Source organism: Neovison vison, chromosome 4 (assembly GCF_020171115.1).
Source record: "Neovison vison isolate M4711 chromosome 4, ASM_NN_V1, whole genome shotgun sequence".
Taxonomy (NCBI): domain Eukaryota; kingdom Metazoa; phylum Chordata; class Mammalia; order Carnivora; family Mustelidae; genus Neogale; species Neogale vison.
The window spans coordinates 140,308,542-140,885,257 of NC_058094.1; the positions used below are offsets into that span (position 1 = coordinate 140,308,542).

Consider the following 576,716-nt stretch of genomic DNA (forward strand, 5'->3'; position numbering starts at 1 on the left):
AAACTTTAATTTTTTATGGACTTCGAAATTTGAATTTCATGTTATTGCACGTGTTCCAAAGCATACTTTATTTTCTTAACCACTAAAAAATGTAAAAGGCATTCTTAGCCCACAGACGTACGGAAACAGCCGACGGGCCGTATTTGCCGTAAGGCTGCAGATGGTCATCTGGTATGTACACAACGTCAGAATTCGAAAAATGTTAAGTGTAAAGTGTGGGACCTTCTGCAGGACATCCGCGGTAATGTAATGTTACAGGCCACCTTCCAATACGATGACACAAGCGGTAGCTGCGGTGGCCATGCCCAGAAATGGAGAAAGCAAGCGGGCTGAGCAGAGTGGTACGAGCGCCGCCCCACGCGGCTCGCCACCCTCTCGGCCACGGGTAACGCACGCCCAGCTCCGCGGATTGGACTGCACGCAGACAGGGTCCTCCCAGACGGAGGTGGCAGCCCGCGGGCAAACACACAGAGGAAAGCAACCCCCTCCAGGCCCCACCCCGACGCACCACCCCGGACGCAAACGGCGCGTGCACGCACGCACGTCTCCCGCCCCTCGCTCACTCGGACTCTATTGCGCATGTCTGGGAAAGGGAGCGGCGCTTGACCGGGAGGCCCTGGCCGGAGCCGGGCAGAGGGCCTCCCCCGGGCCGGGCGGGTAGGCACGGCCCGCGTGTGCGTCACTTCCGCTGGGGCGGGACGGAGCTGTGGGGGTGGTGCCTCGACCGCGGCTCTCCTGTTTGTGTTGCTAGCTCAGCTGATGCGGGTCGGCCAGAGTGGACGTCAGTGCGGTCCGGAGGCGCGTCGCCGCTGCCGCCCATATAGTTGCGGCCTGCATTCCGGTGAGTGGCGGCTGCGGGGGACAGAGGCGGGACGATAGGTTAGGGAAGAGGGCAGCCTGGCCTCCCCGGGCACTTGTGTGTGGCCCTTCTCTTTCCTCGAAGGGCACTTGCAGAGGAAGAGGGCGGGGAGCCGCCGGGCTTCGAGGAGGTCCCGGGACCAAGGTTCCAAGAGGCATCCGGGCACCGGAAGGAGCCGCGGACCTGGGGCTGATTGGTGCGCGGTGTCCGCCCCCGCCATCCGCCGCCTCGGGTTCTGCTGGCCTGGCCCGGCTCACTGTTTTGGTTTTCCTCGTCCCGCCCTGCGCTTTCTGGCCCACCCCCGCAGCTCCCAGCCTGGTTGCCCCGGTCGTTTTGGCTGCGCCCGCGCTAGAGGGTTCTCTCGCAGTTCCCTGCTGACTGTCAGAACGCTTCCCTCTTCTGCACCGTCCTCCACCGTCGGCGCACGGGCGCATTCCGCCGCGTGTTCGAGTGGCCAGCGGTTTCTTTTTAACCCTGCGCGCGTCTGGCTCCCTCCCTCCCTCCGCTGCTGTTGCAGGTTCAGGTGTGTGCTTTTTCAGAGATGAAGCGGTGTGAATCGTTGTGTGGCCGTGCTCCCCGTCATTGTCATTTCTGTCATCGTGCTGGGTGGAACCTGCTGCCTACGCCTAATACAGTAACTTGAAAGTGCTGACTTCTTGGGGAAACCAAAGTGTCCATACGGGACTGTCTTCTTTATAATGGGGTTTTATCTCCAGTAACATCTGCATCTGGTTCTTGCATATAGTCCTTGTTGCTGAGATTTCAACTGACAAAAGTATGCTTCATCGTGTTGAGGGACTGCTGTTAAAACAGTGAAATCGTAAGCATTTTTAAATCCGAGAGTTCAAAAAAAAAGTGTATTAAACTGTGAGCCGAGAATTGATGTCTTTTATGGAGGCAGTTGTTTGAAGCCCATTGTAGTTAATTTGTTAAGTTGCGCCATTTACTTGTACTTTAATTATAAGAATATGTTCTTCATAATTTGTTACCAAACTTTTTCTCAATGTTGATCTTACTTTCCTATTTCTTAGATCTATGTTAAAGTCTAGAGAGAATGTCTTTATAGTGAAGTTGAGGGAGAAGATCAGTTGACTGGTGTATTTACTTGCATCACTTGCTAAGCGGATAAAAGTACAGCTTGTACTGAGTTGTTCTTTTGCTCAGTAATGACAAAGGAATTGCACCTAAGGGTACATATTGCTTCACTTGTGGAACACATTTGTGAAAAGGTCAGAGTTAGAACTCCTAGCCTTGGACACCTTTCTGTCATAGAACTCTTAGCCTTGGACACCTTTCTGTCATTTCATGTCTTAGTTATAATCTTTCTTTCCCATGTTACATATCTTAACTTTGTTCATTATCGAGTTCTTTTTAGAACTTGCTGTTGTATTGGTTTCCATGACCCTGATTTTTTCAGGATATCTTTTCACCTGTGCTTTTTTGTTTCTGGAAAGACTTCTTCCTAACTCTTGATGTCAGTCAGGGGTCTGCCCTTGTTCTTCTTTCTAAAGAAAGCAGAGTTTCAAAATTCAAATCTAAATACTTTAGTAGGTCCATGACTCTTGAAATGTTACGGAAAATATAGTGTGTGTGTGTGTGTGTGTGTATGCAAATAATCATTTCTCAAGGAAGAGGATCTGTGGTCCCCCAGTTCTCAGGAATTATTTACTATAAACTTTTTTCCCCCCCTGGTAAATCCAGTCTTATATTTTCAGTTGTCACTGTGCTGGTATCTCCAGACTTAAACCACAGCCTGTGTTTCTATAGTACATTTCCATTTGAATATCCCATGTTACCTCATCCAAGAGATTTTTCTTTCATATTAAATTGGTCCCCTTCCAGTCATCTCATTTTCACAAGTGGTATTCTCTATGTATCTCTGAGTAAAAACACTTGAGTTGTTTTGAAATCTTCTCCTCACCCCATTCTTCCCTGTGACCAAGTCCTGTGTTTCGCTGTTTCCCCACTTTCAAAGTGGGGCTCAAAGTAATCCTTTCTCTAGTACAGTACCAGTGCCTTAATTCAAACCCTTGTCACTTTATGCCTGCATTATTGGAATAACTTAGGGAAGTCCTGTGTAGATTTATTCTTTTATCCTCAGCCAAGCCTCCAGCTAGCAGTTCCCTTATTTTCCTCCAGTTAAAACACAGTTCTATTCCCTAGAAGTTGGTCTATACCTCCCTATTCTATTTATTTTTCCAGTGTACTTATACTACTCTATAAGTTGGTACCCTAGTCTTCACTGCTCTTTTCTCAGTAGGTGATGGCACCTGCCACTTGACATTCTTCTTTATCTTTTTGCAGTCTAACCTACTCCAGCAGAATTTACTCTCAAAATTTTTATCTGCATTTACCAGTGTTGTGATTTGGAAACAGCTAAACTAAGCTTGTTGATTTTGTTGGTAGTTCCGTGTTTATTGATTTTTACAATTACCATTGTAGTTTATAAGAGGGGTATTAAAATATTGTCATGAAATTGTCTGGTCTTTCCATAATTCCTCTTTTTTTTTTTTGCTTTATATACTGTATCTCAGTGTCTTGTTAGGTGTATTCATAATTGGTTATGAGAGTTATGTCATTGGAAAGAAACAATACAGACCCATTACTTGTATAGCTCTGTCTTCTGCTTGACTGTTGGGCCCATTTTTCCAGCATTTTTCCTGTTTACTTACCTTCAACCACCTGGTGGTTCTTTTAGTCTTGAGTAGACAGAGCTCATTACTGTCTCCAGCACTTTCATTGCTTTTTCCTTTGCCTTGAATGCTTTTTTCCCAGATTTTAATGATTTGCTTCGTTACTTATTTGAGGTCTCCAGTAAAATGTCAGCTCAGTTCTTCTCTTGATCATGTCAAGTAAAATACCCCATTTGCCCTGAGTTTTGGAAATATCCTTTCATGGTAGTTTGTTGTTGTTTAAAGACTTACTTATTTGTGAGAGAGAGAGCACAAGCTTGACCACACAGGCGTGAGAGAAAGGAGGAGAGAGAATCTCAAGTAGACTCCAAGCTCACTGCGCGGCCAGAGATGGGACTGTTGCATACCCTGACACTTAGACTTGAGAGCTGAAACCAACAGTCAGAAGCCTGATGGACTGAGCCACCCAAGTTCCCCCTTTAATGGTACTTTTAGTTGATTCTACTGAAACTCCTTGGGGTTCACCAGCTCTGACTAGTTTTCATTTGCTTGGGGTCTGTGCACCATTCAAGCAATGTGACTGAAAAAGATCTCAGGCTTGTGATTTCTCAACTATGGATTTACCACTATTGGGGTTTTTTTTTAACTGTAATAAAAACCAAGTATTATAACATTTACCATCTTTACCATGTTTAAGTATGTGGTTCAGTGGCATTAAGTGCATTCGCATTGTTCTAAAACATCTCCAGTACTTTTTCATCTTGGGGAACTGAAGCTGTGCCCATTAAACACCCCTTTTGTTCCATTCCCCTGTTTCTAGAAATCATCATTCTGCTTTCTATAGCAGTGACTTTGAATCCTCTAGATACTTTGTGTAAGTGGAATCACACAGTATTCGTCCTTTTGTGACTGGCTTATTTTACTTAAAATAATATCCTCAAGAGTTCATCCCTGTTCTAACATGTGACAGGTTTTCCATCCTTTTAAAGGCTGAATAATATTCCTTTGTAGGTAAATACATTTTGTTTATCTGAGTTAAAATGATTGGATCATTTCATAATCTCAAACTGTTAGTGAAAAATGGTCTGTCTGTGATGGTTAGTCCTAAGGGCTATGTTTGCTTTACAGTGTCTTGCCATTTTATCATCTATGACTAGCACAGAACCTAGCATAAAAAAGGCCTTCAAAAAATACTTGTGAAATAAATAAAAGGCTACTAGAGTTAAAGACTAAACACACTAAAATGGAGATAATCAGTATTGCATTGACAGAATACATGAATGAGAATCAAAAAGAAAACCAATTCAAACCTCCTACCAAAAAAAAAAAGAAAAGTCATCACTTGAAATAAGAAAAGTACCACCAATGAATGGCATCAGTTATGGGTAAACCATTTACCTTTCCTTAGTCTCTTCAATGAGTTTCTTCCTTTCAACCTTTCACCCTTCCCTATGGACTACAACTTACTTGAGACAACTGAACTCTTTTCATTGTCAGTTTCCTCTCCTAGGATCAAAGCTACTATCCTGGGTTTTTTAGAGAACACTTCTGTTTTGTCTTCCCCATAGAGAAAATATAGAACTCTCGACCCACAGAAAAAAAAAAAAAAAAAACAAAAAAACCCCAACATTTGAGTTGTTTCCACCACTGGTATTGTGTGCTGCTATGAACACAAATGTGCAGATGCCTCTTTGAGACCCTGCTTTCAATTCCTTTGGATATATACCCAGAAGTAGGGTTGCTAGATCCTATGGTATTTCTATTTTTAATATTTTTGAGGAACCACAATACTATTTTCTGCAGCAGCTGCTCCATTTTACAGTCCCAACAACGGTGCACAAGGGTTCTAACTTCTCCATATCTCTGCAAACACTTGTTATTTTCTGTTTGTTTTTAATCACAGCCTTCCTAATGAGTCTGGAGTGATATCTCATTTGGTTTTGATTTGCATTTTTCTGATGATTCAGTGATGTTGAGCATCTTTTCATATGCTTGTTGGCCATTTGTATATCCTCTCTGGAGAAATTTCTACTCAAGTTCTTTGCCAGTTTTTTTTTTTTTTAAAGATTTTATTTATTTATTTGATAGAGAGAGATCACAAGTAGACAGAGAGGCAGGCAGAGAGAGAGATAGAGGGAAGCAGGCTCCCCACCGAGCAGAAAGCCCGATGCGGGACTCGATCCTAGGACCCTGAGATCATGACCTGAGCCGAAGGCAGCAGCTTAACCCACTGAGCCACCCAGGTGCCCCGCCAGTCGGGCAATTTGATTTTTTTGTTGTTGACTTGTAGGAGTCCATTACTAATTTTGAGCATGGCTTTTTATTCACAGGTACTTTAATTGTATTTTATTAAGTATTTCTGGTTTGGGGATTGTGGGGCTTTTATGTTAATTCAACTTACTCATTGGCCATAAATGCTGGATATCAGAAAAGCTGGGAAGGTAGATATGTTGATTTCTTTTCTCTCTGTCTCTCTGTAAAATTGGAATTTTGAAATCATATGTATACATGCGATTTACAAAGCTTTTAGTTCAGACTGCAGTCTGAACATTCACAGTAGGTTCTGGGTTTCTGTCTTTCTCAGTCTTGTCTGTTCATTCTGTCAGAGATCTGCCGAATCCTCTTTCTAGTTTCACTCCTTTACTTAAAATACTTCATTGACAGTTTGATCTTTAATTTCCTTGGCAAGATTTGTAAGAGCCTTCATAATCTGACCCCCAAAACTTTGCAATATCATCTACCTGCCCCTCATTATTCTCATTACTCTTTCTAGGTCCTGGAGCGAAACTAGACTGCTTGCAATTTTTGTTCATATTGTTTATGCTTTCTTAAATGCTTTTTTTGTCTTTGTATTTTTTTGTATTTAAAATTCTCTCCTGTTCTCAGCTTTCTACTTAATGAGTTCCTTTTTAACTTTGTCCAGTTTTTAGTGTCTTTTTATTATTTTTTGAACTTAGTTGGATATTGGCTCTGACCATTCTCGTGGCACTGTGAAAATGTTCTAAACCATTTGCTTTTTTTCTTTTTTTCTGTCTGCTTTTTCTAATTACAAAGGTAATATTTGCTCGTTGTAAAAAATACAGATAATACAAAAGGAAAAAGAAAAAGTCCGTCTTCTTGTTCTCTTTTGATCCCACTCCTTGGTTCACAAGAATAAACAAACTAGTGCTTACCCTTTCGGAATCTGCGTATGTGTGCGTGCGCGTGCATGTACCACATGTGGACAGCCTCACATTTAAACTGCATGTGTAGGTTTTTCTGTCTTTCATTACCTAATGCCTTTGTATCTCCACACGTGTATAGCGTATGTATTATAGCCACTGGCCTTTTTTACTGTAGTGTATATGAAGGATGGGCAGATCATCTAGTTTCTTTAACTGCTGCAGAATACTATATGGTAACCCATTCTGCAGTTTATATATGCCATAGTTTATTGAGCCATTCCTTTCTAGAAGACCTTTAGAGTTGTTTTTCATTGTTTTATTATTTCAGTCAATGCATTAGGGAATGTGTATATATACTTCTGCACTCTTATAAAGTATTTCTGTAGGATTCTTAATAGAGTTTTAATAGTGAAATTGCTGATCAAAAAATATGTGCCTTTAAGATTGTGATAGATAGTATTTAAGATTTCATTGGATATTGTCAGATAGCCCTATGTGTCCCATTTCTCCAGCCTATTATTAATACTGAATATTATCAGCCATTTACATTACCACCTATTGTAAAAACAAAACATGTTGTTGTTGTTTTTTTTAAGATTTTATTTATTTATTCCACAGACAGAGATCACAGTTAGGCAGAGAGGCAGGCAGAGAGAGAGGAAGGGAAGCAGGCTCCCTGCTGAGCAGAGAGCCGGATTCGGGGCTTGATCCCAGGACTCTGGGATCATGACCTGAGCCAAAGGCAGAGGCTTTAACCCACTGAGCCACACAGGTGCCCCAAAACAAAACATGTTTTAATTAGTATTTTTCTTTGATGTGGTGAAGGGTATTTTCATAATTTTACTGTCTGTATTTCTTCTTCTTCTACATTAACTGGCCTGTTAATATCCTTTGTCTATTTTTCTGTCAGCTGAATCTTTCTTTTTTTAATTGCATTCATCTTACATTGTGGTTATGAACCCCTTGTCTGTTAGATGTGGCACATAGCTTCTTGTAGTCAGACCTTTAATTTAATAAACACAACTAGATAGTGAAATGTTTTTTTGCATGGCTATCTGTAGCCTTAGACTGAAAGTTCCTTCATATTGTGTCTGTCTTTGTGGTTTCAGCATCTGGTACCATGTCCATGTAGGTTAAATATTCTATAAATGGTTTGCAATGAACAAGATGGTGTAAGACTTGACGCTACAAAGACTTCAAAGTCTGGTGTCACATAAACTAGTCCAGACTTTGACAGAGAAGAAAAACAGCATAGTATCTAAATTGCATATTCAGTTATGTGTTGTAGGAAAACTTATATATTTGGTAGCTTTCCTAAATTAGTTCTCATGAAACATCCTACTACTCACTTTCTTTTTTCATTAAATTCTGTACTGGAGAATGAATTGTCTTCTGTGAGCTTAAAAGGGATATAATGCAGTATCTCTAATGGAAATACATTATTCTGTCTTCTTTTGAGACAAGCTGCTGAGTTTATTTCAAGTAGAAAAGTATTTTATCTTAAACCCAGTTTCAATTTTACCTTGTATCCTAATTTTTTTTTTCTTGCTATTTCAGGTAAGACCATGAATTATGGCATTTCTTAAATGAAGCATTCAGGAATGAAGTGAAAATCCTAACATATAGAAAATAAATGATTTTTAAGTTATGTCTATTAATTTGACTATAGATATATATTATATTTACCTCCTTAGTAATGCAAGAAGTCTTTGTGGGAAGCAGAGAAGCAAGCAGCTGCATTTCTTATACTCACCTAAACATTACTGGAGGATAAGCCACGCCAGTCTACAAAGAGGTTTTCATACAAGCAAAATAAGATGTAAATTGACCAAAAGTGATGCCCATTCTTGGAGTAAGCACTGTTACTCTCCAGGCAACCATGGTTTACATATTGGAATTTTGAAACTTAGCACTTCTACTCCCAAGGGACTTACGAAAGTGAGCATTCGTATGTCCCGTATTAAAAGTACTTTGAACTCTGTTTCAAAGGCTGTTTTTGGCACTCAGAATGAAATGATCTCACGTTTAGCTCAATTTAAGCCAAGTTCTCGAATATTAAGAAAAGTATCAGATAGTGGTTGGTTAAAACAGACAGGCATTAAACAAGCCATCAAATCTCTGAAAAAATACAGCGACAAATCAGTAGAAAAGAGTTCTTTCTCTGAAAGTCATAGTGTAGGTAAAGATGAAGATATAGGTAAACAAAGTCTTTTTCGTTACACAAGTAGTTTAACCACAAGATTTGGAGAGTCATTCTACTTTTTATCAAATCATATTAATTCATACTTCAAACGTGAGGAAAGAATGTCTCAAAAAAAGGAAAAGAAACATTTCCAGGACAAACTTGAAGATAAAAAGGTCGAAGAAGAGAAATCGAGCTCTCCAGATCCTGGCATCCTGACTGATAAGCAAGATTCAGAATCTTCTTTATATTCTGTGGACAAGTCTGCAGGTGCCAGTGGGACTCCTGAGGCTCTTCCAGTTTCTACTAAACAGAGTATTGCTAACTTTCTTTCTCGTCCCACCGAAGGTGTCCAAGCTTTAGTAGGTGGTTATATTGGTGGACTTGTCCCTAAATTAAAGTATGATTCAAAGAGTCAGCCAGAAGAGAAGGAAGAGGCTGTTAAAGCTGAGCAGCCTGTCAGCAAAGACAAAAATGGAGAGGAGAAAAAGCGGTTATCTCTTCAGCGAGAAAAGGCAAGTCGTTATCAGTGTTGCTTGATGTTTTAACTTTTGTCAAATGCGTGAATTCCATTTCCCTATGGGACCAAAGAAACCTTAATCATGTGTTGGTATTACTAGAGAAGTTTCACATTCTAATCATATATATTTTAATATGTCTTTGTAGATTATTGCAAGAGTGAGTATTGATAACAGAACCCGGGCGTTAGTTCAGGCGTTGAGAAGAACAACTGACCCGAAGCTCTGCATTAACAGGGTTGAAGAACTGACTTTTCATCTTCTAGAATTTCCTGAAGGAAAAGGAGTGGCTGTCAAGGTAATTCTAATTTATTTAATCTGGTTTTGTCTTGGAAAATACTAACGCACTTTCTGAAATGGAGAAGGCAGTACCTTTCATTTTAAAAATTTAACTATTTTTAGGTTTTTATTATATATATGATGTGTCATAGAGTCAGTAATTGGCCCACTTATTCTATTACATATATTATGCTTAAATATTCTCTTACTCTGTGATGATAAATTATGCTGTTGGTCCTACTGTTTATTGAGATTAAATGTTTTAAAAGAGAAAATAAATCTCAGTGTGTTCACTGAATTGCAAAATAGTTGCCAAATTTTTTTTACATGTGTTTATACTATATAGCTACTCTTTTAAGATGGGAGATGTAATTCATAAGTAAAACCATAGGTAATTTTTATTTCTTGATCTTTTTGTATTTGCAAGTCAACATTTTAATGATCTTAATGATAATTGGATTAATAATTATATTAATAAAATGATTAGCTTTTCTTCACCTCGATTTTTCACATATAAAATAGTGAAGGTAATTTAGACCCATTTAAACAGACTATTTTCGGAGAAATACTATAAAATATGAATGATGTGCTTGAGTCTCTTTCCATTGCACTGCTGATTATTTGTAATATTTAATCACCAGTTTACAAATATATAATGAACAGACATTGTTAACATTTGTTTAGAGATCTGTTAATGCTTGTTTTTAACTCGCCACTCAAAAAAGTCTAAGTTAACTTAGTTCATATTCCATTTTTTGACAACCATTTAGCTGAAGAGTTACCTCAGTCCTTATATAAGGTAGCCTCTTATAGTTTCATATTATATAATTCATATGTTATAAAGCTAAACTTCAGAATTTCATGTTCATGGAACTGGGGATTATCTTTCATGGCTATTTAATCTCTTATCTAAAAGATAGATTTTCCAAAGGTAGATAGCTTTTAAGTCCATTTACTATTTCAGGGATATACTGAAGCAAAGATCTAAAATAGACTTGCATACTTTAAAGAACTTTAAAAAAATGTTTTATTGAAGTACAGTACAACCTGCAGTTATTGGAATCAAGTTCAGTGAATTTTTCACAAACTAAAGGCATCCATGTAACTGGCACTCAGATAAAGAAGAGAATTTACCAGGACTTCACAAGCCTTCCTTGTGCCCCCTTCAATCGCAGTTTCCCCAAATTACTTTAGATTAGTTTAAGGGTTTTTTGGTACCTTATATAAACTATTGTGATTGGGTTTTTTCATTCATCTTGTTGGTAGTAATCGCTCTCATTGTTGTGAGAGGTTGTAGAACATTCATTCTTGTTGCTTTCATATTCCATGGTGTGAATGTATCACAACTTACTTATTGTACTGCTGATGAATTGTTTGGTACTTTTCAGTTTTAGTCTATCATGAATAGTCATGCTATTAGAAACTTTGAGGGCTCTTTTATTTTGCATTACTGATCTCACATCTAAGGACCCTTCAATACCAAGGAGTAGTGTGTTGTAGGAATGTGTATTCTGATCAAGTATGATTGAAAATCTGCATAGTCTGTAAAAAGTTCTTAACCACTTCCCTAAATAAGAAGCATCTCAAAAAGAATGAACTGGATAAATTAAGACATGTTCATATGCACAGTCTCATGTGAACTTTCCCAATGAAGTTTTAATTATTCAAAAGAACTGAGCTTTTGAAAAATGCTAGAATTGTTTGTTTTAAAACATTTATATTAATTTTACTTTTTTGTATATCATATTTATGGTGGCCAAATGAGAGCGAATTGTCTTTGGTAGATTAGTTTCCGTGTGTGTGTGTGTGTGTGTGTGTGTGTTTGTGTATTTGTGTATTTGATGTGCTGTATTCATGGCAGCCACATCTAGGAAGTTGCCCTTTTTGGTTTCTTCATTGTTGGTGAAGGCATTCTCCTTTTTTTAATATTTTTTTTTATTACAAAATTATTTGTAATTTTTTAAATATTTTATTAATTTTTTAATTATTTTTTAAATAAAAAAGTAACTTTTTATTATTTAAAAAAGGGGCGGCATAAACTTTGTAAAAAATTTTTTTAAAATAAAAACAAAAATAAGAAAATAAGAATAACATATTTATTTCTATTACCCAGAGATTATCACTGTAAATGTATTAGTGTCTGTTTGTATTAGATTAAGCTGAGTTAAACTCTAATAAACAATATCAAAACCTCAGTGACTTAACACAACAGAGGCTTATTTGTCCCCTGTGCAAAGTCACCTGGGCACTGGGTGACTCTTCAGGACAGTGACCCTCTGTGAGGTGGCTACTTTGATCTTGTTCTTGTATGTTTCCATACGTGTCCTCCATGATCTCACTCTAGCAGAGTGGGAGTATTTCAGCACAAAGTGCCACAGGTTTCTTTTACTCATGAGTTATTTATCCTGCCCAAGTACTGCCTTCCTGTGCCTGTGTCTGTTGGCCATCTGGATGTCTTCTTTGCAGAAATGTCTGTTCATGTCCTCTGCCCATTTCTTGATTGGATTATTTGTTCTTTGGGTGTTGAGTTTGCTAAATTCTTTATAGATTTTGGACACTAACCCTTTATCTGATATGTTGTTTGCAAATATCTTCTCCCATTCTGTCAGTTGTCTTTTGGTTTTGTTAACTGTTTCCTTTGCTGTGCAAAAGCTTTTGATCTTGATGAAATCCCAGTAATTCATTTTTGCCCTTGCTTCCCTTGCCTTTGGCGATGTTCCTAGGAAGATGTTGCTGCTCCTGAGGTCGAAGAGGTTGCTGCTTGTGTTCTCCTCAAGGATGACTTTGTGAATTTTTATGGGGCTTCATCCTCATTGATGTTATTTGATGTATTCCTTGTTTCTTTGTATTTGCTGAATACTGGAATATAAACATAAAGACTTGGTTAAGTTAAACTTTTTGTTAGAGCACATTGTATATGTTGCCATGTGTCTCATCTTCCATCATACCAGAACACGTACAACTGGTTGAAGAACCAGTGTTGACCACTGGATTAGGGAGATGACAATCTGATCTTCTCATTGGACATTTAGGCTAGAATCATAATCCCATCAGCCATTAACCTAATCCAGAACTAGTCATTTCATTAGGGTTGCAAAATGATAAATTTCTAATTCTGCCACTCCTGCACTGTAATTGACATTCGTCTGTAAAAGTAGAGCTTTCCTTTACTAGCTAGAGCTATTTGGTTACTCTCAAAGAGCAGTTTTAAAGGATAAGCAAGAAAAATGCTTAGTTTCCTTCTACTTAGTCACCAATTTTCAAAGTAAAGAGATGCTTTAAAGCTGCCCCATTGGTGACAGGAAATTTTTGGCATTTCTTAAAACTGTCATTATGGACTCCCTAGGTTTTCACAAATTGTATTTTGATAATTTTTTTCCTCCCTTCTCTCTTTTTTTGAAAGCTGAATTCAACTCAGCTTTGCTTGGTAGGGGACCCAAGTTCATTCATATAACTTTAACTTCTTACAAAAGTATCATGGGCAGAAAAGTGTATGTAAGCATACAGCTCCATGAATCTTCAAAAATTGAAAACATCTGTATAACCCTCATCTCTTTATGCCCCATTCCAGTCACTGTCTCCAAAAAGATTGACCATTAACTGATTTTTAGCACTCTAGGTTAGTTGTGCCTTTCTCTGCACGTTCTATATGTTTTTTTCACTTGACATTATTTGTGAGAACCTTCAAGGTGGAGTATGGTTATGAAACATTTACATTGTGATGGATTCTGTGGTATAAATATAGGACCATGTATCCATTTTACTGCTGATGGACATTGGGATAGCTTCCAGTCTGGGAGTCTGGAATAGTGCTTCCGGGATGTATCTTTTGGGAAACACAGGTCTTTATTTCTTTGGGAGGGTATATCCAAGAGTAGTGGTCTTGGTTATGAAGTATGCCTATTTTCATCTCTAGTAGATTCTGCCAAATAGTTTTGCAAAGTGTTTATACCAATTTATACTTCCCCCAAAATTGTATCGATCTTCTGGTGGTTCTACTTCTTCTCCAACACTTTATTGTTTTTATTTTAGCTATTGTGTTGGATGTTTAGTGATACTGAATTGTGGTTTTAGTTTGCATTTCTCTGGTAACTGGGAAGTTTAGCATCTTTTCCAGTGCTTATTGGCCATTTTTGTGCTTACCTTGTGTGAAGTGCCTTTTCTACGTCTTACTCATTTTTCCTTTGGGGTTGACTAGCTTTTTCTTACTGACTTGAAGAATTTCTTTATATATTATAGAAGTTTTTTATATATGGCATATATTACATATTATATATAATAGTAATATACAATAACTGTGTATTTTTTGTAAATGTATTTTCCCACTCTTGGAGTTACCTTTTTACTCTGCTGGCCTTCTGTCTGAACCAGTCCCAGTTTTTCAGTCTTCTGTTTCTTCCCCAAATAAGCAAAAGCCTCAAGGGAAGACAAGCTATAGTTTATGAGATCACTTCTTTTTTAAAAGAATTCATCTTTTGGGGCACCTGGGTGGCTCAGTTGGTTAAGCCGCTGCCTTCGGCTCGGGTCATGATCTCAGGGTCCTGGGATCGAGTCCCGCGTGGGCTCTCTGCTCAGCGGGGAGCCTGCTTCCTCCTCTCTCTCTCTCTCTCTCTCTCTGCCTGCCTCTCTACCTACTTGTGATCTCTCTCTGTCAAATAAATAAATAAAATCTTTAAAAAAAAAAAAGAATTCATCTTTTATTTATTTATTGGAGAAAGAGAGTTCTGCACGTGCATGTGCCCACCAGCAGGAGGGAGAAGCAGACTCTCTACTGAATAGGGGGCCTGAGATGGGGCTTGATCCCAGGACCTTGGGGTCTTGACCTGTGCCAAAGGCAGACACTTAACTGACTGAGCCACCCAAGCGTCCTGAGCTCACTTCTTAGCACTTCTGGATAGCACTTCTCTCTCCAGATTCTTACCCCTCCTGTTCTCATTGCTTCAGGAGCCCTCTGATGCTTTTGAACAGATGGAACTTCTTTTGTCTTTTATCAAAGTATTCTAGTTCTTGGAAAGAGACTGTTCTAACCAGAAATGGAAATTTATATTCCCATACCCACCGTTGTTCAGACTTTTCTTGTAGGACCTTGAAGCTCAACATTAGCCAGGGCAAAAAAGCAACTGAAAAAGAATTTAGAACAATATTACTTCACATTGATTTATCATAAAAAAGAAACAAAATGAGTGATACATTTAGATTATTTTTTAAATTTATTTAAGGAAGATTACGTAGCACAAGTTTAGTTGCTAGTCTCAGATTCCCTTAAGCCTGGCCTTCTGACTGGATAAGGTGCGTTTGTGCACAGAACCTAGAGAATCTCTGATAAACTCAGTGTAGAACCCTAGAAGTTAAGCTCTTGCCTCTGGTCACCAATATGAAATTAAACACATAGAATCTCAGAGTCCTAGTTTTGTTTAAACAAATTACTTAAATGTATGGGGCACCTGGGTGGCTCAGTGGGTTAAGCCGCTGCCTTTGGCTCAGGTCATGATCTCAGGGTCCTGGGATCGAGTCCCGCATCGGGCTCTCTGCTCAGCAGGGAGCCTGCTTCCCTCTCTATCTCTCTGCATGCTTCTCCATTTACTTGTGATTTCTCTCTGTCAAATAAATAAATAAAATCTTTAAAAAAAAATTACTTAAATGTAATGAATTTGGATTATTTATTGTAATGGTCAGCTTTTGCTTTCTGCCTTAGTTATAGGTATTGACATTTGTTTATATTTCACTATGAGCTACCCTTACATCCTATATTCACAAGATGGTTTATTTTTTTTTAAAAGATTATTTATTTATTTATTTATTTGACAGAGAGAGATCACAAGTAGATAGAGAGGCAGGCAGAGAGAGAGCGAGAGAGGGAGGGAAGCAGGCTCCCTGCTGAGCAGAGAGCCCGATGTGGGACTCGATCCCAGGACCCTAAGATCATGACCCGAGCCGAAGGCAGCGGCTTAACCCACTGAGCCACCCAGGCGCCCTATTTTTTTTTTTTAATAACAAGTTTAATTTCCAGTAATTACTATGAAGAAGTTTATCTCTAGGATTTGGAGAAAATAGTTTATACAATTTATAATGTTAATCTTTTGTTGTAGCAGTTAATACTTTGTAAATTTCTGTTAAGCAAACTATATATTTTCTAATTCTTAAGCATTGTATCTTCTAAAGAAAATATTTGTACTGAGGTTAATTATTAACCTACATATTAGAAGAAATATATTTTAAATATTAATTAACATTAATATGTTAAAAAGTAATGTCATTTAAGATTATTAAGAAAGTAATAAACCCTGGCACTGTGATTATATGTGGTGTACATATGTTGGTTAAAAATCATACAGTTGCACTCTTCATTTGACAAAAGCAATAAAATACTTTTTTCTCAATACAGGAAAAAATTATTCCATATTTATTAAGATTGAGACAAATTAAGGATGAAACTCTTCAGGCTGCAGTTAGAGAAATTTTGGCCTTAATTGGCTATGTGGATCCTGTGAAAGGAAGAGGAATCCGAATTCTTACAATTGATGGTGGAGGAACAAGGTAAAGCTAGAAAAATGATTTTTTAAATCCTATAGATCCACTTCAGCCAGAAATTTTTTTATAACTGATTCTGTGTAAGTATAGTAGCTATATCATTGTAAAACCAGATGTTTAAAATAAAATATGAAATAGTTCTTCTTAATTTATTACTTTATCCATTTGAGAGCTTCTTTTTTTTTTAAATTTCATTTAGAGTGAGCATGAGTGGGGGGAGGGGCACTGAGGAAAGAGGAGGGAGACAATCTCAAGCAGAAGCCATGCTCGGTGTGGAGCCAGATATGGGGGCTCGTTCCCAGGACCCTGAGATCATGACCTGAGGCAAAATAGAGTCAGCTGCTTAACCAGCTGAGCCACACAGGTGCCCCAAGGGCTTCTTTAGCATATACCTGAATTTGCTTTTATTTTAATTTGACCTAGTATTTATTTCAGTTTGGTCTCTTCAGACCTTCTTGTTAGTTTAGGACAGTATATCAACCATGACTTAGAAAATCTTGGCAATGTTTTGTAACATTAGCTTTCTTTAATTATTTATCTTACTGATATTTATCAGTCAGCTAGTCACTTAATAAAGAGATTGCTATAAAAGGAGTCTATCAATAAGTCCCCATGTCCCCCACTCACCATCAGTGAGTCCCCACGTCCTCAGCTGCAGATGCCAGTCTGGTGCCACACTAGAGATATTTAGTGTATTCTTAGCTCAGAAGGAGATAATTTCACCATCGGACTCCGTTCTTGCTGCTGGCAGCTCATCTGTGCTTCTTCTGATTAGTTTGTTGAGTTCCTCTTACTGCTTGTTGGTTAGATCCTTTGGTGTTAGCCTCCCCAACCCCAACACCAGATATTCTAGCTTGGATTCAGGTTTCCTGCATCTCTGCTCTCATCTCTGAAATTGATAGTACATGCCCTGCCTGTTGTTCTTTGATTACTTTATCTCTCTGATTACATTCTTTGATACACCTGCTTTTCCAATTACTATCTTGTATGTCCAAGTACTACGCTTATTGTTTTGTTAAATTCTGAGCTCCTGTATGTCAGCCAGATTCTTTTCATTTTGACACCAGCATTAGTAGCAGTGTGAGTGATGAGGGAAAAAGCTATTTAATCATCTAGGCGGAGGACAATAAAATAATACCTTCAGCCGTGGGGAGCAGGAGGGAAGAAAAATATGGAAGAAAACTTTGAAGAAAAGGGGAATTGAATATAGAAGGAGATCGAGAGCACCCCTAAATGGAGACCCCATGGATGCCTGAGGCAGAACTGCAGGGAAATGGGAGGAGGTGATTGGTATTGAGAAAGACAGTTCTGTTTTTGAACATGCTGAATAGGAGGCTTCACATAGCAGTATAAAAGTGCTAATTCGGCAAATGAAGATTGAGTTGATTGAGAAAAGAAAAGTTTCAGAATAATTTTTGGATGTTTCTTACAGAAGTGAAGTAACTGAAGAAGGTGAACATCATTCATACGATATATGAAGTGGTAATGAATTAGAATCATTCTAGTTTATAGAATTGGTTAAAAGTGATGGGAAGTAAGGAGAGTGGGAGTTCAGTGAGTAAGCAATTTCACTGAGGAGCAGGAAGAAGCCAGTCCTCTCTGCCATTAAGATCGGGACAGATGGAAAAGTTGGTATCATTCATTAAGTCAACTGTTCTTAACACTGATTTGGATCCAGGAATCAGTAAGCAAAACAGACAAAATCTAAGTCTTCATGGTACTAGCATTCCAGAGGAGGAAAGAGAACAAATAGAAAAGCAAAAATGTATTATTGAATAGTAAGGGGTGCTATGAAGAAAAATAGCAAAGTGGCAAAGAGTAAGTGCTATTTTAGAGAATGATCATGATTATTTTAGAGCATGATCATGATTATGACTTTTTTTTTCATTTTAAAAAAATACTGAGATACCGACTTGGTGTATTAGTTTCAGGTATACAACACAATGATTTGATACCTGTTTATTTTGTAGAATGATCACAATAAGTCTAGTTAACATCCATCACCACACAGAGTTAATAACTTTTTTTCTGGAGTTGAGAAAATTTGAGATTAACTATTTCAGTAACTTTCAAGTATGCAGTACAGTATTATTAACTATGTTAGCACGTTGTACCTTATATCCCCTGGACTTATTTATTGTATAACTGGATGTTTGTACCTTCTGATCTCTTCACCCATTTTGTCGACCCCTCCCACCCCTTTTGGCAACCACCTGTGACTGTGACTTCTTTTTGAGTAGAATTCTGAATTCAGAACAGTCAGGAACATTCAGATATCTATTTAGAGTGACAAATATGTTGAAAAGAGCTTTGGGACCAGTAAATACTTGATTTAAGAGAATAGGAGTTTTGTTAGTCATCCAAGGAGGAAATTGGAGTGAAGACATTTGGGAAGATACAGAGGTGGGTTAGGATGAAGGGAGGTGTAGATTAGCAGTTCTCCATTGGAGGTGATTTTGCTATCTAGAGGACATAGTTCAGTGTCTGGAGGCATTCTTGGTGGTTGGAGCTGGGGGACTGCCACTTTGTGTTTAGTGAGAAGAGGGCAATTAATGCTGAAACCCTACATTGCACAGGATGGCCCTACAGCAAAGAGTTTTCCAGCCCTAAATGTCCCTCTTGCTAAGCTGAGAAACCTTGCTTGAGGGGAACTTGAGAATGCAGCCAGGATGGTTAAGTTTGTGCTGAGAGGAGTAAGGGACAAGGGCTTGGGAGAAAAAGAACCCATACCTTTTATTGCTTTTTTTTTTTTTTTTTAAGATTTTATTTATTTATTTGACAGAGATCACAAGGAGGCAGAGAGGCAGGCAAAGAGAAAGGGGGAAGCAGGCTCCTTTCTGAGCAGAGAGCCCAATGCGGGGCTCTATCCCAGGACCCTGAGATCATGACCTGAGCCAAAGGCAGAGGCCTAACCCACTGAGCCACCCAGGCGCCCCACTTCTATTGCTTTTGTGTATGAAAGCCCCGTACAGTGTTAGGCAGAGAGAATCAATCTGTCAAGTGTATTTATTTCTAAATATGACGTGAATTGATTTGTAAATACAGCATTTTAAAATAGTTTTCTACCTGATTATACAAGTAAAACTTGGAGGAGAAAAAAAAGAAATATAAAGAAAAGCAAACCAAAAAATTACAGCTCACAATTAACAGATTTTTTAATATTTTGACTTACTTCTTCAGATGTTTTTTTTCTTGCATGAGTATATATGTGCATGTTTTATTTCTTTCTTATAAGATAATGGAGGTCACATTGTTAAGTATATTTATCCGGCATTATCTCTAATTCTTCATGTCTCACTTTGATTTCATAGTCTATCTCTTTGATAGGCCATCTCATCATCTTTTACTGCCTCTCTTCAAACCCACATTACTTCTTAAAATTAAAAAAAAAATCAGTGTTTTTGGTTTCCTACTTTAATATTAGAGTATTTTCTGGTGATTTCCTTTTAGCAGTATCAAAGCACACTTTGACACTCTAGGTTGTATTTGGTGATGCCTAACTATAGCCAGGACCCTTCTGCCCCACATCTTGTATTGGGTTTAGACCGTTTCATTGTTTCTGTATATTCTTCTAGCATTAAGAATTGTCCACACATTACACACATCCTGAATTGGCATATACCTCCTGGCCTCTCTTCATTTTCCACATTCATCATTAAGCTCTTTTCTGCCTTTGGCTAGGATCCAAAAGTGAGCAAAGTCAGCTGCATAAAGTAATACTAATGGCGGGGCATTGTCTTGAAGTTGTTGAAAGTTTTAAAAGATGAATAATTAAAAGCTTGAAAGTATGACTAGTGAAATGCAAAAAACAAAAATGTGTGGAAGCATAGGCAGCCAACTTATACTGCAGAGAGAAGAAACTAATACACGGTGTTCCAGAACTGGTGAGTGCAGGTTTTAAGTATTTTCCACAGTCTAGGGTGTTTAAAAGAATATCTTATGTTCTCATCTTTACAGTCATGTTCAGAGAGATACTACTATAAAATAAAATTTGCTGCTGTGACACAGGTTTTATTCCATTATTTAGCTACTGGAGTTTTGAAAGTGATCTTAAAAACAGGCCATTTTTACTGACATTAATTTATATTATCAGTTTCTCTGTTAGCATATAAGCTAGAAAAGCAACTTGTGGGTGTGTTTTATTCAAGACTTAATTTCCTTGAAACGGGAATTTTCATTTTTCCTTTTTTTCTGTAGGGGTGTGGTTGCCCTTCAGACACTGCGAAAATTGGTTGAACTTACTCAGAAGCCAGTTCATCAGCTCTTTGATTACATCTGTGGTGTGAGCACGGGTAATTATTGTTAAACAGAAGCCCTGTGTCCCTGCCATGTACATTTAAAATGATGGTCATTCTCTGAAGTAATGGGTATTTTATGTTTTGTTGAAGAATAATCCTTTGATTGGCCTAATGAATTTTATAAAATATTTGTGATAATAAGTTACCATTCAGAGGTGGTGTGTGTTTGTTGTTCTGTTTTGTTTTGTTTTTGCAAGAGAGGTCGGGGCTTGTGCAAGTAGGGGTGAGGGACAGAGGGACAATCTTAAGCAGGCTTCCTGCTCAGCATGGAGCCTGAGGCAAGGCTTCACCCTTTTGACCCTGAGTTTAGGACCTGAACCTCACCAGGAATTGGGCGCTTAATATTCTGAGCCACCCAGGTGCCCAGGAAATTGCTTCTTATATTATTTCTTACTTAATTTTTTAAAGCCAGAATTTAAATCGGTAAATGCGAGAATCTGTGTGTTTAACATAATTTTTTGAAGATTTTATTTATTTATTTGACAGAGAATACAAGCAGTGGGAATGGGAGAAGGAGAAGCAGGCTTCCCATTGAGCAGGGAGCCCGCTGTGGAACTCGATCCCAGGATGGTGGGATCATGACCCAAGCCAAAGGCAGACACTTAATAACTGTACCACCCAGGCACCCCATCTGCTTATCTTTATAGTAGCTCTACTTAAAAGGCAGTTAGTTTTTTGGCAAGTTATTTCTTGTGTTAATTAGGGATTTTCTGGAAATTGAAAAAAGTAATTTATATTATAAATTAGTAATTCCGTTCAATTTATCTTAAAACCTAAGCTGTTTTCTTTTACTAGAATAAGACTGAGTATAATAAAATACATACAATATTTAAAATACATTACAATAATGAGTTCCTGTTTTTCCTTTGTGGGTAATCTCAGAGTAAGCCCTGATGCTGTATAGATCTTTGCCCCCCTCCCCTCATCGGCAAAGCTTTCTCCCCTACATTTCTCCTTAGTTCAGGGTTACACCATTAAGGTACACTAGGTGGCAGTGTGTCCTACCAAGTGTAGCCGGGATATGAAATCAGCTATTTAAAAGGCTATCCCAGAGACCAAATTTCTTTAATTATTTTAGTTCCGCAGACCAACTCAAAGGAGTAGTTATTTTAGTGAATTGGTAAGTTTTCAAATATACTGTATTCTGTGACTAAAACTAAGGAATTTATTAATGTTAGAAATAACGTCATTGACCATGGTATCTAAACTATGTGTTACTTAGTTTGACCTGGGTGGCTCAGTGGGTTAGGGCCTCTGCCTTCGGCTCGGGTCGTGATCCCAGGGTCCTGGGATCGAGCCCCGCATTGGGCTCTCTGCTCGGCGGGGAGCCTGCTTCCTCCTCTCTCTCTGCTGGCCTGTCTGCCTACTTGTGATCTTGTCTGTCAAATAAATGAATAAAATCTTTAAAAAAAAAAAAAAAATCCTATATCTTAAAAATTAATCCTGATCATCATTGGTTAACATTTATTTAGTCCTTATTGAGGCCAGTTAAAGCCCTTTATGTGTGTTCCCTATATAAGAACATTATAAATTTTTAGTTATTATCTTTATTTTAGAGATGAAAAAATTGGGCTCTTAGAGGTTACATAGTTGGTCCCCAGGTGGCACAGATCAAGAGCTAGAATTTTAACCAGGTCTGTGACTCGGAAAGTCTTACGAGTACTCTAATGTCGACACTGGTAAAAACCAAGCATTCCTTCTTTCAGGTGCTATATTAGCATTCATGTTGGGATTGTTTCATATGCCTTTGGATGAATGTGAGGAACTTTACCGAAAATTAGGATCTGATGTGTTTTCACAAAATGTCATTGTTGGAACAGTCAAAATGAGCTGGAGCCATGCTTTTTATGACAGTCAAACATGGGAAAATATTCTTAAGTAAGTTACTAGTTTTTTTTTTAATGTTTGATTCTATAAATAATATATGCATATTATTTGAAAAATGACAAAAAATTAGAAATAATATTAAATTATTGATCTCAGTAATTAGAGTTGACCATTGTTAATATTTTGGAGTATAATTCCAGTCATTATTTATTTTTAAGTTCATGTGTGAGATTTGCACGTAGAAATTGCAATTACCTTTTTAAAAAATTGAGACCGTATTATACATAGACAGGTACCTGTTGTTTTTACTTAATGTATTAGTCTCTTTCAGGTCATTAACAGATATTCTTCTAAAATGTTAATGATTTTTAAACATTGTTTCCAGAATACTGTGAATACTCGCTTTCCAAAAATACATATTGAAACCTTTAAAATTACCCACAGTCTTATTCAGAGCTGTGGACTTTGCAATTGTATATTCTTCTAGTCTTTTTCTAGACATTTTCATACATACCTTTTTTAAAGATTTAGAAAGTATTTTACATTGATATTTATGAAATACAATAAAGGGTAGATCATTGCCTAATTTGTACATACTACTGGTATGTGAAATTCACTAATACTCTGTTTGAGAATCATGAATATTGTTTGACAAAAAGTCCCTGGAAACATGGTTATTTCTTATTGAGGCAAGTTGGTAAAAAAAAAAAAAAAAAGTAGTCCTTATATCCAGTACAGGGGAAAATACACATTTTTAAAAAGATTTTATTTATTTATTTGACAGAGATCACAAGTAGGCAGAGAAGCAGACAGAGAGAGAGAGAGAGAGAGAGAGGAGAAAGCAGGCTCCCCTCTGAGCAGAGAGCCTGATGTGGGACTCGATCCCAGGACTCTGAGATCATGACCTGAGCCAAAGGCAGAGGCTTAACCCACTGAGCCACCCAGGCACCCAAAGATACATACTTTTAAGTCAGGAAAAAAATCTGCTCTGGAACAAAACTCCCTTATAATGGAATTGTGGAAATTGCTGCCCAAGGACGAGATCTGTAATGTTGCAGTTAATTCAGAGCCCAGCGCCATGATTTAAAAAGCATTTTGTAGGAGTGACAATTGGCTCTGTATTGCTAGAGCAAGTTTAAAGTCTAAATGTCCTGATGTGGTTTTTTTATTACTCTGTTACTAGTCTACATACTTCTGTAGTTTTATCTCAACACAGCTCCTTTATCCCTTAGGAGGACCCTGGAAACAGTGGTGTATTCTGCCTCAGTGCCTTTCTTTACTCCTCAGATAGGGTTGAATGTGTTGCCTTGTCAAATTTTGGTGTCCTTCTCAAGCTGCACCTCAACTCTCTATTGCTTTATGTGCATTAATTGTACTATCAGGCACCTGGAGGAGATTTTTATATTTCTTTTTTGTCGTTCATAGTACTTTGAACAAAATCCTGAGCAAACAGTATTTGAATATTTTATGTTCCCCAATGTTAGGAGACAGTCATTTTGATGTACTTTAATTTTCCTCTTTTAATAAAGGGATAGAATGGGATCCTCATTAATGATTGAAACAGCAAGAAATCCTACGTGCCCTAAGGTAAGTTTGGAGTCTTAAATACAATCCTAACTTGGAATTGAAGGTCAGGTGAAAGCACTTACTCTAGGAAATACATTTCTTAGGAGCCTCTTTTAATAGATTTTATTGATTCCTTACTTTTTGGCCTATTTTATGAAGATGTAAGATGTGGTCATTTGACCTCTTCCTAAATCCAGTAAAAGTATAACTAAAGTTTAAGAACATGGAAGACTAGGACTAAAACCAAAGAAGAATTATTTTATCATAAGGTTAATCAAATCCAGTGACACAAGAAAAACTACAGCTTTTCTTCCCCCAGACTTTTTTAAAAGAAATTTTATGTGCCTGTGAATATATTAGATTAACATATAAAAGGAATCCCAATTTTAAAAATGTTAATGCCACTAGAATTTGTCTTATATGGCTTCTCTTTTTATTTATTTTGTTTGAAACCCAGTAATCAAGAGTACTGCTTGAGTTCTGTGTTCCTTAATTAATACTTGTTACTTGATTAAAGAATAACATTTACAGACTTCAGAATCCCCAGTACCTTGTATTTATTCTTGGATGATAAGCTGTAACCTTGAAAGATCAAATACGGCTCCTTTTACTTCTCTTTCACTCTTGCTTGTTCAAATTTCATTCATTCTTTAAATATTAATTCTGAGCCCCATGGGTCAACACTGTGCCAGGCACTCTGGAGACCTTAGTAAATGCAGACATGGAGTTTAGAGTCCAGTAGGGCAAAGCAGGCATCTATCAGGTAATCACACAAACGAGATATAGTTTCGCTGAAATAAATGCTATGGAGTACAAAAACAGTTCTCTGAAAGCATATATTTACAGGGACAGGAGGGAAGGCTATTCTGAGGAAAGGAGGTTTGAGATCTCAGTGTGCAGGCCAAAGAGTAGGAGCAGTACTGGCAGAGGGAAGGACTGTGCGGGAGGAGGCAGGGAGAGGCACAGGAACTGAGAGCCCCAGGAGACCAGAGCCTGAGCATTCAAGGGCGGCATGCAAAATGGGACTGAAGTGGCAGGTGAATCAGACCAGCAGGGCCTTGGAGGCCGTGTTAATGAGATGCACACTTGGGAAAAGATCCCAGGATGTACTCTGTGGTGCTTGTTTGTTCCCCTGTATCTTGTTTGTTTCTCAGTCGTGGGAGTGGCCAGCTTTAAATAAAAGACTAGATAAATTAGGTGTAAGGGAACTTCAGCCCCCTCAAAGAGTAATTCACTCGTTATGAGTGGGTTTATCATGTTTTCCACATAATTCTTAATTCTGCCTGTCTATAGTCCAGTTTATAGAGAGACTCCCTGGATTTTGGTGTATGACCAGCTCTTACCATGGTGGCCTATTGACACTCTGATCACTCACAGGATCTGGGGATATCTCCTTTGGTTTATTAAACAGCAAAGCTGACAAGCCCCTGGCAGGGCTCAACACAGAACCCCAGTAACTTTGGCCTCCTCCATACCTTTCAGCTTCTTTAAGTTTATGTTGCAGGTCATTAACCAGTATAGCACATTTTACATTAATTCAGCTGACATCAATAAAGTCTGAGACCCAAGGTAGTCAATATTAGTTATTTTAATAAAAAATTACCCAGCAGCCAGTTATTAACTATGATAAGAAAGCCTCAGAGTTTGTTTGTTGTTAGATTTAGTTACTAAAGGCATAATGTTTTCAAAGAGAACAGAAGCAAAGACTAATTTGTAAATGATACTAGGAAAATATATTTTTATTCTTCTCTGAGTAGTTTGTATTCATTGCTACTACTCGTGGCATTGATTATTACGTAAAGATTTGCAAATGTATGTCTTCCTAATGTCTTTTTAAATGGCTACTCAAATCATGTAGTCAGTAATGTCTTCTATTATTGTTGTCTTACCGTCTGTTTCTCAGAATTGTCTCAGTCCTTATATCTACTGTCCTGTAAAGAAATACCTAGTTAAATCTCATTCCCTTTACTTAACATCCTATTTATGTTACATTTATCTTGATGGGTAGCTGTACATTGTTCACTCACACTACTAAACAATATTTAATTTTTTATAGATCCCAAATACTGCTGTTTACAATGGGTATTGTTCGCTTTTTATTTTACTAGGTAGCTGCAGTAAGTACTATAGTAAACAGAGGGATAACGCCAAAAGCTTTTGTGTTCAGAAACTATGGTCATTTTCCTGGAATCAACTCGCACTACTTGGGAGGCTGTCAGTATAAAATGTGGCAGGCCATTAGAGCCTCATCTGCTGCTCCAGGCTACTTTGCAGAGTATGCATTGGGAAATGATCTTCACCAGGTAAGTTGACTGTGACCTACCTTTTGAAAGTTTGTGATTAAAGAATCAGCAATCATTAAATGTCACAGAGGGATCAACTGAGACTTTCTTCTTGTTTACATGTGGCAAAAGATGTCCCATACAAAATGTTTTTATTTGTAGTTTTTCTTAAATTTTAACAAGCCCTCTGCAAAGATTATTTTTGTATTTTATATAATGTGATTCATATCTAACTATGATTTTATTGATGGAAAACATAGTAAGTAGGATTGGCTGTCCAAATGCAATAAAAATTAAAACACGGCCCTTGAAAACACAGAATGCAATCTCTTTGACAGTTGGGGTAGACATATTTTGAAGGAAATGATATAAGAAAATAATCACAGTAAACACTCATTAAGTTAGCTCTGTACTGGACACTTACACAGTCCTTTGTATGCATTGTCTCGTTTAATCATCACTGTTTACAAATCGGATAGAGTTACTCCCACTTTTACAAATGAGGTATTGGAGTCTTGAGAAAGGTTAAATAACTAGAATAGGATCATGGCTGCTAAGGGACAGGCTTGGGATGCTACCTATAATTATACTGCTTCTAAGTTTATGACTAAATGATATATAAAGTTGAGTATTATTTCTGGCAGTTTATTCCTTTTTTTGTTATGTACACTTATTTATCATAAAGTTTTCGTCGGTCAAGAGTGTACATTTTTATAGATGCTTAATTTTTATAATGCTATCCCACTTAAAATCAGCCTCATTCAGTATAGCTATTAACCTTAACTGTCCTCTATAGTCAGTGAGGTATTTGTGCTCTGTTTGGTATTTAAATATATGTTGAGAAGAAAACTATTTTGGCAAGGATTTTCAGATGTCATTCAAAAGCTCATACATAGATCTATATGAACTACATATCAATTATACACTTTACATGTGTCAGTATTGTAATAGCTAAAACACTTCCGTTACTTTTATTTTCTCCTATATTTTTTCTTGTATGTTAGACTTATTTTTAAATATTATGGGCAGCTATCCCATTTTTTCTATATTTCTAGAAGTAATATCATAATCTTTTTAGTCATGAGATTAACCTAGGTTTCCTTTTGTCTTTGGAGTCAGTTCAGACCATTTCTTACTTTGTCAGATCAGTCATTGTTCAATTATGTAAGGCACTTCCCCTTCTCGCCTTTCTCTTCTTTCTTCCACCTACTCAAGGCAGAAAGTGCTAGCTGTAGAGTTTTTCTGACCTAGATCTTAAGACTTACTGGTCAAATTAAAATTTTTATTTTAAAATGTACCTTGCTGTTTTTAACAAAAATTTCTGCATATTCTTACTCTTACCAGGATATAAATGGAGAAATAATTTAGACAGTGTATTCAAAATAGTAGTTAAAGATTTATAACATATTTTTGAGGTGGTTGTTGTGCTAAAGAATTGCAGTTATGCCAAGTATTAATGAAAGTCTCAAATGATAAGTTACTGTATTTTAAGACCATATGCTCCCAGACTTCAAAAGAAGTTAGTAATTTCATTTGCTTTGTTTTCTTTCTCTAAGTAGAAATATTTCTAAAGTTTAATTCAGTACATAATAACAAACCAAAGGGGACGCCTGGGTGGCTCAGTTGGTTGGACGACTGCCTTTGGCTCAGGTCATGATCCTGGATTCCCGGGATCGAGTTCCGCATCAGGCTCCCAGCTCCATGGGGAGTCTGCTTCTCTCTCTGACCTTCTCCTCGCTCATGCTCTCTCTCACTGTCTCTCTCTCAAATAAATAAATAAAATATTAAAAAAAAAAATAACAAACCAGGGCGCCTGGGTGGCTCAGTGGATTAAGCCGCTGCCTTCGGCTCAGGTCATGATCTCAGGGTCCTGGGATCGAGTCCCGCATCGGGCTCTCTGCTCAGCAGGGAGCCTACTTCCCTTTCTCACTCTGCCTGCCTCTCTGCCTACTTGTGATCTCTGTCTGTCAAATAAATAAATAAAATCTTTAAAAATAAATAAATAAATAAATAACAAACCAAAGAAATTCTGTGGGTTTTTTTCCATTTAATTTAAACTAGTGATAATTTTTTTTCATGCTTAGCCATTTTTGTATTGATGACCATAATCTCTGAGTTTAGGTTTGAGCTACAGATTAAAATAATTTACTATATAAAGTTTATGTAAAAGAATATACTTTTATGTAAATCAGGGACTTTGGGAAGATTTGTACGTCTAATTAATACTCACATGAAATCTAGATTCTAAGCAAACCTTATTTTTAAGAATATTTTTCTTACTGCATGTTCTCTTACAAACATGAAGAAGAAATAGGATATTTTTCTACTCACAAGACACTGTGAAAGATTGATTAGGATATTCTAACATATGAATGATGTTGATTGCTTAAACAAAAAAATATTGGAGTGAAATTCCTTTCCAGCCCTTCAGAAATTGTTAAGAAGTTTAAAACTAAAATATGGTACTTACTTATTATAATCCTCTTAAGCTCTTTGAATAATTATATTGAGTTATTTTGAGACTGATTTTTAAAATCTCTTTTTAACTGTCATGTCTGACATATGTTTTAACGTGAGTTACTTCACATTCTTTTGGAACCATGTAGAGCATAAATTTAGACTAATACTCTGAGCAGTTATTGAAAGCAGTGCCATAATTAAGAGGTGTGATAAGGTAGACGTGTAGATCTCATTTGCTTTTGCCTATAAAGAGAAGAACGTTATTACAGTATTTACCAGGTTTATTACATGTCCTAGAAAATTGTAAAGTGAGAAGAATTCTTTTTGAGTAGCTTTCCAGGTATTACTTCTTCCTCCCTGCCCAAGTAGCATCATGTTTATCTTGAAATAGTATGTTTTGCTCAAAATTAATCCTTCTTTCTCTTTTTAATAGTTTCATTGATATATAATTGATATACCAAAAACTGAGCATATTTGATAAGTTTGGACATATGCATGTCCCTTCTCTCTGATATTTTTTCTTCTCCACCTCCAAAAGTAAATCATTCATTCTCTGCCTTTGGAGAAAGGGCCTTATAAATTAATTTGTACTAAAGGTTTTGATGACAGATTCTCATCTATTATTTTTCCTAGGCCTTATTTACATTTTGAAAGGTTATATCCAGAAATCAGAAAACATTAACCTAAGAGGAATTACATTTCATATAAACGTTCCAGGTAAATAGTGTTTTCAGTAGAAAGAACCTGACTAGCACCTGGCAAATGATGCCTTTGCCAGGCCACAACTATTAATTTTTAGTATAGCTGGTCAAAAATGTAGTGACTGCTTGCTCAGTACCAGGCAGTGTTAACTGGGAGGAATATAAAGGTTTTAATAAGTGCCAGCTTATTTTTTGTGTTTCCTGGGTCCTATCCTCAAATAGCTAAAACTAGAAGAATATAAGCAGAGTTATATAATAAGATGATAAATTCAGTAATATGGAGGCTCCTTAAGGAGTTAAAAATAAAACTACTCTTTGACCCAGCAGTTGCACTACCAGGTATTTATCTAAAGGATACAAACAATGATCCAGAGGGGCACATTCATCCCAATATATATACCATCAGTGTCCACAATAGCCAAATACAGAAAGAGCCCAGAAGTCCATCAACAGGTGAATGGATAAAGAAAATGTAGTGTGTTTATGTGCGCACGCAGGCACACATACACACGATGGAATATTACTCAGCCATCAAAAAGAATGATTTCTCTTTTTTTAAAGATTTTATTTCTTTATTTGAGAGAGAGAAAGAGATTACAACTGGGCAGAGAGGCAGGCAGAGAGGGGAAGCAGACTCCCCACTGAGCAGAGAGCCTGATGTGGGGCTGGATCCCAGGACCCTGGGATCATGACCTGAGCTGAGAGTAGAGGCCTAACCCACTGAGCCACCCAGGCACCCCAGAAAGAATGACATCTTGCCATTTGCAACAACATGGATAGAATTAGAGGGTATTATGCTAAGTCAAACAAATTGGAGAAAGACAAAGACCATATGATTTCACTCGATATGGAATTTAAGAAACAAAACAGATGAACATAGGGGGAGGGAAGGAAAAATAAAATAAGATAAAGACAAAACATAAGAGATTCCTAACTATAGAGAACAAACTGAGGGTTGATTAAGGGGAGATGGGCAGGGAATGGGCTAACTGGGTGATGGGTATTAAGAAGGGCATTGGTGATGGGTGCTGAGTGTTGTATGAACTGATGAATCACTTAATTGTACCCCTGAACTTAATACTATACAATATGTGAACTAACGAATTTAAATAAAATCTTGAAAAAATAAATTCAGTAATGAAAATATGCATAGGGTTAAGAAGTAGTACAGAAGATGTGGCTTACTCTTTCAGGATTGGCTTTACAAAGACATTTCACACCAGTTGAGATCTAAAGAATGAACAGTTTGGTAGGATGGAAACAGGGTTAGGGTGATAAAAACATTTTGGAAATAAAGGCTATGGTTGTAAAACATTTTGAATGTAATTAATGCCACTGAATTGTGACCTTAAAAATGCTTTAAAGGACCGATTTTATGTTTTGTATATTTTACCATTATAAAAAAAAATTTTTTAAGAAGTCATAACTGGGATGAGAGGATTAGCAGAAGTTCACACTGTGCAAGAGATATTTTCTCTGGTAGGTATTCTATGATTTGAAATGATTAAATAAACATTAAAAGCAACCAAAAGTATCCAAATTTTAGGCTATTAATCACATGTATAATGTACTGCTGTTAAAACAGAATTCTGTGTATACCTCTGAGAGGTAAATAGCAAATTATTCAGTCAGTTCATTTTTTAAGTCTAGCAGTGGGCCTGGCAAAACCAAATACACACTAAGTGGATAGCGAATATGAACACCCGTGTGAAGGGAACATCACGGCCGTACCATTACACTGATGACTTCCTGATAGGAGAGGCCTGGACAGGAGTGGACTAAGTGGAAGGGAGCTCCAGGGACAGTGTGCCTCTCCACACACCAGAGTGAGCACCAAAAATCTTAACTTCCATACTTGATGGAAAGCAGTCAAGTTTAAGGAACAGGAATTTACTCCCATAGCTATTAACCATTGGAAACCTGACAGCTTTTTAACTTGGGAGTGATTTTACTATTCTCAATTCTTGGTAAACTTCTTTTGCCCTTATTTTCTCTTCCCTGTTTGACTTTGCTGATACTTCTTGATAGGCTTTTCTATAAAATAGTGTAGCAGTGTTCCATCTAAAATAGCAGGATGTCTGAATGTTATTATATAGAGTACAAGTATGGAATTTAAGATACAAGAGTTTTGGGTGTGTGGCTGGCTCAGTTAGGGGAACATGGGATTCTGGGTTCGAGCCCTGCATTGGATGCAGAGATTACTTAAAAGTAAAATGTTAAAAAAGATTTTTTTAATATGAAAGCTTTAAAAGTGGCAACTCTCTTGCTGAATTAGAAATTAAATGATACCTCTATTATGTGATGGGTATCATTCTAATGTCCTGTTAATTGAAAACAAAAGATAAAGTTGGAAGGATTAAATAAAATTAAATTAGAAGCCTTTAGAAAATAATTATTGCTACCTACATTCAAGGAATCCTAGTAGGGTTTTACATAGTTAAATAGTACAAATAGCCCATGTAAGACTTTAAACAGATACATAAAGATAACAGAATTTAAAAATAGTTTCTTTCAACTGGTGAATGATAAACTGATACATCCAAGTAATTAAATATTACTCAGCAATAAAAAGTAGTGAATTACTGGGCTGTCCCAATGACCTGGATGGATCTCAGAAGCATTATTCTAGGTGAAAGAAACCAAATTCAGAATACATACTGTATGGGGCGCCTGGGTGGCTCAGCGTGTTAAGCCGCTGCCTTCGGCTCAGGTCATGATCTCAGGGTCCTGGGATCGAGCCCCGCATCGGGCTCTCTGCTCAGCAGGGAGCCTGCTTCCTCCTCTCTCTCTGCCTGCCTCTCTGCCTACTTGTGATCTCTCTCTGTCAAATAAATAAATAAAATCTTTTTTAAAAAAATAAATAAATAAAAAGAATACATACTGTATGATTCCATGTATCTTGATAACAAGAGCTAATGTGTGACCTTAGGGAGTAGATAGAAGAATGGTTTTTGAAGATGACTTGTCGGTGGCAGGGAAGCTCAGAGATTTGAATGGCATTATTGAATGGAACAGAAAGACAGTGGAATTTTGAATGACATGGTTTTAGCCTCTATTGGTTTTCTGAGGAGAGTAGGCCTGGTACCTCTGAAAACACTAAAAAACAGCCCATGCTCCACTGTGATCATTTCCAGCAGATATAGTCTCAGTCTGTCTGCTTCAAGCTCAGCGCACAAGGATAGCAGTCTCTAAAGCCATAGTCACTGCCTGCTCTTCGGCCAGCCATTGAGTAGATGGACATTTAAGTTTTTAATGGATGAACTTCCTTTAGATTATATCTGCATTATAATGAATGCGATACTTTGAAATTGTATTGTTGATAAAGTTGCAGTTAAATTTGTTGAATTATCTGGTTATGTTTGACTTGTGAATGAAAAGCTAGTTTTAATTGTTTGGTAGAACCACAGTTGTTCTGTTAGATTTTATATAGAATCTATAGTAACCACTAAGCAAGGATAATATCTTTTAAAAATAACTTTGTTCATTTTAGTAGTTTTGAGAAGAATATCCAAAGCAGTCAAAGAAGTTAAAATAATTTCCATAATAGGAAAAGAGATCTTAATGAGGTCAGTGAGCTTTCACAGTACACTTTTTTTTGTCACAGTACACTTTTTTTAAGCTATAGCATATAAAAGAAATTCACTTTAAAGGAACTTCTTGTCTTCAAATCATTTTTTCAATTTACTACATTGTTAAGCTCTCCTTATGAGTACATTTCAGCCTGTTTAAAATACAATTTTTGCTTTCATATTTACAAAATAGAATTTTACTTTAAGAGTTCTGCACTATATTTTCTTGACTTATATTTTGCAGGATGGAGGTTTGCTTCTGAATAACCCTTCGGCACTAGCAATGCATGAGTGTAAGTGTCTTTGGCCCGACGTCCCATTGGAGTGCATAGTGTCCCTGGGCACTGGGCGTTATGAGAGTGATGTGAGGAACTCTGTGACATACACGAGCTTGAAGACCAAACTGTCTAATGTTATCAACAGTGCCACAGATACAGAAGGTCAGTCCGTCTATTTGCCACCTTAAAGCACTTTAACTTCCAGAGTTCAGTGTTTGGTAGCTTATGCTGATGCTACCTACAAAAGAATATGTTAGGCCTGTCTGGGGGGCTCAGGAAGCAGAGGGGAGCAAATCTTTTGTTGTTTTCATGTCTCCTCACTCATTTCTTCTAAGGGACCCCAGAACAGAGACTTTTCTTCCCTCTATGTGCTAGTACTCCCGTGCCTAGGTGTACACTTGGAGAAGTTTCTACAGCTGATTAGCATGAAGGTTCAGTTGGAGACTTACAATATACATCAGATCTTGTCTTTACCCTGCTCAGAGCCTCTAGGCTTCCCATCACATGCAGAACAAAATCCAAAAGCCTCATTCACTGAAATTTAGTAGGCCCCTAGCCTTTGAATACATCTCCTCCCCCATTCCTCATACGTGTCCCCGCTACCAGGTGGCCCTCGGTTTGTTCCAGAGTGAGGGCTGCTTAGGATCCACTCTCACACTGCTTAAAAGCAGCCCTCAAATAGATGGAATTGAATCCAGTTAACAGCATCCATTGTTAGAATAAAGTCAAGATTAAAAGGGATACAACAATCAGCACAGAAAAATACCAAAAATTCACAATGTTTGGTGTCCAGTACAAAATTACCAGGCATACAAAGAAGCAAGAAAAGACATCCTTCACCAGGAGAAAACCCAGTCAGTGGGAACAGACCTAGCTATGAAACAGATGATAGGCAATTAGCAAAGACATTACAGTAACTATTAAAAACATACTTTGCATGTTTACTGGGCTGGAGGAAGACTGGAATATGATAAGGAGAGAAATGAATGATACAAAAGAGGCCCAAATCAAACTTCTCGAGGTGAAAAATAACACTGTTTGAAATGAAAAATACAGCTGATAAGATTAACAGCAGTTCTGCATAAAAACTTGCAGAAAATAGAAGAAGGGTAAATACATCCCAGATCATTCTATCAGGCCAATATTACCCTGACACCAGAACCAGAGGAGAAAAAAAAATTATGAAATGCATAAAAATACCAATTCCCTATTAGTCTCCCCATGCTGAAATCCTTAAAATATACTAATAAATTGAATTCAGCAATCTAAAAGGAGAACAGAGTATAACCAAGTAGGATTCATCCCAAGAATACAGGATTGGCTTAACGTACTAAAAATTAATGAAATTTACGTGTTAATTTAAGACAAAAAATGAAAATTTTGTGACATCAATAGATGAAGAAAAGACATCTGACAGATGAAAACTCATAGTAAGTTAAGAACAGAAGGGAACTTCCTTAGCCCAACAGAGGGCGTCTATTCAAACAAACAAAACCCCTAGAACTGGCATCATATTTGATGATGAAAGACTGAAAACTTCCTGTGTTAAGATCAGAAGCAGAGTAATATGTGTCTCATCATTTCCAGTCAGCATTGTACTGGAGATTCTTTCCAGTATATCCAGTATAGCAAGGCACTGAAAGGAAATAAAAGGAAGCTAGATTAGAAAGGAAGTAAATATTTATAGATAACACCATTGTCTATGTTGACAATCTGTTAAAAGGCTCCTAGAGCTAACAAGTGAGTTCAGCAAAGTTGGAGAATACAAAGTCAGAAAACTCAGTTGTATTTCTGAATACTAGCAGCTGGAAATTAAAATTAAATATATACAGAGATAAATATCATTTACAATAGTACAAGAATGTTAAACACTTGAAGGAATTACTTGTTTTAAATTATATGCAAGACCTGACAGTAAAAACTGCAAAACATTCCTGGAAGAAATTAAAGAAGTTCTGAATAAATCAGTAGATATACCATGCTCATGAATTGGAAATCTAGTGGTGTTTTAGTGGCATACCGTGAATTGACCTGTAGACACCATGCAGTTACTGTAAAAATCCAGATAGCCTTTTTCTGGGGTAGAGATTTAACAAGGTGACTGTAAAGTTTATATGGATATGCAAAGGACCTGTAAGAACCAAAACAATTTTGAAAAAGAACAAAATTGGAGGATTTACACTTTCTAATCTCAAGACTATAAAACTGCAGTAAGCGAAGGACTGTGGTATTTGCATAAAGATAGACAGATAGATCAGTGCTGCATAATAGTACAGAAATTGAAGAACAAAATTGGAGGATTTACACTTTCTAATCTCAAGACTATAAAACTGCAGTAAGCGAAGGACTGTGGTATTTGCATAAAGATAGACAGATAGATCAGTGCTGCATAATAGTACAGAAATTGATCCATACATGTAAACTCAAAAGATTTTTGACAAGGTAACTGAGTGGGAAGGGATAGTCTTTCCAACCAATAGTACAGGGACAATGAGGTAACCATATTCAGAAAGTGAGCCTTGACTCTTCACACCATATACAAAAATTAATCTGAAATGGATCATAGACTTAAATAAAAGGGTTAAAACTGTTAAACTTCCAGAAGAGTACCCTGAGAAAATCTTAATGACTTGGGTTGGGTAAAGACTTTTTGGATAGAACACAAAAAGCATGAACCAAAAAAGAAAAAAATAGATAAATTAGACTTTACCAGGGTACAGATTTTGCTCTTCAGAAGACAGTCTTAGTCCATCAACAGATGAATGGATAAAGAAGATGTGGTATATATACACAATGGAATACTATGCATCCATCAAAAGAAATGAAATTTGCCATTTGCGATGACCTGGATGGAGCTAGAGGGTATTATGCTTAGCGAAATAAGTCAGTCGGAGAAAGACAACTATCATATGATCTCTCTAATATGAGGAAGTGGAGATGCAACATGGAGGGTTTGGGGGGTAAGAAAAGAATAAATGAAACAAGATGGGATCGGGAGGGAGACAAACCATAAGAGACTCTAAATGTCACAAAACAAACTGAGGGTGGCCGGGGGGAAGGGGATCAGGAGAAGGTGGTGGGGTTATGGACATCGGGGTGGGTATGTGCTATGGTGAGTTCTGTGAAATATGTAAACCTGGAGATTCACAGACTGTACCCCTGGGAATAAAAATACATTATATGTTTATTTAAAAAAATAAATTTAATTTTAAAAAAAAGACATTGAAATGAAAAGCTATAGGCCGAAATAAAATACTAGCAAAACATTTCTGATCTATTACCAGAACCAAATATATAAGCAGATTCAAACCATATAGAGAATGCCCACAATATTTATATAAGAAATACATAAATTCAGGGGCGCCTGGGTGGCTCAATGGGTTAAGGCCTTTGCCTTTGGCTCAGGTCATGATCCCGGGGTCCTGGGGTCGAGCCCCGCATCGGGCTTTGTGCTCCGCAGGGAGCCTGCTTCCCCCTCCCTCTCTCTGCCTGCCTCTCTGCCTACTTGTGATCTCTGTCTGTCAAATAAATAAAATCTTTAAATAAATAAATAAATTCACTTAAAAAATGGGCAAAATAATTTGAACAGACACTACATTGAAGAAGATATGCAGATGACTAAAAGGTACATAAAAGACTTCACACCATTAATCATTAGAAATGAAAAGTAAAACTACAAGGTAAAAAGTAAAACTACACATCCTCTAGAATGGCTAAAATTAAGGCTGACAATACCAAGTTTTGACAAAGATGTAGAACAGTGGGTCTCTGATATATTAATGGTTGGAATACAGAATGGTATGGCCATCTGGAAAACAATGTTGCAGTTCTTCAGAAGATTAACATATAACATTGTGTGCCAGCTATACTTCAGTTTAAAAAGAAAAAAGATAAACATGCTTTTACCATATGACCCAGCAGTCTCATTGCAAAGTATTCTCTCAAGAGAAGTGGAATCTTTTATCCACAGGAAGACTTCATGTAAATGCTTACAGCAGAATTATTCCTACGAGCTAAAAACTGAAGAGAACCAGAACTGGAAAGAACAACTTGTGGTGTGTCTGTGCAGTGGAATTCTACCCACCAATTAAAAGGGAAAGAGCTGTTGATACATAATATGACAGGGGTGAATTTCAAAAGAATATTGCTAAGTAAAAGAAGCTAGTCCCAGAAGAGCTAGCTATATACTTCTGATTCTTTTACATGAAATTCTAGAAAAGGCAAAGAGTACGAAGAGGAAGAAGTACAAAAGGCATGAAGGAACTTTTTTGGGGTGATAGAAATGTTCTGTCATAACTGGTGTGATTACACAAAGATACATGTTTCTCAGAACTTCTCAAATTATACACTTAAGATTGATGGATTTTGTATGCAAACTATATCTCAGTAAAGACGATGCCAAAAATCATAAAACAGTAAAAGGAAAGTTGCAAAGGGATTTCTGCAGTGGCTAACAGTATGACCAAAAACAGAGAAAAGAGAACAGAGGAGCTAGTAATCTAATTAGCAGAGTTACATGAATGATCTTGGGAGATGAATTTCATTTTGTAGTTATAGTCATTAGTATGGAATCCTTGGACCGACTGTTAATTGGCTGGCATGATGAAATAAAGCTTTGTAATTTGCCCTCAAAGAAGATAATTTTAAATAAGGATAAAATTAGATCATTGCAGAATAAATCAATTTTCTTATCTACCCTGTTCTCTCTCTCTTTGTTTCAACAGAAGTTCATGTAATGCTTGATGGTCTGTTACCTCCTGACACCTATTTTAGATTTAATCCTGTAATGTGTGAAAACATACCTCTGGATGAAAGCCGAAATGAAAAGCTCAATCAGCTGCAGCTGGAAGGATTGAAGTACATAGAAAGAAATGAAGAAAAAATGAAAAAACTTGCAAAAATACTAACTCAAGAAAAAACAACTCTGCAGAAAATCAATGATTGGATAAAACTAAAAACTGACATGTATGAAGGCCTTCCGTTCTTTTCAAAATTGTGATAAGGGTATGTATATATTTTCATAAGTGAGGGCCTGATCGGAAGATCAGTGAGTTCCGTAAGGAATTGGTGGGATTCAGCGTGAGTTGACTTAGAAATACTAGAGAATCCTGGAAAAGTACGTGCTTGGACCAGCTTGCATGGTACAGAGGGCATGCTGGGTTTCAGAATTCATACGGGAATTAGGTTTTTATGATGTGAATAACAGTGCTCTAGGAGTCTTTATTATTGTGCTAGTTGGTTTTAGTAAATACTGCTGTTCTATTGTTTGATATTTGAGAATTTATTAATATATGTGCCAAACAAGAACTATCATCGTCCTATACTTGGTATTTTTGCTTCAGTCACCATAATCATGTGGAATATATTTGATACTGATTTACTGTCAATGGGGAAAATCTAATTTCTTCTTAAATTTCCATCACTTAAATTTTCACAAGGTATAGTCTAGGATCCAGATGTTGACTTTTACTGGATTATCATATAAACAGATACATAAAAATAGAATTTTCTGTGTCAGAGGTCTTTTACATTTGAAATATGAAAGAATCAGATGAAGTTCTGTTCAAAATACATTTATTTCAGTCAGCATCATTTGGTTCACAAAGATAGGTGAAGCTCCAGTCAACCACTTTTCCCTCTGAAATTTCAAGATAATGCTGGGTGTTAACTTTTCTAGCTCTAGCATATCATTCACTGTTAAAAAATTAATTATTTGAATTTACTGAGAAGATCTCTCTATCATTAACAAAAATAAACTATTGAAATAATATACTGTTAAAAGGCTAATGTCGTTTTTAAAAATTTTTTTTACTGTTCATACAAAATGTAGCTTCCTATCTCATAAGCATTTGAATATACCTGCCAACAGTGTGCTTAGAAAAATAAGTTTTGTTTCATCTGATTAACTTCTTTATCCAGTTTGGATTTCATGGAGGTTGTATATATGCCAACCCAAATCATTGTTTATGTCAACCACATTCATCTTGCTTTGTTACCTATCTGCTATGTAAATCCTTACATCACGTATAGATTTGTCAAGGAAAATGAGAAAAGGTGAATGCCTTTTGTTTTGTACATACCAGCTAAAGCTAAACCCCACTGCTGGATGATTCCATTGCTTCTTCAGAACGTGAATTCATAGAGGCTGTGAGGCATGGTTCAGAGCACTGGGGGGAGCTGAGAGTCTGGATGCTAATCTGACCTCTGATGCAGAGTTCTCTGTGTGACCGGGAGGAGAGCGACAGCCTCTCTGGGCTTTGGGTATTTCGTTTATAAAATGAGAAAAGCTAGCTTGAAAATTTTATTTACTCTTTTATGGCAATCCAAGTTCTGCCGATGTACAAGCACAAGATGGGAAGAGATGTGAAAATCAGCGTTCAGTCTACCAGTGTTAAACTGGTAGAATATCTGCTCTTTTCAAAGAAGCAAAGAGGAAAAATCGTCTGTTTTAGAAATGTAGTAAATTCTCCAACTCATCAATTAGATTAAAAAATGGAATAAAAACTGTTTTGATGCTCAGGCCTTTCGGAGTGTCTGAAAATTCTTATTTCTGTGATAAAGGGTATGCTGGCCATGTTTCAGTTCTCTTCTCGCCGCAGATAGTATTCTTTATTAAAAATAGTACCTCCGATAGAGTTGTCCCTAGAGGCATATGGGCTGCATGGGATTTCCCCTGGAGCGGGGAGAAAGCACGGCCTGGGCTAAAATTACCCTATGAGCCTTTTCTCCTCCCACACACGTTTTACCCAAGAGAAAGTAGATGTCAGAGGAATCTTCTGAGAGGAAAGAAAGTCACAAAAAGCATGCAGTCTTGAGGGGAGGAAGGGACATCAATGATGGGGTAGATGGGTTCCCTCGGAGCTTCTTTGTTGGCTGCTACCAACAGTTACCTCCGCTTTCCCCTTCTAGGGAGCAGCTGATTACTGAAGCAGCCAGGATCCCAAAAGTTCGAGAGTTCGTTGGAAGCTCAAAGTTTTTACCAAACCTGCTGTGCTCTAGAAATAATTCTAGGCACAGTGTTGAATATTTCACAAGTGTCAGTGCTAATAATGTGACTAAAAGTAATGTGACTAAAAATACAGGTCTGTAAACTTCAAATGACATGGTTTTGACATAATGGAAGTAAATATGAAAATACCAGTGGTTTCTAAAGACTCTGTCAAAGAGTCCACAAATACTGTATAGTGTTATGCAACTAGAACTGCCTTTAAGAAAAGTACAAATGATTGGCGGTCAGAATGAGTACCCAGAAGTATTTTGCTTGTGATAAACCATTTTGAGCTCAATAAAAGTTGTGTGTATTTCACATATCGGCACCTGTCATAAGGTCAGTCTTCCCTAATGTTCTACCGCGAAGTTAACTCTCTGTCCTTGTTCTCGCTTGGCTGATCATTTCCTTCTGTTCTGAACAGTGCAGAATTGACAAGTGTACTCTGGCCACTAATGCTCTTCTAAGGTACATGGCATGGCACTTGAGTATGGCGCCATGTCCCCATCCCTGTTCCATCAGCTCTTGCCACAGTCTAACAAAAGGTGAACCCAGAACACCCAGCTCAGTGGTGTACCAGTGTTCAGTTATTCTTGTCCCCATTTGTACTTGAACCTCATTATCTGAAGAACTGTGTAATGCACCTGGAATAAGCCTCATTTTATAATGAAACCCGTACTTTCCACGCTCCCAAAGCAAAGTGGATTTCTTTCCAGAACAGAAGCAAAGAACACTTCTGAAAGACGAGCGCTTGCTGCGAAGTAGGTTATGGATTCTTCATTGCATTCTTTTTAAAGTAGGGTAAGTTCTTTATGAGAGAAAATTCTTGAAGGTAGATAAATGGCCACTTTAGATTCCTTCAAACCCTATAATTCTGTGGTAGTTTATAAAAATAAACTGGTCAAATAAGATACACGAAACAAGAAGTTAGGGTATTTTTATCTTCTTTGTTCATTTTATAAGATTTAACTGATGTCTTTAGCAAGCGGTTTATGCTTCTTGATAAACTTTTATATTTAAAACAGCTAGTTTTCATTCATGCCAATAGATATTTTTTCCTTTGTAACCATTTTATATATTTAAAATATGTTAATATGTGCCTTGAAAATGGATTTTTTTAAAGATTTTTTTTTTAATTTCTTTAACACAGAGCGAGAGATCACAAGTAGGCAGAGAGACAGGCAGAGAGGGGGAAGCAGGCTCTCCGCTGAGCAGAGAGCCCGATGTGGGGCTCGATCCCAGGACCCTGAGATCATGACATGAGCAGAAGGCAGAGGCTTAACCCACTGAGCCACCCAGGTGCCCCTGGATTTATTTTTTAAAATTGGATTGAAGCACCAACATTTATCCAATATCAATTTTATTACAACTAACTTTGACAAAGTTGATTTAATTGTGGTTCTGTTTTTACATTTAGGGAAATTTCAAAGCTCTGGAATTAGAGAAACATAGATGTGTTTTGTTCAGTATTTTCAGACCTATAGAGGAAACTTAAATACTGAATATTTTATGATTGCTAATAGCAAATACCTAGGAGTTATATGGCAACCATTACAATGAAAGCTCTATGTTCGTCATCTCAGTAGGCGTCATTCTATGCCTGTGAATCCTCATACTATCCTTGTACTACTAGTATTCCTGTTTTCCACCTAAGGAAATCAAGGCAGTTAGAGAGTTAAATAATAACAAAATAAAAAAATTATAAATATTTTTAAGTTCCTCTTTCTACTCTCCCAGTTATCCAGAGACATAAGTTACTCATTATACAGACCTATATTGACGGCCATCTTTATTCCACAATGGACTTTGCCCTTTACATCACCCATGTTTGAAGATCCAATTCTTATTTTACTTGATTGTCTCTTTTCCCTTTATTTCTTACAGTGTGTTGAAGTATAAATTTCATACCAGAAGTCACCCATTGTAACTGTACAACCCAGTAATTTTTAGTAGGTTTATACTAGTTATGTAACCATCACCATAATCCAATTCTAGGGCAGTTCCATCTTTACCTCCCTGCCCGAAAGTTTCCTCATGCTTGTTTAGTCATTCCCTGCCAGTTGAGAGTTACCATTTCTGGGTATTACATACACCTGGAATCGAGCAGCAGTAATCTTTTGACTTGGGCTTCTCTCACTTCTCGTGTTACTGAGATTTGTCCAGGTTGTGGCAAGTGTCAGTAGTTGGTGGCTCCTCACTGTTGAGTGGCAGTCCATTGTATGGCTGTACCACATTTGTTCATCCCTTCACAAGCTGATGACCATAGGAGCTATCTTCAGTATTTACCTGTGATGAGTAATGCGCCTCTGAAATTCACAGACAAACCTCCCTGAGGACGTACATATATTGTCATTTTTCATGAACTGATACCTGAAGTGTAATTGCTGCTGCTGTATGGTAAGTGTGTTTAACTTCTCAGGAAACAGCCAAGCAGTTCTCCAGAGTGTCTGGACACTTTACATCCACCATCAGCGCTGCAGGAGAGTTCAGTTTCTCCACACGTTTACCAGACCTGGGTGTTGTCTGTCTGTCTGATGACCACCATCTTAGGGGGTCGGTGGTGCTATTCCGTGGTGGTTTTAATGTGCAGTCTTCTAATGACTGTGGATGGCGAGCATCTTACAGGTGCCTACAAGCTATTTGAAGATCTTTGGTTAAAATGTTCAAATCTTTTGCCCATTTTTCGTTTGATTTATTTGCCGCCTCTTAGGGAATTGTAAGAATACTGTGTGTGTGTGTGTGTGTGTGTGTGTGTGTGTGTGTAGGGGCATCCAGTCGTCCCAACATCATTTTTTGGGAAAAAAAAAAAAATCCCCTCACCACTGAATTGCATCTGTACTTTTGTCAGAAATCTGTTATCTTACATTCGTGAGTCTGCTTCTGGCCTCCACGCTGTTCCATTAATCTGTGTGCTGTTCCTGTACCAGTACCTCACAGTTCTTATTACCGTAGACATATAATAAGTTTTGAAGGTGGAGTATAATTCTAACAATGTGTTCTTTTTGAAAATTATTTTGGCATTTTCGGTTCCTTTGCATTTCCTTATAAATTTTACTGTCAGCTTGTTTATACACACACACACACACACACACAAGAATGTGATAGGGACTACATTGACTATATAAAGTTGAGAGAACTGACATTTTACTATTGAGTCTTTGAGTGGTATTGGTCCTTTAAGGCATATGATGAACATGGACTCTCCGTTTATTTGGATATTCAAAACACTTTTTCTCAGCAATATTTTACAGTTTTCAGTATACAAATCTTGCAGTCCTTTTGTTAAATTTATTTCTAAGTATTTTATCCATTTTGATGCAATTGTGAATGGAACTGATTTTTCTTTTTAATTTCACTTTCTAATTGGTCCTAGTATATAGAAATAAATACATAGAGTGATTGCAATTCTGGTAACATGATTTTCCAGTTTGTGAATTATCAAACTAGTAATGCCACAATGACCTTGCCCATGAGATATGGTCAGGGTGTGGTAAATTGTGAAAAATAATTGCAATATTAATGGTCTTACTGGTAATGCATGATTGTGATAGTTCTGGGTTATTATCTTCGGACAGTGAACACCTATTTTAAAGTGTCTAATATTGGGGCGCCTGGGTGGCTCAGTGGGTTAAGCCCCTGCCTTCGGCTCAGGTCATGATCTCAGAGCCCTGGGATCGAGTCCCGCATCGGGCTCTCTGCTCAGCAGGGAGCCTGCTTCCCTCTCTCTCTGCCTGCCTCTCTGTCTACTTGTGATTTCTTTCTGTCAAATAAATAAATAAAATCTTTTTAAAAATAAATAAATAAAGTGTCTAATATTAATTGTGCAACAACATGTATATGGATTAAATATCACACATTATTACTGTATTATTTTGGCATAAAGGTATTTAGAGCTCTAGGAATTTTGTTGATTTAGAAAATGGCAGACCCTGGATTCTGGATGAGATGATATTTTATTGTTGGCAGGCACTGAGTTACTGAGTGACATTTCAGCATTTTATTTTATGTTATTTTTACCGAAAGCATTTTGAATTTATATCTGATTAAATGTGTTAATTGGCTTATAGTTCAATCTCAATCAGTAAATACATGAATTATAAGCTATTTTAGAGAAGAAAAGCATGTTAGATATGCAAAACATTTGTTTTTTAGATAAAGAATTCAGAAATAAGAGCGCACACTTTCCGTGTTTCCATATGTATTCATTGTGGATTCCTGAACTGAATTCATAATTAATGGAACAAAACATTTTGACATAGGCTAAGCAGTTGTGAACCATCAAGTGTAGAGTTCCTGAATTGTACAAATTTAAACAGTAGTCCATCACGAATTTAAGTATGGCATAAAATTGGGGTGCTCAGTTAAGTGTTAAGCATCAGATTCTTGATTTTGGCTCATGTGATCTCAGGGTCATGAGATCAAGCCCCACGTTGGGCTCTGCACTGTCTAAAAAGTAAATAAAATATGGCACAAAATAATAAACATGAATGCTTATGTCCTGTGAGTTTATTAAAATACACTCTAATTTTTTCTCTACCAGTTTACAGGACAACAAATAAGACATGTTTCTGGTGATAGAAAATTGCCATTTGCTTTATTTTTTTAGGTTTTTTTCTGAGACTGCCCTAATTTATCTTTGTTTCTTTCAATGAATATTGTTCTGACAGATTCTTGGTCCTTGTGAATGACCTCCGTTAAATGCATAGACTCCTACTTTTCTAACTTTATGCCTCATGGCTGGAACATTTGAGGGCTTGCTGACCAGGAACCGAGCTGAGCAAGTACACGTGTCAGCATGCTGTACCCTTCCAGTGAGCGTGTGAGGTGAAGATCATCATTATCCCTCCCTAAAATTGGCAACACATCACAGCTAGGAAGTAGGAGACCTAAGATGGCTCCATTTTTTTTTTTTTAACCACAACTCTCCAACCCTCTTTCCTAGAATGTCCTTTCCTGAAATGTTGCAGAGTGACTTCACACTCCCATTTACTAAACAGAATCTAACCTCTTGAGTTTAGTCAGTGAAGATGTGTGATCCCAACATCAAATCATGTGCACAGTTCTTGTAGCCTTGTTTATTACCACAGTGATTCTCTGCTAGGAGTGGGATTACCCATATCCCTGAAAATGTAAGGGAGTAAGGAGAGATTGTCTGGGGGACCATCAGCATTTGGTACCCCAGGAGTCAGAGATAGTGAATGTCATCCGGTAGATCCAGCCCACAGGAAAGACCCTCATAATGAACTCCCACCCAAAATACTAACATTGCTCCTTTCAGAAACCATGAGCTGCTTATCCACAAAACACAAATAAGGAATTTCTTCCACAAGAAATTGAGTATCTACTTGGACCAGAGTTAAGATGCCTACACCATTTGCAAAATGCCATTTTCAGTTTCTCCCAACAGGAATTCTTGTTGTGTTCATTGCTCCCTGTTCCTTTTTTTTGTTTTGTTTCGTTTTGTTTTGTTTTTGGCCAAGTTTAATTACAACTGAACTGTTCACTTAATCTCCACTTTTTTTGGACCAAAACTGTGGCAGTTGCTCATTTCAGAACTAGGAAATAGGAAGGAGGGAGGTCACATTAAAGCACAGTTTGTTCTGTTCCTGGCAGGAACTATCCACCACCCAAAAAGATTCACAGAGTACAGATGTCCTTGGACTAAACAGTTTGCATGCGCTGGTCCAAGGGTTTGATAAATGTGTCTCTCAGAAGTCACACTGATTGCCTTGTTCATTACAACCTTTATTCAGCTGAGGCAAGTGGGTTGAAATTCATCATACCCCACAGAGAGGTATTATTAGTTTGGGTAATTTGTTGAAAATAAAGCACTAACTGGAATGTTGACTTAATGATAAAAATCATTAACTAATTCAGATTAATTCCCCACCTCTGGACAATACAGAGTTAAGATATATTTTAAAGATTTCAGTCGGATTACTGTGAACAGGTTAATGGTCCAAAATGGTTGAGAGTTCCAGTAATAATTGTAGCTGACATTTATGGCCATCCAAAGACCAATATCATGAGCTTGTGAGGTCAGTGCTGTTTAGACTAGCATGAGATGATGTGATGGTGAAAAAAGTCTTCCATTTCTTTTTTTTTTTTTTTAATTTATTTATTTATTTGAGAGAGAGTGAGAGAGAGCATGAGAGGGGAAGAGGTCAGAGGGAGAAGCAGACTCCCCATGGAGCTGGGAGCCCGATGCGGGACCCGATCCCTGAACTCCAGGATCGTGACCTGAGCCGAAGGCAGTCGCTCAACCAACTGAGCCACCCAGGCGCCCCAAGTCTTCCATTTCTGGACTGCTGCTAAGTTCAGACTCTGTATCCTTCCCCGAAGAAAAGCAAATAACCTTCTCATTACCAACGGGAAATTAAAGATCATAGTGTGAACGTGGGTGATAGTCTTTTAAAAGTTACGTCTGAAATAAATGCTGTAATAGCCTTTCACATATTCTTTTTTTTTTTTAAGGATTTTTTATTTATTTATTTGACAGACAGAGATCACAAGTAGGCAGAGAGGCAGGCAGAGAGCGAGAGAGAGAGGAGGAAGCAGGCTCCCTGCTGAGCAGAGAGCCCGATGCGGGACTCGATCCTAGGATCCCGGGATCATGACCTGAGCGGAAGGCAGAGTCTTTAACCCACTGAGCCCCCAGGTGCCCCTCCTTTCACATATTCTAATCAAAGTCACATCACATTGAAATGCCTGCTTTGTATTATTTAAGCAATTTTCGAGGATCAAACCAAGATAAATGTACTATCTTATAGAAGAATAAAGTAGTATGACATTAACTACTTCGTAGCACTCTTTCTTTTATCATATACAACTAATGACAGTTTGTAAAAGACAACATGATTAACAGCGATCCCAAAGTCCATCCAATTATCTGAGAAGAAAGGAAGGCTATGTCATCTTAGTTTATGTTAATTACATCACATTGTATTCCCAACACACCTTGCTCCAAAATCGTATTTAATGCAGCATTTTAATTAAATTGCTTTTGAAAATAATTTAGGAAGAACTGTGAATGCAATTAAAAATAACCCACACCTTGACCAAACAGAACAGAGTACTAAAAAGAAAAAAAACAAAAATCACCAAATGTTCTATGCCAAGATACACAATCCTTGGGATTCATATAGGAATGAATTTTGCCAAAGAAAGTGTCTTATCATTCTTATGTTTTGTACAATTGGACCACATGTTTAAAAACAAAGGTTCTAGGGTAACAGCTGTTGTGCTTTTGTGTTTGAACATGCGTGAACAATCTCAAGAATTCTTAAAAGACTCGAGTTGAAAATGGTAGTTAAAACAAGTGTAACTCTACACCTCTCCTTGCCTTTTGAATTTGTTCTTAAAAACACAAGTTTCAAAAATAATACTGGAATTAAGAACCATTTAAAAATCTTTTTTTTTTTTCTGTGTCTCAATCATTAAAGCCACATTCTTGTAAATCACAGGTGCTGTTATTCTGCTAATATTGAATGCACCTTTGGTATCAGGCTTCAAATAATCCATACATATCTAAACATGCCCTTAGGCATCCTATTCCTGTTTTGAATTATGTGAAAAGTGCCCCTTGCTGACTCTCAAAAACTGTAGAAACATTGGTCATGTTAATGCAAATAATTGCCTATGTATGCATACAGAAGAAGGAAATTCATGCCTCAGAGGTTTTGATGAAGCTTGGATAGTATGGGATTTTGTAATACAGGCTTACTATCATTCTTATTTTGTGAGCCGGATAAAGGGCGATGTCCTGAACTTCAGACTTGGTGTCCCGTACGTTGGCAGTCATGTGCGGAAAAATGCACTCCGCCCCAGCTCATCACGAACAGGATCATCAGCTCACCTCCAGCTCTCTGTAGAATAATTTTCACAGCCAGAGTTATATTTTTTAAAAACAAGAATCATATATGCCCTGCAATCATTTGATAACATCTGCAGAAATCTGATCACATCTTAAAACATGTAAATAAAGCTCTGACGTGCATGAAAGAAAAAGGAAGAAATATTTTCATGGGTGACATAACTGAAATAACGTAGCTCTCTCTTTTTCTCAACTATATTATGTATTGCCGATTCAACTTACCATGTTGTTCTCTTACAAGGACCTTAATATTTTTCTTAAGTTAGGCTTAACCAAATTACCTGCCTTAAATCATTATGGGGAGTTGGGGGAAATGAAAAATGCTTTTTTTTTCCTAAGATTTTATTTATTTATTTGACAGAGAGAGATCACAAGTAGGCAGAGAAGCAGGCAGAGAGAGAGGAAGAAGCAGGCTCCCTGCTGAGCAGAGAGCCCAATGCGGGGTTCGATCCCAGGACTCTGGGATCATGACCTGAGCTGAAGGCAGAGGCTTTAACCCACTGAGCCACCCAGGCGCCCCATGAAAATGCTTTTGAAAGTACTTTCTGAGATAGTTTACTTTTAAAAGCTGAAAATGGGGCTGTTCCCTGTGCTGGTAGGTAGATTTGTGACTGGCATCATTTTTCCTCAGGGTGAGCGGGACCCTTTCCAGACAATAGAAAATCTCACAGATTACCAAGCCTGTCATTTCCTCTCACCTACAGCCTGAGGTAAACATTGCCTCATTGGCTAAGAATCTATACTCAGAAAACTATAAAGTACTCATGAAAGAAATTGAGGAAGACACAAAGAAATGGAAAAATGTTCCATGCTCCTGGATTGGAAGAATAAATATTGTGAAAATGTCTATGCTACCTAAAGCAATCTACACATTTAATGCAATTCCTATCAAAGTACCATCCATCTTTTTCAAAGAAATGGAACAAATAATTTTAAAATTTATATGGAACCAGAAAAGACCTCGAATAGCCAAAGGGATATTGAAAAACAAAGCCAAAGTTGGTGGCATCACAATTCCGGACTTCAAGCTTTATTACAAAGCTGTCATCATCAAGACAGCATGGTACTGGCACAAAAACAGACACATAGACCAATGGAATAGAATAGAGAGCCCAGAAATAGACCCTCAACTCTATGGTCAACTAATCTTCGACAAAGCAGGAAAGAATGTCCAATGGAAAAAAGACAGCCTCTTCAATAAATGGTGTTGGGAAAATTGGACAGCCACGTGCAGAAAAATGAAATTGGACCATTTCCTTACACCAAACACAAAAATAGATTCAAAATGGATTAAGGACCTCAATGTGAGAAAGGAATCCATCAAAATCCTTGAGGAGAACACAGGCAGCAACCTCTTCGACCTCAGCCGCAGCAACATCTTCCTAGGAACATCGCCAAAGGCAAGGGAAGCAAAGGCAAAAATGAACTTTTGGGATTTCATCAAAATCAAAAGCTTTTGCACAGCAAAGGAAACAGTTAACAAAACCAAAAGACAACTGACAGAATGGGAGAAGATATTTGCAAACGACATATCAGATAAAGGACTAGTGTCCAAAATCTATAAAGAACTTAACAAACTCAACACCCAAAGAACAAATAATCCAATCAAGAAATGGGCAGAGGACATGAACAGACGTTTCTGCAAAGAAGACATCCAGATGGCCAACAGACACATGAAAAAGTGCTCCATATCACTCGGCATCAGGGAAATACAAATCAAAACCACAATGAGATATCACCTCACACCAGTCAGAATGGCTAAAATCAACAAGTCAGGAAATGACAGATGCTGGCGAGGATGTGGAGAAAGGGGAACCCTCCTACACTGTTGGTGGGAATGCAAGCTGGTGCAACCACTCTGGAAAACGGCATGGAGGTTCCTCAAAATGTTGAAAATAGAACTGCCCTATGACCCAGCAATTGCACTACTGGGTATTTACCCTAAAGATACAAACGTAGTTATCCAAAGGGGCACGTGCACCCGAATGTTTATAGCAGCAATGTCCACAATAGCCAAACTATGGAAAGAACCTAGATGTCCATCAACAGATGAATGGATCAAGAAGATGTGGTATATATACACAATGGAATACTATGCAGCCATCAAAAGAAACGAAATCTTGCAATTTGCGACAACATGGATGGAACTAGAGCGTATCATGCTTAGCGAAATAAGTCAAGCGGAGAAAGACAACTATCATATGATCTCCCTGATATGAGGGAGTGGTGATGCAACATGGGGGCTTAAGTGGGTAGGAGAAGAATCCATGAAACAAGATGGGATAGGGAGGGAGACAAACCATAAGTGACTCTTAATCTCACGAAACAAACTGTGGGTTGCGGGGGGGAGGGGGGTTGGGAGAAGGGGGGTAGGGTTATGGACATTGTGGAGGGTATGTGCTTTTGGGTAAATTGGAAGGGGAGATGAACCATGAGAGACTATGGACTCTGAAAAACAATCTGAGGGGTTTGAAGTGGCGGGGGGGTGGGAGGTTGGGGTACCAGGTGGTGGGTATTATAGAGGGCACAGCTTGCATGGAGCACTGGGTGTGGTGAAAAAATAATGAATACTGTTTTTCTGAAAATAAATAAATTGGAAAAAAAAAAAACATTGCCTCATTGTCTGGAGTCTCGTCTCTTTACAGGGGCTCAAAAAAAAACCCTTCTGGGCACAAACAAAAAGACGTTTTGTTTGTTTGTTTGTTTGTTTGTTTGTTTAAATGTGAGCTTTTATCTACACCTTTCTGATCCGTATCTGCTCATTCTAAAACCATCTCTCTCTACCTCATCACTGTCCCCTAACCCGGAAAGAAGGCCGCCTACCTGCTTAAGGATACCTCTCACTTTAGCAAATTTATGGGTGACGAGCTCTGTACCTTCAATGAATTAGTAACTACAGTAACACATTTGTAAACATTTATTTATAGTTGCATACAGCATATATACATGTATATATATAGCATATAGCATATACACTTATATACTTCCCCCAAACACCTTCAAATAGAGTTCAAACCCACTGTCCTGTGGGTTTGGCAAGGCCAGCATTGTCACCCCACAAGGAATATATGAAAGGCACACGACCAACAAATCCAAAGGCTTGTATGACCTCACCCTGTTAAATATGCTGGTTTGAGGCAGTGGATTCCCAGCCCAAAATTTTTTCCACTGCTTTGAAAATAATGGCTGGGAGTGGGGAGATTAGATGCAATTAATAGGTTTTAGTTGTGGCGGTGACTTTTCGGAGTTTTTAGTTGTGGCGGTGACTTTTCCGAGTATCACGCATCCAAGAGTTGTATTTCTGTGAGATTTGCTTTTTCTGAAATGGGAACACTTCATCATCTAAATGACATTTGTTATGTGTCCTTTTGCATTGTTACCTCTCTTATATTTTTAAAAGATTTATTTATTTATTTATTATTTATTTATTTATTTATTTATTTTAGAGAAAGAGTGAGAGCACAGGGGTGGCAGGGAGAGGGGTGGGGGGGAGGGAGAGAATCCTCAAGCAGACTCCCTGCTGAGAGGGAGCCGGATGCAGGGTCGATTTCACCATCCTGAGATCATGACCTGAGCTGAAATCAGGAGTTGGACGCTTAACTGACTGAGCCACCCAGGCACCCCCGTTTAACTCTTAATGAGATTTCAGTATATTAAGGAATTTGTCCTAGAAGATTCTAGGAAGACCCGGATGTCAGAAAAAAAAATTACGGTGAGTGATATCCTACATACTTTGGAAGTATACCACTGGAATAAGATTGGTACAATGTCCAGATTTCCATCTAGTTTCTCTGAAGTCCCTGGCCCTAGCCCACGGGAGGTTTATAGGTTTTGCGTTAAGATGAAGGTATTTGTTTTATGCTCATATATATGTGTGTATATGGGCTCCATGCCCAGTGTGGAGCCCCATGCAGGGCTTGAACTCACAACACTTAGATCAAGACCTGAGCTGAGATCCAAGAGATCCCTAAGCGATGGAGCCACCCCATCACCCCATTGGGCACTCCAAGATGAAGGTCTTCACTGAAACTTAATTGGGTTCCTCATGAGGCCTTAGCCAAGTTCCTTAACCTCCATTTCCGTTTCCTCCCCTGAAAAATGCAGAGTGTTGTGAGCACTAAGAACAATGTAAGTCAAAGTGCCTGCATAAAGCAGGTGCTTAGTGGTTAACCGCTATTATTTTTGTGTTCTGGGAAATTAAGGTACATTAAATTGAACATTTTTTCTGAAATGCGTAGTTTTAACATCAAAGTGTGTGTTTCTCAAACACAATGTCATAGGTAGAAGTTATACAACACTCTTCCCCTCCAACCCTTGTAAGGATGTTGGAATCCCTTGATAGGACCTCTCTTTATTTTTATGCACTATCTTTTATTATTCTGCTAAATTGTATCATATGTTGCATTGCTCAACACGTTAATACTATTATACTTAGTATCGTACTTTGGGGATAAAAATGGAGGATATAAATGCTCTTATTGCTCATGAATTATCACATTGCCTGTGATTTGCTACCAAATTATTTTAAACTCTTGGTTTCAGCTCAGGTTGTGATCCCATGATCATGAGATCAAGTCCCCGGTCAGGCTCCATGCTCAACAAGGAGTCTGCTTCAGATTCTCCCTCTCCCTCTGCCCCTCCCCCTGCTCTCTCTTTCGCAAATAAATCACTAAATCTTTAAAAAAGAAAAACAAAGTAAAATAACAAAATAAAATAACAAGCTTGAAAACTGTAGACCCTACTTGTTTTATTTTTACCAAAAAAATATACTTTAAGATATTCAGCATGTTAGAGTTCCATTCGGTTGCAGTAATTAGTGACGGTGCAAATGAAACCACATAGCCTTGAAGAAATGCAGCATGGGCCTTCCTGGTGTTCCCATCTCAGATCCTGACCAGGGAATCTACTCCCTTCACGCAGAGACTATTCCTTCAAAACATGTAGAAGGAGTTTAGTCCAGCTTACAGGGCAGGAATTGTGGCAGGCAGGGAAGGAACAGTTTCCAGAGACTACATTGATTTTTGTTGTCCCAGGCCCGGAGGTTTTTTCCTCTGTACCTGAGGAAAGATGTTTTGTTTCATTTCTTGGTTTTTTTTTTTTTTTGTCCTTCCTTTGTACTTAATTTTTTTAAAGATTTTATTTACTTATATGAGAGCAAGAGAGAGAGCTCAGGCCAGGGGAGGAAGGGCAGAGGGAGAAGCAGACTCCCTGATGAGCAGAGATCCTCTCTCTTTTTAATTAATATATAATGTATTATTTTTGTTTCAGGGGTACATGTCTGTGATTCATCAGTCTTACACAATTCATAGCACTCACCATAGCAGCACCTATGTGAACCTCCTCAGTGTTCGTCACCCAGCCGCCCCATCTGTCCCACTCCCCTCCCGTCCAGCAATCCTCAGTTTGTTTCCTGAGACTGACAGTCTCTTACACTTTGTCTCCCTCTCTGGTTTCATCTTGTTTTATTTTTCCCTCCCTTCCCCTATAATCCTCTATCTTGTTTCTCAAATTCCTCATATCGAGATCATATGACAATTGTCTTTCTCTGATTGACTTATTTAGCTTACCATAATACCCTCTGGTTCCATTCATGTCTTTGCAAATGGCAAGATTTCGTTTTTGATGGCTGCATAATATTCCATTGAAAAAATATATATATATATATACCACATCTTCTTTATCCATTCATCTGCTTTTTAATCATTTACACATTTTCTATCACATAGAATTTGTATGCAGTTACACAGAAACATGCAGTGATGAACAAAGTATTCAGCATGTGTGGTTTCTTGTTTCTGCCTTTAGGTTTTTCCATTTCAAAATACCATGCATTTCCAAAGACAATCACTAGAGGACCGAATGTCCAGAGTTCTTTAGGCAAGCACCTAGTCTTTGCCTCACCAATGTGTGTCTCCCGAAAGTATAGGGTCAGATGATTGTGGTGAGTTCTATTTCGGGATAATCTTTCAAAGATCATCAGAATGCAGAGGCCCGTCTCACCTCAGGGCACACATTCATGGGACACATTGTCCCCAGGCTTCAGAGTAAGAACATGAACTGCCTTGGCTCTGAGTTTCAGTGCCAAGGGCAAGCAATGCCCAGGAGCCACTGTTTGGTCTAGGGCATGACAGGAAAGAAGGGAAGGAAAAGAAAAATGAGAAAAGAGACCAAGGTGTTTTTTTTTTTTTAATTGACTGACATTTAAAAAAATATTTAGTTCCACGATAGTTAACACACAGTGTTATATTAGTTTCAGGTGTACAATATAGTGAGTCACAGTTCCATGTATTACTCAGTGCTCATTAAGGTAAGTTTAACAATTCAGTTAAATTAATTCTAAGTTTAATTAATCCCCTTCACCTATTTCACCAATTGTCCCACACAACTCCCCTCTGGTAACCATGTGTTTGTCTTCTATAGTTAAGAGTTGGTTTCTTGTTTTTTCCGTTTGCTCTCGTTTCATTTCTTAAATTCTACATGTGAGTGAAATCATATGGTATTTGTCTTTCTTTCACTTATTTTGCTTAGTAATATACTCTCTAGCTCCAACTTGTTGCAAATGGCGAGAGTTCATTCTTTTTCATTGTTGAATAATATTCTACCCCCCCACCCCCCACCCCCCCCAACACACATATCTATCTCTCATCTTCCTTATCCATTCTTCAATCAGTGGACACTGGGGCTGATTTCATATCTTGGGTATTGTAAATAAGGCTGCTATAAACATAAATGTACATGTGTCCCTTTGAATTAGTGTTTTTGTATTCTTTGGGTAAATACCCAGTAATGGGATTACTGGATAGCTCTATTTTTATTTTTTTAAAAAGATTTTATTTATTTATTTGACAGACAGAAATCACAAGTAGGCAGAGAGGCAGGCAGAGAGAGAGAGGAGGAAGCAGGCTCCCTGCTGAGTAGAGAGTCTGACGTGGGGCTCGATCCCAGGACCCTGGGATCATGACCTGAGCCGAAGGCAGAGACTTTAACCCACTGAGCCACCCAGGTGCTCCTGGATAGTTCTATTTTTAACTTATTGAGGGACCTCCATACTGTTTTCCACAATGGTTGCACCAGTTTGCATTCCTGCCAACAGTGCAAGAGTGTTTCCCTTTCTCCACATCCTCACCAACACCTGATGTTTCTTGTATTCTTGATTTTAGCCATTCTGACAGGTGTGAGGTGATATCTCATCATAGTTTTGATTTGCATTTCCCTGATGGTTAAGTGGTAAAGAACATCTTTTTATATGTCTATTGTCCATCTGGGTATCTTCTTTGGAGAAATGTCTGTTCATGTCTTCTGCCTGTTTTTTAATTGGATTTTTTGGTTTTGGGTGTTGAGTCATATAAGTTCTTTACATATTTTGGGTATAAACTCTGTAGCAGACATGTCATTTGCAAATATTTTCTCTCATTCCATAGATTGCCTTTTAGTTTTGTTGATTGTTTCCTTCACTGTGTAGAAGCCCTTTATTTTGTTTTAGTCCCAAGAGTTTATTTTTGCTTTTGTTTTCCTTGCCTCAGGAGACATATCTAGAAAGACGTTGCTATGACCAATGTCAGAGAAATCACAGCCTGTGCTCTCTTGTGGGATTTTTATGGTTTCAGGTCCTTAATCCGTGTTGAGTTTATTTTTGTGTGTGGTGAAATAAAGTGGTCCAGTTTCATTCTTTTACATGTAGCTGTCCAGTTTTCCCAACACAGTTGTTGAAGAGACTGTCTTTTTCCCATTGCATATTCTTTCCTCCTTTGTCAAAGATTAATTGACCATATCATTGTGGGTTTATTTCTGGGTTTTCTATTCTGTTATGTGTCTATATTTGTGCCAGTACCATACTGTTTTGATTACTATAGCTTACAATATAACTTACTGCAGTTATAATATAACTCAAAGTCTAAAACTGTGATATCTGCTGTTTCTTTTTTTGTGTTGTTTTTTTTTTCAAGATCGTCTTGGCAATTCAAAATCTTTTGTGGTTCCATACAAGTGTTAGGATTGTTTGTTCTAGTTCTATGAAAAATGCTGGTCATATTTTGACAGAGATTACATTAAATGTGTAGACTGCTTCGGGTAATATAGACATTTTAACAATATTTGTTTTTCCAATACATAAGCGTGGAATGCCTTTCCATTTCTTTGTGTCCTCTTCAACTTCTTTCATCAGTGTTTTATATCTTTCATAGTATAGATCTCTCACCATGTTGGTCAAGTTTATTCCTAGGTATTTTATTGTTTTGGGTGCAATCGTAAATGGGATTGGTTCTTTAAATTTCTCTTTCTGCTGCTTCAATATTAGTGTATAGAAATGCAATAGATGTCTATATATTGATTTCGTATCCTGCAACCTTACTGAATTCATTTATCAGTTCTGGTAGGTTTTGGGTGGAGTCCTGAGGGTTTATATATATAGTATCATGTCATCTGCAAATAGTGAAAATTTTACTTCTTCCTTACTGCTTTGGAGAAGATACTGAGATTTCAAATAAAAATATTTATTGGAAAGATAATTCTGGTCAAACCTTATTAAACCTAATTTTAAAAATCCCTCATAATTCTGACACCTTAACATAACTTAGCATAGTGCATATGATCTTTCTCTTGTATGCTTTTTAGAGTTGCTGTAATAGTGCACATATCATTTTGTGCTCCACTATTTTCATTTAGAGTACTGCTTATAAATATGTTCCTCATTCCTCAGTCTTATTATATTTTAAACTCTAACATGATAGTTTCGTGTTGTGTTATACCCATAAGGTATAATATAAAGGTATAATATAAAGGTCCTCTAATTTTAGCAAGTGGAATGAAGCAGAGAGTGAAGTGATTTGATTTTAACCACCTCTTCCTATCTCCAAGAAACTCTTAGTAAATGAAAACAGCTCAAATAAAACAACAAAAAACAACAACAACAAGAAACCAACAGTCCCGGACAAGGAACCAACTGAATAATCAAAACTTTGAAAGGCAAAAACACATTTATCATTAAGTGCAGGTTTTGGCTGAAAACCCAGCAAGTTTTTCAAGCTAGGGAAGAACCACAGAAGGAAAGCACTTTCTGGACCTATATCAAATTAGTCAATTCAAGGGGTGCCTGGGTGGCTCAGATGGTTGAATGCTTGCCTTCAGTTTAGGTCATGATCTCAGGGTCTTGGGATTAAGCCCCAAAGAGAGCCCCACATAGGGCTTTCTGCTCAACAGGGTGCCTGCTTCCCCCTCTCTCTCTGCCTGCCTCTGCCTATTTGTGGTTTCTCTCTGTCAAGTCAATAAATAAAATCTTTTTAAAAATTAGTCAAATCAAGAAAATTTTATTGTACCAATAATTCTGCCTCTCTTCTCCTCTCCCCGACCATGAAAAAAAAAAAAATTAAGATTAGATCCACTTAAGCATGAACGATTACTAAACCAAAATCACTTAAATCCAGAAGTAACCTTATTATTCTAACAATATGGTTTTTAAAAAAAAATTTAGCCATTTTATCTTTTTTTTAAGATTTTATTTATTTATTTGACAGAGAGAGAGAGAAAGAGAGATCACAAGTAGGCAGAACAGCAGGCAGAGAGGGGGAAGGAGGCTCCCTGTTGAGCAAAACCTCCCCCCTACGCCCCCCAATATGGGGCTCCATTCCATGACCCTGAGATCATGACCTGAGCCAAAGGCAGAGACTTAACCCACTGAGCCACCCAGGTGCCCCTGACAATATGTTTTAATACACCACTATATCCAATACAGTAGAAATCGATTCTTTTAGGCTTTTCCCCAGTGAATGGGGGAACAGTGTTTGGAGAAAGAATATAATTGCAGGTATGCATAAACGTGTAAATAAGATATGTTCTGTCTTCCTATCTTGACAAAGATGCTGTCATAAAGATCTTGACATCCACATTTGAATTTAGAGTCCTTGTAATTCTGTGTCAGAATGTGGTAGCGAGAACAGCCCCAGACCCCACCCATCTCTAGCTTAGTCATAGACCTTCAAGGCCCTCAAGCAGACTTAGGTGAACATCCAATCCTTGTGGCCATGTTCTGTCCACACCATGGCATCAGCCACTTATCAGACTTGCAGGGCTTTTTTTTGTTGTTGTTACTGTTTTCCAGCTTTATGAAGATATTTTTGGCATATAACATCTTGTCTGTTTAAGGTGTACAATGAGATGTTTTGCTACATGCCATCTGTTGTGACATGATCACCATCCATATCCATCACTCCATACTGTTACTTTTTTTCATTGAGATGTAATTGACATGTAACATACTAGTTTAGGTGTATGATATAATGATTCAATATTTGCATATTGTGAAATGGTCACCACAGTAAGTCTAGTTAACATCCATCAAGACACATAGTTACAATTTGTTTTTTCCTTGTGATGACAACTTTTGAGATGTATACTCTTCAGCCATGCAATTTTGCCCAACAGCAGAGCAGTCCTCTGTTAGGAGCATGAAGAGGAGATCCTCGCAGGCCCTGATGAGATTCAGGGATCCTGGATCCCCAGATGTCATCCCCGTCCAGGGGAAGGATGGGATGACATGGGTACGGCTCGGTCAGAGCAAGGCCTTCTAAAGCATAAGGCCCAGAGCAGGGTGCTACTGAATGAGCTTACGTCCTGTGGATATCTGGTGTTTAAAAACATTAGAAGACCTTAAAGTGAAATTTAAATCAAGGCCTAAAAGAAAATATAAGTGGACACACAATGTGTCTATTACCTTACACCTTTTTTTCTTCCTGAAGAATTTCAACTGAAACACCAAATAAGAAAGCCTTTGGATCAACCATTCATTTAGACCCCAGAGGATCATTTCTGAAGACTTTTCATTTCTCTGCAGTGAATTTATCTTGATTGTATGTGTCACCTCTTACCTCTTAAGCCAGCAATGAAGGGCACATACCAAGAGTGTTTCTCAGTATCTCCGTTTTCCAGAGCAACAGTTTGCTGTCCCTAATGACCCCATGTACAATGGCTGATTGTACATTGACCTTGGCTGGTAGTCTGACATCCATTCCCCAGAACCTATGTATGTTCTTATAGATAGAAACTGACAGATGGAGAAGTTGGCTCCAAGGAACACACTTATTATGACTAAAAATGTTCCTCCTTTTTCCAAGTTGGTTCCCTAACCATGGGGGTGGGTTGAGCCAAGCAGAAGGTCCTAGTGACTCACAAGCTTCCAGAGAAGAAATCCACATATGGCAGCCACGAAGGTCACATTTTCCTCCAACTGCTGGAGCATTACATTCTTTAGATAGGTATAGGGAGACTGTGTTGCTAAGCACCAGGCAAAGGCTGGGTGGCACATCTCTTTCGACACGTGCCCAAGAGGCACTAGGCACTCACACAGAATTCTGTGGTGATGTGGCAGATGGTGAGGGATGGCATGACAGCCATTGGTATCTTACACCTGTGGAGACCGTCTACTGCTCACTGGGTCGGCGATGCATGAAACTGCACAACGTCTTCTTCATTGTGTTTCATCCATAACCGCACATTCTATTATTATCCACGGTGGGTAAGAGTCACCTGCTACGAGGCTGCAAGAAGTGTGGCCCAGCTGAGGCTGTGGCTGTCATCCAGGAGGAGGAAGGCACAGCTCTAGGTGGGCACAGTGGAGGGCAGACCCTGGGCTTGGGGTCTAAGGAGCTAAGCGAGGCTCTGGGGTGTGGGACCATCGGGGTTAACCTTGGACAAGTCATGCTGCCGTCTCATGTGTCTTCCACAGCTGCTTCTTTACCCAGACCACATCTGCAACTTATGCCAAGTACCATTTGTTCGTCGGGCCCTCTCCCGTCCAGAAAACAGTCATGATTTGTGTGGTCAGAGGTGAATTCAGACTTCTGAAATGCACTTGATAACAACCGTATCAGTGATGAATCGATAGCTTATTAACTAGAAACACTTATCGTCTCCCGGAGTGGATGAGTGCGGTCCTCTGGCTCAGGACCTCTCACTAGGCCTGGACCGGAGTTACCCCACAGCTCGATGGGGAGCACCTGGCTTCCACGTGCACTCACACTGGTGTGGCACAGCTCAGTTTGTCATAAGCTGTTGGCCAAAAGCCTCCCTCGGTTCCCTGCCTGTGGCCTCTCTCAGGCAGCTCACAACACAGAAGCTGGCTCCAGTTTCCCTCCCAGAGAGCAAGATCGCAGGAGAGAAGGAGCCTCAGTCTTTTTGTGACCTAATATCAGGAGTGACATCCCACTGCTTTTGCCATATTATGTTCATTAGAGGTGAGTCTCTAGTTGTCAACTGCACTCAAGGGAGGGGGCAACACAGGACTTGCATACAAGGAAGAGAGGATCCCCGGGCGCCATCTTAGAACCTGCCCACAGAAAGCAACTGTGCTTTCTGACCATATTGGATTATAGCACCCTTTCAAATAGAAGGGCTTTATAAATTGCCCAATTTACCACATCCCGGTTAGAACCCCAATGCGTGTTGCACAGCCACAGAATATGAAGACAAAGATGACACTGGTGCCAGACACTCTTGTAGCCAGCAACCTGGTTATCCTACCGCTAGTGTTCCATGCTTTCTTCCCTAGAGTGCGGCCAGCTGTCCTCTTGAGTTCTGCTCCAGGAGTCAGAGAAGTGGTCTTGGTTGTCCCTAGACTCATAAAATGACAAGGGTAGAAATGAGCACTCATTCTCTCTCAGCCTGACTTCTTCACGGCTCAGTGTGAAAACAAACCGGGGGGAAAATCCCTCCCAGATGCACAAAACTCTGTCCTGGCAGAGCTGGCCCCTGTTGGGTTCGAGGGAGCAGAACTTGAGGGTTAGGGCAGGCCTATGGCCGGCCTCCCCGGGCAGGCCTGAAGCCTGGAAGGAAAATTAGGATGGCAAATAAAAGGAGAGAAAGAGAAGAGTGAGAGAATTCTGAGGAAGAGAAGCAGGACTGCGGAGGGTGAAAAGGAGAAAGGCCAGATGCATGTTCACTGCTGGTACCACTGGGGGGCTCCGTGACTTTCTGTTGTCCCTGCTTCCATGCAGTGAAATTCGGAAGCATCCATCAACACAAACTTTTAGTGTGTTGTCGCTGAGAGGCTGCAGACAGTAGGGGCTAAGACCGGGACTCGGGGTTCAGGGTGCCCCCGCTCACGTCCCAGCTCTGCCCCTAGCCATGTGCCCTCTGCAGGTTACTGACCCCCTTCTTCATCTTCTAAAATCTCACTGCATGGGATGGCCATGGGATTAAGTGAGTTAATAAATGTAAAGTGCTTACAATAGTTTCAGGCAAATGGAAAATTCTATTACTTTCCAGCGGTGATGAAAAAGAGACATATTTTCAGCCCTTGCCCAGTTGGAGATTGGAGTGAAGTGGGGGACAGAGGGCAGCGTAAGGCTTAGGGGTGGACTCGGGGATGGCAGTTAAGGTAAGGAGGTGTGTTGTGCATATCCCTGGTAACATGAGGCCAAATCAGAATGCCTCATGCATCGCCAGGCAAACCGAATGGGTAGTCCTTTTGCCCACTCAAGCATCCTTCTAATCCTTTTTCACATCAGTCCTCTTTCCCCTCCTGCTTTTTTCGTTTCAGCTCCTCGTGCCGCAGCTGTTCCCTTCTCCCTGTCGCTCATCCTCCCAGGGGACTAATCCCCAGCAATGGAGGGCTGCAAGGCAGCTCAAGTAATACGCTGGAAATTAAAGCTATATGCTAGTTTCTGGGGCGTCTGGGTGGTTCAGCCCATTAAGCACCCGACTCTTGATTTCAGCTCAGGCTGTGATATCAGGGTTGTATGATCGAGCCCCGTGTCTGGCTCCAAGCTGGGTGTGGAATCAAGATTCTTTCTCTTCCTCTCCCTCTACCTCTCACCCACCTCATGCTCACCCCCCCAAAAAAAACCCCAACTATATACTAATTTTACACTATTACAAGCCATATGTCATACCAAAATTGTTTATTTTAATTTTTGATGTTGTTTCTCTGTTCCCATTTCCCTCAGAGCTGTTTTTGTCTTCTGTCTTTGTTTTTTTTTATTAATAGCGTGTACTCATTTGATAGACATCTGATCAAACAATTGCTTTTCAAACTAGAATCTGTTGAGTACCTGCTATATTCCAGACTCTGCAGTGTTTTAAACTGACCCTTATAATTCTGGGTCTTCAGTATTGTCCCTCTCCCTGTAGAGATAAGGGAAAGTGTATCTGGAGAAGTTGTCCCTTGCCTGAGCCTCCTCCCTGTACATATTCCTTCTAGAATCCTGAGTACCTCTGTGTTTTGCCCCCCACCCCCAACCCCGGAAGGTACCAGGACTGACCCAGACCTCACCAGGGCTGCTCAGTGTCTATGTCACCCTGGTGCACAGGGCTGAGGCCAGAAGGAAAAGAATGATTCCACACAGAAGTCGGGGTTGCTGTTAAAGGGTAGTTCCTTATGAGATTGTAACACAGGGGGACCCAGGTAGTCCTGCTTTTGTGCTCATGGGACAAATTGCTACACAAAACTAGGGCAAGAACCAAAGAGAACAGAGTGCCATTTTCCCACCTCACACTGCCCTGGAAAGGAATGTCAGCGGGAAATCAGTCTCATGGTGGCTGGGGTGAAGGGAACCCCTTGGGACATGAGGGCACAAGGCAGAGGTAGATGCCAGAAACCCCAGGACTCTCAGCAATTACTGGGGTCAGGAGGGGGTTAAGGGAACTTGAAGTCCTTTGCACAGGTGAGAATGATGAGTCAGTGAGAGTTGAATTATGAGGATTATCTGTGGTTCCATTTGTACTGGTAGGGAATAAGGTCACACAATTGTAAATTACAAACTGTCCTCTAGGAAGTGAAATTTTGTGTAGTCACACATGCAGACATAACAATGTGACAGGTACTTTTTTTTTAGATTTTATTTATTTATTTATTTATTTGAGAGAAAGAGAGAATGAGGGAGATAGAGAACACGAGAAGGGAGAGGACCAGAGGCAGAAGCATATTCCCTCCTGAGCCAGGAGCTCGACACAGGACTGGATCCCGGGACTTCAGGATCATGACCTGAGCCAAAGGCAGTTGCTTAACCAACTGAGCCACCCAGGCGCCCCATAACAGGTACTTTTACAGTAAAACACACGGGGACTCAGGAAAGACTTCACAGAAGTAACAACTGAGCAAGTCTCCTAGGGATGAATGAGAGTTTGCCAGGTGAAGAAAAGATGGAAGAGTATTCTAGATAGGGAGGAATCTTACGTTCAGGGCCTTAGAGTTTTGGCAATTCTTCTCATTAGATGATGGAGATGTAAGTTAGGTCAGATCATGAAGGAGCACGCCAGGAGATCTGGAATTTCATTTATAGGCAACAGAGAGCCAGGCCAAACTTTGACAAAAGGGTATCATAAAATCAGATTCTTTTTTCCTTTTCTTTCTCTTTTCTTTTCTTTCCTCTTCCTTCTTTTTCTTCTCATTTTTTTTTAAAGGCCTTTCTGAAGGAAATTTGGAGAATTCATTGAGAGGTGAAAAGACCCAGTGGCCAGAAGTGAGAATACTGTTTCAGGAACCATGCTTTCAAGGATAAGAGGTACTGTGGGGCTGAGCACATCTGGAGGCAGGAGGAGGAGAGGGTGGCAGAAGGGGAAAGAAAAGAAGGCTGCTCACCAGGGTGTGTGGTGCTGTGGGTTCAAGTGTCAAGTTCGAACTGAAGTTAGAGCCTTAAAGCCTCAGCAGAGGAGTGGGCAGGGACTGGAAGGATGCCCCGATGCCTTTTAGTTCCAGAATCTGAGCCCTAGCTCTGAGGCCTGGAGCCTGGGGGTGGGGAGCAGGGAAGAGGGGCTCCACCAATGTTTTCTTTCTCTCTCTCTTTCTTTTTTTAAAGATTTTTATTTATTTATTTGACAGAGAGAGACACAGAGGGAGAGGGAACGTGAGCAGGAGGAGTGGGAGAAGGAGGAGCAGGCCTGTGGCAGGGAGAGAGACATGGGGCCAGATCCCAGGATCCTGGGATCATGACCTGAGCTGAAGACAGATGCTTAAGGACTGAGCTACCCAGGCGCCCCACCAGCGGTGTTTTCTTGAATGGAACTAGAGAATGGAAGGAAATTCGGTTCTCCAGCAGAGCCCAGTGAGAGCTGGAACCCGCAGTAACGGGTCAGTTTGTGATACCTGGCGTTTGGGAGGAAGCTTCAGAGCTCAGGCCACAGACTGGGGATTACTGAGGATCCTGAGCGCCAAACTTAGGATCTTGTCACCACCTAGGACACAGTGTAGAGGGGCCTCCAGAACCTGGACTACGAACCCACAGTGTGTTTGCTAAAATACAACACATTTAGAAAACCCTAATTCTCTTTTTACCTTACAAATACCCCTCCAAAATGCTCTCAAATCTGGAAATAAGCAAATCTGAAGTTCTCTGGGACCAGAAGACCCAATTCCTACCGCGAATAGACAGCATCTACCTTACGCCGAAGGCTCCCTTTTGGGGGGCTGTTTGAAAGTAACAGCTGCAAAGTAAATAAATACAGATAAAAAATAAAAAATAAAAATGACCCTTCCCCCCCAAGCCCACCAATCTCACCCATCTAACTGGTGAGTTTCAAAGAAATTAAATGCTTTAAAAGAAGAAAGTGGAAAGGCCACAGACCTCGGATAGAAACCTAAGCCCTTGAGAGTCGCATTTTAAAACCTGCTGAACGTCTGGAACGTCTTTTGTAGCCAAATCCCTGCCACACTTGTCCCCGGAACGCTCCCGCCCTCCGCGTCCGCGACCCCGACAACCGCCGCGGAACACTCTCGCAGGGTGACGTGGGTCGGCGGCGGCGCGGAATCCCAGGTGAGGGGGCCACCCAGTCCCCGAGGCGCCGGCGGCCGGAGCCCATTCGCCGCCGCCGCCGCCGCAGGGGCGGGAGGGGCTGGGCCAGTCGGGGAAGGGCGGGGGACGCCGGGGAGGAGTGCGGGCGGGGGTAGGACGCGAAAGCTAGCTGCGAGGAGGAAGAGCGCGGCGCGGGGCGGGGGCGCAGGGGCGGGAGCGGCGGGGGCGCGCGCCGACGCGGGGCCAGCCCTGCTTCGCCCGGGTCGCGGACGGACGCGCGCCGCAGTCGGAGCCCCAGACGCGCGGCGCAGGGGACAGTGCGGGGCGGCGGGAGGCTACAGCTGTGTCGGGAACGGACGACTTCCGCGCTCCAGGGTTCCGGGGGCTCAGCAGCGGTGGGCGCGGCGGAAGAACGTGAGTAGCTCAGTGCGCGTCCGGCGGTGACACTCAGTCCTGCTCGGGGGCGACGGCTGGAGCGGAGGAGGGTGCGGGGGGTTGCTGTGTTGTCACTCGGACGTGGGTCCGGGGACCCGCAGAGCGCCCTCCCGGATGGCAGCCCCGCGCCACTCTCTCTGAGGCAGGGCGAACCTGGTCGCCAACTCCCTTCCTCCCCTCAGGCCTGGGACGCGCCCGCGGGCGCCAAGCTGGAGGAGGGGACCGGCGCCCGGGCGGGGGCACACTGAAATGCGGCTGCACTGGCCGGCGCGGGCGGGCCCTTCACCTTCGCCGGTCTGTGGCCAACTTCTGCATCCGCGCCCGCGTTTTCCGGCAAGCCCTGCCTGGGGTCCCTGGGTGGTCTGGGCCACCCTGGGCCTGGCTGCTGGGGCCCGGCACCGCGGGTTGCCGGGCAGGCACACGGAGGTCGCGAGGTGCCACGCCACGGTGCCGGCGGGACGAGGAGCGCAGGTGCCGGGCCGGCGCGCACCGGCGAGTGCGCGTCCGGGTCCCCGCGGACACATCTGGGCGTGGGCTTTGTTCGGATGTGCTCACACCTGCGCCGATCGCGGGTACTCGGGGCCGAGGCGACCTCCACTCTCGCCGCCCCGGGGGAGAACTCGGGGAATCAGGGGGAACGGGAGAGACGGCGAAGGTAGCAAGGAGGGGGTTTTCCGGGGGTTTTGTTGGCCCTACAGGTGCGGATCCCCGGGGTCCCGGCGCCCCGCCCAGCCTCCGGAGGCTGGGACTTGTTGGGGCTGGCCCACCGGGGTTTGGGGGCAGACCCAGAAGAGCCCTTTCCCTGTCCAGACTCCCAGGAGTGGGCTCTGGCAGCAGCTTGGCCTGGGGATGCTGTGCTGAGCGGGGAGTGATGCCGGCTTTGGAGCATCCATCTCGCCGCGAGCGCCATCTGCGCCGTGCGCCGCCCCCGGATCCCTCCTGGCCGCGCGGGTGGGCGCCGCCGAGTGTTGGTCCTCGGCCGCTCGCCGGCTCGGCCATTCCCGACCCTCAACTCCCCGCGCGCAGAGGGGACCCGGGGTGCCGCGGTCGTGTGGAGCCAGGGACTCGTCATCACTCCGGAGCGGTGTACCCTGGGCAGCGAGCTCGGCTGGAGGGTTCCTCGGGCCCGGGAGACTGGTGATTAGGCCGCTTCCCTTCGCTCCCGCTCGCCTCCCCTCTCCCCGGCTCCCGATCCTCGGCCGCATCCTCTGTCCCCTGCGCGCTCGGGGGCCGTCCCTGCGCAGCTGCGGGCGCGGAGGGAGGGTGCTAAGAGGTGGAGTCTCCTTCACTCCCCTCTCTTCTGCTTTCCGCGTCGCTGTTTGTCCTAAGAGGAAAGCGTTCTTTTCCTTTTCGGTCCCGCATGGTTAACGCGCAGAGGTGCGGGTCTGAGGGGCTGGGCCCTTCCTCGCCCCAGGCTCTGGCGGGGAAGAGAGATGGAGGCGAGCGTCATGGGGCGGGAGGCTTGCGTTCTGCACCAGGAGCTCCCCCTGGGGCTGTCAGGAACGCTGTAGCTATGGAATACAGACCTACGGAGACTGGACTGTTTGGTTGCGACCGCTTAAGGCTAACCATGCTCTTGTTTTTAAAATATTGTAATAATAGCTCAAGAAGTAAAGGAGAGCTTCCGGAGGTGCTGAAATGGATTTAGAACCTGGGTACTTTCCACGTTAATGGTAATGATAGTCAACATTTTTGAGTGCTTCAGGTGTACCAGGCAGTGTGCACAGCACACGTATCATCTTATTTAATTTCCACAGCATATTACCCTATTCTTAAAATTAGGAGGTGAGGTCTTGAGAGGTCAGGTAACTTTCCCGAGGCCACATAGCTAGGAAGTGGGGGAACAAGGGTTAGTTTTTGCCCCTACACTTTGCCATCAATGACTGTGAAAATTGGGCCTTTTGGAGGCTTTATCACATTAGAGCAAGCCTAAAACCACCAAGTGATCAGGGACATTATAAACCCATTCACTTCTGACCCCAGCAGACTTTACAATAGCTGGCGGTATTGTAACTCAGCAAATTGTATTGTGGAATAGTCTTTTATTGCCCTGGGTCATCCTCAAATTCCTTTACATGTTCTTTTATTCCTGTTAAGCTTCTAAGTGTTAGTCCAGCCAGATGCAGTCATTGGACTGTTTTTAGTGACCAGACTCCCCTGTGGTTACAGAGCCCAAGAGGTTCCTGGTACATCGCAATTCTTGAGAAAACTTTCTTTTCTTTCTTTCTTTTTTTTTTTTTAAGGAAAGGACAGCATTTCCATTTCGCAAGTGATTCTCATTGTCAGCACCCAGTCCCAAATCTCCTTTGTAGACTATTTTGAGTGCAGAAGATTTAGTCCTCAGATTGGATATTGAATTTGAATAGGACCCTACCATAAAATCTTAGGAAAGCATTCCCTATCCCGACTATATGACCGTGTGGTGCATTTACAAAGATTCTCCATACTAACTAATAAAACACGAGTTTGAACTAAAATAAAACCTATTCCTGGGATGGCTTTTAGAATGATTATAATTGACCAAATGCCAAAGTGAATTCACTGTGCCTTCTTAATCCTTCTGACTCATGGTCTTCCTTCAACCTGCTTTATACTTCATTACGGGAAAGTTGCAAAACATTTCACATCATCCAGGAATTTGAGAGCTGTAAGAGAACACTGTGTCTAAATGTTTCAGTTTCAAATTGAGTACAGTGGGGCTCGGAGAGGTCACCCAGCCACCTAATGCAGGGTAGTGAGGCAGGCCAGTATCCCGACATGACATCTTTTTGTTATTGCAGCAGTCACAGTAAATGAAAAGCAAGTCATCTTTAGCAATGGCACTTCCTGTGAGGCTGATGTGACAGTGATAAGGATAGCCAGGTATAAGTGCTTCAGAAGCATGAGAGAGGACTGAGAATGTGTATGCATGGGCTACAGAAAACTTGAGAATCATTTTGGGGTGCCCGGGCACCTGGGTGGCTCGGTCAGGTGAACATCAGATTCTTGGTTTCTGCTCAGGTCATGATCTAGGGTCCTGAGATCAGGCTCTGTGGCTCAGGGTGGAGTTGGCTTGAGATGCTCTCCCACCTGCCCCTCCCCAGCTTGCTCTCTCTCCCTCTCTCTCTCCAAAAATAATCGTTTCAAATCATGTTCTCATGTAGGTGGAGTTTTCCTTGTGTATTTAGAATTCCTTTGTGTAAATAGAATATGCAGATATCATATTGTATATATACAAAGGAGTTATTTAATGGAACCCCGCAGGAAGCTTTTCTGGTAAAGAGATTCATTCATTCATTCATTCATAAATATGTGCTCTGTGCGTGGCCTGCTGTCCTAGGTACCAGGAACTAGGAACCAGAGTTCCAGCCTTCAGGAAGAGTAATTCTAACTTTCTCATCTAGGGCTGCATACTTCTGCACACAGACTCTTTTTTCCCATATCATAAATGTACAGCTTGATGAACTTGTTCAAACCCAACACACCCATGTAACTGGTGCTCCAGTGAAGGAACAGAACATTATGAATGGCTGAGAAAGCCCCCTTGTGGTTCCTACCAGTCATAACCCTCTCCCTTGAGGGTCTGCCCTGAGACACCCATGCTTTATTTCCTGAGATTCTTGCCGGGAAATCAGAAGGATTTTGTTTAGTCAGCTTGGGCTTCCATAACAAAATTCCATAGACTGGGTAGCTTAATGAAGAGAAACGTGCTTTCTTCAAGTTCTGGAGTCTCTAGTTCTGAGATCAGCGTGTCAGCAGGGTCAGGTCGGGTGAGGGCTGTCTTCCTGGCTTCCACATGCCCGTCTTGTCTCTGTGCGCTCATACAGGCTTTCCCCGCTGGGTATGGACAGAGATCCTCTCTCTTCCTCTTCTTATAAGGCCACCGATCCCATTAGATTAGGACCCCACCCTTATTACCTCATTGAACCTTAATTACCACCTCCCTAAAGCCTCATCTCCAAATACAGTCCTATTAGGAGGTAGGTCTTGACGTATGAATTTCAGGCTCACAGTTCAATCCATACCAGTCCTGACTTGCTGCCCCTTTTGGCAGCCTTCAGAGTCTCACCCCCATTTCCAAAGAATGGTTTCTGTCTTGAGAAGTATGGTAACTGAAAACAACTTTAACTGGAATATAGAGCCCCCATAGAATTCTTCTCTAGGAAGGTTTATGTGTTCTTATCCAAAGACTGCTTTAGGTCAGCCTTCAGCTGCTGAGGTGAAGAGGAAGTGATTTGAAAATGATTAAAAATCACTAAATGCATTTAGATGTATTTTTCCCTTGTATGTTTCATGCTGCCCCACGTGAAGGAGCCTGGTACCTTTCTGCGTGGTGAGGACAGAGGACAGCTAGGGATGCTAGGGCCAAGAATCCAGTGGCTTATGGTTATTTAACCCTTCATCCACCCAGGGAAATTAGAGACCACTTGAACTTTAAAGAGTCTTTCTTGTCATCAGGGCTGATGTTCCTAAGTCTAGGAAAATGTGCCAAAATGAACTGCTGAATATTTATTTTTCCCCTCAAAATGGGAAGGACGGGGCTCTATGAGGAAAGTCTTGGAATGGTTCTGCCTCCAGTTGTAGCAACTATACATTGTTCAATATCATGTTGTTTTTGAATGGGGAAGCAAATGTCATAGCTATAGAAAATGTGAGTTTTGGGGGGCGCCTGGGTGGCTCAGTCAGTTAAGCATCTGACTTTGGCTCAGGTCAAGATCTCAGGGTCCCGAGATCAAGCCCCGCATTGGACTCCCTGCTTTGTGGGGAGCCTGCTTCTCCCTCTCCCTCTGCTCCTCCCCACCTCCTGCTTGTACTCTGTGTCTCTCTCTCCAAATAAATAAATAAATAAATAAATATTTTTAAAAAAGCAAATGTGATGTTTTTGCTAAGTTACATTTTTATTATGATAATACACATATCATAAAATTTATTGTTCTAACCATTTTTACCTATGTAGTTTAGTGGCATTAAATATGTCTAAATGTACTATAACCAGTCACCACTGTCCATCTCCAGAACTTTCGTCATCTTCCCAAACTGAAACTCTATACCCATTAAACAATAATTCCCTAATCCTTCTCCTCCCAACCCCTGGCAACGATCATTCTCTTTTCTTCGCTATGAAGCTGACCACACAAAGTGCCTCATATGAGTGGAATCACACAGTATCTATCCTTTTTGTGACTGGGTTATTTCACTTAGCATAATGTTTTCAAGGCTTATCCATGTGTCAGAATTGCCTTCCTTTTTAAAGCTGAATAATATTCTATTTATGTAATACCACTTTTTTTTTTTTAATTCATTCATCTGTTGGGCTGTTTCCAGTTTCTGGTTACTGTGAATAATGCTGTTATGAACATGGGCGTACAAATACCTTTTCAAGTCATTGCTTTCAACTCTTTGGGGTATATACCCAGAAGTGGGATTTCTGGGTCATAAGGTAATTGTCATAATTTTTTAAAAAGATTTTATTTATTTATTTGACAGGCAGAGATCACAAGTAGGCAGAGAGGCAAGCAGAGACAGAGAGGAGAAAGCAGGTTCCCCGCCAAGCAGAGAGCTCGATGAGGGGCTCGACCCCAGGACCCTGGCATCATGACCTGAGCTGAAGGCAGAGGCTTCAACCCACTGAGCCACCCAGGTGCCCTGATTGTCATAATTTTCTGAGACACCCCCATTCTGTTTTCCATAGCAGATGTACCATTTTACGTTCCCGAGTGCCCAGGGTTCCAATTTCTCCACATCTTCACCAACACTGATTTTTCTTGACAATAGCCATCCTAATGGGTGTAAAGAGTGATAGCCGTTACCCTTTAAATTTCTAAATTAATATTCTATGTATTATGAACAAGTAATTCACAAAATTTTCCAACTTATTTGTTTCATTTCTATTGACAGGAGATACATGGTTTTTAACAGGGAATCATTGACCCCATACTTTGTGCAAAGCATGATACAATTGCTACCGAGTATGTGTCATAGTCCAGGAGAAGCCAGCCCTGGTGACAGACATTCCTGTTAGTTTTTTTCAATGTCGAAATAGAGCATCTATGTCTATAGTGTGGTTGGGTGAAGTAATGTTGCTCTGAGGATAGATTAAATCTTTGTATGATTTTATTTTACTGAAAAAAAATAATCTTAGCCTTGGAACCCAGCTCAGGAGCAGATTTGCCTCAGATCTGGAAAGAGCTAGGAGTATCCTATTTAGGGATGTGCTGGAGTTACAATCTATATCTGCACCGGGCATTTCTCCCCACCACTGAATCTTCAAAGATGACAGTACAAACTCTCACTACCCAATTATAATTGCTTAGCTGAGCTAATAAAAAAGATGTGGTGTCAATTTAATTGACCTATTTTACTGGCCTGCAGGATTAGAATTTCAAATTAGAAAAAGGTAGTTTTTAGAAGTCTGGGGGAGGGTTTCCCTCATGTGACTAAAAAAACTAGTGACTGTAAGAAATGACAGTGGTAAAGGGGACGAGTCTGCAAATACCAGTGCTCAATCACGGCATGTACTGTCCAAATGGGTTGTAAGGTTTAAAAGCAGGAATGACAAGTAAATCTTGTGCTGTGTGGTCTCTGATTTGCTTGCGCAGTGCTGCATATTAAAGCACTGTTTAACTCACACCAGAATGAAAATAGTAGTTGCTATCAGACTGAAAGGATCCTTTCTAAAATTCTTTTTTTTAATTGACCTGTAATCGGCATATGGTCTGTTATTAGTTTCATGAGTACAACGTAGTGCTTTGGCATTTGTAGACATCTGAAAATCTTACTAAATGGTTCTAGGGCTGGAGAGGATAATCTAAATATATATATCATATGTATATTTTAATTTTATGATGCATGGTCTAATGGTTCAAAACCCACTGTAGCCAGAAAAACATATTCCCGAGGCAATCTGAGGGAATCCTGTAGGAGGTCTTCCACTGTGTAATATGCAATGAATTCGATTTATCTTTCTCAAGTGGGCTGAGAGCATTCAAAAAATTTGGTATATGTATTCAGTATGTAGTGATCTTTTCTCCAAATTTCAACTTTAAAGCAATTTCATGCCACTTTCCGATGACCTTGACATTTGAGTGGCATGATTTACAGCACACATTTTTGACCAACACTCCAAACTCACGTGAAACGATTAGCAGATTCTCTCCAAGGGAAGGGGAAAGGAAAAAGTCCTAGTTGCCAGTTCGTCATGCCTTAAGGTAAAAAGTGGGTGGTGGAAAGAGTTTCATCCCAGAGTTTTTGTGGCCTCGGAGGAAGGATGGCTTGTAACCGAGTGCTGCTGCCTTCCAAAGCCTGTGCGGCCTTTCAGTCCCTCACCTCAATAGAGAGCTAAAAGGACAAAAGTGAACAAAGGAGGCCTGTTTTGCCTGCCCCACTTGCTGGGCTGTTGTCTTGGCCCTTTTCAGTGAAGTGGGGGGAGCTGGGTCAAAGTTGAAGAACAGTGAAAAGGAATTCAAGCTTCATGTCGAAATTTGAATTATAGCTTTAGTTTGAGTGCCGAGTAGATGAGTTTGAATTGAAATTTTTGAAGCTGTGGAAGCTTCAGTGACAGATGGTGTTGGAACAACGTACATAGGGCTGGATGGCGCGTCCAAAAAGTGGAGTGCCCGAGCGGGGCACTCGGTAAACATCTAGTTAACGGACAAAAGTTTGAAGACTGTAGGAAGTGCAGTTGGATGCTGTACGCTGCATTGAGACACTGGACTGTCTGAATTCAGGGGAGGCCCCTGCGTCTGGCATACACTCAGATGCACTTGTCCCCCTCTAATTGCATTGCAAATACTCTCCTCACCGTTGTGCTGTGGTCCCCGCTGGTATCTACTGGAATAAATACAGAAATCCCCAGGCCACTCCCTGTGTAAAATCTCATTACAGTGTTTTGATATTGACTACAGATTGTTTGGATATAGGACAGGATAAGTCTGTTCTAAGTATTGACTAGCTGGGGTTCCCCCCCACCTCCGTATGAGTCGATTTCTGAAACATGTTGCGGGTTTGCTTCTAGTGAGGAGTCTGTCACTGTTGTATTTGCCACTGAAGTTTTTAATGGGGCACATATTCCCCCCATTCAGTTTCGTAGGCAGCATCCGATTTAAAGCATTTCAGGAAAAGGAGTTGGCTATGTGTAGAACAAGAATAATAAAATAGCTACTGGGAGGTCGTGATTACTGAGATGTAAGTGAAATACAAAATACTTTGGGGTAATTTGAAACACTTCCTGGTGTTCCATGAAGCCATAATTAGTAAAATTTTGCTTTGGCATGTTTGACTATTTAAATAACTTGAAGACATGGTTTTTTGTTCTGATGTTGGTAGTATGATGGCCAAAAGCCATTTTTTATAGACATGTAATGCCTTCAAATATTTCTGCTTTTAGAGAAATGACATTGACATGGCAACAATATAATAAATAGTAGCTACTGGGAGATAATTAATATAACATAAAAGCAAATTTATTTCAGAATTGTGTGTCTTAATTTATGTCACATGTTGTCTTTGACATAAATTGTGATACATAACTTCATATGTCACACAGATTTTTAAGGTAACTTGCCTTTTAATAGTTGGAATAGGGTTTTTCAAACTCCATGGCCATATGTTTCTAGTAACAGTTACCTCCATGCCAAATTAGAGTGAAAGGTAAAATATATCAAGGGTTGATTGCTGTCCTAGGACCGTGAGGGGACCCATTAAGCAGCAGGGAGCGAGTGAGGTCACGCAGATTCGTTTGTTGGAACCAGGGTTGAAAGAGTGGAGATCAGGGAGGGCGAGGGATTCAGACGGCAAGAAGGCTCAGGTGGGTAATGAGAATTGTGACATCCTGGAGAAGTGTTCTGTGGCACAAGGGGCAAGAGCGATTGTAAATAATGAGGTGAGAGTAAGGAACACCACCGTACAAGTAATAACTTAAAATCTGAAAGAAAGAGAAAGGGACGAGGAGAAAAATGTTTGTGGTAACTTCTTGGCCAATGGAGAGTAGTCTCCATGTCATAGCCTCCAATACAAAATACTTTAAAGAGATTTTTCTCATGGTACTTTAGGTCATTGGAGTCACTTGATATCATGAAATAGAAATAATTTATAAATTGCTCTGCAAAGAATGAAATATGATAATGCACATACACGGAAAACAAATGCAATGCACCGAGAAGAACTTCCTAAGAGTCAAAGCTAATAGTATTCCGGCATCTCAGTAAAATTCTTAGATCATCTCATCGCTCTGGCAAATTTGTCCCTTTAGATACAGATGGCGCCAACATGAGAAGACAAGGTATATAAAAATGGGAACTTGCCAGACACATTTGGGATGATCAAGCATGTTAAACAGGATTCTTCCCTTCACGCAAGGTCTCTGTAATGAGTGCGCTCCTACAAGGTAGCAGAGTTCGATTCGGGAACAGCTTTTCAGGGATATCAGCGTAGACAGATTGTTCTGTTGAAAGAGCACAGTGTCATTGACACCAAGTGAAACCCAATCAAATAAAGCTAAATAAAAATCCTAAAGAGGTGGACAGGTGGTAAATGAGGAAGGGTATCTCAATTGTATGAAAACACTTGCTATTTGCTCCAGGTAACAACGAGGGGCAGAGTTTCTCATGATAAGGAAAGCAGATAATGAAATAGTCATCCAGGTAGGAATGGCATTTTTGGCCTTGCTCACAATAGAATCCTGCCAGCTTTCCCCGGGCTTCTAACTGTGGAAATCCATATTCATTCTCTTCCATTAGGAGCCTGAGTTGCTCTTCTGCTTGTGCGTGGTGGTATGTATGTGAGCCCGTATTTGATGAATGAGCGCATGCAAGAATGAAGGCCCCAGTACGTGAATACTGCAAAACGTCGAGCGGATCTTTTGTTGGAAAAAATTGGGGAGTTTTGTCCTCGGTCTGATTTGAAGTTACAGACAAAGTCTAGACCATGGGAAATCAAACATTTATACTTTCAGGCCCGGATTCTGTATGATTGTCATTTGCTTCCTGGTTCTAAATTAGGCACTCGAGCAGGCAGGTGAAATCACGCCGTCCAGAAGGGTACCATTTTTCAAATTGCTGCCGTGGAGCCCTGAATGCCATCTCCATGACCCCGAAGAGTTGCTCTGTAAATTCTACCTTTGCTCGCGGCAGATGATTCCAGATTTGCACAGGCCTTTCGTTTTGCTTTAGGGTCTGAAGCCGGTGCTTGTCACTTCCCTCGGTAGGTCTCCGGTGGCTGCACACTGATGGAGTCCAGCACTTTCTCAGATTGCTTTCCCCCCTTCTGAATGTGAAGGAAGCAGGAGCGAGGCACCCAGGACTGAAGGGCTGGCGTGAGACTGGCTGGCGGCAGCCTGGGACAGCACCCACTTTCCTCTCCTTGCTGGTTGCCCTTGAATGTTCCCAGATGTGAATGGAGTGGCAGCGTGTTATTTCCCAACCAGTTAGTGGGTTCTCAAGTGGTTGGCGTCAAGGCGGTGGTGCCAGGTGTGAGAGACACGTAGAGAAAAATTGTGTGTGAAATGTGTAAGCATCCAAAATCTGAGAGCTTCCCGGCTGCTCGGCGCAGGTGAGGAGCCCGTGTACGGTCCGGCTTTGGAAAAGCTGCTTCAGTACTTTTCTCCCTTTAGAAAATCAAGACAAGCCAGAGTTTTGTTTTTGTTTGTTTGTTTTTACCATCAATGCTACCTCACAAGAAGGTGTTACTATGAAAAATCAAGATATAAATGAAAGTACTGAAGGGTATGTGGGTGGCTCAGTGGGTTAAACATCTGCCTTCATCTCAGGCCATGATCTCGGGGTCCTGGATTGAGTCCCGTGTGGGGCTCCCTGCTCAGCGGGGAGCCTGCTTCTGCCTCTCCCACTGCATGCTGCTCCCCTTGCTTGTGCTCCCTTTCTATCAAATAAATAAATACAGTCTTTAAAAAGAAATGAAAGTACTGAGAGAAGGATGGCATCAGTCTATTTCTTTAGAGAGAATGCAGCCACCCTGTTTTCACCATAATATTCTCTCCAACTGGCTTCAGAGATCTGTAGGTATCACACATCCCTAGCAGTAATGATGTCTGCTTGCTTTTGAAGGAATGAGGGGGTCTCACACTGCAATCTGTGAGGCCAATACCCTTTTTAATGCTGCACCGTGAGACTGTTTTCAAAAACCCCAAGCTACATTCTTAACCTTCACCAAATGGTGTATATGCAAAAGTCAGATTGAACCAATGTGATAAAAAAAAGGATGTAAATTTAGTCTTAATACTTTTTTCCAGTTGTAGTCAATATCATCCGTAGTCTTTTGAGATCTAATTGTGTTTTATTCCAAGCCATAGCCTATTCACAATTTTCAAAAGGACAGTCAGTAATCCTTTGTGTCAGCCATGACTAACTAGCAGCCTCACAAACCAATAAAGCATGAAACTGTTTTAATATATTAAATTCATCCAGCTCACACACGGCATATGCTTAGAGGTTTGATACAGAGAAACGCGTGCAACGAGGTTTGGGAGCAGGTCAGTGTGTGTATCATAGTCCGTATTTATTCTGTTCCTTTGTACCTCAGGGGACAGAGAGGTACTCTCAGCCACTATGGAAATCAGAATGAAAGTTGCTGAAAAAATTAAAAATAGAACTGCCATATGATCAAGCAGCCCCCTCTTTTCGGTCACAAAAATGTCATTTCGAGCAGTGCGGCGGCAGTTTTAAACAGGATACCCTTCTGGATTCAGTGACTTCACCAGCCTGCCTGAGTGCCTCATTTAAAACCAGGAAGCAGATGACAACCATGCAGAATCCAGGCACGAAATTATGAAAACAGGATCTCAGAGATGTATCTGCCCTTGTGTTCACTGCAGCATTAGTCACAGCAGCCAAGATGTGGAAACAACCCGTGTGTGCATTGACAGATGAATGGATGAAGAAGATGGTGGTGTACGTATGTACCACGGAATATTATTCAGCCCTGAGAAAGAAGGAGATCTTGCCATTTGTGACCACATGGGTGAACCTGGAGGGCATTCTACTCAGTGAAATAAGCCAGAGAGAGAAAGACAAATACTGCACAGCATCGCTTATAATGTGGAATCTAAAATAAAGTTGGGCTTGTAGAAACAGAGAGTAGAGAGGTGGTGGCCAAGGGCTGCAGGAAATAAGGAGAGCTTGGTACACATTTGTAGCTGTACGGTAAATAATGTCTGACATTTGATGTATATCGTTGGTGACTATTGTTGATAATACTGTATTGTATAATTAAAATTCATTAAGACAGTAGAATGTAAATGTTCATTCTTCCACAGTGTGTATGTATGTCAAATTGCGGCACATGTATTTAAATATCTTATACTTTTCTTTGCCAATTAGATCTCAATAAAGCTAAAAAATAGTAGTTATCTTTTAGAAGTTATTGATTTATTTTATTTTTATTTTTTAAAAAGATTTATTTATTTATTTTATTTATTTGAGAGGGAGAGAATCTCAAGCAGACTCCCTGCTGAGTGCAGAGCCCGTTCTCAGGGCTTGAACTCTCAGCCCTGAGATCATGACCTGAGTCAAAACCAAGAACTGGGTGCTTACCTGACTGAGCCACGTGGGTGCCCCAGTAGTAGTAGTTATCTTTGACTTGGGTATGGACACAGAGCTTTAGAAATGGGGATGTGTCGTGGGTTGAATTGTCTCTATTCAGCTATTGAAGTCCTAATCCCCAGTGCCTCTGAATACAACCTTATTTGGGGCTTTCCAGTTAAAAGGAGGTGGTTAGGGGCATGTGGGTGGCATAGTCATTAGGTGTCTCCCTTCAGCTCAGGTTGTGATTCCAGGGTGCTGGGATCGAGCCCCACATTGGGTTCCCTGCCCATCAGGAAGCCTGCTTCTCCCTCTCCCACTCCCCTTGCTCATGTTCCTGCTCTTGCTCTCTCTTTGTCAAATAAATAAATAAAATCTTAAAAAAAATTTTTTTTAAATGAGGTGGTTAGAGTGGCCATCATTGAGTATGGCTTGTGTCTTTATAGAAAGAGGAAGGCTGGATACAGGCCCAGTGGGCAACCTTCTGGAGAGGAAGGTGGAGATCTATAAGCCAAGAAACACCCGAATGGCCAGTGAACCACCAGGGGAGAGGCATGGAACAGGTGCTCCCTCATAGCCCTGGACAGGAGCTAACCCTGCCGACACCTTGATCTTGGACTTCCAGCCCCCCAGACTGTGAGACAATACATCTCTGTTGTTTCAGCTGCCTCATCTGTGGTCCGTTTTTATGACAGCCATAGAAAACCAATACGGAACGCAATAATAAGGTCTTGTTTCTGAGCCTGTCTCTTACAAAAAAAGAAAGGGTGAGCATAGAGCTTCCCACCACATCTCTATGTTTTTATGTCTGTGTCTATGGGTATATATACAGATATAGATATATGTATATCTGTATGTATATGTATATGTGTGTGTATATATACACACACGCAGATATAGATATAGCTGTGTATCTATCAGTGTCTACTCTGTGGACCAAAGGAGTATGTGTATATAAATCATTTAGAAAGTCTCTATACCTTGAATTAAAGCCCAGAAATACTGAGAGTGCTAGGAAGAGTATTTGTTTTATTAACTGGGCAGATGTATGAAGTTGATCATTTACTCAGTTGATTACTCTTTTTGGTTGTAGTCCAGCAGACTCCAACTTTGCTGTCCTCACACGGAACTAGCCGTGCCCATCCTGGGAGAAACAATGAGCTTTAGATCCATTTTATTATTTGGAACAGTGAGCCTAGATTTTATTACATTCAACTCACATTTAAAAATTTCCAACTGTGGGGTGCCTGGGTGGCTCAGTGGGTTAAGTCTTTGCCTTTGGCTCAGGTCATGATCCTCAGGTCCTGTGATCGATCCTCAGGTCCTGAGATCGAGTCCCGCATTGGGCTCTCTGCTCAGCAGGGAGCCTGCTTCCCCTCCTCTCTCTCTGCCTGCCTCTCTGCCTACTTGTGATCTCTCTCTCTGTGAAATAAATAAATAAAATCTTTAAAAAATTTTTTTTCAACTGCGGACAAGCAGAATACATACGTCTTTTGGGAAAGCCGTCACTGCCACAGAAAATGGAAAGGGGCTGTCCTCAGGTCATTGTCGAAGCCTAATTTCAGCTCCCCTTCCCCCCCGCCCCTCCTCCCGTCTCCTCCACACAGTCAGGACTGGGGCCAGTGATGAATATGCATGTGTCACACACCTGTGACCAAGAGAGCCTCCATCAAGAAACAGCAGAGTATCAGTTACTGGAAATGGATGACTCGTGGCAGCTGCTGTGTGTGACCCAGCGGGCTCCCTGCTCTGCGGTGACAGCTGCTCCCCACAGCCTACCATCACACCGCCTCAGCCACCTCCGTCCAAGAAAGGGGCCGAGCCTCCTGACCCTGAGCCCTTACTTCCTGGGCAGGCTGTGGCTGAGGTGCTAAGAGAAAGAGGTCTCTCCAAATTTTGGGAAATGAGATCACAATGACCTTACAGGCTTTTCTTTTAATAAATAATAATTCACATCATTTATTGGTTGGTTAACTATATGGAGCCCCTTTATGAATTATCTCATTTGATCTTCACAACAACCCTTTATGTCAGAGGCTAGCACATTTTAATTTTTTTAAAGGGCCAGGGAATAAATAATTTAGGCTTTGCAGGTTACTTCATCACTCCCCAGAGAGTCATAGACAATATATAAATGAATGACCATTTCCATGTTTTCATAGAGCTTTCTTTACAAAATAGGTAGTGTCCAGATTTGGTCTGGGATCATATTTGCCATCCCTTACTTTATGTTATTATACCCATTTTATAAGTAAGGAAATGGAGGCTTAAGTAATGGGTCAAAATAGCACCACTGTTAAATTGCACAACTGGGATTCTAACCCAAGACCCTGTCCCTTGTTCTTAAGCACTGTGAGCTACTATGTTGTCCTGCCATGAGAAATGACAAGGAATAGAATTTTAGTTTCCATGTGCTGTGAGTTATAGATTATGACCAAAAAAACTTCTTCTTCTTTTTTTTTTTAAGATTCTATTTATTCATTTGAGAGTGAGATCACAAGTAGGCAGGGAGGCAGGCAGAGAGAGAGAGAGAGAGTGTGGAGGAAGCAGGCTTCCCACCGAGCAGAGAGCCTGATGCGGGACTCGACCGCAGGACCCTGAGATCACGACCCGAGCCAAAGACAGAGACTAAGCCCACTGAGCCACCCAGGTGCCCAAAAAACTTCTAAGAGAGGCTTTTGTTTCCCGTAGAAATGATGGCTGGGAAGATCATCAGTCCAGTCCTGAAGATGCTGTTTAGTTAAAGGTAGATAGTTTAATCTACAGCACATTCAAGCAATGGGACCACATCCTTGAATAATTGAATAAAGCTTTTAAAATTCTCCAAGGGACCTGATGCTATGCCCATTTTCCTCAATAGTATTTCAGAAGAAAAAGTATTCTAATTAAAAAAATATTTATAAATTATTATTATTTTTTAAAGTTGCAGACCCATTGATGGCCTATGTGCCGGATAGTAAGATAGCAGGCATAATCCCAGGAAAGATTTTTATTTTCACAAAAACAAATTTGTTTTGTTTTTGTCAACAGAAGAGTTTCCTCCACATTTACTTTTTTAAAAAGATGTATTTATTTATTTGAGAGAGAGGACATGCATGTGTACATGCGTGTGTGAGTGAGGAAGGGGGCAGAGAGAGAGCATTTTCAAGCAGACTCCCCGCTGAGCACCAAGCCCAACGTGGGGCTCGATCTCATGACTCATGAGATCATGACCTGAGCTGCAATCAAGAGTTGGCTGCTCAACTGACTGAGCCACCCAGGTGCCCCTAGTTTCTTCCACATTTAATATAAAATCTTTGAATGAGAGTTCTAAGCAGTTCTTATTTTCCAGGACGGACATCTCCTTTTGTGTTTTATTTCCATGGTAACAGTTAAGTTTCTCCTTGAGAACAACAAACCTGCAAGATAACCATCTGGTTGACATTGCTGGGCACCCCCTTAGGGAATGTGCAAAGCATCATGGCGTGGAGACAGCCCCAGAAGTAGAATTACACAGGTTTGCTGTGTTTTGTGTTCAGCAAGTTCTTCTGTAAAGGCTGAAAGTTCTCAGAATAGACCAAAGTTAGGAAACATTTAGTTTTAGGCAACAGCTCAGCGCACACAAAATACCACGAGTGGCCAAACTTCAAAGACGTTCCCAGGACGCCATAAAGAGGTCCAGAACTCACAGTTCCTGACCTCTGGGTGAATGAAATTTTAGGAAGTAGGCAGCTGGCAAAATGGGGGCTTCATGTGACTAAACATTGTTGCTTGTACTTTGTTTGAGGGAAAATCAAAATGGAGCCACTCCCTGGTGGGGAAATCAGAGTAGAAACTCCTGTGGGGAGGTAACCCTACTCTCCCTTTGGAAATCTGAAGTCTTTGAATTTAAGTGAGCCTCTATTCATTACTAACAAAGCTGACAGAAGAATAAAACCCAACTAGGGAAAAACTGACTGCGTGTTTGTGTGATGTGGTTACTGTGAGTTAATTGGTGTAACAAATTACAAAGGGCATGGTCAACAACTTGGGAAAAAAACCTTTTCTGTTGACTCATTTCCTAGAAAAGATAGGCTTAGTTCAATTACTTTAAAAAATATAGCCCAAGTAAGAAATGGAATCATGGTACTACTGACAACTTTTGTTTTCCATGAAATTTATTTTTACATCTATATCAAAGTATAATTTTAATATTGCAAAGTCTACCCATGGTAATTATATAATTCAGCGATTTAAAAAAAATAAATTTATAAATTGTCAGTTGTAGGAAACAGATATCTAAGCTTGCCTCTAAGATTCTTTCTCCTGGATGCATACCCTGTGTAATACCCTCCCTAAATGTGAGTGGGACCTGTGAATATGATGGAATGGTACCCCCGTAATCAGGTTACATTATATGGCAAAGGTGAAGGGTTTTGTAGTTAAGGTCCCAAGCCATTCAATTATGAATTAATGGAAGGGGAGATTATGCTGGCTGGCCTGACATAGTCAGGCACAAGCCATTAAAAAGGGATAATTATAAGAAAGACACACTCCCACTGTCCTTGAAGAAGCTTCCATCCATCTTGTGAATTACTTATGGGAAAAGGGAGTGGTAGTCCTTCAACCACAAGGAACTGAAGGAGTTTGGAAAGGGCCCCAAGCTCCAGAGGAGAAAGCAGCCTGACCAGGACTTTGATAAACTCAGTTTCAGCCATACTCAGACTTCTGACCTGTGAGAAATTGTGAGATAATTAATATATGTTGGTTTAAGCCTCTAAGCTTGTGGTAATTTGTTGTGTAGCAGAGGAAGCTAATACAGAAACTGTTATCACAGTCATTTTGAACATTTTCATCATTCCCCCAAATTTCCTCTGGGGCCTTTTATAGTCAGGCTTCTACTCCAAGGCAACCACTAATCTGCTTTCTTTCTCAATAAATTTGCTTCTCCTGGACATTTTATGTCAATGGAATCATACAATAGGGATCTTTTGTGTCTGGCTTCATTCATTTAGTATATTTACTTTTCATTTAATGTATTTCATTTCATTTCATTAATCTAATATTTCATAATAATATATTTTATTTAACATATTTAGTATATTTTTAACAAAAATTTTATTTATTTATGTGAATAATTTATGTAATAAATAATAAATAAATAAATAATTCATGTAAATAAATTTTTTTATTTATATGAGACAGCATGAAAGGAGGAGCAGAGGGAGAGAGACAAGCAGTTAACTCTGTCCTGAGCCATGATTCAGTGCCTGATCTCAGACCCCAAGATCACAACCAGAGCTGAAACCAAGAGTCAGCTGCCCAACCGACTGAGCCAGCCGGGTGCCCCTAGTATAATGTTTTTGATGTTTGTCTGCATGGTAGCATGCTTTGGTGGCATTTCATTGTATGGAGATACCACTTGTGTTTATGTATTCTGCAGTGGTGGATATTTGGATTGTTTCCAATTTAGGATCAATTTAGGATGGTGACAAACAATGCTTATGTGAACATTAGCATCAAAGTCTTTGTATGTATGTTTTTATTTCTTTTGAGTACACACTTAGGCATGGAATTGCTGAGCTGCATGGTATATTTGTGTTTAACTTTTTAAGATACTGCTGAGTTCTTTTTTAGAATGGCTGATCATTTTACTTTCTGATCAGCAATGGATGAGGGTTCCCGTTTTTTCATAATCATCCCTGTCTTTTATTATGGCCATTCTAGAGGGTGTGTAGAGGTATTTTTTTGTGGTTCTACTTGCATATCCCTAATGATTATTAGTATTGAACATCTTCTCATGTGCTTATTAGCTATTGCTATGTCTTCTTTGATGAAATATCTAAGTGTTTTGCTAATTTTTTCAGTCATTTATCTTCTTATTGGTTTGTTAAAAAGAGTTTTCAGAAAATACGTATCTGAGAGAGACAGAGAGTGTGTCTTTTCAGTTTTTTAACGATGTCCTTTGAAGCACAAAAGTTTTTAATTTTGATGAAGTCTGATGAATTTGCTTTCTTGTTTGTTGTTTGTGCCCTTGGTGTCGTATCTAAGAATTCACTTCCTAATCTAAGGTCACAAAGATTTATTACTGTGCTTTCTTCGATGAGTTTTAGTGTTACAGCTTTTACATTTAGCTTTATGATCCATTGTGAATTAATGTTTGTGCATCGTATAACATATGGATCTAACGTCTTTATTCTGTTTTGTTTGCATATGGGTATCCAGTTGTCTTAGCTTCAATTGTTGAATGAATAAGTTGGCAAGTTTTTGACTATTATTTATCATATGCTTTTTTCCTGCCTCTTTTTTCCTCCTCTCCTCTCATTTTGGGACACGTCATCGTACTTAAGTTGCTTTGCTCGATGTTGTCCCACTAGTCTCCGAGACTCCACTTATACTTTTTTTTTATCCTTCTTTCTGTTCTTCAGATTGAATCATTTATATTGAGCTCATTTAAAGTTCACTCATTCTCTTCTGCTTTCTCAAATTTGCTATGAATGCCACTAGAGAAATTTTCACTTCCATTGCCATCACGTCTCCACCAAGTTTTTTTTTTTTTTAAGATTTTTTAAATTTATTCATTTGAGAGAGAGAGAGAGAGAACATGAGCAGGAGCAATGGTCAGTGGGAGAGGGAGAAGTAGATTCCTCACTGAGCAAGAGCCCAATGTGAGACTTGATCCCAGGACCTCAGGATCATAACTTGAGCTAAACTCAGATGCTTAACTGACTGAGCCACCCAGGTGCCCGGGTTTTGTTTTACTTAAATTTAGCCTGGTTTCTTGGGATTTGCTCATGTGTCTACATAGCTTAGAAGTCAGCCAATGATTGATCAAAAGTTATACTTAAACACCTCCAGTCAGTAAGAAGTTGCTGCTGATGGATTTAAATATGCCTGGGGAATGCATTCAAACTTCATACCACTTTTAAGTCTTCTGCCAGCTTTTATATTCTGCTGGATGCTTGCATGTCTACTGTGTGGGTGTGCAAGCTGCACTGGCCATGGCTGTGTGGGTGGTTTGGGCCGCTCTAGCCTCTGCTATGCATTTGCACAATTCTTATCAACCCAGTAAATGTGAAGAGCTTTTTCTAGCTCCCCTATGTCTGTTTCACCATCCAGTCCAGAATGGATCTGTGGGTGTAGGCTCTCACTCAAGTTCCCACACATTTTGACATCCACGCAGGCCCCCAGAGATGAAGAGCAACATTCTCTTCTGAAAATTACAGAAGAGTGACAGCTAGTCCTGTCACATTCTTAGCTTCTTTCCCCACAGAGAGAAGAGTCATTGGTCACTTCTAGCACTGCCATGGAAGTCCCAACCCCGAGATACAGGAGAGATGTTCAGTGAACTGCCACTCTGGGGATAAGAACTAAAGCCCAGAGAGGGGCTGGCCCGAGCTGCCAGAGCAGTTAGGTGGCAGAGCCAGTCATCTGGCTTCGGGTCAGCCTCCGTGCTGGGACAGTATTTTCACAGTATTTAACAGCAGGTCCAAATACTGGTGATAGGTACGCAGAATGATGACTTCAAGCCTCTGGAAGGTCTTTCCTCTCCAACAAAGAGCACATTCAGGGCTGGGTGCCTGTTTTTTCAGGAAAGTGGACTAATGAATTTGAGAAGGATTTTCAACAAAGGTTGGGACTGTCCAGTTCCCTGGATAGTCTAATTTAGGGAGAATTACAGTTGTCTCTGATACACTGACTAGACAGTCCATAAATGCGATTGAGTGAGGTTGCTCAGATGCTAATGCAATAAAACCTCCCAGCAGCTGATGTGGATTAGAACAGCAGGTCAAAGATCAAGTGCCAACATATAACTACACATCCGTCCTCCCCCAAATTACAGCATCAAATTTACCAGTCATCCTGTGTCCTGAGCAGCCTCTTGTATGCCTAAAGCCTAGGAAGTGGCATGTCTGGACTACCAGTGTAGAGCCTAGGAAAGCCCTGGGTGGACTTTAAGACTCTCAGGATCACGCAGCCAGCATCAGATGAACAGGCCTGTGGTTAGTGGACTCCGATCTGCTTCTCACTGAGTCTGGCTGCTCTGTAAGGGATGGTAGAGTCATAGGCCAAATGGATAGCCACTTTGTTTCTCAGACTTTACCCTGAATCACCTGGGGATCTTATGGAAATCCTTCCGATTTCATCGGGTCTAGTGTGGGACCTAAGATTCTGCATTTCTAATAAGCTCCCAGATGCCAATAACAATGTGGATGCCCAGGCCACGATTTGGATAGCAAGGCTCTCCACCCAGCTAGTGCCAGAGAGCCTAGAATTCCCTGTCTAAGAGCTGTAGGTCTAAGACCTGTATGGCTCTCCAAGGACTGACCGCTGCAGGCAGGCATATCCTTAGACCCAGGCGTAGCTGGGAGGTAGCTATGTGTGTGTGTTTGAGTGTGGCACAATGGGGTGGGCTTGGAAGACAAAGCTTGGATCTTCATCCTGGAACTCTATATGAAGGAGTATATAGCCCTTCGTGGTGCAGGGCTCAGATGGGGTGGGAAGGAAAGGGAACCCTTAATTTCCTCAGGAAAGATTTGGTTCAAATTCTTTTGTCATTCTTTTTCTTTTTATTATTTTCTCTCTGGACCTAAACACAAAATGAGCAGATTCCTTTTTTTCCATGCCACTATTGCAGTCCGAGAGAGCCCTTTTATCTTCTCTTCATTGTGCACATTAAATACTTGAATTATGCCAACAAATTTGCAACAGGTTTTTCATTCAGGTGTTTTGATAACTTCGAGAATCTTCTATTTTTCCAAGTAGCTGGTACAAAGATACGTCATATGCTCACTGTTCAATGGAAATTGATAGTTTTGTTCTTTCAGCTTTTTGAACAAGAAGAAGCATATCACTTGGCATTACTTAAAGGATTCTAATGTTATCCCTGATGATTTGATGGAAACAGCCAGTAAATGCCATTAGTTGCACTTTAATCCACATCAAGAGGATCAATACCATTAATCTTTTCTTCATTCCTTACTTTTAAGACTTTTTACATTTTTTTACAGTTTTAGGTTTACAATAAAACTGAGAGAAAAGTATGGAGATTCCCCAGATACGCCCCACCTCACATGCATATAACCTGTCCCACTACCCAGAGTGGTACATTTATTGCCAATGATGAACCCACTTGGACATATCCATAGTTCGTTTACCTTAGGGTTCACTCCGGCTGTTGTTCATTCTGTGGGTTTGGCTAAATGTGTAATGGCATTTGTACTGATCATTGTAATATACAGAGTATTTTCATTGCCCTAAAAATCCCCTCTGCTCTCCCTAGGCATCTCCAGCCCTGGCAATCCGGATCTTTTTACTGTCTCCATAGTTTTGTCTTTTCCAGAATGTCATGTAGTTGGAATCACAGAGTTTATGGCTTCTTCAGATTGGTTCCTGTCACTTAGTAATACATTTAAGTCTCCTCCATGTCTTCTGATGGTTGAAGCTCTTTCTTTTGAGGGCTGAATAGTATTCCATTGTCTGGATGGACCATAGTTTATTTATCCGTCACCCACTGAAGGACATCTGGGATGCTTTCCGAGGTTTGCAAATTATGAATCAAACTGCTGGATTGCTGGATTGTATGGTAAGAGTGTGTTTCTTATTCTTTTCCAAAGCTTGTGGAAAAGCTGACAGGACACACAGGACGAAGGCTAGTGGTTGAGATGGTGAATGTTCTGTAAAGACAGAACATGCAAAACAGTGTTCCAGACAACTCTGGCAGCCGAGGCCAGTGGTTGCCACTAGCATTCTGGATACCTTTCCGAGCAGGTCCTCCTCGTGTCTGTCTCCTACTCTCTCTTGCTTGGCATCTGCCCAGACTTGCAGCTGGCAGCTAATTCCCGAAATGCCAGGTTAGAGCCGTGCCAGGTGCGGAAAGCAGCTCGACTCACTGAAGCTAAGTTCCTTTGGCTGCCCCCTTGATTTGGTTCATGTGGCCCTGAAAAGATCCTTTTCAAACTAACATTTGGCATGTTACCTTGTCCAGATTTGGGTTATGCATTTTGTAAAAATGCTGTGAATTTGATGCTACTCTTGTACACGGTTCTTCTGACAGGGATTATGAATCGTGGCCAAAACTAAAGACGGGAGGCAATTGTGGAGGCGTTGCCGCAGCCTTTGGCCACAGTGCCGTGCAGGGTCTGAATTTGCCCGATGCTGTGTGTGTGTGTAACAAAGGGGCTGCTTATGTTGGCAGCCTGATCGGACCCTGTGGCAGTGGAAGTAGCCCAAGCCGGTGGAAAGAGCACTGGGCGAAGAGTCAGGAGGCTTTGGCTGGCGTCCAGTCTGCCATGAATAACAGGACCTTGGGCAAGTCAAGCATTTTCCCCATTGACGGAAACAAGGCTACCCTCTCTTCTCAGGATTATGACTGAGATAAAATGAGATAATAAGTCAAAGTGCCTTGAAAAAGTGAAAAATGCTGGCAAATATTTGCACTGCTTGTCTGTTCATTTAGCAAACACATATGCACTGGGCACACATTATCCCCAGGAGTACACTAGGAGACCCGGAGATGACCAGCAAGAGGGACCTCATGGGTTCTCAGTGTGGTGGTGAGCCACAAGGGTGAGCCTGTGAGGCCATCCTCAGGGTGCAGCATGGTTGGGTATGAGAGCTTCAGTGGCTCTGAAATGCTTTTGGAGAGCAGAAGGGGTCCTGGCTCACTCTGCCTAGGGTTGTTGTCGAATTCATTGCAGAGAGAACGGGTCCTGATTGGGCTCTTGCCAGAAGTTCACCCAACCGGAAAGGGCTGAGGGCATTTCAGGCATGAGAACCAGCATGTTCAAAGGCACAGAGGTATGAGGGTGCATATAGCTTTATCATCAGATTAAAATTGACCCAACAGATATTCACTGAGTACCTGTATGCCTCTAGGCACTGCCAGGAGCTGGGGAAACAACAGTGAATACAATGGCCTCAGTCCCTACATGCTTTTGAATTTGTTTGTTCATTGTATTAGTTTCTTATGGCTGCTTTCACAAATGAACACAACTAGGGGGCTTCAAACAACACAAAATTATTATCTTACAGTTCTGAAGATCAGAAGTCCTAAAATCAGGGCATCCACGGGGCTGCCTCCTTCTGGAGGCTTTAGAAGAAAATCATTTTCCTGCCTTTCCCCCCATCTAGAGGCTGCCTACATTCCTTGGCTCGTGGCCCTTCCTTCATCTTCAAAGCTACCACTGTAGCATCTTCAGATCTCGGTCTCTGAGTCTCCTGCTTGTGGTGACCTTGGGTCCACCTGGACAATCCAGGGTAATTTCCCCATCTTGGGATCTTGTTCAGTCGTATCTGCAGAATTCTTTTTGGCACACAAGGCAACATAGTCGTACGTTGCAGGGATTAGGCCCAGGACATCGTCTGGGGGCTGTTACTCAGCCCTCCACATTCATTCAGGAAATATGTTTTAGTTTCGCACTATTTGGAACTAGAGTTGAGTCTCGTGGACTTACATTCAAGTGTTCTAGATAATCAGTTGTGTTTGTTTGTGTCCGAGGCACCGAATAGATTGAAAAAGGTCTCTCGTCCCCAACACGTCCCAAGCTGATCTCCTGCTCTTCTCTCCACCCCAGACTTGCTTTGGTCCAGTCGGTCCTTCAGTTGCTGAAACCAGATCTTTGAAGCGACGCTTGTGTTCTTGCTGTCTTCCGTACTGCATGTGTAATCGGTCGGGAAATCCTGTTTGTTGTACCTTCGAAATAGATCCAGAATCCAGCTGCTCCTCAGCACCACCAGCCAGGCCTACCCGGGACCGAGCCGCTGTCTGCCTTACTCCAGGAGTCTCCTCCTCTTCTGTTTCCGTCTTACATGCTCCATTTTATTCTCAACACAGCAAACATGAGGATCTTTTTAAAGTAAAAATCAGATCAGGCGCCTCGGTGGCTTAGTTGGTTAAGCACCTGACTCTGGGTTTCCGCTCAGGTCACAATCTCAGGGTTAAGAGATGGAGCCCGTGGTGGGTTCTGTGCTCAGCAGGGAGTTAACTTGGGGTTCTCTCTCTCTCTCTCCCTCTGTCCTTCCCCCTCTCATCCTCTCTCAAATAAATAAATGAATTTTTTTTTTTTAGATTTTTTAATTTATTTATCGGAGGGGTGGGGAAGTACAAGCAGGGAGAGCAGCAGGGGAGGAGAAGCAGGCTTCCCACTGAGCAGGGAGCCCGACACAGGACTTAATCCCAGAGCCCTGGGATCATGACCTGAGCCGAAGGCAGACACTTAACCAACTGAGCCACCCAGATGTCCCAACCAACTGAGCCACCCAGATGTCCCCTAAGTAAATCTTTAAAAAAAAAAAAAAAAAAAGTAAAATAAAAGTCAGATCATGTCACTTCCGACAGCAATCCATTCCTCTCAGAGCCCAAGCAGGATACCCCAGGTGTCATTGCTCCTGCTCAGGCTTTTGCATTGCTCTGTCTTTGGTCTCTACCCCCACCCCCTCACTGGCTTGACACATCCACTTCCTCACCCCTGTTGCGACTTTGTGCAAATGTCGCCTTTTAATGAGACCAACCTGGTCACCTTATTTAATTTGCAGCTTCCCACCCCTCTCTTCTGGTTCACCTTAAATTGCTGTAGGTTTTTCATTTTCCATAGTACTTACCCTGTCTTAAATACTCATAATTTACTACCTACTTAATGTATCCACCAATAGAAATTTAAGCTTCATGAGTCTAGAGATGTTGCATCCCACGTGCTTCATAGCCAGTCCATATGAGGTTCCTAGTGAATATGTGTTGAATGAGTAAATGAAAAAAGTCACTGTGGAGGCCATCGAGGAACTTAACTATGTGCGGAAACATGGTAGGTGACTCTGAAACAACCCAACACCATCTCACATTGCTTGCAGTTTAAGTATTATGCTGTCTTTTGTTGGGAAAGTCATAAAAGGTCTACAATGAGGGGAAGTAAAAATGCACTCAGGAGTGTGTATTTGAAAAATAAACACTGGGTTAGAGAGGTGTGTCCGTGAGGTCCCTAGGTGGCTCAGCCAGTTAAGCGTCTGCCTTCAGCTGAGGTCATGATCTCAGAGTCCGGGATTGAGTCCCACATCGGGCTCCCTATTCAGCAGGAAGCCTGCTTCTCCCTCTCTCACCGCCTGCTGTCCCCCCTGCTTGTGTGTGCTCTCTTTCTAACAAATAAATAAAATCTTTTTTTTTTTTTTAAAGAGGAGCCTCCTTCTCATCAACAATCTGATCTTGTTTTACAATTTAAAATTAAGAAACTTAAATATCATTAACTAAGCACCCACAACAATGCATATTTCACTGGGCCCCTCCCTCTGAACAAAGCAAGGTTGCAGGAAGCCCCCAGATTTCCTCTTTACAGTCTAGGTTGTTTGATAATCCTCTCAGCCCTTTTACAAAAAGCAAAAGAAAAGTAAATTTTAGGTCAAAATGGCATGTCAACATTCCTATTTTCCTTCTTACTCTGGATCTTTGCCAAGAATCTTTATAAGAGAAAAAGGGAGGTGGGCAGGAGGTATCCTGCCAGCCTCTTGAGAAGGGTCTCTAGGCTTCTGCCCACCAAGAAAGGAGCTGAAACACAGGCACAGATGGAGTGAGGCGACCGAGAAAGCTCATGAGATATCTCGAAGTCTGAAGGGAAAACTGTGCTGTAGTATTTTTTCAAGCTTATTGAAGACCACGTCAGGTTATTTCCATTGGTATCAGGAAGGTTTCTGGAAAAGCTGTTTGTGTTTGGCATGTTGCACATTTGCCCACAGAGTGGGGGAGCCCCGCCAGAGCCTGTCACAGTGTATGACCATCACGCTGCTCGGCTCTGTTTCTGCTCCCATCCCTCTTGCCTCCTCCTCCTCCACCTCCCTTTGGCCCAAGGATCTCAGCGTCTTTTGATGTGCAGCCTTTGTGAGTTTGTTGGCAAGAATATGTAGCTCTTTGGCAAGCCAAAATGTCACATGTGCTCCCCTTAGGACAGTAGGTCTGTCCACATGCTTTCCCTCCTTATTAGGACATTAAAATATGTGTCACGGAAGGGGCGCCTGGGTGGCTCAGTCAGTTAAACGTCTGCCTTCAGCTCAGTTCATGGTCCGAGGGTCCTGGGATCGAGTCCAGCATCGGCTCCTTGCTCAGCCAGGAGTTGGCTTCTCCCTCCCCTGCCCTTGCATGCTCTCGATCTTTCTGTCTCAAGTAAATACATATAATCTTAAAAAACATATGTCGTGGGGAAAACAAAGAGGTCAAAAGTGCAGACGTGTATGTACTTTTATTAATATATTCAGGCAGAGTTTATGCAGGCTGCTTAACCAATTAATTTTTACAGTTTGAGGAATTTTTACAGTTTAGCAAAAATATATTTAAAGACTACTTTCCCTTTTCTCAATTGTGTGTAGAAAAGCTGTGAATGTTTTTTTTCATAAGTATAATAGATGGAGCTATTACTAATGTCAGCAAGACACCTGTAGATTTTATATTCTGTCTTTCCATTTCTATGAAATTTTAGAATGTTTTTCTTCTTGTTCTTTCTCTGGTTATAGCCATTCATCACGACCCCCATTTGTCATTAATGACCCAGGACCCCTTTTTATTAGATATACTTAAGAAGGTCATGGATCTTAGTTCAGGGGTAAAGGAGACATATTATTATCCTAATTTGCAGGTTGTAAGGCCACAGGGGAATCTTAAAATTTTATTAATGATAATCACCCAAATAAAATGAGATGCGGCAGTAAGATAGTTAAGAACAATAAATCTAGAGTAAGATCAGATTGTGCTTGGCAGGATTTCTCAAGCTCATTGTTTATTTTTAAAATAATAACTTTCATTGCCAGCTAATAATTTCTCTCTGGACAAAGAATTGGCAGGCTTTCTGTATTAGTGACCCTCTCTTGCTGTTGAGTAATGGATTCTAAGGTTCTGATCTCTTTTCTGGAGTTATTTATATAGATGCGGAAAATATGGTGGAATTCAGATATTTTGAGTGAAATGAGCCTGGTAATCATAAATTTCCCTGGAAGTTAAAATTGGTGGTACTTATAAGGAGCAATTCTCATAAAAAATTTCTCTCTAACTGATGAATTTGCCCTAAAGGACAGAATCAGTCCACACTGCAAGAAACTTGATTTAGACGTGAAATGTCAGGCCAAACAGCAGTTAAATGCAACACACATTTCCGGAACGCCTGTCACGAGCCAGGGGCATGTGCAAAATAACTTCCTTTACAACTTGCTTTTGTCGTTGCTTGCGTCTCAGTATTCTCCGCCGAGCGTATCTGATCCTCACGACAGCTTCAAGCAATGGGGTAACCAGTATCATCCCCACTTTGACAGATGGGAGAGGAAACTAAAACCAGGGACCGGCCAAGCCCAGATAGTGGCCGGGACTAGAATAAGCCAAGAAGCCTGTTCTTCTGGCTTCCTGACCTGTGTGTTCCCCAGTATTTTATGTGCATTTCCTCTCTTGCCAAGCGAGTTCACCGAAGCAGTCCTCCAAGTACGGTCCCAAGGCTAGAACCGTCAGCACCATCTGGGAACCTGTTAGACATGCACATTCTCGGGCTCCACCGAAGACCTATGGACTCAGAACCTGGTAGACGGGGCAGCCATCGGTGCTAAACTTTCCAGGTGATTCTGCTGTACACTCAAGTTTGAGAACCACTGACCTCAACAGAACATTCTTTGCCAGTGAAAACACGGGTGAGGCAGGTTATCTGTTAGTTATTCATTAGGGCTGCCTTATGGGAGGCACAGGGAGTGTTTGCATTCTAGGAACTCATTGAGATGGGGAGAGAGGACCTGCTCACCTGAAACAATTCCCCAGGCCTGTGCCGCTCATGAATTACGATCCGGCTGCTTGGTAGAGGTAGGCAGGCGTCCGTCTTCAGGGAAGGGGGTAATCCCCAGGGTGGCAGGATTGGAGAAGCCGTCTTGGGAGAAAAGGAAATGTTGACGGGCGCTGAGGTGCCCTGGGATTTGGAGCGAGCGAGTAGAGAGCAGGACTTCTAGACGAAAGGGGAGGCTGTGAGACAGTAAGGAATATTGGCTGGAGTTGAGCAGAGCTTTCGTGCTGGGACTGGAGAGAAGTAGACCGGATGCGTCAAATGGACCACACTGTGATAAACTTCCTTAGTCAAAATCTGGTATATTGGACACTGAGGAGCAATAATAGATTTTGAGGAGGTGACTGAGGGGCTTCGGTCCTACCCTGAATGAAGCTTCTGCTCAGAGAAAGGCCGATGGTGCAGGCTTCACCGTGTCAGAGGAAAACGGCCTTCCCGTATGGCATCATGCTGTTGAAAGCTTTATCAATTATAAACGTAGCTGATTAAATAATTATATAATTATTTTAAAAAAATATTTTATTTATTTATTTGACAGAGATCACAAGTAGGCAGAGAGGCCGACCGAGGGTGGTGGGGGCCGACTCCCCGCTGAGCAGAGAGCCAGATGTGGGGCTCGATCCCAGGGCCCTGGGATCATGACCTGGGCTGAAGGCAGAGACTTTAACCCACTGAGCCACACAGGTGCCCCTAAATAGTTATATAATTAAAGAGGAAAAAGCAGTCACTGTTTAAGGCCTCGGGCATCGCAGCGACTGTGATACTGTCCACTAGTGTCTTGGGGAAACAGGTGTACAGACATTCATAGGACAACGTAAAATAGGGAGTAGCTACATCGCTTCAGCTCGTAAGTGAACATAAAATTGGAAATGTGACCACATTCTGCCTCATATCTCGTCTGATGACAGAAACGTACCTATCTTGGGGCTCCTGGGGGGTGCTGTCAGTTAAGCATCCGAATCCCAATTTTGGCTTAAGTCAGGATCTTGGAGTCATGGGATCGAGCCCCATGTCAGGCTCTGCTCTGAGCAGGCATAGAGCCTGCCTAAGAGTCTCTCTCTCCCTCTGCTTCTCTCCACTGCTTATGCTCTTGCTCTCTCTCTTTAAAATAAAAAAAAAAAGAAGAAAAAAAAGAAAAAAATGCACACTTTCTTTAACTAGACAGACATAATCGTCTTCAGAGCCACCTGGAGACCTCCACCATACCTTCTTGAAGATCTGACTTCACTTTTTAACATAATTACTGATTAGTGGCATCCCCTTGTGGTAGACAACTTACCACTTACATCATCAGGAGGACAATTCACACCCCCTGATCTGGATCCTAGAGAACACTCGGGTATTAGCGACACTGCCAGAACCTGGAGCCTGGCTTTCCTCAGTCCTGCCGGGAGGTTGGGGCTTTTGTAGTAACCACATTGCTCCTGGAGCTCTGGTCCCATCTCCACACATTTCTGGGCCCGATTGTGCCCCGACTGTGCTCAGCGGCAACAGTTTCACCCGTCGGGGTGATGGGAGCAAAGTGTGATTTGCTAATATGGGTCTGTGGAGCCAGACAGGCTGATGTGACAATCCTGTGCCTTGGGGTGGCTACTCTTTTGTATTTTATTTTGTAGCCTCAGACTTTGATCTGATTATTAGGGGAGGGCGTATGTTTTAAATATATGTAAGAACTAGAAAATCTGGGGCAAGTACGTGAGGCAGTGAAGTTGCTGCCCTATGTTTCCATGTCTTGACAGACTCACTTAACAGATGGAGGGTATAATAAGTAAGTGTACTTATTATTACTTAATAGATTTAAACCCCAAAGCCTCCGAACCATCGCACATAAAACCTGCTGATTTAAGACTCTGTATGTGGGACGCTTGGCTGGCTCAGTGGGTTGAGCATCTGCCTTCAGCTCAGATCACAATCCCAGGGTCCTGAGATCAAGCCCCATGTCGGGCCCCCTGCTCAGTGGGGAGCCTGTTTCTCCTTCTCCCTGTGCGCCACCCCCCCACCTTGTGCGCTTTTTCTCTCTCTCAAATAAATAAATAAATAAATAAATTCTTTTAAAAATAATAGATTTGTGTCATATGTGTGTCATCTCTTCTAGGGTTAGAATGTCCATCTTGCAGAGTCATAGGAGAACAGTTTCAGAGGTTGGAGTTACACAATCCCCATACGTAGAGAGAGGAGCTAATGAGATATGGATTTGGAAAGATACATGCAATAAACATTGGGAAAACAAATCTTTACACTTTAATGTTTCATTTCTCAGAGTTATCTTCTACCATAAACACCATATTTTCTTGTGATCTAGGCTGGTGGTTTTTTTTTTTTTTAAAGATTTTATTTATTTATTTGACAGATCACAAATAGGCAGAGAGGCAGAGAGAGAGGGAAGCAGGCTCCCCGCTGAGCAGAGAGCCCAATGTGGGACTCGATCCCAGGACACTGAGATCATGACCTGAGCCGAAGGCAGCGGCTTAACCCACTGAGCCACCCAGGCGCCCCAGCCCCTGGTGGTTCTTAACCTTTTGGGTAATGATCATTTTTAGAATCTAGTGAAAGCTATGACCCTTCACTCCCAAAACTACTCAAGTGTACATCCTTGCAGAATATTTCCATGACGTTTGGAGGTGGTTCACGGGCTTCATCCAACTCAATTGTCTTAAGGCATTCGTGGAATATAATGTACCAGCTATATACCATCCTTGAGAGAATTGAGAAAATAGTCATGTAAATCATTTTCTATGTAGTGTAACTCTTGAAGGATTGAATTAGGTGGGACCCTGACTGAGAAAGGCTGTGGGTGAAACAAAACAAAATCCGAATACAGTGAAGTCATCCTGCTGCTCAAAACTAATGCACACGCTTGAGATTTAATAATTATACATTTCATATATGTAACTGGTGAAACACTAAATTCTACCCCAGACTGATAATATACTATAGGTTAACTAACTTGAATTTAAATACCATCCCCCCCAAATAATTATACGTTTCAGAGAAGGATCAATTTCCCACATGTCCTTTTTCCCCTGATATTTTTATGTTAGAATAAATTATGTTCAATTTCACTGTAATGACTATTTACTTTGCACTTTTCAGAACCATTGCACACTAGCTATAGATAATACTACCCTACATTCAATTTTTAGAATCTGGAATAACAGTGTAAACCCCACTGACAAAAGCTAAGAAGTTTGAAAATGATGTGTTTCAAGTACTAGGTAAAGGACCCCTTTCTGCTTCCCCACCTCCTTCTTTCTTGCCCGACAGGCTACCCATCCCTTCATTCAAATGAGTAGCAGACGCGCGGTAATTGTCAGTTTGAGATGCCAACCTTGCGTGCGTCTGACTGACTTCTTTCTCTCCAGAGCTTCTAGAAAGCCACAGCAAAGGCGGTTTTTTCCAGTACTTCCCTTTTTATCCGTGGACAGAATGGCTGCCGTTTGGGGGATTTTGCGGGCTGAAGAGGTGATTTCTAGCACATTCCCTTTTCACTGAGTGTCTGAAGCTCCATTCCGGGTAGGAAACTCCATGTGCCTTTACCCCAGTCAGCCAACACTGGGCTAAGTCGGGGTCCTAAGATTTGTAGCTGTGAAGAGGGAAGGCTTCTTTTCTTTGGTGTGAATGCACGAATCTTGGGGGTCAGTGGCCTTACAGAGGCAAGTGATTGCCTGGGGTGCTTTTGAGATTTGTTCTGTGGCTGCTCCTCTAGGAGAGGGGGGCCAGGCACGTGGATCGGTGGCCGATCAGGTGTGAGACTTGTGACACTGCTTCGCAAAAGAAAATTTGAAGGTCCATGGCACACAGGAAGGGGATTTTAACGCTCTGATGTCAACATGTGTCAATTACTTGGCTTTCCTGTGGCCAGTGTGCCTATCCTCTGGGGTTGCCCACCCTTGCCCCCTTAGACGAAGGGGTCCCAGGCCTCCCACGCTAGGAGCCTCTGCATATGACCCCTGTGTTCTTGGTGATGACCCTGAGGGGTCGAGAAAAGATTCACTTCTATTCCTGAAGACTGTGAAGCGTAGTGTGTTTCAGCAAAGATTTCCACCAAAAATAAGGTTCAGAGCTTAAAGTGGTGAGTCTGTTATGGGAGATAGTGATCCCATGGCTGAGGTGGCCCTCCATTTTGTTTTGAAGCGTTCTTGATCAAAATGTTCATGTTTGCCCTTTTGAAGTTCCCCTTTAAAGCAAGCTTGAAGCATAGAGTCCCTTTTGAAAATTTTATTTTTACCCCTTTTTAAATTATTATATTCTTATTTTTATCCTATCATGTGCTCGTAACTTCCTCATTTTTAAGTCTTTATTATCTTTCTTTCCTCTCTGGCCTTGGTGATTTTTTTACTCCTACTTTTTTGATTAAGAGATCCCTTCTGAGACTGTGGTCTTGCCTCAGCCTCCCTCCCTACCCTCTCCACCATGATTTTTTAAAAAGATTTTATTTATTTGAGAGAGAGAAAAAATGAACAGGAGGAAAGGCAGAGGGAGAGGGAGAAGTGGACTCCCCGTGGAGCAGGGAGTCCAATGCATGACTTGAACCCAGGACCCTGAGATCATGATCTGAGCTGAAGGCAGACCCTTAACCCACTGAGCCACCCAGGTGCCCCTCTCCACCATGATTTTTTCTCTCACTTTCTCTCCCTTCTTACTTTTCATCTTCCTTATGCTTTCATTTACTTCCCTCTCTGAGCCACTATAAATTCCTTTCTCCCCTCGGCTATTTCTGCCCCTAGTATTGCGTATGCTTGTAATTAGTTCATACATACAGCATATAAAGAATGACACAGGAAGCATCACTGTCTTCTCTGCCCAGCTGTGGAGCAGAACATCACGAATTTAACTGAATTCCTATCCCAGCTGTCTTCTCTCATTTCTACCCAGAGGTAACTACTGTCTTCTCTCCTATTTCATGTACTATTCTGACTGCCTGAGCCAAGAGGAAGGATGCTGTCGCCAGTGCTCAGCCTTTCTTCTCTCTGCTGCTGGAGGCTAAGCCCATGAGGTGGGACCTGAGGGGGCTGGGCGCTGGGAGGACGCCCACTGAATCCAGGGGAGAGGGTGGGTTGGGGCAGATGAAGGGGTAACTCTTTTACTGTGGAATGTGGCTGAGTTACTCCCTCTTTGAGCGTCCTGTTATATTCTGACCTCATGGACATATTTGAATAACAAAATGCTATGTGTTCAGTGAACTTTCGGGAAGCACCTTCTCAGTGACTCGCGCTATGAGTAGCAGGACTTTACGGGGCCGTGGATCCACTTCTGTTCTCCCCTCCCCATTGCCCTTTTCTTTTGGATAGAGAAACTCAATTTTCTTCAAAATGTATTTTTATGTCAAGGATTTTCTGTATCTTTCAATTTGTGTGCATTTGTGCCAAAGCTGGGTACTGTGTATTAATACACTCTGTTTCTCACTAGTTTTGAAATAGTTCACATACACAACAGAGCTTGGGCCAGAGGTTTGTCCTTGTGGGCCAGAACCCACCCTCAGCCACTTACTGGTCGGATGACCTTAAGTAAATTACTCCATTTCCTTCAGCCTTGGTCTTCTACTATGTAAAATTGGGTGTGATCATAGTATTACTTCTCAAAGCTGCTTGTGAAATGAGGTAACGCAGGTAACGTGTTTATAGCTGAGACCGGCCTGTAGCACTGAATAAATGTTAGCTGTGGTTTCACAAGGTTTTGAGCTTAGAAAATTAAGTTGAGATAAAATCTATTTGAAGCTTTTCATTGAGGATCGAACATAGAGTTTGAAGGCTGTGTGGCTGTGTGGTTGGAATGGCAGCTCAGAAAAGGGAGGCATAGAAGAAAGGTAGAGACATTCTCTGAAGCTAATAGGCACAGAAAGAACATTTTTCTGACCTAAGAACTTGTGAAGTGGCCCCCGGAGAAGGCTTTGTCTATGAAATGTCATGTTGCTGCAGAGGAGTTGGAACCTCCATTTCCCATACACCTGTTTCTATTGCTGGTCCGCTCAGTACGGCCTACCATACACATACCTCATTTTCTGTGGACGTTGGCCACCATTTTGTCTGTCAGATCTCTTTCCTCCTGATAGAAAGGATGGGATTATGTATGTCATTAACCTCCACAGGGCAGGTCAGAAGGCTCTGTAAACTCTTGAGATCCTAACAGTAGCTAAAACCACAGAGCTCTCAAAATGAGCTGTGCAGATTGATCAGGAAGCAAGCTGATTGAAGAGCAAAATGATTTACTCTGTCAGTGGTTACTACCCCATTGATTTTCCTCGAGTTGTGGATTGAATAGCTTCAGTCCCCAATCTGGAATGAAACCAAACTCTGCTTTCAGAACACAACACACCAGAATTGGGTTCGGGTATATTAACTTTGTGTTCGACATTTTTTTCCAGCAGTTTTATAGCTGAAATGATTATGCTGATTCTAACACCTTCGTGATAATGATTTTCCATTTACAAAATGCGTTCATACACTTTCTCAGTTCATCTTCAGAAATCTGGTGTTTGTAGGCTTTAATTACATTTCTCATTAAGAGAGATTTAGTTTTGAGCACTGGGTCTTGTATGCAACTGATGAATCAGTAAATTTGGTCTATGTAACAAATAATACACTATATGTTAATTGAATTGAAATAAAAAAGATTTAGTTTTTCTAATAAATTTCATGTGTTCTTCCTTTCTGTAGTCATTATGCAGGATCTGTGAAGGATTAAAATCCAGCAGGCAGATAATGGTGAAAAAATTTTTTTACATACTTCCTTGCTTGTCAATACTATTATAGTAATGGAAACAATTCACCAGAAAGTATTAGCATATTTTGCTGTTCATGGATAAATACTTGCTCACACTTGGAAATTGTTACAAAGTTTAATAATATTTATTTTCAAACCCTTTAAAAGTTAATATGTGTATTACAAATATGAATGTAATATATTATATATTACAAATATAATATATTTTAATATGTTATTATTATATATTATTATATATAAATACAATTTGTCTAATATGGAATACTTTCAAATATTTGAATATATGATCATGAAACACATGAACATTAAAAAATGACATATGATATTATGGGCAAGACCTTTAGTATGACATGTGAAGGTTGAGTTTGTTACTTAAACCAGAGCATGCCAGTATCTAGCTCACCTATTCACTCATAGTGTTGTAGCCATTCCACTCCATCTAACACAAGATTATGATTCTTTTATGTTGTTCAACACACACACATCTTTTTTTCTTAGCACATACCGTGAGATTGAAATCATAGCACTATTATAATGAATCCTTTTTTTTTAAGATTTTATTTATTTATTTGAGAGAGAGAGAGAGGGAGATTGATCATAAGTAGGGAGTGGCAGAGGGAGAGGGAGAAGCAGACCCCCTGCTGGGCAGGGATCCTGCCACGGGACACCATCCCAGGACCCTGGGATCATGACCTGAGCCTAAGGCAGACACTTCACCAGTGAGCCTCTCAGGCGCCCCTGTTGTCATGAATTCTTCTTCACTGTACATGTAGGGCTTCTTTTCTGTATGTGCTATTTTAGGTTATGTTGGGGGAATGGAGTTAGGTCTTTGCTTTCAAACAGTTGTGGTTTTCATTAACCCTTTGTTAATAGGTGCTTTTCTTTTACCAAAACGCTCTACTAAATTAAGAAGATACTTAGCATAGATAGTTTCTTCCTGTTGTGTACTCCCCAGATGCTCCCCTGTCATCCCCATCTCTTAGAGACCTGTAAGACAGTGTCATATAGTGGAAAGGATATAAGACTAAGAGTATGGAGACATGTAGGTTATCCAGGTAGTTATAATGTTTCTACTCTGGGCTGTGGAAGACTCAGTGAGACTAAAGAAAGGAGGTCAGTGGACTAAGGGGGGATAGGGACCTTGGGCACCTTAAAAAGCCAAGTCACAATATAAATTCACACAGAATAAGTGCAAAATAAGTTGTTAGGTGTAGGTACTATTGGAGGTAGGAAGGGTTTTGTGAATTGGGAGAACTGTTCATTCATATATATATATATATATATATATATATATATATATATATTTTTTTTTTTTTTTTAAGATAGCTGAGAAACTCCTCCAGTGTGGGACTTTAGGATTCCTTTAAAATACGTGGCCACAAGAAAGGTGGGTTTATACTTTAAATTTATTTTTTTATTTTTTATTTTTTTGACAGAGAGAGAAAGATCACAAGTAGGCAGAGAGGCAGGCAGAGAGAAGGCGGGGAAGCAGGCTCCCTGCTGAGCAGAGAGCCCGATGTGGGGCTCGATCCCAGGACGCTGAGATTATGACCTGAGCCGAAGGCAGAGGCTTAACCCACTGAGCCACCCAGGTGCCCCGTGGATTTATACTTAAAAATGGACAAGTCTTATATTCTAAGAGGCTTGAATTCATTCAAAACACACAGATTATATCTTCTTTTAGCAAAGGATTGCTCACTAATGGGGAATGTAGGAAAGCATAAGGAAGTGGAAATACATAGGGATGCTCACCAACTATGAAGTATCTGCGAAGATTTATTTTGTGTGTGTTCAGAAAGCAGAATCTCTGCAGCAGTGTCTACTGAAACAGGTATTTTTAAAGATTGATGGAGGAAGTAAATATTGACTAAAGCCGAAGAAAGATAAGGTCAATACATTTCAGGCCACTCCTGTTTTTCTTTCCCTCAGATTCCTCAATTTTGCACAGATGTTATAAAAGAACATGCCTTTTGTAGACCCAAGTGCCAACAAATTTAAATGTATGTAATATATATGAAATTGAAGCATTATGCAAATACTTCAATACCTTTTTGTTACTAACTGGAAGATGGTGTGTGATACATAAAAATAGAGAATGAAGTGAAGTTCATTCCCAGGCCCCAACTTCCCTTTCCTTCACTCTTCTTTTTTCTTCTCTGGGGCTCCGGAAGGGACTTGATACCACCGGGCATGACCCCAGGATCACAACCCGTTTGCAAGAAAGGATCCAACTTTAATCCATTAGCACAAAATTAAATCATTATTTATCTGCTCTGTTTTATTTTATTTATTTTTTTAAAAGATTTTATTTATTTATTTGACAGAGAGAGATCACAAGTAGGCAGAGAGGCAGGCAGAGAGAGAGAGAGGAGGAAGCAGGCTCCCTGCTGAGCAGAGAGCCTGATGCGGGACTCGATCCCAGGACTCTGAGATCATGACCTGAGCCGAAGGCAGCATCTTAACCCACTGAGCCACCCAGGCGCCCATTTATCTGCTCTGTTTTAGACTGTATCTCTAGTTTGGCAGTAAAAAGTTTTTGTCCTATCCAGAGACATTTCGGTGTTGACACAGGAGTTGGGTCCATGTAACTCTCTTAGGGGAAAGGGGTGTCTTTGAAGTGGAGGCTCCGGGGTGTACTCCCACTTCGCTGTCCTTGGCATGTCTTGTTTATCAGGGTCATATTTAATATAGGTCTCAAGAATCTCCTCTCAAACTCATAAAAAGATTAAATGCTGAGTGAGCTTACCTGGGAAGAGCAATGTTTGATAGACCCGATGTTCTATTTTATTTGATTTGGGTTTAGGGCATGAAAATCTAAAATCTCTTGCAAGTAGGTGAGTGAGCAAATAGTGAGGCAGAATTATCAACAATGTAAATCATATGTCTTCCTTGAAGTATGTGACCAGGAGGAGAAGTATGTTAAGGGGAGGAGGGTGTACAGGAGAAAATTGTGAATGTGAGCTGAGCAGGACTATGGAGAGAAGCAGCTAATTGGAGATTATCTGAAAATAAAACATCCCAGCACCCCCTGGGGAAATTAGCTGCCAGATGAGAAGCATATTGTGAGAACACAATGACTAACGTTATCTGGTAAGAACAGTTATGGGAGGACAGCAGTTCTTTTGCTGAAAAAAAAAAAGTGAAGCAATGGATAAAAGAAAAATCCATATGATAAGCACTAACCAGAATAGACACACTGCAGTTTTATTGAGTGAAACTAATTAAACATCCATAGATCCTATTAGTGCCTCTCAATATCAAAAGGGCTAGTTGGTCTTTTTAGAGGTTACGAGTAGGGAAGAATCGCTTCTGAAAAACTCTCAAAGTAATTTTCAAAAATCAGAGCAGAATTTTTTTTTAAAGATTTTGTTTATTTATTTGACAGAGAGAAAGAGATCACAAGTAGGCACAGAGGCAGGCAGAGAGAGAGGGGGAAGCAGGCTCCCTGCTGAGTAGGACGCTGGGATCATGACCTCAGCTGAAGGCAGGGGCTTAACCAACTGAGCCACCCAGGTGCCCCGAGCAGAATTTTTAAAATGATTTTTGTTTGCCACTCAGTTGCTGGAAAGTATTTGTGTCACAATCAGAAGACACTAGACTGATGGTTGAATAAGTTTTCATCCTGGAAAATAAGTTCGAGAAAGCCTACATGGTTATATACAAATGTTACTGTTACATTAAATATTTTTGATCACTGAAGTGGCACGTTATGGCGGCCCTGGAGCCAAACTGACTTTCCCACAATGTGGATACAACGTGAGGCCATTCTCCATGTCTCCCAGAGACTGCAACCATGCCAGTAGCTCTACCATCGCTCACACGGGGCCAGTGGGCTTCACACGGATTTCAGCAGAGACACAAAAGCATGGCCCTCTGGAAGCCACATCCATAGAAACTACACCTGGGACACACAAAACAAGAAACCACCTCCAAGTGATTGGGAGAGGTGGGCACTCCCCTCCTTGCGGACCCACAGATCTGCACTGCACGTCTTCGGTCTTCCCCAGAGTTCAAGGCTGGGGCAAGAGGACTCTCTGGCTTACGTTTCTGAATTAGAGTCTCTGTCACCACGCAAAAGGTTTCTGTGTTTCCATGAAGCGTATACTCCCAAAGCATATTTTGAGAAGAAAGACAAGCCAACTCACGGAACACCTGGGGATGAGCTTCTACAGGAACACCAGTGGCTGGTGGGACCTTGGAATGAGAGTTACAGTGAAGAGGACAGTGATGCGTGGGGCCCGTGCTGGTGCTCGGGCTTGAAGTGGTCCACCCCACAGCCTGAGCCACGACGACTGCCTTGGCCTGACCACCCCAGGGAAAGTCAGTTTGCCTCAAGGGCTGCCATAATATCAGAAAGACCGAGGGCGAGTGGCTGTTACCAGGTGTTTAACCAGCTACATACAGAAGCGTCACCTCTGCAAGTTGTAGAAGTTGTCAGGAAAGAATGACCAGAAAATGAGGTGCCCAGAGATGTTGAGGCCGAGGTCTGTATGTCTGAGTAAAAAAGGAAAAACAATTCTGTAAGTGACTGTGACAAAAACTCCCAGTTAATTGCTTTGCTAGACTATTTACTTCACTTGCCAGAAAATTCTTTTCTCCGGAGCAATTATAATAGGCTATTGTTGGCTGTTCGGTTAAAGTATCCCTAGAAGCACCAGTGTTGTTTGATCAAATTGTGCGAAGCATAATTGGCAGGGAGATTGGGAGGCGTTCAGTCAGTTTTTCTTTTTTTGTCTTTTCTAGAGAGAGGTTGTGCACATGGCAGGGTGGGGATGCAAAGGGAGAGAGAGAGAGAGGGAGAGAGAGTCTTAAGCAGGCTCCATGCTCAGCCCAGAGCCCAACGTGGGGCGTGATCTCATGTCCCGGAGATCGCGGCCTGAGAGGAAACCAAGATTTGGACGCTTAACGGACTGAGCCATCCAGGCGCCCGTCAGTTTTTCTTAAGGGAAGACGGAAAACTGAAATAAATGGCCAGTGGAAACAGTAGCAACATCTGAAATCGGATGTCTCCAAACTAGGAAACCTCCAGGGAGGATGCGTGTTGGTAATGTTGTCAGTTGATTGAGCAGAGATGTGAACAGCGTGGAGCTGGAATGGGAGGGGACTGTCATCAAGTTTCCTTTCCCTTTCACTGGTTTCATTCTGCTTTGTTGGAGGAGGTCCCAGGACTTCAGCGACATGGACGTGAAATTCAGATTTTGAAAAGCATATTACAAAAGCCCAAGATTTCCCTTCGAATATTAATCTATCTAGTTAAGAAAGACTTTATTATTATTTTTTCTTTCCCAGAGAGATAGGCAGTTGGATATAAAATGAAAGAAAGATGATCTCTCTGTGATTGCCTTCTGGCCAGAATGTGTGCCCTGCTGCCCTAGAAACATCTCTCTTATTGGAGAAAGAGCTCTGGTTTCTTCGCCACCTGCCTAAGGGTTAATATTTTCTTTTTGCCTCCAGAGTCAATTCCGTCTAGCACTGACAACCATGTCAACTTCAGTGGAATGTCTCCAAACATCTGGAAGGTACTGACTCAAATAGACACTATGGTACCATCACAGAAATGTGTTGTCTTTTCTGTGTCTCTGTCTTACTCCTAGAATTGTACTTGCAGTTTTACTTAAAGCAAACCTGTTATTTAAATCTCCAGTAGGGATCCTTGCTAGATGAAGATGAATATGTTGGTCATGCTGGTGTGGGGGCATGGGCTCACGTGAGCTGCCCGCCCCATTTGGTCAGGGAAGAGTCATTCTTCTGGGGCGCAGAAAACCAACGGAACGTTTCTGAAACGCTTGCGGTGTCTCAGAGGAAAAAAGGAGCTCCGTGGAAGAAGTATAGCCAGAGAAGTCCACTGCAAAAAACCCTGAGGGCAAGAAGAACCACATGAGAGAAACCACATGGAAGCCACAGAGCCCACTCATTTCCTTTTGATGGGCAGAAATTAGGATGTGGGACAACCATGCTATTAAGAAGCGTTTATTATCCCTTTTATCACATTTCTTTTGCATCGTGCCTCAAAGGTCTCAGTCAATTAGGGAGTCATTAAATAATATTCCTATTCCTTGCCACCCTCTCCACCCCTGCACCCCCACCCCCGCCCGCCCAAGTTTGCCCCAGTTGAGAGACATGGCACAAAACCAGGGAGATGGAGAAAGAAAAGCGAGATTTGTTACAGTCCGAGCTGATGGGAGAAGCGGTTAGATGTGCAGCCCCCAAGGGCTGCCGGGTATCCTCCCTCCTTTGGACATTCTCTCCTTCCTGGGCCCCCAGCAGACAGAGCCTGCCCAGCAAAGGCACCCTCTTTGCAGGCTGGGAGATCCATGAGGGAGGCAGGAAGGCTCGGTTTATCTCGCACACTCTCCTTGCTGACGACTCAGGCATGAAGGAGTGAGTGGGAGAGGCTGGAGAGGTTACGTGGACTTTATTGACCCTCCAGAGAGAATGAAAACTTCCTTTCTTCTGCGGAATTGTCCTTTACCCTCCAGACCTCCGTGCCATGCTTCCGCAGTCCTCGGCTCTGAACCCGGGGCTTGTCCTGCTTGTCCCACCAAACCCCTCTGCTGGACCAGACGCCGTCCCTGGTGTCCTCACCCTTCTGCACGACACGTCCCCTACCTCAGTATTCCCTCCTCCCTCCTCCCTCCTCCCTGGGATCAAATGCAGGGGAGATCTGTGGCTTTCCATCTTCTCTGTGAATACTTTCCGTATTTATCGTATGCCGTGTTCAAAGAGTACTATAAAATAGTTCCCATTTTCTAAACCTCTGTACAGTTTATCCCTTTATTCACTCCGGTTTTCCTCATCCTTCATTTCATCTTTTTCATCTATGGGTACACGTGTGGACATCTTGCCTCTCCAATTAGATTGCTGGGGACAGAATTGGTTGCTTCTGACTGTCTTTTGTCCCGGTCAAGGGGACTAGGCTAATGTACAGTGCAGTGTTTCTGTACATAGTGGGTATGTCCTGGCTTGAGCTCTCTAGCAAACAGACTCTGAGGCAGAACTCACATGGGGAGGTTTTAAGAGGAAGTACAATTCCAGAACAGCAATAGTGAGGGACTAGAGGAGGAAGATAATGAGCTACCACACTGCTCAGAGCTGCTCATGAAAACACAGCTCGTGAAGCTCTGTGACATGCATTGTCTTGCAGACAGGTCTCGGGAAGGCCTGTCCCTCACAAGAGTCTGTCACGGGAGGAGAGGCAAGGAATTGGCCTTTTGGCTCCTTCTTGTCTCCTGTCTCTCACTGGCCAAGGTTGCCCCACTGGGCTTTAATTCCTGCTTCCAGATTGTGTTACCCAGTCACTGTGGTCAGCCTGGGGGTCAGCCAGATCCTCTACCCCACAGCATGGTGTCCCCGGGAATCCTGAAGCAGTGGGAGGAGCCAGGACCTCCATAGTACCAGTTAAGGTGGACTGGGATGTCCGGGCTGCTGTAGCTCTTGGCACACTAATCACGACAGAGACTGAGCTAGAGCCATCACCCCTAGGGGGACTGAGACATGGGGCAGTGTGTTAGGAGACAAGAGGGAAGCAAGGGTAGGGACTTTACACAGAGCAAGCAGCCAGAGAAATGGTGTAGGGGAGAGGCAGACACATGTGGAAAAGCACATAAAGTGGGTTTAATATGGGCCCAATAAATAGATGTTAGTGTAAAAACTAAATATAATAAATGTTGAATGAATCTGTATTCACTTCTGCTGGCCTCCTATGTTTCTACCTTACTGGTATTATTGGGATAGACAAAGAGGGATTTAAGGCTTAACACAAACTTAAGAAAGTACTAAGGGATCAGAGTAGAGGAAAAATTTTTTTAAAAAAGTGTGAGATCAAGGGAATTTATCAAAGAAGTCTTCCTGGAGGAGGTGTTTGGAGTTGTCTTTTAAGGACTATAATTGTGAGGATTTGTAAAAAGAAGGGAGTTATCTGTCAAGGTCAGAATCTTAGAATCTAAACGAAATGCTAGGTTTGGGGGTAGATTTTAGACATCTATTATGATAGTTCAGCTTCATCACTTTTTAAAATAGATGTAACAACAATCTAGAAAATTGCTATTTCTACTTTGGCTCATAATCCAAATTTTGGCAAAACATAAAAGAGCCTTTTGCCTTTGAGATTAAAAAAATTAAAGTCGATGGTATCTAGTGTTGGCAAAGAAATGGAGAAACAATTTTCTTATACATTCTTGTAAGTATTTGAATACAGCCCTCTTGGAAGGCAGTCCTATATTTTTATCAAAATTTGAAATGCAAATTATTGACCTAGAAATTTAATTTTGGGGGAATTTATACATAAATGTAATTGTACATTTTTCATTGCAGTTTTGTTTCGAGTAGTTAAAATGAATTCAAATGAAGTATCTGTCTGCAGTGGAATGCTTAACAGAGGTGTATGGGGCGCATCATGTTATGTGTCTGTTACAAGAAATAGACCCATTTGTACTGGTGTGGAAGGATCTCAAGACACACTGAAAATGTTTTGTGGTAAAAGGGCATACATGGTATCAGCCCAGTGATATAAGAAACAACAAAGATCAAAACTAAAAAAAAAAAAAAAAAAAAAGAAAGAAAGAAAAAAAAAGAGAAAAAGAAATCCTGACCTAAGGATTGGGACATTTAACCTGTTTGCTTCTTTATGTATTCCCCTGCCTAATTTGGGGTGGGGAAACCCCTGCAAAGGTATCATCCTGCAAATAAGAACCAAAGTTCATCTCCCAGAAAAGGTCAGAGGAAATGTTCATGTTATGCTTAAAAGTAAAGAAGGAGAAAACAGAAAGATAATTGGGAAGAAAGCCATAGGTAGTTCTGTACCAATGACATTTCACAGAACTTAGGACGAGGAATTCTTTTTTATGTACTGAAGAAAAACAAATGCCAGCTGTTTAAAAAGGCCTTTTATAGGCGGAAGTGGTGGATAGTCAGAAAAGAGTATTAAAAATCAGAACATAATAATGTAACTCATTGTACAAGGAGAGATTTTTGAAAAATAGATGAATACTGAAAACAGTATAACATTTTGATTTTATTGTGTAGATTAACAAGTTTTACCCAGACAAGATGAAAAACTTCAGAAAACCTGTTTTGATGTAAGCAGGACAGTGCAAACGAGACATTTTTCTTTTCTTCCTGTAACTTAAATACCGACCCCAGGTAGAACTAGTATGTAGAAAAAAATCAGTTTCAAAGATCTGAGGACCCTCCTCTGCCCCTTCCCAGAGAGGAGATCAGATATGCAGCCCCTCCCCCCATGCTTGCTACAACAGGCTCACCCCCCACACCCCCCACACCCCTTGAGGTGACTTGTTCTTTCCTTGGACGACAGTTCTGCTGATTACAAACTTCTTAGTACTCTATTGAAGTAAAATCCACCTGGGGGGGAAGGTTTACCTCTAATACACTTTAGAATGAACTTTAAAAATTGATCAAGGCCTGGTCTCCACCCTGGACCAATTAAAGTCCCTGGGAATGGGGCCCAAGCATCAGCTTGTTTCTCCCAGTGCCCCAGGGGGTTGCCTGTGCAGTGAGGATTGCCAACCCTCCCACCTCTGGAAACCCATCAGATTTTTAAAGAGCACACTCTCGTGTTTCACCTTCGTCTCTTCTCCGAGAAAATTATCCTCCAGTCTTCATGTGAGATGGCATGTAATGTTTTAAAGGTCTGTATGATGGGTATCAGCTTGGGTTGAAATCACCCTTACTAAGGCTTTCTTTGTAATTGGGGGACACACAGTTGTAGTGACATGAATCATATTACAAGAACACAGACCAAAATTTGATCATGGACTGTTCAGTATGTACACATGGGCTTGCATTTTTATGTAAATACAATTAATAAAGTTCGTCAACTTGAACTATAGGGTCTATTTAGTTGTAGCAGGTGGACTAGAATGCAACGTAGGCCTACAGACGTGAGAGTTTCCTGAGTTTGGAATCTATGTAGTGAGCAGGTTCTTCTGAATCTGCTTGTATTTTTTTAAGTGTTTTTTAAAGCATTCTGCTTTTTGTAATGATTTATTGAATTTATTTAAAAGCTATTTATTTAAGAGAGAGAGCGCGCCCAAGCAGGGGAGCAGCAGGCCGAGGGAGAAGCAGGTTCTCCACTGAGCAGAAAGCCTGATGCGGGGCTCGATTCCAGGACCCTGGGATCATGACCCGAGCTGAAGGTAGACGCTTAGCGACTGCGCCACCCAGGCATCCCTTTTGTAATGATTAAAAACCAACCCAGAGCAGTGGCAGAAATAAGTCAAAGGTGGGACACATACGTGGCTTGATGTAGTGGGCATTCAGTCAACCAAATACAGTTTCTTTTAAAAAGAAAGCTATAACAATATAATTTTTTCTTTTGGTTTTAATCTAGGAATTTGTAACTAGGAATTATGATATGGGTACTGTAGAATCTCGGTTTCCTTCAGAAATCTATGCATATTATTTTATCTGGCGAGTATTCAGTTTCTGTGATTGGTGAGGATTGGTTTTGCCTGGGGAAATTGTGTTAAAGTTGAATTTCTCAGCACCATAGTTCTTATAAGGGTACACCTAAAACAATGTGTGTGTAATGTGTGTTCAGGGTAGGGGGCTAAGGCACTGTGCCCCCCTCCAGAGAATACCATGTTCCTGGACCCCTAGCTGGACACTGGGTTGAAGGTGGGGTGACCTGGTCCTCAGGCATGGTGCCTGGAGACTGGGGTGAGCTGAGGGATGGTGTCAGGTATGAAATGGAACTGAAGCATGGCCCAGGCATTGGATCTAAAGAGGCCAACAGCGGGTGTCTGATAGATGGGGAAATTTGGGGAGGAAGGGTCGAGGGGAGCCCAGGTTTTAGTTCCAGTGTAGCTGTCATAGGCTGTTAGTAGGAGGGAGCTACAAGGGCTGCTTATTGAGAGTGCGCTTACCTTTGTCCTGTAAGGGATATAACCTATTTCGTCTATTTCTCTTGAGGAAAAAAGTACAACATGGCTTCATTTAGCTGAAGTGGTGGCAGTGGTCAGCAGTCGGGAAATCCTGCCTTATCCCCGTCCACATTTCTTTTACTGCTCTGCACTTACCCACGCTGACTTTGCCCTCGACTTCCTGCCTGACTGTGTGCATTTGTGCGTCTCTGATGAAAGGGGTCATGTCCCTCCGCGGCAGTCTGCTACTCTTCTCCTGTGTCACCTGGCCATGTGTCCCACATCCTGCCTCACCCTGAGCTGCTCCCCAGACACGTCCCACCTCCTGCTCCTTGATGCAGAGCCTTCATTGACCCGATTTCCTTTTGGGGTGCATTGTGGGGACCGGAGGCGGCAAGGACCGAGACGGGCCATGCCCCGGACAGCCACAGTTCTGTCCCCCCTACGACACACCGTCATCCCAGTTACTGGCGGAGACCATTTCTTACTGAACGGTTCCATTTCTTTCTCTTCTAATCCCTTTGAGAGAGCTCAGCCTCGGAGAGCAATGAAACTCTAGGCTCCATGGCTTCTTTCCAGCTGGGCGCAGTTCTAAACTGCACTCAAAGCCAATACTAATTATGTTCAAAGTTTCTTATTAATAACAGAGTAAAGACATATGTGAGTGAATATTGAATATTAATTTTCTCTAATGAAAGGGCTTGGCTATTTCATTATGGATGTCGGCCATCCTGGTATCTATAGACGGAGCGGTGGCACAGAGCCTTAAATGTCAGGAGGGGATGATGGTGCCCTCTGGCAGGAAGCTTCCAATTTTCTGGGACAGCTTTTCCCACATTCTTGCTAAAAGCCTGTGGGTAGTTCAGTGGCTTGGCAAATAGAGCAAAACCTGCTGGATTTGAACCGCTCTCATAGAGAATCCATGATCGCACTCTGGGGCCGTAACAGGTTCATTTTTACATTTCCTGTGTTTAGCTGTTCTTAGATAAATACATGTTTAAACTAGCTTGTGAATTTGATTTAGTTTTAAATCCACTCAGGAGATTGCTGGGCTCATAAAAAGTTACCAGTTTCACGCATACACACGATTTACACTCTGCCTCGAGGAGCACCTCATACACCATAGTCTCTTAAGAGTTTGGTTCAGGAATTACTGCAAATTATTAAAGCCAGCCTCTGAATTTCCTTGCCGGGTAGCACTTTATTAAAAACCAGGTTTGTTATTGTTTGCACTTGAACATGATAAAATAACTTCTTTAAAAAGATTCTTACCAATTTCATATCAGTCACATCAATTTATAAGGTTTTTTTTTGCATTTTCAAAGTATAATTAAATCATTTTTTCTTTTTTTTATTGAAGTCTTTATCATACAGCCTTCTATTAGTTTCAGGTGTACAAGATAATGGTTCAATAATTCTATACAGTATTCAGTGCCCATCTGGATAAGTGCACTCTTCATCCCCAGTATATATTAGATCAGTGGTTCTCGACTTCACATGAAGAGCCTCACTCAAGACCCATTAAGTCAGAATCTCGGGTGGGGTGGGTTTTGGGCACTCGGGATGGGCTCTTAATTTTTTTTAACAGTTTTATTGAGGTAATTAACATACAACAAACTGCACATATTTAAAATGAACAGTCTGAGGAGTTTGGACTTATGCATTCCCCTGCGTCACCATCACTGTCATCAAGGCAATAACCACACCGTCTGTGGGCTCCCAAGTGCCAGCAGGGCTGAGATCGGATCACAGTAGACACCCAAAACCATGAGCTGCTTATAGCATATCATTTGTACTGTATTCTCATCTAATATTTAATAATGACAACTTCAATGGCAGGGGCGCCTGGGTGGCTCAGTGGGTTAAAGCCTCTGCCTTCGGCTCAGGTCATGATCTCTGGGTCCTGGGCTCGAGCCCTGCGTTGGGCTCTCTGCTCAGTGGGGAGCCTGCTTCCCCATCTCTGCCTGAAACAAAACAAAACAAAACAAAACAAAACCAACAACATCAATGGAAATAGTTAATTACAATTTCCCAGTGTATCCCATTGTCTCTTTTGAGACATAATATGACCCATTAAGACAATGAGGAACATTACTGTTTTTTATGTCAGGCTAATTGTGTTCTGCTCAAACTCTCCACCCCAGGAAGGACTGTCTCCACATATTACCTGGAGACTATGTTGGAGACTATGTGGATCCTGCTCTGATAAGTTCATTGGAAAGTTCAAGCTTTTCACAGTAATCTGGGCTTACGTGGTAGAGAACAGACTACCAAACTGGAGATGTATAGCCGGGGTGGGGCGGTGGGGGGCTGGGGGACAGGGCTGTGAAGGACCTGCCCCGAACCTGGTGAGAATGTGTGCTGGAGCTGCTCTGTCCAGGCACACAGCCTGAAGTCAACTGATCACCAGTTCCCAGTGAGGGAAATGGAACTTTGTAACTGAATAAGGCTCCACATATCAGCGGTATAAGAACTTAGCTGGCTGTGGTGTGCCTAGGTGGCTCAGTTGGTTAAGCATCCTGCTCTTGATTTCTACTCAGATCATGATCTCAGGGTTGTGAGATCAAGCCCAGCTTGGAGTCTGCTTGGGATTCTCTCTCCTTCTCTTTTGGCCCCTCCCCCTGCTTGTACTCCCCTTTTCTCTCTTAAGTAAATAAATATCTTTAAAAAAACAAGAGAGAGAACTTTACTGATTGTTTCCTAGCCAGTGCTAGTAAAATAGTGTATCTTTAGAAAATGATGTAGAAAAGCCAAATGGAATAGCATTAATTGTCCATACAAGGAAATTGGTTAAATGAATATGATTTATTCATATGGTAGACTATTACCCAGACACCAAAGTTGATTTTGTAAGATATTTAATGACTTGGGAAAATGTTTGTTTTGAGTTGTTAGGTGAACAGAGCAGGTTACTAAATAGTAGTTTAATTTATTACACCACTTCTGTTTTGAAAAATGTGTACAGACACACATCCATACAGAAAAAAATAAAACATGTGGAAGACATAAAGACCAAAACATTGACAATTTTTATTTCTGGTGGTTGGAGAAAACATTCTATTTTAATGTTTTTCTTTTAATTTTTTGGTACTTTCCATATTTTGAAAAATGAAAACACTTTTTTTTAATCATAAAAAAATAAATGCCACTAAAAATCAGCTGCACAAGATTCCCCAAATAAAAACTCAAACCCTGTCTAAAACAATCTAGTCAAAATGAAGTACAGAAATAAAAATCATTAGCATTCCGGCTTCGAGCTTGAAAGCGTTACCCAGTAGGCGCCCACTAAGTGCTTCTCGAGCGATTTGAATAATGACGGAGCTGCGCAAAATAAATAAACCCCCACTCGAGTTGGAACCGGCTCCGTTGCTTTTCAGAGTCATCAAAGCAAATTTGTTTTGTATATTCTATTAAACTGAAGTTCGAGGTTGCAAGGTGTTTGTATTACTGTTGAAGTATGTTGCATTTCATTTCATTTTGACGGACTCCCGCTGTGATTCAGCAAGAGGCCAGGGTGATACGCAAATTATCTGGTTTGCGTGGAGGGGCGGTTGCATTCGTTCTTGAAAACTCATTTCTGGGGAGTCTTCTCTCGGAAGTGGAGGAAGACCTGAAGTGCATCTACGCACCCCTCACGTTGTGGTAAAGTGGTTGAAGTCTGGTGTGGGCTCCGAGTCTGCGCGTGCGTCTCTTGCACCCAGCCCTCTGCCCTGCCCGGCCTGCGCTCTGCCCACCGCTGTTGCCACTCGCGGCTCCCCCCACCTCGCCCCTTCTCTGCCCTGCTTGGTGTCTTCTCATTCCTCTGTCTTCATTCATGCCCCTGCACTTTCATCGCCCCTGGTCTGAAACCACCCCTCATCTCTGCTGCCCTCCTAGCGTTACCACTCAGTTTTACCCCTTTCTTTTGCTGCCGGCGGCTCAGTGAGGTGGGCGGTTACTTATTGCCCAATCCCAGCCTGACATGCTTTCTCCCACCTCGAGATGCCCCCTGCAATTTATTGGCACTTCACAGCGAGCGTGTCGGTCACATGCTTCATCCGCTGCTAGGCCAGACCTGTTCTTGTCTTTGACACATTTCTCCCTCTACCTCTGAATTCCCAGGAAAACAGCAGGCCCTACAGGGACTGATTTCTAAGACTTTAGGGCATCTTCCAATTCAAGAATGTGGAAAGCTTTGTAGTGTGTTTGGCTTTTCCCATGGGACACATTGCCATTAAGTGCTCTGTGCTTTTTATTTATTTTTTGCATATATGTATCTTCTTCGACTTACAATGGGGTTACGTCCTGATGAACCTACTGTGAGTTGAAAATATTATAAGTCTAATATGCATTTAGTACACCTAACCTACCGAACATCACAGTTTAGCCTCTGGCTTACCTTGCTTGTGCTCAGAACGCTTACATTAGCCAACAGCTGGGTAAAATCATCCAGCACACCGCTGATTTGGTAATAAAATGTTGAATATCTCATGTAACTTATTGACTATTGTCCTGAAAGTGACAAACAGAATGGCGTGTGGGTACAGAATGAATGGTTCCCTGTGTGTGACTCACTGACCCCAGTGATCGCATGGCTGGCAGAGCTGGGGCTCGCTGTCTAGCATCAAGAGAGGATGGCCCAGTATATTGGTAGCCCGGGAAAAGATCTAATTCAAAATTTGAAGTCCATTTTCTACAGACTGCATATTGCGTTCATACCATCCTAAAGTCAAAAAATCCTAAGTGGAACCATCCTAAGTCAAGGACTGTACCTCATGTCTAAACTTAACTGGCTTTCCAACATTAACTGAAGTTTTGTCTCTCAGCGTCTTCCCCTCTTCACAAAGTTTTGGTTTATTTGTTTGTTCGTTCAGTAACAGCCCCAGAAACATAAGAGATATGCCATATGTCTGTTAGCCATTTGTATGTCTTCGTTGGAGAAGTGTCTGTTCATGTCTTCTGCCCATTTTTTGACATGATTATCTGTTTTTTGTGTGTTGAGTTTGAGTTCTTTATAGATCCTGGATATCAGCCCTTTGTCTGTACTGTCATTTGCAAATATCTTCTCCCATTCTGTGGGTTGTCTCTTTGTTTTGTTTAGCCATCAGGGAGATTCAAATCAAAACCACATTGAGATACCACCTTACACCAGTTAGAATGGCCAAAGTTAACAAAACAGTAAACAACACGTGTTGGAGAGGCTGTGGAGAAAGGGGAACCCTCTTACACTGTTGGGGGGAATGCAAGTTGGTGTAGCTACTTTGGAAAACAGTGTGGAGATTCCTTAAGAAATTAAAAATAGAGCTTTCCTATGAACCTGCAATTGCACTACTGGGTATTTACCCCAAAGATGCAGATGTAGTGAAAAGAGGGGCCATCTGTACCTCAATGTTCATAGCAGCAATGGCCACAGCTGCCAAACTGTGGAAAGAACCAAGATGCCCTTCAACGGATGAATGGATAAAGAAGATGTGGTCCATATACACTATGTAGTATTATGTCTCCATCAGAAAGGATGAATACCCAACTTTTGTAGCAACATGGACAGGACTGGAAGAGATTATGCTGAGTGAAATAAGTCAAGCAGAGACAGTCAATTATCATATGGTTTTGCTTATTTGTGGAGCATAAGGAATAACACGGAGGACATGGGGAGATGGAGAGAAGGGAGTTGGGGGAAATTGGAGGGGGAGATGGACCATGAGAGACTGTGGACTCTGAGGAACTAACTGAGGGTTTTGGAAGAGTGGGGAGTGGAAGGTTGGGTGAGCCTGGTGGTAGGTATTGTAGAGGGCACGGATTGCATGGAGCACTGGGTGTGGTGCCTAAATAATACATTCTGGAACACTGAAAAGAAATTAAAAAAATAAATAATTTTTTTTTTTTTAAAAAGTGGTATGCCGTAGCACCAAGTCAGACAGACCACATTCAAATCCCATCTCTGACATGGACAAGCTCTCTGACTTCGGGATGTATATGGTGCTTTAATATGCCCATGTAGAAAACCGGTATAATAATGGCCACTTTGTGGGATTACTGTGGGATTAAGTGAAGCTTTGTGTAGGAACTTCTTAGCCCCTCCTCTGGGCCATGAAAGCCTCTCACTGAATGCTGGAGCACATGTCCTTTCTTCCTGTCTCCCTCCTTTCATACCGGAAATTAGGTTCAGAATAAGGAAACCGCATCGAGGTGTGGGTGCTGGGCGGTCAATGAGATTGTGTATTTCCAGCTGGTATCCTGGCAGACGGCTGTGTCACACTCTCGGTGAACCTCCCGGGCAGTCACTGTGAAATCACCAGCCACAAACATGAGGCCACGAATGTCAAGGGTCTTGTGTCTCTGTTTTGCTTAACCAACATGATCCAGCCAAAGAATCTGAAAGATTAGAAAATATACGTTGCAAGTATTAAAGCAGCAGATGGCATTCATGTGTTGGCAGCTCCCTGTGCCATCGGGTGACTCACACGCCCCTCGCCATGGTGGAGGGAAAGGGGAACGCCACATTGCCTTCCTTTCTTGGAACTGCCATGTTTTTCTTGTCTCTGATGCCAGTGTCTTCTCACAGGATTTGCAAGAGAAGAAAAGTCTCAGTGTTCTGGAAATGCTAGAAAACGTTCCCAAACTTTCTTAGCGTCCTTCCTAGCAACGGACCCAGTGACTTCCTCCTCATTTCTTCCGGGTGGTACTGCTCTCGTGGTGTTTGTAACCCTTGGCCACCTACTAGCCATGCCACGCTGGGCCATTTGTTCCTTTTCTACGCCTGTCCTCGCTTTTTCCCTCCTATGGGATGAGATCATAAAATCACCTACCTCGTAAAGTTGTTATCAACTATATGGACCAAAGCTCCCAGTACAGAATAAGCTTTCTCTGTATCTTGTTCTGTACTCCTTCTAGCTGCGTAAACAATGAATGCACCCATGGGTCGGCGGGAATGACCTAGACTAGGAATCCCATAGCTCCCCGTTAACTAACTGTAATGAATTACTGGTAATTCACCTAACCTTACTGAAGCTTTGTTTTTATCTGTAAGATGGCAAGAAAAATACTTGTTTTTCAGTGTCAAGTGAGATGACTTTTGTGAAAAATAAGTCGCAAAATGCCATTCAACACAAGATGCTATTACCGGCCCTCATCTCTGTCTTTGAACAGAAGCTGCCCAGTCTTTGTTGTCCTGGTGTATCTCTCAGGGCAGTACATTGACCCCAATGGATCAAACGGTAGTTTTGTTGTTGTTGTTGTTTTGTTTTGTTTTTTTGTTTTTTTTAAAAGATTTTATTTATTTATTTGACAGAGAGAAATCATAAGTAGATGGAGAGGCAGGCAGAGAGAGAGAGAGGGAAGCTGACTCCCTGCTGAGCAGAGAGCCCAATGCGGGACTCAATCCCAGGACCCTGAGATCATGACCTGAGCCGAAGGCAGCGGCTTAGCCCACTGAGCCACCCAGGCGCCCCACAAACGGTAGTTTTTGAATGAACGGTGGAAACATTCGACACAGCAGAGAAAAAAGAAGCAAGGCAGGAAGGACTCCATGTTCAGCAGAGATGGCGGGAAATCTACAAGCACGCTCGTGGGCTGTTTTGTAGGTGGGGCGCGATGGGCGGTCCCTCTGAGGATTTCCAGTCTTACTTAAACAAAGTCTGGGGTAGCGGGGACCGGTCGTGTCCGGTGAGAGCAGGGAGGACAGGTTGTGTCTTTCTGGGCAGGCACACTGAGCACCAACAAAAACTGCAGCTTCAATGGTCTGACAGGGATGGTGCAGACAGAAAAACGGAAAAAGCAGACACGAGAACTTAAAAAGCTCTTCCGTGTGGGGCTCTTTACTCTAAAGAGAGATCCCGTGAGGCTTACAGAAAGCTAAATTAGACAAAGCAGTTGAGATCTTTGGGGAACAATTCCACTTTGGCATGGGCAAACCAGATGACCTAAAATGACAGATTCTGCTAATTTCCGTGATTGCCTCCGGGAAGGATGGAGCTAACTTGGCTCAGTTTTTGCAATATGTTTCTCAAACATAACTCCTTGGTCTGCTGCACAGGTAATTATTCTAATGAAAAAGTTCATGTTGCCAATTATCTCAACTATGACCTAATTTTCTCTAATGATGCTAGAATCTAATTCTTCTGGGTTTTGCCGTTTCTACTGAGTTAAATGTTGAAACCTTTATTCAGCAGATGAATTGCTTGGCCAAGTCGGTTTATGTAGCTATTTATAGCTTCACCATGATTTGCAGTCAGTTTGGAGAATTGGTAATTATTAATTTTAGGTAATGACATTGAGACTAAAAATACATTCATTTTTATTTATTAATAGTTTGGATTTTGCTATTTTTAATAACACTCTTTGTGACACAGTGCCTTATTTAGCATTTTTTGTCATGACATGAATGTCATTGTAGATGGCATCCTTGACTAATTTGTCGATGGCACGGAGGTGAAAGGCAAAATGACTATTCTGGAAAGGCAGCATGGAGAGGTTGAGAATTTTTGGGCAAGTTGGAGTAATGAACTCCATTTTAAAAAGGTGAAATATTAATGGGGTGAAAATAAAGCATTTATTTGGTTCTGACAACAATACCTTCAGAAAGATAAGGGAGCACTTCGTAGTCCACCTGACTCACAGCTGTAAGAACAGCCAGTAAATGAGGCTCCACCATTTTAGTCTGTATGTATGGCGTGTTTGGAGCGGTAGAGAGCAGAGAGACTCAGGGCCCCCTGAGGAGCTGGGACTTCCCAGTCTGGGTCTGGAAAGTCGGGCATTATCAAGATCAGACAACCTCAGGGTTGCCTTCTCTCTCTCATGATCCCTCTTTTGGCCTTTCTGCTTCCCTCGGTGTATTCTGGAAATTCTCCTCTGACACATGACATCGTCTCTAAATCCCAGAGAAAGCTGGTTTGATTGACGTGGCTGCTTATCATCTCACTTCTGGCGCAGGACCCTTGCACAGAGCTACCTCATGGATCATCACCAGCCTCTGTGGGACATCCCTGCAGTAGATGCCCACTGCGGTCCAGTCAGTGGCCACCTTTGCTCAAACCACAGCTCACCCCTGCTTTTTGGAGCAGCGGGCTGTGGTTGGGAAGCTTACATTAGAATGGGAATCTGGATATGTCTCCAAAGGTCAGAACTGGGACCAATGAGTGAAAGCTGCAGGAAGCGAGGTTCAACCTCATACAGAGTCCCTTGAAATGGAAAAGGCCATAAGCAGATAGGTGGTTGGATACAGTGTCCTTCTAGGCCCCCTCCAATTTGCGAAAGCATGTGTTTTTTATCTTTATTGCCACTCTTTTATTTCTTCCCAGAAGGGTCTAATGAAAACCATCTTTTTGCATTATTACTAAAATGAGCCATGAAGAAAATCCTACCACCATATAATTAGGATAGGCCTAAGGTGTCAGAAATAATAGTGTTTTTGCCTTAGCCTCTTAAATAAAATATATTTCATATGTGGAATATTTGTAAATTGGATTTTATTATAGTCAATAACAATGCCATTTAAAGAAAGGGGATAATTTACATAATATAAATGTAATGGGGCAGCAAACTACAACAGGGATACTACTGCAAGACGGTTGAAGGAAAGTGTGAGGATGTTTGATCATTTTTTTCCAAATGAATTGTTAATGATGTTCCAGATACTTCATTTGGGCTTTTAAATTCAGATTCATGATAACCTGAGTCACTTAGGGCAGATATTCGTGGCAAATCTTCAGATAGTTGCCCAAGCAACTGAAGTTTCTAAAGTAGTGTAAGGAAATTTCAGTGTTCAAACTATTAATTTGGAAGTGTGTGTGGTGTGTGTGGCGTGTATGTGGTATATATGTGGCATATATGTGGTGTGTTTGATGTATGTGTGTGGTGTGTGGCAAGGTAGTATGTATGGTATGGTGTGTGTTTGTGTGTGTGTGTGTGTGTGTTGTGAAGGGAGAATAAAAATCATTCCATAAAATGTTAATCCTATCACAAACAAGAGAAATTAGCATTTAATCTAAGAAAATCTGAAAGCACCAGGAAGACTGCAGGATGCCTCTGTTCCCACTGGCCAGCATGAGAATGCACCGTGACCAAGAAAGACAGAAGCCGACACCGAATGGAGGAGCCTTACCTCTAACTTTCTGTTAACTGTATTCCTCCCAGGAAATACATGGTTAGGAGAGAGACTAGCTTTGTTAAAGTTCTAGTTCCCCCTTTCTGGAGACAAGACTAAGCTCACTTGGCTTCAATTTCCTCATCTGTAAATTATAAATAAACTATTATAATAATATTAGTTGGGTCTGAGAATTCGGTGAGGATTGAAGTGCTTCTTAGCAGGGTCCAGCTCATATGAAGTGCTGTCATTTAGCTAGTAGGATTCTTTCTTATCTTTATTATTCTGTAAGGGGTGGGAGCCCAGAGAGCCTGGTGCTGGTGTGGCTCCTTGTCTTCTGGTCTTACCGGCCCAGCCGGAAAGAATCTTGTGTCCACTTGACATACCTCCCCCAGAAGACTTGATTCCATCCTAGCGGTGTTCTTTTCCTTGGACCTTGCCTATGTCACTGTACTTCTCAGAGCCTCAGTCTCTTGTTCTCAAAAATTGGGGCACGGTTTAAGTTTATAGGGTTTTAAACTTTGGATAATAATAATTTAAATCACATTTGTTTTATTTTTTTTTAAAGATTTTATTTATCTGTTTGACAGATAGAGATCACAAGTAGGCAGAGAGGCAGGCAGAGAAAGAGGGGGGAAGCAGGCTTCCTGCCAAGCAGAGAGCCCGATGCAGGGCTTGATCCCAGGATCCCGGGATCATGACCCAAGCCGAAGGCAGAGGCCCCAACCCACTCAGCCACCCAGGTGTCCCTAAATCACATTTGTTTTAAAACAAACGAGTTATCAAAGCTGCAAACCATTAAGGAGATGACAAATGTTAGGAAGAGGCCGAATATTTGAGCTAGATGAGCCATCTGGAAACATCTTCTCTGACTTTGTGTCTTTGGAAAAAATGCTGATTTCATGTCAGGGATGTATCTGGCCTGGATGGAGCCAAGCCAGCGATACTTTCTACAAGCTCCCCTGGTGCCCGCAAGGTTGAGAAGTACTTAGCAAGCCCAAGGTCAGACCGTTAGCGCTGGGAGCAGGTCTTGCCCTCCCATCTCCTGCTCTCCTTGCTGTACACCGACCCCAAGTTTTGGTTTCAAAGAGGTTTTCTGAATACTCTTTTCTGTGACTTTTTCCGTTTCTCTTAAAAGTGAGGTATTAAGCAAACACAATATTCAGCGCTTCTGTAAGGTGGTTTCCGTTTCTTTCTATCTTAACCTTGTGCTTGTTTTCTTACGGTGATGTGTTTAGCAACCCCTTTTATTTCCAGACACTCTTTTCTCACCGCCTTCAAAGCCACCTCTAAAATGTAATTGCATTGCTGAGTTCCTCCCTGACATCGTCAACCTTGATCAAATACTTGGCTCGTCACTGTTTGTTCTTTTCGGTCGGTATTAGATTCTTCCCAGCCGCAGCCTGTGTGCTGATGTGATTGTAAGGCAACTGGTATTCCCATGGAGTATTAGAGCAGAATAAGATCAAGTGCCTTTTTTTCCCTCTTTAATTTGTGTGCACAGTTGTTTCCTGCTGTTCAGGGGTCATTCAGACTCCTATCCTATGCTAAAATGTAACTGGAATTATGTTACCTGTTTTCATGACCTGTGGCCAATAAATAGATGAAAGTCTTAAGACATTGATGTTCTTAACTACAGAAATTAATCATGGAATTTAGTATGTATTAAGTTCCCCTTGTCGAATTTAGTAGGATGATAGAATGAAATATCAGCTTAATAGAATTAACTAACCCAAAACTATTTACACTCTTCTGTGTTTTTTTTTTTTTTTTTTCCTATTCAGGAATCCTTGTGATAATCTTCCTCAGCACAGCACCCACTGCCCTGTTTTCTGAAGACTTTGGCCAAAGCTACTCTGAGCTGTTGACATCATTCTGAGAAAAGGACAGCTTTCAAGCACCAGGGAAAGGTTCAGGAGGCTTTGGGCCTCAGTGGATCTTCTGAAGGTGAGAGCGAATCAGTTTTCTCTTTGTCTGTAGAAATCTAAATGAGCTGTTCTGTATTCTAAAATCGACTTCTTGGAAAAGAGTGTATAAGGAAATAGATTATTGAAAATTCTCTACAAAGAATTGAGAGCTTTTCTTTTTCAGGAGAATTTTTTAGTAGCTATGAAGGAAATCAAATGACTATTTTGATGCAACAGGAATTTATTTGAAGTTGTAGCTCTGAGCTAAGAAGACTTATTTGAACACACATGCACACGCGCGCACCTTGAAAAATCAATAACATTTCTCTTTTAGAGGAGTTTCTTATGTATTTGGGGTTTCTGAGAGCCTTCATATCTGCCTTGCCCTGCCTTTTAGAATTTTTTTAAGGATAAAACAAAATAATATATATGAAAGCACTTTGTAAACCATGAAGTATTATTTGCGTAAGTAAGAAAAACAATTGCTATTTCCAAATATTTGAAATCCTGTAAAATACTCTTATGCCCTCCAATCTATTTTTTCTTTATAGTTTGATTCATTTTTATTTTGATTTTTGTAAATTTCACTAGGATCTCAAGAAGCAAAAGTAGTAAGTCTTCATCTTCAAGGAATATCTGTCGAATGCAAGAGACAGACACGATGAAAGTGTATTGAGAGTGCATCAAGGAAGGAAAAAGACATTGAATGCAGCCTGTGGCCAGAAATTCTGTGTGTAAAATTAGGCTTCTTGGAGGAGGTGACCCCTGAAAGGGCCCTTGAAAGATGAGTAGGAGTTGGCCTGGTGGAGAGTGGAGGAGGGTATTGCCGGCAGGAACAGTGGGAGAGGTGTGAAGCCTGCATGCAGAAGTAGTAAATTGTCCAGGGTTGTTGAACCACAGGTGTGAAGAGAGTGTGTGTGTGTGTGTGTGTGTGTGTGTAAGCACTGAGGGTTTTAAGATGGCAACCACTGGTATTTTAGTTATGTTACCTCAGAGAGACTGTAGAGAAGCACCTGGAGGTGAGCACGACTGAAGGAAGACTTCTTTTGGGCGGATCTGGTGAAGAGATGAGAGGATGAAATTAGGAAGCAGTGAGGAACAGAGGAAGAGAGCTTTCACAGAGCTAGACTGTGCTGGATGTGGTGATGGTTTGGACATTGGAAGTGAGAAAATGTTAGGACCTGTGATTCTCAGGTTTCTGCCTCCCATGACATAAAGGGAGTTTAGGGGGTAAGCAGACCCTGTCTTGAGGTGGAGAGGACTTTGAGGTCTACATGAGACATCTAGGGGGAAATGTGCACTGGACAGCTGGAAGTGTAGGCACGGAGGTTAGGGGAGGGTTCCAGGCCAGAAACATTGACTTGGGAGTTACAGGCAATAGTTAAAAATCTTTTTTGAAATGTAACTTTGATTTTGTACTTAAGCTTTCAAAATAATCAGACAGAAAAAGATGAAAATCATGATTTCACTTATATATGGAATTTAACACCCAAAACAAATGAACACACACACACACACACACACACACACACACACCCCAAAAAGAGATTCACATATGTAGAGAACAAATTGGTGCTTGTCAGATGGGGGGATGTGGGGAGACGGGTGCAGTAGGGGAAGGGGATTAAGAGGTATAAACTTCCAGTTACGAAATAAGTAGGAGCACCTGGGTGCTCAGGGTGGCTGAGCACCATGAGCTCAGGGTGGCTCAGTTGTTTAAGCGTCTGACTCTTGGTTTCGGCTCAGGTCATGATCTCAGGGTTGTGGAATCGAGCCCTGCACTGGGCTTCGCACGCACCAGGGAGTCTGCTTGAGGTTCTCTCTCTCCCCCTCTCCCTCTTTGTCTCCCAGACCATGCTCTTGCACCATGAGCACACGTGTGCTCTCTCAATAAATAAATAAATAAGGGTCTTTTCCTAGGGACAAATGTGGAGACTTTATTAGTTTGGTGAAAGGAAATTTAAGCCAGTATTTATTTATTTTATTTTTTATTAACATTTAATGTATAATTTGCTTCAGGGGTACAGGTCTGTGATTCATCAGTTACACAGTTCATAGTGCTCACCGTAGCACAAACCCTCCCCACTGTCCATCGCCCAGCCACCCAGTCCCTCCCACCTGCCTCCACTCCAGCCACCCTCAGTTTGTTTCCCGAGACCAAGAGTTCCTTAAGGTTTGTCTCCCTCTCTGGCTTCATCTTGTTTCATTTTCCCTCCCTTCCCCTGTGATCCTTTGTCTTATTTCTCAAATTCCTCAAATCAGTGAGATCATATAATTGTCCCTCTCTGATTGACTTATTTCCCTTAGTTCCATCTACATCTGGTTCCATCCATATTGTTGCAAATGACAAGATTTTAGGGGTTTTGATGGCTGCATAGTATTCCATTGTATATATATATACTACTTCTTCTTTATTCATTCATCCGTTGATGGACACCTAGGATCTTTCCATAGTTTGGCTATTGTGGACGTTGCTTCAAGCCAGTATTTTAAAAAATAAATAAATAAATAAACAAACAATGAAAACCCTAAGATTTCGGAGTTGTAAGCCAGTGCCATTCTTCATTTGAATTCACAGTATTTACGGAAATTAGGTAAGGAACATGCTTTGTTTTTCAAAGGGTAATTCTTTTTCTGTTTCTCTCCTGGTTTCTTATCTAGTCATCACCTTCAGTGCTCTGCCCAGGATTCGAGCAGTATCCTCGGGAGATGGAGCAGGATCTTTCCTGTCTCCTCAGGGTCTCTCCTTCGGGTTTTCCCAGCATCACGCAGCACGTCATGAAGGGAGGCTATTTTAACAGAGGCTGCACTGTTCCAGAGCAGTCTACCCCACTTAGACATTACTCAGAGCCTTCTTTGAGGGAATGCTGTGGGTAAAAATTTTAAATTCAAATAATACAGACAATCATACTATTTTGAGTGAATTTTATTTGATTACTATGGCTTTAATTAGCTTACTGACCTTTTCCCTTAAGACCTGTTAGAAAAATCACAAAATGCCTCCTTTTTACTCTTTCTAGTCCGTTTCTTTACTATCTTTCCAGAAACTTCCCAGATCCGCTAATCTATTACTTTCACTTTTACACAAAAGGAAATTAATTTGAAGCATAATTAAGTAAATGACCTAGTGCTAACAGCTGGAGTCAGAACCCTGGTCTGTTGAAACTCAGGCTTCCCCTTCCACCTACTTACTTTCTTTTGTTCCACGTCTTTAGTGCCCTGTGAGGTTACCTGGACATCTTAAAGTAATAAGAAATTGACTGAAGTCAGTCCGTTCACACCGATGGCATTTGCCTTGGCCAGTTGCTCTCCTCTCAATAAACAGATTTCGCTTTATTATTTTAGGCCTCGATGAACTTACTTGATTTTGTTAATTTAAAAAGCTTTTTCTTGTAATATTTTATTTATTTATTTAACAGAGAGATTGGGAGTCAGAGAAGGAACACAGCAGGGGGAGTGGGAGAGGGAGAAGCAGGTCTCCCACTGAGCAGGGAGCCCGATGCAGGACTCCATCCTAGGATCCTGGGATCATGACCTGAGCTGAAGACAGATGCTTAATGACTAAGCCACTCAGGCACCCCAGTTTTAAACTTTTTAAACATGGCTTTTTGTTTGTTTATTTGTTTAAGCTGTTTCCGCTACTGAAATGTAGGATCAGTGGACAATCAAAACCACCCATGTTTCAGTTCTAGTTTAAGAAAAAGATAATCATCTCAATATTTGTCATCCAGCCAATTTTTCCGTAGTATGTAGTTTCTTTTTTTTTTTTTTTAAGATTTTATTTATTTATTTGACAGAGAGAGAGGGAGAGAGCAAGAACATGCAAGAACAAGGAAGAGGGAGATGCAGACTCTCCCCTGAGCAGGGACCTGGGATCATGACCTGAGCTGAAGGCAGACACCTAACCCACTGAGCCACCCAGGTGTCACCCCCCAATGGGTACTTTCAGTCACAACAGTTTTGTTAGCCACATTTTCACACAATTCAAGTACTGGCTATGCAACCCAGTTTCCAGTTTTATTTGCCCTTTTTAAAAAAAAAAAAATTATTTATTTATTTTTTTTAAAAAAATATTTATTTATTTATCTCTCTCTCACAGAGAGATCACAATTAGGCAGAGAGGCAGGCAGAGAGCCTGATATGGGGCCCATCCCAGAACCCTGGGATCATGACCTGAGTCAAAGGCAGAGGCTTAAACACTGAGCCACTTATTTGCCCTTTTTATTTTATTTTATTTTATTTATTTGAAAGAGGGAGAGAGAGAGAGAGAGCGCACAAGTAAGCAGAGCACCAGGCAGAGGGGGAGAGAGAGAGAGAAGCAGACCCTCCACTGACCAGGGAGCCAGATGTAGGGCTCGATCCCAGGACCCCAGAATCATAACCTGAGCCAAAGGCAGCTGCTTAACCAACTGAGCCACCCAGGCACCCCTTATTTGCCCTTTTTACTATTTTTTAATATATTTTTAAAATTTATTTGACAGAGGTCACAAGCAGGCAGAGAGGTAGGCGGGGGAGGGGGGAGCAGTCCCCCCGCGGAGCAGAGAGCACAACTCGAGGCTCGATCCCAGAACCCTGGGTCATGACCTGAACCGAAACCAGAGGCTTTAACCCACTGAGCCACCCAGGCACCCCATTATTTGCCCTTTTTAAATAAAATACAACTTTCATACATTAAAAAAAGGGGAGACATTCATTAATTATTTTAAAACCAACTCTCTTAAGGCCAAGGTATTTCTGATTTGGTCAACTACATTGCAGTACCCGATGGATTTTGTGTCTAGAAAATGAATTTATGGAAAAGCTGAGTTGGTGTAGCTTAGACGGATGGCACGTGCTTGCGAGTTGTAGGTGGTCTCAAGGACAATGGACTGTTCTCTGAAGTTCACAGAGTGGCCAGTCATTGCTGCGCGAGCAGTGGGCCATGAGTCGTCAGAGTGCGTGTATAGAGCCTGATTCACTCACCCCGAAAGCCGCTGTAAACAAAAGGAGCTTACACTCGTGTGTGTGCAGGGCCCAAGAAATAGGTCTTCCTGTTTTGGTCTCTCCCTTTTTTCGGTCTGTGCCTCTCTCTGCGTCTCTTTTTCTGTCTCACTCATGTCCTGTGTGCAAAAGACACAAATGAGCATGATGTCTCCAAAACGTGCAACCCGTGACACTTTGTGTGTATGGAACTGGTATGGAAATGGTCTATCGTGGGTATGGGAAGTAGGTGAACCTCCCTTCATCTGGTAAGGGGGCTGGTTTAGGGAGACGTTGATGCATTCGCTCTCTGCATAGCTTGGCTCTGTGGGCAGAAAAACAGCATGAACAAGGATGGACAGATATGGGAGCCACTGACGACAGCCCAAGATGGGAGGGTGGCTGGGAAAGGGCACGCCAGCCTTTCTCCACTGTAGTTTGGCTTAGTCATAGGGTCTTCTCCTGAGCTCTCTTGCTGTGGGCAGGGCAGAAGAATGCAACAGCACTGGCCGGCTGCGTTCTGCTCCCCTGCCAGAGTGGGTATTGCAAGCGCTATCTTGCAGACAACACAGTGGATAGAGTTTATGGAAGCTGTGGAGTCACCACTTAAAAGTATTTCGAGTTTGGGGGGCGCCTGGGTGGTTCAGTCGACTCAGCACCCAACTCTTGATTTCAGCTCAGTTCGTCGTGATCATGAGATTGGATCTCAGGGTCATGAGATCGAGCCCGGCATGGAGATCCATGCTAGGTCTGGAGCCTGCTTAAGATTCTCTTTCTCCAGCATCTGGGTGGCTCAGTGGCTTAAGCCTCTGCCTTCAGCTCAGGTCATGATCTCAGGGTCCTGGGATCGAGCCCCACATCGGGCTCTCTGCTCAGTAGGGAGCCTGGTTCTCTCTCTCTCTCTGCCTGCCTCTCTGCCTACTTGTGATCTCTCTGCCAAATAGATAAATATAATCTTTAAAAAGAAAAGAAAAGATTCTCTTTCTCCCTCTTCCTCTGATCTCACCCCCCACCCACACGCTCACTCATAAATAGATAAATAAATAAATAAATGATAAAATAAAAATAAAGTATTTAGAGTTTGAAATAGTTTCCAAGTATTGAAGCCCTCCTTCCACCCAGTGGTTAGAGCATAGAGTCCTGCTGGACGAGGATTGTTGGGAACCACTCCTGTCAGAAAGGAGAAGCCACAGGTGAGTTGCCAGGGTGATACTTTGAACGGGCAGTCTGCCAACAGGCTCAAATCATATTTAACAGTAAAATGTGTTCCCCTCTGCCCTTCCGTGGTGTGGGATTTTAAAAAGAAAGGGGAGAGGAAATGCTGAGCCGCCAACTTTTGATACAAATTCAATCCCACTATAGAGGTCACAGACTACATCAGCAATTTGGGGGCCATTTTGGTGGAGGACAATGATGACGGATTTCTAATCAGATAATGTTGCTGCCTTTGAATTTTCACTCTTCACTGCCTTTTGTTGTTTGCGTACTTTGGAAATTATTCTTGATTCAGGTTTATTATTAACTTTTTGAACTCCAGCTTCTGCCCCGATATCTTGCCGCTCACGTTACAATGAGCACGGTAACTGGAGAATTTATTTTTGCAGTCATTAATAGAATAGTGAGGCAGCATAATATGAATTAATGACTCCTCACATTTTCCCATCATATAAGCTGGATTCCATATCCCCTGGTATCTACTTCAGACTCATGCCCTGATAAACGATTCTTGCTCATTGTTGGCTTTCTAGCTTTTTAAAAGCTTCTGCAGAATGGATACATAGCTAACAATAAAAGATAAACACGTTTGATTTTAAATTTGAAAACTGTTTCTGATCTCATTTGTAAAGTGGACAATGAAACAGAACTTCTACTTCATGATCAATAGCCAAAGTAGTTGGGCTGTTTTTTTTTTTTGTTTTTGTTTTTTTTTAAGCAGATTGTCCTAAGACAATTATGTCTTTTTAATACTGTTTAGAAAATAAAATCTGTGAGAAAAGATAGAGGATTAAAAAAAATTATTGAGGGTGCAGCACTACGAACAAGGTTTTTTCATCCCTTCTATCATCTTTCACTTGGAGGACGCATATATTTTAATCAACCAGGACCGTTCAAACACGCGACATCCACTTGGATAATAATTATGTTACCAGTATTTCAAATTATTCTCTGTCCTTCCTGTTACCTTTCTTTGCTTTCATGTTTTGTTCAGATTCACCATTGTAGTGTGTGTGTCCCATGGAGAAAGTGTCCTAGCAAAAGGACAGAGTCACAGAAATAGAGATAGGTTCCTCATTCACTGCACAGGAGCTAAAGCAGTTGTTTGTGGTCCTTTATCCCTGCTCAATCTTACTTATTTCTTTGGCATTAAAGCTATGCAACTTGTTTTACTTACAAACCTGTAAATAGGTACGCAGACCCATATCTGAAGTTGGGGATCAGAAAACACTCACGGTAGTTGAGCTATCATGTGTCACCCAGGTGCCCTGCCCACCTCTGAGGGGGACTGAGGCACTCAGTGAGGAGGGAGCACTCAGGGAGGACAGAGACACTCTGTCCCCACTTTCTGGGGGTATGTCCAGCTGTGAGCTCAAGGCTGGGTCCCTCCTTGCTGTCCGTCCTCAGGCTTTGGCTACAGAGGGTTACCTCCTTAAAGGTTAAACCAGGGGCACCTGGGTGGCTCGGTGGGTTAAGCCTCTGACTTCGGCTCAGGTCATGATCCCGGGGTCCTGGGATCGAGCCCCGCATCGGGCTCTTTGCTCAGTGGGGAGCCTGCTTCCCCCCTTATCTCTCTGCCTGCCTCTCTGCCTACTTGTGATCTATCAAATAAATAAATAAAATCTTAAAAAAAAAAAAAAAAAAGGTTAGACCACCCAACCTGGGGGCAGCAGTATACATTCAATGACTGGTCAGTTTGGGGACACAAAGACCCTTGCCCCAATTCAAAACAACTCTATCAGATCGGTAGGGTCAGCCAGGGCTTTTGTTGTGGCTGTCCCACAGCCCCGCTTCTCCCTCTGCCTTGTCCTACTTTGTTCAGGCCCCTCCCCCATACAATCCCTGCAGGGCAATCTCCATCTCAGAGTCTAACTCAAGGGAAACCTGACCTACAGCAGCCATCCAGGGTCCATGTCACGCCTGCGTTTGCGTGAGTCTGTGATTGTGTATCTCTCGAGCACTGCGAGAAGGTCATAGCTCTGGAATCAGAATCAAGGTCTCTTGACAGTCTGTCTGACCCAGGCCTTTCCTGTGAGAAATGGAGATGACAACACCTACCTCTTAGAGTCATTGTCAGAATTTGGCAGTGTCCAGTGCCTGGACACTGGAAATGTTCATTAAATTTTACCTTCATTGTAATTACCAGCAATTTCTGACCAATTGGTTATGATACAGAATGTGTTTTTAATGTCATTTTTATTACAGCATTTGCTTTGGTAGAGAGAAGAAGCTTAATAAAAGATGTATCACCTGCAAATTGAAATCATTCTTCCACATGGTTAGCCTCCTTTCATAAAGTGTGTGGAGAAGTCAGGCCAGGTTCCAAAGGGAACCTAAAGTCATTGAAGAGATGGGAAGAAAAGTCTATGGGTAAAAGTGAAAGATCTGGAATTGTTTAAGATTGGGGGATTCAGGTGTACATAATTCCCTTCTATCCTCAAGTAAATGGAGAGATTTTAAAGGGAGATACTCGACCTATTTTATCCATGTTCACAGAGGACAGAACAAGAAAAAATGGACATAAATTAAAGGAGGAAGATATTTGGGTTTGTATCAAGGGAATTCTTCTGCTCTTAAACAGTAAGGCACGGAAAGGAGCTTACAGAATATACACTTAAAAAAATCTTCAAAGAAAGGAAAAACAGCATTCAGCCTTGAATCGCTGAGATGCTCCCCAGAGCATTTATGGCGAACTCTGAACTCTGTGGTTCTGTGACTTCAGACTTCAGAAATGATGCTTTCCAGAAACTCAAACACATGTGCTCTGTTTTGCAAATGGAAGATCACAACTATTTATCTACATTTATTTTCTTTATAACTAAAATCTCTTACAGTATCTTTGAAAATGTCCATATAGGTCTCGTATGTGGCCTTGTGATCATAAACCTTTTTCATTGGATAAGTGTCTTCCCATAAATTTTAAAATCTTACAGATATCTTATAATTTTTGATCTTACTGTATGTCCTCTCTTTATATTCAATAAAATTAAGTCAAAATCTACTATCCTGAGTCGTTTATTTGTACTCAGTATTAAGTTCTTTTGAGACTCAGATCTTGGGAGGACACTGTTAAAATATTTCCCTGAGTGTAACATCATTAAGAAGGGCTTTCAAACAACAGCAGGAAGTTTGGAGCTTTAGAGAACAACTTTTTCAATCAATTAATTGCTCAGAGATAAGATTAGAGAGTGGATATGGGACTAGGGTTTTTAAGCTAAATGCTCTTTGAAGACCTCAGTGTCAGAAGATAAGGGGAAGGCACTAAGAAGTTTCTAAATGATTCCTAAGTATATTGGATTTTACATTTTCTCCTTGGTGTGTCTTGTCAATACGAAGGGTCCGAGACAAGATAATGGAGATGAAAGAGCACTTTTAGGCAGCCAGGACGTCTGGCCCTGGTTCGGCCTCAGCCACCAGAAGAGCTGTTCTCTCATGAACTATGTGTACCTAAGCTTCTTCTGGATTTCCAGTTCCAGCATCCGATCTAGACGCTTATCAAACTAGAGTACCTTCTTCCAAAAAGAAGACCAGATCTGAGAGCTTGTCCCCAGGGTTCCATTGCCTCTTGACCTAAAGCAATTCTGCTTTCATTCTTTTTTAACTTTTTAATTTTTAAGAAACATACATAAATATAGAGATTTTGTTTCAGTTTTTGCTCAATTAAATGGATCCACTGCTAGAAAAGTGAGTTTTAAAGGCATTCTTACTGATTCTCATGTCTTCAATATTCTCCCCAATAGAGCTCATTAAAATACCTAATTTAATTCCTTCTTTTACTGCTAAGCTAAGACTTGTCAGATGACTCTCTGTCTCATGAGAATGCGCACAGTTCTTAGCCCGGTGTTTCAGGCTACCCTCTGTCTTGCATCTGTTGAGGGTGCCTTCATGTTCTAACACAGAAGAATCTGGTACAGTGCCTGGCATTGCCTGTCAGCCCAAATGACTCACCCAGTTGAGTTCCCTCTCTGAGTTTGCTCAGTGTCGTCCTTGCCCTACTGCTAAGCTACCTTAAGCATACCTCAAAACACTTTGGGACCTTCAGTTATTTATGCTTCATGATCTTTTTAGTAACGATGATAATGCTGCTGTTCTTTGTCCTTTGTAATTTACAAAGCACTTGGCAGGTTGTTAATTCCAGCCTCATGATGACCCATGAGGTAACTAGGGCAAATGAGCGTCTGTCAAATAAGAAAACTGAGCTTGGTTGGGGGGGGCACACAGGTGGCTCAGTTGGTGGTTAAGCATATGACTCTTGGTTTGGGCTCAGGTCATGATCTGGGGGTCCTGGGACCGAGCCCTGCATCCATGTGCTGCCCTCTGGGGGGTACGTGCTTAAGGGTTTTCTCTCCCTCTCCATCTGCCCTTCCCCCCACTCACACACTGTCTTTCTGTCTCTCAAATAAATCAATCAACCTTAAAAAAGAAAAGAAAACTGCGTTTGGGGATATGCCTCCAAATCCTAATGCGAAACCCACAGCAGGCGCTGAAACTCCGATCTTCGGGCTTCTGTTTTCATGTTGTACACGCATGTTACTAAAAACACGGGCTACAGACAAGCACCAAGAGCATCAACACCTGGGAGCTTGTTAAAAATGCAAAAGTTCAGGCCCCATCCCAGACCTGCTCAATCAGAATCTGCATTTTAACAAGATGCCTAGGGATTCATATGTACTTTCAAGTTGAAGTACTATAAGGTAAGGACAATTTCAGCCCCTGCGGTAATAACATGAAAGGGTTCTATTTCTATTCCTGTCGTTGCTGTCAAATCTCCTCTGTCAAATCTCCCTTCCCTTTGAAGAGGTCGCTAGCAGATCTGATAGATTTTTAGTGACTTTCAGGTTTTTAAAAGTTTCATACACTCTAGTTTTGCTTTTAAAGGTTTAGATTCATATGGAAATGAAAGCTTTCTTTTCCCGCAGCCCAGCTGTGCCCTTCAGCAATTTTTTTTTTTTCCTGCTCTTAAGCCAAATGTACCCCTTCTAAGCTCTGACTCTTACTGGCATATCAGGGAATAAGAACTTTGGTGGCCTCACTCAGTCGTCACTGAAACCCAAAAGTGAAAAGCAAGCACACATTCCCCAGCATAAAATAACCAAGAAATCGCAGGCTTTATTCATATATTTCACCAGTTGTCTTTGGCAAAATGGGAGTTGATAAAGTATGAGACTGTACTTCATTAAAAAGGAGCATTTTTCAACCTCTTATTCTTAATTTTTATTGAAATTTCTCTGTCTTCTTTAGCTAGAAAGCCAAGAGTTAGAGCTATTCACCATGAGCCAAATGACTGCCCTTGTTGGAGATGGGACGCCATGAAAGCCCCTGGATTGTGTTCATTAGAATTCTTGGGGTTGTTAATAAATACTGTTTTTCTGAAAATAAATAAATTGGAAAAAAAAAAAAAAAGAATTCTTGGGGTTGTGCATCACCCAGTCCGGCGCTATATTCTAGCCGACTCGCACTCCTTGTCTTCACCCCTGCAGTCAGAGTTTCCTTTGGACTCTCCTGGTGCCTCCTCCAGGTCTTGTTTGTTTTCACTTCAATGTGACAAGAAAAGGCAGCTTTTGTCTTTATTTCTGGTGAGCAGACTTCATAAATATTCATTACCAGGTTCCCTTTCCAGCTACTATTTTGTAATTTGTTATTTTTAAATGAAATCAAAGGTGAAAAATAACTCCCAATTCTCATTTTAATACATTTGAGTTGTTAATCTTGATTTGGGAGGTTATGCGCCAGACAAGTGACCTTTGAAGGCTGTTTTCTTGGGCTACATCATTCTGAGAAGGCACAGTGTGTGTGTGTGTGTGTGTGTGTGTGTTGTATGTGGTGTGATGTGTGTGTGGTATGTGTAGTGTGTGTGTATATGGTGTGTGTGTATATGTATGTGTGGTGTGTGGTGTATGTGTGTGGTATGTGTAGTGTGAGTGTGTGTGGTGTGTGTGGTGTGTGTGAGGTGTGTGTGTGGTGGTATGTTGTGTGTGTTGTGTATATTGTGGGTGTGGTGTGGTATGTTGTGTGTTCGTGTGTGTGTGTGTGGTATGGTGTATGTGGTGTGTGTGGTGTGTGTCTGTGTTGTGTGTGTGGTGTGGTGTGGTGTGGCTTGGGGCCAACGAAATGGGACCCAAGTGGAGGGACTGTTTGCAGAGCACCTGTTTGCAGGTGCTACTCTATCCTTCCCCCAAGCCGGGAACCAAAGCTTCAGAAGAAAAGCTAAGGATCTGCTGCGATGCTGGAAGCTGCTGCGTGAGGGGCCTCCTGACAGATGGTGAACAGTGGGTGCTCCGCAGTGCGCTACCGGGCGTTGGGTGGAAACTGAGGCTGGGTAGTGTTGGAGTCGATGCAGTTTTTATTTGTGCATATGAAGTTGTTAAAAACGTTCGAAACCTGGGTGTGCGTGTGGAGCCTGCCGTGTGCGTGAACCCGGGCTGGTGGGCATCAGCACTTCCGTGCGGAGGTGGGGGAGGCAGGAGCGTGACTCAGTACTTCTGACTCAGTACTTCCTCGCTGGCTGACACACGCACACTCTACAGCTCTTGGTCCCTAGAGGCTCCTCCACCTTCAGGAAAGCTGGGGAGTGGGAGCCACAGGCTGCCAGGTTCGGAAGGAGTGAGTCATGGGAGTAAGCGGCGGGGCAGGGGGGCGCAGCCAGTGCTGTTGTACCCAGGCTGGATCCGGACAGCCGGCAGCTGCCCTGGCGGTGCCCTGTGTGGAGGTGTGAGCTCACAGCGTCGTGCGCCTGCGTGCACCTGTGTGACGCTGTGTGTCAACGACACGCAAAAAACAAAAAAGATACAGACCCAAACACCAAAAACTGCTTTGCAGACATGCCTTCCCTCCCCCCTCCTCTGGAAATCGAAGCAGATGCGGCGCCTAAAGTGACCCTGCGGGTTCGGCAGCGCACAATTAGCGGCTTCCACGCGGCCCCCTCAGCCTCCCCTGCTTTCCTGAATGTCAGCGGGAAGCTGGCACTGCTGTCCGACTGTTTTTCTCAACTTGCTAGTCAGGCAGCTAATCTCTTTGTATTGTGAGTCTGTTTCTTGATTGTTGCCTAAAATTCCCTCTGTGTCTCTCCTTACTCAGCTCGGGGGCTGTGCACAGAGGACCTCACCGCCCCCTCCCGCCCCGCCCCCCCCCCCCCCCCCCCCCCCCCCCCCCCCCCTCCCCACTCCCGCCCTTACCCTTCTGCCTCGGGTGCTGCTGGGATTGCCCTGAAGCCACAGAAATTGGCTGAGGTGCGTGTCAAGACCGGCCCCAAGCAACTCCTCACCAGCCTCTTAAAATTTTTTGCTGAGATTTAAAACGCTGTTTGCCTTTGGATGCAACATGAAGGCCCTTTTTTTGGAAGCAGGAATATTCATGGTTATCTGTTATCTGCCAGGCAAGATGTAATTAGGCTGACTATGCACGTTAGCACATGATTTAGGATATGTGGGTTTTGTTTTTTTTTTTTAAACCAAAGGCAAGATTCTGTTTAAATAATGTTGAGTTTTTCCCCCGTTGAGTAAAAAGTGATAAATATTCATTGCAGATAATTTTAAAAAATGAAGAAAAGTTTTACACAGGTAAAATGATTATTAACTTTTTGATGCATAATTTATGTAACACTCACACATCTATATAGATACACACAATATATTTAGCGTTTTTAAAAGATTTTATTTATTTATTTGACAGAGATCACAAGTTGGCAGAAAGGCAGGTGGGGTGGGGGTGGGGGGAAGCAGGCTCCCCACTGAGTGGGGGGGGGCACTCAATCCAAGGACCTTGAGGTCATGACCTGAGCGGCAGGCAGAGGCTTTAACCCACTGAGCCACCAAGGCAACCCAGGCATTTAGCTTTTTGCAAAACATTTTTAATGGCGTTAGTCCTTGGAGCATTAATGCCAAGCATTTTTCTCCTTTTCATTTCTTTTTGTTTTTAGAATGGAATATTACATAGATACAAAAAAGAGAGAGACTATGGAAACAAACTGCCCAGACTTTGCTCTTGGCTCCACCATTTGCCAGCCTGGAACCTTGGGAAAGTTACTTAATCTTTTTGTGCCTCAGTTTGTCCATATGAAAGATCCCCCCGGGGCTCCAAGCACCCCGGAATGGACCCCTTCTCAGGAGGAGACCCCCGGACCCAAAAACCAAGCCGAGTCCACTGATCAGATGCAAACAGCACGAGGTTTATTGAGTTGACACAGGTACCTGCGGGCGATCAAGTCTTAGGAAGACTCCCGCGCCAGCCCTTTGTTCAGGGCCTTTTTATGGGGTTTGGGGAAGCGAAAGCATACGTACAGAAGCAGAAGCATGGTTACAAAGTTTTCATTGGCTGGTTTGAATGTAAAGGCATACTTGGCGCGCGGGAATACCCCTGATTGGTTCGCTCAGCATCCTTCATTTACATAGTGGGAAGTTACTTTCATTGGTCGTTAACAAAAGGGAAACAGACAGTATTGGCTAGATTTCAATCCTTCATTAGCATGTAGACTGACCATCGGCATTGGCCAGACTACAATCCCTTATTAGCATGTAGACTGACCTTTCAACATTCCTTGTAGTATCTTATCACTTTTTATAACATGGGAGGATTGTTTAAGGGAGTGGGAGAAGGGGGTGTTGGCTAAGCAAAGAGAAGGGGGAAGGAAGGGGAGAGGGAGGGAGAAAACCCTTTTCACATATGTACAAGGGGGTTATAGCTGTACTTCTGTCACTAACAGAGTTATCATTAGAATTAAACAGTAAATTGCTACCTGTTAATATTTTTGAAAATGAAAATATAACATAATGTACAATGAAAAGAATAAAAATGAACATAACCAACATAGGAAGTCTAACATTATTATTTGTTGGTGTTATATTCCTTGATCACACCCCCTTGCCAAGAGGTAAACATGACCCTAAGTCATCGTTTAGTTTGCATATTATGAACCACATGTAATTAATGCCATACTAATTTTTAATATTATGTTTGTGGGATTTCTTCAAGATGATTTTTTTCAATGCCGATAGTATATGTCACAATTTTTTATCCCTTTGGGCTGTTTTTAAATTTTTGTGTGATCACAAGCAATGCTGCTATGAACCTTCTTGCACATGTCTCTTGATGCACACGTGCAATGTTTGTTGCTGTTGTATTCTTTGGCTGTTTTTTGTTTTTTTTTAAGGGGTCTAATTGCTGGGTAGCTGTGTATGTGCATCTTTGACTTTACCAGATAACAGAGGATTATTTTCTAAAGCGGTTGTACTGACGTATATATGCTTCAGCAAGGATGAGTAAAAGATGAAAATTCTGTAGGTAGACCGTGTGTAGATGAGATGCCTTTTCTCTTTGATTGTTTTCAAGATACTCTCGTTATTGGAAATCTATAGTTTTATTATAATACATCTACGTGGTATTTTTTTTAATCATTTATCCCTCTTGGGATGTACTGTGTTTCCTATGGTAATGACTTGGTGTCCTCCATCAAATCTGGGAAAATCCCAGCCATGACTTCTTTGAGCGTGGCCTCACTTCCATACTTCCTCTTCGGGGCTCTAACTGCATTTACTTAACCCCTCTCGTTTGGTTTTCTGTGACTTAACCTCTCTTTTATATTTTTCTTCTGCTTGTGCTCACATATGGATCATTTGTTTAGCTCTATTTTCTTTTTAGTAAAACTTTCTTTAGCTGTGGCTAATACAGTGTTTACCCTATACTGAGTGTTTCAAAAACTTTTTAATGATTTTAGTTTTCATTTTCGAAAGTTCCATTTACTGTTTTGTAAATCTGCCAGGTCACTTTTATAATATTTTTCTTTTTGTGATGAAAAACATGTTTTAATTGTGGTAAAATACAGGTAATAAAGATTTACCATCTTAGCCATCTTTAAATGCACAGTTTGGTTAAATCCTTCCTCACTATTGGGCAGCTGATCTCCAGAGCGCTTTTTATCTTGCAAAACAGAAACGCCATCCACATTAAACAAATCCATATCCCCACCCCCACTACATCCCCCCGCCTCTGGCAACCACCATCCTATTTTCTATCTCCATGAACTTGACTACTCTAGGGACCTCAGAGAAGTGGACCTGTACAATATCTGTCTGTGACTGGCTTATTTCACTCAGCATAACATGCTCAGGTCTCATCCCATCTGTAGCAGGTGTCGGCATTCCCTCCCTCTCTAAGGCAGAATAATATTCCATTGTGTGCTTTTTGTGCTTGGTGGTATTATTTATGAGGCTATAATAGAATGAACTTCATATCTGGGAATCCTGACTCCAATCTCAAGAAGGATTTTCATTTGTTTCTGTCAGGACTCCAGGTCCTACTACTCTGAAACCACAGTAGTTTCTGGTTCATTGTCGGAATTTCAGGGGGAGCGTCCTTGGGAAAGCCTGCCTTCCATGCTTGTGAGGATTTCAACTGTCCCCCCACCCGCCCCGTGCCCCATTTCCTCTCTTCTCTGTACCCCCCCCCCCCGGGATGCTCCTTCCTTCTGTTTTCTATTTCCTCTTCCTATTTTCCACACTTGCCTTCTTTTTATTCACTATACTGACTTGTCTGGAGACTCTTGAGATTTTCTGCTTCCTTGGGAACTCTGAAGTTTTCCTGTATTCTAGGTCCAAGACTCTGTTTATTTTTATGTTTTCTGGTTTTCGAGGTTTCTTATAATCCTGCTTGTTGTTTATTCTGCTCCCTGAATCTTGAAGTTTGTATATTACATCCATTCTGGAAAACTCATAGGCGTTATTTCTTTACAGATTGTTTCTCCCTCATCCTCACTATTATCTCTGTCTGGAATTCTTAATATATATGTTAGTCCTTTATTTTTATCCTTCACTGCCTCTTAAGAGGCATTTTTTTAAATGTAGTCTTCACTTGTTATTTAGTTTTGGTCTCTGCTGCAGTCTGGTTATTTCCCCAGCTATGGGTTCCAGTTCTCTAATTCCTTTCTTGCCTGAGTCTTATTAACTAGTTGACCCATCCAATAACTTTTTCATTTAAATCACTGTATATTTTTTAAAGATCTTGTTTATTTATTTTGAGAGAGAGAGAGCACAAGCAGGGGGGAGGAACAGAGGGAGAGGGACAAGCAGACTCGGCAATGAGTGCAGAACCACCTGGGACTTGAGCTCACGACCTTGAGATCATGACCTGAGCTGAAATCAAGAGCTAGACACTTAACTGACTGAACCACCCAGGGGCAGCACACTATTATATTTTTTTCTTTCAGCAAGCTTACTTGGTTCTTTTCAAATCAGCTTCATTTTTTCATAATTTCATATTCTTTTCTTATGTATTTAATTCCCTCTTTCATCTTTTTAATAGCAGACAGTTTGTTTGATTCCAGTAATTCCAACTTACAGGATCTTGGCAGGTTGTGTAGTGTATTCTCCTGCTGACTCTCCCTCATGGTGTCTCGCTTTCTTTTATGTAATCTAATTTTTTAAAACTGTGACATCACATTTCTCAGTAAGGTCTGGCTTGAGGATGCATTCTTCTATAGAAAATTTAAGCTTGGTCACCTGGGTGACTCAGTGGATTAAGCCTCTGCCTTTAGCTCAGGTCCTGATCCCAGGGTGCTGGGATTGAGCCCCATGTCAGGCACCATGCTCAGCAGGGAACCTGCTTCTCCCTCTTCCTCTGCTCCCACTCTGCCTACCTGTGCTCTTGTTCTCTCTGTCAAATAAATGAATAAAATCTTAAAAAAAAAAAAAGATTTAGGTTGTTCTAGAGAGAAACAGGACTGGTTTAAGTTAATTTCTCGGTTTTGGATTTAGGGTGATCAGACAGAGGGTGTAAATCAGGGCCTAAAATCCAAATGTCAGGAGTGTGTGAGGTGATTACAAATTGTCAAGTAGACTTACCATTCACTCAATATCAAAGTCAAGGGGGACAGTTTCTTGGCTGTCTCGCTTTGTGTGGTGAGCATTTTATTTATTTACTTATTTTACTTCACCAGTGGCATAGCCCTTAGGGATCCAGGCTTCCTGTACTTGCCTCTCTTCTGACCTCTCCTGTCACAGGCCCTAGAGTTTTACTCTTGACACTTTATCCCTACTATCGGCAATGGAATGATACCTTTAAAGTAACTACTGATTGCAGTTCTGGCTTAGCCTTTTACTGTTTTCACTTTACTGGTATCTTTATACTTCTCTTTTTATTACTTATACCTCTACTCTTCTCATACAAACATGTCTCTTGTACTTTATTCAGAATATTCTGGTGTTTACTTGAGTTCTAGAACATGTGGTCTACCATACGGGCAGGAATGGAAATTCTGAGCATTTAAAATGCTACCGCTGCTCAACAGTGTTGGGAACAGGATAGCCCTGACACTGGTAAGTAAGGTGAGAAAGGATGGCACTCTTGCTCTGGGGCTGCTTGGAGGCTGGTAACTTTGTCATCCATCCGAAAGCCTTTCACGCTTACTGAGCATCTAGAAGCGGTGGTGAGGCCTTAATTCTATCGTGAGACTCCTGGGGTTGCTGTAGTTCCTGCAGGATTTTCACTTTGATCTTTCCCATTCTTAACTGATACTATCTACTCTCGATTTAATAATTTCCCAAAGGAAAATCAACATTCTCATTGAGGCTATTTATAGCCAAGTCTGTCGACACTTGCCTCTGCTGTCTTTTAATTATTCTTTTCATATGTCTTTCTATTCACAGGACTGCAAACCAGGTTCCCAAGTGTGAAAGTCCTACAGCTGCTCTTGAATTTGCTTTGTTTTCTCAGTAGCTTTTTTTTTTCCTGTCCTAGCTAGAAGCTTCCTGATGCTCAGATTTTCTGTTTTGAGATTATGATGTGCAGATAATGTTTACAGTCTGTATGGGCCATTCACTTTCCAATAATGTTGTTGTATTAGCTGTCTGTTTTCAGTGCACTGAGCATGCTAGTAAGATAGTCCACAAACTCTCGCTTGTGAGATTCCTTAGTCATGGTATTTTGGAAAGAATTGCCCCATGGTAGCTTTTATGTCACTATTGACTTTTGCTAGATTTTAGGAAGAAATTAGGATTGTCCTCTCACCAGCTTTCCGGTATGACTTTTGCTTAATATTCCTCTTTCGAGGGACCTTACAAGGGAGAAAGGTAGACAAAGAAAGTCAGCTAGGAGAATGGGGCAGGAGTCCTGGGCATAGCTGGCATATCCTCCTTGATAGACTTAGGCTTCCAAAAGATTTGAAAGGAATGAGAACAAGTTTTCCAGGATGCCTGGGTGGCTCCGTTGGTTAAGCAGCTGCTTTGGGCTCAGGTCACAATCTTGGGGTCCTGGGATTGAGCCTGCATCAGGCTCACTACTCAGTCAGAGTCTGCTTCTCCCCCTCCTTGTGCTCCCCCCTTGCCGCTCCCTTCTCTCTCTCTCCCTCACAGGTAAGTAAATAAAATCTTGTAAAAGAAAGAGAGAGAACAAGTGTCCCACCTCTCCAGCAGTAGCCTGTTGCTCTCACCCTCTCTCAGGAGGGCAGTCAGTACCAGCCCACGCTACTCTTCCACATAACAAAAACCAGCCTGGACTAACTTACAGGACAGGCAGTTAGTTTTTAGTGGAGGGCCACCAGGACAGCACAGAATTCATGGCATGGCTCAGGGAGCAGACCTGCATGTGGGCAGGAACCGGGTCATCTCCAGAGAAGAGGAAGCGAGACCCATGGGCGTTACATTACAGTGGGAACCGTGTGGTCCCTGTGACAGTGAGCGCAGGAGAAACTTGTCATTTTCATCTCTTAAGCACTCTGAGCAGGATTTGAATTCCAGGCAGGTAGATCCCTGATTGGTCAAGCTGTGGGCACACGGCTGCCCCAGGGCTGGGCAGGGTGTGGGGGTCAGGGAAATGTATCCAGAGCCCATCTAGATTATATCCAAAGTTAAAGTCACCCCCATAAAGGACTCTGTGGTGTCCTTAGAAACAAAGCATGGGTACCAGGCAACCAGATAGCAACGGTGCCCATCTCAGGTTAACTGTGAATCACAAGAATGTTTGGTGCAGTGGCAGTTTAAGATCAAAATCAGTCTGGGGCGCCTGGGTTGCTCAGTTGGTCAAGCGTCTGCCTTCAGCTCAGGTCATGATCCCAGAGTCCTGGTATCGAGTCCCACATTGGGTTCCTTGCTTGGCAGGGAGCCTGCTTCCCCCTCTCCCTCTGTCTGCGGCTCTGCCTACTTGTGCTTTCTCTCAGTGTCTGTCAAATAGATTTTTTAAAATATATATCTTTTTGGGAAAAAAAAAACCTAACATCAAAATCAGTCTAGCCACACCCAGTGCATCTGAGTGATACGATCAGTTCCAAATGTTCCAGGCGTTTATTAGTAATTGCTCTGATGCTCTCAGGTGTGTTTTCTCCTCCTCTGTTTCTTTTGCCCTTTGGCCAATTCAGTTCATCTTCTTTCTTCTGCAAGAAGTCTCCTTAGTTTAAAAAAAAAAAAAGGGAGAGAGAGAGGCCTTGTTTTATCATTACTGAGAATGAGCCACAAAACAACAAGAACACGTGTCTTGCCTACTAAGCAGGAAATTCATTTGTACTCTCTGAAGCTCAGAGACACCTTCTTTACCCTCTCCCTGCTCATGGACCATGAACTCGTACACACTCATGCTGGGTTCTGACCTTTGCTTCCACTCTGGAACCTATTCCATCCCACGATGCCTTTTTGCTTAGGGTTAACCTTGAATCTGGAGTAAGGAATTTATGTCATCTGTGGAACCCCAGAGTTTGGGTAAAAACATCCTGCACATAATTCAATAAATGTTTGTTGACCTGAAATCTCATTTGATAGTTTGGATACATCATTCTTCTGTATCTGCTTAGTATCTGCTCTCATTTGAGCAGACTCAGATAGAAACAAGACTCATGAAGAGGGCACTCCGTTGTGAATTCAGATGTCCTGCTGTTGGTCCCTTTGGGAACATGGAAGTGATTATAATATTCAGGGGCTGTCTTCTTCAGACCCCCAGGATCCCTATGTTAAACACTGAGGTTTTTTGCTTGGGATGTCAGGAGACGGTGGTTGGTACTGCAGTGATACATTCTGCCAGACTATTTGGGACAAACGCTGAGTATACATGTTAGATTTTGATCAGTCATCAGTTCTTCATCAAGCTCTGTGATGACCTTTAGTGATTGTGACTGAAGTCTGGTTCAGACCAGATTCTTGTCCTAGACCTACACATTCCACTTTGTTCTCCTAGAATGCTTAACTCTTGATTCAGGACCCCAAGTACAAGTCATTGCATCACTCATGAGTCATAGGTTACTCTTACGCACTTTTCAAGATACCATTTATGTGTAAGTGTTGGATTATGTCAGTGGAAGGCTGTCCTCTTCCCTAGTATGCATAGCAAAATATTGGCTTCCTGCTTTTGAAGACAGCGGGATGAAGCACTTCTCTAACCCTCTAGTCTGGAGGTACTGCTTCTTAATCGTTTGCTGGCTGTGTTCTCTGCTGGCATCACCGTCCTTTCGCACTCTTTACTGATGAGAAGGACATTTTAAAACATACTTGGCAAAAAAATTTACCATCTTAGAACCTGAGCTTAAATGTGCTCCCCATTTAGAATAGGGATGGTTGCCATGACACTTCCCATATTTCATCATTAAACACCCCCCACCTCAAGGTAACTTAGGAAGCTTCTGTTCAATTACCTCACGTCAAGTGCACATGGCCTCCCCACTTACGTCCCAGTAGAAGTGACTAACCCTGTGGCTCGCCTTCTTGCCCTCCTGGCATTATCTGGGGCAACTTGCAGTGCTCCAGGATGAGGCACTTGCCTGCTTGCTGGCTCCTTGCCTGTCTCCTGCAGGATTTGCTGAAACAACACCCGTAGGCTGGCAAGCACAAAGGCTTTGTCAGTTTCTGTCGTCTTGGCACCTGCTTTCACATCCACCTGTTGTGGAGGGGAGCAGCTCCCTATGGGAGATTCGGGTCCGCAGTTAGAAGTAAGGCAGCAGCAGCTCCAGACGTGTCCAGGGGGCACGGGAGCTGCTGCTGCCTTACTTCTAACTGCCTAACTTCTAACTGCAGCTTCCGTGCCTCCTGGACACGTCTGGAGCTCAGCACAGGTTCTGTTCACAGCAGTGTCCTGGCGCCCCTTTTTGAAGAGGCTGTTTCGCATTTTACCAGAAGATGCATGAACAAGTTCCTTTAAAGAGTGAGACTGCTGGGACACCTGGGTGGCTCAGTGGGTTAAAGCCTCTGCCTTCAGCTCAGGTCATGATCCCAGGGTCCTGGGATCAAGCCCTGCATCAGGCTCTCTGCTCAGCGGGGAGCCTCTTCCCTTCCTCTCTCTCTGCCTGCCTCTCTGCCTACTTGTGATCTCTCTCTGTTAAATAAAAACCTTTAAAAAAAAGAAAAAAGAGTGGGACTGCTTGGTGAATTTAGAAGATGATTTAAAACCATTTTTATTTACTTGGTTGTGTCTTTGGCCCTGAAAGTTTTGCCTTTGTCTGAAGTATTAACTTATATTAATGGAGCACCTGTTGCAGCTGTATAAGCTTCTGGAAGGAGGGGTGGGGTCTTACTCATCTGTAGAGCCCCATGGTCATTCTAGTGCCTCACACCCTGGGATGTTTGTAATTTGTTATCAGTAATTTACAAAAATATGCTTACTTACCCAAACTTCTAAGAATGCTTTTATAGCATCAAGTTTCCTTGAAACCTACGAAGGAAGTGTATCATTTCCTCCAGGCAGCCCTAGAGACACTTATATGCATTAGCACGCCCTCTGTGCTCTGGCACCTGGACTGCCCCCTGGCTGACCATGTGGCCTTTGTGACGGATGGTCACACATTTTGCTTTGGGGGAGGGGAAAGTGATTATTGTCCTTGGTCATAGTAGGGACTGGAGTGCTGTCTGATGGTTTATGGCGGGCATGTTGGAACTCTGGGCTATAGCCTTGGCATCCTATGACATTCCTAAGGGCTGTCTCAACACAAGGAACAAAAAGGTGTGAATAAAGCTCTACCCCACCTTGGATCAAGCCCACACGGGCTTCTTACTTCAAATTTTACAACCTCAGGACCTGAGGATATTACTGATGCAGGTCACATGCAGAAATATAGGGAGGGCCAAAGATCTTTTAATCCTCTCCTCTTTCCCTCCTGCCCCCCAAAATAGATGTAGTGGCAGAATTGGGGTTGAGGGGTATTGCTGATAGATAACTAAAACACCAGTGTTCCTCTTCCTGCTTTCTCAAGAAATGTCCAAGGCGGGACGCCTGGATGGTTCAGTTGCTTAAGCGTCTGCCTTTGGCTCAGGTCATGATCCCAGGGTCCTGGGATCAATCCCTGCATCACGTTCCCTGCTTAGCGGTGAGCCTGATTCTCCCTCTCCTTTCCTTTTGTGCTTTCTCACTATCTCTGTCTCTCATTCACAGAAATAAATAAGTCTTAAAAAAAAAAAGAAAGAAACAAAGAAATGTCCAAAGAAATAAATTTTAGCCCAATTTTCCTTTCTTCCTTGCTTTCATACCCTAACTATTCTGGGAGGCATTTTTATGGTCAAGCGTCTAACATCTACTAGGTACAATTAATTATCCTCTTATAATTTATATTTTCTTAAGACCTCAAGAGTCTCTGCAAAAAGTTGTAAATCTAAATTATCCTTGGTTTTACTTTTGTTTTTAATCTGATAAAAACAATTTTTTTTTTTTTTTTGTCTTTGGAGAGGCAGTAGGCATTTCTATAATTCTGTCTCATGTAACTCTATAGTCTGTGACAGATTTCTCAGTTTTTCAAGGAGGAAATCCAATTCTGGTGGATAATATCAGTGCATAAAAACCAAGCAACTCTTTGGAGGCTGGTCTAAGCCAATGCAGTTTGGAGAAGTATCATTAGTATGGTTGCAAGCATATATGAATTCTTCAAGGTACGAAGTTGTTATGAAAGATGTTATATTTTAAGCCTGGAAACGTGGGTGTGCTGCCATCTTGACTAGATTTAAAATTAACCACAGTCTTGAAGCTTCAACTTGTATGTATCATGTGGGAGATGTGTTACAGAAATAGACACAGCAAATGCTGGACTTCTACCCATTCTACTTTTGCTGCTACTTTGGAGCACATAAAAAGAGGAGCTATTTATCAAGGAGAGGGAGGCTACTATATGATATAATTGGCTTTCTGAAAAACATTATGATTTTATTAATGTTGTGTCAGTGGCATGATGATTGCTAATTAATTGTTCTAGAAAGTTTTGGCAAAATGTCCTTCTTATGTTTACTTTATCACTCTCACCTGAATAATAATTCTTTGTCATCCATGCCTATTATCTTTGGAAATGGTGCTTTTACTGCGGGACTGGAAAATGACAGTAGTCTTTAAGTCCTGAAGGAAAACTTTTTCTACTGCCTGACTCTCTCTGATTTTCTTTCTGGGATCTGAGACACTAGACATAGCAAGTGAGATGAAAGGAAAGCCCTCCAAGTATGCAATAATGTACTCTAATCTCAGACTGTCCAGACCAGCTTTAACATGGAAATTTGGAAAATATTGGCTCAAGGTTGGCTCTCTCCCAAGTTTATAGGACTATATTGAATTCCTTGTTCAGTAATTATTTGCCTCAATTCCATTCTATCTTTGGGGTGTTTTCAGATAATTTTATGTTAGAAAAAGAATGGTAGGGTACAGAGAAATATGATTGAATCTCTACACCAGATCTAGAGAATAAGTCAGCAATACCTGCAGAATTAATGATTCTATTTCTAAATATTTTCTGATAGCTGGAATGAATTTTTAAACCTTAACAGTCTGTTAAGAAATCTAAAAAAGGAAAAGAGAAGAAAAGTAAAGAAAAGGCATGCTTAGTTTTCATTACTATAAAATTAGCAAGTAAGATTGATTATTTATCAGATAGCATTTTCTCCAAAAGATGTCAACAGTCTTGTTCAACGCTTGGAAAAATTCAAATTTTTATTTCTTTTGGATTCAGAGAGGAAATTTAGTATGTGTTAAAGCTAATCATCACACAGATATTTCATTATAAGAAAACAGGTTTACTGATGGAGGAGAATCCAAAGTTGGGTAATTCATTTTAATAAACATTTTAGGTAAGGCACAGTAATGTTTTGCTCTCAGGTCTTTTTAGTCTACTTAGAGAAGGAAAAGTTGCCCACAAGTAAAACTGCCTGCAGTGCAGGAAAGGAAATGAATCTTATAAGTATAGTATGAAACAAATAACTAAGAATCTCTTTGGTAACAAAAGTAATTGAAGAGGAGAAAATACTGAACTAGTAGCATTTGTTGATTTCTTTTAGGAATATAATTTAATTAAATCAATTGAAAATTTGGGTTTTTTTTTTAAAGGAAAATACTTGCAAAGACTTTTCAGTGGACTCTCCTTCATAAAATACTATAAAATATTATCAGTTATTCGTTCCATATAATATTTTGATAAATTCATAAACTTACTGATATAAATAATCATTTGCAAATTGATGTCATAAAATATGTTTATGGGGAGATAAGTTCAGTAATTATAATCCTATGAATATAAAGTTATGCAGATGATTAGAATGCATTGGAACAGCTTTCAAAAATACTGGCACTTGTTAACATGAATTATATTATACATGTATGGTAAGTTAAACAATAAAATAAAGCAAAAAATTATATGGTCTGTATCACAATCTTCTGTTTTACTGAAGAATCTTTAATTTAGCTTCACAAAGGGTAAAAACATATGGAGTAGATTTAGTATTTTAAAATATGATTTGTTATCTTTTTTGGTACTTTTAAAATACAGCACACATCAGGACCAAATTGCTAAGTGCCCCTTCTTTAGTTGACCATAGGATGATTTAATATTTGGATCCCTAGCATTTCCCAAACTGATTATACGTATTGCTGGTGTAAATCCGAGAAGTTTGTATCCCGGGTTGCCTGTGTGAGAGTGTCCAAGTTAAGTTCCACCAGTTTTCTCAACACTAGTGTGCCTTTTGAAGAGTGAGTCTTTCCAAATTATGTGGTTTCTCATGGTATTTGCTCTATTTCACGCTTGGTTTTTTTTCCCCCCTTCCTGGTTTGAGGAATCTGTTCAGCGGCATGTTTGTTAGATCAGCTGCCCCTCAGCACTGCAGTGAATACAAAGTCATGCAAACAGATGGAGAAATTTAATTTTCAGTTAGGAAAGGGTTCCATAGCAACATCTGAGTAAAATATAGGTCTGGTCACATTTACTGGGCTACTGTTGTTACAAACCAAACGTACATATAAGTGTGATCTCGAAAGGGACATTTAAAATACATGCTGCTTATCTATTCCCTTAAAATCTTTTCTTTCTCAGGGAGAGTATTTTTTACTTGAATTTCAGAGATAATTGAATGTATGTGTATGTGTATACTTAGCAAGTCAGATGGCTTTTGACAAGTTTTAATAAACTTCATTTGGTAAGTCAAGTCATCTTAAAAAAAATGTTCCCCCCCTATTTCCGCGTGCAAAAACTAATTTCTCAGTAACTGTGTTCCAGGGTTTAGATTATGCATTCGGCAGGAGGGAGGGGGTGTAAAAGCGTGAATCCATGGGCGAGGCTGCACCACGGAGGGCTGGTGCTAAATATACCACGGTTGGATCTAGGCAGAACATCAAAAACCTGGTGAGGATCAAGATACAAATAACAATCCTGTTAAGCCCGCTCCATCTGGAAGGGAGTCAACCTCAAAGCTCAAATAACAAGTGCGTTTTCACGAAACTATATAGTGATGACTGAAAAGCATAATATGGTACTGACGCAGGTTAGGATCCCAAACTGCTTCCCACAGCATGAAAACAAAATATGAAAGTGTACGATAGGTGAGTACTTGGGTCTTTTTTATATCATTGCTTGACATCGATAGATAAGCAGTAAGCAGTTTGTTTAGCAACTCGCAGAGGTGAAAATATCTGATGTGATTGGTTTCCTCATGTCCCAACCATTTTGGACAAGGGGATATAACACCTTGCATTTGTAGAAGATTTTGTTTTCATCCCTCGAAGTATTTTTACTTACAAAGTATGACCTTTCTTTCACATGGCCCTTTGTTAAGAATCTCCTTCAGAAGTATAAGAAGAGGGGACCTGGGTGGCTCAGTGGGTTAAAGCCTCTGCTTTCCTGGGATCGAGCCCTGCATCTCGCTCGCTGCTCAGCAGGGAGTCTGCTTCCTCCTCTCTCTCTGCCTGCTGCTCTGCCTACTTGTGATCTCTGTCAAATAAGTAAATAAAATCTTAAAAAAAATAGTGTAAGAAGAGAAAACTGAATTTAAAGATGAGATCATTTTTGAAAAAATATCAAATATAAAAAATTCCCCAAATCTAACCTAACTCCACTTATGAAGTTTCCTTGTAAAATTCCTATAAGGTTTCAATATAGATCATTTTTTTTTAAGATTTTATTTATTTATTTGACACAGAGAGATCACAAGTAGGCCAAGCAGCAGGCAGAGAGAAAGGGGAAGCAGGCTCCCCTTTGAGAAGAAAGCCCAATGTGAGGCTTAATGCCAGGACCCTGAGATCATGACCTGAGCAGAAGGCAGAGGCTTAACCCACTGAGCCACCCAAGCACCACATAGATAATTCTATTACTGAGCAAATAGTGGACTTACCTTTTTAAATCTTAGCAGGTGTTGTAAAAGCCCCACAGGTGGAACCTCAGTTATTAACTTTGAAATTAATCAGTCTTAAATACTCAGGTGTTTTGAAAGATGGCACATAGTAAGTCAAATAGATTCTTCAAGCTTAAATAAGGTAGCAATTCAAGCTGAAAATGCTACATATATAATTTCTGTCTAATATGATTATTCAATTTTTGTGTTAAACATTGAATCCTCACATTTTAGCAGGATACTATTTCAAGAGCGTTGCCTTTTGGGTATAGTAGTTCAAAAATTTGACTGCAGCCAGGCAGGCACTTTTCCATACTTATTGGGGTTTGAGAAAGCTACCTTCACCTTCTTATTTCCCATCCTCATTAAAGAGGCTGACTGCCACAGAATTGAGTCAGTGTTATCTGAACATTGGCAAGGAGGTGTATGACATCTTTCCCCAATAATCACTTCAACAACCCTCCTCATTCATTTAGATACAGTCACTCTGGGGTATGACAATAATATGGAAGATAATGCAGGAAAAGAACAAATGAAACAAGGATCGGGAGGGAGACAAACCATAAGAGACTCTTAATCTCACAAGAGAAACTGAGGGTTGTTGGGGGTAGGGGGGTAGGGAGAGGGTGCCTGGGTTATGGACATTGGGGAAGGTATGCGCTATGGTGAGTGCTGTACCCCTGGGGCTAATAATACATTATATGTTAATAAAAAAATTTTTAAAAATATGGAAGATAATGTATTTTGATCTAGGATTGTAAAATCTTGAGCTTTTGCACCAGGTTTCATCAAGCTTCATTCTGTGACAGTACAGGGTCATCACAGTAGTACGCTAGAATACAATGAGTTGGAGTCAGGCCGATCTGGGTTTATAGTCCAGCTGTGTAACTGTTCCTTCTGTGTAACTGTTCCCGCTGTGTAACTGTTGAGTTAAATACAGCTGTTTCGTTTTAGGAAACCAAAAGCTGGAGAGGTTAAGTAACTTGACCAAAAAGACAGAGCTAAGATTTAAGTTAAATTAAATTATTTGACGTTGGAGCTGGTCTTTCATCTCTGCGTTACAGTGGCAAACCTCTACTTAGGAAAAACATATATTCATATGTAACTTTTAAAAACAAGCAGATATTCTGACTATGTAATCTCATAAGACTTTTACATTAAAAACTCAATGGCAGGGTTATAAGACTTAGGTGTAATTGTGTACATATAACTTCTTGTAACTGTAATTCAAATAGCCGAAGAAAGTATGTTTTCACAAAAGAAAATTAAATCACCTCCAAGTTGGGAAAATAAGGTATTTAAATTTGAAGCAGTTATAAATGTTCATAGCACTTTTATTCACAGTGTCCGTATGCAGCCTTTTTGTATCTGTAACCAAGAGGGTATGCTGTTTCTATGATATAGCTATATAATTTCATTCTGAATATGGATTTGTCTGAATGCCAAAAGGAATAAAAAATTAATAGTTCATATGCTACAAGTCATGTTTATGTTATCTCATTTGATCCTAAAGACAATTCTGTGAAATAAGTAGGTCACTGTTGAGAAACCTAAAATTTGAGAAGTTGAGATACAGTGAAAGGTAATGGTTAGAGCTGGTCTTGGAATGATTTTGCTTAGTTTTAAATCCAGCTCTGCCTCAGTTTCTTCAAAATGCAGTCTTTAAATCTTTAAAATGCAGATAATAATGCACCTCTTGACTTGACATGAGGGTTAGATGAAATAACGAATGGGCAGTGTGGCGTTGTCTTCACAGAATCCCCTCTCTAGCACCGCAGACACCTAGTAACAGATTCCTGCTTTTAGCTCCAGGTGAGTGAGGGACTGGCTGGCCTTAGCAAATATATTTTCAAATACAATTTTATTGAGATGAAATTAGCCTACAATGTACTTCACCCTTTGAAAGCACACATTTCACTTGTGCAGCCATCACCATTATCTAATTGCAAAATAGTTTCTTCATCCCCCCAAGAAACTCCATACCCATCACACTCACTCCCCATTTGCCCTTACCATTTGTTTCTATGGCTCTTTGCCTATTTGTGGACTTTTTTTTTTTTTTTGAGATTTTATTTATTTATTAGAGAGAGAGCACGACTAGGGAGAGAGGCAGAGGGAGAAGGAGAAGGAGACTCTGTGCTGACCATGGAGCCTGAGGTGGGGCTTCATCCCAGAACCCTGAGATCATGACCTAAGCGGAAGGCCAACATTTTACCAAGGGAATCACCCAGGCACCCCTATTTGTGGACATTTTGTATGAATGGATTGGCCATTTTGACCACCTTCTTTCATTTAGCATGGTGTTCTCAAGGTTCATCTGTGTTGTGACATGTGTAGTTGTATAACCATGTAATATGCCATCGTATGGACTATTGCATTTTGTTCATTCATTCATCAGTTGGTGGATATTTGGGTTGGTTTCACATTTTAACCATGATGAATCATGCGCCTAGGAATATTTGTAAAAAGGTTTTTGCGTGCACATCCGTTTTCCATATCTTGAGTCTGTACCTAGGAGTGGAATTGCTGGGTCATGTGGTTATTCTGTTTAACATTCTGAGGAACCACAAAACTTATTCATAGTGGCCTCATGAATTTACAGTCTCACCAGCAAGGTATGAAGGTTCTGACTTCTCCACATTTTCAGCAACACTTGTTATTATCTGTCTGTTTTATTATAACCATTCTAAGTAGATTTGAAGTGGTCTCTCACTGTGATTTTGATTTGCATTTCTTAATGACTAATGATGATGTTGAGCATCTTTTCATGTGTGCTTTGCCATTGGTGTAACTTTGTTGGAAAAATGTCGATTCAAATCCCTTGCCCATTAAAAAAAATAAACTTTAGCCACCTGGGTGGCTCAGTCGTTAAGTGTCTGCCTTTGGCTTGGGTCGTGATCTCAGAGTCCTGGGATCAAGCCCCGCATCGGGCTTCCTGTTCATCGGGGAGTCTGCTTCTCTATCTCCCTCTCCTGCTGCTTGTGTTCCCTCTTTTGCCATCGTCTTTCTCTCTGTCAAGTAAATAAAATAAAATATTTATTTTTTTAATTTTTTAAAAAGATTTTATTTTATTTATTTGACACAGAGAGAGAGAGAGAGAGAGATCACAAGTAGGCAGAGAAGCAGGCAGAGAGAGAGAGCGAAGCAGGATCCCGGAGGACCAGAGAGCCCGATGCGGGGCTTGATTCCAGGACCCTTAGATCACCACCTGAGCTGAAGGCAGAGGCTCAACACACTGAGCCAGGTGGGCATCCCAAAAATAAAATCTTTTAAAAAATAAACTTTATTTTTTTTTAAAGATTTTATTTTATTTATTTATTTAAGAGGACGGGGGAGAGAGAGAGAGAGATGTGGGGCAGAGGTACAAGCAGACTTCCAGCTGAGCAGGGAGACTGACATGGGACTCCATCCTAGGACTCTGAGTTCCTGACCTGAGCCAAACGCTCAGGCTTAACCAACTGAGTCACCCAGGAACCCCAATAAAATTTTTTGAGCAGCTTTAGATTTATAGAAAAATTGCTAAGTAGTACAGAGAATTCCTTAAACACCATACCCAGTTCCCCCTATTATTAACATCTCACCATAGTATGGCACATGTGTTACAATTAGTAAACCAATATTGATCTGCTATTAGTAACTCTATACTTACTTAGATTTCCCCGGATTTTAATGTTGTTTTTCTGTTCAAGGGTCCATTTAGGATGCCATACTACGTTTGATTGTCATGTCTTCTTAGGCTCCTCTTCGCCATAATGCATAATGTTTTCTTGAACTTTCCTTGTTTTTGATGACTGTGCCAGTTTTGAGGAGCACTGGTCAGGTATTTTATAAAATGTCCTTATATTGGGATTTGTGGAATGGTTTTCCATGATGAGACTGTGGTTATGGGTTTTTAAATTTTTATTAATACATAATGTATTATTAGCCCCAGGGGTACAAGTTTACACACTTCACAGCACTCACCATAGCACATACCCTTCCCCAATGTCCATAACCCAACCACCCTCTCCCTACCTCCCTCCCCCCAAGCAACCCTCAGTTTGTTTTGTGAGATTAAGAGTCGCTTATGGTTTGTCTTCCTCCCGATCCCATCTTGTTTTGTTTTTTCCTTCCCTACCCCCCAAGCCCTCCACATTGCCTCTCAAAATTCTTTATATCAGGAAGATCATATGATAATTGTCTTTCTCTAATTGACTTATTTCACTTAGCATAATACCCTCTAGTTCCATCCATGTCATTGCAAAAGGCAAGAATTTGTGTTTTTTGATGGCTGTATATAAAATGGTGTGTGGGTATGTGTATATATATACACATACCCACACAGTACAGTACATCTTCTTTATTCATTCATTTGTTGTTGGACATCTAGGTTCTTTCCATAGTTTCACTATTGTGCACATTGCTGCTACAAACCTTTGGGTGCACGTGCCCCTTCAGATCACTACATTTGTATCATTAGAGTAAACACCCAATAGTGTGATTACTGGGTCATAGGGTAGCTCTATTTTCAACTTTTTGAAGAACCTCCATACTGTTTTCCAGAGTGGCTGCACCAGCTTGCATTCCCACCAGCAGTGTAAGAGGGTTCACCTTTCTCCACATCCTTGCTAGCATCTGTCATTTCCTAACTTGTTCATTTTAGCCATTCTGACTGGTATGAAGTGGTATCTCACTGTGATTTTGATATGTATTTCCCTGATGTTGAGTGATGTTGAGCTCTTGTTCATGTGTCTGTTGGCCATGTGGATGTCTTCTTTGGAGAAATGTCGGTCCATGTCTTCTGCCCATTTCTTGATTGGATTATTTGTTCTTTGGGTGTTGGGCTTGATAAGTTCTTTATAGATTTTGGATACTAGCCCTTTATCTGATATGTCATTTGCAAATATCTTCTCCCATTCTGTCAGTTGTCTTTTGGTTTTGCTGACTGTTTCCTTTGCTGTGCAATCCCTTTGTACATTTCTACATATCCCACTTACCTGAAATATACTGCTGAAATTTTTCCATCCTCAGAAACCTCCATATATTAGGAAAAGATTAATTATCTAGAGCATAGTTGTCATATAATTTTTCCTGCCTAAAAACATTTTGGAACATAGATGAATCTCAAAAAGATTATATTGTGTAAAAGAAGCCAGACACAAAAAAGTACCCATTGTATGACTATTTTATGAAGTCCAAGAACACCCAAAACCAATCTATAGGAGCAAAACTCAGAACATTGTTTGCCAAAGGATATTTGCCACTGGATTCCAACTTGAATGAGACAAGAGGAAATTTTCTAGGGTAATGGAAGTGTTCTATATCTTGATTGAATCATTTGATAACATGGATGCAGATTTTTGTCACAGCTCATTAAACTGGACACTGAAGATCTAAGCATTTTCTCTATAGGATTATACTTCATTTGTTTATAGGAAAAAAATAACTTTTGGTGGCTCTCCATTGCCTTCAGCTCAAACTCCTTAACTTGTCATTTGGAGACTTCAAAAATAGACATCTATATAACTTGTTATTTCCCTTCTATGCCCTGTGATCCAGCAAAATAAAATTCTCTTCTTACATGCATCATGTTTTCCAATTCTTTGCTATCACCTTTTCCTCAGTAAAGAATGTCCTTCAGTCACCAACCAACCTTCAGTCAAAATGATCTTTCCTTAAGATCCATAACAAAAGCTATTTTCTTTCTCTATACACCTATCCTGGTAGCATTTTGTGTTTCTCTTATGGCGCTCTGGGCTTTCCCCTTGTTTTATTGTAGTTATTTATATTGTTCTATTTGTAGAGTGTTTACAGTATGCCTGGCATTGTTTATGAACATCCTACTCCCATGTCATCCTATAAATTCCATTAAAGGTAAGACTTTCCTCACTTACTTCATTTCTATCACCCCAGGACCTTAATAAGCATTGATTAAATGGACAGATGGATGTATAGATGGAGATGGAGATGGATGGATGGATGAATTGGAGGGTATGGGACAGTGGAGGAACATTAGGGGGAGGGTAGCCATCTAGGCATCTTTAAAAACCTCTAAGATACCCCATGTCTTACTTGTAAGGGATAATGAATGAACCGAAATGTGACAGGAGATAAAATTTTGGTGGCTGTCAGCCAAGTCCTGGGCTTATAAACATATCTATGCAAATATGAAAAACATGACAGCCTCTGGAATGATTTTTAAGGGTTTTTGTGCAGTCTATTAAGTAATTTCCTCCATTATAATCCCCCAGCTCCTGGGGGTTTTATGATGTCCTCATCCTGGCAATGCCTTCAGACTTTGTCCTCAGGCAGCAATTCCCAACCAAGGCATCTGGCACATTGATGTGCCCAGAGGCAGTACTCAGTTGGTTTTGCTAATAAGGTAACCAAACTCCCCTTGACAGGAGGGAGTGACTTACAATGTGCAGGGAGGACACTGAAGCTGAAACAAGCAGAGATCTGGCGGATGTGCAGTCATTGGACAGGAAAGCCTCGCTCCAGTCAATAGATGCAAGTTTTCTGGAGAGGCTGGTGCATCATGGGCCATGAGAATCTATGTGAAGGCTAACCTGACATCACCTGACATTGGCAAATCTGCCATCTGAAAATTACCAACGAAAGCCCACATCTCCCTCCACCCCCCTTTTAAAAACTAGAGTAGGATAATACTGGGAAAACTTTTAAACCCTTATAAAGAAAGAGAGTCAAAGAATATTTGGCGAGGGGAAAAGGATTATTTGTGATTTTCCTCATTGGCTTATTGAGATTCCATTCATAAAATTCTTTCCTGGGATTTTATACACAGCCTCTCAGGATAAGCCAGTTCTTACGGATGATAGGACTTCCCTTGTCTTCTTTGCCATAAATGCTTTTTTCAAGGGGTGGAGACCTTGATAACCAAAAGAATAATACTTTTTCATTCATATACATATATACATACATATATATTTGTATATATTCATATATCATAGTCAAATATACCTATGAATTTCTAAGTCCAACGAAGAGATAAAAGAGTTTGATTTCCCAGGGAGACAAACCATAAGAGACAAACTGAGGGTTGCCAGAGGGGTGGGGGTGGGGATGGGGTGGCTGGGTGATGGACACTGGGGAGGGTATGTGCTATGATGAGTGCTGTGAATTGTGTAAGACTGAGGATTCGCAGAATCAAATAATACCCCTGTAGCCCTGAAGCAAATAATATCGTGTATGTTAATAAAAAATAATTTTTTAAAAAAGAGTTTGATTTTGCTAAAATGTTGGCTCCACTTAACGAAAGAAAACTTTAAACTACTATTCCACTGTGAAAGAGCTTAAGAACAAAGAAAATCTTGGAAGGGCATTAGAAAAAGGCAAAACCCCCAAAGCCTGGAAAGTATTCATATCATACTTAAAATGTTTGTCAAGTGAAGCTCCCAACTGAGACTTTTTACCCCCCCTTTTTTTCTGCCATCCTTGCCCAGCTAAAGTGATGACTCATAAAGTAGTAAAGCCTGTGTTACAGCTCCATGCAGACTCCATGCTTTCCTGACCTGGGGTCCATCAGCCTCCGCGGTCAGCCTCCGCGGTCAGCCTCCGCGGTCAGCCTCCGCGGTCAGCCTCCGCGGTCAGCCTCCGCGGTCCTTGCTGTGCTGTGCATATGATTTATAAACCAATCTGAGTCAAGCCGTCTGCCTCCCCTTTAGTTTGTATCATTATATTTTGGCAGTCTGTAAGATTCATTTTTTTTTAAAGATTAATCTTTTTGCCATTTCTGTCTAAGCGGATTTTCAGACCATAGTCACATAACATTTTGCTGCTGGGCCATTTGCAAAGAGGTAATATATACATCATTTTTCCTCTTCACATTTGGCCTTCTAGCTGATTACTTTGTAAATCACACATGCATTTTTCATCACCCTTTATTTTATATATTACTCGGGCAATATGTAAATGTGTTTGTGTTATTTTAAAAAATTTAACCTTAATTACACAGATGAGATATAAAAGTTCTTCGCCTCTGTTGCCCTCCCCCTCTGTAAACTTACCCTCCTCCCCTGACATAACAACTGTCAACAATATTCTGTCTGTTCTTCTGGACCTTATCTTTACCTTCACATCATATTTATACATTTAGAAACGCATCATCCCTTTTCTCTTCAAATATGCGTTTTAGAACCAGCTTGTCAAATTTCATGGATAAGTTACATGGGCTTTTATTTGGCATTTTGCTGAGTTTATAGGTTGACTTGGAAGTCGTTGATATCTTTATGACAATGAAGTTTTCTTTCAATGAGCAGAGTTCTTTAAAATTCTTAAATGAGGTTTTATAATTTTCTACCCAGCAACTTTGCCCATCTTTTATTGTATTTATTCTTAGGTATCCTGTGTATAGTGTTATATTATTTTATTTATACTTTTAAAACTATTTGTTCCTGGCATACAGAAATGAAATTGCTTTTTTTTTTAAGATTTTATTTTTTATTTATTTGAGAGAGAGAGACAGTGAGAGAGAGCACGAGCGAGGAGAAGGTCAGAGAGCGAAGCAGACTGGGAGCCCGATGTGGGACTCGATCCGGGGACTCCAGGATCACGCCCTGAGCTGAAGGCAGTCGTCCAACCAACTGCGCCACCCAGGCGTCCCTGAAATTGCTTTTTAAAAACGTTTTGATATCCACCAAAATTGCTGGATTTTTTATGAACTTTGTTATGTTTGTAGATTCTCATGAGATTTCTTTGGAAAAAATATCTTACTATCTGTAAATTGCTGGTTTTGTACTTTAAATTCCATTATTTCTACATTTCCTTCTTTTTCCTTTCTTGACTGCTCTGATTAGGGTTTTACTATACTGTTGAGTAGAAGTGATGGTAACAGCCATCCTTGTCCTATTCTTGATATTTTAAAGGCAGTGCTTCTAATTTGTCACTGTAAATTGTGATCTTTACTGTAAATTTTTGATAAATTTCTCTTATCAGGATAAAGAAGTTTCCTTCTGTTTCTAATTTTCCAGAAGCTTTATCTTGAGTGGGTATTAATTTTTATTGATTTTTTTTGCAGTTAATGAAATGAGCATATAGCTTTTCTCCTTTAATCTTTTGACATAATGAATTATTTTAATGTATCTTCTAATGTCAAGCCATTTATGTATTCCTGGGGAAAAAATATATATTTATTACTTTTTATTTAATTTCAACTTAGTAAACACAGTATATTATTAGTGTCAGAGGTAGAGTTCAGTGATTCATCGATTACATGTAACAACCAGTGCTCATCTCATCATGTGCCCTCCTTAATGTACATCACCCAGTTACCCCATCCCCCCACCAACCCCTCTCCAACAACCCTCAGTTTATTTCCTAAAGTTAAGAGTTGCTTATGGTTTGTCTCTGTTTCTGATTTCATCTTTTTTTATTTTTCCCACCCTTCCCCTATGTGCCTCCGTCTTGTTTCTTAATTCCCACATATGAATGAAATCATATGGTATTTGTCTTTCTCTGACTGATTTATTTAATTAGGAGAATACCCTCTAGTTCCATCCAAAACGACAAGATTTCATTCTTTTTGATGGCTGAATAATATTCAGTTGTGTGAGTGTGTGTGTGTGTGTGTGTGTGTGTACACATATATGTGTATATATACACCACATTCTTTATCCATTCATCTGTCTATGGACACCTGGGTTCTTTGGCTATTGTGGGCTATATTTATACATTTTAAGCATTATACACCTTTATGTATTTTACAGTTTATGCATATATTATACATTTTTGTGCATTGTTGGATATTTCATTTAGTAATATCTAGTGGAATTGGGAGTAGACTTTGAAAGCTGTCCAGAATAACTTGTGACTTCATGATTCTGTGATCTATTTTCAAGGAGTCTCTGATTTATAGATAATGTTGGAGGGACAGGTACCTTGTCATTTTTCCTCAGGAAACTGAAACCTCAAAACACTAAGTGAGCAATCTAGCATCATCCTTAGAGATGGAATCACATGAAGTGTTTGTACTTACTGGATTTTTACAGCTCTGCTACTTACTAGTTTATGAACCCTGTGTTCCTCTGTACAGTGAAGATCATAACAGCTCCTATCTCATGTAGTTGTTGGCAATTAAAAGCAACAATGTATGTACAGTGCTTTGCACAGTGCCTAGTACATGGTGAAGAATTCGTTCATTCATTCCTTCAGCAAATAATTGTTGCACACCTGCCGTGTGTTCCAGGAGCCGAGGGTAAAGGAGAAAATAAGAAGAAGTGCGTGCTTTCAAGAAGCTTCTTTCTATTCCAATAGTAGGAACAGATAACAAATCATAGAAAAGAAAATGTAAAAACAGTGAAGGATTTGCAGAAGGGGAGTGGCATAACATGGTTTACATTTTAAAGAGATTATTTTCGTGCTAAGTGCAGAATAGACGGTAGGAGGCCCAGCGGGAGGTTGTTCTAGTCCCCAAGGCACAGTAGTGACTTGGACCAAGGGTGTAAGATAGACTGGGGAGAAATGTGTGAGTTTGAGATATGTTTTAGAAGCATAATTAGTGGGATTTGCTGATGGATTAGATGCATGGGTGAATGTTAGGAGTTTTTTTAAGCTTACATTTTATAGCTGTTTGTGGCTACTAGAGAGAAACAGGTGTGGAAAAAAACAATCCAAGATGACTCCTAGTCTTTTTATTTGAACAACCAGGTCATGTTCTTCACTGAAATCCCAATGTTTAGGGGAGGAATTGATTTTCTGCTTCAAGGGGGAACATGAGTTAATTGTCAATAAAAATTTTTGACAATTATTCTCAATTTTTGGAATATATTCTGAGCCCTATATAGGTTTTCTTCTCTTTTGAGGAAATTAAATATAAATTTGCATAAAAGGAAAAAATAAGGTTTTTATAAAAAAATAAAAATTGTAAGTGGAGCTATATGGTTGACAAATCAATTTTCTTTTTATTTTCAATTATACTTTCTTATTATAAAAATATGGAATATTTAAAAATACAGGGGCCATCGCAGACTGTATGTATCAAGTACAGTGTTTACTAAAAGAAGGTGTGTGTGTGTAAGCACATACATTTATTAATTACTACTTGGCCTAAGCATTGTTCCTAAATTTATTTTTCTTTTTTTTCTTTTAACGATTTTATTTATTTATTTGACAGACAGAGATTACAAGTAAGCAGAGAGGCAGGCAGAGAGGCGGGGGAAACAGGCTTCTCGCTGAGCAGAGAGCCCGATGCGGGGCTCGATCCCAGGACCCTGGGATCACAACCCAAGTCAAAGGCATTGGCTTTAACCCACTGAGCCAGCCAGGTGTTCCCTAAATTTATTTTTCATACCCGTCAAGTAAAATATCATCAATAAAAAATTTTGCAAAATAATATAGAATTATCTCTAAATGTGTGTTTTTTAATATCAAGTCCCAAAATGTCACATGAAAAATCTATTTCCTCCATAGAAACATGTATACGGAAACATGTATCACTGACAGAGTGGCCTTTCTGACATGCAGGGACAACTGACAATACACATATATATTTTCTTCAGTGGTTCTGATGTTGGTTGACCAGGTGTCGCCTTTGAAGGAAAATTCTCCTTGACTTTAATACAGAGCACTGTTCAGTAGCTCTTTGATTGGATTATGCATAAAATTTATATGTATGCCAATCACTGGAGATTAAGTAATTAAGATGCTCTTAATATTGCAGGGGGAACATTACAATTCTCATTATTTTAATGGACTAGGGGGCTCCAGGGATTTGATAACAGGATGCAACATCTTGTGTTCCAAGTTAGCGAAATTCCCAGTTTGGACTCTGACAACCTAACTTTGCAAGCTTTTGAGAACCTGGGTAGAAAAAAGTAGTCCAAAATCAATCCTTAGAAGACAGATCATTCTTACAAATAATAATAATAATAATAAGAAGAACAACAATAATAATAATCCGTGTAGTGTGTGGCCTTATTATTAGTGCCACTCAAGCACTAACGACTCGGCAGCAAGGGAGGGAGTGGTCTTTTAATCTCTGCTTTGAGAGGGATCCCAGAGGCCCGGAGGCACTCTCCGGGTGATGGCACAGCTGTCTCCACCTTATGGGACATTGTCTTTTAGGGGCCTTGCTATGGATGACTAATGGGTTCCTACAATTCACATAATTGCACTGCGGTGTTTGCACTGGAAATACGGAAAAGACACATGCTTTCTTTTGTTAAGCTCATATTCCATCTCCTTCCAAAAGGAACCTTAACTAGCATATGGAAAACAAAGCGTGACCTGTTTTACGATCTTGAGGTACAATTTGTTGCATCTCTCTGTATATCTTTCATTGATTGTTTAAGCCCCGTCACGTTAGCAATAAGTCTCATATTCTGCCCCCACGGATTCCTCTCTCATTTTGAGTTGTCACAGACTGAAATGAAACAAGCGTGAGGTCTTGTGAACTCCGATCCTAAAGTCTATTCAAAATTCTGTGCTCAGTGGAGAGAGAGCTCTGCTTCATCCAATAGCGCTGGGGCTCCTCGAATCTACCAGTGCTGCCTTTGGGGCCCCCGCAGTCCCGTGATGAGGCTGGTCTGTTCTAGAAGACACCTTCATGTCTCGTGGCTCTTGAAGGGAAGCGATATTACCACTTCAACAGTGCACTTGGTTGAGTGTGTAATAAAGCACCTAGTCTGGCTGAGGCACTGTTCAGCATGTCAGAAAGATAGTAGAGACTAAAAAACAAAACAGATGAGCTTCTACAAGTAGCATACATTCTATCGGGGGTCCCAGTCAACAAGTAACTGACAAGTAATCTACTTTATGTACCACCATCTAAACCATAACTGTCTACTGGAAGGCGATTCTACTTTCAGAGATTTAAAATTGTGAAAGAGAAGGAGAGAAAAGAGGAAAAGAAAAAGGAGAAAAGGAAGGTAACTTGGGTTACCTCAGAGGGAGACTCTGAGATGAGGATTTGGGAGCTTGTCCAGGAAGCACACGAGGGGAGTGGCTGTGTGAGGTCGGGAAGAGAGAAAACCAATCAGAGTGTAATAATGAGCAGGTGACCATGTGGGCAACCTAGAGCCAGTCCCATCATGACTCTGGGAGATTGTTGAGAATCTATCTCAGCATTGCCCCACCCAAGGGGTCAGGAGCCTGGGACGTTTAACTACCAGCTCCTGTTGTCATTGGCTGAGGTGTCAACCCAGGCAATGTGTCACCTCCCCATTCTTCAGGCCAGTTCCATGCTAGGGCAGCACACAGGGGACAAACATTCCAGGGAGACCTTCAGGTGGAGAGCAGCAGATCCTTATATCAGGAAGCCTGGGACAGCGGAGGAACACCAGCATGTCCACTTACAATGAGCACCTCCAGATCTTTGAACAGGAATTTTAGATGATAATAAATATCACAAAGAAAGGAACATGGAGATAGGGGGAGGAATGGCATTTTAGAGAGTTCAGAGGGAGGTGGAGTAGGGGGGATTTGAAAAACTGGTGTTTGAGCAGCACCCTGAATGTTGAGGATTGAAGCAGAGGTAGACTGGAGGGGAGGGTCTCCCATGCAGGTCCCAGCTGGTGTAAGGGCCTAGAGATGGGCAGAGACTTTGTTAGGTCCTCAGAATTCAAGGAGCCATTATGGGTGATGCACAGTTGACAACAGGATAAATATTAGAGAATGCCTTTGGTCAGGTGGACAAAGGTCCAGTCATGTAGAACCTTGTAGCCATGACAAGAAATCTGGATTTTATTTCTAATATGATGAAAAGCATTCTTGAGGGTCTTAAGCAGTATGTACAATGTGGTTTTGTTTTAAACGATCCAATCCGTGACCTTGGCATGGGAATAAGAGTAGAAATAGGTGATAGGTTGGGAGACTGTCTTGGCTCACAGCAGAGAAATAGATATACCATTACAAGAAATGTTCTTAAGATACAGGGGAGAACTTACTGCTCATGCAAAAGTGGTATCCAACCATTCATAATTAAAGGATGCAATACACAGCTGACAGAATCCAAAAATAGCTTGGATCATTGGCTAAGTACAAGATTTAAGAGTTAATAACTACGTACACACTTAAAGAGCAGTGAAAAGGATAGTGACTTAAATACGCAAAAAGTTGAAAGAGCAGTAATAAAAATATAACCCAACCTGAAATCTGGTGAGCCAGTCCTCTTGCTGGCAGCTCTTAGACTATAGAATAACATTGAATTATTGTTTGTCGGCCCAATTGCGAAATTTGTGAAAAATAATGTATTTAGGTTTTTGTGCATGGCGATTTTGCCCGTCAGAACCAAACTTCCCCAAATGCTTTGAGCTAGCTCACACACTTCTTGACCGCCCTGCAAGACTTTCCCTCCCGATTCTAAACTTCTGTAGACTCTGCCCACATAAGCTAAGCCCAAGATGCCTTTCCTCCTCTCTTAGTAATTGCCCCCGTAGCTTCTTAATTGCTGGTTTTCCCTTTGATCCTCTTCCCCACAGCACACTGTTCCCTAAAATACTCCTTTTATCCTATCAGTCCCCTGAGTGAAATCTCTCTGAGAGTCTTATTCCTTGCCTAAGGATAACAATCTCCTTAGTTGCTGGATAAGGCTTATGTCCTATATTCCCTCCCACCCCGCCCCTGCCTCACAGCCTTAAACCTCGGCTTGTCATGCTCTGAACGTATCTTGTTGCTACCCCTCTGTTGAGTCTTTGCTCTCTTTCCCTCCTCTGGAATTTCCCATTGTGCAGACACACACATACATACACACACACATACATCTCTGCCTGCAAAAAAAAAAAAATTACACCTTAAATCTTTTTTAAAAAGAATTTATTTATTCATTTGAGAGAAGGAGAGATAGAGAACATGACAGAATGAGGGGAGGGGCAGAAGGAGATAGAGAGGGATAAGCAGACTCCCAGCCGAGCAGGGAGCCCTATGACATGGGGCTCAGTCCCAGGACCCTGGGATCACGACCTGAGCTGAAGGCAGATGCTTAACCTACTGAGCCACCCGGCACCCCACCTTAAATCTTTTTCTTAAAACCTAAACTTTACTTGGTACATCCCAGTGGAGGAGATATAGCAGGTCATAAACTGCCACAGTTACAAGTCAGCTAGGCATTTATTCATTTATTGAATGCCTACCTTATACTGACTTATGTGCTTGGTGTACAAAGATGGATATAGAATGTTGTTGCTAGCACCAAGGAGCTGAGTCCAGGGGGAGAGATGAAAGCATAAATAAACGGACCCTCATAGGGCATGGCGAGTGCAAGGATTGAGCAATGAACAGGGTATGGGGTTGGTGGTGTTCAGGCAGAGCAAATAGGCAGCGTCATGGGAGAGTTCAGCTTGCAGGCACAGAGCCAAGACTGAGATCAACGAACAGCAGAGGTCTCAGTACCAAGGAGAGCTCCTCACGCGTGGATCCTTGAGGCATTTTTCACATTTTTAGAAGCCACTCATAGCTTTCTACGAGGCTCTATCCTCAAGGAGCACCAGTTTCTGAGTAGACATATCCTGGATCCCTTTGTGTCGGAAGAGTAATTCGGAGAGTAGTTCGGCTTATGAACTTGCAGGGTTTGAAGACTGAGGGTTAGTTAAGCAATTTCTATCCTTAAAAGATCCTCTGGTATCAAATACTCAGGACTTGGCTTTCATACTAGAACTTGAGGATGGAGGCCAGGTCTTTATTGAGATTTTTTTTTTCCCCCTTAGGCTTTGGAGGGTTGGAGTCCAACTCCTGACCAGTCTGGACAAAACAGATCTCCCCAGCCTCTTCTACCATACACCTGGCAGCCGTGGTGTTATTTATGAATGTGTTACTGCCTCAAACAATGTTGCAAATGTCCAGAATAGCACACTCAAGAATAGAAAGATAATATGAGCCACATATTTAATTTTAAATTTTCTAGCAGCCACATTCAAAAAGTAAAAGGAAACGGGTGAAAGTAATGTAATATGCTTTACTAACCCAGTAAATCTAAAATGTTATTTCAACATATATTGAATATTAAACCATCAGTGAGATATCTCACATTCTGTTCTTCCTATGAAATCTCCAGAATCCAGCATATGTGTCCTCATGAGCATGTTTCCATGTGAACTGGCCACCTTCCAAGTGCTCAGTTGCCACGCGTGGCTAGTGGCTGCTGGTTTGGGCAGCATGAGTCTGGTTGTTAACGAGCCTCTGTACTCCCTCTGCAGGCTTCCTGGCCCTTAAGCTTTCCAAACCTCCTGAAAACTGGCCAGAAAAACTGGAAGAGGGGACATCAACCGAGTACATTCTGTCCTCTTCTTACAAATGAACAGGTGGTAGGATAAATGAATGTTTAAGACTCAAAATAAATTTGTTTATTATTTTTTACATTTGATTATTTTCAATACTCAAACAAATACATCTCACCCAAAGACACATTTTCTAAAAAGTTTCGTATACAGTTGAGAAAACAGATTTTGTATTAAGGGGTTGAGGCAATTAGTTTTTAACAAAAAATTTCTAATTGCAGACAGTAGTTGACTTTCTCTCATGAAAGACAGAACAATGACCACGTCCTTTCTGTCAGTTATACTAGATTTGTTAACTGTGTATTTTTTTTTTAAACTGGCCTAATGGAGTTAACCAGCTAGTTGATCCTGTAGCATGTAGAAAAATGGGTTAATGAAGGATGACAAAATGCTTAGTCTGTACAGATATGTTTTGTAATGAGGAAAACTAATGCTAGGGAGGCTAAAATAACTCCTTTCCCCGGAAAACATTAGAAAGTTTGAAAATGTCCCCTGTGTTTGGGGCGGGGGGTAGTGCTGGAGATCAGGTGACTTCAATTTCAGTTTCAGTTCTGCCATCCTTAAATTTAGATTCTTAAACAAGTAAATCAACCTGTCTAGTTCTCATCCATAAAATAAAGGGATTGGGTCGGATATCTCTACATTCCTAACACTCCTCCTAAGCCCCATTGACTCTGCCTCTCCAAAAAATTCCACAGCTGTTGTCTCCTCTCCACATCCCTGCATAAGTTCTTTTTTTTTTTAAACTAAAAATTTTTTTTTCTTTTTTCCAATTTATTTATTTTCAGAAAAACAGTATTCATTATTTTTTCACCACACCCAGTGCTCCATGCAAGCCGTGCCCTCTATAATACCCACCACCTGGTACCCCAACCTCCCACCCCCCGCCACTTCAAACCCCTCAGACTGTTTTTCAGAGTCCATAGTCTCTCATGGTTCATCTCCCCCCCTGCATAAGTTCTTACCTGAATGACCACGGCTAGTCTTCTTGCAATTTCTTGAATCTATCCTGTCCTCCACTCTGCTGCCAAAGGAACCTTTCTACTAAAACCTTGTCCTCGCATGCTTAATGTCCAGCAGTGGCTCTTCCAGGCCACAGCACTTGGCTGGGCCTGCTTTTATCTGGTCCCCAGTTTCAACTCCTGGGCTCCCCCTGTTTTAGCTTTGCTGTACCGAGGCAGCGGCCGGCATGTGATGCAGGTTTGGGGCTGTCTTTGTCAGCTGAGGCTGCGGGAACAAAATGCCAGGGACTGACTTAAAAAAGAGGCATTTATTTCTCACAGTTCTGGAGGCTGAGGAGCCCACATCAGGGCACTTGCCGAATTGGTGGTTCCCAGGGAGAGTTTCTTCCTGATTTGCAGACCGCTCCTTTCTTACCCATCCTTCCTCACGGGACCCGCCGGGAGAGAGATAATCTCTCTGTGTCTCTTCTTATAAGACCACGAATGCCGTTCACAGATTCTCCACTGTCATAACCTAATCACCTCCCTAAGGCCTCACCTCCAAATACCATCACATGGGGGATTCCGGCTTTAGCATATCAAATTGGGGAAAGGGGGTAACCCGTTATTCAGTCCCTAGCTGGGAGCCCACGCATCTGCATTCGAGGAGTGTGGGGGAATTAATCAGTTAATTAATTAATTGGTTGCTATTATACAAACTCAAACATGTAATTCTCTATTTTGTAATGATGGGCATGTCATTTTTTTTTTCTAAAGATTTTATTTATTTATTTGACAGATCACAAGTAGGCAGAGAGAGAGGGGGGAAGCAGGCTCCCCGCTGAGCAGAGAGCCCAATGCGGGGCTCGATTCCAGGACCCTGGGATCATGACCTGAGCTGAAGGCAGAGGCCTTGACCCACTGAGCCACCCAGGCGCCCCTGGGCATGTCATTTTTGAACAGCTTCAATAAGGCAGGTTTTCCTTATTTGGGGACAGAAGTCTTTCCATGGAATCCTGGGATTTCTCTACCAGATTTAATCATTGTAAGTACCTAGTCAAACACTTCCTTGAATAAGTGAAGAAATCACAATCCGGGAAGTAGAATAACTTGCCAGCTTCACCAGGGTTCATAGCTGAACCAGGAATCCAGACTTCTTTGTATTTTCATTCCTGTTCGCTTTTCTGTCCGTATTTTATGACAACAGTAAAATGAATCAGTTTTTCCATTTGCATTCACTTCTTTATTCCACTTTTTTTTCTTCTTTATAAAACATAATATCTGTCAGGGGCCCATATTCCCCATCCCCAGCTCATGAGGTGCTGCTAATTTGTTTCATTAAAACTTCCATAGACTGGGGCACCTGGGTGGCTCAGTGGGTTAAGCCTCTGCCTTCATCTCAAGCATGATCTCAGGGTCATGGGAGCCAGCCCCAGGCTCCCTGCTCCGTGGGGAGTCTGCTTCTCCCTCTGTCTCTCCCCCTGATTGTGCTCTCTCTCTCTGTCTCAAATAAATAAATAACATCTTTAAATAAATACATAAATAAAAGCATCAGGCCCTGTGTCTTAAAAACAAAAACAAAAACAAAAAACAAAAATACTTCCACAGACTGAGGCTGATTCTGTTATCGGGGCAGAAGAGAGAAAAGAGAGAAAGAAAGAAAGAAAGAAAGAAAGAAAGAAAGAAAGAAAAGAGATATGCAAACATCAGAGGTGTGGAATAGTTTTTCACTATAATACAAAATGTTTATTTTTTATTATTTATTTTGATTGTTAATAACTTACCAGAATAACTCCTCTTAAGAGTTTTATGGCTATCTAGGTAAACTGTCTCCTAATTTAGAGAGTAATCTATTTAACTGTTTGAAATGATTTATTTTATAACTATTTAAGAGATATGAAAGTTATTGCTTTTTGAGGCAAAAATGATTCTACATACAATTCTTGAATTTTCAGTGTGTCTGGAAAATTTTAAAGATGTATCGGGATGTGGAGAAGCTTAAGTTTAGTGGGCCTACAGAGAATTAGGTTGGGTTTCTTATATATAAAATCCTTGAGAACATTTTTAAGCTTCTAGACAACTTTAGAAGAGTCTGGAAAATTGTGTGATTAGCACAATATTGAGTATAGGGAAGGCAAATCAGGAAAATCTTGTAACATTTGGTATATTTACAGTCAACACCCGGGATTTTTAAAAAAATCAACATATGGTATAATTTCAAAGGCAAATAGTTTTAGCTCTTAATTCCTGCAGATCATTTAAAATCAGCTAATCTCTCTAGTTGCAACTTTTTAAGCCTTCTATGCTTTTTGTTATTATATTTTTATAAACATTGCATCCTTTCTTCTGAATACGTACAAATGGAAACAGACATAGCCAATGACTGCTGCTCCCCCACAAAAAGCTTCAAATTGGATTAGACAGCTGGGAAGGGGCACTTGGAGGGAGAAGAAGCTTAAGGTCCAGTCATGGATTCTTGCTTCAGTTATGTAAATGAGTTGGGTGGTATTAGACAGCCTTTTAAATATGAGTAATTAACTATGGAAAACGAGGTCAGCGAAACCTTGAACGAGAGCGGGATTCTGTTGATGACGCTGTGGTCATGGGCTGTAAGCAACTTATGGACCACAGCAAAGTGGGTCTAAGGGTTTTTGCATTTGTGTGCAATGTCATTTCAAATCAAATAGTTGGAAGAAAGGCATTTCAAAATTCATGTTTTGATTTCAAGGTAGGTCATTGAAAATAGGCTTTTGTTCTGGATACTAATCCCCATCCACGGCAGCCCCTTCTGCTGCGGGTGGAAAGAGGAGGGGGGAGCTCAGCAAGAGAGGTAGAGGGGGGACCCCTAAGAGATGTTGCATCGTGCATTACCCCATACATGAGCTGAGATCTTTCCCAGGAATGAAATTTGGGGGATGGGAGGACCCCGTGCAGTCGTTTTATAGCAATACTAAGATTTCTATGCTTTAGCCAAAGAAAAAAAAATGAATCTGAAAGCCACTAAAGGACATTTTTCACACTACCACTCTGGAATTAGCTCTAAGAGGACAAAACCTTGCCCATATCCTGGAGGCTTTGGTGTGAGACAGGCAGCTAAGTACTTTCTGCGTCTGAAGGATGGAGGAGAAATCAGAGTAGTTAAATCTGAGCTCTCCTAAGCATTCTCAAGAGGACTTCCCCTTATTTGGTGGCTGGCCAGCCAGCCCGCATCCTGGCATGAAAACTCAGACACAAAACAAGACAAAAGAGGCTGGTAGGACAGAGTCAAGGGACATGAACCGGCCAGGTGAAGAATCGGAAGGGGAAGTTGCCGCTCTCTTGTCTCTGCTTTTCTTGATATTATGAGGGGAAACAGTAAAGAATCTCCTCTCTGTCCCATGAAGAGAATAAGGCAGTGGCAAAAGCATTTATGGCTTTAAGAAGACAGTGGGGGGGTGGGGCGCCTGGGTGGCTCAGTGGGTTAAGCCGCTGCCTTCGGCTCAGATCATGGTCTCGGGGTCCTGGGATCGAGTCCCGCATCGGGCTCTCTGCTCAGCAGGGAGCCTGCTTCTTCCTCTCTATCTACCTGCCTCTCTGCCTACTTGTGATCTCTCTCTGTCAAATAGATAGATAAAATCTTAAAAAAAAAAAAAAAAAGACAGTGGGGAGCGGTGATTTGTATGGCATGGTCAGTGTGAGGTTTAATTCAAATTCTGATGGGACGATACCTCTGGTCTGAAGGGGTGGACGCCACACACGATCTCGACAGTTTGCACGCTCACAAAGTCCAGACCCGCAGTTTCCTTGCTGTTTGACGTTAGGTACGTAACTAACCTCTCTGACTCTCTATGTCTTCTTCTACAAAATGGCAGTAGTCGTAGGATATGCGTCATTGTGTCATCATGAGGATTAAATTAGTTAGGAGGCACACATATGCCCAAAACAGTGGTAGAAGGATTCAATAAATGCTCCCTTTTATTACATAATCATGTCCAAATGTATAAATAGCGAATGGTCAAATTTCCCCATTTTCTGTCTGGTCTCATTTCTCATACGTCCTCTTATAGAAAATACTAAATATAAGAGGGGTATCCCATTTTATCATCCCTTGCTTACCAGATACTGTTTTATTTTTGTTTTAAAATAACGGAAGGAAATCCCGTGGGGAGGGCGCCATTTGGTGGGGGTGTGAGCCACTCACAGGCGCAGCTGTCCAGTGGGCCATGCCTCCGGGTCAGCTTCCTCCTCTCAGCAGGACTGTGATCCGGTCATGCCTGTCACCTTCCACACTGATCACGGATGACAGAGCCCAGGACCGATAAGCTCTCTTCCCTGCTCAGGCCAGGTTCTGTCCCTCCCTCCCTCTGCTCATCCTGTCTTTTTCACCTAGGAGCACCTCCCTTATTCTTTCCCAGACAAGGACAAACATCTCATCGGTTTCTGATTTCCTCTATGGATATTTTGTTTCTTAAGAAGGATGGCTTTGTACGGTAGTTGGCTTTCAAAATGCCAATCAGAACTAACATTATATTTGGAGATATGCTTGTGAGTAAAAGAAGTCAAGTCTCGATTACCTTTTTACAAAATTTTTAATTTTTATGTTTAAGGCTAATTTATTTTAGAAGACAGAGAGAGTGCGAGCAGGGGGAGGAGCAGAAGGAGAGGGAGAGAGAGAGAAGCAGACTTCCTGCTGGGCAGAGCCCTGATGCTCTGATGGTCCCAGAACCCTGAGATCATGACTTGAGGCCAGATCAAGAGTCAGTCACTTAACCGACTGAGCCACCCAGTGTCCCTATTCACAGCCATATATAGATGTACTGATACAGATATATTTATGCACACGTATACATATAAAATATAAGATATATGATGAACTTAGAAAGAGTAAAGCTGATAGAGAGTCCTGGATGAAGGAGATGCTGGTAAACAAAATTGCTTCCAGTTTTATTTTTCTCTCTTTTTTTTTTTTATTTTTCTCTTTTGTTAATTATTTCATCGCACTGTTTTTTATTGATTAAATTTCTTTTTCTCTTTTCTTGTTCAATTATTAAATAATGAAGAAAGGAAAGATACAGTGGAGTTGATTTGTATGATAAGTAGTAGGAAAATAAGAGTGGGAGAAATGACAAAATTTTAAGATAAAGAATTTAGAAAATAGGAGTTGAGATAGAAAGTGATCGTTAAAAGTTAACATTCTTAAGCATTTGCTAATAAATAAGATAATACTTTGCGTGTGTAGTACTATTTTCTCCTCAAGACTCTCTGAGGCAGATTGCGGATGGAAAATGAGCCTTGAAGAAGGCAAAAAGACAAAGGGTCACAGACCAGTGAGGGGACAGGGCTACAGGGCTAACATTTGAACCCAGAGATCTTCACCACTGTGCCCCTTTATGAAGGAATAGGTAGACGAAATGAGCTGAAGAGTCAGGAGAAACGTGGCAAAATAACAAAATAACGGACGAAGAGGGAAGTTCTAGAGAGGAAGAAACATAGTGGCAGATGAGGTGGGGGAGATGCTGGGATGTTGCAAGAGGACTACAGGGAGACAGGAGGTGGGGAGGGGTGGGGGGGGACCAGCAGGGGGAGTGGGGCACGGAGCCAAGAACTAATTATTCTTGCAAATCAGTATGTGAGGAGGCGAAGATGCTTCCTTTGGAATTTAGCGAATGTTTCCCTCCAGTTGTGTACGACTTCACGTACAGAGGTGCATGCAGGACAGCCTCATCCAGACATTCACTGGCTGTTCTCACGGTTAATAGGCAGCTGCTCTGTGCAAAGCTCTTTTGGTGTTAGAGTTCACAGAAATGGGTTATAATTCAAGATGGGATGAGAAAATGACCTCTCTCAAAAGCTCAAGTTAAGGTAGTAGATAAATGCTAGGAGATAAGGTCTATGGGCAGAGAGGCCGTTCTCTGATGACTGCGCCCCTCAGTGAAATCCTCATGGGGGCATATGCACTTGATCTTGGCTCTGATGGAAGGGAGAGATTTAAACAAAGGGTGAGGAGTGAGGGGCACATTCCAAGAGTGGTGTCTGGAAACAGAGTCAACAGAGGTGCAAAGCTGGACGGGCCTGGCATAGTGGGGGCTGGGATCAGAGGCCTGTCTAGTGGGAAGGGCCTGTGGGTGTTTAGGACTAATGGAGTTGCAGGTAGGGGCTGGACTGTCCAGGATATTGAATAACAGGCTTAGGATTTTCCTCCTCAGGTAATGGAAGTCTCTTAGCATTCAGGTAATACATTGGTGTTTGGGAAGATGAGCTCGTCTTATATCTATTGAATCTGGCCGAAATATTGCAAGAGAATTTCCAATAGCAACATGTAAAAGTGGCCACATACACTTCTGGTCCCACTGAAGAGAACAATGTTGTCACTTAACAAAGAATGCGGTCGGATAGCGCCTCCATTAAGACGTTTCCACTTCTGTTTCATTTCAGAAAAATTTTCCAGAAATCTTTGGTGTCTGATGATAAAAATAATGGCATAGTACTTGAGGTGAAGTATTTTGTGTTCGCTTAAAATTATAATTCTGAATACTGTCAGCAATATGAAAAATATTTGTGACATAATGTTAACTTCAAAAATTAAAAATTTCAAGATTGCAACTTTGTTGGAATTACAGGGTTCAGACAAGAGTTCTAAAGATACCCTGATACATTGGAGTGGGGGGATTGTGAAGAATTTTATTGTTTCTTATAGTGTTGTCTAAGAAAAAAGATGAGTGATGAATAGCGTGAATTGTGGCAGTTAAAACAGTTGCATTGATCTTTGGGGATTCTGGAGTTCTTAAACATCATGTTGCATGAACTAGAGGTATTTAGGGGTTTCTGAATTTTCTAGGGTTAGAGCTTCCATAACTTTCAACAGACTCATAAGCTCCTTCATGACTCATCCAATGCTTGGACTACTAGAACAAATCTAAGGGAGCCTGATTGTGAATGTGTCCACTAACATCATTGGAACAGCAGTAATGAGAGAATTTGTTAAGAATTTTTCTAAGAAGTGGTGGGTTTTACAGTTCAGAAAAGATCTGAAAATATGTGATTAAAAAGGTGTCTTTGAGCTAGGGTGATTTTGGTGAATTTTGTTACAGTAGAATTTTCAAATCTCTTTCTATCTTATTTTTATGAATGAATTATTCCTGTATTATTCAAATGAAGTTTTAGATGTCAGAAGGAACACCAGTTTGAAAAATGAACTTACATGTAGTACATTCTTATACAAAGATATATTCAGGTTTGGTGTGTGTGTGTTTAAAAATATAATTAAGAAGAGGTAGGGAAAATTACTTTGGCACTCTAATGCCCTTCAGCAATATGTAGCTGTTTGGTGGTGGGGGGTGGGAGTAACATTTCTTATAGCAACTGAAACTTCCAGAAAATTGTGAGGAGTCTTGTTATACAACCCAGTCATATAAATGGAAATTATTTGCTCTGGGAACCCTGACTGTATTTCTGTTAAATAATTTGAATGTGGGGCGGCTGGGTGGCTTTGTCAGTTAAGTGTCTACCTTTGGCTCCCGTCATGATTCCCGTGGTCCTAGAAGTGAGCCCCACATAGGGTTCCCTGCTCGGTGGGAAGCCTGCTTCTCCCTCTCCTCCCCACATGTGCTCTCTTGTCACTATTTGTCTCCCTCTCAAATAAATTTAAAAAAAGAAAGAAAGAAAGAAAGAAAGAAAGAAAGAAAGAAAGAATCTGGATGTTACTGAAGCTGGGAAGTCCTAGGGAATTAGTTTAAGATCCATCACATGAAATTACTGCTATTTGACCTTTTTGACCTATACAGGCAATTTTATGTATTTTGAACCCTAGTGTTTCCTATTCTTCACAGCCTCCTTTTTCTTCTCTTCTCATTTCAACCATGTATCCTTTCCAAATTTCAGGTACAATTTCATCTTTGCTAGTCTTTGAATTGTCCAATAAATTTTCACATATATAAACACAGTTCTAACTAAGAAGACTTTAATGCAATGCGGCTAGACATACATTTAAAATGAAATGCATATCTTTGACACATATCTAAGTAACCAAAGAAGAACTCAATAAAGTGTTTCCAGGACATAGTGTATGAGAAATTCTGGTTATTTTAGTGTTCTTGTTAAAGGTATCAGAGTTTTTGACCACTTTCATTTGCAAAAACCCTTTTCTTAGATAATCATTCTTAATTATAACAATACCAGAGTTCCTTTTTAAAAACAGTGACTTATAAAACATGCTTATACTCAAAACAAGGTGGGGCAGGGAGGGTGGGGATGGAGACTAAGAGAAGGAGAAAGAGTGAGCCGAGAATTAATGCATGTTTTGTTGGTTTGGATGGTGCACAGATTTGAAAAGAGAACTAATCTCTGCCGTTCTCGTGAAATATTGAACAGTGTATCAATTTACCTTAAAAACATTTTCTCTCAATCTCCCTCCTTCATTCAGTATCACGAAGCCTTTCTAGAGTCTTGGCATTTTGCCTATCAGTAAATTATGAAAAAGCAATAGGATGCCAGTCTGCTGTGGCATCAAATTATCTGCTGGGTTCCTGGGTTTCTGTACTGTATTTACAGAAACAGATGGCCCCTGTGACACTTTCAGCAAATGACATGGCACATAACTTGTCTCCCCTCTGCAGAGCCATGTCTTTGAGAAACATGCCCAGGGATGCCGGTGACCGTGTGGGTACAGTATGGCATTTCAGGGTGAAGGAGAGAATCACTCAGTTAATTCATTTTTTTCCCCACTCAGCGTATAGACTACTTAAGCAAAATGCTTTATCTCACATTCAACCAGCTAGTTGACATCTTATTTTTTTAGCTCCAGTAAAGGAGTTCAAAGGAGAACATCCATCATTTCTGCCCCGGGAGAACTTACAAAATATTGCAGAAAATGGGCAGTGAACGTGAACTTGGTCAATTAGAAAACCATGCTAGATAATGACAAAAGTAAAGATCATGAAGGTAAACTAGTACTTCGGGGCAGAACTCTTGCATTCTGGATGAATGCCTGAAAGAATCATTGGCTCATTTTCTCACTCATAGATGATAACCTGATTTATTGCTTTTTAATACAAACACTTGCATAACATCTACTGTGTGACTGGCTTTGTTCTAAGTGACTTAAAAACATTGGCTCATTTAATCCTCAACGGCAGCTTTACGAAGAAGATGTATTTTCTTCATCCTGCAGATGAGGAGTCTACAGCGCCGAGGGGACGGTGCCTCATGCATATTCATCATGCGTGCACATGCACACTAGGATACTTAGAAGTCTCCAATTTGGATAGATACTAATTTTTAAACACTGAAAATTTCTGATTGCGCCTGTTCTAATCAAGATTGAAGTAGGGGAGCAGAAAGCAGAATGTGCCGTTCTGATCCCATACATTGCCTCCCCTGGTCCCCAGAATGGAAGGACGTGTCTGGGGATGATGTGTTAAACACACGATAGGTGTTAATAACCTGTGAGTTCAAGATAGGATTGCCAGACGGTGCTTTTCAAATCCAGAGCCGGTTTTGCAGAAGAAGGAAGAGCTGTCGACTTCAACGTGTCTCAACCATTACATCACAAGGTGAACGGACTGACCTCAGAGGGCCCCCTTCTGCAGGGCAGTCTCGGGGGGGGGCACCGTTTTAAAGGAGACACTACCCCTTCTTGCCATAAAATGACAGCTCTGCTGATGGGTTCGGAGGAGCCTGTTAAACCCAGCACCTCCGTTCACCGAAAAAAATGTTTTGAGTAGCCCACTGAGGAACCTCTGTTGAGCAGTAACAGGTCGCAGTGGGAGACAGAGCGAGAAGTGGGCAGGCAGAAGCGTTTAGGATTTAATGGGTCCGAGGCTGCAGGGAAGCAGTGTGCCGAAATAATTCTGATTAGGCTCGGTCAGTCAGGCTGCATAATCGGACTCAGCTCTCCTCCATTCACACCTTCCTGCGAGGAGCACAATCGCGGTTTAAAGCCCCATTTTAAGTAGTCCTCACCCTGCTCTTTAAAATACAACCTTCTTTCACACTGTCCCATGAGCTTTTTTTTTTTTTTTTTTTTTTTTTCCCTTACGCTGGTGGGAATAGCTAACTGGGAAAAGAAAAGGTTTAACATGTTCATAGAAAAACATCGGAACCCTTTACTTTCCAATGGGAAGGCTTACATTTTTTTAAAACTTGCTCCAGAGAAATGACCCGGAAATCCCAACAGGTGTAACAAGGATAAGTCACACTCTCCAGCTGGGTCACAGCCTGTGCGGTATTTGTGGCTGGAGAGGGGCTGGTTAGCTTCTGCTTCCTATCACCACCCATACAGAACAGCAGATAAGCTACCGGGAAGAAATAACTCGAAAGGCTTCCCTCCTCGGCGTGACTTACTTTTTAAAAGAGTAAAAAAGTAAATCAGAAAATTATTTTATGCTTATAAAGTTTCGATGAACATGATGTAAGACTGATTAGGATATATTAGGCAGAAGCAGATGTCCAGGGGTAGGACCCAATCAGGATTGTCTGATGTCTCTACTTGTTTGGGTTATTGTTGATTTCCTGACAATATGCTTTGAAGGAGATTGTGTTACATGTTAGTTGTGCTTTTGTGAGGAAAAGCATTATTCCAGCCAGGTCTTGAGAGGTACTGAAAAGACCTTCAAAGAAATAAGTCCACCCCTGCTTCCTGCCACTTGTTGTAGTAAGTGGGGAACCGGTTTTTAGGTTTGATCTTAGGAGTGAGTAACTTTAATTGAAAATATATCACACGGACACTTTCTAAACTTGAATCACGGCCAGTGAAGGACGTATAAACCTACTTCTAGAAGTTTTTCCAGAGAACCTCAAAGCTTGAAAAATAATCATTAGAAATTCAAGCAAAAAATGGGTTGGCTTAAAGATCTGTGGCAACCCCCACCATGAGGTCCTTCTTTGTATACCTCATTTTAGAACACCTTCTATGACTTTCTTTGGGTCTTTTTTTTTTTGTTTTTCCCCTTAAAGATTTTATTTATTTATTTGACAGAGAGAGAAATATCACAAATAGGAGAGAGGCAGGCAGAGGAGGAGGGGGAACAGGCCCCCTCTTAGCAGAGAGCCTAATGTGGGACTTGATCCCAGGACCCTGATATCATGACCTGAGCCGAAGGCAGAGGCTTAACCCACTGAGCCACCCAGGCGCCCCTCTTTGGTTTTCTTAACATGAACTATAACTCTGATATATTTAGTACTGTCATGAAAATACCTATTTGTGATTATGTGTGTACATATGTATCAATAATATCTGGCTCCTAAGAATAATCCTAAGCAACATTTGAAAGTTTTTACAGCTTGAACAGTTAAGATACTAATGATAATGCATAGCAGAAGAGCCTAAAAGAGGAATAAAATTGAGAAATAGGGGGAAAGAAACAAAAATCATTGTAATATTTATTTTTGTAAGATCTCACAGTAAATTAAGCAGAGTTTCTAGACTACTGTTAAAGAAAAAGGTGAAATGGTGGTTGTGAGTCCTGTGGATAGCCCGTGATGTGTGTGTGCAAAGTAGGTTCTGATGCTGAGCTAAGCGAACCAGTCCTAAGAAACTACCCTGCCCTGTAAAGAAAGAATATTTAAACAACGACCAGATAGGAATTTTAACATGTTATTTCATGTTAATACTAGGTTAAAAATAAAGAAGAAATCACATAACACCTAACATCTTCTCCCCATAGGTGAGAATATGGCAGTTACTTTCTTAAAACACTATTACCAAGCCATAACTTAGTGCGTATTTTGCCAAATAGTTGTGAGCAACTCAACAGATTTTTTTTGCTTCTAAGTGGATCCCAGGAAATGTTTAACCCTCATTATATTGCCACAAAGCCGGGCTGATCGCTCTGGGAGGCCATGAAGGTCTGAGCAGCTTTGGATTGGCTGTGCAGAGAGCGCTAACATTTTACTGCCCACGTCCCGGCCATAGCAGCGTTCACTGACCAATGTTTTATCCGCAGAAATGTGCTGGGATAGGCAGATAGTTCATGTAAGGTTTTCCTCTTGCGACAACGGGAAGGAAACAGAAAGCAGTAAGATAACTTTGTAAGGTAATGTCTGCTTGTTTCTGTGCAAAGGGAAGTGGTGTTTGCTTATTGGGACCGGTTGATGTTCCGTTCTGCCTCTCAGGTTATCATTTTAATGATCTGTTTAAAACTAAAGCCAAAACTAGAATTGTATTCCAGCTGTAAAGGCTTGCCTGAAGCTTTATGTTCTCTGCTCATTGATTTGGGTTTATTCAGCGCGCTGACCTGGTTAGTGGAGTTGGTATCAGAAGTCGCTATCTTTCCTGGGGCTTGTTCAACACTTGCAAGAGGGACTGGGAAGGGCAGTGCCAGTCGGATCGAGTGCAAGTATTTCTAGGCAAATGGGAACACAATTTAAAGAAAAATAAACGCTAGTAGGTTTCTTTTTGCTGTCAGGGTACGGCAGCAGGGTGTGGTGACATGTAATTTCAATGTCATTTGTCATTCTTTGTATAGATAGTTGTTCTTGGAGATCTCCTGGGCCCTTTTTTTTTTTTAATATTTTATTTATTTATTTGACAGACAGAGATCACAAGTAGGCAGAGAGGCAGGCAGAGAGAGAGAGGAGGAGGAAGGCTCCCCGCTGAGCAGAGAGCCCGACATGGGGCTCCATCCCAGGGCCCTGAGATCTCCTGGACCCTTTTTATACTACCTGAAAGCAGCCTTCCAGCCAAGAGCCTATGCACCCTTCTCTGCGGCAGTCCAGCTGTTTGTTTTTGTTTTTGTTTTTGTTTTTGTTTTTCCCAATTTATTTATTTTCAGAAAAACAGTATTCATTATTTTTTCACCACACCCAGTGCTCCATGCAAGCTGTGCCCTCTATAATACCCACCACCTGGTACCCCAACCTCCCACCCCCCCGCCACTTCAAACCCCTCAGACTGTTTTTCAGAGTCCATAGTCTCTCATGGTTCACCTCCCCTTCCCATTTACCCAAATTCCCTACTCCTCTCTAACGCCCCTTGTCCTCCATGCTATTGGTTATGCTCCACAAATGAGTGAAACCATATGAAAATTGACTCTCTCTGCTTGACTGATTTCACTCAGCATAATCTCTTCCAGTCCCGTCCATGTTGCTACAAAAGTTGGATATTCGTCCTTTCTGATGGAGGCATAATACTCCATAGTGTATATGGACCACATCTTCCTTATCCATTCATCCGTTGAAGGGCATCTTGGTTCTTTCCATAGTTTGGCGACTGTGGCCATTGCTGCTATAAACATTGGGGCACAGATGGCCCTTCTTTTCACAACATCTGTATCTTTGGGGTAAATACCCAGGAGTGCAATTGCAGGGTCGTAGGGAAGCTCTATTTTTAATTTCTTGAGGAATCTCCACACTGTTGTCCAAAGAGGCTGCACCAACTTGCATTCCCACCAACAGTGTAAGAGGGTTCCCCTTTCTCCACATCCTCTCCAACACATGTTGTTTCCTGTTTTGTTAATTTTGGCCATTCTAACTGGTGTAAGGTGATATCTCAATGTGGTTTTAATTTGAATCTCCCTGAGGGCTAATGATGATGAGCATTTTTTCATGTGTCTGATAGCCATTTGTATTTCTTGATTGGAGAAGTGTCTGTTCATATCTTCTGCCCATTTTTTGATGTGTTTGTCTTTGCAGTACTCCCTGTTCAGGAAGGGTGGCGAAGCTTTACCAATTTGCCTTTTGGAATAAAAAGAAGATTCTGTTGTCATTCTTTCTGTACTAGCTTGAGAATTTCCCCCAAGTTTTCTGTATTAATTCTGTATTCCAGAGAGTCAGTGTTCGAGAGGATGAGAAAAGCTGGATTAGGGACCCCCCCCTTTTTTTTTAAAGGCCAAAATGCCATAATTGGATTTGTTAGCTTTAGCTCATGAAATATCTTCAAAGACCACCTGTGAGATTATATTCAGTGTCACTCAGTTTTTTGAATCTCCTGAAATTAAACACTGGGTGATTATGCTAACGCCACAAAATTTTGCATCCTTGACAGCACCTTCAGAATCCCTGTTATCTGAGTTTTATTACAGCAGGACCCAGAGCACATGTGCTGAAAGACATTCTTCTATATTCCTAGGACAGTTTTCTCTTTTCTGATTACATTTTCCACCGACAATAGTAAAAGAGCATTAGAAATCACCATAAAAATAACGTGTATGTTTATAGACTGTGCCTTTCAGTTTGCATGGTTTGTTTGATCCTCTTAACCATCTTCTGTAAAAAGGGCAAGTCTTACTATCTGGTTTAGGGAGAGAAAAGTGAGACTGGGCAGTGTGCCCCAGGCTGGGGAGCTGGGACCGTGCAGAGCTGGGGTCTGACGCAGGCATTTGGACCAGTGCTCTTTCCAAAACACTGTGTTGGCTCCATGTGCTTGATGTTTGCTTTAATGATCAGACTGAACTAAGCCCTTTAATAGGAAGGCTCTGGCAACAGCTGGTGTTAGGTAGATTAAAATCAAAGCTCTCGGTTGGAAAGTGGAGTAATCAAGAGAGTGAGAGAAAAAAGAGAAAAGATCCCAAATCATAGAATGATCCTAAAAAAATTGTGGGGTAGGGAACATAATTCAGGGGCTCATGCTTCCTTTCTTTCTCTCTGTCAAAACAAGTCTCCATCCCTTTTTTTGCTTCTTTCCCTAGCCCCTGGTTGCTTTCAAGAAATTTGCCATGCTTCCTTACCACAAGTCACTTTTCGTTACCATTGGACTGTAGGGCACCTTTCCCAAACTTGATATTTCCATCCATTTCCAGAAGATGAACTATCAAGTCTGTAAGTCTTCCTTTCATATTACAGATGGCCTCATTCTCATGCTTACCTGAGTTAAGAGGGACAGTAACATTGATTTCTGGGGCTAACGAGTCCCATTCACTGGCCATGACTGCCCTCTTTCTGTTCCGGATTTTCTCACTCTGCAAATAGCTGTCCTTTTGTAGTTTAATTCTGCTCTTTGTCAACCCCCTTCTCTCTGACATTTCTGACTGCTCTGGTTTTCATGGTTTCTTTCATTTCCTTCAGAAACTCATTATGGAGACTGTATTGTATAATGATTTCTTGCCCTTGAAATTCAAAGGAAAACTGAAATTCTTTTCAAGCCTTGGATGCAATTGGAATCCTTGCTACTGTACCTTTGATGTAAATAAAGTTGTAAGGGAGTACCCGGGTGGCTCAGTCGGTTGGGCACCTGTCTTTGACTTAGTTCGTGGTTCTGGAGTCCTGAATGGGGAGCCTGCTTCTCCCTCTGTCGCTTACTCCACTCTTTGCTCTCTTAAATACATAAAAGATCTTAAAAAAAAAAAAAGAAAAGAAAAAAAAAAAGGAAGTTGAAGGAACACTCTTCTCTGTCTCTTTCTTTAGCAGTCAGAGTGTCCTGCTTGCTGGGAAGTCTTTGTTAGCCATAGATGTCTCTGGTACCAATGCACCACTCAAGCCAGATCTGTTCACCCTATTGGATATGAGATCTTTGAGCACTCCAAAAGTAGAAGTTATTAGATGTGTTATCTTTTTGTATTAACTTTGCATGTATCATCCAACACATTGCATAGGTTTGTGCATAGATTTTAACACATGTATGCGCTTAACTACTTTTAAATGGACATTTATTAGTTGTTGTTTTTTTTTTAACTATCAAAGATTATAAAAAGCATTTACTGTGTCTTATCATTCACATCACCCAGACATCTCTGGGTGATTAAAAAAAATTCTAGTGATCTAAAGATATGAGTAGTACATATAGCTGTGAAATCAGTTGTAAATTTCTCCCCCTCAAATTTAATACTGTTAGCAGTCTCATACATCTTTCCAGAAATATTTCCTATGCATGTGCTAGCCAAAATTGATCTTTGACTGTAACATCTCATGTTGACATTATTATGTGACCACTGTGGAATTCATTAATTTATTAGATATTTATTGATGTCCTCTGTGTGTTAGGCGTTTTTCTGGCACAGGGTAGGTGACATGAACAAAGCAGACAGAATTTCTGTCCTCATGGAGCCTAGGTTCTCATGCATGAGACGACACATAAAATAAATTAATAAAATATGCAATATGTTGGATGGGGACTAGGCCCACAGGGGAGGATAAGGCCGGGAAAGGGGGTGGGAGTTGGGTGTAGGTTGACATTTAGAGAGCGTAGCCACTAGCCACAGAAGGTGGCTCCAGTTCTTGAGGAGATGCCATGTGCATAAAGCCCCGAAGGGGATGAGAGGGGACAGTGCAAGTGTTCGGAGGAACCGGAGCCCCACTGTAGGACCGCAAGCTCAGGAAAAAAAAAATTTTTTTCTAAATGTCAAGAGGTATTTTTTTTTTTTAAGTCACCCAAAATCAGGACAAGAGAGAGAATTTATTTACGCTAATAACCCGTTAATAGCAGTCATGTATCACTTCATTTATAGAATAAAAAATTTTGTTCTTCTTTGTTCCACAAATAGCAAGACGCAGCTAAAAAAGCAAGGGTGCTCCCACGAACCTAGAGAAGATGGCATGGGGTCCAGAAGGCCATAACCCAAGATCTCTCTCGTTACATGTGCCTCCTTTACCTAAGCTGGTCCTGAGGTTGCCAGGAATGTTTCTAGGCTGGTTGAAAAGACTAATGTAGCTTCCTTCATGCATGTGTCGTCTCATGCATGAGAACCTAGGCTCCATGAGGACAGAAATTCTGTCTGCTTTGCATTTGCCTGGAACCCTCACCTTGTCTGCAGAGCCCTTCTCCAATGACTTTCACTTCACTTTCATGTCCTTCAAGTCTTTCCCGAAATCACAGCTGCTCAAGGAGGCTTTTCTGGGACCATCATATTTAAAATTGCTGCTCTCTCCATCTCTGCCCTTCCATGCTCTTACCACACTTCATCTTTTCATTCTAACATGTTATGTTCCTTTACTCATTTATTTTGCTTACTATTAATCTTCATCCCCAGGACATAAGCGACATCACCACTACCTCTGGCGCCTAGGACAGTGCCTGGTACTCCCATATTAGGTACTCAATAACTATTTGTCCAATAAGTAAATGAGTGAATCATGGAAATTTAATTGGGGAGAGAGAACGTACTTCCTCTAAAAGTCATGAATGTCTGGGGAATCACACAAGTTTAAAAAAAAGAAAACTTAAAATGAGAAAAGTGTGCTGTCTACACGGCCCATGCCTCCTGACAGGCATGTTTCCTGGGTGTGCCACATAGTTGATTGAGAAAGAAAGGCCTTGGATGCCTCCAGTGTCATGCTTAAATTCAAATGGTCCTGGGAATAGCAATGAATAATGAAAACAAAAAGGAGGTGGGAATTGAGAATGGTTGTTTTGCTTCCAAAGTAATGATTTTCAAAGCAAAGGAGTTGAATAGGAAATAAATTAACAAAAACTCTGTGTCTCTGAAAATACAAACTTCATTTCCATTTCGATCTGTGTGATTTTTCAAGCTCAGTGATCCAAGGTCAGAGGGGACTTGTATTAGCATAGACCTAGCTTTGTTAATTCACCTCTGACTAAACCTCTCAATTCCTTTTTATGATGGTGGCTTTCCAGTGACAATAAAACCAAGCTCTCATAACACCAGAAACATTTATACAGCACTTAGACAATTCCTAAATGAATTGTTCCCCCCCCCACTCCCGCCCCCGAGACCTTAAGAGATAGGTCAGGATTATTATTAACCCCATTTTGTACAGAGACAGGGTCATTTGCCTAAATGTCACCTGGTCAGCTATTGAATTGGTAACTTGATTGCTTTATTTAGAAGTAATTGTTCATTTAATACAAGTCATGTTGCATTAAAGACCATCTCTTTTTAAATGGACAGCTTCATATTTGGACTTAACTTTAGTTAGTGACCTAGAACTAATAGCATTTCAGATTTCCATAACACCAGCGTGTCCAGTTCCCAAGTTGGGACACTAATCTAGGCGATTGAAAGACCTGAGACTCCCAACACCATCTTGGGATTGACCAGGAATGGGCCACTTTACTCAGATACCACTATGGAGAGGTCTGTAATGGTAGGTTTATCCTTTCAACCCTGTTTGACTTTCTTTGCTTGTTGATTTTTTTTCTTTTCTGTGCTCATAAAGTTCCTTCTGGTTCAAAAAACCAATACAAGTAAAATTGAAAATCAGTGCTTGCATAGACAACTAAGAAGTGAAGACAGAACCTTCTTAGGATACCCCTTGTACCAGTCAGTGACAAGTATAGGGACCACAGGATGAACAGCACCAAAGCTACAACAGAGGTGTAGTTACTTTATTTTGATTCAGTTGGGTTCATTCCTTCTTCCTTCCAGAGCAGTGTTATGAAAAGACGTCAAATTGAGTTCAGTGAGCATGGCAGCTACTTAGGAAGCTGTGAGGAGAAATCAAAGTGTGGGATCTACTTGTGAGTTCAGGTCTGTGTCGAGAAGAGACTGAAAAACTTAGAGGATCGAAAAGAAAATTTTGAAAGAATGAATTAGCAACTTAGAAAACTTATAGTAAAGAAGAAGAAGAAGAAGAAGAAGAAGAAATATCTAGTCTTTATCCAAATGTTTGAAAGTTTTTCTGACTTCTCATTTTATATTTCTAGTGAGATTTGTTTGGTGCCAACAATGAAAATGCAAATTATACTTCTAATTTTTTTAAAAAAGATTTCCCTTCCTTTATATAGTAAATGTATTCATTCTTTTTACTAAATCTGATTTACTGCTTTTTTATCCCTTTGTCTACAATCTGACTTGTCATTTGTGGCATCTGCTAGGAATATGAACTACAGTTTCTGTACTAATGGGCAGTTTCATTGGACATCTAAAACACTGCTTTAAACATCAGAAGAATTTTGCACGTGACATTTATGAACGTTTTTGTACCCAAGTATACTAAATTTGTTCAGGCCAAAGTGTACATTGATAGAACAATAATTATTAGGTTTTAAACCAAGCCAGATTAAACTTTAAAATGAAGATCTTTGTAAGGCTAAATCTCAAAAAGCAATGGTAGAGACCTCTGTAAATCAGCCTGGGTTCCCAGGACCTATAAATCCTGGAGGGCTTTGGTAGTTTATAATAAAATGTAGCTAAAGCAACCTTGGGAGGTTTCTTCTGGCTCTCACATTGCTTTCTTAAGATAATTTAAGCAGAACAACAAATTGAGAGAGGTGAATTGTATAAATGACAATCTGGTGAAAAGGAGAATTGTGCAAATTATATGGGTCAAGTCCATATACCTTTTCTGAACTTTGAGAGATAGTCTGGAATGTATTATATTGTTCAGAGGTCAGATTAACCCACTACAGAGAAGCTTGATGTGTCCTACTCCTATTTTCATCCAGAATTTGGAATGTGGAAATGTCTCACTTACTTGTTGAATGATAAATCTGGATAAATTAAAATAGTGAGCCTGTGGCTAACTTGATGGTATGTAAAAGGTGTTTTTGTTATTACTTTATGCATCTGCTCTTAGCACACAGCACTATACAGATCTGAATTTCTCCACCTTCAACAGATATATATTGGCATCAATAACCATATTTTAAAGGAAGAAATGATATGTATTTGATTCTTTTTTCAAGTTCTTAAATATTAATCAAATCAGTGCACCATTTAGTTACATATCCTTTTGTAACCTATGTCTTATTGAAAGATGCCTAAGAAATCATATTTTGTGAAGTTTAATGTACTTCATTCCTTTGATTAAATAGTTCAGCAGTTTTTTTTATTCCCCAAAGTTTCTACTTTAAACAGTATTGATCAAGTGTGGACAACTTAATTTACTAGTCTTGCAAATTCTGGTGATTCTCTTTTAATCATATTCAGATTCATTAGTAGATTTTTGTAATAGAATCTTAAGAGACTACACTTTGATTTACACTAAAAAATTAAAAATTGACATGCTGTTTATACTATCTTATCTGATCACGATAAATCTTTGATATGTTAAATATTGTCTTTCATCTGAGAGCTTCAAAGACTTTCACCTATTTTTTTTAAGTTTTTAAGAGATTCTATTTTATTTCTTTGAGATAGAGAGAGAGGGAGCACGAACTGGGGGAGGGACAGAGGTAGAGGGAGAAGCAGGCTCCCTGCTGAGCATAGAGCCCAAGCCGGACTCCATCCCAGGATCCTGTGATCATGGTGCCCAACCGACTGCACCACCCAGGTGCCCTGACTTTCACTTATTTTCATAACTCTACCAGAATTCACTCATAGTCCTTTGCCCTCATTTTCAATTGGGTATTCTTAAATTGTTAAGAGTAGCTACGTCGGTATTATTTTTGTTCAGATCATTTGTCTCCCACCCCAGGCCTTGTTATAGTACATCAGTGGCTTCCAATGGCCCTTAAGACAAGAGACTGAGAGATCCACAGGGCTCTGTGTGGCCACTGAGCCTCCACCTGTTTCTCTAGCCTCGTTGGGGCCATGCCCCCCTCCCCTTTCCTCTGCTCTGCTTCAACCACACTGTCGCTGCCCAACCCACCCATCAGATCTCAGCTCAGTCATCATTCCCTTCAGAAAGACCTTGACCGGGGCGCCTGGGTGGCTCAGTGGGTTAAGCCACTGCCTTCGGCTCAGGTCATGATCTTCGGGGTCCTGGGATCGAGTCCCGCATTGGGCTCTCTGCTCAGCGGGGAGCCTGCTTCCCTCTCTCTCTCTCTGCCTGCCTCTCCATCTACTTCTGATTTCTCTCTGTCAAATAAACAAATAAAATATTAAAAAAAAAAAGACCTTGACCAAGCCAGTTCCCACCACCACACTGCTGGGAGCTCCACACCTATCTGCTTTGATGACTTTTCGATGTGAGTATTTTAGATTCGTATCTGTCTCCTGTAGTCGACTGTAAGCTCCATGAGGTCAAAGAAGAGTCTGGTTTGCTGATGTTTTCATTTCTGTTTTCTCACTGTGGTATTTCTGGTGCCCAGCATAGAGCTTGGCAAGTGACAGACGTTTAATTAATATTTGTTAAGTGTATGAGGGGATGAATAAGTAAATGCTGTCTGAGGGCAGGATTTGTTCCTCTTCTGTTCACTACTGTGTCTTCTGTGCCTAGAACAGTGCCTGGGCCATGGTCATTCTCAAGAAAAATTTGTTGATTGAATTCAAGTTATCTTGACTTTTTCAGGGATGTAGAAAGTATTGATGAAAGAGTGTAGGTTTAGGTTAATTTCTTTTCCTGCAAATATCCTATTGCATTTGTTAATTTACAGAGTTAGGAGGAAGTCTACAGTCATGTTTTTTTTCTTAATTGTGGCAAAATATATATAGCATAAAATTTACTATGTTAACCGTCTTCAAGTGTGCAGTGGTCCTAAGTCCACTGGCATTGTTACGTGATCATTAATCTCGTCCATCTCCAGAACTTTTTCATCATCCCAGACTGAAATGACTCACTAAACAGTAACTCCCCATATGGCCATACAGTTTGCTAAAACGTCTTTGTTTGCCTTAGAATCTTTTCTTCCCGGCACATTACATGGAGGCTCGGTATGTAAAATAGGCAAACCTAAAGTGCTTTTCCTTCTTGAATAGGGTGGGTGCCTCCCCTTTACCTGTTTCACTCTGTGTACCTTGTTAGTGGGAACAATGTCTAGAGACTGTTCTGGAACCAGGATGCTCAGGGAGAATAGTGTACTACCAGGGGCCACCCTGGGGAACCTCTGCACACCCACGGATGGGACCCCATCGCCCTAGTTGAAACCCAGACAGCGTCTTTGCTTCCTCCTTCTCCTCATCACCACCTCCTCTGCAGAGAGACACACACACATGTGCACACACGGGTACCCACGGGTACACAGTCACTCTCCTGAGACTGGGAGCTGCTTAAGGATTGGGATCATGTCACACTTGCCTAGATGCCCAGGGCTCTATAATATTTAGGGATGTTTTCTACTTTGTGGATGGGAAACTTACCCAGGTTTACTTTCTTCTGGGAAGCAAATCTGATGACCTCACAATGTGGTGTATTATTTCTTCTTCTTCTTCTCCTTCTTCGTCTTCATCTTCTTCTTCTTCTTCTTCTTCTTCTTTTTTAGATTTTATTTATTTATTTGAGAGATAGGGACCGAGAGAGCACAAGCAGGGAGAGGGAGAAGCAGCTCCCCGCTGAGCAGGGAGCCTAATGCGAAATTCGATCCCAGGACCCTGAGATCACAACCTGAGCCGAAGGCAGACCCTTAACCGACTGAGCCACCCAGGCACCACCCTAGAGACCTTCGTTACCACATTGCTGATCCTGTGGCCCATGCCCAGCTGCTTCAGAGCCCCCTTGGGCTACCCTAGTAAGAACGTGGATTTCTAGGTGCCATCTACACCTACTGAATCGGAGTCTCTCAAAAACTATGTTCAACCTTCCCAATGGTCTAGGTACAGTGTTATTTTATATACCATCAAGTGAATCTTCTGTACTTGTTGGGTTGGATTTAGTGACGTTTTCTCAACCACTTTTATTTAGTCATTGACAGTTTTACTAGCCTCCTTTAAGCTTTTTCTTCCCTCCGCAAAATAAATACTGCTATTTTAATTGGGTCGAATAAGATCTGTTTAATAGTTTCTGAATACTCTAATATTTTAGTGGTTTTTTTGTTCTTTGTTTGTTTGTTTGTTTTAAAGTAGACTCCATGCCCAGCGTAGAGCCTAATGTGGGACCTGAACTCACAATCCTTAGGTCAAGATCTGAGCTGAGATCAAGAGGCAAACCTCAGCCAACTGAGCCACCATGATGCCCCTGGATACACTAGTAGTTATTTTATTTTTAAAGAATTTTTAAAGAGATTTTATTTAATATTTGATAGAGAAAGAGTGAGAGAGATTGAGAGAGAGCACAAGCAGGGGGAGGGCAGAGAGAGATGGAGAATCTGACACCCCACTCATCAGCGAGCCTGATGTGGGACTCGATCCCAGGATCTGAGGTGAAGGCAGATAACAACTGACTGAGCCACCCAGGCGCCCAGGATACACTAATATTTTAAAACTAAATCTGTTTCTTTTCTATTATAGACACAGAAAAAGGACCAATGAAGGATAGATTTAACTGAAGTTTTCTGTTACATTCTGTTACATTCACCACATGCAGACCTAGCAAACCCCCAAATGGTAGAAACGTTACTGAGTTAGAATTCCTATCCAATTTAGGTAGCAGTCCAGTGCTGGTCATGTAGATCATTTGTGTGGACGGAAGGATCTCTCCCTGTCACCCTTGAGAGAACTATGTTGACAAAGGCCATGCTGAGTGACTTCCAAAATCACACGGTGTATCGGCATCCAGGAGGAGAAGAGAGATGAGGGGTAGGGAAGACGCAGACTCCTTGAACAAGTGGACAAGGAGGCTCCTTTACATCTTACGGTCTCACCTAGGTTCAAGAGGAGCTGGAAATGTAGAGCCTGGACGGGGGTGGGTCTCCTTCCCCGTGGCCACTTTGCACAACAGAGAGGGTGCATGGCACGTCCGTAGACAGCCAGCCATGATGGCACACTGGAGTTCTGGGTTTCTATTTATGGTTACGGTAGTTGCTCCTCGTAAACCGTGAAACGTACCATGGCTGTCCTGACGTGTGTGTCCAGCGGTGTGTGTGACAGCCTGATTGCCAGGGCCGGACAGACAGCAAGTAAGATGGCCTGCATCCAGCAGGCCGTAGATGAATGTCATTTGCTCACAATTGGTTGTACGCCCCAGTCTACAAGGTAGCAAATGATAATGGCACTTGAAATAGTCTTCAGCTTCTGGGGGCGGCCGGTCTTCAATCTCTTTAATTTGACTTATCAAGGGATCAATGGTTTCCCTTCTCTGGAAGGTCAAGCATGACACATTGGTTTACCTGCCAAGTTCCCATCAGAAGGGGTCCCTGACATTTAAGAGGCCCCGGAGTTGGTCCCAAGTCCCAGCAACATTACTAGTCTTGAAAGAGTTGGCTGTACTTGATGCCAAACTTGGGGCTGGACGTTAGGATCCAGTGTCGCTGGATCCCCAGCCAGTCAGGCGGTGGGGGAGGTGGCAGTCTGGGGGCCATCCCTCTCCCAGAGGTACTAGTTGAACCTGCTTTATTCTGGGCCATACTCTCTGCTTTTTGGAATGTATTTTGTTTCATAGGTTGCTGAAATGATGAGAACTGGGTTTCAAGATGGTTTTGGCTTTCTGCCCTGCCAAGCTGAATTAGGCTGCTGGATGACAGGCATGCCCAGAGAAACCAAAGAGAAATGCCAATTTTAATAGGGTTGTTTGTTTATCCTTTTCTCTCCAGTTAATAAGTATGAATGGACCCCAAATTCATTCCAAGGATCACGTCAAAGGCAGGAAGTTAAGAGAAAAAAAGAAGAGTTTGGGGGTTAGTCCAGGATTCTGATACTCGTTTTGTTAAGACCAAGATGAAAAATAAGTTTGTAAATTACTATCCTTTCATACCACTAAAAGCACAATTTCACATGCTACGTACACACGAAATAGTACAAGTGTATGAATATATTGTTAAGGTTTTCAAAACTGATGTTCTAAAAAGTATTTCTCAGCTTCTTTAAGACTGTAAACAGGAAATTAAATTGTCACAGTTGAAAACAGAATTGCCTTAAGGGGTCAAATGCTTGATATTTTAATGTAATCTGCCCATTGCCATAGCTCCAATAAAGCCAGCTTTTAGAAATCTACCTCGAAGAAACTGAAGACTAATATTAGCATTTTTAATGTCCTCACAGTTGTGCCTGACAGTATAAACCAAATGAGGTTTTGAGTGTTTTTGCTTGCTTTACTTTTTACCTCGTAGTGTTTGCAATAACAGATGTTCAATTGAATTGAATGTTATAGGTTCTCATTTTCAACCAAACCAGCCCAAAACAAAACAAAACCAAATCCTGCAAAAAAATTCATGCCAGTTAATAGTTCGATTTCCTTTGGAGCGATTACGAAATTCATTGTGTTATTTTTCCATGAGTGCCTAAGACAAGCATTCACTTTCTTGAATTATTGAATTTTTTTAATATCATCCTTATGCACCATTGAATTATCGTGTGTACCATGGCCTTTGGGTTTCTTCATATATATACATACATATATATAGGTATATATATATATAAATCTTTTTTTTTTTAACCTAGATGTTATTTATCTTTTCTGAAGGCTACTTTTAAATTACATCAGAGCTCATCTTGACCTTTTGACTTAGGACTGGTTTGGTTTAATAGGATAAGTTGATTGTATTTTGGTTAAAAAAATTTGAGTTGTTACTTTGTTATTAGAAAAATAATCTTTAGCAATGATGTATTACCCTGTTCTGTCAGAGTGATGAAAGCCCATTGACACAGTTGTCAAATCAAGAGTAATGAATGTAACGAAAATTCATTCCCTAGAAATGTTTGGGATAATTGCTGACATGGTAATACAATTAATACGTAGTCTTTTGGTGGTCTTTGCAAAGGCTTGGCATTTCAATAGTCACAAGAAAGTTAAAAATGAGGTCTTGTGCTATCAATAATATATATAAGCAAAGATAAAATAGTTTTCCCACACAATGTCTGTGGGAAACCACACCTACCCAAAATTACATGAGTGTTCTTTTCAGGGCATTTTGCCCTGAATTGAATGATACTAAAAACGATTCAAGCTTATTAAAAGAACCACCTTCCTTTGACCTCTCTTTAAAGTTCAAGTGCAATGGGGGAAGGGAGGAGGTGGAGGGATGGGGTAATGGGGGGATGGACATTGAGGAGGACATGTGTTGCAATGAGCACTGGGTGTTATAGAAGACTGATGAGTCACAGACCTGCACCCTGAAACGAATAATAATTATTATATTATATTATTATTATATATAATATATAATATTATAATTATATTATATAATTATATATTATATAATATAATTATTATATATTACTATTACATATTATTACATTATTATATTATATACATTATTATATTATATATTAATTAATTAAATTTAAATTTTTAAAAAAAGTTATGTTTGAGAACATCTTCTTCCACACCATGCCCCGCAGGATTTTCAGACCTGTGTCTTCCATGAAGCATTATTAGTAAAGGGTATGTTTGGCAGAAAGGCAGAGGAATGAGAGGGCAGGCAGTGTTGCTGACACTTGGAAACCGTGGTCCGTGGGAGGTGGTGGCACCCCCTGGGACTTTGGGGGCATCCCGCTGATAACCGCTGAGGTCCCGCATTTGCACGTGTCCTCCCTGCAGATTTCAGCCCTGTGGCCCACCCTCCTGCCTCCCCGACCTTCCTACTCTTGGCTTCCTTAGTGCTTCCCATCAGTCTGGCCACTCCTTCCATAAGCTTCCTCTTCCACTGCCCTCCCGGTAAATCTCAGTAGCACCCCCTCTCCAAGTTCATCCTGGCTTCTGTCAAAAGCCATGGGAGGAGGTAGGAGAGGCACACGTTTTTGGATTCAGGCAGAAGCGGAATTACAATCCAGATGTAATATTTGGGAGTTGTGCGAGTAAGGTCACTTACTAGACCTCTCCATGCTTTAGTTTCTGCCTCTCTGTCAAAGCAATAATGGTATTTACAGAGTGTGTCATCTGCCATGCATACACTGGGTCTGGGACTTGGTAGTAGCCCACAAATGTTCTCTTTGTCTTCCAGGTAAAACTTAGGGAGAAATTAACTCTGTTGATGTGTGTCTTGAGTTGATCCTCTTCTCAACATTTAGCTGTAGTCTCCAGCTACCTGTGATGGAAATGTTCTGTGGTAGCTCCGTAGGGATGTGGTATAGACACCGCAGACACAGTGAGGGTACCAAGAGAGTTGGGGTGAAGATTCCCTTCAGGCTTGGCTCCGCAAACTGGACCACTGTCGGTTTCTGTGGATCTTGCCACATGCAAAAACTTGTCTTAGAAGAGACTTTAAGAAGGAAGGGGCAGGGGGCACCTGTGTGGCTCAGTGGGTTAAAGCCTCTGCCTTTGGCTCAGGTCATGATCCCAGGGTCCTGGGATCAAGCCCTACATAGGGCTGTCTGCTTAGCAGGGAGCCTGCTTCCTCCTCTCTCTCTGCCTACTTGTGATCTCTGTCAAATAAGTGGATGGAATCTTTAAAAAAAAAAAAAGAAAGAAAAGAAAGAAAGGGGCAGCCTTCCCTTTTGAGTTGCAAATTTGCCTTACCTTGATTATTTGGAATTGAAAGATGGAGGTGTGTTTTGGCCAGTAACCCAGGAATGCTACATTCTGCTCTGTCTTTGAGCTTCCCAAAGGGAATACTCATAGTGGGGACATTGACAAAGCAAGACAAAATAACAACATATTATTAGCCGAGGCTTTGGTCTTGAGTTCCAGTGCAGAGCTCCATTACACCAGGCTGGAAGAGGTGACAGAATCCTGCCCCTAGAGCAAAGTTGGTTTGAATGATCTGAAGCAAAGTACTCCATTAGGCAGGGTCAGAGTCCCTGAGGCCCAAAAGAATCTCAGACATTAACACTGTAATGGTGAAGAGAAAGGCTGATCCAAGGTCCGAGTTCAGTAGCTTAGAAAGGGAAGGTGTTCTCTCACATCACCTATGGCGCTGGGCTAAGCCACCTGCCTCAGGTTCTGGGCAGAACCAGAAGCAGAGCCAAGCTGCCCCAGGGGAGGGAGATGGTGGAAAGATGGAGAGATGGGTGGGTGGAGGGGAGAAAAGAGACTGCATCCACATGCTGACCTTATCAATTTTCACCCGTAAGGTGCACTCTCGTGTTACACCTTTTTCCTCATTTATATTTATCCAGCGTATTGACAGATATATATGAAATATTCAATATGTTTGTTGGATTGAGTTATTATTGTAGACATGACTTCGGGTTCTTGCAAACTCTTTCTTACGTATCTCCAAGGAGACTTTTTTAAAAGTGGGAACTAAATGACAGGGAAAGAAAACTTTGATTACTCTAAAATTGGTTTTAATTCCAAGGAGGAATCACTAACCTTAACAACAATTTTTTTGGTCCTGATAAAGTATCATTGCATCAGATCCAATGAAAATCTATCAAGAGTGGTTTTACATGTCATTAAGATAAAGCTTTTTGCAATGTAGTACAGAAAATATTTTATAATGCACGAATAAACAAGAACATCTGAGATGATTACACATCTTTTTATTTTATTACCAGAATCACTTTGCAATTCATAGTTGTCTTAATATTTCAGTGCAGTCGGAAGATCCTGAATTGACATTTGTTTGTCTTCTCTGAAAGGTTTCTCAGAGGTCTGATAGTATGACTTCTGTTTCTGAAAATCTGAAGTCCAAAAAGCCACAAATCCTCCCTTAGAAAGTCCTGGGTGTCACTGAATTGGTTGTCTAAAAAAATGAAACCTAATGTGCTCAGCGGCAATTGTCCCATTCCCCGTCCATGCTGTCCTTTTCTGGCTAATTCTCAGCTGGAATATTTGCAAAGGAAACATTCAGGCTGAGAAGCCGGGAGTTGTCGCAGCTCAGGCTCTGGAGCTGCCATAGCTGAACCTTTGTCGTGGCCCCGGGGGCGGGCGGCGGGGGGCTCCTCTCCTCTTGGCTGCTCTTGCCATCTCTTTAGGACCCTCATTGAGAACTTGGGGCCTTCTGAACAAAGTCAAAAGAATTCCTACTCTACTAAATGAAACACTTTAAGAATAACAACAGAAATAATGAGCCCACAGTAAGGACGAATTTTAGCCACATCGTACATACGCATTACCAAAAAACCCTCTATCTCCCACACTGTAAAGAGGGAACAGACATGTCGCTTTCAGCTGGGTTGCATGAGGGGGATGGCCACCAGAGTATTAGCCAAATCTCTGTTGTCACTTTTTTTTAAAAAATAAAGACTATTTATTTATTTATTTATTAGAGCAAGAGAGAGCACAAGAGGGGGGAGGATCAGCGGAAAAAGCAGGCTCCCCGCTGATCTGGGAGCCCTATGCGGGACTCGATCCAGGGACTCCGGGATCATGACTTGAGCCAAAGGCAGTTGCCCAGCCAACTGAGCCACCCAGGTGCCCGTCTGTTGTCACTATTGATTGAAACCAGCAGAGATGTGTTTTGGCAAATCTATTCATAATTTGTCTTTCCTTACAGGGCCCCCCTGGTAATTGTGTTTCCCATCAGGGAGTCGGATGGAAGTTAATGTATTGACAGTCTGCTATGATTGATGACGAATGTCTTGTTAACATTTCCCCCACTCTTTGACCCGCAGGGCAATGCGTCTTAGACATCTGGTTTAAAGAATTAAAAGGACAACTTCTTCGTACAGGAAGAACTTCTTCAAAGGTAGGGGTCTGTCTTCTGAAAAGGTTTACCTTAGTAAAGAAGGGAATTATACCATAAAATGACATGATTATATATTATTATTGCCATAATTAATACTTTTCAATCCAGAAAGTAAAGATGGGGAGTAGGAATGAAAGATGGGGAGTAGGAATATGTGTGCAAAAACATTAATCATACTGCTTGTCAAAGGGGACGGATGGGTGAACACACAACAAAGAAAACCAGCCCTTCGTGTCCTTCCGTAGTAATGAGATTTTTGTCTTACTAAATCATGAATCATAAAGTTCAGAAAATAGCAGAGTGAAGGCATTGCCAGTAAACAATATGTTTCTGAAGGAATTAAAGATTGAAAATGATAAGGAGTCATTTACAAGAAAAGAGTTTTCTTTTTGATTCCATCAGGTATCAGAAAATCTCCCAAGAATATACTTACCCATACATAATTTTTGTTGTCTCACAGTGAAGTCCAAATAATACAAAAGTCTGTTGGGAAAGTTTAAATATTACTTTGATATGTGCTTTCTGCTTTGTAAATCAAATGCCCCCACCCCCACTGCCCACCCCTTTCCCGTTTATGTCACTTAGAATGATCAGCTCTAGAATGGACTCCGCCAGGCCTGTGAGGCCTTCTGAAAAGCCAGCTATTATACTATTGAACTTGATGAAGAATATCTTCCTCGGAGATCTGGAACATAGTTCAGAGACCTCTATCTCATAAGGGAGGTATGAGAGCATGATTGTTTGGACATTCAGTCCTCTACCCTCCTAGGTTCTATTTAGCAAATAAGCTCTCAATAGATTTTAATTATGAAAAGAATACTGTCTGCAAGATTTGGAGGTAGGAAAATCTTGCAAGCATGTTGTCTCTTGTCCTTGAGAAATGCTAAAATTAATCCATTCAGATGTCCTTTTCTGCTGAAGAGGAAATGATTCATGCCTCAGTTGAATTTGCTTCTTTTGTGCTCTATTAAAACTGATTTCATATAACTAATTATTATGGTGCTTCAAAATACCTCCCAGAAATCCCCAAAGCAGTAGCCTGGAAACTAAGAACGTTGCTTTGTAAATCAAGTAGCACACATTTTGTTCCGCTCTGAAGAGTTCTTGAAAAGTGAACATTAGTAAAGACTAACAAAATGGCTGAGTTAAGTAGTCGAGACCAATACCAAGGAGACTTCATTTTCTATAAATGGGTCTTTTACTAGAAAGCTCTCTTCGTTAATGTAAAGTGATTTACTTTCGACCTACCTATACGCGCCTCCTCCAACAAGTGTGCTTAATTCATAAAATAAGGAAGGGTAAGACCCCGCCAATCCCACAGGGACACGAAGTCTGGATGTCCCAAGTTGTTGGGAATTGGGATGTTAACCGTAATGGTGTTCAGTAAAACTGGCCAACGATAAATCATTCATATACTCTATTGTGACAAGTCCTTCTGGAGGTAATATACTGTGTGATACCTAGGAGAGATGGAAAGGCAGCAAGAGCAGGAGCTTATTTGAAGTGGTGGTTTCTAGTAAAAGGGGAAGATCCACAAAGACGAGGCAGGGGGAGGGACCACCAGGGAGGAGTGTGTGGGGTCCTTGGAGGGTGGCGGGGGTAGAGCTCTGTAAAGGCCCACTTTCAGGGACACTCTCCCACGGTTGTTCGGGACGTTTTCCTGGCTGGTTGCACTGTTCTCCTCTTTCCTTCATTGAGAGTTATTTTACTTAAAATCTCTATCTTCCAGAGGCAGAAGTGAAAAGGTTCAATTCTACCTTTCTCAGTACATTCTTCTTGTGGATTGTTTTGGCTGGTCTTTTGTTGAATGACTAAACTGAGCTTCGAGTGGTTGGGCTCTCTTAGAGCCACTGAAATATCTCATTTTATCCTTGTGAATGATTTAATCTGGTGGAAACTAAATCCTGAGTGTCTTCCCTTGGTTCTTGCCCCCCGCCCTCCCGTCCCTGAAACAAAGGCGCCCTGAAACTTCCCCAAATTCTGAAGCCCTCTTGTATTCAGAATGTCCCCAGGCTATTCAAGAGTTCAGCCCCTGACATTAGAATGAGAAAGTTTTTTTGTAGCTACTTGTAGTTTTCAGTAGTGTTTCCCACGTTCACTAGTGTGCTGTGGTATCCACAAGTGTGAATGCCCAGAACTGCGGTTTTCCTTCTCTCTGGAAAGCTCTACCGCTGCGGATTGATATCCAGTCATGGATACAAACCACATTCCCCTTCATCATTAACACAATTGTGTAAATTATTGCCAAGGAAAAGAATTCTCCCCATCTGTTCTACCTGGCTTGAAAACCTTGGGTGAACATGCAGGACAGCTAATGGCGGAATTTCCAGAAGCAACCAGAGTTGGGGGGCGGGGAAGGGGTGCCCCTCAAATCACTCTGTATAAATGATTTTCTAGAGCTCTGGCTGCACTTGCTTGAGTTTTGTCCTGGTTGTAACCATAATAAGTCAGAAGAAGAATCCTGCCCTGCTATACCTGTGTGTGTGTGTGTGTGTGTGTGTGTGTGTGTGTGTTGTGTTAGTCACCATGCAGTACGTCATTAGTTTTTGGTGTAGTGTTCCATGATTCATTGTTTATGCAGAACAACACCCTGCGTTCTGTGTAATACGTGCCCTCCCTAATACCCATGACCAGGCTCACCCATCAACCACCCCCCTCCTCTCTAAAACCCTCAGTTTGTTTCCCAAAGTCCATAGTCTCTCATGGTTCATCTCCCCCTCTGATTTTCCCCCCTTCACTTTTCCTTTCCTTCTCCTAGTGTCCTCTAAGTTATTCCTTATGTTCTCCCAAGTAAGTAAAATCATATGATAATTGACTTTCTCTGCCTGACTTATTTCACTCAGCATAATCTCCTCCAGTCCCATCCATGTTGATGCAGAAGTTGGGTATTCATCCTTTCTGATGGCTGAGTAATAGTCCATTGTGTATATGGACCACATCTTCTTTATCCATTCGTCTGTTGAAGGGCATCTTGGTTCTTTCCACAGTTTCTGCCCTGCTGTACCTTAGGGCACATTCCCATTTGGTAAGCGATGTAAAAAGGAAAACCTGAGAGGTTATTGGAGTTATTTAATGATTATTTTTTGATTGATGATCCAAAAGATGTTCTTCCCCTTAGACTCACAGCCCTAACTTTTAAAAAATTATGTATACAAAGTAGGAGAATGCTATTGATATTTTGAGTAAATAATAATAGAAATGATAACAGTAAAATGATTTTTTCTTATAATTAAGTTGATTTGTAAATGTGAATCCATTTTTTATGACAAAATGCAAAGGGACTACAGTTTTCAAGACTGTTTAACAGTAAGGAGATCTATCAAAATTTGTCCTACAGGATCACTGTAGACCTGAGAAGTTTTATCTCACATTACCGGGCACCAGATAAATCTAGAAGACACATCATCCGCAAAAGGAATACTCACCTCACAAAATGAGAGCACATGAGTAAGAAGCTTCCCAGGGAAGCCTGGGACTGATAGAAACCAGGACAGGCAACTAAAACGAAGCAAAAGATATTCGCCGCTTTATGGCTCTATACCGGTCAGAATTGATTAGGTGTTTGGTCAGCTAGAAAACCAGAACGATCTTTTCTTGTACTTAATGCCTTCCTCCCTCTTCACCCTGATGTGTGCTGAGGGGGAGCTCCGGATTTCAATGCAGTGCCCACAGCTCTTGATTCATTGGCCCACTTGGATGGTCCCTCCATTGTGATCGCGGCTAACTCCGGCAGAAAATGAGGGCTCAGCCCCGAACCCCAGGGAGCGAGAACGTTCTGTTCTTCCATCCCAGTGTTGTCTGCGACTTCCCTGTTGCCCTTTGGAGCCTGAGCAAAGCTCTGTGACCTGTGGTCAGATGGGAGCATATTAAATGTCCCATGTAGGGCGGCTGAATTACAATGCATTCCTGCTGTTGATCTCCAAGTTACTCTGGCCTCTGTGACTGAGGGACCTTTATTGATTAAGTTATTTCTGCCCCTTGCATCCTGGTCTCATAATTCTTAGGAGATGCCACCATTTTTCTCTGGAAACCCACCCCAGTCCTCTCTCACTCTTCCCACTGTTCAGCCCGAGAGCTGTCTCCGAGGCTCAGAAAGACACCTGAAAAAGGACCACGGCATCCTCTCCTGGGAGGTTGCGGGAGGGGTGAGATCGCGCAAGGGCGGCAGAGTGGTGAGAAATGTCGCAGCATGTTTCGGTGGCCGTGACTGTCCGTGCTGCGCTGGTCGTCAGAAGAAGGAACACGCACACGTCGTGTGTTCCTCCACTCCCCTCCCACGGTGGTCCGGTGGGAAGAAAGATGTGCTTTGGAGCCCAAAGGAGAAAATCACCCCAGGAGCTCTCATACAGGAAACTTGTCGCGACTTAGCATTTCTATGCCAGAGGGTTGATGCCGTGACCTTTGCAAAGGGATCTTTGGAAATACTGAATCAGTATTTCTGGATCAGTATTTGTTCTCCCTGATGTACTTTTGGCTTAGTTTAAGTTGTTTATTTTTATTTTTTTTAATTTTTTTTTATTTTTTATAAACATATAATATATTTTTATCCCCAGGGGTACAGGTCTGTGAATCGCCAGGTTTACACATTTTTATTTTTTTTTTAAGATTTTATTATTTATTTGAGAGAGAGGGAGGGTGAGAGAGACCATGAAAGGGGAGAAGGTCACAGGGAGAAGCAGACTCCCTGCAGAGCTGGGAGCCCGATGCAGGACTTGATCCCAGGACTCCGGGATCATGACCTGAGCCGAAGGCAGTGGCCTAACCAACTGAGCCGCCCAGGTGCCCTAAAATATTTAAAACACTTCGTTTTAAATGTTTAGGGTGGTGGGCTATGGACTTTAACTTGAGAGCTCCCTGAAATCATCAGAACTGGACCACTCCGGAGGAGGACACTGTCCTGTGACCCTTGTTTCCAGCAAGTGCAACCCTGACCGAGATAACCCCACCCCGAGAGGAAACATATGGAGAAGGAAAATCAGAAATGGTATCCCTTACGCATTCAGACTTAGGATATTGACGTTCAGCAGTCTAATGACCAAAATTCATGTTTCTTGAACTCTGTAGGCCACAATATACTGGGTCAGATTATACCGGAAAGCCCTAAGTGTTCGGGTGCACAAAGATAGAGATGTGTGCCTGGGTTCTGTGGGTGCTGTAGCCGACCCCTTCCTTCCAGCATCTGGACATTTCATCCCTGGCTGCCTTCGGAGGGAGTCAGATCCTGACAGGAGGGTTATCTGGGGAGCTACCCAGGGGGAAAATGAAGCCCAGTGTGGAGCAGGAGGCCAGGCCCAGGCCCCTGCTGGTGACGCAGTATGCTGCTGTCACGTCTGACTGCATACACAAACAGATGCTTGGACTTCCTCTTCTTCTTCTTCTTCTTTTTTTTTTTTTTTTTTTTTTTTGCTTCGCTTTGTTTTGTTTTGTTTTATTTTGCCTTTCACGACAGCATCTGTTTTGTGAGGCAAAGGAAAAAAAATCCCATGGAAGACTGCGAGTTTTCATATCTGCAGAAGGCATTTCTACAGCTTTTGTCAAACTTAGCGGCTCTGTAAAGCGTCTTTGTCTCTGGTTGACTGTTGCAGAAAGCAAGTCCATAAACTAGCACGCATACAGGAGAGAATGATTTCTATTGAAAGAGTCGAGTAGGATATGGGGCATGGGGCTGGTCCTGAAAAGGGTTTTGTTTCTTGCAGCACGGTGGAAATCCACATTCATATCGCTGCTCCCGCGTTCGTTAGCATGCACGGTTAAACAATGGGGCATGCCAGCCGACGTGGCAGTGTTGATTAATGCATTCCTCGAATGTGTTGATTAATGTGTTCCTGCAATGCCTCCTAAGCCCCAGCCTGCACCTGAGGTGTGCAGCACAGGCCTCCCCGCTGGCTGCTGCGGCGCTCCCGCGAGCCCATTTGCGCCCAGGTTTTCCGTGTGTATATTTCACACCCATGCCATTCTGAATAAAACCACAGATCTAGCCGACTTTTTGCAGAAACACTGACCTCTCCCAAAAGTGTCCTACCCTATAATCTAGCCTGAGACACCATCAACTCTGAAGTTCACAGAAGGAGTGCTCTTCTAGCTGAACAAATGTTGGGTGCCCTCTGTCTGTCCCACGGATGATTCCACCCTGATTTTCATTTTTGTTGTTCTCAAAGTTTTTGTAAAGAGGAAAAGCTGAAAATACTCACAGAGTGCAGTTCTCCCTTGAGTAATCCAGGAAGACAGATGCAAATGGACAGACCATTAGACACGTGGTGCACTTGGCACCTTAGTTGGAAACCCACTCTTCCCGGGGACGGGGATTCCCATCGGTACAGCGAGGCTAATTCCCTTTCCAGGCGGCTTCATTCAAGATTGTGACTTCGCTCACTTATTATGGATTCCCAACCAACTACTAATTCTTTTTGTAGAAATTGTTTCTGGAAAGCCTCATCTTGGTGAGGTTCTGCCTGGTTCGGAAAAGATGAGCTTGTAACATTTTTTGTTTGTTTAGTATCTTTCACTTGTTATTTGAGACATAAGAATTCTACTGCTACTTTAAAATTTTTCTGACCCTAGAATTCTCAGCAAGATGACAAAAACTGATGGGAAAGCCAGGTTCTCAAATGATGAGAGAATGTCTGAATGTAGGTGGAATGGCTCAGTGGTGTTGCCCACTACCTTGAGGCTTTTTATATGAAGCATTTTAACAGAGGAAGCTGTCAGTGTTACTGAAAAAAACTACTTTCAACTTTGGGAAAAGCAAAGTGAACAGATTTATGCTGAACAAGTGGGGACTTTTATGTATTAGAGAATTACCATATGAAACTATTACACACAGAAGTGGCGAAGTCACCTGTATTAATCCCGTTTAATTATTGGCATGAAATTAATGGCAAAGGATGACATTCTGATATTTTCAGGAATAAGACTTGAGGGAAAATTCTTTATTCCATTTACTTTGGCGGTTCACAGAACACATGACTTCTATTATTTGCTTCATAACCTCTAACCCCAAATTACGGTGTTTTAAAAATATTTAGTTATACATCTGTCTCACAAGGAACACTTGTCAAAAATGAAAAAGTAAAATGTGGGCTCACTTTCTTGGCGCTGGTAGACATAAACTTCTCTTTTGTAGCTCAAGCTACACAGAATATGTGTTTAAATCCTTATAATGATGTGGAAGACATTCTTAGGAAAACCAATCTACTTGATGTTTAGAGAATCTTTAATTATATGTTTAAAAGAGAAATACACCGAAATAACCAGGAGGACTTCACATATGTGATTAGACATGCATTTTCTTAGTGAGCTTGAATTCTACAAGAATTGAGGGGGGAGACAAAGAGATGCAGCGAACATGATTAATCCGTTTTTCTGCAAAGCTTTTGGTACTGTACTGAATAAAAGCTTTGCTGACAGAAGCTGTTAGCCTGGTGAAAGATAGGCCGTAGGAACAGGTTATGAAAGGAGAGACTGGAAAGCAGAGAACATTCCACATGGAAAAGGAGAGCAGGGGAAATGGTTTCTGCAAGTCTGTATTTATTTTGTTGTCAATAAGCACAGAGAGCATGTAGTTAACATAGTTTGCTAAATGACTTTGCTCCTGGGGGGGGTGGGGGAGAAAGAAAGAAAACCAAAAAAAAAAACAAACAACAACAACAAAAAAAACCCACATAAACCAAAAAAAAAAAAAAGGCACAAAACAAAACTGAGAAAACAATTTGACAAATATAACTAGACAAAACTACTGCATTTGTATTATTCAAATGACCTAGAAAATATGTCTAATTTCCAAGTGTCCTGTCCTGTAAAATATTTCTCTGTTATTTAACATTTCCCTGTTTTAGAGAACACAATGACAGATATGCTTTAGTATTAAAAGAAAAAAAAAAGTCTTCAAATTGATTTGTTGTGCAAAATAACAAATCATTTGGCTGGTATATATTTTTGAAGGCTCTTAAAAGCTTTCTTGCTGTAGAGGGGTAGGAAAAAAGGAAGTATGTCTTAGACAGCCTTTCACACTATCACAGGTACTTAGTTCAGAAGTCATCCCCAGGAAAAACTTTCTCCTTAATTTTCTCTCCAGGTCTTCAAATGTATTGCTGATGGTTGTTGCTAACTCCGAGCTGCTTTATGATAAATTGATACACACTTTCATTTTTCTGAAAACAAGCCTTTGAACACTAGTCTTTTTCTTCTGTAGAGCAGCCCACAAGTTCAATAAGAAAGTAGATTTCAAATATTTCCATTATAATGGACTTGCTGATTCTGTACAAATTATTATTATTGTTTTTAAAGATTTTATTTGAGAGAGAGAACACAAGCAGGGGGAGTGGCAGGCAAAGGGAGAAGCAGGCTCCCTGCTGAGCAGAGATCCTGATGTGGGACTCGATCCCAGGACCCTGGGATCATGACCTGGGCCGAAGGCGGATGCTTAACTGACTGAGCCACCCAGGTACTTCTGTCCAAATTATTTTTATCACTGAAATGTAGCTGCCTTGTTCCACTAGTGCTCAAGTAGACATGGAAGGGCATGGAAAGAGGGAACAATTCAAAGACTTTCTTTTATAAGACACATTCCCCTCAGCCGAGAGTCAAGCATTGTTTTTCACAAGTAGAATGTTCAGTAACCACCGAATGATCTATGAGACCATGGCCAATATCTGATCCTAGAATCTCACCACTTAATTGAGAATAAATCAAAGTTTATTCTGGACTTATTTGGGTTTCCTTAATACAAATAAAATATTACCTACAAGACCTACAAATAGTGCTGACCATCTCCATTCACAAACATCGTTGATTGCTTTTTATATGTAGGGAATCATGAGAGGTTCTGAGAATGCAGCCTGCCTTCTACACTATGGCCCTTGCCCTTCAATGACTCTTTAGTTATATAAAAAAAATCAGTCGTTCACATGCACATCAAAGGAAAGCACAGAGTAGCATTATTGACTGTTAAACGTACAGGCTGAAAGTGCTTGGGGATGTCGAAGGAGCAGTGACCACTAGATAGAGACTGACAAAGATTTACAGTTGATTTGAACTTCAACTGATCCTTGAAGGTGGAATGGTTCTGAAGCTAGTTCAGAAATTTTTTAAATAAAAAAAAAGAACAGAAATTCCAGAGGTTGCGGGGACACCTGGGTGGCACAGTCCATTGAGTATTCCACTCCTGGTTTTGGCTCAGGTCCGTGATTCAAGGTCTGTTCAGGTTGTGATCAGGGTCCAGAGATGAGACCCACCACACATTGCGTGCTCAGTGGGAAGTCTGCTTGCTCTTCTCCCTCTGCCCTTCCCTTTGCATGCTTCTCTCAAATAAATCTTTAAAAAAAAGGAAAAGAAAAGAACAAAAAGAAAAGGAAGGCAATTCTGGAGGGGAAAATGGCCAAGTCTTGAGTAGGGGAGGGAGATAAGTGTGGTATTTGAATGGCAAAAGAAAAAAAATGGATAAGCAAATTTAGAGCAGAAGGTAGGCCTAAGTAAGAAGCAGTTGAAAGTGACTTAGGAGAGGTTTTTGTTCCTTCTTTCTTTCTTTAATGAATGACTAAACATTTGTTCATTCATTCCTTCATGAATGAGCTAATATGTTTCAGACATCAAAGGGAGGTGGGCAAGTTATACATGGAATGTATCGAACACAGTAATAGCAGCATGGTGTCATTAGCCCCCCAAAAGTAAAAATAATAACAGTGTGTGTGTGTGTGTGTGTGTGCACGTGCGTGTGTGTGTGTGCCTATAAAAGTGTAATGGTGATACAGAAGCAAATGTGACTGTTCTGCAGGGGGGCAGCAGGAAAAACCCAGAGGAGGAACACTGAGGATGAGTAAGCATCTTGCAGGCAGAGGTGGAGAAGGAGGTCCCAGCTGTGAGCAGAGTACAGTAGATCCCCTTGAAGGCTTGCAGTTGATGCCCTCATGTATGACTGAAGGAGAAGTCAGAGGTGCTGTGAAGGCGCTTTGGAGACTGCTCTCTGGGCCAGGAGCTTGGGATAGGTTATGGGATTCCACATAAGAATTCTGAGTAAGGGCATCACGTGATGAGATCTGAGTTTGGAACAAATACCCTGGTAACCTGCATACCTGGGTGAAATTGCAGTCGCTAAGCAGGAGAGCCTGACTCAGGGTCCTCGCAGAGAGCCTGCAGAGAGACAGTTGACGGCAGACGGAATGGACCCATATTCCGATTAGGAATGAGAAATGAGAAAAGCAAGCCCTGACCACTGGCTTGAGACACTGGGTGGTTGGTGGTTCTCCTGAGTGGACTAGAAGGGGCAGAAGGGCTGCTTTGGGGAAGAAGATAGGGTTTTGTCATGAATATGCCAAGTCTGAAATATGTCAGGTTATGACTGTACCGTACGGAGTTTGAATTACATTCAGTTATGAACCCATTATGGTCTTGAGTGAGAAGTGATGTCTGCCCAACCGTTGTTTTGAGAAAGTTCATCTGGCATCAGTATTTTAGGAAAATTTCATGAAGCACCATTAAAGATGAAGAAAGCACATAGGCAGTTAGTGCGGTGGGTGGGTGGGGACAGAGACCCCAGAATGTGGAGAGAGGCTTCAAGAATGGCAAGCAGACATGCCAGGCAGGGGTCAGCCATCTGCAGCTGGAGAAGAGCAGAGCCTTGCCTTTCATAGTCATGTTTAAACCCAGCCAAGAGTTTGTCCCATTGTTCCCTGAACACAATCTCTGTAGAGACATCTCTGCCTGGGGTGAGTTTCATCTCTGTAACTCAGGGATCCGGGTTGGCGATGGTGATAAGCATCCCAGGTTGTCCTGAGAATCCATACACATATTTGAAGGAGGTAGGTTTCCCATGGCCCACGTGCGAGAAGAATCAATGCCATTAATCACGTCCAAGAGAAGAACTGGCTGTAGAAACCAAAAGGTCAAAAACTCTTATTAACCAGAAGACCTAGAATGTACACAATTCAGACTGAAATGACTTTCTCAGAGAGTGATCTGAACAAAGAAAATTTTGCCAAGGGCAAAACTGAAGGAAAACAGTACATAGCATTCCCCAGGGTCACTGGAAACATTTTTTTGAAGCAATAACATGGGACAATATGTCATTATTACTAAGCAGACCCATTTGTGTCCAGCACAAGGGGGAAAAGAGCTGCATTGTTTCTGTGCCCGTCATGTTCGTGGCGGTGGTTTTGTCTGGTCCATGGTCACTGTTTGGAAAGGGAGGTCACTTAGACACATGCCAAAGGACTGAAGTGGTATTTCCACGAAACATTTCCATTTTAATAATTCTTTCGTATTTGTAGATGAAAAACGGCTTAACCCTAGGGCATATGCTAAGATGAATCACAAAGCTCAGAAATTTTGTCCTGAAGTGATGAGTTGGCTGCAGAGGGAATTCACATGTACTTATGGACAAATTCTGGCATCATTAATGCCTCAAACCATAATTTTAAATGCCCAAATCATAATTTATATTCATAAATTTTTTATTTGGAGCTCCTGGGTAATCAAAACTCTTACCACTGGCCATTCATCTCCTCTCCCATCAATCACATGGAGAAGAACTGCAGTTTTTAAACAATAGAAAAATTACCAAAATTTCCTTTCATTTATTTATTTATTTATTTTAGCACTATCTTATTAGCTTGTATCTGACCAATTTATTTCTCACGTAGATAGGATAAGCAGAGAAAGTCCCCACATCTGACATGGTACTCCTTTCGATTATTCCAGAATCGTGGCATGAGAGAGGAAGCAGTTATGTGGTTCATGCACTCGGGGTCGGCAGGGGGGTGTCCCCCAGCCTGCTTCCTTCTGCAGCTCTACACATTCATGTTAAGTCTTGTGGCTAATGGCCCCCAGCTGCCTGGTACCAGTTCCTTATCAGTTCCTGTTCTGGAAGTCATATTGGTAGTCCATGCGGGCCTTGGAACCTATTTTCTGGAAAATTAATACTTTTAACTATTTCTGTAAATTTTATGGAAAAACCCTTCTGATTTGTTTTCCACATATTACTTGCATTGTTTTCAGTCTGGCTGGCCTATAACATGCTTTGGCATCTATAATGAAATTACTTTATCTTCAGCCAGTAATTCGCTTCCTGGTAAAAGGAATGGGAAATGTTTTGTTAGGATATACAAGAGCACTGATTTTAAATTGTTCAGATTATATAGAATTCTTTGCAAGTGATGTCAGAGAGTCCATTACAATTTCAATTCATTTTTTAAATCAAAATTGGGGCTTTATCTTCTCAGCATTATAGAGCTGTGCCTTGTATACCCCTTCATTGTAACTAATGTTTTGCCTCTATTTATAGAATATAGAGAATCTTCAACAGTTTCCTTTTTTATTGTTGTAAATAATTATTTTTAAGGAGAGTTTTGACTGAAATCTAGTTCTATTGAAATATATTTTCAAAGTAAAATTTGTTCCCTGAATAAAATGTAAAAGTAAAACAGAATTTGTTATTTATTTATTTATTTATTTTTAAAGATTTTATTTATTTATTTGACAGAGAAAGCAAGAGAGCACAAGCAGGTCGAACAGCAGAGGGAGAGGGAGAAGCAGGCTCCCCACTGAGCAGGGAGCCCAGTGCAGGGCTCAATCCCAGGACCCTGGGATCATGACCTGAGCCAAAGGCAGATGCCTAATGACTGAGCCACCCGGGCGCCCCAAAACAGAATTTGTTTTTTAAAGAGGAGTTTCTATTGCTGAGTTGACAGTGTTATATTTTGGCCGAAAGTATTAGAATGCAAAGACATTTCTTTTTCATGCTTGAGCGTCTCTTAACTCCTGAAGCCATTTAGTGCTGCGCAATCAGCACCATCATTTCAATTCTACAATAAATTATGAAAGAAAATGAAAACCCTGAGTGGTAAAGCCAGATCTGCTCAAATTTTATTTCCTCCGGGCCTCTGTGCCTCAACCGGGGCGGACCTTTGCCATCCCCAAGTCTGGAAATATTGGTTTGACCTGTTCCTATTTCAGTGTTGCCCAGAGGGGAGCGCAAGCAGCATGGAGCAAGTTATTTTCTTGAAAGGTCTCAGCTTACCCGGGGATGCATTTGTCTGATGCTTCTCCATTACGTTCGCCTATAGGTATGACATGGTGGCCTTCTTAGAAAATAGATCTTTATTGTAAACATAGCATCTGGGATCCTCTAAGGCCCTATTCCATAAAGACAGATTAGTTTAATTTCATATATTTGAATGTCTTCCCAATGGTGATGGCCCTTCTTCAATATTTAATCAGGTAAAATTAAAACGATGTTATAATAACAGTTGAGAATAATCAAAATGGGTCCAAAGCAGTATTTAAAAAAAAAAAAATACATCAAGTTTGTTTTTTTTCCAAGCCTGTGCCTATACAAAATGTCAGCCAAAGTTTGTGGAAGTATTAAATTAGTAAGCAGACAGTCATCCATGAATAGTGGAACTGAGTATCCCCAGGAAGACTTATTCTGAAAACTATTATGTTCTATTACAAAAACAGGCACCATTGATAAGGCTTATCAAGTGTCAGGCACGGTCTAAGTAGATTATTTGCTTTGTCCCATGTCATCCTCTCAGTTACTGTCCTTACTTTAGAGAGGAAGCAACTGAGGTTCCCATCACCCATGAACACACGGCTAGAGAATGGCAGAGCAGGGATTCCCACCAAGTGAGTCGAGGCCCAGAGCTCTGTGCTTCACCCGCCACCCCTCCGCCTGAGCGGGAGACGTGTCCACGCGGACGCTTCATTAGTTCATAAGGAAAGCCCTTGGCCTTGGGAGCTCTGGTCAGTGCGCCGTGCGTATGTGACAAATAAGGTCTCATACGGAGGTCAGAGCTGTTACCTTGCTGCCTGTTCACATCAAATGATAAATCTAAAGGCTGTCAGGGCTATCCGTGTGCACCTGTGGTTCTTAATATCCATTCCACGCTCGTGCATTGTATAGAATAAATGACTGCGACAGAAAGAGAAAAAATACCTCAGGCCCGATGATGCATTGTGGTTGGAAAGGCCTCCCCGAAGCGAGGTGGTTTAATAGTAGTGCTGGGCATTCGTCTCCTAGTGATACTGATTATATCTGGAAAAAAAAAAGAAAATAATAAGGTTTTGGAATTCTTGACTTCAGTGTGGTTTGCTCACAGGTATGACAGCTGTCCACACAAGTAGAACTTGCGTTTTGTACCTTGTCATTCCCCGATGTCCAGTGCCACCTCCCCCTTCATAGGTCTCTTCCAGAGGAACCTCTGTGGGAGCTCTTCACACAGGATTCAAAGGCGCTCACTGTAGGCTGCTTTGCAAAACCTGATACCTGTTTTAGATGGGAATCCCTACTCTTTTCCTGGCCCCTTCCCATCCTGACCCATTGTTTGTGTTTTGTTTGTCTTTTAAAGATTTTATTTATTCACCTGAGAGAGACAGAGAAAGGCAGAGAGAGTGAGAGAGAGCAGGGGAGAGAGGCAGAAAGAGAGGGAGAAGCAGGCTGCCTGCTGAGCAGAGATTCCCAAAGCAGGACTCGATTCCAGGACCCTGGGATTGTGACCTGAGCTGAACGCAGATGCTTAGCCATCGGAGCCATTCAGATGCCCCCAGTGTTTGTGTTTTAATAGAAGAGTCTAGAAAATTAATGGCCCCGAAGATCTAAAGGAAGGAAAATGAAATCCTCTCATTCAATCCAAGTAGTATAATTTTCCACACCGAGCTTTTTTTTATTTTTGGCAGGGGAGGCAGGGCCACAAATCCCTTAAATCACCACGTAGAAGAACCATCTACTCAAATCTCCCACTTACTTAGCTTCTAGTAATTTCAGTGATGCCTTTTAGACAAGAGTCATGATAAATATGTACTTTTTTCTTTTTTTTAATATTTATTTATTTGACAGACAGAGATCACATGTAGGCAGAGAGGCAGGCAGAGAGAGTCAGGGAAACAGGCTCCTTGCTGAGCAGAGAGCCCGATGTGGGGCTCGATCCCAAGACCCTGGGATCATGACCTGAGCCGAAGGCAGAGGCTTTAACCCACTGAGCCACCCAGGTGCCCCTGTACTTTTTTCTTAAAATATGATTATCAGGAATAAAGTATGGCTTTGCAACCTGCATTTTATTTAAATTCACATTTCATTGTATTCCTTATCTCTTTATTTCCAAGTGTTTCATTCTGGATATTACTTACCTTTCTCTGTAGCCTAGTAAAGTTTGTATGAAGCCAAAGCCCTTGCCTTGGCCTCACTCTGATTCCTCTCCCTTGATTCTGCTCTTGGTCCTTTGGCTCTTCGATGTCCCTTGAACAAGCTAGACACCCTTCTGCCTCAGGGCCTTTGCACTGTGGTTCCCTCTGTCTGGAAAGCTCTTCCTGACTATGTCACACCCACAGCTTACTGCCTCTTCTTCCGGTCTTTGCTCAAATACATGTTATGGTGAGCTGCTTCCTGATCCCACAGTGAGCAGGTCTACTTGTGCACATGCACACACGCACACACAGACAAATACTGGAACCCTACCTCCCTCTCCAGTTTTATTTTGTTCTTCGCAGTACTTACCGCAAACTATATAATTTACGATTTATGTTTTTGTTGTTATCTATCTCCCGCCACTGGACTATAAAGTCCATGAGGGCAGGAACTTTTGCCTGCTGTGTTCAGTAGTGTATCCAGTATGAGGAAGAGTGCCTGTCTTGTAGTGGGTACTTAATGTGCTCAATGAATGAGTGAAGGAAGACTTAACGGAAATTCGGAGTTCCAGCCCTTTGTCAGATAAGGTCACTAGCGGCACAAGTCCTGCCTGACTTTGGTGTAACAGTGACTCCTCAAGGTTCCGAAATGCCATGGTGTAGACCTCCGCTGACTCACAGCTTCTGCTAGCTGGAGGAAAGGGTAGTGTGGCTTTCCATTGTTGAATGCGGAGGTGGAGTTGGAAGACAATCAAAAGAAATGTTCCTCTCGTTCTTTGGAGCAAACGAACAAATCTAGCATTTGTTTTGGGGAGAACAAATGCTCCTCGCAAAGAACAGAAACTGTTCCCAAAATCTTTGAAGTATGTCACTGATCCTTGAACCAGTAGCTGAAGAAGCAAGTATCCTAGGGACAAACATGGGCTTTGTTGGGATGAAAGCTAATCATAAGTTTACAAAAACTGATTGAGCATTTGGCTGGTGACTAATTCCTGGCAGTGACACAGAGGAGGCTCTCAATGGGCCCAGACACACATATTTTAAGTAAAGACCCTTGTCCTCAAAGACATTGAATTTTTTTGCCTACTGCTTTTAGATAAAAATAATGCGTTGCTCAAGATATAAATAACATTGATGATTCTGCCAAAGACATAGTAGTTTCTATACTGGTAGAGGGAAACATTACTTGGGGAGAGGGATTATCATTTTTAAGAGGTTCCCCCCCCATAATTCATTTAATTTGCTAATTGTAAAACCACCAGATACCACATGAATTAGAACAATATTCCCAGCAGTCCCCCAATCGCTGGGTCTGTGTTTTGTGGTATGAACACCGAAGCCAGTTTGTTTCCTATCAATACAGTAAAAATCTTTTGTCAACCCCCAAGGCCTGCCCTGATGCTGCATTGGCCTGGTGATTTCAGGATGCTAGGAACTGCCCCCACCCCCACCCCCGTAACCTCCTGTCTCTTGAAAACACACCCCAGCCTACTGGCTAGGACCTAAATCTCACCGACCAGACTTTATTTCCTTGATTCCGTTCTATATTTACTGTGGACTGCTTCAATCACATCAGACATGGTGGGATAAGGGGGCCAACCAGAGTAGTGGCCTATATAGTCCCATATGCCAGGGACTTGAAGCTTCGATCCTGTCCAAATGAAACCTGTGAGGTCTCATCCGTAGGTAATGCCTTAGTGGCTCCATAGTTCGGCTCTGCCCAGGGAAAGCTATCAGGATACCAGTACCTGATGGGAGGGAGAAAAGCTGGCACCTGAGTAAGAAGTGCTCAAATGGAAAGCGCAATGGAGAAACTTCTCCCATTCCTTAATTCTTTGGAAATCCAGTCTAGTTCACTAGGTGTGGGGATAGAAGGTTGCCAGTTGCTTGAGAACCTGTGGTTCTTTAATTGCCTGCTTTTCGGTCCTTCTGAAGATTTTGAAGGGTGTGACAGGGATCAAGCCGAAGGGCACATTCCCGTCAGTAACCGGTAACCATGTGAAAGGAAGAGTTAGCCTTTGCCGGTTGTAGATCACCTCCGGGAATGCAGCATGGCCCGGTGCGCTCCCCAGCCAGGTTCGCAGGAGCCCTTTCTCAAATCAAGTTGTGCAGAATCCCACGTGATGACCCAGAGAGGAGCTCACTGCCCTGGGGCCCCTTTGCTTGAGCCTGTTGTCAGCACCCTGAGGATGCTCTGCCCTGTGAGGCCACCCCCCGGCACAGCATACTGACCACAGCGTGGCACACTCACCACAGAGGTGCCACGGTGCTTGTCACAAATGCTGTCCTCCACCCATGGAAGCAGGGGTGGTTTTGCTTGTTTTCACGTGTACAGTTTCCAGAGGCAGAAAACCAGACAGCTGAGTCCTGCTTCTGCCAGCAGCAAGTAAGAAGCAGGGAGGAGTAACTTCATCATTCTGGGCCTCACTTTTCTCATCTGTACAATGGGAGGTTTGGGGAGAGGTGGAAGAGACTCACCCCCATGCAAAGGACCTGGTAGAGGGTAAGCCCCCAATAAGGAGGACTTGTTTTAAAAGTCAATAAAACTTGCTCCCACGTGATATAGAATTCTCTGATCTTAGAGGAGAAAAAAGTGAAGGCAGTAGATCTAATGAGGGCTGAAAAAATTGGACCGCCTAGCAGTCATCTAATCACTTTTTCTCCTTAACCCGGTGGTAATTAATAGTTCTGTCCCAAATTATAGATGTGTAGTAATCGTGGTCCCCTTTGCTATAGACAAAAAGTTTCTTATGTATGGTGATGCAAATGTGGGTTAAGGGATGCTAATGTTATAACGAGCCAGAAGTTAATGAACAGGAAACTGAACAAGAAAAGAGCAGACAACTTGGCACCAGAGCTGGCTCCAGGGCAGGAAGTATAAACCCAGGGTGTCCAGAAAAGGGGAAGTGATTCGGAAGACCAGAGGGCGGGCTGGCTGCGGGGCTGCTTCTGGACTGGCTGAGAACAGATGGGCTTGTGTGCCAGAGGAGGAGGAACACAAGTACGGGTCCCACTCCGTGCACTGAGCAAGCAGAATTTGTGATGAAATACTTTTCCCCACCGCACACAGTCTGCCATCGACCTGGTCAGCCTTTGAATCTTTTTTGTCTTGTTTACTCTTGGGTCAAATATGTCCGTTCTGTTACCCAGTATTACACATTTTGTCAGGGAAGGGACAGTGTCTTCTGCTTTATGTCCTTCTCCCAAAGGGCTGTCACATAGCAGGTGTATGTGTATAAGACCAGGTACAGAGGCAAATGGAAGCCACTTTAGGTATTTTAAACAAAGGAATGGATTGGAGAGGCTGGAGCCACAGAAAAGAGAGGAAGGGATGTTGGAAGTACGAAAGGGACGGAGAGGTGATACCTAGAGCAGAAGCAGCTGACATTCCTGGGCTGGAGCCCAAGAACTCGCTCCCGCTCTTGGGCACGGCTCAAGATAGGCACATTTGATGCTGGATCTACTCAAGAGGTCCTCTCTCAACCAGGGTTAGAATGAATGAAAAAGGGCCGTTCCTTTCTGGGCTTCTGGAGTCCAGAATCGTATCTGCCCCACTGTGACTGCCACTACAGTGGCCACCAACCGCTGCATCCTGAGTCCAAACCAGGACTCTTCTGTCTCTGTCACCCCTTCGTGTTGCCCACCTGGACCTCCAGTCAGCAGAACCAAATGGGAAGACGACTGGGAAAGGCAGGTGGAAGTATAGCTGGTCAACCCCAGGCCCCGGTAGTACAAAGCCAGGTGGGGCAGGCGCAGAGCCGAAAGACAACAGGTAGATCGTTGGCCAGCGCTCTCCGAGGAAAAGCACGCAATCTCAGATCGCAAGACTGGAACCCAAGCCCATGTCGTCACACGGTCGTCATGTGACCTTGCGCACATTACTTGACCTCTCTGCGCCTCAGCTGTCTCGCTTGTAAGACAAGACTATCAACAGTATGTTGTGACGGAGCTGTCGGGAGGGCTGAAGGAGACAATGCATGCGAAACCCATTTAGAAATGATGAAGATCAGTGTATTAGTTCCTTACATGTTCCCGTTGGCAATGACCGAATCCACTGCTTATGCGACAGTCATGAGGCCTTTTTTATGAACTAGAAAAGACTTCTGCGTGTCTCTCAAGTTACTGCAGGCGCTCAGGCTTTCTTTAGGATATAGGAAAACCTCCCTAAATCGGGGGAGTTGGGAGATCAGTGGTACTTGTCAGTTTAGCAGATTAAAAAAAAATTTTTTTTAACAATTCTCTTTTGATGGGTCACATCCAAAGATAAGCAGCTGAGCCCTCTTAGCAGCAGGAAGGAAGGGCAGCTTGCCTTGGGTTACACAAATGAACTTATTAAGGGGACTTATAAAGCCATCTAGTTAATCAGAAAGGAGGAGAGTGAAAAGAGCCTTTCTTAGCCAAGCCATGATCGCCCGCTGGACAATTAGAAGCACAGTTTTCATTATACTGTTGTAGTCCTCGGTTGGGGTCAGGCATATGAGCTAGGATACAGCTGGTGGGTGGATGCAGTAAGGCCGTTAATTAATCACAAGGGGGTGGAAACGGAGGATGAGGCGTTCACACCCTTTGATTCCGAATGGCCTCTGTTCCACCGCATTGACCCGCGTTTCCTAAGTTGACCTGTGTTAGATTTCTATGAATCGTGGCGTGTCAGGTCCTCATTTACAAGTTGCCAGTGGAGTTGTTGAGGCAGACCATTGATTTTGGTGATTTTGGCCTTGACGGGGTTTAATCTCTTTCAGATATTTTAAAGTGCTATAGCTCAACCAGTATAGGGAATCGGGTGGATTAGCTATTTATAAGTCTTATCCCGGTAGTAATAACAACAGCTAATTCGGGATGTTTTCTCTGTGTCAGACACCATTCTAAGCTCCGTGCTAACTAAACCTTCATAATTACCCTATGAGGTAGGAACTGTGATTCCCATTTTTACGCATGAGGAAAGCAAGGCAAACAGACCTTACGTAAGTTATCTAAGTCACAATGAGTAAGGGGGAACCAGGCCTTGAACCCAGGCTATGCTGGGTGCACTGGGTGTTCTGGACCAACAGAAGCACACCCCTCAGAAGCTGAAAATTATTTTATGTCTGTTTTTGTTTGGCAGTTGTGACTGTCATTAGATGTGGCATATTTAACACACGGACTCATGTAGGTCAGTTACATTCTGGAATTAGCAATCCCTCCCCACTCTGAGAATTATGGTGGTGTATTAGTTTCAGGCAAAGGCAAAAGAACCATTGATCACTCTCCTCCTTTACAGACAATAAAAATATACATGTAACAACTATAATTAATAACCAGTTCTACACCGGAGAATATACTTACATGCCAAATAAGCATATGAAAAGATGCTCCCCATGGTATGTCATCAGGGAGATGGAAATTAAAGCAACAGTGATTCCATGGAACCACGAAAGACCCGAAATAGCCAAAGCAATTTTGAGAAAAAAGAACAAAGCTGGAGGCATCACGCTCACTGATCTCCAAACCATATCACAAAGCTATAGTAATCAAAATAGGATGGTATTAGCATAAAAACAGACATGGAGGTCAGTGGAACAGAATAGAGCCCAGAAATAAACCCACACATATATGGTCAATGAATTCATGAGAAAGGAGGCAAGAAAATACAACGGGGAGATGTTTATCTGTCTATAATAAATGGTGTTGGGAAAACTGGACAGCTACATGCAAAAGAATGAAACTGAACCACTGTCTTACACCAGACACAATGATCAACTGAGACTGGATTAAGACTTCAATATAAAACCTGAAACCATAAAACTCTTGGAAAAAAAACAGGCAGTAACCTCCTTTACATTGATCTTGGTGATGATTTTTTTGGATTTGACACCAAAAACAAAGCCAACCAAAGCAAAATAAACATCAAACTAAAAAGCTTCTGCACAGCAAAGAAAACCATCAACAAAATAAAAAGATAACTTACTATGTGGGAGAAAATATTTGCAAATCATGTATGTGATAAGGAGTTAATATGCAAAATATATAAAGAAATACAACTCAGCAAAAAAAAAAAAAAATCTGATTAAAAAGTGGGCAGAGGACCTGAATAAGCATTTTTTCCAAAGAAGACATACAAAGGGACAACAGGTACATGAAAAGATGTTCAACATCATCAATCACCAGGGAAATGCCAGTCGGAACCACAGTGAGGTATCACCTTCCACCTGTTAGAATCAAAAAGACAAGGAATAACAAGTACTGATGAGCATGTGGAGAAAAGATAACCCTTGTTCTCTGTGTACATCTCATGCTGGGATTGTAAACTGGTGCAGCCACTATGGAAAATAGTACAGCAGTTTCTCCAGAATTAAAAACGGAACTACCATGTGATTAAGCAGTTCTACTTCTGGGTATTCAATCTGAAGAAAAAAAGATACTCAAAAAGATACATGTACCCTTGCGTTCATTGCAGCAGTATTTACAATAGCCAAGATATGGAAACAATGTAAGTGTCCATTCATGGATGAATAGGTAAAGAAAATGTGAGATACACAACCCCTCTACATCTATCCCCCCACACTGGAATATTCATCAGCCATAAAAAAGAATGACCTCTTCCCATTTGTAACAACCATGAGAGCATTATAAGTGAAAGAAATCAGAGAGAGAAAGACAAATGCCTTTTAGTTTCACTTAGATGTACAATCTAAAACCAAACAAAAAGCCAAAACAAAATGAGAACACCCAAGCGTATAGATACAGAGAATAGACTGGTAGTTGTCAGAGGCAGAGGGCGGGGGGGGGGGTCAAAATGGGGGAAGAGAGTCAAAAGGTACAGACTTCCAAGTATAAAATAAATAAATCATGAGGATATAACGTACAGCATGGCAACTCTAGTTAATAGTACTGTATTGCTTATTTTAAGGTTACTAAGAGAGTAGGTCTTAAAAGTTCTTGTTACAAGAAGAAACTCTGGAACTAAGTGTGGTCACAGATGTTAACTAGACTTATTGTAGTGATCACTTCACAATATATACAGATATTAAATCATTATGTTGTACACCTGAAACTCCTATAATACTGTATGTCAATTACATCTTAGTGAAAAAAAGATGAAACCAGAAACTCACCAAAAACAAGATACCACTCCACTCTTATCAGAATGGCAAAACTCCAGAACGTTGTCAGCATCAAATGCAGAAGAACATATGGAGGAAGAGGAACGCTCATGTGTTGCTGTTGGGAACGCAAAATGGTACAGCTGCATTGGAAGACAGTTTGGAGGTTTTTAGAAAACCAAACAAACTAAACTCCATTACCGTATGATCCAGCATATCCTGCTCTTTGGTGTTTGCCCAAATAAGCTGAAAACTTATGTGCACACCAAAACCTTTCCATGGATGTTTATAGCAACTTATTCGTGATTGCCAAAACTTGGAAGCAATAAAGATGTCCTTCAATAGGTGAATCAGTAAATAAACTATGGTCCACGCGGACAATGGAATATGATTCAGGGCTAAAAGGAAATGAGCTATGAAGTCATGAAGAGACACGAAGAAGCCTTACATGTGTATTACTAAGTAAAAGAAGCCAATCTGAAGAGGCTATGGTATGATTCCAAGCATTCTGGGAAAGGCAGAACTATGGAGACGGTAAAAAGATCTGTGGTTGCCAGATATTAGTATTGGGGGTGAGGAGGAGGAATGAACAAAACACAGGAGACTTCTAAGCTCGTGAAGATACTCAGTATATTATAATAATAGGTACACCTTACTATCATGTGTCCAGACCTCTAGAATGCACAACACTAAGAGGGAAGCCTAAGACAAACTATGAACTTTGCATGATTGTGATGTGTCATTGTAGGTTCATCAGTGGTAACAAATGTTCCCTTCTGGTGGGGAATGTTCATAATGGGGGAGTCTATGCCTGTGTGGGAGCAGGGAGTACATGGAAAATCACTGTACCTTCCTCTGAATTTTGTTTTGAACTTAAAACTACTCTAAAAAAATATAGCATTCGGGGGTGCCTGGGTGGCTCAGTGGGTTGAGCGTCTGCCTTCAGCTCAGGTCATGATCCTGGGGTCCTGTGATCCAGCCGGCATCAGGCTTCCTGCTCAGCGGGGATTCTGCTTCTCTCTCTCCCTCTCCTTCTCCCTTGTGCTAGTGCCCGAGCACGCACACACAGTTTCTCTCTCAAATAAATAAAATTTTAAAAAATCTTTTAAAAAAACATAGTGTTCAAAATTAAAAAAAAAAAAAAAGCAAACACTGGTGTCATTGTCACTTTCTAGTCCTTATGACTTAACTGTCAAGAAGGACACAGTTGAGAAAGACAAACTATTTAGAATTGACTCGTCTTTTTCTATGCTGTTGTGCCAATCATGAGGTTGTATTAATTTCTGCTTTTCAAATTATGTATCATCGGCCTTATGACCTCTGAGCATTTGCTTGCTATCTGGCTGTTTTTAATTCAAAAATAAATTGCATAATGAAACTGATTCTATTTTCCATTGAGATAATGCATTTTTAATTACTCAGAAGGGACTCAAATTAAGTAGTATTTACCCCAAGTAAATGCAGGAGATAATAAAATATTTCCATGGCATGTTGAATTCCAGACACTCATGTATACAAGTGAACTTGGCGTTGGATTAAAGGTATATGGAGAAAGGGGTTGCCCAGAAACACGGTTCTTCTCTTTTGACCTTGTGTATTTCATCCGCCAGTCGCTAAGTGACTGGACTCGATTTGCCAGTTTTCTCCATGGAACCATTGGAAATGCGACTCATCCCAGGAGTTTTGCTTACACTCCGGTACGGATTGCTCTCTGAGAGTGCCCAGATGTGAGCCCGGTAACTGCAGCTTTGTAATGTGGCTTATCTGGCACCAGGAGCCCCATTTGCAGTAGTTAAGTATCTTGGCTACATTTGCTGTGGTCCAGTGGTGTTGTAGAGCTTTGTGGCTTCTGTTGCGGGTTGACAACAATCAGCAGATTTTTAAAGCCTTTTCAGATCGCTGAGAGAATAGATAATGATCACGCACAATGCTGAAATGACGAAAGGAATAATGGATATTCAGATGTTGATGCCATTTAGCTTCCAAAAAAACGATTACGGTTCATTTTCTTTGATTAGCTTTTTCAAGTTTCCCGTTTCATTCTTTATTGTTTAACTTCTGTAAGATGACATTCAGGAAAACATTACCACATGAAGTCTGTCAGAAATGTTTAGACAGTTGTAATCACAAAGGGTAGAAATGCCTGCTTTGTTCCGTGCTGTTGACCCTGCTCTGTCCTGAGCTGATTGTTGCTGATGCAACTTTTTGAGGCTAGAAATGATTGCTTTCTACATGTTTTTCGCTTCTGTCTCAGATAGGAATGGTGTTCAGCTGACCGAAACTTGGAAAAGAGTGATTTAAATGAAGTAATGTGATTTTTACTCAGGACAAAGAAGTCTTGACAGTCCGTGACTTAGGGAAATAGTGGCACTCCGTAGATTAGGTTCAAGATTCAACATCCTTCCTGCTCTCTGCTCTTCTCTCCTGAGATTGTGCCCCTCGTCCTCCCTCCTTGAGTATGACTGCTGGTGATGCCCATGTTTGATGCCACAAGATGGGGAAGAGCAAAAAGGATACACACTGGGGCGCCTGGGTGGCTCAGTCAGTTAAGCAGCCTTGGACTAGGTTCATGATCCCAGGGTCCTGGGATCAAGCCCCATATGGGTTCCCTGCTCAGCGGGGAGCCTGCTCCTCCCTCTTCAGCTCCCCTGTGCTTGTGTTCCCTCTCTCGCTCTCTCTCTCTGTCCTAAATAAATAAGATCTTAAAAAAAAAAAAAAAGGATACATACCTCCTGATAGTATTATCGTTCCATCTGATAAATTGTTGGGTTCGGCACTGAATGTTGACCTCCGTCTACGTATTACCTAAAATCTTTAGTAACGCCGTAAATTGACCCCACATGTGGGAAATGCATCTCTCCCTCTTCACGGGCTTCTTTTGAGGAAAAGAGGAATCCCACAATACTGTTTTTCACGAGGTCACAGTGGTTCACAGATTTCACTGTGTTTCAGAGTCACCTGCAAGGTCATAGTACTACACAGTCTTATCCTACCTCCGGGGTTTCTCATGTGCTGGGGCTGCGGTTGGACCCGAGTTGGTCTTTCTCACAAGTTCCCAGGTGACGCTGATGTTGCTGGTCTGGAAACCGCTCAGGTAGAGTGGAGAACCACTCAGGTAGAAGACTTTTATCTACAATAGGTCAAAATTCCTGCTAGTGAGGAATTCTCAGGTAAGGCTCTGAAGCCTTAACTTCTGGGAGGTAGCTATTGGTTTGATTTAATTCAACAGTCGTTTCTTGGGTGATGCTGCGTGCCTGGCCCTGACAGGCACTGCTGATCTCCAGAAGAGAACCAAAGATGGATTAGACCAAGCTTCGAAGCAGGTGTCTGGTACCCAAATGCACTGAGAAGCAGGAAATCCGTACTTTGCCTGTGTGTACAGTTGGCAGGATGTATAGGATTTTTGGTGGATTGCCAACTTTCTTTGATCATGGCATTCCACTTACTGTGGTTATCCTGCACTTTTATTTGGAACCGGGGATTCTGTCCTATAACCACCCTGAGTTCTAGATAACCTTTGTTTGGAGGACGTCCTAGCCTGATTCACTGCCCGTACTGCTCCAAGCAAGCTGATCTCCCCTGCTGCACACCCATCATGCCCCACAAAAAAACAGAATTGGAGAAAAGCCATTGCAAGGAATGAGAGAGACCCAAGGTCTGTGTCATGAAACTTGGCTGAAGAGACAACCTCTGTCTTCTCCCGTAGAAGGCAAATTATGCCTGCATCAGAGATAAACATAAACAAATTCAGTAGTGATGGTCCATCTGGTGAGTTAGGCGGCATCCTTTGGGAGAGAGAAACACTTTCCTTTCTGCTACTGGGAACACTGATGGAGAACTATTCCTGGCTCCCCCTGGATGCTAAGTTGCCCCGAGAAGCATTTAGAGGCTGAGGTAGGAGTAGGGGACAGGTTCTAGTATAATTTCAGCCGCCTACCAACCTAAAAAAGAATTCATGTCTCCAGTGAAATATGCTGTTGGGGGTGCCTGGGTGGCTCAGTCTGCCTTCAGCTCAGGTCAGGATCCCAGAGTCCTGGGATCAAGCCCCATGTCAGCCTCCCTGCTTGGCAGGGAGCCTGCTTTTCCCTCTCCCTCTGCTGCTCCCTCTGCTTATGCTCACTCTCTCTGTCAAATAAATAAATAAAATCTTAAAAAAATATATCTATGCTATGGAGCAGAGATAGGAGAATACAATAAACATGTGAATTTATGTAAAGTAAGCTAAAAGTTAAAGTTTCTTGTTGAACCTAAACTAATTGGTATATAGAGACCCACTTACATTAACTTACTTAGGGTTCTCAAATACTATACTGAGAAACATTCTTCATGTGCCATTGAGCGCCCGCTGCTAATAAATGAATTTCAATGTCAGGAAACATATTTAGCAGAGCTTTTGAATGAACAAACCCTTTTTCCTGTGGCTACAAACATTTCCTATTTAGGATTTCTTAAGACGTAAAAACTCAGTGTCCTGGAACTTCACGATTTAAGATGTGCATAAACATAATAGAAATGACATATCTGATTCTATAGACACCGGGGTGGAACGGAGGTGTGGGCCACGGAGTAACAGAGCCCTGGCTTCGAAGCATTGTCCTGCCATTTATAAATAACTCATTGTTTGCAAAAGGGGAGGAGTAACACCTACTTCACAGGATTTGGGAGGATGAAATAAAAGAAGGTATGTGGAGTGCTTAGGAGAATGTTTGATACATACTAACCACTCAGTAAATACTCTTCCTCCTGCCCCCAGACTTTCTTTTCTTCCTCTTCCATCTCATCCTCCTGCTCCTTTCCCTCTTTTTAATTCCTTCTGTCCTGTTTCCTGCTCTTTCTTTCCTGCTCTGCTTTTCCCTGCTCTCCCCATCCCCCTTCTTCTATCCCCTCCTTCTTTTATCCCCCTTGTTTTCTTTGTCTCGGTGAATATTGTCCAGCTCAGAGGAGTCCTCTCCCTGAGCCCCGCTCATCATTTTCACCAGTGGGGTTGAATTTGATTTCTGAAATGGTCCAGAGTCCTTCACAGCCGACGCTATACCCGGGGTAAGGCTGGCGGGCACCACGGTAAAACAGGGCTCTGGAAACGGCTGCTGCAAATCCGACCCTCTCTTTGTATGCCCCCCAAATGGATTTTACACTTCTGTTTTTAAAAAAAGATTTTATTCATTGATTTGGTTGTGAGGGGGGACAGCACAGATGGAGAGGGGGAAGCGGACTCCTGCTGAGCACAGATCCTGACATGGGACTCGATCCCAGGACTCCAGGATCATGATCTGAGCCAAGGGCAGACGCTTAACTGACTGACCTCTGTTCCGAAGGAGTGGACCATGCATGAACTTTAATGCCTGTGAAGCCAACTCTGAAAGGGGAGCCTCAAAGCTGGGCTGCCATCGCAGGGCTGGGATGAGTGTTGGGCTCCCCTAGCTGACCGGATGGAAGAAGGAACAGGAGGAGATGGACGGGGCAGTTCCTGGAGTTGTTTCTGGAGATGACCTACACACGCAGAAGAAACCCATCTCTCTGCTCTTCTCATCGTGCCATTAACTCCTGGCAAAACTTAGTGAATGATAACTGTATACAAAAGGAGTTTTGTTCCTAACCCCTGATGCCTTTAGACAGGTGTATCTATGAGGGAATCGGGGTGCTGGTACCTGGGAGAGATTGGTACAGTAAGGTTTCAGTGAGACAGCCCGCGGGAACAGCTTGGACCTGCATTTCGGAGGATATCTAATAACGATGTGAATTCCCCCCCCCTTCTCCCAGTTGGTCCATTATCCTTGGGAAATCCATTGTTTTCTCTGAGCAAGCTGGGAATTTTGTTGTCTCTCTTTAGGAGAAGGACTGATCAGATCAAGTATCCACCTTGAAATCCGTTGTGAAGTTTGTTTTTTTTAGAAACAGATTGAAACTGATTGACTGAAACTCATTCCTTGATAAGTAACCCCTGATGGAGCCAGTACTGCCATTTGTGGACAAACGCACATTGTTTTTTCCAATTAAATGCAAATAGCTCTTCCTGGGAGGATTCATGGTATAGTGTTTTGCTCTAAAGGAATGGAATGGGGTGAATAGGAAAGGGTGGGAGGTCGGGGTTCTTCCGAAGCCACGTGGAAGACCCGATGTGATCAGGTATCCAGTGACTGGGACTCAGAGAAAAGGCAGAGGACTAAAGCATTGGGTGGACTTAAGTTCAGGTGGTCCAGCCAGACAAACCAGTTCTTTCAATAAGTTAATGAAACTATCATCAACTGTACCAGCACTTCTGACTCCAGAGAAGCGTCTAGATAGACCTCGGAGTCTGAGTCTGAGTCTCCCCCTGCCCGTTGCTCACATTGCTGCGTCGGTCCCGGGGAACCCTTCGGCCAGCCACTCAGCCACTGGAGCGCTCATGACGTGCCGGGCGCCGCGCTCACTGCCAGAGACACAAAGCAGAACGGAAGTGTTGCCTGCCCTCCCCAGCGAGGCTCTTATAGGCTCCCAGCCGAGAGGGACTTGTAAACAAGAGGAGTGATGTATGGACAGCTCCCAGTCGATGTCTGTCTGTGCCAGTCCACATGTCCTCCTGGGGACAGACCGTGAACTAGCAGTTGCTGTTCTGTGTGAACCATGAGTTGAGCACCAGAAAGGATGTCTGGACTCAGCAGGGGGTCTCCAAAGGCTTCCAGGAAGAATGACAAGGGCAGAGCGTGAGCCAGGCAGGAGAGACCAGGTGTAGGGTCGGCTCGAAGACTCCAGACAACAGGAGGCTGCAACGGCGAGAACCCGGAGTGTAGGCGGGCGAGGATCACTTCGGAATTTGAGCAAGTGTTCCATCAGAAGGGGCCAGATGTGCTAAGTAGAGAGTCTGGACATTAACCTGGGACCCCCCCTCCCATGGCCCCCCTCCCCGGGACCAGAGCAGGACCAGAGCAGGATTTTGCAACAAAGCACAGAAAGCCACGAGGAAAGCGGAGAGGGAGACATTGATGTCGGAGGCAGGGAGCCTCAGTACAGCCAGCAGGGTACCCGGTGGGTAGGACCACCTGGAGAAGGTGAGCATTAGAGGGAGGTTAGAGACAGAGACCCACTGAACTTGATGCCTTCTTAAGGTGGGGGAGAAGGAGAAAGAATGGCAGGTGGCCCTAGGTTGCCCCTTGGAGTTCAGGCACGTGAAAACTGTTCAGAACTCACTGCCGTCCTATGAGAAAGGAAGACAGGGTAAAATGGAACTCTGGGACAGGAGATGTTTAAGAACTGGGATAGAATTTTGCAAACGAGAGACATGCAGGATGAGGGGAAGAAGGGAAGTCTAAAGGGGCTGCAAAGGGCATCAGAGGGTGCGACAGTGAAGGGCGGTGTCGGTCCTGAGGGAGGAGAAGGCAGGGAGGGACGGCGGGGCCACACACTGCAGAACGGTCCGGAGAAACTCTCATTCCACATCCCAGAACCACAGGCGTAGGCATGCAAGATCCTCCCAGACGTGGCCTCAATCTCCTTTTCCAACTGTATCACTTTTTACTTCATTTTGATTCGGCCACATTGAACTGTTCTGTTTGCTGTGGGCCCCCCTCAATTTCTGTTTCCTGCTCCGCTTCCTTTCCTGGAATGCACGCTTCAAAGACCACATCAAATGCCCTGGCCTTCCACTCGGTCTGGACTGAACTGGCTTCGATTTCCCCCTTCTCGCAGCAAACACGGTTTTCTAGCTGCGCGTCTCGGTGTCACTAGTCACCTTTTGCCTACTGCCGTAATTACCCCTGTAGTTGTCCCCTCTTTTCTCAGTTGCAAAGCACACACATCATAGTTGCAGGACACCTTGGGATCCACTTATTGGGTCATAGTAGAGATATGTAATCGTCTCTCTCTCAGGAGTTAAAGAATCCTAAAATCCTAACTTCCCACCATCAAAATGTAGCTCTTCCCAGAAATGGAATGGTTTGTGTTCTAAAACCAGTAAAGCGGACTTCCTCACAGTGTTCGTACATTATTTGTTCATTTTTATGGACAGTTGTATGTTTGATTACAAAAGGCCAGCATACTTAGAGAGCAGGGTACAGAGAACCATTTTGAAGCATGGGCTCTCCATCTCATCTGTGCGCTGGAAACGCCTGGGGGGGGGGTGTTTCTAAGCTAATGATGCTGAAGCCTGGTTTCCAGCCCCAGAGCTTCTGATGTCCTGGAGCGGGGGAGGGAGGAGGGAAGCCGTCTTCAGATCATCTCGGGTGCTCTGATGTCCAGTAGGTTTGAGAACCAGTTTCTCAACCTGGTTTACGTTTGAAGAGCTCATCTTTTGCTGGTGAGAACTAAAATTGTTCTGAGCTGGAATCACATATAGTTACAAAGAAGAAATTTGTTTTTAACTCTAAGAATTTCTTTCTCTCCCTCTCTTTCTCCTTTTCCCTTCTGCCCCAACCCATGAGAGAGGAGTCCTCAAAGCATGACTGATGGGGTTCTTCTCTCTGCCAGGAGAAAAAAAAAACCCCATCTCGTCTCTGAATGCGTTGCCCTGGACCATTGCCAACAAACAACAAAACCTTGACTATATAAACATGTCCGTGTCTAACTTGATAGAAAATACAGTTGATTTTGTATGGAAATTTTGAGGTGCATAAAATGTCTTTAGCTGTACTAAGTCTCCCTGTTAGCATTATTCTTAACAAGTTCCAGCTAAAATTCCTCATAAAAATAGGTTGGTGAACGCTACCATCTGAGTGTTATGTATTTCTATCTGTAGCATGTAATCATGTCTCCAGGAAAAAAAAAATATATGTGTGTGTGTATATATATACACACACACACATATATATATAAAGATTTCTTCTCTTAAAGACAAATGAAGGAACACAAGAGAGAAACATTTAGGTATTGATCAGTCCATCGCAGGCATTAGTAAAGTCCTCCTCATGGCAGAAATGATTTCCTGATTACTTTCGCTGTTAAAAATATCAATTTTGGTCATTTCACCGTATAGTAACATCTTTTGTTCCTTGCGCCATACCTTCTTACAGTATCAGTTTGAACTGATGAAGAGCCAGGTGTATTTACACCACATCAATGATCAGCTGCTTGTTAATGAGGATATCTCCATACTTAGGTGACAGTTAGGTTGCCGAAGCATGATTACGGTGATGTGACAACTTGAATTTTTCCTGCGGATGCCCCTGCTCTCCCACTTTAGGGGTCTTTTTTTCTCCTCCTGCAAGAGACCCCCAGATTTAGCCACTCACTTATTTAATCAAAAGTTTCCCAGACACGCGAGTCCCAGAAACACTCTCGAATCTGTCATTATTAGGTTCAGTTTTCTTTATTCATCAAACCTGCCAACTTTATTCAAAGCCCAGGTTCTGCTCTTTCCCCAGCTCCAGGCTGTGTGTGGGCAGAGTAGCCCTGGCCTAGGATCTCCCCTGAGCTCCCTGCAGATGCCCCCTTGGTCCCCCCAGCTGTCCTCCCCTTACCTGTATTTTTCTGGTGGGCAGATTACCTACCCTCTTCTGCAACCCCCCGGGGAGGCCAGCAGACACCTCCAGCATCCTTTTGAATCCTTGCCAATGTCCAATTCAAATAATTCCTACCCCATGAAGTCTTTTTGATTCGTAATTCCCAAATACTACCTTTGTCAGAAATCCCATGGCATGTCCTGCCATTCTGGGACCCCATACACTCTACTTTTTGTAGTTCAGCCTCCTGTCTTATCTCCCCGGCTAGACTTGGAGTTCGAGAAGGCCCATCATTCATTTTTATATTGCCCACCATGTGCAGGATGAAAAAATAAAATATTAAAATTTAAAGCAAACATTCATCAAATGTGAAGCTAGGTCATCATCATATATGAAGTTAGTACTCTATCTGTAAACAAGTGTGCCGTCGACGATGTGAGCAAGTTGTTAACGAGTTTCGTTCATTTTGTTCAGTCCATCAGGTTAAGGGGAAAAAGCGGATCTATCTGTTTTATAGTTTTCCACATATTTTAAAGTGGAAACATAGGCAGCCATTTAAAGCAATTTATCTAAAATAATTGAAGTTGTTCCATGAAATAATTATCATATTTATTGTGTTACATCAACAAGGAAGCAACAAATCACATCTTTTTCCTTAGCAAGGAGCCCATTACTAAAGACGGCTGGGATTTTAGGACAGGTTTTTCATCATTTACTTTTTAAGTATACTTAATGCCTCCATTTTAAGAGCTTTTAGCATAATAGACCCCTTGCTTTGCTATCTACCTTCCCTGTCTTCATGCAGAAGATAATTTATTATTTCGTTATCTTTTTTTGACCTGGTATTAGTGAGCATACAGACCAGACTGAAACACAGCTTATTAAATATTTAAGAAATCATATTAAGGTGGCATTTGTGTCTTCTTTATAACAGCTGCTAGCTGGGTCGCCAGACCCTTGATTTCATTATGTAAAATACTGCATTGTTCGTCCCATCAATCTAGTCATGAATGGACAGGGGTCAAACTATTTCCAGTAGCACCAAAGGGACTCAACGTAGGAGTTCTAGATCAACCTCCCCATGATTTTTGAGACAGTTCAATGAAAACCAATGAGATAGAGAGCTGCGTGTTTGTTATTGCTCTGCGGGAGGGCTCCATTTCAGCTCTTAACCTCCTGTGATTTCAGGACTTGTTTTTAAAAGGAGGTCACAGCATAGCTACATAGGAAGGACGGACGGCATCCTGGGTATGCTGGTAGCTCTGGGCATCCCGCTAATTCTCCGTGGCAAGAAAAAAAAAAAGGATTTTACACCTCCTACTAAATGTCTCATTTATGTCTGCTACATGAAGCTGTGGCCTCCTCCTGTCTTTTGCAGATCGCCCACATCTGCCAAAAGCAGCCAGAGCTGCTAGAACTTGAAGGCTTATTAGCCAAGTGGGAGGAATCATTGTATTTTGAAACACCAAAGGAGAGGGGTAATGCTGAATCCACTGATATCAAGGGAAGGCCAGCCCTTCACCCAGAAGGTTCCATGGCTGTCCTTTCATTCTGGTCTTTTATTATATTATTATTATTACTACTACTACTACTACTACTACTATATTTGCTCTTAAGTTGTTTGACTATCAGAATTACCTGGACAGAACTGAGACTTTTGTTTTTGAGAGCAAATGTTTGCATTCTCGCTGCTGAGTGTACAGCTAAAGATGCGAGACGTGTTCCATTCTATGTTGGTGCTGGCAAAGCCCTCCTTAAAACACTCTCTGCCCAGCCATCCTGCTGCTGCTTCCCAAATAAAACTCGTCTCCTTTAGGAGGCATAGAATGGCAGTGCATTAGTCTCCCCCACCCCCAAATTCCCAGACAGAAAAAAACCAGAATGTTTTCTACATTTACTTATAAATACATGTATTTTTACCTTCTGAAAATAGAAGTATTTAACTTTTTTTTTAATTATTTATTTATTTGACAGATAGAGATCACAAGTAGGCAGAGAAGTAGGCAGAGAGAGAGGAGGAAGCAGGCTCCCCGCTGAGCAGAGAGCCCGATGCAGGGCTCGATCCCAGAACCCTGGGATCATGACCTGAGCCGAAGGCAGAGGCTTTAACCCACTGAGCCACCTAGGTGCCCCAGAAGTATTTAACTTTTAAAGCAAACTACAGCGCTTATGAAATAGAAGTCAGAGCTCTGTTCGATTTGTGAGTGTGGAAAATTTTCATCTTTCTTCATGAAGATAGGACATGCAAAGGAAATAAAATTGATCAAAGCTATGATTGAGCTCAAGGAAAATCACCACACTAGCACACTCCAGTCACCTGTGTCTGTCCAGTTTTTTCAGTCATGAACACTTAAGCCAGGAAGCCCACCCAGTTACCTTCCGTTCCCTGTTCACATAGGTACTCACCTGACGTCTGGGGTGGCAGGCACACAGGCACTAGAAGCCCAGAGCCCTTTTCCAGTACCTCTGCATCTTGCTTGAAGGCTGTGGCAAGATACTGCCATTCTCTAAAGCTCTGTTTCTTCCTTTGTAAAATGGGAATGCAAGTCCGTGATTCATTTCCTGAAATCTTGGGGCCAGGTGAGTTTTAGAATTGGGAACTTTCTTGGAATTTTTATTTTATTTTATAGATTTTATTTATTCATTTGAGAGAGAGAGAGAGTGAGTGAGAGAGAGCATAAGTGGGGGGAGGGGCAGAAGGAGAGGGAGGAGCAGACTCCCCGCTGAGCAGGGAGCTGGACACAGACTCTGTACTCCATCCCAGGACCCTGGGATCATGACCTGAGCTGAAGGCGGGCATTTAACTGAGTCACCCAGGTGCCTTGGAACTTTTATCTTAGAATGATAACAGTGCATATGCCAATGTAATGTGGCGGCCCCCAGTAATCAAACAGATTCATAATTCTGCAGTGAAACACACACAGTCACACTTAGTAGGATAAAGTGTATAAACTTGCATTTTTCAGAACATTTAGATAAATGAACTTGTGTTAAGCCCTACTTTGAAGATGTATTTTTTCAACAAACTGCAGCGGCTCTGCCCATGATAGGTGTTTTTTTATTTGAATCCATGGCAGATAATGTGACTCTCACATCTCACACACAACAGAATGTGAATAAAGGAATTTTGCTCAACTCACTTTCAGATCCCCTTTGGATTTTTATAAAAAGCTATTACAGTATTTTTTTTTTAAATGGTGGCAAACTTCACTCTTCAGAAAATATTCACAGGACGGCATAAAGACCTTCTTGGGTAATTTTAGATCCAGATATGCGACCCTGCTCAGAGGTTGATTGATAAGATCAGAATTATAGATATGGAACAGGAAATGAGATTTCCAAGACGTATAGTTAAAATTAGCACCAGGACATTTTTAGCTTTTTCTCTCTTTTTCCTTTTTTGCCATCATTCTTACTTGAGGGGATACAATCGATCACCGCAGCAGCTCAGCTCCCGTCTGAACATTCTGAAGTGATTTATGTTTTTCTGTGCTCAATTTTGCTGGCCAGCCTGTCTGCGCCTGATGCCACCCGAGCCCTGAAGACGTCAGCTTTCGGGTGTGTCAGAATCAGTGTGGGGGGCGGCTCACAAAAAGTTTTTCCGACAGTCAGGTGCCACAGTTTATAGGTCCCCTGATTAAAAAGCGTATGAGTGATTATTTCATACTGCCCTAGGATAATCTCCCTGTCACTTTCTTACACGGAAGAGGAGTGGCGGGCACTGTGCATGAGTGCTTGCAGGAGAATGTTTTTTTCTTTTGCAAAACTCTTTTCAAGTGTCTCTGCCTATTAATCAAAGTATGTAGATTTTCATCTTTTTTTATTTTTTATATATTTATTTTTATTTTATTTTACCATTTTAAATAAATTTTATGTATTTAATTTATCTCAATTTATTTATTTATTTGTTTGTTTAATTTATTATTTATTTTGGAGAAAGAGGACGCGTGCATGTGAGCGTGAGTGGTGGGGGGAGGGGCAGACAGGGAGAATCTGAAGCAGACTCCTCGCTCAGCGGGGAGCCCCGTGCGGGGCTGGATCTCAAGACCCTGAGATCAAGAACTTGAGCTGAGACCAGCTTGAGCTGAGACTTGAGCTGAAAATCAGGCAACCCCTGATTTCCTCCTTTTTGAAGTATGTGTTTTATGTTACATTCGGAAAGAGTGATTTTTCAAAATTCTTACTGGTAACTGCTTGATGTTTTTATCGTGGTAAACTGTAAGTAACAAAGTTTGTCATTTTAACCATTTTTGAGTAGAGAGTTCTGTGGCCTTCAGTACCATCCATACCAGAATGATGATGACATCTTCCCCAACTGAAACTGCTTACCCCCTCTTTTATTTTAGATTTGATTTATTTATTTGAGAGAGAGAGGGAGAGAGAGTACAAGTGAGCAAGCAGGGGGAGAGGGAGAGGGACGAGCAGACTTGCACTGACTCCCAGCCCACCATGGGGCTCCATCTCACAACCCAGAGATTATGACCTGTGTTGAAGTCAAGGGTTGGTCGCTCGACTGACTGAGCGCCCCAGTAGCCCCTTAAACACTAACTCCCTATTCCACCCTCCTCCAGCCCCTGGCAACCACCATTCTACTTTCTGTCTCTAAGAATTTGACTCCTTGAGGTGCTGCCTATAAGCAGAACCACGCAGCATTTGTCCTTTTGTGACTGGTTTATTTCACTAAACCTCTAATATCTTCAAGAGACATCCATGTTATAGCATCTGTCAGGATTTCCTTCTGTTTAAGACTGAATACCTTTCCAGTGTACGCATATATCCCCATTTTGTTTGTCCATTCATTCATTCATTAACGAACACGGGCATTTTTTCTGTTTTTCAGCTATTGTGAATAGCACTGCTAAGAACATGGGTGTAGATAACGGCAGAGATGCTTATTTCTTAAAAATACTTATTTCTTAGATAAAGATACTTAGATAAAAGATACTTATTTCTTAAAAATAAGTCTGTTAACATGCTAACTTATCTATTTAGATTCTCAATAGCAGAAATTCAGCATAAATAGCAGTTTAAGATTTAATGGCCAAACCCTGATGTTTAACCTGTTGTCTACCTGTGAATTATGAAGTTGTCAGCCTCTATGTGAAAAAGACCCTTGCAAAGGGGGTGCTTGGTCTTTTCCAACGATGGGGCCATTTGAGAGCATCACCACATAGTTCTCTTACGGTGGGTCCTGGAAGCCGGTTCTAACCTCAGAATCCGGGACCTACTGGAAAGAAATCTGTTGGTTTTCCTATTCCATTACATTTGGGTCTCAAACTATTGATCTTCTTATCCTGCTGTCTTTTTGCCTGTGAGGATCCTTCAAGTAACCAACCAAATAGTGTCCTTGCAAGATAGGAATAGCAGAAATTTACAAAATAGGGAAAACTGTTTTTTTCCAAGCTCATGATAGGTTGCAGAAATAAGGGAAGCCCTATCTGCTGAAACATTTTGAGCTCTGACGAGCACAGAGTAGAGAACCAATGCCTTGTTCAGACATAAAATCAGAAAACACAGTTAAGTCGAATGTGGTTGCTATCTCAGGAAACCTTGCAAAGATTTCCAGCATGCTCCAAACCTTTATATGCCCACAAATATTTATTGTTCCTTTCTACTACTACAAAGGGTATAGTGATCCTGCAGGATCCTATATATACAGGATCCTAAGGGCTGGCTCCTTAGCTATGGGATGAAATAACATGTGGGTCAGATTTTCACTTTTAATAAAAATGATCATTTGCTTTTAGCCTTATTTATTTTCAGCTGAATTTTTTTTTTTTAATGATTTGGGCACATAGGCCTTTGCTTATTTTACCTGACTGATTAATGGAATGTGTTATTACTCATTACAGTTCTGTCTAGCTTGGTATTCATGAGGGTTTTGGTGGGTTCTTCCTGTCGGATACATGATTGGGTCATGTCTGAGTGCGTGACCTGTAGGAGGTGCGTCCTTTCCTTTCTGTGACATCCAGACTGTCCCCCATTACACACTCCTAGTGCCCCGGTGAGATCCTTCCTACGGTCCGTCTGGGATATAACAGTGACTCGAGACAGGCCCCTGCTCTGACGTTTGCCAACTTCTAAAGGGCAGAGGGACAAATAAGAACACCACGCTTGTGCAGTCTCAAGCTGAAATCAGCCGTGAAGACAAAGGTGATGTTTCGAAAGAAAGTTGTAGACCGTAGAGTTTTAAACAGACCCTAAAATCCATGTGGCGCCATATTGGAGGCTGAGGCAATGGAGGAAATCGGTACTACTCATCCTGTGCTTACTGAAACTTCTGATACTTGTTTTGCCTTTATTAGTTTTTGCAAACAAATGTTTGTGTGTCTGGGTGTTGTGGGTCTGGGTGACTGAGCATTGGTGCCCTTTCAGTCTTGCACCAAAGCTGCCGCCTCACTCCAGTCCCTGCCCTACTACCAGAACTCAAGCCCTGATTTTGCCACTTATTAGCTGCTTATACCATGTGCCTCAGTCTCTTCATCTGGAGAGTGGGGAGAATATAGCAGTACTTCCAGAAGATTGTTATTAGGATTGAAATAAATCTGTATTTGTAAACCAGGGGAGCAATCCCTGGCACAAAGTGCTGTGTGTATTGAAGATGTGTAATAAAGGAAGATGCCTCTAGAATATTTCAGGGACCAAAGGAGTCATTATGAGTGGATCCCATATGGCTTAACTAGGCTGTCCTCAGCAAGTCTTCCCCTCTGCCATTTTGACCATATTTACACAGATACTCACTAACCTGGTGATAGACTTGAAAGGTGAAGCACTTATAAATAACCAGGAAGTTGTGGCTCACCATCAACCTCAGGCAACCGCATCTCTCAGTCACTTTCAGGAACGTAGAACGCCACATGGGTGTGTGTTTTTCTCCCTGCGAAGCCATGGCGGCCATCTTTTCATGGTTGGTGCTGAATCAAGCACAACTTTCAGATTCCTCCCCTCACTTACTGACGGATTACTGTGTGGGCTTCTGGGAGCACTGCACTTGAATGCACAGGCAGGTCCATCACCAGGATCCTCCCTCAAACAATTCACTGCTTCCATTCCTGTCTGTGGGGAAATGCGTAGCTTTCTGCTAACATTTATTTCTAGTGTCATTTAAAATTCCACTCATGGTGATTCTACAAAACCTAATATGCATCTTTTTTTATTTGTATAAAAGCACTTTTTTAAAGACAATCTTGCACCCTTATTTCCTATAGCAAGGGTCTTGTGTTCACACTTTAATAGTAGGAGTAAGCAGGGAAAAAATTCCTAACTTAAAAAGTGAAGAAATGCAGGGTGGATCAATTTTACTTATTCAAGATATTAACGTGAAAATGGTTAAATATAAGTTTTAATTTAAAAAAAAACTCTTTATGTGAGCTAATTTATTCCATAAGACTGGGGCAATTGCATGTGATAAGCAGGAATTTAATTATCTCTACAGATTTCTGGTTAAACAGGTAATATTTGTTCTCAAGTAGATTCTATGTGTGAATATAATAACTGCCCTAGGGAAAATAATGTTATGCCATGGGAGAAACGAGCTTTATCTCAGAGTGAGTAAATGGATTCTTTCTTATTTTACCCTCAAGCTTTGAATTAACATTTTATAGAAAGAGGGCCACTGGGTTGGAGCTAGTATTCTCCTTTGATGAGCTTTTTTTCATATTCTTTCTGAGAGCTGATGCAAATGTAAGTATCTTTCCGTCTCCTGTAAAGAACCCAAATAAGCTAAACTTTCAGTGCAGTATGCCAATTCAAATAATAAAGCATCATGAAATGAAAATCTTCCCCTTAAGGATGTATGTTTTGTGGTCACACCAAATTTGGTTAAATTTAGAGCATTTGTAGTGAAACTCTATATTACCTTTTAAAGTAGCAAACTTTTGTATGGACAAATGTAACCAATAGTCATGATTCACATTTAACATTCTCTTTGGAAGCCATGGGAGCCTCGGGACCCAAAGCCAAGAGCCTTGCCTGAAAGCATGTGGGTGCCTGTGTGAAACTATTGCTACTTACCCAGCCACCCAATATGCCTTTCTGCCACATTAAGCAGCACAAATTATAGGGATTGCTGGGAGAAAATTCTCTAATGCTCCCATATACATCTTGCAAGCAGAGGCCCGAGTGGCCCTTTGTTCTAGCCTCTTTATGATGATGTTCATACAGTGAACAGCCCCAGAAGGCAGAGAAAGTGTTTCCCTCTAGAACAAAGAGCACGCATGCTTACTGCCCATTATAAAAGATTTGGGTTCCCTAAGCTCACAATTCCTCTCATGTAGGGCACAAGTGTCCCCTGGCCTTCTTCCTATCACCCTATAGGAACTGGGATGTTGGGAATGATGGTAAGAAAATGCTGTTACCCTGGATACTTGACTCTTGCTACTGCCACATGTAATAAAGTCTTTGCCTTTGACCGAAGAGTTGCATGTCCTCTGCCACTATCTGTAAAATGGTAGCAAGCTACCTTGTTAGATGGTGAATGAGGTGAACTCTCAGAATGGTCACACTTACTGATAAGAAAGTCTGTTAAAGGACCCATAAAGATGATGGCGTTTTTCTTCTCTGTACGTGATCCCAAGTGGATGGTGGTGGATTTTAGGATAGCGTGGTCTCAAGTGTATCGTGTGGATAGTGCACCACACAGATGGCCACACATCCAGTTCTAAACATAAAGGTAGTGTGAGTCCCACAGAATAATTGATATTTCTCAAAAAGCGTAGGAGATTGTCTTTTTACGAGGACTCGGTGCACATGAGGACAAAAAGGATCCTTCATCTGATTTGGGCTTTGCCTCTTTGGGCTCAGATTCTCAAGAAAAACATTATCTAAGTTTTCCTAGAGCACCTGCTATGTGCAGTGACTCTTAGAGTCAGCAGAAAACCCTGTAATGACAGCTCATTCTAGCCTAGTCCCCCCCGACTTCCACCCTATGCCAGGATGCCAAAGTCAACATTGTGACAAGTGAAAGGATGGCGTCCTGTCTTCATATCCACCTTCCTAGAGTGGACATGCCTTGAATAAGTGATCCCACTGGAGTAGACAGAAACGTCTTGCTCTTCACTCAGAATGTTTCAGTTGAGGCCATACCATATGCTTAGAGGAGTCCCATATAATCTTGACATGTAGCTTAAGAATTTTTACATGCAGGGGCGCCTGGGTGGCTCAGTGGGTTAAAGCCTCTGCCTTCAGCTCAGGTCATGGTCCCGGGGTCCTGGGATCGAGCCCGACATCAGGCTCTCTGCTCAGCGGGGAGCCTGCTTCCTCCTCTCTCTCTCTGCCTGCCTCTCTGCCTGCTTGGGATCTCTGTTTGTCCAATAGATAAATAAAATTTAAAAAAAAAAAGAATTTTTACATGCAATTCAGGGAAAGGCCTAAACTGTCCATTTCTATGTCTTTTGCCAGAACAAATAATGGTAGAGACAAGGAGAGAGATACAAACAAAAAGTATACAGGAGCCTTCATGATTCTGTTCTTTGCAAGCAAAGAGGTTTTCTCTTGCTATGGATGGGTTTGGCCAGCCTCTGAGGCTTAAGCTGCCCCAACGCACCCTGCCTGGAAAGTGAAAATAACTATTCTTCCCCTAAAAACCCATAGAATTAAAAACCTAGAAACTGAATGAGGGCCTGGTCCAATTAGTCAGATTGAAAACAGACTCTGATTTCTGATTAAGAGAAGACAACCCAGGGAAAGAAAGATAGACATGTTTGTTACGGGAAGAGAGATTTGGCATTTGTTTTTATTCCTGACTCTGGAGAAGACCATAGGAAGCAATGGGTTGCCATTAGGATACTAACATGTACTTACTGTATAAACCATTTATGCCAGTTACAGTTAGACGTATCATTCAATATGGAGCATAAATATGTCTCCAAAATGTCAGTTTATTACTGCCTTTGGGCCATTATTAGAGTGACCATTTCAAGTAAAGGTGGAAGAATAATGCTGGTTCTGTCACACCTAAAAGCCTTAAGGCCCTTGGGGCGCCTGGGTGGCTCAGTCGGTTGGGCAGCCGACTCTCGATTTTGGCTCAGGTCGTGATCTCGGGTTCCTGGGATTGAGCTCTGCATGGGGCTCTGCACTCAGCGGGGCGTCTGACCCAGGATTCTCCTTCCCCATCGCTCCTACCCTTTCCCCGCTCATGTGCTCGCTCTCTAAAATAAATAAATAAATCTTAAAAAAAAAAAAAAAAAAGATCTCGGAAGAGTGCACCTGGGTGGCTCAGTCATTAGGCATCTGCCTTCAGCTCAGGTCGTGACCTCAGGGTCCTGGGATCGAGCCCCGCATTGGGCTCCCTGCTTGGCAGGAAGCCTGCTTCTTCCTCTCCTACTCCTCCTGCTTGTGTTCCCTCTCTTGCTTTGTCTCTTTCCGTCAAATAAGTACATAAAATCTTTTAAAAAAAAAAAAAAAGACCTTAAGGTCCTTGTGATTTTCCCAAGAGTCATGATTGTGTGTTATCTTTCTAAATTAAACGAAAAAAACCCCACGTCAGTCAGTTTGTACGGAATATAAGCATGATTAGAAAAGAAAGAATGCAGCATTAAATGTGTCTTCCTAGATAAATGAAAGGAGAGCTTTACATAGGCAGTAGAAAAGATGCTAATCCATATCATATTTTCGTATACATAGCATTAAATGCAGTAGTAATATTATGATATGTTTGAGAAACAGCAGGCAACGCAATATGGAAAGACCACTTAAGCCCGCATGTCTTATGAGGTAAATAAAGTTCAGGAACTCTTCAAACTGCCTGGCTGATATGAGGTCTGGCCCAGGTCACTTTCAGCTGTCTAACATGTGTTCCTCACTGATGGCACCCGCCCAACACGAAAATGAGCTTTCCTGATTAAGTCATCCCACAAGCCCGGGAGCCGAGCTCTGTGGAGTAGGTCATTCACGGAGATGAATGACTTCTAGCTTCCTAAGAGGTTTCTGTGTGACAGTTGTGCTCATGGCAGGGGTAAGGACTTCAGAGAAACACCCGAGGATTGGAGGCAATTACAGAGCCCGATTCACGGCTGGGAAATGCTAGCACCTGGCAGATGGTGCTGGCAGGAAGTGGGCACCGGGCAGGCCCTGTTTCAGCGCCGCCTGAGGGAGGCTCAGAGTTGGGGCGAGGCACTGCACTTGGCTCCTAGGCCACTTTGCACCTGTTCGTGAGGAGGTCACACAATCTTGTCACCCAGGTGCCAGGGATTTGTTTTTCTCTAACCTTCAGAGTTAGTGTTATTGTCTTGTGCCTACACTTGAGGAGAAAGGACATCAGTTCTCATTTCCACCACACATAGACACACACACACACACACACACACACACACACAAGCAAACCAAGTGATGAAATTCTTTCCTGTAAAGAAGTTGAGTGAACAGAATGCAATAAGGTCAACAGATAAAAGAATATCATTTGGTTATTCCTCCTGGAATGTAGAGTTTGAGAAAAAATTTGGGATTTGGTGCCACAGGGCACCAAGGTTAATCCTGAGAGGGCCTGAAAGAAGAAGTGTTTGCTCTAACTGAGTGCCTTGTAATAGGAGAGCTCATGCTGTGGTCCCCACAGGCTGTGTTATGTTCACCTTCCTTCCAGACTTCTGGTCGCTGAGCCTGAGGGACAGTTGAAGATGGCTAAGAAATGCCTCTCCAAGCTGTGACTCATGCGCCAGGGGAGTCTGCGGTTGTGCGTCCAATGAGGCAAAGGAGAATAAGGAGCTAAGGCAGGAAGCTTCATGGTGAAAGAATGTGAAGAAGAAGAAAAGAGGAGAAAATTCTAGGCAGTGAAGCAAAAAGACTCTACACTGAGAGGGTCAGGAACTACGACTGAGAGGACATCTTGTGCTCCCTGACGTGATGGAAAGCCAGATATAGCTTTGTGTAAAGAGAGTAAATAAGGAAATCCCAGCAAGTCTGGGCACACAAGTGTCAAGGCCACAGCTGTGCCTGTTTCTGCTGTTGGCTTTGGGAAGAAGACACAAATTACTGCACTTGAGGGGTCCTGATGTAGGGGTGATGTGTAGACCAAGGGTCCAGTCGTGAGTGTTGCGTTCCTGGAGCACAAATCCTGTGTGTGAGACTTTGCAAATCCAATCTAAGGCTGCACCCAGTGGTCTTCACGTAGGTTCCTCCAAAATCTGAGCCAGACGCCAAAACTTGTGCAGAGGTAGTTTGTATAGAAATGTCATCTCAGGGAGCAGAAGGCAGGACGGGAGAGTGACATGGAGAAAGAGGAAAAGTCAACACAAGAATGCATCATGGCATCGTCTCTTTGATTCCCCTGGAACCTTTGAGGGAGTTTACAAAGTGCATCTCAGAACCGTCTGCCCCGGGTGACATGGGGAGGTATTTATTCACTGGTTCCAGATTCCCGTTGGTCAAGAGTGACCCCATAACACTAACTCCCGAGCCCTGCTGGGTTGTGCATGTCCGAGTGCACAGTGGATTCCTGGGACAGTTGAACCAGAGATCTGAGATGTCCGGGCAGGAAGCAAGGGATCCCTTTTGAAGGGCAAGTTGAGACCACATCCAGGTGCACCTGCACAGAGCTGCTCCCAGTCTGCGGGGAACAGGACCCGAGCAGCTGGGGCTGAAAACTGAGGAGCAGCTGAGAGGGTTTGGGCGTGGGTCAGGAGACGGGTGAATACGCCGGCTCCTACAGGAAGGCCTTTCGTGCCCTTCGGTCTAGAAAGAAAGTGATGAAATAATGTCTTGGAGTGTCTTTGGCCTTCCAGTATATGGTTCTTGAAGAGGAACAAAAAACTTGCTGAAACTGTCTGAGTTAATTAAATCTGAATGGACACAGCAAATCACAATAAGAGCGTTTTTCTCCAGAAGACATCTGCCAGCGGTAGACAAGGTGGAGAGCAAAACAGAGCTACTGCTGGTGTCTCCTTCGAGAAAAACAGACCTAATGTGGGTTGTGATATACCCTGACCTTGGGCTCTGAGGAATGTCTGGTGAAGAGTCAAGTTTACCGATCCTTAGTACCGAGACCACTGCGAGGTCTGTGGTAGTTTTTGTGATGACTTAGGAGATCTTATGAAGGATGAAACTCCGGAAGGGCTGCCTGCATCTCTTCATTAGCTTGAGATTTGGAGCCCGGGAGAAGTGCGGAGTCTTTCAAAGGAGACTCGGCTTCGGACAGAATGTTGAGGTGGGTCATGTTTTCTTAGCCCTTCTCTGCCCACAGTCCCTGCTGACATCCCCACACTCACTCCCCCTGCACCACATTCCACCTCCTGGGACCCAGGACCCCCGCCCAGATGGCTCAGGTGCCCCCAGGCTGTCCTCTGGGCAGTTTTTAGTGCTGCTTACCGTGTTCGTAGATGCTAGGCAGGACTCGAGTCGCGAGAGCACCCCACTCTGTAAATCTTTCCCTCCTGTCACCCTCTGGGGTCCAGGACGCACCATGATGATGGCTGTGTCTAGGCTTCTATGATTTGAAAGTGTAACTTCCATCCGTTGTGCCAGACGCCTTTTAGGTTCCGCTTCAGAGCCTGTCAGCTTCCTGGTGTCCTGCTCTGGGTCCCCATGGGCTCTGACCAGCTCCCAGCCAGGCTCCTGTGTGGACACCACTGCGGGACCCACGAGGTGCCCATGCTTTGGAAGGTACAACCCGCAAACGCAGGAGGTGAGCCTTCGACCGAGTGGAGCCTGCGATACATTCTTTTTTTTTTTTTTTTTTTTTAATTTTCCTTTTTAAAGTTTTTTTTTCCAATTTATTTATTTTCAGAAAAACAGTATTCATTATTTTTTTACCACACCCAGTGCTCCATGCAAGCCGTGCCCTCTATAATATCCACCACCTGGTACCCCAACTTCCCACCTGCCCCGCCACTTCAAACCCCTGTGATACATTCTTTCTGCCTTCCCGGCTCCGTCCCAGGCCTGGTTCTGAGCTGGTTCATCCAGCTTCTTGGAGGAGAGGTCTGTGGGTCGAAGGCTCACACCCCGCCGCAAAACGGTCTTGTCCATGTTGGCTCTTGTCCTCCTCAGCCTCATTCCCCTTATACCTCATGCCTTCCTGTGATTGTATTTCAGGATAAAATAATGGCTCATTCATTCTTTCAACAAAGATTTTCGTAAGCTCCCTGCTGTACTAGGAACTGCTGAAGACACTATAGATAGGAAGATATTTTATATTCGGTGACTTAGCCCGCGTCTGCTATTTTCCCAGAAGCCATAAGGCTTCATACCCATTCTTGGAGGCCAAGAAATCCCGGCCCCCGTGGTCTAGAGCTGGACTTGCAGAGCTGAGCATTGGGGGGTGGGTACCAAGAGGGGCTGGAAGCAAATCAGTCCCACAAAAGGGCACAGTGAAGAGACAGGGGAGGGAAGCCAGGGACAGAGCCCCATGAGCAGGAGACAGCCGTCAGTGTGGGAAGGGGCACATCTGAGAGGAGGAAACAGGTCACGTCAAGAAGGCCGGGAACCGAATTAAGAAGGATTAGCGTGGATTGAGACATGGAAGAGGAGGCAAAACAAGGCAAAAACCATTCAGGACCAACTCCTGAAACGGTATCAGGGGCTCCTTCCTCATGGGTCCGGGGCCTCCAGAAAATTTTATTTTAAGGCTTTGTCATCCCTCAGTAATTCATTTAGCGTGCTATTATGGATTGGGGTTGGTACTTCAGAAAATTCACGGTTCTTGGAGGAAAACAAAGACTCCACACCAACCCATGAAGCGACGAGAGCTTTCACATGTGGGCTGGCCAAGCTGCTTTCCCCCAGAGCCGCCGCGTCCGGCCGCACTTGCTGTGGTGAGGAGAGCAGTCTGTCCCGCTGCCACGGCCAGCCACATGTGGCTGTTGGGCACTCGGCATGTGGTTAGCGTGACTGGGGGACTGGATTTTTAATTATAGCTCGTTCTACTTGATTTCAATCTAAATAACCATATGTGGCTAGTGGCTAATGTTTCAGACGGCGCAGTCCTAGAGAACCCACGAGCCGAGTCTCCGGGAACGAGGAGGCGCCGTCCAGGCTATGAGGACGGTGACAAAGGGTCCAGGGCGCACAACAGCAGAGGTGTGGAGATCAGTGTGTCTGTTCATTAGGCTTGTGGTAGAGCAAGTGACACAGAAAGAGGCTAGAAATGTATGCAGAGGCTGTGTGTGACAGTCACCATCTATGAAGGCTGCACTAAGGAAGGTCCTGGCAGGTTACCTGCGTATCTCACCGGTCTCCTCGACAGCCCCGGAGCTAGGTGAATTCGCCCCAGGTGCAGTGACTAAGGCCCCTGGTTCAAATCCCGACTGTGCCGCTTAGAAGCTGTGTTGCCCTGGTTAGGTTAAGAACCTAACCAGGGCAACACAGCTTCTAAGCGGCACAGTCGGGATTTGAACCAGGGGCTGCCTCTACTTTGTCCCTTTACCCAACTTAGCACAACCCAGGGAATCCTGCTTCATGTCAGTGTAGGCAAGACTGCTGCGTCGGGCTTGTTCCTGGGGAAAGGCGTTGAGAGGACAGACCAGGAAAATGAAGGGAAGGGTGACCCGTGGGACCTAGGCCAGAAAGAGAGGGAAGTAACAATAAGGGAGTTCTTGGGGGGTGGGGGAGGGTAGGTAGAGAGAGCAGGAATAATTGAGACTGAGAGCTGCAGGCAGAGAGAACGTGGAGAGCAGAGGGGATTAAGGCTGTTGCAGCCGGCTCTTGGCCAGAGGACCGCCGCGAGCATTTTCAGCCCTGGAACGGAGGGTGCTAATTGGTAGAGAGAACCTCTTGGAAGAGTTCCCATCCGGCACACAGACCACCTCCTGCTTCTCCGGCAGCCAGAGGCCCGGGGCTCCTCCTCCTCCTCCTCCGGGTGAGGAAATGGATTTCTTGGAGATTGAGTCTGCATTTGAGCAGTTCTATTTTTTTAATCTCTTGCTGTTGGTGCCTTATTTTTGCTCAGTGAGATAGAAATAAATGTCACTGACATTTAAAAGTGTTGGTTAAAAAAAAAAAAAAAAAGTGTTGGTGAGCCTCCGTTAGGCTGAGCCACATGGAGACGAGGAGGAGGAGGGAGGGCGGCGCGTGAAGAAGGCGGACCGCGCCTTCATCCGAGACTCCCGACAAGACCTCTCTCGGCCTCCCGGGAGCTGGAAGTGCACGTGAGACCAAAGTAATTCTGATGTGAAATCGAAGTTATGTACAAGCGGGTCTTATATCCTAAACACAGTTCTGAGAAATGCTGGAAGTTGTCCCGAGCTCTTGTTAAGGAAACTGATTTACGGATGGTGATAGAAATACCATTTTCGGGGCGCCTGGGTGGCTCAGTCCTTAAGCATCTGCCTTTGGCTCAGGTCATCATCCCAGGGTCCTGGGATGGAGCCCCGCATCGGGCTCTCTGCTCAGTGGGAAGCCTGCTTCTCCCTCTTCCACTCTCTCGCTGTGTCTCTCTCTCTGTCTAGTAAAATAAATAAAATGAATGAATGAATAAATAAATAAATAAATAATAAACCAAAAAGGAAAGGAAGAAAGAAATACCGTTTTCATCAAAATGACCAGTGTAGCTTCTTCCCTCAGGTCTTGTCTGATTCAGTCAGGATAGTCCCCTCTACATTTCTGTCTACATTCCTCCTCTTGAAATCACCCCTTCAATAATTCAGTTAGCCTCATAAACCAATATATTGTTTGTCGTTCCTCTCAGTCTTGTTCAGTTTTGTTTATTCACAAGCAGATGTATTTTACTCGTACAGGGACTAGCGGGAGAATTATCTGTGAGAGCACATGCCAGGGGAGAATAGACCCCTGGAATGGGTCTTTATTTGGAAAACAGATGTCCGCGTTCTTTTTCTCTTTTTATAGCTTTTTTGAGATACTGTTTACATCCCACAAAATTTACTCATTTCAAGGGTAGTTGGGTGAGTTGTAGTAAATTAATACAGTTGTGCGAACTGCACTCCAGCCTAGTTTAGAATACTACCACCACCTCCCCCCAGATTTCTTCCTACCCCGCCTCACCCCCACCCCATGGCCTCAGGCAGCCCCCCATCTGTTTTCTGATTCTATCATTTTACCCTTCTGGAGAGTTCACAGAAATGGAATTGTATATAGACTTTTTTGTGTGTCTGGCTTCTTTCTTTCTTGTAGCATGATTTTCAGGTTTTACCCCTGTGGATGCATCTATCAACTGCACATTATTTGTTATTACTGAGTTCTCTGTTATGTAAATACACCTCATTGTGTTTATCTTTTCACCAGTCCTGGGTTGTTTCCGATTGCTGATTATCATAGGAAAGGCTGCTGTGTACCTTTGCATGCAAGTATTTTTTGTAGTTATATTTCATTAGTCTTAGGTGAATACCTTGAGATAGAATTGCTGGGTTGGTGATTAAGTGTGCATTTTTTTAATGATTTTATTTATTATTTGTCAGAGACAGAGAGAAAGAGCGAGTGAACACAAGCAGGGGAAGCAGCAGATTCCCCACTGAGCACAGAGCCAGATGTGGGACTCCATTCCAGGACCCTGGGATCACTACCTGAGCCAAAGGCAGACATTTAACCAACTGAGCCACCCAGGCATCTCAAGTATGCATTTATCTTTTAAGAAATTGCCAAACTTTTTTTCCAAAGTGGCAATACCGTTGCACATTCCCATAGCAATGTACAAAAATTTCAGTCACTCCCCGTCTTCACTGACACTTGATATGATCAGCCTTTTTTAATATAGCTTTTAAGGTGGGTACGTGGTGGTATCTTGTTTGTAATTTTCATTTCCCTAATGATAAATTGTATCGGACATCTTTTCACATGTTTATTGGGCATGTGTGTATCTTTGGGAAAGTATCCATATCTTTTGCCCATATTTAAAGATTAAATTGTCTTCTTATTTTTTAGTTGTAAGAGCTTTCTATATGTTGTAGATGCAAGTCCTTTATTAGATGTGTGATTGTAAGTATTTTTCTCCAAGTCTGTGGGCTGTCTTTGCATTTTCTTACTGCTGTCTTTTGAAGACCAAATGTTTTTAATTTTGAGGATGTCCAATTTGTTATTTGTTTCTCTCCTGGATCATATTTTTAGTATGATATTTAAGAAATCTACTTAATTAAGGTCAAAAAGCCATTCTCTTATTTTACATCAAGGGTAGAAAACTATTGACTTTCATTTCTTTAAAAATGACCAAGATTCATCCAGATGCCGCAGCTAGGGCCTGGCAGTCTGTTAGTTTTTCGGTTTGGTGGTTGTGGTAATGATGGGCTCAGGGGGCCAGGTGTATCATTGTCACTTAAAATAATTATAACTTGGCTTCATGCGCCTTCTATCATCCATTCTGCTGAGCACTGTCCTCAAAACAGTCCTCCTGCTGTTTTGCACCCCCTCCTCTTGCAACCCCCAGGCAGCCATTGATCTGTACATAATTGATTCTCAGATTATTGAGTTAAATTTAATTGAATCCTCTAAAATTCTGTGCACTTGTTTTTTTGGTTTTTTTTTTTTTACTCTGTGCATGAGAAGATGGTGGTGTTTTTAATTGACATACAGCATTATATTAGTTTCAGGTGTACAACATGGTTTGGTATTTGTATATATTGTGAAGTGATGGCACTGTAAGTCTAGATAACATTTGTCACCATACGTGGTTATAAGATAGGTGTCTTGGGGCGCCTGGGTGGCTCAGTGGGTTAAGCTGCTGCCTTCGGCTCAGGTCATGATCTCAGGGTCCTGGGATTGAGTCCCACATTGGGCTCTCTGCTCAGCGGGGAGCCTGTTTCTCTCTCTCTGCCTGCCTCTCTGTCTACTTGTGATCTCTCTCAGTCAAACAAATAAATAAATCTTTAAAAAAAAAAAAAAAGATAGGTGTCTTGTGATGAGAACTTTTAAAATTGAGTCTCTTAGCGAATGTCAAATAGGCAATACGGCATTATTAACTGCAGTCGTCATGTTGGACGTTACATCCCACGACTGATTTATTTTATAACTGGAAGTATGTACCTGTTAACTCCCTTCACCCATTTTGCCTGACCCAGCACCCCCTGCCTCTGACAACTCTACTCTCTGTACTTAGGAGCTTGTTTGTTTGGTTTTGCTTTGCTTAGAGTCCACATATAATGAGATCATATGGTATTTGTCTTTCTCTGTCTGACTTATTTCACTTAGCATTATGCCCTCCAAGTCCATCCATGTTGTCACAAGTGGCAAGATTTCATTTGTGAATGGCTGAATTGTATTCCATTGTGTGGCTGTGTATGTGTGTGTATGTGTAAAAAATCACATCTTGGCTGCACCTATTTATACGTGTGTGTGTGTTTGTTTTGAGGTAATCTCTACTCCCAATGTGGGGTTTGAACTCATGACTCTGAGACCATGAGTAGCATGCTCTTCCTATGAGCCAGCCAGGTGCCACCCCCCCTTTTTAAAGTAAATGGCTGCATCAGTTTACGTTCTACCAACAGTGTACTCCTTATCTTCACAACACTTATTTCTTGTCTTTTTGATAGGATTCATTCTGACAGTTGTGAGGTGATGTCTTACTGTGGTTTTCTTTCACATTTCCTTGATGATTAGTGATACTGAGCATCTCTTCATGTGTTTGTTGGCCACCTTTAGGTCTTTAGAAAAATGTGTATTCAGGTCTTCTGTGAGTTTTTGGTTTTGTTCTTTTAATCAAGTTGTTTATTTTCTCTTAAGTTGTGTGAGCTCTTTATTTACTCTGGATACTAATCCCTTGTAAAATATATGATATGCAAATGTTTTTTTCCCTTTCAGTGGTTTGCCTTTTTATTTCATTGATGGTTTCCTTTGCTATACAGAAGCTTTCTAGTTTGACATAGTCCCACTTGTTTATTTTGGCTTTTGTTGCCTTTGCTTTTGGTGTCAAATGTTTACTGGTTGAATCCTGAGCCAGCTGACCAGGAGGGAGAAAGAGGACCTTCAGGGCTTCCTTTCCACCCGTGCCTGAGCAATCCCTGCACTCACACCAAATACCCTGTTGAAGCCATATGCAGTTGTCCTTTTCAGCTCTGGGACTGTGTTTGGGTTCTGTCTCACATACATTCCTTGGTCTCAGACGTTCTTAGTGGTCTCCCTTGGTCTGCTGCCTCTTGCCTTTCTGCTGGCTTTGTTCTTCCACCACCCTTTTCACTTCTAGGTTCTGTTGGCTGCTCTTCCAGACTTTTGAATCCTCTTCTCCACAGATGTTGCCTCTCCTTTTGCTCAAGTGCCATCCATTGGACACAGAGATGCAGCAAATGGTACCTGGAATCATCCATTGGACACAGAGATGCAGCAAATGGTACCACGACTCAGCCACAGTTGGGAGCCTCACTCCTCCACTTCTCTGAGCAGGGGCTGGGCACAGACTTGCCTCTCTTGCCCACATCATTCTGCCCGTTGTTGAGATAGTTAACATGTGCTGATACTCGTGTCTCCATCTCTACCTTGCTGAGCCTCATCAGATGTAATAACCAGCAGCCTTGCAAAATCTGATGCTTAGCTCTCTTCTTTCCAATTTCTGATCTTGGTTTTATTTTTCTGCTATGGCAGCTCAGTGACTGTCCTGTTGGTGGCTGCTTTACTTGGCTCCATTTACATTAAAGCAGGTGCAGTGCTCATATCCGAAAATACAGGGCTGGAGGAGACCTTAGAGATGTAAGCATGAGCCCCTACAGATGTTTTCCTGGAAATCTTTGTGATTCTTTTCATAGGCTTAAAATTTTTATTTTTCACAGATACTTTTCTGCCCAGTTTCTTGTTAATTGCCATAATTTCAACCCCCACCCCCGAACGTGATAATAATAATGTAACTCAGAAATTTCTGACATCTATGGCATTTCTTCTTTCGTGGCTGTGCCTTTGTCCTCCTGTCTCACCTTGCCTTCTCATTTTCCAGTTCTCTTTCCAGAAAGGCAGGCACAGGTGTTTCTCTTTAGGAAATAAATGCTCAGATTACCCGCAAACATTTTTCCATGAAAATGCAACTGAAGAGATACAAAGAGGAAGTAATTCTAGGTATAATGTTCTTATCAACCCTTTGTAAAAAAGAAACAAAAACAAAAACGAAAAAAAAAACAGAGGCTTGGGGCGCCTGGGTGGCCCAGACAGTTAAGCATCTGCCTTCAGCTCAGATCATGATCTGGTCAGAGCTCCAGCCCTGCTCAGCAGGGAGTCTGCTTCTCTGTCGCTCTCCCTCTGTCCCTCCTCAGTGCTCGTCCCACCCCCCTCTCTCAAATGAATAAATACAAAATGCTAAAAACAAAACAAAACAAAAAATAGAGGCTTTTCTGTCCTGACTTTTTCCAGGCAGCTGGACACTTTCACCAGAAATACTCTCCTCTTGCTGGCGTTCCTGATCAGCTCTTTGATTTGCCATTTCTTTTGCCCCATCGCAGCAGAATATATTCTTTCTGGGGAGCCCATTTAAAAAAATAAACAAACAAAAGAACAAATATTAGTAGAAATAGAATGTGACCTTCTCATAGAGTAAGTGGTTCCTGAGAAGTCAGTGTCTTTTAGCAGAGTATTCTAAACCTTTGATCGATGGGTTGCTTAAATCTCAGGTCACCGAGAAAGTTGTCTCCAATATTCTTGCTTCTGTGTGCTTAGTACAGAATACGGATTCCTGAGGATCCAACTTTTTACTTCCTGGAAACTGAATTATAGTCTAAATGCACAGGACAAGGATGCTCTTTGGAATAAATCTGACATATTCGTTCGGCAGCAAATGGTCACTTACTGATTTATTTTTTGTATATAAATGCAGATTTCTACATGGCGTCTTTGCAGAAAATTAAATGCACCAGGAGTTAAATATTTCATGAGTGACTCCCCTGTTTTGCTGGTAAATCCTTTGTAGTGCAAAATGCATATCAGCAAGTAACTGAGATTTGTTCTTTACATGAAATTGCCTCCAGCTGGAATGAAGGATTCCCAGCTATTTAGTTTATGATAATATACCTTACCCGGAACTGATAACAAGTGGAGAACACAATTCTTCATGTCACGTCGTCTCCATTTGTCATTTTCATGGTCCTATTGTGATTATACAGAGCCTGGATACCTTAGCAAAATACATTTTAAATATTTCCTGTGTAGATGATTGTCACATCTGTGACATCTGTGACATGGCAGGAGTTGATGTCCCTCGGATTCAATAAATCTGGGCCTTCTGCTTCCTCACCCCCATACCCGGGCTCATGTTTGGGGAAGGCCCACGCTATAGAAAAGAGTGACTCAGAAATGCAGTGAGGAGGAAAGCAGAGGCGGCAGCTGTGGGCCTCCAGCACCCACACTGGTGGTGGGCCTTGCTCACCACCAGCCTCCTGCACCCTGGCTCGTCCCGGATATGAAACAATAAGACGGCCCTCCCATAGAATGTCGCTTTTGAAAGTCCTCCCAGATCTGCTGTGCACCTTCAGATCGGCTGTGACTCACGCCTGCTCTAGCGGCAGAGCTCGTACTGCTCATGAGGCTTCCTGGGAGTCGTTGACTACTTCTGGTTAATGGGTTAATGAGCAAGAGACATGTGTGTGTCACCTCTGAATGGAAGCAGTTTAGAGCAGGAGAATACGGGGACTGTGGAAGTCACCTGCTGAGATGACATCACAACATGGCGGAGCAGAAGCCCCTGCAGGCCGCCCTGGACATTAACACGAGTGAAGGATAAACTGTACTGTGCCAAGGACTGAGACCTCTGGGTTAGTTACTCCCTGAAGTCAGGCTAATCTCTTTCCCATTCTTCTCCCAGACTCACCTCCAGGACCGAGAGAAGGGGAGCACACACTGAGATTTTTGAACCATGCCTTGCATCTCCACTTGGAGTGGTTCTTACCATTTAACAAGAATATCGTTTTATGGGATGCCTGGGTGGCTCAGTTGGTTAAGCAGCTGCCTTCGGCTCAAGTCATGATCCCAGCGTCCTGGGATCAAGTCCCACATCGGGCTCCTTGCTCCGCAGGGAGCCTGCTTCTCCCTCTGCCTCTGCCTGCCGTTCTGTCTGCCTGTGCTCGCTCTCTCCCCCTCTCTCTCTCTGATTCTGGTTCTGTTGGCTGCTCTTAAATAAAATCTTTAAAAAAAAAAGAATATCGTTTTATAGGGGGCGCCTGGGTTAGGGTTAAGCCTCTGCCTTCGGCTCAGATCATGATCTCAGGGTCCTGGGATGGAGTCCCCGCATCGGGCTCTCTGCTCAGTGGGGAGCCTGCTTCCCCTTCTCTCTGTGCCTGCCTCTCTGCCTACTTGTGATCTCTGTCAAATAAATAAATAAAATCTTAAAAGGAAAAAAGAATACGTTTTATAAATCCTGGCTTCTTGTCTTTGAAATGTGACTTTTTTCTTAAGCAGGTAGCCTGCCAGGCATCCAAAATGTTATTATCTACCATTCAACGGCTGCCATTTTGCCATGTGCTATGTACTTGACAAATGGATAAGACATAGCCCATTTAGAATACGAATATCCCATAAGGCCTTTTATGCTGAAGGTTTTAATAAACCATTTCTGATCCTTACGTCTTCTCAGTGATATTTGTAGAAAACCTCAGTTTACAAGAAGGTAAATAGAGCTGGGGCGTGTTTCAGCAGCTTGACGAATGTTGCCAAATAGATTACTGTCGAGACCTGTGTTCAGAATGAAATTTCTGTTTCTCAGGCTTCACCTTTAGAACGGTTCTCTATTTTCAATTTTTTAAAATTGGAACTTTCTCTTTCCTAATCTGAAGGTAGCCACCCGGGAGGAGAACCTTGCAATGGAGGCGCAGACTTGTCTTGGCTTCCCTTTTTCTCCTCCCGCTTCTTCATGTTCCCTGTTTGCTAGGAGAGTGAGTGGATCCAAGCTGAACCCACGACTGAGCTCAGAGTTCTAGTCTGATTCATGAAGATGGGAAGGTAGGAGGGATAGACTAAGAACATGGACTCCCTCTCACCCTGTTTGCTAGCTCCAAACCAAAAAGGTTTTCTGTGTTAGAAATCAATGGATATATTGTCGAAGACCCTAAATTAGGCATAATCCACCATTACTGTAGTTTAAAGAAATTCGTTTGATGTCAGTGGTAACCATCTTCAGTATAAGTGCGGCATGAGAAATGGGCCTTTTGGCTGTACCATTATGCATACAAGTAAACATATCCAGGAAAAGAGAGAACGACAGATCATTTTAGAGGAAAAGCCTACATCACCAAACTATTCATTTAGAATTCCTGTGGTTCCAGCCGTAATCTCATAAGGGGACGTGTGCAATGGAATCATCAGTTCCCTTAAATGTGGATATGAAGGCCTCTCTGGTTACAAGAAACAGCCTGTCTCAGTTTACCCTATTGATTGTTCCAGATATCTATGGCTATGTAACAAATCGCCCCCAAATTTTGCCACTTGAAGCAACAATTTATTGGTTTTTATAGTTCCGAGGGTTTGTTACCCTTCAGGTGGTTAACATCTGATTCTCTGTTCTCAGATGTTTCTTCTGCTACGTGTGGTTTAAGAAGTCACTTGCTCAGCAGCTTTTATCTGGGAGCTCGGTTGGGCCCAGCAAGTCCAGGATGGTTTTTCATCTCCCTAGGGCCTCCTCCCACTGGCTTCCCATCATGCAGTAGCAAAGCTCAAGCTTCCCAGAGGGAACTTCCGAGCGCCTGAGCCCCGGTGTGCAAACGCTCACCCTACCTGTGGTTGTGTAATTCTTGCTAGAATCCCATTGGCCAAAGTACCTGACATGGCCAAACCCAGAGTCGTCCTGAGAGGGGACGTCGGGGTATGGATGCCGTGAGGAGCGCCTCCTGTGGGCCACCCACAGAACAGTCCACCTAGCACACTAATGCAGGCTTGTTTTAGTCCACAAGATGGAAGACGCTTCAATCACAACCACTATTCTGGTCAACCTCACAGAGAACTGGACCACTGCCTGGGATACTAAGAGTTGTAGAGGCCTGGTGAGCACAGTACAGGAGGAATGGGTTCTCGTTCTTACCTGTCGGGTGTTCCACAATGCTGCAGTCACTGGGCAACAGTCTGTTCCTGTTTCTACTGATTTTCTTGCTCCGCACTGGCTTCCTTCTGCTGTTGACACCTCGTCTCCCCTGCTGACACATGGCTCCTCAGGCCGCCTTGCTTCTGTGGTCTTCAGCCTTTGTTCTCACTCCAAATTATTGACTCCCTCTCCCTCTCTGCCTCATATCTGCCCTCTCCCTGAGAAACGAGTCTGTCACCACTCTGTTGGTCACTCCTCGGGCCTTTAAAATAGCCTCAGGGCGCCTGGGTGGCTCAGTGGGTTAAGCCGCTGCCTTCGGCTCAGGTCATGATCTCAGGGTCCTGGGATCGAGTCCCGCATGGGGCTCTCTGCTCAGCAGGGAGCCTGCTTCCTCCTCTCTCTCTCTCTGCCTGCCTCTCTGCCTACTTGTGATCTCTCTCTCTGTCAAATAAATAAATAAAATCTTTAAAAAAAAAAATAGCCTCGTCATCTCAATAGGCTCAAACATGGCTGCTCCCTTGGTCACACACCCACCCCTGACTCTTCTCGCCTTGGTCAAGGTGATGGGGTCAGTGCAGAAGGGCTTGCTGATCAGAGCAAGCATTTGGAGAGGAAGGGTGCCCCTTCCATTCATAGTTCACTGTGATTGGATTTGAACGTGGGAGCAGAAGCACGGTGTAAGAAGCGCAGGTCCCTTGGTCGCTTACTGCTTCCATCCTTCCGTCCACAGTCAGCTCTGTCACCCCTGGGGCTGAGCATGCCGGCTGTTGTCACATAACCAGCTGCACAAGTGTGGGACAGGTGCGTCCTTGGTCAGGGTCGCTGGTAGTCTCAGCCCTATAGACTTTGCATTAAGCGTGATTTATCCTTTGTCTTAGATCTTTCAATTAGATCATTGTCTACTACTTCTTTTCTGGTCATTGGCTGTGCTAAACAGAGAAAGTGTGAAAAAGCGAGTATCCAAATAATTCCATGTGATGCAAAAAGCTAGATCATGTTAAAAGGCGTTGGTATTTTTGATGCTCTAACTTCAGTGACTTATAAAGGTTTATAAAAGGCTTTTCTAAATTCAAGAGATCCTTAAAATATTGTTTTATACATGTCTACACTTCTTATGGATGTACTATCTCTAGAAGGATGTGCAAAACTTGGTAGTAAAACTCCTCTCGGAGAGAAATGGGGTTGCTAAGGTTGCTTATGTTCAATTTATGGTCTTTTGTACCTTACGAATGTTGTATGGGCATATAGTGGGCATAGAGTGCCTACATTTAATTTATAATTAACTTTTCTAAAGTGTGTCTAGTCTGCATGGTCCTGACTAGCAGCTCCTTTGAAAGGCCAGGGCCAGCATGTGGCACAGTTCCAGCTGACAGTAGTCATGTGGGATGCCACCTGAAGAGGCCCCTGAAGTCCTGTCTGAGCGACACCGTGAAGATCTTCTGTGGATATTCAGAATCCATTAGTGATGTGTTTTTTTTTTTTCAACATCAGTGGTAAACCTGGTGATTCTGCTTGTTTATTAGCTATCGTGCCAGATAAGAACCTATGAGAGGGAGAGAAATGCTAGGGGTTTTTCAGAGTGTGGCAATGTGAGAGGGCTGGATGCTCCAGAACTTTCCAGAACGGGAACTCTGGGTCTGGCACTTCACACACCAGTGGGTGCCCTTAAGCAGGTGACTTTACCATTCTGCATCTCGTAAATTGGGAGTTATAATAGGATTTACCTTTTGGGTTGGTGAGATGAGATAAGTGAATGCATGGAACCAACTCAGTGCCATTCCTGGTACCTGGACGGTGCTCAGTGAATAATAGCCATTGTGATTGGATATCCCCCCCAACCCTTCTCATCTACTAAATGGGCACATTCCCTGATTTCCTGTCTTCTGAGGTTTTTATGAATATCAAAGAAGATGACCAGTTAAAGTGCTCTGAGGAATCAAGATTTGAACTATGACCAAGATGTGTTCTATCATTGATTATTTGGATAAAAACACCTGCTAACTGTCCACCTTTCCTTACATACTCTTCTAGGTGCTAGCTACCAGATTCCTTGTTGAAACTCTCTGGGACATCCCTTTGGGCTAGCGCCAAATTAGAAACATGTTCCTTGGAGTTCCATAAAGTTTAGCTTGTTATTTGAAGAGACAAAATCCCAGACCACTTTTCCTGAAGTGTTTTCATGGTAATGTAGCTGTGTAGATTTAAATGTGACTTTGCAATTAAGCAAAGTCATTGCCCATTTCTCATTGACCTTCTTTCCGTAGTCTCAGACTCGAAATCTAGTTGAGAAGTGCAAGCATGGGCTAGAATGGACATCATTCTAATGGCAAATATTTAACAAAATATAAAGTAACCATTCCCAAGTTGACAGCTGAAAAAACGCCTTTCATAGCCAAAATAACGTCACACTCAGTTAGTGAGGCCGGACACTGATGGGTCACCAGAGCAATAATAAGTGTGCCCAAGGGCATCCAGTCGCATAAGCATATTTGTTTATTGGCTTAGAGAATAGATCGTGTTACATTCGGCATCGAACCACCCATGTTGGGACGCAGAAAAGCACAAACAGACCAGAATGAAATTGTGAGTGGTACATGGCCTTCCAGTTCTGAAAAAGAGCTGACATATTTTCTTAATTAAAATAATTTCATCTTTTACTTGAGAGGAAAAAACATTTTGTCTTCTTTTGAATGACAAGACTTCATAAGTGAATAACAGGAGAGCTATGTTTTTTGGGCTTAATATGAAACCTTTGTCAAAACTTCATGTTTTTATTTTTAAATGTATGGCAAATAATGCATTGGCTCTGTGATTAATATGAGTTTTAGGCCAAAAGAAGTAAGGGAACCTTGACTTGTACTTCTTGTCTAATGAAGAAAAGTTACCAAAGAAGAGAGATGTCCCCTTCCCTTCTGTTTTGGAGGTTCTGTAGGTAATTTGCAAAGAGTTGCTTTGAGTGGAGTTAAATGAAGGGAAATATTAAAAGGACTTTCTGTTTATCAATACTCTGGGGTCATTTTAGCAATATACGTGGTTTTAAGTGTCAGAATGAATTATATTCTGAACTTGGACCTGACATTTGTCTCGTTTGATCATGCTCTAAAATATCTGTGCAGGGGCATCTGGGTGGCACAGTTAGGCCTCTAACCCTTGGTTTCAGCTCAGGTCATGATCTCAGAGTCATGGGATCAAGTCTTGGGTTAGGCCCCCTCTCAGTTGGGAGTCTTCTTGAGATTCCCTCTCTCCCTCTCCCTTGGCCCCTCCCGTTCATGCTCATGCTCTCTTTTTCTCTCTGAAATAGATAGATAAAATCTTTAAAAAATAAAAATATAAAAATAATAAAGTGTCCATGCAAGTAGTTTTTGAATATTTCAAGCTGTGTATGGCACTAACATACTCTTCAGCCCTGACTGAAGCTGCTATTTCAAATTGGGGTTTCATTCATTTAATGGAATTGCATAAACACTTTGGTTTTAACTCATGATTCTCAGGTAGGAGAGAATGACCAGCATTTTGCGAGGCAAACCACCAGACAGATGGGCTCCTAGCCGGGCAGGGCGTTGACATCAATACTGAGAGCTTAGGAGTGGTGGTTTTTTTCTTTGTGAGATATGCACAGCACATCACTCTTACAGAAAGAGAGCTCAATTTTCTGTAGCTGTATTTGATTTTCACTTTGACTGAGTGCTGGGGACCTAATGCTGTCCTTAGGCACTGAGTTTTTCACCTCTTATGGCATACGTACGAGGAGTGGGTGATTTTCCACGGGCAGGAGTCAGAGGCTGGGCAGGACAGTCTCTCTGTCCTCCCCAAACAGAACCCACACTGGAGACAGATTTGTGGCTATCGGTGCAGTTAGCTCACGACTTTTGAAGAAAGACTACATCTAGTTCATGACCTCCTCTCGTTGTGAGGATTTACTCATGTCTCCTTAAGTAAGTACCTTCTCAATTTTTTAAAAAATTTGAATTTCTTTCTTTAGGCAACACTGCGATTTAATGGCAATATCTTAGTCCCTGTAGACTCTGAAAAGGTAAAGCAAGTGGAAGGATGCTTGTTTTTTAATGAAACTGTCTAACAGTTTTCTCTGTTGGGAGGATAACTGGTTAAGGCATGCAGGCAAAGTAAATCATCAGTTAAGGACTTGGAAATTGTGGATAGCTGCTTAAGATCTCACAGGCATTGCAATTTTTCTGTATGTCTTTTAGAAAGTATTTTAGTTCTCCTGCACCCCTTCAGAGAGCTAGGCACACGTACATGGGATGCACTTGACTAGGCTGACAGAAATCAGGCAGGTGAGCCATTCGTTTTCTCCGTGTTTGAGTCTGGAGTTCTGTCTCCATATGCTTAGTATGTAGCATCAACCTGTTTTAGTGCCATTTATTTGCATTTTCTGTGAAGCTCATGTGTAAATTCAGAATTCGCATTTCAACAGAAAATTCACGAGAGACCTAAATAAATCTGGTTAAATGATAGAGATACGGTTTGCACACATGGTTAAATGATAGAGATATGGTTTGCACATATAGAAAGACTGCCTGGTGTATATTTTGGTTAGAAATAGTTAGATGAGAGATGCCAGGGTGGCTCAGTGGGTGAAGCGTCTGCCTTCAGCTTAGTCCATGGTCTCGAGGTCCTGGGATCGAGTCCTGCATCAGGGCTTCCTGCTCAGCAGGGAGCCTGCTTCGCCCTCTGCCTGCTGCTCCCCCCTACTTGTGTTCTCTCTCTGACAAATAAACAAACAAAATCTTTTTTTTTTTTTAAAGAGATAGTTAGATGAGCTTCTGTATCAGCCTCTCGAAATTGTAATGGACATGATTGCTTTATATATATTGTAATGTGGAAACACAAATTTCTTGGATCTTAAGCAAAACCACAGAATAGGGATGTTTCATTCAGAAAACAATATTTATGTACGTGTAATGTCTATGTTTAGCCTAGTGTTAGTCCTTTTTCTTGTATTTGTTTTCCAAGAAGTGTCCCAACTGTAGTTGTCATCAGGTTCAAATCAGAACCTCAATTGCTAACAAAACACCTTATTAGCATTGTTTCACTTTCCTTTTAAACATGTAAGATCTCTTCCACACACAGACATGATATGATAGCTAATTTAACCATATAGACAAGGGTTTGGTTTTCAAACCCAGTAGTAAAATATAAACACAACGTTAGGTAGACTGTACTCAGACAGCCTATCTGAATAGAGCCTTGTCTTCAATAATCTCAAATCTCCATTTCTTTTCACATTCCCCCTTTCTTCTTCTTTTTTTTCACCTATAAATATTTATGTACAGCCTACAGTGTGCCAGGCACTGCGATGGCCTCTGGGGAAAAAAAAATAAACATTGAACAGTAAAGACCACTGTCCCTGCCCTTAGGAGACTTTCAATTTAGTGGGAAAGATGGATATTATCAAACTACTCAATTGTACAAATAATAAAAGTCACACAAATCATTCAGTAATTAAGCTGTGGGAGCCACCCTCTGTCCTCTCGAGAGAGCCACCGGTGACCCCCACCTGTCTTCATAAATGAGAAGTCATGATTAGACGCTTCCTTCCAGGGAGGAGGTGGCCATGGGACAGAGGTCTACAGTTGGTTTGTGCTGATCCTCTTCTGTGTGGGGCAAACTACATTAGTGTTACGAGAGGGATATATAAATTGGAGAGACATCACCTCGCCTGAAGGAATAGGAGAGAAAGTATGCATACCCCAAAAAAAGAAAAAAAATCTATTTATCTCTGTATCTATGTATCTATATAAATCATGATTAAAACTAGGAATTTAGGAACTCTTGGGGGGAGGGTGAAAGGACTTCTAGTTTGATTGGTCGGCTAGTGTTTCCCTTTAAACTGATCTATAAAGAGGGACGCCTGGGTGGCTCAGTTGGTTGGACGACTGCCTTCGGCTCAGGGCGTGATCCTGGAGTCCCGGGATCGAGTCCCACATCAGGCTCCCAGCTCCATGGGGAGTCTGCTTCGCTCTCTGACCTTCTCCTCGCTCATGCGCTCTCTCACTGTCTCTCTCTCTCAAATAAATAAATAAAATCTTTAAAAAAAAAAAACTGATCTATAAAGAAATAAATTAGACTTTGATAAGGAAATATGGTGGAGAAGGCATTCCAGGTAAAAGGAACCAAGAGACAAAAGCATGAAGGTGGGAGAACTCAGGGCATTTTGAAGGCCTGACCCAAGAGAGAGAAGCAGAAACAGACCAGCAAACCGAAAAATAGCTTTATGCAAATAGGAGGGGATACGGTTGTAGGATAAATTGAGGCCAGATCACTGAGGTTTTTCTATTATCTGTTTAAAGATATGCTGAATTTTATTTGATAGAGCCTACTGTTTCGGAGGGTGACTGGTAAGAAAAGCCCAGAGCTGGGCACCCCAGCACGTCTGCTCTCCTGGTCTAAGTAAGGGATAGGAGAGGCCTTCATTGCTGGTGGTTCTGCTGGTAAATCAGTGTTTGGGGTTTGAAGCAAATGTGCAACAGTGCCTTGGACTTTCCCAAAGACAGTTTCTAGAATGGAGAAGCCATTAGGTTTTCTCTAAACTCACACTTTCTAATCCATTTATTTTTTTTTAAAGATTTTATTTATTTATTTGACAGAGAGAGATTACAAGTAGGCAGAGAGGCAGGCAGAGAGAGAGAGGAGGAAGCAGGGTCCCCGCTGAGCAGAGTCAGATGTGAGACTCGATCCCAGGACCCTGAGATCATGACCTGAGCCGAAGGCAGCGGCTTAACCCACTGAGCCACCCAGGCGCCCCTCTAATCCATTTATATGCCAAGTTTTTCCTGTTGGGAATGACATGGTAGCCTCTGGCATAGATACGGATATTTAAAATGGGAAAACCGTAAGGATGGCAGTGTGGACAGATTTTGCTTGACATCCCTACAAATACTTCTGACCTGATTTTAGCTGATTTATGAATAAATGATTATTCCAGTCCTGAGACTTAAATATTTAAAAAGTTAGTTCCGTTTTAGAGTTCATGTATAATAGAGAACTGATTTTCGGGGCAGCGGACTTCCTCTCATTTCCTTCTTTTTAATACGCTCTAATTCTTATTCTCTCCTTTTTCAGTTCCCTGCATGAAAACTATTTAAACGTTGCACGCAGATCTTTTGTGAAAGAAGAAAAGGAAATTCGGTTTGTGGGTCTCCGCAGGAGCTCAGCTAATGCAGCTTGAAATAATGCCGAGGAAGAAGCGCTTACCTGCAGGCAGGGCGCCCCTGCTTCTCCTCCTGTGCCAGCTGGTGAGGGCGCTGGACGTCCCTCTTGATTGTAAGTATTAACGTTGTAGAGCTGTTGTGCCCGGGGAGTCCAAGCCGCCCCAGCGGTTCCCCTCCCTGTGGGCTGCGTGAATGGAGAAGGTGTCTGTGTGATGCGGGAAAACTCATCACAATTAATTTGGCTTTTACCTACAGCACCTGGTGTTTCCAAAGAGTCTCGCCACAGAAATGGCCATTGAACCGGTCAGACCATTGTCCCCTCCCTGTCATTATCTTTCTTCCTCCTCAGGTGCCTTTTGTGTACCACAGGGTGGGGGGCGGTGGAGAAGGAGCGAACAGTGGGCTCCCCTGATCCTCCCAATGGGTGACTCTGGATAGAAGGGGTCCTGCAAGAAAACTGTATGAATCGCTTTGAAACAGTCATGGAGACTTCCCACTTGTCCCCTCCCCACTACTCTACACCACCCCCCACCCCATCCCCCTCACGTGCTCAGAATGCTCTGGAAAGATTGGGGGATGGTTTCTCAACCAACCCCACTCCCCTCCGTAGCCCCAGACTGCCCATAATTCATCTCTCTTGATTCCAACAGGGCAAAATTCACTTGACACGTGTCTGGATCTAGAACATGTATCTTAGTAAAGCCTAGAGAAAGATCTTTGGTTTAAAAAAAACACTATTTAAAATGGAACGAGCAACCGCTACTGTATCAGGGCCCACCCCTCTTACTAACAGGAATGATAATGCTGCACTCCGTCTGCCCTGGGTGGCCTGGTGGTGAGAAAGAAAGAGAATGCTGGGTTCCGACGGGTCGCTTCTCTTGCAGTGGAAAGCAGAATTTCAGATTTGGACAATGACTGTAGTCCACATTCATCCTTTATTCTTGGATCTGCCTGACCTCTTTAAATCCATTAGCTTCCTGAATAGAACATCTGTTTGGCAAGCTTTCCAAGGTGCAAGGAAGATAGCACTTTCCTGGGGCTATTCAATTGTTGGGGATGTCATTTTTTGCCAAAGAAGGTTGCAAGTCCCAGTGGGAAGACATTAAGAAAAGATGTGGTTTACCCCACTCTCGGTTGACTTCCTTTGCTGTGCATCTACAGTCTAAAGGACCATAAAATGCAACATTTTACTTCCTTTCAAAAAATATTCATTGACCTTAATTTCAATTAGAAAAAAAATGTATGCAACCAGCCCGTTGGAGTTGGAATGCCCAAGTAAGCATCTGCCCCAGCAGATTACAGAAGAGAGACGAAAGCACTTGAGAGAAATGGGCTTTTGTTCTCTCTTGTGTTAAATATATTCTCCCTTAATCTGACGGCTCAATCTAACAATCAGGGGGAAACAGTCACCTACGGCTAACTCAATTATTGCTGCTAATGGGGAAGAGGCATAACCATAATGAAAAGAAAGTCACGGACAACCCAGGCGCTCCTGCATTAACCTTTACAAGTAATAATGACAGGCTGCACGGCACAATCATTTGAATTGCATGCTAATGTAATTTCTTCCCCTCCCCTATTCCTTACACCCCGTCCATCTGAGCTGCTCCTTGGTGCCCCTACCAGCAACCCCTGGGTGAGGAGGAATTCTGAAGCAGAAGTAGGCTAACGGCCGAAAAGTTCAATTACTGACTTGCAGATGAACCACAGAAATGTAAAAACCTAAAACCAGTGTTGCATTTGGCTCTGATGGAGCCCCGGCACTGTAGTGATGTCCCATTGTTAGGTATCATTACCGGGGGCCTAGTGATGTCTGGGATAATAGGATCAGACATGACACGGTATGTGACAACTCAGATTAATTGTAGATTTCAGCTATTTTTCAAATTGAACATAATTACTTGTCCAGCACATGTATGGAATGGAATTAGCCATTCCTAGTCCTGGAAGAATTTTTTTTTTTTTTTTTTTTTTTTTGCCGAAAGCCTTCCTTTTGTTCTTCCATATGTTTATGCAGGATGGCTGATGCAGGAGTAAACAAAACCATTAGTGGGAGCGTCTTTCTTTTACAACCTCATGACTTCCACATTCACTGTCCTGGTTTTTTAGGTCAGACCAAATAGACAAAGATGCCCCTTTGATCTCCAGCGTTCTCACGTTCTCAGTACTAACATCTGGTTTTCTTTAATCCCGTTTGCCCACTCACCTGCTGATATTGATGGGGAAAAAGCAAAACTTCTTGAAGACTGTAAGTGTCTTTCCATAATTACTCGGCAGTGTGAGCACTTGACCGTGTCTTTGTTTTTGAATTAATACTGTGAATGGAACGCACAGCTTTAGGGGTCGTGCCTAACGTCTTTTTGAGCATGTGCATTTCCTCTGGCTAAACATTGCATTTAAATACCAAGAAGCAAGTTTAATAGATGCCTTGCATGAATTCTGAAGACTCCGGTGTTACTCTTTCTTTTACCGCTATGCCGCTTGACTAACTTCCAAGCTTTATTCGCATCTGATGTAACTCAATGAGAAAATTCACAAAATTTAAAGAAAATGGCTGTCTGGGTCTAAATGCCATGAAATGCTCGCTGGCCTCGAGGTGTGTCTTCCGCTATCTTTCAGAAGGCGAGCGCGAGCCAACGTCTCACCCACGGCAGCCGCGCTGTGCCTCACCGTACTTCTTCTGGACCATGTAGGCTCACTTCCCAGCAATGCAACAGCCCCGTGAATCTGAATATTATTTTGCAGTGTGCAACAGACAATTAAACGTTCCCCACGTAACTCGTTTCTAAGCAAAATCTTCTGCAGTTGGGCAGCTCCTAGAATCTACCTCAAACATAGTTTTCGGGCATTTGAAAAAATCCTGTGAGATTGGATTAACCAGGAAAATCACATAAAATCAGCTTTCTTCCTATAAAGTGTTTGTTAGGTGCCAGGTGACCTAAGCACTGTTCAAAGAGGTCCTTACAGACCTTAGACTCCTGACAGTTGGGGGAGGGGGGCACCTAACCAGCGCTGCGGCAGACGTGTGAACAGAAGTGCTGGGTTTGAAGCCACCAGACTCGCACCTCTGTAACTCGCAAAAAAAATACAAGGAATTGGATTGAGGCCCTCCTCACAGTCCCTGCCCCCATCTGCCACCTAGGTATCTACTGTTAGGATATGAAATTCCAGGCTTCTTTCCATCATCCCAAACTCTATGCTCCCAGAGCGTAAAGGACCACTCAAAGATGAAGCTGGTCTAAATAAAAATGATTATGACAATAATTTGTGCAGAGCTCACACTGAACCATTACGGTTGTGGCATGTACTAAGAATTGTACCCAGATTCTTTTACTTCCTCCTTCCAGTGACCCTAGGAGGTAGATACCAATTTTAAGCCCCATTTTCCCTCTAAGGAAAGTGAGGTTTACAGAAGGTGAGAAACTTGCTGGAAGTCTCACAACTGGTAAGAAGGAATCAGATGGGTTCTTGACCCACCCCAGCCCAACGTGCTACCGGGCACGGGGAACAGATGGGGATGACTCTCGCTAAAGGGAAGGGAAAATGGTACTGGTGAGTATCCAGCAGTTATTAGATTCATAATAAATGATGACAGGAACGAGCTCTGCTTTTGATCTGGGCTTTAGCTGTTATTCAGATGGCCAGAGCCCACATTTGAGTGTCCATTGTAGGGCACAGCAAGAAGACTGGAGACCAGACAAGAGAAGAGAACCATGTTGGCTGCTTCATAGGACACCAGACATGGAAATGATAAATTTAACCCTGGCAACTGCTAATCACAGTAAAGAAAGACAAGAGCAGAGAGGGCAATTAGTAGTAAGCTTTGGGAAATGCTTGGTTGGCCGGTGAAGGAGGTTTCACGAAGCACAGAGCCTGGGTAGAAAGGGAAAAGCCAGAATATGAAAAGCTTAAACGATCTAGAGAAGTCTTTGTGGAGGCAAAGGGGAGGGCTGTCCTGTAAGATGTTTAGCAGCATCTCTGGCCTCTGCCCAGCAGATGCCACTACCACCTCTGGCCCCAGGGGTATGACAATGAGCGTTGTCTCCAGAAATGGCCTGATGTCCTCCAAGGGGACCCTAGGCCAAGAACCCCTCATCTGTGTGAACGGCTCTCTCTGGAGTTGTACAAGGCAGTGGCTTCTACTGGGAGAGTTTGGATCTCTGCTTGTGTCTTCTTCCTCAGGCCATTTAACTGCCCTGGGCAACAACAGAAGTGGAAGTGGATGGTTTCTCCAGTTCCTGTTCTAACATTCTGTGATTCTGGTTTCACAAGAAGGACATGGTGATCTTTGAGTGGCTTGAACACTGGATGTCCATAAACCAGCTTCCTTAAGACTAAATTATTCTGGGTCAGAGCGATTTCCCCATAGGATATGAAAATAAATGATCAGATAGCACTTTGAAGAGCAAAACAGAAATGTCTTCTGTAACCGAGCACTTCCCAGTGCCACTGATCTTCTAAACGAGACTGTTTTATCTTTGTTGCTTGTAGCTACCTACCTCCTGGCTCTAATAAGACTGCCAAGTTTCTAATTTACCCATATTTTTAACGCTAACTTCTCAAATTGATTTGTTCCCAACATATATTACATTAGCACCCTAATGAACTATAAGTCAGTCAGTCTTTCTTAAGAAGTGCCCATTTACCTCATAACTGAAATGTTATTGAAAAGCATCACTGGAACCAAAAAAAAATCACAAGAATTTCTCATTGTTACATCAGAAGAGACATGGTCTTCATATTAAACTTGTGTTGGTAATTATCTTCCCGAACTTGTAGTGCTCTGCGAATCCCTATAAACTTACCAAAAGGAAGTTGTGCCTTGACTTCAAAGTTTTAGGAGACTTTTAGTTAAAAATCTAGTAACGTATGTGCTGCCACCATAGAGATTGCTAAAAACATTTGGAGCATCGTTCGTCTAGGGCAAGTGATTTTGACATGGAAAGAGTGATTTTTATTATGATCTTAAATGACTTCTTTACATTGTTCTTCTTTCTACAATTAAGTGGTACAACCTCCAACCATTACTCAGCAGTCTCCAAAAGATTACATTATTGACCCTCGAGAGAATATCGTAATCCAGTGTGAGGCCAAAGGGAAACCTCCTCCAAGGTGGGTGTGCGTTCTGCTCTGTTATGGAACCGAACATAAACATCGGGGTTAATATTAACTCAATTTCAAGTCCTGCCTATCTCTGAAGTATCATGTATCAGTTCTTTCGTTTTGTCTTTCTGATGAATGGGAGTCAGATTGTTCCTCTCGGACACCCAGATAATTGCATTTCTTTACTCACACACCCCCTTCTGCAAAACGCTCCAAAATTATAGGGAGATGTGGAAGAAAGCCTTCTAAGGGCCCTACTGCCCTTCCGGCGTGGGCGAACCTATTTTCTCTGGGCCTCAGTTTCTTCTTCTGTAAAATGAAGAAGCTGAATTTGATCGATGGCTTCAAAGATCCGTCCTTGCCCGGTAGAGGTCTATAAAATAGTCGAGAGTGGGTTTTCAGCCTTGGCAGGGCTCAGTACTCAGAGTCTCCGTACGGATCTTGGCATGAGCCCTGCACAGCGTTTCAGGGGTGGGAGAGACATGGAAGGTTGTCGGGTCCAACCGGCAGGTGTTACAGATGGGAAACTGACGCCTGCAGTGCTCCTCCAGTAGCCCAGTCCCAAAGCTGATCAGCAGATGCTCTGTCACCTGCGGTTATGTACGGGGAGTTTGGAGAGTTGGGTTATTATTATTAAAACGTAATGTGGATTTTGGGGGCGCCTGGGTGGCTCAGTCGTTAAGCAGCTGCCTTCAGCTCATGTCGTGATCCCAGAGTGCTGAGATGGGGCCCCACGTCGGGCTCCCTGTGCGGCAGGAAGCCTGCTTCTCCCTCTCCCCTGCTTGTGTTCCCTCTCTTGCTGTGTCTCTCCCTGTCAAATAAATAAATACAATCTTTAAAAAAAAAAAAAAAAAGTATGTTCTGCCATATTGTTAGCAACCTCTAGCACGCAAGCCCAAAGATGTCATTTCATGGAGTCCCCCTTCGGGTTCACACTGACATGCCACTTGCCGCCACTCTCTACAGGGCAGGATTACTATTTGGGGCCAGATAGTTTTTTTGTTATGGGAATCGGGATATTTACGAGCATCCCTGGCCTCTACCCCCTCTCCATCCATAGCTCCCACTTCGCACCCCCTCCCACCCTGAGATGATGGGACCACAACTGCCCTAAGGGTAAGCAGTGGGAAGGGAAGTCCCAGTGGGCCTGCAAAACACAGTGAGGTCCAGAGCTTCATGGTTCTGTATGAGCGTGGCCACGGTTGATTAATGACTAGTTATAAAGTATTTAATTACACGAGCGCCACGACTTCTGTACAAGGCGATCTTTTCTATAAATAAAAGGAAAAAGAAGAATTGCAGCTGACCATTTGAAATACTTCCTGAGGAATTTACAAATTCCTTCTGCCCTAGAATTGAAATTTCTCAGAATGTGTTTTAGAGAGAATTACCACTTTTAATAGCCAACATTTAAAACCCCACTGAACTCGTTCTCACCGCCTCACCCCAACTTTGCATTTTGGTAACTTGAAACCAATCTGATCCGTTTCAGATGCACACATGTACCTGGGAAGGCCTTTCTGGTCACATTTCAGCCCAAGGCAAAATTTTATTGACAGGTTATCAACTCTGTGAACAGTGCAGTTTACAATAAAAATGCTAATAAAGCTCTAAAAGAACGTGCCTCAGAGACCTACTTTCTGTGTTTTCTTTGAAAAATGACAGCCAATTTGTGTGCCCGATTTCCTTGAGACAGATTCCGGCTCATTCTAAATGAAGACATGTGCCTTAAAATGTACAGCCGGCCCTTTATTCTAAGTCCCGATTCAATGAAACATTTTTGTCAGTCTAGAGCCTGAAGTTCTTTCACTGCGTATTAAAATATAATCCTTGGGGCGTCTGGGTGGTTCAGTGGGTTAAGCCTCAGCCTTCAGCTCAGGTCATGATCTCAGGGTCCTGGGATCGAGCCCCACATTGGGCTCTCTGCTCAGGAGGGAGCCTGCTTCCCCCTCTCTCTGCCTTCTCTCTCTGTTATCTCTCTCTCTCTCTCTCTCTCTCTCTCTCTGTTAAATAAATAAATAAATAAATAAAATCTTTAAAATGTAATCCTTACTTCTAGAAACCTACAAAGTGGCTAGGAATTTGTGAAAGAGGATGTAACGCTGTCTTTCTGGACTGTTAACAAGCTTAATCCTTTATGTGTTGGGCAGCTTCTCCTGGACCCGCAATGGGACGCATTTTGACATAGAAAAGGACCCTCTCGTCACCATGAAACCAGGCTCAGGAACCCTCACGATCAACATCATGAGTGAAGGGAAGGCGGAGACCTACGAAGGGGTCTATCAGTGCACAGCCCGGAATGAGCGCGGAGCAGCAATTTCTAATAATATCGTTGTCCGTCCATCCAGTAAGTGGGACTCGTCCGCCAAACTGGACCCAATTTTTAAGGTTGGCTCTAAGACTCAACGTCTGTGAGCTCATCTCGATAGTATTACAAGAAGTCAATGCCGTTGCCTCCAGTGCTGTCATTTCGTTGTGCCTAAAAATTCTTGCTCCTTTCCACTGTACCCTGAGTGCTGTGCCAACCCTGTCTGTCTTTTATGCAAGTCCAGAATAAAACACTGGGAGTAAGAAAAGCACATCTTCCCCGAATTGATTAAATGATTAATTTCTCATGTATCTCATGTATGAGCGAACTTCCAACAGCCCGACGGAAATAAATTCAGTATGAAATGGATAGTGGGCAATTAACATTTTTGTTTCCCTGGAAATACAGGGACCTCACTACCTGCAGCTCTGTGGGTTTTTTTGCAGAAGTCACTACCCCCGTTCTCAACAGCTTCTATTTAAAGAGCTTGTATTTAAAGAACAGTAGCCATTTGCAGTTCTGGTCCTTTCGAAAACTCATTCTTACCTGTGTTCATTCTTGGGAAAAAATTACAAATTACAAAAAAGTTATTGAAAAATGTACTCGTGACTCTTTCCACTTGATCAAGTAACCACCGATCTTTCCACCTTCTCTAGGCAGATAGGCACGTATGTGTGCCAGCCGAGCTCACTCGAGTACTATTTTATAACCTTTTCTGACTTATCTACATATCATCTATATTCTCATGTCAATCTTCTGCATAAGTATATGCTTCTTAATATATAATAGTGTATATACTCTAAAGTGTGGGTGTACAATTATTTGTTTAAACAAACTTTTTGACACCTAGTGCTTTTCATTCTTTCATGAAGAACACGCTTGTAGTGAAATTACATATCTTCTTAACAATGTATTTAATAATCCAGATTTTTTTTTTAAAAAGGACATGGAATTGCTGAGTCAGCATTTATACTATTAATGGCAGTGAATGAAAATCATCACTTTTTTTTAACCTTTAACCTTGGATTTTAAAATTATTTTCTTGTTATCTTAATGTACATGAACCCAGAGTTACTCTTCACCCCAAAGTTTATCTTGTCTTCCTTTCTGTGCTCTTTTTATTGTCCAATGCAGAAATAACTTAGAAGTTATTACTTTATATCATAGGGTCACCGTTGTGGACCAAAGAAAAACTTGAGCCAATAACACTTCGAAATGGCCAGTCTCTAATCCTTCCTTGCAGACCCCCGCTTGGATTACCACCACCTATAATATTCTGGATGGATAATTGTAAGTTTTAAAAATATGAACTTTCTGTCTTCAAGATACTTATGATTACTTCAAGATTCTTATGATTCTTATGATTATAAGATTCTATGTTACCTCCCATGATTCATAAAATATTTGAAAGATGTTTTAGAGATGCTCAAAGGAAAGAAATGTTCATTGAAATAAATAATGTGTCATGAAATAAGCAACATGATTTTCTTGAGCACCTACTGTATACCAGGCACCTAAAGAGACCAGATTTCCTGCTTCCACCGAGCTCATATCCTATGCAGTGAGAATAGATGGGAGGTGGAGACAGAAGCAGAAGTCAATGCATTTATAAAGTAGGTGTCAATTGGCAGCAAGGGCTATGAAGAAAAATAAGCAGGGACACCTGAGTGGCTCAACTGGTGAAACGTCTGCCTTCGGTTCAGGTCATGATCCCAGCATGCTGGGATCGAGCCCCGCATTGTGCTCCCTACTCAGCAGGAAACCTGCTTCTCTCTCTGTCCCTCATTCCCCCTCTTGTGTTCTCTCTCCCAAATAAATAAAATATTTTTTAAAAAGAAAGAAAAATAAGCAGCATTTTGAACAGAGACTTAGAGGAATGAGAGAGCAAGGCAGGGCCCTAAATGTCCCGGTGGAAGGGAAACAGGTCCCTGAGGCAGGAGCATCCTGGTTCCTGGAAAAGCCCCAGCAGGTAGTGTGGCCAGACCGCCGGGAGCCCAGTGAGAGGGACACAGATGAGGTCAAAGTCCAGGGCTCAGTACAGAGGTCTTTGGCTTTTGCTATGAATGAAGTGGGGAGACACAGAAGCAGGCACTGTACCTGAACCTAGCCAGCTAGCAATAGCCCTCCTTCTGTTCATGTGCGGGTGGCAGAGGGGACAAAGGCAGAGTAGGGACACCTGCCAGGCGGGACCCTTCTGAAATCCAGGCAGGAGTTGATAGTGACAGGGACTCGGGTCGTGGCTGTGGTCAGGTGGGAACAAACGGTCAGCTTCTGGATATGTTTTGGACGTAGAGCCTTCAGGATTTATTGGGATCGAGCTGGGGGCATGAGAGGGAGCAACCAAAGATAACTCCAGAGTCGAACAGGTAGCCGCTGGTGACACGGAATCACCATTTCCCGAAACATCATGAGCCTGTGGGCGGGGATGGCAGGGAATCAGGCCATTTGGGATGCGTTACATTTTGTCGTTCAGGTTTTTTGTTTCTTTGTTTTTTTAAATCTCCAACAACAGCTAATACTTACTGAGCATCTATTAAGTGTCAGTCCCTTTGCTGAGAACTTTACGTGGGGTTATCTCATCAATTTTTTACAACAACGCTGTGGGGCATGTCCGATTATTCGTTCTACTTTTTATTTTTTATATTTTTTATTGAAATGTAATCGACAATGTCCTGTTGGGTGTAGGTGTACATCATAATGATTTCATACTTTTACACCTCACAAAATGTTCCCCACGACAAGTCTAGTTACCATCTCTCACTCTACAGAGTTATTACAATATGACTTATCCCCTGTGCTGTACAGTACATCCTGTGACTTATGCATTTTATTACTGGAAGTTTGTACTTCTTATTCCCCTTTACCTATTTTGCCCATCCCCCAAAGCCTCCTCAATTCTGATAACCAGCAGTTCGTTTCCTATATCCATGTCTGTCCTCTTTTGTTTGTTTGTTTGTTTGTTTTAGATTTAGAGGTCGTTAAACCTGTGGTTTCCATTTGCATTTCTTAGCGATGCCCATCATCTTGTCATCGTTCCACATTTTAGAGGAGGAAACCGAGGCACAGAGAATGAAGTCATCCATTAGGTCATCTCACATCTGTCTACCCCAGCCCTGTCCTTAAGGGAACTGTGTGGTGCTGCCTTTCCTCCCCTCCAGAACCTCCTGTGCTAATAGGTTAGAATGCTCCCTTAGAGGTGACATGGGGTTCTGCTTGGGGACCAAGAAATGAGGGTTGTGGAGGTGAGAAGCCTGTAGAACAGCCATGAGGAGAAGCCCGGAAGGAGTTGGAAGGCAGAGGTCAGGCTCTGGTCAGCAAAGCAGGCATGGTAGTGCAGAGATGCTCGTAGAGCCGGGGCTGGGGGAGAGCACTGGGGGCGGGGGGAGGTCAAAGCCTGTGGTGTGGAGACCAGGAGCCCCGCAGAGGGACTTAGGGAGAGACCAGCAAAGCAGATGAGAAGGAGCGTCCCTAGGGGAGGAAGAGAGCAGAGACAGAGCAGTGCTGTTGGGGCAAGGTGAAGCCAAGTGTCCAGAAGACAGACCTTTTGATCAGCTGTTTCAAAAGATCAGATAACTTCTGATCTGACCGAAAACCACTATTCAGTTTGGCAACATTGGGATCACTGTTGACCTTGACAAGAGTCTTTTAGGTGGAATGGTGGGGATGAATGGAAAATATTTGTAGGGAATACAGTCTATTCTCAGTGACATGATTTCCCCTGAATTCATAGACTGTTCACATTTCTAAAGAGAAAATTTAGCTGGAATATTTCATTTCCATTTGTGACTCTTGTATGGAAAAATATTCGGAGAAAGTATCACAAAGAAATGAAAAATAAATATATAAATGAATCAATGAGCAGACATATTTTCCCTTGAATGCAGAACAAGCTTTCGAACAGATTTTGAAAGAATACATAATGAGTCAGATGTAAATGAGAGGTGTATCCAAATGTCACTGCCCAAACGAGGCTGTGTTCGGTCCCTGGTTCTTATTCAGAAACGATGACCTTTTCACTAGACGAATACATGTAAAGTTTCAGAATCATCTGAGTAAGTGACTTTGTTTTCCATACTGCACTTCCGGGCTATGTCATGAACCTACATTTTAGGCTGTTGGCAAAGCATCTGGACCTTTCAAATGAAATTGCATCTGGAATATGGAAAAAATTTCAGATTTGTATAGCCTTCTTCTTGCAAGGTGACATTATCAAGTTCTTCCCTGCCTGTGTACGTTTTTTTCCCAAGTGTAAGGCAAAGAACTCAGGGGGCGAAGTGTTACCACCTTCTTAAAGTCTCATTTCCTTTAACTCAACTTACCAACACTGATCAATAATAAAATACAACACGGGAATCAGAAGAGAATAAATGAATGTTTATCTTTAACTCTTCGTATTCATTAAATAAATGTACATTATTTTCCTGAGTGTATGGATATATATATATATATATATATATATATATATATATATAGTGGGTTCTTTGGTTTGTTTTTTTTGGTTTTTTTTGAGAGACAGAGAGAGAGAGGGTAGGAGCAGGGGCGAGGAGGAGGAGCAAATGGAGAGGGAGAGAGAATCCCAAGCAGGTTCCAAACCCAGCATGGAGCCCAAAGTGGGGCTCAAACTCATGACTCTGAGATCAAGAGTTGAGCTGAAATCAAGAGCTGGATGCTTAACTGACTGAGCCACCCGGGCACCCCTCCTGAGTTATTCTTAAAACAACACTTTCCCTAGGCATTCCTGGCTTATAATCATGAATTTACAACCACCAACCACACCCCCATCTTGGCCAAGAACCCAGCTCACGCGGTAACCTGCATTCTTTCAGGCTTTGCCTCCACATTTCCCTGCCCCCCCAGAAGCTGCAGCCTTTCGACCCTAATTTTGCATGTTGTGTGATGTTAGATGGAGCACCTTTTGCAGGAGGAGCGCCCTGCTTGACTCAGACTGGAGAATTCTCCAGAAGACAGAATACCTAGCCCCAAGGGTGCTGGAAAGTGCAGGTTTCCTGGTTCTCTTGCTTCAGAGGCACCAAATGCTCAGTTAGGACTCCAGGAACTGAGAAGCTTCAAACAATGCGTGTTAACTCTCCAGGTGCAAATTCCTGCACAGGTCCGCGGCCTCGCCTCCCCAAGTCCTCCATCCACTTAGAAGTCTTCCTTCAGTGCCCGAGGCTTGGCAGTCCTTAACTGGACCCGAGGGGAAGTAAGTTGTGAGGCATGAACGTGGAAAGTCAGAGTGCTGACTTTCATTTCATTTAATCACGGAGCCCCTGGCAAGGGCCCCGCAAGGGTTCAAGGCTACAACAGACTGTCTCTATCATCCTGCAACCTAAATTCCCAGTGCAAGGAGACAGGCAATAAAGCACACACGGGACAAGTAAAAATACCTCATATGTTAGAAGGAAAGAAAAGACTCGTGGAGGGGGGGGGAGGCTGGAGGCTCGGCTGGGGGGCCTCTGAGGGGCTCATCTGCAACATTCCAACGTCATCACACCATCACACGCTGTTGTGAATGCCGCGCCCCTTCCCCCTGCCCTGTGCTCCCAGATTCCTCAGTGAGGTCACGGACTCAGGCAGGGAGGGAGTCTGGGATGCCCGGCGCCTCGCGCAGGGCAAGCTCAGGCTTAGATGCTCTCACAGTATCTGGCATCTGACCGAGCACCTGGAGGCAAGCCAACTTCACATCCTTACAAGCTTTTTAAATGCATTTTCTAAGATACATGTGTACACGTGTTTAACAGTTAATATTAAATATTAGGAAATGTCCTGCAAACTCATTTGTAAAATCTTTTTTTTTTTTGGTCTACACTTGCTTAATACAACACTTGACTGCATGATTCTAGTTTCCTCTTTGCCCCCACTCCAGAGAAATTGGGCTCTAGCAGGCCAATCGTAGAATCATTTGGACTTTTCCTGTGTTCTGCTGTTGTTTCTGCAATGACTTGCTTTTACTCGAAGAGCTTTATAGGGGAAAAAAAATTCCAGGAAAGTTCACCAAACTATGAGTAGTTATTGGGAGAGCTTTGGGATAGAATCATCTGGATATCTCTCTGCCTTTCTCCAGCCTTTCAGAGACTTCCACAAAGTGAGAGGGTTTCTCAGGGTCTGAATGGAGACCTTTACTTCTCCAATGTTCTCCCAGAGGACACGCGTGAGGACTATATCTGTTACGCCAGATTTAATCATACTCAAACCATACAGCAGAAGCAACCTATTTCCGTGAAAGTGATTTCAGGTAAGAGCTTGGCCTCCTGACTCTCTCTTTCAATGATGTTTCCAAGTGTGCCTAAAATATATTAACTAGTAAACACCACTGACGTTGAACTCCATGGGTTCATTGATCAGGAAAGTGCCCGTGACTAGCTACTGACGTGTTGGCAAATAAAAGCACACATAACCCAGATACTGTATTGTATGTTCTTTGCTGATACCACCGTTGCTATTTCCACGATAACTTTCGGAGTCTCCTTGGTCCCTGGAGCATCTGCACGTGCGTTCTGCCCCAGCGTGCCTGGACTTAGCAGTCAGTCCCACAACTTCAGTTCCGTGTCCCTGTATTACTGGCTGGGGTGGCTGAGGGACGTAATCAATCAGTGAGTCATGAACGATGTAAAAACTTGTGTTTCCTTGGTAGGGATGGCACCTGGTCAGCATGGCTGTATACGTTTACTTTTGTTGCCCGAGACTTTTTTGTAGTACCCGCTCCCCTGCTTTTTGCATTCTTCATCATATTCTGTTTATTTCAGTGGATGAACTGAATGACACCATAGCTGCTAATTTGAATGACTCTGAGTTTTATAGTGGTGAGTTCTGGTGACTGCAACTGGTACTCCTCTCTCTCATCGTAGAATCAGTTCACTAACTCCACCTCCATAGCTATTAAACCCAGTTTCTCCATGAGAGTCCTAGTTCTGTGTTTAATACCACTAGAACAAATGTGTGTTTTCTACGAAACTTAGCTACACGCTTACGTCACGTCACTAAAACATGCTGCACGTTGTATGTATAATAATAAAAATTATGATCACTGTTTTCATGTGAAGCACCATTTCCCATGATCGGGGGGGGGATCTTTCATGTACGTTTAGAATTATATTTTTCATTTTTTTGTCTTGTTCACAAACTTTTCTCATTAACCAAAAAAGGGGGCATTAGCCTGCTAGAATACTAACTCGTCATTCTTAGCAATCGTTAGCAACTAACACCAAGTGGATTTTGATAGTAAATCATCACATTTCCCATCTGTTCTTACATGACATTATCAGTGTCATATAATTAGCAATAGCATTTCTTGTAGTTTTGTTCAAAACCAAGTCACTCTCTTCAGTGGAAATAACCTTTTTGAATATAGAGCATTTAACTTCATTCTTATAAAAAGAGAATTCAATTTCCTTAAGGGAAATGTGACTGTCAGGTCTAGAGTCTATTAGTGAAAATTGTGGTTTCTAGTATGGGGGTTCTCTTAATGATCTCTAAGGCAGAATATTTGCGGTATTACTTTTTTACCCTTGAGATATAAAGTAAAAAAAAAAAAAAACATTAAGATGCTATCAATGATCAAAGTAGGCAAACCACAACTTCTGCCTTGTTATTTTATTTTAATATATCCTGAAAATGATGGGTCTCAAAACCATTCCCAAAGTGATTTCAGGGAGGTAAGGTTTCCTCCACAATTTCTAAAGTCTTAAGAAAATCCTCATTTCTGTCAAGTAAAACCTTCCCTGGTATCCAGTTGTTTTTTTTTTTTTTTTCTTCTAAGGAATGAGAACAATTCATATATTACCTTTTCACTCACTTTTGGTGAGCATCAACGAGATAATGCATTTAAGTGTTGAAAACTGTAAAGGGCGGTAGAACCTTAAGATGGTATATTCCTACTTCACAGTTTCCTGAGAGGCCATTAGAAGATAAGGCCACATTTAAATGAGGTTTCCATGAAACCGAAGATGGCCTTTGTGGGCCTTCCTGAGATCTCCGAATTGAGGCCTCTTTATTTTTTCATTGAGGAAACCAAGTTCCATTTCTTTACCATTCATTATTCTTCATGTATGGCACACAATTTGCCAGACCTCTGTCAGTAACTTGCTAGTTTTGTTTGGTTTGTTTTCCATAAACCTTGCAGTCTGGGGGTCTTGATACTTAGACATCCACCACAGATTTATGTCCATGATTAGTCAATGAAATGGCTATGATGCTGTCCCTAGTGTAAACCAAACTACCCCCTTCCATAGTCACAGCTTCCAGAAAAATCTAACATCTTCCGCAATATAGTTAAGTTTCTCTTTGACCCGAGCACTAATTGTAAGGGTTGGATAGTTTGATAATGTGACTTTCCTCTCTGTGTCTACATTTTGAAAATTTGCCAACGCACCAAAAATTCATAAAAACCTAACCCATATTAAGGGAATGTACAAGAGTGAAATAGTCCTTCATGTCAATGGTTATGTAACCAACGTCGTTTCTGTTCTCAGCTCAGTGAGCAATGTTTATTAGGCAGAGAGTGTGGATGTGCAGTGTAATTTCAGTGTTTAGTGGTTTTGAAAAGGATTAGATTTTTAGGCAGTGAACTGTGTTTTGAGAAATACATATGCATAACTTTTAATCCATATGATTTTATTGTTTGCAGCGAAATCAAATAGAGAGAGGCCACCAACCTTTTTAACTCCAGAAGGCAATGCCAGTCACAAGGAAGAATTAAGAGGGAATGTCCTTTCGCTGGAATGCATTGCAGAGGGACTGTGAGTTCCCACTTCCTGTCTTTTTAAAAAAATATTTTAAATTATTAATTGATTAATTAATTAATTTGAGATGCAGGGAGCAGCAGAAGAGAGCACGAGCCTATGGGCAGGGGAGGGGAGGGGTAGGTGGGGGAGGGGAGAGGGAGAAGCAGACTCCTTGATGAGCAGGGAGGCCAACCTGGGGACTTGATCCCAATCCCGGGACCCCCAGGACCCTGGGCCTGAAGGAAGACCCAGGCACCCCTGCGCTTTCTGTCTTAGTGTGCATTTCTTTTTGTTTGTTTTGTTTGTTTGTCTTTGCAGGTTCTGTAGCATTTCTTACAAAAACCTAGTGGGTCCATAGGAAAGGCATTGATGTCACAGCAACAGTCATTGTCTTATACTAATTCCAACAAGCATTAAGAAAAATTCGATAATTGTTTTCAAAAAGAAGCCATGTGTATCTCATAGTACTGAAATATTCTCTTAATATAATAGCTTTCTTTTTGAAATAAGTATCAGGAATCCCCTTGTGGTTGCTATGGTTACAATTAGGGTGTCTTATTTCACTACTGTTACGTAACAAACAACCTCAAAACTTAGCGGGTTAAAAACAATAGCTATTTATTGTTAATCATTCGCCCCAGGTCGCAGGGCAGTTGCTGTAACAGGCTAGAGCGGGACGTTTTAGGGTGAGCCTGCTCATGCCTCTGCTGGGAAGCTCCACTCTGGGTTTATGGTTCTGGGGGTCTTCTTGGCAGCTCTTGGCCTTGAGTGACTCCTGTCCCTCTAGCCGTCTAGCCCCAGCTTATTCTCCTAACAATAAAAGTACATGCATCGCCTCTTAGGCCTCTTACGGTCTAGCCTCAGAACGAACACCCTGTCCCTTCCACTCCTTCCTCTAGGCAGGTCACAAGCCTGGCTTCTTTGCAGATGACTCATCTGTGCATAGCTCAGATACAAGGACAACTGTTATGTTAGGTGCCTGTCAGAAGCAAGTTTCTACATTGTCCCCTCTTAGCCCTGGCACCGAGCAAGTACTGTTGATGTGGGCACATTTGCTGGAAACATTGCATGGAATCTCAGAAACATTGTTATGATCCCATGTTCTGATCTGCACTGTCCTTGACCTGGCAATGCAACAGTTTCGAGTTCCTTCCCAGAATTGACTTCTAGGAATGACTTTACTGCAGGAGACACGTGGAGGCCTCTGCTGGTCCCGTCGGGAAATCACAGCACACGCTACTCAGTTCAAGTAACTGAAACTAGCAAAGTTCCCCTTTAAAGATATATTAAGTATATATCTTTCCCATTAGAATTAAAAGCAAACCCCCAACCCCTTGCAATTTTCATACATCATGGTGTTAGAAAGTGGTTTAATCTACTAACCTCCATCCTTTGGGGAGCAGAGTTACCCATTCTCACAATTTTATGATTCCCCTTCCCCTGAAGGGTCTCTTATGTAAAAATTAAAATATGGTTGGTATTTGGAAATTGCATTAAACTTCCAAAAGAATTTTTAAAACCACGGGATGGTGTAAAACTAAAATTGAGGAGTCTATCATTTACAAACCAGTAGCTGTAAGACTCACAGAATCGTAATATTTCTAATTCTTAATAACTACTCAGTGGAGAAGTAAGCAGGCTTCCAGAACAATCCATGGCTTAGTTTGACCTCATGCTTCTGTCCCCATGATCCACTCACCTTAAGATCATGTGAGGTGCAGACTATATGACTAAAAAGAAACACTGGAATATGGTATCAGATACCACATTGGTCTCGTATCTTCCATTTTTGAAAATGATTTTACATTTTCTACCTCTTTTTATATTCCCAGCAGGTTTCATTTTAGAAGGTATTTCATCAAAGAAATATGTTCAATTATTTCTATTCAGCTACACAAACCAGAAGCAATTCTACAATCAACCATTAACCCCATTTGAATTTCTAAGGACAAATATTGTGATCTTCCTGAGGTTCTTAGGCCATATATATATATTTTTTTTGTCTTTGTCTTCCCAACATATAACTCAGTGCTTCGTCCAGAATTCAGTGCTTAGTAAATATTTGTGTCCAGTGAAGTTTTATTTTACTCTCATGAATATCTTCTAAAATCACTAGATCAAAATTTTCCATTTGTTAGGGAAATGTGTGCAAAAGTTCATGGGCACAAATTCGTATATCAGCATTTTCTCTGCATTTTTAATTCTAGCTGATTTAAAAGATAAACTCAATATCATTAATTTCATAGTAAGCCTTTTGATTGACATATTCGTTTATGTAAAATTTTCTAGGTGTGCCTCACTGATCAGAACTTTGAAGACAATAATGAGGTCCCTTTAGCAAAGTCACCTAGGCTAGCCTGCTCATTGTGTCAGGGAAGTCCAAGGTCACGGTGTGCCATGTATTAACATAGCACTGCCTTTGTGATGGTGCTGGCTGACAGGCTTCAATACAGGGGTCTGAGCATTATTTATAAAAATGTGAGTCTAGTTACAATGTCTTTCTGTTCCTCAGGATCTTTAGACAAAGAAGTTGTTACCAACTTGCATGAAGATTCACCCTCAAAAGCAGCAAGGTGAACTTCTTTTTTTAATAATATCATTTATTTATCTTATCAGGCCTACCCCAATTATTTACTGGATAAAAGAAGATGGAACCCTGCCCATCAACCGGACATTTTATAAGAACTTCAAGAAAACTCTGCAGATCATTCAAGTTTCAGAAGCAGACTCTGGAAATTACCAGTGTATAGCCAAAAACCCATTGGGAGCTATCTATCATACCATTTCTGTCACAGTTAAAGGTATACAGTTGTTTCAAATGCATGGCTCTTGCTCTCACGAGAAGTTGTAAATCTTCAATTAAATATACCTTTGATTTAAACTTCAATTAATAACAAATGTAAATTTGTATCAACAGTCCTGACCCCTTGGATCTTTTCTCATTGCTCTTTAGAACGCATCTAAATCAGGTCAAAAATTCTCTCCCTCAAACCTTCCTCATAGAATTCCAATGAATAATTGTAAGAAAAAGGAGGGAAACTGGAAATCACTATGAACATCCCACAGTTATAACTCCTGCAGGCAAGAGCCAGTGAGGAAAGATAGATGAAGGTTTAAGGAGAAACAGAGGATCCACTTAGCCTCAAAATACTTCTCATACACACATACACAGCCCCCAAAATTAATTATGGAAGCAGGTTTAACATATTTTCACAAAGTCTTCACCTTTCCTCTGGGAAGGAGAGGGAGCTGAATTTCCTTACCCTTGGGTGTGGGCTGGACTGAGTGACTCACTTCTAGGGAATAGACTATGGAAAGCAGGTAAATAGCAACTTTACAGAGAAACCTGGCGGATATCACCTTACCATGTGTTCAAGGTTAACATAAGCAGTCATAAGTCATGTTGGTATCGTGTATCCCCCAGCATGATGCAGTAAGAGGGATCCATCACCCAAAACCTCAGTGTAATCATGAGAAAACACCAGACAAACCCAAGCTGAACAACAGTCTATGAAATAACAGATCAGTACACTTTTAAAAAGTGTCAGCGTCATGAAAGATGAGGAAAGACCAAGAAACTGTCAGATTGGAGGAAACAAGTAAGGAGATAAGACAAGTAAAGACAATGTGGTAGCCAGGAGATGGTCCTGGGACAGAAAGAAGGCATGGGTAGAAAAAGATGTAGTTTAGCTAATCATATTGTACCACTGTTAGTTTCTTGTGTTGATAACTGTACCATGGTTATGTAAGGGAACATTGGAGAGAGCTGGCTGAGGGCCTCATGGGAATTCTCCATACTGACTGCAACTTCTCAAAAATGTGAAGTTTCTTAATTTCCTTCCCAGTTTTATAATTATGTGTATTCTACAGGGCTCAGAATTTAAATTCATGTTCCTTAGCCTATGTGTACTATAAGTCGCTCTACAACCTTAGCGAAATCTGTTACTTTTTAACGTCTGATTAATTTAATGTAGAACGAGATGGTCTTTACATCAAAAGGCTCTAGAAACAGTCTTTTGAAAGTCTGAAGTGTTCTTTGAGGCATCACTTACAATACTATATACTTTTTAAAAAATGAGGCTAACACATGCTTTGCTAAATATTTATTTTGATATTAAAACAGTTCAGTATACTAAATTTGCTAGAATGCTTGTATGATTCAAATGTTTGTGGGGGGTTTTCTCTTCCTTTCTTTCATAAAGCGGCTCCGTACTGGATCATGGCACCTCAAAACCTTGTGCTGTCCCCAGGAGAGGACGGGAGGCTGATCTGCAGAGCTAATGGCAACCCCAAGCCCAGAATTAGCTGGTTATCAAATGGAGTCCCAATAGAAAGTAAGTTGTCTTGACAGACTCTGTGGTTGCAACCTATTTTCCAAGCATAGCTGCATCTCAACAGGGAACAAAAGGAATAAAATCACTGGTGGTGAGGAGGGAAGCCATGTGTGAGCTAAAAAGAGGCACCGAATTACCTTCGGATGTTTATTTTATTACCTCTCGATATTCCTGATGATAGAATAGTTTGTGCCCTTAAATGTGATGGTATGTGTTGATTAGGACTTGGCGATATTTCTGGTCTTTTTACATGGATCCTAGGAAAAATGACAGGGTCAGAAAGAAACATTCCTGGAGAGTTCAGATCTTCTCCGTTCCAAATGTCAGTGTTTTGTGGAAATGTCACAGGAGTCGGAGGACACATGCTGGGGAGGCTAGGGATAGAGCCAGTGGCTGTGACGGGAATAAGAGACACAGCTGTGGCCATTTAAAGAGTTTTCATTCCTAAGCACAGCCCAGATGTACCCAAGTTCTCTGGTCTTCAGAGGTCACCATCCCTTTTTTTTTTTTAAGATTTTATTTATTTATTTGACAGAGAGATAGAAAGCACAAGTAGGCAGAATGGCAGGCAGAGGGAGAGGGAGAAGCAGGCTCCCCACTAAGCAGAAAGCCCGATGCAGGGCTCGATCGGAGGACCCTGGGATCATGACCTGAGCCGAAGGCAGATGCTTAACCAACTGAGCCACCCTGACGCCCTCACCATCCCATTTAATGTCCACAGAAGAAGGTAGCCTCTGACCATGATTGTATTGCAGGACCCTTGGTCTTTGATTAGTTTTCCCTCCCCAGGTATGCCAAGCTCACCTTGAGCAGTACTGACCCAGACCTGGCTGCTGTGGGCCACCTCTTCAGCCGCCTTCCCTGGACCACTCATGGCTCTCTTTCTCCCAGCCAGCTTCTCCAGCCTGCCACCATGTTGCCCAGAACAGCCCCCGAAGTGTGGCCACAGGCCCATCCATTAATCTTCTAAATCATAGCAAAGCCCAGCTTTACAAAACCTGGTTAAAGGCTTGAGGACAGTGGAAGGCTTAAGGATTATGGCAAAGCAAAACAAACTTAAAACCAGATAGTGCCCCTCCCTGCTTCCAGATTCCTAAGAAAGAGAACCCACCAGCTCTCCTTTCCCCCACCTCACCCACCACCTGCTGCTGCTTGCAGGAGACTCTGCCCATTTTCTCCTTCTTGGAGTTCACACCTTCTCTTAAACCCAGAGAGAGAAAATTGGCTTTTGTTTAAAACCTAGACTCGGGCTCACCCTCCAGCCGGTAACATAATAATTAGCAAAGGGATTCTTGACTCACAATATAGACAGACTTCAGGATGGCAAAGTAGAGCAGCTTTGCTCCTCGTTGCCCCCAAGCCAGAATCAAAAATGGATTCTAATTCTACATAACTGAAAGCTCCTTTAATCCGACTTATCTGAAATAGTCTTCACCCTAAAATGGATCTGAGAACCGCTGGCAGATTTCAGTGGCTCGGTCCCTGTATCTCACCATCTGGGTCTCACAATGGCAGGTCTAGACCAAGGAAGAGCTCCCTGTTCTAATTTTATTAGGAGTTTGTTTGTGTCACACTGTACAATAGTCATCAGATACTCTAAAACAGGCAGCCTGTGTCTACTGTAAAAGGAAATTACATTCCTGGGAGAATACAGATTGCAAAGAGGCCAGCAATTGGAACTTGAGTAATTCTGCTCCCAATTTTAACCATGATTGAGATCAGGAAGAAGTGCAGAGAGTACCCAGTGGTTGTGCATTGGGAAGCTGTTGCCATGAGTGGAAACAGAGAAAAGAGGATACAGCCCAGACCTAAAGAAGTTTTATGGTGCACTGTCTGATTTTCCCAGGAACGCATCCAGAATGGCAGGAAAGGGTCTGCGCCCTTTAGGGAGGGTTAACTGCGCACCTGAGATTTGGCCTCCATGGGACTGAAAGTGGGAGGGGCTGCCCATCTCACCCCCCAGTGGAGAAAATGCGGGAGCCAGGGAAGGTTGAAAAAGATAAACCGCTGAGGCTCCATGGCGAGAACTCGGTCCAGTCCGAAGTAGGAGAAATTGAGACCAATTTGGGTCAATGACAAGTAGACTTGGAGATGAGATAATGAGCTGATCTTCCGTCTTGATCTGCTCGGCTTGTGATCCAACCAAACCAGGCATTGGCGGTACCTCCCAGGGAGCCTTGTTGCTCCAGCTGTGTGAAGGGCTCTGAAGTGCACTCATAGACACTCCCTTTTGAATGAAATATCTGGGGGTGGAACCAACTGGGAAAGGCCTGCCTGGGAGAGGTGGTGCACAGGACCGCGGTCCTGGGATACAAGTTAGGCCCTTCCACCGTAACCCCAAATCATCTGGTTAGGTCCTGAGCAGAAAGTTAGAACAAAATCTCCCAAACCGGCTTCCAAATTCGTTCATACACCAAGGTGATGTGCAGCGTCTGTGAGTGGTGGCTTCCTCCGCATCTGGTGGCCTGGCTCAGAGTTCATGGGTTCGTGTGGGGGCATCTCATTGCTCACAGGTGATGCGCTTTGGCAGCTCGTGGGGACCCTCAGAGCTCTCTGCACAGTGTTCTGCAGACCCTGGGGCTACAGACTCTAGGAGTGGGCCCTGTGCCCCACCCCTACCCCAGCAGCTGATCTATCTACAGACTCTGCTGAGCCTTGATTAGCTAAAGTTCAAAGTGAAGCCTGCCTGCCCCCACCTCATACTGACCTCCTCGGCTCCAACCTAAGGAGGAAATGTGGAAGAAAACAGTCAAGAAATCAGTAGCAGTTTGAAGAGCTTTGCACCTCTCCCCTTTCCATCCTATTTGATAATTAGCCTGTGAATCTGGAGACCCCGAAATCGAATTGCCTTTGAGGTTTGGGGACCACTCTAGACACGGGAGATGGGCTTGTTTCTCCTCTGTGGCTTGTTGAGCCGTGGACCCCACAGATGCCTCCAGAGGTGATGGAGCGCTGGGGCTGGGGGAGGCGGAGAGGCAGGCTAGACGAGGGACATCACAGTTGCCGCAGGATGTGATGGATGGAATTGGCATGGCAAGGGTTCCTAACCTTCCGGGGGCATTGTGTAGGCCCCAGAAGTTAGCTGGGAGCACCGGCTTCATGGACACCACACCTTTCCCTAAGAAGCTGCAGAAACCTTGAGAGGTAGCTGCTGAGGGTGAGGGTCAGGAACAGCCACGTTTCTGCAGCCGGGAGGATGGCGGCACAGTCCAGAACATTCCTGATTCCACCAAGGCATCTCCCTTCTGCCTTTTCTCCAAAGCAGAGGGCTCCATGGGCATCCCCTTATGAGGGATGGAATAAGTAGACAAAGGAGATTCATCTCTGCACCCAGAGATGTGTTCTACCCCACGGCCAAACGTCCAGATTTCAAGGAGATGTTTATAAAATGGACTGTCTCAGAAAATCTGAGCGTTCTTCTCATGTTGTACCACTGTGTGCTCCGGTCTCTGGCTTCTCTTCTCCGCAGAGCAATGCTTTCTAGTTACTCCATTGCACCCCGACCCCCAAATCCATTGCACAAAGTTCTTTGGAAATAAAATGATGTGATAAATATAAAATTATTTTTTAAATGCATCGTGCTCTATACAACCTAAGTGGCACTCATTATTACTCTCATTATCTGAATGTTGGAAGCATTTCCAGGTCTGGCCAGGTGTGTCAGGACAGTTAGAATAGAAGAATGTTTTGCTGGAAGGCTCTCGCCCCAGTTCTGAACCTTACCTTTGGAGCTTTAAATTGGATGTGATGATTCCATGCTCAGATTTCTTTCTCTGTTGTTCATTTACAGCCAACGGAGTTGCTATTCCCAGAAGCAATCATTATTCCTTTGGATACCTGGGGCTGGGTTGCTGGCCAGTCAGTCCCACCCAGCAGCCAGCACACAGAATCGAGGGACTTCCAGTAGCTCTGCTCTAGTAATTTTCGTCTTTGTCCACTCCCAGCTGAGCTGCCGTATGTCCCTGTGGGTGCCTGGGTTTGTTTGTGTTTCTTTAGTGAAAGTGCTTAAGGAAAATGTAGCCCCAGCCCCCATGGAGAAATATTAGCTTATTCACTATTTTTACCTAAAGGGTTTATTTTTTTCCTAAACACCTTGCCAAAAAATAAATATTTGAAGATTGCTCCATTAAGCAGCAATACGACAGACACAGTCTGATGCCCTTTAGGTAACGAATAACATTAAAAAGAGTTGATGGCAAAGAAAAAGGCAAGGGTGGGCTACCTAAAAGCTCCTTAGGATGGTGTATGTTGTGATTCACGACTCCCACTGAGGGAAGATTGTCTTACTGGCCTCATTCGTCCAGCTGGTCTGAAGTTCATGGTGATGTATTTTTATTGCAGTTAAATATAAAAACACGTAACACAAAATGTACCATCTTACTCATTTTTGAGTGTATAGTTCAGCAGTGTAAGTATATTCATACGGCAGTTGAGTAGATCCCCAGAACTTTTTCATCATACAAACCCAGAGCTCTCTACCCATTACACCGCGCGTGGGGTGTGACTTCTAAGAGCTCCATGTACTCACGGAACGTGAGGAGCTGTCCTCACGCACCCAGAGAGACTCAGGCTCACGCTCTGCCCGGGCGTTGCCCTCCCTCCCTCCACTGTTTGTGCGTCTGTGGAGGTGCAGTCAGAATTCTGGCCACTGAGAGTCCTTCAAAGCGACCCAGCAACGAATGTCCAAGTGCTGGGTCCCAAACTGCTGAGAAAGAGATTCTGGAAACCCTGCTCTTTTCCATCAGCCTTGCTTGGATGGACATCACTGACAGTGGGCGAGTCAGACAGGCCCAGGGATACTAGACTTGGGGTCTGGGACAAGGAATGTGGGTGGCTCCCTGGTATACCATATTCTTGGGGTACCTGGCCGTCTGCCACAGCTGTGGGTCACGTCCCAGGCCAATGAGACATCTCTGTCCTCTGCTGTCATGCACGGATGGAATCTTTACCCTGTTAAAGGAATCAGAACTTGTATTTGTTTTCTGGTTGGAGGCATTCTGAAATGTTTCGAGTCCCAAACAGCAGAGATGAGCTAAGAAGCCGAGCCAAAGGATCCGGGCGTTCCCCTACCACTAGATGAACTAACTGGAGTGTCTAAGGCGACGTTAGAAATTAGCTATTGATTCAATTGGAGCGTGGGACAGCCACGTACAGAACTGTCGGACAGTAAATTAATGCGGTTTTAAGCACTAACTCTGTTCTTTGTTCCAGCAACCAGAGAAAACGGGACTACTAAGACAAGGCTGAATAACTATAGTTTGGTTTACCGTTAGGTCTTCAAGGGAGTTAATTAGCCACAGAAGAACCAAATATTTGAGATTTGCAAGAGATAAAGGCATCTAAATGCAGTGATAACTATGTCTTAGAGGTACCTCCCTTTCCTGGCATCAAAGAGACAAGTACGGTGTTTGGAAAGGAAGCAGAGCCTTCTTAAGTGGGTCAAGTTGCAAGTGGAGATTTGAGGGAAAGGGTGCGATGACGGCGTGTTGATTTTGAGCCTCGTGCTGAGGCAGATACCTCTCGGCCCTCTGAGTGTGCTTTTAAAGCAAGGTGAGGTCACAGCCTGCGGTTTAGCACTCACAGACGGGAATTCATTTCCAGGAACTCAGCACTTCCACGCCACCGGGCGTGACCTGGACTAAATTCTCACATATCACGTTGCTCACCCTGTTCCTTTCCACTTCGGTAAGGATCAGTCCTGGTCCTTTTTTTTTTTTAATGTACTTGAGCGATTAGGTGAAAAATACATAATTTCATGTGATTTGTTTCTGCCTCAGCCTCAGGAATTTCTGATACAGAAAAATGAATAGTTTCACATTTGATGATTGGCCCCCTAGATGTCTTTATGTACTTATTTATCTGTATTTATTTATCTGTTTATTTCAAAAAGAAGCTCATTAAGGACACAGGTTCAGTTGGGCTAAAGGGCTTCTCTATTTTGGACTAGCGTTTGCTGTCTCCTCTTGAGAATTAACTCACCTCCTCGTGAAGAACCACGGTTTCATTGTGAAAAGGCAACACTTACCCGAATGTGTACTTCTGTTTTCACCTAACTTGTGCTTTTCCCCCTGGATCTCTCGAAATAATACTCAGTTTTACAGAATCAGTCCACTTAGGACTGAATGAATATCGAGCATCGTGTGCTGAGAAGAGATAACCAAAGTCAGAGGAGGGAAAACTGGGATTTCTGCCTGGGTTCTCGGTCCCCTCCTTCTTACTACATATACCTCGGTCGGCATGTGTTTCTGTTCTGCTTACTACCGTGTAGACCTCACACAGAGAAGAATAAACAGATGCCTTATATTTTTGCACCCAAACAGTTGCTCCCGATGACCCCAGCAGGAACATAGACGGCGATACCATTATCTTTTCAAATGTTCAAGAAAGATCGAGTGCCGTGTACCAGTGCAACGCCTCTAATGAATACGGATATTTACTGGCGAATGCATTTGTAAATGTGCTGGGTAAGCTCTCCCTTTATTAAAGACATGGCAGGTTCGGTTAGTGACTGCTGCTGTTCTCAGCAAAAACGGAGCGAGCCTCTACGGTGTGCGACGCACAGAGGCCTGGATGCCGCATGGGGTGTAAGAAGATGGGTAAGACACAGACCTTACCCTAAAGGGTATGGTACTCTGGCCTTCCTGTTCTTTCGGAATGCAGCTTTCATAGTGGCCAATTGTTCACTGTAGATGTAATCAAATAGACTGCTCGGTCCACATAGGGTTAGGCTAATTGTTAAGCCCTCAAAAGGAAAATAACATTAATCTGCTATTAGTAACTGAATGTTTCCGCTATTCCATCCTGAAAAACTGGTAAGTTCAACAATGTCATTCTGAGTTTTAGAAAATAAATCATTAGTCATGACGTTTGGCCTTTATCCTTGTCACATATGTAAATTTATTTATTAATTCTTTTTTTAAAAAGATTTTATTTATTTATTTGACAGAGAGAGATACAGCAAGAGAGGGAACACAAGCAGGGGGAGTGGGAGAGGGAGAAGCAGGCTCCCCGCCAACAGAGAGCCTAATGCGGGACTCGATCCCAGGACCCTGGGACCATGACCTGAGCCGAAGGCAGATGCTTAACAGACTGAGCCACCCAGGCGCCTCTATTTATTAATTCTTAATAATATATTTAGAATACTATGGTAGACTCAAGCATCTTCTGAAACGTTTATTTTGGTTTGGTTTTTTGAGTGTAGTTGACACACAATGTTATGCTAGTTTCAGCTGTACAGCTTAGTGATCTGACAAGTGTACACGTGACACTTGTTTTCACCACAAGTGTAACTGCTGGCTGTCCTGATAGGACACAATTCCAGTGTCCTTGACTGCGTTCCTGGTACCCTGCTCTATTCCCGGGACTTAGCCATTCCATAACCGGAGGTCTGTCTTTCCTACTCCCCTTCAACCATTTGCCCAACTCCTGAACCCAGTCTCCTCTGGCAACCATCATTATTTAGAGTTCCAATCCTGATTTTTGTTTGTTTGTTTATTTATTTATTTTTTAGATTCCACTTACGGGATATGAGTGGAATCACATGGGTTTTGTCTTTCTCCGTCTGACCAATTTCACTTATCATAATACTATCTAGTTCATCCGGGTTACCTGAAATGGAGCAGTCTCGTCCTTTTTATGGCTGTGTAGTATCTCTCTCTCTCTCTCACACACACACACACACACACACACACACACCTTCCTTATTCATTTGTCTATCGATGGACACTGAGGTTACTTCCCTGTCTTGGTGATTATAAACAATGCCGCAGTAAACACAGGGGTGTATCTGTCTCTTTGAGTTAGTGTTTTTGTTTCCCTGGGTAAATACCCCATAGTGGAATTATTGGGCCAGATGACATTTCTATTTTTAATTTTTTGAGGAAACTCCATGCTGTTTTCCAACGTGGCTGCACCAGTTTACATTCCCACCAACAGGGCACGAGGGTTCCTTTTCCTCTACATCCTCGCCAACACCTGTTGTTTCTTGTCTTCTTGATTTTGCCCATTCTCAGAGGCATAAGGGGATATCTCGTTGTGGTTTTGATTTGCATTTCCCTGATGATGAGTGATGCAGACCCTTCCTTGCGTTTCTTGGCCTTCTGTAGGTCTTTGGAGAAATGTTTATTCAGGTCCTCTGTGTGAAATGGTTGGTTTATGTCAACATTCCATTTCTCATACTGGACAAAACCACCAAAACATCAAATGTATTAAAATCATATGTGAGACTTGTTTTCGTGGTGTCGGGGAATTAAATGCCAACTCTTTAAGTGTAGCAGACTCCCTTTCGAATGAAATCATAGTCGGGAAGCCAACCAGTCCTTGGCATGTTTCCTTCATGCTCGAAATGGAGGTCAGTGACTCCCACGCCTAGCTGAGCACACTTCGTGTGTTGCTAGGGTTTGGGGAGGCAGTTCTGATTTCTGGTTCTGTGTTTCGGGTGTCCACACACTACTGTTTTCTGCCAGCTATGTGCTTGTCACCATGCTTACCCACCACCCCCCTCATAACCCCGGGATGAGGATAGGCCCATCACTTAACAGAGATGTACTCGGCCATTATTTTTGTGCCAGACCCTGACCTAGTTTCTGGGAAGAAAATAATAAAAGTCCCCTTCCCTGCCTGCAAGGGACTCACAGGCTAGTAAGACATCTAGATAAATAAATCATTAAAACCGCATGCCTGAGCAAAATGAGATGTGGGGTATGAGCCAGAAGGAGAAAACTTGAATTTCTCCAGCCTGTTGGCTGGTGGTGTCATACCTGACAGAGAACATGGGGGAGAGACCTATGGGTTATGCGGAATGTGAACTTGAACGGCCTTCGAATGCAGTAAAATACAGGGTGGGCCTAAATGTTGGTTTTATTTTAACATTCACTTCACGTTTTTCAACTTTTTTTAGCTGAGCCACCACGAATCCTTACATCTGCAAATACACTCTATCAGGTCATCACAGACAGGCCTGCTTTACTAGACTGTGCCTTCTTCGGGTCCCCTCTGCCAACCGTTGAGTGGTAAGCACAGCTCTGTCTTTAATACTTACATTTGCTAAAGCCTTCAGTTTCTCCAACAGCACAGTTTCCATCGTACTCTTATGATTAAATTCACTCATGAGATGTATTCACTCCTTGCTCGGTGCTGAATTGTTCTCCACCTACAAGGTATGCAGCCACACGCCTTGTCAGGCACGGTGCGGGGCGGGTGGGGGGGCGGGCATGGGAAAAAGTATGTTTTTTGAAAATTTAAGGGATCCGGCCAAGCTCGCTCATGTCTTTTCAGTCCTCACATCAAACCATCCCCGTGCGGGATCGAGGTGCTTGCTTAGTTTAGCCGGAGCTGGGAGGCACAAGGCGAGGACGGGCAGCAGCTCGGAAGGAAGGAGCGAAAGAAAATTAGAACATTCAGTTACTGGTCGTCCCTCAGGGACCAGACATGGAGCCGGGCTCATGTGAGAACCAAACCAGGTGTGGGATTAAGGATAGTCTCCCCAGGTCTCCACTTCAGGGGCAGAGAGGAGAAGCGTGGTGGTTGGGCAGCTGGTGTCCTAGTGAGGTCGCGAGGTTCCCCTTTAGGTCGACTTTGCCGGACGGTTTTATCCATCCCCACCTTCTGTCGGACAGTAACCAGGAAGCTGAGCGGACGCATGCTTTCCGTACATGCGTGGTTGGTTTTCTCCCCTGAATATTTTCCTATTCATATGAATCAAAAATCTTTTTAGAATTCAAATCAAACATCTTCATATCGAGTTGGCTTTAGAACTGTGGCCTGCAGATGGACTAAGAATATGTCCCGGGGGGGAAAAAAAGGCCGAAAAGATCTTTTTGCCTGTTTTATCACCCATGTGGAGATAGAATGGATAATGATGTGTGTATTAAATATGAATTTAATACAGAAAATTATAATTGAAGTATTTCATATTGTCATCCTAATGCTTCAAGCACCATTTCCTTTTTTTATATAATTTTTTAAAAGAATTTTTTAATTAACTTATAATGTGTTATTTGCTTCAGGGGTACAGGTCTGTGAATCATCAGTCTTACACACTTCATAGCACTCACCATAGCACATACCCTCCCCAATGTCCATCACCCAGCCACCCTATCTCTACCTCCCCACCCCCAGCCCCCAGCAACCCTCAGTTTGCTTCCTGAGATTAAGAGTCTCTTATGATTTGTCTCCCTCCCTGGTCCCATCTTGTTTCATCCTCCCCCCATCCCCCACGAACCCCCACCCTGCCCTCAAATTCCTCCTATCAGAGAGATCATATGATAATTCTCTTTCTCTGATTGACTTATTTCATCAAGCACCATTTCTCATGAAATGTCCCAGTTTTACCTCCTGCCTTCCATGGATCCCACTGACTTACAGGCATCCAATCCGGGAGGTCTTTTGCAGATTCTAACGTCTCTGAGCTTGATACTATAATACAAATGACGGTGTGTTGATCTCCAATGTGGCAATCTATGTCTGACTTCAAATTGTGATTTTTTCCTATTCCCATTGTGATAACTTCTGTAATGAAGGTTCAAGGGAGCTAAAGGTAGTGCCCTTCGTGAAGATATTTATGTTTTGCATGAAAATGGCACTTTGGAAATTCCTGTGGCCCAAAAGGACAGTACGGGAACGTACACATGTGTTGCAAGAAATAAATTAGGAATGGCAAAGAATGAAGTTCAATTAGAAATCAAAGGTAAGGTGGAGGTGATGAAGTTCTTTCAGGTATGACGTGACTTTGAGCAAATTCCTCAACTTTGGCAACGGATAACAATAGCTAAATTTCAGATGCAACAAGGATCATTAAACAGCCGGAATATGCAGTTGTGCAAAGAGGGGGCACGGTGTCCTTCGAATGCAAGGTGAAACACGATCACACCTTAATCCCCACCATCACGTGGCTGAAGGACAGCGGTGAGCTGCCCAATGACGGAAGGTATTTGAAGACCACTATTTTTTTTTTTAAAGATTTTATTTATTTATTTGACACAGAAAGAGAGAGACAGTGAGAGAGGGAACACAAGCAGGGGCTGTGGGAGAGGGAGAAGCAGGCTTCCCGCTGAGCAGGGAGCCTGATGCAGGGCTCGATCCCAGGGCCTTGGGATCATGACCTGAGCCAAAGGCAGACGCTTAACAACTGAGCCACCCAGGCTCCCCTTGAAGATCATTTTTTTCCTTTCTCCTCTCTGCCTCTTTGAGCTGCTCAGAACTAAAGGTTTATTGTAGAGTGACTTTTTGGTGGTATTTTTAAAGTTTGTGAAATCTGGTCTCCCCACCCCCCCCCAAAAAGTGCATTTTCTCCCAAAATGTGCGGACCTAAAAAGGTATCGAGTTATTGAAATCAGACCCTGAGAATGTTTGTCTGTCTTTGTGTGCTGGGCTCCTATGTAATTCAGGATGGGAAAAAAACCTTTCAGGCCTTGGATGACTTCCATTGTTTCCTACCTTGTACAGTGAAGTCTCGACAGATGTTTTCATTACCATTCTACAAATAAGCAGAAATGCGATCGCTTTAATCAGCAGAGTGCACCTAAATCCTTGTCGGTATTTTAAAGGACACTGGTTTTCATTCAAATAGGGAATTTTCTTTTGATCACTTAAAACCAGTAGAAAGGGGGAAAAGTTAAAAGACCGTGGACATGTTGCGGTCCTTGAACTTGGAACGGAAGAAAAGGCTGGGTGAAATCTCAATTTGAAGGAATAGGTATGGAGCTGACTGCAGGAAGCTTAGCGGTCATGGAGTCTACCAGCATCGCCTCCTAGTGGAAGGTATGCCCTGTGCTGGTGCAAATGGCCTCTGTGGTTTGCTTGCAAGTGTGCCTAAGCAGTGTGTGTAGCTTAACCACCCCTAAAACAAAACAAAACAAAACGAAACAAAGCAAAAAACAACTATGTGACCTTCTCCTCTATACTGAGGACTTCCATCTAATTCTATGCTTCCCACTGGCCAGGCTTTTTTTTTTTTTTTTAAGATTTTATTTATTTACTTGAGGGAGAACGGGAGAGAGCACAAGCAGAGGAAGAGGAAACAGCAGGGGGGAAGAAGAAACAGGCTCCCCGCTGAGCAGGGGGCAGAATGTGGACCTGAGATCATGACCTGAGCTGAAGGCAGATGCTTAACTGACTGAGCCACCGTGGCGACCCCCCGCTGACCAGTTTTATTTGTAACATCAGAGCTGGTGACGATGAAAAGGAAATAGGAAGAAATGACTATGGAGTGAAAGTGGCTAAAGCTTTAACTTGGAAATACCCTGCAAAGACAGTGAATGATTTACGCATCCTCATTAAAATCATGCACGAATCCTATTTACATGGATTTTTGACCTACTGAGTAATTTCTCATGCTGGCGAGCGACCCCTAGAGAACTCTCCGTGGTGCTTGCCGACCTAAATCATCCTGTTGCTTGTGATAAAGTCGATAATATTCTTTGCATTCACTTTCTCCCATGAGAGATTATGCATGCGGCCAAAATGACACAAAATTTCCACAGTCAGTGATAAATTATTTAAAAATAAACGCTTTGTTAGAAATGGAGCTGGATGAGTGCTGTTCAGATGTTTCTTAGCTGCAGAAGCCACAGGAAAGCCTGCTGGTGAAGGTGACTACAGTTTCCCCCAACCCCCTCTCTGGGTGCCCCTCTGGTCTTCAGGAAAGAGCCTAACCTTCCAAGGGCATGCTTGAAATGACTTGACAGCCCTTCTAACCCAAGCTTCTAGTCCATTCTAATTGTCTTCCAGCTTTCATCTTGAGCGAAGTGAGACGTATTTTTTGGATTTCTGCTCTAACGAGCCACAAATGTTTGTCCTCTCTCTCTCTGTTTCGAATTCACAGAGTTTCTTTCATGCCAGGAAAGCAAGCATCCGTCACCTGTGGTCGGGTGTCCGTTTCAGCTGCTCTGAACCTGTTCTCTTGACAGGTTCACTGTGGACAAAGACCACTTGGTGGTGGCTGATGTATGGGACGACGATGGTGGGACCTACACGTGTGTGGCCAACACAACTCTCGACAACGTTTCCGCCAGTGCCGTGCTGAGCGTTGTTGGTAAGAATGCGAACGCACCCAGCCCCCTGGCTGCCTTGGGTTAGGTCGGAAAGAAAACCGTCCAGAGTAAATGTTGGCTTGTTACAGTTCCACAGTTCTGTAGGGGAGTTAAATACCTGCATTTTTCTTCTTTGTGAGAAGCCTTTGAGGCAGTCATTTCAGTGTTGATATACTATCAGAGCAGCGCTGGAATAAAATGATGGCTGTGCGTAAGAGTGATTTTTTTTATAAGAAAATCGGGAGAAATAGTGTACTTTGATTTAAGATTGAAGGATTCCCCCAACCCCCACCACATTGTTACTGCATGTTTATCAATGCCGTGTCCCACAACTAAGCTTACAGCTTGGTTTTAGAATCTTAATCACAGTCGGTCTTTGTCTTCTTGTGCTATCTTATATCTTTCCATGACTAATTTTGATTAAAATCCTTTATATTAATGTCCTTTCTAGCTCCTACTCCAACTCCAGCTCCTACTTACGGTAAACTAATATGAGTCTTCTTTCTCTGTTTTCTGTCAAACACGTTCACATGTGCAAAAAGAAAAAAAATTTAATTCCTCTCTTTTCTCTACGACATCACTGATTGTGTTGCCTTAAGGATGAGGGCTCTGTCCAGCGTTCGGTTCTGTTGCTTATTCACTGCCATAAATCATTTCTTCATTAGAGCTCGGGAATGTTTCACTGAGTGCGATACCACTCATTGCTAAATATTTCATGTGTTATTATAAAGCCATTTCAATTGATAAAAGTCCTCTTTGGTATAATTTCCTTGTATAGCATCGTGCTTTTTCAAAAAGCTGTCCTCCACGGTTTCCAGAATGTAAAAAAAAAAAAAAAAAAAAATCTCAAAGACCATTCCACAGAGTAGTTTTTAATTTTAGTCTATTAAAAGTTGTCTTGGAAACATAAACGTTTGGGGATTCCATTTTCCATAAATTAACATAGGAAAACAATGGATGTTTAGAACATGTGGCCTTTGTATTAGAGATAACTCATTGCATTAAAAAAACATAAATCACTAAAGGAGGGCACTTCCAGGTTGTATGATTTTTCTGAGCCTGGAAAATAAATCAGAAATTATTTCCAGAACTCTTTTTGACTAAAGAACCCTCATCTTTATTCAGCTTGTAAGTACAAAAATTAAAATTAATTTTATGGCATAAAACTCAGCTGGATTTTACATGGCATCATTAGTCAGTGTATAGAAGAGCTGTCCCTTGGTAGATACTTACTCTTTCTTTACTGATAGGGAAGAAGTGCCCGTATTTTCATATGGGCTCTGGTTCCCTAAGAGCCACAATCACTCCCAAGAGCAAGGTCAGGAAAGAGTCCAGAGGGAACTGTTAACTCTCTGGATCTCAGACGTACCATTAGAAGAGGCAGACATGCTCCTGGGACACCTTTGTCCCTACAGGTGTCTGTCCCCTAGTGTCCTCTGAGAATAAACACGCCATGTCCCCATGTGCCCTTTTGACTGTTATACTGAGCATCTGCATGAGGTGTGCATGCTGAGGACTACTCAGTCTTAGAATTTGCCCAAAAATAGAAATGTTCTCCAGGAGCTCCAAAATCTGTAATTGCACGCATTTCAGAAAGAACGAAGTCTTCTTGAGCAGGATGTTATATTTGCCTGTATCGGTCTTCTGGCATTTCCTATTCTCTGTCTCTCATTTATTAGAATTAAAGCTTCAGTATTATTTCTTCTGTCTGTGCTCCTTCATGTCTATGAGAAGACACATTGAGGGTGCTGGTGAACCATGCATGCCCACCTCACTGGTTTTGGTCACTAGGGATTTGGTTTCAATTTAAAAAGGAACAAGCAGAACTCATTGATGGTTTGTCTTGGGTGTGCTCCTGTGTCCCCAGCAACCTCAGTGTCTCCCGTTTCATTTCAGATGCATGCTCATTGCCCATTAAAAGTGTGCTGTGTCTTTAAGATGCTCCCCCCCCCAATCCCCCCACCCCTGTGAAGAGTATCATTAGGAAGTATCATAAGGATAGATGATGGTTAACTGTAGTATGTGTGTTCCATCTACAGATGTCCCAAATCCTCCCTTTGATTTAGAATTGACAGATCAACTCGACAAAAGTGTTCAGCTGTCTTGGACGCCAGGCAACGACAACAACAGCCCGATCACAAGTACGTCATAGCCTTGTCTTGGTCACTGATAAATTTCAGGACCATTTCCGAAGCACTTTATCACATGCAATTGAAAGTCCTTACAGAGAGATTTTCTGGCATTCTCTGTTTCATTACTAACAGAACAAAAACGTTGATCTATCACAGTCTTCTCTTGGGAGCCTGAGTTATTCCCAGTTACAGCCTTTGGGATAGGACACCACTTAGTTGCCAAAGATGTTAACTAAGCAAATACACTTGCATTTTCTGTATGCAGTCGGTCAGAATCACCTTAAATCTCCACCATAGTTGGATGACTCATTGTGAGCTGTTCGTTTTGCCCATTAATGCGGGAGGAACTGGCACCATTCTGCCAGCGTGTATGTTAGGAAACTGAGATTTGGTGACTAAAGTGATTTTGCGGACCCACAATTAGTCACAGAGGTGGATGTGGACAGTAGGTATGTTACCTTCCAGGGTGGGCCTCTTTCCTCCCATCAACCCCTGCAAAAAGAGGCACATTCCACAGTTTCCGCTCCTGGCCATCAGGACGCTAGCCTAGGGAGCAGAATTGGGGGAGGGGGGCCACCGTAAGGATGCTGGAAGAGCTCCATAAAATTAGACTCCCGAGGTGCTTAGGTGTTTGAAAACTAAAAAGCTACTTGAGAGAGTATCACATGCCCGTAATATATTATGAGCTCATTCCTGTGCTGCAGGGAAGCTACATTCCTTTCTGAGTTCAGATTACTCCAAAGTGATTTGTGTGTTGGTTTTCTGCACCCACAGGCAAAGTGGAATACTTACACTGAAATTCAACAAGAACCTCCTCTCCATCTTCTGTTATTAAGAGGTGTTCTTTCCTCAACTGCGTTTTCAGTCCTTGATCAGAACCCTCATTCATTCGTGCTGAATCTTCCAGTCAATTTAATATAATAGCCAGATTTAGCTGGTTAGGACGTGTCGAGACTCTTTGTACCTATACTAAAATGATACCATTAGATTGCAAAGCATTTCTACTCATTCATTCATTCATTCAACAGATATTTACAGAATGCCTATTATGTAGCAGGCGTTGTTCTAAAACAAAACAGTCAAAACTCTCTGCCCATATGGAGCTTATATTTGAGCTGAGGCCACAAATAAAATAAAATAAATAATAATATATTATGCTGTTGTCTATAATATCATTCTGTGGGGGTACATATGTAAAACACTGTACACATTGTAAATGCATATGTATGTGTAGAACACACACACACTGCTCAGATCTCCCTTCAGAAGAGAAAACTCCACGAGGAATACTCACAGCAGGCTCCTTCTGTGGCACCTTTCGGAAGGATCTGCTTAGTGTGCACATGAGACCATTCTCTTCCTGAGCTCCTGCACCTACCAAGGGCTGGAGTTTAAGCTGTGCAGGCCTTGGAGGCCATTGTCAGGGTTGGAAGTCACTGGAGGGATTTAAGTAGAGGAGTGATTAATGGATCACTCTGTCTATTCTATTGAAAATGGTCTAGGGTGCCTGGCTGGCGCAGTCAGTTGAGTGTCAGACTCTTGGTTTTGGTTCAGGTCATGATCTCAGGGTTGTGAGATCGAGCCCCAAGTCGGGCTCTGTGCTTAGTGCAGAGTCTGCTTGAGATTCTCTCTCCCCCTCCCCTTACCCCTCCCGCTCATGCGCACTCTCTCTCTCCCAAATAAGTTAAGTAAATGTTTAAAAAAAAAAAAAAGCCAAAAATAGTCTCTAGAAGGACAAGAGGGGGAACAGGGAGACTGGGTAGGACCACAGTTCTCTGTGAAGTATCTTAGCAAACTCACAAGGGTGAGTTTGGGCATGTTTACAGTTTTTGACTTTTAAATGCTGATGTTTAAAAAACAGTCACCTCTGCCAGACGCCACATGAAATACAAGCTCAAGGCAATTATCCACTCCCACATGCTCTTGTGGTACTGTATGAAGATGATGCCATTCCTGCAAAGCCTTTGCTATGGTAAAAAGCAAGGACCACGTGAAAATCAGTGTGTGACAGGGAGTGGGGAACGTGGTGGCCAATCTCTTCACGAGGTTCGAGAAGCAGTGCCAAAGAGGTCGTAAGTTGGGAAAACATGAGTATTTATTAAGTTGTATGGCCCTAACTACTTACATGGAAATGTTAGATATTTCTTTTGGCCTAAGGGAACCATGAAGAAAATTACTGAGACACTGAGAAAATATGGGAACTCATGAGTTGGGAGGCTTTGCAGTGATTCACACGAGAGACAGAGAACAGTGGCTTGGCATAGAGCCGACAGGGACGGAGGTACCTCGCTCACCTGTGGTCAGATTTTGTGTGTTCTAAAGGTACAGCCAACAAAACTCCAGAGAGTATTAATCAAAGAGAGGCTCCAAGACAGGACTCGAGCTACTTAGCTTTGAAGCACTGCAAAACAGAGCATTCTACTTTGTCTTTGTGTCTGTAATTCACACCACCGCACATGGGCACATTATAGGCAATTAGTAAATATCTAAATACCTGGTTTTTAAAACCAGGGTAAAACAGGTACATGCCACAGATTTTTAGTAGATGCAAAAGGCATGCCCTGAAAAGTAAGTCTTCCTCCCACCTCTCTCTGCCACTTTCTCCCAGACCCCAGTGTTGTCAGTGTGTATAGTCTGGGACGAGTACATGTATATTCAAGCGTACAGATAGGTGTGTACATTACAGTCCATCTTTGCCCTCTTACCCAAGTTTTCCACACTGTTCTATACCCTACTTGGTTACACTGAACAATGAAGCTCAGAAATCTTTCCTTTTCAGAGGCATATGGAGGAGCCCCCTTCAGTTTTTACAGCTGCAGGATATCCCACTATGTGGATACACCATAATTTATGTGATCAGTGTCCTGGTGATGAACACTTACGTGGCTGGCAATTAGCTTGTTTCAGCTGCAAACAGTTCTGTAATGTGCGTTCTTCCTCCTGCGTATGCATGAGCACATGTATTCAAAATACTTTGGTAGGAATTATCATTCCTCAGTCAAAGGCTATCTGAATTGATTACCATGAGATGTTCTAAATTGTCCTCTGTAGAAGTTGTGTCAATTTACCCTTCCCAGAAAGAAAATAGGAGAATGCTTGTTTCCCTGTGTAATAGTCAAAAGGTATGTTAAACTTTTGATTGCTGCCAGTCTGTTTAATAGAAAGTAGTATCTCACAATCTTTAATTTCTCCTGCTATTAAAAAAAAAAACACAACAAACAAGCAAACAAAAAACCCTGACTGTCTTTTCATTTATTGAAACTTTCCTAAGGATCTGGAGACCACATCTAAATAGAATTTTAGCAATGAATTTTGGAACACTGAAAAAAATAAAATAAAATTCAAAAAAGTAAAAAATAAAAATAGAGTTTTAAGTAACTCAACTCAGCATTCCAGAGAAAGAGTACTAAATATTACTGGGCATGCTTAAATATTGAGGATACTGATAGAACTCTCTTCTTATTTTATTTATTTATTTGACAGAGAGAGAGATCACAAGTAGGCAGAGAGGCAGGCAAAGAGAGCAGAGAGCCCAATGCAGGGCTCGATCCCAGGACCCTGAGATCATGACCTGAGCCGAAGACAGAGGCTTTAACCCACTGAGCCACCCAGGCGCCCCGATAGATACTGATAGAACTCTTAAATCAAAATGCTCTTACAGAATTTTTCTTGAAGGTGAAATAACTCATGTTTGGCCACTCTTGTTAGATCGTTGTGTTCGGTATCCTCAAACCTGCCCTTGGTGGCTGACCTCACTGTCTTGGGTTTGTGTGTGTGTGTCTCATGGGCAGAATTCATCATCGAATATGAAGATGCAATGCACGAGTCAGGGCTGTGGCACCACCAAACTGAGGTCTCTGGAATGCAGACCACAGCCCAGCTGAAGCTGTCGCCTTACGTGAACTACTCCTTCCGAGTGATGGCCGTGAACAGCCTCGGGAGGAGCCTGCCCAGTGAGGCATCGGAACAGTATCTGACTAAAGCCGCAGGTAAAGCGGGGCTTCTGTGACAGGAAATGAAATAGAGACGTCTTCCACTGTTGAGAGAAAAGACCGAAACTTACACACATATGGCTGCTTAACTTCCAGAACCTGATACAAATCCCACGGCTGTGGAAGGACTAGGATCCGAGCCTGATAATTTGGTGATCACCTGGAAGGTGAGCTTGGCATGAAGCCTTCAGCTTTCCTCAGTGTATCTTAGATTGTGGGCAGGGCGGGTGCTCGCTTCGGCAGCACATATACTAAGATTGTGGGCAGGGCGGAGCTGTTTTTAAACACTGTGTGTATAAACACTGGGCTTCTGGGTTGCTCAGTCAGTGAAGCATCTGACTCTTGATTTCGGCCCCAGTCATGGTTTCAAGGATGTGATATCAAGCCCTGCATCAGGGGCTGCTTGAGATTCTCCCTCTTCTTCTGTCCTCCCCCACCCCCACTTGCATGCTCACTCTCTCTCTCTCTCTGTCTCTCTCCAAACAAACAAAGTCTGTATTAAAATCCCATTTCAGGGGCACCTGGGTGGCTCAGTTGGTTAAGCAACTGCATTCGGCTCAGGTCATGATCCTAGAGTCCCAGGATCGAGTCCCACATCGGGCTCCCTGCTCAGCAGAGGGTCTGATTCTCCCTCTGACCTCTCCCCTCGCCCCTCTCATGCTCTCTACTCTCAATCTATCTCTCAAATAAATAAATAAAATCTTTAAATAAGTAAAATCAAATCCCATTTCATCCATTTGGGGGAAAAATATACATTATGTATCTTTCTTTAAGAGACATTATTGTGTAGCAGTTAAAAGCTTGATGCTTGGAGCCCGAATGAATGAGTGCAAATCCCAGCTTTGCCACTTACTGTGTGACTTTTAGTCAGTTGCTTAACATCACCATTATGTATCTGTGTGATGGGACTAGTCATAGAACCAATCTCACACAATTAAAGGAATTAATACATAGAAGGCCCCTAGAACAGTGCCTAGCACATAAATTAACAAATGCTAGCTGGTATTATCATAATTTTAGAGAACCTTCTAGAAGACATGCACCAAGTTATTCCAAGTAGTCAACTTCTTTTGCTGCTTCTGCTTGTGCTTCTGCTTCTCTCTCTCTCTCTCTTTTTCTCTCTCTCTCTCTTTTTCTGGTTTATCCGTATTTTCTGGATTTGGAAAAGTAACATATATTCACTTTTGCAATTTTAAAACTTATTTTAAGAAACCTATGCATGCGCATTTATATGCATACATACTTGTACACGTTTAGATACATACAGATGTGTAAAACAGGATAGACTGACAAGCCAACTTTTTTTTAAGATTTTATTTTTAAGTGATCTCTACTAGACCCACTGTGGGGCTTGAACCTACAACACAGAGATCAAAAGTAGCAAAGTAGCACGCTCCTTCAAAGGAGCCAGCCAGCTGCCCGACAAGCCAACTTCTTCTTATTCTTTTTTTCTTTTTTTCTTTTTTTTTTAAATAAAGAAGCAGGGTCACCTGGGTGGCTTAGTGGGTTAAAGCCTCTGCCTTTGGCTCAGGTCGTGATCCCAGGGTCCTGGGATCAAGCCCCACATCAGCTCTCTGCTCAGCGGGGAGCCTGCTTCCCTTCCTCTCTCTCTGCCTGCCTCTCTGCCTACTTATGATCTCTGTCTGTCAAATAAATAAATAAAATCTTTAAAAAAAAAAAAAGAAAGAAAGAAAGAAGCAGTTCACAAGTTTCTGGCTCTGAGCAAAATAGACAATGATGTACTGTCCCACAAACAGAAATGTATAAAGGAAACTATGTAACTGAAATGATTTAAGTCACCCACCCTTGACTGTGGAGCCCGAGTTTGAGAGGCTTACGTGGTATTTACAACTTCAAGATAGAAATTAACAACCTTTGAAATGTTGATCCCAAACAAGCTTTGAATCTCATCACTAATGGGGAAATAAATAAATAAATAAATAAATAAATGGTCCCTGGAGGACATTAATAGCTGGCATTTTAGCATTTCAGTGCTCACTTTCCTTAAGTCTGGGAACTGAATATGGTGTTCCAGGAAAAGGTTGCTCAGTCTATCTGTTTTATAAGCTCTGATGATTTGGCTTCTCTTCTAGCCCTTGAATGGTTTCGAATCTAATGGGCCAGGCCTTCAGTACAAAGTGAGCTGGCGCCAGAAAGATGGAGACGATGAGTGGACGTCTGTGGTGGTGGCAAATGTATCCAAATACATTGTCTCGGGCACACCAACCTTCGTTCCGTACCTGATAAAGGTGCAGGCTCTGAATGACGTGGGCTTTGCTCCGGAGCCAGCCGTGGTCATGGGGCATTCTGGAGAAGACCGTACGTGTTTGATCTTGTTTCACTGATACTTGTGTTGATACCAGTGAAACAGACTTACCAAGATGCAAGCCAAGGCCATTTCTAGAGGATGCTTAGGTTGGGAGGGACACAGGCGGCCGTTATTTTGCTCAATGTTCCAGCATGCAGACAGCCTGCTATGTAAAAAAAAATAATAAGTTCAGAATGCCAAGTGTTCATACTTTTGAAAAAGATACATAATTCTCACCAAGTCAGATGAGCAGATACCAAAAAAAATCTACGCTCAATCCTTGGTAGTCCATAGAATAAAGCTGGGTCATACTTCAAGCCAAAGTTTTTAGTGGCATTTTTGCATGAAATTCAAAATAACGTTGATACTTCTGCCCCCTTTCCTGTTTTTCCCTAGTCCCAATGGTGGCTCCTGGAAATGTGCGTGTCAACGTGGTGAACAGTACCTTAGCTGAGGTGCACTGGGACCCCGTACCTCTGAAAAGTATCCGAGGACACCTGCAAGGCTATCGGGCAAGTGAAGGGAGCTTTTTCTGCACTCTTTCTGTAGGAACAAGCCCTCAGCAAATGCTGGATGCACTTCTCTTGGTCGTAGGCCTTGAGAATTCATCTGGCTTATTACCTTGGAACAGCCAGGTCTCAAGAACCCCAGCCAGAGCAGAGGCAAAACCTCACTGCATCCAAGTGGGGGCAAAAAAAGAACCTGTTTTCTCCCTTTTTCCCACAGGTGACCTAAAATTCTTCCAACTAAACAATAACGGAGGCACAAAATGGGGAAAACTAGTCTTTAAGAAATGAAAATACAACCAAATGCTCGTAGCTTTAAAGCAATACTGACCACGTGTATTAAACACACAAAAATATTCAGAAAATAATATGCATTTTTAAAAAATCATACAGATTATACATCAAACTCATATAGTCCCAAAAGGGTCATTCTTATGACCATCACTAATCTTTGTTCTTGGGAAGCCCAGAAAGACTAATGTGTAGAGATTTGGGCCCAGAGCTGGGTTTGCACCCAGGAAGAAAGTCACAGCTTGATTCATTAACACTGACCCCTAGAGATCACTTTAGGCACTGCATCGTAGTCCACGTTGGGTTTTTTTATCCTAACATTGCTGGATTGTCGACTTCTCTTTAAAATTCTAAGAAGAATTTAAGAGAATTTATTAAGCAGCAGTTCTGATTTTTAACCAATGTTAATCAACCTTTCACTTACCCATTTTTCCAAAACCTGTGCCTGCCATTTAATACCCCCCCAAAATAATAATAATAATAAAATAAAATAAAAATGTATTTTTGAAAAAGTGATGCCATTTGGCATAGTGAGAAAGCCCTAGACTTGGAGTGGAGGATCCACCACAGCTTTGGAGTCCAGTGGCTGGGGGCAAGGCACTCGGCGGTCCCGGGGTTCATCTGTGCTAAAGGCATAATAATAATAAAATCTTTACCATGGCTTTTAGGATTAAATTAAATGATCTATTGCACGTGACACTGTATTAGCTCTGGAGAAGTATGCAAATACTGGCCAGTAATTTCGTTTTTAGAATATTTGATACAAGTAAAACGCTTCAATCCTTCCATCATCTTCCCTTCCCTTATGTTCTAGAGAGATCTGTGTGGGTGTCATCCTGTTCCATTTATTTCCCTCACACTCCTCCAACCCAGTGGTCTACAGTCTAGCTACCTCACGTGTTCTCAGTTCCATTTCCTTCAGTAGGTTTGGGTTTCTACCATCTCACCTCATAATCAGAATCTCTCGGTTTTGCCAGGAATCTTTTTCTAACATGCACCAAGGACCTTTCCTAGGACACAGCATAAGCCTTGAATTTCGTGAGCGGGAAGAATCTCATTTGCTCCCTTATCCATGCTGACATTTGCCCCTGCTCTTTCAGATTTACTACTGGAAGGCACAGAGTTCGTCTAAGAGAAACAGACGCCATATTGAGAAAAAGATCCTCACTTTCCAGGGAAGCAAGACTCACGGCATGCTGCCTGGCCTGGAGCCCTTCAGCCACTACACACTGAACGTCCGTGTGGTCAATGGGAAAGGGGAGGGCCCGGCCAGCCCCGACAGAGTCTTTAATACTCCAGAAGGAGGTAGGGGGCGGACGTGATGACTCAGATCATAGGACATTCGGCGCCTCCTGAGAGACTTTGCCTGATAGAAGGGGCCCCACAAAGGTGTAATTCAGCTTATATGTGTGGCCAGTGGGTACGTGGGAGGCTGCCCCGAGCTCCCCTCTCCTGACTAAAGTTTTTCTACACACTTAGTCAGACGACTCCAAACCTTGCTACTTCGATGTTTATTTGGGTCATTAACTTTCTGACCTGAAGGGAGTTCTGCAACTTCTCTAAACCTCGTGTTCCTTCATCTGAAAAGCATGAGCACTGATGTGCTAACCTAAGAAAAACACTGGGAAGACAAATAATCCTGTCAGTTGTAGCTGACTTCTTTCCCGGTGCACCTTCATCATTCCTGCTGAAGTTGAGCCAAGGTAGAAGGTTGGAAGTCTGACAAAATGGGTTGCAAAGAGAAGGAAAAGCTTTGCAAGAAGGGGCCATTGGAAGGGGAGAGGGAGGGCCATCAATGCAGGGTTGGGGCACGAGGAGTTTGGGCACAGGGACACGGGAGCCTAGCAGGTGAGGGAGAGAAGGACAGCGGAGTAAGAAAGTCAAGGATTCACCCATTTGAATTTTGCTTCAAGCTCATAATTTAAAATGAGCCAGATAACTTCTGTGGATTCCTTAGGTATTTTTGATACAAGTAGTTCAACATCAAAATGGGTCCTGGCTCCTTTGAAGGGCTCGCGATGTTGGCACCTGACCAACATTCTCTGAGGGTCATCCTGTCCCAGCTCCTGTCCTATGACAATTGCTTGTCCCCGGGCCATTGCTCCTTCAGAGGTTAAAGACCTCTTCCTCTCGAGGCTTTCTTAGTGAGACCTCACACACCTCCTTGAGATGGTTCAGGGAATGTGTCGTGGTAGAGATGGTGTTGTGGTAGAGATGACCAGTGAGTTAAAGGATAAAGAAGAGAAGAGGTAGTGTGCCCACCAGTCACAATGGTACAAAGCAGCATGGCTCCTTCAGGGAACTGGAAGTTGTGCAGCCAGGAACGGTGAGGAAAGAGAGGAAGGTCAGCGAAGGAGGACCCATACCATGGATGGACTTATATGCTATGGACATTAACCTGTAAGCCGGAGGCTCTTCACCTGAAGACTGTAGTCTCCGGGGGACGGGGGGGGGCGGTCAATGGGTTTAAGGAGCTCCACAAACCCCCAACTTTATATACAATATGTGTTTATTTCTCTGGAGAGGGTTTTTGGCTATCGCCAGATTCTGAGATGAGGGGCTTGGGGAAGCGGAGAACTATGTGCCAGGACTCTTCTAGGCCCAGGCAAAGGCCACCGAGGGCCAGAAGTAGGGAAGTGGTAAAGGGAAAGTAGGGAATGGATGTGGTTGCGACATACGAGGTAGAACTGACAGGATGTAGTGTCCCAGGAGATGGAGGAAATGAGGCAGAGGTGGAAGTTCAGGTTGACGCCTGGGTTTCTGGCTAAAGTGACGGGAGAGATAAGGGGTGCCATTAAGGGACCTTGGAAATATGGTGGATGCATAGAGGAGTGTGAGGGAGAGCCGCCTCATCCATCACCCTCATGAGGAAGTGAAGAAGACCATGCACGTGTCCTCTGGTCATCTGCCAGCCTTTGCCATAGAGAACCTGACACCCTGCGGGTCATCCTCAGAGCCAGGGGGTGGGGGGAATGGGGAGCAATCTGCCAGCGCCCGGCTTTTGTCCACCACCACGAGACTCTGGGCGTCTGTCAGCTCTCCGGATGAGAACCACTCTGCACCTGGGCAGGCTGGCTCACGCCCAGAGCCCAGCAGGCAGGGTGTTCTGGCTGTTTGGAGACACCTGGTTTGTCGGAGAAAACAGTTCTTAATAGCCCAGAACACAGCTGTGTCTACTCAAAGGTCTGGTTAGAATAGATTCATTTAGTCACCACTTTGCTTTTATTAAGACACCATTCACAAAACAAGTACCATCTCCTTTAAAAATACCGGTTTGGATCCATCTAAAGGCAAAGTCTATGTATTTTGGAGAATGACTTGAATGAGTCTGAATGGAAATGATGAGGAAAAAGAGGAAGAGAATAGCTGGGTGGGTTCTCACCGTGGGTTTCTGGTAGAGCAGTGTTGGCTGAATAGAGAGGGAGAGTGAGTTACAGAAAACCTCGGTGACTGAGGCGAACGTGTTACAGCGTGTCCCCTGAATACACTTTGAAACATCCGAAAACCCTTTTGTTGACTCTGTGTTCTCACTCTAAGTCCCCAGTGCTCCGTCCTCTTTGAAGATTGTTAACCCGACACTAGACTCCCTCACTCTGGAATGGGACCCACCGAGCCGCCCGAATGGCATTCTGACTGAATACACCTTAAAATATCAACCAAGTAAGTTATTGGGAGAAGGAAAGGGAGGAATATGGCTTCACAAGGAAAAAACTTAGCTGTTTTCTTAAAAGTCAAACTGGTTATTTCTTTAGCATTGTAGAATATACGCATAGACCTTCCCTTGATGTTTCTAGAAGGAACTTCACATCAGATTTTCTAAAGACATACATGCTATAGAAAATCAAGCAGCTGTAGAATCCTACAGACCTTTGAGCGTGGGGTGGAGGCTATTGTTAGATTAGGTAGGCGTTACTTATCTGTAACTGGAAAATGGTAAAAAGAAAGAAAGGAGGGAGGGAAGGAAGAAAGGGAGGAAGGTAGGAAGGAAGGGAAAGGAAGGGGTTCCTTTGGCACAAGGCCTCTGAGGACAAGTTTGGGATTATCAGTACCTGACACCACCGGCCAAAACACAGAGAAAAGAAATGCTATTGGAATTCAGCCGTAAAATTCCCCTTGCTTAGAAACGGGTGGGGAATCTATTTCCCCCTGTTGGCGATCATGTCGGAGTTGTAAACGGCTAATGACAGTGACATTAGGCAAGGAGTGAAGAGGATTATACAGGGAATGTAATCCAAGTTCAACATTGTTGCTTGATGCATTCCTATAGGAATATGATAGTATTCTATAGGAATATGATAGTATTCCTATAGAAGGGGCCCCTTGGTGGCTCAGTGGGTTAAGCCTGTGCCTTCAGCTCGGGTCATGATCTCAGGGTCCTGGGATCAAGTCCCTCACCGGGCTCTCTGCTCAGCGGGGAGAGAGCTTCCTTCCTCTGCTTCCTCCTCTCTCTCTGTCTCTCTGCCTGCCTCTCTGCCTACTTGTGATCTCCGTCAAATAAATTTTTTAAAAATAGTATTCCTATAGCAATTAATGAGGGATGCACTTCTCTTTTACTTCTTGTTGCCAGTTAACAGCACCCACGAGTTGGGACCCCTGGTGGATCTGAAAATTCCTGCCAACAAGACGCGGTGGACTTTAAAAAATTTAAATTTCAGCACGCGGTATAAGTTTTATTTCTATGCACAAACAGCAGCAGGATCAGGAAGTCAAATAACAGAGGAGGCAGTGACAAACGTGGATGAAGGTAAGATGGGTATGTATAAAATTCACGTAACTCTAAGTGTTATGAGACCCGAGTCCTTCCCCCGAGTGTATGCCTTCTCTTTCCTTCTTCCCACGGAGAATCCATCTTACCCAGCTGATGCAAACACTTTTTTGTAAACTCCCATCCTGACATCGATAGAGTCAAGCACATGCACACATCCACGCACATCCTTATGCAAATAAATAGATGTCCTTCTGGTTCTGGTCTCAGGTCACCAGAAGATAGTATGCTAGGCCACACACTGGCTGAGGGTTTCTAGCGAGGAATACGAAACTGTTACAAAATAGTGCATTTACTTTGTGTTTGGGCACAGGACTTTGTATTTTGGTATGCCGTCTGGTACCAGGAAAGCAAAATAGTCTCATCAGAGTACCAAGAAAAGGAATGAATACTTCCTTTCCAACTTGAAAAAAATTATTTTGAAAAGAATTTCGGTTCAGTGAAAATGTCCAAACATTTTATAGAAGATTTTCTGATTCTGCATGTTGCCAAATCGTAGAATTACTTGAGGGTTATGTGTTTGATTTTCTTCCTTAGCATGAGGAATTGATATTTCTACCCGCAAATGGGTTTGAATGGGTTTGACATACCCTAAGCCTTGTTCCATAAGAGGAAAATATGAATAATGCACCTTAAGGCATGTGTGGATTTGGTTGCTGTGTAAGTTTGGGGACACCAGCGTATCTTGGTCCCCGTACCTGACCCTTCATTCTTCTTGCATGCTTTGGCATTTTAATAAGTGTTTTTATATCGCTTTACATGCTCATGGGTGTGTTACATCTAACTATATAGTGTCCTATTTCTGTTTCCCTTCATTAAAGCTGGTATTCCTCCACCTGATGTAGGTGCAGGCAAAGGTAAAATCATTCATCTGCATGACTTTATACATGTGTGAAATTTGCAATGTTAAACATGGCGAAGTGCAGCATGGGTTAAAAAAAAAAAGGTACAAAATGAGCTTTCAAACACCAAACGGAAGGGAAGATCTTCGTAGATCTTGGCTCAAAAATTCATGTCTAGTCTTTTCCACAAGGAGAAAGCCACACACTGAATTCTGCTAACCCTTCCTCACAAGACCCAGTCCCGGCGCAGACCCTCATCTTCACTTTTAATAACGGGATTGGGGCTGGATCAGACAGGACCCAAACCGTGGAGTGTCACAGATCCTCTCTCTGGCCACACCACATGCTCAGGGTTCAGAAATATGCGATCCACGCTGCCAGCGGCCTGTAAGAACTAGGATCAGCCAAACTCTCCATTCTCGTCTGATTGAGCCCTACTCCTTGTAGACACAGTGTCCTCTTTGCTGACGCGACACCACACCGTCTGTTCGGCGTTTCGGCTTAGTGATGCCCCCTAACTGTCCTGGGACCCACAGTCTCCACGCCCCCCACCAGGATCCCTGCCAGCAAGCCTTGCTGTCAGCCTACATGTTCTACCCAGTTGTCTGAATCCATCCTGTCTTTACCATGAGGGCACCTGTCTCTTTCCTTGAGGCATAGTGTTGTAGTATGTTTGTTCTCCTTTGTTTTTCTCAGCTTGCTGGGTGAGGAAGGTGTGTTGGGAGAGCAGTGCTTGATTCCCCTGGGATAGGTCTTTCCCCCAAGGCAGTCCCGAAGATCTCCCTCCATCTTTGGCCCTTGGCTATTGGTTGATCTGTTAGCTTTTTCAAGAGCTGTGAGACACGACACAGGGCACCGTCTCCCTGTGGAGTGCCTCTGGCCAGGGGTGGTCTTGGACTTTGACAGACGGGGTACAAACAGGCATGAAGAAGAAAACCAAGAGAAAGAAGTGCCTTGTGTGAAATTCCTCAGATATTGTGTGGGGAGGTCTAATTCAGATTTTTATTTATTTATTACTTTATTTTTTAAAGATATCTGCTTATATTTATAGCTTTGGTAAATGATAAGCTGTAGGTCAGCTAGATTTTGAAGAACGATAGCCACGTTCAGTAATCTTAATAGTGGGATCTGTGTACGTTTAACTTGAGAGAACGAGGCTGTGGAAATTCCCAATTTCCACAGTGTTGTGGAAAGATCGATGCCTCCCCTTTCCATGTGTGCGCCTTGCCTGGCTTAATTAGATCTCAATTAAAGTCCTTGGTTGTGTTACAATAATTCCCTGCTCTGTTCCCCTGGTAACCTTTTACTAAAGCATTCCACAGAAAGCCTGGCCTCCTTCCCCAAGCCGTGGACGTGCCCCCGGGCTCCGCCCGGAGTCAGTAGCCCCCATTAATTGTGCTGTAAGAGGGCGGTCCATGAGGGAGCCTGCGTTTCCCACTGACTTGCCGCCTTAGAAGATGGCATGCATTCAATGGGAAAAAAAAAAAAAATTACCCACTGATGTTAATGAATTAAAACCAATTAAGAGAAATCCTTATTAAAATAGTTTAGGTTGTACCATTTAATGTCACTAAATTGGATTGCAAGTTACTTATGAGGATAGAGATAAGCAAAAATGGACTGTCAGAAGGTTCACGAAGCCCCTGATGCTGAATTTAGCCTCTCAGATAAGAAGAGAAATAGGGTTTAAGTGATTTTTAAAAACCTAACCCTAACCTTATTTTCTACATTGCTTCTTTTAATAGTGCACTAGTCATTGAACATCGTTTGTATAAAGTGAGGGCAAATGCCTGAAGACTTTTTAACTGCTCAAGAAATAATTTGTTATCCTGGGTTTTCTTTCCTTAAAGTATCTCTTTTTTTGGAGCACAGAATGATTTCTATTCTCTTTCTTTTTCTTCTCCATATGGTTTATAGATACTCCCTGAGAGAGGAGAAAAAGGAAAGTTCTCTATGATTCTGCGAATTTTTTCTATTTTTATGATTTTTCACTTTTTCTTTATAAGAGGATGAAAGAATCCGAGATGGCTCGCTGAGAAAAAACAGGTGTGATATCCTCAGCTCTGGGGATATCGGCCCCTCGTGTCTTCAGTTATCTCTAATCGGAGGAGAAAAGAGATGCATCCGAGTGTACATTTTTTTTAATTTTTCTTACAGATTTTAAGAGATGTTAATGAAACCCAAACTTACAAATGTGGAATTGTAAAAGGAGCATTTAAACCACTAAGTAGAATCCAGAACAATCTAGTGGCTACCCTGGGCCATACTCACCCCCTCCCTTGCCATGCCTCAGTTGGGCATGGACACTGAGATCCTTAGGAATCACTTATCTGGATCCATGTCCTCGTTCAGGTAAAGCCTTCAGTGTCTGTGTAGGAATCGTAGTTGTTTAGGGGCATCTGTGCAATTTTTGTGTCCCTTTAAATAATTTCAGGGTCTGGGATTCTAGAGCATCAACCTGTGAAGGCACCTGTAGAAATGATCTGGAAACACATAGCCAATGGATTTGCATTCTGGGCCAGTGTTGCTGATGGATGGACACTGCTTTACCCAAGCCTTTACTTGGGACCAACCATCAGAACACTCTTGGGAGTACCAGTTGGGGTACAGGAATGGGGAGAGACTAACAGGTCAAGGACAGAGCAGAGCTGGGCACCGAGGGGCTGGTGAAGAACCGTCTCCGTGTGTAATTACGACACCAGAGTTGTCCCACCACTACCGATGCAGTCAAGAAACAAGGAACAGCTGAAGAAGATGTAAAAAAAAATCAAGTTTTAAGTTTGGCCAGAACAACAGCAACAAAATGACTATAACAAATTCCATCAGTTCAACATCTAAGGTCTATCTACCCCATAAAATGCACCAGCCTTTTTAAGGCACTGTGTACCAGGACAGTAAGACCTTGTCTTTGATATGCTTAAAATGGGACCACTGAGACCAACACATTAAAAATAAAGAGTAAAATAAAGAGTAAAAATGGGGGCACCTGGATGGCTCAGTTGGTGGAGCAACTAAGTCTTGGTTTTGGCTCAAGTTGTGATCTCATGGGTTGTGGGATCGAGACCCATGTCAGGCTCACTGATCTTGCTCTGCCCCTCCCCCCACTCACCCTCTCTTGCTCTCTCTCAAATACATAAATAAAAAAGAAGAGTAAAAATAGAAGATAAACTAGTAATTTGAACAATATTTTATCTAAGCATAGAGGAGTGAACTGTTTGTTTTGCCCAAAAAGATCACGAAAAATTTCACGAAAATAGTAATATTGAACTGGCCCTTGATAGATAAATTTGGACAGATGAGTCAGGGGACTGAGGTGTCTAAATTCTTGGTAGGAGGCATAAGCAAAGGCATGGGCTTTGAAAATCCACAGGATGTTTCAGTTTTACCCAGAGATGTGACCAAAGAGGAAGGTGAAGCCAGATGTGAATGATCATTAAGGACCACGAATGTCTTGCTAAGGAAAGAGTGTTTCCCTGTGGGCGGAGGTGAGCCATCCATGTTTCAAACATGGAGAGATAGGATCACATACTTAGTTCAGGAAGCTAAAATGCAGGTAGCTACACGGACGGGATCTACAAAGAAAGACTTAGGGTAAGGAGAGAGATGAGAGGCAGCTTTTGCAGAAAGCCCCAAGGAGAAACGACACTCATAGTCCCTTGGTTGGCACGTCCAGAAAGTGGATGAGTGGAGGGTAAAACAAGGAACACTGGAATTCTCTGTGATAAAAGTACGATCTCTTCTCTGGCTGGCTTTAGGAATAAGCTAAATGCTCTTCCGTTGGAAGTATCTCCCTGTGCTTCTGCCTTGATATCTCCCATCAATACACCAAGACAAATTCCTCAGCTCTATGATTCCAGAATTTCTTAAAAGAAAATGAATGTTTTGCCTGGATCTTTACCACTGATGTTTTATGTATGTGTTTGTATTTACTGTCTCTGTTGACTGATCATATTCCTCTCATTATGTACTCCTTTAAGAGGAAAACCTCAGGCGATAAAATCAAATAGGTCCACAGAAAAGGACCCTACATAATTCCATAATCAGCTTCGCTCTCTGCTTTTTCCCACCCTTCGCACAGGGGGGTACCTGTACACATAGGATGGTGAATTATATCTCAGAGGTCTAGTGCATTATTTCATTTCTTTAATAGAACTCACTCAACTTTTTTTTTTTAAGAATTTATTTGAGAGAGCAAGCGAGCATGAGCAGGGGGAGCAGCAGAGGGAGAGGGAGAAGCAGACTCCCCGCTGAGCAGGGAACCCGATGTGGGGCTCCATCCAAGAATCATGACCTGAGCCGAAGGCAGATGCCTAACTGAGCCACCCAGGTGCCCAGAACTTACTCAACCTATGATAGGGTTACATCCCCATAAACCCATATTAGTCAAAAATACTCGAGTAGTAAATGCATTCAGTCATCTAACTTACCGAAACTGGCTTAGCCCAGCCTACCTTACAGCCTACCTTACATCCTACCTCAGAACACTTACATTAGCCTACAGTTGGGCAAAATCATCTAACACAAAGCCTATTTGATAAGGAAATGTTAATTTTCCCGTGTAATTCATTGAATACTGCACTGAAAGTGCAAACAGAATGTTGTGTGGGTACGGGCTGGTTGTGAGCGTACAGGTTGTTCGTTCTCGGGATCACATGGCTGAGGGGAGCGGTGGCTGGCTCCCCACCCAGCATCGTGAAAGTCTCATCCCACAAATCCACTAGCCCCAGAAGAGATCAGATTTCACAGTGTGGTTTCTACTGAACACTTCCTGCTTTCACGTCATTGTAAAGTCAAAAAATCCAAAGTCGAATGATCGTTAAGTCGGTGACCATCTGTACCTCTCTTTCTGATCCTAAGAAATTCTATTTCATTAAGTTAATTCCAGCAGAGACCTTTAGCTTCCAAATTCTATAACATAATTGGGAATTTAATCTTAAAGTAAGTCAGCCCTTGGAAACCTGATTTATTATCTGAGGACATTTTCTCTGGGATAATACACTGATCTTGTTTTTGTGACAACCCAAATTAATATATCTGTAAATAGGTCATTTTTAGTTGAGACCGTTGTGAGAAGGTTGAGAGAATGGTCAACCTCAGAGAGCCAAGTAATGTCCTTTATTGGCTATAGGTGTCACCTTTACTCAGTAGTAGGCATAGGGTGTCCCATCATGTCCCTAATTTGGTGTTTAAAGAAGCCATTTAGGTTGTACTATGATTTTCCAGAATGTGACATTGTAATAAACACTTAGGTAAGATCATCTTACTCTCTGGGGTGGGTCACACTTCTTTGATTTCTTCTTTTCAAGTTTCTGATCAGCATATTTGTCAGGTCTTTTTGCAGCTTCTCTTCCGGTGTGTTCTAACCATCCAACAGTCTCGAAAGCAGGTGTTCCTCCCCAGGAGTTCCTAAACTCCCCACGGGCAGGCTCTTAGAGAAGTCTGTGACTCACAACAGGTCAGAAGCCACTGGTCCAAGTAGCATAACACAAAGTCTTTAAAGACCCTGGGCTGATCAGTAGAACTAAGAAACAGCTGCCTAGTATTGGGGTTGACCTTCCAGGAAGATTCTGCTACCTCTGCCCCCAGCATTGCTCAGCCACTCCCCTCCCTGCCCCACATCGGTAAGTGAGGGCTCAGGATTCCTGTGACTGTATCTAATGGACAACAGTTTACATCATTTGGGACCCACAGCACAGAACTCATCGATCTGGATATTGTACATCATTATTCCTGATTATTCATTCACATCCTATCGCTGCTTTTATAAATAACCCTTTCTGGCACAGAAGTGAAATATGAGTGAGCCCTAAATTTTGGCAATAAATCTGATTCAGTTTTATTTGCACAATTTCAGAGGACTTCCTCTTAGTTTATATTCTTGTGTTGGACCCTCCAGATCGATTGCTTGTTTGTTTTATTCCTCTGTCATGTGTTTATCTTAAGCCGTAAATCCCGGGATCGGGAAACTTACTGCCACAGCCCCGGAGACCAGGGCCCGTGTCAGCTGGGAGTCGGAGGGGCCAGAGCCCGTGAACTTTTATCTTGAATACGATGTGGCTGGCAGTAAGAAGCAATTTCATTGCCTGGTTGTTAATTTGGGGGCTGCATTTTAAAAGAGTAGGAATATTTTTAAGGCTTTACTGTGGGTCATTCTGAAAAATAACTTGATCCAATTAAATGAATCCTGTTTATCTAAAAAAATTCTAGTGAACCGAACCATCAAACTATATGTTTTATACATCACTGGGAGTCTCTTTTGTTCCTGTTATTCAAAACAAGGGCGTACTATGTTCTGTTGCATAGGTTATTTTCATGTCTTGGCACTTAAAACTGCTCTATACCCACAACATGTAAACAAGAGTAAGGCAGCCAAAATTGTGTTTGTCAGTACAAGTAGGAAGGAAGAATAGTCTGTTCAAATTGGACTTTGAGGTAGCAACAATCAAACTGACTAGTCATTATACCTGTACCTGTACCCAACAGAATTTTATCAGATATTGCAGAACAATAACACTTGGAGGGAGCATCCATTACGTCTTCATGTTTAATGCATTCCCTACTCTGGCACCAGTGTATACCCTGTCCACCAGGAGGTGGAGCAGCTTTAATTTTCAGGGGTTGATGAAAACCCGCGGCCCCTCCCCAGTGCAGCACGCTCTGCATGGAATAAACTGGATGGCCAATGAATGTTTGTGACAACAGGTTGAATGTTGTCCAACTTTCTGTTCAGGCCTTTATCATGCAAATAAATATTTTTAGAAGTAACTATTCCTTTAGGAAAGTGAATACTCAGGAGAGGTTTTATCTATGACTTGGACAAACTTGAAAGCATTTAAGTGGGGCGCCTGGGTGGCTCAGTCTTTAAGTGTCTATAGCTGGGTCAGGTCATGATTGCAGTGATTGAACCCTATGGCAGGCCCCCTGCTCCGGGGAAGTCTGCTTCTCCCCTGACCCTCCCCCATTCATACTCGTCTCTCTGTCAAATAAATAAAATCTTAAAAAAAAAAAAAAAAGAAAGCATTTAAGTTTACCAAAAGATTCATCTTGTGAGCCTCAAAAAACAATTCTTTCCATAGCTCACTTAAACTATTTAATGTAGAACAATTCTTTTTATAAAGATCATTAGAGAAACAATAATATCTAAGGCAAAGTGCAGAGAAAGAAGTTTCCTTTGCATTAAAAAGAAGATGTAATGCAGTGGGATTGTCTACAATTAATATGCAATCTCTATATCCGGTCAGTTTTTCTTTGAGGAACTTTCATGTCGTTTTCATTTCAGTTGATTTATCTGGCATGGCTAGGTTTATAACCATCTAAAAAAAAATAAAAAATAAAAATAAAAAGATAAACCTAAGCAGTCTAGATTTTGTCTTTAGCATATAAAGATTTTTTCTTGCTTGAAATGTTAAGTGACTTCCAGTTCCTCAAAATATTCAAATTTGTTATTTTTGCAAAATTCCCATAGACAAAAAGAGTGGAGGAAAGAAATTGTAAATGGTTCTCAGAGCTTCTTTGAGTGGAATCGTCCAATGCCTGGAGCATAGAAGGTTTGAGTTGGTGCCGAGGGGACTCGGGTTTTGTGAGTTCAGAGGATGTGTTTGAGAGAGCGCCAGCTGGAGGCAGGGGCCTAGTGGAGTTGGGTTATGGATAGGACCATGAAGGTCTTTCTGTGGGGCCCAGTTGGGTTGGGACTTGGGGTTTTTAATTGTCTTTGACTCTTATATCAAATGGATTACAGAATCGGGCTGATCACCTTCTAATCACGGCATAGACTAAAACCATTACAAAAACAGAGATAGAAATGATTCTTAACTTACATTATTTCAGTAATTCAATTTTTCACGTCCTTGATCCATGTAAACTTTCTCTTGGAGTTAGGATAACTTTCAAGATGCTTTTGAAGCTAGAATGACTCCTTGATAGAGTCACAATTTTTTATGTCACAAGGGACTATAATGGGGCACAACCCTGCCAGTCTAGTTAGACCACTGACATAAAGATTATTATACTTAAATAAATGAGGAATTGTTCAAAGCACGTATCTCACTGTAACCGCACCAAATCTGCCTGCCTGCCTAATTTTTGTTCTTGGAATGGTATCATACTATGTGACAAGTGATTGAAGTTTCTAAAATAAAGATACTGTGCATGTAAGATGCAAGAATATTCTCACTAACTCGCAAGATGGAGATTAATCCCTGCTTCCCCAAATTAAAGAAGGGCGCGTGGCACAGGCACACTCTGTGATTCATCCGTCTGCTTTACTTCCGTTCTTTCGCCCCGTGCATTCTTGAGAAGATGGTGCATTCGCTCTAGAACCTGCAGGCAAAATGCTTTTTGTGTGTGTCTTTCATGACACAAGACTTAGGATTTTCAAAGTCACTTAAAGCCATGCATCATATATAAGATCTACATCACCAGTGGTTTTAAAACAAGAAAGCAAAGGTAATCCTCAGTAACGTATCCAAACACATTTTAAGCTATTCGTGAGTGAAAATTATTATGTTTAAAGAGAAAACCACTTCTCTGTAATTTTGTTCTTGTGTTTTCACAACTGCATGTCCACAGAACTCTAGGAAAACACTGCGTTTGGCTGAGAAGAGGAATTATCAAGTCAGACTTAGGATTACAGGGTGTTTTTTGTTAGCGATAATGGCTTTTCATTCCAAAATACGAAGAGCTCAGGGAAACGTTGTGTCCACTGATAGCTGGCAGGCTGACAATAGTCCCAGCACTAGCATTTCATCAGCTCGAATCTCCACTGGGCAACTGGTTTCCAATGGCTGCTCTTGTTCGGTCCGTCCCACAATCCTACGGGGCGGGCAGTGTTCGTTCCTACCCAGGCGTCAGGTCAGTGCTGGAACGTGACGGAGCTGGAGTTGGAGGCTCAGCCTTCCAACACTGGAGGAAAGGCTCTCACGACATCCCCCTCCCCCAACGAGGGTCTCACCGAGCCCACGCCCTGGGGGAAACAGGTTGGAGTGACCACTTTGTTTGCCACTCAGTGTGTCTGTCCAGCTGTTCTGGACTCCTGAAGGCTCCTGTGTCCACCTAGCCTGCAGCTCAAGCGCGAATTGGATTCTATCTATGACATCAAATGTGGCATTTTTTGTCCTTTTATGGGACAGAAGGAAAACCCTTTAGAAAAATTTTGTCCTCCATTGTCATTATACCTACAATGCCGGCTGCAGCTGGCAGCTGGTTCAAGGTGGGCCATCGTCACGGGCGGGCCGTTCTTATGTGCCAGCAATGGAGAGATAGGACGAGGCCACAACCAGTTACTGTCACCTTTGACACATAAATATAACCATGAAAATGAGTAAGTCTTGATTAAATCCTTAGTTAACATATGACTTCCAGGAGCAAATAGTGTTAATTCAATACTGGCTCCAAACTTTGGCCAAGGGAATGTTTTGCTCTTTCTATACATTTATAACTATTTTGATTCAACAGGAAATTTTTAGACTTAATAGAGTCTTCATCAATAGCCATTTATTCACTCTCTCCCTTCCATGTTGCTCTGTTATTCTAAGCGTTTCTTCGGAGACCTACGACCACAGAACACAGGTTAGCCAGTAGACAGCAAGCAATGTGCTGGTGGAATGCTGGTTAAAACTGACTTCTAGGAAACAAAGCAGATTTTATTCCTCGGGCTTATTTCCTTTTTCCGTATTCTTTATATTTTTCTATTTGTTTAATTTATCACTTTATGGATTACTCAAGAAACACATGAACATCATTTTATTGCAAAGGTTTAAGTAAAGTGCAAATCCTCTTTAACTCTGCTACTCAATCCTACAAGTACCTGCCCAGTGAAACCCAAATTCAAGCAGAAAAACCCCCAACAGGCTTCAGTGTGCGTGTGTGTCAGTGTGCACATGTGTGTGCACGTGCGTGTGCATGTGAGGCACAATGGTGGCCATGACTTGGGTTTGAATGTGTATCTGCAGTTAAGGTGGCTTTAGAGTGTCCTGGGAAGGGTTAAAGTCTCTTATAGTCATTCTGGGCTTTAGGTCCCTTCTTCTATGGATGAGAAGTTACGAAAAATTACTTTACCCCAATGTTTTTCTGGCTCAGTTTTGGCAAAAAGGCATACAACCAAAGACCATGTACAAATTTGAAGGAGGAAAAATATATTGCCAAGGAGTATGTAATGATGGACTTTCAAAATCCTTTGCCTGTCTCAGAATGAGAGTCCCTCTAGTCTTCTGTTTTTCCCAAAGACTTCTGCAGATCTGAGTTCTGGGCTTGTTTTCTGGAATCTGTGAGAGCGGTAGAGCGTAATGGATAGTATCTTGGGAGTCGGACAGACTCCGTCCAACTCCAGCCATCGGGCAAGTTCTTTCTGTTCCCGGGGCATGGGTTTGTTCCTGCTGCCCACCTCAAAGCATTGCTGTGAAGATTAAATCAGATGTTGCCCTCAGCACAGTGCGCAGCACACGGTAGGAGTTTCAGGACGTAAGCTCTCATCATCTCTGTCTTCCATCTCCATCATCATTGTCGTGATCAGGGTGTGTATGCGCCGGAGAGCACAGCCCGAACTCCTGCCTTGGTTGCATCTCGTCAGGATACAACTCAAACCCCTTGAATCAACGAGGCACCCATGGCCATCAAGAGCAAGGCTACTGACCCTTGATCAATAATCCAGAGGATGTATTTCCTCCTCTCGTGTTATTTCTTAAACACACACACACACATACACATTCTTCACATCCTTCTTCATGCTTGATTTTAAGAATTTCACTTTTCTCCTTCTGCTTTGTGTGGAGGAAAATAAGGCAACGCGGTGCGATATTGGCCACGAAGGGCGGAAGCTGGGGTCTATGTAGCCATGTGTTTCTGCATCCAGAGATCACATATAGCCAACCCAACCGTGTTAAATGCACGCAGAAGAAACTCAGTCAAATTAAAAGCATGATATAGACATGCTTGTGACTCTAAAGAAGCAAACCTTTTACTCTGATCATGGTCAAAAGAAAAAAATAAAGGCTTTAAAAAAAAAAGTTTCATACTAATTTATTTAAACAAATCCTCATGGGCATGTCTGAATAGCCATTGATGCTGCACTTTGTCCCATTTGATTGATACTTTAGAATAATACCAGAAATGCTAATTACTCTGTGTTTTTCTTAGGAGATTTGCATATGGGAACTAGTTGAATAAGGGGCTTCACGTTTATTGACTCAGAGAGAATAGATGAAGACAATGACTATGTATACATGTGAATGAGTATTTTCTCTTTAAGCTGGTCATTTATCCCAATAATGATTCCGCTGATCAAGACACCTTTCAAAGTCTTTTAAATGGATCCAAAGCAATATTGAATATTGAATATTGATCCTTTGAGGGTAAATTGGATTTTTCAGAAATTTCCAAAAATATTTTAGAACCAAGTCTTGTAAATGAGATGAATAACAAATCTAAGTTATGATTTAGGTGCAAATTGAGATGTTATATAAAATAATAAGGCTGGCTACCTTATGTGGACAGGTTTCTTGGGTGGAAAGTTTTCTGTTTTAAAAGAAGATTTCCAAAACATTTTGAAAAATGGCAACTCATTGCAGTGATACATTAGCCTCCAAAAGTGGTTCCTTTGAAGGAAAAATACTCCATGAGATGTATACATTCCGTTCTATTTCAAATCAGTCTTACATTCTTATCATTTTACTTTATGTACAGTTTATTTGTAGACAAGACTTTCAAATCTGACTTGGGACTATGTTTCTATTGAGAATATATAGTGAAAATTGCTGTGAACACAGTGTTTAGCAGGATTTGTTAGCATTTGATGGTATTAGCATTCAGATTTCGGTACTTGAATTTTTTTGGTTAATGAAGATTTTTCAAAGTTTTAATGTAACTCCTGATTGATGACTGGCAAATTTCAGTTGGTGGCCACGTGTAAAATGTAAAAAAGCTCATATAATAGGGTAATTTTTTACTGCAAGAGACTATGACAGTTCTCGTCTCCCCCTTAAGCCATGCCCCTGACGCCCCTGATTTGTTTTCCAGCAATGGCAAGCCGACAGGTGGATATTGCGACTCAGGGCTGGTTCATTGGTCTAATGTGTGCTGTCGCTCTCCTGATCTTAATTTTGCTGATTGTTTGCTTCATCAGAAGAAACAAGGGTGGTAAATATCCAGGTAAGAAAGAAAAAAAGATTAAAATTGCCTTACAATGCTGCATAATTATTCAAAACTATAAAGAAATAATGAGAGTGATCATTGCAGATTGCAATAAGCCTATTTTCCCAGAGCCAGAAATTTGGACTTTCTGTCCCACCAAGTTTTGATGCCTTTTTTTTTTTTTTTTTTTTTTTTTTTTGGTAATGGGAACCTAAACATTGTCAAGGATCAGAAGGTATTTGGGGATTAAATTAACCTGTTCTCTGAAGATATTAGTGACTCTGCTTGCTTGGGCTCCACCTAAGTCCCAGGTGCTATACCTAAAACCAACAGGCAGAGGGTGAAGGTACGTGGAGTCTTCTAGAGGAAGTACTGCAGGCCTGAGTCTTGATATGATGTGTAACATTGCTTTTCCTCTATGGCTAATGGTTTTGTTCAATTCAGCGGATCCAGTGAATTTATATTTTCTTTCCATGGCCGTTTCCCACTCAGTGGCCAGGGGAAAAAAAATCCGCCAAAGAAGAGATGTGCTGAGACCATTTGTAACCGTGAATATAGGTAATAAATAGATGGCCCAAAGTCTTTCGTCTCAAAGAGACTAAAACAGCCAAGTATATGCAGGGCCACATAACCCATCTGCTGGGGTAGGACAGCGGCTGGGTATAGAATCGTTTTCCACAGTGATACATCTCAGTGCGCTCTTGAAAACTTTGAATAGGGAAACAAGAAATCAATAGATCATATTATCCCTTTGAAATTTTTTAGTCAAAGAGAAGGAAGATGCTCATGCTGATCCTGAAATCCAGCCCATGAAGGAAGACGATGGCACTTTTGGAGAATACAGGTGAGCTGTTGCTTCTCAGCCTCCCCTCACATGCCCCGCGCGGCACACACACCACATGCTCATGCCGACTCCTGCTTATAGGATGCGGCCAGGAACAGGCTCTGTGGCATTTCCTATTTTCCTCAAGTATCCATTTAGAAACACTTCCATGTCTACATGGCCACACATCCCCAATGAAAATATCCTCTCTCTTCACTAAAAAATAAATCTCCATTTTAGTCCCAGGTTTGGGGCCAGAGTGCCGTCCAGTCCGCCATCTTTCTCCAGAAGTGTTGTTGTATTGCTCAACCTAGGAAGAGCTGGGTGTTATAATAAGAGTTAAAACAACAATAAAGGCACTACACGGCTTGCATGGTGATGGAAACTACACCTGTCACTTTCTAAGTAATGAGTTTATAAAACTGGTGGTACTCTTTTTAATCCTGGATTTGATGCTTGTTTTTCCAAAAGAAATACCTATATCCCATCTATTAATCATGAAAGGATGGCAAGGCTCTTTCAGAAGCTGTAAATTGTTAAGACTGTCATAGCCCTCTAGGCAGTGTGCTAAGTCACAGAACTTTGATTATACATTCTTGGCTTGGCTCCATCATTAAGGATAAATTTTAACATAACCTAGTGCTAAGTAATGAGAAGAGAAGGCGGGAGAGACTGAGGGAGACTCTCTAAATAAAGATATTCTTGCCTAGGATTTATATGTCTTTTTATAAAAAGAAAGAGTTGATTATTTTGGATATGTTTAAAATCAGAAACAAGCTCTATATTTATTTCTTTTAAAAGTTGGGATTTGGGTGTTCCAAAGGAATACTTCTATTTGTAAAATGCTTTTATTCCTTGTTTTTTCTATCAGCCTCTTAATTATAAAAATATAGTCTTTTAAATATGCCCTGAGCCCAGATTGAGTCTTTCTTGGCAGAAAAAAAGGCTTTTAGGTGAAATGAAATATTTCCTTATTGTGATTGTCAGATGACATTTATAGATATTTGTGCTAATTTTTATCCATCTCAGAGATCATTTTTGGTATTTTCACATCAATATCATGAGGGGCTAAGAATGTCAAGGATAAGAAATCTGATAATTGATTGAGAACAACCATATATTTTAGATACATTTGGTGTCATATCAGTTTCCACACAGATACAAGTGTTTGGGCTTCGTGCCTCAGCACCTACCCCTTCAGAAACTCTGACCTTCAACAGAGATGATTATGATTTGTAAAACTTCTCAGAATTTCTGTACCTCGTGATACAGAAAGATGTCTAGCGAGGGTTGTCTGGACATCTGATGTTGACTCTGGGACTCAAAATCTGTGGAAGCTTCCTGGGCCACCCCCTCCCCTTCACTCTCCTCAGCCATGGTAGGGCAGTGTGCAGATGGCCACAGTCTAGGGAGGCCATGTGTCACGCTGGGTGAGTTGCAGTCTTTGCTGGTTTAATTCACTCTTCTACCTGTTCTTCCCGTAACACAGGTGAGGCAATAATGACTAAATAACTTCTTAGGGTTCCCGTGGCTAGAATGTTACACAAGATAGGCACACCACTCCCTTCTTTATGGCGATGAACCTACTTTTTTAGTGTAGCTTAAAACACCTGTATTGGCATGAACTGGAAAGAAAGCATGGCGCCTCCTGCATTCCTCACATGGTGATGGATTCCTGTTGTCCATCATCACACTTAAATCAATCTGGCGATGTGCTGCTCGCCTCGTGCCTCTCAAATGTTAAGACAGCCATGCTGTCTACTCCGTTGAAATGTGATGGAAATCAAGGTTGACCTGGAACTAGCTTCCAATCCAGAAACTTCATTTTACCATCAACCCAGCCTTATCCTTTAGATAAGGCACTCAATGTGTCTGGGGTCTCCATCTCTTTCACCTGTAATATAATACAGTTGCTCAAATATTAGATGGTCACTGAAGTCTTCTAGTTTCTGTGATTTCTAAACTCCTCCACAAGATGTCTACTAACAACTTTTAATTCAGTTTGGGGTTTCAGAGCAGTACATGAGCAGTACATGGCAAGGATTTGGCAATTGGCCTCATTATCACTATGTTTACATTTCTTTGGCCATATTTCTTTGTCTTGGTGTTCATTCATATGTGATATGTTTGTGAAGCATTTTCACATGGTTGTCTTTAACTCATGCCTTGAGTTCCTCAGAAGAGAAAGACTTTTCTTTGGGCCTATCAAGCACAGTCCTGTTGGTTCATGTATGAAGACAGAAATATTTGTCACACATGCAATTACACTGATGTGGGAGGTACCAAAGGAAGGTTCTGACCGGTGTCTAAAACTTAATACACAACCTAGTAATTCTTTTTTTTAACCGAAGCTGCCAGTCCATGAGGACAGTCAATCCCACAAGTGAAATCACTTTCCCAAATACCCAACCACCCTTTGCTATGGCTGTCGCTTCGTCTTGTCACTTCTTGACACTACCTCAGAAGTTTTCTGCTGTGTATTCTTTTCTAACTTAAAAACAAAAAACTTTTTGTTTTTGTTTTTAAGTTTTGTTTTTGTTTTTAAGTTTTAAGTTTTTGTTTTTAGTTTCTTAGATGTTACGATGAATGAAAATGGTTCCAACTATTTATTCCAACAAATTTTTTTAAAAAAATAATACATGGAATACATTGAAGTGTCATTCTCCTTCCTAAATCTACTTTGCACCTTCTCTACTTTGCACCTTCTAGAAGTTTTGAGCTCTGCATTATTTATTGATGGTTATTCTTTTTCATTCTGAAAATAAATTAATATGCAGATCACATACCAACATAGACAAAATTGAGGCTGTTGCTAAATGTAAATCAATTCTGTTTATCATTTGCTCATTCTCCAGCTTGAGGATGGAACAGTTTCTACACCATTGGCTCTGAGCCAGAGGACATTTCATAGTGCCAAGAGAGATGGAACTTCAATGGCTAAATTTGATTTTTTTTTCATAAGCTGTAACCTTGTGCCCTCCCTCCAACTTCCACCCCCAAGCAGTGACCCTCTGGTGGAAAGCCTGCAGTTTTCTTTGTTTGTTTCTTTAATTATACAGACAGTAGGATCTGCATCCTTACTAGCATATAGAAAAATCAGAGAAACAATGCAACCAACCGTGTAAGTATTTTTTTTTTTTATTCTCTAGATCCATTCCTTTAGAAACCAGAATGAACCTAGGTCATAAATCCTGTGGCTATGGTACTTGAACCCATAGCGTATGTGGAGGGTCTGGGCACGGGAGTCTTGTCCTTCAAGTGAACATGGTCCTGTTCCAAGCATGCTAACCCATGTTTGTTGGGCTTGAATGATGTGAAGATGGGTCACAGGTGCTGTCTACTTTAGATTTATTCTGCTCACAAACATAAACTGGTATGTGAACAGTATGAATAATGACAGACCTTTAGAAGGAGTGTTTGGGCCGTGAAGGTCACTCGAACTACAGCAGGTTTTGGTGGGTTTGGTGGTGGGATGGTGACCACAGGAGAGTCAGACTGAATGATCACAGATTTGTCCGTTGCTCCTGGACTTTGGTCAGTAGACGTTTAATGGGTACGACCTGTGTGCATAACACCGAATGAAGGGCTGCTGCAAAAAAGAACTCCTTGAAATTCATCCTGAGGGTAAGGCAAAGGAAAAAAAATACCTATACTCCAATACTTTGTCAGACATCATGAAATTCACAAGGAATAAAAATTTGCTGATGCTAGAATTCTGAAAACTTTCAAAAAACACCCACCATCTCTTTGATTGTGATATTACAATGAATTCATTCATTCAACCCGTATTTATTGAGTGCCTACTTTATACCAGGCTGTGGGGATCTTAAAAATGACAGAACGTTATCTCACTAGTTTATAGTCTAGCGAGAGACACAGGGAAGTAAACGGACAGTCAGCATCGTGTGAAATGTGCTATGAAAGAGGTACAACTCGGGCTGGAAGCCAAAGTCTATGGGGTAGGTGGAAGGAGGGTGATGAGGGAAGTCCTCCCAGAGGACGCGACATAGGGCCTGTTTCTACACCATGATGTGAACTTTCCTTTACGCTACAAAACCATCTTCGTTCATGGCTATGAGGATCAAAAAGTACATTTTGGAGCCATATTACTATTTTAAGACTCATTTCAAAATTTGTTGAATCTTTGTCCTTAACCATTCTCGTAAAAGGTAGGGCTGAATATTTTTAAACTTTGAATACCATGTAGCTAAGTAAGTGTATGACTCTTAAGTCATCTTCCATAACTTCTCAATTCCTCTCATGTGGAAGGCTTCCCTTTCACACTGAAACTTGACTGAGTGACTTCCCTTGACACAATGTCAAAAGCGAGTTTGTTTACTATTTCATTAAGAAATTCATCTTTGAGTTGAAAAAAGCCAAGCATTAATACACAGGCTTTTAACCAGACCTCACCTCTGGAAAGTTCTAAGTAAGTGTGTTACACAGAGTATTTGTGAGAAAAAGAATGCCCTTGAGGTGGGGACCTGGGGGGGCGCGAGGAGGTGTGATGATAGAGTGATGCGTGCTTCTATCTGTTGGGCACAAGTCACGTACCATGCACTGTGCTGGTGTCTCATGTTGAGTTTTTTTTCCCATTTAAGCCGATTCTAATAGAAGTGTGACATTACGTGGCGCCGCTTTTTAAAAACCAATCCTAGAAAGCCAAGTTTTCCTGGAAAGATTCCGTGTATGGATAGGACACCTCACTTCCTTCTCTTCTTTCAAGTGCAGCTGACTTTTCTCTCTCATCCACTATGATCTTTAAAATGGAACGGATGTGGGGTGCCTGCGTGTGGCTCAGTTGGTTAAGCATCCCACTCTTGACCTCAGCTCAGGTCTTGATCTCAGAGTGGTGAGTTCGATCCCTACCTAGTGTGGCGCCTACTTTAAAAATCAAACAAACAAACAAACAAAAAACCTAGAATGGATGCTTCCTGGCTGGTCATTATTCATAACTAATAGGATTGTGTATATAAAAATCCAAATGAATCAGGAAAATATTAGAATTCATAAAAGAATTTAGTGATGCTGCTTGACACAAAATTAACATGAAGTCAATTTTATTTCTATGTACCAGCAAAGAGTTGGAAAATAGGATTTTAAAAATAATCCCAGCTACCATAGGATAGAAATATGATGTAGAACTAAAGCCAACAGAATGAGCTTCCAAATATTTCGTGGCCCTTTGTTTGATTTGCACCAAAACTATACTATCTTAATGCTGTAGCTTTTAGTAAGTCTTGATATCTGATAAATCAAGACACACACACCCCAAATTTTATTCTTCCTCAAGAACTTTTTAGGTGTTCCTGGCCCTTTTGTTTACATATGTGGCTGAGAACCAGCTTGCCAAGATCCATGTAAAATCCTGCTGGGTTCTTATTGGAAATAAATTGTATTTAAGGCTAATATAAAGAAGGTTAACCTACTTATGATATTTGAGTCTGCCCATCCACACTTATGCATGTTCTTCCGTTTATTTAGCTCTTCTTTAATAACTGAGTCAAACTTTCATTTTCTTCATAGAGAGCTTAAAACATTTTTATTAGTTTTGTTCTTATATACTTCATATTTATATGATGTAACTGGAATCATTTTTTAAAATTTCATTTTCCAGTTATTTGCAAGTACAGGGATTAAATTGACTTTATGCTAATATAGTATTCAGCAATATTACCAAACTCTCTTTTTATTCTAATGTTTGCCTGTAGATCCTTTTGGGTGTTTTACTTACGTGTAACCTTATCAGTAATGAATAACGACATATGCCTTCTATTTCTTTTTGCACATTGCTTAGTACTTTCAGTGCAGTTTTGGTCAGAAGTAATGATTGCAGGCATCCCTGCTGTGATTTCTGATGGGAAACAGAAGTCTGTCAACATTCACCATCAAAGATGATGTTTACTGCAAGTTTGTGAATATCCTTAATCAGGTCAATCAAGACACTTTATATTCCTAGAGTTTTGACGTTTTTATTGTGAATGGGTGTTGAATTTTACCAAATAACCTTTTTCTGGATCTACTAAAATAATCATAACATGTTTTTTTCTTCTGCTAAAATGGAAAAACATCAATTGATGTTTTAATGCTAAAACAAAATTGTATTCCTTGGAATAAACCCAGTTGGTCATGCTATGGTATCCTTTTAGTAGATTACTAAATTCCATGGGCTCATGATTTCCCTGGGATTTGCGCATCTAGGTTCCTGAATGAGATTTGCCTGTGATTTCACTTTCTCAAAGTGTTCTGGTTGGGTTTAGGTGGCATTGTCATATTCGATTCACAAAATGATGAAAGGAGTGGTTCCTCTGACATAGCAAACTTAGCATGTCCACAACTGAACTATTGACCTTCCACCCCAAACATGCTTCCCTCTATAGTAAGGGTAATTCCCTCCTTTCTGTTGCTTAAACCAAAAATCTTGGTGTCATCTTTTTCTCTATTATTCCACATCCAACCAATCAGAAAACCCTTCCTGTGTGTCCATAATCTAACCACTGTCTGTGACCCTGGCGTTCCACTCTCATCCAGGTCCCAGTCATCTGACTCCTGTGTTTTTGCACTAATCCCTCTGATCTAGCCCTGCTATCTCCTACTTTAATCTGGCTCTCTCTCCCCTTCAGTTCCAGTCACACAACCTCCATTCCTAGAACACGCCAGGCTTGCGGTCACCTCAGGGCATTTGCACTGCTCGCTGCACCTGGTGGAATGGCTCTCCCTCCAACTATCCACCTGGCTATCTCAACTCTTTTAAGTCTTTTCTCAGATGTCATCTCTACTGAGACATTCCATGGACACCCTATTTCAATGGCAGCTTCTACACCATCCCCTGACACCTTCCATCCCCTTTACTGAGTTCCGTATTTTCCACAGCACTTCTGACACCCTACCGAGCTAGGGTGTTTTCATATGTTGGTTGTTTATTTTCTGTATTTGCTCCCATTAGAAGTAAGTTTAATGAATTCGGGGTTTCCTTCTGTTTTGCTTGCTGCTATATTCCCAGCAACTAGAACGGTATCAGTGTAGGCACTCAATAACATGTATTAGATGTGTGGATGGTTGAATGTGTGGATAGATGGCTAGATCAAAGAACCGCCACAGACTAGAATTCCCTGTAGTATGTTTCTTGGAACACTAGTCCTATACAGTAAAATGAGTAAGTGGAATCCACGTGACAAAAATCTGCTCATTATTGAACACTTCGATGGAATTTAGGGCCTCACCAAGTCAAGAACAATGTTTTGCAGAAAGTATTCAAGCACAGCCTAGAGGTGTAAGATGTGTACTTTATACTCATAGCAGGTTGGGGATTAGATGATTAGATGCTTTGTCCCCCAAAGGGCCCCAAACACAAGTCACTTCAAGGTCCTGTGGTCCTGTGATCCCTCCTGGGTTGTCAATTAGCAGAGCTGATTGTTCTTGTTTATTGGGCCTGTGACGAGAGCTTGGGTCTTGTTGTGACTGGTAATTTCTAGAAGCAGACCATTGTGTCCTGTTAAGCAAGTATCATGTTTGCAGTGTCAAGATTTTCTTCTTCAAGAAAAATCGAAAACTGTGTTAGGAATTATTGACCAAAGAGCCAGAATATTTGTGCATCTCGAAATGTGTGTATCTTGGCTAGAACAAAGTCACTGTCAGAGACAGAGGGAGCAGTAAAACCCTGGCACAAACTGCCAGAGGAAATATGGCCGTTGACGCAACCCCTTTTTGACATTATGCCTTTTCACTTTTTACTAATATCGTTTTATGTTTCTTATTCTGCCTTGCATTTTTGGCCTTCGAAAGGAAACATAATGCTCTTGTGACCTTCTTTTTTTTCTTTTTTTAAACCGAATGTCACCTTTTCAAGAGTCAGTCAGCGTGTATTCCTAGTGACATGACCATGTGGGGGATGTTCTAAAATGTGCTCCCACTCCCGGATATTGTGCTAAGGGATTTCATAGAGAAATAACAGGGGAAAATTGAATTCTATAACATTTTAAAAATTCTTCTCCTCAGATTCCCATCCAACACAGATAGGCTACATACCACACTGGGAGAAGACAGCATGGAGATAAAATTTCCTCTGACATTTTTTGATTCATTCATGCTCTTTAGAATATATGGACATGACATTAATAGTATAAAGGCAGTGCTTTGAAGTTCAACTGTGTCTCTTTCCAAAATTAATCAGTCTTGACCCATTAACTAAAATTCTGACAGAAAAAAAAAATACTGTTTACTATCAGTATAAGGATTTTGCTTTTCTTCTTAGGCTGTTTTCATTTGTCTCTTCTGCATCCTTTTAATGGGATTTCTAGGTCTCTTGAAAGGTAAGGTTAAAGTTTAGAGCCTGGCCTGCACTCAATAACAAAATTATTTGAAAAGTAGGACTTTGCTTCCTCTTGCTCAGAAAACAGATCTCATGTTTCACACTTAACCAAAATCATTCTCCATTCATACCCAAGGAATCCGAGAATCTGACACAGTTTAACACACTAACTTCTCTCCTTGCCATAAGCTTTTCCCTCCTTTTGAATTCAAAGTAGTGATGACTTTCAACTCTCCTCAAGTCTTCCTTTTCGAATGCCTGTGGCTACCCCTCAGTCGCTTCTCAATCGGGAGTGGGAATCTGTCACTGACCCTGACACGTGCGGCGAGAAGCCATCCACCTACTGAAGACTTCATGATTAAACCATTCCTGCACCTGATTTTCATGCCAACCACATACCAGCCATCAGAGTCCATGTGATGATTAGATTTGGCTCGCGAGGCTTGGGTCTCCACCCGCTTTATCGTAACCCGCATGCATGGTCTATAAGAAACAACACTTGAGCTAAATGCCGATCCCAATGAAAACGTTTTCTCTGTCTTCCAGTGATGCCGAAGACCACAAGCCCTTGAAAAAAGGCAGTCGGACACCTTCAGACAGGACGGTGAAGAAAGAAGACAGTGATGACAGCCTCGTTGACTATGGAGAGGGGGTGAACGGCCAGTTCAATGAGGACGGCTCCTTTATTGGACAATACAGTGGTAAGAAAGAGAAAGAACCGGCCGAAGGAAACGAGAGCTCCGAGGCACCTTCTCCTGTCAATGCCATGAATTCCTTTGTTTAATCTGTAAACTCTCTGCCAATATCCCATTTCTCTAGAATGTGTCTCTTACGCACTCGGTCTGCCTTCTCATGCTAGGAACACAGAGGCAGGAAGGGTTGTGTTCTGCCGTACCTTGATACTATGACAGCAGCACAAACACACATAACTCAGATGATTTGCTCATGTGAACGGCAGTGCAAAGTGCATCCTTTTTCATTCAAAATAGGTATTCTTGTTCAGAACTGATAAAAATACTACAACACCATCAACCAATCACGTTATTTGCTCTTTGGGTACAGTTCAATACGCTGCATGAAAATTGCTACACGTGAAGGAATACCTGTGTACCTTGTTAAACATGGTTTGATACTTTGTGGATACTCTCCTCCGCTGAACCCCCTGAAATACCAATTCCGTTTTCATTGTCAAGAGTGTTACTGTAGTATTCTCTAGAACTCCAATGTCTTTGTGGACATTGTGGTGACATTGGTGACTCTATGTCTAGCTGTCGTTAGTCTTTTTGGGAGACTGTTAGCAACAGTATGTACGGGATATCCTTGCTACATGAGTTCACGACGATGGTCGCATTTGCAGATGCCTTTTGCTGAGGCTCTGTGACCGGCCTCTGCCCCCGTCACTCCGTAGCCTCCTTATTTCTCCGGGTACTACCGCAGCACAGTGTTCAACTTCTCACACCTTTCCTACGGTCAGTTGTTCTTAGGCATAAATGATGTGTATTGCAATGCATTTTGGCACAGAACGCCAGACCGGAAAAATCGAAAACGAATCACTTCACTTCCAAAAACAACTCCAGAAAGCACAGGGCAAGACACGTGCAGTGCCTTCGGACCAGAAGCATTCCATAACACGCTGCCTTCCATGGTGGCCAGCCTGGCCGACGCGGAGCCCTAGCTTCCTGTCGTGCTCCACAAGTAACTTCTAGAAAGCAGAGGTCCTAGAAGCGGCCAATGCTGAAAGAAAGGAAACGTGAACATAAAGTCAATTAGACAGTGGATGGAAAGGAGCATTTCCCCCATATGTATAAAAAGAAGCCTTAGCCCCACCTGGAGGGCATGCTGGTATTGTGGGCTTTTGTGGTTTCTGTTCAAACGAACCAATTGGGTCAGAAGGCTGTCAATTTGGGAGGGAACTGGGGGGGACGGGGGAGGTATTCCCAAACTGGAAGCAGACAACAGCATGCCAACAGGAAAGCTTTTCTCCAAGCCTTTTGAAACTCTCCGCAGCATTAAATAGTGTGTATGCAAATTGCCATGGACACATTTCCAACACTCAGAAATCTGATGAGTGCTAACAAGGCCAACAGTCCAAGGGATTACATCCACAGTTTCCAGAACATACACACGCGTCCTACCATAACCACCAACGATATCTGTCAAATGGTTTACCTCCAAATAGGAAATCCTCTAACAACCTATGGTTGAAGGAATGCTCAGTTTCATTTGCCAATAAATTGGTTTCTCATAACTTGCATCAAGTTTAATTTTAAGTAAAGCTTTTTATATGTAGATATTTTGTTGAATCTGTAAATACACTGAAAGTGTAGATGCTACATGCTTCAAGGTGTTGCCTATGAATAAACGCGCAACCGATGTTGACGTCCTACTGTCTAAGAAGTTAGCTCATGAATACAGTGCATGGGATTGGAAAGCATTTCCTTAAATGCCTTTTGGGTTTTTATTTTCCCTTTTTTGCTGTGAAACTGAAATAGTGAACGCTCTGAGATATTGACAGTGAGTTTCTAGATGGACTCCTCGGAGCCTTGCCTGTGGGGCTCAATAGGCATCTTCGCTCTATGTAGGCAAAGCCCAGTCTGAAGTCATCCCAGGTCATGATGGCCCTAACTATGTCCACGGCTCCATATTCCCTTTTCACAGACCAGCCGTGTTAATGGAAATACAGAAAGACAAGACAGGCTTGCCTGGACAGCAGTGAGCACAAAGAGAAAAGTGACTTTAAGTTTGCTGGTGTTTGTTGGGGGAGGGTACAGTAAAAGTACAGTTTTTACTCTTCCGTAACGGTAGACGCTAGAGCCATCTGTGCATGAAGGGGTCACCTCTGTAATAGTGCAACAGATTTTGTATTAAAAATTAAATGTGGTTTTAAACATCCCTCTCTCTTTTGTAATAAGTCATGTTCCTAGTGGAGTGTGAATGTCCAAAGTAACGGTGTATTTAAACATACAGGCAGATATGACTGGATTTCCATAAAAAAAAAATCACTATTAAACCATCTTGATCTCTTTGTGATCTTGAACTTTTTCCATCTTTCTCCTAATGTTTTCAAATAATGCAGATTTTTATTTTTGTCTTCAAAAGACATGCAGAGAAATTTTAACACAAAACTGAGAGCGGTAGACAACGGAGCTAACAAAATAGGGGACATGCCAAGAAATCTGTAATGAAAAGCAGGTGCAGATATGGCCAGCCTTTTCAGAAATGGTCAGACAAATAAGGTGCTGCTGCGTTGGCTGAAGTGGGACCTCCGTGGGCCTGGTTCCCAGGCGCCCGCTGTCAGCCTGTCCACGCAGTCGGATTCGCCCTCCCCGGCCCCGGGCTAAGCGGATTCCTTCCCCTCTCTGCTCAGTAAGGCAGTTTCTGCACTTGCAATGATACTGGTCTGTCACCCACTCCCTCCTCTCCAGCCCTGCTGTTCCCAGTGTCTCAGACACCACACCGTCACTCACAGCTGTGTGGCACGGAGGGTCTGGCACGTTGGAAGCCTGACCACAAAAAGTAGTGGTCCACTGGGGTCTTCCCGCTCGGACAGTTTATAACGGCCCTGACCTACTTTTAGTGCCTGATTCTGGAAATGGCTTATGGAGGCATGGGAGAGAGATAAGAATTCTCACCCAGACTAAGCCGATCTCTCTCTCATGGGATCTTTTTCTACGAACCACCACCAGAGGGCTCCCGTGCTTTAGTCAGCGCAAAAGAAACTGCAGGAAAATGAAGCCTCTGGAGAAAACCGTGCAAACCACTTTTCATGATCAGACCGTGGTCTGGCAGGGCAGAGAATGAGTGCCTGGTGCGCCTGGAGAAGATGGGGATTTGCAACTTTCTCTGATCGGTTCACACCTTCAGGGGCCGGTATGAGTCACTGTGATCCCTGTGCCTCTTCTTCCTCTTTCTGATTGCTGGTGGCTGATCAGGAGGACAGGGAGGAGGAGCGAGCCCCTGGCTCCCACGAAGCCCCCCATCACCACCACGGCTGGTGGGGGTCAGGATGGCAGCAGGTCCTTAAAATGGTGTCCCCTCTTCCCCAAGAGCCAATGTTTTGTGATTAGATAACACAAAAGGCACAGTTTAAGGACAGTTTTTATTTCTCACTTAAAAAAAAAAAAAAAAAGGCAGGCAAGGGAGAGAATACAACCAGGGTGTTTATGGTAACAAACAAATGGTTCTCAGGTTGAGCTAAAAGAGACCAGGATGGACATTCCAGCTCTGCCATCAACCGTGACAGTGTAGAGGTCACCCCCCCACCCCACGACCACCAGTCTCCCACTTCTTCAGGTCTAAGTTTCTCCAACTTCAAAACGTCAGAGAGCAAATGATTTCTAGCATCCTTTTGTTTAAATCCTACATTTCCCAATCCCCTCTCCCCCCAAAACACTTCTAGCACTCACGACAGCCACATATTTTGCTAAGTGGGGAGGGAACAAGATGAGCAGAACCAGATGTGGTTCCTGCACTCGTGGGCACCTGATGTGAGAAGACAGACAGGAATTGAACAACCACCCAAACGTGTGTGAATTCCAAACCAAGATGAGCCCTATGAAAAGAAGCAGGTTCCACGAGAGCGAGCCGTAGAAGGGGCTCACTGGTGCCCCTTCTGACTGGAGTGGTCGGGACATATTCCCTAAGGAAGTGGGAGCTGGGTGCTGGGCACGGGAAGGATCCGGGAGAATGTAGGACGTGTGTCTGTACAACAAGACCCTCGTGCCTGCAACAGAGGTGGGGCCCTGGCCACGCTGGGTCCCAAGGACCACGGGACAGGTTTTCATCTTTATTCAAGGAACAGTGTCAAGAGTGGAGTAATTGAAGGGGTTGAAGCAAAGGGTTGTATGATTGGGTTTGTGTTCGGGCTGGAGGCAGAATTCAGGAGATTGAGCATGAGGGATGGGCTGGAAGAGGAGAGCTGGAGAGACTGACAGCCACTGGGGAGCTTCACAGAAGTTTAGACAACAGGTGATGGGGGTTGGACCCAGAGTATCCCACTGGAAATGGGAAGAAGTGGGGGGGTCCCAAAGCCATTTAGGAAGAAAACTGAGGGAGAAAGAGATTCGACGTCAGAGGCTGAGGAAGAGGGAGGCAACAAAGACAGCTCTTCGGTGTCTGACTTCTAACCAGATGTGAAGGTCCCTGAAGAGGAACATCGGGAAGAAACCAGATTTGGGGCTAAGTCATGAGTTCAAGTTAATAAATGATCTTGGAAAGCCTCTGAGACATCCAAGTAGAAAGGACTAGGAGAAACTGGATGTATGGGCTTAATGCTCCTAAGAAACTTCTAAGATGAGGAGTAGTAACGAAGCCATCAGGCAGGGATGAGGTTGCCTAAGGACGAAATACAGGCAAGAAGGCTAAGGAGTCCACCCTACTGAGAAACTCGCACGTACAATGGACAGGAAGAGGTGGACGGAGCTCTAAAGCAGACCAGGAAGCAGAAGCCAGAATGCAAAGAAATAAGGAGAGTGTGTTGTTCTCGAACCCCATGAGAGACCGCTTCAAGAATGGTGTCACATAATGCTGAGACATCAAACACTTCTTGGATTTGAAGGCCTAGAGGCCATCTGATTGCTAGACTGTGGTAACAGGTTGCGGTGAGGAGTGAGTAGAAAGGGGAGGAAAGAGATATGCCATTATCCGCGTGGATAGCCCACGTGTACCTGGGCTCAGTTCCTTCTTTCCTCCTTACCTTTTAAAAAAATATTTTCTTTTTTTAATTTTTAAAGATTTTATTTATTTATTTGAAGGAGAAAGAGGGAGAGAAACGCAAGCAGGGGAAGGGGTAGAGGGAGAGGGAGAAGCAGGCTCCCTGCTCAGCAGGGACCCCAATGCAGGACTCGAACCCAGGACTGTGACCTGAGCCGAAGGCAGATGCTTAGCCCCCTGAGCCACCCATGCATCCTGGCTCCGTTCCTTGGCATCTCTACCTGCACAGTCACATAATCTAAGCATCCGGCTCGCTGCCCTCAACCTTTCTCCCAACCCAGTGCCCCTCTACTTTCTCTCAATCCTTCAGCTTATCCTTTATTTCATTTTTTAAAAGATTTTTTTATTTATTTGACAGACAGAGACCGCGAGAGAGGGAACACAAACAGGGGAAGCGAGAGAGGGAGAAGCCGGCTCCCTGCTCGATCCCAACACCCTCGGATCATGACCCGAGCCAAAGGCAGACACTTAACGACTGAGCCCGCAGGTCCCCCACCTTCAGCCTATTCTTTTTACATCCTTAAACCAGCATGGATTGTAAGGGCCATTCTTTCTGAAACACCCCTGCTTTACCCCAAGGCCCTTTGCCCTTCTGTCTTTTCTAAAACCCAGTGGAGCTGTCGTGTTACTCAGGATCAAGTCCACTGCCCGCTGTCTCCTGCCTGCTCCCTGGGGCTGAGAAATAGAACAGAGGTCAGCGTTCTCGCAAACAGAAGGATCCGCACTGGTGGCACGCCCCACCCTGCCCAGCAGCCCTGCTTATTTTTCTCAGGAGAACATAGATTCTCACACCCTGAGAGGACTATTTCAAATCTTTTCCACTCTCCCCACCCAGCCTCACGCACACTCTCTACAAGATGGCCTTACCTCGCAACTCACCAAGAAAAGCAAAAGCAAATGCAGAGGTGGGAATTCCCTCATCTTCCCGCCGGCAAACCAAACGCCTGCCCCCGTGTGCTCCCTCCCCCACCTCCTGTTGGAGCCGAGGAGCCAGCCTGTCCTTCCTCCTGTCAAGACCGGTGGGTGAGGAAGCCGCCCTCCTCCCTGCGGGATCCTGGCCAGGCCGTCTCCTGCTCACCCAGATTGTCTGGTGCCACTTCCACACACTCCTGTTCTCAAGTATTGAAAACAAACAGACCTTTGCACCCTTGGATTCCCACCCGTCCATACCTTCAGTTACCACTAACTCTCCTCCATGGTCAAAAAGGCTGGAAAAGTTAAAATAACACCAGAAGGACAATCATCACTATTTGCCAGAGCACGTTCTCTGTTCTTCTAGAGCCATGAAATTCAGTTTGTGCTAGGGACCGCGTGCAGCTGTAGCTGTCCAACTATTGGCTCAGCGAGTGACTCAGTCTTTTTTTTTTTTTAATTTTATTTTATTTATTTAAGGGGTGCGTGGGTGGCTCAGTTGGTTAAGCACCTGCCGTCGACTCAGGTTATGATCCCAGGATCCTGCGATCGAGCCAGCATTGGGTTCCCAGCTCAGTGGGGAGCCTGCTTCTCCCTTTGCCTCTCCCCCGCTCGTTTTCTCTCTCTCTCTTTCACTCTCTCTCTCTTTCTCAAAAAATTAAATAAAATCTTTTATAAAAATTTATTATTAGAGAGAGAGCAGGGGAGGGCAGAGGGAGATAGAGACAGAGAGAGAATCTCGAGCAGACTCCCCACTGAACACAGAGCCTGATAGGGGTTCGATCCTGGGACCCTAAGATCATGACCTGAGCCAAAACCAAGAGTCAGATGCTTAACCAACTGGGCCACCCAGGCACTCCTTTAATTTCTTTATTTCTTTTTTCTTAATATCAGAGGGGCTCAGCCTGCACATTGGAATTGCCTGGGAGCTTTGAAGCCCCACCATCCGCTTCCTCTGTTGTACTGTTGTTCTTGTCTGAGCAGTAGCCTGGCAGCTGGATTGTTTAAAACTGTCCAGATGATTCTAATGGGCAGCCAGGACTGAAACCAGTGCAAAGAAACACATCGCCACCCTGTTGTGTGTGCACTTCAAGTACTTAAGAATTCTTAATACATTTCTTCACAAACATTAATCTCAAATTCTCTTATATTCCTCTCATTTAAAAAAAAGAAAACAGACAGAGGCACCTGGGGTTGGGGGTCAGTCAGTTAAGCATCTTCCTTGGGCTCAGATCATGATCTTGGGGTCCTGGGATCAAGCCCCGCATCAGGCTCCCTGCTCAGCAGGGAGTCTGCTTCTCTCTCTGTCTGCCTGTGTTTGCGAGCTCTCTCTCTCTCTCTCTCTCTCTCTCTCTGTGTCAAATGAATAAATAAAATCTTTTAAATAATAAACTAAAATAAATTTTTAAATTTTTAAAACAAACATATCTAAGGAAAATGGCCCCCACATTGTTGGTGGGAATAGAAAATGGTACAGCCACATTGAGAAAGTTTGGCGGTTTCTTTAAATTTTAAATATAAATTTATCATATGACCCACAAATTCTACTCTTAGTATATATTCAAACGAAGTGAAAAAATATGTCCCCACAGAGACTTTTACATGAACATTCACAGAAGGATTCATCATAATGACCAATAAGTAACCCAAATGTCCATAAATTGATGAACAGGTAAACAAAATGTGGTCTCTTATACAATTAGACAGTATATCCATGACAATTAAATGGATACTATTTGGTAATTTTTTAAGTGCTAACAATACACACGGCAACATAGAGGGCCCTCAATAATGTTACTCTAAATTAAAGAAGCCAGACAGAAAATTGCATCTTGCATGATTCCATTTACTGGAAACATCCAGAAAAGCAAACCCGTAAAGTCAGAAAGCAGAGGAGTGGCTGTCTGGCCCTGGGCTGGGAGCAGGGATTCACTACAGATTGGCAGGAAGGATCTGACTGGAGTGATGGAAATTTTCTAGAACTGGGTTGTGTTGAGGATTGCCCAGCTTGGGACATTTACTAAGACGTATCGAATTGTATACTTAAAACAAGTGAACTTGTGGTAGGTAAGTTATACCTCAATAAAGCTGTTAAGAGAACACGTCCTAGGCTTATAGGCATCTGAGAACCCATCAGGACTGTGTATAAATGAGGCTTAGGATGCATACAGCACCCCGTGACAGGCTGTGTCACCTCCCTGGCCTCCCAGGTGCCCAAGACCAGTGGTTCTCCAAGTGTATTCCCTAGAACAGCAGCTTCAGAGCAAAATAAGTCAATCAGAGAAAGACAATTATCATATGATCTCCCTGATAGGAGGAAGTTGAGAGGCAAAGTGGGGGGTTTGGGGGGTAGGGAAGGAAAAAAATGAATCAAGATGGGATCAGGAAGGAGACAAACTGTAAGAGACTCTTAATCTCACAAAACAAACTGAGGGTTTTGGGGAAGGGAGGGGGTAGTAGGGAGAGGATGGAGGGGTTATGGTTATTGGGGAATGTATGTGCTATGGTGAGTGCTGTGAAGTGTGTAACCCTGACGATTCACAGACCTGAACCCCTGGGGCTAATAATACGTTATATGTTAATAAAAATTTAAAAATTTAAAAAATAAAAAAGAAAGAAAGAAAGAAAGAGCAGCAGCTTCAGCGTGCCTTGTCAGAAATGCAGATTCTGGGCTCACCCCAGAGCAACCAAATTAGAATCTCTGGGCGGGGGTGGTAGAGACCAGCCCCGGAGCTTCATTTAGCAAGTGCTCTAACTTAGAACATTTAGCAGGATTCAGACAAGCTGATGTGTGAGAAACACTGCGCTCAGTCCGCACGCCAGCCTCTCTCCTCTCCCACCTGAAGCAAGGAAGGGAGCCTTTGTTGGGATGAAGACCAAAAAAAAACGAGACTTCTTTTTTACAGCCCAAAAAAATGAAAAACGAAAAACAAAATCCCAAAACTTGAAATAACCCAAACTGTGTGTCCAACAACAGGTAAATGAAGAAACAAACTTTGGTGTACATACTCATATTCATGCCAACGAAATACTAACCCACAATAAGAAGGAATAAACTCCTGATAAAGTTATCTCACTCCACTGAGTGAAAGCAGCCGAAGTTTCATTTATGAGAAAATCTGGAAGAGGCAGAAACAATCTACGATGAGGGAAGGCCTATGGGGGAATGCCTGGGGCTGGGGGAGGCGCGGGGATTTACTACTATGGGACTGAGGGAACTTTTAGGTTTGAGGGAGATGGTCTAGATTTTGACTATGGTTCTGTTTACAGGGGTGTGTGCATTTGTTAGGACTCAAAACTATATACTTAAAATGGATATGTTTTATTGTTATAAGTTATATCTCAATAAAATTGGTTTTAAACGGAAAAAAAATATAAAAGACACTAGGCCTAAGTGAGTCCTTTCTTGGTTCTCTCTTTCTCTCTGGACAACTCACCCAAAGGGAAGTGGGGCGTGCAGGGGCAGGGGGTGGCATTTGGCTCTGCACCTGTCTGCGTGTGATAAATGTAGGAGGTCAGGCTCCTCCTGGCTGGCTTTCTGGAGAAAGGTCTGCTGGATGCCATCCTTCTCGACCCCACTGATTGTGGGGTTAATGGCTGCCCATCAGACATTCGGGTATGTCTGCCGGCTCTAGAACAAACCCAGACCTTCCCGGGGTGGGGGCTGTCCCCGAGATCTAGTAGACAGCCCCTTCTAACTTCCGTCTCTGAGTGACGAGGCCACCTTTGGGGCTTTTCGGAAACCCTGACTTGTTGCATCCCCAGCTAGGTGCCTGCTGCCCTCCCTCCATCCCTCTTCTCTCTTATTTTTTCTTTCAGGGGCTTTGCATCTTCCTTACTCCTAGTGTCTCTCTTTGCTCTCCAGGCTTAAATGACATCCTGCTTTCTAACTTCTCCTTTCAAATGAGGCCGAATCGACATTTCAGAATTAACTGTGAACTTAAATCCTGAGCCGTTTCATGCCCTATAACCTTCCCTCCCCCAGGGCACCCCATCTGGTCAATGCTACCACCCCCCACTTCAGGCAGACCCCCTAGGAGCCATTGTATTTCAACAAAACCAAGAGCCAATTCCCTGTCTCTCTCTTTTTTTTCCCCCAAAAATATATATTGAATACATCCACTTCTATCTATCTGCAGTCTCCCAACTGCCTGTCCCTTGTTAGAAAACGAAGACAAGTTAAGGGGACACAAACTTTAACACCTCCCGAAGTGGACAGTCTCCTTTCAGAGGACCGCAGAATGGGGTGGCAGGCAGAAGCTTTCATAGGATAAATGAAGAACAATGAAGAGCTTCCCTACGACCCTGCAATTGCACTCCTGGGTATTTACCCCAAAGATACAGATGTCGTGAAAAGAAGGGCCATCTGTACCCCAATGTTTATAGCAGCAATGGCCACAGTCGCCAAACTATGGAAAGAACCAAGATGCCCTTCAACGGATGAATGGATAAGGAAGATGTGGTCCATATACACTATGGAGTATTATGCCTCCATCAGAAAGGATGAATACCCAACTTTTGTAGCAACATGGACGGGACTGGAAGAGATTATGCTGAGTGAAATAAGTCAAGCAGAGAGAGTCAATTATCATATGGTTTCACTTATTTGTGGAGCATAACAAATAGCATGGAGGACAAGGGGCGTTAGAGAGGAGTAGGGAATTTGGGTAAATTGGAAGGGGAGGTGAACCATGAGAGACTATAGACTCTGAAAAACAATCTGAGGGGTTTGAAGTGGCGGGGGGGTGGGAGGTTGGGATACCAGGTGGTGGGTATTATAGAGGGCACGGCTTGCATGGAGCACTGGGTGTGGTGAAAAAATAATGAATAATGTTTTTCTGAAAATAAATAAATTGGGAAAAAAAAAAAAAGAACAATGAAGAAACAAAGAGAAAAGTTCTGATTGGCTGGACGGTGCAGTCAACCTTGTTGGGTGAGAAAGCCCACAGTTGGCTTTGCTTTGGGGCCTGGCTGGATATGCTGATTTCTGATCGAGGGCAGTGTAAGGACCTACTTAGCAAGAGGCTTTCATTAAAGTTAAACTGTCCCTGCTCCCCTTCCCCCAGGGGATTCACATAAAAACAAGTCCTGGAAACCAGCTCCAGGTAACAAAGCCCGAAACAAGGGTGAGTCAGGCCAGGTGGAGACATCCAATGGGGGGGGGGGCATATTGTCTCCCTGGTTACCCAGGAGTATGGGCCCCGCCCTTTGGGAGCCTTTTGGGCGCCAATTCTAACCAAGGTGTGATAGGCTAAATCAAATGTCTACTAGGGTAAATTGTAACTCAGTTGGTCACCTAGCATCACTGTGGAGTTTCCTGTGTGTGTTACAGTCTCATTGGTCACCTGTGCGTGGCCAGGCCCAGCCGCATGGCCTTTACAAACTAGTTTTGGCCTTGTAAGGCCTTTGCCCTTACAAACTAGTCTGTGAAACAGAGAAGGGCCGCCCTCTCTTGTAAGAGGTGCGTCCCCAAACATTCGGTTAGATTCTTGATGCTTGGCGTGAAATAAAGCTTTGCTTGACCTTCGCTTTGTATCAGTCTCCCTCCTTTAATCATGGACCCATTATTGGGGCATAACAGGCAGCATTTACTGGGACATGGAAGTTGGCTAGGCCCCGGTTTGCTTGTGGCCCCTGGGCAGGAGGAGTGCCTTCTGGGGCCTAAAAGATTATTTCAATACCTTCTTGCCCTCCTGCAAGCCAACTTCCACCCAATAGAGCAGGGTTGGCAAGCTTTGTCTTTAAAGGATCAGACAGGAAATAATTGAGGCTTTGCAGACCATATGATCTCTATTACAGCTGCTCAGCTCTGGGGCTGCAAAGGAAAGCAGCCACGCACTCCAGAACTGAGTTGGTATGATCCTGAAATAAATGGGTGTGCCTGTGTTCCAATAAAACTTTATTTACAATAACTGGCATGTTTTGTGATGATCTCGGCATATCTATGGTGCTGCTATCAGCAAGAAATGCCTGAGGCAGGAGATCAACACATTTTGGTGATTGAAATTAATTGCCTGAAAATAAGGAGAGTCTCTTTAAGAAGAAGGTACTGCCATGAAAGTCACTGAAGGAGCGTGTCTTTAAGATGCTCAGTGGGGCCAGATGCCGGGGGCAGTAACCCGGATGGAAGTTCCAAAGAATATGATGTTGGTGAGCCTACTGCCGAGTCTGCTGAGAGGTAAAGTGGGTGCCTCAGTCAGAGTCAGTAATGGCTCTGGTGATCCACGGGGACAGGAATAAATTTAGGAAGGAAAGAGATGACCTGTTCTGGAAAGGAATTCCAGGGGGGGGGTCACCAAGAGGAGTGCTGGGTAAGTTTAGTAATTGTGATGCCATGTCTGGAAGCCCAGCAGAAAGGGGCCATGCACCAATGAAATCAGTCCACCTGTGGGAGCGTGTTGGTCTCCCCAGGGATCATCTGGATCGCCTCTGCTCTTCCGTTTGGGAGCAGAGAACTCACTTGTCTATCACAACCGTGGCTGCTCCATGGGGGTCCCCTCCTGAGCTCAGTATGTTCAGGGACGAGTTCCCCGGTGACTGAGGTTGTGTGGGCCCATTTTCTGAGTTGGTGGGAAGGGTCGGAACCCCCAGGAGTCTCCACCAGCCTGCCATGTCGTTGCAAATGTCTCTGAGTGCAGAGAGTTCAGTAGCAACAGCAGGAACTCTGCTCCTCACTTCCGGATCTCAGCACCACAGATCGGTTGGCCATTGGCCAGACCAACCAGAAGGAATCTGTGAAATGCAAGAAACAATTTTACGGCCTCCTTCAGGGCTTGGTGAATGGCTCCACATTCTGTCAGCTGGGCTGAGCTGGATGGGCCATCCTGCCCCCAAGAGGAGCCTGAGGTTGGGCAAAATCTCCCTCCACCAAACTGCATAGTGTAGAAATGATGGTGGGGCCGTTTGGTGAAGAACACTGATGTCATGTCCACCTCAGCTGGCTGGTCCCACAGGGCTCCCCAAGAAGCTGGAGAAGGAGGTAGCTGAGGGTGTTATCCTGTCCTCAACCTCTTGTGCAAGGGGCTGAGCATGGGAGAAGCCACGTCCTCCTGTAATTCAGAAAGGCCTTTGACCAGGTTACTCCCTCTTGCAGAGGTACTGTTTCCATTTTACCAAAGAGGCATCCCCTACCCTGGGCATTATAGGAACTTGGGTACGGAGTCGTGCTGGGTGGGTGCTAGTTAGGGCCTTGGTTTCCTTGAGAGCCCAATAGGGTGGTGCTCAAGGAATGTGTTTGGGGCTGGGGGTAGGTGCTTAGTCCAAAACCCCATAGAAAGCCAGGTAGACTCCTGTTTGGTCCAGAAACTCCAGAAGGCATAGTCAGGTGTGGCCGAAGACTCAGGTCAAAATGTGGGGTGGTGGAGACTAAGGTGAGGCTTGTTGGACCACCCCTGGGCAGCTTCCAAAGTGCCCTGTTGGGTGTCATCCCAGTAAGTGGCAGACTTACGTGGGCTTACATATATAGGGCAAAGAATTAGCGAGACATGGAGAATGTGTTGTCTCCAGAACATTAGAAGACCTAGTGTGTGTTGTGCCTGTCTGAGGTAGTGAGTGGTATAATGGTAAGTAATTAATGTTTGACCATTGGGGAATTTCTCAGCCCTTGCAGGACCAGATGATGGCCAGAAACTTGGCCAGTGAGACTGGGCCTTGGATCTTGTGAGGGGTGGTTGTCCAACCACGTTGGAATAAGGGGTCTATGAAGGTGTGCAAATCTGCCCAGATTCCACTTCTTTAGAGGGACCGCTTAGCATAATGTCATCAGTGTAATGTGAAAAGCCACCCCTTCCAACTGAAGTTATTTAAATCCCTGTGGCAGAGGACACGTACAATTCCAGGGCTGTCTAAATACCCTACTGGGAGCATAAACGTACACTGAGCCCCTTCCAAAGGGAAAGTGGTTGGGTCTGGAATTCCTCCCAAGAAGAGCAGAGCAGAACATATTAGCTAGGTCAGCGACCTCAAAGGACTCTCCTGGGTCTGTCAAACTTCTTCTATCAATTCTAGAAGATTAGGAATTGGAGCCTTAATCGGAGGAAGCTGAGCCTTGAGGTTTCAGTGGTCAAGAGTGAGGCACTATCAATAAGTGGGTAATTTAAGTACCATCCAAATGGGGTTGTTAGAAGGAGAGATTGTGGGTTGAATGACTCCTGTCTCAAGCATATCATTGATGACAGGGTACAGGCATTCTTTGCCCTGCTTGAGGGAATGCTGGGGATGGTTGCCATCCTGACCTGAGGAAGAAGAATCAGCAGTGTCCATCTGATGACTTCCACCTGGAAGGCCAAGAACTTGGGTTTGTCCCCTGGGGCATGGCATCATGGCCGTGCATCCAGGCCTACAACAGAGAAAGAAAGCGCCAGGGACCCCCACCAGAGGAAGCCATTTGAAGTGAATGGTCCCAATAGTTAATACAGATGGGTTACACACCTTTGATTGGTTTACCGATGAGGACTTTTGGGAATTTTGAGGGATCTCCCCAAATGACAATGACTTGAGTCCTGGTGTCTGAAATGGCCAAAAAGAATGGTGCATTTTTATTGTCCCAGTGGGGGGACCGGAGTGGTATAGGGAGCTACGACAAGTCTGGGGAGCTGCCCCTTTCCTGGGGTAGGGTTTAGGTGGCTGCTAGTCTTGGGGGTGGGGGAGGGGCAGAGGGAGTGTTGGGGACAGGCTGGGGGGGCAGGCGTTGTCCGGGGGCTAGGGGGTAGCTGTGTATAGCAGGCGGACAGAAGGGGCCTGTGACTGAGAGAATGCTGGTTTTAGGGCCTAGGGTTTAGAGATGGGCTGTGCAAAGATTAAGGGGCAGGATCCCTGGCTCCTCATGACTCCCAGTAGAGGCTTTCTTGTGCATTCACATAAGGGGTGAAACGAGGTTGGGAGGAAGTAGGGAACCCTTTCCATTGAGGGAAATTGGTTTGAGGCAGACTCCCTGGGGCAGCGGGAGTCTGAAGCGTCTGGGCGTGTGGGCGGGAACCTCTTTCACGTCTAGCAACCATGTCAATACCTTCTGGTGCCTTTTGGATGGTTTCAGCAGTCCCAATAAAATGTACGAGCACTGCCCTGTAACTGGGGGGAACAGAACGAATTCCCTGGATTCAGGGTTGGAAATGGTCATTTGGGTCACTACGTCGTGGAAACATAGACCCATTGGGCCAGGCCAGTTCTGCATGAGGGGAGATGGATGGACCACCTCTCCTGCATTCCACTCCCGGTGAGGCTCAGGGTTGATCACAGAGATGGTTGAAGGGGCACAGCTACAGGCAATACATACCCAAATAAGGAGAGGGTGGACCCTGGTATGAATGTGGGAGGTTCCAGCAGCCTTTGCCTTCCCTTCTCCCTCCTCAGGGACCTCCTCCTGAGGTATGTTCCTTGCTTCGGCCCCAGGAGGAGGCTAGCATCTGTAGTATCTTGGAGGAAATGAGTGTAGTCTGGATGGATGGTAAGAAGTTTATATGCTTTAGGTTTTTAGAGATCCTGGCCAGTTAACACAGCTTGGCAGCCAAGAGTAACAATCAGCTCCCCTTTCCCCTTCCTGCTGCACAAAATCTTGAAGGAAGGCTTGAATTGCAGTTAAGGTATAGTTCTTTATCTCAGTTACTACTTCTTGACTCTTCTGTTAATGCATGTGTTGTTCCTGGAAAAATTTCTGGATGATGTCACCGTAAGCCCTCTTTCTAGGCAGCTGCTTTCCTTGCCAAGATATCCCAAGAGACCTCTCTGGGATTGGGGTCTGCCTCCACTAGCATGTTATGCACAGGGACTTTGGGGGAAAAGCTTCTAGGCTTCTGGACCCTAATACCAGAGTCTTGGCCTATTAATATGCATGGCACTGATCATTGTCCAGGGAGACTTTGGGGTTTAATTTATCAAGGAGCTGGTGTACCTCCTTGGCATTCTTAGAAGACATTAGCATCAGATGCTTAGGACGCTTATATTTGTCCATTAATTTTTTTAGCAATACCATGTCAAGGATGGACCCATGATAACTCATCAGTTCACGGATGAGAAGGAACAGCAGAGAGTTAAGTGGTGATGTGGGCTTGTTGGCCTTTAGTGAGTCTTCCCTCTGGTGGTGCACTTGGCTTCCTGTTGCATGGTGATTTCCCTCCTCTGGGTTAGGACACCTAGACCAGGCACGACCCATCAAGTCAGTAGTCTCGGGAGGGGTCTCCCATCCTCCTCACCTATGGGGAAATCCCTCCCTGGGCCTTTAGCCCAGAGCCTCTCCTTGCATGGTCGTCATATCCTTGAGATCCAGTCCACCCTCCTTAGCCCTCTTTGGCCTCAAGGCATGGAGGACCCACACCTACAGCATTGTCAGTTAAGTCCTTTAGAATTAGTGGTCTAATTATTGTGTTAGATCCTATGCCCTTGATCATGTGGCTTGGAACTCTTATGACACCAGTGATATTTCTGGGATAGGTTCAGCAGGTGACTCACAACAGAGGCAACATGCCAGAGCACATAGCGTGACAGACCTCCAGAAAGTAGTGTTTCCTTCCCAGATGGAATTTCCCCACCTGGGTTAGCCAGTTGCTGCAAAAGGGCATTTCCCGAGAAGATCAACAAGAAACCCAGCCAAGACCAACTTCACTCACCAAGGAGAACAGCGGAATTCCAAAGGAGGACAAAGCAAATCTGGATGAAGGACCTCAGTGTGAGAAAGGAATCCATCAAAATCCTTGAGAAGAACACAGGCAGCAACCTCTTTGACCTCAACCACAGCAACTTCTTCCTAAGAACATCGCCAAAGGGCAAGGGCAAAAATGAACTATTGGGATTTCATCAAGATCAAAAGCTTTTGCACAGCAAAGGAAATAGTTAATAAAACCAAAAGACAACTGACAGAATGGGAGAAGATATTTGCAAATGACATATCAGATAAAGGTCTAGTGTCCAAAATCTATAAAGAACTTAGAAAACTCAACACCCAAAGAATAAATAATCCAATCAAGAAATGGGCAGAGGACATGAACAGACATTTCTGCAAAGAAGACATCCAGATGGCCAACAGATACATGAAAAAATGCTCCACATCACTCGGCATCAGGGAAATACAAATCAAAACCACAATGAGATACCACCTCACACTAGTCAGAATGGCTAAAATTAACAAGTCAAGAAATGACAGATGCTGGCGAGGATGCAGAGAGAGAGGAACCCTCCTACACTGTTGGTGGGAATGCAAGCTGGTGCAACCACTTTGGAAAACAGTGTGGAGGTTCCTCAAAAAACTGAAAATAGAGCTACCCTATGACCCAGTGATTGCACTACTGGGTTTATATCCTAAAGATACAAACGTGGTGCTCCGAAGGGGCACGTGCATCTGAATGTTTATAGCAGCAATGTCCACGATAGCCACACTATGGAAAGAACCTAGATGTCCATCAACAGATGAATGGATAAAGAAAATGTGGTATATATACACAATGGAATACTATGCAGCCATCAAAAGAAATGAAATCTTGCCATTTGCAACGATGTGGATGGAACTAGAGGGTACTATGCTTAGCAAAATAAGTCAATCAGAGAAAGACAACTATCATATGATCTCCCTGATATGAGGAAGTAGAGATGCAATGTAGGGGGTTTGGGGGGTAGGAAAAGAAAAAATGAAAGAAGATGGGATCGGGAGGGAGAGAAACCATAAAAGACTCAATCTCAAAAAACAGACTGAGGGTTGCTGGGGGGAGGGGGGACGGGAGAGGGTGGTGGGGATGTGGACATTGGGGAGGGTGTGTGCTATGATGAGTGCTGTGAAATGTGTAAACCTGGCAATTCACAGACCTGTACCCCTGGGGGTAAAAATACATATGTTTATTAAATCATATGTTTATTAAAAATTTTTAATAAATAAATAAATATGGAAAAACTGAAAAAAAGGGGGGGGGCATTTCCCTGTGTTAATTACAATGGCAGTGATGCATCCCTGCTGATTGCACCGATTGTCTGGGGTCTTTCCGGGCCAATCCATAGTACTCTTCTGGCTAGAAATGCCTGGGACGCTCAGCTGGGCCCATGGCCAACTCCTCCAGGCATCTTCCCCGGAGCCAATCTTGTGGACAGACTGGCCCTTGTGGCTCTTAGTATGATGGCGAGATGTATCTCAGCAGTAACCCTCATGGAACTTTGCAAGACAAGGCTTATTGCTCACAAGTCCCGGAGATACACAACATACCCAGGGCCACACAGTGAGGTCAAGGACAGAACAAGAGAGAGAGAGAGAGCATGGACTTGGGGTTTCATTTTTACTGAGGTGAAGGTTGAGGTGCCTAGGGTTTCAAGGGTTCACTCATTATAGGTAGATCTAAAACCTTTGAGTAGGAATTAAAGCTCCAGAAAGGAAAAGCAAGCGGTTAAAGCGTCAGTTATGGAAATCAGCCAGAGCTCTCTAAAAAGGGATGTATGGGTTCAAGGACCTGGCTCTTATCTGGCACTGTATTCCCTTGAGATGGATATCTTTGGAGTGGCTACCTCAGCCATCAGAAATTTCATCCTAGGCACTCACATTGCAATCAGAAAAAGCTAATGTTAGGTGCTCACACCACAGGAGACTGGCCAGGTTTGGCCCGCTGGCCTTGGTTTGCTCATCTCTACACTCCACTCCAAACGTCCCACCAGAGCCCCTCCCTCCTTCCCTTCCACTGTGCTCCAATCACACTGGCCCCCTCACTTTTCCAGCATCCCCCTTTGCTCTTGGCCTTGCTGCCCCAGAGCCTTTGTACTTGCTGTTCTCTCTCCTGGAAGCACCTCTTCCAGGTTCTGGCTGGTCTGCCGGCTCATTCTCTAGGCTGCAGCAGAAACAGAACCTTCTCTCCATCCTGCAAGTAGCCCCTTCCTTCTGTTCTCTCTCTCATGCATGAATCACCATTTGCTTTCTTTATAGGACCCCTCCCCCACCCAGATCCACCTGTGTATTGATCTAGTGACTTGCCGCGTGTCTGCAGTCCCCAACTACAGTTCTAGGAAGGCAGGGGCTGGGCTTTCACGGGCATCACGTGTCCCTCATGCCTAGAATGAGATGCCAAAGACTCGTGTGTCCTCTGACTCATTTATAAATACTTCTTCAGTCTCCAGGACGTGTCAGAAGCTGCTCTAGGCTCAAAGTTGTCACGCAATACATAGTGATCGAGTGAATTAAGGAAAGAATGCGTGAACGCTGCCATTTCCAGACTCTTCCTACAGGCCTCGCTGGGCTAAGCGTGTGGCCATCTATCCACATACTTCCACGCTTTTAGAGTGATTCCTTTACATCGTCACCCCCCTGGTTATGGGTGTATGTGCGGTCTCTTGACGTTTGAACAGAGGCCTGCCTCTAACCGCCGAGCCCCTTCATGAAGACGCTATCCGCCCATGCAGGCTGGGGCTGCGGCACTCCCACTTGGGTTCCAGAAGCCCCAGGAAGCCCTGAGCACATGATGAACTCTCTGGCAGGGGGAGGACAGGTCTTCCGCTAACCTGGGAACATCTCTGTTGGAAGGGATGACTCCTTTCTCCTTCCACCCAGACAATAGAGCTCACAGCCTCAGGGACGGATAAGCACTCAGGGGTGGATTTCACTAAGGAAAGTGACAAGCCTACTTCCCCAGATCACCGGGGCAAACCTGGATGTCCTTTCCTCCGTGGCATTCCCTAGCTCTTTGCCACTCCCACTTGTGGCTTTCCCTGCCGTCCTATTTTTCTGGCATCTCTGGTTAAAAGGAAAAAAAAGGGGGGTTAAAATCCCCTAAAAAGTGAAGATACAGTTTTATATAATACTGCTGGATCCGATGTATGGAAACAGGCACGGAGCCACTTTTCACAGGAACACAGTGATCGCATGTATTTTCAGAACAAAGCAAGGCAGCCCTGAGTTATCAAAAGAATTGATGCCAGTCGAAGCTGCAGCAACTGGCATCTTGGTGCCGTCAGCAGACGCCTGCCTAGGGAGGGGGACGGGGACGTGGCGACAGGTGCAGAGAGCACGCAGTCTTCAGCAGGGTGGGATGTGGGGGTCAAGGTCCGTTGTCTCTCTCCCCGCTCCACCCTCTGCCTGTCTCTCCAAAGGCACAAGGGCTAAATCCTTTCACGGAGGTGGCATTAGGAGTCCCGCTTCGTTTGCAGGGAGCCATGGGGCTGCTCGGGGCTTCCAGGGACCTGTGAGAAGACCCCATTCATCTCCAGAGCTGTGGGGAAATGCCAAAGCACAAGGGAGGCTGCCACGGCCTCCGCTTTCCTTTCTGGTCTCGTCCAGAAACAGAGAAGCGGGGAGGGAAGCAGTTTTGTAGGTCTTCACACATTTTAAAATGCCCAGTGCAAAATCAGAAATAAAGGAGATGCCAAGTGTAAGCCTGACCGTGGAATGTGTTAGGATTTCAAGTATGTCTTCCCCCAAATTCTTATGTTGAAGCCCAACCCCCAATATCCCTGTATTTGGAGACAGACCTTTACAGAGGTAATTAGGGTCAAATGAGGTCATGAAGGTCCAGCCCTGATCCGCTAGGACTAGGGTCCTTACCAGAAGGGACCCCAGAGGGCTCGCTAGCTCACAGGCACTTCCCACCTCCCACCTCCCACCCCACGTGAAGATGTGGGGACAAGGTAGGCATCTGTAAGCCAGGAAGCAGCATCCCACCAGGAGCCAGTGTGTCTGGCGCCAGGATCTGGGACTGCCAGAGCTGTGAAAAATACATGTCTGTTCAAGCCACACGGTCTGTGGCACTTTGCTACAGCAGCCTAAGCTAAGAGATCATCCTTTGCAAATTACTTTATATCACATTCTGTCACCTCAATGCAAACGATCTTTGTGGTGTTTTCCTACTTTTTATGGGTTTTCAGCATTTAATCCTCTTGAGTTAGTAAGAATTTGTTGTGCTAAAATGAGGATGGAGAAGAAAAGGACTAATCCATCTGCGGTGCCCAGTAAGTGCTAGGTACTCCGCAAAGCACTGCGATACATCGTTCCCACTTACTGTTCTCACCAGTCCTGTGAGGCGGCACCGCTTTTCTGTCCAGAGATCCCTCAGATGTAGGAGAGATCTGGTGTGTGGACTCAAGCATGGCTGGCTCCCAGATACAAGCTCCTCCCTCCTTTACATGATTTCTTCTTGCACTTAAACTACGTGAGGTAAAACTCCAGTGTTCAGAATGGGAGGAGAGTAGGGCTCGAGATGGGAGGTGCATCCAGCTGTGAAAGACCAGTATTTAAAAATGAAAAGAGGGGCGCCTGGGTGGCTCAGTTGGTTAAGCACCTGCATTTGGCTCAGGTCATAATCTCAGGGTCCTGGGATCGAGTCCTGCATTGGGCTTCCTGCTCAGTGGAGGGCCTGCTTCTCCCTCTGTCTGCCACTCCCCCGCTTGTGCTTTCTCGCTCTGACAATTTAATAATTCTTTTTAAAAAAATTTTTTTTAAGATTTTATTTATTTATTTGACAGACAAAGATCACAAGTAGGCAGAGAGGCAGGCAGAGAGAGAGGGAGAAGCGGGCTCCTCACTGAGGAGAGAGCCCGATGCAGGGCTCCATCCCAGGACTCTGGGATCATGACCTGAGCCAAAGGCAGAGGCTTTAACCCACTGAGCCACCCAGGCGCTCCTAAAAAATTTTTTTTAAATGAAAAGAAATCCCATTTTTGAAGGTCATCCAGAAACTATGGGAGGGAGAGCGCTGGCTGTTTGGTACCTGGGTTTGGGGCTGTCCGCCCAAGCTCAGACCCACATCTCACTCTTTTTGGATCTGTACACAGAATGCCTGACTTCAGGACTGCCGTTTCTGAAGAATCCAGCTCTCCTGGTTGTGGGCCTGCCCGATGCTCTGGACGGCAGACCCACAGCTTCCTTGACTTTTCCCACACTAAAGTCCCTTAAACTCTGCTGGGACTCACTGGAGGTGGTCAGTGGTGTGTCATGGTGACTATTTGCCATGGAGAGGGGAAGGACACAGTATGAAATGAATATGAATGTCATGTCTAACTGCTTACCAGCTCCACTCTGGGGACCAAGTTCACAGGCAGACAATGGCTTTGAGATCACATCCCTCTACTTGGCTCAGCCAAACTCCATCTTGCTTCTGTCTTTTTTTTTTTTTTATGATTTTATTTATTTATTTATTTTTTTGAGAGACAGAGCAAGACAGGAGTGAGGATGAGAGTGGGAAGGTCAGAGGGGGAAACAGACCTCCTGCTGGGCAGAGAGCCGGATGCTGGACTCAATCACGGGACTCCAGAATCATGACCTGAGCCGAAGACAGTGGCTCAACCAACCGACACACCCAGGAGCCCCATCTCATTTCTATCTTAAGTGAGCCAAGGGAGAACGAGGAGGGGGCACACTGGGAGGTCTGGATTTGCTGCACTGCATTTAGTTACGCCACATAAGAATGGATTCCTCCTTCAAGCAATCTTTACATCCCTGAGAGCATGGCCAGTGTGCACTGTTTCAGGAGAGCCAGCAGAGCATAAGCAATGGGCTCTGTATTCAAGTCACCTTCAGAGAGATTAGAGAAAGGGGGTGATCTCATGCCCAACAATTAGGGATCTAGGACGGGGAGCTGTGATAGTGGAAAGAGAGACAGAGACAGAAACAGATTTCACTGCGGGCTGAAGTAGAGGAGTCCCAGAAGAGGCCTTGGAAGATGAACGGAACTGGGAAAGGATGAGGATGGAAAGGGGTAGGGTAGTCAGAATACTGGCCCCCAAAGATGCCCACGGCCTAATCCCTAGAACTTCGTTATGTTACAGAGTCAAGAGACTTTGTAAATGTGGTTAAGTTGAGGATCTTGAGCTGAGGAAAGAATCTTGTGTTATCCGGGAGGCCAAATATAATCGCAGCGTCCTTTAAGAGGGAGACAGGAGGGTCAGATGAATACATGTGACAACAGAAGCAAGAGATTGCAGAGAAGCAAGCAGGGGGTCATGGAATGTGGGCAGACTCTTGATGCTGAAAAGGACAAGGACATGGACTCTCCCCCTCGGAGCATCCGGAAGGAGCCAGGCTTGCTAATGTCTGGATGTTAGCCTGATGACCTTGACTCTGAACTTCCAAACTCCTAACTGTGAGGTGATCCTTTAGTGCTGTTTCAAGCCGCCAAAATTTATGGCAATTGGTTATGGCAGCAATAGGAACGGAATATAGGAGATCATTCAATTTGGAAATAAAGCAAGATTAAGAAATCCAAAAGACAGTGACTTGTAAGTGATGATAAACCCCCAGTCCCAATACTAGACTTATGGAGAAGATGAAAGTATGATGCCAAGATGTGTTCGCCAAGGCACAGAGCACCACCAACCAGGCAGCTTAAACAACAGAAAAGTATTGTCTCATAGTTCTAGGAACTAGAAGTCCAAGGTCAAGATGTTGGCAGGGCTGTGCTCGAGAAGAATGTGTTCCAGGCCTCTCTCCCAGCTTCTCATAGGCCTTTGGCTTGCAGCAAAATAACTCCAGTCTTCACATGGTGTTCCCCTTGGGTGCACCCCTCCATATGTCCCATTCTCTCCTTTTCGTAAGGACACAAATGCTATTGTGTCAGGGCTCCCCCCACCCCAGGATGACCTTAATTGCTGACATCAGCAGTGACCCCATTCCCAAACACAGTCATTCTGAAGTATGGGGGGCTAGGACTTCAGATGAATTCAGGGATTGGGGGGGGACACACTTCCACCCATACCACATGGTAAATGAGAACTTAGTCCTGCCAAGCTAACACATCCTGTGGCTCCCACAATATGCAAGAGATATGACACCTACTAAAGGAGGGAAAGAGAGTCTCTACCCTCAAGGAACTGACATTTGTGCCTTGGCTTACAGGAGGGGGAGGTGGCATCAAACTCCATGGGATCTCAGGTTTGAGACCAGAGAATTCGTAGGTCAATCAAGTGATGACAAATCTTATAACGGGACAAGGTGAACCGTTCAGGCCAGAAGACTGAGGAAGGGAATCAGCAGATTCAGGGAAGAATGTCTGCCAGTATTGGGGACACTTGTAGCAACACAGTGCTTAGCTCCTTAGAAGGGCTTAGAGTTTTCTGCAAACCGTGTTCCTAACCTTATCATCATTCCTTATGCTGTTTATTGACTTGACTCCAAATTAATTCTTGAATGTGCCCCCTTGGCTCTTATCACCCATAGTGCCTTTTGAAAGTAGAAATTCAGAGCATTGGAAAGAACCACAAGAAAAAACCAGAATGCTGGACTCCAGGGAGTGGATAGCTCAAACACTTGGAGTGCCACGGACATGAAGTAGAAATGGCAAGGAGAAAGCAGAAAAACACCAATGAAGTCATGAACATGGGAAGACTGGGAAAAGCTTTGAATCCCATGGATAAGACGAGACGTGGAAAGCAAGAAAGGTATTCCAAGGAGCTGCGCCACCTGCCTCGCCCTGCCCGACTTGGGAGGTGAGTCGAAGCTGGCCTGGCCCCCAAAGCTTCTTCAGCCGGTGCTCTCACCACATGCCCCCTTCATGGAGTGTAGTCACCGCGTGAGACCACAACAAGCTCCTCTTCATTATTTCTGCCTCCACTGCTGACTGGCCATGTCATTTCTTTTCAGAGGAATTAAAAGAAAGAGTGATTTCTGTTATTCTAAAATGGGTTAGTTCTTATTGCTTTAACCACCCCCCCAAAATAAAAAATAGAAATAGGTTGGCTACTGGTTGTTAAAGACTTACTCAGAAAGCTGTAATGTTGAGATGCGTTTGCTCAGAGGATGAGAGAAGCATTCATTCAACACATGTTGAGCGCCTGTTCTGGGCCGGGCACTCTCTTGAGCACTGGGCGTGCAGGGGCAGACAGAACACAGGCCACATCCTCAAGCAATGGGTGTGAAGGCATAGAGGAGCCATAAGCACTTCTCAGAGGGTGATTGCAGAATAGAAACAAGGGCAGCAGTTTCCCCGCACCCCAAGGGGGAAGCCAGCCCAGAGAGGAGAGTGAGGGAGGGTCTTGGAGGACACGCCGAGATCTTAGGGACGTCATGTAGTTCACAGGTGTCTTAGTCCATTTGGGCTGTGGTCACAAAATACCAGAGACTGGGTGACTCACAAACAACAAATTAATTTTTCACAATTCTGGAGGCTGGAAGTCTGAGATTAGGGTGCCTTAACCAATTGCCTCATGGTCAGCTTCTGGTGAAAACCCTCTTCCTGACTGCAGGTTGCCTACTTCTGTGCTCTCCTGTGGTGGAAGGGGCCAGCGATCCCTGTGGGGTCTCTAATATGGTCACTGATTGCATTCATGAAGGTTCTAGCTTTATGACCTAAGCACCTCCCCAAAGCCTCACCTCCCGACGCCATCTATCATTTTGGGGGGTTAGGATTTTAACTTATGAATTTGGGGGGAACTCAAAGATCCATTGTTAACCATAGCAATAGGTTAACAGATGTTTTCTGAAAAGGGCCAGATTGTAACTGTTTTTGGTTTTGTGGGTAGTGTGTTTTCTTTCACTGCTTCTGAGCTCTGTCATTGGAGTGAGACTCCGCAGCTGTGTGGAAACAAGTCAATATGGCTGTTTCCCTCCAGCTTTATGTATGAACACGAAAATGGGCATTCTGTCTCATTGCCTCGTTCCACAAATTCTTCTTCCTTTATTATTATTCTTTTGACATAGTATTCTTCTTTTGAGAATTTTCATCTTAATAATGTAAACGCACATCTAAACTTGCAGGCCATTAAAAAAGCAGCTGGTGGGACTGACAAGGCCTGTGACCTGGGGACTGTCAACCCCTAACCCAGATGAAGGAGAGAACACAGCAATCACATGAAGAAGAGATAGCTCCTGAGGACGGGTATAGGCACACTCAAAAACTACAAGCTGTTGTTAAGATTAATTTTTTGCAACAATTAAATGATGGCTCTCATACAAATGTGAAACAAATGTGCCAGAGATTTTATTTAATTCATTAATTAGGGAACTAGTACAAAGTACCAGTTCAAAGGAAAATTTCTTCTTAAAAAACATATCTATAAGTTATCAGAAGAGCTGAAATCAGAGTGCCTGGGTGGCTCAGTGAGTTAGGCATCTGCCTTCAGCTCAGGCTGTGATCCCAAGGTCCAGGTCCTTGGGCTCTGGGCTCAACAGGGAGTCTGCTAGAAGAGTCTCTCCTCCTACCTCTCCCCCAACTCACCTGTGCTCACCCTCCTCTCTAAAGTAAATAAATCTTTAAAAAAAAGTCCTGAAATCAATTGGTCAATATCTATAAGCAATAATCAATTCCATCTCCAAAGGACACAGATTGCATTTCTATGCACAAAAAATCATTTGCATTATCATCAGTATTCAGTTGTAAAATAGCCCAAAGACAAAAAGATGTACTATTGGGGACACCAGGATTCTTTTTCCCATTTCACAATTTTTCTTGGCACAGTTCAGTGTGATTGCAGGGATTGGTTCTTTCTTTCTTTCTTTGTCCAGAATGTTCCACAGCTGGCCGACTTTAGAACGTTTTGGCATTCAGGCTTAAGGCACAGGATAGTCAGGGTATTTACCCATGCTAGGCCTCAACAACCTGGCTCTAATTACCTCTACTTCCTCTCACTTTCTTGTTGAATCAGTCCATTTCAAAAGAATAAAAGGCAATGCTGCTGTAGGTGTAGCAGAGGGCAAGTTACTTCTTCATGCCTCAGCTTCCCCATCGGCAAAATGAGAATAATTTAATGCCTACAGGGTTGTGGTGGAAATTAAATGATTCAGTATTCCTTGCTCTCCTGTAAAACACTCCCATTTCTCTGGACTCATTGAAACCTAAAATGGGCAAGCGTGACGCTGTATCAAAGCCACCACACCTAAGGCCGAAATAAAAGAAACATGGCCGTCCACCGTGAGTGTTGGGGTGGGGAAAATGGAGGATGGCTGTGGACCAGGGTGTGGCATTGACCGAGTCATTTAACTCTCTAGACTTAGTTTCCTTATCTTGAAGGCAAAGAGTTAGAACTAAAATTACCCATGACTCTGCGTTAACATAGAAACGACACAGCTTTTACACAGATTACAAACAACCGAAAATTTGGTATGTTTCAACATTTTCCTCTAAGTATGGGAGTGCATTTTAAAATTCTGCTGGGAATTATAAAAACTCTTCAATGGACCTGAGTCCCCTGCATCGCTCTTAAAGGCCCTGTGAGCTCCTGTGAGTTACCTCAGTTTGATACGGAGCATTTCAGGGCAGATTCTGAGGTGGGAGTCAGCACCTCAGACCCAGGCCCCTGCAGGCTTAAGGATCTTCTCATCTTCTTTGGGGGGAAGTTGGTTCTAAAAGAAAACAAAGGGTAAATCTATCTTCTCTCCAGGTGCCCATGGCTCTCTGCCTGAGGTCACTCTGAGGTAACACACGGTGGCTGACATCAGTCCTGTCAGGGAGGGCTTTGCGGTTTCCTCACCGCCTGCATAGGCAGGCCCACACAGATCTATGCTTTCACAGTTTGCGCAGCTTGAGTCAGCTCCATAAAGCACTGTGATCTGAGCTTCATTCAGATCCACTGAATCTTATTATAGGCTGATCAGTTGTCTGATGTCCCCTGAGATTTGGTCATCCTCCCCACATCCTATCAGGGCATCCAGGCCTCCTTGCGACTTAGAAGAAGACTTCTGAGCCCTTGTGAAATATTGAATTGGGGCAAATTTGTGTCGGTGCTTAGCCCCACAGTTTTGGCGGGCCACCATCCAAAAAGCTCATCGAGCAATTCTGGTTGAGATGAGGCTGCCCTGAGGAATTTCTTCCTAGGCTGCCTTCCAAGATATACCCCGTCCTAGAGCTATGAAATGTTCACTTCCCTCACATTTTATTTTTTATTTTTTTTTTAATTTTATTTATTTATTTGTCAGAGAGAGAGGAGCGAGAGTGAACACAGGGCAGACAGAGTGGCAGGTAGAGGCAGAGGGAGAAACAGGCTCCCTGCCAAGCAAGGAGCCCGATGTGGGACTCGATCCCAGGACGCTGGGATCATGACCTGAGCCAAAGGCAGCTGCTTAACCAACTGAGCCACCCAGGCGTCCCTTCCCTCACATTTTAAAAAAATTGTATGATTCCATTTATCATACAAGATCCAGGAGAGGCAAATTTCTGGAAAAGACCATTTCTGGTCAGAAAGGTCCAGAATAGGCTTACTTTCTACTGTATGGAGTAGAAAGTAGAGTAGTGGTTACTTGGGGCTGAGGGAAGGGTTAGAGGAGCAAGGAGGGCTGATGGCTACTGGGTATGGAATATTCTTTGTGGTGGGGACAAAATATTCTAAAATTATTATGGTGATGGTTGTATAACCTTGTGATATATTTTTAAAAAATGAGTTGTACATGTTAAATGGGTGAATTATAACACATATGAATGAAGGTGTTTTGTTTTCCCTTTATACTCTTTATTTTTTCTAATTTTTAAAAAGTTTTAATTGTAATGCCCGTTAGTCCACATAGAGAGTTATATTAGTTTCAGGTATACAAAACAGTGGTTTGACAATCCATACATGACCCAGGGCTTGTCCTGACAGGTGCACATCTCAATCCCCATCTCCTATTTTCCCCATCGCCCCACGTATCTCCCCTCCGGTAACCATCAGTTTGTTCTCTTGAGTTAAGGGTCTGTTTTTTGATTTGTCTCTCTCTATATATATTTCTCTTTCCCTTTGCTCATTTGCTTTGTTTCTTAAATTCCACATATGAGTAAAATCATATAGTAGTTGTCTTTCTCTGACTGCTTTCGCTTACCATTATACTCTCTAGCTCCATCCATGCCCTTGCAAATGGAAAGATTTCATTCTTTTCATGGCTAAATAATATTCCATTCTATATATATACATATACCACCTCTTCTTTATCCATTCATCAGTTGATGGGTACTTGGACTCCTTCCATATCTTGGCTATTGTATATGAGTCTGCTATAAACATAGGGGTGCGGGTATCCCTTTGATTTAGTGTTTTTGTATTCGTCAGACAAATACCCAGTAGTGCAGTTGCTGGGCTGTAGGATAGTTTGGTTTTTTACTTTTGAGGAAAATCCCTACTGTTTTCCACAATGGCTGCACCAGTTTGTATTCCCACCAACAGAGCATGAACGAGGATTCCTGTTTCTCCACATCCTTGCCAACACCTGTTGTTTCTTGTGTTGTTGACTTTAGCCCTTCTAACAGGTGTGAGGTGATACCTCATGTGGTTCTCATTTGCATTTTCCTGGTGGTGAGTGATGATGAGTATCTTTTCATGTGTCAGCTATCTGGATGTCTTCGTTAGAGAAATGTCTGTTCATGTCTTATGCCCATTTTTTTTTCCATTTCTTTCTTTTTTTCTTCTTCTTCTTCTTTTTTTTTTTTTTTAGAAAGAATGCACATGTGTGTGTCAGCAGGGGAGGGACAGAGGGAGAGAGAAAGAAAAAATCTCAAGGTAGGCTCTACACCCAGTGGGGCACCATATGCTGGGCTTGATCTCATGACCATGGTCTCATGGTCTCATGACCAAATCAAGAGTCGAATGTTCAACTGACTGAGTCACCCAAGTGCCACATTTTCTTAATTTTTCTTTCTGCTGCTTCATTATTGGTGTATAGAAGTGCAACAGGTTTCTGCACATTGATCTTATAACTTTACTAAATTTGTTTATCAGTTCTAGCAGCTCTTTGATGGAATCTTTTGGGTTTTCTCTATATCATATCATGTCATCTGCGAAGAGTGAAACTTTACTTTTTCCTTGCCAACTTGGATGCCTTTTATTTCTTTTTGTTGTCTGATTGCTATGGGAAGGACTTCCAGTACTATATTGAATAGAAGTGGTGAGAGTGGACATCTTTGTCTTATTTCTGACCTTAATGAAAAGCTCTCAGTTTTCCCCCACTGAGGATGCAGATCCCCACATCCTAGCTAGCTGTGAGTTTTTCATATATGGCCTTTATTATGTTGAAGTGTGTTCCCTCCAAACCTACTTTGTCAAGGGTTTTTTTTTTTTTTTAAGAATTTATTTATTTATTTGACAGAGAGAGATCACAAGTAGGCAGAGAGGCAGGCAGAGAGAGAGAGGAGGAAGCAGGCTCCCTGCTGAGCAGAGAGCCCGATGCGGGACTTGATCCCAGGACCCTGGGATCATGACCTGAGCCGAAGGCAGTGGCTTAACCCACTGAGCCACCCAGGCGCCCCTGTCAAGGGTTTTTATCATGAATGGATATTGCACTTTGTCAAATCCTTTTTCTACATCTGTTGAAATAATTATATGGTTCTTATCCTTTTTCTCATTGATGTGATGTATCACACTGATTTCTTTGTGAATATTGAACCACACTTATAACCCAGGAATAATTCCCACTTGATCGTGGTGAATGATTTTTTTAATGTATTGTTGAATTCAGTTTCCTAGTGTTTTATTGAGGATTTTTGCATCTATGTTCATGAGGGATATTGGCCTGTAGTTCTCCTTTTTTAGGGGAGTCTTTGGTTTTGTAACCTACATAATGCTGGCCTCATAGAATGAATTTGAAGTTTCCCTTCCTTTTTTATTTTTTGGAACAGTTTGAGAGGAATAGGTAGTCTTCTTTAAATGTTTGGTGGACTTTGCCTGTGCAGCCATCTGATCATGGACTTTTGCTCATTGGGAGTTCTTTGATTACTGAGTCAATTTCTTTGCTGGTTATCAGTCTGTTCAAATTCTCTATTTCTTCCTGTTTCATTTATGGGAGTTTATATGTTTCTGGGAATTTATCCATTTCTTCAAGGCTGTCCATTTTGCTGGCATATGGTTTTTCATAATATTCTCATAATTTTCTGCATTTCTGTGATCTTAGTTATTTCTCCTCTCTTATTTGTGACTTTATTTGTTGAGTCCTTTCTCTTTTTTCCTTGATGAGTATGGCAGCCAGAGGTTTACAAACGTTATTGACTTTTTTCAAAGAAGCAGTTCCTGGTTTCATTAATCTGTTCTGTTGTTTTTGTTTGTTTGTTTGTTTAGTTTCTGTAAATACAGAAACTAATTTTTACTATTTCCTTCCTTCTGCTGGTTTTAGAGTTTGTTGTTCTTTTCCTAACTTTTCTAGGTCTAAAGTTACGTTGTTTATTTAAGATTTCTCTTGCTTTTTGAGGTAGGCATTGCTATAAATTCCCTCTTAGAACTGATTTTGCTGCATCCAAAAAGTTTTGTATCATTCTGTTTTCATTTTCATTTATTTCCCTGCAATTTTAAATTTCTTCTTTTTATTTCCTGGTTGGCCCACTCATTGTTTAGTAGCATGTTATTTAACCTGTACATATTTATAGTCTTCCCAAATTTTTTCTTGTGGTCATGGTGTTGTGGTCAGAAAACATGCATGGTAGGACTTTGATCTTGAATTTGTTGAGGCATTTTATGGGGCTACTGCATGACCTATTCTGGAGAATGTTCTGTGTGCACTTGAAAAGAATGTATAGTCTGCTGTTTTAGGATAGAATGTTTGAATATATCTGTTAAATCTATCTGTTCCAGTGTGTCACTGAAAGCCATTGTTTCCTTCTTGATTTTCCATTTAGGTGATCTGTCCATCAATGTAAGTGGGATGTTAAAGTACCCTACTATTTTATTATTATTTAATTCTCCCGCATATAGCTTGAGTTCAACTGAATGCATTGGACTGCACACTTAAAACAAGTGTTGTATGGCAAGCAAATTATACCTAGTGAAATTTCCCAGTTTTGTGGTTTCGCAACTAAAGAAATCAGGCTAAGATTCCACACTGCTGAGTCTGGAACTTGCTTCTGCCCTTCAATCTGTCCAATGTCTATTTCTGAGAGATGACAGGGAAAGCAAGAATAAGAGAATGAGAGAGAGGAGTTATCTGGAATGATGTTTACTAAAAAATTTTAGGCTTTCACCATAATCAAGTGGGATTTATACCAGGGATGCCACGGTTTCAATATTTGCAAATCAATCAACATGATACATCACATTAACAAAAGAAAGGATAAAAATGATATGACCATCTCAATTGATGCAGAAAAAGCATTTGTGCAGTGTAACATCTGTTCATGACAAAAGATCTCAACAAGGTAGGTTCAGAGCAGACATACCTCAACATAATAAAGGCCATATATGAAAAACCGACAGCTAACATCATATTCTATAGGGAAAACTCTCATCTTCTCCTCTAAGGTCAGGAACAAACAAGGATGTCCACTCTTACATTTCCATTCAACATAGTACTGGAAGTCCTAGCCACAGCACTCAAACAAGAAAAAGAAAAAAAAGGCATCCAAATTGATAGAGTAAAACTGTCACTATTTACAGATGACATGATACTATGTATAGAACGCTCTGAAGATTCCACTGAAAAATTAGGAGAACTGATAAATGAACTCAGTTAAGTTGCAAAATGCAAAATTAATATACAGAAATCTGTTGAATTTCTTTACACTAGTAAAGAAATAGCAGAAAGAGAAATTCAGAAAACAATACCATTTACCATTGCACCAAAAGAATAAAATATCTAGGAATAAACTTAACCAAAGGAATGAAAGACCTACACTCTGAAAACTATAAAAACACCAATGAAAGACATTGAAGCTGTTACAAACAAACGGAAAGACGGTCCATGCTTATGGGTAGGGCAGACCAATATTGTTCGAAAGTCCATACCACCCAAAGCAATTCTACAGAGTTAATATGCAATCTTCAGCCAAATTCCAACAACAATTTTCACAAAACTAGAACAAAAATATTAACATTGGTATGGAACCACAAAAGACCCTAAATAGCCAAAGCAATATTGAGAAATAAGAACAAAGCTGAAGGTATCACAATCCCAGATTTCAAAATACACTACAAATCTGGAGTAATTAAAAACAGTACGGTACTGACACAAAAATAGACACATAGATCAATGGAACAGATTAGAAAGCCCAGAAATAAACCCACAATTATATGGTCAACTAATCATTTGACAAAGCAGGCAAGAATACACAATGGGGAAAAGGACAGCCTCTTCAACAAATAGTGCTCGGAAAACTGGACAGCCACAGCCAAAAGAAAGAAACAGGCCCACTTTCTTACACCACACACAGAAACAGACTCAGGATGGATTGAAGACCTATATGTGAGACTTGAAACCATAAAAATCCTAGAAGAAAACATAGTTCTTTGATATCAGCTTTTTCCCTAGATCTGTCTCCTCCTCAGTCAAGAGAAACACAAGCAAAAATAAACTATTGGGACTACACCAAAACAAAAAGCTTTTGCACAGGGAAGGTAATCATCCACAAAACAAGATTGCAACCTAATGAATGGGAGAAGATCTTTGTAAATGATATATTCCGTAGAGGTGAGTATCCAAAATATGTGAAGAACTTCTACAACTCAACACCAAAAAATAAATAATTGAATTAAAAATGGGCACAGGATCTGAATAGACATTTTTTCAAAGAAGACATACTGATAGCTAATAGACACAAGAAAAGATGCTCAATACCACTAATCATCAGGGAAATGCAAATCAAGACCACAGTGAGATATCACCTCTCAGGTGTCAAAATGGCTAAAATAAAAAACACAAGAAACAACAAGCGTTGGCCAGGATGTGGAGAAAAAGGAACCCCCCATTCACTGTCGGTGGGAATGCAAACAGGTGTAGCCTCTGTGGAAAACAGTATGGAGGTTCATCAAAAAATTGAAAATATGGGACGCCTGGGTGGCTCAGTCGGTTAAGCCACTGCCTTCGGCTCAGGTCATGATCCCAGGGTCCTGGGATCGAGTCCCCCACTGGACTCCTTGCTCAGCAGGGAGCCTACTTCCCCCTCCCCACCCTGCCTGCCTCTCTGCCTACTTGTGATCTCTCTGTGATCTCTCTGTCAAATAAGTAAATACAATCTTTAAAAAAAATTAGAAATAGAATTGCCATATGATCCAGTAATTCCACTGCTGGGTATGAACCCAAAGAATACAAAAAACACTAATTCAAGGGGATACACGCATACCATGTTTAGAGCAGCATTATTTACAATAACCAAATTATGGAAGCAATACTAGTATCTACTGATAGATGAACGGATAAAGAAGATATGCTTTATTGGAATATTACTCTATCATTAAAAAGAATGGAATCTTACCATTTGCAATAACACAGATGGATCTAAAGGATATAAAGCTAATGGAAATAAGTCAGAAAGAGAGAAACAGCATATGATTTCACTCATACGTGGTACTTAACCAAAAAATAGAAGAGACAGACTCGAGAACAAACTGATGGTTACTAGAGGGGAGATGGGCAAGCATGGGGAGAAATAGGTGATTGGAGATGGAGAGTACATTTGTGGTGAGCAGTGAGTAATGTATTTGTTGAATCGCTCCACTGTACACCTGGAACTAATATAACACTGCTTGTTCATTACACTTCAAAAAGATAATTACAAACAAAGTGAAAAATGTGATGATTAGAAGAAAATTTAGGCTTCCTGGTGATTTTTTGTTTTCTTTTCCATAATTCTTTACATTGTCTGATATGGGGTAAATGAGCACTCATTGTTTTTTTAGGAAAAGCAACAAAGCTGTTTTCTTTTTGGAAACGAAAACAACCAAAGGCCAGATCTTTGCTTAAGATCTATTCTATGAGACTGTTTCTGATTAACTAATGGAACTTTTGGTTCAGTAAGCAAATTAGTTTTTTTGAAAAATTTCTCCTGGCTGACAACATTCTAACCTTGGCCTTAATCCTAAGAGGTAAATAATTAAGCCATTCTGAGATGAAGGCAGATATCCTAAGAACCTGGCACCAATTTATCAGAAGAATAGCCTTGGTCACCTGTTATTTGAAAGCAAGTTTCTGAAATCTGAGTGATTGGTCATTTCCATTTTCATTATAAAACTGGAGATAAATAATATCCAGGGAAACACCCTCAAGGTACAATAGAAATCACCCAAGAACGCAGCAAACCCTTTAAATTTATGTATTTCAAAAAGAAAAAAATATTTGTATGGGATTCAGAAGTTTACAAAAAGGCATACATATTTAGTGTCTAGGGCTTTGTGTTTTTATTTTATTTTTTTGAGACAGCAAGAGTAATGGTGAGGGGAGGGGTGCAGGGAGAGGGAGAGAAAGAATCTTAAGCAGGCTCTATGCCCAGCACGGAGCCCAGTGCAGGGCTCAGTCTCACAGCCCTGAGGACAAGACCTGAGCTGAAATCAAGAGTTGGACGCTTAACTGACTAAGCCACCCAGGTGCCCCTAGGACTTTATGTTTTGTACAATAAGTTAAAGGACTACAGGGAAAAATAGTTAGACTAATAAAACCAGTCAAACAAACAGAGAAGTCCCTGTTTCGCCCAAACCTCCTGCTGAAGTGTCTGCCTAAAACCAAATGCTGGGTTTGGGTCCCTGCCATGTACTGCTTGGTGGAACTTGATAGTTTGTAGAAGCATATGAACCAAATTAATGCAGCATCTCTTGACTGCAAGCTTCCTCTGGGCTTAGTCATCTAGTCTTCTAGGAGCTGCTTTCCAGGATGTCCAAAGTGAACGCATAATCTGACCTCAAGGGAACCCATTAAAAACAAAAGGCATCGATTTAAAGTACAGCAGTAAATAGGAACACAGAACTAACAGATAAGAAACTTTGGTAAACTCTTCTAAAAGCACTTACAGGTCTATAAAATTAATGGTGGAGGAAAGTTGGTTGAATCTTTTCTCGCACTAGTCAATATTGTATAAAAAAGGATGATCAGGTGTTGCTCAGTTCATAGCCATTGCCTTCCAGGAACTGGTAGGAATCCCAAAGTTGTCTTTGCGAGCCACCAGCAAGCATACCCAGCTGATACTGCAGAGTCCAGGTGTCACGGATTCTTTAATATACAGGTGAGTAAAATTGCAGGCTCTGTCTTAGTTTCATTTTTGCCCTGGAGATCTTTGTAGGACAATGAAATAAACATGGCGTCCAGAACCATTTACGCCTGTAATTCCTGCAATGGTTATACTTGGCTGCTCACGAGGCAAACAGAAGATGTTGACACTTAAGTTGACAGAGCACTGAAAAGCAAGAAGAAAATATTGCACCTGATCCCCTGGAAGTAGATTGGGGTGAGTTTGGCTCCCTCATTTCTAAGAAACCAGCCCCTGGAGTTCAGCACATGTAACAGCTGGTAAGTATCAAGCTGCCTGAAAATGACGACAGAAGCATGAACCAGAAAAAAATGAATAAACAAAACAGGGAACAAGATATTCCTGCCTTATCCCTGGCAATTTGGATTGACTTTAGAGAAAAGGAGAAGCTCTAAGAGGGGGAAACAAAGGAAGTCTAAGAAATGAGGAAGAAAAAAAAAAATGAAACAAAAGAGAATGACATTTTGCGGAAGAGGCAGACTGTGACTGATGAGAGAAATAACAGTTGCTTTAAATTACCACAGGCGTTATGAGGGCCAGAAGAATTTTCCCGCCATTCTAAGTTACTAGACACTAGAGAAAATTGTCGCTCTCTCGCCTTGAATGTTTTACTCAATGCAAATTCCCTTGGATGACTTTTCTGTGCCATCCACTCAGCTAAATTATCATGCCTGTTAAAAATCCAACAGAGAGCAGTTCAGATCCCATGGCCCCAAATATTAGACCGTAAGTTCCAAACCTAAATTCAGGGGTTTCGATTTTTCTGATGTAAAGGCATCTCCATATAATTTTGTTAGCAGTTTCTGCAGCTTAGTGCTGCCTCACTCAGTCATACTGTGTGCCCTGCACGTGGCCTGGCATTTGGGAATACTGTGTGGTATAGTTTAAATCCCTGGTCAAAACACCTGTGGGGGTGGACGGTGCCCGAGGGAATTCATCACAGGAGGGTACATGACAGGCTCTCTTAGCTACAAAGACTGGCCAAGAGAGCAGCGTCTTTGTTTTCATTTAAAGTCCAGCTACTTAACATACGGTGTAATGTTAGTTTCAGGTGTACAATAGAGCGATTCGACACGTCCATACAACACCTGGTGATCATCACGATGTACTCCTTAAGCCCCATCACCTGTTTAGCCCATCCCTCACCCACCTCCCCTCCGGTAACCGTGGGTTTGTTCTCTCTGCAAAGAGTAAGAGAGCAGCTTCTTTTTTTAATTTGAGAGAGGAAGGAAGAGCGCATGCCTGAGTGGAGGGAGGGGCAGAGGGAGAGAGAATCTCTAGCAGATTCCCCACTGGACACGGACCCCAAGGCGGGGCTCAGTCTCACCACCCTGATATCATGACCTGAGCCAAAATCAAGAGTGGGATGCTTAAAGGGACCCGCAACAGAAGCCCAGTCGTACTGAACAGACCAACACAGGGGGAAGGGAAGTGTGCATTGCACGTCAAAAGTGCTGCCCCTGGTGGCCATTAGAATACCCAACCTGAGGCCCCAGAGCACTGCACCTTGAGTCTGTGAATGACTTTACCTTCTGGTAAAGTCTGTGGACTTGACCTTCTGGGACTGAGCCCCTGGCTTCTGGGCAAGGGAAACAGGAGAGCCCAGCCACTTAGTCAGAGGGAGAGCAATAAGGATGGTCCTCTCTGTGGTCCTTGACCTTGCGCAGAGGAATGAGGGGGAGGCTGCCAGCAGCATATGGTTGTGCTTCTAAAGCGAGAACAGCCTGCTCTCCCCGGAGGGCTCTAGAAAAGCTTTATAGAAGGTGGCAGCTAAAGGAAAAGTGGAGAGGGGAGAACGGTGTCACACAGGAGGGAATGGCCGGAGTCACCCGAGTGCATGATGTGTCCAGACAGAATGAGCAGAGAGCCTCGCTCTCCCGCAGGCCCCGCAGAAAGTGGTGTTGGGGCCAGACCATAAACCTGTTTTGTCCTGCCCTACGCGCTAAAAAACGTGGATCCCATAAGTGAAAGGCAGCCAGTGAGGTTCTGTCAGCAAAGAACCCACAAGTCTAAATCTGTGTTGTCTGGTGAGGACGAGGATGATTGGCTCAGAAGATGCAAGGATAAAATTTGGGCAACAGTGGGGCGCGTGGGTGGCTCAGTGGATCCAGGGAGAGTCTGACTCTGGGTTCAGAGTCCTGAAATCTAGCCCCGCCCACCCCCCTGGGAGGTTGGGCTCCGTGCTCAGCGGGGAGTCTCCTCGGGATCCTCACCCTCTGCCCCTCCCCCCCGCTCCTGCGTGTCCGTGCACACTCTTTAAATAAATTACTTAAATTTAAAAAAATATAGGCAACAGAACCTGTCAGAAGTGAAGACAGCCCAACGAATACATCGACGTAAGGCTAAAGAATGAAAAAGTGCAGAAAAACAGCTGACTTAGCAGCATTTGGGAGTTTTCCTTCATAATATTATTGGACCATTCTCGGGAAGAGTCACCTTCCAAAATTTTCATCCAACCAAAAATGTAATGTTTCAAAATGTTTCTGCTTTGAGTGATTGAGGCAGACATAACTCTGTTTTGGTCATCAAGACCTGGCCACGAGATTAATTAAATTTGCTCTTTGTAAGCAAAATGAAACAGTCCAGTCAGTAATATTTAGCCTTCCCCCAGCACCCCCACCTGCCTGCACCCTACTAGACAGGATCTTAAGAGTAAAGCAAGTGAAAGTTTCAACCTGCTGACTGACAATCCGGGGGCGGGGGTAGGGGTGGGGGTAAACAGTGGGATGCCGGGACTGTTCCAAATGGACAGGAACCTGAAGGAAGCCCGGTGAGGACGGAGCCTTTAAGTCCTCCCATTGGTGATGCTCTGAGATCCGGTGTGAGCCCCGCAATCGCTCTCTAAGAGGACAGGACGGTGTCCCAGTGCCAGCAAGCCAAGGCCCAAGGGAAGTCACTAACAGTGCCACAGGCCATCAAACACGTTTGTGCTGAGGGGGGAACCACAGAACTTTGGGGGAAGCAGAGGAAGACCATGTCCTTGTCCATCACCAGACCCCAGGCTGCGCTCAGAGAGTGTGATTTTATGTCTCAGGGCAATGGAAGGAACTTCAGCACAGTTGAGGTTCCCAACTTGGACAAAAGACTGGATAAAGGTGCCATTAACTGAGAAGGTAGGAAGATGAGGAAGAGGGAGGGGTTGGAACAGCAGAAGACTTCAGCTGTGAAAGTCTTAGGTTTGAGGTGCTGGTGAGTCACCCAGAGAGAGATGTCAGTAGGCAGGTGGGAGCATGGAACCAAAGCTCAGGAAGTAGGTGGGGTTGGAGATAAAGAAGGGGTTCGAGCCCTGAAACCCTCTGAATGAATTTGCGGGAGGAATATACACTCAGACTGCTCAGGTGATAAAGCCCAGGGGAAACACCTACGTTTAAGGGGAAGGTAGGAGACAAGAATGTTTTGTTTTATCTCTTTCATATGTAACAACATAAACATTGTTTGCTTAATGACTCACCGACACAGTCAAATCCAATTAAATAATGGAGCAACCAAGCCGATCACTCCCAACCTGGGAGGTACAGGATAGTGTTTCCAGAATTTTCATAGCAGAGCGTGTGCTACCCAAGTATCTGGGTAAAGGTGGAAAGAGATGATTTTCAAGGCTGGATGTGGAAAGACTGATCTTCTCTGCCATGTCCTCTCTTTGACAGATGTCGGTATAAGTCAATGAAATGGGTTAGTTAATTTTGTCTTAATGTTGCATTTGTAGAGAGTAAGTTTACTACCCAAATTCTAGAAGCCCAATTATTCCGCGGACTGTCTCGCTCTTGTCTCGCTCTTTCTTTCTTTCTTTCTTTTGGAGAAAACACAGATTGTTTTCTCCAAAGCACCAGAAGCGTGGTATCTGAAGGCAAAGCTGGATGGGCAAGCAAAAGACTATACAAGTTAGTGAACAATAAAAACAGTTGTGTTTATCAGCCACTCTTCTGCAGGGTGAGATTTACTTTGTAACGCATTAGGATAGTAAGTAGGAATATGCTTACGGCAATGTGCCTACAGCTTTGTTGGGGAGGGACTTAGAGCTGACTATTCATTCCTCAAGAAAGCCTGCGCCCAGGTTGCTTCGGGAGCACAGTGTGAGCCTCTGATTCTTGGAGTTTTCCTTCTTAATATCCTGCTGCTGAGGCAGCTAAGGGGAAGCTGCAACATTAGTTACAAATTTGGTAAGAAAGTTGAAATTTTTTGTTGTAACCCTGATTCAACTCCTCCCAGCCTTCACTTTCAGAAGTCTGGCATATAAATAAAGAATGTTTGCTGCAAAATAGAGCTCTTTGTATACAAGGGGTGTGGGGGGGGGGTGTGCGCGCGCCCGTGCACCTGCGCTGGCACGCACAAATGGCAAGTCAAAACCCAAGGCAAGTAACTTTACGCATCACCTTTTATGGCAGGTTTGGGAACATTTCTCATCTTTTCTTTCCCCTCCCTGTAGGTGCCTCAGGGGGAGAGGTTTTCTGCTTAAATTGACTCTCACTTTCAGGTGTGCCTTTACATGCCCTGTTTGCAGCCTGCGCCTCTCAACACAGCCTTGCAAGTCCCGGTGAGTCTTCTCTTCTCTCTCCCTGACATGTTGGCAGTTTGGGGATTAAGTGAAGGTATCAGCAAATTCAGGATTTTTTGTGTATGAGGGGAGCTAGCATAGAGTGTAGTATATCAGAGCATGGAGTGTACTTATTACCTTTACGGAATGATAATCAGATAACATGTATACACAAGACATGTACACACGGTACAATATCCAATGGGAAAAATGGGTGCTTAGCGGTGAGTGGGGTGCAGCCAATGCCTTGAGCTTTTCTGTTCTTTAAAGGAAGCTTCGAATGATGCAATGTTCAGCTGCACAATTTAAATTGTGTATTAGGTGAATAGTTATTTTTGCCATGGCGCTACAACTTGGGACAGTTGGGAAAACATTCCAATTGTGTAGAACTAACCATATCTTCAAAATGCATTGTTAATATCTTAGGTATGTACAAGTAGTCAGTTTTGAGGAGTGTATGGTGTATGCTGTAATTTAAGGGAAAGAGAGCTTTATAGCTTCATGTTCTGCATTCCTCACTGCGACACATTTTAAGGCAGCACAGTCGAAATATCTAATGATTCCTGATGTAATGTGGGAGGGAAAAAATGTGTTACACAGATAAGGGAAAGATTTCTATGAGAACTGTCATTTTCAAAAGTGTAAAATAACCCATTTAAAATGTGTGCTGGAAAAAGAATTAAGGGCTAGTACAAATATGTGGATTACAATTGTCCCCGTGTTAAAAATTACTGTGCAGTTTGCAGAAGGAAACCTGTAGAAAGGGTGTTTCCCACTCACTCTTTGCACCGGTGGGTCTGCCTAGGGCAGTGTTTGGACACTCCTGGGCAGCTTGACATTAAATGCCCCTGGTGTCCCCATCTGTTGCCTCCACATCGTTTTGACAAAAAAAAGAGAAGAAACTCTTTGACAAGCTGCCACCTTGAGCACGCCCTTCCAGTACAGGCAGATGAGATAATGGTAATTGTTAGTAAATTAAAATAGATTAGTAATTCTGGGAAATTAGTTATTGTCAATTTCACGTACTTCACCGTTTATTGCGACGTTTACCATTTACTATAGTTTGGGACCAGGGTCCTCTAGCGGCATTCACTAAACCATCACCAAAATGCATCCAGTGCCTTTGTAAATATATTTACATGCTCTTTCTGCAAATAAGGGGTGATATATATTTTTCTTCATTCCAATTACTTTTACAAATATCACTTAAACTCACCAGTGACTTTAGCAAGAAGGAAATTGCATGTGGCCTTTCGGAAGCTTCGCAAAGGTCAGGTCTGGTACAGCAAGCAGAAAAGCAGCACCAATGACGCAGAAAGCCTGCTGAAGGAAGGTATGGGGAACATGACCACCGCGCCCGAAAATGAGCTCTGTACAGCCGTGTATTTCACAGTGACTGGGTGGTTTTCAGAAATCAGACTTTGTGAAAGTTAATAGACTCTATAACATTCATCTAGCTTGGGACTTAGATCATCTCAAATGGGAAACAGAAAACTGGGAGCAGGACCAGACCTAAGAAGCTTATGGAAATGAAGGGTGTGGTGACAAGAGCCTGACTAAGGACACTATTGATATTTGGAGGTGGATAATCCTTCCTTAGGGGGATGGGGCTGCCCTGTGCACTGTAGGAGACTCTCCAACCTTGTCCCTGGCCTCCATCCACTAGATGTCAGTAGCTACCTCTGCCCAGTGTGACAGTCACAAATGTCCGCAGACCTTGTGTTCTCTGGTGGGCAAAAGGATCCTGAGAGCTCACTGTGCACAGGAGAAGCAGGAAAGCTGACCTGGGCCTCAGCCTTTCCTGTGTAATCACAGGGATCAGCCATAATCCACCTTCGCTGAGAAGGAAGGAGTTTCTATTTCAGGAGGTAGGATGGAGTGAGGGAAGATAGAAGGAATGAATTGGTTAACAGGATACCAAGAACCCATTGCAAAGTGACACAGAGAAATAAGAAAATGGGGGATGATTGAAGTCCCTTTGGCACATTTTGTTGGACATTTCAGGGAGAATATTTTTAGTAGCCTAAATTCATCAGAATTAACTCTCTTCTTCGTAGCCTGCGCCTCAGGGATTTCAGAGATAGCTGGGTTAAAGGATTTAAAACCCCAATGTTGGCTTTCCTTTGGGACCACTCCCACTACTCCCCTGGAGGAAAGGAAGCCTGGGACCCCAGCCCATTTTCTACCCAACACGCCACTGGGCCCTGTAGATCCCCACATGTGGAGGTTTCCACCCCAGGCCAGTTCTTTTGACCTGAAAAGCTATAAATCCTCCACAGGATGTGATTCAGGATTGTTTCCCTAAGCAAAGTTCTAGATCAATTCTAAATGGAGACAAGGACTGGGAATGGCTGAGCTCCTTTAGAGTTTCTTCCAGCTGTGATATGAAAACAAAATTGGGAGTGTGGATCGTGGTTACATCTGTAGCCCCAAGTAGATCTCCCAAGTGCCTCTTGTTACAGGATTTAAACCTTTAGGTTTAAAGACACCTCTAGATTCACACTGGGACTCTGGAAAGCAAAGACCTATGGAAACATGGAGAACGTCAGAAACTAGAAGCCACAGAATATTAGGTGGAGGGGGAAGAGGCAGAGAAAGGGCCTCATCAGGGAACACCCAGGGATCACGAAAACAAGGCCATAGCAGCCCCAGCATGGATGGGCCCCGCCCAGGGCACAGTCAAGGCCTTCAAGTCAGGACAGATGAGGTGAAGTTCGTAAGAGAGAGACAGTAATAAAAATCAAGCTGCAAGGCTACATATGCAGTTGGCATATGTGTTGGCAAATATGTTTGGTATTTTTCTCCATATCTCTGGGAACAAGAAGATGATTGTTGGCTTTCAAGTGCTTACAGTCTATGAGGAACATTTAGATGAGGTCATAACATTTGTTTAAGAAACAGAGTGTTTTTCTACGATTATGCACTTATCCCAAAGAAATGAAAAGACGTACATTCATATAAAAACTTGTCAATAAATGTTCATAGCAGCATTCTTCATAATAGCCAAAAAGTAGAGAAAAACATTCATGAACTGATGAATGGCTAAACCAAGTGGTATATCCATATAATGAAATATTATTCAGCAATGAAAAGGGATTGCTGTCCAAATAGCAGCTACAATGTGGGTGAACCTTGAAAATATTCTCACTAGAGGCCAGTCACAAAAGACCATATGTTGCATGATTTCATTTACATGAAGTATCCAGAACAGGCAAATCCACAGAGAGAGCAAATAGAATAATGGTTTCCAGGGGCTTTAGGAAGAGGCAGATGGCGGGGGGGGGGGGGCGGGAGGGGGTGGTGGTTAATGCCAAGAGTATGGGATTTCTTACCGGGGTAAGGAAAATGTTCTCAAGTTAGCGAGTGGTGATGGCTACACAACTCTGAAAAACTAAAAGCCGCTGTAAGGGTGAATTTTATGATACGTGAGTCATCTTAGTCAAGACGTTACCAAAAACTAAAGAGCAGAATATACTTTATGCCTTAAAAGAGGTCATAAGTGCTGTGGAGATGAGGGTACCCCCACTCAGAGAGATGGGATCCTTCCAAAGGAGAGACCTCATATAGGAGGGAAAGAAAGCGAACTCTCGTTTTTTTCTGCTTTCTCCCTGGAAGCTCATTAATAATAAAAAAATCTGCTAGTCGAATGGGAAGAACCACTTTGGGATATAGAGAACCAGAAAAAGAAGGCCTTCATGGAGCAAGCTCTAAGAAGAGCAGGCACACTCGGACGGGAATGTCTAGCTGAGGCAGAGCTCAGTGATGGGTGCCCACTCTGTCTCCCCAGTACCACAGCCTGGACCTGCAGTGCCTTAAGTGGGGGACCCGCCCCCCGGCCAGGCAGATAGCGGGGAATGCACACGGCACAAATTAGGTTCTCGTGCGGTGTTATAGCTGTTCCCAGGAGCAGCAGCAGCTCTGGTCTTCAGCCTTTAGACCCAGGAGTTACTGATGAGCAGCGGTTCTCAAACTTGGGCATACCTCAGCCTCCTCTGGAGGGCTTTGTAAAAGCATACAGTGCTGGGCCCCATCCCTAGACTTTCTGAATCTGTGGGTCTGTGCCGGGGCCTGATCATTTGCAGGTGACGCTGATGCCACTGATCCAGGAGGGTGACCGACATTGGAGAATTTGCCCAGACCAAAGGGCATCCCAAGGACACTGGGATGAACTGGTCACGTTGTTAAAGCCACTGGCCACACATCAAGAACAACTGTTTAAGGAGAGGAGATCAAATTTAGATTGGGAAGCATGAGAGAGAGGGATCAAGGATGACCCTCAACATTCTGGTCTAAGCAAGTTGGGTCACGGTAACCCTCAGCGGCTCCCACACTTCCCTGCTTATTGGAATGACCTAGAATGTGGACACGTTGACAGCTGGGTCCCACTCCAGCCATTCCGACTGAGCATCCATAGCTTAAAAATCTCCCCGGGTATATACAATGGAATATTACTCAGCCTAAGAAAGGAAGGAAAATCTGTGACATGTGTCACAACACGGGTGAACACTGGAAGTGGTATACTAAGTGAAATGAGCCTGTCACAAAAAGACAGACACCGTGTGCTTGTCCCTGAATGAGGTACTTGGAGTAGTCAGATCATGGCGGCAGAAACCGGATCGGTGGTTGCCAGGGGCTGCAGGACAGGAGAGGGACGAGCTCTTTCATGGGTCCAGAGTTTCTGTTTTGCTAGATGGAGAGAGTTCTGGGGATTGGCTTGCCCAACAACGGGAATGTATTTAACCACTTTCCAAATGATTAAGATGGTAGATTTTAAGTTATGCGTACTGTATCAGAAAATAAATGAGTCTTTTTAAAAAGAAGTAATGAAAAAATAATCTTCCTGGGGGTGTCTGAGCTGCCACGGCCAGGGCTGTGGAGGTGCTCAGCCAGTAGGGGAACTGGCGATAAGCCTAGGAATTCTGCACCGAGGACCTGGGGATATGTGTTGAGCAATTGTGAGTAAGGGAATTGTACCTATTTTAGTCTAGCTTCGGTTCCCCTTCCAGTTCTCTCTCCTTTGGGGCAGGTTGGGCTGGAATCCGGCAGATGCATGCTGCAAAGTTCACTTCCTTGTATCATGATCTTTGCTGCTGCTTAAAGATACTTAGGAAACTGACAAAATTCCCAGGAGTTCATTTGCGTCACAGATGTGTGATGAACAGTGATACTGAGAAAGATTTGTCCCCCCAAGTGCTCTGCCAAAGGCATCCCTTGCTTTTCTTTTTTTAAATTTAAATTCAATTAATTAACTTATAACATATTATTCATTTCAGGGGTCCAGGTCTGGGATTCACTAGTCTTATGTAACACCCAGAGCTCATTACAACACATACCATCCCCACGGTCTATCAATCAATAACCCCATCCCCACCCCCTCCCCTCCAGCAACCCTCCATTTGTTTCCTGTGATTAAGAATCTTTTACGGGGGGCACCTGGGTGGCTCAGTGGGTTAAGCCTCTGCCTTCAGCTCGGGTCATGATCTCAGGGTCCTGGATCAAGCCCCGCATTGGGCTCTTTGCTCAGTAGGAAGCCTGCTTCCTCCCCTCTCTCTTACTTGTGATCAATCTCTCTGTCAAATAAATAAATAAAATCTTAAAAAAAAAAAAAAAGAATCTCTTACGGTTGTATCTCCAAAGGCATTCCCTTCACACGAGCTTTTTGCTCCTGTGGTCAACCCAGCAGGTCTTCTCCTTTCTCTCTAAACCTGGGTGGTTAGAATTGTGCCCTCCGCATCCCTCCCACCTTCCCAGGGGAGGGAGACTTTAGTCCACGGTCTGTAACTGGGAACAGTGTTTCATTTTGGAATCTGCCCCATGAGTGGACTCCCCCCTGGAGAGAAGCAGGGACGCTCGGGTATTTCCTGCGTAATTTCCACGGCTTTCAGCAGCCCCGAGCCTGGGTCATTTCAAGCCCTGAACTGTAGGCTCTTCACACGCATCATGATCTCCCCGAGCTCAATTTCTCTGGTCATGGAGAAGAAAACCTGCACACTTCACTTGTGCTGCCCATTCTTGTTGGAAGGATAACCACGTTGTTAATCGTCCTGCATCTGACAGAATGAAGCGCAGGCTGGGGTTCTGAATCCAGGACAATGTCAGGGTGGAGGATTTCACAGTATCAAGAGTGAAGCTGAGGGAGGAGCCCAAGCCACATGCCCTGATTGGGGAAAAGGCGACAAGAAGGCGTGCCACCCAGGAAAAGCACTCGGGTTTTCCCGTACAGAAGGGATCTCCTGAAGGCTCCATTCTGGAATCTCCTGGAGGTCTTGACAAGGTTTTGTACGCAGGGAGCCATCCAGAATCACAGGCTTGTGTGAGGGATAGGACCCATCTTCAGCTGGAGATGCTGCGGAGGGCAGTGGTTCCCAGTGACTCATCTCAGGACATCGGGAGGTCCGAGGAAGCCCAGGCTGGGGGAGGAGATCGGGTCACAGAAGGGAATTCCCATAAAATCAGGCATTTAAACAAAAGACTTCATAAGGAGGCTGGCGCTTGAGTGTAGGAGGGTGGCTTTCAAGGCAAAGCGAAGAGCGAGAGAGGAGGGTTCGGAGAGCGGAAAGCCCGGCACATCAGGTTAGCGGGACTCAGAGCGTGGGCAGGGAGGAACACAAAGAATTCGCTAGGAAAAGCCTCAAAAGATGGAAGCACAAAATTAATTCTCGCCTGTAAATACATGGAAAAGCATTTTTATACTCACTACTATCTAAATGGAAACATTAAAACAATGACAATGAGGTAGAATTTTTTGCTCTTTAAATGGACAGATCTTTAAAAATTCATAATACTCCGTGTTGGGAAGGTCACAAGTGAGCAGCTGTTCTCATGGGCTGTCGGTGAGAGAGTACACTGGGACCAAATGTCCACACGGCACGTTGGCAGTATCAGCTTTATACACACACGTGCTACATACATCTAGTATGTATGTATGCACGTGTGTATGTACTCTTGGCTTACACACGTATATGTTTGCGTGCACACAGACACCCAAACCACACATGCTCTTTGATCCATTCTTTGCACTCCACTTAATATATCCTGGGGAAAATTCAGGATGTGAAGAAAGATTTAGCAAAAACACCTACAACAGGAAAATACTAGAAACAAAGCACACATTGACCAAGAGGAGATTCGTTAAATTGTGGTTCCTGCCTTCAGAGGAATACTCTCCAGTAATTTAAAAATACTGGTGCAGGAGAGCATTTTACCTTCTCTCCTCCCAACCCCGCCAGGCTGGTATTTGCTCATTTCTATCAGGCTTCCCCACAGAGTGACTTGGGGGCGCCCTCCATCCAGAGGGACATAGCTGAATCTGCAAACGGGGATACAGGTTTGGTCTATGGAAGCCCCCAGGTGATCCTGTTGTCCCTCAGTAGGCTGAAAAATTACTGATGTAAAATTATATTTGCTGGCACAGAGAGATGTCTGGGATGCGTTGATTGAAACAAGCATACAGTATGTTATCATTTTTTTAAAATTCTTATGTGAAAGGGAAGCACTATGGAAAAACACATAGCAAGATATTAACCGCTGTCTCTGGATGGTAGTACTTCGGATAATAATTCCTTCACTTTGCCTGTCTGATTTTTCTACTTTTTCAAGAATGAGTATATCTTGATTGCATAATTTTAAAAAAATTTTCTAAACAGTAAAAGGGCAAAAATAGGTTAAAATAAAAATATACAAAGGAAATCATATTTGTTTCATATTAGTTCCTGCAAACTATTGTATTATTTGAATTCAAGAAAATAGAAGACAAATATTGGGTAAAAATTTTATATACTCCTACTTTTTAAGAAATTGGACACTGTAGATATTTTGTGCCCCTAAAGAATTGTCAGATTTTCAAATCATTCAAAATTGATGGCAATTATTGATTTTGTCAGTGACTGACTTTAACCTCTTTTCTTTTTTTTTTTTTAACCTAGCAAAACTGAATTTAATCAGCTCCTGACAAAAGAATGCAATTTCAACTGGCCTTTTTTTTGCACCTTGGTGAGTATTCGTGGTTGAAATCCATTTTCTACTTTTCCTGAATTGTTCTGAAATATTTAGTAAAGATTTTTAAAAACATATCCACCTCTCTTTTTCTGTTCTGTTTGTTCTCATGGTTCTTCTGTTGCATGGTTGCCACCAGTAACTAGAAAATTACACTCTGACCTGTTACTCACACATAGCTATTTCAACAAACTTTAATGGAATATTACTATCAGCAGATAAGTAAGATACTGAGGAAAGTAAAAATACTTTAGATTCTTTACAAGTAGAATGCATTTTAATTTTTAAATAGAGGCCCATTTGAATGTAGCACTTGTCCCAGTAATGAGGTCTTGTGAAGAATTCACAGGCAAAATTCCCTCTTCTGAGTAAGCAGCAGCAGCAGCAGCAACTTTCCACTGAAGGGCCAAATCCTCCACGCCTCTGCCATCTTTAATAAACTGAGAATAATTTACATTAGTCATAGAGAGGATGTTTCCAACAATTACGCTCTTTGATCCTGACTTTTCTGTAACAGCTTTGCTTCTAGTTGCTAAGTGCTAACTAAATTGCTTAGAATCTTCTCTTCAAAGATTCATGCTGAATTTCTTCATGGCAGCAAGGAAGGATCTCATGTTTCAATGTTGCTATTCCCAAACCCCGAGGCAATCTCCCAGTTAGATTTGCTGGTGGTGGAGGAAAGAAGAAACAAGAAGGAAATGTTCATGGGTTCTCTGTTGGAAATTCTCTGCCTTGGGGAGATGAGCCACAAATTGCTGGGAGCAGAGACTTTTACACTGCCTCTCCCCCAGGACAATGAAATTTAGGTCTGGCCTCAGACGGTCAGAAAAGAGCTGTTTCCCTCTATATCTGCTTCGGGTGCTCTTTTTGGGACTAAACTCGTGTGCAAAATCAGAAGCAAGTACTGAGGATCGCTGAACCTCCATATAGGATGGCTTCCCCACAACTTGCCAAAATCCTAAACCACAGCACGGTTGCTCAGAGACCCCTTCTCCATCAGGAGACCTTTCTCTAGGATGAAAGATCTTCAAAACCAAATTAGCTCGGGCAGAAAAGGACCTCGTGGTGCGTGGCTGGCTCAGTTGGGGGGAACGTGCCGCTCTTGATTTTGGGGTTATAAGTTTGAGCCCCATGTTGGGTGTAGAAATTACTTAAAAAAAAAAAAAGTCTTGAGGGGGCTCCTCAGTGTCTCCGTGGGTTAAAGCCTCTGCCTTCAGCTCAGATCATGATCCCAGGATCCCGGGCTCTCTGGTTGGCAGGGAGCCTATTTCCTTCTCTCTCTCTCTGCCTGCCTCTCTGCCTAATTGTGATCTCTGTCTGTCAAATAAATAAATAAAATCTTTTAAAAAAAAATCTTAAGAAAAGACCTCACTACAGTAGATCCTGGGTTTCCAACTGTAAGCTTACCCTGATCTAACCCAAATCTCTAGGATTGCCTGTAGTCAAACTATAAACCATATCATCAGCTTGGGCATTTTCTGGTTTGTAGTTCAACCACAGGCATTTCTATAAGAACTGGAGCCTGTTTAAGCGCTTAGTCTTGCCTTCTGACTAAGGAAGATTCAGAGAAAGAATCCTAATATGCGCATTGACCAGGTTTTAGGAACTAGAAACAAAGTACAGAACTTACCTAACACACATTCTTTGTAAATTTTCTTACCCAGAGTAAGTAATGTGTGTGTGTATGTTTACAGCCTTTAAACTCCAACGTGAACTCTAAAGTATATGAAAACATCCCACGTGTTTAAGAAAATGAAAACAACATACAAAATGAGAGATTATATAATAACTGTTATTTCTACAAAATGATGCTTTATGGAGCTGTGCATTTTCTTTAAATGACCAGGTCTCCTCTAAGTTCATATTTAACCAGATCCTATCTTCAAAATGCATGTTGTTTTGAGGAATGCATTGATTCTCTAAAGACATAAGGATCTTTATTCTCTGAATCAATTCCAACCTGTTGCTAATGGGATAATCTGGTGGTTGAAAATTTCAACTCAGGAAGGGTATTGCTAAGGCTCTCTCTGTTCAGGCATGAAGCTTTAACTGCTTATGCTGCTAGCTACTTTTTGCCAAGTATTTGAGGCCGGAAATTCATATTCGCATTTAGACTATTACAAGAATAATAGTTCAATTTCCCTAAGTCCTGGGATACTTTTATTTCTGAAAAGTACACATCTGATCAAAACAAGTTAGGCCAAGTCAAGTTATAAAAACATGTTAAACCTCTAAGGCAGCAATTCCAATAAAAGAATTCAGGACGGAACTTGTCTAGAAGAATAAATCCCTGGAAGGGAAGTCTTAGCTAATCCACACATAACAGCATTAGCAGAGATTTTTAAATCTGACCTTGTCTTTAAAAGCCTCTATCTTTGGGAGTCCAAACTTCTGATTGGTAATTTATCCTACAGATAAAAGGAGATCTGGGTTTGGATTATTGGGTGAGTAAAAGGAAAAAAAAATCCATGTTAACCAACCTGGGATCATTTATTATACAATGAAACAAAAGTATGCAACGGTGCTAACTTTTTGTTTGCACGTATCTTCAAGAAGGAGAAAGCACTGTTGTGTCTTTGCTTTGGAATCAGAGTAATCTTTGCAATGAAAGTGAAGACAGAAAATTCCTTGTCCAAAGGGGGATCTGGTACCTGCATGGAAGGAGACATTATGTGTCATATTCTTAGCTATAGAACTGTGATCTGTGTATTAATGTCTGATAATAATCACAAAATGACCAGATTAAAAGAATAGTTTATATGGGAAATGTGGACCTAAGAGAAAGAAAACACTACTTTTCAATAGCTTCTATTTTTGGTGGAAAAGAAACCCCTGCAATGGATTTTGCAATGCAAAACAAGACCATAAAAAAATTCTTATTGTTTTACAGTTGAGAAAGCTGGAGAGAAACCAAGCTTATTGCACAGTATGGGAATAATTTTCCATTTTATGCCCATCCCTCTCCTGTCTGCTGGAATCAGGGCTTGACATAAATCTCTGTGTCTCAAGGGAAAAGTATAGAAGAGCAGCTAGAATAGGCCGTGTATGTGCATATTATTGTAGAGTGTACAGTTTACTTGATTTACCGTCCAGAGGCTGATGGGGTGATTTTGAAGGGGCAGAGGATTCTGTGGGTTTTTGCACTTTTTATTTTGAGATTATTACCGGTTCTCATGCAGTTGTACGAAATTATATAGAGAGAGCCCATACGCCTTTCACCTAGTTTCCCACAATGGTAACCCCCCCATCCCACACCCCCACACCCCCCCATGAAGAAATTGACAATGAAATTTACAGTGTTATACTCAGGTGACCTTATTCAGATTGTATCAGTTTTACACCCACTCATGTGTGTGTATTAAGTTCTATGCAGTTTTATTTGTGTGACGATCACTGAAGATCCTGAACAGCTCCATTACCCTCAAGGAGCCCTAGTATGACCCTTTTCTGTCCACACCCTCCTCCCTACCTCCCTAATCCCTGATAATCACAGATCTGTGCTCCATCTCTATAATTACGTCTTTCAAGAAATGGAGCCATGCAGTGCATAACCTTTTAATTGGCTTTTTTCATTCAGTATAATTTGCAAAATTTTCATTTTGATGAGGTCCAATTTATCGATTTTTCCTTGGACAGATTGTGCTCTTGTTGTCAATCCTAAAAATCTTCACCTAGTCCTAAGTCTCAAAGACTTTCTCCCATGTGTTATAGTTTTATAGCTTTACAGTTTTATATGTTACACTGAAGTCCAGGCCCGTTTTGTGTTAATATTTGTATAAGGTGCAAGGTATTGGTTACAGTTCATTTCCTTGCCTGTGGGTGTCCCGTTCCTCCAGCCCTATTTGTTGAAAGGCTAGCCTTCCTCCTTTGAACTGCCTTGGTGCCTCAAAAATCATTTGGGCATTTTTGCGTGGGTCTGGAACTCCATCTCTCACAATATCCCAAAGGGGCATGATTTGTTCCGTGGTGAGTCCAAACCCAGCAATCCAGGTTATAAAGGGGGTCAGTTGAGTTTACCTGTTTTAAGAGAAAGTTGTTTCCCAAGGATTTCTTAAATTCTCTGATTGACTTTGTACAGGTTGGAACAATAAGTATAAGAGGCTAGATTAAGATTTTCCTTCCTGGTGTCTATGCACATTATTGTCATAATGTGCATAACTAGAAATCATAAAATTTCTAATACGTACAGGCTGTCTCAAGGTAGGTTTCCTCCATGCAGAGCCTGAGACAGGGATTTATGTGTCAGTGATTTAGTGAGGGAAGACTCTGAGGAGTAAGAGTGAGGAGGTGGAAGCAGGACATGGTTCCAGCAGGAGTGGGGCTTCAACCTCCTCCATGAAAGGTTCTGAGCACAAACCGCACCACGGAGTTGCCCCCAGCTGGAGCTAGTGGTGCCAGCCTTATGAATTGTGTCCATCGGTCACTGGCTAGGGCTGACCCAGGTGGCGTCATGAACACAGATGGTAAACCTGGCAGGCTAAGAGATTTCCATTAGGCCAAGAGCACAACCAACATCAATTTTTATTTTAAAAATAAATAGGACTCTTAACTTTCCAACTTAACCGGTTGCTTCTTTAAGCCCTTTGCTACCCTTAGACTGCCTTGTATGCAACGTGTCTGTTGTGTTCAAGGGTTGTTCAGTTACATGAAAGCCCACGATGAATGCAAAACGGGCTCCTGTCACCCCACCACCGGTGATCTCCTGGTGGGTCGCAGTGCACAGCTCACGGCTTCTTCTACCTGCGGACTGGACGGAGCCCAGAAATACTGCATCCTCAGCTACCTCGAGGTGGGTGGGTCCTGGTTTATTTGTTAGGATATTATTCTGTTGATGACATGGATTTTTCCAAGTATATCAGGGATGGGAGCAGCCCGGCAACATGAAAGGAAGACACATCACCCTTTCCTGAACATCAGAGGCACAGGTCAAACGATTCCAAGTCCAGGAGCCCTGGACTGATCAGGAAATAGGGAAGATCTGCTTCTTCTCTTTCTTTTTACCTTTAGGATTAGACAGAAAAGCCTCCTTGGTTCAGTCTTTGAAGGCAATTACTATACAATGTACTGTTCTTCCTAGCTGCATTAGTGACTCCTGGAGAGTAAATTTAGTTGACGGATCAGTGAAGAGCAAAGATTCCTCAGGGTCTCAAGGCCATTAGGCTGAATGTGAGTTCTCATTGTCCTGCCTCAGGGATGGGGGTGGTTGTAAGGACATCAAATTGATGGTATGCCAGCCTTGCAATGCCACTTGGAAATTGTCTTGTCTAAAGGCCAAAAGATTCCAATATGAACATATTTTCATGCCTTTTTCGCCCCTTAAAGACAAGTTTTATAAAAGGACCAGCTGCTTCACAGTCGTTTCCTTCTCCATGCTCTGGAAGGAGTTCGAGCATCCAAGGTCATCTGAGTATCCTACCTGCCGAGGAGCCTGGGGCCATCACGTCAACCCTCTATTTAAGAGGATGTGCAGGAAGGAAGTTGGACATAAGCCTAATGTTAGTGGCCAAGGCTTTTCCATGTATTGTTCATTGAAAGCAACTCCTGGAGGTCTCTGGGAAATGCTTTGTATTCTAATTGGTTTCTAGTAAAAGAGGATGATTATAAATAAGTGGAGACAATACCTGAGTGCTTAGCGCTGTTCTAAGTTTGGGAGGGACATGTGTCAGAAAGCAGAGTCTCTACATGTGCAAGGAAATGACACAATAGAAGTTTTGTTCAACTCTAGGCCAGGTGGGATGGATGGCCCTTCCAGTGACTTCACTAATTCCAGGCCCTCTGGCCAAAGAAGTGGTTCTCAACTCTAGTATTAGAAACGCTCCATCTCTGACATCACCCATCTTGTTCTCCAACCACTGGCATTTTGCTGACTGTTGCCATAGCCAACTCATGACATACTCTGAAAATAATTAGGTTGTGGTACTCCTATCTTTCAAAGTCACACCACCAAAAGTAGAAGTAAATCAGACTTCAAGGTTTCTTTTGTCTCAAGATGCCAGACATCTTAAAATCTTAGAGCTGGGAAAAAAAATCTCAGAATGTCTTCAGGCTGACCAAGTGTTCTGGATAGGGCTACAAAGATGAGCTTCTTAAACATTTGTGCAACACAGAAGGTGGTTCTTATCTCCGACAATTATGTAACAAATTATTACCAAGCAAAACATTTTTCTTGGAAGCTTCAAGTCAACATTGACCCACAGTGTTACCCAGGTTGGGACTCCCCCTTTTGGTTAACTGCAACTAAGCAGCCCATGTAGCCAGTCCATCAAAGACTAGGTTTCTAAAAATATTTGCAGAATAAGCTCCCAAATTAAACATTTTCCCCCAGTTATTTCCGTAGTACTATTGGAAATCTTTTGAAGTCTTGACATCTTTTGATGGAATCATAGGGTTTCTGCTGCTTCCAGAACTGGTCTGGGGCAAGACCCCCCATGCAGAGTAGGTCTCATTTCCATTGCTCCTTAATTTCCAAAAGGCATTTAGGTGTTTTTTGTAAGTGTAAGGCTTGTAATGGTCAGTTATTCTAAAGAGATTATATGGCTTTCTTGAAAGGCTGGTTTACTTTGACAGATGTTAGCTAAAATAGCCATCAAAATCACCATGCATTTGGTCAACAAGTTTTACTGAGCATCTCCTATGTGCCAGGCACTGTTCTGGGTAAGGAGGATACAACCTTATATAAAACAAAGTCCTTGCCTTCGTTCCACTTAAATTCTAATGATGGAGACAGACAATAATCCAACAACTATCTAATCAGTATCAAGTAATGATAAGGGCTTAGGAAATATCACAAAGCAGAGGAAGAAACAGTGGCAGAGGCCCTAAGGGTAGGGAGATGGTGATATTTTAGGCAGACATCTCTCTTAGATGAGGGCAGTTAAACAGAGCCCCCAAAGAAGGGAAGGAGTGAGAGATGCGACTATTTGAGGGCTGGAGAAGAGGGGAGATGAGAACAGCTTGTGTCAAGACCGGAGGGCAGTTAAGTTCCTGGTGAACTCAAGAGGAGAGAGTGTTGGTAGAGTTGAGTGAATCTAGGAACAACTCGATTGTTAAATGTGGCTGATAGATGCAAATTGGGCAAACTCGAAGGCCAGTATTGACTGTTGTAATCTTTGGAAGTCCATCCCAAGTTAAGGAGTTCCAATTCACTAGTAAGACCTTCTAGTCTGCAAGACAAGGGGGGCAGGCCTCCCTATTACAAGTTCAATGAGAGTCTTTTACAAAATCCACATGATTTTACAAAACCCACGATGTAGAGGTTTTGGTGACCGCAAGTTTTTCTGCCAAAAACTATGTCCGAGAGAGAAAGGAGGATGGTTGCTGAAAACCTGGTGGCCAAGTGTTCCATTAATTTCTTGCCAAATAGTCTTTTTCTAACTGAAGAAAGTAATCCCTACTCAAAGATGGTGTCCTATTTCTCTATAGTTTAACGTAACCTCCAGGCCATCCACCTCTTCTTTAGGACAAAAATTAGTAAATTTGTGAAAGACAAATTTATGTGGAACTACGAATTTGCATTTTTACCTCAAATATATCAATCTATAAAATTTCTGGGTCATATTTTTATTGCATCTGTCATTGTTGTTAAGTACCTATTGATGGAAACATTGATGTCTTGTTATTTCCTTTGCTCTTTATTTTTAGTCATATTGAAAGACAAATATAGCAAGTACAGCTTGTTTTTAAATTCAGATCAACAATAAGTAATTATGACTCTTTATTTCTGATCTAAATGATGGTCTTTTCCAGGGGGAGCAAAAATGTTTCATCTGCGACTCGAGATTTCCATACGACCCCTACTCCCCATCCCTCAGCCACACCATTGAGAATGTAATTACAAGTTTTGAACCAGAGAGAGGAAGGAAATGGTGGCAATCTGAGAATGGTATGACTGAGTTCCTTTGCAGTTTTTCATTTTTCTATATTTTTAATAAGATGTCTTTTGCACTATATGATCAGAACAATTTCACAGCCAGGAGCCCTGTTGGAATGGAACAGTCTCTACAGAGAGTGTAAGACCGCAAGACCGCGTGTAAGAACAGACGGGATTTTCATTTCAGGAAAGGTTATTTTCCTCCAGAGAACTCAATGTATTTTAAGCATCTAACTCCGAGTGCTTCGCTCTTTCCATGTGCGGGAAGAAATTACCTGTGCCTCCTTTTGTTCCTTGTGGAAAAACAAAACAAAACAGGACACTTGCAAGGTGCTGGTAAATGCAGGCTAATATAAAACACGCTGGTGTACGTGGAATTAAGGATGCCCCGGGGGAAATCTGAGGGATAGCACCGTGTACTTTTTCCTTCTGCAGCACATGTGGGGAGAGAGAAAAAGAACATTTCATTTCTTGCTGGGAGCCAAGTATTTTCATATAAAAGTTGAATTGAAAGGATAGTTGGTACTAACTGAAGGTCTTTCCTTTCCTGGGTCGGTGCCCTTCCTGGTTTGTGAACGATTGTGGTAGTTAGGCTTCTGTCGGCCCTCACTGTCCCCATTTCCGAGGTGCCCCGATCAGGACTGGACGGGGATTCCTCACGTCCCACCCCAGCCTTGGGCCTTACGTGCTGGAGTGGATGAAGGCCGGCTCCCTCATGCATGGCTCCTCTTTAACCCATCTGGGACCCTCAGCCCACAAATAATTCCATTTGCCACATCTCTATACATTATACTGGGGCTACAGTCCCCCATCCTCTTCAGACGCCCAAGCATATTTCCCACAGTGGATCTTAGCCCACTGGGGATCATGGGAATAATCATACTGTGTAGGATGATAATATACAGGGCAAACATAATACGAGGCTCTTATTCTATACCATCCATCGGGCAAGCAGAGGATTGGTGTCTACTAAAAATGCCAGCTCATTTGGGATCCCGGTTACTCATCTCTAGCTGAGCTCTCCTTAGTGCATGGACTGGCTTTGCCACAGCCGCCTGCCTTCACTGATGCCGTTTTTGCTGAACAGCTGGTTTTTTTTATTGTTCTTGAGAGAGAGAAAGCGTGCGTGCACAAGCAGGGCGTTGAGAAGCAGAGGGAGAAGCAGACTCCCGTTGAACAGGGAGCCTGATGTAGGTCTCGATCTCAGGACTCTGGGATTGTGAGCTGAGCTGAAGGCAGATGCTCAACAGACTGAGCCACCCAGGCGCCCTGCTTAACAGCTGTTTTAAACCACGTGTCCAGCATTTGTCCGCATCTCCTCATGGAGGGAGCGCCCCTCTGACGAGGTTTGCATAGAACAAGTGTTCTCAGCCAAGAACTTGGAGAGGGGAAAGGAGATTTCCTTTCTAGAAAGGGTGAGGCGCCCTTGACCCAGAGCCAGGAATGGGGCTGCCCTCTGAGCAGCAAGCCCTCCCGGGAGGTGTGATTCACCCCCAAAGAGAATGGCCTCCCATTCTCTATAGCCCAGTTACTGCTCTCTGGGCTCTGTTGTTCCGTCCTGGAGCCCCTCGCCACGTGTTCTCCAGGGCACTTAGGACACGGCTGACCGGAAGGGAGATGTGCTCGCAGTGTAAAACCACTCCAGATTTCTAAGACTTCATCTGGAAAAAATGAAGCATTGTTAATAGTTAACAGAGAGCATTATTAATTTTTTCAAAAATATTGACCACATGTTGAAATGAGGCTGCTTTTGATATATTGGGTGCAATTCATTAAAATTAGTTTCACCTGCTTATTTGTAATTTTTGATGTGTGGCTGCTAGAAGATCTTAAATGACACGTGTGACTTCATGTGACTTCTATTCCCACAGGATAGGGCTGCTCTGGAGCAATCAGGGCTTCTGTTAGGTCAGGAGTGGGGCTGGTCCTCCACGTCCAGGCTGCAGGTCGAGGGCCGCTGACTCTCTCAGGGCAGAGTCCCGGCTGGGCAACCTCTCTTCCTCGGTCCCGGGGGGAGCCGCAGAGCCTTGCTCCACGGGGAACAGGTCAGCTCTGTTCTGGGCTCAGTGACAATGAAACTAGGCCAAGGGATTGTTAAGCAGCTGCTGAAAGAATAGGGGGTGTCGGTTTTACCCGGCTCTGGCTTGCTCACTCCCAGTTACGCACACATGAGTTCAAGGACATGCATTCCCACCTTCCACCTATGGGGACCGACCCGGAAGTCCCTTGCAGGGATGTAATCCTGCTACCATAACATGAATGTGGCGCACAGTCCCGGTAAACCCTATGTTGCTCTCAAATAGACCTTCTCCTGCACATGGAGTGTTAGGGGAAATCATTGGAGGAGACCGGGAAAGAGTGTGGATCCCCAGCTATGTGATTTCAACGGGTTTTACTAGGGGCAAGCCACAGGGGGGATTAATGTGATCAATAGGGGTCTCTCGAAATCACTCATTTTCTTCTTTCTGGATTTTTCTTTAGGTGTTGATCATGTCAGCATCAGATTGGACCTAGAGGCATTATTTCAGTTCAGCCACCTCATTCTGACCTTCAAGGTACAGATGTGTGGGCTTGCTGCCCCCTCTCTCTACCTATCAGATGTGGGCTTGCCTGGGAGTGCACTTCCTCGCTTCCTGGCAGAGTGCAGAGGGCTTTGTAAATCTCTACTGAAGCTTTGTCATTTGGGTTTTGGTTCCTGAGCGGAAAACAGAACAAAAAGAACAACAAAAAAAAAAAACAACAGAACAACAACAACAACAAAAACCCAAAACCCCACTGTTCATTAGTTAATCACTTAGATGGTCAACAGAAGAAAGAAAGAAAGAAAGAAAGAAAGAAAGAAAGAAAGAAAGAAAGAAAGATCTTACAAGATAGACTAGAAAGGAAAACTCCAAGCCCTGGGGTGATATGGACTGCAAGAAATGGAAAAATATATTTAAGGAGTAAAAGGAAGGAAGTGGAGATTATTTAAGGAAATCCAGAAAGGTTGTGATCAAAAGAGGCAGAAAAATGAAAGGGTCTTGACGAAGGATAGTTAGATGCCAGAGAAATCCTGGGCTGTAGTCATTCCCAAATCATTCATCAAAATTCTAATTTTGTCATCTGGCCAGAAGCAGAATAAAGGTAATAAAAAATGAAAATAAATTAAAAATGAAATTTTAAAAAGCCCTGCTAGTGTCTGCCCTCAAAGGGCTCAAAGTCCCATCAAGGATACAAACATACATAGAGATTTAAAATCATAATGCAAAAATGGTGAGTGCGGCAACTGACTGTGTTCAGAATGCTGGAGGGATCCTTGAGGAGATGAACTCTGCCCTTAGGAATCAGAATCAGCCTCCTGGTTGGTGTTGGAGGAGTTTGCCGAGAAAAGTGTTCTCGTCAAAGAAAACCACATATAAATAAATCGCTGTAAAGTATCAATCACATTGGCTTTTTAAAAATTGACAGGCTCTCCCGTCTACAATGAATAATTCACACAGTCCATCTTCACACATCTTTTAAATGGAACCAGATTCGAGGCCAAGTATATGCTCATGAAAGCTTACCCCTGATTGGAAAGAGATTTCTGTATGTTTATTGTATGATAGATTTTCAAAGATACAAATAAAGTTTGAAAAACGGAGACTAGGAAATCTAAAAGTTTGATCTGAAGTGGGTAATGAAATCTGACTTTGTGAAGCATTACGAGTTTACCTCATGTTTTCCTAGACTTTTCGGCCTGCTGCGATGTTAGTCGAACGTTCCGCAGACTATGGACACACCTGGAAAGTACTCAAATATTTTGCGAAAGACTGTGCTGCTTCCTTTCCCAATATCTCTTCGGGCCAGGCCCAGGCAGTGGGAGACCTTGTTTGTGACTCTAAATATTCGGATATCGAACCCTCCACTGGTGGCGAGGTACCCTTTCCTTTCTTGGATTTCTCTGGTAGAAATGAAACCTTTTTTAGCTCTTGTGGTTCATTTAAATGAAAACAACTTAGGTAGTGTTTACTGAAATAGAACTCAAGCTGTTGTTTTTTTGTTTTTGGCTTTTTTTTGTTTTTTAAGAATGAAGGTGTCTAAATTGAACTCAGATAAATAGCAATTACCTTATAGGAAAGAACTCTGCACAGGGCACCCGGGTGCTCAGTTGGTTGAGCTCTGACTTTTGATCTCAGCTCAGGTCTTGATCTCAGGGTCATGAGTTCAAGTCCCTTGTCTACTTAAGAAAGGAAAGGAAAATAATTCTGCAAGAGGGCCCAGCTGAGGGTGAGTGGGGACTGAGACCCAGGCTGGGCACCAGGGTACAGGGCCCACAGAGGAAGGAGCCTCTGTTTTTAACCCTTTGCTATAGGCTAGTGGCCACCCTGGTTAAGGTGTGTTCTCTCCATGTTCTGCCAACCAGCACCCAGCTGGAGCCTTCCAGGAGCTTCCTCTGAGCAAAGCTGGTAGAGAGTCGGGGTGGGAGTGGTGTTGGGCTGTATTATTTTATCAGTTAGAATGAAAGAACTGGTAACAGAGGACAGACTCTAGAATTCCCCACCTGATCCAGGGGGATGATGACCTACTGAACTATGACCTTGTCCCTCCACCCCAACCCTGGGCAGGAGCCATGAGTGTTTCTGGATCCTTCATGGACCACGTGGGCATAAAGAGCCAGAATGACTGTTTAAGATCTTTCACTCATTTCTATTCTTGGGACTTGTATTCATGTGAGAACCCAAATAACAATCTGTATTTTAGAGGCAGCCCGAGAGGCAATGGCTCAGCTCTTTTGCAAGGTCAGGATCTCTTCTTTGAGAGTATATTTAATAAGGCTGTTTTGGATAAAATACATTTACCTTGGATAAATTATTTTGGATAAAATGCATTTGGATAGAATGACATTTACCTGTATTTGTTTTACAGGTCGTTTTAAAAGTTCTGGATCCCAGCTTTGAAATTGCAAACCCTTACAGCCCCTACATCCAGGGTATGACTCGCTCTCTCTGTTCACACCAGCTCCTTTTCTAGAATTCCAGGTGTGGCGTATTCCTCGTCACTTGGGTCCATAGTTCATGAAAGGGCTGTCAGTCTGGGAGGGGCCCTTGACCTGAGGCCACCTAAATGTGCTTTACTTTGCTGTTTTCCTTTTTCTAGACCTCGTGACATTAACAAATCTGAGGATAAACTTCACCAAACTCCACACCCTGGGGGATACTTTGCTCGGAAGGAGGGAGAATGAGTTCCTGGGGAACTACTACTATGCTCTGTATAAGATGGTGGTGAGGGGCAGCTGTTTTTGCAACGGTCATGCCAGCGAGTGTGGCCCGGCGCAGAAGGTGCGGGGAGACGTGTTCAGCCCTCCCGGGATGGTGAGTTCCTGAGCCATCCCAGAGGGTACCCCGGCCGCTCTTACCTTCCCTTCACTGTGCTGCCGCTGGATGTAGATGAAACTCTCTCTGGGGGGTCCACCATCGGAGTGACAGCTCTGCGTGGGCACAGGTGTCATTCAGCCTGGCCTGCGGCACCAGCTGGGCAGGGGGCGGGGAGAGGGGGCGGACTTTGTTTCTCTGGCCAGAGGTTCTTCTAGATTCTGCTACAGATGAATTAATGAGGAGCATTTACCATTTATGATTTCAGGGGAGCCCCATCTTGCTCCCTTTTTGTTTTATTTGGTTTTGGAGGGTCCCACAGAAGTGCCTGTGGGGGGGGTGTCTCTTGTGTGAGAGAGCCTCTGCTCCATGCCAGGGTCTTTGACTAAAATCTGTCACTGCAGAAACGGCCCCTCCAAGTAACGTTCTTGCTCCGGGAATAGCTGTTCCTAGCCCTGATCTCTCCCGTGCTTGGGACGAGTCTCCAAAGAGGGATGTAGTAAGAGAATTGTGTTTTTATGCTGAGTCCCGAGGGTGTGTCTGCGACGTAATTGTAAACTGTTAGCCACGATCAGACAAGGCGGGATGCTTCCCTGTCAGCCACCTCATGTTTCGCTAGAAATAGAACTTGTCTCTTTGAACTTGGACATACACGGCATTTTGTGGAAAAGCCAAGAGAATCACACCTATTTCTCCAGCTTCTTTCTGTTTTCTAATTCTCTCTTTTCCCTTATGCTCCTCAGCCACCTTCTGCACACACACGCGCACACACACAGACACACACACATCCCCATCCTGTCTCTCCTGGTGCGTGATCTGCCATATGTTGCCTTAAAAGTAGAACTCAGGAATGCCAAAAAATATATTGCATTTCTTAAACTTATTCCAAAATTTAAGAGCTGGTTGAACAAGTAACAAAGGCTAGTCTTGGTTGGTGCTGTCACCAGGAAGGGGCCCTAGGTCCCACAGAGGTGCCTGGCCTGCTAGTTCCCTTTCCACGTGACAGACCCCAGCATCCTTCCAGCAAAGCCCGCTTGCCACACCACGCAGGTTCACAGTCGCTGCGTCTGTCAGCACAATACAGACGGCCCGAACTGCGAGAGGTGCAGGGACTTCTTCCACGACGCCCCGTGGAGGCCGGGAGCAGGCCACCAGGACAGCACGTGCAGAGGTACACGGGGAATGTTCTCAGCCTGGACCCAGGGTGCTCTGCGCTGCCCAAAGGACAGTTTTGTCCATTTCAGTGGGGCTGCGGGCGGCAGGGGTGAGGGACTGTCCTCCCGGCTCTGGCTGTGGGATATCCTAATGTCTCCCATGACCTCACAGAGAAGGAAAGCGACTTCTCAAGCCTTCACACCAAACGTGAGCAGTAATTTACACCCTGAAACAATATGCATGTCATGTGGAGGTCATGTGGTCACTTTCCGGAGGAAGGGCAGAGCCACGGACCGGTTGTGTCATCGGGGACAGGGCTGGGCCAGGATGTGGCAAGCCTAGGTTTGGTATGGCGATCCCTACCCTTTTCCTGAATGATCATACATTCCATGAACTGGATCTTTTTTTTTTTTTTTTAAGATTTTCTTTATTTATTTGACACAGAGAGCACAAGCAGGGGGAGAAGCAGGCAGAGGGAGAAGGAGAAGCAGACTCCTCTGTGAGCAGGGAGCCAACCTGGGACTCGATCCCAGGACCCTGGGATCATGACCTGAGCTGAAGGCAAATGCTTAATCTCTGAGCCACCCAGGCGCCCCCCACCCCACACCATCCCGTGAACTGGATCTTAAACACATATGTCAGGAGAGATGAGAACAAGGACCAAGTCTGACAGGCTGTTGTATTTTTTGTGAAATATTTAGGCTAGTAAGTTAGAGGGGTTTCTTGTAATGTGTTTGCTGCCTCTGAATTTTGATGAACTTCCATACAAACTTGTTACTTGGTTTCCTTTCCCAGACTGGTAGAGGTGGGGGGGTGTAAGGAAGGTGCTGGAAGGTGACATTATCATCTCTTGATAATGTGCCATCTGGGAGAGTCACAGTGAGCCACACCCAGCAAAATGGAGCCTGAGATTTTGCTATTTACAGGGAATCCCCAGCAAGGCATACAGCACAGATTCTACCACCAAGACAAAGTCCTTTCCCGCTGGTGCTCCAGTTGAGCCCCAGATGGGATGAGAATGACCTACAGCCACACTTCGCGCTCTCCTGCTGCCTGCAGAGATGGAGAAGCAGGCGGGGGCCCAACTCTGACATCTTACCTGAGGGTCCCTGGACCCGCAGAAGATGTGAAATAAAAATTCAAGTTTACAAACCTGAGTCAGTAAAAGTGTTCTTTACTGGAAAACAAAAAAAATTGCATTCTAGGCCTTCTGGATCACCTAAATGATTGACTTTTGTTTATTTGATATTAAAAGAAAAACAAATATTAAACATAGGGAGCACATTTTACAGAGAGCACCAGGAAGATCCTTTGAAGGCCCCTGTTTTCGTTTGTGTGTACTGGGGATGCCCGAGAGGCTCCGCCCATTCAGGGTCTGCCTTGGGCTCAGGTCTTGATTCCAAGGTCCTGTGATGGAGCCCCCTGTCAGACTCCCCACGCAGCAGCAAGTCTGTCTCCCTCTGTGATCTCTTTTTCTCTCACTCGCTCTCAAATAAATAAAAATCTAAAAAAAAAAAAAAAAAAAAAAAGTCCATGCCTACTTGGTGTGTCTCTAACAAGAGGGGAAGTGGCCGGAGATGGAGGATGGGGGGCACACGGCTGCGGTGATTGGCGCCGACGCAGTCCCAGTGTCCCCCAGACCTTGGGCAATCTCTCATAACCCCTCTCCCTCCTCAGCTTGTCACTGCAACAGCCACGCCGACCGCTGTCACTTCGACATGACGGCGTATGTGAGGAGCGGGGGCCACAGCGGGGGCGTGTGCGAAGACTGCCGCCACAACACCGAGGGGCAGCACTGTGACCGCTGCAGACCCCTCTTCTACAGGGACCCACTCAAGGCCATGTCTGATCCGTACGCCTGCATCCGTGAGTCCCCGGCCTTGGGCCCATCTCTCCCGCGTGTGTGAGCAAAGGCTGACAGAGAGGCCTCCCTCCCAAGCTCCCCGTTCAGTTTTGCAGCATCCCCAAAGTGCCTGATTTAGGGGCCGGGGGGGGCGGTGGGCTTGCAAAAGCGCTGCAGCTCTAAGAGCCTTCGTTCTCAGCACAGTTTGGGTCGGATGATCCAGGTCCGTGCTGGTAGCTCGCGGCAGTGGCCGGCACTGGTGAGAGGGGAAACTAGCCTGGATTGAGCCGGGAGGGGGAACGTGGTTTCAGAGGATGCTGTGGACACCTGCATGTCCTGGAGGTCATTGGGGGTCGGGGGGAGTAGTTAAACCACAAGGACTCGACTTAACCCTGGCCAGCTAGTTCTACTTAGGATGCTTCAACTTGGCCATGTTTCCAAAGCAACAGGCATTCTATAGAAACTTACTTCAGATTTTGAACTTGGGTCTGTCCCCAGGCTGGCCATAAGGGGATGACCGTTGCTCCCATGCTGGGGTGGGGGGGGCAGCTCCCAGGCAGCACAGCTGGGCAGGAGGGAAACAACCAATAATCCACCCACAGCCATCTGTACGCACACAACCATCCCGTTTTCACTTTCAGTGCAGTATTCTGTAAATGACACAAGACGTTCAACGCTTTATTATACAACAGGCTGTGTGTTGCATGATTTTGCCCAACTGTCAGGCAGTGTAAGTGTTGTCAGCACTGCCAAGGCAGGCTAGACTAAGCTATGATGTTTGGTAGGTTAGTTGTATTAAATGTATTTTCGACTTCAAAAATTTTTGCCTTATGATGGGTTTATCAGAGCCCTGCCTTAAGTCGAGGAAGATCCGGAGTGAGATTCGCTGCAACATTAGTCTGGCCATAGACAATTCAATTTTGCTGATAAGATGCATAAACTCTCATGACATTTCTCCTCCTCTACCTCCTCCTCCTCCTTCCTTCTTCCTCCTTCTTTGTTCCTCTTCGTTCTACCTTCTCCTTCCTTCCTTCTTCTCCCTTTCTCCTTCTTTTCCTTCTCCTCCTCCTCCTTCTTCTTTTTCTTCTCCTCCTCCTCCTTCTCCTTCTTCATTTACTTTAGAGAGAGAGAAAGAGGGAGCCAAAGCAGGAGAGGGAGAGAGTCTTCAGCAGACCCCATGCTGAGTGTGGTGCCTGATGCTGGGCTCAGTCTCACGACCCGGAGATCGTGACCTGAGCTGAAACCCAGAGTCAGTGGCTTAACTGACTGAGCCACCCAGGCATCCCACCTTGCTTCTTTTTTTAAATCTTAAAAAATCTTTCATTTTGTCTTAAATCTCCACTTTTAAAAATGGAATATCTTATGCATATACAAATAATAGAGAATAGTATAATAAGCACCCTTATGCCCACAAGCAGCTGTGTCAAAACATACCTTACCTTTCATCTGCAAGACCTTGATGAACATACAGATGCTGCTCTGGCCCCAGGTGCACACCTGCCCCATTTGCTACTTTCCTGCGGATACACTCACATAATTGGCAATTATCATTACAATGCTGGTGTTTCTATTTTTGCGTGTCCTTGTGTACAAACAATATATGTTGGCATGTCTTCAGACTTCAGGTAAATGGTATCACGCTGTATGTATCCTTGATTATTTTGTTCAACATTATATTTTGGAGATTTCATCCATATCACATAGCCCTCAGTCTCTAGTTTCAATATCTGTGTGTAATATCTGCATAGAGCTCTTTCTTCCATAAATATGACTAAATCTATTTGGCCATTTTTCTTTTGATGTTTCAAAAAACACTCTTGTATATGTGGCCCTGGGCACATGCACAAAACCTGTCCCTAAGAGCCATACCGAGAAGGGAATTACTGGACTAGGGTATGAAATTCTTCAAGTCAGTTATATGATAACAACATTATTCCCTAAGTGGGGGTGCCAGTTAACACCCACACCAGCCATGTGTGAGTATTATTGCTCTGCATCCTGGCCAGCCCTGGGTTTTGTCCCACTTCAATTTTTGCTAACAAAAAGCTGTCTCATCATTATTTTCATCTGAACGTCCCTGCAGGAATGAGACTAGAGCGAGACAAGCCAAGCACTTAGGTCCCAAAGCTTCAGGGAGAACTCTCTGTCTCTCTCTGAGTGACGTAAGCACAGGATTGACACGTGCCATCTGCACTAATGTGGTAGTGAGCGCCTCGTTGACTTGTCTCGCTCCAGTCCCAGCACCGTTGTCTGTCGAATACCGCATGGATAAGTGCTCCAACTTGATTTCCAATATCAAGAGCCAGTTCCTGGGTCTGAGGTTTTACTCTACTCACAGACTGACAAGGAGCTGGTTACTGTTTTATGGATGCTGGCGGAAGACATGAAATTTCAAGAGGGAAGGCAAAGGACTTCATGACACAACAAGCAACAAGATGCTTGTATGGGTGTGTGTTCCCATATCCCCAGGCCCTGAGTCCCATGGGGCCATTCAAAGGATGGCAGGTAGATCCGCATACCTAATGAGTTTATGCCCCCCAGCCAAGGAACACTAAGCTTGGGGGATTCATTGCTTTTATTGCAAGGGGAAGCATGTCTGTCCTTTGTCCAAGGGAAGAAGTTACCTCATCCCTCAAGGTAGCTTGCTGAAAACACAACCTTGAGAAATGGCCCAGGGGGAAGAGCAGTCAGGACCTTGCATTGTTGGCACACTCAGCAAAAAAATGTTCGTATGTCCAGGGCCCAGGGAAAATCGCCTCTCCCAAGACCCAGAAATCCTCTCTCTTAGGCAGTATCATCAATATTTTGTTATTTTGGGGGGAAGGATTTGCTATAAAACCACAACTTCAGACTTTGTATCATCATGATATATAAAATGAGGTCATATACAAAAGTAATTCAAAACTACCTGAATATATACAACACCCTAGATTTCAGGCTTTAAATCCTCACAGTGTAGAAAAAACATAAACGACGGTTTTTTTCAGATCACTTAGTGGAGAAGTTGGGGGCTGGGGTAACTGGGTGATGGACATTAAGGAGGGCATGTGATGTGATGAGCAGTGGGTGTTATAGAAGACTGATGAATCACAAGCTATACCCCTGAAACCAATAATATAGTATATGTTAAATAATTGAATGTAAATTTTAAAATGCTTTTGAAAAAAGATAACTTAGGAGGCACCTGACTGCGTAACGTTTTCCCTTACATGACCTGTTTAAAATTAATACAAAGACATGAATTCTTAGAAAAAAATTCTTTAAATGTCCTACATCTTTTTACCAAAACCTGTAATTCACTCCCCACTGTCTTACACATGTGCGTGCGCGCACCCCCCCACACGTATTTTATTGTTTTAAACCCTATTCATTTGTAAAACAAGAAGAAATTGCTCTCTTAGGTGGAATCAGGGGAAAATATAATGTTTTGAAACAAATAATCTAGGGACCTGGAAAGAGATTAGAAGTAACTAAGCCAGAGAGTCACGTTAACCAAAGTCTTGGTTTAAAAGCCACTTCGTGTTGGGGTGCCTGGGGAGCTCAGTGGGTTAAGCGTCTGCCTTCAGCTCAGGTCATGATCCCAGGGTCCTGAATTCAAACCCCCCACTCCAGGTCAGGCTCTCTGCTCAGCGGGGAGTCTGCTTCTCCCTCTGCCTCTCCCCCTGCTTGTGCTCTCTCTCAGTTGCTCTTGCTCACTCTCAAATAAATAAATTCTTAAAAAAAAAAAACTTAGAAAAAAAAAAAAAACTTAGATAGAATTAATGATGTCACTTCTGAAGGAAACTAAGAAGACTAGTACCCAGATATGAAATTAAGAAGTAGTTCTTTATAAACAAGGAGGTTTTTTTTTTTTTAAGGAAAGACAAATGAGGAGCTTATAAAAACAACCTTCATGAGACCTAAGTCCCTAAGTACATGTTTATGTGTGGGGGAGTATGAGTGTACAAATGGCATTTATTAAGACTGACCAGCATTCTCATATAAATTTTCTCCAAATTGTCCTTGTTTGAGCCTAAATATTTATATGATCAGACTCTAGGCCTAAGATTGGCTAAATTTAAGTCTTCTGTGATTAAAACACAGTCAAATGTGATACAGGAAAAAACACAAAGATTTGGTCGATTCCACTGACGATGTGAGTTTGCTGGAGTTAAGCTGTAGGATGCCGAGAAATTTTACTGGACTTCTATCCTAAAGGACATGACACAGGGTTATTTCTGTGTAAAGTTACTACCTCCTCACCCACATCCTTTCCCCAAAGGATACTTCTGTACCTAATTACATTATATTCTGGAGCTCAATACTGACCCTTTGGAGTGGCTCCCAAATAAAGCTGACCTTTTTCCTTTGGGCTACTTCTAAAATGCATCCGGCTTATCCCTTCCTTTCTAGAAGTAAATGTATTTAATTAAAAGAAAATTCTGGTTTTCCCAAACTAAACAGAACCGAATGCTGTTTTTCCATAATAAGATTTTATTACCAGCCACCATCCAATAACAGTTGAAAATTGAAAGAGTCTGTCAGACAATGACATGTTCCAGCCTCTCCTGGATGCTACCCCTAAAAATGAGGGGCCACTGCTCTACTGGGCAGCTCTAACTGCCAGAGAGCTCTTCCTTATACTCAAATCAAGCTCTGCCTTTTATTACTTCCCTCTGGAATTATTCTCACTCTCAGTATCCCTTTTCATAGCGTACTCCTTCCTGTAGTCATTCAAGTTTCTGCTGAACAGAAAAAAGAGGGTAGGGGTGGGGTGGTTCTTTTGTTTGCTCCTTGACTATAGGTGACTATCTCATTTTGCAGAATCTCTTCGTCCTAGCTTCTGCCCTGCCAGCAGATTTCCAAAAAGAAAACAGTGATATAAACCCTTCTTGCTATTCTCCCCCTTTCTTTCTTGAAGCTGCTCCCTCAAGGATGAATTAAAGAGAATGAGCATTTATCTTTACTGTTCTGTGATGGGGAAGGACAGACTTACTTTCTTAACCAGATTTCAGAGATTTGGTAGACATTTTATGTAATGTTTTATCTCTTACTTCTCACAACCCTGGATGATATATATGCATGTCTGTGTATCTGTATTTGCATATTTGTATATATATATATCTGTATTTGTGTATTACATTATAGCATCCCATGCTTACTTGCCTCTGGACTTCATGCTCACCATCGGAGTCTTCTTGTCTTCTTTTAATCTTTCTTTCATTGAGGTGAAACTGACATGACATAAAATTAACCATTTTAAAATGTACAACACAGCACAAAGTTTTATGATCATCATCTCTAGCTAGCTCCCAAACCTTTACATCACCTCCCAAACTAATCAATGTACACTTCACATCTAGTTTTCATAATATCAGTCTTCCTCTGATCCTCTTACTTTAGAATCACTTAAAAGCCATAAAAAAACCACCCAATTTTATATATATATATGTGTGTGTGTACATTTATGTACATTTATGTACATACACACACACACACACACACACACATTTGTTCAGCATTTTCCAAAGCCTGAAATCTGGGAGACATATCTGAATAGCCCTCACCCACTAGTCTAGTTGTTTAAACGTATTTAATTATTTAAACAAAATAAAATAGTTATAACATGAGTAAAATGCTATGTTTATATCTCAGGTTTCCCACAATTTGCAGTTAACTAAGAGACTGCGTGTCTGTGTTTCCAGCCTGTGAATGTGACCCGGACGGGACCTTATCAGGTGGCATGTGTGTGAGTCAGTCTGATCCTGCTTTGGGGACTGTGGCCGGCCAGTGCTTGTGCAAAGAGAACGTGGAAGGAGCCAAGTGTGACCGGTGCAAGCCCAACCACCACGGGCTGAACGCGACCGACCCCATGGGCTGTCAGCGTAAGTCAGCAGCGGCAGTCTAACAGCTGGATGCGTTTTAAAGCTTGGGGCTGTCTCTGTCAACCCTAAAATTTGGTCATTGTAAACACTGAAGGTATTGCCTGCCTCTGGGTTTTCTAAAGCGATGCAACACTCCCCCCACCCCCCAAAAAAACCAAAAAAACCCTCCCACAGATTTTAGTAGATTGATTTTTCTCTTGGTGGTGAGCTGAGGTTATCATAAGGGACCAGCAGGGGGCGCTCACATTACCCCACTGGGGCCAAACATGGGAAAATGCCAAGAAATTCAGAGCCAAGTTGTGAAACCTTTAGAAAAATGGTCTGACTTGGACTCTCTTATACAGATTCATTAAATTACATTATGCATTTGTGCATAGATTGATAACTTCTTAAGCAATCTTCAAGTGGTGGTTTCTTTTCTTTTTCCTTTTTTTAAAATTACTTCTCCCGTTTCGTCTCATACCCCTCCTGGACTTGGTCCTTTATTCTCTGGCAAAGAAAAAAAGAGCTAAGGGAGAGGTTGTAGGGAAACAAGAAGAACCTCAGAGTTTTCTGGGGCCAAATGGGAGACCCCTGGCCCTGGGATCACAGAAATTTAGAGCTGCCTGAGGTCTCCTAAAACTGCAGATTCCCCCGGGAATCCTGGGAAAATAATTTCCCTTTGGTCACAGCATCATGTTCTGTATTTTTGCCCATTTGAGGAACTGTAGATTATTTACATGTTTAGAGAGCAGCATGCAGAAACCTACCTTCTGGAGTTGAATGGCAACATTAAATTCCAAGAGAGTGAATTATATGGTCAAGCCAATTCCCATCACACCCGAGTGTTTCCCTGGTTCAGTATTGACCTGATGCCCTCCCAGAATAGGACAAATATTGTGTGCTTTTTTTTTTCTTTTGTAACAGCTTCAGTGAGCTATAATTCACATACCATACAATCCACTCTTTGAAGTACAATTCGTGATTTCTAGTTTATTCAGAGTTGTATAGCTACCACCAGAGTCAATTTCAGAACATTTACATTACCGCCGAAAAGAACCCTATACCCCACGTCTGGCTATCTACCCAAAAGCTTGGAGAGATGTGTGCGCTTATGTTCATCGCAGCATTGTTCACAATAGCCAAAAAGTAGACGCGATCCAAGTGTCCACCCGTGGATGAGTGGGCAAACAAAGTGTGGCATGTACATACAACAGAATATTCATGAGCCTTTAAGAGGGAGTCTGATACGTGCAGCAGCATGGGTGAACCTTGGGGAGGTTAGGCTCAGTGAAATAAACCAGTCCCAAAAGGTCAGCTACTGTAAGATCAGTCCACTTCCACGAGGTACCTAGGGCAGCTAAGTCCATGGAAACACAAAGTAGTGGTTGCCAAGGGCTTGGAGGAGGAAAGAAAGGGTGGAGATGGTATTTCATGGGCATCGAGTTCTGGAGATCAGTTGCACAACAGTGTGGGTGTATTTAAAAATTTTAGATGAAATGGATTTTGCCATAAGAAAAGAAAAGAAGCCCCTTGACTAACTACCACCCCCCCATCCTCCTTTCCCCCAGCCCTGGGCAACCTGTCTCTGTAGATTTGCCCAGTGTGGGCATTTCATTTCATGCAAGTGAAATGATCCAATATGCGGTCCTTTGTGACCAGCTTCTTTCACTTAGCATCATGTTTTCAAGGTTCGTCCACGTTGCAGTGTGTGTCCGTGTTTCATTCCTTTTTATGGCGGAGCAATATTCCGTTGTGTGGAGAGTCCACATATGACCTATTCATTCAGCACCATCCAATGGACATTTGGGTTGTTTCCACAAACAGTGATTTTTTCCTGCAGGGGAAATGTATATCTTGCTCTGGTAGCAAATTTCTTAGCCTTTACAACATAGGCAGGACTCAGGGATGCCTCTGCGTGGCAGAGACAGAGGAGAGAGATAATTAGAAGGTAACTAGGCAGTAAGAAGAGAGGGAAGAGAAAGACCTTAGATGCAACAGCCACAAAAGGAGCCATCGGTAATGACCAGGACCCTCAGAAACCCTTGCCTGCCTCAAGCAATCTGACCCCACCCCCGGCATCACTAGGGTAACTGTGCCACCTGGCCCTGCTCGCACAACTTCTTTTCCTTTGTCTCCTAAGTGTCATCCTGCAAAACTGTACGGGGTTCTCTGCAAGCATCTGGCCCTGGCTTTCCTATGTGGGGGTGCACGCACCACAGTGATCGTGCAACAAGACGATACACTAGGCAGGCTGGCTGTTCTCTTCTTGGGGCCATGCATTGGGCTCAGTGTGAGCTGTTCAGGACAAGAATGGGGTCACAAAAATGAGAATAATTGTGTTTGCCGTGCTTTCAGCCTGTGACTGTAACCCCTTCGGGAGTCTTCCCCTCTCAGCCTGCGATGTGGACACGGGGCAGTGCTTATGCCAGACGTTTGCTACAGGACCACACTGTGAAGAATGCACCGTATGTATTTGCCTAGGATTTCCCTTGTATGTTTCCCTTGTATGTTCCCTTGTATGTATGGGATTTCTACTGCCATTGCCCAGAAGAGACCTGGTCTTGTTAATTGCTTTCTTTGTCCTGATGTATTTCAGACTTCCCTGGGAAGAGTTGTTTAAGCTACAGAAACCAGCAAATAGTAGAGTTTTCTATAATTCTTCCCGAGAGAGCAGTTGTTAAACACTCACCAGTACACCAACTTTTACCAGATTCACCTGGACCCACCCAGGCACCGAAGCTAGAAGTGCTATGCACTGTTCTTCTGAAACCGCCAAGCAGGATAGACTGTGACAATTGATCTGCTCCCTTCTCTCGGCCCGCCAGATCATGGAGCCTTTTCTTCTGTCTCTCGCACACAGTTCCCTTTACCACCCCTACCACTCCTTGCCTAAAAATATTTTGGACGAGCTCGTTTCAAAAAAAATAAAACCCCCAAACCACAGGTTTACATGGGCTGGAGATTCCTGTGGGAAACAAACTCCTGGATTTTTCACAGACTCCTCTAAACATATGAGCACATATGTCTAAAGTTAGTAAAAGAAAACCTTTTTTTACGCCATAAGAAATGTGTCATGCAGTTAGGGAGTTCAAATCCAACTCGTCCCTTTGTTCTCCAATCTTGGCAGCCCACCATGACATTTTAGAAAGAAAAAAAAAAGCTTAACCTAATAAAAGAACAGTGACCTTGATGTGTCTGAAGAAATGCAGCTGATAAATAAGAAACATATGCCTATTACAACATAGTTTTGTGCTAATATTTTAAGTCATTTTACTGAAAACATAGGAGGATGGGGCACAGGAGGTGAGGAAAAAAACCCAGGAAGCACGTGCGAAGCAGGAACTCTCTAAGACAGGGCAGGTGACCTAGAAATTATGAAGCAAGGTGGGCTGGGCCAACTGCGTGGCCATGTGGGGACAAGACAGAGAAGGAAACAGGAAAATAACTGGGCAGGTCCACCCCACGGGGGCTTGTCCATGGTGGCTGAGCCCACGCCTCCAGCAGGGGCCCCCTTCCTCCTGTGTCCAGTGGCGCCCAGGCCCCCTGACCTGCGCCAGACCCCCCTCTCCCCTCACCTGCTCCCCATCCCCCGCTCCGCATTTCCCTCACCAGCATGCCTGGACCGGGGGAGTTTTCACAACCACATCCTGAGTAAGGCTGGTCATGGCACGTTGTTTTTGCCTGAACTGACGTTTAGTTTTGGCAAAAATATCAAGAGTCCTGTCCTGTGTTTTGTAACAAGTTATGTCAACTTCTAATGTTTAAAATAAATCTTTTTTTAGTAAAATCAGGCATAAAATGATACCAAGCTAATGAAAAAAAAAAGGTATATCGATACAACCTGTTATTAAGAACTTAATTTTTTCTGAGCGTGTTAACTGGAGATCTGAGGGGGAGGTTTGTGTTTTTTTATTTGAGCATTTAATAGTAAATCTTATCAGATTTAAGAACTGGTTGTTTGTATCTCACCAGCTGCTTATATTTAATAAAGGTCAAGATGTTGCAATGATGAAAAAGTCTCGAACAGAGCTGACTCTCTCACATAAAGTTTACTGTGCCAAAATGACTTATTTATAAACAAGTGAACCTACTGAACTATGATATTCAACTAAGATCTCAAAAACAGCTTGATTGAATTTTTTTTATCCCCAAACATTTTGGGGGTGTAGAGGTAAAAATCCCCAGTGATTTTGTGGTAAGGGAACCTATTGATTTTACAAAAGCAGTTGCGAATCAGCTAAAGCCCTTCTCCCCAGACTGGTCTGAAATTGGTACTGCTAGAGGACCCCATGGTTTCCACCACATCTGAGCTCGGAGTCATCCGCAGACAACCCACCTGTCCCCCTCCTTTTGAGTCCCAGAAATGGGAGATATGTGTCCTCCAGGATCATTACCAAGTGTGCAGGCAAGAGAGGCTGGTGATTGCCCAGGCCGTGTGGCTGTTTGATGTGAGTCAACAGACTTGGACTGGTTTTAATATTACACTTCAGATAGAATCGGCTGAGCATTTTCTCCTTGTAGGCTGGATACTGGGGACTGGAAGATGGCCTCCACGGCTGTTCTCCCTGTGACTGCGACATTGGAGGTGCTTATTCCAACGTGTAAGTCAAATGAACGGCAGTGTTCTGTGCCTACAGTCCTCGCTCACATTTCCACGTAAAAGCATATTTTATCCCGATTTGCTCATAGTCATCAGGGATGGACTTTATTCCTTGACAAGCAGAGGGCGTTGAAAGGCGATGATCCTGAAGCATGTGCTACAGCCCAGTTGATTTATTTTGCTTGAAATATTCCTCAGGAAGAGGGAAACAGTTGTACCCCTGGGTATCCCAGGAGGTAGGAGGATGGATGCCTTGTGCGACTTGACCCGCCTAGAACACCAACTTTTTGCCACTCTGTAAAGAGAGGTCCTACACTCCTTTTTGCAGTCTTTAGCAGCAGAATCAGAGGAAAGAAGTGGCTACTTGGGTTTTGTGGATCTGGATTGGCTTTTCAAGACCAGACACATGGACCCCATGGCCTCCTAACTTCCTCGTCAAGATGACTGATTGATCGATTCAAAGAGTGGGTCCAAATTCAGAGGGTTTTGAGCTCAGCACCCCCTGCCTTCATTTTATACCTGCCCGATCCCCCCGCAACATTTGTGCTTGATGGATTTGGTCTTCCCCAGGTGCTCCCCCAAGGATGGACAGTGTGAATGCCGTCCACACGTCACCGGCCGCCGCTGCACAGAACCGGCCCCCGGCTACTTCTTTGCTCCTTTGAATTTCTATCTCTATGAGGCAGAGGAGGCCACCCCACTGGAAGGACGTGCACCTCTGGTTCGTATTTCATCTAGTCTCTTTACAGATTTGATCTGATGGCGTGTCAGTCCATACATCAAACACATCCTTGAGATCAAGGGTAAGGTCGAAAAGAATGGTTTTGCCCACAGATGCAGATCGGAGTAGAGTTGAATTTATCACAGAACTGAAGATTATAGAAATTCTTGAGGGCAGAGTCTGCATTGTATTTAATCTCTGTAGTCCAGTTCTAGTGCAGAGCCTGGCATGTAAGTGGGAATTGGATTAAGCTGTGATTTCAATTTTGCTCTTTTGATGTGCCCATCAGATAGGACATGTTTATTGAGCATCTACTTGCCTGCCTTCCCCATGGCACTATAGACCATGAGTGGGAAGGATGGAAGGGCATCGCATTCACCACCATTGCCCTAGTGCCGACCGCAGTTTCTGACCCATGGTAGGAACATCACAGACTCTGTAATGAATGAATGAGTAAGATGCCTAACAGACGAGGATGCTGTATTCTCTGCTCTCCTGAAGCCAGTCTCAGCTTAGCAGTTCTCGCTGAAGGCAGCCATGTTCACTGGAGTGTGTGATTGCAAATGTCACTTGACACGTTCGCTCGTTTCCTACAAGTCCCAGGCCTGTGGGGTCTTTTCCCTAAACATACTTTTCTAAAAGTCTCATTAGAGGAGCCAACACACACATGTGGAATGATTAGAGAAAATACCAGTTAGACTCCTGTGACATTCCCAAGCACGTGACACCAGACACAGGCAGGCAGGAATGTGACAAGGGAAAAGGTAATGCGAGGTGAAGGTCTCAAGGAGAGAAAGCATGTGAAGGTCGGTTTGGAAGAGGGGATTTGGAGAGGAAATGGGAACTCATCCAGGTTCCAGCGATGAAGCCATTTCTTGGAATCTCTTCTTTATCTGGACACTGTTGGTGGGAAGGATGAAAATGCCCCTCAGGAGGCTTGGAATATTCCCTTTTACTGACTGGAATTGGGGTAGGGGACAGGAGGCTTTTACTGTCCCTACTTAGACTTACAGCTGTGGTGGGGGGAATAAAGCGAAACAATTCTATGTCCGCATTCTTCGCAGTTTTTAATTTTGTCTTTATGATGGTGACTGAAAAAAAAAAACCTTTGGGAAAGGAATATTGGTATTTATAGTTAGGTTGTAACTATTGTAAAGTAATAGAAAATATGTATTAGTCCCTACCCCTGATTCTTGGTACAGAGCTCCAAATACCCATGTAATTTCTTGAGTGACAGGAGCGCTAGAATACCTTTTGTTCTAATATTTGGTCTTTGACCCTGGCTCCTGATGAAGGGCTCCTAAATCCTTTGGAATTTCCTGGATGATAGGAGTGTCCTTTGTTCCAATCAGGTGACTTGATGGGCTTCTGGATGGGGGTTGGCCACCAGAGAAGAACTAACCACGATTAGGAGCTGGGAATCTTCAGCCCCCACCCCTCACCCATTCTCTGGGAAGGGGAGAGGGACTAGAGATGGAGTTAATGATTGATCATGCCTATGCGATAAAGCTTCCATAAAAATCTCCGAAGTATGGTGTTCAGAGCGTGTCCAGGTTGGTGAGCACATCCATGTGCCAGGGGGCTGGTGCACCCCGACTCCAGGGCCCAAAGCGCCTGCTTCCAGAACCTCCCAGTCCGGTCCTTGCTCTGTGTATCTCTTCCTCTGACTGTTTACCTGTATCCTTTATAGGATCCTTTATTGTATGATAAACTGCGAAACGTAAGTGTTCCCCTGAGTTTTGTCAGCGACTCTAGCAAATTATCAAGCTCGGGGCGGTGGAGGGGGGGCAGGTCATGGGAATCCCACTTTATAGCTGGTTGGTCAGAAGTCCCAGGAACAACCTGGCTTTTCTGCGGGCTTCTGAAGGAGGGTGGGGCAGTCTAGTGGGACCGAGACCTTAACCTGTGGCATCTGACGCTGAATCCAGGGAGATGGTGTCAGGACTGAATGAAATTATAGAACACCCACCTGGGGTCAGAGACTTGGTGGGTGTGGGAATAAACCCACACATCAGTGTCAGAAGCATTGTGAATGTGGTAGCTAACAATGAAACAGTAGAAGGGACACACAGTGGTATCTTTCCCACGCTACTATAAATACAATCGTTCCCATTGTTTCAGATAAGAAAACACAAAGCAGATGTAATTATCTAGTGTAGACGGACTGATACTGACCATTCATTCCCTGTGCACCATGTGGCGGGTGCCAACAATCCATTCAATAGGATCATAACCTGTGGGGATGTAGCTCTGAATTGAGACTAGCATTTGATGTAAAGCCTTACACCTCTCTCCATGGCTTTAAGGAAATTAAAAAAAAAAAAAATCAAGGCTATAAAACAGGCTTAAAGAGCCAGAAAGATTGCTTGAAGAGTTAGAAAGTCCTATGTAAGACAACAGAAAGTAAAATCATGGTGGAACTGATGTTAAGTGTTTAAAAAATAACATCATGAATAATTTCCTTTTCACTGAAAATATGATCGATAATTGTGGCAGAAAGGATTTAAGTTAGATAGGAATTATTTGTGCACTCATATAACAATTACGCATTGTGTGCTTACTATGCCCTTGCTGTTGTGACTAAGAAAACTTCCATGGGCCCCTGGCTGGCTCGGTTGGTAGAGCACACAACTCTTGAGTAGGAGTAGAGTTCACTTTAAAAAAGTAAAAAAGTAAAAAAGTTTACTTTAAAAAAATTTTTTTAAAACCCCACAAATTGGGGTGCCTGGGTGGCTCAGTGGGTTAAAAGGGGTTAAAAAAGTGGGTTAAAGCCTCTGCCTTCAGCTCAGGTCATGATCCCAGGGTCCTGGGTTCGAGCCCCGCATCGGGCTCTCTGCTCAGTGGGGAGCCTGCTTCCTCCTCTCTCTCTGCCTTTCTCACTGCCTACCTGTGATCTCTGTCTGTCAAATGAATAAATAAAATCTTAAAACAAAACAAAACAAAAAACCCACAATTTTCATTTCGTTAGTGCCTTGCACTTTGAGCTTCACATGCATTATCTAATTTAATTTTCCAAACAACCTAAGCGTGGGCATCTTTAATTTCGAGGCAGCTTCTCATATGATGAGGAGAGTGTTGCTTTGTGCAATGTGTTACAATTTCAGAGTGAGTGATCCTTTATGAGCAGGTCTAATGCACAGGTAGAATAATATGGGCTGAGACTTGAGAACAAGAAACGTTTCAGTTGGTGGCCTTGGTGAAAAGTTGTAAGTAATGGCTCACAGGAGAGACAGGGCAGGGGCGTTCATGGAACAGGTTTGTACAGGGAAGAAGTATTGGAAAAGAACATTAGATTCTCTTATTAGAGAAACTGTATTTTATTCTCTGGGCAATGAGAATTCACTGAAGCTTTCTGAGCAAGGGACTGCCCTGAGGAAGACTGTCCTCAGTTTTCCTGTCAGTGCCCTCTCGTACAAGTGGGGCCCGGGATGGAGGGAGGGCGGACTGCAGTAGTCCGACAGGAAGAAGGAAGGGTTAATAGGTAGCAGAGAGAAGAGAAAGGATGATGGACACATGAAAGGGTGTGACTCCAAGTCCACAATTTACAAATAGTTGTTTAAACACTCTGGGGAACTAAAAATGATGATTAACTTTCTTGTTGGGTCTTCAAACGGGTGTGTGTGTGTGTGTGTGTGTGTGTGTGTATATATATATATGTGTGTATGTGTTTGTGTGTATCTTAACTTATCCAGGCTGCTGTAACAAAATCACCATAGACTGGGTGGCTTATAAACAACATAAATTTACTTCTCCCAGTCCTAGAAGCTGGGAAGTCCAAGAGCAGAGCTCCAGCAGATTTGTGTCTGGCAAGAGCCCGCTTCCTAGTTCTTTTTCCGCCATCTTCTTACTGAGTCTTTGCTCAGTAGAAGGCACAAAGGAGTTCTCTGGGGTTCCTTTCATAAGGGAACTAATCCTCTTCATGAGGATATGCTCTCATGACCCAATCACCTTGCAAAGGCCCCCCCTTTAAATACCATTGCCTTGGGGAATAGGCTTCTATATATGGATGCTGCAGGGACACAAATATTCAGTTGATGGCAACATCCTTGCAACTCAAAATGTCATCTATAGGGGCGCCTGGGTGACTCAGTGGATTAAGCCACTGCTTTCAGCTCGGGTCATGATCCCAGGGTCCTGGGATCAAGCCCCGCATCGGGCTCTCTGCTCTGTGGGAAGCCTGCTTCCTCCTCTCTCTCTGCCTGCCTCTCGCCAACTTCTGATCTCTGTCTGTCAAATAAATAAGTAAAATAAATCTTAAAAAAAAAAATGTCATCTATAGACCAACAAGGTTGGCATCACCTGTGAGTTCACTGCATTTGGAGAAGCTTAAGCCTCACCCCACACCTACTCAATCACATCTTTGTGTTAACAGAGAACTAGGTGATTCGTAGACAGTTTGGGAAACACTGGTCTGTTTTCTTATAGAAATGATTTGTGGTCACAAAAAGTTAATACTGATTGAATTTAACATAGTATAAAATTTAATACAGTATAATATAAGGCTAATTCTATAATATACTGTCTGTATGAAATTAATAAAATAGTCTCTAATTTTGTGTTCATGATTAACTCAATTGGTGAGGGGAAAACAAAACAAAACAAAAAACAACAAAGAAGAGGACAAATTGACATAATCCAGTGTAGCCTGTCCAAGGGTCCTCATTACAGAGGTCAGGCAGCTGGTCAGAGTGTGGCTGAGAATCAGAGCAGTAAACACTGGAGTAAGAGAGTTCCGGAAGCAGGCCACAGCTGAGCCTAGGACTGCACGCTCGAGACAACCAACCAGGGAACCTATGAAATTAAAAATCTTGGTAGTAACACCAGCAACGAAACATCAGCCAAGGAAACATGCATGTCCAGAGCCCAGCAGCAATCTGGAACCGAGCCACTGGAGATTCTGACTGGGGTTACCCCTGAGGACATGTAGCAAAGAGAAGCCCGCGAGGCCAGGGTCTTAAGGAACCCCAGAGCGGGATGAATGCTGTTCCTCTGCTTCAGTTTGGCTGTGGGGATTTGGCTCTCCGACTCAAACCTCTCATGGGAACCCAAAAGGCCAAATCCCACAAACTGTGAGAACTGCCAGGAATAGGTCTAGGGAGTGGCCAGAGGGACAATAAGCTAATGAGTCTGGGTCTCGCCGCCAGGCCTGTTGTGGATTTTCTACAACTTTCTTCCCGAGATTTCACATTAAGACAGCATTTGTGCTTTTTTTTTTTTTTCCACACCGTAGAACTAATAGATAAGAATAAATGTTTCCCCAGTCTCGAATGTCAATGGGACACAGCATCCTTTAAAAAGAAAACCCAACACGTGCTCATCAGACGACCAAAAATTTCCCATGTTCACAGAGGAACAGAAAAGTATCAACTGCCTCATGGCTCCCTCCTGAAACTATGAAATGAGAATCAGGATTACCTTCAGGCTATCGGTTAATCGGAAGCTCTCGCCCTGCCATATAATGGGAACTTTCGCCGGTTGCTTACACTGTTGTTTCTTTTCTTGTTAAGGCATCGGCAACAGCGTTGCCTACATGTGATGTGTATTTCCAGCAACAAGGGAGCGATTTCACAGTTGACAAGGGCCGTATAATACTGAAGAGCAATCAGAAGCAGAGTGTGCCTGCTGACGAGCACAGTGAGGTAATCCACTTCTTCATGGCTGTTGTCTGTCTGCTGTTGAGCGAACAAGGAACCGTGCTTAGAACCAGGTGGGGCCCGGCTAAGTGCTCAGGCCTCGTGAGCTCCTCGTATCCTCCAGGAGGGGACGGATGAAAGGAGGACCCCAGGTCAAAGTAATTAGAGCCTCTGGGCCACACTTCAGTAGTTTTATTTCTTTCAAGACAGAAGTTTCTGGAAAGCTGGATTCTGGAGTCAGAGAGTCAGGTATTGCATAATTTCTTGTCATTTTAGTAAAGAAAGGTATGGTGCTGAGTAATAGTTCCCCCCTCATTGGAGGGTAAAGGACATGGGGATATCCCTGGGACTGGTGCATGGCTGTGCCCTGGAATCTGAGGCCATGGGATGTGGCCAGGACATCCATCCCGCACTCCACAGGACCCCCCTCCAATGGCTTCAGAAGGCCGGAGGAGACCTGAGGACTTTGTAGCCATCCCACTATATTAGCGGAAGTTGGGGGTGCTTGAGACCCAATCATTCTTTCGTTCTTTCATACCCTGGGATCTTTGCTTACTGAACATTCCCGTGTGCGTGTGCGCGAGTGCACGTGTTGGGAAGCAAGTGAAATCAGCCGCTGGCTGTCTTGTTCATGAGTCTAGCACCTGAGGCAGTTCCTTACAGATAAGAGACCTCCTTGAGGGGAATGAAATGCTTGGATCCATAACAAAACTATGTAGACGTGAAGCCTGCCCTTGAGATTGTTGTTGTAGACATGAGCCATGTACACAAACAGCTAATGGTGGCGGGGGGGGGGGGAGGGAGCCTCAGAGAAGAGGTGCCCATAACGTGATAGGGACTCAGGATTAAAGGGAGCCCCCTCCAGCGGAGAGGAGCAGAGAAGGCTTCCTGGCCGGGGCTCTTCCTCCTGCGTCCACGCGCACCAGTATGGCGGTCTCGCTCTTTCTCTTGTTTCTGTTCCCACACCACATGCCCATGGAGCCTTCTCTGACTCTCTGCACTTCTCATTCTGAGTCCATCTGAAAGAAGAGAGTGGGAAACAGTGGCTCCTCCCCTCCCCTGAAATGACCATCTCTGTATGACTGATTTGTAAAACTTCTCCTCATCCCTGAAGACCCAACACAGATCTATCCTCCTCTGACATTGCCTACCATGTCCCGCCATCTGGACACAGTTCCTTGTTTCCGTCTCTGGGGTCCTGTAGATCAGTTATTTTAAAACTGGAAGTTCCGTCTATTAGTAAGTGGGTTATGAAATCAATTGGCTGGGCCAGCTTGGTGCAACAGAAGAATACAAAACAAGGGCATATTTTTGTGTGAAAATTTTATTTTTGTTTTCTATACATGTGGACATGGGGACTGAGTTGCTGTCTTGGGTTGGGTCCCCCAGAAACAGGTATGACAGAGATTAGGATGTGCATGCATTACTGGGGGACACTCATCAGGAAAAGCCTGTAGGGGAGCAAGGGCAGGAAGCTGGGGAGGGGAAAGCAAGGCAAGGACGAGTCTAGGATAGAGTCTAGCCTTGGCCTGGACCCCCGTGAGGTTGGAAGCGGCACAACAGAATTGTCCCTCATTGAGGCCCAAGGGCAGGCTAGTGGTGTCCATAGGTCGGCCGTGGTTGAGGCCATGGTTGAGGCCTGCCAGCGCAGATTCAGACGACCTCTCCGTGGAGGGGGCTCCCATCCAAGGGCAGTTCTCAAGAGGAGGGAGCAGTGCGACGCAGCAGCCAGCAGTCACAGCTGCTGTGGCTTGAGAGGGAGGCCCTGCGAGGGGCAGTGCTCAGATCCCTGAGCAGAGCCCTGTGTTCAGAAATCCGGGGGAAAGAACACTGAAGGTGCTGAAATATCTAGCTTCTTAGTTTCTTCCATAGTCTTTCTCTCGTGACTTGTTAGTGGTTTTTTATTTGCTGTTTAATGTCATTTGAGGAAAAGAAATACGTAGAAGTTAAATTATTAGCCCGAATTGTACCATTCATCTTTGTGTCGTTTCCACTGTAAACAGGAGAGCATCTGGCTCCTGTGTAGGCCCCGAGATTGCAAGTTTGTGGTCACATATGCATCTCTAGCTTGTTCTTTCCAGAACAATGGAAGGCTGCACAAAACCAATTCAACTTAGTTTTCATTTCACTTCTCAGTTTGTGTCGTACCGACACTCCCTACATTCAGCGTGCTGATGAGTAAGGCAGGACTGCGAGATGGGCACCCAGGAGTCACCTTATCTTTTATTCCTTCTAATCATCTTTCCTTGTAGGCTGCTGGCTGATACGGGGAAGCCACATGAATAATGGCTTTCTTTGAATGCCTTTGCCTTCTTTCTGCTTTCAAAGCAAGCTCTGGTTGGAACGGAAAGCCTGGCTTCTTGGAGCTGTCAGCACCCTGCTTACTCAGTCATAAATGTAACACATTTGCCGTGTACGCACTCTTAGTCTTACCGAACACATGCACATAGTAGGTCCACTTGAATGCTATGCTCACCGGCACCGTGTGAGCTCTTTGCAAATGTGAGCAAGCAAGCAAACACATAGTGGGCACATCTCTTCCGCTCATATGTGCCCTCCATTATCCCAAGAGACTTCCTTCACAAACAACTTTAAAGATAAAATTATGATTTCAAGATGGTGACAGCAGAGCAGGAAACCAAACCCTGGGCCCTTTGGAGCATGGGACCCTCTGCAAGTACACACATTGCATGCCCATGAAGCTGATCGTGCTCATTTGTTTCTTCCATTAAGTTCCTTCCATGCAAGCATGGGTTCCCCAGGATTCTCATGGGTCACTGTTCCCAGGAAGATTTACAAAAGGAGACTAGTGGGACAAACTGCAGCCCTCAGCTGCGACAGTTGGTCCCAAGGTTGTAACTGATACTCTCTATCTTCCGCCCTTCTTGCCACCCATTCTAGAGTCCCCTCATCCTCAACTAGCACATCTGTTGGGGTAGGATGACCTAGACCCTCATCCTTCCAGGGTCTGAACCTCTGGTTTCCATAGTCTCATCAGACTACACGTAGGGCAGTGCCAAGGGTGTCTTAGTGGGCCACCTCGGTGCCATGGATATTCCTCACGTCCTGATTATATAACATCAGCCCTTCCAGTGATGGTCGTTTCTTCCCAGGCCTCTTGGCCTACTGGCATGAGGGTCCTGAGTGACTAGGCAGCAGCTGTAGCTTTAAGTTTAGTGGAGTTCTTTGTTCCTACCCAAGAATCGAGACGTCAAGACCCACAGAGCCTAAAGTTCCCATGATCACCATCAGTGACAGTGAACTTGGCTAGTCCCACTTGATTTCCAAACCCATGTTTTCTGCCTGTTGGGAACACAGCATTACATAAAAGACTTCACTCTAAGGAGTAAACAAACTCCAGAAGAATACTATCCTGCCTCACAGGGTGTCATTTCCAAGCCAGCTGAGCTGATGCAGCTTTAAGAGACCCCCCATTCCAATCCCATCTGAGATTAGAATCTTCTGGAAGGCTACGTTTGTGTAGGAGCAGTGGATCTCAAAGTCACAAGGCCACTGCTATATTTCTTTTGCTTTTAAGTGAGTCCCTTGAGCCGAGGAAGTGTTCTGCTTTCCCTCACTGGTGGATCAGACACTCTGTGAGCCCTGCGGGAGTGGTGCCAAACAAGTGCATAGACAGTGAGATTCTCTATGGGAGTCCATGTAACATCACTTTGGACCAAGGGACCCAACTTGATCTTCATGAAGATGAGATGAAGACTCATCTTCACCCAACTATATCCTTTAATATAGGAAATTGCTGTAATATTTTGTGGAATACCGGGATGATTCAAACCCTTTGGGGCTAAACTATTATAGAGAGTGAACAGAGAATGAACAGCCTTGGGGCAAGACTGAATACACACAACTGCTCACCCCGAGTCAATACAAATTGCTTCTGTTCCTTCTTCTATATGAGAATGGAGAAGAGCACATTTTGCATTAGAATAGCTGTATATCATATAGGAAGGTGGCGTTCGACTGCTCTGGTAAAGATACAAGTGGGACTACGCTGGTTAGGTTTGTATTAAGTCTGTAATGAGGATATGATGGGAATCGCCACTGAGTCCTGACAGTGACACTTGGAGGATGCCACTGATTTGCAGCATTATTTTTTGTTTACTATATTGGCTTGGTGAGGAGAAAGCGGAGGAGGATGGGCACCTTGGAAGATTTTACTTGGCATTTCCTACTATAAGAGCTCTTCTGTTACCTTTCAAGTCAAAGAGTCAGTGTCCACTGCTGAGCAGGTCTATGCCAATTACATACTCAGGAATTGGAGGAAATAATCAGTGGGTGGTCCAGTAAGTGCAGTGAATCCACTGCAAAAAGAACTTAGGCCAGGACTCCATATATTACCTGACCCTTATAAGCCCCTCTTCTAACAAGGGGACCATGATGTCTGGGTACATGGTTTACACCCTTGGTTTTGAAGAGTCTTTCTTCATGGGGACCTGGCCTCTTTTTGGTCACCAGGTTCTGGATCCAAGAAGTGGCTCAAATCTAGGAACTTGACAAAGCATCATGTCTTTCCATGAGGGCAGCTGACCTCAACCTTTCACTAATTCATACCGGATCACTTTTGATTACATATATAAAGCTTTGTTGTCTGCTCTTCCACCTTGCTCCTACGAATACCATGTTCTGTTAATCATCTGCATAGAAGATTCCTATGGGTCAGGTCCCCTTGTCTCCTACTCTAACCCTTGCTGCCCATTTTCATAATTGTACCCATTGTGCTTTTGAGTTAAGACATGCCCTGCCTTTGATAGTTTGTGGTCCTGTCCTTTGCAGTGACACTAAGGAGCTCAGTTCTGTAATGATGAATCCCACCAGCCTACAGAGGATACTCAACACTCAGCTCTTCAGGGATGCTGGTGCCCTACTCACCAGTTCATTGCTTACTGTCCTGATACACAGCACGTTCCCTAGGCCTTCAAGAAACATAATTAAATGGGTGTGTTTTCTGGTCTTGTATTTTAGATCCATTCTAGCATGACTGCATGACTTACTGACTGTGAGCCTTGTATCCCTTCTTCCAGAGCCTGCTAAAGCTCTTCTGGAACCTCTCCTTCCCTTCCTGAGAGTCACAGCTTTTGCCAAACTTCCAAGAGCTGCTCCAGCAATATATTGGCGCGCTCTCTCAAGGCCCCAGGGCTCTTGCCAGGCTAATTAAATCCTACATTACTAGTGACCCCAAGTCCACATACTGTCTTTATCCAGTTTCATATTCTGCTTCCCTGCTCTAACAACCTCAGGACCCATAGCCAGCCATTCTTTCCCAGTTGCTACTGGTGTATGTTAGCCAGTCCCTCTCAGACATCCAGCCCTTTCCCAGTCGGATCATGCTGAAACTTGACCCTAATGCTCAGGCAGGTGGTCAGGAAGGGTAATATAGGCAGGTCCGGGGGAAGTTACACATTTTCTTCCAAGGCACATGCATCATTTGAGGTTTCTACATTGTCCTCAAATATGGCTGGGGTGGAGTGGAGGGACTCTATTTTCCAGTAAGGGTGAGTGGATTATTTCTATAGTCAGAGGGTGTTCAGGAGAGTCAGAGGGTGTTCAAGGTTCTCATGTGCTTCACCCGTGTCTTAAAAGCCCTCTTCTTCCCTGTGAGGGGCCTGACTTCAGCATAGGTGACTTACCGAGAATTCAGGCTTTTCTGAAGTTCTGCAAGTCCTACACCGAAGTCCTGTGCTTGGTCTTCAGCTCTTCCTGCCACCTAACTAAAGGAGAGGAGTCTTTAAAGACCTCCACGGAGGCGGGCCCTCTGATCCTCACACTAGGCTTTGAATTAGTGAATGACTGCCCTGAACCCGTCATCTTCTCTCATCCAAGCATCAGCGGCATTCAACAACTACCTCCTATTGCTGCAGTCCACAGTCCTTATAATTACTGCTCCCTTATATCTCTCAGTGCCAGAAATATCCAGTGGGTGCCCCGCTTCCCCCTTTCTCTTGTCCCAAGTTCTCCACAGGTGACAGCTTTAGCAATTGCTCTGCTAACCACGTTCCAGGGATCATCGTACAAGTTACACACTGGGGTCCTCATCACCAGCTGACCCGAAAACCATCCTCCTCCCAAAGTGCATCTAGGAGCCTGCTTCTGGGTAAAAAGTCAGGCGCCGACTGTCTCGGGTCAAGTGCCCTAGAGACAGAGCCGAAGCCTGGATTCAGGTGCATGTGATTTATTAAGGAAGTGCTATTCAAGAAGAGGAAGACAGAAACAAGGGTGAAAGAGTAAGATGTAGTCTCGGGTAAAACAAACTTTGGATTGATCCACAAAAGAGCTCAGAAGCATAAACCACGGACTGAGTTGTCCTCAGCTTTTTATAGCCTTGTATTAAGAAGCCATTGGCTGTGAGCTACCCTGGGAGCAGGGTTGGAGGTGGGCTTGGGGAGGAGGTATAGGAGGCCAGTTCTCCGGAGAAGGAGGCGGCTGTGAGCTCTTAGAAGCCACACACAGAGCAACTCACGGGTGGGTGCTCCAACCAGGGAAAGGGGATCCCCGAGGGACACCTACAGGGTCTATGGCAATTGCAAGGGTATACAGATATGTTACATATCCATTGAAAGCTCACCTGGCTGATATGGTTTCTTAATTACATTTCGGTCTCCAATGCCAGATTCTAAACTCTTCCACATCAAGGACTCTGTCCTATTCATATTCGTGTTCCTAACCCAGGGATTGGCGTTGAATTGTTACTGAATAAACCTTTATCAGACGAAAAGGAGTTTGGGGTACATCACAGAGCAACTTGAACTCCAGACGAAGTAATCTGGGTGTGACTCTGTTGGCGGTTGGAAAGAGTGTGAAACACTTATTGGCAGGGTTGGTGATGAGGGCAGAAAGCCACAAGAGGCAGAGTTCCGGTAGAGGCTGCAAGCCTGGGGAGGCAGAGGCGAAGTCATTAAAGTATTATCTACAGGATCCAGATGGCCCCAGGCTGACAGCCAGGATAGAGACCATCACGGAGGCTAATCAATCAAGTGTGTTACAAGTTTTATACTTCTATGACTCCAAGCAGATAGAGGAGCGTGTCTTATATTTGCATGGAAGAGATATTCAAAAAACAAAAGCCATGTGGGTTTTCTCAGCGTCGTGCATAATTAGGAAAAGCCCATGAAGTAAGCATGGGAATATTTTCTTTCCTTCCATATTTTGGCCAGAGTCCCATAGTCATATCTGAGAAAATCCAAGGTCATCAGTGTGGAATTTGTTCAGTTCATTAGCACGTGGGGTACTTAAGCTTAAAGTGGTTTCCAGTGACATTGCTTTCAAATCAATCATTCCATACGGGAACATATGCTGCTGATTCAGCACATTATCCTCAGCTGCCTTCTGGACCTGGCTGGAATAATTTATACTTGACTTAGATGTATCATATACACATCAGGAAATATGTGCTTTTTTTTTTTTTTTTTTTTTTCTGAGCTCTTCCAGGACTCGACTGTAGGCAAAGCTGTGTGCATTCCTCTTCAATTTTAGGGCTCAGTGACTTTTGGCCAGGTGCCTGCCTTTCACGTGGTTTTCCGAGAACCAGTTCCTGGAACCCCTGTTACGTGGACTGGACCTGGATTTGCCAGAGTTCTCCCTGGGGCCGGCTTGAGATTTGTCATCAGCAACATTTCCTTGCCCATGGACTTCACCATCGCCCTTTGCTACGAGCCTCAGGTATCCGGCTACTTCTTCAGGGGTAAGAGGCTGACTGAAGTACATTCTGGAGCTACCAGTTTCCATTCCGGTCTTGCTAGATAGGGTCAACAGAAAATGATTTGCAAAAAGTCGAACATCTGGAGAGCATTAGAAATCAAAGAGTTTCCTAAAAATATTAAAACAACACAGTAAGCCAGAGGCACACATGCTTTATTCCATGGAGAGAAGCTGAAGTTGACACTACGTATCTCAGGTACAAGATCTAAGGAAGCGGGGATGGCATGTTTGTGTAAGAACAATAAAAAACTAAAATAACACGAATTCTGCCCTCCTGGGACTTTCTCCTTAAAATTTTCTAAAACTTCAGTAAGCTAACCTGTGTGCAGAGATTCAGGTTCATGCAGAAGAGACATTTATTTTGGACTTGGACTTGACCCTGAAACAAGAGAAGAGCTAACGGCCGGCTGCTCCTCTTGCCACCTCCCCCTGCCTGTTGAGAAAGATCTAAGGCAGAACAGAAACCAAATCAGAAAAACACTCTATCTAGAGCAGTGGCCCCGAACTTTTTCTCTGCATAATCTTTTCTTTGATAGTCGGAAACCCCACAGACCATTTCCCCTGAAAAATGTTTTATGAGACTGGGATGGTCTCAGAAACCCCAGGGTTCCTCGAGGGACCTTGTTCTGGAAACTCTCATGGTGCTGTATGACCAGAGCGGCTGATCCACTTTGAAACTCTTGATATGACACAAATCTCTATGGCTCCCTTCTAAATGATAGCCAAGGAGTTTCAGTGAACTTGGACCTAGACAGTAGGATGAGTCATTAAAAATGTGATATATATTTTTTAATTTTTCCATAAAGAGGACACATCTCTGGCATCTTTAAGAAGCATTTCCAAATTGCATGGCTTTCAGAGTATAGTGAATTAGCATATGCTATAAATATATATATGCATATTTAGACACCTATAAATAGATTTAGCAATATAATAATCAAATATTACATAACAAAATCTGTGTAGTGATACATTTATATAATAATATTTCTGCAGCAACATGAAAAAAAGGATACAAGCTTTTGTGAAGGATTCCAGATTTCCAGTTTTGTTCTGTGATCCAGGGACAGGGTGTGGTAATTGAATCTTTGGGAGTCAGACGTTAAAAACAAGGCCCATCAGGAGCACCAGGGCTTTTCCAGCCCAGGAACTAGAGCTATGGCCAGAAACAATATTCCTGGGTCTACCTGGGTCACCATTCCGACCCCAGCAAGCGAGAGCAGAGAGCGAGCCTCTCAGACTCTGCTCCCAAATTCCATTTTCCAAGAGGGCTGGGGGTTGTGGGTTCAAGTCCAAGGGCTGCCCATGAGGTGTGTTTTGTGTGTGCATCCTCACAAGGGCGTGCTTTCTATGTCCTTCCTGTCTAGCCTGCAGCCGACTGGACTGTCCAGGTCCTGGTTAAGCCCCTTGGAAGGAGCAAGCACTGTCCACGCAAGAGTCCACGGCCACGGTCTTTGTCTTTCCCTTTACCGGCGGCTTCCAGGTATGCTTGGGACCTGTCCTCAAACATGGAGGGTTTCTTGGAATTTTGTTCCTTTATCAGTAATTTGTATCAAAGACCTAAGCAGAAAAAGTAAAGGAGACAGTGACATTTATTGCTTGCTGTGGGCTACACTAAGCTTCACATTTAAGATCATATTTTATCTAGCTAACAACTCACTAAGGAGACTTTCTCTTCATTGGGTGAGGAGGGAACTGAGAATGAGACTTCTTGGAGACCAGCCCCAGTCTTGGAGCTAACATACTGCAGAACCAGGATTCTAGCCCCGAGGTCTTGATTCTCAGTCTAGAGCATTCCTTGCCCATTCACCAAACGGCCTGGAGAGGTAAGAAATTAATATGCTACAAGAGTAAGAATCAAATATTCAGCTGGTATTCCCAACAGCTGAGAGTCTATAAGGTTAAAAAAAGAAAGAAAGAAAGAAAAAAACTACTAATTTTGCATCAAAGATTTGTGGCAAAATAAAACAAGAGACCCTGTTGAGATTAGCATGGTAGGTAGAATAAAGGACATTTGTTCTGCCTGTCCTTTCCCCAGAGTAGTCGCGACAACCCATGGCTGGTAGACCCTAAGATTTTCTATTTGGCACAATCCCATGCAAGAGCCACACAGAGAATCTGAGAGTGAATTTGCTCTCCCCCCCAGCCCACCGGAGCTGGTCTAGACCCGGCCTCTGCCCCCACAGTCACACCCACTTCAGCGCAGGTCGGAATACCACCAAATACCCTGGCCGCTTAGGTTATATAATTGTACTTTTGTCAGTGAATTGTTGCTTTATTTCTCTTCCTACAGAATTGTGCTGCTGCCCACAGCCATCTGTTTAGAACCAGATGTACCATATTCCATAGATGTCCATTTTTCCCGGCCTTTGGAAGGAGGGTCCCACGCTCAGTCCCACATCCTGGTTGACTCAGTAAGTATCACAGAGTGAGGGAGGGTGCCGCCTTCCAAGCTGAGCCCTGTTATCATTGGACTTTTAGACTCCCTGGTGAATGTTTCTTTAGAAGTATAAATGGGTTTGTGCTGTTAGAAAAATCACTGATTCTCTGTAAACGTCACCTAATACCAACGGCACACCTTACCGAACAGCGCTCATCGGCCACGGTTCGAAGGTTTTACTTACTCTGTTGTCTAGTCTTCACAACTGTGTGAGCAAGGTGCTGTCATTGTCCCCATTTTACAGATGACAGAACAGAAGCACAGGGTCACAGGGCCAGTGAGTGAGGAGGCTGCCATCAGAGCCAGACTCTCTGGTGCCAGAGCCCCCGCTCTGGGCCATGACAGCGTCCTGGCATGGCAGAAAGTTTGGGGAGAAATTCTACCACTTGAATTGTCAGTGTCTTGTAAGTTCTGCTCTGGACCTCCTGCTTGTGTAGTGTTGTGACCAGAGCGCTCGTGCAAGTCCATAGACAGATACTTTTTTAGTTTCCATTATATCCTAAGCATTTTCTTATAGTGCTTATGTCGTCTTCTTTATTTTCTTTTAAAGATTTTATTATTTATTTGACAGAGAGAGACACAGCGAGAGAGAGAGAGCACAAGCAGGGGCAATGGGAAAGGGAGGAGCAGACTTCCCGCGAGCGGGGGATGCGGGGCTCCATTCCAGGACCCCGGGATCATGACCTGAGCTGAGGGCAGACACTTAATGACTGAGCCACGCAGGCGCCCTTATGTTGTCTTCTTATCCTTTTTAGGAGCAGTGCATAATATTTCCTCAAATGACTTCTTTCATCCTCTTTCCCCATAGAGGTGGGCCACGGATATTCCTTCTAAACCTCTCACTCTGTACACAACTTCAGGCCCAGGCTAGGGCCTGGGCAGAGTTTGGGCACTGAGGAAATTTAAGCCTTCATTTACCAGTATCTATACCCTATGCCTCAAGGTTTATGGCTCTCGAAATAGCCTGTCAAATTAATTTCTGGAAAGTATTCTCCAATTAATTCTCACGATCATTAGAAATATGTGAAAGGATCGCGTTCATTCCACTTTCAGAAGAATCGTATAGAATGGTGTGGGCTTCTTTAAAAGTAATTTTGTGAGTAAAAATCAGAATCATTTCTTACAACTGCATTTAAAAATATTTGTGAGAGGGCCACCTAACAGACTCTGTCCATGAAGCATGGGCCCTCAGCTTAGGTCATGATCCCAGGGTCCTGGGGTCTGGTTGGTGTTGGGTTCCCTGCTTGGCAGGGAGTCTGCTTCTCCCTCTCCCTCTGCCCCTCACCCCTGCTTGTGTTCCCTCTCTCTCTCTTTCTCTTTATCAAAATAAATAATAAATAAATAAAATATTAAAAAATATTTGTGAGGGTCTGATACCATGATTTAATTGCCACATTACTGCCCTACAAAGTTTTATTTGAATGCAGCTATGGCCAGTTGTTTAAAGATTTATTTATATGGGGGAGTGGGCAGAGGGAGAAGGAGAGGAGGGGGAATGAATCCAAGCGGACTCTGTGCTCAGCACGGAGCCTGACTTGGGGCTCCATCTCACATCTCTGAGACCATGACCTGAGCCGGATCCAAGAGTCAGACGCTTAACCAACTGAGTCCGCCAGACGCCCCTGGCAAGTTGTTTATATATTACCTACAGCAGATTTCAAGCTACAAAGACAGAGCCGAGTACTTGCCACAGACACCTTATGACCCACAAAGCCAAAAATATTTACTGTCTAGCATTTTATAGGAAGCTTGACAATCCCCTGTTTAAGTAGTTGTATGTACATATTTCATGAATTGTGTCTTCAAAGTTTAATTTTTAACCATTGAACATTTTAAATTTATAATCTGGAACTTTGCTGTTTCATCATCTACGATAGAACTCAGTATGAAGCAGGTGTATCTTGTATTCTAGAAATCAGGTATTGTAACATCTAAAATAAAAAAAAAGAAAAACCCCTGCCATTTATAAGATTATTTTACCAGAGATAGAATTGCAAGATTTAGAAAACAGAGAAGGAAGGAAGGAAGGAGGAAGAAGGCAGGAGGGAGGGAGGGGGAGAGAAGAAACAAGACACCAAGTTAGATTTGAATATTGTATAAATATGTCCAAAATATTGCCATCAAATACTGTCTGAGACATACTAAAAATTATTCATTGCTTCTGTGAAATTCAATTTCACCTGGGTGATTTGTATTTAATCTGGCAACCTTAGCCAAGGATGGTCTAAATCCTGCTCCTGGAGGGCCATGGTTCTACCAGGCAGAGGTAGAAAGGAAGTAAAAAGTAGAAACAAACTCTTGAATTAGAGTTTAACCTACTGTGATTTCCCTACCCATGGAAGTTCTTTTCTCTGCCCAGGAAGTTTGAAGAGACTTGCATTCACAGACCAACACATGAGTTACAAAGAAAGAAAATCAAATCCAACAGATTTAATTTAGGGGAAAAAGCTAAAATTTGGGAACCCAAGCAGAGTAGAGAAAGGAAAAGGAAAGAGAAAAATGAAGGAATTCATACATCATGAAGAGATTTTATTATTATGATAGTCACGAAACTCAATAAGAGCCAAGATACTCCTCATCTTAAATCCATATCCTGAATATTTCTAATTTTGTAAATTTCGAAGTTTATGACTTGATGCTGCGTTTCATGCATCCTTGCAAATTATCCATTCACCACCCATTCATGGAGCCTACATGGGCTGATACTGTGCTGGTTCCTGGGGTGTAAGCTTTGGTCCCCTTCCTCAAATAATTCTCAGCCTGATGCAGAAGACAGATGTGTAAATAAAATCATTGCAATGATATCTGACAGATACATAATACAAATGGGTAATTTGAAATTACCTGAAAAATACTTCCATTTGATCAGTTTTTCAAGTTTACAAATAGCTACAAAAACCATTAAACCTGAAAGAAATTTAGGAAAACAGCCTGATCTTGGCAAAGTATCAGAACCTCAGAAGAGAGGCTAGATCCCTCATTCGGGTCAGATTCCCCAGAAGCCAAAATTGAGACAGGGACTTGGGTCCACCTGATTTATTGAGGGTATGCTTGTGGGAGAAGAGGTCCAGGGGACCGGGGAAGGAACAGAGTGAGGATGTGATTTGCACTGAAGCGTAGCTGATCCCACAGGGAGCTTGGGAGCATAATTGTACCAAGGAGCCAGTTGCCCCGAGAGGCAAAGTGGCGGGCCTGTGTGCCCAAATCATCCACCCCCCTAACCCCCCCAGTGAGTGCATTCACTTCTGGAAAAGTTGGCTGAGTCCCCGGAAAGAGGGACAGCTGTGAGCAAAGAACAGCCAATGCCATAGCAGCTGGCAAACGGGAAGATCCTGGCAGAGCACCTACAGTGTCCCTTCGAGCCCCTGACCCTGGATGCCCAGTGGGAGAAAGCCAATGCACATTTTCTGATTACAGACTAAAGCAGTTATTTCTACCCCACTGATTTTGCTGCTCTGGGAAGATGCTTGGCTGCCTGAGCCTTGGCACTTTCCAAGTTCATTCTTCTCCTACAGCCAGATTAACACTGATATCTAAGACTAGGACACATTTCCAAGAAGCCCCAGTGAAAGTTTTGGTCAACCCTGGAGGCTCCTTCTGCAGAGATGGCTTTTGTTTGGCAAACAGAGTGAGACAGCTACAAATTTCCTTCCCGATTGCATGATATGTGCTTCCATGAAAATGTGTTTAGAGTCAAAAATATATTGGCCATTCTAGGACATAAAACCACCGTTCTTTTAAACCATGGGATGGACTCCACTTGGTCAACAAAGTCTTTAGAAGTTTCTAGAAGAGGTGAGTCATGACATTACAAAATCCTATAGCTTCACAGGGACTCTTATCATCTGAGCCATCTGCTTGGTGCCAGGACTGTTCCCCTCGAACCTGCCTCAGACCAGCAACTATAGATAACATACCCCTGGTTGGCTCCCCTCATCCCCAACCCTAGCCTGTCCGGCTTCCTTCTGCATCTCTCTTCACTCGGTGTGTGTTTGGAGAACAGTCATTTTAGTATCAACTTGAAGAGACCACACTGGACAGGTATATATGCTTCCTTATTGAGCAAATATTTATGAAGTAGCTACTGTGAATTAGACACTGCGGCAGGCGCAGGTGAAGACAAGCACCTTCCCCGACATGCGGGGACATAGGGAATGGCAACGTGGTCTGAGAGCTTCTGGAAGCCATTACGGGTCACTGGACAGAAAAGCTGGGGATGCCTCGAGCAGTGATCCCCAGCATCCCCTGACTCAACCACCTCTTTCAATTGCAGATATTTTGCAGTATCCTTTACCGATTTGAAATGCAATTCACAAGCATCATAGCCTACCTGCTCACATACCTTCCAAAGCATGTCAGTGTAATGCACAAATACAAAGAGACATAAAAGGAAAGTAATTTATAGAGAAACATTATGTACTTCAATATGTTTGTGCACTGGCAGGAATACACCACAGACCCATGAGACAGGGACAGGCTCATAGGTGTAGAATCACTCAGTGTGACACAGACAGGAAAGCAGGTGTGTTGCAAACATGTTTTTAAAACATAGACTAAGACTTTCAGCTCGTAATTATAAGCAAAGACTTCTCCTTCATGGATGTTCGGTGGAGCATTCAAAAGCTGTAGGAGACGGGGCTGATTTTCCTTTGTGTCAAAACATCTGGGATTTCTGATCCCCACCCACTAAAAGCCAGTAACATACCTCATCCGATGGCCGTGACAACCAAAACTACCCCTTGGAATTTCCAAAATGCCCCTTAGGGGACAGCCCCTCCCATATTGAGAATCACTGAGCCAGGAGGTTGGGGGGCCGGGGGTAAGAGAAAGAAGCCACTGAAGGTTTGAAGGAGGGGTTATCTGAACAAACTGCCTTTTAAGGAATCCCCGCAACTACAGGGTAGAAAATTGATGGGGGAAGGGGAACAAGAGTGGAAGATGGGACGTCTGTCGGGCTGCCATCATGGTAAACTACACGGTCTCAGAGCAGTGACAGGGGGATGAAGAAAGATAAATGCACCCCAGACACATTTAAGAGTTTATGTGGACCAGGCTCGTGATTGATTTGTTGTGGGGGCGAGGAGATGAGGTGGGTAGGCAGTGTTGATGATGAAAAAGTCAATATCAAAGATGACCTTCTTCAGTTTTCTACACTGAGTGGCTTGGGAGATGCTGGCACTGTTTCCTGCCAAGAGGCACAGAAAGGAAAGCGGGTGGCAGGTGCATTGGTTTGCAGTGCTGTGGGGTGACCAGTAAGTTTGTCTGAGCAGATCTGGTGCCCACAATTGAGCTGTGGGCAGGAGACCTTGATTGAGATATCAGCAATCTGTATCGACGGTAATGGAAGGCACGCCATTATCAAGGTCACCTAGAATGGGGGGGTGGGGTAAGGAGGGGGCTGATAGGAGAACACTGAGGGATGGGGGGAAGGAGAGGTGTGGCATTGGCGAGAAGAGTAAATGTGGGAGGAGGCAGGGAGGATTCCAAGGAAACAATGTTTCAAGAGATTTGGCTATCAAGGAGTCAAAGGGCAGAGATGGAGGCAGGGGCAGAAGGAAAGTATGAGATCAAGGAGGTGATTTTACAGATGGGAGAGATTTCAGCACATTTAAGTGCCAGTTGAAAGGAAGAGATTAAAGAAAGAGAGCATAATCCACAGAAAAGTTTCCTGAGGGCAAAGGGGATGGTGGCAGACATCTCCTCCCCTGGGACACATCTTCATGAGTGCTGAAGAGACGGGGCAGTGGTGGGGGGGCCAGTACCTGAGTGCCAGGAGTTTGGGAGGCAGGAAGTGGGAGACTCCCTTTCCTTTGTGAAGGCAGAAGAGGAAGAGGCAGTGAGTGGCCCCCCCAGGGAGTGCAGAGAGAATGAGGATAGAGGTTTGAGGCGTGGAGACACTGTGAAATGGGCATCTAAGGCTGAGAGTCCACCACTGGTGTGTCAGACAGCAAAGGGAGAAGGACCAGGGGTATGGATGGGTGCTGGAGCGGGGGTGGTGGAAAGGGGGTTGAAGCAAAGGACTATGGGGATGGGGTTCAGTATGGACAAAACAAGAAGGCCAGGGGAAATCTATCTGGGTCACCTGGTTCACTCTTTTAACTAGACCTGCTGAATTAAATCTTAATTTCAGTTGTGACCAACTTGGTATGATCGATTCTCTTATATTAGCATGTTCTCCACTGTATCAGCCATGCCACTGAAAAACATTTAAAGTGGCCATAGGTTATAACATGGGTAAAATCTTCTCAAGAAATATAACTGTATGGTTTTTCTTCACATAGGTATCAAACTAAAGATGATCCCTCTTTGAGAATAAGCCTAGAACGATGCATTTGTCCTTCTAATAACTGTATGCGCTAAGCCAACAATTCACAAAATGTATCTGAGTTATATTGAATTTGTGGGATGTTAGTGTTACTTGAGTATAGAACCAAGTAGCTAAATAAGCATGGAAGCACTGAGGTGTTTTGTTTTGTTTTTTTAAGATTTTGCTTATTTGACAGTGAGAGAGAGAGATCACAAGTAGGCAGAGTAGCAGGCAGAGGGAAAGGGGGAAGCAGGCTCCCTGCTGAGCAGAGAGCCCGATGCAGGGCTCGATCCCAGGACCCTGAGATCATGACCCAAGCCGAAGGCAGAGGCTTAACCCACTGAGCCACCCTGGAAGCATGGAGTTTAAAAGTATATTTCTTGTAGGACTTCTCAGAGCTTTAGTATGTTAATCTATACTGTGACTCTCCAAGAGGCAGATAGTCTGATGTAGGACACTATTGTTCATATGTAATTGAAAAGGACAAACATTTAGAAGGAGAGTTTGTGGAATTAGAGTTCCACAATAATACAATGGAATGTGCTAAGCCATAATTTCTGAATTTATCACAAATAGCTTAGTTTAAAGTCTTTGATATCTAAGACAAATTTATGAGCAAGCTAAAAAATATAATAAGGAAGGTAAAAAGAAAAAAGTCTTATCTTCTTTGTCTCAAGTCAATAAATGTAAGTATTTAAAGATTTCTTAAACACAATAAAAATCTTAAAATCTTCAGTTGTAAGCATTTTCTCATAGGTCTAATTGTTTATACAAGTAGAATCTTAAAAGGGAGACAGTTATGAACCTCAGTCTTCTTTTTGTATTATTTCAAAAGCTTTTTCTGATTCCCCAAATCAATTCACTGGAGAATTTCTGCAGCAAGCAAGACTTAGATGAATATCAGCTGCACAGCTGTGTTGAAATTGCCTCGAAGACAGGACCCCAAGTGCTCCCTGATGTGTGTGAAAGGCTGATAGTCAGCATGTCCGCCAGGCTGCACAACGGGGCAGTAGGTGAGTGGTGGCCCAGTGGGCTCTACTGACACACAGCTTTTTAGAATGTGAATGAATCGATTTAATTTATTTTAGCATCGCCTCCAATCAATGTCAATGCCAATTTCCCAATGATTAGATATATAACAAAGTCTGCTGTGTGTTGGAATCCCAATGCACAGTACAGTAAGTGTATAAAAAAGGAGCTTTGGAGTAGCATTGGGCTGCTAGGATACTGGAACATTGGTCCTAAAATACTTATTTGGGGTCCTGGACTTTTAGGGCTGGAGTGAACTGTAAACAACGTCCTTCATCATCAAACTTTCATTCAATGATCAAGACTCTTGGAGTCCAAACACATTAGGTAACTTGTCCATTTCACTAAGCCACAGAGCGGTGCTTCTCCCCTTAGCCCTTCTGAAATTTGGGGCTGGATAAAGCTTTGTTGTGGGGAGGGGTCTTCATGGGAGGCTTTCTGTGCTTAATAGGAACTTCAGCGTCATCCCTACTGTCTGACCACCCAAGACCCGTAGCACCTTCCCTCCAGTTATAACATTCAAAAATTTCTTCAAACTTTGTCATATGTTCCTGGGGGATGGGTTTTACAAAATTTCCCCCCAGTGAGAGCCCGGGGTTCCTGAGTTCTGAGCAAATACTTATCCCATTACACTGCAGGGTTCCCACAACCCCATGAAAGATACAGAATAAGGGAAATGAAACAGATAGTCCAGCACCAACATAGATCATCAGGAATTGAAGGAATAAATATCAATAATAATGATTATCTTGGAACAGCTAATTTTTAAAACAATTTCTTTTAAGCCTTTCACTAACCTGTTAAGTAACATTTATTAAGATATGTATATTGTCATATTTATTGAGCACTTACTTCCTGCTCCATGGTTCTAAGTATTTCACAGGCATTATTGTCTTTGATCCTCATAATCCCCTGGGGTAGGTGCTATAATTTCCCCATTTCACAGATGAAGGAGTCAAGAATGAGAGAAGTATCAAACGAAAGTGAAGGGAACTAAAGCTCCCAACAGGACCAGGTGCTTCTCGTCGCTTCCTTCACCTCTAACTATCCTCTTTTGTCTCCCCACAGCCTGTAAGTGTCACCCCCAGGGCTCAGTGGGGCCCAGCTGCAGCCGACTTGGGGGCCAGTGCCCATGCAAGCCTCACGTGGCCGGGCGCTGCTGTGACAGGTGCTCACCAGGAAGCTATGGCTTGGGACATCATGGCTGTCACCGTACGTAGCAAAGAACGGATGAGGGAGGGCATGCATGGTCACAACCTTGGAGTTCCGAAGGCAGGAAAATCAGTATGGAACTCCCCAAAACGAGGGGACTGGGGAATTGATGCCATGATTCAGGCTGTCTGTCTGCGTAGATAAAATGTACATGAGAATTCTCCCATCATATTTCATTCATCCCTTCTGAGGGCACCCACTGGATACAGAGCTCCTTTAGTAATCGTGAGTGGTGGTGCTCGCTTCGATGGCACATATCCTAACACTGGAATGACACAGAGATCAGCACAGCTCCTGTGCAAGGAGGACACGCAAATCTGCGAAGGCAACACGGGTGATGGTAAAAACACGGCCCGTACTTCTGGGAGCGTGCGGTGTGTATCAAAGAGATGGCAGTCCAGGGAGGTTGTGCAAACACCAGGAAAGGTGTTGGCTGTGCCGGCCCAGCTTTACGATCTGGCACAGAAGCCGCACGGCTGGCCAGGTCAAAAGAACAATGAGATTGAGGAATCAAGGATGGGGTCAGCTCTGCCACCTGGATATCACCCTAACTGATTTTAGAAGCTCCCCATTAATAAGGGCTTAGATAGGTCTTTATTCAGACGCAGTGGTAATCCAATCTCATGGCTCCCGGGTTAGGGGATATAGTTCTCTGTTCACACTGTAAACTGTTAGTGAGAATACTGTTCTCCGCAGAAGCCTAGCTCGGTGGGTATCTCCAGATAGGTTAATTCTTCCAGGTAAAGGAATACCATATCTTTTTAGTCATGATTCAGGGAGATGGCATACCTTCCTGGTCATTGCCCAGCAGACAGTGCTTAGGTCCATGATCACTGCTGTTTCCCTTTCTTAAACAAAAACAAAAACAAAGAAAAGAAAAAAAAAGATGAAGCACTTAACGATGCACAAAGGGGTAAACACAGAGGAGCAAGCCTGTCTTCCGCCTCCTGTCTTCGTGTAGGGAAGACTGGCTCCAGGGAGTCAACAATTCGCTAGAAAAGGATTGAGCCTCTATGACCTCACCTAGGAAAAGGAAAAATCAACCACCTTGAGAAGGGTTTTTATATTCTTTAGAATCTTGAAGTTTGAGTTGATGAGTGGAAGTTTGAGTCATTAAGAACATGCTCTTTGTTGAGGTCCGGTGTAGAAACAATGCTTAGAAACCCCAGTGGCTCACAGCGTACGGTTCACAGGGTGACTCAGGGAATCGTTCGACAAACACTGACCAGGTACTGGGTGCATGCCAGGCTCTCGGACTCACTTTATGTGCCTGATCTGGATGTGACAGTGAATTCAAGTTTACAAAATCAAAATCGTGACTCATTCCCCCAGCACACCACTTGCCCCCACTCAACATGTCCTCTTTCTTTGTCTAGCATGTCACTGCCATCCGCAAGGCTCAAAGAGCCCTATATGTGACCAAATAACGGGACAGTGCTCCTGCCAGTGGGAGGTGACCGGCCGCCGCTGTGACCGGTGCCTGGAAGGCTACTTTGGGTTCCCCAGCTGCCGCCCTTGCCTTTGTAATGGATTCGCGGAACTTTGTGATCCCGAAACAGGCTCGTGCTTCAATTGTGGGGGGTTTACAACTGGGAGAAACTGTGAAAGGTAGGAAATTCACACGCACTTTAATTTTGTTTCTTTTGTTCCGATGTCACAACACCCTCTGAAGGACCACTGGGTAGAAACTCAATGGTATTTAAGTGTAGACGATTGCTATAGGGAGTGGGGGAAGGTAGAGTCATTCCTGATGTCCTTCAAGATCTTGTGATGAGCCAGACCATGTCTGATTAAATTAAAAAACAGGGATTTGGGGACACCTGGGTGGCTCAGTGGGTTGAGCCTCTGCCTTCGGCTCGGGTCATGATCTCGGGGTCCTGGGATTGAGCCCCATGTGGGGCTCTCTGCTCAGTGGGGAGCCTGCTTCCTCCTCTCTCTCTGCCTGCCTCTCTGCCTACGTGTGACGTCTGTCAAGTAAGTAAACAAAATCTTTAAAAAAAAACAAAAAAACCCCAGGGATTTATTGTCCTGGCACCTTGTTATTTATGTCCCTAAAGTATAACATGTACATTCACTGCTACTATATTGAGTTTAATGACTGTACACCTTGGGACTTTCAATGTAAAGCAAAAAAAAATCCCTTCACGGAAGCAAGAAAGCATCTTCTAAAATACTGTTTTGAGAATTGCATTGTCCTCGCTCATAACAAATCCACACTGGCTAATGTGAGCTTTCTCCAGGAACATTTGGTAAAAAGCAATTGTCTTGCCAGATGCATCGATGGTTACTATGGGAATCCTCCTTCGGGACAGTCCTGCCGTCCTTGCCGATGTCCAGACGTTCCCTCAAGTAGCCAGTATTTTGCCCATTCCTGTTATCAGCATCCTTGGAGCTCAGAGGTGATCTGCAATTGTCTTCAGGGTTATGCAGGTATGTAGTCTAGTTCATGTTGCCTTTTTGCTTCTATCCCATAATGCTATCTAAAAACTGAACCCATGTTCATAATTTATCTGCTTTGAACAACTGAGTGGTCCTGAATATAAGTTAATGGTAAGAAGACACAATCTGGTATCTTGCTGCTTTACTGAACAAAGGATTTGAAGGATTCAGAAACAAACAATGAAAAGCTCATTCCTCCAAGCTATAATTTTTTTTTTAAATAACATTCTGGAACATTAACTGACCAAATGAGTTTAAATCAAATAGATTTATTTAAAATAAAACCATCACATGTTAAGTAAGATACATGGGTGATTAAGTAATATATATGTCTCATATAACATATAATGTAAGCAATTAAAACATAAAAAATTTTAATCAAATACTTTATGTAATCCCAACCAGTCAATTTGACTGATATTTCACAAATATAATTCATTTTTTTCAGATCTTGAAGCACTGATTTGGGTCTCATATAGACACCATATAAGTCAATTCAGTATTTGTGTCTGTCCCTCTACCAAAACTTTTATTTTGAGGAGTTTGAGCATGAGTGTAAACATATCAGGCAAACAGGGAAAAAACATGAAACCTACTTGATTTAATCATAGTTTGGGAATGTGGTGCTGCTATTTTCTCCAACGATAGTTACCATCATGGTAATAAATGATGTGGCTAGTTTTTTTGTTTTGTTTTGGTTTTTGGTTTCTTTTTGCTACCTATGTCTCTACTTCATTTTGATCTCTTCCTGTGTAGTTTCTTGTTTATGTCCACTCTGGCTTGGTTGGTCAGTGTTTCAGAACTGAGACCAGGATTGGCTGATGAGAGCATTCCTAAATAGAATGAACCAAAATGGGGGGGGTGGGTAGACCCACAATTTGGGCACCTAACTGACTACAGTTCCTTGGTGGTTGGAAAGGTAGCAGGTAAAGGAGGAAAGGGATATTTTCTCCACCTAGTGCTTGATAAATACACCCTCTAGTGTGCACACATCACGAAAACCACAGTCACCATCTACACTGCTAGACCCCATCTCAGGTGCTGCTGGTTCACCTCCAGAAGTAGGTGGGGGTGGGGGTACCCCAGAGAGAACACAAGGTGAGATTGGCTTTGGGTCCTGAGACACTTGGGTGACCCCTCTTATAGAAAGACCCGGGGATCCTGTGCCTAATACTCTAGTTTCTTATATAAGGACTAGAATGTGTTCCTCACCAAGTACTTTTTAGTTCTGAATAATCATTGTATTCTCTGACTGGATAATAAATTAAACTGAATGTTTTAATTCAGAACATTTTTCCTTCTACGTCCCCAACGTGTGACATCTCATTATCCCTTGAAGAGCCTGATTATTCTCTGTACCCGTCTCCATCCCTGCTCCCCTACACCCACCCCCCCACACACACACACAGAGACACACACACGCTTTTCATGTCATTCCCATTTCCTCTCCCTTCTTTTCAGGTAAGCAGTGTGGAGAGTGCTCTGCAGGTTTCTACGGAAATCCCAGAATTTCGGGAGCACCTTGCCAACCGTGTGCCTGCAACAACAACACCGACATGACGGACCCTGAGTCCTGCAGCCGGCTGACAGGGGAGTGCCTGAAGTGTTTGCACAACACGCAGGGGCCCCACTGCCAGTTCTGCAAACCGGGTCACTTTGGATCGGCCGTCAATCAGACCTGCCGGAGTAAGTCTGCCCGGCTCCCCAGGGAGGGTGGATTGAGGGCTGGGAACATGGCAGCAGAGCGAGGTCCTCCGTGCATGTGCCGGAATCACCTGGGGACAGGGCTGGGATATGAACAGACCGATTCCTAGACTATACCTCCGACCCACTGAGCAAAATTTCCCAGAATCGGCACTGGGACCAAGTTCATCCAATGTCTTTAATGTAGCAGTTTGGGAACCACTAAGGCAGAAGAGGGCCAGGGGTTGAGTCTATAATATAAAAAAAGAGGGGGTGGCAGAAGTTTTTAGAAGATATTAACTATTTCAGTTGACTGAAGTCAACATAGTAAACTGTTTTCAGATCGTGAATGGCAGGCAGAAAAGCAAGGTTTTCAGTCATCCTAATTGTGAGCTCTCGGAACGCAGTCAGCAGAACCACGTGAAAGAGCTATGTGGGGCCATCAGAAGTGTTGAATGGGTTCAACCTACTTAGATTCTTCGGTAGACCTGAAACATCGTGAGGTGCCTCCTCCGTGAGCCCTTCTGAGAAACGATACGTACAATGTCTGTATGTTTGTTGAATGCCAGTGTTGTCCCTGAGTTTACCCGCAGCAATGGCTCTGTTTCCTCAGGGTGCTCCTGCCATCCTTCTGGGGTGAATCCTGCCGAGTGTCCCCCTGGTCAGGGAGCTTGCCTCTGTGACCCTGACACTGGCACGTGCCCTTGTCTGCCCTACGTCACGGGCCGGGCCTGTGACCGTTGTGCCAATGGACACTGGAATCTCGTCCCCGGCAGAGGATGCCAGCCATGCGACTGTGACCCCCGGACCTCTCACGGCAGCCACTGTGACCAGGCAAGATGCTTTGAACTTTCCAGGGCGCTAGAGTGGGAAGGGAGGGGGAGACGTGGTTTCCAAATTTGCAAATAATGTCTTCTTTATATACACTTGTTAGTGTTTTTAGACAGGATTGGCCTCATAGGGGGATAGAGTCTGCATTTACAAGAAATGAAAAGCACTAAAAAAGAGAATGAGGGTCTCAAGGTCAAGTTTGGCTTCTTTTGCTTTTCTCTAAGCCTCTCTGTGACTGGGGAAGTCAAAATTCATGCACAGCAAAACACAGGTGGCTTCTCTTTCCCTACCCTGTATGTATGATCATAGTGAAACTACAAGAAATTGGTTATTAATCAGAATTGATGAACAGAATGAAAATCAATGCATGCCTGCAAAACCGTAGTTCCATTTTCAGAAATTAAACTGTCATTCCCTATAGCTCACCAATCGCTTTACATACGGGGAAAATAAGATGTCCTCTTTTCTTACCAGACCAGCCTCAGTTGTTTCGAAGGAATGCAGGATAGTATACTAGGAGCAAACCTGTGTTCTGTAACGTACCATTAATGCCCTAGCTGCACATGAGATTTTTAGTCCATAAAATAATGGGCATAGAATTTTTGAAACAAATATAACATCTATATGGAAAAAAAGTATTCATGGCATGATCAGGGTCTTTGGCTTATTGAAACACTTGTCACATTAATAGAGATTGGAGGGAAGGGTAAAACAATGAGAAGAAATTTTAGAGTCTGTCCACACTGCAGGGACCAGGGTTTAATTGGAATCAAAATGCTAATTTAAGAAGCTGGACTTTTCCCAACTACTAAAAATAATGAGAAGCGTGGCTTATCTCCAATTTCAGTTCCACTGTTCAGCTGATGCAAAGGTCAAATCTTAGGCAAGTCAACTTTTGGTAGTTCTCATATATAGAACGTGTTTTCCTTTCTCTTTCTTCTTCTTTCTCTCCAGCCCTTCTGCTCCAACACACACACACACACACACACACACACACACACACATACCCCTACCTCACCATGCCCTTTTTTTCCTAATAAATGTTTTATTTTAGGATAGATTTCCAGAAGAGTTGTGAAGATAGGACAGAGAAGATGGACCCACACCCACCTTCCTCTGCTTTCAACACCTTACATTAGTATGGTGATTTGTCACAATTAATGAACCAATAATGACACAGTATCATTAACTAATATCCATAATTTACTCAGATTTTCTTAGTTGGTCACCTACTGTCATTTTTCTGTTCCCAAACCCCATCCAGGACACCCCATTACCTTTAGTCATCTTATCTCTTCAGGTTCTTCTTCATTGTAGCGTTTCTCAGGCTTTCCTTATTTTTGACGACCTTAGCAATTTTGAGGAAGGTTTTGGAAAATGTCCCTCTATTCAAATTTATCTGATGTTTTCTCCTGTTTGGATTATGGGTTTGAGGAAGAAGCCCACAGAGAGAAAGTGCTGTTCTTATAACATCCTCTTAAGGCTGCACACCATCTACATGACTTAGCACTGTTGACATGAATCCCAGTCACCGGGCTGAGGTAGTGTTTGTCATGGTTCTGTTCTGTAAAGTTACTTTCTTTCCTCCTTTCCATACTGTGCTCCTTGGAAGAAAGTCACCATACACAATCTACACGTGAAGAGCGGGGAGTCTCATACTCCTTCCTTGAGGGCAGAGTAGCTCCATAAATTATTTGGAATTCTTCTGCACTGAGATTTATCTGTTGTCCCCCAGGTCTTCATCTATTAATCATTTTTTAATATCTACATGGAGTCATAGGTATTTATACTGTGCTTCAAGTTACAATCCGATATGACTTTATTTTGCTGTTCATGTTACTCCAGCTCTGATCATTGGGAATGATTTCAGTGGGTTTCTATGTCCCTTTGACATACCTCATTATTATTAGGTTTGGGATTTTTTAAAGCACTTTCTGCATGACAAGGTACTCTAAGCTCATCTGGTGTATTTCTTGCCACTATCCTAGGAAAAGACATTTCTCTCCTTCTCTTCCTCCTCCTCCTCCTCCTTCTTCTTTTTTAAGAGAGAAGTGGGAGGAGGGGCAGAGGGAGAGGAAGAGAGAGAATCTTAAGCAGGCTCCATGCCCAGCACAGAGCCCTGATGCAGGCCTTGATCCCATGACCCTGTGATCATGACTTTAGCCGAAATCCAGAGTCCGACACTTAAATGACTGAGCCACCCAGGTGCCCTGAATTAGCCATTTCTTTAAGAAGACCTGGTTCCTTTTACTGGAGAATGGTATCTGAGCACCAGATGACCATACCTGGCTCATATTCCCCCCCACACTCCTTACACATGCTGACTGTGGAACAAAATGATTGATCTCCATGTGAGTGCTTGGCTTCCTAATTCAAGAGGGACTCCCAATGTTCATGATACCACATCGGGCACAGTTCTTAGACCTTTTAGCTTCTTCTCCTTTTTTTAAAAAGTAGGTTCCACACTCAGTATGAAGCCAAACATAGGGCTTGAATTCACAACCCTGAGATCAAGACCTGAGCTGAGCTGAGATCAAGAGTTGGATGCTTACCCAGTTGAGTCACCCAGGTGCCCCGTAGACCTTTTAGGAAGCATATTGGCAGCAGGATTCAACGAAGACCACAGTCCAGTCATGGAGGCTAAGGGAAGGCTATGAAGCTAGAAGTCAGATGGCATTGGTTTAACCGGAAGACCCCCTGATGACAAGGCTATTTGGGGTTGTCTGGTCCATTGGGGATTCCTTGGGGAAGACTGCTCTTTAAAATCAGGAAACATTTTCACTGGAGTATATGAGAGACAGGTAGATATTTAGATTCCCAGCTGTTTAAACAAGCTGGTAAATGTCTCTATGTCATGCAGGAGGTCATCCTTGGTGCATTATTACAGAGCGAGAGCCAAATGTGCAATCCAATATTTTCATCAACGGTTGGGATTGAGGTGGGGAAACATGCCTCCCAAATATTATCAAATTTGCAGATACGGCAAAGTTGTAAGCTCCTGGGATAAAGACAGAACACGAGACAAGATATCCTCACAGCCCATCCTGTTGGCTGGAAAGAAGAATGTGAAATGGTACCAGGATAAAAGTAAAAGTTTTGCAATTGGGTTTTTAAAATCCATTGCATCAATGCAGAGTAGGAGTAAGAACCTGGCACCAGCTCCTGTGAAAAACATCTGAGGATTTTTGCTTCTGTGAGCCAGCCGTGGTGGCCAGGTTGCCAAAGACACAGTGTCCGTTCCAGCTGTACCGGTGGGAATGCCACACTCAGGGTCAGGCCAGTCACTGTCCTACAGTCCTCTGCACTGGTCGGACAGCCATAGGAACATCGTTGTTACTTCTGCGTCCTACCTTTTAAACATTCTATTGACAAACTAGTACCTGTCCCAAGGAAGCCAATCAGGAGAGTACTGTCACTATTCTGGGGTGAAGACTTGAAGGAATTAGGGGTGATCAGTCCAAAGAAAAGAAGCAAATGCAAACTGAGAATGGTCATCTCCAGTTGGGAGAGGGACTGTCCCAGGGAAGGGGGGGCTGCCCTTTTTGTGCAACAGGGCTCAGAACAACAGCAACAAGTTACAAAAGAGCAGACTCTCCACCCATGGGAGGAAAGATTGCCCAACAGTTAAGGACAACCAGAAGTCTGTCAGGTCTCAGGGACAGCCTGCTCACCACAACTCCTTATATTTGAGCAGAAGCTAATGGGAACGCCAAAGAAAGGCAGAAGCTGTTGTAGATCTGGTCATTTTATAAGTCAGACTACCGATGGAGCTGTCCTTTAAGCAAATTTGGTCAAGTATAACCAAGTACTCTGACAATAGTGATTTGCTTCTGTATTTTTCTCCTGTGAATTTTCTAACCTCCCCAGTTTTCAGAAAGGCTGGTCAAGGATCCCATTGAGAGGGTATACAAAAGATTAGCCCTCTCCCCCAAAACACAGTAAAATAACCATCATTAAATGATTAAGCTTCAATTGCAAAAAAATGTTGCTTTGTTGAGCAAAACATTAGCCCAGTTGGGAGAAGCTCCATTGTACATTCCATAATGGAAACATTATTTGCCAAATCAGTTGATCAATGTTCATCCAGGCCTTCAGCTTCTCTGTTCATCATGCACGAACTCCCATAACTGTAGAGGAAAAGAATGTGGCCCGTTTCCCGTGATGTGTTTTGTTTTCATTTACATCTGTGTATGTTTCCCGGCTTGGGGCCACCTGGCCTCAAACAGCTGGAAGCAGGCGGTATATTCAGAGGCCCAAAGCCAAAACACATCAGCTCCTGAGCCGTGGTCTGGCTGAGGGTAGTTGCTGGCCGTGGGAATATCATCCTTCCTCTGCCTTTGCACAGCTGTATGTTCTAAACCACTGGAGGGAAAACGATTTCATATTAAGATTCATTATTTGTTTTAGATCATAAAGCTTGGCAGTTCCTCACCCATGACTGTTCTTCCAGCTTACAGGCCAGTGTCCGTGTAAATTAGGCTATGACGGGAAACTCTGCAGCGAGTGCAAGGAAGATTATTACCGTGACCCACTGGGGCGATGCAGTCGTAAGTATTACTAATTCTAAAAACACAAGGACCATCCGCCTGGTCTGACCACAGGCATGCTATGAACCAGCTGAATTTTAAATTCCTTTATTTGATAGAAAATTCACAATGTGCAATCTTTGCTTTGAAAACAGTATTTTTTATAGCCTTATAAAAAGATTTGTGTCAAGCCTTTGGCTACATTACATGTGTGGAAGCCTGATTGCAGTTCCTCAAAGTCCCTAAAATGCAACAGACGTTTGAGGTCATGATCTGTGGCTTGTTTTCTGCATATTGACATAAACAGCTTCTAGAGGGAGGTGCAGGCCGGGAGATGGTTCATAGGAAGCCAGAAGAAGAGGGAATGTTTCCCCAACTTGGATCTTGTAATTCTGGCTCTTTCAGATATTCCCTGTTTCATTTATTTTAAGACATTCACAAAAATGCCTCCTGGGTGCGCTAGGTCGTGAGCAGATAAGGCAAGGCCCCTATGCTCGTGGAGTTCATGTTCTAGTGCCTTTCGCCCCATGTTTTAGCACTGATTGTTGGGCTTAGAGCAGCACCGTCTGACAGCAGCAATGGAAATGGTCCAATTGGCACCATTGGGATGCAGGGGGTCACGGGCCTGGGAGCTGATGAGCACTTGAGATGTGGCTAGTGTGGACGAAGAAAAGAACCATGTGTTCAGTTCATTTACATTTCAGCAGCCCCGGGTGCTAAGTAGCTACCATATTGGACAGTAGATTGAGAATCTGGGTTAGTGGATTTGTGAGTCTCTGCGGTCTGCTGCCAAAAGAGGTCAGTTCAAAGAAATATCCAATGCGGTAGGCTTATTGTAGTCACCTCTACATAGCCACACATGGTAACTTTTTCCTCCTCTCTATTCCTTTCTAAATGTGTTTTTGTGGCTAAGATAAATGGCCTTCATTTCCTTGCCCCATTCAAATCCGTATCCTCAGTGGTTCCCCCCAGTCCCACTTAGTTTTCTATCTGGAATGGAGACATTAAAAACCAGGGAAGAATTTGGCTCCTGGAAAATCTGTCTGAGCATTTTTCGTCTGTGCCCTCCTAATATTTCAATAATCTTGTGTTCTGAAATGCTTTCAGCTTTGATAGAGAAAACTTTGCAAATGATCAACTGGGGCCATAGACTTTTCTAACGCTCCTGGAAAAGAGCCATTAATAAGCTGGTGACTTGACCTAGTGCTGCCCCGGAGAGGCTCCTGCTGAGGCCTCTGAGCCAAAGCAAATGTGCTGGACAGATGGGATCTAGTTGAGGAGCCTAGTGTGTTAATCAGTTTTTATTTGTAATCGGGGTTTTTACTCAAGCTGTAAAATGCATTTTTAAATCACTTGTTCCTTGCAGTTAGTCTAGTGACACAGGCTAATGATGTCCTGACCTTCTGGAAATTGCTGTAACTTCCATAGCTCTATCCATTCTCTGTCCTCAGCCTTAATCAAAAAGCTACTCAACTGAATTACATGTAGCATCTGTTGTTGTTGTTGTTTTAACTTTTTTTTTTAGAGCAATTTTAGATTTACAGCAAAATTGAGAGGAAGGTACAGAGATTTCCCATATATCCCCACCCCCTACACATGCTCGGCCAGCCCCATTACCAACACCCCCATGTTACAACTGATGAACCCACATTGACACACACCATAACCTCCAAGTCCACAGTTCACGTTATGGTTCACTCTTGGTAGTTTCCATTCTGTGGGTTTGGACAAATGTATAAGGACACATACCCCCCATGATGGCATCATATGGAATATTTTCACTGCCCTAAAAATCCTCCGTGCCCCACCTGTTCCTCTCTCACCACCCCTCTCCCCACAGCCCATGCCAGCCACTCATCTTTTTATTCATTTCCATGGTTTTGCCTTTTCTAGAATGTCCGGTAGTTGGAATCCTACAGTACATCGCCTTTTCAGATTGATTTAGTTCATTAGGTGGCAGGCATTTAAGGTCCCTCTGTGTCTTCTCATGGTTTGATACCTCATTTCTTCTTAGCCTTGAAAAATATCCCTTGTACCACAGTTTTCTTTACCCATTCACCCACTGTAGGACATCGTGGTTGTTTCCAAGTTTGGGCAATTAGAAATACAGCTGCCATAAACATCTGTCTGCGGGGTTTTGCATGGACATACGTTTTCAGCTCCTCTGGGTAAACATGATGGCGTGATTTCCCCCCTTTTCTGGAGGCTGGACTGGTTCTCCTTATGTAATGGAAAACGGCATGGGTCAGCACCTGCAGGCTGGGTTTTCCTGAGACAGAGTGTGGTCACGAGAATTCCTAGAGGGTCTCCGACACGCCTGAGTCACCCACGGGGGAGTGGCCCCGGACGCTAGTGTGACATCCCCTGCTGGGTCCAGCTTACTCATCGAACAGGTGAAGGAACCCACACAAGAACGCTCCCACAGTAAAGATGACACCTGGTATCTCCATCCGGGAACCATGAGCGGATGTGTTAGTGGGACAAAAAGAGGAGTGCTCTAGGTAACGGCCACCGCCGGGTCTCTGTAATTATACCGGTTTTTAAATGGGCATCGGGGATACTTTCCGGGGAGAGGAGTGGGCTTGGTTCTTGAGCCAGAAGCAAAAGGCCAAGTGACTGACGTTCTCTGCTGCCTCTGTCTTCGTTTTAGCATGTGACTGCAACAGGGAAGGTGCCCAGAAGCCCACCTGTGACCGGGACACGGGCACGTGCCACTGCCGGGAGGGGGTTAACGGCCCGCGATGCGATCGCTGCGCCCGGGGTCACGGCCGGGAATTCCCTGCCTGTCTGCCGTGTCATGGCTGCTTTGATCCCTGGGACCACACGGTTTCTGCCCTCTCCGAAGCGGTGCAGGGGTTAATGAGGCGGGCCGCTAACATGCGAGATAAAAGAGAGCCCATGAGGGTCTGCGAGACCGACTTCAAAGGCCTCAGAGAGAACATGTCTGAAATAGAAAGGATTCTGAAACATCCTGTTTTCTCATCGGGGGAATTCTCAACCGTCAAGGATTATCAGGACTCTGTTCGGTAAGATTTGTGCTCAAACCATAGAGAGCAAGTTCCTGATGTGCCTTGACTCCCGTGGAGCTTTAAAAAGCAGGCTTCAGTTTCAAAATGTACCTATGTGGACGTTAGGGAAATAATTTTTCAGTCAGTGTCCAGGTTGGTCATTGTGATGGTCTTTCTCTTTCTTACCTACTTAGGATTTCATGGGATCTTTCCAGATAACATCGATTAGAACAAAAAGGCTATCCATCATTAAGAGCTTGGTTTTGGAAAGCCCAAACCCAGCAGAGCTGAAAGACACAAAATTGGGAAAAGGGTCATTTATAATACAGATTTTTTTTTTTTTCCCAACCAGGCACCCAGGGGGAAATTTGCTGAATCTTCCCAAATTCTTTGGTTGCTTGGAAAGCCCATACATTAATGTGAAGTCATAGAGCAAGTGTGAGAATTTCCTCAAAATACATTGTCATTTTTATTATATGTTATATATATTTATACAACACACATCAAACATTTCTGGAAATTATGTTGGTTGGTCTGGGTCATGGCTCAGGAAACCATAGGCAAAAGTCCCGCAGGCCACCCTCTTTTATAAATGAGGCTTTGCTGGTACACAGCCATGCCCACTTATGTGCCTGTCCACTGTGGCTGCTTTCCTGGGACAAGGGCAGGTGGAGCTGTTGTGGCAGAGACTAGGCCCCCCCGCCAGGTCTAAAATATTTACTATCTGACCCTTTACAGAAAAAATTTGCCAATTGCTCTGGGCAAAAACCAGAATGCACGAGATACAGTTCTCCATCCTTCTATGAGCACATCGTCTACTAAGAAATCAGAAAGACTGATTATGCAGCAGAATATCCCCTTCCTCCCACCCCGCCCCACTATCAAAGGTCCCAGATTAAAGAATACTTGAAGATGCAGAGTTTTATGTTATACAAAATACCAGTGTCGATATAAGGCCATTCATTTTCATCAGGCAGGAAGTCCCAGAGGTACATGGTAACAGCTTAAAAGTTACACAAGAAAGAAGGTAAGAGTCCACCGACATAGTTCGAAGGAAGGGCCAGGCAAGGCTGGCAGCTGAAAGCGAGCACATCTGTAGCCTCATAAAGACTGTTGCCCTGCAGGATTTGAGCCCTGGGTCCCCAGATCTTCCCACTTTTTTTTTAAGATTTTATGTATTTATTTGATAGAGATCACAAGTAGGCAGAGAGGCACGCAGAAAGAGAGACAGGAAGTGAAGCAGGCTCCCCTCCGAGCAGAGAGCCCAATGCGGGGCTAGATCCCAGGACCCTGGGATCATGACCTGAGCTGAAGGCAGAGGCTTTAACTCACTGAGCCTGCTGAAGATCTCAGCAGGCGCCCCAGATCTTCCCACTTTTTAAGAGATGTCAGACCTCCAGATTTTTATGCAAAGGCCCCCACTTTAAAATACAGCAGCTAATCCAAAGGTGCTCTTAGAAACACCGAATAGGCCAAGTAAATCTGTCTGAGAATGAGCTTTGGCTCATGGACCACCGGCTTGTGGTTCTAGAATATGGAGGACAAAGTGATCCTGTCAGAATGAGCCAGTCGACAGTGGGCATTCTAAACAAAGAGACCACAGGACCTCGGAGTAGAGCAGAAAGACAGCAAGAGGAGCAGGAGTCCCAGGGCTAGGCCTCTTCTGTCAGACACCTGCACGTCTGTCCCTTCCCAGGCCACCTGCAGAGCTCCTCTTCCTCCTTAGCAACCACCAAAACACCGCCTCCTCCCTGAAGCCTTCCATGACCTCCTCAGAAAAAGACATGTGTTTCCTTTTCCATCTTCCCACCTCCCTGTGCTTCCTGGGCAGTCACCTCACCAAGGGGCCCCTGAGGGCAGAGGTTACCTTCTCCAGGCTCCCTTCAGTAATGTAACAAATGCTTGCTGGGAAAATTACCGACAAAAAGTGAGGCGGAGGACACTGGAAAGCCAGGATGTCACGAGTATAGATCCCGTGACTGAAATCCATGTATTGCTGTGTGGCCTTGGGCAAGTTATTTCACAATCTGTGAAATCTATTTCACAGATTTCTTGGGAGAATTAGACGTGCTACTGAGCATGTGCCTGGCGCATTGCTGGGCTTCAAGAGTCACATTTGTAATAACAGTAATTACTATCATTATTATTATTATTAACGTGATGAATTATGGTCCTGACAGTTGGTGCCAGAAGGAAAAGTCTGTAGATTAGAAGGGAGAGTTAGAGCAGAAAATGCTAGGAAGCATTAGTTAATGCTTTGCATTTCTGCCAAGATAAATTCATCCCAAAGATTCCTATTGTCATTTTCCTCAACTGTACTCATCACAATTTGCACCAAATTTTCTTAGCATGAGGGACATTACTGATTATTTCCTTGAAAATAATGGGTGCTGAGCCCAGCACATTGAAGCAGGACAGAGCTAGCGCCATGGAGAAAATGAGGCGAGGGAACATACCCTAGGCCTGGGTACTGTCACCAACAAGGAAACCTCCTCGTCATTCACGGGAATGACAAGGACCCTATACAGCAGTGGCACTAGAAGGATCCTTGCTGGGAGCGGATTTATTCTCGATAGAGAACTGCTTCTTTCCTTAGGCTGGGTGAGGACTCCCCTGTTGAAAGCTGAATATAGGTCGGATCTCATGGATTTAAATAAACCGTGTCTGAATGCGTGTTTTTGCAAACCCAAAGCAAAGGGAGACAGACAGAGTCTAAATAGTTGCAATGGAAAGATTCAAAGCCCTTGTCCCGCGAGACCTCCTATGTGGATTGTGTTTTAAGTGAGTGCTAAAATATTCCTGGAAGCTGAATTGACAAGAAAGAGAGGAACCATGAACAGAGCGACAAACTGTCAAACACCATTGGGGAAGAAAGATCGGTTCTAATTATGAGGTTGTCTGATCATGAGGGCAGTATTGTGTTTTTTTCACTGGTCTATCAACAGGAATACAAGCTTCGCTACATTCACTGTCATTTCCCCTCCAGGGAACAAATCATGCAGCTAAGTGTGCAAATGAAAGCTGTGCGTGAGTTTCCAGATCTGAAAGAAAGGATAGGGAGGAGGAGGAATGAAGCAGACCTCTTACTTGAAGAACTCCGGCGAGAAATCGGTTTGCGCTCCCATGCCCGCAGCACAAGCATCGCGGGTAAGAGAAAACGCACCTGGAGGCCCCACGGATGGATGCTTGCTCACGGCCATCCATCATACGTGCTGTTAGCAAGTTGCCCGGGGCTCATTGCCACAGAGCCTGAGCACTTTAGGACCTGAAAACACACCCATTAAAGGTATTATTTGAACACGAATATTTCAACTTTTTCAACAGGCCAGAACTTGGGTAGCATGTGCTGAAAATAATGAATACGGCTAACAGTGTCTGCTAGGAAGCCAGTGCTGACCCCCAGAGTTCTCTCCTCGTGCCACGGCATGTAAGGGGTCTCATGTAACAGGCTTCAGACTGAGAGTTGGATGTTTCAAAACCAGCTTGTCCCTCTGAGCACGGCAATGAGGCTCAGAAAGCTCCCTGCCTTGGCTCTTCCCTCTGAGTCAAAGGAACAAACAGTGACACTCAGAGAAAGGACATTCAAGCGTTGCTGTCCGGTTGCCTCTTCAAAATGGTTCACGGCCTGAAAGATTTGGACCCCCAAATAAAGCACGGGGAATAGAATTCTTCGTGGGTTTACTGGGAAAGGCTCCAGGAAATAGGTGACTTCTGCCTTAGACTTCACAAAATGAGGCTAAAATTTGCCAGATAAATAAAGGCCAAAGCTCATCCCAAGCAGTAGGAAGGTGTCATTGTCTCATGCCCAGCTTCTAGCTACATAGAGAATAAAGATCAGGACTCTGGGCTTCTGGTTCCTAAAATATGGAGTTACTGTTCAAAGTCCTGCGACACTATCATTTGCAGTAAATCATTCTGTATTATCTTCATGAATTTGTATTTTACTAAAAACATGGAAAATACAGATCAGAGCCTAAGAACATACTTTCTAGAATCAAACCACCTACCTCACTGTCTGTGAGACCTCAGGCCAATAACTTTCATCCCTAGAGCTTCATCTTCATCACTCCGCAAGGCGGGAGTGATCCCACTAACACGTACCTCAGCGTTTTGTGAAGATTCAGGAAGAAAACTGACAGGAAGTGCAGGCACAGAGAAAACACTCCGCAGTTGTGACCTGCTGTCATCAGTTTCAGCATGACAGGTCAGCACGCTAGGGTCCCCCCACAACTTCTACCCAGAGCCTGTTTTTATAAAGGGAATCTCACCAGGAGACAGGCTCACCGGCCGGTGCCTGTGGCCGCTCTCACTCTCCAGGGCTGAGAAGTTGTGACTGACATGCTGCGGCCGGCAGGCCTAAATTGTCTGTTCTCTGGCCCTTTCCAGAACAAATTTGTCAACTCCTGTCCCATCTCATGAGGTGAACTCGGCTGGTTTGTCACGTGTGGGTTCGTACAGGCAGTCATCACTGACACTAATTTATACATACTTCATCCATCTGTGGAACACTTTAGAGCAAACTCTCGGATTATTTCACTTAGTCCTCATGAATTACAGATAAGCAAGCGATCTGGAGATGAACCAGTTTGCTGAAGGATTTAGGCAGACAGTAAAGGGCAAAACCAACACTCACGCTGTGAAAAGATGGTCTTGATAACTGGTATGGAATTTCGTTTGTTCTCACAAAATTTACCCTACCTCAATTTGCATTAATGTAGATTCCTCAGAGGACATCAAGAAGCATTATCAGATGTCATCATCTGCTGAAAAGAAAAGTAATAAAACCATTTCTATCATAAAAAACTCTGAAAAAACCAGAAACGACTTACTTACCATCTTTGATACGCTAACCTCAAAACAGAACTCGTCATTGGAAAAACTGAAGCAGATTACGGTACCAGATATCCAAAGACTAAAAGAAAAGGTAAATGTTCATGATGGTATGGTAAAAGCATTTGTGGTTTCTGTTTGGCATACAAGTCTCTTCAGTTGTATTTCCTGCCTTGCATTTTATTTTTTTATTTAGACTTTGTAAGTGTATAGATATAACCTAAATTTAGATACGCTGTATTATATAAGATACAAATAATATAAAAATGGTTATTTGTATTTTATTATTTTATTTTCTAAATCAAAGTTTGAGAAAATTCGGAGTAAGACTGTGGCTTGATTTTATTATCTTATCTTTATTTATATTATTTGCTCTTTCCACAATGGTACAGATTATAGACATTCGCTCCTCTTGCTTCCTTGTAAATAAAAGGTAATTTTTAATTTAAAAAAAAAAAAAGAAAGAAAGAAATTAACATGCAAGAAGTGCTAGATATTTGACTGTTTTCTCCTAAAACTCTGAGCGTAAAAATGTTTTGATGCTGACAACAAAGGATTCAGGTATTTGGTTCCGGAGACAGGTTTCACAAGGTTGCATCCACGTGCTAAGCATGAACCACTGTCGAAGAAATACTTAGGCCTAGAGCACTGAGTGGCTTCAGTGAACCTGGATGGCATCAGCCAAACCCTGCCCACATGTCGCTTTTCAACATGAATCCTTTCTCCCTTGAGGTGTGTGCAGACCCCAGGGACATGCCATGCGTGCTCTCATTCTGTGATGGCCCCAGCTGCCGCGGCTCCCCGCCACTCTCGAGCGATGCCCTCCAGCAAGCTCAGGAGGCAGAGTCTACAATTCGTAATTTGAGCGACCAGGTTCGGGGTTGGAAGAACCAGGTAAATATGGCTTCTCTTGTTTTATTTGTAAAGCCGTAGCAGTAAGAAGAAAAAAGCAAACTGAATTGTTTAAAACGACCATTTAGCTTCTAGGTAAAAGGGTAGATTCTAGATATTAGGTGTTCTTTTTTTCCTTTTTTTTTTTAAAGACTTTTGTTTATTTATCTGCCAGAGAGAGACACAGTGAGACAGGGAATACAAGCAGGGGGAGTGGGAGAGGGAGAAGCAGGTTCCCCCAGGACCCTGGGATCATCACCTGAGCCGACGGCAGAGGCTTAATGACTGAGCCACTCAGGCGTCCAATATTAGGTGTTCTTATGCTTGGAAACAGAGGAATAAAAATACAGATGTGTGTATAAATGTACATTTAAAAGTACACGTGAATATTGACATTTTCTATGATATATGTATCACATATATGTGTGTAAATGTGTGTGTGTGTGTGTGTGTGTGTATGGAGAGAGCGCGAGAAGAGAAAGAACTCAAAAGTCTATGTTTGCAGGACATAGACTCACATGGATGTTTCTTTTCTAGCAAACACTACATAAAAAAATGGGAGGCTCTTAGCCTTAAAGGTTTGAAAACTTTAGATTTCTCAAAGTAAAGACTAATTTGTAAAAATTCAAGGGCTAAATATACAAATTCCAATGTTAAAATTTAATTTGATTTAGAAAATGTTGTAATAGGGATACACCCTTAGGCCTTGTACTCCTTCCGATGTTGTTAGACATGAAATAGTAGTTTTAATATTTAAGTACCTGATGATTGAGTTGCTAATAACTTGAACTGTTTTCATTTATTTTTCTGATCATATTGATAAATGAGAATAATTTTTAATTGCCTAGTTTCCCTTGTTTTTTGTGTGTGTGTGAATACATTACACATTCACTAGGAAATGTTGAATACAATTTTAGGTATTCTGTGACTAACTGGATACATCTTGTAACATGATGATGATGTGTGCCCTAGTTGGCTCCATTTTTGACACTATATATAGAGTCTTTGATGAAGAAGAAAAATCTCTTAAAAAGCTAAATTTCTTGGGACGCCTGTGTGGCTCAGTGGGTTAAAGCCCCTGCCTTCGGCTCGGGTCATGATCCCAGGGTCCTGGGATCGAGCCCCGTGTCGGGCTCCCTGCTTGGCTCGGGGAGCCTGCTTCCCCCTCTCTGCCTGCGTCTCTGCCTACTTGTGATCTCTGCCTGTCAAATAAATAAATAAAATCTTTAGAAAAAAAAAAAGCTAAATTTCTTTACCAACAATATGAGCACAATATGGGTATTATAAAAGACTGATGAATCATAGGCCTATATCTTGGAAACAAGTAATACATTATATGTTAATTAATTGAGTTTAAATAAAAAATTATTTCAATGAGATTATATCTACACACCCAAAAATATGTAAGTTAAATATTATAGCAGTCAGGATTCCTGTTTGTAAGCAACAGAAACCAACTCCTGAATAAAACGGTTTCAGAATCAACAGGAGGATAGAAGGCCAAGCTTGGGAACGGGCTGAGAACCACGGCTAAGATATGGTGTGCGTCTCACACTCGTGGATACACACATGTGCACACACGGGCTTGCCCGCACATGCATGTGCACATAGAGCTGCACTTTCCTCCTTGAGCCTCACCTGCATGAGCCTGAGCCCCAGCTGGTCCCAAGCCAGTGCTCCACAAGCTCCCGAATCCAGGTCCTGTGCAAGCCTCTGATTAGCACCAGCTGGCGGATATCCTGCACATCTTGAATGTTGCAAATTTTTATTTACATAGTCATAATTCTGCATTGCTACCTAGTTTTCACTTAGATGTTACTCTTCCTTCTTCCAACAAATATTCTTTGAGTGCCTACGATCCTGGCCTGGCATCCCGGTTGTTAAAACAATCCTGAATTGTTCAACATAATTTTAAATGATTACACCTTATTGCCCCTTCTCAAAACAAAACAAAACAGAAAAACCAAAAAAACCACAAAACCAAAAACCCAGAAACCTCACACCATTTAAAATAGCCCTGTGTTAAGCTTTTACTTTTAAAAAGATAGCCCCTGATGTATGTTCTAGCAGGATCTGGCTTCCTCAGCGCCCAGCTGAAGAACTGGGAAGGGCGGGGGGGGGTTCATGTTGATAAAATGGTGTGCTATTTCCCTCTTGATTAGATGGGGCAGAAGAATGCCAGGAAAGATTGTGAGAGAATTCTCAGGAGTCAGTGGTGACAGAAGATGGATTGCAGAGAGATATTTTAAGAGTGAAGTAATTTAGCAATCTCTTTCTCTCTGAATACAGCATCGACTAATTGACACAGATTTGATTTCATCTTTACAATTTTGTGTTTTCCTGTCCAGAGTATTTATTTGTGGAATTCTCATTTTACTTTCATGTGTTCTTACCGCTAACCTTTTTTTCTTTTTTAATTGAAAGAGAGATAACTAACATAGAACACTGTATTAGTTTTAAGCATACATGATTTGGTAGATGTATATGTTGCGAAATGATTGGCACAGGAAGTTTGATTAACATCCATCCCCCTCACTTAGATTTTTTTCTCATGATGGGAACTTTGAAGATCTCTCTCAGCAACTGCTCACCATTCTAAGATTTTCAAAGTTCTAGGAAAATTAAGGGACAACTCTCAAAAAAAATGAAGATACATATTTTTCATCATGTAAATATTTTTTTTGTTTCATCATTTCCAATGAATGCAATTAAATCCTTTTCCAAAAAATCCGTATGGCTCAAATTAGGCTGGCTTCTTTTGTGAGGAAATAAAGGGAGATTCTTTTTTTCCTAATTGTGTTTGATCCTAATTAGCCCTACTTCTGTCACAATTAATTTATTCCATACAGCTCAACTTGTTGCTGATGTTGCCCTATTGCTTTCTGGGTGGTTTTTTTTTTTTTTTTCCTCTTTCTCTAATTTGTTGGAATGTCAAGAAAAGCTCAGGAGTTTTCTCAAATCACTTCTAGAGGGCAAGACTTTTAGACCTATCATTCCTCCACCAAGTGTACAGGATGTTTGGAATTTATCTTTGTAGCCTGCTCTGAGTTCAAACTCGTTTATTAAAAGGAGGAATGCTTTCTTTTTAGCTTTCAGAGTAAGTACATTTTTTCAATTTGAGGAATGTCAAGAAGAGTAATTATTTTAATTTACATAAAAGAAAATGCTCTTAACTTATTAAACATTATAACCACTGTAAGCAGTCCCAAGTAATTTGCTGACATTATAGAATGCTGAAGTCTCATTAAAACAGAATTTTTGTTTTACATTTGTACCAGGAAAAGTCATTAGCACTAGGTCAACACGGTTTCCAAATAATTTTGATCACTAAGTGTTTGTGAAGAGATATATTCACATTATTTTTTTACAGATTTAATTTTTTAGGTAATCTCTGCACCCAACATGGGGCTCAAACTCACAACCCCAAGATCTAGAGTCACTTGCTCTACCAACTGAGCCAGCCAGACACCACAAGATAAATTCACACTAAACAAACATGATAATGAAAACAAATAACATCACCTTTTAGAGAAATCCCTTAAAATGAATCTTTTATTTAATCTCTATGCTCCTATTTTGTTTTTAGTGAGTTTCCTTTGGTCCAACTAGGTAATTAGACATCACACAATGTGCCTAATTGTTGTGTTTTCCTCATTGTTATTTTTTTCTTATCCCAGCTCAAAAATGTAAGTAAACTGGCAGAAATCTCCAAAAACAGTGCCTTACAGCTAAATGAGAAACTGAGAAATATGAAAAATCAAAGTGAATCTGAAGAAGAGAAAATGAATCTCTTAATCAAAAAACTGAAAACATTTTTGTCAGGTAATTAGAAAAATATATTGGGACTAGTTTTGTTTCTTTTTCTTTGTTTTTTGTTTTTAAATATATACTCAAACATCATAACTGAGTTCAAATTACATTAAGTGGAAATGAAATGCCTAAATCAGAAACATGATGTACCCTTTGATATAAAATTTCTTAATGAAAATAATTCCCAAATATTAATTCTATCAAAAAATATATGGCTATCTGTACAAGATCAATTTAGTAAAAATCCTAGAATTTATTTAAAATTTCAAACAAATGAAGTGGGTGCTTAAAGTGGGTTTTTTTTTTTAAGAAAAAATGTCTAACATGATGATTCTATCAGATTTCTTAATGTTATGAGTCCATGATTTTCTCTGCTGACAGATTGTGTGAGATCAAAGCATACCAGATTTCGGTTAGTATAACAAATACTATAAGGAGGTGGTATCTAAAATATCAGTTTTTAACTATTATAGACTATTTTCCAAGTTTCCTATTGGTTCTCTGTGATCGACTGAAAGGAATAATTTGATCCATTTATTATTATAATTATGATGCTATTATCATCCCTCATTGTGCCTTACTGTAGAAGTTCACTTTTATTTTTTAAGAAGTTTATTTTAAATTACAGAGAATTAGTAGTTGAAGATAAAAATCAAGTAGTACAGCTGGAAATTGACCTGAAACTTCCCTCTCTGCAAATAATCCAGCTTGGGTATGACTGTATATGGAGTAAATCATAAGAGATTTTCTTCTCCATCACCGTCTCCCAGATTCAATAACTTAATGCTCCTCACGTGAATCAGCTAACAACTGGGATGTCTGTTACCATCGTTGCAACCACTTTGTGAATCTGTTTAATAGTAGTAAGAGACTCCTATGGCCAATTGCTTTTTCTATCTCCATGTTTCTAGATACTAGATGAACTCAGCCCAAGTCCTGATTTTTGAAATAAGAATAAAATGAGGCAGCACAAGTCATCAGTAAAAATGACCAAAATAATCAGTAAAAATGAATGGGATGAGATCGGTCTACTGGACATTTTGTTTGTTCAAAAGCAAATTTTCAGTGTGTTAGCTGGATGGATTGGTATTGATTAGACACAGATCTAGGAACTGGTTGGCTTAAGGAACACATTAGCTATTTCTGCAGATATAGGTCAGTTGAGGCACCAAAACCAAACCAAAACCAAATTGCCAGACCAGTCATGCAAAATGGCACCAGATGCTTCTGGGCCCCAACTGATGGCTCAGAAGGCAAGGTCTGCTGCTTTCTACCTCATGCCATTGGTCGTGGAGACTATTCCCTTACCAGTCTCCTTGTCATTGCTGCTGAATATATCTCTAATTAAAAAAAAAAGTTTAATTACCCCAATGAATTAAAAAAAAAAAACCTCCAGATTATTACAACAAGAATTAGACTAGGCAAAGGGAAAAATCCTATTCTGTAAAAGAAACATCTCTGATCTGGGTCCCAAGACCCTTGGTCCCCAGGAAGCAGTACCCTCCTCTCACCAATTTCTCTTCCTCTATCCTTTCCATGAAGCCAAAATCAAAGTGTTATTAAATTGTATGGTGGCTGCACTCCTCTGCTCGTCTTGACCATCTTTATATTTCCTTGTGGTCTGAAATTCCCCATGGACAAAGTTAGCTGCCATTTCTTCTGCAAGGCCTGTATAAAAATTTTGAATTTATGATCTCATAACAAATACCAATAAATGTTTGATGATGAATATGGGGCTAAATGAAAGTTACTTTTTATTAGAACTTTTTTAATAAAAGGAAATACTCTTTCTTTCAAGAGCCAACTTCCGAGTACAGTACATGCTGTTTCAATCATGATAGTGATTTACTTACACACAAAAAAATCTCATTACTTTTTTTTCCAAAAACATGACAGGAAGTAAAATAGTCCTTTTATTTTAAATAAAAAGCTAGAACAAAATGATTACCAAAGGGATATGGACTCATGTCATGTCTGTCAAATGCTGGAAGGTGTCTGTGGTGCCCGCTCCCTCCTGAAGAAATTCTGAGTTCCTCGGCCTCCCATGTCGAGGCTCCTGGGCTCTGCTCCCAGGCTTTCGGGACGTGCAGCCCTGCACTGCGACTCCACTCTCTGCTGCCAGCAGTGATCCGAGGACGGCTTCTTGCTGCAGCCAACTTTGGCATCTGAGTTTCGCTCAGCTTGGAATGCCTTTACCCCTGCCTTTACCCCACTTCCATAGGTACAAACTTTGCTGTCCTCCAGGCTCAACTTATGTGCCTTTTTAAGGTTCTTCTTGAAATATTTTCTCCTCCCTCTGGATCCCATATCACTTCGTCTTCTGTTTATCATCTCTGTTCTTATGTTGTTAATATTGATATGGAATGGCTTCTGTTCCCCCACTGGATGGTCAGCCCTTTGAGGACTAGATCTCCAACTTCCCACAAGGGATTCAGCATTATGCCTCCGTAAGGAGCCAGAGCGACACAAAGTATTAGCATCCCGGACCCTAACAGTCCATCTGCTGCTTCCGTTCTCAGGGAAGGCTGATTCTGTTTTCCTGAAGAGCAGGGCAGTGGTGTATTTAACAGTTTCCAGATAACCCATTACTCATCCAGGACTTGACTCTCTATTGTCGAGTTCCCTTCTCGAAATAGGACTTTGAGTGATAGTGTCAGGTAGAGTTGTCCCAAGCAACAACTGTGAGCCTTTCTGATGTCACAGAGGATTAGAATCAAGTTTTGTTGGTTCCAGAACTGGTGCTTCCCCCATGTCTCATTCATTCGTATTCAAATCTTGGTGACAGGCACCTAACCGTTGTACTTGCTTTTGAACCAGGACTTAACTGGTTCGCAGGAGGATGTTTCACAAAACATACACAACATCGCAAGCCTGTAGGTTTTCAGTTTTCCAGCACCCATTTGTGCAGCATGTATTCAACACTACACGAATGGTGCTTCTTTCAGAGAGAAGGGAAAACTGGGGATGAAGAAGAATCTACGGGATGTAGACAGTCTAATCCCTGTGTCCCAGGGACACATAATCAGCTGCATGTACTTTTGACTTCAAGTTCATTGTGGTTGTATTTACAAGATACAGTTTAATAAGGAGACACGATGACCTAAAACCACCTTCTTATTTAAGAGGAAAACGTGCCTCCAGAGGATATAGAGAAGGTTGCAAATCGCGTACTTGATGTCCATCTACCCATGACATCGCAGAATCTAACCCATGAACTTGACAAAGTGCAGAAGCTGATGCTGCTCTGTGAGGACTATAGGGCAGATGAAGACAGGCTACATAAAGCAGCCAAGGAAGCCCGGGAGGTTTTGGTGAAGGCAGAAGATGCTGAGTGAGTATAGTATTCATGTTCTCATCATGCTTGCCCAGAACAGCTGCTAAAAGGCCAACTGGGTGAGGAGCTACTTAACGTTCAAATGAAATTACTGTCCAGTAGGTTAGTGCCCAGGGTGAGGGCTAAGCTGCTTGCAGGAGCCTCGGGAAGCTGGGGAATTGGGAGGAAATGGGAAGGAATGCTTGTTTCCCACTTGCTACAGACTTGGAATACCTTTGCAGTGACCTATTAGTCTTTATACCAACCACGGCCATAAACTAGCTGTCTGCCAATATCTTAACAGGTGGTGGGAATATGGGTGTCTTTTCCCTTTCTTGCTGATCTATGTCCGCTGCTTTCTACATTTACCATAATAGACAGTACTTGGAAGATCTAAACTTTTTTTTTTTAAAGACTACACTAAAAATATATGACAGCAAGGAATAGAAGAAACAAAGATAGCACCTCAGGACTAACCTGGGAGTAAAACTACAGATACGGTACATGGAGTTCATTAACTCGTGCTTCCTTTTGCTCTTGCCAACTTAGCCAAGCCAACGGAGAAGGCATCTTGGAGCTTTAGGTTTTAGGTGGGGTCATCTGGATAGTGGCAATGCCATCACGTCAGGACACCCAACAGTTGAGGGCTGACCTGCCTTCTCCGTGTCCCCTGACACTTGGATAATTGAAGTGCGCCAGACTTCCCCATGAGCCCAACCCCTTCCAGCTTTGGTACTTACAATCAGGAAGAATAAGTAAGTGCAGTACAGTCACACAGCTGTTAAAAATGATGCTGAGGAAAGGTTCTTTGTAACATGCAGGGATTTTTGATGTTTTTAAAAACAAGGTAATAGTATATAAAGAAGACGGTCTCCGTCGTGGAAAGAAAAAAAATTGTAGACCAAAAATGCTAGAATGTGCTGATATCTTAAAAGGTGATATGGTTAATGGTACATTTTTCCCTTCCTGATAATGTTTTTTTGCTCTTTCTGTGCTGCTGCCTCCTTCTCTCCCTCCTCCTCCTCCTGCTCTTCCTTCTCTTCTTCTTTCCCTTCCTCTTCCTCCTCTTCTCTTTCTTCCACTTCTGCTTCTTTTTCTTTTTCTATTTTTAGGTATTTTCTCAATTTACTCTAAAAGTAGTTACATTGAAAATTTAAAGGAAGAAGACTAAATATGAAGATATGGTGGGGGATGTTATGAGAAAGGAAGGCTCCTCAACCCCTTCTGGACCTGTAAGGAAAAGAAGTAAAGAAAGGGGAAGCCTACCTATTGTATGGTTCACCTATAGCATATTCTGGAAAAGGCAAAACCGTGGACACAGTGAAAAAGATCAGTAGTTTCCAGGGGCTGAGGGGAGGGATGAATCGGTGGAGCAGAGAGAACTTTGAGGGCAGTAAAAATACTCTGTGTGATACCAGAATGATGACTGCGTGTCATTATACATTTGTCCAGACTCTCAGAATGGGCAGCACCAAGAGTAAACCCCAGTGTACACTCTGGATTTTGGTGTCTGTGATGTGTCGATGTAGGTTCATCAGCGGTAACAAATGTCCCCCTCTGGCAGGGATGTTGATAACTGGAGAGGCTGTGAGTGTCGGGGGGCAGGAGGTACAGGGAACTCTCTGCACCTTCTGCTCATTTTTGCTACGAACCTAAAACAGCTCTTTAAAAAAAAAATAGACCCTTTTTAAAAAATGAGAGACTCCATTGGGAGGAGAGGTAGGGCTGCGTGGGGCAGGGGATGTTTTGCAGTTTAGCTGGTTTTCCCTTCCACGCACATTTCTAATTATGCCTCTGCAAAGGTCTATCTGATAGTTTGCTCACTTGGCACATTCCTCCAAAGGTGGTCTTGAGCCCACAGATCCAACTATCTGGGGAGCATGGACTTGAGGTGAACTGATTTCTGTAAAATAGACAATCTCTTGGAATGCTTGTGATTTTAACCTCCGACGGGGCCCCTGGCAGCTAGAATGTCAGTGGAGCTTAAATAAACCTGAATAAACACAGCCTGGAAACGGAGGGCTTTTAGTTCTCTTTGCTGTCGGTGGGGCCCCTTAACTCTCCCACCCCCACTGTGGTGAAAATTTAGAGTGTGGCTGAAGTGTGAGAAATTAGGGGACAGGAACTGGCTGAGCATAGTTATTCTGTTCAAAGCTCGCCGGTGATGGTCCTCAAGCCTCTCTCGTTATGACAGATTAAGAACAAACAAGACCTGTATCTTTGATTTCCACACCTGTCTCTACTTGATATGCATATATATGTGTTGTTATTGGCATTTCAACCTACCTATTTCTCAAAATAAAGATTTCAGGATTTGGCCTTGCATAAGAGCAATTTAAATTTGCTTTATAAATAATTCAGCTAAGTTTTTCACGGAGCCAAAGGGACTCCCAAGGTGAAACAAATGAATAATTGTGTATTTATCTAATCTGACACGTTAATATCCTCCCTTAGAAAAGCAGCAAATGTTCTATTAAACCTTGACAACACGCTGAATGCGTTGCAACAAGTTCAAGTCACCCAAGGATGGGTAAACTCTACCATTACACAGCTGACGGCGGAGATCAAGAAAATTAAAGAGAGTGCACTACAGGTATTTATCTTTTTGGAAACGAACTGAAAAAGATTTTGAATGGGGAGACAGCCTGGTTTTGACGTGTGCCAATGTCATGCTTACCTGACCTGCCTGATGGGATGATTATAGGACAAAATGAAAGGGGGGTGGTGTGATACATTTAACTGATGTTCAACGGAGTTCTTACGGCATCAATTCGTCATTGCTGACACCTCCTTGAGGATGAAGCAGGTGCTACTACCAGCTTGTAAATGAGGAAACAGAGACTCAGAGAGGTTAAGTGACTTGCCTAAGGTCACACAGCTAATTAAAGGTATATTTGAGGCGGGAGTTTATCCCTTCTGATGCCAGGGAAAGTAATAGAGTTATTAGAGCTCACAAGGCAAAGAAATAAAGTTCATTGCTGCCAGGGTTTTGTAACTGGCAGATTTGGCATGAAATCTCATCCAAGTATCTTAGGACTGAAAGGATATCTTACCCAAAAGATAGTGTTCCATCCAGAGCTCAGTGGGAGCCAGGCCTGGTTTAACCCACACTATGGATCTGGGAGAGGAAGTCTGGCAGTGGGAGGACAGGATAGGACCTAGTTCCAAGCTATGTGACGTGTCTTCCTCCAAGGCTCCGTCCTCTGGTCCTTCCCTTTCCCCCTAGAATGCCAGCTCCCAGTCTCTGTTTTTCAGCTGGGTTGTACAGATCTAAATACAAAAGTTTTTGAAAAGAAAAGCAGAAAATGACAGAACAGGAAGTAGTGCACCAGGAAATAAAGAGGTTAGACATGAACAGGTTGCAAATATAGGGCAGCAACCCCCCCCCCCAAAAAAACAAAGAAGGCCTCCAGGTTTTCCCATTTGAGGCATATATACTAGAACAGGGGATGGCAAAATACAGCCTGTGAGTCAAATGGGCATACTGTTTTTGTTTTTTTATTTTGCTTTTTATCCAAAATCACAAAGTTTTATTGGAATCCAGCCCCGTATTGTCTGTGCCTGCTTTTGCACCACAGTGACACAGAGCTGAGTGGTTACAATAGAGACTTCATGGGCCACAGAGCATAAAACATTTACTGTCTGGTCCTTTACAGAAAAGCTGTAGATTTGTGCTCTTAAAAAAAAAATCCGTCCAAAGGAACAAGAAGGTTTTTGGAGTTCCCCCTACCCCCTACATATTTGCCAGGGCTCCTGTGGAACCCTCCTAATAGAAAAATACCCAAAATGTTGTCTGGGATGTATTTTTTTAAATTTAATACATACCTGAATTAGAAAGAGATGGAGGAAATCTTCAGAGGCCAACCACGATAGGGAAGTATGAATCCAGAGAGATAACAAAGCATGAACCTGATGGCAGGCGGAGGATATCCGCCAATCGCTGGTGTGGGAGAGCTGTCGGGGTTTTTTGTTTTTTTAAGATTTTATTTATTTATTTGACATAGAGAGACACAGCAAGAGAGGGAACACAAGCAGGGGAAGTGGGAGAGGGAGAAGCAGGCTTCCCGCAGAGCAAGGAGCCTAGTGCAGGGCTCGATTCCAGGACCCTGGGATCATGACCTGAGCTGAAGGCAGATGCTTAATGATTGAGCCACCCAGGCGCCCGAGCTGTTGATTTTAATCCTCACCATGAGCAGAGACAGAAAACAAAGCCCACGCAAGGAGAGCATATGACCCCCGCTTGGAAAGGCAAAATCCTCAGTGAAATGTTCAGCTGCTACTCCCTACTGCTGTGTGGACTCACACACATGTGTGTGCACACAGCTACACACACACACACACACACACACACACACACACGTGTGCACGCGCAGGCGCAGTGCCAATAGACACTTGCTGTGGGGGAGGAAGGTCTTCACTAAGAATTGCTAACCACTGGCTGGCTCTTACACGAGTTCGAGGGTAGCATTCACACTACCTGTGTGGCCCTGACAACAGTGGGGCCTTAAAGTGGTCGTGGGCTGATAGTGCCCAAGATGCCTGCCAGAGGCCAGCGGAAATCCCCTCCCGAGGAATGCACCTTCAAACCAAGCCTCAAAAATGTCTCCCAGAACACATAAAAGAACAAATTGCCTCGAGCAAGAGGCACCAGAAACAGGAAACAAGAGTCTGCGGATAAGACAGGTACTCCATGTAAAATACAAAATCAGAACGTTCGTTATGCCTGCAAAAATCAAAGAAGGTGTTGAAATTATGACCCAAGAGCAAGATACAAGAGCTAACAGATGACCAGTCAGATCTGACTGCTAGATGGGACAAATAGAGCCACGGAAAGAAGAAAGGAAGATAAGATGTTTATTATTATTTGTAAGGAGGAAAAATGAGAAGCCACCCATATCCGCTGGAGAATAGAAATATAAATTGTATACTCAAACAATGGAATGCTTTAAATTGCTGAAACTGAATAAACAAGAGCTATGCAAATTAGCCAGGAAGAACTGTACAAGCATAATTTTGAATTAAAATTCAAGTTGCAGAAATATGCAGCATCATATATTTGTATAAAGTTAAAAAAATACCGCACGGTAGGCATGCTGCACGGGATCTAGTAAAAAGCACATAGAAGTACCTGGAACAACAATCGTTAGGTTCAGGATAATGGTTACCTTTGTGGGGAATGAGGGGGTGTGAGGAGAGCTTAGCTCACTGGTGGGGCTTTATTCTTAACCCGGCCACCATGGATACGTGTCATAGTTGCTTCTATGACCTTGTGTTTGTCTAAAATATTTTCTTACAACATTGTTTTTAATGGAAAAGCGAAGGGATGATTCCTTCTCCCTTCCTACCGCGCTTATTTGCTGAGGGGTAATTATACCATTTGTCTATTTGTTGTCTGTTACCTAAAGAGACTTTCTCCTCTCTGGTCTTTCCATCAACAACAGGCCGAAAAGAAAGCCAAGCACACCAAGAATGAGTGGGACTTAGCAAAGCAGTCGTCTGTGCTGGAGGACAGGCTCTCCGGGCTGCAGACCAAGCTGCAAAGGAATAGAGAGCAAGCCGCCCGTGTGACCGCTCAGGCTGCATCGGCCCAACGCCAGGCTGGGGACCTCAAGCAGGTCATTAGCCCCGCCGGTGCCTCCAAGAGCAGACAGACAGAGCCTCTTTGAAGGCTAATCCTCTGACCTCAGCTCACTGTGCCATTTATCAGCAGTTCCCTTAGTGCAGGGCTGCGCTCAGTGGCGTGTGTTAGTAGGGATCCCGATGGGCATGAAGGCTCTTCTGTCGTGGAGGGTGATTCCAGGGAAGACAGAAGTCCTTTGACCAAATTAGGATGCAGTGTTTCCTCCCTGCATCTCCTACTCCCAGGACTACCAGTGGTATCCTCGTCCAGTGTTTCCTTCCTTTCAGATGTTCAGGATTCATGCCATTGGTCTGTCTTGGGTGCATTTACCCTTTACTCTAACTCAATCACATTACCGATCACGAAAACAAAGAAGTGAAAGTCACCTGCCAAAGAGAATAGGTCAAGTTACAAAAGTCAGAGTGAGTTAATTAAACAGTTGTGGGAAATACCCTATTCATCTAGGTTGCTGAAAGAAACTATCAACTCATTTTCTCAGCAGGATATCTCTGGTTGGTTGCGTTAATAGGGTAGCTTAAATACGGGAAAAATGGAAAAGTGTTCTTACAATTGGTCCATTCTCTTGCTTTTCATTCCTAATGTGTTGGGTAATTTCCCACAGATGGGGGAGTTGAGCACATTTTCTATAGAAGGGAGGTTGGGAGACATATTTACTGCCCATCCTCTCTCCATTTCCCTTCCTGGGCTTCACTAAGCTGTTCCAGATTCTAGACTGTCAGCCACCCAGGCTGACCCCCGAGATTGCCATTCGAATGGCCACGGAGCTCTTGGTACTAACATCTGGACCTCCCTTCCCGCCTCCCATCTCTCGTACCTTTTTGCCCACAAAAACCTACCTGTGCTTGTAAAGCGTCACTGATCACTCTGCCCTTCATCCTTCCCTGTGGCTGTCCCACCCAGCTGACCCAGAGATTTGTCACAGGCAGGAAGGCATTGCTCCTGTCTTCTGTATCTCTCACCTTAAGTCATTTAGGGCAAATGATTGGTGTCCCATAAATAGCTGCCTTTGCACGGAGTCATGATTGCTGCTTTATAACAAAGCAATTTTATTTTTAATTAACCAAAACTGAGGAGTTTTTCAGCCTGCAAAAAAAAAAAAAAAAAAAAAAGATAAAACAAACAATGCAAATTAAAGCCTGGAAGTGTCAGAGTGACTCAAGCATATTGACTGGATCACGGTTTTCCTCTTGCTCCTTTTTGGAACAGTATCAGGCAAATATCGTGCGTGGGTGTATGCCTTATAAATATTTTCTGGTGATGGGAGTGTGTGGCTCTGTTGCAGGAGTTTGCAGAGCTGCGAAACCAATACACTGCTTTTCAACATAAGACTGGTTCTGTAGGACTGACAAAGGTTACTTTGGAAAAAGTGGATCAGCTAAAAGGTGCAGTGGAAAAACTGGCCACAGATACAGAGAACAAGATAAGAAGAATAGCAGGTAACTCTTTTCTCCCAGCTGTATCGAGGTCTGGGTGACAGGTGAAATTGTGTCTGTTTAAAGTGTACAGTGTGACAATTTGATGGACATGCACGTTGTGAAATGATCATCACGATTAAGGTAATCAACACCTCTATCTGCTCACATAGTTACTTATTTCTTTTTATGGCAAGAATGCTTAAGATCGACAGACATGTACGGTGCAATGCAATGTTGTCAACAAGTCAGCACCACACGGAACATTTGATCCCCAGAAGCTTTCCATCTTCAAACTGGAAGTCTGTACCTTTGCCCAGCCTCTCCCCATTTCCCCTGCCTCTCCGCATTTCCCCCACCCTCTAGACCTTAGCAGCTACCATTGTTCTCTCTGCTTCTGTGAGTTCTAGCCTTTTTTTTTTTTTTTAAGGTTCCACATGGGAGCGAGAGCATATAGTATTTGTCTTTCTCTCTCTGGCTTATTTTCACTTAGTGTGACATCCTCCAGGTTCATCTATGTTGTTGCAAATGGCAGGATTTCCTTCTTTTTTTATGGTTGAGTTTTATACACACACACCCCATCCCACATTTTCTTTATCCATTGATGGGCGCTCAGGTTACTTCCATATCTTATTTATTGTGAATAATGCTGCAATGAACAGAGGAACACAGATGATCTCTTTGAGATATGGATTTCATTACCTTCAGATATATACCCAGGAAGGGGATTGCTGGATCATATGGGAGTTCAATTGATTCTATTATACACTCCACCAATTTGACGGTAACCTAATACTCCACCCTCCTGATAGAATTTATACCAACTTATCATTGGCACAGTTCAACTACCTATGAGCCCACTGAGTCAAGGAAGTAGGAATTGGGTCAGTGAGTGGGGGACTGACATATAACAAGCCACTTGCATGGTTTTACTTCAAAGTTTATCAGGGAGTCTTCACTGTGTTCGTCAGAACAAATGCCCATTGCCTTCGGTCAACTGGAAATGCCCTTCTCCTTACACCCTGGTTCTCACCCAGGGGTGATTTTCTCTCCTTCCCTGGGGACAGAAGTATTGAAGGCATTTCTGCTTCTCACAACTAGGAGGTACAACTAGAATTGAGTGGATGCCGGCCAGGGACTCTTGTAGACATTAATACACAGGACAGCCCCGTGGTGAACAATTATTTGCCCAGAGTTCTAAGGGTGTGGATGTTGAGAAACTTAGGAAACCCTGTTCTAACCTATGCTGCTTATTTTCTCCTCCCATGCAAGTAGAATCCCTATGATCTAGATCCCAAGGCACTGGTCTTCTCATACAGATCTGTAGGTAACATTCCAGAAGGAACCATAGTCTGGACGAGGATTTTGATCAAAAATGGAAATTTGGATGCACACCAAGTGTAGTAAACATGGAATACACACAATCAGGAAGTTAATTAGAATCTTTTTTCCCCCACAATTTATACTCATAGTTTTTCTGGAAAGACATCATGCCCTTAGCAACTACCACGAAATCATCAAGAAATAGCCAATGATGAGTCATCTAGTTTTACCTTTGGTTGCATTTATTGTCTCCAAAACTTTAAAGTTAGTCATATTCATTTGGAATATAAATAACTCTCAAGATATTCAAACAACCAAGATTCCTCACTTATAATGCTTCTTTGTTGTAAAATGAGTATTTGGCCTTAGAACCAGTCATATCACCACCATGACATGAAAAAAAAAAAATGAAAATGCAACATTGGTATGGGCCAAAGTCAGGAAATATACATCCTAAACCATTACCATTCATCATTTCTGGGGAGAGGGAGAGTGAAGAGGAAAAACACCACTTTTTACATTTATGTAATTATTTATATTATTTACATCTCTGACATTTATATGATTTACACAATTGTCCTTTCCAGTATTTTCCTAATACTTTTAAAAAAGAATTACTAGGAAAGATTCAAAAGTCAGTGGCTGTTATTTCCAGAACTAAGTGGAGGAACAAAAAAACAGGAAGGATATTTTCTGTCTCGTGTTTTATATCGAGGCCCAAATTGTTTCCACTCATTCCCATAGACTAGAACTTCCACAATTTTTGAAATTAGGTCAGAAGAGAAGTCAGGGACCTTCCTTCTAAACAAGGTCTGAGACCATACACTCCACTTTTTTGGCTCTCTTGAGGAGGAAAATAAGACATCGGCTTGGCGACCTTGCTGTCGCTGTGACTGGAGAAGGGTCTGGCCCACTAGGACGGCCCTCTAGTTCCCCCTGGTAGGAAAAAGTGGCCAGGGGACCCCAGAAAGGAGCCTTTCCTTACCTTGGTAGGGTCAAAGTGGAGAGAGTGGAGAAACACCTCCAGGCCACAGCCAGGTTCCTTCCACAGAACTTTGAGCCAGTCTGGGTCACAGCGAGAACCGGGCAGCACACTTGGAGATAATTCTGGATCACTGAGCCAGAGTTGGCTCAGTTATCTTTTCACTGAATAACAAAGCTCCCTCCATATTTGGGAATTAGAACAACAACCATGGCCTTAGAACCATGGGTTCTGTGGGTTGCCTTGGTGGTTCTTCTGTGGGTCTATGCCTGGTGACCCAAGCAGCTGCTCTCAGCTGATGGGTGCATTGGCTGGCCAGTCTGGGGTCAGCTTGACTGAGATGCTGGGCCCTCTTTCAACGGGCTCTTGCAGCCCAGCAGACTCTACAGCTCGCTTGGGTCAGCATTCCCGACAGTGAGCAGGGGAGCCCTAAGGCCCTTGAGGTCCTGTGCATTGATTTCTCTTAATTCCTGTTGGTCACCCCGACAGGCCCAGCTGGACCCGGTTTGAGGGCAGAAGGCAAAAAACCACTACTTCTTGATGGGAGGAACTCTTAAAAACTCACAGGAATTCCGAGACTCCGCTGAGGTTGTGGCGGGTGTTGTGTGACTGGCTTCATTGAGAAGCCGTCAGCATCCCTGGGCTCGAGGGAGCAGGGGCGAGGGAGGGCGAATGCTCTGACGTCACTGTCTGATTGATGGAGCCAAAGGCACGGGGCCTCCCTGTGAGGGGAGGCTGAGGGGAGAGGTAGAAGGACTGCCAGAACCCTTCGGCTCCACGGGGACAGCCTCTTCACTCTCCCCGCCCCCTCCCGTCCCCGATCACTTCTCTGAACTGTCCGGTGGCCAAGCGTGGATGAACTCCAGAGATCCCGGGAGCCAGATGATGTCATCCACCAAAGCTAGCTTTCCAGGACAGAGCAGGACGGAGAGTGGATGTGAATGCGGAGGCGAATGAAGAGGAACCCGCACAGCCTCATTGACTTCTATGAAAGAGGCGCAGGGGTCTTTCTGCCTCTTAGTACAAATACACGTCCAGTGCTGAATCTCTTTTTCAATCCCAAATGATCTATATTTAAGTTTCGAGAGACAGGATGCTCACCACCTCCGGTAGCAGCTCTTTCTTTGAACAGCTGTGACTGCTAGAAAGTTCTTTAAAATCAGACAAAATTTTCCTTCACGGAGGTTTCACCTGCTGGTTTCATTCTATTTCCTCGGGATGACAAAACACATTTCCTCTGCTTTCCTAGGCCTCAAATACTGGAAAATAACGGCAGGACATGCCCTGAATCTTCTTCTTTCTCTATATAAAACATCACCAGTTAGTTCATCTTCATCTTTTGTTCACCGGACGGTTTCCAAATTCTTCCGCAATCCAGTTCCTCGCTCTAAACATGGGCTCCAGGCTAGTTTGACAACTCCCTCCTTGTGATCCAGGTTTGACCTGTCTGGGTAAAGTGGGACATTTACCTTCCTTCTTTAAGAAGTTCCACTTCAACCTATGAGAAGTTTCTTTTTCTAAAGGCACTTCTCACTCTTAACTGAGGCCCTCTCTACCTCTTCCATCCAATAGTCTGTGGGCTCCTTGCTGGGGTTTACCATAATTACCAGGTATTTGTTGAATGAAGAGTGGGTAAATTGGAAGGATGAGTGGATGGATGGATGGGTGGATGGACAGATGGGTGAATGGACAGATGGATGGATAAGAGTGGAAGGCATCACTTTGCTTTTCCTGTTCAAGGGCTTGAATATCCGCAGAGCAGAATGAAGAAATGAAAATGTCAGTCTTTTTTTACTGAAAGACTGAGAACCCCTAAAAGTGGTGAACACATGTTAAAAAGTGAAGTTAAAATAGCAAGAGCAAACCTGTGGAAATGTTCACCAAGTCCAATCAAGGCTCATCCTCCACCTTTTCATTTCTAACAAACTGTAACAAGCTTTTGACTGGCATTGATAAATGCCATTGGATGTAAAATACTTTTTAGACAAAAACGTCAGTTTGTTCTGATTTGTGTGAAAACCTTGAGAAGCCTGGTGACAATACATGTTCTGTCTGTTGAATCACAACGCAGAGCTAAATAGGTCTTTAAGAGGCACAGAAATCCCCGTGTTTCATGTAAGGCGGGTATCCAGGAAGAATCCACCAAAACTCAATCTCTCCTTTCCTTCATTTTCTTGTTTCAGATTTAGAAAAGAAGATCCAAGATCTGCATCTGAGTAGACAAGAAAAAGCGGAGCAACTGAAACAGCTGGAAGATCAAGTGGTTGCCATTAAAAACGAGATTGTCGAGCAAGGAAATAAATATGCTACTTGCTATACTTAGGCAGAGGCAAAGGGTGAATGGTCTCTGCCTTCTTTTCTGGCTTCTGACAAGGAAGCCTGAGGAGCTGTGCTGAACTTGGGAAACAGAAACGGTCAGCCTCGCCTCCTCCGGCTCCGGAGCCCGCTCCTAGCCAAAGATCTGAGCTGGACCAAGTAAATGCTGTTCCACGCAGAAGAGAAAGGAGGAAATACAGACATCGTCTCTGGCTTCAGAAACCTTTCCTCTTGCCCTCCTTTCCCTTTCATAATGTAAAAATAATGTGTTACCTATGACAAGTACAAAATAAGTATTCTGTTTACTAATTATCACTTCAGTCAAATGAACCAAAGTGGGGTTCAAAGTGGAGGGATGGGGCTTGCGGTGGGTAAAAGCATTACTATCGATGGGCATTAAGTTCCGGTGAAGTGAAATGAGTAAATTCTAGAGTTCTGCTACACATTGTATATAAGTCAACAAAGTATTGCACACTTAAATGTATGTTCAGAAAATAGATCTCATCTTAAATGTTCTTACAACAATAAAGCAGAATAAAAATAAATTTAAACAAATTAAGCTAAAATACATCAATGTCTCTAACCCTAGGATGGAATGAATCTGGATGGCATGTGCTAGACTGGCCTGGGTTTTATTTTTAATTTGGATTTGCTTTATCTCTAAAACGATTATTTTGAACAAAATGCATACAATTCAAAATGTAATGTGTTTTTCCACCCACTTCCCTCTATATTCATTCTCTCAACCAAAGGGTTCTGTTTGCCCCAAATGGCACTGGAACAATATTCAAAAAGACAAATATTGAAGTACTTTTTGTAATTTGACTGTAAGCAGTTTTTCTGTAAAATGTGCTACTGATTTTTGAAAGACCAGCAATCCCATTGTTATTGTTTAGTGTGAAAGATCAGATTTTCTCATTTCAAAATGGGTCGATGATTTTGCATGAACTTTTTTTTTTGCATGTATGATATATAACCGAGCACCTTCACTTCTGTTTGTGGAAGCCATCCTTCAGAGGGATTATTGTAAGGGAATTTGACCCCACAGTTTTGAATAAGAAATAATAGACAGCAACATTGATGTATGAAAGAGGAAAGCAGCTGGAGCCATCTTCCTTAAGGACTGACTCATAAAAAATGGGTTTACAATCAAGGAAGAGGTTTTAGAATTACACATAAATATGAAATTTCTTAAAACATACGTAATTTAGGAAAATTGCAGTTTCCCTGGAGAGGCTGAAGAACAAAGTGAAATTTTTCTACCGAAAAGCCCACCAGAAATTTCTCTCAAAATTCCTGATTGCAATGCTCTATATATTCAGCACTTAGACATCTGGAAACTTGACACACAACCTGAACCAGAGTTGCAACGCAGATTGTCACAAAATCTAAGTGTGTACTCTAGCATAGAGGGTAGAAGACACTCCAGCCTTCCCACCAGGATACTGACTTCCACCCGTGGACAGATGAGACACAACTTGATGAGTATGGTTATCTGTTTGCAATTGCACACTTCAACTGTTTAGCTTTGCAGTGGTAGGAGACTATGCAAGTAATAGACAGTGTGGCAAGGGTTAAAGAGGGAGGACTTTCTGTCCTCTGATCTGGAGGCTTTCAAGGTCACCAGAGGCAGAAAATTCCCCAGCCCTAAGGAAAGTGGTGGGATCTGGGGAATCAAGTCCAAGGGCGAGAGATAAACTCATCATCTCCTCTGGGCCTCCGGGGATCGGGATCGCACTTGATGAGGTCATTGATGAGGTCAGGAATGATGTGATGCACTTTGGAAAGATTGTCGTTAAAAAGTGGTTATGCTTTCTAAACTTTGAGGTGTTCAAGTGATAAGTTTTGGATATCTTAAAAAATGTACCTATGTGAAACATCTTTTTCCTCAGATAAATCATTTCTAATTTCTATTACTTGCTGTATCAGTTGTTCAAGATGTGACCGAGGCAAAGATTTTGTGAAACAGTATCTTTTATACATTGCAAAGTCATCTGAAAATGTGTAGCAAGGGGACGCCTGGGTGGCTCAGTTGGTTAAGTCGCTGCCTTCAGCTCATGATCCTGGGGTCCTGGGATTGTCTCATATCGGGCTCCTTGTTTGGCAGGGAGCCTGCTTCCTCCTCTCTCTCTGCCTGCCTCTCAGCCTGCTTGTGTGTACTCTCTCTCTTTCTGACACATAAATAAAATCTTTAAAAAAAAAATGTGTAGCAAGATATAACCTGAGATCCAGTTGAACCCGTATATTTAAAAAATAATCTTAAATACAGGGGAGAAAAGCTTTGTGAATAATCCATTTATTTATGCACTACTTATATTAAAAATGCAAGTAATCCAAACAATAAAAAAATTAAATATTATTTTACCAGTCTGGTTCTTGGATGCAAACATTGACATATGCAAACAATAATAGCTTGTTATGCAGGAAAGGAATCTTTTTAAAGGTAATCTCATAGGGCCACCTGGGTGGCTCAGTGGGTTAAAGCATCTGCCTTCCGTTCAGGTCATGATCCCAGGGTCCTGGGATGGAGCCCCGCATCAGGTTCTCTGCTCAGCAGGGAGCCTGCTTCCCTACCTCTTCCTCTCTGCCTACTTGTGATCTCTGTCTTTCAAATAAATAAATTTTTAAAAAAAAGGTAATCTCATAGCACATAAAGTGGAAGAAATGACTGAGGAAAATGTAACCAAGGAAGATTATGCATCTGGGAATATATCCAAGATCATACCCCAGGAGCACTCTGGTGAGGATGCTAACACTCGCCCTATTGGACACTCGGCACCCTCCAGTTAACTTTCAACTGTCTTGCATCTCGTGTTCCTCTCCCATGACTCAAAAATCCCATTTTGGATATTGGGACAAATATCCAACTGCCTTAGCCTCTCCATGTGCCCTGACTGCCGGGGAGAAGACCCCTTTTAGCTTTGGTAGTGGGGCAGGGGGAGTTTTCTCTCCACATATCTTTGGATCTTCCAAGGTGGAAAGTGTTTTGATGGCAAGCATCAAAAAATTACAAATTTCCGTCACAGTCCACCTTTTCCTAATATCATGATACTTTCTTCATCCAACATCTGATTCTTTTTTTTTTTTTCCAACATCTGATTCTAAAACAAAGCAAACCCTTCTACCAAATGCCACATTGCCTCTGCTCAGCCTTCTGGAAGCACATCCACCAGGTCTTCAAGGCAACCAACCCAAAGTCCCATCGCTCACTGATGCTCTCTTCCTTTTCCATTTCTGTTACAATTCGGTCTCTGATGTCCCTCAACTGATGATCCAAACGATAGCATTTACCACCAACACACATCAAGTATAGAGTTGTGAGGAAAGAAGGGAACTAAAAAGGAAATTAAACACATTTTTATATTTTATAATGAATATGAATACATACAAAATTCACATGGGGAACACAGATTGAGTTGCAGACCTCATGTCTGTGAACTCTTCAAGAGGCTGCATTGGGATTAATGGTCTTGCTTTCCTACTCATTTCCTCCTCCCTCCGCCTTCAGCAAGCATCTCTTTATCAGGTAGATGATCCAAACCTTCTTTTCTGGTGGTTCTGTCTCTGAAGGTCCTGCGGATACAGAGGCAAAGTGCACTTACATTACATTTTGCCCTTGGACTTGGCAGGACCGGATTGTCTAGGCTGCAGTCATACCCTTCCCTGCTGCCACTGTGTAACAAAAGCTCTATTTCTCTTTAAGAGTTGAGACCAATGACCCCAATCAAAATGATAATCCCCCCTTATTTGGCCTGTTGTTCCTGAAAGAGCTGATTATTGGTAGATTTCTAATTCAATGGTGCAGCTGTTGTGCCATCTAGTAAAAAATACTTCCTTAGAGACTGGAGCCCAAAGTCAGGTATAGGGAGTAAAATTTTGCCTGTGAGGCATTTGAATGTAATTGCAAAGAGTGTCAGATTTTCCCCCTCTCTTGGTTTTAGATCCATGTATTTTGCATCAAGAAGCCTCTGTCAGTTTTCATGGAAGAGCTCGCAGCTCTACATCAACATGAATACATGGTCTTTGCTTCTGTTATAATGACTCTGTTAGTTTCCTAGTCTTGAGGTGAGTGAACACTACATTTGCCTGGCACTGGGAAGTCTGCCGTGGTGTGTGAGAGACCGGAACAGAGAAGTCTACACTGAACTCCGTGCATCTCAGAGCAGCAGTGGGGGGAAGGGCAGGAGACAGAGAGCCAGGGTTGAGATGGAGAGTCGTGGCCAGGCTCATAGAGACTGACACAGGCAACACTCAGTGACAGGGCAGCAGACAGGATCGGTGACTGTGACTGTGGAAGGGAGAGCAAGATGGCGGAGAGCGTACCAGGTCCGTCACACACGGAGTCTGTGGCCGGTAAATGTGAGGAAGCCCTGTTACCAGAGGTCAGAAAGAAACATTGGCAAACCAGCTAGTCTCATCAGAAAATCATTGTGAAGATCAGGAAACATCACTATGACAGAGCCGGTGTGGTCCATTAAGGAAACAATTCTATCTTCTCCTAAATTAGAAACCAGTCTCAGGTGAGCAGCAACTCGGGGCCAGGAGTTAAGTGCCCTTTTCCCACAGCACCAAGGTGGCAAGATGAAGGGAAACCCAAAGAATTGCTGTCCAGTATCTACTGTCTTCCTTCTTTTTTTTGGGAGGAGGACTCCTCCATTTCTAAACAAGCACGTGGTTGCCTCATTAGAGAAACTACTCAGCTTCCCTGGCAGTTCATTGTGACCATGTGACTGAATTCTGGCTGGGAGGATATTTGTGAGAGTGTTATGTGCGACTTCAAGGACACAACCTTAAAAGGAAGCTGTTCAACCTCCGTGGGAAGCAAGAATAATGACCCCAGAAGATATCCATGCCCTAACCTCCATCGCCTGGGACTATGTTATGTTACACGGCAAAGGGAAATTAAGGAGGCCGATAGAATTCTGGTTCAAATCAGCTGACCTTGAGATGGGGCAATTAGCCTGAGCTCTCCAGGTGGGTCCTGCATAACATTAAGAGTCTTTAAAAGTAGAAGAGGAAGGTGGAAGAGAGAGATAGAATGAGATCTGGAGAGAACGAGAGAGCCAGCAAGATACCGGCATGAGAAGGACTTGTTCTGACATTCCTGGCTCTCGAGACAGAGGAGGAAGTGGATCCCAGAAACTAGAAAAAGCAAGGAAAGGGATTCTTTTCCACTGCCTCTGGAAAAGAACACACCTTGATTTTAGCCGAGAGAGACCCGTGTCGGACTTCTAATCTACAAAACTGTAAGATAAATACGTGTCCTCTTAAGCTACTATGTTTACAATAATTGGTTATAGCAGCAATAGAAAACTAAGACACCCTCCCTTCGTCTTTTTCCCCTTCGAGTGAACCAGAATGTGGTGAGTTGGGTATACCCATGTAGATGAGGATAATCCTGGTGAAACAGGGCTAAAGAAAGAGAAATCCCTAGCTGACTACCAGTCAGGGTCCCGCAGGGTGCAGATGACACAACCTGGAACCGTTTAATAAAGTGTTGGTGGAGGAAAGCTCTAAAGGTAAGGGCAGCACGAGACAGGGAGTCCTCCCTGGGAGAGGAGAACGGGTGATGATGGGAATTGGAGAGCGCATGTAGGAAGCCCACTTCCTATTCCTTAAACCAAAAGACCAGGTTGATGCTGCTGTGTAGACCAGCCTCCTGGGGCTTAGAGGCAGCAAAATGACCTTGTGGATTAAAGCTGTCTACCTTTGGTTTCCCTGGACTGCCTGTCAGCTTGAACTTGTGCAGGAGAGAAAAGCAAACCTCTCCTGTGATGTCACTGTGACTTCAGTCTCCATTAAATCCACCAAACCAATATCCCCTTCAGTATCTCTGAGGCACTAAGGGAATCCGGTCCCTCTCCAGACTGCTGCATCAGTCCCCTCTCTCCCCCAGCATGGGCACCGGGGCACCAAAGGGCAGGTGAATTCTCTCTTGTCCCTTACATGACCACATGTGAGTCACAGCCTCTGGATTTCATGTCTTCATTTCCTTCAGCTGTGAAATGTTAAGGACTATGCCTGGTTCACTGCCCAGGGTCACTCACAGGTGGAAGGGCTAGGAGAAGAGTAAGGTATTCCTGAAACCCTTTGGAGACTTACTTCCTAGCAATCACCGTGTGTGTGTGTGTGTGTGTGTGTGTGTGTGTGTGTGTGAGAGAGAGAGAGAGAGAGAGAGACATCCACACCTCCCCTGTGCTCAGGCGCTCCTGGAGCGTTGCCTGTCTTAAAAGCCTGATTCCTGTCTCTCCACCAAACTGGACTTTTCCTTAAATAAACTCCCCACTGCCCCATCTCGAAGTTGTCTCTTTCCCACTTAGCTGCAAACACTTTCTCTGAAGTCTTCTCTTACCTCGAAAGTTTGCTGATAAGCCTTATCTACCTAGAGAGTAACTTATGGGAGGATGTAGAACACGTGTTCCTGGTCAATTAATCTTCGACAAAGCAGGGAAAAAATATCCAGTGGAAAAAGACCATCTCTTCAATAAATGGTGCTGGGAAAATTGGACAGCTATGTATAGAAGAATGAAACTCGACCATTCTCTCACACCATACACAAAGATAAACTCAAAATGGATGAAAGACCTCAATGTGAGACAGGAATCCATCAAAATCCTAGAGGAGAACATAGGCAGTAAACTTTTTGACACTGGTTACAGCAACTTCTTTCAAAACCTGTCTCCAAGGCAAGGGAAACAAAAGAAAAAATGAAGTTTTGGGGACTTCATCTAGATCAAAAGTTTTTGCACAGCAAAGGAAACAGTCAACACAACAGACAACCCATGGAATGGGAGAAGTATTTTGCAAATGACAACATAAAGGGCTAATATCCAAGATCTATAAAGAACTTCTCAAACTAAAGGCCCGAAAAACAATCAAGTCAAAAAATGGGCAGAAGTCATGAACAGACACTTCTCCAAAGAAGACATCCAAATGGCTCACAGACACATGAGAAAATGTTCATCATCATTAGCCATTAGGGAGATTCAAATCAAAACCACATTGAGATACCACCTTACATCAGTTAGAATGGCCAAAATTGATATGACAAACAAGTGTTGGAGAGTTTGTGGAGAAAGGGGAACCTTCTTCCACTGTTGGTGGGAATGTAAGTTGGTGCAGCCACTTTGGAAAACAGTGTGGAGATTTCTTAAGAAATTAAAAATAGAGCTTCCCTATGACCCTGCAATTGCACTACTGAGTATTTACCCCAAAGATACAGATGTCGTGAAAAGGGCCACATGCACCCCAATGTTCAAAGCAGCAATGGCTGCAATAGCCAAACTGTGGAAAGAGCTGAGATGCCCTTCAACAGACAAATGGATAAAGAAGATATGGTTCATATATTCCATGGAATAGTACTCAGCCATCAGAAAGGATGAACATCCAACTTTTGCATCAACATGGATGGAGATTATCCTGAGTGAAATAAGTCAGAAAAAGACCATTATCATATGGTTTCACTTATCTATGGAAATAAGGAATAATATGGAGGACATTAGGAGAAGGGAAAAAAGAAGGGGGGAAAATCAGAGGGGGAGATGAACTATGAGAGACTGTGGACTCCAGGAATCAAACTGAGGGTTTTAGAAGGGGGATGGGTGAGCCTGGTGATGGGTATTAGGGAGGGCATGGATGGCACGGAGCACTGGGTGTTATATGCAAGCAATGAATCATGGAACACTACATCAAAAACTAATGATGTACTGTATGGTGACTAACATAACAACAACTACAAAAAAACACGTGTTCAGGCACTTCCATATTCCTTATAGAACTTAGCACCGTGTGGAACATTCTAAATATTTGTTCACTTACATATTAGTTCCATAAATCGACTCCAAATTGTTGCAATTCAGACAGTCCTGGGACCATCCCTGAATGAAAAAGTTTTCCACTGTAACATGAAACCAGCTCAGCATATGGGTTGGCCCCTCTAAAAGTGTAATTGAGAACAATGCAAGTCTTTCTCTCCATATTAAGAGGAAACCATGTCAAATGGCAATCCAATCCATGCATAGGACAAAAGAAATCCTTTTCTCCATCTCTCTCCGCTCTCTGTAACCACCACCCTATAGCAGCTAACTGAAAATCATTTCTCTGGAAACTTCTCGGCTGTAAAAACTCCCTCAAAATAAGCTCCCTGCTCTTTCCTCTCAAATCTGGTTCTTCCCTTTGCACTTGGTCACTCTCTCTTTCCCTCTGCCATGGGTGTTTGTTTACAAGATTGTTGATATTTTCCAAGCCACGGGGCCATAAATTAGGGTGTGCCACCCCCAAAGGAAAGTCATGGCCTCACAGGCAACAGCCACACTTCCCAGGCAGAGCTCACTGGGCCAAAGGGAAGGAGCACCTTGCTTTGCAAAGGCTTTGCAAAGAGAAAGCAACTGCATTAAGTGGCTAAGCAAAAAGATCACATGTGAAAAACATTTTTATATATAAATATAAAAGCTTATATATTTATATAAAAGATTTATGCAAAATTTATGTAAATACAGTTATAATTTTTAGTTCCTCGGTAATCGTTAGCCATTCAACAAACCAGATTAATCAAACCCTCCTGTGTGCAAACCGCCCCCCATCCATTCTTTTCTTTCCTTGCCTCCAATCCCACCCCCCCACCCCCACCCCGCCAATCCTGAGTAGAACTTCTCCCATTCACCTTCTGCTTCTAACTAAACGTTCTTGGCCAGCCCTGATTCTCATGCTCCAGAAAAATAACCACCATTTTCACAAGCTTTTTCTGTTATAAGCTTTTAAGGTTTTTAGGAAAAGAGACCCCCGCTTGCCCTTTACAAGAAGACAGTCCCCCATTTGTTCTCTCCTCTTTCCTGCCCTCAAACCCTTGACAGCGTGCATTTCCTCTCCCTCTCCCTCCAGCATAAAGCAGACGAAGCACAACTCCTCTTAACAGGTAGTTCAGCCATCAGCGTCTAGCTTTTCTCTACTGGGAAATAGCTTGAAACCACATATAATCTTTATTCATTAAATGCTTTGGCCATTCTAGAAGGCTGCTCCTGCCCTTCCAGCCTGCCTCTGACTCAGCCTGCCAACTGAGCAAACTTGGTTGGGCAAAGCAAAGCTACCACAATCTCTACTAAACACATTAATCAGGACGTAGAGGATTTTTGAGTACAGTGCTTTCTTCCTGTTCGTATGAATTATGAGATTTTTTTTTTAAAGGTTCAGTGTTTGACTCCTAGCCATATTGACATTGTTCCATGCACAACCATGGTTCTTTGATGACAAACACCAAAGTCTAGGAAATATGGGGCTGGCTATGTCTTATCTTATATTCTCTGGGTGGTAACAGATGAAGTTTACTGCATTCAAAGTCCTCTGGTCCTCCTTATGTGGCACCAAGAATTAAAATCTAATCTTTGGTACTGGTACTTCCTTGCAGGGAAGACTTTGAAGTAACCCACAGAGTGTTCATAGTTAAGAAAAAAAAATTCTATCAGTGGAAGACAGTCCCTCTAATGGGAAAAACTATAAAATGACTATCTGAAAGTTCTAGAAGGAACTGGGCAAACCCTTAGAGACGCCGGCTGCAGGCATCTCTCTGGAGCTTTTGAGCATGATATTCTCCCCAGTCTTGACCCTCTTTCAGAAAGAGGTTTAAGGAATCCGAAGTGCAAGAGATTTAAAGACTTCCCTCACCCCCCTCCCTTCATTTTCAGAAGAGCATGAAGGTGACCTTAGCGGGGGTCACACAGCTTATTGACAGAAATGCCAAAAGGTGGGGGAGGGGTGAGAGCAAACCTCTTCCAAGACAATATTCGCTCTATTGGACCCTTTCTTTCAAGACCACTTGCTCTTTTAACTGGTCTTAGGCTCTATGAAATGGTCCATCGAATACAGGAGAACATTTTCTTTAATTGATTAACTTATATGTTTATATAAATGGCCTGTCTTATGAAGGATTTCACAGAAAGCGATTCTGCTAGAAAGAAAACAAAGGTCAAAGTGGCTTAGCAAATAGAAATACTTTATCCTTGATGTTAGTGAATAAACATGTCTAATCTTGTAGGACGAGGAGGTCTTTTAAGAGTAGCCAACTAATCGGGTGCCTGGGTGGCTCAGTCTTTAAGCATCTGTCTTCTGCTCAGGTTATGATCCCAGAGTCTGGATTGAGCCCCCACCCCCCCTCCCCAGAATCTGCATCAGGCTCCCTGCTCATCGGGAACCCCACTTCTCCCTCTCACTCCCCCTGCTCGTGTTCCCTCTCTCACTGTGTGTCTCTGTCAAATAAAATCTTAAGGAAAAAAAAAAAAAGAGTAGCCAACTAAGTGAGCATGTAGTTGTCATCAAACACAATCAGCAGAATTATTTTCAGTCTTCAAAGCTTTCCAAGTAGTTCTTAAAAACAAAGCAACAATGTAACAAATAACAAGGTAGGCCAAATTTAAACTGTTACATCTAAAACTTATTACAATAGATGTGTATTTAACAAAATTCATTTGCTTTAGTAGTTGTAGGTTTATTTCCTTTTCCTACATAAAGAACTACCTGGTTGGGTGTAGAGGTTCTAGAAGATATGCAACCAATTTCTAGGACTGTTTAATAACCAAACTGCTGTCTAGATTATTAGCTCTGTTCAAGTGAATTTTGAAATTCAAGGGTTTTTTTCTTGATTCTCAACTGAGCCTATTAAAAGCATCACTATACTTGAACTTTCTAGAAAGAAATAGGAATGGAAGTTAAATGGAGACTGAACATCTAACAGCTAAACTAGTGTTTGAGGATTCCAGAGATTCGTACCATGGGAAGAAGCTCAAAGTTTGGAAAGGCTGTAAACATCCCATATCTAAAGATAAACACTTGGGGAATTTTTATGACATTCAGGTTTAGCTCTGTGTTGGCCATACTGAATTATAATTCATCTAGAGAAGCAAAATACTAATGGAAAAGATCAAATATTTGGGATTAAAAGAATAATTCCTTTCATTTGGGACGCAGTCTAAACTTTCTTACAAACCAATGTAAAAAAGTTAATCTATTTATATAGGATAGGTTTCAAATTCAATTTTCTTTTAAAATCCTGGTTCTGTCCAACTCTTCACACCATCATCATACATTCTACACAGCATATATATAGAGGTGTGTATTCTAAAATTTCGCCTTAAATTCCATTTTTCCTTCTATCCTCATTGGGGGCTAACTCTAATAGATTTAAACATTTATAAACATGTTTCTTTGTAAGAAAAAAAATCACCTTTCCACTGTGAATACAGTTGACTATATTTTGACTGGAACATAAAAGCAAAGGAAGTGGTTACAAAAAATTAATCACGACTATTCAACATTGTATTCAAACCCAAATAGACCACAAGAGTTCCCATTCTACTCAAACTCAAGTTTCTATGAAATACCTTTATGTTTTAGGGATCTCAGCAAGCTTGATCTGTTTTCGGATCTGTTTTCCTCGGTTTTGACTGGGCAGAAGACACTCTTTGCAGGGGTATGAACATTGCAATACTTCCATCTAAGTTACAAAGTTTATTAAAGTGACTTCATTTCTGAACATAAAAGGTCACTTTGGAGAATGCAATCACAGGAAACTAGCTTAATTAAAAAAAATTTTAGAACAAGGACTATTACATGTTCATTATGCAAAAATATATAAGGGGAAACGATGATTTAATATTTTGGGCTACATGCAGGCAATTCCTGGGTGTTCTCCCTTTTTAATCCTTCAAGAAATGTAACATACATCTACATTTTTTTTCATGACTGGAGCCTACTTTTCCCCAGTCATCTCCTTTAAAAAAGCCCCCACCTTTTTAGGCAACTGTCTAGCATTCCATTACAGGGGTCTAGCATAATTACTTAACCGAAGTGGCCATCAATTGGGGATCTATCAGTCATTTCCAGTTTCTGTCTTGTTTAAAAACAATAGTGTAAACCTCTTTATCTGCTTAATTTGGCAGATTTTCCCACAAAGTTATGTGTAATTTAAAATTTTAATATTTCAGTTTGCTCTCCAGAAAGGCACACAGTTACTTTTACCTTCGAAGGAATTAGTTATGTTAGTGCCCTCACAAACCTCCTGACAGATGACACGGGAAGACTCAGGGACTGTGACTTACCATTATCTCATCATTGCCCTGCACTCTCCACAGCATGCTGTAGAGCACGGCTGAGCAAGTTTGTGGTGAGTTAACATTACGTATTCTCCATAATACTTCATAGAAAGCTCCTCACTTATATTTCCCATGGAATAAAATGTCATGTGCTATATATACATAGTACTAATGTATATTGGGTATGACTCATCCTGGCTGAAGAATTACCTGTGAATTCTTTCTCCCCAGAAAGCACAATGGGCATAGTTCCAGGCATTTATTGAATGAACGCACTCAATAAATATCTGAGGAGCTCTTTGCTTAGTGCTGGGGAAATTAGGATGCTCTTAAAGCACTTGAAATTGAGCAAACACAGAAACTACACTCTTCTAACAATCTGTTTGGTGGGCACTCATTGTATACCAATGGTGTGTTCTGTGCTGGTGGTAAGGGCATGGCAATGAGCGCGAGAGACGAGGTGCCTGGCATCATGTGTGGCATGGCTGGTCTAGAATAATCTAGAAAGGTCTCTTTCGGTTGGTGTATGTCTGAGTATTCTACCTGGGCCGTGGAATTGAGAAGGTTCCACATGTGACTGTAAGTAGAGGCTGTCTTGGCAGAGAAGAATGAAGAGTGAGAAGGCATTCCAGGCCAAAAGAAATGGATGAGCCAAAAACCAGGGTTTAGGTTTTGAGAACAGTGAGTGTGTGCAGGCAAGAGCTTGGTGGGAGTGGAGGCTGACAGTTGGGAACACAGACGTGAGAGTAATTCCATAGGGGCCAGATTTCTAAGAGCCGATAGAGTGTGCTAAGATACCTGGTCTTTGTCCTTGTTACAGAGATGACATTAAGGAGCCCTGTCATGTCAGGTAGGAAATTCATTGGTGACTAGAAATAATTTTAATTTCCTACCTCTTTGAATTTGTATTTTAAGGTAAAAACCCAGACGTGGCCAACATTTATCATATGCTTTATTCAAAGTATAACAAACGTTGATACCTTAAAAAAAAAAACAAAAGATTTTGGGTTATAATCTTTTGTTATTGTTTAATTACACTGGTTATAGACAAATGGATTGTCATTAAAAAAAAATTAAAACCTCATTTAACCCCCATCCCAAACATCATCCCTATCCCTTCCTCGAAAGCACCGACCATCATGTTTGCTCTGCCTCTTTCTAGAACTTTATCATTGCCTATTCCTGTATGTATGTGTATATGTGTTTATAGAAATAGGGCATTGTAATGTTCCTCCTTCATCTTTGACTTCAACACTTGTGGGTCTTCTTACCAATAGTGTGCCCATGTCAAGACTGCCCTGGTTGTCTCACAGTGTAGAACATATACCATTAGCACATAGCCATGACTGGCACATAGAAAACACTCAAGAAATGATAAAGGATGAGAGAGAGAGGTAGCTGCTAAGGCTTAGGGTACTAATTACGTAGATGACTGGAGTGGCCAAAGTCCAAGTCCACACTAACCAGTGGTCAGCATTTCGATTACAGAGTCCCGAGCGGATGTCAGAATCGCGGGCTCCATAGACCATGCTTTCCAGAGAGGGTCCCCAAGACCTCATTTTGTCAGAGAGGTTAATAGCAACATTCCATTAGCCATCTTGGAAAGGCCAAACACATCCTACGACTTTTTTGTCTGGCGAACAGCCCAATACGTGAAATAGCACCTGACTCGTTCATGATGTGATTAAAAATGCAGCCGCTCTCGCCTCGGGGTGGGCTGCCCTTTCCAGATCTGATCCCCAGCCACGGCAGCACCAGACACAACAGAAGAGCAGGCTTATTCTTGTAGAGGGGCTGAGGTTGTAGAGTTAATGCTTCTAGAAGGCCCACAGCACTGCTGCTGGGGACAATGAGGCAGGCCTGTGGCTATCAGAGAGGGCGTGCCTTTTAACCAGGCTTCTTACCATTTCTGAAAAGAGTTCACGTCAAAGACTGCATCTACCGAGGGTAAAAATACTGGACTGGAAATCTGGAGCTACTCCAGTACTAGCCGTGAGTAGTAATGGAGCATTCAACTTGCTAACTCAACCTACTGTCCTGGATCACCCTTGGTAAGAATTAATAACCCAAAACTGGGAGCTAGGTTTGCAGCAAGAGTATTTGATGCTCTCATTTCAAGCCCTGGTACAAAGATATTCCCTGAACCGTACTACAGTCAAAATAGAGGTTAAATAAATGCTTTTTTAAAAAAGCTTTTATTTATTTGACAGAGAAAGAGAGAGAGAGGAGAGGGAATACAAGCAGGGAGAGTGGGAGAGGGAGAGGTAGACTTCCCACTGAGCAGGGAGCCCGATGTAGGGCTCAATCCCAGGACTCTGAGATCATGACCAGAGCCAAAGGCAGATGCTTAACAGCTGAGTCACCGAGGTGCCCCAATGCTTTTTTTTTTTTTAAAGATTTATTTATTTTAAAGAGAGCAAGCACATGGGTGAAAGCTGGGTGGGGAGAAGGAGATAAGGAGGGAGAGAGGGAGAGAGGGAAAGATAGAATCTTAAGCAGGCTCCATGACCAGCATGGAGCTGGACATGGGACTTGATCTCACAACCCTAAGATCATGACCTGAGCCAAAATCAAGAGTTAAAGAGTTAACTTAAGAGTTAAGAATTTAACTTAAGCTGACACTTAAACAGCTAAGCAACTTAGGTGCCCCCAATAAATGCTTTTTCATTCATTCATAAGCATTTCTGAAGGACTGAAGGACCTACCATGCACTGGGCATGGGACTGGGAACTCATGAGGGAAAGTGGTGAGGACTTCTGGGACTCTCTGGGAACTGAACTAGGCATTTTATTTTTATTTTTAATAATTTTTAAATAAACATATAATGTATTATTAGCCCCAGGGTACAGGTCTGTGAATCGCCAGGTTTACACACTTCACAACACTCACCATAGCACATACCCTCCCCAATGTCCATAACCTCACCACCCTCTCCCTATCCCCCTCCCCCTAGCAACCCTCAGTCTGTTTTGTGAGATTAAGTCTCCTATGGTTTGTCTGCCTCCTGATCCCATTTTTTCATTTATTCTTTTCCTACTTCCCAAGCCCCCCACATTGCATCTCCACTTCCTTATATCAGGGAGATCATATAATAATTGTCTTTCTCTGACTGACTTATTTCGCTAAGCATAATACCCTCTAGTTTCATCCATGTCATCAAAAATGGCAAGATTTCATTTTTTTTTCTTGATGGCTGCATAGTATTCCATTGTGTATATACACCACATCTTCTTTATCCATTCATCTGTTGATGGACATCTAGGTTCTTTCCATAGTTTGGCTATTGTGGATATTGCTGCTATAAACATTCAGATGCACATGCCCCTCAGATCACTACGTTTGTATCTTTAGGGTAAATACCCAGTAGTGCGATTGCTGGGTTGTAGGGTAGCTCTATTTTCAACTTTTTGAGGAACCTCCATACTGTTTTCCAGAGTGGCTGCACCAGCTTGCACTCCCACCTAGAGTGTAGGAGGGTTCCCCTTTCTCTGCATCCTCGCCAGCATCTGTCATTTCCTGACTTGTTAATTTTAGCCCTTCTGACTGGTGTGAGGTGGTATCTCATTGTGGTTTGAACTAGGCATTTTAAATGGAGAAAGACAGAATCTGGACTTAAAAAGAATAATGGAAGAGTTAAAAAGTTAAAATACTAAAATATAGAAAGTCCTAAAAAAAAATATATAGAAAGTCCTTTTCTCCTCCTCTGGCTATTACTGAATTTCAGCATCTCTACAAAGTCAAGGGAAGTAATACCATCAACTGAAATAAAATTTTCAAAATAATCTTTAAAAGTACAATTTTAGGTAGATTGCTATAAAAGGTAAACAGAATTTAAAAGTTTTTCTAAAATTTAACTATCAGATAGTTAATCAGATTGGTGATTTTCAAGCAACAGTTTTAAAACAAAAAGCAGACCTCAAATTTTAGATGTCAGTGTATTTTATCCAAGTACATAGCTCATATAGTTTTTTTTTAATATTTCTAACGTAAGTAGTTGTAATGATTTCTCTTAAACTTCCAGTTCTATAGATGTTTGTGACAGTAACTATCATAGTTGCAAAAAGCTGACCAGGGAGACAAAAACTCTTACTTTTAAAGGTCTTAAATTTTATTATATGTGAACTGGCAAGAATTTGTGTTTTTTACATTCTTATGCCACGCCCCTTTCAGTAAGGCACTCATGAACGAAGGTAAAGATAGGATATGCTAGAAAAATGAAACTAGATCATGATAAGTAATCAAATCTTAAAATGTTTAATTGACTACATTTAAGTTAATCCTGCTATGAATCTAATTAAATGAGAAAAAATTTAAGAGTTTTGCTAAGGCTCTTGAGCTTTACCTCAATCATTAATCTCTCTCTTATTCCATTTTATTTTATTTTTATTTTTAATTTAAAAAATATATTTTATTTATTTGACAGAAATAGGGAGAGGGAACACAGGCAGGGAGACTCGATGAGGGAGGAGCAGGCTTCCCGCTGAGCAGGGCTGCAGGATCATGTGCTGGGCTGAAGGCAGATGCTTAAGGACTGAGCCACCCAGGCGCCCCCCTATTCAATTTTAAAGCTCTAGTTAGCAACCAGATGCTAAAATCCATAAACAAAGAATAAACAGTGAGCTGAAAATGTGTCCTAGTTAAACTGTTTCTATGGCATTCCTGTTAAATATAGATAAGACATTTTTAAAGAGGTTTGGAATTCACAGGCATAGATGGGTACAAAGTGTCACCCTACCTCCAGCGGGATCTTGCCGCCTTTGCGGGAGGTGAAGTTCAGTGGGTAAGCAGCCTTTCAGAAAGCCCATGAAGAGCATGGATGCAATCTCTTTATACCTCTTTAGTGACCATTTTAAAACGTTCAAATACAGACTTGGGTCCTCATTTGTGACCTGTTTTGACATATTTAAGAATAGACAGATCACTGTTTTTAAGACAGTAATGATAAAGACCTGCTTGAATCATCATGGTAAACTAGGTCAGGTTGCTCATCAACACCCCCCCCCACCCAGTCTCAAACTACAAACAACAAAGGTTTATAACTCTCATGCTACATAGCCATGAAATGGTCTTGGCTTGGGTAATGTCTGCTGGCTTCAGGCATAGCTGGATCAAGATATTCCAAGATGGACCTTAAGGATCTGCCCTGTTGCTTCCCTCCATTCTAACTTCCTCTGTGGTTAGCCCTGGTCTCAAGTGGCCTCCACCAGTTCTATCCATATGATTCTAAGTCCAGGGAGAAAGATTTTTCTCTCCCACACACACACACACAAAAAAACCCCAGAAGCTGTCTAATTGGAAAATTTGAGTTGTATACCCACCCCTGAACCAAACACTGGGAAGGAGATAGAAGTGCACTGAATTATTAGCCTGGAGCCCATGGAGGGATTGGCCCTATCCAAATTAGGTGGGCTAATGGTGTCAAGGGACTAGTCCCCTCAAAAAACTCTGGATACTATTACCAGACAAAGGGATGTTACCATAAGCCCAAATAGCAGTTTCTGTTGCATGGTCTGAGAGTGAAAATACTATGACTCCCTGCTTGATTCAGGCCTTCCCTACTCTAGAAGGTGACAGCACCCCTATGTGCTCCTTTAATGGTTCTAAGGAAGGATTATTCAATTTTTATTACTTATCCAGCAAGCAGATTCTGAGGGTATTCCATACACCAAAAACTCTGCCACTGGACGGAAATCTAAATTCCAATAAAACACAGTGCCTGCCCTCAAAGAGTTCCTAAGGACAAAGGGCATTTGACACAAAATTATAAATTCCTGTCCCACATATTATAAAAGGGACATGTAGAAAGTGCTCTGTGACATTTGTTCTGAATTTTCCTGGTCATTGAACATTCTTTTTTTTTTTTTTTAGCTCACTTCAGAATCTCACAAAGTACACTTAAATCTGATTTTTCAAAATCTAGTATTGTTCATGAGAACAATATTCTGTAAACAGCCAGGTTTTAGAACCTAAAGGTCAAAGTCTAGAATGTGCCATCCTTGTTTTACATCAATCCAGGATTTAAAATGACGTTCATAAGTGGCATTCTAAGACTATGAAGGTGACCTTGAAAGCAGGTTGTTTTTTTCCTTCAAACAAACAATGCCTCAGAAAGACAACTGTTACATGGTCTTTGAGACGGAACAGCCAACACTTTGCAGTCCCATCAGTCATTCAAATGCTGCAGAATTTTCCAGTAAAGACTGCCTTATGCTGAAGCAGGTCAGTCCAGGTGAGGACACATGTGGACCGGATAAGAAAGTAAGGGTCATGTCAGCAGGAGTAAAGCTTCTTCAAGCTCCGCTAAAAAAAGTGATTCATTCTTCCTAAATTTGTCACATCTTCAGAAACCAGAGGAAGTCGTATGAAATAGAACAGAGAGGAAGAATTTGTTCATGAGTGAAATTTGGAAGTATTCCTAAACTGATCTCAAGTCTGGTGACATTTTTTTTTCTACTTGAATAGAAATACACGTTAGGTAGAAAGTGGACATTTAAGACTTAAAGAAGCGTTCAGAACATGGAGACTAGTTTTTATTTAGTTGCATTGAAGAAACATTTATTGAGCACCTACAATGTGCCCCTGTCACATTAGGCAATGTTTATGCATAAATCAGTGTTGCACAATACTTGGCCTTGTCTTACTGTCTATTGGAGATAAGGGCATAAACAAATAGTTACAGCATTATGTCATTTACGCTGAAACAGGCTTTTACAAGGTGCTGGTGGACAGAGTTGGGGGTGGAGAGAGGGAAGAGAGGAACTCTGTTTAAGTGGAAGCTTTAAAGATGCATGGTAGTTCACTAAGCTGATGAGTTCAGTGGGGGTCCACGGAGCAGAGGGCAGAAATATAAAGTGTGTCTTTACAGGCAACTTAAAGAAGCTCGTATAGGCAGAGGGAAGCCATTGAAGCCTTTGGAACAAGAGAATGACTTAATCCAAGGTGTGCCTCAGAAATCCTTCTGGTGGTGATAGGGTGGGTTGGACAAGGAGAAGGGGAGAGTTTGGAATAGACATGGCAGCTAGGGGTGGGGGCGGGGATGGTTCCTGCAGGGGTTCAGACCGGACATGAGGACAGACTGAGCTGAGGCAGGGTGGTGATACTGGGACAATGGGAACATGGTGGCTAGTTGCTAGTGAAGTAGAAAGGACAGGAGCTAGTGACAGGGAAAGGTAAGGTGAGGGAAATGGTCAACACAAGTCCCAGGCTGGACTACCTTTAAGGATGTGGGATCTGTAGAGTCTCACAAGGGTCCCAGGCTTGGTTTAATGCTCTGTCAACATCCTGAAACCATTAATTTTTGAACAAAGGGCCCACATGCTCATTTTCATTCTGCATTGCCCTCTGCAAATCCTATAGCAAGGTTTGTTCCCAGGCTTGTCCTGAGCTCAGAGGTGGATCACCATGCTAATAGTAGAAATTAGAAACAGAAGAGCAGATTTTGTTCTAAGAGGGATTGGTGGGGAAGGGTCACTTTTGCAACACATGTACTTATGGACCATCAAAGTAGAGCTATTCAATAGGTTGTTAGAAATTGGATGTAAATTTCACGCACGGTACAAACTAGAGTTACAGATGTAGGGAGTACCAAGCCTAAGGTGGTGGAGAGGTTGGGCTTGGATGAGAGAGTTCAGAGGGAAAAGAAGCTGTTGATGCAAAACTTTGAGAGCATCTATGTTTAAAGGAAAGAGAGGGGAAAGAGAAACGGCAGAGGGGGCGTTAGAATCCTATGGGAAAATTTTGGAATTGTGTCCTGGAAGTGAAGGAAAAAAGTCTCGAGAAGGGAATGTGAGATAAGCCACAGAGACCCAGTAGGGACATGGGCCATTGCACTTGGCAGTAAGAGGGTCCGTAGTAATCACTGAGACCAGTGGTGAAGATGGAGGTCCTATTATAATGGAATAAAGGAGCAACGAAAAGGAAACAAAAATGAGAGCAAACTATCTTTTCAAGTACCTGGGCTAGGAAAGTCAAAAGAAGGAAAGGAGTTGAGAGCGTTGAGAATAGAGAAAGGTTTTTTGGTTTGTTAGGACAGGAAATCGAGTGGGTTTACATGTGAGAGCCTTGTCCTTAGCAGGTCAGAGGAGGACACAAACTTCGAAGACAAAAGTACATTCTGGAATGGGGAATGGAGACAGACAAGTTCACAGATGGAATAGTCAGAGGGTGAATGCGTATTCTATACATTAGTCCCTGCACATATGAGTTTAAAAAACAAACAAACAAACCCTCAACAAATCACTTAACTTTCTCAGTAATGTTAAGTTTACTCCTAAGAGTGAGATGGTCAGGGTTCGAGGCTTTAGAACAGTGCTGAAGGTAACTCTTTGCAGTCTATGAAAAGAACTGACAAATACCACTGGTGAGTAGCAGGGAGGGCTCAGCAGCTGCCAAAGCAGAAGCCAGTCTCATGAAAGAGGCAGAATTGAACGCTGCTTGCCATGTCTATGGATGAAAAACTAATAAGCAACATTGGCCCAGGGTATTAGAGCTCAACCAGGGGAAAAGCATTTTCCTCTGAATTTTTAAAAATTAAGCTCTGAAGACCCTCCATGGTCATCACAACGGCATCTGCTTTCTCTGTGTTGCGGGGCTGCCCAGCCAGCACCAAGGATCCTGGGCATTTTGGGGGCGGGGGGCGAACCGATCAGAAGGCTACCGCAGGGCAAGTACTGATTTAGTGAATAATTAATGCATCACCAAAACCTGAGACTCCTGCTCCCGCAGCAGAAAGGAAGTTTATAAACCCATAAAGCAGCTTTACTTTGCGGTCTAATGATTAAACTTTCCCTGGGCCCGATTTCATTGCAGCTCAGTTAAAAGCTGACCAACTTAAACCACTTAAACCCTTCCCCCTGGGATGATTAAAAACAAGCAAAATCTCCTGGATGGGCTAGCAACTGCTGGGACTCCCCCCACCCCGTGCAGGGTACTTTTGCGGAAAACGCCAGCTTTGACTCCATCCGCTGCGCCAAGGCAGCAGAATTGGGCTGGTTCGTGGAAGGGTGGCGTTCCGCCGGCCCCCTCTCTTCGCTCCCCAACTCCCAGAAGGTACGTGAGCTTTTGTTCACCCCTGATCTAACCAGATAGGTCGCACACAGTGCCATTAGGAGCCCTCCCCCACCCCGCCCCCCCACATCTGTAAACCATGGAGCTCCTCTCTAGAATCGCCGAGGTGGCGCTTTGCGGAGATGGCTAAGTGTGTCTCATTCGTGGTTGAGCCAACCCTGTCACGGTGACATGGGAAAAAGCCTCGCCAACAATGGTGTCATTCGAGAAATTACCTGAATTAGAGCCATCGCCTGGGAGTAGGTAAGAAGTAGATTTTTAAAAACAATTAAGTGGGTAATTCGATGCCGTGGCCACCTGGGTGGCAGGGACTAAAGGCAGGTCCCGAATAAATGCACGTGCGCGCCCGGGGAGCCCAGTGAGCAGCAGTTTTCCCTGCTTCGCGTGGAGACCTTGGAGATGCCGCGTCCAGCCCAAGCTCAGGGATGCCGATTCCTTGTCTCCGGGCCACAAACCTGACAGGTCGACCCTCTTTCTAAAGGGTTAACCTGCCTTCTCCCTCAGGCGGGAGTCTGTGGCCCCGGGTACCCTTTCGTGACTCACTCGTTGCAAATGTAAACGCCCGAGCGCGCGGTAGGTCTCGCCGGGCCCCCCTAGCGCCGCGATCCCCACACCTACCTCCGCCACCAGCCCAGACGCCGCCCGCCCCTCGCGCGACGCGCACCCGGGACAGCCCGGAGCCCGCGGCGACCGCAGGCGCGGCCTTAAAACAAAAGAGGCGCCCCGGGAGGGTGGGACCCGGACCTCACCCCCTCCTCGCCCGGCGGTGGCCGCCCGCCCCCTCAGCCCCTGCTCTTCGTGTGCGCATGAGCGGAGGCGCCTCCCCCGGTTCCTCCCAAGGCTAAACTTTCTAATTCCCTTCTTTGGGCTCGGGGCTGCTGGCGGCGGGGAGAGCGCTCGCACCGCCCGGGTGAGGAGGACAAAGTGGCTGCGAGATTTTCTCCCCTCCCGACCCTCGGACTCCCCGCTTCCGTGGGAGCGGCAGGAAATGGAAGGGCCCCTCTCTGCTCTCTGAACACTTGCTTTTTTTTCCCCTTTATTTCTCCAGAAAGGAAGACGAGGGGGAAAAGGGCAGGCGGCTCGGCCGGTGCGTTCTCCAGTCCTCCGCAGGGGCTGTCCCCTCGGCTGTAGGGACTGGCCATGGGGCTGCTCCAGGTGTTCGCTTTCAGTTTCTTAGGTAATTCCTCGGACGCGGTGGTGGGGGAAGGGGGTGGGGGGAGGAGGCGTGGGTGGGGAAGAAGACCCCGAAGGCGATCGACCCTGCTTCGAGGGCGCCTGGACGATCGGAGAGGGACTGGGGTGGGAATCGTGCCCCGGGGTTAAACACCAGCGCCCTCGGTGGTGGCTGAGGACTGCGCGCGAGGATCGCCGTGGACCCGCAACCTGGGGGCTCTGACCAGAACTGGGGATCCGCGGCCCCTGCTCCGGGCTTTGCACCTTTGGCGGGTTCACGGTGGGTCTCTCCACTGCGGGGGGGTGGGGGGGACAGGCTTCCTGGGGTCGGCTGGGAGCTTGTCGCCGAGGGCTGCCCTGGAGCCCATTTCCCGGCGAAGCGTACGAGCCGAGCGCAGGCTTAGTCCTGGGAACAGATTGGAGCCATGTGGCTTCAATTAACCATCGCTGTTTGCCCCCGGATGGCGCCAGAAACAGCTGGACCGGGTGCTTCCCTGGAATGACGAAGCGTTGAAGGCACTCCAAAGCCGCAGGGACTTGTTCACTCGCCCCTTGCTTGGGAAAGCGGCGCCCCCTGCGAGTCCTGCTGCCTCGCCCCCAAAGAAGCGCCCGGGATCTCCGAGGGTGCACGCACGCACACTCACACATTTCCACGCGCACGCACACACGGTTTCACACTGAGGATGCACAGGCTGCGGCGTGCACGGAGGTTCATACACTCACCCCCCTACCGGCGCGCACATGGATGTTTGGCTGCTCGCCTGCCTGCGCTCAGGTCCAGGCACAGGCACATCGAAGTGGCTGGTCTGCACGTCTACCGTTTGTGGCTGGAGCTGCTTCCCCAAGGCAGATCTGGGTGGGCTTGAGTGTCTCTAGGTCTCCCGGGAATGATATTCTGGGCTGCCGGACCAACGTGATACCGTGTCTCTTTCCAAACCCTCTCCGCGTGCCGGCCTCCTCCTCGCTCATCTTTCCACTGGGCTTTTTTCTGTGCATTCTACTTTCTTCTGAACCTACTCTGTTCCCGCCCCTTCTTGTACCTTTCGATTGGGCGCGCTCCCTGCTTGTGTCCTACCCACTCCCCCACCTCCCGGGTCGCCTGCCCTTTTCCACAGCCCTGTGCGGAGCCAAAGTGCGCGCTCAAGAACCCGAATTCAGCTATGGCTGCGCGGAGGGCAGCTGCTACCCAGCCACGGGTGACCTTCTCATCGGCCGAGCACAGAAGCTCTCCGTGACCTCGACGTGCGGGCTGCACAAGCCTGAGCCGTACTGTATTGTCAGCCACCTCCAGGTGAGGGCGGAGATCCCAGCTCCCGGCTCTGCGCGCGCCTCCTCCGGTCTAGAGACGCAGGAGCCAGGCCCTGGGGACTCCACATCCTGCCAGTTATCCAGATAGGAAGCGCGGCCAGTCGGGGAGTCCCGGGATTAGACTGGCTGCTCACCCTTTTTTGCTCCATCTCCGTTTGCACAGTTGTATCCGCCAAACATTTCCTGCCGCCTCCACTGCGGGCGCAGTCAGCATGGAAAGGCAGGGCTGCAGGCAACCGGGTCCCTGCCCCAGATCCTGACCCTGAGCCTTCAAAAAGTCCCGAGTGCTTAACGTTTTGTGGTTATTTTAAATCTGTCCTCCTTAGAATGTATGTAAAAGATAGTTTATCTCTTTTTCTTATACTGGGTAGTGATCTTGGGTTTTTCCCGTTTGTTTTGGATAAAGGGTATGGCAGCACTGATGGATACCTTGCAAGGTCATTCCAATCACTGACCCTGATTTTCTTTCCTGTGGTGTTGTTCCCTGTCTACCTCCATTAGATACTTCTTAAGAATTTCCTGGTTGCCATGGTACCCTGACAGAGGAAGGACCCAAATGAAATTTCTGGGTGCCTTCTAACAACGGGGCCAGGATCTTAGATTTCAAAGGTCACATTTTTACGAAGTCAAAACTATATTTTATTATTTTTAAAAGATTTTATTTATTTGTCAGAGAGAGAGAGGACAAGCAGGGGTTAGTGGTAGGCAGAGCAGACAGAGGAGAAGCAAGCTCCCAAGTGAGCAAAGAGCCCCATGCGGGGGCCCAAGACCCCAAGATCATGACCTGAGCCCAAGGCAGACACTTAACCGACTGAGCCACCCAGGTATCCCAAAATTAACTACCTAGAATCAGAAGCCTTTTGCTTAATTTTTTTTTTTTAAGTAGCCTGTTGTTTCTGACCTCTAAAGCAAGCATAAGGCAGCTAGTCTTACCTGCTTCCAAGTGCCAGAGCCAGCTGCTCCAGTTTTGGTCCCTCCACCTGCCTGGATACCTGCCCTTTGGGAGGAGGTCCATGTTGTGTGGTTTGCACCGCAGAGACCTTAAAATGGAGCCACTTTTATAAAGCCAGGAGAGAGCCCATTCTGGAGACTGGAGAAATTAAACCAAAGGAATGCGGTAAAGTGGATTCTGCTCCTTTGCTTCCAGGTTTACACAGAGATGTCTAGACTGCTTCCTCCTGATTAGAAGGGTGGCTATAATTAAACTTTTTTTTGAGTTCTGGTAATTGTTCTCCAGTATTAGTTTCCTTGGCTACAGGTTAATGAAGGCAGTCGATGTTACCTTTTCTAATATTAGCATGTAAATCTTACCTAAAATATTGTGTTAACATTTACCTCGGAGGCGAGGACATCCTGTAAATGAATCACCAGATTCTGAGTCTGGCTTTGACCAGAATGAGAATTGAATTGTTTGTCTTCAAAGCCAAGTCAAGGCAAACTCTCTGGATTATGGGGTCAGCCATGAAAGTGTGGAGTGCTCTTTACAGATAGCAGATTCTAAAGAAAGGGCCTGGGTGTGCACTTCTCTCAGACATTTAATGGGTCTGAAAACTGAGGCAGGAATCTTAAGTATTTTGTCCAGGGTCCCATTGAATTCCTGACTTCTGTTCTCTCGCTTTTTCTTAGTACCTTTTGCTCGTCCCTAATCCTTTCGGGAGGAAGGGGATAACTAATAACTAAATAAGGACAAACATAAAAGTACAACTCGTTGATACTGTCCTTATCAGAATATTATCCCTGCTTCGGTGTTGTTCAATATTTGTGGATCTTTACCGATGCCCTTCTCAGCTTCGTGAAGGTCCGTGTTGGCGTTCTTTGAGTTGGTCTCAGTGTATAGTGCTCTTAACAAAGCACCACAGCCTCGTCCCCACTTTCCAAATATTCTGAGCGGTTTCTGGGTTAGTCTGCAAGCTGCCACCATTGATTAAGCTGCCACCATTAATTCTTGGGCAGAGCAGAAGCTGAGAAAACGGGTTCTGTATTTCTCAAAGCTTCTTAAATTCATCTGCATAATACTTGGCCTCTGTCTTATGTAGGTTTTAGAAAAACAGGCCGAATGCATTGTTCTTTTTATTTTCTCCCCTTTCATTTTTCAGTTTGCTTTATGTCAGCAAAAATTCTCTAATACCTCTTCTGCATTTTACTGGAAGAGTAAGCTTCTCTAGCTATTCATTGAGATGAAGGCTTATGCCTAGAAATTTCATTTTGATTAAATTAATAGCTTGTGGAAACAATGCCACCTTTTACTTCTGACCTTGAATTTACAAGCGTGGAGGAAATTTTCAGCAGTAATGCATACCCCGTAAGTTAAAAAGCAAAAGGCATATTATGTGTCATGTAAGTAATTTTGAGACATTCATTTTTCTTGAAGCAAGTCAGCTTGATTTCTGTATTGTGGGCTTAATTTGTGGTGTGTGTGCATTTTGTGTGTGTGTGTGTGAGATTGCTTCCTAGACTCATGAAACTGACTTTCCTTTCAGGAGGACAAAAAATGCTTCATCTGCAATTCACAAGATCCTTATCATGAGACCCTCAATCCTGACAGTCATCTCATTGAAAATGTGGTCACTACATTTGCTCCAAACCGCCTTAAGATTTGGTGGCAATCCGAAAATGGTATGTGCTTGGTGTGTGATTGGTCACCTGGAAGGAGTTTACAGGCTCCTGGGTATTTGTAATCTTGATTGGTTTGTCTGCCCTATAATTATGGCCTTTGGCAGATTTACTGCCTAGCATTAACTTTTCTTGGTAAAATCTGATCTTTCTTCCTCAAGTATGCACTTTCTGTAAGAAAGAAGTCTTTGATGCTAGACCAAAGGAGTATTTCGTAGCCCTCATCCTGAGGGGAGTCTTTGTGGGGGCAGCTGTATCTGTTGGGGATGTGGAAGGCCCTGCACAGCCCTAAATCTTCCATAAAATATGGCACCTTTCATTTTGATCAACCCCAAAGGAAAGGGCAAAAGCAGCCCCCCTACCATCAGCGTCCTTCCCTCTAAGAAAATTCAGTAATAGTACTGTGACTCAGCACTAGGTCTGAATTTTTCAACGACTCTGTCAACCTAGATATGACCCCCACTCAATTTCTCTAGTGAGTATGTGAAGGCAGCTCCTTTTTCCTTTCTTTGCCTTGGGGTTTGGGTTTAATTTTTTTTAAATGTATTTTATTTATTTGACACAGAGAGAAAGATCACAAATAGGCAGAGAGGCAGGCAGAGGGAAGGGGAAGCAGGCTCCCTGCTGAGCAGAAAGCCCAATGTGGGGCTCAATTCTAGGACCCTGAGATCATGACCTGAGCTGAAGGCAGAGACTTAACCCACTGAGCCACCCAGGCGCCCCGGGTTTGGGTTTAGTAAATTCATCAAATTTGATGTTACTTCACTGGGAAACTAATCCCCCATTAGTTTTGCATCTGTGTCAAACTTGAATGCTGAACTTTGGGAAATAAAGTAGAGTTACTGTGTCTCCTCAATAACAGTGTACCATTAGATCTTCCAAAAAATTATGAGAATTCTGGATCTCAAAGCTGTAAACCTAGGTTTGGCCATAGAGAGCATGGATTTGACTAGATCTCTCTCTTACATATGCCCTATCCCTGGGAAGCTTTTGGAGGCTTGCTATCATGTAACTTTCTATAAAGAGGAACTCCCTTACTGGACTTTCTTGTCATTGACTATGAAATTATCCTTGCTTTTCAGAAGACTCTTGGGTTCTGGGGAGAGTTGATTGATTATTCATTGGTCAAGCTTGGGACTGCATTGGTTACCAGTTTGAGATAGTCTCATCCTCAAAAAGTGTGTCCGTCCATTAGAGCCTTACCAATTCTTACAGGAGGTTATCTTGGTTGATAGTTGAATGTGATAGAGAAGTTTCTGTAAGTCTGTACTCCAGTCACGGAGGATTTCTGAAAGAGCACAGCGCCGCTTCCAAACAACAGGAGCATGTCCCGACTGCCCACATTCTTCCAGTGACATGAAAGGACAATTAGAAGAACACCTCAACTTTCGTATCAAGTTGATAGACAGTAATATTGTTCATCATGTGCTGTAGTGCCGGGGGAGGGGAGGGTTTTTATTGGTTGCTTCAGGAGTTCACCAATTTCTGCCACTTTGAATTCGTGGGGCAAGAGGCCAAAGGCCAGAAAGACGGATTTTTAAGCAGAGGCGCCTGTGTTCTCGGTCCCAAGAGATTCAGTGAGGTTAGCTGATGCCTAGGCTTCAGAAAGTCAGATTGGTTGTTACTGCCCCCATCCTCTCCTTGGTGTCCTCATTATTAAAGATGTTCTTTCTGGATGTGATTTTATCCATTTTCTGTGAGTTTCATCCAAGTGGAGCTTTAGGTGGCGGCCTTAAATTATTGGTGTTCAGGCATCGAAATGGGCTTGGAGGGCACAGCTACTTTTCAGAACCCTTCCTGGGGAATCTACCCCTAGATCTGACAGAAATCAAACACGCTTTGAAAGACTTGCCCCCTTTTTTTTTTCTCTGGATTTTTCTTCCCTTATTAAAAAAAACTGCAATGCGTTATCAGGTTCTAAATCTAAAACGGAATGTGTTTTTAGGGCGCCCAATGCAGCGCATGTTCTTATGTTACAGAAAGGGTCCTAGTCTTGTTTGCACTTTACGTTATTTTGTTATCTCTTCATTTTGAACAAACACTGCAGGTTTTTAAAAGCCTGGGAGAGAAGAGACACATGGAGGCTGAGCTCACCTTCCACTCCGAAATGTCCAGAGTCGGTTTATAATATGGCCCTTTTTAATAAATTAGATAAGGTTGGTTAGTGTGATTATAATGTTTTTCTTTAACATTCCAACTAACTCATATCCGTTTCAGTGACCACCCCCCCCACCCCCCACAACTGGCTTGGCGGTTGTCCAGTGGGAGAGTTTATTTCAAAAGTCCTACTGATTTCCTGAAAATACACGAGCCCGTGACATGATTCATTCTGACACATTCCTGTCTTCCTGCCTTTAAGACTTCCTTTGCTATAGAAGGTGGACCCCCTGAAGCTCTCTCCAACCCAGCAAACAGGGAAAGGTCTCCTTTAGCAAAGAGGCAGCCTGGAGGGCTGGAGGGCTGGAGGAGGAGGGAGGTACTTTCCCTCTCTGGAATTCCAGTGGCCTTTTTAGTGTGTTAACGTGGGACTGACCCACCCTCAGGGCATGGTGTGAAGGCTGGTTTGTTTGTTCAGGCTTCCCCCAAAGGGAAGATGTTAGTATTTGTTCTGGGCCGGTGTATTTATTTGAGGTACTCTTTGTTTCTGGCATTGTTTTTCGGATGTGGGGATGCATCCAAAGGCATCCCCTTCGGGGATAGGTCTTTCTAAATGGGAGCATAACTAATATGCGTGGTAGACTCTTATTTATTTTCTTTGCTGCTGCATTAAAAAAAGGAATATTTGTGTTTTGCCTGGAGGAGGCTTAGATCCCCTGCTTTAAGCTGAAAGCTGAGCCCCTACTGTGCACAGGAAGTGACCCCCTCCTTCCCCTTGAGAGTCTCTTGGCTTAGAGGGAGGGGGAGATGTTTTACTTTCTCCAAAGCAAAAGCTGCCTTTCTTGACAGCAACTAGAGGCAATCTGCCCGATGTCTTGTTCCGCTCAGCAGATTCAATGTGTCGAGCTCTGGAACCGTTTGTGGAGAACTGGGAAAGCCTTCTGATTTGCGCTTTACCTCCTACGCCAAGGCAGGTTTCCTCTCTGTAGCTTCACTTTCAGATAGACTGCAAGGAGGATTTCTGTGAGGGGCATAAAGAGAATTTGAGACAACAGTCCCAACTGTTCACAAATGTCCCTGTTTACTATTTCCTTTTTGTCTTTCCAAAAAAATCTCCTATAGGTGTGGAAAATGTAACAATCCAACTGGATTTGGAAGCAGAATTCCACTTTACTCATCTCATAATGACTTTCAAGGTAAGGAATTCGTCACTTTCTCACAAATGACACATGGAGAGGCGCCGTGTAATTCCCTTTTTGGTATGGCTCTCTGTTGAGAGTCAGCCTAAATGGGAACTTAAATATTATTGTTGCCATAAATTGGGATCATTGAGCAGCTTTTCAAGATGGGCACAAATTACTATGTTCAACAAATACTCTATCTTCGTGGCAAGCAGGAGAGAGCGAGCCTCTATTCTAAGGTAATTCAACTGTAAACTTTTAATTAGATCTCTTTTTATTTCCCCACGGAGAGAGGCAGCTTTGACTCTCTCCCAAACCACAATAAAACATCTGGAGAGTAAATCCCTGATCCCTTGTGTTGATGTTTTAATGCTGAGCTTGGTAACTGAAAAGGAAGTGTTTTATCTTTAGTTTTCAAGGGCTTGCAAAATTTGTGGGAACAGTTCTGCAGTTCCTTAAGAAATGCGTATGCCTTCTTAAATGTGGATTTTCTCATCCTTTTTCTTTTAGAGATGTAAAATGACTCCGGGGCTGGGGAATTTCTCTGGACAAAGTCCCTTTGTTTCTTCATAAGCAGCTGCCTGGAAATGACAGACTACTCATGACTTAAAGTACACGTTGATGCACATGAAACCCATAATTTACCTCCCACTTCTCAGATTAAAACCACTTTGGCTAGTTTTTGGTGGGGGGCTTGAGCTGCATCGTCTCAGGTTAGGAAGAGAGGTGCTGGGGAGGGAGTAACTGCATGGAAGTCTCGGGAGGCCGAGGAGCATGGAAGGGCATGAAAGTCAGACCACAACTGGGAGGGATGGTGGACTGCTGGTTCCCAGGCCTGAGCCCCTCATCCCCTGCCATCCCCACCCCCCGGGTCCCCAGAGGTGCTGTTGCTGCTGGACAGGAAGGTTTCCACTGTGACACTTGATACGCGGGGAGGTGGGGGCTTTCACCAAGCAAATCAACACCGAGCCTCCTCCCTTCATTAACCGCGGCCAAGCCAGCTTGGTCATTAGAAGTAAAACTCGGCCATGCCCAAAGACGTTACCTTCATGTCTAAAATAGAATTATCATTATTCCCGTCAATGGCCCTCTCTTTTACTTCGGAAAGGGCATCTGTGCCTCCGTGGGCCGTTCTGAGTTTGCGTACACCCAGAGGTCCTTGGGGTACATGTTCTGTCATTAGATACCCATTCGACTGAGTAGGGTGGGCCAGGGATGAAACCACGCAACTGCGGAGGGTCAAACAAGCAGGGACACAGCAGAGACGTGAGGAATGGGTGCAGGCCGCCAGGCTGCGGTGGGTGAGAGAGGACGCCCCCTGCAGGTTCCAGCTCCCGTGTGACAAGCAACATGTATGGGGTTGGACAGGCTTGGGCGTAGATCCCCACCCTGCCCCTTTCTGGCACATGAGGCTGGGGCCTCAGCTTCCTCTTTGGAAGGAAGAGTGGGAGGAATGAGAACCCCTGCACTGGGGGCGTTGTGTGACCTAACCCTCCGCCGCGGGAGTAGGCATTGTCTTGCTACCTGGCCTCTAATGGGAATGCGATCATTTTTATGTATTCGGATGCTTGGATAAGAGGGTCAAGGAATTCAGCCATCTTCTGTTTGTAAGAAAGTGCCCGAGGCCCTGCGGGAGATTTTAAAGAGCTCATGGTTGCTTTTCTGCGGACCTTCCCACCCTGGTAGGGTGCGGGGGGGCATAGACTGGCAAATAACTTACGTCACGGAGGGTGCTAAGCGCTCAGCAAAAGTTCAGAGAATATACATTCTGAGCATGGAGGAGGGCGAGATTCCTCGTAGCCTGGGCTAAGGGTGAAAGTTTCATGAAGAGAGATTAGGACTGCATTTGACCGGGGCCAGGAAGGGTGAGCAGGATCTCAGTGGGAGGAGGTGGAAGAAAAGGCGTTCTTGGCAGAGGACAGTGTCTGAGAGCAAAGTGCTGGTGGTGGACAGTTGGGCGGGGTTCGTTAGGCGTAGATTTGCCTGGACCTCAGGGCGGTGAGGGGGCGAGAAGGAAGAGGACAGTCAGAAGGACCGGGACTCTTGGCTGAGGAGTGTGTGCCATAGAGGAAATGGGGAACCATTGACAGGGAGATGAGACTATTTAAGGAAGGTGGCCAGAGAGGAGGCAGAGGAGGGCCTGGGACAGTGAGCACCGAGGGCTCGTGGGGAGGCCCTCGTTGAAGTCTGTGCTGATGAGGGGGCTCACCTAGGAGACTCCTGGGGTTCATGCAGAGGCGGGCCTGACTCTCACATAGGAGGGAGTCGCCCCTGCCATCCAGGACATCCTGGAAGTACTACCAGAAAAGCTTTTTCAAATCACACACCTCCCCTTGTTGCCGTACTGTTCTCTCTGCTGCTACTACCCTTGGGAATTATCGCCCACTACCATGGGGGTCCTCAGCTGGGCCCTTTTGGAATCAAAGGTTCAGCCATGAACTGGAGAAGGGTGAGAAGCAGAACAACAGAAGGAGGGCAAGGAGAAGGATGAAGCCAAGGTCTCTTGGATGTCCAAGCTGAGTAAGCAGGAGCATGGCAGTAAGGCGACAGGAGTGAGGACGGTAGCGGGGGGTGGTGAGGAACACATGTTTGCTGTGGAGAGAGCTGCTTGCTAAGTGGATTGGGTTTTGGGTTGGGTTTTGTGAGCCAGGGAAACTCTTGTAACGTATACACAGTGGGCTTTGGTCCATAGCCAGATGTGGCCAAAATCGTAGCTCTTTCATGGAGTAGAAATTCAGAGGTAGCCGTGCCGCAGTGTGAGCCCTGAGCAGGTTGGTGAATGAGCGAAGAGTGTGGCAGGGCCTCCATTCTGAACATGCCAGTGTTTTCCTGGGTTCCAGCAGCCTCCTGAGTCCACAGGAAATCGGATCGCTCTGTCAATGGCCCTTAGGGATTCAGAAGCTTCCAGAAAGGAGGGAGAAAGAATCACAGCCAGCACTGGCTTACTGCGTTTTCTCTCTGCTCCCTTCTGACCTGGAGACATTAGGCTGGTCTATCCCCAGATGTCATCACCCAGGAGGCAGGCCTCATGGGGAGTTTGTCTTGGCTGAGGTAGTTATTGGGGTTTTCCCTCCTTAATATAAACTCCTTCGTCATGTAGTCTTGAATTTAATAAAATACCATTTTCTTTTATTCCTGAACAGGTAAAAAAGTAAAAACGCAAGCAACTAGTAAGTGAATAAGTCAAAGAATCTGTCCAAATATGACCTTCTGTTTTATTACGCTTGTCTCCTTTGATCCATGCAAAAGATTGTCAGGATTATTAAGGAAGGCAGAAGGAGGTCTGGGAATGGACTGGTCTCCCCATTAGTGGTCACCCAGATTTCTCCCAAGCGTTGGTTTTAATTCAGAAGGGAAGGTCTGTTCAGCTTCTGTTTGCTGGGCTGGCTCCTCGGCCCTCGTTTCCCCACAATGGAATGTGCCATGTGCCTCATCTCTTCTTTCCACCCTCCCAAATCTCCATCCTGCCTCAGTTTCCTGGAATCTGGCCTTTGTATCCCATCCTCCGTGACATCCACTTGTCGGTCTGCTGTGATGCCGTCAGCCAGTGAGGCAGAAAGATGGGTTTGGGCCTCATTCAGCCTGGATTTGAATCTAAGCTCTGCCTCTAGTTGGCAAGTCCATGAACGTGTCTGAGCCACCATTTCCCACGTGTAAGAAGAGTGTGTCTCGAGGGTGTGTTAGTTTCCTGGGGCCTCTGTAAGGCAGCTTAAATCCCAGAAGTGTCTTGTTTCACAGCTGTGGAGGCTTTTGGGCAAGATCAAAGTGTAGACAGAGTTGGATTCTCCTGCGACTTCTTTCTTTCCTTGGCTTGGAGATGGTGGTTTTTCTTCTCTCTTCCCTTGGTCTTCCCTTGGACATGTCCGTATCCTAATTGTTCCTGCTTATAAAGAATGCCAGTCGCGTGGGATTAGGGCCCACTGTAAGACCTCATTCTACTTTAATTACCCAGATACATTCACATTCTGAGGGACAAGGGGTTAGGTCTTCAGCATAAGAATTTGGGGAGGACACTGTTGGGCCCATAACAGGAGGTTAAGCAATGATGCAATTCAGTTGCCTGGCACTACTCTTTCTGTTTTGGCTAGCCCTGTGCTGATGCCTTTTCTGGAACAATGACTTTGGCTCTTTTATCTTGTCTTTTGCTTTTCGGGTGGAAGTCATACCTTTGGGGGTTTCAAATACCGTATGCCAACAGTGATTTCCAAATCCATGGTTCAAACTCTGTTGGTGCAGCTGGGTGCCCGACCGCTATTTCCAGTTGTCTGCTGGGTGTCCCCTTGTGGATGCCTCACGTGTAACTAGTCCAAAACCAAAAGCCTGCCTTCTCTTCTGGGCTTTGCTATTAGCACAGTGTCACACACACACACACACACACACACACACGCGTGCGTGCACACTCTCCAAGCTCAGATGCCCCTGTTTCTTTCCTTTCCTCCCTTTCCACTGAAACCTAACAGATCACCGAGTGTGATTCAGTATATTTTACTAAATTCTCTAAGTTTTCAGAGCAGTTGCATCCTTTCTGTCTGACCGTACTGTCATGCATGAGTTAAAACCTTCATCTTTTTTTCTCTCAGTTGGTTTCCTTATCTCTTGGTTTCTTTTGTTTCTTGTTTTTCTATGTCCAATAATTGTGCCCCAGGATGATTTTTCTTTTTTCTTTTTTTTTAAGATTTTATTTATATATTAGAGAGAGAGCGTGCGCGTGCACACAAGCAGGGACAATGGCAGACAGAGGGGGTGGAAGAAGTAGGCTCCCCACTGAGCAGGGAGCCTGATGTGGGACTTGATCCCATGACCACAAGATAATGACCTGAGCTGATGGCAGATGCTTAATCGACTGAGCCACCCAGGTGTCCCCAGGATGATTTTTCTAAAGTACAACCTGATCATTTCATTCTGTCCAGTCCAGTCTTTTGGTGCTCCCGTTTTGCGGCATAAAGGTAAAGGAAAGGCCTGCACATGGCCAGCAGTTCCTTCCTCTCCTGTCCTAGTCAAGCTCTTCTGCCGCCTGCAGCCCCTCTGCCCACTGCCTGGAGGACACTCACCCGTCCAGGATCCAGTTCGAGGCCATCTTCTCTCTGAAGCATTCAGAGAGCGTGCGTGCGCGCGCGTGTGTGTATGTGTGTGTGTGTGAGTGAAAATATCCATAAAACAACATTTGCCATTTTAAACCTTTTTAAGTATACAATTCAGCACCACTAGGTGGCTTCCAAATGTTGTGCTGCCATCACCAGTCTCTATTTCCAGAACTTTTTCATCACCTCAAATATAACCTCTACCCACGAAGCAATAATTCCCCATTGCCCCCTCCCCCCAGCCCCTGGAAACCTCTAATTTACTTCCCATCTCTGCGGACTTGCCAATTCAAGACCTTTCCTGTCCGTGGAATCCTACAGGATCTGTCCTTTTGTGCCTAGCTTCTTTCACTGAGTAGAATGTTTTCGGGGTTTATCCATGATGTAGGAATATCTGAACTTCTTTTTTATGGCTGAATAACATTCTCTTGCATGTCTATACTGTGTTTGGTTTATCCAATGGTCTTTGATGGGTCCTTGGCTGGTTTCTGCCTTTGGGCCGTTGCGAACTATGCCACCATAAACATTCTCATCCGAGTATCCGAGTCCCCATTTTTGGTTCTTTGGGCAGTGGAGTAGCGAGGAGTGGAATTGAAGGATTCTGCAGCTTCTCGAGTTAGTCCTTGCTTCCTCTTGTCCTCCCAGAGCACACTGTAGGAGACTGCTGTGATGTTTCGTATCCTGAATGATGTAATGAATGTGCTTCCTGGGCCCGTCTGCAGCCTGCAGACCACAGTCTGTACCGAGCGGCGGTCAGTGCCCAGCTGTCGAATGATTACACAAGCAAACCGAGCAAGCGGGCAACCTAACCAGTCCTGTGATGGGTGCTGACCGACTCATCCAAAGAGTGTTAGCTATTAAGTCCCACTTATGGTCAGCTTCTAAGGAGAAGCAGCTGACTGATCCGTTAGGGTGGGAGGAAATGCAGCGTTTCAGGGCTCGACACTTGTTGGCGAGAGGACCCACCGTGCACCGGCCTGAAGTTTCTGAAATCCTGCCACAGTCCTAGACACCAACCACACGCCGGCGGGATTTATGGCGAGCAGCTGAGTGATAGGTTCATCTGAGTTTATAAAAAAAAAAAAAATACAGATCACCAATAGAAAACATCAAATGAGCCTTCTCTTCCCCACCTTTAGACATTCCGTCCGGCCGCTATGCTGATAGAACGATCGTCCGACTTCGGGAGAACCTGGGGCGTGTACAGATACTTTGCCTATGACTGCGAGAGCTCGTTTCCAGGCATCTCCACCGGCCCCATGAAGAAAGTGGATGATATAATCTGTGATTCCCGCTATTCTGACATTGAACCCTCAACCGAAGGAGAGGTTTGTTTGCTTTTCTTGTTTTACATTCTACTTACAAATCCTTTTTGATCATGGCAAAAATACCCATTACTCTTGTATCTATTTTTAGGTGATATTTCGTGCTTTAGATCCTGCTTTCAGAATAGAAGACCCTTACAGTCCAAGGATACAGAGTAAGCTTGTTTTCGAATAAAAGCTTTGATGGAAAACAGAAATCATGGAAGAACTCCTACCCAGAACACTGTTACCCCAAATCTAAGCATTCAGTGCTGAATCCACCCTCTTTGTTTCCTTTTATCTCCACAATACCCAATCAGAGGCCCTTGAAATTGGCAGGAATCAAAGTTCTCCTGGATGGGGAACACATTTTGATTAGAGTAAAACATTTAAGTCATAAGTACTGAAATAATTATGCTGGTTGTAATACCTTATTTTATTGCTCAGTATAATATATATGTATATAAATATATATATGTTATATAATATATAACTTGTATATTACATAAGTCATAATTTATTATATATTACTTATATATTATATATAACTTATATAAGCCATATAACATAACTTAAATATGTTATATATAATATATAACCTATATAATAAGTTATATAATAATAAGTTATGTTATATATTGTATATGTTATGTAATATATAATTTGTATATATTATGTAATATATGTATACATAAATTAAGTACAGATTAAGCTCTTGTAACAGAGTGTCCCCAAACATACAGTGGCTTGAATAAAATAGAAGTTGATTTCTCTCTTACGAAATCATCCAGAGGGCTTTCTAGAGAAGAACAGTAGGTCATCTGCTACATGTAGGATTACCACATAAAATAAAGGCTGACACCCAGTTAAATCTGAATTGGAGGTAAATAGCAAGTTGTTTTTTTAGTAAAATTATATCCCATGGAATATTCATGACTAGTACAAAGACATCCCATGCAATATTTATGGTTGGTGTGACTATGTCCCATGTCATATTTAAGACAGACTTTACTGATCAAAATATTGTTAATCTGAGATTCAAATGTAACTGAACAACTTGTATTCTTATTGCTACATCTGGCAACCCTAGCCACTAGAGCAGGTAGGTTCCTTCTGTCTCCTAGTCTTTACTCCTAGCAGGTTGGAGCTGGACCCAACCTATGGGGTGGAAGGCAGCGAAGGGCAGATGACATGGGAGCTGCTCACGTCCCACTGGCCAAATTTAGTCACGTGGCCAACCTCAAGACACACTGGGAAACCTCTAGCAAGGTGGCCGTGTGCCCTCTCACAATCTTGCCGGAGGCTTTTCTTGTCAAAGGAAGTAAAGAAGAAGGAGTACTGGGGGGAAATCCAGGTGTCAGCCGTGCTCAGTACGCTTGTATTTCCATTTAACAGATGAATAAACTGAGGCTTAGAGAGTTGGAATAACGTGCGTAAGGGGACAGTCAGATCCTGAACCCATAAGTTATGATTCTAAATCTAAATTTGGAAGCTTTCTAGCATGTAGCAACCATGCTTCAGTCATTACAGAATTACATTTTGGTCATCTTGGAAGGCAAAATATGCACTAATTAGAAGAAGGGGGTTTGGAGTCTGGCAGCCCTGGGTTTCAATCCCAGTTCCAGGAAATCAGTTCTGGGACCTGGGGCAAATAATCTGCTTAAACCTGGTTTATTTTAGAATCTGTTTTTTCAACTGTATGTACATATAGTAATATTGATTTGAACATCATTATGGAGGAAAAATGCGTTCTAAAAACGACCTTCCGACGTGCCGGACCCACAGAGAGTAGTCAGTGAATTGAAGCAGCTGCTGCTTTTCATGTTGCCACAAGCCATGGCCTGGGTCTTGCATGGACCTGGTCCCCGTACCTCAGAGTGAGGGGATGAGACTCCTTCTCCGGCTACTAAGGCATAGGCCACTGAAGAGAGGAAAGGCTGATTCCGCTGATGGTGCCCAGCTGCAGATGGCCCTAGTTGACCCCAAGGCACCATAGAGCCTCCCAGTGCAAAGCATGCAAGAGTAGAATGGAAAACATCCAGGAAATATTGCCAGAAAAGGGCTGTTTCCCCACTTAAATTAATTTTACATGCGGCCCAGACCGTCTGTGGTCTGTAATCTGCTTGTTCATTCTATTACAAAACCAATATTTATGGTACATCCAGCCCTGTGCCATTTCTGAGTGAGCTCTGGGAGGCGTCCCCTCCCTGCTCTCAAAACCCGGTTGTGAGAAACGTCCACATGGCGTCCGTGACACATACCCCGTGGCATCCTACAAGGACTCACGGTCCGCTCCTTCTTGGACATTTGCAAAACTTGGGGAACATGTCACCATCATAATTCTCTGGTCTTTTGTTGTTGAATGGCCTCAGAAAATCTTGCCTGTGTTCGAGAGGCACCCGTTTTAACTGCTGATGCTCTTGATCACCTTTGTACTCTACAGAACAAGTAAAGTCTCTTTGGTTGGCCCTCTTGTTGAGACCTGGGGCCTCACTTCAAAAGCAAGTCTTGCCCACGCCAGCAGGTCCATGTATAAGGCTTGGCTGTCGGTAACTGTGCTGGGAGAGCAGAGAAGGGACATATTTGCTCTTCCGTGGGCTCCCACAAAGATCGGTTCAGGGGCTCCTAAACACTCTGGCCGTTCTGCAGCTTTGTCGTCGGGCCTCTTGTCAGTAGAAACTTGTCTTCATTCTGTGTGTGGGAGGAAATGTTGGCATTCACACATTCCAGCCAGCTAAGTCATACCACGCTTTCTCTGTTCCGTTTTTGATTTTACAAAGAGCCTAAGTTCAATGCAGGGACTCATGGACTGTCCCTTTCAACCCACAGCTCTTTCTATAGTCTTCATTGTAGGCTGTGCATGTATTATAAGTCGTTAAAATTGTATTCGGGTTTGCGAGTCTCTGATGCCCTGTGCCAGCGCCTTGTCCTGTGAGGCAAATGAGAATGCGTCAGCACCAGTGAGAGTAAAGCTTAGGGACAATTTCAGGCTACACAAGGGAGGACTGATGGACTGATGAGTCTTTCCAGATCCACTTCAGCAAGAGCAGTTTAGCCATTGATGGAAACACTGCTGGAGAAGAATGAATGGCTTTTGGTTGATCAAGTTACTCTACAATATAATTGGTAGCCCCACATCTGTAATAAGCATAGATCTGTAGGCCGAGGAGCGAGAAGAAAGGATAAGAGAAATTGATCTGCAAGTAACTTACTATTTTGGACAAAAAACAACTTGCCCAACCTCCTGATACTGAGCTCCTTTATCCTTATGTCACATTATGGATGACAAACGGGACAAAAAAGTGGGAGACTGTGACGCTGGGTCAGAATGTGGGTGGAGATCTTCTGTCCCTGAAACGTGGTTCTTCCGCAGTGTTAAATCTATTTTAGCAACTTGGATTTCATCTATGTGGTGGGAAATTTCAGATATACTTTATTTCCTCCCAAAATGAACACAAGAATGTTCCATCCTATTCTCTTGTAATAAGAGAATTGGAGTGTGCTGATAAACCCTTTCCCACCCGCATGGACTCCTCTGGGTTCGAGCTGACGCTCGTTGCTGTGATACCAAATGGCATCGCAATCATTCAGGTTACTGTGTGCTAGAGGTTTCTGGCTGCCGTGCCACCGTGTTCTTAAATTTCTCTGCCTTCGTGCTTCTTGCTGAAATGGTCTGATGTTCTTTCTAAACTGGTGAAGAGGGAGCAGCCCTTCCTTCTTCCAGAGACTGTCCCATGATGTCAAGCTTTACTAGCACGGCCGTCGAGACCATACAAGGGGGTGATTTTTATTTGTCGTGCCTGTCTATAAAGAGATGTTGTATCATTGTAAAAGAGGTCTTGCTTGTTTGATCAGACTTTCCCTCTTCTTGGTGATCCTCGTAGATCTCTTAAAAATCACCAACTTGAGAATCAAGTTTGTGAAGCTACACACTTTGGGCGATAACCTTTTGGATTCCAGAATGGAAATCAGAGAGAAGTATTACTATGCAGTGTATGATATGGTGGTTCGAGGAAATTGCTTCTGCTACGGCCATGCCAGCGAATGTGCACCTGTGGACGGAGTGAATGAGGAAGTAGAGGGAATGGTAAGCAAGCACTCTGGGGGGCTTTCTCCTTTATTTTATTTTATTTTTTTAAGATTTTATTTATTTATTTGAGAAAGAGAGGTGGAGATCACAGAGGGAAAGCGAGAAGCAGACTCTCTGCTCAGCAGGGATCCCAACGTGAGACTCGATCCCAGGACCCCAGGATCCCAGGACCCTGAGCCAAAGGCAGATGCCTCATTGACGGAGCCACCCAGGCACCCCAGGCTTTCTCCTTTGGACAGATGATCCCAAAAAGCAATTTGAAGCTAGTTTTACCTTAAACCTTTCACAGTTTCTTGGGGTTTTATTTTTCCAGACTGACTTTTAGCTCTTTCCGCCTTAATGGTGGTTGACGGCTGGTTTTCTCTTTGTTAACTTTCTGGGACTATTCATGTCAGAGACAAAGAATTAGATTTTGGAAATTGTTGCAACAAGCTACTGCTACAGTAGATCTTTTTTTTCCAGCCAATCCAATAAGGATTAAGAGGTTTTCTCAAGAGCCATCACATCTTCCTTTCCTTTAGGGAAGATCAGGCACCACAAGCATAAAGTGACCTCAGCCCAGAGAACCAGGACATTTGAACCCAGAACTGCAGAACATGACTTAAGAACCCAGTGGGCTTTGTTTCTTTATATGCTTCTACTCGTTTAATTCTTTTCCCACTTTTACGCTGTGTGGTCAATTCATGTACTTCTAAAAATTGGGGATTTGGGTGATTTGCCAAATGGATAAAGTTAGGGTATTTTACCCATTTCTAAGTGAACTGGTAATTCTTACAGACCCGTAGGATTTCGGAGCTAAATGGGTTTACTCCACCAACTATCCTTATTAGAACGGAACAGGGATTAAACAGCTCACCAGAGGGCCCTAAGTCAGCGGCAGATGGCAATTTCATGTCTAGCTCTCCTGACTCTGCCCCAGGGTTCCTTCTGTTTTAGACTCTGGGTCTCCCTTGATGAAGATTGTGCCTGCCTTACTTGCTGTTTGCTTTCCCAAGATTGTTAGTCCTCATCTGGGACGATCCAGGATTTGTGCATTCAACCGGCTAAAACTTCTGCTCTCTATTTGCTCCACTTAGAGCACTTGCCCTGTAGATAAAGTTGCATTTTTAGCAGAGCCTAAAGGGAGGACACAGCCTTGCAATCTTGTGGCTATATCTTTCAGAGAATGCTAGGTACGCAGTGTTTAGTGTTCAGCATAACAAATCTGGCGTGTAGCTCCTGTCCTGTAGTCTTGTCACTATCAGGGGTCTCAGCGCTGTGTGCTGTTGATTCAGACACTGTAGAGTGCTGTGGTGTGTGCTTTGGGACTGTTGTGTTTTTCTTGGGGGGGGGGGTTCTGTGTAAAACCAGCTTGTCAGGAAATGATTTTACTCTCTTGCTCACTGGCGCTCCTGTGAAGGTGAATCCAGGGCAGACCTGTCTGTCCTGTTCCTGAATTCCATTCTATAGAAACTAGTGTTTAGGTGAGGTGCCCATGCACACGCGTATTTGATAGATTGAAAGCATTTATCTTTTATGTGCCTCGGAGGCTTAGGCAGAGCTTGCCGGAGACACAATGCCAACAAGCACATCCTGGGCCCTCCATCCAGCAAAATAATTTGTTGTTTTTTTGTTTTGTTTTGTTTTTCCCCGAGATTTTATGTTTCCTTTCTTAAAGACAAAAAGTTAAGTGTGAATGTAGTAAGTGATTAATATTCTGAATCTCATTTTGATTTGGAAAAACAATGAAGTGCGGTGCTGGGAGTCAAAATCAAAACAAAAGAAGCAAAAAAAGCCATTCTTCTATGTGGCACAGCCCTAAACCTTGCAGTAATGTGAGTTGTTTTCCAGACCGCGTTTGTACATTTAGTTCTGCAGTGTAACTGCTGTTGATTTCTCTTAAAATAGGGTTTTTTGGGGCATAGATTTTTTTTTAAAGTAACTAGGTTTTATTTACTTTTTAATTCTTAAGTGACTGATGTTGTTCACCTGGGTTCATTTCATCGATACTTTGGTAAACTTTGATAAACTTTGATACTTGAGTGTCTGTTGTATAATAGGAGCATCACTGTGTTCCTAGAGGTGGAGTTGGAGCCAGAAAGACAGAACTCACTGGAAAGGGATAAAATAAAAACAAATCCTCACTGTGGGGAGCTGGAGATGATGATTGTAGGAAAAGGGGTTTCTGTCTCCCATTAGTTGTGGAGAAAATCTGGCCCCCGTTCTGTCTCTTACTTTGCCCGTTCCCATTTTTCTGACTTCCAAGGTTCACGGGCACTGCATGTGCAGGCATAACACCAAGGGCTTGAACTGTGAACAGTGCATGGATTTCTACCACGACTTACCCTGGAGACCCGCTGAAGGTCGAAACAGCAATGCCTGCAAAAGTGAGTCTCTGTCAGAGGGCGGTTTGCATCCACTCAGACCCTTGTTAGTAAGTACAACCCAGCAGCCTTTGGTGATAGCTGCGATGGTTTAGGTAAGAAGAAGAAAGAGGGACTGGAGGGGGCAGGAAGGAGGGAAGGGGGTGGGGAAGGGGGACAGAGTTCAGAGTTCAGATAAGAACAGCACAGAGCCCAAGGCCCCAAGGACGTTCTTGCGACCAACACAGAGTCTACACTGGGGAAATGATTCCAAGGTTTAATTCAGCTGGCGTGTGGTGGGCACTTCTCTGCTAGGCACTGAGGATGGGTCACTGATGCAAAACGGCCCCTCCCTATGGGAGGTCGTGTTGTAGGGGGAGGCAGAGCAGGCCAGGGTGTAGAGTCCCAGGAGGGCCAAGTTGAGTTAAGCTTCATTTTGGGAAGACCGGCACCCATGCGGGTCGCTGAGCAGAGAGTGACATGATATTAAAGCGGGGTTGGACCAAGGGACTGCCCGCGGGGCTGGCAGAGGGTCAGCGTGCGCTCGGTAGACCTTTATTCTAACCGAAGAGCCTGGTCGGGTGTGCTGGTGGGAACGGGGGAAAAGGGAAGCAGGCTTTCACACCCCATTCCCTAAAGCTGGCAGCCCAAACAGGCTTTCCCAAGAAGCAGCGCCTCGGAGATCCTCTGGGGTGATGCATTCCAGTTCTACCCCCGAGGGGGACCCATAGGCATCCTCTGCCTGGTCACAGTCTTCTGTTGATAAGCCACGAAGGGGACTCTCCCCGAAGGTTTTTAATTTTTAGCCCATTCTCTTCCAAAGAGGGCAGACTCATGTTCCAGAAAGCTCATGCCCGGAAGGTTTCCAGCACACCAGGTGGACGCGCCCTTCCCCACCGGCGCCTGATTGTCCGTTGTCATCTTGCCTGAATTCACCCCTAGTTTCCAGAAGGAGCTTCTCCCCAGCAAGCCCATCCTCCAGCGGTAGGTCGACTTCAAGGCCCTTCTTGACGCGGGTCTTGTCGCGCAGAGTGTAACTGCAACGGGCACTCGGGCTCCTGTCACTTCGACATGGCGGTCTACTTGGCCACCGGGAACGTCACCGGAGGGGTGTGTGACGACTGCCAGCACAACACGATGGGACGCAGCTGTGACCAGTGCAAGCCGTTTTACTTCCAGCACCCGGAGAGAGACGTGCGAGACCCCAACCTCTGTGAACGTGCGTGGGGAAGGGCATGACGGAGGACTTCTCGGTTTGGAGAGTCGGGGTGGGGGGCGGTCACCATCCTTCTCCTGGGACTCCTGGTGTGAGCGTCAGACTCCACTTTATTTTAATTAATTAATTAATGATGAATTGATATTTATTAATTAGTTAATTAAATTGGTTTAATTGTGGGGTAGCCTGCTGAAGCAGTCTTGCCTTCTTTAGTCTACTGTGACGTGTAGAGGGTCAACGGGAACATACGTGTTAGTACCAACACATGCATTGTTACCTGGTGACCTTTGTTCGTCTCAGGATGCAGCTGTGACCCAGCTGGATCTCAGAACGGGGGAATCTGTGACAGTCACACGGATTTTTCCATTGGCCTCATTGCGGGTCAGTGCCGGTGTAAATTACACGTGGAGGGAGAACACTGTGAAATTTGCAAAGAAGGCTTCTACGGCTTAAGTGCTGAAGACCCATTCGGTTGTACATGTAAGTACGTTTGGGAAAAAGTCTGGGAGTTCTGGCGGATGTAATGCCCATTTTACTGTGCAGTTCTAAATCCATACTACCCCTTGGCACTCACTTGGTTTGTGTTTCTTTACTTCATTTTATCTCTCCGAAAGCTTGTGCTTGCAATCCTCTGGGAACGATTCCTGGCGGGAATCCTTGTGATTCTGAGACAGGTTACTGCTACTGTAAGCGTCTTGTGACAGGACAGCATTGTGACCAGTGTCTGGTAGGTGAATCCTAATTACGTGGGGTGGGTGGTTTGTGCATGGGACCTGGTTCGCTGTTGTAGAATCTGCCATCCCTCTTCTATGTAAATATTAGAAGATGCAAACAATGTACAAAAAAATTACCCAAGATTTTGGCAAGATGCTCACCATCGAATTGAAAAATAAAACCACAGTGAAATACCACTTTCATAGTCAAAATTAACAAGTTTTTAAAAATGGGGTTGCTAACTGTAAGGACATAATGTGGGTCTGGTCCTCCAAGTTGCTGATGGAAATGCATGTTGGTTCGTACTTGGCAAGAAAAGCATTTTGGAAATAAGCTATCAGTAGCCTGTAGAAATGTGCATACCCTTTGACCTAGTAATCCCACTTCTGGGAATCTTTCCTAATGAAATAAGCAGAAGATTGGACAGAGATGTAATCACCAGAAGACTCATTGCATCTCATACTAATCATAGCCAAAAGAACTTAGAAGCAACAGTGGGGAAAACAGTGAAGTAAACTGGGGGGCTTCTGTACAGTGTGATATTTTGTTGCCTTTGTAAATGACAACAGCATGAGGAAATGCTTATGCTGGTGTTAAAAAAACAAAACAAAACAAAACAAAACACCCACAGGATGTGAGTAGTATCTTGATTGTGCAGGAAAAAATGGCATCAAGAAAAACAAAATCTGGAAGGAAATACTCCACAAAGTTCACTGTAGTGATTCCGGGTAGAGTGATTACAGGAATAATTTTTAAATTACCCCATATCTTTTATAACATTCTTGTGATTTCCTTTATAATTTGTGAGGGGGGGGTTGGTCCACTGACCTCAAATTATGTTTATGAGCTGTATATATGCATATTTGCATGTATAACATCAGTTTCTGGAAGCCTGGCCTTTATCTGCCCGTTAGGAAATCGTATTTGTCGATTTCTTCTCCCTTGTGTAGATTCTGTCCTTTTTCCTTTTCTTTCCATTATTTGTCGATTTATTCTCCCTTGTGTAGATTCTGTCCTTTTTCCTTTTCTTTCCATTATTTGTCGATTTCTTTTCCCTTGTGTAGATTCTGTCCTTTTTCCTTTTCTTTCCATCTGCACTGGACTCAGGATTCGGTGATCTCCTCACCTTTCACTGGTAAAAATACTTGCTTTATGCTGTTTGGACATAGATAGTCCTTTCAAGAGCTTGGCTCACGGAGTTTCTAACGGGCTGAATTCAGGGAAGATGTAAAGGCTGGCCAGATATTTGCCAAAACTCTCTACAGTACTTTTAAGGAGGAAAATCAGCTTCTTAGCTATTTGCTCCTGTTTCCTCTCGGAGGATGGCTGTTTGCTCGGGGCAGAAACTGCTCTGATCTGGAGTTGTGTGTTTACGACCCCAGTGACCGGCAGCCTGGGTTTTAGCTCAGAACGCTCGTGCTCGTTCCTCTTGAAAGCTTTCCGCTTGCATGGCTCGAAAGAGCATTTGGTGGAACGAGCAAGACATGCCATAACTTGTTTCTTGTTGAGTCTGTTGTGTAATGACAGGAACCGACCTTCAGACGTTAAATCTTCTCTTGTGCAGCCAGAGCACTGGGGTTTAAGCAACGACTTGGATGGATGTCGACCTTGCGACTGTGACCTTGGAGGGGCCTTAAACAATAGGTGAGTGAAGCCACATGTACACTCTTCTTTGCGCTCAGTCCCCTAAGAGAGCTGTCCCCATCTCTGGGAGTATTATGACAGCCAGTGTCTCTGCAGAAGAGGTGTAAAGTATAGGCACCTTTAGTTTACCGGGGGTCTTAATGTTTTCAGAGATTTAGTCATTCCAAGAGTTTGCTTTGAAGACTCGAAGTATGTTTCTGTTTCTTGGTTTTTAATAGTGTTGGACTTTATGGTATTTTTTAAATTATGGAAACAACGTATGCCCATTTAAAAAAAAAATTCTGGGGTGCTTGGGTGGCTCAGTGGGTTAAGTCATGCCTTCGGCTCAGGTCATGATCTCAGGGTCCTGGGATCGAGTCCCGCATCAGGATTATAATTCCTTTCCTCTTCTTTTTAAATAACAAGTAAGGTTAAAAAAAAAAAAAAAAACCAGACAAGTACAAACACAAAAAAGCCCATGATTTCCCACTTGACTTTACTGGCAATTTTGGAAACACAAAGTCCTCCCTGTATGCGCGCTATTCCGCGGCTCGATTTCTTAGCCGGGATCCTTTTTCATGTCAACGTGTATTCACGGGCCCTTTTCTTTTTAATGGCATGTGTTCGTCGACCTCTCTCTCTCTCTCTCTCTCTCTCTCTTTTTGTTTTTTTGATATCCCATTGTGTGGAAGTGCCACAATTTATTTCCTATTTTTCCTGTAGATGAGGCTCCCAGGATGGAATCGCTGAGTCAAAATAAAAAACTTTTGATTTTTATAGAGGTTTCCAGATTGTTCTCCGGACGGATGGTGCTAGTTTATTTTCCTACCACCTGGTTACCAAAGCACCTTCCTTTCCGACCCCACCAGCTGTTGGTAAACTTGTTTTGTTTTTCACCAATCTCAAAGATGAAAAGTGAGGGGCGCCTGGCTGGCTCAGTCAGTGGAGTGCGTGACTCTTGATCTCAGGGTCATGAGTCTGAGCCCCAGGCTGGGTGGAGTCTACTCAAAGAAATAAATTACTTAAAAATAAATAAATAAATAGAATAAGAGGGGCACCTGGGTGGCTCAGTTGGTTAGGTATCTGCCTTCGGCTCAGGTCATGATCCTGGGGTCCTGGGATCGAGCCCCACTTCAGACTACCTGCTCAGTGGGGAGCCTGCTTCTCCCTCTTCTCTCCCCTACCCCCTGATCATGCACACGCTCGCTCGCTCTTTCTCTCTCTCTCTCTCTCTCTCTCTCAAATAAATAAATAAATAAATCTTTAAAAAAAAAGTTGGAAAATGAACTCCCATTTTGATTTGTGTTAAGAATCTTTTCATTTTCTTCTTCTTTCTGGTTTTTATTTTCTTTTTCAACTTCCAAGTCTTTTGGTGAAAATTGCATGTAATCGTTTTTCATTATTGAAACACGTTGGTGTCCCTTGAAGAGATGAGACGTGAGGCTCTACCAGAGATCAATCCCGATACACATTTGGCAAAGACGTTAGGTTTGTGGGCGTGAAATTAACCACCCCTGAGTCAAAGAGCCTTTCGGTCTCTGTAACGGGGTCAGACTGCGAACATCTGGTAGAGAGGGTAAGTGATGCTGAGGGGTTAGGCAGATGTTTCCTTGTGGCCTGACTCTCCCCTGAGACAGCAAGCTGAATTCATCAAGCAGGATCCATGTACTAAGAAGCCCGACTCTCCCAAGATTATTTCCCAACACCGTAGCAGTCTGCTGGGAAGGAACAGGAATTTAGGCAGCAAGAACATCTTCTCTGGCCTCCGTATTTGGGTTTGTTCCATTCCGGATGCTGCGGAACTCGGGACAGCGTGTAGATCTGAAACTCCAGGGTGAATTTCTGTTCTTAGAAAACCTTCAGAGGGGAGGAATCAAGGACAATTCCATAAAAGCAGGGAAGACAAGCTGCTGTCTGCTTCTGCAGTCCCCTCTCCTTATTTCCATCGTGGCTCCCGAGCACCTGCTGCTTCCTTCAGTCATTGCTTGCTGGATGCAAAACTGGCATCGTTCCTAAAATCCTTGAGTAGATGAAAGGGGCATACACGGTTCTCACGTCGTGAGCTCAGGAGTGTCATACGTACCTTTACTATAAGTGGATTCTGTTCCTCACACCCCTTCCTCGGTTTCCCTATTCCGCACGTGCTTCCTGTCTTTAGATCCGCCCACACAGAGCCCCTGGGCTGTCCCTCGTGTCTCCTGCAAGAACTTAGAGAAATCAGAGTATGCTAATCAAGAGGGTTTGCGAAGTAAAACATTTTAGTGAGGATTTTACAGGGAATTTGATCTTCCTAGCATGACTGACGAGATGCCCAATCTTTTGAAATCACTGATGGGAAAAAGAAAGAGCCTTAACAGAATTCTCTAGTGCCGTGACTCTGCAGTGTTTGGTAGTGATCCTATTCAGTTTTCCCCCACAAGGATCTCCTCTAGGAGTCCCAAAGCATAATAGAGGTTCTAACCAAGGCTTCAAGCCCTGAGGAGAAGGCTTGGTGCTCAGTGGGCACTTAAGAGAGACCTGCTGAATGACTGATTCGTTGCAGCCAGGCCCAGATATCTTCTACCTGATGATATTCCTTTGCTCGACCTCGTGTACATAGTAGATATGGAGGAAATGTTGATCAAGTAAAAGAATTGGAGGAAGATCTCTACGATGTAAAAACAAAACATGCACCCCGAATGGGAGTAGCAGTCTCTAGCTGTGATCCCAGACCATCCTTAAGTACTTTGACCAGAGACATAATTTAATGTCAGAACCAGGTAAAGTGGAAGAAGTTTGAGAACGTTTTGTATAATGAGCTGAATGTTTTTTTGTAGAATAAGACTTCAGTAATTCCGTGGCTATTATGTTAACAGGTAATCTGAATTTTCAAATATTTTTAGAGAAGTAAGCCCTAATTTAAATAATGTGACTTATACTAGACTCCTGAAGCTTTGCCTAGTAGGTAACCTACTTGAATAAATTAATTAGAATGGTTGCAAGATACCTGTAAATGTTTGAAAACTATAAACAATTTTATAGCATCCTTCAAAATTACTGCATCCATTAAATTTAGAACTCTGGAGTCTGGCTGGAAGCCCACCGCTCCTACTTTCTGGACTGAAGTCCCCAAACCCCCTCGAGGTTTCAACAGCCCTTTCCTTCTGCGTCTCTTATAGGACTTACTTCATTCTGCTCTGTATTATCCCTGTTAGTCTCTTAAAAGGTCTCTGGACAGGGATTGTGTCTTACTTGTTTTTGCATTTCTGATTGTGCTCAGCAATGTGGCCTTGTAGGTGCTCAATAATTGAAATTTATTATACTTGGGAACCAGAGCAGAAGTTACTCTGTATTTTCATCAGTGCATTGAATGGTAATGGTATCTTGCCCGTTGTTAATTCATGGGATGGCTGGATAGAGAGATGCATAGAACACATTTATGAAGGTATTCTACTTAGCTGTAGGCTTGGGAGGGAAGCTGTCCTGGCAAAACAGATGACACAGACTGCTGATCAGTGTGGAACCAGTGTTTATTTGTGATCAGAATTAGGGAAGAGATACCAGTGTTTGACCAGGGTGTGGTTCTCAGGAATGATTGTTTTTTTCCCTTTTTTTGTACCATTGTCTTAGTGATAGAGAAAAGTTGAAACTATATAATATTTTCTCCGCTTATCACTATTTAAATAAAATAGAATTTCCCTTCTAATAGAATTTTTGAAGTAAATGGCTAATTTCTACATTTATGAGAAATCTGTGTTCCTCATAATCTTGGCCTTCGTCCATTGAGAAAAAAATAGGGCCTGTATTAGTTTTTTATTGCTGACATTGTAAATTACCTCCATTTGATGGCCTAAAACAGCATAAGCTTCTTATCTTATAGTTCTGTATGTCAGACATGGCCAGTCTCACTGGAATAAAATCAAGATGTTGGCAGGGCTGTGTTTCTGTCTGAAGGCCCTCCGGGAGAATGTCTTTCCTGCTCATGGGAGTCATTGGCAGAATTGGCAGAATTCAGTTTCTTCCTTTTTTTTTTTTTTTTAAGATTTTTATTTATTTGTCAGACAAAGAGAGCATGTGCACATGCGCAAGTGGGGGGAGGGGCAGAGGGAGAAGTAGGCTCCCTGCTGAGCAAGGAACCCGATGTAGGACTCGTAGGACTCGATCCTAACACCCTGAGATCATGGCCTGAGCTGAAGCAGACGCTTAAACCACTGAGTCACCCAGGTGTCCGGAGAATTCAGTTTCTTTTGGTTGTAGGATGAGGTTCCTGAGAGCCTGGCTGTCAGCTAGGGGCCTTTCCCCGCTTCTAAAGGCTGCCCACATCCCTTGACTCATAGCTTTCATGTTCAAAGCCAACCACAGTGGGTCAAATCCTCCTCAAGACTCAAGTCCGCCCCACTTCTCTGCCTGCCTTTTCTACTTTGAAGTCATCATGAGACTAGATTGAGCAGTCCTGGATAATCTCAAGGTTCTGAACCTCAGTCCCGTCAGCAAAGCCCCTGATCCCATGTGAAGTAACGTATCCACAGATCTGGGGGGTGAGGATGGGGACATCTTTGGGGGCCATTATTCTGCCTGGCCCAGGGTCTGACTTATTGTGTCTTATGTCATTGTTCTATCTTTTGGATCCAGCACCTGGAATCTGTATCTAGTTACAGGGAAATTTGGTGGTATGGGGGCTGGGGTGGGGAACCTATGAACTTGTCAAGGGTACCATTTCTATGTGATAGGATTTTTACTTGAACACAGGAAGGGTAATTACTTGTAATCTTTTCTCTCTAGGGAGGAGGTAGGATTTGAGCTTCATTTTTGAAAGCTGAGAGAGGTTTGGGAGGCGGGACGGAGAGGCAAGAGGGCCTTCTAGCTGGGATGAGGGAGACGGGTAAAGGCCCAGAGATGGAATGTGTGTGGCACATGGTCAAAACCTGGTCTGACTGTGAGCATCTCCGCTCACAGTCCTCCAGGACCCTTCTTTGCGCCTGTCATTCCTGTCCTCTCTCTGCCTGTCACGATCTTCTGCCACCTTGGGAGTGTGGCTTCCGTGACCGCTCTTCAGTCCCCCAAGGGGTCACCCAAGGAGGTGAACTGTCACCCAAGGAGGTGAACAGTGGTTCCCTGGCAGCCTGAGAACTTCGCTGGTGGCTCTGTTTTGGCGCTTGCTGCATTTGGCTTTGTTGTTGTGCTCGGTTGCTTGACCGTTTATGTCCCCAGTTAGAGGGTAAGCTCTCGGGGGCAGGGACTATCCCCCCCCATCCCGTTTTTCTTTCCCCATATCCTTTCAAAATAATGGAGTTAGCAAAGAAGGAAGGATTGATTCAGAGGAAAATGGACAACGGACTAAAATGTAAGCATGCTGACAGCAGGAGGCCCAGCGTTTGCTCGGTCAGTATTCGCCAGGGACGGTCAGTATTCGCCAGGGACGGTCAGTATTCGCCAGGGACGGCGACGAGCCCTGGGGCTCATCCGGAGGCAAAGGGTGGCAGCAGAAAGCGCCGCTGTGGTTTTCAGAGGGTGGGGTGTCGAGGCTGCTGGCAACCAGGCAGAGGCATCACGACTTGGTAAAAGCAGAGAAGAAATAGTTGTGGGTTTTGATGAAATGCCGACAGCAGCACTGGACCGGCAGGATGGATCGGGCAGCAGGGAGAAGAGCGTGAGAGGCCCGCACTGCCACGTGGCGGCTGCCGGAGTGACAGGCACGGCATGACATGCTGTCCCGTGACAGCGGCCACCGTGACAGCGAGAGGACACTGCTGAGGGCAGAGACATCGTGAAGTAAGACGTGGGTATCGAGGAGAAAGGACAGGGAAGGTCACGGCTCAGCCCAAATCAGAAGATCTTTACATCTGACAAATAGCAGAGCTGAGGGATTGTGAGCATGAGGGGCGACAAGCAGCCGGGGACGGAGGCGAGGCAGAGAAGACGGGTGGGCCAGCCAGGGGAATGGCCCCTTGGTGGCGGGAAGTGCACAGGCAGAGCCGGAGCTTCGGTGTCCGGGGCCAGGGGAAGCCACAGGAACACGTTTGCTCGGGGTGCAGGCGTCCAGGAGGCGCGGGCCTGTCGGAGACCATCCTTCCCGCTGTGGACACAGAGCGGCCTGCGATGGCCAGGACAGGTGTTGCGGGAACTCCTCTCACGTGACTGGGTTCTCGTGAGTTGTCTCACCTTCAGAATTCAGAATCGGGCGTCCGCGTGTTGTCGGTACCGTCCCCTTCACTTGCGTGCTGTCTGCTGATGCCATGCGGAAAGTCTGGTTGCTTTCTTCTTCGGTGGTTGCTGTTTGTACACGTGTGTTCCCTCAGGAAGCGTCTGCTGGGGAGGAAAGAAGGATTTTTTTTTTTTTTTTTTGGTTTTGAAGATTTATTATTTTTTTTCCAATTTATTTATTTTCAGAAAACATTATTCATTATTTTTTCACCACACCCAGTGCTCCATGCAAGCTGTGCCCTCTATAATACCCACCACCTGGTACCCCAACCTCCCACCCCCCCCGCCACTTCAAACCCCTCAGATTGTTTTTCAGAGTCCATAGTCTCTCATGGTTCATCTCCCCTTCCACTTTACCCAAAAGCACATACCCTCCCCAATGTCCATAACCCTACCCCCCTTCTCCCAACCCCTCTCCCCCCAGCAACCCACAGTTTGTTTCGTGAGATTAAGAGTCACTTATGGTTTGTCTCCCTCCCTATCCCATTTTGTTTCATGGATTCTTCTCCTACCCACTTAAGCCCCCATGTTGCATCACCACTGAGGAAAGAAGGATTTTCTCTTGCTCATAGGACGGGATGTCTGATGCCTGAGCTTTGGAAAATGGCTTTGGTGGGTGGACCGTGCCCCAAGAGGGCTAGGTCCCCCTTGCAGCAAGGTGTGTCCTCTGGTAATTGGCTCTGGGGTGTGAAGCGCTCGTAGTCCTCTATGGTAGGAGCCATTCACGTGATCTGCGGGAGGAAGATTTGGCTGGGGATGTGGTAGGGCTAAGGGGCAGGGGGGGACATTGGTAAAATACCTTGGAGCGTTCTGTCTTCCCAAGGGTTGTAACTTGTTTTGGAGACTTGGTTCAAATGGGCTTTGGGATGAGGAAAAAATCTGAACACTGGGAACGGGTTTAACGTAACAATTCCAAACCCCGTTTTGACTTGAATAAAGTAAGAATGGGTGCATAAATTTGGTTTTACCTTGGACTCACGGAAAAAGAGACATAGGCTGAGAATAAAGTGAATATGTTAAGTCTATCCAGAAGACTTTATTACCTGAAACCATGTGTTTAGTTAAAGTTTTTCCTTTTGCATGAAACTCCCATTTTTCTTTTTTTTTTTTAATCTTTTTTATTCAGAATGTGTATCCTTCATGCATTTATTTGTTCAGCCGGTGTTTGAGTGCGCTGTGTGCACTGGGCCAGGCCCCACGAGGGCGTGAAGGGCCTAACTGAGGTGAGGGAGGCACAGTCCAAACTTTGAAGCAATTTGCCGTCTAGCGGCAGGTCAGGCAGGTCTGTCAGTGGTTACACTACGAGAGAGAAAGCAATAAATGTCTTAACAATACAGATAAAGAGTAGCGGAGCCCTCAGAAGGCACCACTCGAGGGTAGCAGAAACCAAAGGCGACTCCATAGGAGGGCTGAATGCTGGGCCAGGCTTTGAAAGGCCGGTAGGGTTTGAAACACAACCCCTCAGCTTCCGCGAGCAACTAGTATGTGACAGGTTGTGTCGTACGTGTTGTAACCACAACGTTCCTCCTGCACAGAGGTGGTGGTGCGAAAGAGAAGGGGGCTCATTCTGTGGGGTGGAGAGTGATGGTCAGGAGAGGCCGCAGCAGAGTCCTTTGTGAGCCGAGTCTTGAAAGGGCAGGTGGCTCTTTGCTAGGTGAATGGGGGACAAGGGTATTCAAGGCTGCAGGTATGACATAAGCCAAGGGAAGGGTCCACAGCCCCCTCGCCCCCGCCATGCATTGGAGAAACCATAACCGTTCCATATGGTTGGAGAAGTGAGGGGAGAGAGGGAGTTAGAAAGGTAGAGAAGGGCCAGACTGTGAAGCCTGGTGCCCCTGCTCGAGGCCAGGAAGTGATGCAGTTGGTGCATCTTAGGAAGGTCATTAGGGCAGCTCGCTGTGTGGGCGGTGGTGGTCCAGGTTGTAAAGTTGGAACATCAGCCACAAGGACACTGAGGAGAGGCTGCAGCCGGTTTTACTGTGAATACGAGAATGAAGGAAGGTATGGCACAGCCCGTGGGAAGTGGGAGGAGAAGCCCTAGAGGCCAGACTGTGAAGTCACAGAACTGGGTTCCTGCTTAGCTATGAAAGATTCCAGAGAATAACTTCAAGGTTTCTGCCTTGGTCGAGTTACTGGCTGACAGGGTTCTGTCCCCAGCAGAGAATAGGGGCAGCAGTTGGTCGTTGCCCTTTGGGATCTGTCTTTAATGTCAGGGACTGCTAAGTCAGCACGGACCTTCTAGAAGTTGGGTCTTTGGGTCTGAGACCCAGGAATGAGATTGCAGTTGGAAATCGGGCAAAAGATATAAAAGAGCAAAGCAAGAACATTGGCGGCATCCACAGAAAAACCTCAGTACGGCGGGGATGGAGCATAGTGAAGACAGACAAGCAAGACAAAACCGAAAAGACCAGGTCAGGGGGAGCTTTCAGCTCTAGACTTTGCGATTAAGTCAGAGGCAGGAGTTTTTTTTTTTTCCCCATGTATTTGTTTTAGTGAAAAAATAAGAAAACCCTACATGCATATTTCAGCCATTTGATGTTTAGGAGAAAATGCAGAACCTTGTCAGGTGGCTTCACTCAAGCCTGGTGGCCCCGATGACTTGCTTTTCTGCCCCTCCCCCCACCCAGCTGCTCTGCGGAGTCAGGCCAGTGCGCGTGCCGCCCCCACGTCATCGGGCGCCAATGCAATGAGATGGAGTCTGGGTACTACTTCACCACCTTGGATCACTACATCTACGAAGCAGAAGAAGCCAACTTCGGGCCTGTGAGTAGGGGGGTGCCGGGCAGATGGGAGAAGCTGGGTTCGGTGGGAGGGGGCAGTCATGGCGTATGCAAGTGTTTTAAAGAATCCATTTACAAAGCATTTTTATAGCTCTTGACAGGATGGGGACTGTGCCTTTTTGAGAACAGTGCTATTTAAAGCTGAGTAAATCTGTAACTCACAAAGAGACTTTGAAAGTTTCACTGATGAGGCTTTCAGTGGGTTTTTTTCTGGGGGGGGGTGCTTATTTTTCATTCTTTCACTCCTCCACTTGTGCTCCGAAGTTATTGTTGATGTCATAGGGTGAATACTCAGATGGGAGTTCCATCGCTGTGTAAGCAGCCATCCCAAAATGTAGTGGCTTCAAAAGTACCTACAGCATGTCAGCGGGATGGCCAAAGCAGCTAGAGGCAGGCTGGGCATTTTCCACCACATACCACCCCCCTCCTCAGGCCCCCCCAAGTAGCCACCCTGAGCTCCCTCACAGCACGGCATCTGGCTTCCAAGAAGGAGGCAAGAGAAACCACCAGGTCTCTTAAAGCCTAGGTTCCAAAGTTTCAGAACGTCATTTTCTCACGTTCTGTTGGTCAGAAGTCGCAAAGCCAGACCAGATCTGAGGGCAGGGTAATAAACTTCCTGAAGGGTAGATCCAAATGCTCATACGTACAGAGAATGAAGGACTTGGTCTTTGGAGGTGACCGATCAGTGGTTATCCATGATCTGTGAGCAAACTCAAAGGCGTGCTCAAGTTACCTGGAAGTGGTCGATCTTCAGTCTCCCTGACAGTCAGAATCAACTCCTCAGTAGGGAGCCCTCGTGATGATCTGATGTTTCTTCAGTTGTACTTGGAGTTTGAGATGAACACAGTGAGGGGGTGAGCACGTCCACCAGATACAGGACTAGCCTTGTAGAAAATCTGGGAAGTAGCTCGTCACTCCTCAGCTTGCTTACAAAGTGTTTGGGACGTTCTCTCTCCTTTCTTTATGCTCATTCCTGGCTCTATCCTAGAAGGTGTCTCCCAAGCCTTTGAGTCCCGTCTCCGAGGTCCCAAGACTACCCCAACCACAAAACCAAATCCTCTTTATGCCTCAAAAACTTGTACTCTCTACCAAGTAAATTCGACTGCAAAAAATAGGTAGAATGACTATAGTTTTGACCTTGGGGTGACTTCAGATTTCTTTAACTGTTACATTTCCTGGAAAGCCATTTTCCCTTGTCCTCAGGGGGTCAGCATAGTGGAGCGGCAGTACATCCAGGACAGGATTCCTTCCTGGACCGGAGCAGGCTTCGTCCGAGTGCCTGAAGGGGCTTATTTGGAGTTTTTCATTGACAACATACCATATTCCATGGAGTATGACATCATAATTCGCTATGAACCACAGGTAAACCTTCCAGGGACTAGCAGGGGTGGTAGAAATCTCTTCTAACAATGGATGCAGTTTTTGTGAGTTCGGAGTTTGCATTAGAATAGAGGAGCCTCTCTGACTTTCTATCCCCCAGGAAAGCAAAAATGGACATTTTTCTCAAATTCAGTTTCACAAGCCTTTAGAGATCCCTCATGAGGCTCTCAGCCTTGCTGAGACCTGAGGAGGTGAGCAGAACGTGTCAGATGCTCTGCTTGACCTCACGGCCTGCACGGCCCCCAGGCTCAGACGAGCGCTCCACCTTTAATAAAAGGTGGAAAAGGCAAGGGCAGAGATGTGGACAGTCCTGCCTCTTACACCAACCCCAGCTGCGCCAGATGCTGCCAAAACGTCCCATAAAGAATGATTTCTAAGCCTGAGAACAGAGATGGAATTTTGACACCAAAGGAAGTGAGACACGGCGTGAGAAGAGGGAGAGGGTTTTGGGAGTGCGTCCTCGTGGCTGGCTAAGGGCATCGTTGGAGATGCTGTTGGGAAGAATGCTGGGATCAACACATGAGCCTGGACGCTGTATTACAGGGTTTGGGGCAGGGGATCCTTCTGATCGGAGCTGTGCTGCCTGATGGCCAGAGAGGGCCCTGGGAAAGGCAAGGAGAGCAGAGAGGCTGTTAGGTGTCCAAGTGAGACAAGATTAGGGCTGGAGCAGGGGCCAGAGCAGAGGAAATGAGAAAGAGGGAAGGGAAATGCAAGTGAGTGTTTTTCATTTAAAACTTGGCAAATGATCGGTTGGGAGAGGTCCTTATACACAGACAGGCAGCAGCGGGCCAGTGCGGATGTTCCTTTGATGGCGTGTCTCTTACTCTAGCTCCCCGACCACTGGGAAAAAGCTGTCATCACGGTGCAGCGACCTGGAAAGATCCCAGCCAGCAGCCGATGCGGTAACACTATTCCCGATGATGACAACCAGGTGGTGTCCTTGTCGCCCGGCTCGAGGTCAGTGTGATGCTCGTTTGCAGCTCATGGAATGAATAGGCAGATTATTATATTTTTTCTGGTCCCTTGCCTTGCGAGTCATCCCGTTAGCATTTCAGAGCTGGAGCTGAACACGGATCATTGCCTTTCTACTTTTGCTGTGATCTGCATAGACCTTTGACGGAGGGATGGGTTGATTGGATACCGAAATGTTGACTTGGCGTTGGTATTTTTCCCTTTCCTTTGGGGGCAGGTATGTCGTCCTTCCACGCCCCGTGTGCTTTGAGAAGGGTGTAAACTACACCGTGAGGTTGGAACTGCCCCAGTACACGTCCTCCGATAGCGACGTGGAGAGTCCCTACACGCTCATCGATTCTGTAAGTGCAAGGTCATTTCTGAAGTGAAGGTCATGGGGGAAGGCATGGGCGGAGAGTGTTCATCTGCTTCCCCAGAAGGTTTTATGGAGGGCGTAAAACATGGACAAGTTAGGCACGATCATTTTTCTCTTGCCTCGAAAGCCACTCGACTTATTTATTTTAATAAAAACTCTACCTTCTGAAAGGGTTTACTCAAGCAATTTGTCTGTGGAAGTAACGAAAATCCTAAAAACGGTCTTCCAAAAGCCACCAGACGATGTAAGGTGTATCTAAATGTTTTCTGGCAAGAATATTTAAGAGTGGAAAGGTTTTCATTGTACTCAGTGAGTCTGATGTTTTCCTTTCCCAGAGTCAAAGTAGCACTTGGGGCTTTGATGCGTTGACTTGCTGTAGTTGACGACAGAGCGCCCCGCCCCCTGCCCCCCCACCATAAGAGCTCTTTGCCGTTCTTGATCCTTCACAGCTTGTTCTCATGCCGTTCTGTAAATCACTGGACATCTTCACCGTGGGAGGCTCAGGGGATGGGCTGGTCACCAACAGCGCCTGGGAAACCTTTCAGAGATACAGATGTCTGGAGAACAGCAGAAGCGTTGTGAAAACACCAATGACCGACGTATGCAGAAACATAATCTTCAGCATTTCTGCCCTGTTACACCAGACAGGCCTGGGTAGGTTTTTCCGACCCTCCTTTCTTGGGGCCAAGAGTACTTGGCATCACGAGGTACGCGGGAAGGCGTGCCCTGTAGCTCTGTGCAAGACCGATGGTGACCACAGTTTGCCTTTTTCATTTTTAAAGAATATTTTAGTGATAGAGCACCATTGAAAATGTAGTCACATAGGGGAAGGGAAGGAAAAATAAGATGGAACCAGGGAGGGTGGCAAACCATAAGAGACTCCTAACTGTAGGAAACAAACAGAGGGTTCCTGGAGGGGAGGGGGGTGGGAGAATGGGGTAATTGGGTGATGGGCATTAAGGAGGGCACGTGATGTGAGGAGCACTGGGTGTTTTATGAGACTGATGAATCACTGACCCATACTTCTGAAACTAATAATCCAGTATGTGTTAATTACATTGAATTTAAATAAGAAAAACTTTTTAAAATGCAATCACAACAGTGACCAGGGGCAAAGCCAGGAAGATGCAGTATTTCCATAGGCAGGTGGGGAGTTGGGATAGAATCAGGGAGCATCATATACAACTGAAGTTTGCTTTTCTCATTGAAAGATCAGACACCTCCCAAATGTCCCTGGGCTTTTGTCTAAAGTCCTGTGCAAGTTGAACTTTGAAGGCAAGGGTAGAAAATCTTAATGACCTCCTTCGGAGAGAAGCTGCTTTAATCTGCCAACTCCCATCTCCTGTTGCTTCCTTCCCACCCATCATAGGGATGCTATTTATTTATTTATTTATTTATTCTATTCGATTCTATTAATTAACATATAATTGGTTTCAGAGGTAGGTCTGTGATTCATCAGTCTTATACCCAGTGCTCATTATATCACGTGCCCTCCTTAATGTCCGTGACCCAGGAACCCCATCCCCCCCAAACCCCTCCCCTCCAAGAACCCTCAGTTTGTTTCCTATTCTTTTTTTTTGCATATTGTCTTTTTATTAGTACAGATTTTATTTATAAGTCATTGTATGAAAAGTATTTTTAAATTTTTTTTATTAACATATAATGTATTATTAGCCCCAGGGGTACAGGTTTGTGCATCACCAGGTTTACACACTTGACAGCACTCACCATAGCACATACCTTCCCCAATGTCCATAACCCTACCACCCTCTCCCTACCCCCCTCCCTTGTTTCCTATTCTTAAGAATCTCTTATAATTAATCTCCATTTCTGGTTTTGTCTTGTTTTATTTTTTTTCTCTCTCCCTCTACAATCCTCTGTTTTGTTTTTTAAATTCCAAATATCAGTGAGATCAAGTGATAATTGTCTTTCAGGGTTCCCGCTTTCTCTGTATCCTTGCCAACATCTGTTGTTGCCTGGCTTGTTAATTTTAGCCATTTTGACCGGTCTGAGGTGGTATCTCATTGTGGTTTTGAGTTGTATTTCACTGACGCGGAGTGATGTGGAGCACTTTTTCATGTGTCTGTTGGCCATCTGAATGTCTTCTTTGCAGAAATGTCTGTTCATGTCCTCTGCCCATTTCTTGATTGGATTATTTGTTCTTTGGATGTGGAGTTTGATAAGTTCTTTTTAGATTTTGGATACTAGCCCTTTATCTGATATGTCATTTGGAAATATCTTCTCCTATTCAGTCAGTTGTCTTTTGGTTTTGTTGACTGGTTCCTTTGATGTGCAGAAGCTTTTTATCTTGATGAAATTCCAACAGTTCATTTTTGCTCTTGCTTCCTTTGCCTTTGGAGACCTGTCTAGCAAGAATTTGCTATGGCAGAGGTCACAGAGTTTGCTGCCTATGTTCTCCTCTACGATTTTGATGGATTCCTGTCTCACATTTAGGTCTTTCATCCATTTTGAGTCTATTTTTGTGTGTGGTGTAAGGAAATGTTCCAGTTTCATTTTTCTGCATGTGGCTGTCCAATTCTCCCAACACCATTTGTTGAAGAGGCTGTCTTTTTTCCATTGGACATTCTTTCCTCCTTTGTTAAAGATTAGTTGACCATAGTGTTGAGGGTCTATTTCTGGGCTCTCTATTCTGTTCCATTGATCTATGTGTCCGTTTTTATGCTAGTACCATACTGTCTTGATGACTACAGCTTTGTCATAGAGCTTGAAGTCCAGAATTGTGATGCCACCAGCTTTGGTTTTATTTTTCAACAATCCTTTGACTATTCGGGGTCTTTTCTGGTTCCATACAAATTTTAGGATTATTTGTCCCAGCTCTGTGAAAAATGTCGATGGTATTTTGATAGGGATTGCATTGAATGTGTAGATTGCTCTGGGCAGCACAGACACTTTAACAATATTTGTTCTTCCAATCCATGAGCATGGAACATCTTCCCCCTTTCTTTGTGGGGATGACATTATTTTAAACAGGAATTCTGAATGAGCCAAGGCAGTAAAGAGGGACGATCCGGGCAAGCCCGAGGAAAGGGGCAGTCTGGTTCAGAGCCCATGTGACTCTCCCGGGATCGGCTGCTCCGTGTCATGAGTTCTGGCCTCTCTCTCCCTGCAGCTTGTGAATGCGACCCCCAGGGCTCGTTGAGTTCCGTCTGCGACCCCAATGGAGGCCAGTGCCAGTGCCGGCCGAATGTGGTTGGAAGAACCTGTGACAGATGCGCTCCTGGCACCTTTGGCTTTGGCCCCAGTGGCTGCAAACGTAGGTTAATCAGAACCATCACGTGTTCACTGGAGTGAGTCTGAGAAACACCCATGGGTTCCGTGGCTTCGGGAGGCGGGGTGTCGCCCCACAGATGATCACCCGAGCCCTAGGCCTCCTGATCCAGGCAGCAGGGTGCTTCTCTCCGGGGCGCGTTTGCACTGAAGGAGTTTCTCAAGGCGGTTCCACGGTTGCCTCTTTCTTCAGCTTGTGAGTGCCACCTGCAAGGATCCGTCCACGCCTTCTGCCACCCCGTCACCGGCCAGTGCCAGTGTTTCCAGGGCGTGTACGCTCGGCAGTGTGACCGGTGCCTGCCCGGGTACTGGGGCTTTCCGAGCTGCCAGCCCTGCCGGTGTAACGGCCATGCCGAGGACTGCGACGCAGCGACGGGGGCCTGCCTGGGCTGCCAGGACTACACCACGGGGCACAACTGTGAAAGGTATGTGCTCGCGGCCGCTCAAAAGCAAAAAGGAGGAGATGGTTTGGGGGCGGAGCCGACAGCATCTTAGACAAATGCCAGGCAGAATCTCTGCCAGATCCCAGAAGGTTTGTTCATTTCTGATTGCCTCTGTATTTCCTAGGAACTCATTCCTTTCTCCAGCATGCCTTTAGTTGATACCTTCTGTGTGCCAAGTGCTGTGTTGGTGCTGGGGGTATGGTGGAGAACAAACGTGAGCTGCCCCCTCTTGGAGCGCCATCCTGGAGGTCAGCCTAGATCTGGACAGAAGTCCTCGGTCTCAGCAGATTCTCGCCAAGGATGAGCGTTCTCAAGTGTGAACGCCTCCTTTGGGTCAAAGTAGAAACCAGATCCAAACAGAATTAGGCATTTCACACCACTTTGTTTTTTGAGACACTTTAATGCTGCTCCAGCTTCCAGGAGGGCACATAAAATGTGAGAAAGACCTGTTCTCCAGTTAGCAGGTTAATTGAATAATTATTATGGATCTAGAGCATACTGCACTAGATACAGCAAAAGAGAACCTAGAATGTGCCCCCAAATAACATTACGGTCAAGCTCAGTAGCTAACAATCCACGTGATGAAATTACATGCTGACTTACACTGTTCATTACTGATGAAAGGCAGATCTGCGACAAAAACTGATTTTTTTTGGAGTGATGGTCCTCACCTTTTACCTCAATTAACATCCGTCCACTCTATCTGGGACTTTTGTTTTTAAAATGTCAGCAAATGCCTCAGTGCAAAAATTGTTCATCAGATGAAAGAGAAATTGCCAGTGGAAATTGAATATATGATTAGCTTATGTTGGGACGATGTGCATGGAAGCAAATACGGGGTTTTCAGCTCTGTGCTGGAGTGCTGTTCAAGAATCTGGAGGTTCTGGGGTCTCCTGGGTGGCTCAGTCGGGTAGGCGTCTGCCTTCAGCTCAGGTTGTGATCTCAGGGTCCTGGGAACATCGGGCTCTGGGCTCAGTGGGGGAATCTGCTTCTGCCTCTCCCTCTGTGTGCTTGTTCTCTCTTTCTCAAAAAAAAAATAAATCTTAAAAAAAAGAAAAAAAAGAATTTGGAGATTCCAGTAACTACTCCTTTGAATAAAAATTATTCCTTCCAACCAAAAAATTGCCTTGTAAGAAGATAATAAGGAAACAGTTATACGAGACTTGAAAGGAAGAAATTAACATATTGAGGTCATCTCTTGTTTTCTGCATTAAGATTTTCGTTATTGTTCTTTGGGAAGTGTAGGGTAAGTTCAAAAAAGACAGATGAGAAAATCAGATTAGAAAGAACAGGAGGGTGAGGCTGGGAACCCAGGTGGTCGTCCACCGCGCAGTTGTGAAATCCAGGGGTGGGGCAGGGCAGGGGGGAGGGGGCAATGTGGCAGAACGAGCATCCCCCGTGAGGAGAGCTGGCTCGATATTTGTGATTGTGTTCGATTTTCTTTGTAAAGCACTTTGTTTCTCATAGGAAAAATGTGAAAGCCCTACGTGGGGATGACAAAGCTTTATTAAAATATCTGGGATTTTGTGAGCCAACTTCTCATCACTCTTTTCTTCATTCCAAGATGATCGGAGTTGCAGTCCTGTGAATTTGAGCAGCCGCTCTAGGCTCAGCTCATTCTCAAGTGGGGAAGAGGAGGGAGAGGCAGGAAATGAAAACTCAGTTTCTGTCATGAGGTATCTGGATTTATCACCTAGAAAGGCCCCCTAGAAAACTTTCTCAGAGCCCGTTGGACAAAATTACTTCATCTCTGCTGACTTTCCCAGCCCATAACTGGAAAACATGTTCTTGTGTCCTGTCTGTGTCTGATTAAGTAGAAGGTTAATTTCCTCTGAACAGTTTTCCCTTCTATTTCTTCATCTCCCTCCCGTACTCCATTAAAAAAAAAAAAATTACCCATTTCAAAAGAAAAAAAGCAAAAATACCCCTCCCCACCAAAAAAAAACCCCAAATAATAAAAACCATGAAAAACAAAATGAATTGAAAATCAGAGCTTAGGTTCAGTTCTGCTCCTAGCCTGTTGCAAAGCCCTGGGCGAGTTAGCTCACCTCTCCGAGTGTCCAGCCGTCTGCTGGTAGAATAACTGGTTGGATCTAATGATCTCCAAGCCCCTTCCCCCTTTGTTACAGGGAGGAAAAGCAAGCGAATTAGTCGTGTTAAAGAGCAGCATCTCATAGAATTCCTTGCTACAATTCAGGAGGCTGGATTCAGAGCTTGGCTCGTTGCTATCTGCTGTGTAAAGCCTTGTGAGCCATTGAACCTCCGTGGATCCCTGATCCGTGAGGAGAGGAGGTGGGGGCTGATAAATGACGTCCCTCGTGCCTCTCCTAGTTTAAACGCCCCTAACAGATAGACACAGGAGTCCCACAGCTGGAGAGCACCCTTGTCAGCTTGGCTGCTGGTAAAGGCTAGAACGCGGAACAAGCCACCATGGGCTTGCTCACTCGTCACCCCTCCCCGGTGTGGGCAGACAGACACAACCACACATGCCTTCCCGCACCCCCTTGGCAGCCCCCACCTCCTTCCCCAGACTCTGTAAAATGTGAGTCAGGGCAGGCGGGCAGCCGAGAGGACAACAGGGTGCACGTGAGGAGAGGTACCTCTGCTGCTTGGGGAGGAGGGAGTGAGGTTCCTAACGCAGCACGCTGGCTCATGTGATCCCCAGACAAGCAGCATCAGCATCACGCGGGACCGACTAAGTCAGAAATGAAGGGATGAACGCGGTGACCTGTTCTAACGAGCCCTCCAAGGGGTTCTGATTGGAGCTGGCATTGGAGAACCAATGGAAACCTTGGAAAATTTCCAAGGAGAACCTTGGAAAATCTTCCAAGTAGAAACATGAGGAATGGGGTTTCTGAGAACACGGTTTCTGAGACTCCTGTAACTGGTTTCTTACAATGGTGGTTCATGGCCCTCTCTCCTCTGGGACTGACGCAGGTGCTTGGCCGGGTACTATGGCGATCCCATCATCGGGTCGGGAGATCACTGCCGCCCTTGCCCTTGCCCAGACGGTCCCGAGAGCGGACGCCAGTTCGCCAGCAGCTGCTATCAGGACCCTGTGACCTTACAGCTGGCTTGTGTCTGTGACCCTGGGTACATTGGTAAGTAGGGTCTGGATTCCCGGAGGAAAGGCTGTGTCTTTCTGAGTTCTAGTTGACCAAGAAGGACAAAGATGAAAAGGGAGACAATGTGGTGTCATGTTTACAATCCTTAATTAAAGCTGAAGGGAACGTGACATACCAAAGGTGCTCCTTTCCCCGTTTGGCGTGTGGAGTAGAGGAAATTCTTGAGTCCACGACCCTGCTCTAAGAGCAGGATGGCAAGCTCACTTGAATCCGTGAGTGGATCCCCTTATCCAGCTCCTGGTGGGAGAGGCTCAGCGGGGTGATCTGGCCACGTGGTGGGCAGAGGGCCACCGCACCCCCCCCAGACGGCCAAACTGGCTGAACTTGATACGTTTGTGGTTGCCGATGACACTCCCGTGATCTGCCAGCACTCGAGGAGGCCACGTACTTGTGAGCTCTCCCTTTAACTTCCTCCTTAACCCACGGATTCTGGTATTAGCGATGCCTGTCCATGGCTCAGAAGTACTGGCACAGATTCCAAGCCCTCCTTTCCCGCTAATGACGCGGTCACCCCAGGCTTGGTGAGGACCTGGGTCAGCGCTGTCGCCAGGAATGTCGGGGGGACTGGACGTGTGTGTCAGCGGGCTGAATGGCTTGTGCTCGGTCCCTAGGCTCGAGGTGTGACGACTGTGCCCCGGGCTTCTTCGGCAATCCCTCGGATGTGGGGGGCTCCTGTCAGCCCTGCCAGTGTCACCACAACATCGACACGACAGACCCGGAAGCCTGCGACAAGGAGACAGGGAGGTGCCTCAGGTGCCTGTACCACACGGAGGGGGAGCAGTGCCAGTTCTGCCGGTCCGGGTACTACGGGGATGCCCTCCGGCAGGACTGTCGCAGTAAGCTCAGCTTCCTTCCTTCACCCTCCTTTCCAGGGATTTCCACCCCCTTCTTCACTATCAGGGAGACGTTCATCTTCAGGTGTCTGTTTTGTCTGGGAAAACACCTGTCAAGCTTTTTCTCTGACAAAAGGAAGATAGGATTGACATCCCCCCCACTTTATTTATTTATTTTTTTGGTTACATCTTCATTTTCTGGTAGGAATTCAAGTCCCAAGATAAGGCTCAGTGCCTGAAGGAGGCACATGATAGAGGTCCTAAGTACTCACTCCGGCCAGCCCCTGTCCTCCTGCCGTTGGGGGACAGAGCCTTCCCGCCTAATGGGGAGAAAGAAGGAGCATCTCCGTGGTGTCTCTTCCAGAACTCTCCTTTCTGTCTTATCAGGAGATCACCCTGCCTCTCCTCCCAAGGCTGCTGCCGCCTTAGGCCCCACTGTTGGTATAGACACGTGTGGAATGCGGAGGAGTGGCAGGACGGGATTCCCTAACCCACTCGCAGGGCCTCTACCTGCTTTGTCTGACACATTCGTCGCTGCTGCTCCCTGCTGAGGGTTTGAAGTCCTCAGAGCTGAAGTCCCACAGCATACATCTTTCGTGTGTGTCATTTCCAGTAAAGTCCTCAATTTTAACACGATTTGCCAGCAGCTGATGAACTATTTCAGAAATGCTGCTAGGCCAAGTGTGTCCTTGTGCCCGTCTGCCTGGGAAATGTCAGAACTGTCTACATCGTAAGAACTGAAGAACAGCGTTTTAGTGGGGTTTTGTTTTGTTTGTTTGTTTTTGGTTTGTGGTTTTGGTTTTTTGGTGGGTTTTCGTTTTGTTTTTATTTTTGTTTTTTGGTTTCTTGGGGTTTCTTTTTTTTTTTTTTTACTCTCCTCCTTTCCTTTCCCTCTTTTTTTTTCACCCTAAAATATTTTTTACTTATTTGACAGGCAGAGCACAAGCAGGGGAAGCAGGAGGCAGAGGGAGAGGCAGATTACTGGCAGAACAGGGAGCCCGATGAGGGGCTGGATCCCAGGACCCTGAGATCATGACCTGAGCCAAAGGCAGACACTTAGCTGACAGCCCCCCAGGTGCCCCCATTCCTTCCTCTCTTGTTTGCATTTCTAGGCCAAAACCTGGCAGGGAAGATCTTAGCCATTAGGATGTAGCTACCTCTCATATTGTCTGTGTGTGTCACGGATTTTCTGACCGTGTTGAGGCTAAGTGAATCGGGTCTCACCGTTTGCTTTCAGAGTGTGTCTGCAATTACCTGGGGACAGTGCAGCAGCACTGTAACGGCTCTGACTGCCAGTGCGACAAAGCCACGGGCCAGTGCTTGTGTCTCCCCAACGTGGTTGGGCAGAACTGTGACCGCTGTGCACCCAACACCTGGCAGCTGGCCAGCGGCACCGGCTGTGACCCATGCAGCTGTGATCCTGCTCATTCCTTCGGGCCGTCTTGCAATGAGGTGAGGCGCCATGGTGGGGGGCAAGGAGAGGACACTCCCCTTTAGGGGCCCGGGGGTCGGCCAGCACCCTCGGTGGCTTTGCCTCAGTTAGAGAAGGGGCTCCCTGACTTCCTTGGGGTCGCAGCCTCGCAGTCAGGGCACACAGCTTGGCAAACACAGCACAGACTGGTAATCAGCCCTCCCGGGGTGGCTCGTCGGGCTGCCCCGGGCTGTGGGGTGTCCCCATCGGGATGTCCGTCGGGATGTCCCTCAGGATGGACAGGTGTGCACTGTTTGCATTACTACCTGGCTGCTGATCCAGACTCTTCACCTGACCATACAGCCTGAAAGGAAGCATGTGGGCATACAGGCCTTGTAAGCTGTGCTGTCGCTTCCTGACACACTGACAGTGATGTGCTCCCCACGCCAGATGGGTCGCAGGTGGCCTAGGCTCACTAGCGGCGTGTGAAGGACTCTGGAAATAGAGCAAACTGTGCTCTGGGCCCCCAGTGCTGGGGGCTGGGGGGGAAGTCAGAGTCGGAGGGGGCTTCTGGGGCAGTTGAGTCGTGCTTGTCTCAGCCGGCCACCGAGACGGCAACCGTGGACTGCCCGGCGGCCACCGGCCCGGCTGACCAAGCTGTGTTCTCTGGCCGCAGTTCACGGGGCAGTGTCAGTGTATGCCCGGCTTTGGAGGCCGCACCTGCAGCGAGTGCCAGGAGCTCTTCTGGGGAGACCCCAACGTGGAGTGCCGAGGTGAGGCCGGGAGCGGGGGTGTCCTCAGGAGGACGCTGATCGGGCCGGGGGCTGCAGGCACGTGCCGCAGCTTTTTGGTACCCGGGAATGGATTTGTGGGTTCTGTGACATCCAGCCCCATGGAAGGGCAGGTGGTGAAAGGGGACCTGCTGACTTCCTGCTCCGTCCCCAGGCAGGGGAGTCTGCCCCCGCACAGGGGCTTGTGCGCACCCTGGAGACACACACAGTGGCTTTCTGACACACTTCTGACCCATAGGGGCTCACCTTAACGACTGAGTTCCGCAGACTGATTTCTCCACCCCTGTGAACAGGGTCTTGGGGCCGGCAGCTTCCTTCTCAGCACATGCAGAGTTAAATGGAGCTTCTGGTCACCATTTGGTTTGGTTCTGGTGCGGACAGTGATCAGCATGCGGTCCCCACAATGGGAACCGGAGGGCCACACCCTAGCAGCGCTCTGCCTGGCAAAGGAGGAGGGGACAGGAGCTCCAAGTCTGTAAATGGGAATAAAAGCCAGATTCTCACTTAGGCTTGTGACACAACAGGAGTATGAGGGAAAACTTGACATTTTCTGCGGAACAAAAACTTGTTAAAATCATGTGGATCATAAGGGTTGCTTAATTTTCCGTGCTGTTGCAATTTTGGTTGTGACTTGCCAGATATTTTTTCAGATCTTAAAGCAAAGGCCTTTGCAGGGAGGATTTCCATAGACGTTTCTACTCTGGGTTTCCTAGTCTTTCTTTCCTGCTTGGGTTTTCCTCCCTACGTTTCAAAATTATAAGTATGGATAGCAACCTGTGTAGTTTTTTAACCGTTCTTTGATATATTTTCCTTGGGGCATGTCTGAAATTGTAGGTCCCCATTGGACTCTAAATAAAAGGTGATCTTTTTCTTTTTGGGGGACAGCTGTGGCAAGAAATAATACAGATCTTCCCAGCTAGTGGTCCGCTGGGCATCTCCTATCAAAGGTCAGACACAGAGACAATATGCGTTCCTTCAGTCCCCCCATCTGTTCCAGAACAGTAGGGCAAACTTGAGTGGACAAGCACTGAATGCCGGGCATATGATCTTTTGTTTCAATGGACGCTTAGCTAGAAGGTTTATACCAATATCTCAGGTTAAGGTTTGTTCCACAGGTGCTCCTTCCTTCATCGGTCACTAGTCTCAATGTTGGTTCTTTGTGGGATCTGGTTTTCTCATTTCCATGAAAAGGTCTGTGGCATAACAGTGGGACATCTTTCCCCTGTTTCCCACAAGTAACATCCTGTTCAAAATAGGGTTTCTCAGGGGCTCTAATCACTCTTCTCAAAGATTCCTCCATCTCATAATGCCCCAAGGGCTTGACTTGCTCCAGATCATGGCTCTAGGGTCACGTATAGCCTGATTCCACCAGCCTGTGTCATTGGCAAAACAGCATTGGCCGCCGAAGCTTGCTGACCTTTCACTCCATGTCAGCTTTGTGAGCATGAAAAGCCTGTTCCCCGGAGTTAGTCAATCAGAGAATTGTTCACTGAGCGCTCAGAACTTCACCCCTCACCCTTTCATCCTCAAACGTTCAGCTCTAAATCTGCCAGAGCAATTGTGGCTCATAGGAATAGTATCAGCTTGTTCTGGTCAAAAGTTAGATCATGTATTAGGGACTTCATGAAGAGGGAAATCCATGGCACCCGTGTCCACTGACTACTTCGTGGTGTCCAGAAGAAAGATCAGCCTGTTACGTCAGAAACTGTGGGGACCCAAATGTTTTGGACAACCAGGGTGGACCGGAGAAATGTCCTTACCTACAAAGGTTGTAGAGACAGAGAGAGAGAGTTGGGACTTGGCCGTGGGGAGGTCGTGGCTGCCACTGGGTCTTGGGTGAATGGGACGACAGTGGGGCAGGGCTGGTATGATCAGATGAGGTTGGGGCCGAAATGCAGCAGCACGTGGAGAGCAGAGCTCTGAAGGGACTAGAATGTGGTCACTAATGGAAATGGGGGGACAGGGTCCGACAGTGAGAGGGGACGAGAACAGGTGTCATCCAAAATCAGATGCGACCATGGGGAGGGAATGGGACTCCTTTTCTCAAAATAGGTCATTAATTGTCAAATAGTCTTCAATGTCAAATCTTCCATGGCCCAGACTGAGACATTCTGGTGCCACTTGGTAAACAGCACCCTTCTAGGAAGACTTAAGGTCATGGCAAAGTTTCCTCCTTATGGAAAAAAATGTAGTCATGAGAAAGACAAATGAGTGGAGCCTTAGTCGTAGGACTTGTTGAATGTTCCTATTGTCCAGGCGGGTTGGGGCTCTTGGCCAGTCGTCCCAAGTCTGAACAAGCCTGCCACTGTGCCGGGGATGGAGAGAATCCCATCCACCCACCGGCAAACGTGCCGGAGAAAGCCTCAGCTCGGAGTTCTGCACGGTGCCCCTCCGGAGTCAAAGGGTCACACGAGGAATCTTTCTGTTGATTCATAGATAGCAAAGGGAGGGCCTCTGGCTGTTGGAAAAGGCCAGCACAAGTGGGAAATGTGGGGCAGAGGTGAGAGGCCCATCATGTTTGTTTCTCATTTCAGATTGTTTTTAATGGAAAAATGAAGTGCGTTCCTTTGCCCAGACATGAATTTTTAGGACGCTTGTATTCTTTTCTCAAGCTGGGATTTGTTTACAGCTACCTACCTTTTTCTTTATTTGCTGCATGACTTGGGAAATCAGATTTAATTCGATTCTCTAGAGGGCTGCAAATACTCTCGGTAGAGGAAAAGCTTATCTTATATGATCCTAATCACAGCACATGTGTCCCCTGCAGGCCAGGCCAGGCCAGGGGCAGGCAAACCAAGACTGCTGTGCACCCAGTGCACCCAGCCCATTGCCTGTCCCCGTACATTTGTGTCTGATCTGTGTCCTGCAAAGCCTAACTATTTCCTATTCACGCCTTTTATAGAGAAAGTTTGATGAGCCTGGTGGCTCATTTCTTGCAAGTGAAACCATTCCTTCCCACCTTTTGTCTCCAAACTGACATCATCTTAGCAAAGCCAGAAATAAAATAAAATGAAATAACATGGTGGGGCTGAGGAGGTAGAGAATTTAAAGCAAAATCACATTTCTTTTTTAAAGATTTATCTATTTACCAGAGAGAGAGAGAAAGCACAAGCAGGAGGAGGGGCAGAGGCAGAGGGAGAAGCAGACTCCCCACAGGGCAGGGAGCCCCATGCGGGACTCAAGATCCCAGGACTCAGGGCTCATGACCTAAACGGAAGGAAGACGCTTAACTGACTGAGCCACCCAGGCACCCCAGATGTCAGGTTTCAGAGAGGAATTATTGCTCTGGTTAGAGCACAATAAGGACGATATATAACATGAAGGCTCTTGGGGGAGGGTGCGGGGGAGCCCTCAGGAACCCATGTACCAGAAACCCATGGGGAAGACTCGGTCTCACCAGACTCTGAGAGCTTTGACTGCCAGGCCATGGAGGATGGACTTTCTTCAGTTGTTGGAGGCACCTGGAGGAGGAGCAGGACGGACGCAAAGAAAGCAGGAAGTCGAACCTACTGATTGAGAGGCTCACAGGCTACCATTTCCTGTTCTGGGATTGATTTGCCAGTGTTTTCTTCTTGGCCTCAATAGCTATAAAAAGGGTGCATTTTTATTCATGCTCCTAGCTCTTAGAAATCACATTTTAAATGTAGTAAAAACAGAGGAAACTTACCGCCTAACTGAGAATATATCTACAGAGGGAGGTGGAATTCTTTTTTTTTTTTTTTTAAAGATTTTATTTATTTATTTGAGAGAGAGAGACAGTGAGAGAGAGCACGAGCGAGGAGAAGGTCAGAGAGCGAAGCAGACTCCCCATGGAGCTGGAAGCCTGATGCGGGACTCGATCCAGGGACTCCAGGATCACGCCCTGAGCCGAAGGCAGTCGTCCAACCAACTGAGCCACCCAGGCATCCCGGGAGGTGGAATTCTTAATGGCTCTTTACAGTGATTACAGGCTCATTTTTAAAATGCTAGTCTTCATCTTCGTGACTTGTTCATCTTAAAAATCGGGCCACAATGTTTGCTAAATACTTTATTCTCCTTTCTAAGAGCAAGTTTTCGATCCTCTGCCAGAGAATCCCATGTCTTAAAACAGGACTGAGCTGCCGGTCCACTGGGACCCCTAGCCTTTCCTCTGAAGAGAGGAGAACCACCACTGGCCTTGTCAGAGACCATAGGCAAGGTTCAAGTTTCAAGGTTCAAGTTTTAGATCCCAGTGAGTGGGAGCTGGGGTTGGAGGATCTCCTTCATCATTTCAGCGTCTGTGATGTTTTCAATTATCAGGTGAGAACCAACCTTTCTGCTTCAGCGGAAAGTGCTCTTGGGGAAGCAGGGGCGTGGGGGTGGCCTTTATGCAGGGCGGTACAGGTGGGCCTTCCCGTGCTCGCCTCCCTGGCATCCCCAGGACAGGCGCAGCAGTCAGAGAAGGGAGCACGAGAACATGGGAGCTTAGGGGGTTTCCCACTTCAGCCTGAAAACCTGATACAGTATAGTCCTTCGGTGACCTTCTGGAGAAAGTTCAGGCTGAAAGTTTTTAGTGATGAAACCCCAGTCCCTCCATCTGTGAGATTTGAGTCTACATTTCAGTTAGAGGAAAGCGATGTCGGTCAGTTCCGCTAACCCAGTCCTGTCTTCTGGAGAGAGCCGGGGTTCTGCCTGTCCTTGGAGCCCTGGCCTGCCCTGCAGCCCTAGCCCCAGAGAGGGAGAAAAGCCTTCATGGGGGTGCACTTGCCTTCTAAACCCTACAGTTTGAGGCCCATGTTCTTCCCACCCAAGGATGTCCATGACAGAATGAGAGCCAGAAAGCGAAAAATTATTAGAGAAATTAGAGAATATACGCACCCATCTTTTGCCCCAAGTATGAATCCAGTAAGAACCTCTTTAGGACTGAATCAATGTGTGCTTTTGCATTATCTAGGGGAAAGAATTTTCTAAACAGACTAAAAGCATGTGCCCCATCTGCCTCAGTCACCCCAAGTCTTGGAGAGAGGATAAGGCGCCCGTCTCCTGGGCCACTTAGGCCCCGCATGGCTCTGCGCGCTGGGTTGGGGGACGGGGGCAGACTGAGCAGTCCCATCGTTTACAAACGGTGTCAAGCATTCTTCTTCCCGCATAGGTCACTAGGTTTGTGCCTCTGCCTACGTTGGTCAGCTTCCAGAGTCATGACTCCGCTCCAGCTCCGCCCCCTGAAGGATGAACAAATTCTCTTATGTCCTCCCTCCCTGCTTCCGTTCCCCATTCTCACCCTCCTGCCCTCCTCCCCTCTCACCCCTACAAGCACACTGACATACAGAAGGAAGGCTAGAACAGGAGGGGAACAAACAGGTCTGTGTCCGCAGCACATGACAACTGTTAGAAAGACAAATTCTCAGGTCCCACCCCAGACCTGAGGATTCAGATTCCAATGTGGGGGGTCGGGAGTAGGGAAGCAGTCTGTTTCGTGAACCCTCCGGGTGATTCTGATGTACACCCGAGTTTGAACAGCTGGGACCTAGATGACCCACGGAATTTCTAGCTTTCCGAAAGGTGACTGAATTTTACCAAATGACAGGAATCCATTTCTAAAATTTAAACAATGTAAACTCTTCATCATCAAATTTCTTCCTCTTCTTCTGAGCCTCAGAACTGATGAAGGCAGTGGTTTCAGACACGTTTCCCATTATTTCTTCCGTGTTTCTCTAGGGTGTCTCTCCTTCTCTCTTCTCTCTCTTTTCTCTCACTCCTCCACTAGGAAAAGATTCTGGGGTCAAAGGAGTTCGGCATACAACCAGGTAAAAACGACATGAAACAAGGTTTCTCCTGCCGAACTCCTTTGAGCCTTTGATGTGCTAAAGTTTGTTTGGAATCTTCCAGAGGAGACTGTCTTTCCTGAACTTACTGATCACGGAAGCCTTCTCTCCAGGAACATCTCTTAGAAATAATGGTGTAGGGGACACACTTGAAGTTACTCACAGCTCACTCAAGCTGCTCCCTGACTCATAAGAATGACCCCCAAAAACAGAGGAAAAAATGAAACTGCTAGAAATGCTTGGAAAGAAACAATACGCGTAAAGGGAAAGAAAGTTGAGTTTTGAAAACCCAAGGCACTAAGGCCATGCTGTGTTTTCAACCCAAAGTCTGAAGACTGGAATATTCAGTAGTTTAAATCTTTGAAAAAATCATGGTGTTATTGGCAAGGATACAAAGAAAAACAGAACGCCATAACCGCTTTTTTTCCCCCCCAACGGAAATGTGGTCAAGCAACACTCTGGGCAGGAAACTACCAGACACTTGGATGATTGATAGTCATGATAAGAGACGCCTGGGTGGCTCAGTTGGTTGAGCAGCTGCCCTCGGCTCACGTCGTGATCCCAGCGTCCTGGGATCGAGTCCCACATCGGGCTCCTTGCTCGGCAGGGAGCCTGCTTCTCCCTCTGCCTCTGCTGCTGCTCTGCCTGCCTGTGCTCGCTCTTTCTCTCTCTCTCTCTCTCTCTCTTTGACAAAGAAAGAAAGAAAGTCATGATAATACAAATGTTTATCAAGTACTATGAACTGGGCATTCCTCTAAGCACTTTGGAATTAAGCTATTCCAAAAATCCTGAAAGCTAGCCTACGGGGTAGGTATAATTATGACCCCATTTTACAGATGGGAAGTCGGTGACTCAGTTTCCTCAGGGCACAGCTCAGAGTGACATAGCTGGGGTGTGGCGAAGGCAAGATTCGCGGCCACAGGCACCTGAAGCCTTCTGACCCCATCGCTGCCCTCCTCAGACTTGCTGCTCAGGGAGTTGGCCAACGAAGGCAGTAAGAATTAAAATAGTGATAAAAGGCAGGTTGTGATGAGGGTCTCATGAATGGGCGACAGATGCATCTCTCTGGGTTTGGAGGGTGGAGGCTAGTGAGCAAATCTCAGGACCATCGGTGAGACTGGTTCTGGAAGATGTTTCACTAGAACGTCTTTCAGAGACCAAAACAGTTTTACAACACTCCTATGAGACGATGAACGTGTTGTGTTTTGCCAGAGTCAAACTTGTGTTTTTAGGAGAAGGATTTTTTTTTTAAAGATTTTATTTATTTATTTGTCAGAGAGAGAGGGAGAGAGAGCGATCGAGCACAGGCAGACAGAGAGGCAGGCAGAGGCAGAGGGAGAAGCAGGCTCCCTGCCGAGCAAGGAGCCCGATGTGGGACTCGATCCCAGGACGCTGGGATCATGACCTGAGCCGAAGACAGCTGCCTAACCCACTGAGCCACCCAGGCATCCCTAGGAGAAGGATTTTTGTCTTATAGGGTGTGTAAATGCCCATTGCATGCCTATACCGAAAATGAAGTTAGAACCTCGGCTGGCAGAGGCTGAATGCCCGTTCACCCTGTGCTTGGTGCAGAGAATGTAAACAGCTGGAGTTGCAACAGGCTGGACTTGAATCCCGGCCCGGCCATTTCCTGGCTGTGAGACTTGGGGCAAGTCACCTGTCCCATAGGGTTCAGTGACACGGTGCGTGCAGATGCCAGGCATGCTAAGGGTCACCGTAAGAAAAATGACTGCCACGGCTGTTATTAAGTGTTTAGCGAGAGTCAAGGTAGTGCCTGTGTTGGAGGACGACGCTGCCCTGGCCTCTCCGAGAGTCTTTGGTGAATCCGCGACCACGGCTTCCAGATGCCAAGTCTTGTCGCGGAGGTTTGTGCTCTGGTGGATGAACCAGTGCTGTTTCCCTTCCAGCCTGCGATTGTGACCCCAGGGGCATTGAGACACCACAGTGTGACCAGTCCACTGGCCAGTGCATCTGTGTCGAGGGGGTCGAGGGTCCGCGCTGTGACAAGTGCACGCGAGGGTACTCGGGCGTCTTCCCAGACTGCGCTCCCTGCCACCACTGCTTTGCTCTCTGGGATGCGATCATCGCCGAGTTGACCAATCGGACCCAGAAGTTCCTGGAGAAAGCGAAGGCCCTGAAGATCAGCGGGGTGATTGGGCCGTACCGAGAGACCGTGGACTCGGTGGAGAAAAAAGTCAACGAGATCAGAGATATCCTGGCCCAGAGCCCCGCCGCGGAGCCACTGAAAAACATCGGGGATCTCTTTGAGGAAGCAGAGTAAGTAGTCCCTGAGTATTGGTTCAGCCTGAGGAGAGATGCCCAGACTGGGCACCTCCATCAGAAGGCATGGTTGGCCCTGTGAATGAAAACAGGTGCCGGGTCGCTGGCTTTCCAGCAATCTTCGCTCTGGGCATTTGGGTGAGTGAACATGCACCAAACTGTGCGCACGGCAGAATGGAATGTGTGGGGGTTCCACTCAGCACCCCTCTTTGCAGACGGCTCCAAGCTAGTGGAGTGACAAGAACATTGGCTTCGGAGACAGAGGATCCGTAAATGAGTTGTAGCTTGGGTTAGTTGCTAGGTTTGAGAGTACGAAGGACTCCGTCCGCTAGGCTGCGTCTCTCTTCCCTCCCACGGAGGAGGGGAAGGCAGCACTTACCTTTACCTTACAGGGCAGCAGCAGCTTTGATCTGTGAAATGATAGTGTAATTGCCAAAAACACCATGAATAGAAGTCATTGTTACTATGTTTTGCTCCTAGTGAGGAAAACCATTCCCACAGCAAGACCCTATTTCCAAGTTCTTTCTGCGGCTGTGCTGCTGGTTGGCTAGAGCAGTGCTCCCTTCTCTAACTGTAACGAATTCTCTGCAGTGAAATATTCCCCTCCTAGCCCTCTTCTGGGTAATCCTCTCTGCCAAGTGTTTATTTTGTCAGTGATAGCAGAGCGAACTGAGTTCTGAGTTCTCAAGTTCTCAGGGATCATTTTTCAACCATTTCTCCTGCTCCCAAACGTCCTTGGCTTCCTCTTGCACATATTCTGTGTGATGGGACTGGAATCCGCCTCTCTAGGAAGCCAGACGGACTTTTCACCTCCACGCTGTAAGCAGCAGCAAGGGAACAGCTGACAAGCGCTCAGGCACCTTGTGGGAGGTCCTTCCTGAACCTTCTAGATTTTAAGTAGCTGGTCTCTTGGTTTCAAGCCGGGGGTTTTATGTCCAAGGCCATGTGGTGGACCAGACTGTTAGGAAATGTCTGATGTGGAGTGATAATGCAATTAATGAGGAATTTTAGCTCATTAAAAAGATGGTGTATCGCTCAGTCTCCCAACACATAGCCATAACAATTTCTGGAAGGCTGTGATCCGAGCATAAGCCCATTTAGGTAGGACCTGATTCTTGGCCTTGGTCTCATGCACCCAAGGGAGAACAAAACAAGCTGGGTGTCCTTTGAGAGCCTGCCAGAGGAGAGATCACATTCCTGGAATGGCTCTGTTGCTACCCTCACTAGTCCTCTAATTGGAGAGATTGTAGTCATCTCAGGGAAACTGGTTTCGTTAATCTTTTTTCAATACGACATCTGGAGATAGGTGTCTTAGGATCCAAAGTGGCATTATTAAAAAATACACAGTGTTAGATTTGATTTCTTTTAAAAATCATAACATTGTAGGAGAGCTGAGAAGAAACGAAAGCCTTCTGTGAATCAGCAGGTGAACAGAAGAAAGCACTGAAGAAAGAAACTATATTATAATTGTCTCAGAAGAAGTGATTGGGTTTATAAAATGTAGTTTAACCTACAAATCCTTTTAAGTACTCTTTTGAGTTTGTTCATGGTTTTATCTCGGCCTTAAATGACATTTTCAAATGGCCCCCAGCCTTTCAGTCTCCCTACATTTTCCCAGTGTTTTACACTGACTAGTTATTTCCCCGAGGAAACACTGAATTAGGTGACCCAGTAAAGTCCAGAGGTGAGGTCTTCTCAAATATTACTTTCTTTGTGATTACGCACACATACACACACACTGTATTTACAAGTAATGTACAGAAATAGATGCCCAAAACACAGCTTTGGAGATGTGAAATACAGAAGAAAATGCAGCTGGGTTTAGATTCCAAGTGAAATACTGTCATATTGCAGCCCATCCTGGTAGATATTACCTCTTTCTTATGAGAAATGAAAGGGCTGCTTGTTGGTAGAAGCAGGTGGGACCTTGGATGCGACCTTGTAACCGGGGGAAGCATGCGAAAAGCTCCTGCGGGCGGCTCCCCTGGTTCCTGGTAGCTGTAAGACTTCCTTTCTGCGTGTCCCATCTTGAAGGTGATCCCTGAGGTTCCAATAAGAGCATTTTTGGCAGGTGGCTGAGAGGCATAATTCTACACTGGAGTCACTTATGTCTTTTGGGTTTGTGGGACTGTGTGGGCTTGACGCTGCTCACATTCAGAGCCAGAGCTCCGTGCCCTGGACCTCAGCTCAGGTGCTCAGAATCCCTTCAGGACACTTCTTCCACAACACCGCCGATGGGTGCTTCTGTTTTTCTTCAAAGTCTTTGAAGAAAAGTTGTTAGATCTGATACAACCTCTTAACGAGGAAGAGAATAAAACCAGGACTTGGAAATAGAAAGTTCGGAATTGGTTTGAAATTACAGAGTAAGGGGTATGGTATTTGTGGAAAATAGAGAAACAGGACTTCAGAACTCCCCTTTGGTTTATTTTTACATCGGCAAACTTCTCCTCCTCTTTACAGGAAATTAACCAAAGATGTTTCAGAAAAGATGGCTCAGGTCGAGGTGCAGCTGTCGGACACGGCTTCACAAAGCAACAGCACAGCCAGCCAGCTAGAGTCTCTGCAGACAGAAGCGGAAAGCCTAGACAACACAGTGAAAGAGCTTGCTGAGCAATTGGAATTTATCAAAAACTCAGATATTCGGGGTGAGCATTTTTTGTGCAAATACGCAGTCCCGCACAATGGCTGTAACCCACTGTCTGGCCCCTCTAGTCCAGCACTTCCAGCATAACGTTTAGTGCTTTCTAATAATCTTAGAGCTTTTGCTCACTGAGTCTCTGGCACAGATAAGGATTAGAGTCCCCGCTTACAGAGGGAGGACCTGGGCCTCAGGGAGCCTAAGACACGGGAGAGATTCCACTGGGCAAGCTGGTTCCTGGTTTGTTTTCAGTGGATGGTTTAACCTCCAGTGGATGGTGTTTCTTGGAGATGGGCTCTTTTGAGTAGTTTAGAAATTACACTTCAGCAAATTCTTTTATGTTCAAGAATGTTGCCTGGTCAGGAAACAATCTTTGCAGTGTCAGATCCCACTAACCCTCCTATTTTATGCACGATCCTTTTGTTTTCCTGGCTGGGTCCTCAAAGCCACAATAGGCTGTCCCGCTTCATGTATGTCCGACTGGCCATCTGAGTGGATCTCAACAGTTAAATGACTAGGAAAAGAGAAAAAAATAAATCTGGACGTGTCATGTGCGGGCTGCCTCCGCTGTTGGCTATTGAGAAGGAGCTGGAAGACTGGCTGTGTGCAGGAACATCTGCACGATCGGTAATTGTGCATCCAGATGTTTGGCACCCTCCAGAGCCAGAATAGCTGCCTGTGGGACAAAGGATAGCCATTGCTTGAGGGGAGAGTTATGTTTCTTCCTAAAGATTTTGTCCTTGAATTTTAGAGCAAAACCATACAGTAAATGTAGGGCGGGCAGATGCCAGAGACGGGCATCGCTCCCCGAGGCTGAGCACGAGAGATTTCACTGCGGGCCATTGCGTTCCGTGCCCTAGGTGCCCTGGACAGCATTACCAAGTACTTCCAGATGTCCCTGGAGGCAGAGGAGAGGGTGAATGCCTCCACCATGGACCCCAACAGCACCGTGGAGCAGTCGGCGCTCACCCGGGACCGAGTCGAAGACTTGATGATGGATCGAGAAGCCCAGTTCCGGGAAAAGCAAGAGGAGCAGGCCCGCCTTCTGGATGAGCTAGCGGGCAAACTGCAAAGTCTGGATCTTTCAGCAGCTGCCGAGATGGTGAGATTTGCGAGGGTTTGGCCCCAAGGCTGTGGTGCGATAGGAAGAAAAAGCACCCTGTTTTGTCTGTGATCCTGTTCACTTTGCGAATGAACCAGCAGGAGTGAAACTGGTCTCTGGGCACCTATGGGTATCCCTGTCAGGCCAGATCAAAACATCATCATCTTCCTCTCCAACTCCGCCCCTCATTCCCCCCATAAAACTCCTGCTTCCAGAGGTTTCTCTGGGATATAGAGAATCAGGACTACTTTCCCCTGCCTTCGTATTCAAATTTGAGCCCTTTATAGACTGTGGACCTCTCTTTTTTACGTAGTTCCAGTTCAAAGCGCAAGCTCCCTTCTCTGTGGAGCAATTCAGGAGTCATTCCGGGATGGAGTTGAAAAAATAAAAGAAGAATTTCTTCCCTGGGTATAAATCAGAATGTTCCTTTGTTCCAGTAACTTTACCAGGTGAAGATTAACCCTGAGACCAACGGCAAAAGTAGATTCATTTCCCAGAAGCTTTTAAAGAGTAACTCTGGAGCCAAATGAAATTGAGTAGTGAGTTTAATGAAATCCGGCGGAAGGCCAAAAAAAGCCAAACTCTGCCGGTTTTGTCCTCGTTTTCTTACTGTTTTTCAGGGAAGGACACCTACAGAGAATGGGGAGGGTGTTGTTTATAAACAAAGGCTTGCACTCTCTTAGCTTAGGAACATGGGAACAGTAAAAGCAGGAGGCATGTGGGTGCAGAGAAGTCGGGGACAGTTTAGGCTCCTTAGGACTTTGTCTTTTGTGAAAGGCCCCCTCCCTGCCTTCTTGCCCACCTCGCTTTCCCTGCAGTTGGCAAAAACACGCTGTCGCTACTGTGTTGTGCCAAACGTAGTTGATGCCTACAGGGTTCGATATTATCCTGTCACACTTTAGAGCATGTAGAGTAAGGCAGATCTCCTGTCATGGTTCACTAGAAACATGGCAGCCCAGAGCAGTGTGTCTACTGAGCTTTATAGGGGACAAAGTCACTATTTACAGGCACGAGATGACAGACAGTTCCCTCAGTCTACTCTCCTTTCGGGACTGATTCCTTAGAAATGCCAATAAAAACCAGTTGTCACAAATAATATCCACACACTAAAATGAAAGCAGAGAGCGTTCCAAAGGATGTCTGCTTTGCAACAGAGGGCAGCAAAGCAGTGGGGGGTCCTACGAGTGGGGGCCCTCCCCTGTGATTGCTTTTCCATCAGGCGAGCTCACTAGACGTATGGGATTGTCCTCTGCGATCTCTCTTTACAGGTTCCATACTGACATTTCTTCGGTAGAGAGCTTTTTGTCCCTCTGAGTTTTTTAAGTACCTTCAGTTCTTGTTATGTGTATCTTTAGCAAGACCCAGGCTGTTTTTTTCTCATGCCTGTGGCTGAAATAAAACAGATCTCGTGTGTAGTCAGATTGTTTTTAGAAAGCATCCCTGAGGCCTCATGCTTCTCTTCCTAAGGCCCATGTTCTTCTAGAGCACACAGAATAAACTTTCTCTTCTGAAGCTTATTAGGTACTATAAACCAGACACCGGAAAGACTATTTAATAATTTGAGAGGTACTGGGATTGTAACGATCACAAAATTATTAGTCTAAGCAGTCGACCATTCAAAAACTTTTTCTTAAAAAGGATACCTTCCTTATTGGGAGAATTACCTGCTTTTCACTGCCTCTGTTGTGTGAGGGGACAGCTCCCCAGTTTGCTCCCTGCTCAGCCTTTTCCATCATAGAACAAACTTAACATGCATTTGTTTGCATGTGTGCGCCATGGCCAGCCCCCAATCTTTGGGAGTTTCTGGTAGATAAGGAAGAGGAGTCCAGGTAGGGAGAATGGTGGGAGGTTGCTTGTTTGTAGAAGTTAAATCTACCTTTTTTCCTACTGTTTTCTGTTTCCTTCTCATATCTGGAATGTTCTCCCACTTCCCTGCTCAAATCCCACCAGCCAGCTCATCCTTACCCAACAGCTACAACACTCTGTGGTCTCTCCTTTGTGTGCTTTCCTTCCGACTTACAGCTCGTGACCTCTTCCTGGCTGTTTCAGGGAGAGTGAGCATGTCTTCCTCATTCGATCTGAAGGTACTAAAAGGCCAGATAAGGGGCCTTCTAGGTCACTCTGTGGACCAGAACAGTCGACCACGGTACTAAGTCTAAAAAAGTTTCTCAATACTTTATTTTTTTTAAGTCTCATGATTTAGGATAAAGGGGAAGCATTCTCCGGCTCTCCTATTGGCAGATTTCAGCCTCACATCAGATAATGTTTGCACCCCACGCAGCGCCCGGATGACATTCCAGTTCATTGGGGCAGGAGGCACTGGTGAAGCATCATAAACTGTTTCCTTGGCAGTGAGTAGGGCAGCTTATTCCTAAGCTCTACACTCCTCTCCCCGAACACTGTGTTCCCAAGCACCCTTGCTGAGGACCACCTACACGCTCTCTGGGGCCACCCAGGCCCTGCACAGCTGTGCCGAGCCACAGACTCCCCCTCTGAAGGTTGGTGCCTGCTCCCCCACTTGTTGCAGACCTGCGGGACGCCTCCAGGGGCTTCGTGTTCCGAGACGGAGTGTGGTGGCCCCAGCTGCAGAACGGATGAAGGCGAGAAGAAGTGTGGGGGGCCCGGCTGTGGGGGCCTCGTCACGGTGGCACACGGAGCCTGGCAGAAAGCCATGGATTTTGACCGAGATGTCCTGAGTGCGCTGGCCGAGGTGGAGCAGCTCTCCAAGATGGTAATTCAGTGGACAGCCTTGCTTTGTGGTATTGGCTCTCAGCGACGGGCTGGAGAACTGGAAGGGAGAGATCAGTTCTCCATGGTCACATGTAAGGGGCATGGCAAGAACATGTCAGGTCTGAAAGTTCTGGTTTTTGTGAGGTCAGTAGAAGAAATACACAGGAAGGTTTTCATAGAATATTTAAGAATATTTAAGAATTTGCTCTCTTCTTATGACAATGACTTGAGACCATTATGTCACTTATCATGGGTCCACGTTGTGAATACGCTGAGCTGTACTATAAAAAATTCATGCTGAGCAATGGAGCATTACTTTTTCTAAAGTGACCATGTTAACATCCTGTTTTATAGGCCACCAAATGTTTTGGAGGAATTAGAAACTATTAGAAAAGATGTCTCTGTGCTAGCCTGATCTGTATGAGAACTTGTGTCGCCATCTGTAGACAAGCACTATCCTCTGTAGGGGAACACAGTACAGTTGAAGAAACATTTGTTTCTAAAACCCATGGTTCCAAATGCATAGCTTTTCAGTGGTGTTCCCTGGGTCATTTGTTTTTCATACTTAGGTATCTGAAGCAAAACTGAGGGCAGATGAGGCCAAACAGAATGCTCAAGATGTTCTGCTGAAAACCAACGCCACCAAAGAAAAGGTGGACAAGAGCAATGAGGACCTGAGGAATCTGATCAAGCAAATCAGGAACTTTCTGACCCGTAAGGAGTTGTTTTCGTTTGACCTGTAACCATTTCTTCCTCTCATGGAATATAAAAAATGTTTTATAGAGTCTGTGTTTGGGAGACCAGGATTCAAGTCTGCATTTTAGAGAAAATCAGTTTCTGGCTGGGAATAGAGTCACATTTCCAAAAAGAAAAAAAAAAACCCATGTTAAGAAATGTTGGCATTTCTTAAGTTTATGTGTATGTAAGTCATCTTCTCAGATAATCTGCAGACACAGATGGGACACCATGTAGGAAATCAAGTCAAACACACACTGTGGGAACGGAATTTGGAATCTGTTAGCGATTACACAGAATGTCATTAGATCCTTATAGTGGCTTTGTTGACATTGCTTGCCAAGCTTTGTTATCCTGGTATTTGCAGGACATCCTACTTAATGGTTAGCTCTATTGCTTCATGTTCTGTAGAGAAAGAGAAAACCTCTCGAGTTTGTGGTCCAGCTCTTAAGTGTTTCTGGTCAGTCTGAATGTTATCAGTAAAGGATGGTTTTGGCCTCAAGTTACACAAAACTTTCAACTGAGATGGACTTAATAAAAAATACTGTCTCACCTAGCAAGATGTTCTGGGGCTCATGTAGTAAGGGTATCTGCTTTACTCTCAGGCCAGCTCCTCCTGGTTTACAGGGTGACTGCCCGAAGTTTCACACTTCACACAAAGCCTCAATAATACCTAATGAAAGAAGAGACCACCCGTTCCCCTGTTATATCTTTTTTAAAGGAAGGAAATCTTACCCAGAAGTCTGGAGCAGTCATCTCCATAAATCTCACCAGCCAGAAAAGCATCCCACCCCATGTGTAAATGTCAGATGGAATGGGATGACCCTAATTGGCAGACTGATCAGTGTTTAACCCCGAGTTGCTCAGTTTACCTTCCCTTAGAAGTGGGCTCCTGAACAAAATACTGTTTATTCTGTTCGCAAGGAAAATGGGGACTAAGAAAGGAGCCAGTGATATTCCTATGGATATCTTATGAAATATCCTGTGGAAGCCAACACTTGATCAAATATTTTCCTGCTTAGGGGTCCGTTTTTGTATTAATAGTTGAAAAACAAAAAACCTTAAATCAATGACATGTTTGAAGGCTAACCTCTTGGGCATTTTTATGACCACTTTTCACATTAGACATTTGAAATTCCTTGGCTTCTGTGATAATATGCTATCAGATTCTCTTGCTTCTCTGCCTTTATTTTCTCCCTTCCTGAAACTTCCAGAATCCAGATAAGTTATGTAAGGAGTATTAGCTCTTTACCTCTGCAATTACAGGAGTGTCCTAACTGTTCTCCCAACCTCAATTAAAGGTTGGCACCTGTCAGGGAACCTCGATGGCTGTCAGTTAAGCCTCTGACTCCCGGCTTCGGCTCAGGTCATGGTATCAGGGTCATGGGACTGAGCCCCGTTGTCACGCTCTGTGCTCAACGCAGTCCGCTGAAGAGTCTCTCTCTCCCTCTGCCCCTCCCCCAGTTACTACTCTTCTGTAACCTAAACCACTCGCTCTGCTTGACTTTGATGGAACATGCGTGGCTCATCTCCATGCAGAGATGTCCATCTTCCTCCTTTTGAGTCCTACTATCCTTCAAAACCTGATCAGTTCCTCATCCTCCACAAAGCCCTCCCTGACTTTCCCAGGCTGTACCCAATTCCTGTAGCTACTTTTTCTACGTGTAACTACTCAACTAGACTATAAATTCCTAAACAGGAGGTGCCTAGGTCTTGGAGTCACCCAGAAGGCTGGTCACCAGGTGGGTGACCAGAAGGGACTGAGTCGCCATCTGTGACTTTGACCTCTTCACGGGGACATCATTGCTTTTCACAGAGGATAGTGCGGATCTGGACAGCATTGAAGCGGTGGCTAATGAGGTACTAAAGATGGAGATGCCCAGCACCCCGCAGCAGTTACAGAACTTGACAGAAGATATTCGGGAGCGAGTTGAAAGCCTTTCTCAGGTCGAGGTCATTCTACAGCAAAGCGCTGCTGACATTGCCAGAGCGGAGATGTTGCTCGAAGAAGCTAAGAGAGCCAGGTATCTGAAGACGTTCTGGCATTTGGGGGGGCTTGTGTGTCTAGCAGGGAGTAAAAAGTCTTTAACCAGGGACATTTTGGAAGAGTGACCTGTATGCGTCTCTCTGGGTCATTTCAAGAGGGTTGTACTTTAAAAGAAAGTTGTGTTTTTTTTTAATGTTCTGAGAGGAAGTAACTTTTTCATGTCCACATTGACGGTGTCCTCCTTTCACTCAGCAAAAGTGCAAATGATGTTAAAGTCACCGCAGACATGGTGAAGGAAGCGCTGGAGGAAGCAGAAAAGGCCCAGATTGCAGCAGAGAAAGCCATTAAGCAGGCAGATGAAGACATCCAGGGAACCCAGAACCTGCTCACTTCGGTAAGACAGTGTAGCCTTCACTGTGGGGGCAGAAAACGCTCACAGAAACTACCCAGAGAGGAAGCACATCTGACAGGTGAAAGCTGAACATGAAAGATAGCTCTAATCTCAGTAAAGCCGAACGACTCCCTTAGCACGGGTGCTAAAAATGTTGCTTGAGGGGGAAAAAGGACCCTGAAGACAGTGGATCGTTAAGTCCCCTTTACTTTCATAGTCCATGTGTTTATCTCCTGTTCCTTCAAGGAATCACATGGATGCTACTCAGTAGTAGGAAGGATGGTATTAATTTCAAAACTTAGTTATAGGAAACTCCTGCTGTTATAAGGCAGCCCAAAAGCAACCTACATCGTGAACAACAGTATCTCAAAATTTTATGAGGTGAGCATTCACAAAATTTTATTGTACGTTTTAAAAACCTCTGGAGAGCAATGAAGGTCAAAATGCTTCCAGTCCCCAATTCTAGAGGAACCTACTAGGGATCTTACAGCTGAACAATGTTTTGTTCAGTGGCTTGAATTCACAACTCCGAGATCAGGGGTCACCTGCTCTACTGACTGAGCCAGCCAGGCACCCCAAAAACTTACCATAAGCAGAATACTCGACTCAGGGACTACTAGATATTAAAAGCATACACAAAGAATTTTTCACATGGATTAGTACTTTATTCTAAAAGTCATATCACTTAAAAGTAATGCAAATATAATTTTTGTTTTATAAGAATGGATGGGAAATCAAATGAACTCCTATGATCCCTACCCATCTTCTCATAATATATTCTGAAATTAGATGCCATTAGTCTGCACTGTCACCCTTCCCAGGCCAAGAATCCCTAATGTTTAAAATTTTGAGAGGTGGTTGAAAGACCACTGGTTGATACAAACCTGTCTTCCCCTATTCTACTGTGCTCAACAAAATGAGGAACAATAGTTCCTCCCCCACTTTTCTTTCTTAAATTTTGAGTATATACATAGGGGCCCTTCTTGTTCAGGTGTGGAAAAATTACATTTTCCCACCAGACTATGATGTTCTAACCCTTTGATTATTCTGATTTTTCTATCTCTAGGGTTTTGCAAATTTCTCATGTGCTGTTAACATTTTAATGAACTTAATCTATTTAGGTAACTTTATAAAAATTACTAAGTTTTGGGGCACCTTGGTGGCACAATCAGATTAAGCCTCCGACTCTTGGTTTCAGCTCAAGTTGTGCTTTCAGTGTTGAGATCGACCTCCAAGTCATGCTCTGTGCTCAGCTCAGAGGTCTGTTTGAGATGCTCTCTCCCTCTTCCTTTGCCCTTTCCCCTGCTTTGCAGACACATGCTCTTTAAAGTAAATCTTTTTTTAAAAATTACTAAGTTTTAAGAAGCAAAATAGAAAATATAGTGTTTAATGGAACTACAGGTGGGATATTTGGCTTGACAGTACAAGTGAACAATAACAGTTTTTTTTTCAGGGACCCTGGGGGACAAGAAGCATTTTAGGTTAAGAAGCAAAAAGAACGTCTAAACTATGCTTTTAATGAAAGCTTGTCAAACAGAATCATTTATAATTAAAACTATACAGCTTATCGTCTAAGAATCTGAACTACTAATAGTATTTTTCTATGTTAATTAATGGGTGAACTTTTAGGTTAACAATCATTTGGTTTGAAATACTAACAAATTTTGCCATGTCTGTATTATGACATTAGTATTATTCAGACTTAATTCTATGAATAGACCAATGCTTGAAGATAATTAAAAAACAAACAAACAAACAAACAAAACCGCAGGTGCTCAGTGAAACTGGTGCTTCTGTCATGGGTCAAACTGCTTAACTTGGGCTAGCTTTTAAAAATCAATGTTCACTGATTATTCTTTGAAATGAGATCATAGGTGGATCCTCGCCAATTACCCAGAAATTTTTTCACTAAATTACTTTGAATATTTATGGGTCCCAGCCATCACCTCCCCAGGCGACATGCCATCTCACAGTCCTGGAGTGGCTTCTCCAAGTTTTCAAGAACATCCCTGGTCTGCCTTTGGTAATTAGCTGAGAACACTCAACTTTCCGGGTGGTTTCTGAAGACCCATAACCTCTACTAGAGTTTAACATTTCGAGTTGACAGGAAAAACAAAAGGTGACTTGGGAGTTATCATTTTCCCACCCACATGAATTTGGAAATTTCTGTGGAAATCCTTCCTCTCACATCTGCTTATTTATGACCATTGTTTAGCCAAAGCTTCCAGGTGTCCTTAAAGTGCTTTCTCAACACATCAAGCTGTCTGGGGGTGGTTCGGTAAGAAGTTTACATGAATTTCCAGCCAAGATCATTAGAATTACAAGAAGAATAAAGTTGGGCACTTTATTTAAGCTTTCTTGAAATTCTGTTTTCCTTTCAGTAATTTTTTTCTTTGGGTCCAGGGCAAGAGAGTATAAGCAGCCTTGAATCTTCCTCTAAACTTGTATCCCTAGCACGCCCGACCACTTGTTAAATCAATGGCTGGCTGGGTGACTGACCTTATACTTGCAGATTGAGTCTGAAACCGCTGCTTCTGAGGAGACCTTGCTCAACGCCTCCCAGCGCATCAGTGAGCTAGAGAGGAACGTGGAAGAGCTGAAACGGAAGGCGGCCCAGAACTCTGGGGAGGCAGAATACATTGAAAAAGTAGTGTACACTGTGAAACAAAGTGCAGATGATGTTAAAAAGGTGAGTAAAGCTTTGTAACTTCATAGCTGTGTTCATAAAGGAGCAATGAGTCTCCTTATTGCCTTCCTTGGAATCAGTAAGGGACATGGACCCAACGGTTATTCATCAGAAATATCCCCAGTGACTTGTTTTGAAATAGCAGTCATTAGAGACCCAGATGGAAAAGAGTGGGAGTGGATATGAAAGTGTCCAAGAAGTGTGACCTAAGCCCTCATATCCACACATGGATAAGGACACAGAAAAATGAAATTAACTTAGGAGCGGAAGTCTTAAAACAAGCACACAGAGCTTATACTTTGGTAATTCAAGTAGGAAGGCCTTTATGGCATACGGTACTTACTTGGCTGTTTGAGAAATCTTGAAAAACAGGGTAGGAAAAGCTTAAGGAGTCCGTCACAGAACCACTAGCAGGGAACTAAATCTCACTTCTTACGCTCGCATTCATGCTTCTCACTGGAAGGTACTATACGTTGCAGAGAAAATCTCATACAACCCAAATTTTTCATTAGAAGCCAAGTAATCATTAAAACACACATTCAGCGGGCAAATGTTTATCTCCAAAGAAACCTCTTTACACTTTTGAGGGGAATGCGCCAACTGTTAAATGAAGAGCAGGGAGTTATAAATTGCTATTTTGTCAAGATTTTTCCTTGAGGTTAATGTAGCAGTTAGACATTACAGAAAGGAGACCTCCTCCTACCTCCAGTTTGGGAAGAGAACAAAGCAGAAAGCAAAGTGCACTACCCTGTCCTTCTTTCCTATCACGTTTGTACTTTCTCGCAGTGCTGAGAGCATACATCTCCCCAAGTAGTCTTTTTACGTAGCATTTTCCCCAAAAACATAGCATTTGATTACACTAAGATGAACAAGACCCCCGACACTGAGCTAGGTCCCTTTATCAATGGCTATTGTTTGAACAATGTTTCTCCAAAGCAGCACCTACCTTCAGGTCAAACCCACACCAATCTCTCATCTCCCCTTCCTTCCCTCAGTCTCTGCACACCCCACACTAGTCACAGTCCAGATGGTCCACCTGTCAGCTCTTCAGATGGGCCTTTTCTGATATCTAACACTGGATCACAGCAAACCTACTTAGAGAAAACCTACTTCTTTACTGCCATGTAATTGTCTTCCGCCATTGCCAGAGAAAAGTGCTGATAGGAGAAAGAAGGCCTAGAGCCCTGCTCCAACTCTGAAGTGTCTTTCAGATCTTTCATTTAAAAAAAAAAAAAAACACAACTCCTATGTCAGTACTGTAATTCCACTGTTTCAGAATATTTAATTATTTACAGCAAATAGCTTAATGCCTGAGTACCCTTCCAAGCTTGCCACAAGGACACTCTAAATGTCAGAGATTACATGTATCCCTGTTCTCTAACTGGAACTGCAGGCTCTAGATGGCGAAGTGGATGAAAAGTATAAGAAGGTGGAAAAATTAATTGCCCAAAAAACTGAAGAATCCGCGGATGCCAGAAGGAAAGCTGAAATGCTACAAAATGAAGCAAAAACACTTCTGGCTCAAGCCAATAGCAAGCTCCAGCTCCTGAAAGGTGGGTCTCAGGCTCATGCTTTCATAAAGTATTTTAACATAAGACCTCCACAGAGTTTATTTAAAAATGAACTTTCAGTTTATTTAAAAATGAAATTTTTAAATAACTTTTTTCTTAACTTTCAGAAAAATGAAATTAACTTAGGAGCGGAAGTCTTAAGCACACAGAGCTTATACTTTGGTAATTCAAGTAGGGAGGCCTTTATGGCATACGGTATTTACTTGGCTGTTTGAGAAATCTTGAAAAACAGGGTAGGAAAAGCTTAAGGAGTCCGTCACAGAACCACTAGCAGGGAACTAAATCTCACTTCTTACGCTCGCATTCATGCTTCTCACTGGAAGGTACTATACTATACTGAAATGAAATTTCAGTTTATTTAAAAATGAACTTTCACTTTGTCTTGGAGCAGCAGGAGATAGAGATCATTCTAGTATAAATGGCTCAGACTACTTCTTTTTATCTCCCACAGATTTAGAAAGAAAATACGAGGACAATCAAAAATATCTAGAAGATAAAGCTCAAGAATTAGTAAGATTAGAAGGAGAGGTCCGTTCGCTCCTAAAGGATATAAGCCAGAAGGTTGCGGTTTATAGTACCTGCTTGTAACGGAGGAGGAAAGGCTCGAAGGTGGCCGAGGTAGCCAAAGGAGAAGAGCTCCATTTAAAAAATTGACTTCATGATCTTCAAAATACAACTCATTACCTATTTAATGTTTTTAATCACCACATTTTGTACGGAGTTAAAAATAAAATACAGTCCTTTTGTATAAATATATATTGGGGATAATTCTTAAATTTTACTGATTTAGTGTTTGTGAATCCCTGGAAGCAAGGATATTTCCGATGTAAAATGGTTTTATAAACAAACTGCCTTCAAGGGACCTTACTTCTATTTTGTCTATAAACAAGCTATCATGTTTGCTAAGTCAATATCCACCACATATCTGCCCCCAAATCACCTCCCAGTGGTGTGGCCCAGGTTAGGGGCTGGGGAGTGGGGGCCATTGGGGTGGATATAGCCTGAGGCCCTCCCGCCCCTTCACCATTTCAGTGGCTACTCAGTGGCTCCAATCTCCAAAACTCCTCTAAGGATTCCTTGCTCTGGGAAAGAGAACAAAAAGCAATTTTTAGAAAATCAGGAGGGTAAACTGTGGCTTTCAAGTGTGAGCAATCCTGGCCCTATTCTAGGTGGTGAGGGTGAAGGCGGAAATGAAATCCAGCCAGAGTTTAGGAACATTGCTCCTGCCAACTGAGTAGTGCCAATCAAAGTACAAAGTGATACTGTGACTTCCCAGTATTTATACTGGCTTTATTAGATTTCACAAACTAGAGATTCTCTGCTATGGTCCGTACGAGAGGCCAAAACAATCACAGAACAATCACGTATTCCATGGGATAAAGAAAACAGTTGTATTCCAACTGCCAAACCCCTGTCAACCTCAGAGCAGAGCTGGAGAACAGGCCAAGCCCTCAGTGGTCTTTTGCCAAATTTTTAGAGAGAGACCAGTTCTGGGTAGCACTGAACCACCATCCACACGAACACAGCCACATGTGAAGCTCAGCCTGAACCAAACTTCTGGAAACAGATAAAACAATAAGGCAACCTCCCTCTCCTTCAAGGCAATTATTTGTCATTTTTATTTAGGTAGAAATCCTACTACCTAGCAAAGTGGTTTTACCTCATCATCTACTACAGCAACTAATTTTTTCCCTTAATTTTAAATATTTTATTTAAAATTGAAGTCTTTTCTACCCATTCCTCTCTAGCTAAACGACTGAAGATGTTACATCAGAATCACTCACTTTAATTAACTCAGGGAACTGGACAACTAATTCTCACCCCTCACAAACCAAGAAAATAGTGAGAACTTAGTAAATAATAAATGAATATTTAAAATCTGTTTTATACCCACTTCATTCCCGCCTAGATATATTTAACTATTTTGTGTTTCTATAACTAGAACTTCATATTAAATTCTATTTCTCACTATATTTCTTTCCCTAAAGTAGGTAACATGTTTGAAGTTTAAACTAGCACTTCACATAATACTGGGATTTCAGATTTTTAAACACACAGAGGTAATTTCCAATAATGGCATAGTAGCATGTCTCAGGCCAGCCCTCCTGCTATGACTACTGCAGAATCTGAACAAAATACAGATGTTTTAAAGTAAAGGTCCTGGAGATCCACCAGAAGCAAGCAGGAGATAGAGGGGAGGTGACCGAGAACAGCACTTGCTGGGTCCCAGCAAGTATCACACTAGGCAGAAGCCAAGTTTTACTGATTAAGGAATCGGAAGACTGGGTCGGGGACAATGAGAATAACTAAAATATGAGGTGGGGGGAGCCCCAGAAGACAGACACATGTGGGGAGGACCCCCCCAACTCTGCATATCATTTGCCCAGTGTCCAGTTGACCATGCATGGGACAGATGTAATGCAGCCAAGGTAAAGCTGAAATGACTGGGTAAATGTTTCAGCTGCTGCCCCCAGCAAAAATGGAGTTGGGGTTCAGCCAAGTTAACTGCCCACAGAGAGAGAAACTCCCTATTTTTCCAAGGTAAGTAAGAGAATCCAAAGTCTTTATAATGGATCACTCATGACCATCACAGTCCCAGACTACTGGACATAGAAGAAAAAGGGAAATGTGACGCACTGATGATGCAATTAAAACCTGAGGACAACCCAACACTTTCCTTCTAAATGAGCAATTGACAGTACCTTATCCCACATAGCCTTCTGCTGACACATTACACTCTCTAAACTTTCCCTTAGGCTGTGATCTGTAAGTTGCAATCAAGTGAGTATCTAGTTTGCACATTTCTAGTACTTTTAGTTTTTCCTTGTTAGAATATGCTATCCTAAATTTGAGAACTACTTAATCTGATTCTTTAATTTAGTTAAAATATGCAAAAGCCTATTTTAACATTTAATACTTTGTTACTGAAGTGTTTCAAAAGCTGGCCATTTTAAACATTAATCGGTAAATATGATTTTATAGCTCTCTTTAAAGAAAGTCATTTACCCAGCCACGGATATACTAGAAAGCTACAGGAGAAAACAGATTAAATTTTCCATATGCTGTGTCTCCAAAAGTGTATGCTCCACAGTTAGCTGGTATCACTACAACAGATAAAAGGGTAATGACCTTTTAAATGCCTTAATGTCATCCCCCAGTGTGGTAAAAAGATACATCCAGGCCTAGAAGAGGAATAAACAGACGTAAGGTAAGAATATACACTACAGGTAGTCATAAAAGAATTAGGACCATCTTGACATCCACTCAAAACAACAGGTAAATGAATATTTAAGCTATTTATTTCTGTATTTTCATTCCCCGCTGTAATACAGTTATGTCTCCATTTAGTATCTGAATTTCACAGATATACCTCCTTAATTTGGCTAACTGGGTAACTAGAAACTGCAGACCTCAATGGGTCCTTAAAAATTTAAACATAAATTCTACCTCTAAGCTGCAAGAATTTAGGGATTAAATAAAATAAGTGAGATCATTTATTTACATCAGTATGGTTTATACATACTTTAATCTGATCCTAATGACTGTTTCCAATACGAAAACCAAGTTTAAAATAACTTGATCACCTTGCTTCAAACACAGCTGGCTCACATACCCTATGCCAGCTCCATCCATGTAAGTAAATCCAACTTTACAAGAGCAGAGATAAAAGCTATGTAACATAAATTTAGTGAAGTCGAATCGTTCAGAAACAACATGAAAATATGGGTTGGAGAAAATTTTCCAGGATGCTACTATAAGTAGCTTTTTTCTGCAATTTCAATGCACTGAAACAAAATATTCAATTTATTTTAAAATAGATGAGATTATTCCATTCTCTCCGAACCTATTAAAACCTTCCAAAAGTTTCATAATTCAGTCCTAGAAATTCTTGGAGCTGTGAGCATTTCCTATTCAGAAATGTGACCTCCACAAAAGCTCCCAGGAAATTTCAGAAAAATATAATCTTCTAATTTAAAAGTTGATTGGTTTGCCGAACGATGCAGCCAGGTTTGCTTCTCTAAAAGCTTCTGATAAGGTCTGTAAGGGAAGAAATTTAAAATTAGAAACCAAATACTTCTGGGTGAGAAGAAACCTGAGGTAACCACTAATTCTGCATGTTGTCCATAATTACCGGATGTGCATGGCAGACTCTGGCTATATCCTCACAGGATGCTCCGTACTCCAGCGCGAGAGCAGCTTCATTCACCATTTCACCAGCGCCCTTTATTAAGAGAACAGCCCAAGAAGTCATTTTCTTCCCATGGCAAAAACTACAAGCTAACAGGATTCGCTGCTAGAGCAGTTAACTAACTGCCTCCAGGCAGGAAAAGCTTAACAGGAAAGGCGGCACAGAAGAGAAGCGCTTGTAGTCCAGAGCCAACTGGCCTGGATTTTAATCCTACGGCTGAGTCCCTTTGAGCACTCAGTGTGCGCTTCATTCCATTTATTCACTTCAAAAATGGGGAGAGCAACTCCTGCCCCCACAACCGTGAACACTAAAGTTACTGCATGTATACATAAAAATGTGTTACAGACTAAGGACTCCAATGTTTTATTACCAAAACTGCGGCAGATCCCGAGGGAAGTGCATACTTCAGGGCCTGTGGGAGGAAGGGCCTCTCTGAGGAGGTAACATCTGAGCTGAGACCTAACAGGAATAAGTCATACAAAGACCTGGAGGCACAGAATTCCAAGCAACGGGTTCCACAAGCACAAAGGCGCTGACGTGGGAACATTGGCCTGTTAGGAAACTGAGAGAAGGCCCATGAGGCAGGGAATTACTGAGCGAAAGGGAAGAGTGGAAAGACAGGAAAGACAGGAAGCCACACAGGACCAGATTTCGTGGGGCCTTGTATGTTAACAGCCCGAGGCAGAAAAAGGCCACTGGAGAGTTTTCAGCAGGCACAGGGCCTGGTGTAGGTTTCAAGAGGATAATGGCAGCTGCAGAACGGAAAGCAGATGATGTGATGAGCCAGCCCATGAGAGTGCTGCTGGTCGCCTTGTCAGAAACACACGAACTTCTGCTGGTAAATAACGACCTTAGCACGTAAAGAGCAGCTGGCTTTGAGTCTAAACAGCAACGCTTTCCAGAAATCGTAACGGGGTTTGGGGCTTTCGGATACTCACCGGTCCTAGAATATGTGCTCCCAACACCCTGTCCGTTGATTTCTGTCCCAGAATCTTCACCATGCCATCTGTGTCCGCATTTGTCTTAGCTCTGCTGTTAGCAGCAAAGGGGAATTTCCCAACCTTGTACTCAATACCCTGCAAGAGAAAGAAAATGAGAACCTACATAAACGCTGAAAAAATGTATTCCCGTTGGTGCAATCATCCACCATATGTTCAGAAAATAAATTCCAAGAAAGCAACTCTTCAGAGTATATTAAGGGCAAGACCAAAACTGCTTGCTAATGAGATACATTCTGGCTACAAACACAAGCAAACACAAACATCAGTTCATTGGGGTGTATTTCAAAGGAAAATGTAAGAGCTCTGGAATTACCACTTTGAAGACAGGCAAGTGAATGATCTCCTCTATGCTGCCGACAAAGGAAAAAATACATAACGTTCTACATAATTTCAAAATGCATTAATAATAATGCAGCCACCACCGTCATTAACTCAATTCATACAATGGCATTCAAACTACCCCAGAATTACCTCTTCCTTCAGCTGCTCTTCTGATTTGCCGACCCAAGCAACTTCAGGGTGTGTGTAAATCACAGAGGGTACACAGTTGTAGTCAATGTGCACAGCGCCACCAGCCATTCCTTCAACACAGATGATGCCTTCATCCTCTGCTTTGTGAGCCAGCATTGGACCGGCAACCACGTCCCCAATAGCATAGATGCTACCACCGAGAAGAAAAGAAACACAGTCAACTTCTGCCGCCACAGCTAATCGTCTTCATTACGCCATGGTAACAGAAGTGTCTAGTTACTAAGTAACCAAAAAATAGACAAAATGGGTAACCGTAAGTTCGCGTTCTCATCTCTGGGTAATGAAAACATTCAATTCTTTCTGTTTCCACAGATGAGTTTACTCTTCTTCCCCAAAGCCAGTGCATTTAAGCATGACAAGTCTTATTTTCAAAACAGTATTTAAAATAAATTTTTAAGTTTTTTGAAAATGCACATAATTATCCAACTTACTTTGGAATTTTAGTTTGGAATCTGGTATTGACTGGAATTCTACCTCTAGGATCTAGTTCAATTCCAAGCTCTTCCAGTCCCAAGTTCTGAGTAAAGGGTCGTCGGCCAATGCAAACCAAGAGTACGTCACACGTGATAACTTCAGCTTTCCCACCAGAAGCACCTTCAATACTAGACAATGAACAGTGTGTGACTATTAACCACACATCAACAGAAACAACTGACTTAGAAATGTAAGAACAGATGTTTCTAAAGTGATGCTGACACTTTAAACAAACAGGAGTCATGCAATGAAAACATACAAATCCTCTAGAGGTCTATCAGTCAAACCTCACAAAAACAAAAAACAAGAACATAGGTCGTACAACGAAAAGATCAAGCAATGGCCCCACCCCTCACTTGCTGTGTGACCTCAGGCAAGTAATTTCATTATGTTATAGGGATATTTGGTAAGAAGAGTGCCAGGCACACAGTAAACAATCTAATACTCTTATTGATTTCCCCCTATATATCTAAAAATACTGAGTTTTACTGAATGTTAAGACTGTAAATATTTCCAAATGTATATCAGGAGGAAGCACATTACAGTGAGAACACTCGATTAAATTTTCTGGCATCAACTTCATCATGAATTTCAATGGACAGATTTAATAAGCAATACAGAGTTATATTAAGCAATAAAATGGCCCTAAGTGATAACAAACTCTGATTCTGAAAAAGAGTGTTTTCCTGAAGCAAAGAGATCAAGATATCATATCAAAACCAAATGAAGCATACTTACGAAACATCAATTTTTCCATCTGACTTCTTGGTAGCACCAGTAACTTTTGTATTCAATTTAAATTTAAATCCTTGTTTTTGAAGGATGCGTTGAAAGTTCTTAGATATTTCCATATCAATTCCAACTCCACCAACATGACCTAAAAACTCAACTGCTGTCACATCTGCACCAAGTCTTTGCCAAACTGAACCCTGTAGATAATAATTTTTAAAAATCGCAAAAATAAGAATAAAGATTCCTAAAGCAAGTATTTACTGAAACATTATAAATAATCTACTGTCAGATAGTCTCTTTTGTTACTATGTCCCTATTAGAAGCTCTAAAGTTTAAAATTAACACAGTGGCAAATAAATGTCTCACGTATTTCATGTATTAATTTGTTCTTTCCTTCAACATTTATTGAGCACCTACAATATGCCAGGCACACATCAGTGATCAAAATGCTGCCCCCAGGGAGCTTATATTCTGGGAAGGGAGGCAGATTAAGTAAAATTCACACAGAGGATAGTAAAGTGCTCAGAGAAAAATAAAACAGAAAGCAGAACCATGACTGCTGGAAGGAGTAAGGCTACCATTTTAAAGAGCATGGTCATTGGGGAAAGCTTTTCTGACACGTGCACAAAGAGAGGGAATGAGATACACAGGGATCTGGTCCAGGAAGAGGACAAGTGGGAAAGAAGATAATGAAGAAGGTCCTCTGACTCCTACTAATTACTGGTATTTGTAAAATATTAAACTGGCTTCATATTCACTTATTATTTTCTCAACAGAACACTCCAACTGTAATTTAAACTGAATGCTGCTTTTTAATATTTTAACATTTTAACAATTAAAATGTCTGAATACCTCTTTATAAAACAGGCAAGATGAATATAATTTTACAGCATTAAACAGGATATGACAAAAAATGAACATATCCTTTTAAGGAATTTGTATTAAAATTGTCTGGTAATTTAAAGTAAGAAGTTTACCTTTCCAATTAGTTTTATGCATTCATTTAAAAATTTCCTGCATTTTGGGAATGAGAGCTTAGTAAACTAAAGGCAATACAGCGACACTAAAAATCCAATCACAAGCATATATACAAAAATTAACTCAAAATGAATCATGGACCTTATTATAAAACCAAGACTATGAAATTTATGGCCAAAAACATAGTAAAGAATCTTTGTGACCCTCAGTTAGGGTCACATTACATCATAGGCATAATCCATGAAAGAAAAAAAAAAGATGAGACTATATCAAAGTTAAAAACTTCTCCTCTTCTAAGCTAATATTAAGAATAGAGACAGAGAAGCCACAGATGGAGAAAAAATATTTGCAAAACATCTTTTTGATAAAGGATTTACATTCTTTGCATAAAGAGCTCTCAAATAACATATCCAATAAAAAGCCAGATGAAATAGTTAAAGAGGTTATGTCACAAAAGACAATGTAGAGATGGAAAATCAGCCCCTAAAAACATACTCCACATTACAAGCCACTAAAGAAACACAAATTGAAATGCCCAGAAGCTACTACTACACACCTATGAGAATGGTTCAAATCAAAAACGGCACCACTGCTACTCCTGGGAAGACGTGAACAACCGAATTCACCCTGCTGGAGGACGACAGTGCAGCCACTCTGCAAACAGAGCTTCTCGAAAGGCCAAACGCAGAACTACCATGTGACCCAACAAATCCACTCCTAAGGTTTACACACGAGGAAAATGAAAACAGATGTCCACATGGAAACCCGTACATAAACGTTCATAGCAGTATTATTCTTAACAGTTCCAAAGTGGAAACCGGCCAAATGTCTATCAATGGATGAATGAATAAACCCAATGTGCTCTAGCCATAGGGCGGGCTATCCGGCTCTACAGTTATGAAGTACATGTGAACCCCGAGAACGTGGCGCTAAGTGAAGAAGCTGGAGACATAAAGGCCACATACTGTGTGAATTCCGTTTACGTGAAAAGTCCAAAATAGGCAATTCCACAATCCCAGAAAGTAGACTACTGGTTTCCGGGGCCTGGGAGAAGGGAGGAAGGCAGAGTCACGGCCAGTGGACATGGGGTTTCTTTCTGAGGTGAAAAAAATGCTCTGGAATTAGGATCATGCTGACAACTGCACAACGCTGTGAACATACTTCAAAAAACAAACAAAATAAAAAACACTGAACTGTACACTTTAAATGGGTGAGGAGGGATACAGGAACTGTATCTCAATGAAGTTGTTAAAAATACACTCCTCTGAACCTAAATGAGAAAGTAAGAAATAGTAAGAGTATATTAAGTCACTATTGTACACCTGAAACTAATCAATTAAACTTCAAAAAATAGTTTTAAAAATGTGTGGTATACATACATAGGAATATTATTTAGCCATTAAAAGAAAACAATCATGACATTTTCAACAACAACAAAATAGTAAGAAAGTGGGAAATGGTAAAAAGCATCATCTTGAATTCAAAGTAGGGAATAATGAGCAGAGAGAGCTAGACAAATGTTTTATTCTTTAGGAAAATGGATTTCAAAATCCTAAGAAATAGGAAAACTCTAATAGTATCTACCAGATACTAGATGTCAGGCACTGTATTAGAGTTTATCAGCTGCAAGATACTGGGTTATGTGTTTTATATGTATTTTACCTGATTAAATTCCAACAATAATACTGTATGGCAATTACTCTTATTAAAATGTGGATTTTTATGATGAATCAACTAGTTCAGAGAAGTTCATTCATTTAAGGACATAGTCATCAAGAGGCAGAGCCAAAGTTCAAGCACTAAATTAAACTGGAATGAAAAAAGGTAAACTATGAAAAAATAAAAAGACAGTCACACAAATAATCTTTATGAGAAATTAAAAACAGAAGTATGACTACTAGTAAGTTATCTCTAATAAGTTTAAATTTTTAAAAAGACATTTGTAAAAATATTCAATTTGGTTGAGACACCTAAAACATTAAGATTTTTTAAATGATCCAACACTTATAAAAATATCCTAAGGCAAAAGTGCTGAAATGAAAGAGAGAGAATTATTGCTTTGGGATATTATTATACTTATCAAAAAATAAAGTAAATCTATGTTATTCCTTTTTCTTGCTCAATTTTATCTACCCATGAGAACAATTTTCAAAGTGGAATGAATAGAGGAAATATTAAGATAAGAAAACTATTCATTTTTGATTAATTAACTCTCCAACCAAACAAATCTGATCATAATCTGATGACAGAGACACTGTCAGTCAGTGAGCTCTGGGAACTTAATGAGCGTAAGGGAGCTGTCAAATGGAGCCAAACAAGCAATATATTGCCTAAAATTTTCCGAAGTGAAAAGAACACGGGTGCCTGGGTGGCTCAGTGGGTTAAGCCTCTGCCTTCAGCCCAGGTCATGATCTCAGGGTCCTGGGACTGAGCCCCACATGGGGCTCTCCACTCGGCAGGGAGCCTGCTTCCCCCCCGCCCAACGCCGCCCACCCCCCTCTCTGGGTACTTGTGCGCACTCTCTCTCTCTCTGTCAAATACATTTTAAAAATCTTAAAAAAAAAAAAAAAAGTGAAAAGAACAAGATTCATTGAAATGTGAATAGAGGTCAATCCCTGCTAAATACTAGAAGAGATAGTTAAACAGATGGTCTGATAATCATTAGATACTACCAAAAGTATTCCAAACAGGTCATTTAAACTATTTTCTGAAGGCCTTTCTGGACTGGACAATAATGTAGGATATTTTCATTATCAGCAAAGTCTTCAAAAAAAAAAAAAAAGGAAAGAAAATTTCACATCCCTTAGATGTAATGGATTAGTGGATATTTAAATACATTTATAAACAGGTTAAAGACTGTAGAGTCAGATGGCTTTCAATATTACATACGATGCAAGGACACCAGAGACAGTTTCATTAATCAATTTAGATAAGATCAGATGATAGGCCACGTGCCTTAGTTAACAAGCTTCCCAAATTTAAGAATTACACATGGCAAGAAAAAGTAGTTAAGTGTAAGGATAACCAAATCAAGACAAAGGAAAAGACTGGAATAACGGGTATAAGTGAACAGCAGATTAAAGCAAGGATAAAGGCTCAAAATCCCTTATTTAGGTCTATTTATTTATTTAGATTTAAAAACTCAAAATTCCTCAAGCAAAAGATGTGAAGTTTTCAACTGACTATAAACTCAATACATGCTTTGAAAAGGAAAAGATAATCAAACTGATCCTAAAGGATTGTATCAAACGAAGCAGACTCCGTATCAAGAACAAGTTCTCTCAATTACCCTGCTTATTTATTATTTATTTATGCTTATTAATTATCATGCTTATTAGTTCTGAACGCCATTTCCAAGTGATCCTGACAGACGAGACTAGATCAGAAGATGACAACAAAATAACAATCTGGTATCTACAAGACCTGGGTAAGCAATATTAAGGAAAGCCACAGAGATTTGAATATGAATCTCATATTCATCACAGAAAGACTTGTGCTTTCTCAGAAACAAAGGACTTAAAAAGGACTAAAAAAGTACTATCTAAGCTGACTTCTGAAAGGTATTTATCATCAGACATTTACTCGGCAATAACAACAAAAGCTAACACGTGATTACTTATGTATCAGCACTGGGCTACGCACTGAAGATGCACAGTCGATGAAACAGCCATGACCTCTGACCTCAGGCAGTGGATGATTTAATTAAAGAGAAACAAGTCAACAAGTTAAGTTCAATAAAGTGAGATAAATACTGCAGCGAGTACAGATATAATGGGACACTCAGCAAAGAGTACCTAATGGCATGTAAGGCAGTTAATCAGCGGAGTAGTCAGGGAAGGCTCTGAGAGCAGAACTGGTAGAGGGAAGCATTTTCCAAACAGAAGGCCTACAGAAAAGTCAAAGAGCGTAGCTTGTTCAGAAACTGGTATTTTGCTGTACCTGGTACATAGTTTGAGAGGGAGAGGGGCTAGAAATGAGGCTGGTGACTGAAGCCAGAGCCGTATCACTCTGGCCTTTCAACAACATTAAGATTTTGGAGCTATCCTAATGATGATCACTAGTTATTGAAGGATTTTCAGCATGGAAGAACACGATTACATTCGTGTTTTAAGAGAAGACTTCAGCCACTCCAGGGAGATTAGAAAAAGATGAAAGTCAGGGAGACTTAGGGTAAGAAATGACACTGGCCTGAACTGGGATCAAGGTGATGCATGAAAAAAAGGAGGCCATATTCGTGAGATAGTATCTTGCGGCATCACGTTAGGAGCCACTGACTCAGCAGGAGGTGCGATGACATGACAGAAGTCACAGGTAATTCCCACTTCCTGCTTAAACCTGTAGATGAGGGTGGTACAACTCACTGAGATGAGAAATATTAAGAAAGCAACAGGTTTGGTTTTGTTTCTTTGTGGGTAAAAGAGGAGAGGAAGAGGGAAAGGTTAAGTTATTAACGTACTGAATACAGCGTCTAAGAGATCTGTAGGTAGAGATGCTGATAGGAGCTTAGATATAATAAAAGTCCAGAAGTGTCCAAGATGGCAGCATAGGAAGACCCTGAATTCACCTCCCAAAGACAGATGGAATCTACACGTCCACAGAGAGCAATTCCTCTGGAAGAACGAGGAATGACTCAACAGCTTCTGTACAACAAAGGATAGAGGGACCACACAGAGAACAGGTAGAGAGCCTGAGACACAGTAACAATGGGAACCCGACCCCCAACATTACCAACTACAGGAAGGAGGGACAGCACTGAGGGGCCCCGTGCAGATTTGCCCATCCTTGGGCACAGCAAAAAAGCACAATCCTTTTAAGAACCGAAAAGAAAAGTTCATTTACTAACCCTACAGCATGGGCAAAATGGAGGGGAAACTACTGGAAATCTCTCCCGAGCTGGAAAGGCTGACAAGTGCCATTGTTCACATTCCCTCTCCACCTTGATAGCACAGACAGGAGCAAGGTCCAGGCACTCAAAATGGCCTGCTGCCTTAGTGAGCCCTGGGCCCCTAGCCCACACCAGCTCCAGTCATCCCCCTCCAGGCCAAGGTACTCCCAGCTCCAGCCAGCTTCAATGAGGACAATTATAAATTTTAAAAAAAAGGTAGTTAAGGGGATTCAAAACATGTAAAATATAGTAACATATACATAAAACATGAAAGGTGGGGGAATAAAAATGCAGTCCTTTTAGAAAATGCTCAAACTTAAGTGACCATCAACTTAATACAGATTGCTGTATACTTAAGATGTGAACCACATGATAACCACAAACCAAAAACCTACACCAGATACACAAAAAAAGAGAAAAAGCCAAGCATAACATTAAAGTCATCAATCATAAGGAAAAAGAACAAGAAAAAAAGGGAACCGAGAAAAACTATGGAAACAATGAACAAAATGGCAATAAATACACACTTACTGATAATTAAAGAGTCTAAATACTACGACAAGATCTAGGCTGATGGAATGGATAAAAAACAAGACCCATCTATATGCTGCCTATAAGAGACTCATTTTAGACCTACAAAAACATAAAGACGAAAGGGAAGGGATGGAAAAAGATATTCCAAGCAAATGCAAGCCAAAAAAAAAAGGAAGAAAAGAAGCTAGAGTATCAATACTTATATTAGATGGAATCACCTTGAAAATAAAGACTATGACAACAGACAGTGGCACTGCATAACGAAAAAGAATTAATCCAACAAGAGGACATAACAATTGTAAATCTCTGTGTACCCAATATTAGAGCATCTAAATATATAAAACAAATGTTAACAGACATAAGGGGAGAAAGTGACAGTAACATTAAGAGTAGGAAATAGCCGGCTTGCATCAATGGAGAAAATCAGTATGGAAATTGTGTCATTGAACAAGACATTAGCCTAGGTGAACCTAACAGATATATGTAGAACATCAGATCCAAAAAAAACAAAATACATTCTTTTCAAGTGCACATGAACATTCTCCAAGACAAATCACATGTTAGGGGCTATCTGGGTGGCTCAGTGGGTTAAACCTCTGCCTTCGGCTCAGGTCATGATCTAGGGTCCTGGGATCGAGTTCCGAATTGGGCTCTCTGCTAGGCAGGAGCCTGCTCCTTCCTCTCTCTCTCTACTTGTGATCTCTCTCTGTCAAATAAATAAAATCTTTAAAAAAACAAAAAAATCACATGTTAGGCCACAAAAAGGTCTCACTAAATTTAACCTTAAAAAGCATTTAGGAACACTTGGGTGGCGTAGCTGGTTAAGCATCTGCTTTTGGCTTAGGTCATGATCACAGGGTCCTGGGATCAAGCCCTGCATCAGACTGTATGCAGAGGGGAGTATGCTTCTGTCTCCCTCTCCCCCATCCCCTGCTCATTCTGTCTCTCAAATAAATAAAATCTTAAAAACAACAACAACAACAAACAACCCAACACCAAACCACCTATGGGTCAATAAAGAAAGCAAAAAGAAAATTAAAAAAATACATGGAGACAAATGAAAACTAAAACATCATGGTTCAAACTCTTTGGCACATAGAAAAAGCAGTTCTAAGATAGAAATTGATAGCAATACAACCAAGAAACAAGAAAAATCTTAAACAATTCAACCTTACAAAAGAAACCAGGAAAAAAAAAAGGGCAAAGCCCAAGGTTAGTAAAAGGAGGACAGAAAAATCAGAGCAGAAATAAATGAAAGAAACTAAAAAATAATAAAAATCAATGAAACTGAGAGCTCTTTCTTTGAAAAGTGAAACTGATAAAACTTTAGCCAGACTCCTCAAGAAAAAAAGAGACAGCTCAAATAAATAAAATGAGAAATTAAAGAGGAGAAGTAAAAACCAACAGCACAGAATTACAAAGGATTAGTAAGCGACTACAACAAAAAATTATATGCCAACAAACTGGACAACACAGAAGAAATCATTAAATTCCTAAAAATGTACAATCCTCCAAAACTAAACCAGAAAGAAACAGACACCTGAACAGACCAAGTACTGGTGATAAAATGGAATCTGTCATCAGATTCAACTTCAAAGCTATGCATTATACTCTCAAGCTGAGGTATGAAATAAAATGTTCTTCCTCCCCAAAACAAAAATAAGACAAAACAAAACCCTCCCAACAAACAAAAGTCCAGGACCTGATGGAGTTAGGTCAATCTACTAAACATTTTAAAAAAGAATTAAAACCTATCATCCTTAAACTACTCTAAAAAAACAGAATAGGAGGAAAGCTTCCAAATACATTCTACAAGACCGCATTATTCCGATAACCAAAACCAGACAAAGACACTTAAAAAAAAGAAAACTGCAGGACAACATCCCTATGAACACAGGAGCAAAAATCCTAAACAAATGTGCTTGGCAACCAAATTCAACAATACAGTAGAATGATGATTCACCACGATGAAATCAAATTTATTCTGAGGATGGCTCGATATCCTCAAATCAATCAATGTGATACACCACATCAACAAAATGAAGGATAAAAATCATATGATCATCTCAAGAGATGCAGAAAAAAACATCTGACAAAATTCAACATCTGTTCATGGCAAAAACTCAACAAAGTAAGTTTAGGGGTAACATACCTCAATATAATGATAAACCCACAGATAATATCATACTCAAGGGTAAAAAACTGAATGCTTTTCTGCTAAGATTGGAGTAAGACAAGGATGTCCAATCTCACCACCTTCATTCAACACAGCATTGGAAATCCTAGCCACAGAAATCAGACAAGAAATAAAAGGCACTCAAATTGGTAAGAAAGAAGTAGAACTTTATTTGCAGATGACAGGACACTATACAAAGAAAACCCTAGACTCCACCAAAAAGCTATCAGAAGTAATTGGATTCAGTAAAGTTGCAGCATACAAAAATCAATATATACAAATTTGTTGTATTTCTACACACTAATAACAAACTGGCAGAAGAGAAATTCAGAAAACAATTCCATTTACAATTGCACCAAAAAGAATAAAATACCTAGGAACAAACTTAACCAAGGAGGTAAAAGAACTACATTTTCAAAATTTTAAAACACTGATGAAAGATATACCATGCTCATGGACTAAAGAATCAGCATTTTTAAAATGTCCAAAACTCCTGAAAGCAATCCACAGACTGAATGCAATCCCTATTGAAACACCAAAAGTCATTTTCACAGAATTAAAACAAGTAATCCTAAAATTTGTATGGAACCATAAAAGACCCATAATAGCCAAAACTACCTTGAGAAATGAAATAAATCCTGAGGTAACACAATCTTCAAGATATACTACAAAACTGTAATAATCAAAAAAGTTTATTAATGGCACAAAAGAGACACAAATCAATCTAACAAACTAGAAAGCCCAGAAATAAAACTACATTTATACTGGTCAATTAATCTGATAAAGAAAGCAAGAATATGCAGCGGGGAAAAGACAGGCTCTTCAATAAATGGTGTTGGGAAAACTGGACAGTCACACGCCAAGAATGAAACGGGACCACTTTCTTATGCCGCACACAAAAATAAATTCAAAATGGACTCAAGAACTAATGTAAGACCCAAAACCATAAAATTCCTAGTAGAAAACGTAGCTAGTAATCTCTCTGACATAAGTCTTAGCAACATTTTTCTAGATCCATCTCCTCAGACAAGAAAAACAAAAACAAAAACAATTGGGACTACACCAAGATAAAAAGCTTTTGCACAGCAAAGAAAACCATGAACAAAACAAAAAGACAACTTATTGAACTGAGGAAAAAATTTACAAATGATATATCCTATAAGGAGTTAATATCCAAAATAAAAGAACTTACACAACTCGACATCAAAAATACAAATAATCCAATTAAGAACTGGGCAGAGGACCTGAATAGACACTTTTCCAAAGACATATAGATGGCCAACAGACACATGAAAAGATGCTCAAATTACCAGCATCAGGAAAATGTTGAATCAAAACCACAGTGAGTTGTCACCTTACACCTGTCAAAAGGGGTACTGAAAAGTGAGAATTAGTAAGTGTTAGCAAAGATGTGGAGAAAAAGGAACCCTCATGCACTGTTGATGGGAATGTAAATTGGTGCAGCCACTGTGGAAGACAGCATGGAGGTTCCTCAAAAAATCAAAAATAGAAATACCGTATGAACCAGTAATTTGTTACTGAGTATTTACCTAAAGAAAATGAAAACACTAATTTGAAAAGATAAATGCACCTCTATGTTTAATGCAGCATATTTACAATAGCCTAGATATGGAAGCAAACCCAAGTGCCATGATAGATAAATGGATAAAGATGTACATATATATATATAATGGAATACTGTTCAGTCATAAAAAAGAATGAATTTTTCCAACCTGTAACAACATGGATGGACATAGAGGATATTATGCTAAGTGAAATAAGTCAGACAGACATAGACAAATAACACATGATTTCACTTTTATGTGGAATCCAAAAAAACAAAACAACTGAACAAAAAAAGCAGAAACAGAGGTGTAAATACACAGAATAAACTGGTGGTTGCCAGAAGGGAGGCAAAATGGGTTAAAGGGAGTATGAGATAGAGGCTTCCAGTTACAAAATGAGTAAGTCATAGGGATAAATGGTCCAGCATAAGAAATAATACAGTCAGTGGTACTGTAACAGAGTTATATAGTGACAGATGGCAGCCACATTTGTGGTGAGCACAGCATAATATATACAGCTGTAGAACCGCAATGCTGTAATTTTAAAAAAAGAAAGGTAGATAGCTGAATTTAATCAGGACCACAGTTTTGCCAAGCAGGTATGATGATGGAACAAAGAGGTAAGGGACTCAAGAAGAGCAGCTATAGTGACAGACTACGGAATCCGAGCAGATTGGGAAAGTAGTCAAAACAGGAACTGAAGAGAGCAAAAACAGAGATGGACCCAAGGACTAGAGCACCCGATAAAGTTAAACTGCCTCTATGTTGAGAATGACTGAGTACGAAAGGAGAGGAGGTTATGGGTTAAGAGAATAAAATGTCTGAATTCGTGATTTCAGAAGTAGAGCAGTTCTTTGTGACATCAAGGTACAACAGCCCTGGCTAAGAACACCTTAAAAGTGAGAGAAGGGGGCACTGGGGTGGCTCAGTCGGTTGAGCATCCGACTCTTCATTTCAGCTCAGGTCATGATCTCGGGGTCCTGAGAGCAAGCCCTGCATCACGCCCCACACTCAGTGCAGAGTCTGCTTGACCCTCTCCATGCCCCGAATGCTCTCTCTCTCACACATGTGTGCTAATAAATAAATAAAATATTTTTGGGGAAAAAAAAGGAGGGATCAACTGGTAATACAGTAAAGTCAATAGGAAGGGAGAACAAGGCAGGCAGAAAGCATGAAATGGCAAGGTAGTCTGAGAGTTGCAAGCAGTCTGAATGAATGTAAGAGGGACTGAGATGAGAATGGAGAGGGAGGGAAGAGCCATGTAAGTCATATCTGAAACGCAATTTGCTCAGAATGAGAACTATCTTCCGAAGGACTAAATCAATGCAGTTCTAAGAACACAAAGGGTAGCAGATACATGGAAGCAGATTTCAAAATAAAAGAGAATGTCCTAATGTCCAAAGATTACATAAATAAGTCGTCTTGAAAACTCTTTATGACTCAAGTGTTCAAGCAAAACTCCATGTTGCTCTGCTTGCAACACTGTACAGAGGACCAAGAAGTCCCTTCCAACTCCATGAAGGCAGTAAGAGAAGAAAAAACATTACTTACCAGTTCTACACCTATGACTCCTGCACCAATGACAACCATCTTCTCTGGAACTTTTTTTAAAGATAAAGCACCTGTAGATGACACTATTGTATCTTCATCAATCTATAATAAAATATATACAATCAAGATTATCTGGAAAAACCTACTGAGTTATAAACTGACCCCACCAAAAATGCTAAGACATTTATTTGTTTTGAGGTATCTATGACTTCTATCCATACACTCGATTTTATCAAATCCCATTAAACTGCTCACTTAAAATTTCATCATTTGGTATTTCAAAACAAAACGGTCAGTTTTAACTTTGTAATGAATTCAAATCCATCTTAATTGAAGTGTTTTATTTCTGGTAAAAATCACTGCAGAATAAAGACAATCAACTTCCCAAAGCTGAACGACTGTCAATGTATAGTACTTCAGTTAGAAATTTCTCCAAGTTCATAAATAGCATGAATAGTTTATAAATGCCTTTCTGAAGGGAGGTTGTACCACATACCGTGATTCCAGGAAAAGGTGTAACCTCCGAACCTGTAGCTATAAGAATGTTCTTTGTATCAATAACTTGAGTGCTGCCATCGGCTTTCGTAGCGGTGACCTGATTTTTGCCAGTTATCTTTCCATATCCATTTACGTGGACAACCTTTATAAAATGTTTATAGATTTACAAAGTTTAAAATGATTTTCATGATTAAAAAAAGTGACTAATAGGAAAAAAGTACTCTATTAAGTAACACATCCAATACAAAATGCTTCCTCACTTAGTAAGGCTACACATGGAGCAGCAAAAATTTGTTCTATATACAAGAGAAATCTATTTCAGGTTAGCATACAATTTTAAATTAAATAAATACCCCCAGCAAA

General features: G+C 43.2%; 5 protein-coding genes, 1 long non-coding RNA gene and 1 other non-coding gene across 25 annotated transcripts in view; 5 read left to right on the top strand and 2 right to left on the bottom strand.

Annotated features, from left to right (window-relative positions):
- Nucleotides 1–678: 678 nt before the first annotated feature.
- On the top strand, nt 679–39,670 carry PNPLA8 (patatin like phospholipase domain containing 8). The gene is made up of 10 exons (XM_044245785.1): nt 679–841; nt 8,214–9,353; nt 9,505–9,654; nt 16,021–16,172; nt 20,364–20,458; nt 22,171–22,342; nt 23,821–23,878; nt 25,966–26,160; nt 33,114–33,309; nt 37,872–39,670. The coding sequence occupies exons 2-10, from the start codon at nt 8,304–8,306 to the stop codon at nt 38,144–38,146; spliced, it is 2,343 nt and encodes a 780-aa protein (XP_044101720.1). The 5' UTR covers nt 679–841; nt 8,214–8,303; the 3' UTR covers nt 38,147–39,670.
- Nucleotides 39,671–65,014: 25,344 nt separating this feature from the next.
- NRCAM (neuronal cell adhesion molecule) lies at nt 65,015–333,272 on the top strand. Of its 15 annotated transcripts, none has more exons than XM_044245786.1 (31): nt 65,015–65,143; nt 122,882–123,044; nt 196,924–196,997; nt 260,552–260,752; nt 262,871–262,888; nt 265,647–265,752; nt 267,894–268,090; nt 269,219–269,341; nt 274,116–274,286; nt 274,798–274,854; nt 276,678–276,789; nt 279,391–279,575; nt 280,977–281,108; nt 287,429–287,572; nt 290,008–290,119; nt 291,629–291,795; nt 291,888–292,035; nt 294,017–294,141; nt 294,591–294,620; nt 296,179–296,280; nt 300,063–300,260; nt 300,360–300,430; nt 302,357–302,582; nt 302,968–303,083; nt 304,469–304,673; nt 306,906–307,028; nt 307,936–308,121; nt 308,955–308,990; nt 320,988–321,119; nt 321,867–321,945; nt 330,782–333,272. In XM_044245786.1, the coding sequence occupies exons 4-31, from the start codon at nt 260,647–260,649 to the stop codon at nt 331,017–331,019; spliced, it is 3,645 nt and encodes a 1,214-aa protein (XP_044101721.1). In that variant the 5' UTR covers nt 65,015–65,143; nt 122,882–123,044; nt 196,924–196,997; nt 260,552–260,646; the 3' UTR covers nt 331,020–333,272. The 15 variants fall into 15 exon arrangements, with proteins under 15 accessions (XP_044101721.1, XP_044101723.1, XP_044101727.1 ...); XM_044245788.1 differs by having other exon boundaries at nt 307,936–308,112; XM_044245792.1 differs by lacking the exon at nt 308,955–308,990 and having other exon boundaries at nt 307,936–308,112.
- A 37,821-nt stretch (nt 333,273–371,093) lies between these two features.
- LAMB4 (laminin subunit beta 4) lies at nt 371,094–468,174 on the top strand. Its single transcript, XM_044245805.1, has 35 exons — nt 371,094–371,182; nt 379,108–379,174; nt 383,809–383,966; nt 386,924–387,059; nt 389,529–389,602; nt 390,756–390,944; nt 391,935–391,998; nt 392,166–392,380; nt 393,431–393,551; nt 395,213–395,401; nt 401,063–401,242; nt 403,580–403,689; nt 405,746–405,825; nt 406,395–406,545; nt 412,053–412,184; nt 419,667–419,852; nt 421,259–421,374; nt 422,185–422,305; nt 429,474–429,651; nt 430,736–430,879; nt 432,256–432,487; nt 433,152–433,309; nt 434,780–435,004; nt 435,615–435,835; nt 440,283–440,379; nt 443,009–443,384; nt 446,353–446,513; nt 448,085–448,290; nt 448,929–449,090; nt 452,765–452,909; nt 456,021–456,228; nt 458,665–458,803; nt 461,652–461,825; nt 463,134–463,287; nt 467,752–468,174. Exons 2-35 carry the CDS (start codon nt 379,141–379,143, stop codon nt 467,889–467,891), a joined length of 5,376 nt encoding a protein of 1,791 aa, XP_044101740.1. The 5' UTR covers nt 371,094–371,182; nt 379,108–379,140; the 3' UTR covers nt 467,892–468,174.
- On the top strand, nt 431,115–431,218 carry LOC122905767. Its single transcript, XR_006384445.1, has one exon. It is a non-coding gene; the product is annotated as a U6 spliceosomal RNA (small nuclear RNA).
- On the bottom strand, nt 461,889–493,463 carry LOC122904698. 3 transcript variants are annotated; one of them, XR_006384247.1, is made up of 6 exons: nt 492,448–493,463; nt 479,257–479,369; nt 471,273–471,457; nt 465,572–467,015; nt 462,811–462,934; nt 461,889–462,216 (listed from the first exon to the last, which is right to left on the bottom strand). It is a non-coding gene; the product is annotated as an uncharacterized LOC122904698 (long non-coding RNA). The 3 variants fall into 3 exon arrangements; XR_006384244.1 differs by lacking the exon at nt 479,257–479,369; XR_006384246.1 differs by lacking the exons at nt 471,273–471,457; nt 479,257–479,369; nt 492,448–493,463 and having other exon boundaries at nt 465,572–467,779.
- LAMB1 (laminin subunit beta 1) lies at nt 488,832–557,995 on the top strand. 3 transcript variants are annotated; one of them, XM_044245802.1, is made up of 34 exons: nt 488,832–489,015; nt 490,082–490,210; nt 491,322–491,497; nt 493,995–494,130; nt 497,347–497,420; nt 503,626–503,814; nt 503,903–503,966; nt 507,675–507,877; nt 510,126–510,246; nt 511,253–511,441; nt 511,739–511,918; nt 512,053–512,165; nt 513,717–513,796; nt 522,586–522,721; nt 523,942–524,100; nt 524,948–525,075; nt 525,308–525,431; nt 525,895–526,099; nt 528,576–528,719; nt 528,927–529,158; nt 532,114–532,277; nt 532,913–533,137; nt 534,372–534,586; nt 535,222–535,318; nt 543,027–543,396; nt 545,860–546,044; nt 546,898–547,139; nt 549,667–549,870; nt 550,439–550,583; nt 552,421–552,628; nt 552,844–552,985; nt 555,495–555,671; nt 557,062–557,221; nt 557,691–557,995. In XM_044245802.1, exons 2-34 carry the CDS (start codon nt 490,174–490,176, stop codon nt 557,825–557,827), a joined length of 5,361 nt encoding a protein of 1,786 aa, XP_044101737.1. In that variant the 5' UTR covers nt 488,832–489,015; nt 490,082–490,173; the 3' UTR covers nt 557,828–557,995. The 3 variants fall into 3 exon arrangements, with proteins under 3 accessions (XP_044101737.1, XP_044101738.1, XP_044101736.1); XM_044245803.1 differs by lacking the exon at nt 488,832–489,015 and adding an exon at nt 489,244–489,276; XM_044245801.1 differs by lacking the exon at nt 488,832–489,015 and adding an exon at nt 489,841–489,943.
- Nucleotides 557,996–560,520: 2,525 nt separating this feature from the next.
- The window catches only part of DLD (dihydrolipoamide dehydrogenase), a 30,094-nt gene continuing 13,898 nt past the window's right edge, over nt 560,521–576,716 (bottom strand). The window contains exons 7-14 of the mRNA XM_044245804.1: nt 576,352–576,495; nt 575,856–575,957; nt 564,173–564,363; nt 563,392–563,562; nt 562,901–563,090; nt 562,367–562,504; nt 561,372–561,461; nt 560,521–561,277 (exon numbers count right to left, since the gene is read on the bottom strand). Coding sequence (XP_044101739.1) covers nt 561,212–561,277; nt 561,372–561,461; nt 562,367–562,504; nt 562,901–563,090; nt 563,392–563,562; nt 564,173–564,363; nt 575,856–575,957; nt 576,352–576,495 — 1,092 coding nt within the window. The 3' untranslated portion in view covers nt 560,521–561,211. The remainder of the gene's footprint in view (nt 561,278–561,371; nt 561,462–562,366; nt 562,505–562,900; nt 563,091–563,391; nt 563,563–564,172; nt 564,364–575,855; nt 575,958–576,351; nt 576,496–576,716) is intronic.

Coding starts and splice junctions, on each gene's coding strand:
- PNPLA8 (XM_044245785.1), top strand. CDS start 8,304: ATGTCTATTAATTTGACTATAGATATATATTATATTTACCTCCTTAGT. Junction 9,655..16,020: donor GAAAAGGAGTGGCTGTCAAG/GTAATTCTAATT, acceptor TTCTCAATACAG/GAAAAAATTATTCCATATTT. Junction 33,310..37,871: donor CAGTGCCACAGATACAGAAG/GTCAGTCCGTCT, acceptor TTGTTTCAACAG/AAGTTCATGTAATGCTTGAT.
- NRCAM (XM_044245786.1), top strand. CDS start 260,647: ATGCAGCTTGAAATAATGCCGAGGAAGAAGCGCTTACCTGCAGGCAGG. Junction 291,796..291,887: donor AGTTCAATTAGAAATCAAAG/GTAAGGTGGAGG, acceptor GCTAAATTTCAG/ATGCAACAAGGATCATTAAA. Junction 321,946..330,781: donor GGCACTTTTGGAGAATACAG/GTGAGCTGTTGC, acceptor TCTGTCTTCCAG/TGATGCCGAAGACCACAAGC.
- LAMB4 (XM_044245805.1), top strand. CDS start 379,141: ATGCAATTTCAACTGGCCTTTTTTTTGCACCTTG. Junction 405,826..406,394: donor GGAGGTGCTTATTCCAACGT/GTAAGTCAAATG, acceptor GGTCTTCCCCAG/GTGCTCCCCCAAGGATGGAC. Junction 461,826..463,133: donor AGGCTGGGGACCTCAAGCAG/GTCATTAGCCCC, acceptor GCTCTGTTGCAG/GAGTTTGCAGAGCTGCGAAA.
- LAMB1 (XM_044245802.1), top strand. CDS start 490,174: ATGGGGCTGCTCCAGGTGTTCGCTTTCAGTTTCTTAG. Junction 546,045..546,897: donor CAAAAACTCAGATATTCGGG/GTGAGCATTTTT, acceptor TCCGTGCCCTAG/GTGCCCTGGACAGCATTACC. Junction 557,222..557,690: donor CAAGCTCCAGCTCCTGAAAG/GTGGGTCTCAGG, acceptor TATCTCCCACAG/ATTTAGAAAGAAAATACGAG.